Raw genomic sequence first — 486,295 nt, 5'->3', positions numbered from 1 at the left:
AATCACACACCATGACACACCCAGTACAGGAGCAGGGACCAGTGCCTTCCCCACAGACTTACTGCTCATCTTGTCCTCCCTTTGGAGGCTGCAGCATTGTCCCCTGGACCTTGCCACTGCGCTGGGCTTTGCCACCATACTGGGCTCTGCCACTTCCACAGCTGGCAGCTAACAGGCCTGACCCCAACAAGGCACAGCAGGCACCAGCCTGAGGGTTGGCATGACATGGGGAGACTAAGCCACCAGCCCAACTCTGACACAGCAGGGGACATTGCTCTGAACTCACCATCCACCACCTGGAACCTCCCCAGGGAGCTCCAGGCTCTGTCTGCAGCCTGGGGACACTTGAGGACCTCAGTCTGTGATGGTGTCCCCTGCTTTGCCTTCACATGGAGCTGTGGATAACATAAGGCCTGGACCCTGCTGCTCAGGGTCTGGCTGCCTGCAAGGGCCACACAGGCACCTTGGGGCTCACTCAACAAGGATCATTTGGGCCCATGAAACTCTGGAGGTTGGGTGAGGCCCACCTGGAGGTACCACCTGAGCTGGGAGGTTGGGGGGGGGGAGAGGGGGGTGGGATGGAGACATGACCTGGAGCTACAGAGAGACTCTCAGGTTATGTTCTGCTGTAGTGGGGTTGAGTGATGCTATAGCAAGATCTGGGCCTCAAGTTGCCCCAGGGAAGGTTTATTTTGCACATTAGAAGATTTAGTTCTCAACCACTGGAACAGGAGGTGGCTGAACACCTCCCTGGAGGTGCTTCAAAGCCACAGAGATGTGGTGCTAAGGGACATGGTTTAGCACAAGTGCTGGCACAGCTTGAGTTCAACCACTCTCTGATCTTATAAATGGTTTTGGTTGGAAAAGATCTTTGAGTCTCTGATTCACTGCTGCCAGAGCATCCCTCAGGAGCTCTCCAGGGCCCAGCTCTGCTCTTGAGACTGACCTCACATCCAAGGGGAGGGAAGGGGACCCACAGCCATCCCCTCACACAGGCTCAAAGTGGTTTCACATGAAAAGAGGCAAAGCAACAGCACAAAACCAGAGACCACCCGAGCAGGGCAGCTGAGGTTTCACCACAGCAAGGTTGGACATGCACCTATGGATGCTTTAATGGCCTGAAGCTGGGAACTGAAGAAACCTCTCCAGTGCCAGGGCTGGAAGAAAGAATGGCAACACCCTGCCAGACTATCCCATTCCTGCCTCTACCCGTGGTGCCTCACCTCCTGCAGCGCCAGTTAAATGCCAGGGGGAGGGTGGGGCGATCCTTCCACCAGCGCCTGGCATACCACACTGGAAAAGGTGAGGCACACCCGGCCCAGAGGCACCCCCTGCCTGTATTTACAAGCTCCAAGGGCCATCCTTGGCGCCTTCACACTCCTCTTCTTGGCCTGGGAACAGAGTGGGAGGACAAAAGGCTGCAGCAAGCCCTGGTCAGGTTAATTCCCTCCTTGGCGTGCAGATCAACATGTGCTTGATCTTCCTCTCATGGACCAGCCTGCTCCTGGAAGGTGCCAGGGAAGCAGCCAGGCTGGCTGGGTGGCACTGCACAGAATCACACAACGGTAGGGGCTGGAAGGGACCCCTGGAGATCATCGAGTTCAATCCCTCTGCCAAGGCAGGGTCACCTGGAGAAAGTCACACAGGAACATGTCCAGGCAGGTTTTGGAAGTGTCCAGAGAGACTCCACCACCTCTGGACAGCCTGCTCCAGGGCTCCATCACCCTTAAATTAAAGAAGTTCCTCCTCGTGTTGAGATGGAACTTCTCATGTCCAAGTTTGGGCCTGTCCCTGGGCACCACTGAACAGAGCCTGGTGCCATGCTCCTGACACCCACCCCTGAAGTATTGGTCAGCATTGACGAGATCCCTCCTCTGGCTGCTTTTCTCCACACTAAGCAGCCCAAACTCTCTCAGCCTTTCCTCATCACAGAGAGGTTCCAGTCCCTTCATCACCTCTGCAGCCCTCACATCCATTCCAGAGGTACCACCAGCCTCACTCCATGACGTCTCACAGCAGATGATAACATCACAGGACCGCAGCTGACAGCCCCGGGGCAAAGAAGGTGACGTTCTTGTCCTGGATCTTATACTGGTAGATCTGGACACAGTCCTGCTCTCCTCTCAGCTCCAAGGACACTCTCTTGATGATTTTAATCTGCAAAGAGAAAAGAGCAGGGCTCTCAAACGCTGACATGGGTTTCCCAGGCAGTGATGGAGTCCCCATCCCTGGACAGGTTTCAGAGCTGCAGTGATGTGGTGCTGGAAGGGCCATGGTTTAGTGGTGACCTGGCAGTGCTGGGTTAACGGTCGGACCTGACTATCTTAGAAGGTCTCTTCCAACCAAAACAATTCCATGACTCACAGCCACAAGAGCCTGGGTGCTCCAGCAGACCCAAGGCTGCTCATTAACCCTCACTGCAAGCCAAGCTGCTCCTGGGCCATCTCCAGCAGAGCAGATAGACCAGGTCTGACCCAGCCATGGGCCTGTGACCTTAAGGTGTGACAGCAACAGGTGCCACTTCTCTGTGTTCTCCCAGCCCTTACCTGCCCGTGAACATCCTTGCAGAAGCCGGTGGCCAGCCCCTCTGCCCACAGGATGAGGTCACTGTGATGACTCAGGGAGTTCCCCACCAGCTTGTTTTCCTCATCTTCAGAATCCTGCTCGCTGTGAACCAGTACCACAATGTTTCCCTGGAACAAGAGCAGCAGAGGCAGACGTGAGCTCCTGGCTGACCCCCAATCAGCTCAGGGGAAGGGAGGGGACAGAATCACAGAGGATTTTTTTAGGTTGAAAAGCCCTCTAAGATCAAGTCCATTCTTCAACTCAACACCACCATGGCCAAAGTGCCATGTTCACATATTTCTTGAACACCTCTGGGGATGGCGACTCTGCCACCTCCCTGGGCAGCCTGTTCCAGTGCCTGACCACTCTTGCAGGAAGGAAATTGTTCCTCATGTCCAACCTAAACCTCCTCAGGCACAATTTCATGTCATTGCCTCTTTTCTATTGCCTGATACTAGAGAGAAGAGACCAACCCTATAGCCTCAACCTGGGACACCAGCTTCACCCTCACTACAATCTCCTTTCAGGGAGTCAGAGAGAGGCAGAAGGTCTCCCCTCAGTCTCCTTTTCTCCAGGCTCAACAACTCCAGTTCCCTCAGCTGCTCCTCATCAGGCCCTTCAAGCAGCTTTGTTGCCCTTCTCTGGCCCTGCTCCAGCCCTTCAATGTCCTTCTTGGAGTGAGTGGTCCTAAACTGAACACACTTAAAAAGGAGCTTGTACAAATGTTAACCTTCTGAGATATCCTTCAGCAGAGAAGCTGGCCCTGAGCTGAAGTCCACTGAGCAGGCCCACAGCAGACATGTTGACAAAAGGCTGGATCAGTGTGTTGTACCTACACACAGTGTAGGTATCTATAGGTAACAGCCTGAAGCACACCAGGCCTTTGTTAGGAGGCAGTTGCCTGGTTAAACCAGTCTGGCAGGCCACCCAACCTGGAATGAATCCAGAACAGCTACCTCAAGATGTGGCCAAAGGGCTGCAGCCGGAGCTGGGATGCTCTGACCTCCACAGCTCCCTCAGGAAGCCAGAAGCTCCCCAACTCAACATCAAACTACATCCCAGATCTACTAAATACTCATTAAGAGGCTCTGCCTCTGCCCCTCCAAGTCACCAAAGACTTAAAATACCAAGAGATTCCCACTTAGCTAAAATGTGGCTCCAAGCTTAGCAGCTTGTTAGGCAGAGCCTTGGCCTCTCACCTCAGAGGACACTGAGCAGACAGAGCAGGTCCAAAGAAGGACAACAAAGCTGGTGAAGGAGCTGGAGAATAGGGCTGGTGAGGAGCAGCTCAAGGACATGAGTTTGTTCAGCCTGGAGAGAAGGTGGCTGAGGAGAGACCTTCTGGCTCTCTCCAACTCCCTCAAAGAAGGTTGGAGCCAGGTGGGGGTTGGTCCCTTCTGCCTAGTACCAGGTGACAGAACAAGAGGAAATGGCCTGAAATTGTGCCAGGGGAGGTAGAGGTTGGACATGAGGAACAATTTCTTTCTCTCAAGAGTGGCCAGGGATTGGAACAGGCTGCCCAGAGAGGTGGTGGAGTCACTGTCCTTGGAGGTGTTCAAGAAACCTGTGGACATGGTTCGATGGCCGTGGTGGGGTTGGGTTGAAGGTCAGATTCAATGACCTTAGTGGTCTCTTCCAGCCAAAACGATTCTATAAGCCAAGAGCTCCCCAGCTCAACACCAAAACACATCCCAGGATCTACTAAATCCTCATCCCAAGAGTCTCTGCCTCTGCCCTTGGAGGTCACCAAGAACTTAACTACCCATGAGATCCCCACTCAATTAACAGGTGGCTTTCAAGCTTTACAGCACCTCAGGCAGCAACAGAAGTGTGACAGCACAGTTCTTCAGCTGGCTTGGAGGGAAATATTCCCAGCCAGCAGAACACCTCCTGTCAGCACTGACAGCACAAGCATCACAGGAGGAGCTGGGGAACAAAACCTCACACCTTTGCCTTCATTTCTCACTCAGGCAGGGAAGTGGCCAGAGCAGGGGACACTGCAGTGAGAAAACCAAAGGCAGGAGGTGACTGCAGCCAGTTTTGGCTGTGATGCTCTCAGAGCTCAGCACACCACCAGGGAGATCTTTGTAGATGTGTTGCATGGTCACACACACACCTAGAAACCACATCCCCTCTGAGTGGACCTTCACCTCTGTCCCCTGTGAGATTATTCAGCCCCTTCCCTTCTTCAGAACCTGCTTTCTTCCCTGCCTCACACACACATGGGGGAAGAGATCTCTGCAGAGCCAGGAGCTCCAGGAAACAGCATTTTATACTTCAGAGCTCTGCTGACATGTCAAGGACAGAGACAGACACTCTTGGCCTAGCTCAGGACCCTACAAAGGCTCTCAAGGGACACAGAAAAAACTCTGAGAGTGGCTCTAGGGCAGCAATTTGAATTTCTTGCATAGTCAAAGACTTCCAAAACCTCATCACAGAATGGTTTGGGTTTGAAGAGACCTTTAAGATCATCAGGTTCAACCATGAACCCAGCACTGCCAGGGCACCACTAAACCATGGCCCTCAGCACCACATCTCCACAGCCTGGACACCCCTCCAGGGATAGAGACTGCACCACCACCCTGGGCAGTCTGGACAGGCCTTGACAAGGCTCAAGGGGAAGAAATTGTTCCTCATGTCCAACCTGAACCTCCCTTGGGGCAACCTGAGGCCATTTCCTTTCATCCTGTCACTTGTTCTTTGAGAGAATAGACCAGCACCACTTGGCTTCAGCCACTTTTCAGGGAGCTGCAGAGAGCCAGAAGGTCTCCCCTCAGCTTCCTTTGCTCCAGGCTCAACAATCCCAACTCCCTCAGCTGCTCTTCACCAGCCCTGTTCAGCAGTCCCTTCACCAGCTCCATTGCCCTTCTCTGCCCCTGCTCCAGCCCCTCAATGTCCTTCTTGGAGTGAGTGGCCCAAAACTGAGTCCTGGATTCAAGGTTTGGCCTCACCAGGGCCCAGTCCAGGTGGCAAAGAGGTGCAGATGGCAAGGGAGAGGGCAGCCAGGCTCTGCTGCAGCGGCTGCTTGGTGCCCGTGGCAGGCTGTGGGAGCAGTACCTTCAGCTGGGAGCACACTGTGACTCTGCAGTAGTGGATGAAGTCCAGCACTGCCACCGGTGTGGCACCCAGGCTGAGCAGGACGCTGAGGTCATCCACCAGCAGCACAGGGCCCTGCCAGGTGTCACTGCCAGCAGGAGTCAGCGATGTCCGCACGAAGTCAAACAAGGCTTTGAGGTCTGAGCTGCTCCCGCTGCAAGAGAAGGAGGAGGTCTCAAGTGCCTCGGCCCACATGCACGTTGTGTACCCCCCTCCTCACCCCCTGACATCAGCCTGCACCCTCCTGCTGCCCCCACTGCTGTGAGACTCACCAAGGGCTGCAGGCACTGCTCCTTTGTGTGCAATGAAACCCCTCCTGCCCTGCTCTGAGGACCATGGAATGTGTTGGGTTGGAAAGGGCTTTTAAAGGTCATTCAGTCCCCACAGCCTGGCCTCACAGCAGCTTCCAGCCCTCCCAGCGTTGCTGTGGCCTCCTCTGGCCCTGCTCCAACAGTTGTCTGTGCTGAGGACTCCACAGCTGGCCCCAGCACTGCAGGTGGAGTCTCAGAGTGGAGCACAGGGTCAGAATCCCCTCCCTGCCTCTGCTGCCAGGATCAGCCCAGCTCTAGTCCTGCTGAGCCCCAACCACTCAAGCTTACCTTAGGAACTGCAAAGGGCTGGGGTCTCCTGACCGCTCCTTCTCCTCTCCAAACCAGAGGTCAAGGCAGGACTTGAGACCTTCCAGGAAGACAAGCTGTCCCTGTTCCTTGGCAGCTGTCAGACTGACTCCCTTGAGAGAGGAAAACATGATGATGAGCAAACAGCTCTGTAGGGCTGGGGCAAACAGAACTGAGCAGGTCAACAGTTGATTTGTATCAGATCTCATTTACATGTGCCAATGAAGTCAATGCTGCAGTGAACTCTCCACAGGGGATCACAGAATGGTTTATGGTTGGAAGAGACCTTTAAGATCCTCAAATCCAACCATGAGCTCAGCACTGCCAGGCCACCACTAAACCACAGCCCTCAAAGCCACAGGGCTTTGAAACCCCTCCAGGGATGGGAACCTCATCCCATCAGCCTCACCCATTGATCCAGCCTGGCCAGATCCCTCTGTAGATCCCTCCCAGCCCTCCAGCAGATCACAGGAAACTGAAACATCCGGGTTGGAAAAGCCCTTCAGGATCACCAAGCCTACTCTACAAGGTTCACCCTGAACCATATCTCCAAACACCACATCCAAATGACTTTACAACACCTCCGGCCACAAGAATCACTGAGGTTGGGAAAGACCTTTAAGATCATTGATTCAAACCATTAACCCAGCACTGTCAAGTCCCACTAAACCATGTCCTAAACCACCCCAGACTTGGTGTCACCTGAAAGAGGTGGTTGAGTTGCACACACTGATGGACACATCCCCACTCCTGCGTTCTGTCAAGTGACCAAAACGCCCCAAGGGCACTGCTCCGGAGGCTCAAACACCCTGGAGATGCTCCTGGGAAGACAGCAGTGATGCTCTGTCGCCTTCTTCTGGACAAGGTCCAGCAACTCAGGAAGGACACTGAGGGGTTGGAGCAAGTCCCCAGAAGGGCAAAGCAGCTGGTTGAAGGGTCTGGAGAAGAGGTCTAGTGAGGAGCAGCTGAGGGACCTGGGATTGTTGAGCCTGGAGCAAAGAAGGCTGAGGGGAGACCTTCTGGCTCTCTGCAGCTCCCTGAAACGTTGAAGCCAGGTGACAGTTGATTTCTTCTCCCTGGTATCAGGTGATAGAATGAGAGGAAATGGACTGAACTTGTGCCAGGGAAGGGTTAGGTTGGACTTAAGGAACAATTTCTTTGCTGCAAGAGTGATCAGGCATTGGAACAGAAGTCACCACTCCTGGAGGTGTCCAACAAACGTGTGGACATGGCACCTTGGGACACAGTTTGATGGCCATGGTGGTGTTGGGTTGATGGTTGAACTTGATGATCTTAGAGAGCTTTTCCCACCAAAATGATTCTGTGATTCTATGCTGCAAACATGCAGCTTCTATGCAACTTCTCCAGAGGCAGGCAGGATGGCTACAGGGAGAACCAACCTCAAGTTCTCATTTGGATCTTGACTCAAAATTCCCTTTTCCCTTCCCCCTCCCCCCTCCTTTTTCGTTTTTCCTCTCCAGGCTGCCCCAAGAACCCTGCTGTGAGCAATTTCTTCACCCTCCCTTCCTGGGTGGCAAACTCCTTTTGTTTTCCTTATCTCCACATCATCTATCATCTCTGTGGCAATGACTCTCCAGCACAACCCACGCACCTGAGCCAGGCACGACGTGGGCTGGGCAATCCCGAGCTTGTGCAACGACCGGGAGAGAGTATGGGAAGGAGGCTCAGCCCTGGCTCCCTTTCGAAGGAGGAAGGGCCATGACAAGCTGCCTGAGGCTGCAACTCAAACTGCAGTTGAGATGTACAGCTCTCAGCTCCACTTTGTGACTAGGCCAACCACAAGAGCCATGCCAGGCACGGCTTGGGCAGAGGCTGACCTCCAGAGCCACTGGACAGGCACATGCAGCCCCAACAGAGAGCATCCTGACAGAGCTGCAAACCTGCAGTGGACCCCGACTGCTGATGAAGCTCATTAACTCTTTCCTCACCCTCCTCTTTTCCAAGCAGCAAGAGCTATTTTTGCCAACCATTCTACAGCTCCTCACCTTTCTGCTAACCCCATCAAGCCACCCTCCAGGAGAGAATTTAGTAGCTCTTGCTGCCAAGACGATCCAAAGCTCTCTCTGATGCCTTCCAGCCTGTGCCAGACTGTGCATTTCCCAGCGGGCAAGTGTGAATCTGCTCAGCTCTGCAGCGTGGGTGGCTGCCCACACTTCACAAGGGCCCTCAGCCACCTCAGAAGGGAACCCAGGAGCACCGACGCCAAGGCTGGCGGCACCTCGGCAGCCTGGAAACAGAGCTGATGGAGCGAGGCAGCAGGGAAGAGGCCAAGATGGTGAGAGAAGATGGCTTAGAGTTTGGGAGGAGGTAGCTGGATGCAGCATTCCCTGACTGGCAGAACTCGGTGAGCCAGGGGCAGGGAATCAGAAACAAGCATCCTGAGAAAGCAGAATCACAGAAACATTCAGGCTGGAAAAGCTCCTCAGGATCACCAAGTCCAAGCCATATCCCTGCTCTGCAAGGTGCACCCTAAGCCAGAGCCCCAAGCACTGCATCCAAACAACCTTCAAACACACCCAGGGTTGGTGACTCCACCACCTCCCTGGGCAGCACATTCCAATGCCTGACCACTCTACCTGTGAAAAAAATCAAACACTTCCTCCTTGCCAGGAGGCTGGAGCCAGCCTCTTGTCAGTGATGCCCAGCGCCAGGGCAAGGGGCAGTGGGTGGAAGCTGAGGCACAGGAGGTTCCATGTGAACCTGAGGAAGACTTTTTTCACTGTGAGGGTGACAAAGCACTGGAACAGGCTGCCCAGGGAGGTCATGGAGTCTCCCTCTCTGGAGATACTCAAGAACTATCTGGATGCCATCCTGTGTGACCTGCTCTAAGGGATCCTGCTTTGGCAGGGGGACTGGACCTGATGAGCTTTCGAATTCCCTTCCAGCCCCTGACATTCTGTGACTCTAATGTCCAGCCTAACCCTACCCAGTCACAGCTTGAGGCCATTCTCCTTTGTTCTATCACTAATTACTGTGAAAAGAGACCAGCACCAACTTCTCCACAACATCCTTGCAGGGAGTTGTAGAGAGCAGCTCCCATGTTGCCTGAGAAAAGACATCCCCCTTTGAGGTTTTGAGCCCTTTGAAGAGGGTTCCATTTAATGTCTTTCCCAATGATCTGGACAAGCCCTTGTCAGACCCTTTGAGGCACCCTCAGACAGTTTGCAGATGACACCAGGATGATCTAAAAACTTGATCTGAGGAGCATAAGCCAGCATCAAGCCCTCCTGACCATGAAGAACAATGATCTCCTGGAGTACATGAAGCAGGTCAAGGGAATGTGAATCTGCTGGAGGGTCAGGAGGCTCTAGAGGGACCTGGCCAGGCTGGATCAATGGGTGAGGCCAAGAAGTTTGCCCCATGGGTAAGGCAGAACTTTGCTGTGGCAGGTGGAGGTCTCTAAGACTCCTCTTCATCTGCTGTTGACTAACCTCCCCCACCCCAGGTCCTTTTCCACCAGGCAGTTTTCATCCACTCTGCCCCTAGCTTGGAATGTTCATGGGGTTGGTGTGACCCAAGGGCAGGGTCCAGCCTTGCAACTAGAACCAGTGCTTGCTGATAGCCATTCCTCAGGGAAGGCAAAAATCTTTCCACAGGGAGGTGAAGCTGAGCTCAAACATCAGACAAAGACACAGGATGAGATGCAGTGAGCTGTGGCCAGGCAACTGGCCAAGGTCTGTCCTCTAGCACAGCTGCCTGCAGGGGAAGGCAGAAGTGACCAGGTGATGTTCTCTGGTCAGTGACCTTAGCACTGTGGCAGGGAAGAGAGGAGCAAGCAAGAGAGAGGCCAAATGGGGATAAAGATGTTGGACTGGATGACCTCCAGAGGTCCCTTCCAACCCTCATGCTGGGATTCTGTGGTGACACAGCTCAGGGTACTGCCTGCAGCCAGGAATCTGCTGCAGCTGTGGATCTGACATCTCAGTTGGTTTCCAGTAGAGATCTCCAGCAGCAAATTATTAGGCAAGTCCAAGAGGGAAACTACGCTGCCAGACCCTCCCCCCTTTCTCTGAGCTCCATTTAGGCCAAGAAGGGTTAAAGCAAAGACAAGATCTTAGAGAAGCAGATATAAATAACTGGTGTGAGGACCTCCAGCTCCTCAGAGCTTAGGCAGAATTCACAACCAGGCACATGGGCACCTGTGAAGTTAGAATCCAAAGCTGACTCACGGGGACAAGAAGAGCTCACGGCTGCTGGCACATGTCACCGCTTCCCTGAACTCCCCTGGGCAAACCACACTGTTCTCATCACCTCCCCGCAGCTCAGGCACCTCTTTGATGAAGCAGCAGACAGAAAATCACTTCCATTTGCAAGGCACGTGTGCTCCAGCTAATCACCACAGCCTCTCCCCTTCTCAGGCTGTCCCACGGGGGAGATGCCAGCAGCACCTATTCAAAGCAGGAGCTGCCTGCTGGGGAATTTCACCACCTGGAGAAATGTGCCAACAGACACAGCTCTGCTCTTAGTGCAGGCAAGGGTCCTGTATTTGATCTTTCCCCACTGGATTTTCTCCTCTCTGCCACACACAGACCAGGTCTGTTTGGTGCTGCACAGCCTGGCGTGCTCAGCAGGGCACAATCAAATCTGTAGGGGAATCGCCCAGTGAGGACTTGCTTGGGAGGTGAATGCTTCCATCTGTTCAGTCACAGAATCCCCAAAACCCAGTATGGGAGCACTGGAAAGGACTTCTGGTGATCAGCCCCCCTGCTAAAGCAGGGCACCAACAACAGCTTGCCCAGCATCACAATGCCCAGGGCAAGTTTGGAATCTCTCCACACAAGGAGACTCCACAACCTCTCTGGGCAGCCTGGGACAGGGCTCCAGCAGCCTTGAAAAGAAGTTTCTCCTCCTCTTCAAGTGAAACCTCCCAGGTTCCACTTTGTGCCCACTGCCCCTTGTCCTGTCCCTGGGCTCCACTGACAAGTCTGGCCCCAGCGTTTTGCTCCCCATGGTCCCCTTAGCTCTTGCTGAGCACTGAGAAGATCCTCTCTGGGGCTGCTCTTCTCCAGGCTCAACAGTCTCAGGTCTCTCAACCTTTCCTTCTCACAGTGATGATGCTCCAGGCCCCTCAGCACTTTCAGTCTCTGCTGGAGGCTCTCCAGTAGTTCCTTGTCTCTTGAACTGGGGAGCCCAGAACTGGACCCAGTCCTCCAGATGTGGCCTCAGTAGAGTAGAGAGGGAGAAGAATCTCCCTTGATCTGCTACCCATACTCTTCTTCATGCCAGGCCACTTTAACCAAGGTCTGAGCTCTCAGACTATTGGTCTCCTTCTAAAAGGAGGAAACTGAGCAGTAAAATAAAACTCTTCAGGAAGCACCAAAACTCAGCCCAGATTTACAGTGGAGAAAACACCACTAATGCACCCAGCCTCCCTGGAGGTGTTCAAGGCCAGGCTGGATGAGGCCTTGAGCAGCCTGGGCTAGTGGAAGGTGTCCCTGCCCATGGCAAAGGGTTGGAACTGGATGATCTTTAAGGCCCTTTTTAACCCAAACTATTTGGTGATTCTGTGAAGCCTCTGTCAGCAGCAGTGTGAGGACTTCCAGTGAAGTCAGGAGGGAGGACACGTTCCTGTTCCCTGTCCTCATTTCCTTTCCACCCAACACACACCACTCAGAGCTGTAATGATTAACATATGCCAAGAGACTTACCAGCTTCTGGGCCACAATGCTGTAGTGACTGAAGGACTGGAGCAGGGCCACAAAGCAAACCTTACAGCCAGCTGGGCAAGGAGACAAAAAAAATCAGGTTAGCCTTGCCATGCTGCAAGCTGCCACTGGCAAAGCACAGAAATCACAGCAGCCAGGCCTCCAGGTCTGGTTGGAAAGGCCTTCAAGTGGACAGGTTGTGGTAGCCTCCTGTTTCTTCACGACTGAGCTTTCAGTTTTCACCTTCCTATGGGAATTCCACCAGGGGAAATGGGAGTGTGTTTAAAATGACAGGACAGCAGGAAAAAGATGGCAGAAAAAAAACCCCAGGAAGACTTTTCTGTCTTATGCCAACCTGCCCTGGGATCTCCTGGCACTGTTTGCTGGTGTTACTGCAAGAAGGCCAACAGCCAACCATGATATGAACTACCAAAGCCACCAGAGTGCCAGAAGTTCCCTTTTTGGCAGTCACAGAGCAAGTGAACAACAAAGGGAATGAGAATTCTGACCAAGTGCCTCAGTAAGATGGGATTTGGGACATCTGGCATGTGACAGCCTGGTATGATGGGTAGGGTATGAACATCACTGTCCAGTCCAGGGACTGGTTCCCTGGACTGGACAGTGATGAGGCAACACCTTGAATCCTGGGGTCAGTTTTGAGTTGCTCATTCCAGGAAGGACATTGAGGACCTGGAGTGGGTCTAGAGAAGGGCAACAAAACTGACTGGAGAAAGGTCTGGAAAACAGGGCTGGTGAGGAGCAGCTGAGGGAGTTGGGATTGTTGAGCCTGGAGCAAAGGAGGCTGAGGGGAGACCTTCTGGCTCTCTGCAGCTCCCTGAAAAGTGGCTGAAGCCAAGTGGTGCTGGTCTATTCTCTCAAAGAACAAGTGACAGGATGAAAGGAAATGGCCTCAGGTTGCCCCAGGGGAGGTTCAGGTTGGACATGAGGAACAATTTCTCTCCCTTGAGCCTTGTCAGGGCCTGTCCCAGGCTGCCCAGGGCAGTGGTGCAGTCTCCATCCCTGGAGGGGTGTCCAGGCTGTGGAGATGCGGTGCTGAGGGCCATGGTTTAGTGGTGCCCTGGCAGTGCTGGGTTCATAGTTGAACCTGATGATCTTAAAGGTCTCTTCAAACCCAAACCATTCTGTGATTCCCTCCTATAACAGTGTTCACCTCTTCTGCCAAAGAACAGGACAGAGTTTTCCAGTGGAACCAGACAGTGGCTCCAGTTGAGCCTTCTCTGACTCTTCAGGAAGGGCCAAAGGCTTTGAGCACCAAGCAGGTACCTGGACAACAGCTACAGAGATCCGCTCGCACTGCTAATAACCTGTTCTGCAACTGCTCAGAGGTTACTCACAGGTTAAACTGTTAGCAGAACAGCAAGCAGGCAACTTGCCAGGCTTTAGCTCTTTACTCACTACTCAGTTGTGCCTTCACTGACATAACAAACACCAAGCTGGTGGTGGAAGTGCAGGTCCACACCTTGCTGTCAGACACCCAAGTGATTTACAGCGTTTCTGACAAAAGGTGCACAGACTCTGCAGGGTGTAGCCAGAGAGACAGCAGGTCCCAGGAACAAGTCAGGACTGGGATCCATAAGTCATAGAAGCACAGAATGGTTTGGGCTGGAAGATCATCCAGTTCCAACCCCCCTGCCAAGGGCAAGGACACCTCACTAGAACCAGGTTGCTCAAGGCCTCATCCACCCTAGCCTTGAACATCACCAGGGATGGGGCATCTATGACATTTTTGGGGCAACCTGTTCCAGTGTCTCACCACCCTCAGGGATAAATCCTGATCCCAAAGCTTTGTGCTAATCCACGGGTGCCTCCTCATGCTTTGCAAAAGCAACCTCTGCTCACACAGAAACACTCTGACCCTTCACACACAAACCCTTCACGCTGAAGGAACCTCCAAGGAGCAAAGCTTTGCCTTGGAGGGTCCTGCTGCTGCCTTACCTCTGAGGTAAAAAGAGAGGAAATGGTGCACCAGGAAGCTGCCATCTGTTCTGGTGTCTCGCAGCAGTATAAATTTCCCCTGCAAAGATACAGAAAAATAAGTGACCAGAGGAAAATGAGGGCACAAAATGCTCCCAGATCTATCTTGGTAGGCAAGATGTCTGCTCAGGCTGGGGGAAATGCTGCAGGAATTAGAGAAGGGGACAAGCAGTGCTCCAGTCACACATCTGATCACTACCTGCTTCCTGCAGACACAGCCCATGGGAAACCATCAGATGTCCAGTTGACTGCTTTTGGAGAAATGTGCCCACCAGCCTGAGACTCCCTGACCCTGTGCCCACCAACAGCCACCTCCTTCCAGAGGTCATCCAGTCCAATCCTCCTGCTACAGCTGGGGCACCCACAGCAGCTCGTCCAGATGGCTTTGGAATCCCTCCAGAGGAGACTCCACAAGCTCTCTGGGCAGCCTGGGACAGGGCTCCAACATCCTCACACCACTAGAGTTGCTCCTCATTTCCAATCTAAACCTATCCTGGGGCAACCTGAAGCAATTTCCTCTTGTCCTGTCAATTTGTTCCTTGAGAGAAGAGACCAATCCCCACCTGGCTCCAACCTCCTTTCAGGAAGTCGCAGAGTGCCAGAAGGTCTCCCCTCAGCCTCCTTTGCTCCAGGCTCAGCAGCCCCAGCTGCTTCTCACGAGCCCTGCTCTCCAGACCTTTCACCAGCTTTGTTGCCCTTCTCTGGATCTCTTCCAGCCCCTCAATAATAGGGAAAAAACTCACACTTAAGATAATATATCATCATAGAATCAACCAGGTTGGAAGAGACCTCCAAGCTCATCCAGTCCAACCTAGCATCCAGCCCTATCCAGTCAACCAGACCATGGCACTAAGTGCCTCAGCCAGGCTTTGCTTGAACACCTTTAGGGATGGTGACTCCACCACCTCCCTGGGCAGCCCATTCCAATGCCAATCACTCTCTCTCTGAAGAACTTCCTCCTAACATCCAGCCTATACTTTCCCCAGCACAACTTGAGACTGTGTCCCTAAGCCTGCTTTTATTCTCAAGCTCACAGCCAGCAGGACAGCCAGGAAGCACCGTGCAACACACACACATCTGTCCTTAACTTCTCTGAAGTGGGTGTCAGCTGCAGCACAGGAGGCTCCAGCTCCACACAAGGAGGAATTTCTTGGCTGGAAGGGTCGCAGAGCCCTGGCACAGGCTGCCCAGAGAGGCTGTGGCGTCTCCGTCTCTGGAGCCTTTCAAGGCCTGTGTGGATGTGTTCCTGTGTGAGCTGAGCTGGACTCTGGCAGGGGGTAGGCCTGGATGACCTCCCCGGGTCCCTGCCCACCCCTGACCTCCTGTGTGCCACCCTGTGACCCCCTTACGCGGGGCGAGGGTGTTCAGCGAGAGCGGCTCCGTTAGCACACAACCCGCGGGGATGCACTGAATGAATTCAGCGGCCCTAAGAAACTTCCAGAAGGCACGGCAGGAGCGCTGGGTACGGAGCTCTGCTCCCGGCCGCGCCGTTATTCACCACACTGCAGCAACCACGCCCAGACACGCCAGGGGATGAGGGCTGCGAGCACCACCCCAGCCCCTCCACAGGAACAGGCACCGGAGCCAGGGGCCGGGCAGAAGCCCTGGGTCACACCGGCGGGGCCGGCGGGGCGCTGGGTAAGGGAGCACCGACTGCCACTCCCGACTCTGCCCTTATTCACGGCACCGCAGCAACCACGCCCAGACACACCGGGGGCCGAGGACCGCGGGGACACCCGCGCCAGTCGGCAGCAGCGGATAAAGAAGCCGCGGGGCGGGCAGGACGGCGGGGAGCCAGGCCCCGGCGCCGGGCAGCGATGCGGAGGCCGCCGCCATGCCCCCTCCCGCCGCCGCCGCCGCCGCCGCCCGCCCGGGCCGCGCCCCGCCCGGCGTGCACCGCGCAGCTCCCGGCGCCCAGCGCAGCGCGGCCTCGCCTACCGGCGGGCCCTGCCCGGCCTCCCGCCGCCCCGGCCCCGCTCCCTCCGCCCCCTCCTCTCACCGCCTCTGGTCGCTGCGGGGAAGCGTCCAGTAACTGGTTCAGCTCGGCGAACATGGCGGGGGGAGGGCGCCCCACGGCTCCGGGCTGCCGGGGGCAATATGGCGGCGGCGCGGCCCCGCCCCTCCCGTGCGCTCAGCGGAGCGGCAGGGCGCCGCCTGCTGGAGGGGCGCGGAGCTGCGGGGCTGGCGCGGCGCGGAAGAGACCTTCCGAACCATCGAGCCCCGCACTGCCGAGTCACCGCTAACCTATGGCCCTCAGCGCCACGGCGCCGCGGCTCTGCAGTCCCTCCAGGCATGGTGACCCCGCCGCTGCCCTGGGTGACCGCACTGCTGCCCTGGGTGACCGCACCGCTGCCCTGGGTGACCCCCGCCGCTGCCCTGGGTGACCGCACCGCTGCCCTGGGTGACCGCACCGCTGCCCTGGGTGACCCCCGCCGCTGCCCTGGGTGACCGCACCGCTGCCATGGGTGACACCCGCCGCTGCCCTGGGTGACCGCACCGCTGCCCTGGGTGACACCCGCCGCTGCCCTGGGTGACCGCACCGCTGCCATGGGTGACCCCCGCCACTGCCCTGGGTGACCGCACCGCTGCCCTGGGTGACCGCACCGCTGCCATGGGTGACACCCGCCGCTGCCCTGGGTGACCGCACCGCTGCCCTGGGTGACCGCACCGCTGCCCTGGGTGACCGCACTGCTGCCATGGGTGACACCCGCCGCTGCCCTGGGTGACCGCACCGCTGCCCTGGGTGACCGCACTGCTGCCATGGGTGACACCCGCCGCTGCCCTGGGTGACCGCACCGCTGCCCTGCGCAGCCTGTTCCAGTGGTTGAGAGCACTGTCAGTGAAGAAGTTTGTTTGCGATGTCCAACGTGCACCCCCCCTGGGGACACCTGAGGACCTGTTCTCTTGTCCTGTCAGTTGTTCCTTGGGAGAAGAGGCGAGTTTGGCTTCAACCTCCTCTCAGGGAGCTGCAGAGAGCCACAAGGTCTCCCTGCCCCTCCTCTTCTTCAGGCTCAAGAGCCCCAGGTCCCTCAGCTGCGCCTCACCAGCAGTTCTCCAGCCCCTTCACCAGCTGTGTTGCCCTTCTCTGGACGCGATGGCATTCAAGATGATCTGTTCCATAACCACCTGCAGACTGAGGTCACCTAAACCTGTCCTTTCCTGCACCCCTCAAGGGTGTGCCTGAGCCTTGAGGGCTGCCTGGGTCTATCACGCCCCAGCCAGTGCCCTGAGACAGGTTCTGGACCTCTCTGGGGACATTTCTTCCATCCTCTAGGGCAACCTGTGGTGCTGTTACTTAGCCCAGCTAGCCACACTTCCCCTCAGACATCCCAGTGTGTGATCAGCGCGGGTGGTCACCCTCACCCCAGGTTCCAGCCAGCTTCATCTGGACAGCCTCCATGCCCTGCTGGTGCTTTGAGTTCATCCTGTTGCAGGGTTTAGCCTTTTCTTGTGGCTCAGCTCCATGAGGATCCTGCAAGTCAATTTCTCCAGCCGGGGTCCTCCTCTCCAGATCATTAATGAAGGTGCTGACTGGGACTGGATCCCAGTACCAGCCACCAGCTGGACCTGGCCACCATCCTGATCTGTGTTCTAGAGGTGCCTCTCTATACCATGGGTTTGTAGGGCAGATAGAACATGGCTTGAGACAGTAGGGTACCTGAGAGGGGTCTGTTGGTCTGTTAATATCTCCTCTCCTGCCACTAGCACACTTGGGTGCTGCTGAGCATTAATTTGGCAGCAGCAGCCGAGTAGGAACAGCAAATTTCCAGCCTGCATCTGCAAAAATCCCCCTTAATCAGTGTGAGCTTTGCCCTTGTGCCTAAATTTACATTTTGGGGAATTCACCTCTTGCTGCCCTAGCTAGGCTTTTCTAACCTTTGGCTTTCCTCAGGTAGACAGGAATTGCCCAGCTGAGGGCAGGTGTGCTGGTGCCCTGCGTGCACCAAGGGACCTGGAGAGAAGATGCACCAACCTCGTACTGCCTCGTCTGCTGTGAGCGTTAGGGGGCATCAAACGATGCTAATAAATGGCAAGCACCAAGCAGGAGAGAGGCGGCGTCCCCGTGGCTTAGCTCTTCAGGACCGCAGATTATCACTATTCAAGGTTCAAGAGGGTGAATCGATGGCAGAACAGGACAAGTCCGTGGAAGAGAAATGTCCCCAGGGCCACCGCTGGCTCGAAAAGTCCCTGAGCTGCAGACTGCTGGGAGCAGGGCTGTGGGAACACGAGAAGTGCTTGCCTTGGCGTGGCTCTTCCCTCACCTTGTGGCTGGGATGGCTGTGGTAGAAAAGCTGTGTGGATGTTTGGCTGAGCCGTGGCAGCTCTTCCCCTCTGTGCTTCCCACGTTTGACTGTGTATTACCTGTAACATTTAGCATCCCATTTTCCATCCCTTCTCCAGAAGGATAAACCCAACTCCCAGCCCAGGCCCTGAGATATCCCCTCTGAAAACCTCTCTTGGTTGCAGAAATTGATGGTTTGTGTCAGCCCTTTGCTTCCTGCCCTTCCACCAGTTGTTTGGCTGTGAAAGGACTTCCTCTCTTAGCCTTTGATGGCTTCGTTTCTGTAAAAGCTTGAGCTGAAAGCTGCTTTAAAGGTCCAAATCTCTTTGCTTTTGTTTGCCTCCCCTTTCACAGAGCTGGGAACCTGGGTCTGGTCTCAGGGAGTCCAGTAGCCGGCTAAGTCCCTGCTCTGTGTTGGTGCAGCCAGAGCTTTAATTCCTTCTCTGCCCTTTGAAAGAGTCTGGCTCCTGGCCTCCTGGTCCACAGGATTCGTCTGCAGAGCCCTCCTCTGCAGCACAGATGACAGCAACGAGAGTTCACAGAGGGAAAAGAGCCTGGAGATGTTCCTACCTGGAAGCTGTCTGTTGAGCTGCGTTTGTATGCTGGCGAATATGCCATTTTCAGACCACCTTTTGTCTGCACTGTCACATTGCTCTCTCTCTAGCACTTTTCCCCCCCCTCCCAGCTCCATCAGGAGCTGCAGAGCCCTGTAAATGAAACGTAAAATCCTCTCTTCCCCACCCCACCCCCCTTACCCCTTTCTTTGCAGTGGGAAGGGGACCAAAACCGCATGCAAAGTACAGCTGCGTCTCTCAAAACACCTCTTGTCCTCCTTAATATATTCTTTCTCACATCTCCTGACTCGCTACCGCGCGAAGGCAGCGAGAATCTTGCTGTTAAAAAACTGCTGCCCCTGTCCCTCCCATCTGCTCCCTGCTTCCTCTGCAGCCTTGACAATGCAGCAAACCTCCGCGGGGCTGCGCGGAGGAACCGCAGAGCATCCACAGGGAATGACACTGCTTAAGGTGAAGCTCCTCTGCTCTGCCAGGCCAGTGAGTGAAAATAAAACAACTCCTGAATAAAAAACAAAGCCCCGAGTGAACAAAGCCAAACAGGCTCCTGGGGTCTGAGGTCGTTCCCAAGCGTGTGCTCTTGTGGCCAGAATGGGCAATGCCGTTCTGGGGTGGATTAGAAGGGCTGTGGTTAGTAGGTCGAGAGAGGTTCTCCTCCCCTCTGCTCTGCCCTGGTGAGGCTGCATCTGGAGTCCTGTGTCCAGTTCTGGGCCTCCCAGTTCAAGAGGGAACTGCTTGAGAGAGTCCAGTGCAGAGCAATGAAGATGCTGTAGGGAATGGAACCTCTCTGTTAGGAGGAGAGCCTGAGGGAGCTGGGGCTGTGCTGCGTGGAGAGGAGGAGACTGAGAGGTGACCTCATCAGTGGTTATCAATATGTAAAGGTGAGTGCCAGGAGGCTGGAGCCAGGCTCTGCTGGGTGATGCCCAGTGCCAGCACAAAGGGCAATGGATGGAAGCTGAGGCATAGGAAGTGCCATGGAAACATGAGGATTTTTTTTTTCCCTGTGAAAGTGACAGAACCCTGGAACAGGCTGCCCATGGGGGATGTGGAGTCACTCTCTGGAGATATTCAAGACCTGCCTGGATGTGTTCCTGTGTGATCTGCTCTAGGTGATCCTGCTGTGGCAAGGGGGTTGGACTGGATGAGCTTCTGAGGTTCCTTCCAGCCCCTGACCTTCTGTGACTCTGTGGCAGAGGAGGGTAACTATAAGCACTGGGCTGCTTGGTGTGAGCATAGGGAGAAGACACTTCTTACACAGTTTGGGTTGGAAAAGATCTCTAAGATCACCAAATCCATCTGGCAGCCCAACACCACCATGGCCACCAAACCATGTCCCCAGGTGCCACGTCCACATGTTTCTTGAGACCGTCAGGCATGATGACTCCACCATCTCCCTGGGCTGCCTTTCCCAATGCCTGACCACTCTTTCAGTGAAGAAAGCTTTCCTTATATCCAGCCTATACATCCCCTGGCACCATTTCCCAGAAGCACACAATGGTAGGGGTTGGAAGGGACTCTTGGAGATCATTGACTCCAACGCCCCTGCAAAGGCAGGGTCTCTTAGAGAAGGTCACACAGGAACACGTCCAGGCAGGTTTGGAATATCTCCAGAGATGGACATTCCACCTCTCTGGGCAGCCTGCTCCAGTGCTCCATCACCCTTAAAGTAAAGGAGTTCCTCCTCGTGTTGAGATGGAGCTTCTCACGTCCAAGTCTGTGCCTGTTCTCCCTTATCCTGTCCCTGGGCACCACTGAACAAAGCCTGGTGCCATGCTCCTGACACCCACCCTTCAAGTATTGATCAGCACTGATGAGATCCCCCTCAGGCTGCTCTCCTCTGCACTAAGCATCCCCAATTCTCTCAGCCTTTCCTCATCACAGATAGGTCCCAGTCCCCTCAGCATCTTTGCAGCCCTTTGCTGCACCCCCTCCAGCAACACCCTGTCCTTCCTGAATTTCAGGCTATTTCCTTTTCTCCTGTAGCCTGGATCTAGGGAGAAGAGACCTACCCCCACCTCTCCCCAACCTCCTTCTTGATGTAAGTGTGTGGAAAATGACTCTTGGGGAGAAGACACTTTGGTTTGCCTCCTTTGATTATCTGTTTGTGGTAGGTGAGACACCAGTGTTGCTTCCTGCTGGAATCTCCCCCTCCCTTTGGATTTTCCCTCAGTCAGATTTTCCCCTTCCTTTTTGTCTTTGGGGAGACACTGGAACAGGCTGTCCAGGGAGGCTGTGGATGCCCCCTCTCTGTAACTGTTCAAGGCCAGGCTGGATGAGACCTTGAGCAACCAGGTCTAGTGGAAGGCCTCCCTGCCCATGGCAGGAGGGTTGGAACTAGATGATCTTTAATGCCAATCCAACCCAACCCACTTTCTGAATCGATGGTTTGAATGGACAGAATCACAGAATCCCAGGTTGGAAAGGACCCCAAGGGTCACCTGGTCCAACCTGCGATGCACAAATCAAATTCCCCCACAGCAAAAGAAGGAGACCCAAGCGGGAGGGGTCCCTCGACTGCTGTTGCTGGGAGGATGCTAAAGGCTTTCAGTAGTGCTGGGAGTGATGAACGATCATTAGCGCTGGGAGGCCAGAGGAGGTTAATCAGGGAGCAGATGTTGGGCTGAGTCAATGGCTGGCTAAGAAAAGGAAGGGGCAAGTTGGTCCCTTTCGCTCAGCTTGTGGCCGCGAGAAATTCCTCCGGCTCAATGCTGGCGGCGAGCAGCTGGAGGGGATAATGGATGAGCTGAGCCAGGTGCTGAATTTCTCTGTCGAAACGCAAAAGCCAGACCTTGAAAAGCGTTTCTGAGCCGCTCGGTCCCTCCCTGCGGCAGCCGCGGGCTGGAGGGTGGCTGCTGCCTTTGTCGCTGCGGCTCGGGCGCCTCACCCTGCTGTAACCTCAGCCCTCTGCTGTTCACAGCAGCCTTTTCTCCAGGAAAACTCCAGGAATTCGGGGGTGTTTTGGCTGTGCCAGCAAGGCAGACAGATACATTACCTCCTCCTTCCTTTTTTCCCCCTGTTTCCCTTCCAGCTTATCTGCAAATACGAGCAGAAAGCAGCAGAGCTGATCCTGGTTAGCTTCTGGTTTCAGACATCACTGCCCCTGGCTGCGTTTGGATCCACAGAATCATACAGTCACGGAACGGTAGGGCTTGGAAGGGACCTCTGGAGATCGTCGAGTCCCCTTCCCCTGCCGCGGCAGAGTCACCTAGAGAAAGGTCACACAGGAACATATGCAGGTGGGTTTGGAATGTCTCCAGAGATGAAAACTCCCCCACCCCTCCGGGCAGCCTGCTCCAGGGCTCCACTGCCCTTAAATTAAAGAAGTTCCTCTGGTATTTAAACGATTAGCTCCACTCTCCCTGCTTTTGGCAGCTGCAAACTAGCCACGGCACTGGCCAGCACAAGACCTCACCCATCTGTGGGGACTGGCTTGGAAACAGGGAGGATGGAATGGCCAAGTAGCACCTGGGGAGCTCAGGGTGTTGGCTTCACCTTGCTGTCTCCTTTAGCTCAGCAGCGCTCGGGAAAATCGCTGCTGCCGAAATAGAATCCTGCAGGCGTTTACAAAGCCTCTGCTTTATGAGTCCCTCAGGCTGTGGATCACAGAATCAGAGAACACTTTGGGTTGGGCTTTGGGGACAAAGCTCCAGGGAGGAGAATGAGGAAAATAAATACGAATTTAGATGCCTGAGGACACAGTAAAGCAGCTGGGACACCTGAGCTGCCTTTAAAAGACTCCTACAAATGCAAACCAGCCTCAGTGTGTACAGCTCCTTGCTTTACCTCCTCCTGAGGCTAGCTGCATGAAGCCTGGAAGCCAGATGCACACTTCAAGGTGGGGTTAGCCTCACTTACTTGTTGTCCTGGGAGATTTTGTGGGGGACTGATAGGACTAGGACAGAAGAAACACCAAAGTGAATCGAGAAAATCCATGGACAGGGCAATGGCTTTTACTCTGCCCCCCTTCAAATCATACTTACTGCCTCCTGCTGTACAAATACACATAGCAGAGAGTCCTCCACTTGCTTTGGTTGGGAAGGACCTCTAAGATCATCCAGCCCAACCGTTCTCTAACTCAGCCATGTCTGGTGCTAAACCATGGCCCTCAGCACCACATCTCTGCCTCTTTGTAACACCTCCAAGGGTGGGAATTCAGCCACCTCCCTGGGCAGCCTGGGCCAGTGCTTGAGAAGCCTTTCAGTTGAGAAGTTTCTTCCTAATGTCCAACCCAAACCTCCCCTGGGGCAACTTGAGGCCATTTCCTCTGGTCCTGTCACTTGTTCCTTGGGAGAAGAGACCAACCCGCACCTGGCCCAAACTTCCTTTCAGGGAGCCAGAAGGTCTCCCCTCAGCCTCCTTTTCTCCAGGTGCAACAACTCCAGGTTGCTTAGCTGCTCCTCACCAGACCCTTCTCCAGCCTCACTGCCCTTCTTTGGACCTGCTGCAACCCCTCAATGGCTCTGCTGGAGCGAGGGGCCCAAAACTGATGCCAGGATTGGAGGTGTGGTCTCACCAGTGCCCAGTCCAGATGGATGATCCCTGCCCTGCTCCTGCTGGCTACACCCAAATCAAGATGCTGGTGGACTTCTTGGCCACCTGGGCGCACACTGGCTCATCTCCAGCCGCTGTCACCAACCCCTGCAGGTCCTTTTCTACCAGGCAGTTTCCAACCCCTCTGCCCCCAGCCTGGAGCCTGCATGGGGTTGGTGTGCCCCAAGGGCAGGACCCAGCAGCACTCCATACCCCCTGTGTCTGTTAGAAATGGGGCAGAAAATGCTTAAGGGCTGCCATTCCCTCGGCCCCCTGTGAAGAGAAGACAAAGCTCATAAACCTGCTTTGCAGTGAGAAGGAGGCTGGCAGAGGGCTGGAAGAGCAAACCTGACATTTCTGAGGAGAAAACAGCAGCAGCATCAGGAGATGGCTGAGCATTGGGCTGGAGGCACCTGGAGAGGTCGTGTGGATAGAGCAGCACCTGCCGCCGGGCAAGAGCAGCTCGGCTTAAGCCTTCCTGACACATGTTTGTCCAACCTGTTCTCAGGAACCTTCAGCAGGGATGACTCTGCACACTCTCTCCTTGACATTTCTTGCTGGTGTCTCATTGGCCCCACTTCAGACACTGATGTGGCACCCGAGGATCCTTTGCTACCTTAACCCAGGGCTTGGCTGCTGATTGCTGGTGGCTGTGGAGAATCTCTCGGAGCTTTCATAAACAAACCAACCAACCAAACAAAAAAGGAGGTGTGATTTGATTTCAGGTCACCTTTCAAATTCACATTACCATTGCAAAGCACAGTACCTGCTGGCTCTCCATCAGGGCTTTCCAGCCCTTTTCCAGCAGAGACTGAAAAATCCCTGGGAGACTCCCTGAACCATCCCTGAATCCAGCAGCGAAGTTGTCTCAGTGAGCAGCTGCTGAGATCCTGAGGATGGCTGCCAGCAAAGCAGGATCAGAGCAGGCAGGGAAGATGCATCCATCCTTCTCCTCTCCCAGATGCAGGTGTTTGGCTCTGCCAGATCCTCTGCCCTTCCCAACCACCAACATCTGCTCCTCCTCCTCCACACTTCTGACCCTTCCTCATCTTGCCCCATTCTGATTTTCTTCCTGCGCTTTGATTTCTTCATTTTCATCCTCCCAGCACTTGCTCATGGAGCTCTCCCACAGCTCATTTTTTAAACCATCCATCCCTGGAGTGGTTTACAAAGAACCATAGAATCAGCCAGGCTGGAAGAGACCTCCAAGCTCATCCAGTCCAACCTAGCACCCAGCCCTGCCCAATCAACCAGACCATGGCACTAAGTGCCCCAGCCAGGCTTGGCTTCAACACCTCCAGGCACAGAGACTCCACCACCTCCCTGGGCAGCCCATTCCAATGCCAATCACTCTCTCTCTGAAGAACTTCCTCCTAACATCCAGCCTAGACCTCCCCTGCCACAGCTTGAGGCTGTGTCCCCTTCTTCTGGCATTGCTTGCCTGGCAGAAGAGCCCAACCCCAGCTGGCTACAGCCTCCCTTCAGGTAGTTGTAGACAACAATGAGCTCTGCCCTGAGCCTCCTCTGCTGCAGGCTAAACAGAGGGTGCTGAGGGGCACTGTTCAGTGGTGACCTGGCAGTGCTGGGTTGATGCTTGGACTCCATGATCTTCTAGGTCTTCTCAAGCCTAGAAAATTCCATAGTTCCTGCCCTCACCTGCTTCTGCCCATCTCACACACAACATAACCTCAGCAGCCTGACACCGACACAGACCTCACTTCAGAGATCCCCTTCTTCACCCCACGCCTCTGTCTCTGGCCTGTCACCATGCAGAAGCTGGAGCTCTAAAGCTGCAGAGGAATTTCCTCACCTTCTCCCAGATCCTTCCCAAAATCTCCTCTTTTCATCACCCATGGAACACCCCAGTGAGTTTGGCTGATCGTGTGCTAAACCCTGCTGTCTGCCATGCCAGCCAGTATTGTCTCACTGCTTCTTTGTGTCCTTCAACCCAACAGATTGTCTCCATCTGCTGTCTCGTGCCTTGCTGCTGAGTTCTGAGCTCTCTGAAGCAAGAGCTGGATGATTTTCATGCTGCTTTTTGTAGCACCTAGCAAATGGAGACCTTCATTCGAACCCGAGATGCTTCTGCAGAGGGATCCAGTTAACAAATACAACTTCTATCCATAGCTCTGGGCAGTATTCCTGGCTCATGTGCCCCAGGGGAGGTCTGGGTTGGACATGGAGTGAAAGATGTAGTAAGTCAGCTGTACTCTGTCCTAATGAGGCCACAGCTGGAGTTCTGGGTCTGGTCCTGGGCTCCCCAGGTCAAGAGAGACAGGGAATTACTGGAGAGAGTCCATTAGAGGCTGGGAAGCTGCTGAGGGGCCTGGAGCAGCTCTGTGAGGAGGAAAGGCTGAGAGCCCTGGGGCTGTTGAACCTGGAGAAGAGCAGCCCCAGAGGGGATCTGATCAATGCTCAGCAAGAGCTGAAGGAACCATGGGGAACAAGAGGCTGGGGCCAGACTCTTGTCAGTGGTGCCCAGGGACAGGGCAAGGGGCAATGGGCACAAACTGGAACCCAGGAGGTTCCACTTGAACAAGAGGAGAAAGTTCTTTGTTGTGAGGGTGCTGGAGCCCTGTGCCAGGCTGCCCAGAGAGGTTGTGGAGTCTGTTTGTGTGGAGAGATTCCAACCCCCTCTGGGCACTGTGCTGCTGGGCAAGCTGCTGTGGGTGCCCTGCTGCAGCAGAGGGGTTGGACTGGATGAAGTCCATAAGCCTATTCCAGGGCCCACCGTGCTGGGCTGCTGGGATTGTGTGTCTGGCAGCTAGAGAAGCCAGACTGGCTCACCCCCCAGGCCCACTTCTGTCCCCATGAAGAAGTGGTCTGCTGGAAAACACAGAGTCATCGAAAGGCGAGAGGGACCCAGGGGATCTGCAGCAGTCCCACGGCTTGGCTGGATGGGAGAGTCAGCAGATCTTGTCACTTTGAGATGCATCTAATCTCCTCTGGATGACCTCTACAAGCAGCTGCCTGCCCTCCCCAGGCAGCCTGTCCCTGTGGTTCTCCTCACACATAGGAAACATTTCCCAGTGTCTCGCTGAACTGAGCTGTCTCTTCCAGCAACAGAAGTTCATCACTGAAGGTCACCTTTTTTGAGGGTCTTCTAACCTGCCACAGACCCTGGTTGCTTCCAGCCATTATGAAGAAGCCCTTTGAGACTCTTCTCAAGACTGTCTTAGAGTCATCTGTTCTCTGCCCAGCTCACCCTGCATAGAATCACAGAATGGTAGGGGTTGGAAGGGACCTCTGCAGGTCAGGTCCAACCCCCCCTGCAAGGCAGGTTCACCTAGAGAAGGTCACAGAGGAACATGACCTGGTAGGGATTGGAAGGGACCTCTGGAGATCAGGTTCAACCCTCCAGCAAGGCAGGTTCTCCTAGAGAAGGTCACAGAGGAACATGACCTGGTAGGGATTGGAGGGGACCTCTGGAGATCAGGTCCAACCCTCCAGCAAGGCAGGTTCTCCTAGAGAAGGTCACAGAGGAACATGACCTGGTAGGGATTGGAAGGGACCTCTGGAGATCAGGTCCAACCCCCCAGCAAGGCAGGTTCTCCTAGAGAAGGTCACAGAGGAACATGGCCTGGTAGGGATTTGGAATATCTCCCAGAGATGGGCACTCCACCATCTCTTTGGGCAGCCTCCAGGCTTCCACCACCCTTAAATTGAAGAAGTTCCTCCTCCTGTTTGGATGGAACTGCTCAAGCTCAGGTTTGTGCCCGAGGAGGCTGTTTTCTCTGCCTCTCATCTTTCTTCTTGCTTCCCCTTGGCCCTTCTCCTGTGGGCTGCATCTCTCCTGAAGTGACATACCTCAAACTGCACCTGGGCTTGTAAAACCTTACCCAGCCCTTGTGCTACCTGAGATGGCTTTCAGTTGGTTTCTAAGGCTGAAGTTCAGCCAATGCCCATCCCACCGGTGCAGGCTGTTGAGTGTTCTCCACTGCACCTAAGGCTGGCACAAGATCTCAGTGGCTGTGCTGGGCAGCTGCTTGAAGTTTGGAACATTAGTAAAGACATCTTCAAAGACTGGCTTTAAGCCCCCCCACCAGAGAAACCCTCCAGTTCTCAGCCTCCTCTGTCAGCAGCCTTCTTTCTCCTCTGGGTCTGGCCCAACACTCCCGTGCTTATTCTCCTGCTGATGGAGCCTTTTCTTCCTCTTGACAGTGGTCGCTGTTTCCATCTCAGTTTGTGCCTTGGCCTGTCTGGTGTTTCCTCACATCCTTCTGCCCCCCTCTCAGAACCATCCTTAGCAATCTGACCTAGTTCTCACTTGCTGTACACTTTTTGTCTGGAGCCTGAGGTCAGAGAAGAGCTGGTGGATGCAGCCAAGCTGGTTCGTACTCCATTTCCTACTGGGATGGCTTCTTGTGTGTGTTGCTTGTGTCATTTCTTTGAAGAGCTGCCAGTTTCCTTCAGTCCTTTCACCTTTAAACATGCCTCCCATGAGATCTTGCTTGCCAGTTCTCTGAGTGCCTCAGAGCCCCTTCTGTTTCCTTGCTGTGACCAGCAGATCAAAAGAGGTTCTTCTCCTACCCTGCTCTGTCCTGATGAGGCCACATCTGGAACCCTGCGTCCTGTTCTGGGCTCTCCTCAGTTCAAGAGAGACAGGGAACTGCTGGAGAGAGTCTGATGGAGGCTGGGAAGCTGCTGAGGGGCCTGGAGCAGCTCTGTGAGGAGGAAAGGCTGAGAGCCCTGGGGCTGTTGAGCCTGGAGAAGAGCAGACCCAGAGGGGATCTGATCAATGCTCAGCAAGAGCTGTGGGAGCAAGAGGCTGGGGGCAGACTCTTGACAGTGGTGCCCAGTGCCAGGACAAGGGGCAGAGGGCAAAAACTGGAACCCAGGAGGCTCCACCTGAGCAGAAGGAGAAGCTTCTTTGTTGTGAGGGTGCTGGGGCCCTGTCCCAGGCTGCCCAGAGAGGCTGTGGAGTCTGCTTGTGTGGAGAGATTCCAACCCCTGCATGGCACTGTGCTGCTGGGCAAGCTGCTGTGGGTGCCCTGCTTTAGCACAGCAAAGAAGTTTCTCCTCATCTTCATATGGAACCTTCTGGGCTCCAGTTTGTGCCCATTGCCCCTTGTCCTAACGTCAAACGGATGCCTCTGCCAGTTCAGTGGGTGCCAGCACCCCAGGATGATGTGTGAGTCCAAGACAGTTCTGGAGAGGACACAGAGCTCCCACCCCACCAGCTCCAGGTAACCAACAGATCCCAGTCTCTGCTCCTAGAGACAGCACCCAGCAGCTCGGTGCCCTGGCTCCCAGATCCTCCTGCAGGGAGGGTGTTGGGCACAGCCCGGGGCGCTCGCAGCCTGCCAGGCACTAGGGAGCCCTTCTGCCCCCTTCCTCCCTCGTGGCCAGCTCTCGGCAGTGAATCCCCTGTGGGCTGCTTTGTTTCAGGCAGAGGGAAGAAAGGTTCCTTGTCTCGGGGTCGCAGCTCTAATCCCCTTCTGTGTCTGCCAGAGAAAAGAGGCCGGCGGAGCGAGGAGGGCAGAGCTGCCGCCGGTGCCAGCTCCCTTCCCTCCGTGCCCGCGTCCCGTGCCAGCCCCTGCCCGGCCACAAAAGGCCACGTCCCCTCCCGGCAAGCCAACCAAGCATTGAAATTTAATAGCTGGCCACAGCCTCAGCGCTCCGAACCCGCCAGACCTTTGATGCAAGCCCAGGTCTTGCTTTGCTGGCAGGGAGGCCAGTGCCAGCACGGGACCCACGCAGTTGGCTCTGGTGACCAGCAGGGCACAGGGCAGACGCTCCTCACTGTCCCCGCTGCTCTCCCGGTGTCAGACGGGGAGGCGATGGGGAGCTCAGCCCCTTGGGTCGCTCCAGCTGTCCCCTCTAGCCCGTGTGTGCAAACCACGCTCCTCCCTCCATCGGTGCTCAAGCAAAGCCACACCAAGAGGAGAGCTGTGGGCTGGGGACTTGCCACCGTCTAGGGGGGAAACCGAGGCACGCCGAGGGACACTGACCCCAGCCCAGGTGGGGCTGCTGGGCTCATAGCCAGCTGCAGTGAGATGGGGAGCAGAGGTTGTGTCTTCAGGCAGCAAACAGGAGCGCACCAGGTAGGTGAGTAGGGTCCAGAGCAGGGGGCGCGGCAAGGAGGGGGATTCTGGGGGTCAGAGCCCTGCCCCAGAGTGAAGGCACAGGGGGGCAAACACCCCCAGCTCTCTTAACGTCTCTGCTATGGCCAGGAGCATCCTTAGAGCTCCTTAACTCTGTGTGACCCAGTTTTGCCCTGAATCCCACTAAGTCCTTGGAGTCCTGTGTGGGTGAGCAGCTAGAGCCGGGAGAGTCGGCTCAAGGGGGGCACCTGTGTGCCCCCAGCGCCTTGGGTCACCCCTCTCTGCTTCTAAAGAAGGGGTTAACAGCAAGGAGTGACCACCCAGCTTATGGAGAGGCAGTGACCACCCAGCTTATGGAGAGGCTGTTCCTCCACTGCCCACTTCACCTTAACGGTGTGCTGAGTGTCTCTGGAAGCAGCAAAAGTAGATGGTGAGGGACAAACAACACCAGTTGCCACCTTGCCCATCTGGGAGGCTCTCAAGCCAGGAAAGATGCATGGTGGATGAGCTGTGCGAGGATGGAGAGGCTGTGCTGGGCCAGCTTCATCTCCAAGGTGTCACCATCCATGATGGAGTGACTGCCGTGCCAACCTCACCTCCCAGCAGAAGGAGGAGGGCAGCAGGGGTGGCTGCTTCTCCAAATCACCCACAGGGTGAAGGCTGCCCCATCTCCAGGCTGCCCAGCAGAATGGGGGTGAGGTTTCTGTCTGGGCAGACCAGCACTATGCTGGATGCTTCTTCCTTCCAAAGGAGGTTTTCTTCTCTCCCCAGGCTGCACCCTCAGGAGCCATCTGGAAGGGTCCCAGTCAGGACCAGTTTCTAGAGCCCACCATGGAGCCACATGTTCACAGGCTGGAATTCCTCCTTGGCCACCCCAGCCTGCATCCCTCTTCTCCCAGCCCCGCCAACTCCTGCCAAGGGCAGCAGAAGATGTGAGGTGCCCTCATCTATCCTCATAGTCCCCCTTCTCTCTTCCCAGCAGCCCTGCCAGCATTTCAACCCTGTCTCATCCCCAGTCTTTTCCAACATGCCTTTCCCTGTGCATCCCATAACCTTTCCTTCTCCCTTGGCCCCTCGGAAGCCAGCACAGATCCTGCCTCTCCCTCCCATCACAGCAATGCTCATCCCACTCCTGCTCCCACCCAGTCCCACAGGAAGCTGATGCCCATCCTCTGCCTGTGCCAGGACCACCTGCCTTTCCATGAGGATAGGTGGCACGGTGGCCATGGCCACCACCATCTCCTCTGTGCTCAGCAGGGCTCCTGCTGCCCCAGCTCACCTTTTATTGCTGTGCCCATGCTGCCAAACAGCTTCATCCCTCATTTTCCCTGTCATACATCTTCCTGCTGGAAGGGAAATAGAAAACCAAAGCCCTGATGCTCTGCTTTTCCTGACCTCTAGATGATCTGCCAGGTCCCATCACCAGCCCCGAGGTTTTAATCTCTCCAAGAGAGCAGAGAATTCCTTATTTAGCAGCTCATGTGAAGCACTGGGAATGTCTGAAGCTCGCTGGGCTGCAGCTGCAGCTCCATCTGCCTTGGGAGATCTCCAGCTGCAGCCTCACCATGGCACATACAACATGGGAGGTGATGGATATGGCTTCATCTCCTCTCTCCTGAGGAGCCCTGAGCTCTGGCTCGTGGATGAATCCATCTCCAGGAGAAAGCAGCTCCTGTGGGAAGAGAGCTGGAGCTGTGGCCAGAGGAGAGAGAGGTGGTAGTGTTGGGGTTCCCCAGGGTGAGACCCCCATCTGCAAACTCAGTCCTAGGGCAGGGTGTGATGGCAGCTGGGGAGCTGCTTCTCATCTACACCAGCAGAAATCAGGCCAGTGGGAACAAAGCTGCCAAGGGGTTTGCTGGGTGGAAACGAGGGGCTGGTGGGGTGACAAACTTGGAGGGTTCCTGCTTCAGGGCCCCAAATCCCACCAATGCCCTGTGCAGCTCCATGGAGAGGAGGCTGCTTGGGCAGCAGGTGGCAAGGAGCATACTGCTGGTGACACCTACACCCCAGTGCACCCACCCCGTGATGGGGATGGGGCTGGGGACAACCAGGAGGTGGTTGGGAGCATACTGCTGGTGACACCTACACCCCAGTGCACCCACCCCGTGATGGGGACGGGGCTGGGGACAACCAGGAGGTGGTTGGGAGCATACTGCTGGTGACACCTACACCCCAGTGCACCCACCCCGTGATGGGGATGGGGCTGGGGACAACCAGGAGGTGGCTGGGAGCATGCTGCTGGTGACACCTACACCCCAGTGCACCCACCCCGTGATGGGGACGGGGCTGGGGACAACCACTGTGCACAAGACACCTCCCCAAACATCCCAGGGTGTCCCATTGGCAGCCGAGCAGCTGGGACGGGCAGTGCCCTGCAGGGTCCCCTGCTCCGGTGGGAGGGCAGTGCAGGGAAGGGGGAGGGGGGTGACACGGGTGACACTCAGGGGAGCAAGGACCGACCCTGCTGTGTCTGTCAGGAGTTGGCAAGACATCGGCAAGAGGCTTAACTTTAAAAAACAAACAAAAAAAGATTGTTTATTTCAAGACCTTCCTTGTTATTATTATTATCATCATCATTATCACCACCACCACCACCATCATCATCATCATCGTCATTATTAATTATTTTGTTGCCTTTTGCTGTCGTTTTCAGCTGTATTCCAAAAAAAAAAAGGGGAGGGGGAGGAGGAGGGGGCGAAAGTACAAAAGAAGTCAGTTGGGGGAAGGGCAGAGGTTTAGCGCTGAACTAACCCAAGCGAGAGACACGGACGGAGCACGAACCCCAGACACCCCCCTACGACACGACGCGGATGAGGAAGACCCCACCCAGAGCCTTCAGCCCTGGGGAGGATTCTCCACCGATTTTGTTTTCGTTTGTTTTGTTTTCTTTTCCTCTGTACAAAACACACCAAAAGCATGCCAGGGAGCGGGGCGGGGGGGGGGCGGGGGTCGGGGAACAAAACCCGAGGCGCTGGGTGGGGAGGAGAGAGGAGATGTGGGGCGGCGCAGCAGGGGCTGGGCAGGGGCTTGGCTCCGGGGCCGGCCGCCGCCGCCGCCGCCTTCTCCCAGCGCCCTGCTCACGTCAGGTTGTTCTGCAGGCAGTTGAGGTCGCCGGCGTCCTGCTCCCCTTTGCCACCGCTGCCGTCGTGCTTGGGCGACGTCGAGTTGTGGATGTTAAAGGGCTCCTCGTCCTTCAGGCAGGATTTCAGAGAGTCCTGCAGCTTGTGGGGAGCGCTGGGGTCGTCCTGCTAGGAGAGATGGGGGAGAGGGTCAGGAGGTGACTGCGACATAGAGACGTAGGATGGGTTGGGTTGGAAGGGACCTTCAAGATCATCCAGTTCCAACTGCCTGCTGGCATGGGCAGGGACACCTCCAGCTGAACCAGGTTGCTCAAAGTCCCATCCTGCCTGATCTTGAACACTTTCCAGGGTTGGAGCCTCTACAACTTCTCTGGACAACCCATTCCAGTGTCTCACCACCTTCAGAGTAAAGAACTTCTTCCTATTGTCCAATCTAAGCCAACCCTGCTCTAGTATCAACCCATTCCCCCTTGTCCTGTCACCACAAGACCTTCTAAACAGTCCCTTCCCAGCTCTCCTGTAGCTCCCTGCAGGTACTGGAAGGCTGCTCTAAGGTCTCCCCAGAGCCTTCGCTTCTCCAGGCTGAGGAGTGTCAGGAGATGACTGTTCCATGGCTGGCACCAGTGTCCCTGCAGGCAGCCCAGCATCCTGACCCCCAGGGCAGAGCTGTCCAGAGGCAAACAGAACTGTTTTGGTTGGAAGAGACTTTTATGATCATGGAGTCCAACATTGAACTCAGCACTGGCAGGGCACCACTAACCCATGGCCCTCAGCACCTCATCTCCACAGCTCTGAAATCCTTCCAGGGATGGGGACTCCACCACTGCCCTGGAGTCAACAACCTTGACAGCCCTCAAGGGCAAGGAATTGCTCCTCATGTCCAACCTAAACCTTCCCTGGGGTAACTTGAGGCTGTTTCTTCTTGTCCTGTCACTTGTTCCTTGGGAGAAGAGACCAACTCCCACCTGGCTTTGGACTGCTTTCAGGGAGTTGCCAAGAGCCTCCTTTTCTCCAGGCCAAACAACCCCAGGTCCTCAGTTGCTCCTCACTAGATCCTTCTCCAGACCCTTCACCAGCTTTGTTGCCCTTCTCTTGATCTGCTCCACCCGCTCAATGTCCTTCTTGGAGTGAGTGGCCCCAAAGTGATCCCAGGATTCAAGGTGTGGCCTTGCCAGTTTCCAGTCCCAGGGGAAAATCCTTGCCTGCTCCTGCTGGCCACACCATTGCTGACCCAAACCAGGATTCCGGTGGTCTCCTTGGCCACCTGGTCACACACTGGCTCATCTCCAGCCACTGTCACCAACCCTGCCCAGGTCCTTTTCCACCAGGCAGTTTCCACCCACTCTGCCCTCATTGTGGAGCACACAAATGTCCCATCCCCTGTCCACACACATCTCAGCACAGGGGGATCATGGAGCTCCCAGTACTGGGTGGCCTGGCAGGAGAGAAGGTCCAGCCAGCGTGTGGTGACTTGCTGCTCTTCCCCACCACAGACTGCCCACCTTATGATGCCTCCAGCACCCAAAGCCACTCACCAACAGCACCCAGGTGGCCACGGCAGCCATCACACCCTCCACCCCTCCAGCAGCCCACCCTGTCCCACCACCCTCCAGCTCCTCTGCCCGTTTGCAGCCTGGCTCAGCTCATCATCCCCAGGACAATCAGCGAGGGGCTGGGCAGGAGGCCCAAGGGTTGGGTTTATTGCGGTTCGTTAGCGTACAGCTGCCCCTGCCGTGCCGCTGGCCGAGCTCGGGATGCCTCTTCCCAACATCCCCCAAGGGCTGCTGGGACCATCTCTCCCCAGGGGCTGGGCTGTGCCCCGAGTTTGTCCTGCACCCGTGGGGACAGCAGCCCTGGAGCTCCGGCTGCGCTGGGTAACGCCTGTGCCCGGATGGTACTGGCATCGCTGGAGGTGCAGGATGAGTCCTGGTGCGGGAGGTTGTGAGGGCAGGATGGGCTGTGGTGCTGAGGAACACGCTGGCGTCGTATTGGTGCCACCCACACGGTGAGTGGCAGATGGATGGAGACACCCGAGAGCTGGTTGATACGAGGCTGGGACACCTCCATCTTCTGAGCAGTGACTTGCTGAGCGGTGCCCGGCTGGTCCAGGGTCACATCATCGGCTCCACGGCAAGTCCCATCAGATGGGCACCTCTGCAGGGGCACCCACCCTCCTCACTTAGCAGAGAGGGGCTGCACCACGTGTCCCCAGAAGCACCTTTCCTGGGGTGTGGACCCCGCTGTCCCCTCCTCATCCTCCTTACACTGCACCCCAGGTGCCGTGCGCCACTGCAGGACCGAGCCCTCCGCGTGCCGGAGGGGACAAGAACAGCTCAGACCCCGGGGAGATGTTGAGGAGCAGCACCAAGTTCATCCCAAGGTTCCTCCTCTCCGCAGTAGGGAGCAAGCTGGCTCCAGGAGCCTCCTGCCAGGGTGGCCAGGCTGGGACAGAGGCTACGGCTGCTAAACGTGGTCAGAAGATGGGGACAGCCGGCGGCGGGGAGGGCAGGGGCTAGAGGGACCTACGCTGCTCCTCCTCCGGTGCCCGCTCTGCAAAGCCCTTCTCTTCTCTCTGTTTAGGTTTGAAAGAGGAGGGTGGGAAGGCAGCCCAGGGTGGGACGCGGGTGGCCACATCCTGACCACGCCAGCAGCATCCTGGCATCTTTCACCCTCCTCATTTGGTGATCCAACCCCAGTGGTGCCCCAGAGATGCTTCTCCTGTCCTGCCCCAGCAATGCCACAACCAGAGAGCATCATCTGCCAGAGACACCTCACACTGGCTGTCCCCTCCCTGAATGTGCCAGCATGGCCACCTCTGCCACCCACATGCAGAGCCACAGCCAGCAGGCAGCTCCCTGGGGAGGCTCACAGAGGGACGGTGAGGTGGCACTGACCACTCTTCCTTGGCTCTCGTTTGGGTAGTCGGGGCAGGATGAGGCACAGCAGGACCCAACAGAGAGGGTCAGCAGAGTGGTGGTCATGGTGGGGTGGGGGTGCAGTGGTGGTCATGATAGAAAGGGAACAGGATGATGGTCATGGTGGGGACAGAGTAGTGGTCATGATGGAGTGGGGACAGAGTGGTGGGGACAGAGTGGTGGTCATGGTGGGGACAGAGTAGTGGTCATGGTGGAATGGGGACTGAGTGGTGGTCATGGTGGGGACAGAGTAGTGGTCATGGTGGAATGGGGACTGAGTGGTGGTCATGGTGGGGACAGAGTAGTGGTCATGGTGGAATGGGGACTGAGTGGTGGTGGTGGGATGAGGACTGAGTGGTGGTGGTGGGATGAGGACAGAAAGTGGGGGGAGGATCCAGTGGTGATGCCAACCCCCAGGACCATGGTGAGGGGGACAGGTGGGACATTATATGCCAGAGGGACAAGAGTAGGACAGCGAGAGGGGTGAGTGGACAGTGGCAAGAAGCCTCCTTACATTTGGGTGTGAGCCCTCGGCGATGGTGGAGAGGGAGAAGTTGTCGTTGTGCAGCTCGGACGGGGTGCGGTATCTGCAGGGGAGCAGGAGAGCATGGCAATGAGACCAGGGATGCCACCGAGCACCCCTGGCACCCCAGGCTTTGTTCTGGGGTGAACCTGCTGTTGAGAGGGCAAACGTCCCCAGGGTGGAAGTTTGGGAGCTAAACACCCCCAGGGATGGAGATCTATGGCTAAATGTCCTCAGGAATGGAGGTTTGGAGGATAAATGTCCCCGAGGCTGGATATTTAGGGTTAAATGTCCCCAGAAAAGGAGGTTTGGGTCTAAATGTCCCCAAGAATGGAGGCTTTGGGCTAAATGTCCTCAGGGATAGAGGTCTGGAGGCTAAATGTCCCCAGGGCTGAAGATTTAGGGTTAAATGTCTCCAGAGATGGAGGTTTGGGGGCTAAGTGTCCACATGGATGGAGGACTGGGGGCTAAATGTTCTCAGAGATGGAGATTTAAGGCTTAATGTCCCCAGGGGTGGAGGTTTGGGTCTAAATGTCCCCAGGAATGGAGGCTTGGGGTTAATGTCCCAGATTTTGGGGCTTGGGGTGGTAAATTCCCCCAGATCTGGGGTTTGGGGGTTAAATCTCCCTAATCTGGGGGGATTCAGGGGACAAAGCTCAGAAGATTCAAGTCTGGAGGTGTGTGAATATTCCCAAATCTGAGGGCTTGAGACTGAATGTCCTCAAGGATGGAGATTTGAGGACTAAATGTCCCCAAGGATGAAGGTTTGGGGCTAAATGTCCTCAGATGTGGTGTTCTGGGGATGAATGCTCTGGGGTTGTAGACCTAAATGCCCCCAGCTTTGGTAACTGGGGAATAAATGCCCCTGGATCTGGTCTCCTGGGGCAAATGCCCCCAGCTTTGGTATTTTGGGGGAGTTAAATGCTCCCAGAATTGGGGAGCTGGGGTAAATTCCCCCAACTTTGGTATCTGGGGGGCGGAGACAAAAGCCCCCAGCCCCGGAGGGCTGGGGCAGGAGCAGTGAGGGCAGCCCAGGGCAAGCAGGAGCTGCAGGCTCCCAGGACCTGAGAGGGAGCCCCGTGGGCTGGCACCAGTTTGGCCGCTAATTACACTTGGCACTTCCAGACACTAATTAACAGCTCATTAAGGACTCAGACTGGGAGGACTTTCTCCTCCTCAGCTCCAGAGAGATGGGCAGCAGTAGCTGGGGCAGGCAGGGGGTGACCCCAAGCTTGTTACCCACTCCAAGCCCTGTCCCCAGGGGCACAGTGGGGACCATCACCAGCGGCTCTGGGCAGTGTGAGGAGTCCAGCTGGTGGCCCCAGCTCCCAGGGCCGCAGATTAACTGGTGCCAGTCAGTAGCAGCTTAAAAGGATTAAGTGTGGAGCAGCAGCCACAAGCCACGTCCCCACCTCCAGGAGCTTCCCCACCACCACCGTGTCCCTATCCGCACTAAGGGGGGTCCTGATGACACCGTGCAGCGATGGGAGCACATCCAGCCCAGGGTGCTGAGACCATCCAAAACACTGCAGCTACTGAGGTGCCACCTCGGAGGGGATGGGGACAGTGGGAGGGATTGGGGGAGGGTTTGAGGGTTGCCAACCCTGTCCTGGTAGCACTTATCCCCATCAGCACTGGAGGGTCCTGAGGGCACCATGCAGAGAGACGGAACCACACGAGCCCAGGGCGCTGAGACCATCCAAACCGCTGCAGTTACTGAGGTGCCACCTCAGGAGGGATGGGGACAGCTTGAGCGCCGCCAGCTCTTTCCTGGCAGCACTTTTCCCCATCAGCACTGAGGGCCTCCCGTGCAGAGATGGGAGCGCATCCAGCCCAGGCGCTGAGGCCGTGCAAACCGAGGTGCCACCTCGGAGCGGCTGGGGACACGTCGGAGGGGTCGGGGGCGGGTTTGAGGGTTGCCGACCCCGCCCTGGTGGCACTCACTTGGTCTTGCGCAGTTTGCTGTTCTCCGTCTTGAGCAGGTAGAGCTTCTTGGCGAAGAAGACGGTGAGCATGAAGAGCAGCAGCACCACCAGCGCGGCCGAGCCCACGGCCACGCACATCACCTGGAAGTCGGTGACGATGGCTTCGCAGCGCGTCCCCTTGTGCCACGTGTAGTCCTGCGTGTTGCACCTGCAGAGGGGGACACTGTTAGGCACCTTCCCCACCCCCTCCCCCCCAAAACGTGTCCCACTCCCCCACACAGTGTCCCCGGGGGATGCCTACATCTGTAAACTGGGGAGATGAATCACAGCACGGGGGGGTTTGGAAGGGAGCTCTGGAAATCACCCAGTCCCTGCAGGGGCACCTAGGGCAGGAATGCATCCAGATGGGTCTTGAAAGCAGCCAGAGGAGGCTTCACAACCTCCCTGGGCAGGCTGGGGCGGGAGTCCAGCACCCTCACGCCGGAGAAGTTTGTCCTGCAGTTCACATGGAGCCTCCTGGCTTCTGCTTTGTGCCCACTGCTCCTTGCCCTATCACTGGGCACCACTGCCAAGAGGTCAGCGCTGCCTTCTTCACACACTAGTACCTCCTTGAGGTGATGGGAGATGAGGCTGGGCACACAGGCAAGAGCCACCCTGAGAGGGGTGACACTCTCAAGCACTGGGGCCCGGTGGGATGGGTGGCAGTAGAGATGGGATCCCTTTTAGATGATGCTCCACCTCCACACCTCTCCTCTCACAGCCCTGCTTGGCCCTAGTGGGGTGTCCACTGGGGACATGGCTGGGGACAGCCCTGTCGTGCCACCCACGCCCGTCCCCCCGCGCAGGCGGGCTCGGTGCCAGCCGTGCGCGGCGTGCCGAGCCGTTGGGCACAGCCGGCAGCGGCCCTCCCCGGGCACAATCTGCCGGGGCCGATTAGCGCTGAGGCTCCGCGGCTCCGGCTGCCTGCCCCTGACCTAATTCCTGCCCAGCCGCCGCTTAGGGGGCAGGGAAAACCCCTCCAGCTCCCAGCGGGGTGGGGATGAGGGGTAAAAGGGCCCTGGGTGAGCCGCAGGGGATGGAGGGGCTGGGAGTGGGGTGTATGAGTGCTGGAGAGAGTGGGAATGGGGAATAGGGGATGGAGAGACTGGGATTGGGGTGTATGAAGAGTGGAGGGGATGGGAATGGGGTATGTGGAAGATGGAGAAGGTAGGAATGGGGAAAAGGGCCCGGAGAGGCTGGGACTGGGGTGTATGAGAGAGAGAGATTGGGACTGGGGTGCGCAAGAGAGAGAGACTGGGAATGGGGCACAGAAAGGATGTAGGATGTGGAATGAGATGTATGGGGAATGGAGAGGCTGGAACAGGGTGCATGAAGGAGGATGGAGAGCCTGGGAATGGGGTGCATGGAGACAGAAAGCCCAGGGGTGGGGTGCGGTGCATGGAGATGGAGAGCCCAGGGGTGGGATACACGAACGTGAAGAGCCTGGGGGTGGACTGAGGCAACTGCAGCTGCAGAGTCCAGGGATGGGGGTGGAGGATGGTGAGCCCAGGAATGGGGGTGTATGAAGGGTGGTGAGCCCAGGAACGGGGTACACGGAGTCAGAGAGCACGAGGAGGGGGTGCAGAGGGATGATGAGCCCCCACAGGCAGCCCTCGGCTCCCCAGGACACCCGGTGTCCCCGACCCTTACCGGCAGAAGGCCCCGTGGCTCTCCACCAGGTAGCACTGGCCGCCGTTGTGGCAGTAGCTGGGGACCAGGTCGCAGAGGGAGCGGCAGGAGCTGTTGTGCCTCACGTAGCCGCTCGGGCACTCGCTGCCGTTCTCCGCCTGGCCCCGCTCCCCGGGCCGTGCCCGCGCCGTGGGGCTGACCCCCGTCACCTCCGACGGCTGCAGCGGGGCCATGTCGCGGCGGCCGGTGGGTCGGGGATCCCGTGGTGCCGGTTGGACACCGGGCACGGCCGAGGAGGGCGGCCGGTAACCATTCTCATCCTCCAGCCCATCTTCCTCCTCCAGCTCTTCCTCCTCTTCCTCCTCCAGCTCGTCGTCCTCGTCTCCGTCGGCGTAGAAGGAGGTAGTGGGGTAGAAATCGGCCTCGTCGAAGGGCGTGAAGTCATCGTAGAGCTCATGGAGGGCCCACGGCGTGGCCGCCTCCTCCGGCTCCCGCCGCCGCGCCGAGCCGGCCGGCCCCCGGCTGCCCCCGGGGAAGCCCCCCAGTCCCTCTGCCCCCTCGAACAGGTCGTAGTAGTCGACGTCGATGATGTCGGACGCCGTCCGGTCAAGCGGCCGCTGGGCCGGGCCCGGGGTGACGGCGATGGGCTCCTCCAGCCAGGTCAGATCCGTCCGCCCGCGAGCCCCCTGCGCTGGGGCCGGGCTGGATGTGGCCCCCCAAAGCTCCGGGGGGCGCCCCGAGTCCCCCGCGGCACCTGGCACAAGGCTGGGCTCGCCCAGCACGGGGGTCCGCGGGGCGGCCGAGCCCCCGGCCGTCAGCAGCAGGTCGGATTCGGCCGAGTCGGTGGCGAGCTGCGAGCTGGGGGCGCTCGGTGGGGCGGCTGTGAGCCCCTCGAAACCCCCCGGGCTGGGCAGAGAGGGTCGTGTAGGTCTTTCCCCACTGCCCGGCTCCTCGGGGCTGCCCAGTGCCACTGCCACCGTGCCCCCATCGCCGGGCCAGGTGACGGCAGCTTGGCCATCCTCCATCTTTGGGGGCAGAGCGCTGGCATCGCCCTCCCCGGCGCACCCCGCGCACCCCTCCGCCATCGCTGGGTCCGTGGTGGCGGCCGTGTCCCCCCCAGGGGGGTCTAGTTGGGGTCTTGCTGGGGGTTCGCCGCTCGTTGTGACCCCCCCAGTGCTGGTGCCGTTGCTGGGTCCCCCCAGGGGATCTCTGCTCGATGGGTCCCATCTTGGGGGGCTGCTCCCCAGGGAACCCTCCCAGGCTCTGCCCTCAGCCTTGCTGGCGTTCTGGGGGAGCCATTTGGATGCTGGAGGGGAACAAGGAGAGAAAGAGGTGTCAGAGGTGGCCCCCACACCCTGGGAACGCTTTGTTGGACTTGCAGGGGGGGCAGAGATGTTTGATGGATCTCCACCCGCTCAACCTTGCACCTATCATGACAAGCCTCGGGCTGCGGGGGGGGGCCGCCTGCACCCCGAGTCTTTTACAGCCCCTCCTGGGGACTAAAGGGACGAACCCTGCAGCACTTTCAGCTCCGGAGTCCCCCCACATCTACGACAATCTCGGGTATCACCCCGCCAGATTTGTGACCCCCACAGTGTGACATAGTCCCCCCAGCCAAGCTGCCCCTGGCCCGAATCCTCTAGTTGCCCTTACAGTGGGATCCAGTGCCCACTAAAAGGGCATCCAGTACCCACTAAGAGGACTTCCAGCCTCCTGCAAAGGGATCCAGTCCAGCCACCCCCAACACAGCCAGCTCCCTTTGCAAGGTGATGTAGACTCCATAAGGGGATCCAGTCCCCTCTGCAAGGGGATCCTTCCCCCTGCAGCAGGATCCGCGCTGCCCCCGAACACATCCAGTCCTCCCTACAAAGGGACCCAGCCCCCTGCCACAGGACCCACCCCCACCCAAACACGTCCGCTCCCGCTTGCAAGGGGACCCAGACCTCCTGTTTCCTGCAAGCGCACCCCCTGCACACAACTGGATCCACCTCCCTCGCGAGGGGATCCACCCCCTTGTAGCGAGATCCAGCCCCCTGCAGGGGAACCCAGCCCCTTTTAGGTGGGCACCCAGCCCTGCTGGCTCCTGCGAGTACCCCCATGGCCACAAGAGGATCCGGCCCCTTAGGCATGGATCCTCCCCACGCACACCCAGCGCCCTGCAATGGAACCCAGCCTTTTTAGAAGGGGATCCAGCCCTCTGCTGCCTGCAAGTGCACCCAATAGTCACAAGAGGATCCAGCCCCTGCAAGGGAATCCAGCCCCACTCTGCTTCCTGCAGCTGCACCCAGTACACAGAGGGATCCGTTCTCCTGCAACAAGATCCACTCCCCTCTGCAAGGGAATCCAGCCCCGGAAAGGGGATCCAGCCTGCTTCAGGCTCCTGCAGATGCACCCCATACACATCATGGGAGCCAGCCCCGCCCCCGAAGGGACCCAGACCCCGGCAGGAGATCCAGTCCCTAGTGAGGGGATCCAGCCCTGCAGATATACCCCACATGTAAACGGAATCCAGCTCCCTGCAACAGGATCCAGGATCCCTCCCAGCATGGGAAACCAGCCCCGGCAAGGGATGATCCAGTCCCCCACAAGGGATCCAGCCTCCGGCAGGGGATCCAGCCCCCTTACAAGGAGATTCAGCCCCTGGCAAGGGGATCCAGCCCTCCTCTGGCTCCTGCAGATGCACCCACTCCACACAGGGAGATCCAGACTCCCCCAAAGGGATCCGTCCCTCAGCAAAGAGATCCAGCCCACCCTGCAAGAGGCTCCAGTCCTCTGCAATGGGATCCAGCCCCTCTAAAAAGGAACCCAGCACCCGGCAAGGAGACCCAGCCCCTCTAAAAAGGAATCCAGCACCCGGCAAGGAGATCCAGCCCCCTTCCAAGGGGACTCAGCCCCTCTAAAAGGGAACCCATACCCCGGCAAGGGGAACAATCCCGCCCTGAAAGAGGCTGCAGCTCCCTGCAATGGGATCCCCTCGCCGCAATGATCCAGCCCCCCCAAGGATCCAGCCCCTCACAGGGGGATCGCCCCCGGATCCTGCAGAGGAATGCAGCCCCTATCGAGGACCACCGAGCTGCCCCCGAACCCGGGATCCATGCTTCCCTCCCCCGGGATCCATCCCCCCCTCCGCCCTGCTACAGGTGCTCGCCCCCCGCGCCGCTGCCGGGGTCGGTTTTCCCGGCCCCCCCGACCCCCCCGGCGCGGCCCCGCTGCAGGATGCGGCCCCATCTCGTGTTCCCCCCCCGCCACCGCCGGTCCGTACCGAGGGCTCCGAGCGGCAGCAGCAGGACGATGGCGAGGGCGGCGCGGGGCCGGGCAGCCGCGGGGGCCATGGCGGCATCGGTCCGGGGCCGCCACCGCCACCGCCACCGGGACCGGCAGCGCCTCCGCCCGCGCCCCGCAACCGCCGCCGCCGCTGCTCCGGCTCCGCACCGGGGGGGGGGGGGGGGGCGGGCCGGGCCGGGCCGGGCTGGGGGCGGGCGGCAGCTACCGGCCCCGCCCGCGGGGCTGGGGACAGCTACGGCACTACCGGGACCCCCCCGGTAGCGTCGGGAACCCTTCGGCAGCATCGGAACCCACTCGCTCCCCCAAGCAGCGCCGGGGATCCCCCCCCGCCGCTAGCAAAGGGAACCCCAAGGCAGCATCGGCACCACCCCCGGCCCCGGTAACACCGCAGGACGCCCCAGGCAACACCGAGGTCGCCCAGACATTATCTGACCCCACCCCGGTAGCACCGGGAACCCTAGGCAGTACGGGGACCCATCCCTAGCACCTAGAACCCCCTAGTCAGCACAGTGGGTCCCCCCCAGTAGGACCGGGACTCCCAGGCAACACTGGGAACCCCCCTTCCCCCACCACCCTCACCCCCAGGCGGCACCGGGACCACTGCGGTACCCCCGGACCACACCAGGACACCCTCTCTCCCGCCCGCCTCCTCATCCTCACGAACCCCTTCCTCCCCCAGGTATCGCCGAGCCCTTCCCAGGTCGCAGCAGCACCCTCCCGGTCCCCTCAACACCCTCGGGGGACCCAGCCCAGCACCACCCCCAGCACCCTTTGCTGAACGCCCCCCACCCCCTAAATTCCTTCTGCAATCTTTCTCCATCACTCTCGCTGAGCCCCACCTCAAACTGCTCCGGCATGGAGGGACACCCCCCCCCCCCGCCCCGCCTTGCGCTGGGACACCCCCGCCCCAGCATCCCCCCTGGCACCAGTAGCCCTCAGTGCCCCCACCGAAACTGCTCCTGCCCATCCCGGAACCAGCATCAGGACCACCCTCACCGTCAGCATCCTCTAGCATTGCAGGGGGACACATCTTCCCCTCCAGCACCCCTGAGCCCCCCCACTCCATGCACAGCCCTGTGGGGGTAGTCTGGGAGTCTATCCCCCCAAGGACACAAGTCTTGCGGTGACACCGCGAGGCTGTGTCACAGGGTGGAGGCGGCTGTGGCCTCTGGGAGCCCCCCCCCCAGACGAAGGTGTTGGTGTTGGAGGGGATCCTCAGGCTGGACCTCTCACGGCCACTGAGCTGCTTCCCAGTTCCACACTGGGACAAAACCATCCCCGCGCTGGGCAAGAGTGTGCGGGCAGGCGGCAGGGGCTGGGGACACGGCGCTGCCACGGCAGCTGGAGATGGAGCATGGGAAGAGCCGGGAGAAGCCACACGGACGTGACTGGCCTGGCAATGGGGCTGGGGGCGAGCCAGAGGGGCTGCGGGCAGGCAGCGGGCAGGCAGCGGGCAGGCAGCGGGCAGGCAGGGACATCACTCCCCCGGCTCCTCCCCGGCCTCCGGCTCTGCTCTCAGCAGGGGTGGCACCCAAATCCTGCAGGTGTCGCCGAGCCAGGGGGCACCCAGCACACTGTCACCTCCAGTCCCCGCCTCTGCAGGGGATGCTGTGGCTTTGGGGGGCGGCAACCACGTGTGGGGGAGACACCTCGGGTTCTACGGGGGGCAGAGTCAGCTTGGACCCGCCCTTTGCCAACCCTTGTCCCCTGCCGTGCTCCCGCAGGGCCACCTTTGTCTCCCGGGGGCTTCCCAAGGTCACCCCCATGTCCTGCAGCCACGGCATAGGAATGCTTGGGAACGCTAGCCATGGCTGCTCCTGCATCCCACATCCAGAATCCTACATCCCAAGTCCTGAATCCCACATCCTGCACTCTGCATCCCACAACTCAAATCTCACTTTCCACATCTCACAATCCACATCCCAGATCATGCATTCTCCATCCCACATTCCACAGCAGACCCCCACATCCCCTATCTCCTACCCCACTTTCCACACCCCAGATCCCCTACAATCCACATCCTAAATCGCACATCCAACCCCCCCACTCCATCCCAGATCCCCATCCTCTATCCCATGCCAAGGCAGGCTGCTCAGGGACCCCAGGAAGTAGCAGAGGCTCCTGGAGGACGCCCACAGCTCAGTGCTGACACCCCCCCAGCCGTGCACCCCTCACCCAGGCTATGCTGGTGGCACTGGGTGAAGTGGGCCGGGGGGGGCTGCTGGGGCTGGGGGTCTCCCCCTCCCCGCAGCCGCGCTGGGAACAAGCCCCTCTCTGTGCCTGCTCTCAGGGGGGCTGCCCCTGCTCAGCATTCCCCAGGCGTCCCGGGCACGGTTTCCAAGGGGACAGGCAAGAGGCCACCGGGGTGGCTGGGGGGACACGGCTGTGAGGGCAGGGAGGGCCTGGGAAGAGCCACGGGGATCCCACCGCGATCCCACCAGGGTCTCGCTGGGATCCCACAGGCTGCCTGGAGCTGGGGGTGGGGCCCTGGGAGGCCCTCCCCGGGGTCCCTGCCAGTGCAGCAAGAGGCTGAGGGAAGATGGGGATGGATCTGGGAAGAGACCCTGGGGATGGATCTTAGAGATGGATCCTTGGCGTGGATCCTGGGATTGATCTTGGAGCTAGATCCGGGGCTGGATCCCGGGTGTGGATCTTCGGGATGTATTTTGGGGCTGGATCTTGGGAACGAATCCTGGGATGAATGGTAGGGATGAATCTTAGGATGGTGCTGGGGATAGCAGGTAGGGCAGGGAGATGGAGTCTGGGCAGGACAGGCCCATCCTGCACACTCAAAGCCCTCCCCAGCGCCTCTGGGGAACACCTGGACCAAGTCCTCCGCAGTGCCTGGAGCAGGTTGCCCAGAACCACATCTGCTCTGCTCCACCAGTCCTTGGAGCAGCTTCTGATGGTGACCTGGGGCAGCAGCTCCTCCTCTCCAGAGGGTTGTGTGGGCCTGGCCCGTGTCACCTCGCAGCCCTGGGGCCCCTCATCTGCGAGCAGCCCCCACCTCCTGGCTCTGCCCACACTGGTGTTGCTTACCGGTGCCCCCTCAGGGTACTGCCACCCTGAAAGCTCCAGCTTGTGACACCTGCTCAGCACCGTGGGGAGGGGAGACCTCTCCCTGGGTCCCACGGGATCCATGAGGAACCTTGGCAGGAGGCTGCCACCCTCCATCCCACACCTCCCAGCAGACCACCTTCCCAGGGGAAGAGCCCCATCCTCCTCAAGGACCTTCACCTCACTGCTGCACCCATCTCCACCCCAGTGGCCAGCCCAGAAGCCCACCTGGGTGGGCGAGAGAAGTGAAGCTCACCACCCTGGCTGTGACTGCTGCTGCCCAGAGCTCACCACCCTGGCTGGGAGTGCTGCTGCAAGGAGCTCTCCACCCTGGCTGGGAGTGCTGCTGCCAGGAGCTCACCACCCTGGCTGGGAGTGCTGCTGCCCAGAGCTCACCACCCTGGCTGGGAGTGCTGCTGCCAGGAGCTCACCACCTTGGCTGGGAGTGCTGCTGCCAGGAGCTCACCACCCTGGCTGGGAGTGCTGCTGCCCGGAGCTCACCACCCTGGCTGGGAGTGCTGCTGCCAGGAGCTCACCACCCTGGCTGGGAGTGCTGCTGCCAGGAGCTCACCCCCCTGGCTGGAAGACGCCACAGGGCAGCCAGCTCGGGGGTGGACTTTGTAGCCTCCCCTGTCCCAGATCAAGCACTGGACTCCAGCTCTGCCCTGAAACTGGGGACACCTGAGAATAACGTGGGAGCAGAGAAGGTGGCAGAGCCCAGCTCAGGGGTGGAACCATCACCCGAGTGTCTCACCACTACAAATCCAGCTCAGCTCTGTCTTGGTCTGTGTTTGACTGCCCTGCAGAGGGTTGGATGAAGGTGGCAGGACAGCCAGCCAGAGGGACAGACAGATGGTGATGATTCCTCATCCTGGCAGCAGACCTGCAGCAGCAGCTCCCTCCTCTTGAGCAGAACCAGCTGCTGGTGCCTGGGGATTGACTCCAAATACTCCAGAAGCCTGCAAGATGCAGCCACAGGGACAACAGGTTTGGGGCCCTCCTGGAGGAAATCTGCCTGCCTGTCTGTTTGTCCTGGGAGCAGGTCACAGGCAGATCTCCCCCCACATCCCTTCTCTGCCCACTTCAACACTGGGAGCTCAGCTCAGCTTCCTCATGGATTTTGCCCTACCCTGAAGTGCCCAAAACCCACCAGGAAAGGCCTTGCTCCAGCGTGGACCAGACCAGGGGTTGCCCACGGCACAGGGAGCACCCAGCTCAGCTCCACATCCCAGTTCATGCCAGCTGGCAGCTCCTGCAAAGCTCCAGCAGCCATGGGGCAGCCCCACAGTGGCATCTTCCCACCCCTCCCTGTCCCTCAGAGCAGCTGGGGACTGATCTGCTCTGGCAGCCAGCTGGGAGAGGTGACAGCTCTGATGAGGATCAGGGACCCCACAGGGACAGCCAGATGGATGAAGCCTGGCTCAGACTGGGCTCCTGGCCCTTCTCATGGGATTGGGAATTGTCTCATGCCAGTGCTCCTCCAACGATGTCCCTGCCAGGCTGCACCCAGCCCCCTGGGACAAAATCCTTCTGATTCAGCACCCTGAGGTTTCCCACTGCAGCCTCCAGAACACCTCTTGGAGCTGCCAGGGCTGCTGGAAAGGGTCCCTGAGCTGTGACCTCCATCAGCAATTGGAGGTTCCAGTGAGAGGGGACATTCCCAGGCAGGAGCTGGTGCAGACAAAGAGGGACACTGTTCCTGGAGAGCTGGGCAAGGGACCAGCTGTTGGCAGGTCACCCAGATCCACACTGCCACCCCTTGTCCTGTCCCACCGGATTTTGGGGAGGGATTAGTCTGTGGGATGGGCACTGGGAGCTGCTGGCATCCATCAGGGCTGTGCCAGCTGCATGTCCAGGAGCTCTTCCAGCCTTGACATCCTCTGAAGTTCCTCGTGAGAAAAGCTCAGGGAGGGAGACGATGGTGCTGGGAGGACCTCCCACACTTACACACTGGGACACCCCAGCACTCTCAGGTGTCCCTAGGGGCCTTTCTTGGATCACAGGATCAGCAGTTTGGAAAAGACCTCAAGATTTGAGTCCCACCATAACCTAACATCCCTCACCCCTCAGCTCCCTCAGCACCTCATCCAAACACCTCCGGGGACGGTGACTCCACCACCTCTCTGGGCAGCCTCCTTCCAGCATCCAACTCTCTCGAAGGGCTGGAAGTCAGGCAGGAAACCACGACCAGTGCAGCTTTTGAGGAGCCACATGGTGGAGCTGGAATCTCCAGCCAGGACGCAGGGAGCTGCAGCTATTCTTAGGCCTGGAGAGCAGGGCGGGCAGTGGGTGGGAGCAGCTGGTCCCCTCCCTGCTCCACGGCCCCACTGCTGCTCCTGCCACGAAAAGAAACCTGCAGGCCACATCTCTGGCAGCATCAGGATGCCCGTGCAGATGAAGAGGCAAAGTCCTCCAGCAATGGGGCTGAGCAGATTGTTTTGGACACAGCAGATGGGCTCAGCACCAAGCAGGAACTTTCTGCTGGCCTCAATGGCATCCTGATCTCAAATGACCCCAGCTGCAGTCATGGAGTGGACATGGAGCCAGTTCAGAAGAGCCTCGTCCTGAACTTGCCCTCAAGCTTTTCTGGTCTTCACATCACAAAGCTGGGAAGAGGCAACCTGCTCCCTCCAGCCCCAGGCTGCTCCACAGCCCAGCAGCCTGAGCCACCCTGGCCCTTCAGTGCCCACCACTGGGGCCAGCTGAACATCCTCACATCACAAGTGTGGTACCAGACTGCACCTAGACCTCCACTGAACTTCTCTCCTAATTACTGTCCAGACAGCCCAGCCTCAGCCATCCCAGAGCAGAATCTCGGTTGGCAAAGACCTTTAGAGTCCATCAGGTCCAGCCACTGACCCAGCACTGCCAGGACACCACCAAACCATGGCCCTCAGCACCACAGCTCCATGGCTTAAAACTCCTCCAGGGATGGAGACTTCACCACTGCCCTGGGCAGCCTGGGCTGGACCTTGACAATCCTCAAGGATAAGAAATTGTTCCTCATGTCCAACCTAAACCTCCCCTGGGGCAACTTTTGGACCTTTCCTCTGGTCCTGCCTTGGCAGAAGAGCCCAACCCTCACCTGGCCCCAGCTTCCTTTCAGGGAGCTACAAAGAGCCACAAGGTCAGGGAGCCTCATCCTCCTTTTCTCCAGGCCCCACAAGCCCAGGGCCCTCAGGCACTTCACAAGTTCTCCAGACCCCTCTCCTTGTCCTTCTCTGGACCTACTCCAGCCCTTCAATGTCCTCCTTGGAATGAGTGACTCAAAACTGACTCCAGGATTTGAGTGTGGCCTCAGCAGTGCCCAGTCCCTGCCCCGCTCGGGCTGGCTGCACACAGCCTGGCTCTTGGTGAAGGAGCAGGAGCATTTAGAAGATAATGGAGATGGAATTCCTGCATCCCCCTTAATCCAAAAGGCAAATGATCCTGGCAGCTCCTGGAGCCCTGCAGGAGATGATGAAAGATCTGCCCAGGCTTCAGAATGAACCAATTAACAGCAAAACTGGTGCTGGACTAGAGGAGTGGTGGGACCCTGCTGGGTCAGTGCTGGGCTGGCATCTCCCACCTTACACACTGACAGAGTGCATCAGGTTGGGAAAGATCTTCAAAGGGCATCCTGTCTAAGCCCACTGCAGGCAGCAGGGACACTTCCAACTAGATCAGGCTGCCCAGGGCCACATCCAGTCTGATCCTGAGTGCCTCCGGGGATGGGACCTCAACCACAGCCCTGGGCAGCCTGTACCAGTGTTTCACTGAGCAGCACTTCCTCCTGATGCCCACCATGGATCCAACCTGCTCCACTTTCAGACCACTGCCCCTCGTCCTGTCACCACAGGCCCTTCTGAACAGCCCCTCCCCAGCGCTCCTGTAGCCTCCTTCCAGCACTGAAATGCAGCTCCAAGGTCTCCCTGCTGCGCAGTCTGAGCAGCTCCACCTCTCCCCACCCGACCCTGCCCTCTGATCACCTTTGTGGCCTCCTCTAGACCTGCTCCAGCAGCTCCATACCTGTCTTGTACTGGGGGTCCCAGAGCTCAGACTTTGTCTTTCCTTCAATCACGACAAAGCCCCCAGAGGAGCCTCACCTCTTACTACCAACTTCAGGGGGAATCCCACATCGGGCAGAGAGGGGGGGAAAGGAGACTCCAGACCAATGGGCAAGCAGGTTTTGGTACCAAACCCGAGTTATTGTTTGTTTTTCTTGCTTTTATTTCACAAAATCGAGGGCCTGCCTTGCAGGAGAGCAAAGCAGCCTCCCTACATGGGATCAGGTGAAACAAAAAAAGGGTCAGAAACACAACAGGAGAGAATTGAGGGGGAGGGGGACCCAGCAGGACCATGGCTAGGACAGTAAAAAAAACAACAAACCATTATCATCACCATCAAGTCTCCACTCGGAGCCTGGAGAAGTCGGTATCAAGCTAAAAACAACCTGAGGTTATTCTAAACCAAAGCAGAACATCCCATGCTCACCCCAAAACCCCTAGAGGCAAAAAGAAAGTCACCTTGGTGGGGGGTGGATGAAGTTTCTGAAGCGGGAGGTGGAAGGCAGGCAGGTCCTGACCGTGCTCTGCCAGGCACTGTGGGTTGGAGAGCTCGGTGGTGGGAAGCAGCCTCCCTGCGCGCTGCCAGGAACGGGGCTGAGCTGACACAGCCTTGTGGGCGGCTCCAGGCTCAGGCAGCCTCAGGAGCTGGGGAAGTTCCAGCTGGTCACATCGAGGAGAGAATCACCTGAGTGCTCTTCAAAGCAAATCCTTTTCTTCTTCCTTTTCTCTTCCAGTGGTGTTAAAGCGGTTCTGTGGGCTTCAGATTGGTTGGGAGAGGTCTTTCCTGGTCAAGCCTCAGCCCAGCACCTTGCACTTGGTTGCTGAAAGCCACCCTGTGAGTAAGGCTTTGAGTAAGACTGCTCTCTGCAGCCCTTTGGCAAGGACATCCACCAAACCCATCTTTCCATCGGGAAGAGGCAGAGAGCCCAAAGCACAGGCAGCAAACGACTTTTTGTGGCCACTAAAGAGGAGCCAACCAGCAGTTCTGACCACCTGGAAGTCTCCAGCAGCAGACTCACACTGCTGGGGCTCACTCAGACTCCCAGACCTCCCCTGCTGAAGCTGCTCCCTCACCTTCCACCCTCCCAAAGGCTGCTGGAGCTCAGTGGGTGTACAGGGGCGGGCAAGAGTCGTCCCACGGTCGCAGGCTCTGCTCAGCTCAGCTGTCCACAGGAGGTAGTTGTGGTGTCACATCCCAGCCCTCCCAACCCAACCCCATCCCCTAGCCCTTCCTCACTATCTGCTACTCTCTTTGTGTGTTTTGTCTCATTTTTCCAAAGTAAAAAGGATATGCTCCAAAAAGAGGGACTACAAACCATGGGTTTATTCCTCAGTTGGCTACTGCACCAAAAACTACTCAGAGGGAGAAGGTCCAACTACCACCTTCCAAGGCAGAAGAAAGGTAAGAAAAAAACCTGGAGCAAGAAAACTCCTACCATTGAGTGGTTTCATTCCAATTGCTTCACTCCTGGCTTGATTCCCACTGGATCAGGATTTGTTTGGTGGGTTGTTTTTTTTTCTCCTTAATAAGTTAGGGAGGCAGCCTCAGGCTGGCTGCTTGTCCTTAGTCATCTGTGGTGATCTTCTGGGCTGCAGCAGGCCCTGGTTTTCCTTCTCTGCTCAAACACTGGTTTGGAATCTCATCTTGATGCTTTGCCCTTTCCAGAGAACCCAAGATGTAAAATCAGGGGTGGGGGGGGGGCAACCACGTGCTGCACCCTAAAGCTCAGATGATGCCTCCACCGTCAAAACTTTGGGGTTTTAATCCTCCCCAGCAGACCCCAAAGCTCAAAACACCAAGATGGAAGAAACCAGAGTCTGAAAGGCAAGCAGACCAAAGCATAGAGGACTTGCCACCAGCAACATGGAGGCACTACTGGCATGTTGGATCTCAAGCTTTCCCAAGGGAATGCCAAGTGCTGCCAAGGTTAGGAGCGGTGGGGAGAGGACACTGTAGGTGTGCTCTGTGTAGATGCACATCCACAGCTGGGGCAGGACAAGGGGAGGTGAAGACCACCTCCCAGGGGAACAGAAGAGAACTGAGGAATTCATTTTTGGTCACCACTATGTTGCTGTAGAAGTTCCTTCTTCTTCCTTGACTGCTTAAGGAGCGGCTGAAGCTGGTGGAGCTCCAGCTGGAGGTGGGGTCACCCCTTCTGCTGGTGGAGGCGGCTGTGCAGGAGGGGGATCTGCGAGAGAAGAGCAGAGGCACAGTGAGAAGGACCCCAGGAGGGGCTGGATGAGGGAAAGGAACCAAACCCCAGACTCAGATGTTGCATGACACAGACTCACTTGGCTGGAAAAGCCTTTACAGGTCACTGAGTCCAACTGTGATCTGTGTCTGCCAAGACTGGAGCTAAACCATGTCCCTCAGCACCACATCTCTGCAGCTCTGAAACCTCTCCAGCGATGGAGATTCAACCACCAACCTGGGCAGCCTGTTCCAGTGCTTAAGAACCCTTTCAGTCAAGAAGTTTCTTCTAATCTCCAACCTAAACCTCCCCTGGGGCAACCTGAGGCCATTTCCTCTTGTCCTTTCACTTGTTCCTTGGGAGAAGAGACCAACCCCAGCTGGCTCCAACCTCCTTTCAGGGAGCTGGAGAGAGCCAGGTGGTCTCTCCTCAGCCTCCTCTTAGAATCACAGAATGACAGAATCAGCCAGGTTGGAAGAGACCTCCAAGCTCATCCAGTCCAACCTAGCACCCAGCCCTGCCCAAGCAACCAGACCATGGCACTAAGTGCCTCATCCAGGCTTGGATTCAACACCTCCAGGGACAGCAACTCCACCACCTCCCTGGGTAGCCCATTCCAATGCCAATCACTCTCTCTGACAACAACTTCCTAACAACATCCAGCCTAGACCTCACCTGCCACAACTTCAGACTGTGTCCCCTTGTTCTGCTGCTGCCTACCTGGCAGAAGACCCCACCTGGCTCCAGCCTCCCTTCAGGTAGCTGCAGGCAGCAATGAGCTCTGCCCTGAGCCTCCTCTTCTGCAGGCTGCACACCCCCAGCTCCCTCAGCCTCTCCTCACAGGGCTCTGCTCCAGGCCCCTCACAACTTTGTCGCCCTCCTGTGGACACCTTCCAGTACTGCAACATTTCTCTTGAATTGAGGAGCCCAGAACTGGACACAGCACTCAAGGTGTGGCCTGAGCAGTGCTGAGTCCAGGGGCAGAATAAGCTCCCTTGTCCTGCTGGACACACTGCTCCTGAGCCAGCCCAGGACGCCACTGGCTCTCCTGGCCACACTCCAGCCTGTTCTTGACCCATATCAGAGTAATATATCTTCTCCAGGCTGAGTTCCCCCAGATGTCCTTCATTGTGGTCTCCTAGCTATGCTGCAGAAGCCTTTCAGGCAAACCCACGAGGACAGCACTGTGTGAGGAGCACACAGCAAGGACTGTCCCCAGACATGGCCACGGTTGTGGCTCCTCTGTCCCTCAAGCTCCAGGGGCAGGTGTTACTGTGCTTTTCCATCACCATGCACTGGGAGAAGATGGAAAGCCCTGCCATTTTCCTCAGAAGGATGCCAGCTGTGCAGCTCAGAAGCTGGCAAAGGTCACATCAAGCACCTTTCAGAGCTGGGATGAGCATTTGTCATCTCCTGCCTCTCAGAGTAGGTGAAACAAAGGACTTCAGCAGATATAGGTTAGAGGAGAGGAATCCAGAGCTGCAGGGAGGAGGAGGAGAGAAAGGGAGGCTACAAAGGGCCAGGGAGGAGATGCTAATGGAACATGACTGACTTGTTCAGTAGGGGAGAAAAAAACCACACCAGAAATGAAGAGAAGGGAAGAGAGGAAGCAGGAATAGAACCTGACAGAAGAAATTCCCAGAGGTAGAGGATCAGGAAAAAAAATGGAAGGGAAACCAAGGGAAGCTGCAACAGCAGCAGGAACAAGTGTCTGGGCTAAACCAGCAGGATGGGGCAGTGGTCTGAAACCAGAGCAGGGCAGGTTTAGGTTGGATATTAGGAAGAAGTTCCTTGCTGTGAGGCTGGTGAGACACTGGAAAGTTTGCCTAAAGAAGTTAGGGAGCCTCCAACTGTGGAAGTGTTTAAGACCAGGCTGGATGAGGCTTTCAGAGATTTGTAGAATGGGTTGGGTTGGAAGGGACCTCCAACATCATCTAGTTCCAAACCTCTGCCGCGGGCAGGGACATCTCCAGCTAGCCCAGGCTGTTCAAGGCCCCAGACAACCTGGCCTGGAACACCTCCAGGGAGGGGACATCCACAACCTCCCAGGGTAACCTGTGCCAGTGTCTCACCACCCTCACTGCAAAGATGATCTTTTAGGTCCCTTCCAACTGAAACCATTCTACAGTTTCAAAGTGGCGACAGGAATGAGTTGGTTACTCCTCAGCATCTCCCTTCAGGTGGAGCTCAGATGGGATGGATTTCCCAACAAGTGATCACAGCTCCTGCCTGGCAGTCACAGTAAGTCACACTCAGAGGGTTTCAGGTGGTTGTGCTCAGGCAGAGCAGAAGCTTGTGCTAGGCTGCAGACCAATTACTGAGGGATTCATCACAGAATGGTTTGGGTTGGAAAAGACCTAGAAGCTCATGGAGTCCAACCATCAACCAGCACTGCCAGGGCACCACTAAACCATGGCCCTCAGCATCACAGCTCCACAGCTTGGAAATGCCTCCAGGGATGGGGACTCGGCCTTGTTGAACCTCATCCCATTGATCCAGCCTGGCCAGATCCCTCTGTAGATCACTCCCAACCCTCCAGTAGGCCAATATTGTCATCCAATCATTTAGGTTGGAAGAGACTTTTGGGATCATGGAATCCAACCATGAACTCAGCACTGCCAGGGCATCACTAACGCATGGCCCTCAGCACCACAGCTCCACAGTTCTGAAACTCCCCCAGGGATGGGGACTGCACCACTGTCCTGAGCAGCCTGGGACAGGCCTTTTGGAGAAGGAATGACAGAACATCCTGCACCAACCACACCAGGACTGTTTTGGCCCTCTGGGTTTGATCACATTCTCACCTTCACCCAGGTAACACCCACAGAGCAGCCACTGACTGCAGCTGCTTTTTTCCTGTGGCTGGCATAAATAATACTGGGACATGGCCTGGTGGTCACAGAGGTGCTGGGTGGTGAGACACTGGAACAGGTTGCCCAGGGAAGTTCTGCATGTCCTCTCCCTGGAGGTGTTCAAGGCCAGGTGGAAATGAGGCTTTGAGCAACCTGGGCTAGTGGAAGGTGTCCCTGCCCAATGCAGGGGGGTTGGAACTGGATGACTTTAGGATCCCTTCCCATCCAAACCCTTGCATGACTCTTTGAGGTCTTTTCCTGCCTCAGTGGCTCCATGACTCTATTTTCAGAGCTGTGGGTATTTAGACCTCACTAGGAATGTTCCCCAAATCCCTTCTGCTTCTTCTTAATGAGGACTTCCCTCTTTTCTACCTTCACAGAACTTTGTCTCCTGCAAGCTGTTGTTGATCTCAATCCCATCCTGACCTCCACTACTGAAGGATTTGGCTACAATTTAATTCCTGGACCTCTCCTGCGTGTTCCCTTTCTTCCAGGCTAAGCCAAGAGAGGTTTCTGATGAGGACCACCGAGCCTGGGTGTCATTATGAATAAAAGAAAGGATGTTATAAATAAAACAAAGGACAATGGAGAATGTTTGGATGCCTGGAGGGGAGACGAGCACTTAAAGCTTCAAGCACACCTCTAGCACAGCATTTGGCTGCCAACAGATCCTGCAGCAGATAAAAGGGATTTGACTACAATGACTTCCCCAGCGAGAAGGCAAGAGACAGAAAAGCCACACCAACTGGCAGCCCTCTCCCTGGAGGTGTTCCAGGACAGGGTGGATGTGGTCTTGAGCAACCTGGGCTAGTGGGAGGTGTCCCTTGTCCATGGCAGGGGGTTGGGACTGGGTGATCTTTGAGGTCCCTTCCAAGCCAACCTGTTCTGTGCTGTCTCTGTGACACTGAGAAGGTTGTCTGGTGGGGATCCACTTACACATGCCATTTGGAGCTGCCAGAGGAACACGAGGTCCAATCAGATTCCCTGACATCGGTGACATGCCAGGCGGAGGGGGACCACCGCCAGCAGGATGGATGGTGGCTGACACACCTGGCATCATCCTGCCTGGCATGGGCTGTCCAGGTATCATCGAACCAGGGCCTGGCATCTGACCTGCAAGAGCAGCAAAGAGACACAATCATGAGACTCATGTGGGGGTGTGGAGGTGACCAGAAGTGAAAAGCAGGGTCTGGCTGTTCTCCAAGCAGTGACAAGAGTCTTGTGCATGAGAGCCAACTCCACCCCTGCTCCAAACACCAGAGGAAATGGCTTTTCACCCCCACAAAGTCACACAACCACAGGATTAACCAGCCTGGAAAGACCTCTGAGATCATCGAGTCCAACCTACTCCAACACCTTCTAATTAACTCAGCCACGGCACTCAGTGCCTCATGCAGCCACCTTTTAAACACCCCCAGGGATGGGGACTCCACCACCTCCCCGGGCAGCTCATTCCAATGCCAATCACTCTTGCTGTGAAGAACTTCTTAACAGCCAGCCTGAACCTGCTCTGGCACAGCCTGAGGCTGTGCTCTCTTGTTCTGTTGCTGGTTGCCTGGCAGAAGAGACCAACTCCACCTGACTGCAACCTCCCTTCAGGTAGCTGTAGAGAGCAATAAGGTCTGTCCTGAGCCTCCTCTTCTTCAGGCTGAGCAACCCCAGCTCCTTCAGCTGCTCCTCACAGGGCTGTGCTGTAGCCCCCTCACCAGCCTTGCTGCCTTTCTCTGCACATGTTCAAGCCAAGTCAACGTGGTCCTCCAGGAGCCACAGGGCATGCAATGCCAAAGTCAAGACATCAAAGTAGAGCACTTGATGAGAACAGGCAGCCTTTGGCATCAGAAAATGGCCTGGGAGCTTTGGAGTTGGCCTTGGAGCCCCATTAGGGGTTCACCTAATGAAGAACTGAGATCACACAACTGGACTGTCCAGACATTTCTACCATTTAAAGCCCTCTTCTGGGGTGAGGAAGGGTTCCTCTAAGTATTCCTCACACATCAGAAGCCTTCAAGTTTCAGCTACAGCAAGGAACTACTGGAATCACCCTGATGCAGGCACCTACAGCTTGCTGACTGATGCTTTAAATCCTCACTTGAAGAGATTATTTTGCATAATCCAATTACATTTAACTTTGCACACTCGAAGGTCCAGAGCTTTAGCCAAGACAGCAGCCATTAGGCAGGGAGTGTGAAGGCTGCCGTCAGAACTACCTGTGCCTCACCTTGTGTCCCTTCTCAATGCTCAGAAGAGCTAAAGGGACCACAGTGGGCAAGAGGCTGGGGCCAGGCTTCTCTCAGTGGTGCCCAGGGACAGCACAAGGACCAACGGGCACAAAGTGGAACCCAGAAGGTTCCACCTGAACAGGAGAAACTTCGTGGTTTTGAAGGTGCTGATGCCCTGTCCCAGGCTGCCCAGAGAGGTTGTGGAGTCTGCTTGCCTGGAGAGATTCCAACCCCCTCTTGGCTACTGTGATCCTGGGCAAGCCACTGTGGGTGCCCTGCTTTAGCAGGGGGATTGGGCTGGATGATGTGCAGAGGTCCCTTCCAACCCCCACCACGCTGGGGTTCAGGGATTCTAAGAAACCAGCTTAGGGTACTCACAGAAGAACAACTCCATCAAGTACCAGAATCTGCAACTGCTGAAGCTGAGCAACACCCAACCAAACTGGGATTAAAGAAGGGGAAAGTGCTGCCACCAGCACAGCAAGGACAAGTCCTCTTTCCAGAGACTGTCCTTTTAGTCACTTCACAAGAGACACCACTTCAAGACAGCAGTGCCAGCATCAAGTCATAGAATCATGAAGGTTAGAAAGCCTTCTAAGATCAATAAATCCAACCATCAACCCAACGCCACCACAGCCATCAAACCATGTTCCACAGTGCCATGTCCACACTTTTCTTGAGCTCCTCCAGGGATAGTGACTCCACCACCTCCCTGGGCAGCCTGTTCCTGTGCCTGACCACTCATGCAGCAAAGAAATCATTCCTCAAATCCAACTTAAACCTCCTCTGGTGCGATTTCAGGCCATTTCCTCTCGTTCTATCACTTTGATACTAGGGAGAAGAATGTGAAGTGTGACCTACATAAGGGGGAGAGCTGAAAACCAGCAGCCTCAGGAAGAGATGAAGCCTAAAGGTTTCACTAGAAGGAGATTTAGCAGAGTGAAAAACCAAACCCTTCCCCTGCAAGAGGCTGCAGCCCTCTCCTAACGCGTGCTCTGAAGCGTTCTCCTGCCAACTGCAGCTTCACGTTCCACTGAGCCTGACGAGCAGCAGCTCCTGAAGGATCTCCAAGGTATTCATCTCTATTAAATAAGCCTCCACCTCTATTAAATCAGCTCCCTGAGAGGCACTGGGGTAGTTAACAGGGTTAGTGGGTTTGTTTGGCTATAGAAGCATGGAAATGGTAGGGGTTGGAAGGGACCTCTGGAGATCACCCAGTCCAACCCCCCCTGCTAAAGCTGAGGCACTCACAGCAGCTTGTTGAGGGGAGTTTGGAATCTCTCCACACATGAAGGCTGCTCCACAGCCTCTGTGGGCAGCCTGGGACAGGGCACCAGCACCCTCACAACAAAGAAATTCCTCCTCCTGTTCAGGTGGAACCTCCTGGGTTCCAGTTTGTGCCCACTGCCTTTGTGTGGTCACTGGCACCATTGACAAGAGCCTGGCCCCAGCCTCTTGCCCCCTGCCCTTTAGCTCATTTTGAGCATTAAGATCCCTTCTCAGAAGGTAATGGAAGGTAATGTGGGGAGAAGCATGAACCCTCCTTACAAGCCTCTCCCAGGTCATTGGTCAAAGAGAATTCTGCTCTGGGCTGGGAACCTCTCTCTATTGGCAGAGAACCACAGCAGGCTCTGATGTTCCTCTCATCTCCACAGGGGATGTGCCTGTGGATCTCACTCTCCTACTACTGAGTGGTTTCCCAGGCCTGGTACCTGAATGAGTGGAGAACGGCTCCAGAGAAAGCCTTCAGCCTCACTGCAGAGCAGCTCTGCAGCACTGCAAGATGTGCCAGCAAGGGTCTGCACAGCACTTGGCAACCTCTGCTTCTAACCAACCTCCCAGCCAGGTCCTTTGCTTGGGCAGAGCCTTTCTTTGGCCATATCATCTCCACGGGCACTTCTCCTTGGACACTTCCCTTCCTTGGGCACATCCCCTCCTTGGGCAGATCCCCTCCTTGGGCACGTCCCCTCTCCAGCTGCTGCAGCAGACAATCCCACAGCCAAGGCCTGTGAATAATTCAGCACCAGAAGTGGCTGAGCAGCAGCACCTCCCACGGGAGAGGCCCAATTTCCACTCCACTGGCAGCCTGCATTTGTGTCACTCTCCCCTCCGGCACGCTTCAGCCGGAGCTGCTGATGGAGTTGGACACCTCCCAGCCCAGCTTCACGGGGCCCTGGCACCCACACCACCTCCTGGCTGAGGGCTCACCAGCAGTTTTCTACAACAAAGACATTTAGTTGAGAAGCTGCTCATGTAGCAAGCCAGCCAGGACAAGTGTTCTGCAGGGTGGCACCAGGAACCTTCAAATATTCATGCCCCTTCAATAATAGATCTTCTTAAGGAGTCAGGAGCTGCTCAGACTCACTGGAGAAGCTCTGCAGATGTTTAGGTGACAGTAGAGTGCAAGCCATTAAAGTGTCAGGCAGCACAGCAGAGACAGGGGCTTGCTAGAGTGGGGCCAGAAGAGGCCACAGCAATGCTGGGAGGGCTGGAAGCTGAGAGAGTCGGGCTTGTTCAGCCTGGAGAAGAGAAGGCTCCAGGCAGACCTTCTGGTGGCCTTTCAGTGCTTCAAGGGGACAATCAGAAAGCTGGGGACACTTGAGCAGGGCCTGTTGTGACAGGACAAGGGGTGATGGTTTGGACTGAGAGAGATCCAGACTGGAGAGAAGAAGAGAGTTGTAATGCTGAGGGTGGTGAGACCCTGGCCCAGGCTCCTCAGTTTGACAGGGAACTACTGGAGAGAGTCCATTGGAGGCTGGGAAGCTGCTGAGGGGCCTGGAGCAGCTCTGTGAGGAGAGCCCTGGGGCTGTTGAGCCTGGAGAAGAGCAGATCTAGAGGGGTCTGCTCAATGCTCAGAAAGAGCTAAAGGAGCCATGGAGGGCAAGAGGCTGGGGCCAGACTCTTGTCAGGGGTCCCCAGGGACAGGACAAGGGGCAGTGAGTACAAACACAGCCACACTGGAGATGTTTAGCAGCAGTGTCAGGTGGCTGACATCTCAGCTGAAGAACATTACTGTGGACAAAGCTTAACTGTTCAAACAAGATTGGGCTTAACTGCTTCTGCCTCTGACTCCAGAGAAGCCCTAAGCAGGAATTTGTTTTTTCCCTTCTGTTTCTAAGTGCCTTTTCAGGTCCTTTCATCACTCTGTTCCCTTCCATCTCTCCAGCTCCTGTCAATCACTTTGAAGCCATCAGACTTAGCGTTCTCTTCACGGTCTGCTGACCCAACAGTTACACTTTCAGCCACTATGAAGGTCAGAAACCCGTTTGAAAACACCAGTGAGAACCAAGGTAAACTCTGGAGTTAAACCCAGGCAGCTGAAGAGGAAATTGTGCCTGAGTATTTCCATCTCCAGCTTCCCCTCAGGGCTCTTTTGGAAGGTTGCCCACTGGTGCTCCTCACTCCCTGCCAAGTGGCTGTGGGATTTTTCTCTAACACGAACTGAATAGGGCACTTCTTCCTGCAGAACTGCTAGACAGAGCAGCAGGCAGCAGCTTCTCCAGGTCTCCAGTGACACCTTTCTCCCTGAATGAAGAATGACTCCGTGCTGCACAGCACCAAGCCTCCCTCAGAGTGGCCACAGGACAGTGAGAAGGTACTGGAGAGAAGCTGAGAATGTAGGTGAGGAAACTGCTCCAAAAGGAAGCAGGAATCTGCATGTCCATAGAAGGATGTGCTCCTGTGTGGCCCCCTCTAGGTGAACCTGCCTTGGCAGTGGGGTTGGACTTGATCTTCAAAGGTCTTTTCCAACCCCTACCATTCTGTGATGAGCATTAGGGGATGATGTTTAGTCTGGAGAGGAGAAGGCATTTTACCAATGTCTATAAATAGCTGAGGAGTGGGTGTCAAGGTGAAGGTGCCAGGATCTTTCTGGTGGTGCCAGAGGCAGCACAAGGAACGACAGGTAGAAGATGGAACTCAGAAGGTGAAAACTGCTTTGGTGTGAAGGTGCTGGCCCAGGGTGCTCAGAGAGGTTGTGGAGAGATTCCAAACCCCTCCTGGGCATTGTGCTGCTAGGCAAGCTGCTGTGGGTGCTCTGCTTTACACAGGGGCTGGACTGGCTGACCTCCAGAGGTCCCTTCCAATCCCTACTGCTCTGTAAGTCTGTGATTCTCCTTCCAGCCCTTACCTGGCTGCGGTGGGTGAGGTGGTGGCATCTGGTGGTGCATCATCGGGTAGGGCGGGGGCTGCTGGTGAGGCAGTAAGCCTGGGTGTGCTGGTGCCCCGAGGGGGTTCATCCCAGGCCCACTGGAGTGCTGGTGGGACTGCTGTGGGTTCTGGCTGTGCTGCTGCTCCATTTGCTGGCGAGCCCTTAACTCGGCGTACTTCAGCTGCTCCATGTGGAAGTTCTGACGCTCCGTCAGCAGCTGCTGCCTCTGCTGCTCCAGCTGGCAAAAACAAGGGCAGGGTAAAAAGTGACACTTCTGCACAACAAAGGCCTCTCCTGTTGCTACCCAAGTGGCTGACCTGCAGCAGGTTTGGACCTTTCTCTACCTGGAAGAGAGGAAATCACCTCTGTCTGTCCTAAAGAATCTCCCAGCTGCAGAGTGAGGGCTGGGCAGAGCTTTCAGCCTTACATCTTGGATCAGCAACGGTGTGGCCAGCAGGAGCAAGGCAGGGATTGTCCCCACCCCAAGTGGGCACTGCTGAGGCCACATCTCCAACGTTCAGGTCAGATTTGGGTCACTCATTCCAAGAAGGACAATGAGGGGCTGGAGTGCAGCAGCTGAGGGACCTGGGGCTGTTGAGCCTGGAGAAAAGGAGGCTGAGGGGAGACCTTCTGGCTCCCTGCAGCTCCCTGAAAGGAGGCTGGAGCCAGGTGGGACCTGGTCTCTTCTGCCAAGGAACAAGTGACAGGACAAGAGGAAACAGTCTCAAGTTGCCCCAAGTGAGGTTTAGGTTGGACATGAGGAACAATTTCTGCCCCTTGAAGGTTGTCAAGGTCTGGCCCAGGCTTTCCAAGGCAGTGGTAAAGTCCCCATCCCCGGAGGGGTTTCAAAGCCATGGAGCTATGGTGCTGAGGGCCATGGTTTAGAGTTGACCTGGCAGTGCTGAGTTAAGGGTTGGACTCTCATGACCTTAAAGGTCTCTTCCAACCCTTTGATAAACAATTCTGTGATTCCATGATTCTGTTTATAGATTGCCCATGTCCTGGCCAAGGAAGCCTCCATCATCTGACCGCTCTAAGATCTCACAACCTGCCCCTACACTTACTGCCAACTGGACACATGGCTTTGTGTGACTGGCTTACAAACACTGAAGGAGCATTTTCAGATGAACCTCCACAAAAGCAGGTTGCCAAGGAGATATCCCCCTGGCAGAAGTTCTCCTCAACTCCCCTAGCCCCACCAATACTTTGTGTTAGCACTTTCCAGTGCTGACAAAGCAGGGATGAAAACTACAGAGGAGGCATTCAGCCACCCAACCAGATGGGGCTGGAGCCTCATGAATAAAACATGCTCCTCGTTGGGGGCTGGTTTGCTGCCTGGAGGGACTACAATGGGATTAGTCATGGTGCCCTGACTCCTTTCTCCTTGACCAATCTGACACCTTAGCGGGAAGGACGTGGTGGAAGCAAGAGGCAGGGACACCAAGGGGGTAATGGTGCATGTGTGGAAACAGATTCCACTGGTGGCAGCCAGCTCACAGGAGAATTACTGCAAATGACCCCAAACAAAAGCTTAGGCAAGAAACATGGCTCCACCCAACTCCTTCTAGGCCTTTTGTGCTCCTGCTTTTGCTCTCTTTAAGGTGCCCTGTCCTGCTGTGCTTTAGGAGCATCTCCAAACAGCATCCAGTGCCTGAAAATTCACCTCATGCTCAGAAGCCAGTGAAAGCTTCCCTTCAGAGAGACAGGGAATTGTTTTGGTTGGGAAAGACTCCTGGGATCAGGAAGTTCAACCACAAACCCAGCACTGCCAGGTCATCACTAAACCACAGCCATCAGCAACACATCTCCACAGCTTTGAAGCCCCTCCAGGGATGGAAACTCCACCACTGGCCTGGGCAGCCCTCAAGGGAAAGAAATTGTTCCTCGTGTCCATCCTAAACACAAAGCCAAGTTACAGTAGGAGGTGCTCTAAAACTGCTGCAGAGCCCAAGCCACCTGGTTCTGGACCAGGCTCTTCCTGCAGTCATGTCAGAAGAAGCTTTATGGACACAATCTACAGCCCTACCCAGCTCAGCATGTGGTGGAGACTCCATCTCTGGAGACATTCAAGGCTGGACTTGAGGCTCTGAGCAACCTGCTCTTGTTAAAGATGTCCCTGCTCACTGCAGGGGGGTTGGACAAGATAACCTTCAAAGGTCCCTTCCAACCTGATGCAGTCTGACTCTATGAGGAGAAACTTCTCTGGTGTGAGGGTGCTGGAGCCCTGTCCCAGGCTGCCCAGAGAGGTTGTGGAGTCTCCTTGCGTGGAGAGATTCCAACCCCTCCTCACCATTGTGCTGCTGGGCAAGCTGCTGTGGGTGCCCCTGCTTTAGCAGGGGGTTGGACTGGATGAACTCCAGAGGTCCCTTTCAACCCCTACCATGCTGAGCTTGTGGTGACACATTTTCCAATGCAGAGTCCACCAGTGATTTGCAATTTGCATCTTCTCTTTAGCTCCCCAAGCTCAGCTACACCTGCAGAGGTGTCAGGTCAGATGGGGATCAGGCACCTCAAAGATCAGCACGTATGAGATGACCACAACCTGGTCCAGGACATCAGCCTAGACACAGAGTCATGAATCCTCCACTCCTGACTATCTCCAGATCCAGATTTGCAACAGTGTGACCCTGCATTGCTGTTAAATGATTCCCACTTAGGAGAGCCTGGTCCAAACACTCCATGGAAACTCAGACAATGTCCTGAAGCTTCATCTTCAGCTAGGACTCCCCCCTGAGCGGAGAGAGAGTGAAGAAAGGGCTCATGTCCTGTTAGAAATTCTGGGTTAAGAATGTGGGCCACACACAGAGGCTGCCCAGGGAGGTGATGGAGTCACCATCCAGAGAGGTGCAGATGTGGTACTAGAGATGGTCTAGTGGTCATGGAGATGTTGGGTAGAAGGTTGCACTTGATGATAGGTAGTAGGGTCCCTCTCTCTGGAGACATTTAAAACTCATCTGGATGCTGTGCAATCTGCTCTAGGTGACCCTGCTTTAGCAATAGTGTTGGACTAGATGATCACAGAATCAACCAGATTGGCTCATGGGCAACTCCCTGTCCCTCAGTATTCCCAGGTCATTAGCCTTGGAGCAGGTCTCCAGCAGGTCATCCCTCACCTGTGGTGGTGCAGAAGGCTGTTCCCCCCAAGAGAAATAACCTTTAAATACATAGAATCAACCAGGTTGGAAGAGACCTCCAAGCTCATCCAGTCCAACCTAGCACCCAGCCCTATCCAATCAACTGGACCATGGCACTAAATGCCTCATCCAGGCTTGGCTTCAACACCTCCAGGGACAGCAACTCCACCACCTCCCTGGGCAGCCCATTCCAATGCCTATCACTCTCTCATGATCTCCAGAGGTCCCTTCCAAACCCTATCACTCTATGATCTTAGAGGCCTTTTCTAACCTTGATTCTGGAAGGTGGCTCCTACCAAGAGGATCCCTCACTACACACGCAGGGCTGACAGCATTGGGATGACTTTAAACACTGAAATGGATGTGTTCTGCCTAACATCTACCCACCCTCCAGGTCCAGACCGCTCTCACCACTTCCACTCACCTTACCTTGACAAAGCCAGAGGAGCAATAAAGGACAAATGCCCTCAGGAACCTTCAGTGCTTTAATTATTCCACTAAATATCCACCATGACAAGGGGCAAAGACAGAATTTAACTACCAGAAAGCCAAGGGGGAAAGAGAAAAAATAATCATCTGTGTGCACATTTTTAAGAAGGAAAATGTCAGATGTCTTAAAAGGGATAGCAAAAAAAAAACCAAAAAACCCAACCCTAATAGAATAAATGCCCCAAAGGGAAGAAAAATCTCTCCAGAGAACCTTTTTAGGTCTATTCCTTGAGCTGCCAATCAGTGTCGGAGGCAAACAGCAGCCTGAAAATGGTGGAGGATGCTGAGCCATGGAGAAATTCTTGCTGACACTCTGCCACCACACAAGCCCATGGCTTGTCAAGCTCCATCAGTGTGATGAAGGCCAAAGTGAGGATGGAAATGCCATTAAATGCACAGGGAAGGGCAAACGTGGGAACGCCAAGAATGATGGTAAGGAGGAACAAACGTGGGAACACAAAGAATGATGATGAGGAGGAACTGCTGATTGACAAACATGGGCAAGTTCCCCAACAGAGAGAGAGAATAATGATTGCTTTCTGGAGGAATAAAGGTTTGGGTCATCTTCAGAGTAGCTGAAGAGAAACCTCTTCTCTGAAGGTTTCCCATCTCCCAACTGATGTGAAATCTGGTCACAGACAGGCAGAGACAGAATCTCTTCCACAGAAGAGCAATGAAGCTGGTGAAGGGTCTGAAGGGCAGGGCTGGTGAGGAACAGCTGAGGGAGCTGGGAGTGTTGAACCTGGAGAAAATGAGGCTGAAGGGAGACCTTCTGGCTCTCTGCAACTCCCTGAAAGGAGGTTGCAGCCAGGTGGAGTTGGTCTCTTATCCCAAGGAACAAGTGACAGGACAAGAGGAAACAGCCTCAAGTTGCTCTACGGGAGGTTAGGTTGGACATGAGGAAAAAATTCTTTCCCTTAAGGCTTACCAAGGCCTTGGAGTGGATTTCCCATACCTGGAGGAGTTCTAAAGCCATGGAGATGTGGTGCTGAGGGACATGGTCTAGTGGTGCCCTGGCAGTGCTGGCTAAAGGGTTGGACTTCATTATCTTAAAGGTCTCTTCCAACCCAAACAGCCCTCTGATTGTAAACCCCTGAGCTTAGATCCACATCTCCAGTCTAGACTGGGTCAGTGAGAAGCAGCAGACAGAGCTGGTTTGCCTTCTCTTAGGCCTGTCAGATTTCCACCATTTCACTCTCTTCCCAGGGCAAAGCCAGAAACCATTCACAGGAGAAGACTTAAGTGAAAGCTCAGAATCAACCCCACCAATTCCACACTGGTGCTTTGATGACAGGAACAAGGATTAGGAAGCCAATCTTGGATACCACCAATCTACTGCTTATGGTGAAGAGAAGATGCTGGAGAAAGGAGAAGTTCCAAATGCTACTCTAGGAGGTCATTATGAATTGCAGCTGAAGGAGAAGACCTGCATAAAGCTGAGGAGCAGCTGCAGATGCTGGTTCTGTCTGCAGCGACAGATTTGGCCAAGCATTGGAACAGGCTGCCCAGGGAGGTGGTGGAGTCCCCAACCCTTGAGGCGTTTGAGAAATGTGTGGCCATGGCACCTGGGGACATGGTTTAGTGGCCACAGTGGGGCTGATGGTTGGACTGGATGATCTTAGAGGTCTTTTCCAACCCAATGAATCCTCTGACTCCACCCAGAGCCCCACTCACCGCCTCCTTCTCTCTGTCCATAATGGTTTCCAGCTCCTCAAAATGGCGAAGTTTTATCTCCAGCTTCTTCATCTGTGTTTCCACCAAAAGGGCAACCAGGGACTTGATCTTCCTTTCTTCCACTGCTGCTAGGTGCTGAGGATAAAACACAGGGCTCTGGTTCACAAACATGTCACAGAATTAGGTGCTTTAAAGGGGAAAAATTAACTCAACTCCAGCTCCATCCTGGCCCACCTCTAGAGACAAATCATTGTGTTGGCTTCTCAGTGGGAAGCTCAGAAGCTCTTGGGCTATGGAATCAGAGTTTCATTAAATAATCAAGTGTTAAAATTTAATACAAGAGGTGCTGTGGGTACTCACTGCACACCCAGCTGTGTCTCAAAGCCTTCTGAGGGCTGTGCAGAAGAGGAGACCTTCAGTGGAAATGACAATGAAGGAGCAAGGGAATGCTGGAGCAAGTCAACGTTGGGTCACCCTAGCCTGAAAGCCTTCAAAGAAGATCAGCAAGGGCAAGTGGAAGGTCCTGCCTCTGGGGAGCAACAACCCCCTGCAACAGCACAGCTGAAGGGTGACCTGTTGGCATGCAGCTCCATGGAGAAAGATCTGGGAGTACTGAGGGACAAATTACTCAGAAGTCAGCACTGTGCCCTCATGGCCAAAAAGGCCAATGGTCTCCTGAGGGTCATGAAGAAGAGTGTGGGCAGCAGGTTGAGGAAGGTTCTCCTCCCCATCTGCTCTGTCCTACTGAAGCCACAGCTGGAGAACTGGGTCCAGTTTTGGGCTCTCCTCAGGTCAAGAGATACAGGGGACTACTGGAGAGAGTCCAGTGGAGGCTGGGAAGCTGCTGAGGGGCCTGCGGCATGTCTGTGAGGAGGAAAGGCTGAGAGCCCTGGGGCTGTTGAGCCTGGAGAAGAGCAGACCCAGAAGAGATCTGACCAGTGTTCAGCAAGAGCTAAAGGGACCACGGTGGTGAAAAGGCTGGGGCCAGACTCTTGTCAGTGATGCCCAGTGCCAGGTCAAGAGGCAATGGGCACAAACTGGAACCCAGAAAGTTCTGTCTGATCAAGTGGAGAAAATTCCTTGTTGTGAGGGTGCTGGAGCCCTGCCCCAGGCTGCTCAGAGAGGTTATGAAGTCTCCTGTGGAGAGAATCCAAACCCCTCATGGCATTGTGATCTTGGGCAAGCTTCTGTGGGTGCCCCTGCTTTAGTAGAGGCTTGGACTGGATGACCTCCAGAGGTCCCTTCCACTACCACCATGCTGGGATTGAGGGATTCTGTGACACAGAGCAAGACACTGAATCCAAGAGCCATGAAGAAACTCAAATTCCAAACTGAATGAAAAAAAACCCAACCCAAACCAAGCCAAGAGAACACAGATCCTGAAAAAGAGTCAGGAGGGTTTTGGTGATGTGGTTCCTGCAAGAAGAAACTGAAAGACAACCTGCAATTAGCAATGACAGGGTGAAAGCAAAGCTCATAAGACAGGGAGCTGATTGAAACCACAGCTCATTAGCAGCCAGACAAACAGAAGTTTAATGGCAGAAAGACAAGAAGGTGCTTTCAGCAGACACAAAGTGCCTCTTAACACAACAACCATTATGCTGTCTGTTAAAAAGGGTGTAAAAAAATTTGCTGTGGCTTTGGTGTCCAAGCACAGAACTGTGTGAAGTCCACAGAGCTACTGGTGGCACAGCAAAAACAGAAAGGCCATCTAAAGGTTTTGTCACCCAGACCTGCTGAGCAAAGTTTCCCCCCCCAAAAAAAAACCCACTGATAACCACCTTTTTGGGGCTGGATTTTTAGGGGGTTTCATTGACTTCCTAACATCTGCCCAGATTTCAACTGGACATGATTTCACTGAGGAGGCAGAGCAGAAGAAAGAGCAGAAGGCACTTCAGACTCCTTCAGGGTATTGAGGTTAGAACATGAAACCCCACGGATCTGGAACAAAGGACCACTTTAAGGAGAGTTCTCATGTGAACTGGAAAGCAAGCCAAGGGATAACTGGGATGAAACAAACCTTTGCTTTGGTGGCAGCTGAGGCAAGGGCAGCAGCTGCAGCTGTAGCTACGTTTCCTTCCGAGATTTCATGTTCCACTTTCTTCTTCCCAGCCTCGTTCTCTTTGTCTTTGCTGGTATCAACGTTCTCCTTGTTCTCTTCTGCCTCCTTTTCTTCTGAAAGAGATTTCCCCCCACCTCTGTTAGGAGCCTTCTCCCCAGGAAGGAGGTGCTGATGGCAGCCAACTAAATGACTCAATTACAGAGTGGATTGGGAGGGACCTTAAAGATCATCCAGTTCCAACCCCCCTGCCACAGGCAGAGACACCTTCCTCTAGACCAGGTTGTTCAAGACCTCATCCAACCTGGCCCTGAACACCTCCATAAAGGAGGCATCCATGACCCCTCTGGGCAACCTGTTCCAGTGTCTCTCAACTCTCACTGTAAAGAGTTTCTCCCCAATTTCTGGTCTCAATCTCACCTCTTCCAGTTGCAATCTATTCCTCCTCATCCTATGACCACAAGCTCTTGTAAAAAGTCTCTCCCCAGCTTTCTTGTAGTCCCCTCTATGAGGCCTCCCTGGAGCCTTCTCTTCTCTAGGCTGAACAGACTCAGCTCCCTCAGTCTGCCTTTGTAGGAGAGATGCTCCAGCCCTCTGCCCATCCTCATGGCCTCCTCTGGACCTTCTCCAACACTTCCATGTTCTTTTTGTGTGGAGGGACCACAGCTAAATGCAGTGCTGCAGGTGGGGTCTCACCACAGCAGAGCAGAGGGGGGGACTCCATCCACATGCTCTCAGACTCCCATGACACAGCACTGCTCCTCCCTCCAGATGCTGCCAGGAGGACAACTCCAGTCTAAGAGGAGCTGACCCAGCTAAGAGGAGTGACTTTAAATGCTTTTAGCTTCCACCTTGTCAGTTCTTCCCTTACACCCATCAGAGTAACTGCAGCTGCATTTCCACACCAACTCCATCATCACATCAAATCCACAGGCTTCTGGTTCCCACCTGGTGCTAAAATCCTGGATGGAAGATCCAGGAAAAGGTAACTGGGTATAAGGATCAGAATAAACCTCCCCCTAGCCTATGCACGTGGGGGACAAGGAGAGTATGTTGAATTGAATCAAAATCATGTCTTAAGCGGCAATTGAAAACCCCACCCAGGACTCCTTAGGACTGCCAAAAGAAAGCCTCTGCATCACTTCACAGGGACGCTGAGCTAACTCATTAACCTTTCCCCTCAGAAGTGAGCACCAAAACTGATCAAATGCTGTGCAAACAGAGGCAGAAGAAAAGGACTCCTCTGCCCTACCCTCTTCCCTTGCTGCTGCAATCTCTTCCCCCAGTCGCTACGCCGAGCTAAAAATCGAGTTGGAGAAACAATTTAGCGCTTGAACTCCGCAGCCAAATCAAAGTGGAATATTCACTGCTGAAGCATGAAGCAGCCTGATGTGTAAGAGGAAATATTCCTGCCACAGTTGGGTTCAGTGCCTGTTCCAACCACTTCAGAGGGAGGCTATTAAAGCTAACGCAGCTTGAGGAACAGCTGGCAGCCATTACCTGGCTTGGGGTCTGCAGGAGCTTCGCTGTCTGGTTCCTTCTCTGAATTTTTCTCATTTTCTCCTTCTTGTGCTTTATCTCCTTCCTCAATTTCACTCTCCACTTTGTTTTCAACCTAAATGGGATGAAAGATTGGTTGAAGCATGAGAGCTGTAGAAGACACTTTGCTGTTAACTCGGTTTCTAGCTTTCAAATCGCCTACAGCAACTTGGTCTAGTGGGAGGTGTCCCTGCCCATGGTAAGGGAGGTTGCAACCAGACGACCTTGAAGGTCCTTTCCAACCCATTCTGTGATTCCATGAAATTGATTGACTGCCACAAAGGAAGAGATGAAATGTTAAAGGCTGCCTGCAGCTTATGTCCACTGTGCCAACCGTAACTGAAACCTGGGCCAGTAAGGCACTGCCATGCTGGACAGAGTCTGCCAGGCAGCAACCCAGAGCCAGTCTGGCTTCAGCTGGGGGTGCAGCAAACCCTGAGCTAAGATGATAGGTAAGAGAATGGTTATCTTCTGTGCTGCCCACGTTGAATCCAGCAGAATCAAAGAACACTTTGGGTAGAAGGGACTTTTAAAGCTCATCCAGTCCAACCTGCTGACTGCAGGGACATTTGCAGCTAGACCAGGTTGCTCAGAGCACCCTGACCTGGGATGGTGCATCTCCCTCCCACCCACCTCTCTGGCCAACCTTGGACAGGGTCTCACCACCCTCATGGTACAAACATTTCTGCCTTCTCTCCAGTCTGAATCTCTCTCTCAGTTCAAACCATGATAGCAGGCTTTGCTCAAAAGTCTGGGCCCTGCTTTCTTATCATCCCCCTAAAGCACTGAGAGGCCACCAGAGGGTGTCCCTGGAGCCTTCTCTTCTTCAGGTTGAACATGCCCAACTCCTTCAGCCTAGACTCACAGCAGTGCCCTTCCAGTCCTCCCAGCATTGCTGTGGTTTCTTCTAGACCATCTCCATCAGGTCAAATTCCTTCTGAGCTGAAGAGCAATTCAGGTTCCTGAGGGTCAGAAGCACCTTTTCAGAACCAGTGAGCCAGGCTTACCTTCTCAGGCTGCTGCCCATCTGTCTCAGTTTCCATCTTTTCTTCTTCAGCTCCATCTGAGAAAACAAACCACTGAAATATTTAGAATTGGCAGAAATGGACCCAGAAGGTCACAGAATCACAGAAACATTCAGGTTGGAAAAGCCCCTCAGGATGACCAAGTCCAACCCATATCCCTGCTCTGCAAAGTTCACCCTAAACCATAGCCCCAAGCACTGCATTCAAACAATCTTCAAACACAGCCAGGGTTGGTGACCCCACCACCTCCCTGGGCAACTCATTCACAGAATCAACCAGGTTGGAAGAGACCTCCAAGCTCATCCAGTCCAACCTAGCACCCAGCCCTGTCCAATCAACCAGACCATGACACTGAGTCATAGAATCATAGAATCAACCAGGTTGAAAGAGACTTCCAAGCTTATCCAGCCCAACCTAGCACCCAGCCCTGTCCAATCAACTAGACCATGGCACTAAGTGCCTTATCCAGTCTCTTCTTGAACACTTCCAGAGACATTTTCATTGCTTGACCACTCTACCTGTGAATTTCTTTCTCCTAATATCCAGTCTAACCCTACCCAGTGGCAGCTTGAGGCCATTCCCTATTGTTCTATCACTATTTACCTGTAAGAAGAGACCAGCACCAACCTCTCCTTAAGACCTCCTTAAAGGTCCACTTACTACCCCCAACATTTATTATCTCTTGTCCATTTGTGGTGGAGACACCACCCCTGGAGGTGTTAACAAAGCCAACAGGTGTGGCACTCTGGGACATGGTTTAACAGCCAGGGTGGTGTTGGGTAGGAGCTTGGACTTGATGATCCTAAAGATCTTTTCTAACCTTACTGATTCTACCAACAGTGGTTTAAGGAGAAGATGAAACTCCTGGAAGACCAAAAGCTCATTACACTGATTTGAGTTTCAGAAAAGCAACCTGACTTGCAAATTGAAATGCAACTGGTTTTTCTTTCCAGCCCAACGAGCAGAACAAAAGATGAACTCATCTCTGCCCTGCTGGATGAGTTCCAGCTCAACCCATCTAGAGAGAAACCATCAAATCTCTCCATCTGAGCTACTCAGTGGATTCACATTAACATTAAAAATGATTTTTTTGGTTGTTTTTTTTTTTCCCCTCTACCCATCCTGCCATGATACAACCAACTGGATTCTGGAGATGGTCATCAGCTCCATGATTAACCTCAATTAAGGTGCTGCCAGACTTGTAAATCCTCCTTAGCACATGATCCCCTGAGCTGCTCTCCATGAAAGGTCTACCCAGAGGCATTCTTCTTAATCCTGGGTTGCATCAAGAGGAGTGTGGCCAGCAGGTCAAGAGAGGGGATTCTGCCTCTCTGCTGGGGTGAGACCCCACCTGAAATACTGTGTCCAGCTCTCATGTTCCCATCGTTAAGAATGGCACAGAGCTGCTGAAGTGAGTCCAGAGGAGGGTCACAAAGATGGTCAGAGGGCTGGAGCACCTCTGCAGGAACCCTGTTGCTGCCTTCCAAAACCTGAAGGGAACCTACAGGAAGGCCAGAGATGAACTCTTCATGAGGGTGTCTAGTGACAGGACAAGGGGGAATGGCTTAAGCTGAAGGACAATAGGGTTAGACTGGGTCATAGCAAGGAGTTCTGCAGTGTGAGGGCAGTGAGACACTGCCCAGAGTGGTGGTGGATCTTCCCTCCCTGGAGGTGTTCAAGGCTGGGTTGGATGAGGCTTTAAGCAACCTTGGGATAACAGAAGGTGTCCATGCCCATGGCAGGGCGGCTGGAACTGGATGATCTTCAAGGTCCCTTCCAACTCAAACCATTCTGTGAATCTTTGAGTCTGAACTGAGTAATGAAGAAGTCAAAGCCATTGGCCTAGAAGTAGTCCTACAGCAGGTATTCCTAGACAGTGTTCTCACTCAGACCATGCATCAAAGGACATCCTCACACCCAACAGTGACAGGACAAGAGGAAATGGCCTCACGTTGTGCCAGAGCAGGTTCAGGTTGGATATGAGGAACAACTTCTTGCTAGAAGAGGTTCTCAGGCACTGAAACAGGCTGTCCAGGGAGCTGGTGGAGTTACCAACCTTGGGGTATTTAAAAGCCACATGGATGTGGTGCTGAGAGATGTGGTTCAGTGGCAGGATTGTAAGCCCTAAGTGAGCAGTTGGGACTTGATGATCTCAAAGGTCTCTTCCAACCTTAGCAGTTTTATGACTCTATGACCACTGTTCATCCTCTTGCTTCTTCCTCAGCTGCAACCATGCCAGTCCTTGTGAGATGATCCAAGTCAAATCCTAACACTTGCTTTGCCTTCTGACTGAAGAAAGCTGCACTGCAGCTCCTCAAGAGCCCAACTGCCCCAGCTGGGTGCTAAACAAGGTTTGAATCATGTCTGAACACAAGAGTTGATTGTTGGTTAGATAGAAAGCCAGAAAAGCCCAGGAGTTACCAGCCAAAGGCCCCAAGTTTCCTCTGCATCCCAAACCCAGCCACCAAACAACTGAGAAAGCTGAGGCTGAACAACCTCCCCTCCTGGAGATGCTGTCAGGGAGCTGCTCAGCTCCCAGCAATTTGGGAGGCATCTTTTCCATGCTGCTCTGGAACACCAGAGCTGAGCTGCTGATGCTGAAGAAGGTTAACAGCTTTGGGAGAACTCTTCAGGCACTGTTTTAAGATGTGCAGCAGAGCTCTCCAAAAAGACACCAGCTGGATCTTCTGGGCAATTTCCTGGCCTTCTCCAGGAGGTGGAGCTTCAGCCTCAAACCATGCCCTGAATCTTCAGAGGAGTGCCACAAGACAGTCTCTGCCAAGACTGGCTCCAAGCCAACGTTCCCACACAGGAGCCACGAAGAGAAGCCTGCCAAGCACATCCACAGGAGAAGACCTCTCCAGAGGCAGCTCAGCTACACCACTGCAGCCCCTGGTTCCCAACTGATCATCTCAAATCTCCATCTAGTGTCTGACCAAAGAAGTCTTCCCCACTCCTCAGAGATGAAACACAAGAAGCCATTTGGGAAACAGTCATCAGAAGCTAAAAGAAGACATTTGGATGCTTGGCAGGTTCTCCCACTGCCGTGGATGTGTGGGTCCAAGCAGCACCTACTGCCTCTTGACCTTCACATTTAGAACCCAAACCACTTCCAGGCACCCTCTAAAACCTGGCCTTGATCCCAAGCAGGGGGCAGCCTTAGCTTCAGCCTACCAGCCCATGACTACGTGCTTCCTGCTGCTGCTCACACTGCTTGGCTTTTTGGCTGAGCTCTTCAGGCTTGTAACCTCTTATTTACTGTCTGGTTGGCATTCAAACTGTGATTAGAGACAGCTGAGGAGCTCTGCCAAAACACAGCTAGGAGTCCCTGAGTTGCAGATTGCTTTTGGAGTGGCAGCTGACCAGTTATCATCCCATCCAACTTCAGCAGCTATTGTAGATTGGAGAAGAGCTTCAGTGGGAGGTCAAAATGAAGAAGGAATAGGAAATAGTAATCATTATGAAACCCATAATTGGTACCATGTGCTGGAGCAGCAGCTCCTAAGAGGAGTGCTTTGGAAACACAGAATCATAGGATGCACTGGGTTAAAGGGACCTTTAAAGGTCATCTAATCCAAACCACCCTGCAGTCAGCAGGGACATCCCCAACAAGAGCATGGTGCTCAGAGCTTCATCAAGCCTGACCTTGAATGTCTCCAGGGATGCTAATCCTTGTTCTATCCATCAATTTACTCATAGAATCAAGCAGGTTGGAAGACCTCCAAGTTCATCCAGTCCAACCTAGCTCCCAGCCCTGCCCAATCAACCAGACCATGGCACTAAGTGCCTCAGCCAGGAGGCATTGCTTGAACACCTCCAGGGATGGCAACTCCACCACTTCCCAGGGCAGCCCATTCCAATGCCAATCACTCTCTCTGACAACAACTTCCTCCTAACATCCAGCCTAGACCTCCCCTGCCACAACTTGAGACTGCGTCCCCTTGTTCTATTGCTGCTTGCCTGGGAGAAGAGACCAACCCCCACCTGGCTAAAACCTCCCTTCAGGTAGCTGCAGACAGCAATGAGGTCCCTCCTGAGCCTCCTCTTCTGCAGGCTGCACACCCCCAGCTCCCCCAGCCTCTCCTCACAGGGCTGTGCTCCAGGCCCCTCACCAGCTTTGTCGCCCTCCTGTGGACACCTTCCAGCACCTCAACATCTCTCTTGAATTCAGGAGCCCAGAACTGGACACAGCACTCAAGGTGTGGCCTGAGCAGTGCTGAGCACAGGGGCAGAAGAACCTCCCTTGGCCTGCTGCCCACATTGCTCCTGAGCCAGCCCAGGATGCCATTGGCTCTCTTGGCCACCTGGGCACACTGCTGCCTCATCTTCAGCCTATCATCTTCCAGTACCTCCAGGTCCCTTTCTTCCTGGCTGCTCTCCAGCCACTCATTTACAAAGCATGTGAGATGTTCCTACTAATGGTAGAATGTATTTGGGATAATAGGATAACAAGAAGCACACTGATGGAGAACACCACGGGGGTGTCTGAACACTGTACTGACTCCTTCCTGGGGTTCTGCACATGGCTATGGGAAAGCCAAGAAATCCCAATTTATCTGCAGCACCCAGCTGACTTGCAACAATGGGGAGAGGGAAGAGTCAGCACAGTCCCATGTTCCATGTCCCAGGTCTTAGTTTCTGTTCTGGGCAATAATGATGCCCAAATCTGGCCACATCTGGTGTACTGTGTCCAGTTTGGGCTCTTGCCAGTTCAAAAGAAACAGGGAATGACAGGAGAGAATCCAGTGGAGGCTGGGAAGCTGCTGAGGGACCTGGAGCAGCTCTGGGAGGAGGAAAGGCTGAGAGCCCTGGGGCTGCTGAGTCTGAGGAGGAGCAGACCCAGAGGGGATCTGATCAATGCTCAGCAAGAGCTGAAGGACCTATGGGGAACAAGAGGCTGGGGCCAGACTCTTGTCAGTGGTGCCCAGGGACAGGACAAGAGGCAATAGGCACAAACTTGAACCCAGGAGGTTCCACCTGAACAGGAGGAGAAGCTTCTTTGTTGTGAGGGTGCTGCAGCCCTGTGCCCGGCTGCCCAGAGAGGTTGTGGAGTCTCCTTGTGTGGAGAGATTCCAACCCCCCCTGGGCATTGTGCTGCTGGGCAAGCTGCTATGGGTGCCCTGATTTAGCAGGGGGGTTGGACTGGATCATCTCCAGAGGTCCCTTCCAACCCCCCAGCACGGTGGAATGCTGTTCAGCAAGAACAAAAGCTCCAGCCCCATTTAAGGAGCATTAAAGAAGGAGCTTATGTTGTCCACCACAAGCTGCCACACCAACACAAAACTGCTGGTGTAAAGCCCTGATCCACTTCTAAGCTTCTGAAGACATTAGCTGGTGTAGGGGGGGCTCATTTTCACTAATCCTCACTGGATGGTAATTTCCATGTGCACCAGTAAAGGAGGAGAGGTGTACAGAGTGCTCTGCTTGGGCAGCACCCACTCTATGAAGAAGTTCCCACAGAAGTCCCTTCCATCTTTAACCAACCCCCACTAAAACGCCTGATGGAAAGGGAAGATGAGAAACCTGCTGATCTGCAGTGTCTGCCACCACAGCTCAAGTTATGGAAACTGGGGAGGTACCTCCTCAGAAGTTTTCTCTCAAGAGTCAGGTTTTGGTGACCTAATAATGTCAAGAGGAATCTCTCAGTGAGGTTTTGTCAGGCAGCTATTGCCAAGCCTTGGAGGAGAGCTCCAAGCTGGGCTTTAAATTGTTCTCCCTCCCCCCCAGCAACTAAAAGAGAAAAGCTTCACAAAGACTGCTTTGTCTTCTCCTTCAGGGAAACAGAGTGGAGGCAAAGCTCAAGTGTGCTTGAGTTGGTTGAGTGGAAGATCATGAGCTCAAAGTACAGCACTGGAAGACACAAATCTTTGTTCTGGTGCAGCCTGAATCCAACTTCAAGATTCCAAGTACTGGGGCACAGCAAAATGGAAAGGGAAAAGAAAAGTCTCTTATTTTATAGAAACAACCCAAAACTGAACCCAGGGGAGAAAAGGAGAGGTTCTGAAGTTCTGCTTCATGCAAAACTTCAAGATAGAGTGGAACAGGCCAAGGAAGCTCTAACCTGTGGCCAATCTGTAGTCAAAACAGGGAGGCTTCTCAAGGCTTTCACTCCTTAGGAAGAGAAGAGCCTGGAGCTCAGGGTTCTCCAACCTAGAATCAGGTACCCAAGTCTCAGCATTCCACATCATCTTGACCACCAGGCTGCCACCTCATCTGCTGAAGGCTCCTGATCCAAAGCAGCTCCCACACAACCCTGCAGCTTCATATTTATGTTCTGAGGGAGCAGGTTCTTGTCACCCAGTCATCCACCATCTGCTCAGGAACACAACCTTCACCAGGTGCCAACACTCCTTGCTCACCTTTGGGAGGAAGCTGTGAGGCAATAATCACCTGAGCTGCCCCTAAAATACCATCAAATAAAGTCCTGTAAGGCACCAACTTTCCTTTTCTACCCTAAAAGTCCATTTCTGGTGTCTTCCAGCTAAGACTGAACTCCCTTCCCAGCCTGAACTCAGCTTGCTTGCTAATTCCAGACCATTTCAAGGCTTCCCACCTTAAGGTGGAGCTTTTTGAAGCAGCAGCTGAAGACAGGAGTGTGGGAGGAGGTTGTGTAGGTTTACCATGTGGTACACATCAAGGATGATCACAGCTTCTAAGTGGTGGCTTTTAGCTCTCTGCAAGAATTGGGCCAAGGCTTATGAAACATTTCTTTGTCATTTTACAGAGCTACACAAATGTTTGGATTGGAAAAGACTTTAAAGATTATCCAGTTCCAACCCTTCCTCCATGGGCAAGGACACCTTCCACTAGAGCAAGCTGCTTAAAGCCCTGTCCAAACTTGAACACCTCCTGGGATGGGACATCCATAACCTCTGAACAAGTTTGTAGACCACTCTGCTGCTGAGGAGCTTCCTAGACAAAGAGGACACCCTAGAAAGGCAAACCCAGAGAATCCCTGAATCCCAGCATGGTTTGGGCTGGAAGGGATCTCTGGAGATCATCCAGTCCAACCCCACTGCTAAAGCAGGAGCACCCACAGCAGCTTGCTCAAGATCCAGATGAGTTTGGAACAGGTTGTCCAGATGGGTTTGGAATCTCTCCAGAGCAAGAGACTCCTTCCCACTCACCCTTTAGAGAATCTTTTCTGCAAGACAAAAGCACACTGAGCACCTACCTCTCCAGCAGGAAGGCTGGGGAAGGAGAGCCTGTAGCAACAGGATGAGGGGCAATGGTCTGAAACTGGAGCAGGGCAGATTCAGGTTGGACATTAGGAGGATGCTCTGCACAACAAAAGTGGTGAAACACTGGCCCAGGCTGCCCAGGGATGTGGTTGAGGTCTCATCCCTGGAGACACTCAGGGTCAGACTGGATGTGGCCCTGGGCAGCCTGATCTAGTAGGAAGTGTCTCTGCTGACTGCAGTGGGCTTGGACAGGATGCCCTTTGAGGGTCCCCCTCCCAACGCAGTACAATCTGTGAACCTTGGCCTCTCCTCCCACATCAGAACCCACCTGATAGACACCTTCCAACACAAAACGTTCCTCTCTGTTACAGAAGGACAGATTCAGCTACAAGGAGAGTCAGAAGGTAGCTGTGTGTGCCAGAAAGATGACTGCAAACAGCCTGATTTGACTGAGGGTTTCTGGTCCTGGCTGCAAACAGAAATGTTGTCCTCAAATTAGGATGACAACTCGAGGCAGGTTGTAGTCAATGGCTTTTGAGCACTGCTTGCTCCTATTAGCTACCAAGCCTTGATCTGTGGTGACAGCATAAGGGCTCTGCAGCTCCCAATGCCATCAGCCACCCTATGCTTGTGGCCATGGAGAGGACCAGGCTGAAAGATTCCTTGTACCAGGAAAAAGAAAACTGAACATCTTGATGGTTGTGTTTATAGAATCACAGAATGCTTTGGGCTTGAAGGAAGATCATCCATCTCCAACCTCCCTGCCACAGGCTGGAACACCTTTGGCTACACCAGGTTGCTTAAAGCCCCAGACAACTTCTCTGCAACTCCCTAAAAGGAAGCTGGAGCCAGGTGGAGGTTGGTCTCTTCCTCCAAGGAACAAGGGACTGGAAAAGAGGGAACAGCCTCGAGTTGCCCAGGGGAGGTTTAAGTTGGACATGAGGAACCATTTCTTCCCCTTGAGGGTTGCCAAGGCCTGTCCCAGGCTGCCCAGGACAGTGGTGGAGTCCTCATGCCTAGAGGGGTTTGCAAGCCATGGAGATGTGGTGCTGAGGGAAATGGTTTTGCAGTGGCTTTGGCAGTGCTGGGTGGGTGGTTGGACTGGGTGCTGCTGAAGCTCTGTCACACTCTGCAACCTACAGTGGGGCACAGCTGTGGAAAGCCAGACAGTGCCTCCCACCCTCACCACAGCAACCAAACCTCCTTCAATCTGTGGAAGCCTTACTAGTACCCAAGGAGCCACCATCAGCTTTTGGAGAAGCTAACAATGAAGACTTGGAAGAGGAGATTCTTGGACTTCGATATTTGGTCTTATGAGAGGTGTCCCTGCCCATGGCAGGGGTTGGAATTAGATGATCCTCAAGGTCCCTTCCCAATCTAACTGTTCTAGGATCCCTTCCAGCCACACTTTGCTTTGTGCACTCCACATCTTCCCAACTTCTCCAACATCAAGACTCTTTAAAAATCAGTGTTGAGCAGTGCCAGGATTTCAAATGAACTTTAATTACACCGTGTGACCCTAAGGAGGTATTTTGAGGTCCTCCACAGTGATGTTCAGATAGAAAAATCCCAAGGTCCAGCCAAGCAGAAGCACAGCTCCAGTTCAGCAGCTGCCCACCCCTGTGCTGCACTTGGGCATCCCAAACACACCTCTGCCAGCGCAGGCGATGGATTCCCCAGTGCCCTCCAGTGCAAAGCTGTTTTGGAGTTGGAAGGCACTGCAGATTGTGGAGTGACCCAGTTCACTCTTGCTGAGCAGCTCCCCCAGGGAGAACCATCTGCTCTTGTCCTAATTTATTCCATTACTCACAGCCCAATACAAATGGCATTAACTCTAAGAGGACAGTGCTGCTTCCAGACCTCAGCACGCAGCTCATTCACAAAGAACGGTGGCACAGGCCACCTGCTGCCCAGCTCCACAGATGCCATGGCAGGCACTGCCAAACCTCCACCTGCAATCTGAGTGCAAGTTCTCCTAGAGAAATGGTCAAGCTATAGAGTGCTGATGGCAGAACTCCATGGCTGTGCTGCAGGGTTAAGAATTAAGACTCAAAAGAAGTGAAAGTGTTGCTGAAGTCCTTCAGAGGTACCTACTACAGTGATGGCTGGACCTGGAGAAAGGGAAAAGGGAAACAGTCCCAGGTGGAACAGAACCTAGATATGCTTTCAGAAAATCCCAGCATGGTAGGGCTGGAAGTGGCCTCTGGAGATCCCTAAGGCAGAGGCACCCACAGCAGCTTGCCCAGCAGCACAATAGCCAGGGAGAGCTGGAATCTCTCCACACAAGGAGACTCCACAACCTCTCTGGACAGCCTGAGACAGGGCTCCAGCAGCCTCACAACAAAGAAGCTTCTCCTCCTGTTCAGGTGGAACCTCCTGGGTTCCAGTTTGTGCCCTCTGCCCCTTGTGCTGTCACTTGGCACCATTGACAAGAGTCTGGTCCCAGCCTCTTGCTTCCCATGGGCTGTCCAGGGAGGTGGTGGAGTCACTGTCCCTGAAGGTGTTCAAGAGAAGACTGAATGAGGCACTTGGTGACATGATCTGGTTGACTGGACAGGGCTGGGTGCTAGGTTGGACTGGATGATCTCAGAGGTCTCTTCCAACCTGGCTGATTCTAAGATTAGATCCCCCCTGGGTCTGCTCTTCTCCAGACTCAACAGCCCCAGGGCTCTCAGCCTTTCCTCCTCACAGAGCTGCTCCAGGCCCCTCAGCAGCTTCCCAGCCTCCACTGGATTCTCTCCAGTAGTTCCCTGTCTCTCTTGACCTGAGGAGTCTACAACTGGACCAAATGCTCCAGCAGGGCAGAGCAGGGGAGCAGAAGAACCTCCCTCAACGTCCTGGCCACACTCTTCTTCATGCCCTTCAGGAGATCCTTTGCCTTCTTGGCCATGAGGGCACAGTGCTGGCTCATGTGCAGCTTCCTGTCCCTCAGCACTCCCAGGTCCTTCTCCTTAGGGCTGCTTTCTAGCCCCTCACCTGTCCTGGTGCAGGAGGCAACTCCTCTCCAGGAGGCAGGACTTTCCACTTGCCCTTGCTTCACAGTACATCAGAAAGAACCCCCAAAGGTGATGGAGCCTCCAACTCCATCTCTGGAAACACTCATAATCTTCCTAGATGTGTGCTCCTGTGTGACCTTCTTTAGGTGAACCTGCCTTGGCAGGACAGTTGGACTCAATGGTCTCCAGAGGTCCCATCCAACCCCTAGCATTCTATGATTCCAAGTCCTGCCCCTCCAACAGAGCTTGCTGCCAGCTGTGCAGAGCCCTGCAGAGCAGGGAGGAGCAGACATTCCAGATGGTTCCATTCCCCTTTTCAGCTCTCACTCCACATCTTCCCGCTGCTCCTGGCTGCCTCATGTCAAGCCTGTCCCTGCTGTGCAGAACTGAAAGCTGTGACAGGACTGCTAACTTCTCCTTCACGAGGAGAGGTCCTCTCAGGTCTAATTCAGAGCATAGTTGCACCAAGTCCCATGGATAGCAGCTGTGTATTTTCACCTGTGTGACCAGCAGCTGGTGACTGAGCCCCCCCACCTCAAGAACACACAGGTCCCTCCTGATCCCATCAGACAATCTGGCACCTTGCTCATGCCTCTAAATGAGGTGACAGCAGGTCAGCTATGAGATGCAAAGCCCAAATCAAAGCTTCCAGTGACTGGAGCTGACATCCTGTTCCCTTCTACCCTGCCTCCAGGTATCCAGCCACTGAATTCACTGCAGTGATCTGTGATGAGCTGAACAAAGCAGAAGCCAGCAATGCTGCAGGGAAAAGCACAGCTCTGCTGCCAGGAGGGCAGATCTGCACCAAGCTGAAGAGAGCAAAGACCCTGGGAAGGTCCCTAGAACGCTCTGTGAGTCTCCTCATTTTCCTGCTGAAGGAGTTAAGGGAGTTAAATACAAAGGGGTGACCCAAAGTGGTCTCATTTTAGAGGGAGTGGCCACAAAATGTGCTTCTTTGGAAGGTCCACAGTACTGAATCATAGCATCGTTCAGGTTGGAAGAGACCTCTAAGATCATCAAGTCCAACAGGTTCCTGTGCTCTGAGGGACAACTTACCCATTTTCTCTGGCTCATCTGGACCAGTTCCAGCAATGCAGCTGCTCTCCAGTCCATAGGTTGGATCCACCTTTCCAGAGGCTCTTGCTGCTTCTTGGACTTTCTTGACGTGAGCCTCAACAAGCTCCAGTGGTACTTCCTCTCTGACTCGAGAGAACTCCTCTGTTAACAAGACAGAAATGTTCATATTGGGAGGGGTTTAGGGCAAACTAAAAGTTCTGATTTTCTCTGCTTGAGGTTCAGGTCAATCTCCTGAGGAACTGAAGTCTGCACTATCTCAGGTCCTTCTTTTCACATCAGGTGGTGAATTTTCCTTTCTCAAGTGCAGTAGAAAGGAGACTCCTCCTAATTATAAAAAATTGTGATTTAGATGGAGGAAAAACACAGGGAAGGATTCCATCAGGTTTCTTAGAAGACCAACCTGGTTTAGTGGGAGGTGTCCCTGCCCATGGTAAGGGTGTTGAAATTAGGTGAACTTTAAGGTCCCTTTCAATCCAAACCATTCTCTGATTCTAAGACAGTTGAACCACAGCAGGGAATTTCACACAAAACAGGGAAAGGGCAAGTTGAGCACTGGGCATTCACCCCTGGCTAAGGAAACCAGGCTGGGAGCAGGGGGCTGGAAAGTGCCTGGGGGAAAAGGAGCTGGGGGTTGGTGACAGCAGCTGTGATAAGCCAGGGTGTGCCAACAAGGCCACCAGCATCGTGGCTTGGATGGGCAATGGTGTGGTCAGGAGAAGCAGGGCAGGGATTGTCCCCCAGACTGGGCACTGCAAGGCCACACCTCAAATTCTGGCAGCAGTTTTGGGTTCCTCACTCCAAGAAGGACATTGAAGAGCTAAAGCAGGTCTAGGGAATGGCAAAGCTGTGAAGGGTCTGGAGAAAAGGTCTGGTGAGGAGCAGGTGAAGGGCCTGGGGTTGTTGAGTCTGGAGTAAAGGAGGCTGAGGGGAGACCTTCTGGCTCCCTGCAACGAGGTTGGAGCCAGGCTGGTCTCTTCTCCCAAGGAACAAGCAGCAGGATTGAGAGGAAATGGCCTCAAGACAGCCCAGGGAAGGTTTAGGTTAGACATAAGGAACAATTTCTTGCCCTTGAGGGTTGCCAAGGCCTGGCTCAGGCAGCCCAGGGCAGTGGTAAAGTCCCCATCCCTGAAGGAGTTTCCAAGCTGTAGAGATGTGGTGCTGAGAGCAATGGTTTGGTGGTGCCCTGGCAGTGCTGGCTTGATGGTTGGACCCAACGAGCTTAAAGGTCTCTTTCAGCCTAAATGAACCTAATGGCAGTGCTCACAGTGACACGACCAACCAGGTGGAGCCTGCAAACACTGTCACTGGTCACAGGAGGAGAACACAAGCCAGCTTCAGCCCTTCAACAGCCACTCTGACTTGCCTGCAACCTGGCAGCTTCACTGCCAGACAGAGATCACCAAGACACACACCTAGGGCTGCTTTAGCAGCAGCTGATGCCACCCTGGGGTCCACCACCGATGCCAGGAAAGCCACAGTGCTCATGACAGGGTTGCCAGACTGGCTGAAGGGTACAGGCTGGTAGGCCAGGGGGCCCAGGGAGGCGTCTGAGTTCTCCAGGTAAGGGTCTTCGATGGGCAGCCTCAGGAAGTGGAGGATGCACTCATCCTGGGTACGGCTCCCCACGTGCTCCGAAACTTTGTTCCAGTCATCTTTGTACATCTCCAGAGCCTGCAAGAGACAAAGGTCATTGTCTACATGACCTTCTGGGGGTCTTCCAGTGTTTAAAGAGGCTGAGCAGAAAACAGGGTTTTGAAAGCTGAATGGAAGGAATCAAGGACAGGATGCACTGCACAGCCTACTCTGTACCCCAGCAACCCACAGGTCCTAACTGTACTCTCCTGACCTCTGCCCGATCTTGTCTAAGGGATCTGTACCCTCCCTGAAGGCATATCAGGTCAGGTTGGATAAGGCACTGAACAATCTGGTCTAGTGCAAGGTGTCCCTGCCAATAGCAGGGGGTTGGAACTAGATGATCTTGAAGGTCTCTTCCAACTCAAACTATTTAATGAATCACCTACTCCAAATGTGGAGCTGTTGGAGCAGGGCCAGAGGAGCCACAGCAAGGCTGGGAGGTCTGCAAGAGCTCTGGTGGGAGGCCAGACTGAAAGAGTTTGGCTTGTTCAGCCTGGACAAGACTGCAGGGAGACATTACAGCAGTCTGCCAGGATTTGAAGGAGGCTCGAGAGTTGGAGAAGGACTTCTGACAAAGGCATGGAGAGACAGGACAAGGGGTGATGGCTTCAAATTATAAGAAGCTGGATTGAGATTAGACACGAGGAAGAAATTCATCCCCATGAGAGTGGTGATGCACTGGAAAAGAGAAGTTGTGGAGACTCCAAGCCTGGAAGTGTCCAAAGCCAGGTTAGATGGGGCCCTGAGCAACCTGGTCTCATCAGAGGTGTCCCAGGCAGGGGGCTTGGCACCAGATGGTCTTTAAGGTTCCTTCCAAGCTAAACCCTTCTGTGATTCATAAGAACAAGAAACCACTCAGTTCAGCAGGTCACACCCACAAGGAAACACCTACTCAACATTCAGCCTTCACTCTCCCTGCTTGTGGCTGATCCATTCTGAATTCCAGCAGCTCAGGAGATCAGCTCTGATCTCCACGGCACTGCAAGCTTTGCTCCTTCTCCTTCTCTGCTTGTTATTTTTCCTGCTAGACAGAGGAGCTCTCCCAGTAGTTGTCCTTGCTATAAATAGCTGGCAAATGCACTTAAGCAGGCAAGAATTGAGCTAGGCAGCAGCAGTAAGGATGATTCTGGGGGGGGGAGGGAAATGGTCTTTCCTTCCCCCAATTTATTCAGTCAACAGGCAGAAGGACAATAATTATTTTAGATAAGATTCATTCTTTGGAATTTCACTGCAGAGAATGTTTGCCCAAAGCTACCCTGAGGATTTAATTGGACAGAGCTGGCTCATTAGAGCTCAGTTACTTATGCCTGAACTGAGCTCCTCTGCACTGATTTATTCAGAGGTTAAATCCACCAAGAATGAAGAACAAACCCATTATTAATTTAAACTCACATTAAAGCAAACTCCACTCTCCAGGCTTAGGGGAGTGGGGAGATGATTTGGTTGCTCAGGATGAAGAAGAATCTGTCATCTGCATCGTTTCATTAGCTTACTACTTGTTTGGTGTGACCAGAAGTGGCTGAGGGATCTGGGGCTGTTGAAAAAGAGGCTGAAGGGAAACGTTCTGGCTCTCTGGAAAACCATCTGGGTGAGGCTGGTCAACAGCAACTGGAGATAAGCATATGGATGTGTCTGTGGTGTGACTTTACCTCCTGGTGTCCCTTGGGAAGGGGATATGGGGCTTATGAATGTGTCCATGGTGTGATTTTACCCCTTGGTGTCCTCTGAGAAGGGGCCACGGAGCACACGGATGTGTCTGTGCCATTTTACCCCCCAGTGTCCCACTGGAAGGGGACATGGAGCTCGTGGAAGCACCAGGTGCTGTGGCAGCCGGTTGGCCGCTCCCTGCCATGGAGGAGGCAGGGAACGAATTTGAAGGGCTGCAGGAGAGCTGGGAGGGACTGGGGTGGACTGGAAGAGGGAGGGAGGGCAGAGCCAGGATCCTTTCACCCTCCCCAACACTGTCTGGGAAAGGGCTTCTCACCCCAAGAAGGTTGCCCAGGGAGGTGGTGGAGTCACCTGGAGGTATTAAAGAACCATCTGGACATGGCACTCTGGGACATGGTTTGGTGGCCATAGTAGTGTTGGGTTGAAGCTTGGACTTTAGAGGTCTTTGCCAACCAAAGCACTTCTATGAGTCTACAAAAACACAGCATGAAAGGTACCTTCAAGATGGTTTTACCCTACAAGCAACCTGCAAATGATTGGCTAAACAGTAAGCATCAACCTACTACTGAGACAACAACCATCTGCTTTGGCTGGTTCATAGGATGGCCTAGGCTGGAAGCAACTTTAGAGACCTACCCCAACCTCCCTGCCATGGACAGGGACACCTTTCAACTATCCTTAGTGAACACAGTTCCATATCTGTGCAGGCTTGAAGCATGCTGCTGCTGAGGCGCTTTGGCCAGCTCAGAAAAGCAGCCATACAGAGGAGCTTCATTTAGCACTGTTAATGGAAAGAAGTCTCTGCATTGCAAGAGCTACTGCTGAGCTCATGCAAACATCCTTAAATCATTGCTGGTTTGCAGATACAAGTCAGTTGGAGCTGAACCTTAGGGTACATCAAGCTCCTGAAGCCCACAAATTTTGGTGCCATCTCTTTTTCAGTACTTTCTAGTAGCTGTGATGGACAAATAAAGAGAGATGGCTTGGAGGGAGAGCTGCAACCTGGAACCAATTCAAATCCACAAGCACAGAGACACAAAGGCAGCCTTGTGCCCACAGATACTCAACCATCCTCCTCCTCCAGCTCATCACTTGGGTCTCAAGAGCTTGCCTCCCACTACAAACTCCAATTTGCTATCCCAGTTTGTTCCAGCCTGTAGCTACCATCTAATTCCACTCCCAAACCAGTCTAAAGCTACATGTAGACTTTTAAAGCATGGACTATCCTGCCCAGTTTGGTTTCCAAGCCACCACGTTCCAGGAACTTACTTCTAACAGCAGCAGTGTCTCTTGTTCTGTCCATTCTCTTCCAGCACTTGCACCTTTACTCTAGAAAAGAGAGAAGCACAGTGAGATGCAGGTGTCTTTGCACAGAGCTTTGGAAAAGGACATTAAGAAGCAGCAGTGGGATTCTGAGCTCCAGGGTGAGCAGGTGGACTTGATCATCTGAAAGATCTTGTCCAACCTCAACAGTTCCTGATCCTAAGTTGTTATTTAATCCTTTCAAACAGGGAACTTTCACAACCTGCCCACTCCAGCTAACCAACCAAGCCCTGCTTCTCTCCTACACTGTTTTGTGCACTTGCTTTGTTTATGGCACACTCCTGCAGTTTCTGGGAAAGCTGAAGGTTCCAGATCCCACTTTCCCAACACATCGAGGAAAACCTTCAACTCCTTTGATCCCAAACGAAAGCAAAGTGGCCTGGTATCATTTTCTCCCAGCAATCTTTGCTTGCAGATACAGCAAATAACATCAAGCCAAGAACACAAAGTTCTACAGCTGACACCGAAGACACAAGAGGAGCTCCAACCCCCTCAGCAGCTGTTCTACAGCTGTTGCTCCTCGAGGAGAAAAGGTACAACCTGGGATTCTCTCAGCTTCAAGGGCACCTTTCTCCACAGAACAGACCTTATGGCAATCTAACTTGAGTTGCCACCAAACCTCTGTTTCCAAGGCAGAGTGGTAACCAGGATGGCCAAATAAAGAGAGATGACATGGAGAGAGAGCTGCAATCTGTAACCACAAGGTGTAAGTGGGTCCAGAAATAAGTTCATCTATCCAAAAATTCATCAGGCACTCAGTAAAATCCTCCCAAGTGAGGTGAGCTACCTGAAAATAGTGATTACAGCAAGTGAGCTGCATGCTCAGCCATCACTTGTTCCAAGGCTTGCTGCTCCCCAGCCTACACCTAAGAGTTAACTCCTGGGATTTGCCACAAGTGGCAAAATCTTCTCCTTTCCAGGACTTGGCACACCCTAAACCATTGCATCTCAAAACCAAAAGCAGCTTGTGCCCTGCTTGTGACCTCATCTCCACTGGATGTCTCTGTGCAGGACCAGAGGAGAAGGAGGAGTGTGTTTAGAAGTAGATCCATCCTGTCTCAAGATGTATGACTCAAAAGTGAGTCACCCAGCAGCTGATTAGCTCCCTCTGGTCTCACCAGCCAAAAAAGCAGTCGCTACACAGAATGAGAAGGGAAATCAACTCCTGCAAAACAAATCTGCTCAAGTTCTTGTCTTGTAAATAGAGCCAGTAAAAGATTTATCAGCTGGAGGAGTTTCTCTCTGCCTAAACTGGGTGGGGAAGTCCCTCCATGAGAGGTGGAGTCACTGGTCACCTGGTGTTGCTGGGAGACCTCCGAGCATGCTCAGGTGCACAGACAAGTATCAGGCAGCAGGAGAAATACATCAGGTGATGGAACTGCCAACATCACTGCAGTGATGTCTCAAAACTATCACCAGGTGACTTCTGGTAAGAGCCAAGGGTGATAAGGCAAGAGGCAAAACTAGAGCAGGGTAGGTTCAGGTTGGACATTAGGAAGATGCTCTTTACTCTGAGGGTGGTGAGACACTGGAACAGGTTGCCCAGGGAAGTTGTGGATGCTTCATCCCTGGAGAAGTTTAAGCCCAGGCTGGGTGAGGCTTTGACCAAGCTGCTCTAGTGGGAAGTGTCCCTGCCCATAGCAGGTAGCTGGAACTAGACGACCTTAAAGGTCTCTTCCAATCCAAACCATTCAACAGTCCTATGAAACTTGAACTCTCCAGTACAACCCATTGCAGTGGCAGTGCTACAGCATCCCCTGCACTGCTTTTGGGACACCTTAGGTCTTGGAAGGCACCTTCAAGATCATCTTGTTCCAACACCCCTGCCATCGGCAGGGACACTTCCAACTAGAACAGGTTGCTCAAGGCCTCATACAACCTGGCCTTGAACACCTCCAGGGAGGAAGCAGCCACAACCTCCCTGGGCAACCTGTGCCAGTGTCTCACCACCCTCACTGTAAAAAAAATTCCTCCCAATCTCCAGTCTCAATCTCCCCTCAAGCTTCACCAGCATGCATCTCAGTGCCCTACAGAGACAGAAGGAATCTACACCAAGGATGTAAGAGTACCACAAATCATCTCAATGTCACCTCATGGAGAAAAAGCTTTCATAGAAGGTAGAGGGGAACAAAACTGAATCCCATCAGACTTACCTTTGCTAAAGTCTTCTTGGAGTAAATGTCTGTGCGAAGTCCAAAGTTCTGCAGATCTGTTGGCTTCTCTTTGTTCTTCTCAGGAAAACTCAACATCTGCTGAGCAGCTGGAACCTGTCAAGAGACATCACAAGAGAAAGGTCAGAGAAGCAGGAACTGAAAGCTGGTTAAAGATTTCAGACCAATGTTAAAAGAGAACATAGACTTAAGGAAGAAGTTGAAAGTAAGTCTACAGAGGTGACTTAATGTCATCTGCCAGCTGGGAGATCTGATTTAGATATTGCAAGTACCTGAAACTCTCAGCCTAGAGAGACAATAAAAATCATAATGATAGAATTGCTTTGGTTGGAAGAGACCTTTAAGATCGTCAGGTCCAACTACTAACCTAACACTGCCAGGGTGCCACTAAACCATGGCACTCAGCACCACAGCTGCATGGCTTTGAAACCCCCTCAGGGAGGGGGAGCCCTGGGTATACAGGGCCTTGACAACCCTCAAGGGAAGAAATTGTTTCTCATGTCCAACCTAAACCTCCCCTGGGGCAAACTGAGGCCATTTCCTATTCTCTTGTTACTTGTTTCTCTGGAGAAGAGACCAACTCCCACCTGGGTCCAGCCTCCTTTCAGGGAGATGCAGAGGTCTCCCCTCAGCCTCCTTTTCCCTAGGCTGAACACCCCCAGTTTGCTCAATTGCTCCTCACCACCTCTGTTCTCCAGACCCTTTGCCAGCTTTGGTGCCCTTCACTGGACCCACTCCAGCCCCTCAATGTCCTTCTTGGAGTGAGTTTCCCAAAACTGACCCCAGGATTCAAGGTAAGGCCTCAGGAAAGGAACACTTCACCAACATGTGAAGTGACTTTGGCCACAGCAAAGGCCAGCCCAGGTTGCTGTGACTCATGGAGCTCACCTGAGGAGTGCGGATATGGAGAGGCATGAGTCCTGAGGGGGTGTCAGCCAGCACGTTGAAGTGAGGAGTTGGGGGAGGACCCATGGCCATGGGACGACTTTCTGGATCCACCTGGTAGTTAATGAGCCCCCACTGCTCCAGAAAAGCATGAACCCTAGGAACCAACACAACAAGTCAGAGCCTGGAGTACTGAAGCCTTGCTCATGCTTGACACTGCAGAAAGGAGACAGCAAAGGAAGCAGTTTGGCTCTCCAGAATCTTCTACAGTCCTTCACTCAGCATGAACAGCAAAAAAGTCACACAGTAACTCTGTGTGGACTCAACATCATCACAGCCCAGAATTGGTTTGGTTATAGGCAATAGAAGATCAATTAATTGAGGACAGAGGCAAAGCAAAACTAGGGCTGCATGGATGGTATCTGCAGACTGTGTATGGATTGATTAGGAGGCTGCACAACCCTGCACTTGCTTCCCTCTTCTCTCTGTAGCTGTTCTTCACTGAATCAACATTTAGCAAGTCCTAAAGCTCTCAGGCTCTACTGCACCTTGAAGCTTGAGGCTGCTGAAACAGAGGCAAAATGGGAGTGCCTGAAGAAAGCTCCATGAGCTTCAAGAGCAGAACCTGAGTAACCACAAAGCTGAGATCCAGACTCTGTAGAATCACAGAATTGTTTTGGTTGGAAAAGACCTTCAAGATCATCCAGTCCAAACATCAACCCAACAGCATCATGGCCATCATGCCATGTGCACTCATTTCTTGGACACCTGCAGGGATGACTACTCCACCAGCTCCCTAGGTGGCCTGTTCCAAGACCTGAGCAGCAGGCATGGCTCAGAAGCATACCAAACAGGACTAAGAGAAGAGTATAAAGCAGCCTGGTTAGCAGAAAAGCAGGGAAACTGCAAACCAGCAGCACCGTGGTCACTGTCCACATCCCTGCTGTCCTGCTGGAGCAGCCCCATTGCTAGCACAGCTCCTGTTGGGTCAGGTGAAGGCAGAAGATCAGAGTATTTACCTCATGACAGCACAGACATCTCCAGTCAGATTCCTCCTGCAGGCAGTGCTGGTCAGGTACTCCTGAGGGTTCAGGCGGTAGGTGTCAATCATGAAGTTGCGGTACGCCAGGTATCTGGAACCAACCCAGAGGCAGCTTGTGGTCAGGAGTGTCTAACAGCCATGGGGGTGGTCTGGGATTAGCTGGGGTGGGGGATGGGACTGTTGAGAAGGGCTTGTAGAGATAGGACAAGAATCACACATTGTCAGGGGCTGGAAAGGACCTCCAAAACTCATCCAGTCCAACCCCCCTGCCAGAGCGGGATCACCTAGAGCAGGAACACATCCAGACAGGTCTTGAGTATCTCCAGAGTGGAAGATTCCACAACCTACCCTGGGCAGCCTGTGCCAGTGCTCTGTCACCCTCACAGGGAAAAAATTCTTCCTCATGTTTCCATGGAAATTCCTCTGCCTCAACTTCCATCCCTTGCCCCTTGTGCTGTCATTGGGCATCACCCAGCAGAGACTGGATTCATGCTCTTGGCTCTCACCCTTTACATACTGATGAACATTGATGAGGTCACCTCTCAATCTCCTCTTACCCAAGCTAAAGAGCTCCAGCTCCCTCAGGCTTTCATCCTAAGACAGATGTTCCATTCCCTTAATCATCTTTGAGGCTCTATGCTGGACTCTCTCAAGAGATAAGGGGCAATGGTTTGAAACTAGAGGGCACATTTAGGTTGGACATCAGGAGGAGGCTCTGCACAATGGTGGTGGTGAGATACTGGAACAGGTTGAGGGCCCATCCCTGAAGACATCCAAGACCAGAATGGATGTGGCCAGGGCCTAACCCTAACCAGAGCAGTTGGAGGCATCCCTGCTTACTGCAGGAGAGTTGGACAAGATGGCCTTTGAAGGTCCCTTCCAAGCCAATGTGGTGTGTGAATGTGGGAAGATTGGGTCTTAGGAAGTTCCTCCTCCATAGAGGAACATTCAGCAACACTTCTGAATGCTTCTGCAGATAATTGGGTTACCACCTCCTCAAGAACGTGAAAGGTTAACACCTTCCAAAGCAGTCTTGGCTGCAGGAATTAGTTCAATATTTACTAGTTAAGGTCACTTCTGAGGTGGAGAGAGAAGCCTAAGACAGAAGCATCCCTGAAGTTCCTCTATTTGACAATGACATGACACATCAGCTAAAACTTGTCACCAGGGAGAAGGAAAAGTCAAGCAGGATTTAGTTAACTCCCCCTCTTTTAAGGCAGAACCCACCCCCCAGGCACTTCTGTCACAAGAATGAACCTGTGAGAGCTGCTGGAAGATGGTTATTTTTGTTTGGCCTGAAAAGTCAGCTGCAGGCAAGGCATCTGCAGTCAGGAGGATGCTCTCCTACTTCATTTCAAAACAAAACACAAAGCCAAGACCAAAGGCTGCTGCTGCAAAACCTAAATGGCAACAAAAATGCATCTCCAGGCCACAATCAGGACTGGGAGGAGCCCACAACATGCCTCACTCGTGGGCAATAACCAGCAGCAGCTCAGGGATGAGTGTCAGGAGGGCTGAGGCTGTGATGCCAGCTGCAAAGGGAAGCATGGGATGTCAGGGGCTGAGCTCATAGAGTCCAATCAGTATCTTGAGAATATAGAAGTAAAAGTTTCCTGCAGAATCCCTTCTGTTTGCAACTCCAGCATTCAGCATGGTGAGGTTGGAAGTAACATCTGGAGATCCTCCAGTCCAAACCCCCTGCTTAAAGCAGGTCAACCAGGTGGCTTCAAACAGACTCCACAACTTATCTGGGCAGCCTGGGACAGGGTCCCTGCAGCCTCACACCAAAGAAGTTTCTTATCATGTCTAACATAAATTTCTCCTGGGGCATCCTGAGGCCATTTCCTCATTTCCTTCCTGTCACTTCTTCCTTGGGAGAAGAGACCAAGTCCCACCTGGCTCCAACCTCCTTTCAGGGACTCGCAGAGAGCCAGAAGGTCTTCCCTCAGCCTCCTTTTCTCCAGGCTAAACAACCCCAGGTCCCTCAGCTGCTCCTCACCAGCCCTGTTCTCCAGACCCTTCACCAGATTTGCTGCCTGCCCCTGGCCCTGTTCCCAGCCCTCAATGTCCTTCTTTGAGTGAGGGGCCCCAAAACTGACCCCAGAATGTGAGGTGTGGTCTCACCAGTGCCCAAATCAGGGGGAGACTTCATTCTTTTTCCTTGAACTGTCAGGTTTTAGGCCTGTAACTTTCAAAACAAACAGGCAGAACGTTCCAGAGCCTGCTGCTGACCACCTTCCTTTAATCACTCCCCTTCCAAGATGGCTCTGAGTAACTCAATTCCCTGTTTAAACAGCAAACTCTGAGGAGGGGAATTGTACTTCTTCTCACAGACAATTCTGGCAGCAGAATCTCAGGACAAGCAGTGGATGCCAAATCAGCAGCTTGGCTCAGTGCACTGCTAAGTCAGCTCACAAATTAATCATTTGATGTGGGGAAAAACCTGCAAGAGCTCCAGACAATCATCAGGGTTTGGGTTTCATTATTATTCTCATTTTTAAACAGCTTCAGGCAAGCTGTTGGAGCTGTTTGAACAACTCTCTGTGTAGCATTTGGAATGGAGAACTCTCTGACTCTGCAGCAGACACCAGAGCTGGAGATGAGGAGGGTACAAAGTGGAGTTAAATTCAACTGAGAGAACTCCACCCAGATTTAACAGCATGGCCACAGCTAAAATGGCAGTGGAGGGACTGGAACAGCTGCAGAAGAAAAGTTCCTTTTCTTCAAAAGGCAAGGGGCACAAGTTTGAACCTAAGGAGCTGCATCTAAACATGAGAAGGAATTTCTTTACTTTGAGGTTGGGCACATTTTTAGACAAGCCACTGTGAGATCCTGCCCTGATGAGTTCACACTTGGGGTCCTGAGCCCAACTCAGGGCTCCCTCAGCTCAAGAAGGATTTGCTGGAGAGGGTACAGCAAGGGGCTGCAAAATCCTCTCTGTGATGAGGAAAGGCTAAGACAATTTGGGCTGTGAGGGGGGATCTCATCAGTGCTGATCAACACTTCAAGGGTGGGTGTCAGGAGGATTGCACCAGGCTTTGCTCAGTGGTGCCCCAGGAACAGGTCAAGGTGGAACAGGGACAAACTTGGACATGAGACGTTCCATTTAAACATGAGGAGGAATTTCTTTAAGGGTGACAGAGCCCTGAAACAGGCTGCCTAGAGAGGTGTTGGAGTCTCCATCTCTAGAGATATTCAAGGCCCACTTAGATGTGTTCCTGTGTGGCCTTCCCTGGGTGATCCTGCTCTGGCATGGGGTTGGATTTGATGCTTTGAAGTGGTCCCTTCCCACCCTTGCCATTTTGTGATTGTGTGTGTGTGCAAATAGGAGGATTATGAAGTTTCTTCAGGATCAGAGAATTTTTCAGGTACCTTTGGAAGGTGGTCATGTCTTACACCATGCTGAAGAATTTGTTCTGCTATTACCTGGGAGAAATTAGTTTTCTTTTTCCTGGATAATTACTTTTAGCTAGTACTGGGATATGTAACTGTTCAGCTCTGCTACACTACAGTACAGACATGATCAAGTGACAAGTAGTGGATCCACAGGAGCTCTGTTCCCCTTTCATGCCCCTACAGACAATCTGCTCATCACATCAATCACAGAACAACTTCAGCTACCAGAGACCTTCAAGGTCATCAAGCTCAATTTTCAACCCAGCACCACCGTGGCCACACAACCATGCCCCAAAGTGCCATGCCCACATGTTTCTTCAACACCTCTAGGCACAGTGACTCCATCACCTCCCTGGGCAACCTATAGCTGAAGTGACTACAGGAGTCATGTCACTGGATGCTCCCTCACTGTGCAGCACTCTGCATCTACATTTAGCTTTTACTTACTTTATAGAATCATAGAATCAGTCAGGGCTGGAAGGAACCACAAGGGGCAGCCAGTTCCAACCTCCCTGCCATGGGCAGGGACACCCTATCCTAGATCAGGCTGCCCACAGCCTCAGCCAGCCTGGCCTTAAACACCTCCAGGCATGGGGCCTCAGCAACCTCCCTGGGCAACCCATTCCAGCCTCTCACCACTCTCATGCTGAACAGTTTCTTCCTCATGTCCAGCCTGAACCTCCCCACCTCCAGCTTTGCTCCATTCCCCCTACTCCTGTCACTCCCTGATATCCTGAGAAGTCCCTCCCCAGCTTTTTTGTAGCCCCCTTCAGATACTGCATAACACTCACATTTCTGGAGTCTTGGACTTGTTTTTCCCATTGAAGAATTCAGGCAGAGCACGACGCTCGATCACGTGAATGCTGCAACACAACCAGACAGCTCAGAAGCAAGGGCTAGAGAACATCAGAGCACCCCACACACCTTCTGAGGACTGGGTGGAGGGAGAACATCTGCAGCAAGGGTTATTTACTTGGAATTAGGGTTTAGAACCCCCAGTACTGCAGCACAACCCTTTGGAATTTGCTCAAAGAAGCAAACTGAGATGGTAGAGTGGAGAGAGGAAGAGCCAGGCCTGGGGAGGGGAGGGCAGGAAGAGCCAGGCCTGGAGAGGGGAGGGCAGGAACAGCCAGGCCTGGAGAGGGGAGGGCAGGAACAGCCAGGCCTGGGGAGGGGAGATCTAAATATCTGAAGTTCTCTTCCTCATTCCCAAGCCCCCAAAGCCTAAAAACTGCCAGAAGTCAGCTCAGGAAGACTTTTAATCAGGAAACCTAAAGAAAATGTAATTTCTTGCAGCTCTCAGCTTGATTTATGAAAACCCTAGCAAAACTCAAAGCTTCCTTCCAGTTTTCCCAGCACTTCCTTACCAGTTGTAGTCAAACCAGGATGCATAGCTGGGAATGATGATGTGGTTGGTTTGTTCTGTGACGTTATCTTCGCCTGGATCGATCGACCGACTTTGATCACCTTTGTTAGGATCTTCATCTTCCTGGATCAGGGAAGGAACACACCAAAGTTAGGTTCAAACCATGGAATTTCCTGTCTTGTGTAGAATAAACTATTCCTGTCAGTCTGGGCTTTGACAACCCTCAAGGGGAAGAAAACGATCCTCATGTCCGACCTAAACCTCCCCTGGGTCAACTTGAGGCCATTTCCTCTTGTCCTGTCACTTCTTCCTTGGGAGAAGAGACCAACCCTCACCTGGCTGCAGCCTCCTTTCAGAGACTCACAGAGAGCCAGAAGGTCTCCCCTCAGCCTCCTTTTCTCCAGGCTCATCAACCCCAGCTCCCTCAGCTGCTCCTCACCAGCCCTGTTCTCCAGACCCTTCACCAGCTTTGTTGCTCTTCCTTGGACTCACTCCAGACCCTTAATATCCTCCTTGGAGCCAGGGGCTCAAAACTCAACCCAGTAGTGACATGAACTTGATAGGGTTGGGTTAATGGTTGGACTTAATCTTAAAAGTCTTTTCCAGTCTAAATGATTCTATGACAGGACCAAGTGTGATGGTTTGAACTAAAAGACTGGAGAGAAGGAAGAAATTTTTGATGCTGAGGGTGGTGAGACCTTGGCTCAGTCACCCAAAGAGGTGACAGATGCCCCATCCCTGGAACCATCCCAGGTTAGGTTGTCTGGGGCTCTGAGCAACCTGCTCTAGCTGCAGATGTCCCTGCTGATGGCCCTTACAGGTCCCTTCCAATCCAAACAGTTCTGTGATCTGTTTCCACCCAACTTAGCAAGAATTGGCTGCTGTTACCTTCCCTCCAGTCGCCACTGTCTCCTCATCCTGTTCATCTGGAAGGCAAAACCAAGGAGAATTACACTGACAATTAGTGTCTGATTGCTCAGGAGCCTCCCTAGCAATGCAACTGCTGAATTAGAATGAATACTTCATTTGTCTGGAGAGGGAAAGGAAGAGGAAAGCAAAGTGGACCACACATCATTAAGGCAACCTCACCCCTAGGCAGGCACCCAGCTACCCCAGAGCAGGGAACAGGCAGGATAATTAAAGAGTTTTTCCACACTTAGGAATCCATATCTAATTACTGCCTTTCCCAGTGCCCTAGATGTAGCCTTGCTGAATGGGATATGGGACACCAGTTGATATCATTTGGGTCAAAAGCTTAGCAAAGCTCAGAGAAGCTGAGATTCACCTCAGTTTCCAGGAAGAGGAGGCAAAATTCAGCCAGGAAAGGGCCTTTATGTGACATAAAGGGTTGGACTTGATGATCTATGAGGTCTCTTCCAACCTTGATGATACTGTGATAATTGCCAACAACTGCCAACGAGGGAACAGCCTTGCAAGAAATGAGTCAAAAGTCTCAACTCAAATCATTCTGAAGCAGAATGAATTTACTGCAAAGAGTAGAATGAGAGATTCCTTTTCAAATGGAGAGAGATAAGTATTTCTTCTAGTGGCCTGCAAGCAAGGTTCTAGCATAAAACTTAGGGGAAGGGGTGCTGGAGGGTGTTGAGCGTTTGTTTTACCAAGGTCTGCCACTGTTCCTCCCTTGACAGGTGTATTCTCACTGTCCTTCTTTGGGTTCACTGCAAGAGGAAGCAAGATTGAAACTGGTGAGTAACCCTCAGCCAAGATACAAAGCTCCAAGTGCAGCATGCTACATCCACTGTCTTCTCCAACAGGTTTGTTGGTCATGTCTTTGCAGCTCCAGAGCTCATCTGTGCAGATGAGAGGCCCAACAAATCATTTGGTTTGTCTCTTAAGTTCAGATCTGACTGCAAACCAGCTTCAAGGTCAGGTTGGGTGAGGACCTAAGCAGCTTGGTCTAGTGGAAGCTGTCCCTGGCCCATAGTAAGTGGGTTGGAACTGGTTGATCTTTAGGATCCCTTCCAATTCAAACCATTCTGTGAACCTAGCCAAGCAGTCAGTGCACCCAGTGCTCTGCTTTTCCCACCTGTGCAACGTGGGGCAACCCTTACATCCAGGTTTAAACCAAGTGGAGTGAGAACCAAAAGGATTTGGTGTTAAGGATTTCTTTTTCTGACTTTCTTCACACCTTCTGCAAAGGACTGAGGACTGAACCTCCCTCCCTCAGCACACTGCTGGAATTTCCACTCATTTCATCAGCTTCTCTTGCCACAACAATGATATTCCTCTGGAAAATTCAACCCTCCAGAACATGAACTCTGGAAAATGTGTGGGATCAGGCCTAAGATAGGGGAAACTCAGTATTTCACTGGATTTATTGAGGTACATTTATCCTCCAAAGCCAAAAAGTGGTGAATCTGTTGCTTTTCTCAGCTGTGAGGTTCAAATCCCTGACTAGATAAACCTCAGTGGGCACAGATCACCAGGCCCCACAGCCACAAAGTATTTCAAGGACTTGATAAACTCTTTGTGTATTTGTTTTAACATCCAAAGAGCCCAGGGCAGGCAGATGTTACCATTTTTGGGAAGTACCACTTCTTCTATATTAGGTACTGGGGTGGGATCCTCCATGTCCTTTGTGAGATCTTCTTGCTCATCTTCTTCTTTTTGGCCTCTCCTTTTCCCATATAAAGCTGCTTGCCTAAAACAGAGCAGAGAGAAATTCTGTGCCAGCTGCAATTGTCAGGTGGTCTCATCTTGATGATATCCTGTCAGATGTTCTCATCTTGATGCTATTCCTCAGATATCAGGATTAAGGGATTGGGTTTAAACACTTAGGAATGCTGGTGGGAGTGGTGCTGGTGGAGCTGATGAAAAATATCCTCTGGGTATTAATAAAGCAAAAGGAGTCTCCAAGTGCATGAAGAAGAGTGTGCCCAGCAGGTTGAGGGAGGTTCTCCTCCCCCTCTACTCTCTCCAGCTGAGGCCACATCTGGAGGATTGAGTTCCCAGTTCAAGAATGACAGGTAACTGCTGGAGAGAGCCCAGTGGAAGCTGCAAAGATCACAGCAATTGTGATTCTGCTGTAGAATCATGGAATTGGTTTGGCTGGAAGAGGTCTTTAAGCTCATGGAGTCCAACTATTAGCCCAGCACTGTCAGGGCACCACCAAACCATGGCTCTCAGCACCACATATCCACAGCCTGGAAACTCCTTCAAGGATGAGAATTCCACCAATACTTTGGGCAGCCTGGGCCAGGCCTTGACAACCCTCAAGGGAAAGAAATTGCTCCTCACGTCCAACCTAAACCTCCCCTGGGGCAACTTGAGGTTATTTTCTCTTGTCCTGTCACTTCTTCCTTGGGAGAAGAGACCAACTCCTACCTGGCTGCAGCCTCCTTTCAGGGAGTTGCAGAGAGCCAGAAGGTCTCCCCTCAGCCTCCTTTTCTCCAGGCTCATCAACCCCAGCTCCCTCAGCTGCTCCTCACCAGCCCTGTTCTCCAGACCCTTTACTAGCTTTGTTGCCCCTCTTTAGACCCACTCCAGCCCCTCAATGTCCTTCTTGGAGTGAGGGGACCAAAACTGATCCAAGGATCCAAACTGTATCCTTGCCAGCACCCAGTCCATGAGGACAACCCCTGCCTTGGTCCTGCTGGCCACACCACTGCTGACACAACTCTAAATACAGCCCTGCTGTCCTCTCTCATTTCTGCCCTCCAAGAGGAGGCAAGTGGAAGGTGACAGATCACCCCACAGGCTTTTCTTTACCCAGTTTCACCTCCAGTCCCAGGACTCTGACACTCACCCTTTCTTCCCACTCTTTTTTCTTGACTCCACAGGAGTTGGGGGTGGAGAAGGAGAATGCTTCCTCTTCCTTGTGCTTGCTGCAGCTTTCCTGTCTCTCCTCTCTGGGCTCCGTACAGGCTGCTAGAGAAGTGCAGAGATTAGCTCACCCCAAGCCCTAGCGACTGAGCCACCGCAGGCTGCTCTGCCCTGACACATCCTGCAGCAGAGCAGCTAAAAGCAGTAACACCACAACAGGCCCCATGTTCAGCTCCAGAATGCTTCCATTTCTCCTGAACTCCTACATTTTCTACAGCCACCCCCCAAATTCTCCTCTGGAAAAGTACAAAGCAAGATTGCAATGCTCGTGTGTGACTTGTTCCATAGTCTCTGTCCATCAGGAGAGACTTTCCAGCCCTGAAGGTTGCACAAAGGTGTTTTCAACTTCCTGCATTGGGAAGGACATGAAAGATTAGTTTCAGCAAGGAGAGAGAATTCAGAAACCAAATAGGAACTGATGGCTAATTTATGGGAAAGCAGAGTGAGGAGTTCTTGCTCTGCCCAACCTCAGGAAGGGCAGAAGGGGGTTGAAAGAATAAAAGCTAAGAAAGAACCAAACCCAAAGTGCACACTGAAACTTTTGGATGAAGGATGGCTGTCAGAAGTTAAACTGTGCTACCACACACATCTCAAAGCTGCTCAACCAGCTTCACTTTGGCCATTTTTGAGTCCACCAAATGTGAGTTGTGTAGAGATAAAGCATGAAGTGGCCAAGAGGTCCCCACTGAGCACAGAGCCACCTACCTCTTCATTTTTCATGGAGATCCTCTGTCGAAAGCTCACTGATTTCCTGTTCTCATCTACCTCATAATCCTCTTCATTCATCCACTCATTGAATACATCTGTGTCCAAAATCCACTTGGCATGAACCTAAAGAACACAACCACTTGCTGACCAAAAAGATAACTCTGTGGGAGAACTCACAGGACGAAGGAAAGATTTGGAGTTTTGTAATCAGGCTCCAAACATCTCCTAATGGTTTGAACAGATGACAGCTCCACACAGCAAAATAAGAGATGAACATGTCCCTGAGCCTACTGACTGTCACATCTGTTCTGCAGCCATTTGGAAGCCTCCTGAAGTTCTCACAGCTCTCTAACAGTGGACTTTGGAAGGTGAAAACTACCATCAGAAATTCCTTCCCTGGGGCTCAGCACTGGAGCTAGCTCTGTTTGACAGCTTCATCAATGGTCTGGGTGAGGGAACTGAGTGCACCCTCAGTTAGTTTGCAGGTGACACTGAATTGGGTGGGAGTGCTGATCTGCTGGAGGGTAAGGCTTTGCAGGCATCTTGCCAGGCTGGAGCAATGGGCTCAGGTCAGTGCTATGAGGGATTAACAAAGGGTCCTGCACCCTTGGTTCACAACAACTCATGAAGGCTTCAGCTGGAAAATGTCTGGTGGAAAAAGACCTGGGAGGGTTGGAGAGAGCAGCTGGAGATGAGCCAGGGTGTGCCCAGGTGGCCAAAAAGGCCACCAGCATCCTGGCCTGGAGCAGGAATGACATGGCCAGCAAGAGCAGGGAAGTGATTGTGGCCCTGTAGTTGGTACTGGTGAGGCCGTAGCTTGCATCCTGGTCTTAGTTGTGGGTCCCTCACTCCAAGAAGAACATTGAAGGGCTGAAGCAGGGTCAGAGAAGAGCAACAAAGCTGGGGAAGGGTCTGGAACACAGGTCCAATGAGGGACCTGGGGTTGTCTAACCTGGAGAAGACGCTTAGAGACCTCACCGCTCTCCACAACTCCTTGAAAGGAGGCTGCAGTGAGGTGTGGGTTGGTTTCTTCTCCCTACTGTCAGGTGACAGAACAAGAGTAAATGGCCTGAAACTGTGCCAGGGGAGGGTTAGGTTGGACATGAGGAAAAGCAGTGCTGCAGGCATGGTCAGAGATTGGAGCAGGCTGCCCAGGGAGGTGGTGGAGTCACCATCCCTGGAGGTGTTCAAGAAACCTGTGGACACAGCACTCAGGGGCACGGTTTGACAGCAGTGGTGGTGCTGGGTCGAAGGTTGAACTCCATGATCCCAGAGGGCTTTTCCAAGCAGAACAATTCTATGAGTCTGTAAGAATCTTCTAAATACACAGGTCACCTCAGGAGATGGGCCACAGAAGGCCACAAGAATTCAAAGCAGTTGGCTGCACCTTGGAGAGATTTCTCTGTCTTGGCTTAAAATAGCCATCTCCAAATCGTGTTGTAGTTTAGAGAGCTGACAAGAGATCCTGGAGCTTTAGGACCATCCAGACTACGATTTATATCACCTGTTGGATCTTACTACTACTAGTCAGCTTTCTACACAAAAAAACATGGGTTCCAGTTATTTACAGGTAACTACTTGGAATGAAGAGGGCTTGGAAAGCCATCTCGCTATCTTCTGACCTCAACTGCTCCAAATCTGCCATTCAGACCAAGAGCACAGCCAGTGAGAAGCATCTCAGGTTAGGTGTAAAAGAGGAAGCCAAATAAAGGACAAACAAGAAGGGTTTAGTCTCTGATTGTAACTGCTCCCTGTTGTCCACTTGCAGAGAGCTACAAGGCAAAAGCATTTCTGTAGGATGAAAACTGAATTGTGGAGAGAAGCTAAATGAGGCTTCTGCTGCTGGCTTAAGCACTCACATGGTCAGCAGACTGAGCAGCACTGACTTGCTGCATCATTACACCACCAATTAAAGGCAGGATTGCTATTAAATTGAACCTTTCCATACAGAAAAGGGAGAGATGATCCTCAGGGATTTGTTCTCCTGCAAAAGCTTCTTCGTTTCCTTATTATCTAAGCCACTGGTTTTGAGCATTTCTAGGTTCTAGGAAAAGATGAACTCACAGCACACAAAATAGGCTTGAAGACCTGTACCAGGTGTGGTAATCTCAAGGTCTCAACCTGCCAGCTCTTTCCTCTAGTGGTATTTTTCTAAAGACACCAGGAAGATGGCTGGTTTTAAACCCATTAAACACTGCACAATGCCATTATTTCTTCCTAGGAGCTCTCAGGTTTCATCCCAGAGATGGCTGCACCTCAGTTGAAGCCACAATAAACCCAGTCATTTTGGCACTAGCAGGAATGCATAACCCTGATCGTTTCCTCTTACAAAACAAAGCTCTTATTCCCCCCAGCATTCCTCCCTAGACCACAGAAACATCTTAGATGTTTCCAGGATGGCTCTCAAAATCTCCCTCTGCTTTCCCACGCCCATGGAAATGCAGTACATTAAAATGTCTCTCCAGCAGCTCCTGAGCAGGAGGTAAGACTTTAAGAAGCTCTTTGACACAGACTTACCTTCCATGGCTTTTCAGGAATGGGAGGATCCTCAATTTCAGCATCTATTTCATTGGCATGAACCCAAGTGTCATAGCTAATGAGAAGGAGTCAAAGAGAACACAAAATTGGTCCCTTGGCAGGGGGGGAGCTGTTCAGCCACAAATTGGTCCCCTGGGGGCCTGTTCAGCCACAAAGATTTCCAGCAGCAGCAATGTTTATTCAGCCACTTTGACATGTCCAAATGACAGTGAACAGCAAAGTGTTCTCCACACCATGAAAGGTTCAAGTAACAATCACTGCTTTCTGCTACAGGAACAGGAGACACCAAAAAGGGAGGGATCCAAGGCATCTAATGCTCATTTTTAGCTGCCTGAACTTAAAAGCCCTCTCAGTGAAGCCAGCTTCAGCTTGAAACAGCAAATCTGCTCTCTAGATTCAGGATAGAAATGGAGGGGTTTTAGTAATTTGTTCAAATCCTGCCATTAAATATCTTTTTGGTTTGGTCAAAGCCTCATTCTTGTCACTTCTCATCAAACAGAGCAGGAGCACAGCAGTGTCAGCAGAAGTTGTGTGGACACAACAGATTCTGCCCCCTTACTCTGCTCTGATCAGATCCCATCTAGAATATCATATCCAATTCTGGTGTCCCCATCATGAGAGGGACATAGAACTACTGGAGAGGGTCCAGAGGAGGCCACAAGGCTGACTCAAGGGCTGCAGCACCTCTGCTATGAGGCTGGGCTGAGGGAGCTGGGGCTGTTCAGTCTGGAGGAGACTGTGGGGGGACCTCATAGCTGCCTTCCAGGACCTGAAGGGATCCTACAGGAAAGCTGGAGAGGGACTTTTCCTGAGGGTGTCCAGCAGCAGGAGAAGGGGGAATGATTTGAAGCTGAGGGAGAATAGGGCTAGGCTGGATCTTAAGAGTAAGTTCTTTGGTACAAAGGTTGTGACACTCTGGAACAGGATGCCCAGAGTGGTTGTGGATGCTCCCTGGAGGTGTTTAGGGCCAGGTTGGATGAGGCCTTGGGCAACCCTGCCCATGCAGGGAGGTTGGAGCAGATGATCCCTAAAGTCCCTCCCAAGATTCCACAACTAATTTAACTAAGTTGTTTCTGTTCTCATGGGTTTAAAGCAAGAGAAACTTAATCCCTAGAAGAAAGTAGTTTGCATCATCTCCATCAATCCCTACTCCCATAGAATCCATTCATTATCTACATTCCCTTTTCCAGGTGCTATGCCCTCAAAAGCCTGTTTATAAACACTAAGAAATCACATTCAAGAGCCAAAATATTTTGGAATCAAGCCCAGTTGCTAAGAAGGTGTCTGGGGTTAAGTCTCAGGTGGGAAGTGTGTAAAACATTCCTCCTGTGTTCATACTGCTATTCATAAACATGCTGCACACACTCCAGAGTCAACACAAACTTGACCACTCATAGAAACATAAACCATTTGAGTCTCTTTTGAGGCAGAGTGACTGGAAAGTTGCCCAGCAGTGAAGGACCTGGGGCTGTTACTTGACAGCAGCTGGAGATGAGCCAGCAATGTGCTCAGGTGGCCAAGAAGATCACAAGCATCCCAAGATCAGCAAGAGTAGGAAGTGCCCTGTACTGGGCACTGGTGAGGTTACACCCCTAGAACTGGGTTTTGGGCCACTTACTCCAAGAAGGACATTGAGGGCCAGGATCAGGCCTAGGGAAAGGCAACAAAGCTGCTGAAGGATCTGGAGGACAGATCTGGTGAGGAGCAGCTGAGGGACATGGGGTTGTTGAGCCTGGAGAAAAGGAGGCTGAGGGGAGCCTTTGTTGCTCTCTGCAACTCCCTGAAAGGAAGCTGGAGCCAGGTAGGAGTTGGTCTCTTCTCCCAAGGAAAAAGTGACAGGACAAGAAGAAATGGCCTTGAGTTGCTCCATGGGAGGTCTAGGTTGGACATGGGGAAAATTTGTCTGCTTCAAGAGTGGGCAGGCACTGGAACAGGCTGCCCAGGGAGGTGGTGAAATCTCCACCTCTGGAGATTCCAAGCCCACCTGGCTGCATTCCTGGGTGACCCTGCTTTGGCAAGGGGGTGGGACTGGATGATCTCCAGACATCCCTTTCAACCTCAAGCATTCTGTGATTCTGAGACAGGTCTGAGCCTGCAATGTTCTGCAGAACAAGCTGCAGCCCCTACAGCTGAGCCACTCCCCAGACAGGTTCCTTGCTGGGAACCACAGAGCACTGCTCCAGAAGAGGCAAGACTCAGTAAGCCAAAGGATCAGCTTATCATTGAATCACTGAGTGGTCTAGCCTGGCAGGGACCTCCAAAGGTCATCTACTCCAACCACCCCTGAAGTCAGCAGGGACATCCTCAACTAGACCAGGTTGCTCAGATCTTGTTTGAGGACTTGGATTTTCCTTATTTTAGGCTTTAATCAAGACTTTCCTTCAACAAACTTCAGTCAGATCTGGGGCCTGCCTTCTTCCCTCCCTCTCCACCTCTTTACCTGTCTGGAAAAAAGCCCCAGTGTACCAGCACCTGCTTGTCTTTCTTCATCACAGGTCTCAACCATTCATCTGCAAAAGGAAGAGAGATCTGGCATCAGGTTCAGACTGTAAAGCACTTTGAGCACTGTTTTGTCTCTGCAAAGTCAGGTACATTTCTCACAACCAGTCCTGTTAGAAGCCTGCTGCAGTGAATGACATCAGCCTGGCCTGTCACACTATTGCACCTTCCTGCTCCCCCTCTGCCAGGCCTGAGCTGTGGGTGACACAGGGCAGTCATTGTAAGGCTAGGAATTGTGACATTTCTCTTTCTGGCCACACTCACAGAACTGCCAGGGTTGGAAGGGACCTCAAAGATTACCCAGTTTCAACCCCTCTGCCACTCACACCCTAACAGTCCAGAGCAAGAGCTCCAAAGAGTCCTGTTTGGAGTTGGACTGGACGACCTCCAGGGGTCCCTTCCAATCTCTACCATTCTATGCTCTGTTTCCCAGCAGAAGCAAGAAGCATTTCTGGCTGACTCATGGAATCACTATCAGTTCATCTCCTCCTGTTTCATCTCCCAGACTCCTTGGAGAGTTGGCCCTGGGATTCAGAGTGAGACAGAGGAATTCCTCCAAGAAGAAATGATATGGAAAGAGAGACACGTTCCAGTCTGTCACTTGTTTTTCATCCCTATATAAACAAAAAGCCTTAATTTCTCCCCAAAAGCTTTCCTGCCAAGTGAGTTTCCTCTCTTCCTCTATCCTTGGCAGGCACCCAAAGCTCCTCAACAACTTCTACTGCTTTATTTCAAAAGACTCTCTTCCCACTACCAAATTCTGCTCTCAGCAGGTAGTTAAATGGAGAGTTTTGAAGGAAGGACATCAGGGCAGAGAGTGGTGAGACAGATTTTAACCAAACACTTCCAAAAGTCTAAAAGAATCTGGATTTCAACTTCCCTCTCTCACAGCAGTTCTCATCAGGACTTCAGGTTAATGAAGCACCTCATAAGCACCACCAGTAGCTGGTTGACTTGGCAGTGAGGCCCAAGGTCAGCCTGAGTCAAGCTTTAAAGGTGGTTTTCTTTTCTGCTGCACCTCACAGAATCATGGAATGGCTGAGGTGGAAGGAACTTTAAAGCTCATCCAGTCCAACTCCCTTACACTCAGCAAGAACATCTGCAGCTACAGCAAGTTGCTCAGAGTCCCAAAGCTGACCTGGAATGGTGTCAGGGAAGCGGCAGCCCCAGCCTCTCCAGGCAACTTGGGACAAGGTCTCACCACCCTTGTGGTACAAACATTTCTCCCTTCTCTCCAGTCTGAATCTCCCTCTCTCAGATCAAACCATCACCCCTTGTCCTGTCACAGCAGGCCCTGCTCAAAAGTCTGGCCCCAGTTTTCTCACTGTCCCCTTGAAGCACTGCAAGGCCACCAGAAGGTCTCCCTGGAGCCCTCTCTTCTCCAGGCTGAACAAGCACAACTCTCTCAGCTTCCAGCCCTCCCAGCATTGCTGTGGCCTCTTCTGGCCCTGCTCCAACAGGTCCCTGTCTGTGATGAGGACTCCCAAGCTGGCCTCAGCACTGCAGATAGGGTCTCAGTAGAGCCAAGGGGTAGAATTCCCTGACCTGAAGTGGTTCCAAACCCCTGACACCATGCAATAACCTACCCCCTGCAGCCCAAATATTGAGGCTACAGTGCAGAGCAACATTAGAGGAGAATCCCTGAGGATGTGAACCTGTATGAAGTGACACTGCTTGAACTCAGGGCTGGTTTCTCATCTTGGTACAACCAGGGGTTAAGCGAGCTCTGTGCAGCACATCTGCATGTTCACTGACTACAAGACAGATGTGAGCTAGGATGTTCAACCCTTTTCTGATAGCTTGAAGTGGTTAAAACAAACAGAAACGTGTGGCTAGGGAGGATATTAGCAGAAGTACAGACAGAGCCAAGCCCTAGAGGACTAACTCCATGACGGCCCCGGCACAGCAGTGAACACTTCCATCTAGTGGCCATCAGGAGCCAGAACTGACCATGAAAAGCTCATTACAGACTCAACAGGGACCCACCAGACAAATGTCTTTAAGATAATAAAATAATCAGCTTGCTTTATTTGGTTAGTTGGCACAGAATGCAGCTGGTAAACTGATTTTGTGGAACCTATGGTTTGAAATAAGAGCAGAGCAGATTTAGATTGGCTGTTAAGAACCAGCTCTGCTCCAGGAGGGTGGTGGAATGCTGGAACAGGTTGCCTGGGAGGTAGTTGAGGTCCCGTCCCTGGAAATACTCCAGATCAGGCTTGACAAGGCTCTGAGCAACCTGATCTAGTGGAGGACATCCCTGCAGGGGGGGTTGGACTGGAAGACATTTAGAGGCCTCTTCTGATCCAAACCATTCTATGATAACAAAGCCAACAATCTCTGCCAAGTTCTACTTGTTCTTGTGTCCTCCTTACCACACCACAGTTGTCACCTGGAGCAATAAGAATATGGCAAAAAGCTTTTTGGTTTTCATTTACTTCAGCACCTGCCTACTTTGTCTACATCTAGGTAATACCTAATCACATTTCACCCAACATTCTGACCTGTACCTTACACACAAGGGAGACACAACAGAAGCAACACGAGAAAAAGAATGGAAATTTTAGTTTCAAGCTCTCTGTCCTTCCTTTGACATTTAAATCTAATCTAAACGTCTTTAAGTTCTTCTCTTAGCTTTGCTTCTCTTCAGCCTGCCAAGGTATCTGGGCCAAACACACTACCTGCTTTCAGCCATGAATAGTAACTCCATCTACTTTACAGTGAGGGTGGTGAGACACTGCAACAGGCTGCCCAGAGAAGTTGCGGATGCCTCCTGCCTGAACACGTTCAAGGCCAGGTTGGATGAGGCCTTGAGCAACCTGGTCTAGTGCAAGGTGTCCCTGACCCATGGCAGGGAGACTGGAATTAGGTGACCTTTAGGGTTCCTTCCAACCCAAAGCATTCTATGAATTCCTAACAGAAGCACTCCAGAGCTGTCAGTGCTACACATCCTCACCTGAAAATGTTGCATCGGCTGTAAATGTGAATGTCAGACCCAGAAGTCAGGAGCAGGAAACAAGGACTTTGTCTGGAGGTGTTACTCCTAGAAACACTTCTCCAGTGGCTCTCAGGAGCAGGCTGGGAATGTTATGTGTGCAAAAGCTTCCCTAAGTGCTAGCAGGATTTAGTTACAAATCTCTTTCCATATAAAAAGGAAAGCAATTTACCATCATCCATTGAGGTAGGACTTGGATAAACATGGTGGGTGGCCTTTGACTTCTCTTCAGTAACTGTTCCCTGTGGGAAAAGGTGGAAGAAAAGAAGTAACTGCATGAGAAACCTTCAAACTAACCTAAACTTCTCAGCTGCTTCTTTCTACCCACACTCCACACAGCCTTGGAATGCTCAAGATCAATTTCAGTGCAACTACAAACAGCAGCTCCAAGAGGGGCCACAAAAAACAATCATTTTAAGATTGTTGCCAAACTACTTTGCCATCTCTTGCTCATTTCATAAATTCACAGAATGGTTTGGGTTGGAAGGGATCTTAAAGATCATCCAGCTCCAACTGCCCGGCCATAGGCAGGAACACCTTCCATTAGGCTGCTTAAGGCCTCACCCAACCTGGCCCTGAACACCTCACCAGGGAGGGAGCATCCACACTTTACCTGGCCAACCTGTTCCAATGTCTCAGTACCCTCACTGTAAGCAATTTCTTCCTAATATCCAGTCTAAATCTGCCAGCCAAGAAAGCTTAGGCAGGACATTGTATAGAAGTTTGCAGTGATAGAACAAGGAGGAATGGATTGGAGCTGGCAGAGGGGAGATTGAGACTGGAGGTTAGGAAGAAGTTATTTCCAGTGAGGGTGATGAGACACTTGAACAGGTTGCCCAAAGAGGTTGTAGATGTTCCCTTCATGGAGGTATTCAAGGTCAGGCTGGATGAGGCCTTGAGCAACCTGCTCTAGTGGAAGGTGTCCCTGGACATGGCAGGGGGGGTTGGAACTGGATGCTCTTTAAGGTCCCTCCCAAGCAAAACCACTACCTAAACCTATCAAGCACAAGTGACACAACATCTGGTTTAGGAAGTGCTACTTAGCAGTTACCTGGTGTCGTTTGACAATGTCCTTCAATTTGTTAGCCAGCTTCAGTTCTATATCTGGAATGAGGTAGATGGTAGGTCTGCTCAGACAGTTGTTCTAGTGAAGAGAAGAAGGAGGTAAATAAGAAATCAGCAGGCAGCCTGTGACAACAGCTCCTATCAAGACCACCAATGCCTGAGAAAGCTCAAAGAAACAGCTGCCAGCCTGTGGCAGAGCACACTGCGTCTAGCTCCAGCAAGCCCCTCCACAGCAGAGCCCTCTGCACACCTCCCTGCCAAGCTTTAGCCCTTCTGGACTCTGCTGATCTGCTGGCAGCTCTGCCAGACAATTATCGAAGATAATGGGACCCAACGGAGCTGTTCTCACCTCTCTCCCTTCACAGCACCAGCTTGCATTTCAAAGAACTTGTGACAGGCCCTGGAAGAGGGAACTTAAGTCCCCTCTTTGTCAGCTTCCAAATCTCAGTCTGCCCTGTTGCATTAACACAGAGATTGAGCCATTTCTACAAGAGCTGAAGAAATAGCCATTTTCAGGTTTCAAATCCATTCTCTAGTTTTAACTCCTTTTCCTGCTTTAAACCTGGCTTTTTAATCCATTCCCTGCTTTAAGTTTGGCTTTGTAATCCATTCACTGCTCTAAACCCAGTTTTTGAATCAATTCCCTGCTTTAAACCCAGCTTTTTAATTCCATTCCCTGCTTTAAACCTGCTTTTAAAACCCATTCCCTGCTTTAAACCTGCCTTTAAAACCAATTTCCTGCTTTAAACCTGGCTTTTAAATCCATTCCCTGCTTTAAACCTTTTTAATCCATCCCCTACTTTAAACCCAGCTTTTAAATCCATTCCCAGTTTTTAATTCCACTTCCTGATTTTAAACCCATCTTTAAGCTCCATTTCCTTTTCCAAATCCATTTCCTGTTTTAAATCCTTGTCCTTTTGGATTTTCACCTGAACTCTCATGCCTCGAAGCCACCAGCCAAGGTGGTTGGTGTTTGTTTTCTGCCAGACCATTCTCTCTTCTTGCTGCCCTTTCTCTCCCATTTGCATTAACATGCATCTGAAAGCCACCTCTTGCCTGTGCCACAACCCAAGCCTGGTTTTACAGTCTGAGGTTATTAATCATCATAGCAGTTAAAATTTAACTCCAAATTAGACTCCTCATAGCTGTTATCTGCTCTCTTCTGGCAAGAATGTGTTTGGTAACTCAAGAGAGAGAGGTAAAAATCGACCCCAGCCTCACAAAAGCCAAACTTCTATCAAGCTGAGGGTGGAGGAAAAGGTTTCTGCTCCTCTGCCCTGCTCAGACCCCACCTGCAGTGCTGGGGCCAGCTCTGGAGTCCTCAGCACTGCACAGACAGAAACCTGTTGGAGTGGGGCTGGAGGAAGCCACAGCAACGCTGGGAGGGCTGGAAGGGCTCTGCTGTGAGGCCAGGTTGGGAGGTTTGGGCTTGTTCAGTCTGGAGAAGAGAAGGCTGCAAGGAGACCTTACAGGAGCCTTCCAGTACTTGAAAGTAGCTCCAGGAGAGGCACTGTGCACAAAGGCATGGAGTGACAGGACAAGGGCTGATGGCTTCAACTTGAAGAAACTTAATTTAGATTAGACATGAGGAAGAAATTCTTCCCCATGAAGGTGGTGAGGCACTAGAAGAGGTTGCCCAGAGAACTTCTGGAGGCTTCAAGCCTGGAGGCTTTCAAGGCCAGGCTGGATGAGGTCTTGAGCAACTTGGTTTAGTGGGAGGTGTCAATGCCTTCGTCAGGGTGGTTGGAACTAGAGGATCTTTAAGGTTTCTTCCCATCCAAACCGTTCTGATTTGGTGATTCAAGACAGCCAATCACTGAATAGGTACCTACAGAACGAGCTCATCAGTCCCAAAGGTGCTTCTCTGGCAGCAAGATGGAGACCCTTGGGATGCCTTATCCCCAGGTTCCTCCCATCCTGTGCATATCCACAGACTATCAACGAAAGCAGCCTGAAATTTTTCCAGTGGCAATATGGAATTATGACTTAAATGGGTGGGAAAGGGAGGGAAAGAGCCTAATGATCCTCCAGAAATCCAGGCTGGAGCTCTGCAGTGGGTGACAAGCCAGGCACAACAGGATCCCATGGAGACACAGGAGGTCCTTGCCTGCACTAGTGTTTTCTCAATGTTCATGAACATCTCCACGTTTCGATCCATTCGGGATGGATTCTGCAGGTCAAACCTCCTCCTGTTAAGGAAAATTGATCAGAAATTAACTAAATTGATCCAAAACATTCAACTCAGCAGTTCAGACTCTTTCAACCTTCCACATAACAACCAGGGGATCATGGGAGCTACATCACAGGACTTAGAGTACAACCACAAATATCGTTGCCCCACTTGGCAGCCTCCACAAACAAGGAAAAAAAGCAACCCCCAAGGAACCAAAGCCAACAAAAAGCAGCTGCTCTGTGAGATGTTTAGGGGAAAAAAAGGTGATGTTGTCCAATCCCACACCCTCCCTGCAACAGGGATGTGCACTCCACTGACCTCACAAGGGATAATTAAACAGAAGCATCATCAAATGCTCAGGACGAATCTCAACACCTAGATGAGAACACCTCATGAACAAGCTCTCATCTTTCTCCTCTAGTTGTGTCCATCCTCCAATCCCAGACTAGCCCAGCAAAAGCCCATCCTGGGAGCTGCCTAAGCTGCTTATCTGGTTGAGAACAAGGCAGCCCATGTAGCAATCAGGTAGCTAAGAAGCCCTGTAAGCACTTTAGCAACAACTTTGCTGCTACATTGGCAAAGGCATCAAAATTCCAGGCAATCAAAAGGAAATAATGCAGCAGTGTCTGTCCCAAATGGGAAGGGATAACACAAGACCTGAGTCTTTCTACAGGGAAGAAGCACAAAAGCATCTGCAAGGAGGACACTGAAGGGCCAGAGTAGGTCCAGAGAAGAGCAACAAACTTGCTGAAGGGCCTTGAGAACAGATCTGGTGAGGAGCAGCTGAGAGACCTGGGATTGTTTAGTCTGGAGGAGAGGAAGCTGAGGGGAGACATTCTGGCACCACCTCCCTGGAAGGAGGTTGGAGAGGGGTGTGAATTGGTCTCTTCTCCCTAGTATCAGGTGATAGAATGAGAGGAAATGGCCTGAAATTGTGCCAGGGGAGGGGCAGGTTGGACACGAGGAACATTTTTTTGCGGCAAGCGTGGTCAGACCTTGGAAGAGGCTGCCCAGGGAGGTGGTGGAGTCACCATCCCTGGAGGTGTTCAAGCAGTACTGGGACACGGTTTAGTGGCCACGGTGGTGCTGGGTTGAAGGCTGAACTTGATCTCAGAGGGCTTTCCAACCAAAACAGTTCTCTGATTCTGTAAGAAGCCACCCAAAGGCATTTTGCTGTATTCCTGCACCATACACACAAGTCACAGATCCATCTGCTCAGATGGAGAGTTTGACTGATGACCCCCAAGGCCCTGAGAGGTAGGACAACAGGAGTAAAGTCTCCCTCAAAGCTCAGCACACATCAGCATCCACACTGGCACGAGGGCTCATCACTGCCAACTTAAACCTGGGGCTCGACCCTTATCAATTCAGCCTCTTCCAAAGCAGGGTGATGTGGTCAGCTGTTGGGTTGCTGACTCCCAGCTGTCAGATCATTGCCTGGTGCACTTCTGTGCCTCTCAAGATGCAGAAAAAGCTGCTAGAATCTGAAAAAGCTTTGAACTGGAGCTTAGAAGCAGCAGAAGAGTTGTCAGGGTGTGAAGTCAAAAGGACTCTCCACATTTCAGAGTGCCAGAGCCATGCAGATAATTCCCATGCAGTGCCTGACAGGATTTGATTTACCACCCCAGTTTAACATGCAATCATTTATCCCTTCTGCCTGTGCCCAATGCAAGCTCCTTTTAAACACAAACCTGCTTCCAGTACCAAACCAAACCAATTTTGAGTTTATAAGCACACAACAAAGCCAAACCAAAGCCAGGTTGATGTTTATTTTGTTGAGTCACAAAACTTGTTACCACCCAGGGATGGCATCACACCAACATCACACTGCCAAAACCAGACACTTCAGCTGAGACCGGGGTGGGTTTCTCTTCACTTGAGGCTCTCTAGAACCTTCTGAAGTTGCTCAGGCAAGGTGGTGGTGTCACCTAAATATGCTGCAGGGCTGGCAAGCACTAGAAATAATTACTATGGATGAATGATGGCTTCTCTCCTGAAGCAATATTGCATGGACATGGCAGTTAAAGATAATATCCTGCCATATTCATTAGAATCATGTCTCCATTTGAAAGGCCATGGCACTTAAAAACATAACATCCTGCCATTGCTAAGAGCCATCTTCCCATTTTAAAAGACATTTCTGAGCTTTTAAAAGAGTGTTGTGCATGCTGAAATGTTCCCATGGACTTTTGGAAGCAAGATCAGTCGTTGGGTTTGGCAGCTGACTGCACAGTGTGGTTTAAGAGAACATTTCACAGCTCTAAGGGGATTTTAAGAGCCAAGGTCAAGCCACAGCTGCAGTGTTCAGCTTCAGAGCCTGTATTCAAACCCATACTTCAAGTGAAGGAAGGTAAATGCCAAATACACTCAAACCTAAACACATAATAATGGCCTTCAAAACCTTTAAACAGACACTTTAAGGCACTGTTTAAGTTGAACCAAGATGATTTGGTTCACTGTGAGGGTGTTGGAGCCCTGGAACAGGTTGCCCAGAGATGTTGAGGAGACTCCTACTTTGGAGACATTCAAAACCCACCTGGGTGTTCCTGCATGACCTGCTCTTGGGAATCCTGCTCTGGCAGTGGGGTTGGACTGGATGACCTTTTGAGATCCTTCCCAATCCTTAACATTCTGTGATTGCCTCAAAACATCTGCATCAGGTGTTAATTTCATGTTAGAAATGCCTCCAAATGACTCCATCTGCTTGCCCTAAATCTACATCAGGTGTTCATGTTAGAAATCACAGAATGATCTGAGTTGGAAGGGATCTCCAAAGATCTAGTCCAGTCCCCTCTGCAGTCAGCAGGGACATCCTCAACCAGATCAGGTTGCCTAGAGCCCTGTTGAGCCTTACTTTGACTATCTCCAAGGATGGGCCCCAACCACCTCCCTGGGCAACCTGTACAGTGTTCCACCACCCTCGTGGTAAGGAGATGCCCTCAAATGATTATATCTGCTTGCCTAAAACCTCCATCAGGTGTTCATGTTTGAAATGCCCTCAAATGATTATATCTGCTTGCCTAAAACCTCCATCAGGTGTTCATGTTTGAAATGCCCTCAAATGATTATATCTGCTTGCCTAAAACCTCCATCAGGTGTTCATGTTTGAAATGACCTCAAATGATTATATCTGCTTGCCTAGAACCTCCATCAGGTGTTCAAGTTTGAAATGCCCTCAAATGATGACATCTGCCTAAAATCTCTATCAGGTGTTCATGTCAGAAATGCCCTCAAATGATTAAACTTGCTTGCCTAAAAGTTCCTTCAGGTGTTTATGTTTGAAATGCCCTCACATGATTATATTTGCTTGCCTAAAACCTCCATCAGGTGTTCACAGTAAAAATATCCTTAAATGACTACATCTACTTGCTTAAAACCTTCATCAGGTGCTCACTTCATGTTAAATACACCCCCAAATTCCTGCCTGCTTCTCAAACCACAATAAATGAAGGGGGGAAAAAAAAGACTTTGTTGTTTTCGTGGCCCATTGAGAACAAATAGGAGCACTAATTCTTCCTAGCCTGGGTTTCACTGTGCCCCTGTGAGGCTTTGCAGGGATAGCCAAGGTATGTCCAGCTGCACTGGGTAAGTGCATTGTTCAGACATACCTATTCTGAGGAGGAAAGGTACTTCTCCTATAAGACAGATCATTCACAAACAGGTTAAGCACACCACTAAACAAAACAAGCATATTTTCAGGCAAAACACCAGGTATTATTTAGTTGAGTCAGTGAAGGACACATTCCAAGCTCTAAGTCTGATCCTTGAGAGCTAAGAAAAATCCAAGGATTACTTCCCCTCTGCATCCCACATGCACAAACGCAAGGCGCTACCCACACTAGTTGTGAGGGATCAGCAAGTGAGGGAGGGAGAGAAGAGGTAACCAAGCACCTGAGCTTTGCTGGCAAGTTGCACTGGCTGAAAAAAATAGATTTGGGTTGGAACAAATTTGGCAAGTTTCAAGATTCATGAAACAGGAGTCATTTAACTGCTTTATCTTCAGCCAACAGGACACCCCTGTCATGCATGCCACGGACAACATCAGGAACACAGAGGTCTTGAGCAACCTGAGCTAGTGGGAGGTGTCCCTGCCCATGGCAGGGGGTTGGAACTGGATGGTCTTTAAGGTTCCTTCCAACTCAAACCATTCTATGCATCTGTGAAGACCTACCACATCCTAGGTGTGGACAATACTGGAGTAGGGAAGGTCTCACAGCAGCTTTCTGGATGAGGTTTTGAGCAGCATGGTCTAGTGTGAGGTGTTCCTGGCCCACAACAGCAGGCTGGAACTTGATGACCCTTAAGGTCCCTTCTGACTCAAGCCATTCCAGGATTATATGGTACTCACACCAGCTATATGCTTATCAGGTGACATCAGAAAAACAGCTGCTAAAACCAACCTACCAACTTCCTTTTGGCCTTTTAGTTCACTTTTGTGGGTAAAAACCAGCCAATTGCAGGATTGCTCCAGAGAACATCAGAGCAGAAGCTATTTGAATTCACCTGTAAGAACAATTTCTGCTTACTTTTACCTATTCACTCTTCAGCCTCAGTATTTTTTCCCCAGTGTTCTCAAATAATGCATCCAGTCCTCAACATAGGAAGGACATGAACCTGCTGGAGTGGGTCCAGAGGAGGGCACAAAAGTGATCAGGGGGCTGAAGGACCTCTCCTACGAGGGCAGACAGCCAAGAGTTGGGGTTGTTCAGTCTGGAGAAGACTCCAGAGAGACCTTCTGGTGGCCTTCCAGTACCTGAAGGGGCTGCAAGAAGGCTGCAGAGGGACTATTTCCAAAGGCCTGCAGTGATAGGATGAGGGGCAATGGTTTGAAATTAGAGCACAGCAGGTTTAGATTGGATGTTAGGAACAAGCTCTGCACCATTAGAGTGGTGGAACACTGCAATAAGTTGCCCAGGCAGGTAGTTGAGGTCCCATCCCTGGAGATACTCAAAATGAGGCTCAACAAAGCTCTGAGCAACCTGATCTAGTTGAGAATGTCCCTGCTCAGTACAGGGAGCTTGGACTGGATGACATTTAGAGGCTCCTTCTGATTCAAACTATTTCTGATTCTAGAGTCCATGGAAAAGAAAATCCCCGCCTTGGGAAGAGGACTGTAACTTAGAAACACAAAAGATCAAAACACCTCAGAGATGGCACATCAGTAGTTTAATAGCAGTGTTAGTTGCTGCGTGGGCAGTGTCTTAACTACATCAGCTCCCCATTTGTGGAGGTTGATAAGCACTGCAAGACTGAGCATTAATTAGTATCTAACTTAATTAGACTTAAATCCTATAATCAGTCCTGGGGTGTGGTCAGTAGGTCGAGAGAGGTTCTCCTCTCCTACTCTGCCCTCGTAAGGCCACATATGGAATACTGTGTCCAGTTCTGGGCCTCTCAGATCAAGAAGGACCTCAGGGAACTGCCTGAGCGAGTCCAGTGCAGAGCCACAAAGATGTTGAAGGCAGTGGAACAGCTCCCTGCTGAGGGAAAGCTGAGGGAGCTGGGGCTCTTCAGTTTGGAGCAGAGGAGCCTGAGAGGTGACCTCACTGAGGGGCAAGTGTCAAGAGGACAGCGCCAGGCTCTGCTCAGTGATGTCCAAAGACAGGACAAGGGGCAATGAGTGCAAGCTGGTGCAAAGAAGGTTCCATGTGAACATAAGAAGCCATTTTTTGTCCACTGTGAGGATGACAAAGCTCTGAAGCAGGCTGCCCAGAGAGGTTCTGGAGTCTCTTTCTCTGGCCACTTACAAAACCCAGCTGGACATGTTTCTGTGTGACCTGCCCTGAGTGATCCTGCTCTGGCAGGGCAATTGGACTAGCTGATCTTTTGAGGTCCCTTTCAATCCCTGTATTTCTGTGCTTCTGTGTGATAGAGCACAGAGACTGACATCTTCTAGACAGGGAACAGATGCTCAGATACCAATTTGCTCAAGTAAATGGTACAAAAAACATCAAGCTTGTAATTAACTCCCAAACCTACCCTTTAAACTTGGGACAACTTGGTGGTAAATTTAGAAGTGTGGGGGTGTCTTTACCAAGCTACCAGCAGCAAAACAGGAACAAAATTTCCTCTTCCCATCTCCAACTCCCTTGCCTACCCAAATCTTCAAAAAGCATTCAACTTGAAGCATTCTGCAGAAGCATTTTATGTGTTGAATGCCATGCAAAAGGTAGATCCATCACAAACACAAACTTACCAGCCCTGTTCATTCTTGTATTTGTAAGCAGCACCAAGAATGTGACACAATGTACCTCCAGCTTTGAAATCCATGAAGCACTTTGCCTAGAAGCCAAAAGAAGAGTGAAAACAGTGACACTGACTTTCAGGTGCTCAATTCAAATCAATCCATTGAATCAATCCACTGGCTGAGTTTTAGACATCTAATTTCTCAAATGCATGGTTTACTTCTCAGCTGAATCACTTTAGGAGTTTCATGATCTCCTTTAAGATTGTAAGACTAAACTTACTTAGGTTCAAAGAGAGTTCTCCACATGAGCTGGCAATGGTCCCTAGCTGCCCACAAGGCTGACTGTGTCCTGGACTGCATCAAAAGCAGAATGAAAGAGGTGATTCTGCCCCTGGTGAGACCCCATCTGGAGTAGTGTGTCCAGTTCTGGTGCCCTCAGTGTAAGAAGGACATGGAACTGCTGGAGTGAGTCCAGATGAGGGCCATGAAGATGTTCAGAGGGCTGGAGCACTCTCTGTAAGGAGAGTGAGGGCCATGAAGATGTTCAGAGGGCTGGAGCACTCTCTGTAAGGAGAGTGAGGGCCATGAAGATGTTCAGAGGGCTGGAGCATGCTCTGTGAGGGGAGTGAGGGCCATGAAGACGTTCAGAGGGCTGGAGCACTCTCTGTAAGGAGAGTGAGGGCCATGAAGACGTTCAGAGGGCTGGAGCACTCTCTGTAAGGGGAGTGAGGGCCTTGAAGATGCTCAGAGGGCTGGAGCACTCTCCTGTAAGGGGAGAGGCTGAGGGAGTTGGGGCTGTTCAGCCTGGAGAAGACTTCAGGAAACCTTATAGCAGCCTTCCAGTACCTGAAGGGGCTAGAAGAAAGCTGGGGAAAGACTTCTGAAAGGGGCTTGTAGTGACAGGATGAAGGGGAATGGATTGAAGCTGGAAGAGGGGAGGTTTAGAATGGAGATTAGGAAGAAATTCTTTCCATTGAGGGTGGTGAGACACTGACATAGATTGCCCAAGAAGCCTGTGGATGCCCCCTCCACAGAGGTGTTCAAGGCCAGGTTGGATGAGGCCTTGAGCAACCTGGGCTAGTGGGAGGTGCCCCTGCCCATGGCAGGAGGGTTGGAACTTGATGATCTTTAAAGTCTGTTTCAACCCAGACCATTCTCTGAATTTAGGACACTGAATGATTTTCTTGCCTTAAGACTTGGCTCTCACCAGACAAGTGTTGGGTTTCCAAACATGCAAACAAACACACACAAGCTGTCCTGGAAAGCAAAGTCTCAACACGAAGCCAGGAGACTCGTGGCAAAGAGTATTTTCAGAGCACCAACGTACAAATCTCTTCTCTCTAACTGTCCTACCTTCATGTGCTCACCCACAACTGACCTGTGCTTTTTGCTGCCATGCCAGACATGCCCCACTGCAGCAAAACTCACCTCTGCATTTTGGGAAACTGATGATCCTGCTCAATACATTCATGAGGATCAATGGCACCTAAGTGATTCTTTAATCACTTAAGAGATGTTAGCCTGGAGAAGAGCAGGACTGAGAGGAGATCTTCTCAATGTTTACAAGTATCTGAAGGGTGGGTGTCAAGAAGGGGCCAGGCTGTTTTCAGTGCCCTGTGACAGGACAAGGGGCAATGGATACAGACTGGAATAAAGCAGGTTTTAGCTCAACACAAAAAAAAACTTCTTGGCTGTGAGGGTGAAGAAGCCCTGAAGCAGGCTGCCCAGAGAGGTTGTGGAGTCCCCATCTCTGGAGACTTTAAAGGCCCTTCTGGATGTGTTCCTGTGTGATCTGCCCTAGGTCATCCTGCTTTGGTTAAGAGAATAGGACTCAACAACTTTGAGAGGTCCCTTCCAATCTCTACTGTTCTATGATTCTATGATCCACTCACCACACCTCTCTTCCCAAGACAGAGTTCTGTAAACCTGAAGCATCCTGCAAATCTCTGAAGAGCTCTGATAGAGTAACACAGAGCTCTTTCACAGCCTGAATCAGTATCTTGAATGCTATGCCTGAAAAAAAGGAAAGCTAACCTCATCTTAAGGCTAAACACTGCATTTTCTCATCCAAACAATAAGAAAGAAGAGGTACTAATCATAGAATCAACCACTTGGAAGAGACCTCCAAGCTCATCCAGTCCAATCTGCCACCCAGCCCTGTCCTATCAACTAGACCATGGCACTAAGTGCTCCATCCACTCTTTATTTGAACCCTGAGTTGTCTCCTGTCAGAAGTCACTGAGAGCACAGAGATCCAACTGCTTGGCATATCTGCTCAGATTACACCTTCAAAAGAGCAAGAACAAACACAGGAACAACAGGCTTACAGCACCCTTGAGATCTTTATGACCCATTTTTGAGATAAGATAAATTGATTTAAGGCTTGAGAGTTACTCAAGTGCTTTATTAACTTGTTGATTACAGGTCCAGCTTTAAAGTCTCCCCTGCCACATTCAACTAAAGCAGCCCAACGTTCATCTCTGCCTCTAAAGCTTTTGGTTACCACTGAGGTGCCAAAGTAATTGGAATGGAAGAGGTGGTGAGTTACACCTGAATGGCATCTCCTGGGACTTCCGTGTGCTGTCCTAAGCACCAAAAGATTCACTAGGAAGTTGGAAAATCCCTTTTCTGAAGGGAATCTGCACAAATGCACACTGCTCAGAAAAGAAGATGAGGAACAGGAACTGGGCTGCACCCAAAGAGTGGCTGTTAATGAGTCCACATCCAACTGGAGGCCAGTGACAAGTGGAGTTCCTCAGGGATCAGTCCTGGGACCAGTCTTGCTCAGCATCGTTGTGGGTGCCATGGACAGAGGCATTAAGTGCAGCCTCAGCAAGTTTGCTGATGACACCAAGCTGTGTGGTGCAGCAGACAGGCTAGAGGGTAGGGACCAATCCAGAGGGACCTGCACAGGCAGGCATGAGCCAACCTCATGAGGTTCAACAAGACCAAGTGCAGTGTCCTGCATCTGGGTCAGGGCAATGCCAAGCACAAATCCTGGCTGGGCTCCTCACTCCGAGAATGACACTGAGGGGCTGAAGCAGAGCCAGAGAAGGGCAATGAAGCTACTGAAGGGTCTGGAGAGCAGGGCTGGTGAGGAGCAGCTGAGGAACCTGGGGTTGCTGAGCCTGGAGAAAAGGAGGCTGAGGAGAGACCTTCTGGCTCTCTGCAACTCCCTCCAAGGAGGCTGCAGCCAGGTGGAGGTTGGTCTCCTCTACCAATGAGCAAGGGACAGGATAAGAGGAAACAGCCTCAGGTTGCCCCAGGGGAGGTTTAGGATGGACATGAGGAACAATTTGTTCCTCTTAAGGGTTGTCAAGGCCTGGTTCAGGCTGCCCAACAGAATGGTGCAGTCTCCCTCCCTGGAGGGGTTTCCAAGCCATGGAGATGTGGTGCTGAGTGCCATGATTTAGTGATGCCCTGGCAGTGCTGGGTTAATGGCTGGACTCCATGATCTCAAAGGTCTTTTTCTAACCAAAATGATGCTCTGACTCTGCCTCTGACAGAACCCTAGACTTCTCGACCTCAGACTCCCAGTGAACAAAGACCCTTCTGCTGATGGAGAGTGTCTGACAGAGGCTACTGGAATATCTGTCTGATGAGGAGTAGCTGAGAGACCTGAGGCTGTTTAGTCTGCAGAAAAGCAGCCTAAGAGGGCATCCTATCAATGTTTATAAATATCTGGAGGGTGGGTGCCAAGAAGGGGCCAGGCTCTTTTCACTGGTGTCCTGTGATAGGACAAGGAGCAGTGGGCACAAACTGGAACCCAGGAGGTTGCATCTGAAGAGGAGGAGAAATTTCTCTGGTGTGAGGGTGCTGAAGCCCTGTCCCAGGCTGTCCAGAGAGGTTGTGGAGTTTCCTTGCCTGGTGAGATTCCAAACCCCCCTAGGCATTTGATCCTGGGCAAGCTGCTGTGGGTGCCCTTGCTTTAGCAGGGAGGTTGGACTGGATGATCTCCAGAGGTCCCTTCAACCCCCAGCATTCTAAGATTCTCCTCATAGCTTGGACACAGGTCAGCAGCACAGATACTGGAAGGAGGAAGAAAACTCAGCTTAGGATTAACCCCAACACTCACAGGAAGCTTAGTGAAGGCAGGATTGGTGACGTGTTTTCCAAAGGCATCTTCCTGGAATTGCAGCAGCTGCACCACCAGCCCAGCCAGTGTTTTGTTGGTAGGAGCATCTGCTTGGACATACTGGAAGAGAACAAAAAACAAAACACCACACATAGTTACTTGGGGTAGAGGATAACGAATCCCCAAGATTGTTTTACTGATTCCTCAGCTGGAGAGAACAGTTGGAGATGTAAGGGGCACTGTGTGGGGTGGGATGTGTACAGGAGGAGCACCAAGCACAAATACTTGCCAAGCTTTGCTCTTAAAATACAGCAGGTACCTGGTGATCCTCAGCTCATCACAGCCCACAGTGCTGGACAGACAAGCAATTAGCAACTTCAATCTGATTTGTAGTTCCCAATGAAGGAAAAACCTCATTCTGACCCAGACACACACACAAAGCAACTTCATGGCACCTCCTGGAATTAACCACTACATACTCAGACAAAGAGCAGCCACTTGGGACTACAGAGAGTCACAGGCAATAAAACTCACCCAAACAGCTCCACCTGCAATACTCTGGGACAATCCCAAGCATTTCCCAAGGTTCCATTTCTAATGAAGTCCATTATGGAAGAGGGGAAATCACAACATGAAAGATAAAAAGACTCCTGGAGCTTTTTAACTTTCATAAGGCTGAGAGAGTTGGAGCTGCTTAGCCTGGAGAGGAGCAGACTGAGGAGGGATCTCATGAATGCAGATCAATACTCCAAGGATGAATGTCAGGAGCATGGCACCAGGCTTTGTTCAGTGGTGCCCAGTGACAGGACAAGGGGAAACAGGCACAAACTCAAACATGAGAAGTTCCATCTAAATGTGAAGAGGAACTTCATTAAGGGTGACAGAGCCCTGAAGCAGGCTGCCCAGAGAGGTGGCAGAGTCTCCATTCCAAACGTGCCTGGACGTCCTCCTGTGAGATTCTGCAGCAAGTCAGGGTTTTGAAATGGTGAACTGCAAGAGGACAAAAGTGATGTCCTGTTCTAGATGTAGCTTTGGTGCTAGAGGATTTTGCTTATGAACTGAAATACCAAAGCTCCACTGACACAAAGACTCTCTTAAAATCTCCAGGTTAATTATACACACAAAGACATTCTCACATCATAGAATCACAGAATGGTTTGGGTTGGGAGTAACCTCCAAATTTCATCTAGCCCAACCCCCTGCTGCAGTCAGCAGGAGCACATTCAACTAGACCAGGCTGCCCAGAGCTCTGTTGAGCTTCATCTTGAATATCTCCAGGGACAGGCCCCAACCACCTCCCTGGGCAGTCTGTTATGCCTAGCGAGAAGAAGTGCTACAGCCTGGGGACAGAGTGGCTGAGAGCAGGCAGGCAGAAAGGGACCTGGGGGTGGATGGTAGAGAGTAGCTGAAGATGAGGCAGCAGTGTGCCGAGGTGGCCAGGAGAGCCAATGGCATCCTGGCCTGGATCAGGAAGAGTGTGTCCAGCAGGACAAGGGAGGTTCTCCTGCCCCTGGACTCAGCACTGCTCAGGCCACCCCTTGAGTGCTGTGTCCAGTTCTGGGCTCCTCAATTCAAGAGAGATGTTGCAGTACTGGAAGGTGTCCACAGGAGGGCGACAAAGCTGTGAGGGGCCTGGAGCACAGCCCTGTGAGGAGAGGCTGAGGGAGCTGGGGGTGTGCAGCCTGCAGCAGAGGAGGCTCAGGGCAGAGCTCATTGCTGTCTGCAGCTACCTGAAGGGAGGCTGTAGCCAGGTGGGGTTGGGCTCTGCTGCCAGGCAACCACCAACAGAACAAGGGGACACAGTCTCAAGTTGTGGCAGGTGAGGTCTAGGCTGGATGTTGTTAGGAAGTTGTTGCCAGAGAGAGTGATTGGCATTGGAATGGGCTGCCCAGGGAGGTGGTGGAGTCACTGTCCCTGGTGGTGTTGAAGCAAAGCCTGGCTGAGGCACTTAGTACCATGGCCTGGTTGACTGGATAGGGCTGGGTGCCAGATTGGACTGGATGAGCTTGGAGCTCTCTTCCAACCTGGCTGACTCTATGTACCAGAGAATCATAGACCCATTATGGCTGAAGTCTTCTGGCATACCTCAAATCATGGAGGAGTAAGACAATAACCACAAGCACAAAAAAACACAGAATGCTTTGGGTTGGAGGGGACCTTAAAGACAACAAGTTCCAACCCCCCTGCCACGGACAGGGACACCTCTCACTAGAACAGGTTGCTCAAGACCTCATCCAACCTGGCCTTGAATACCTCCATGGAGGAAGGATCCACAACCTCCCTGAGCAACCTGTTCCAGTGTCTCACCACCCTCACTGCAAAGACTTTCTTCCCAATTTCCCATGTAAATCTCCTCTCTTGCAGCTCAAAGCCACTGCCTCTTGTCCTGTCACTATGAGCCCTTGTAAAATGTCCCTCCCCAGCTTTTTGTAGCCCACTTCAGGTTCTGGAAGGCTGCTCCAACACTGCAATAGCTGTGCCAGAAAGCATCTGTCACAGGAGTGAGGGACAGACACCTGGGCTTGACGTGGCTACTAATCCTAGATAACCAGATTACAGCTCTGTGTGGCAGCCCTGCTGCACAAAATCCTTCCCCCAATCCAAAGAACACTTCAGCTTAGACCCCTAAACAACAGGTAGCAGAAAACAAACACCAAAACACTTTGATTTAGGAAGAGGATTTAATCAAAAGCAAGACTCCCAGATGAAATCAGTCACTTGGTAAAGTTAGCACCGTGATGAAAAGTCAGAGGCAGCTACAAATCCTCTACATTCAGCTCCTGGCTGGTGAGGAACAAGCAGGTGGTCTCCAAACAGACATCTCTGGCTGGAACAACAACCATTTCCTAACAGCCTATCCCACCTTGCTGAGACTTGTTAATAGGCAGAGGAGGACATGGAACTGTTACAGGAGGCCACAATGGTGACTGGGGGTGCTGTGAGGACAGGCTGAGTGAGTTAGGTTTGTTTGGCCTGGAGAAGACTTTGGGAAGCCCTTAGAACAGCCTGCCAGGATATGAAGGAGACTACAGAAGAGCTGGGGAGGGACTTCTTATAAGAGCTTGTAGTTAATAGGATGAGGGATGATAGCTTCAAACTAGAAGAAGCTGGATCAAGATGAGACACAAGGAAGAAATTCTCCCCCATGAGGTTGGTGAGGAACTGGAATAGGTTGCTCAGAGAAGCTGTGGAAGCTCCAAGCCTGGAAGTGTTCAAATCCAGGCTGGATGGGGCTTTGAGAAACCTGGTCTAGTAGGAAGCATCCCTGCTCATGGCAGGGAGGGTGGAACCAGATCATCTTTAAGAACCCTTTCAACCCAATCCATTCTGTGATTCTACAACAGAGGACATGCAGAGTGCTGGCACAGACATGCTCCACCAGCATCAGTCCAAGGCTTCTCAACAGCACCAAACACCATCAGTGTGGAAGGAAAATCTCGTCCTGTACTTGATACTAACAGAAGCAGGTCCCAGATAATCAACCACCCAAACTTCCAAGTGCTGACACCTCCTCATACTCACCACGGTTAAGTGTCTACCACAGCCCACACTGCCTTCACCTCTAAGCCACAATCCAGCTCGTCTAGAGAGCTATACTCTGCAACAGCAAGTGGCAAGAACACTTGATGCTTTTAATAAGGTGACTTCAGCTCCTCTGCAAAACAGCAGGTGCCAGATGGAAGTTGTCTCAAAAGTTTGTTGCTGGGGGTATTCAGTTATGAAAATGAAAAAGAATGGTTTGGGTTGGAAGGGACAGAATCACAGCATTGTCAGGGCTGGAAGGCACCTCAAAGATCATGCAGTTCCAACCCCCCTGCCATGGGCAGGGACACCTCACACTGGAGCAGGTTAATCAGAGCCACATCTAGCCTGGCCTTAAAAACCTCCAGGGATGAGGCCTCCCACCACCTCCCTGGGCAACTTCTTCCAGTGTCTCACCTTCCTCGTGGTGAACAACCTCTTCCTAACATCCAATCCAAATCTACTCACTTCTAGTTTTGCTCCATTCCTCCTGGTCCCATCACCACCCAACATTCTAAAAATCCCCTCACCATCTTTCTTGTAGCCCCTATCAGATACTAAAAAGGCCTTAAAAATCATCCAGTTCCAAGTCCCCTGCCAGGGGCAGGGACATCTTCCACTCAAGCTCAAGCCCTCATCCAACCTGGCCTCAAACACCTCCAGGGAGGGAGCATCACTGGGCAGCATTTTCCAGTCTCTCACCACCCTCACTGTAAAGAATCTCCTCCTTATCTCCAGTCTCAAACTCCCCTCCCCAAAAGTCCAGCACAAGCAGAGAAAGAAAAATCAAGCTAAAAATAGGTTTTTAATGTTCTAATTTCCTTATCACTCTCACTAGCTCAAGCTGCTCCCTCAAGCCATGACCTCCAACCCACGGCATCAATGCAACTGCGAGTGGCTGCGCTGGAAGGAGCGATGTGGCAGGACCGGTAAAACACCCCCTGAACGCCGCCTGGGTTTTCACCCAGGCCAGCTCAGACACACAAACAATCCCAGACCAGTTCAGGTATCCATTTCACAGCTCTGCCACACAAAGAAACCAGCAGCAACACTCAGGGAGCAGCTGAAAATAATGCAGCCAGGGATTCCCGATACCTGATCTAGCCAAGCACCGAGGGATGGGCTGTACACCTCAGGAGAATACAGAGGAGGACCATGGAATCCCAGACTGGTTTAGGTTGGAAGGGACCTTTAAAGCTTATCCAGACCAAACCCCTGCAGTCAGCAGGGACATCTGCAACTACAGCAGGCTGCTCAGAGCCCCAAACAACCTGACCTGGAATGGTGCCAGGGATGGGCATCTCCCACCTCTCTGGGCAACACGGGTCAGAGTCTCACCACCATCCCTTTCTTATTTCCAGTTTGAATCTCCCTCTTTCAGTTCAAAACATCAGCCCATGTCCTGTCACAGCAGGCCCTGCTCAAAAGTCTGGCCCCAGCTTTCTGTCTCTCTGCAGCACTGAAAGGCCACCAGAAGGTCTCCCTGGAGCCTTTTCCAGGCTCAACAAACTCAGCTCTCTCAGCACTGCTGTGGCCCACTCTGGCCCTGCTCCAACAGGTCCCTGCTGTGCTGAGGACTCCAGAGCTGGCCCCAGCACTTCAGGTGAGGTCTCAGCAGAGCAGCCAGAGGGGCAGAATCCCCTCCCCGCCCCTGCTGCTGGGGATCAGCGCAGGGCACGGCTGGGGCTGGACTGGCAGTGCTCGGTGCTGGCTCATCTCCAGCTTCTCACCCCCCAGCACCTCCAAGTCCTTCTCTAAAAGGCTTCTCTGTGCCCATTCCCCACGCAGACTGGATCTGTGCTTGGGACTGCCACAATCCATGTGCAGAACCCTGACCTTGTTGATCCTTTGGAGGTTTCTCAGGGAGAGGCTGAGGCACCTTGAGGCTGCCCAGCACCTCCCCTAGACACCGCTTTGCCCCGCTAATGCTCTTCCAGGATTGCTACAAAGCTGTCTAGACTGTCTGGGAAGTTCACCTCAGGTCGTTTATCGAGGCTTAAGTATTGAAAGCAAGCTTTAAAAGGCAGCACGGAGGCACCAGAGCCGAAACTGACGAAACGGGGCCGGGCAGAGCGGGTGAAAAGAGGAAGGGGACAGGGGCAGCGACACCAGCACAAAGTGAGCTTGCCCCGATCCCGAGCGGCACACAGCGAGCTGAGAGAGGCCCGGGGGGTGGAACCGAGCAGCACAAACGGTTTCAGTCCCGCTTTTCAAACTCGCCGACACCTCCCGGGTGAGGTTCCAGCGAACCCCACACAAAAAATCCTGGCAGGCTGCGCCGGGACTTGCCCGCACAGGAAAGTTCCCGCCGCTGCTCGCCTGCCTGCAGACACGGATCCCTCCACAGGCCCTCCCGGTTCACCCCCCACCACCACCGGCACGGCGCCGGGACGGGGCCGCGGGGGGAGGGCCCGAGCGCGGCAGCGAGGCCGCGGCTGACAAAGGCCGGCGGTGCTCCGAGCCTCCGGCAGCACCCCGACTCTCCGCTCCCTGCGGGAAGCCACCGTGAAAGGCTCTTTAAACCGCTGCAAGCCCCGCGTCCCACCACCACCTCCGGTCCCACCGCGCCCCGCCGTGCCGTGCCGCACCTTCTTGTAGTGCTTCCCCAGCCAGACGCGGACCGAGTCGAGCTGGGACACCGTCTCTGGGCTCTCCCAAAACTTCCCCGTCGGGCCGCCGTCCTTCCGCCTCGCTACCGACAACGCAGCCAAAGCGGGGCCGCCGCTCACGGCCACGGCCGCCGCCGCAGCCCCGGCTCCGGCCCCGCCGCCCGCCGCCACTGCCGCTGCCATTGTTACCCTCGCCGAGCGCCGCCACCGCGGCCCTGCGCCTCCCCCCCGCCTCACGCCGCGCATGCGTCAGGCGCCGGACGCTCCGCCCCTCCGGGCATGCTCGAAAACGCCTTCTCCCTGCCGCGGGAGTCTCCGCTCCCCCTCGCTCCCCGGTACAACCCCAACCCCTTCGCCTCCCCGCCCCGGCGGAGCGGGGTCTGCGCTCCCCTCCGCGCCTCAGCGCCTGCGCCCCGCCGCCCCTCCCCCACGCGGCCTCGCCGCCATCTCGTGGCGCATGCGCGGCGGCGGTGCCGGGGAGAGCCGCCAGGGGGCGCCTGACCTCCGCGCATGCGCCCGGGGCCCTCCGCCGCCCTGCGCCTTGCCCGCGCGCTCCCGCCGGGACGGGTCCCGCCCACCGCCGGAGCCTGCGCACTGCCCGGCGCTGCCTCACGCCTCAGGCGGCGGGCGGCTGCGCACCGGGCGGGGAAACGCGGCACCGCTGGCCTTGGAGAGCTCCCGGTGTGCCGTGGGCTCCGAAATGCGCCGTCAGTGGTCGCGGCAGAGCTTTCCGGTGTGCCGTGGGCTCCGAAATGCGCCGTCAGTGGCCGTGCCAGAGCTCCCGGTGTGCCGTGGGCTCCGAAACACACCGTCAGTGGTCGCGGCAGAGCTTTCCGGTGTGCCGTGGGCTCCGAAACGCACCGTCAGTGGTCGCGACAGAGCTTTCCTGCGTGCCGTGGGCTCCGAAACACACCGTCAGTGGTTGCGGCAGAGCTTTCCGGTGTGCCGTGGGCTCCGAAACACGCCGTCAGTGGTCGTGGAGCTGCTGATGTGCCCTGGGCTCCGAAGCACGGGGTGGCCTTGGTACTTCACTAGCTGAGGCGTGCTCCAGCCCCGCATCACCGGCACACGGCACTTGCCGCCAGCTCGTGTGCTCCAGCACCCAAACCACTGCTGCAGCTCCTGATGTGCTCTGCTTTCCCGTCGAAGAGGCCATCTGCGAGCCCCGAGCCCGTGGCTCAGCAGGCTCTGCCACCCTTCCTCTCCTGAGGAGGTCACTGAGCCCAGCAGATTGAGTTGGACCCCGAGTCCTGGGCACTGGTTTCACCAGTAGAGGTGCGATGAGAACTTGGGGGTCAGGATCCAGCTGAGTTGGGAGAGTGCTCTCCCAGGGCCTTGCCTGTGACATCATCGAGGATGGGGGAGTCACAAAGAGGTGTCCCCAAGGTGCCTGTCCCTGGCAGTCTGGCTCAGGACAGTGGTGAGTGCAGCAAGCAGGGCAAGGCTGGGCTAGGGCCTGGGTAGAAGTTTCAGCCCTCGGGGGGGGGGGTTTCAAAAGCTGGGTCAAAGGTGCAGCCACTGCCGGAAAACCCTTGAGCAGGTGCCACCTTTAGACCTGGGCACAGAGGTGTCTGGGGTGGGGCTGCTGGGATGTGCCCCCATTCCCAGTGCCACCACCTACCTTCCCCTTGCTGCCCTCAAGCAACTCCTACCTTTTCCTGAGCCTCTGCAGCTCCAGCTGCCATCTCACTCCCACCCAGCCCTGCCCAGCCCCTTCTCTCGCTCCTTCTCCAGGCCATGGCTCAGGGCATCACCCACATCTTGATTGTGCTGAGCGTCCTCCAGCTGATGCTGAATGGGGTCAACCAAAATGATGAGGCCATGCAAGAGCTCCTACAGCAACATGAGGAGCAGCAAAGACAGGAGGTGGCCTGGTTCTTGAAGAAGTTGGAAGAAGGGAGCTTCCACCCCAGCACACACTGGTGCCTCTTGGTCTCCTTTGAAGCCCTGCTCATATTTGTGGAGGGGATGCTCCTGTGGTGCAAACAAGATGCAGAAGACAAGCCCCTGTGACATCATGTAAAGCCCAGTTGGGATAAGGTGGACATCTTCACTGCCTTTGCCAAGCCCTTCTGCCACCAGAGCTGGGCACATGAAAGCTGTGGAGGTGTAGTGCTGAGGGATGTGGTTTAGTGGTGGATTTGGCTGTGTTAGGCTCCACAATCTTAAAGCTCTTTCCTAATGCAGTTCCATGATTCTCAGGTTCTAGGCACTGCTGGAGAGCTGCCAGAGAGATGCTTTTGCACCTTTGTGGAGCACCTACAAAAGACCCTCCTGCCCTTCCTCCTCCACCCCATGACGGCCCAACAGCAGCTTCCACCCCTGCAGAGCTGGGACACTCCTGCCAGGTGGCACAGGAGGGCCTCACCCAACGTAGTCAATAAATTACCTTTTTCTGGGCAACACCTTGGTAGGGAATGTTCCTCCTTAGCTCCATCTCCCCTCTGGAGCAGAGAGATGACGCTCTGGCTCCAACGTCCTTTGAAGTGGTCATGCTTCTGCTCAGGCACATGGCAGCTCCCAACCTTCTTTCTCTTCTAGTATTCTCCACCTCCCCTCCTGCCTCCTTTTTCATGACTTGAGCCACCTCAGAACCAGCCTCTCAGATTCCAGATGAAATCAGCTGGCCCATCTCTAGCTCTCACCATCTGTCGGCCCAGCACCTGGCTAAGATCAAGCCACCACCAGTGGTTCCTCATTAGGTAAAGAGCCCTGAAGGCACAAACCAAAGCAGCCCTGGTGGTCACCAGCACAGCACCAGCAGGTGAGAATTTCTGGACTGCAGAGATGTGCTGGAATCCCATAAGATGTCTCTTTGTCCCCAAAATGAGGATTCCCCCTTCTCTAACTATGCTTCACATAGTCCCAGGTCACTCCAGGGATCATCATTATCCTTCGGACTAAATGATCTCCAGAGGTCCTGTCCATTCTACGAGACCATGATTATCACCTTCTCATCTCTGTTTCCACTTCCACAGACCAGCCCCTCTGCATTGTGAATTTGAAGTTATGCACAAGTTCCACTGACTCATCTTGGCCTCATCTCCTGGGTGCCAGCCATGGACATGATGGTATCACTGCACAATTCCCACTGGAAGGAGGAACTAAAGGAAACCTCAATCTAGGATGCTTTGGGGAGTTAAGGCTGGGAAGGCCTTTAGAGAGGCAGAGGACTTTCAAACAGATTTGAGACCACTCTGAATTCAAGGATAACAGAGAGCCCACTGCAGCAAACTGTGGACCAAACCACCCACTTGAGCTGGTTTCAACATTCAGGACTGGCTCCAATACTTCCAGCATCTTTTGGGTTTCCACAAGTCAAAAGTGTCTTTTTTTCACACAAGTAATGAACACACTCTGATTTAAAGCACTCACAAGACATTTTATTTCATGAGGTGATACATCAGCCCAAAGCCTCTGCAGGCTACAGCCCCTGGGATAAGATTCAACAAAGCTAAGAGCCAGGTCCTCCCCTTGGGTCACACCAACCCAATCAAGCTGAGTACAGGGGGGGCTGAACTGTCCAGCAAAAGGACCTGGGGGAACTGGTGACAGTGGCTCAATGAACCAGGGTGTGCCCAGATGGCCAAGGAGGCCACCAAGATCCTGGCTTGGATCAGTAATGGTGTGGCCACAAGGACCATGGCAGGGATTGTGCTCCAATGCCCAGCCTGGTGGGGCCACACCTCAAATCCTGAGGTCAGTTTTAGGCCTCTCACTCCAAGGACATTGAGGGACTGGAGAAGGTCCAGAGAAGGGCAACAAAGCTGCTGAAAGGCCTGGAGAACAGGGCTGGTAAAGAACAGCTAAGGGACTTGAGACTGCTGAGGCGAGACCTTGTGCTCTCTGCAACGCCCCAAAACGAGGCTGGAGCCAGGTGGGGGCAGGTCAGAAAAGGCCTCAAGTTGCCCCAGGGAAGGTTCAGGTTGGACATGAGGAACAATTTCTGCCCCTTAAGGCTGGTCAAGGCCAGTCTCAGGCTGCCCAAAGCAGTGGTGGAGTCCCCATCCCTGGACAGGTTTCAAAGTTATGGAGATGTGGTGCTGAGGGCCATGGCTTAGTGTTGACCTGGCAGTACTGAGTTAGCGGTTGGACTTTATATCAACCACTTCTTCCAACTCCTATGACTTTATAACAAGATGGAACAGCATTTGGTAGAGCTAATTAGACCAAATCAGATTAACTGTGATCATTCCTATCAAACTCACCTTCCTGATGGCCTCTCCAGACCTTCTGAGGTGGAACCTGCAAGCAGAAAACAAAGTGGTGTCAGCAGCACCCATTTTTTTCTACAGGGCCCTGCCTAAGGTTTTGGACTCCTCCATCTCCAGGCTCAGGATGTCCAGGATTCCTATAACCACTCCCTGGGGTGAGCGGGGAGAGGCCTCAAACCATCCCAATGCTGCTCTGGCAAGCACTATAGGAATGATGGGGCCACCTCAGACCCCCCCATGCTGGAATGCTTGCATTGTTACCCCCACCAAGGGGGTAAGGGGTGACAAAGGACTTGGACTCCACATCACCACCTGGATCTGTCCTGTAGTGTCACTCTTGGACACATCTGCACGATGCTGCTCTCGGGTGGCATTTGGGTACTGTGAGGTGCTTGTGCAGCCACTAACAAGGCTTAGCAGAGTTAATTACACCAGATTGCCAATTATGGTACCGAACTCACCTTCCTGATAGCTTCCTACATACATCTGGATCCTTCAAGGAGGAACCTGTAAGTAAAATGGAAATAACCGAATCAGTGGCACCAAACTGGCACCACCACGCTCCCCTGGAGGCTGAGGGGATGCCCTAATCTCCCACTCAGGCTCAGTGTCCGAGATTTCTATAACCCCTTCCCGGTTTGAGCGGGGAGAGGCCTCAAACCATCCCGGGGTTGCTCTAGCAAGCATAGCAGGAATGGAGGGGGGCCACTCCAGACCCCCTCACGCTGGCAGGCTTGCAGAAGAAGGCTGAGGGAACTGGGCATGGCCGAGTCCCCGAGAAACCTCAGCCCCCGTAGCCCGGAGACTGCTGCTGTCCCCAGGGTCAAACAGTCCCCTACCCCCAGCTCGCTGACGATCCTCGGGATCTTGCAGCTGACCCAGCTCGGTGAACCTCACTACTTTCCCCGACTCTCAACCCTCCCGGCTCAGCACTTAATCTTCCCGGGGATCCTGAGGGCTCCCACCCGATGAGTCTCACTCCCCTGGAGACCCTTAGTTCTTCTGGGGACCCTCAGTCCTTTTAGCTCGGTGCTCCTTGCTCGCTCCACGGATCCTTACCCGCCCCAGCGCAGCTTCTGCCCCAGCACTCCTACCTCTCTCGGCCCAGTTTCCCCCATTCTAGTCCGGTGAAGGCCCCAGCAGCCACACGCGGCCCACATGGCGACTATCCCACCCAGCGTGCATGGCGCCCCAAGCAACAGCGGCGTACCCTTATAGGAGTGAAACACCTTACCTCCCGCTGCCCCGGGCAGCCCTCACTCCTCTCCCGATTCCCGAGAGCGATCCTGGCAGAGGATGGCAGTGGATGGCGAGAGACAAGAAGAGCGGACGCCAGCTCACGCCGCTACCACCAGCGCGCCTTAACCGGGGCCGGCGGCGTCTGACGTCAGCACGGCACACAGGCTGCAGCACAGCGCCGCCTATCGGCGGGCAGGAGGGCCCAGCGGCAGTGCGCATGCGCAGGGAGGCGAACGCGCTCGGCCACGCTAAGGGGCGGGATCAGCCCCGGCGTGCTGCGCGGGGAGTGGGTGTGGTTTAATCGATGGGCGTGGCCCCGGCGCCCTCCAGGCCAATCGGGGCGGGGCTAGCCCGGGTGGGCGGAGCGCTCCTGCGGCGCCTGCGCGGGGCCTCGGGGTGACGTCACTGCGGCGGGCGGCGCGCGCGGCGCGGTGCGTGCCGGGAAGCCGCCGCCCAAGATGGCGGCAGGATTGAAAAGTTGTTGGTGGCGCTGAGCAGGCTCTGGGCCGGTCGGGAACGGGGTTAGCGCCCCCGGGCGGGTCATGCTTGCTTCTGCCGGGCACTGAGGCCCCGTCGTTGGGCCTCGCCGCTCACCGGAGGCCGAGCGAGCACGGCCGCTGCGGGGATGCCCCGGGGGGGGCCGGGGCCGCCGCCGCTGGAGACATGGAGGAGGAGGGCAAGAAAGGCAAAAAGGTAAGAGCTGAACTTTGCCAGACTCTTTCCAGAGCTCCTTGCTGCTCTAGGGCGGTCCTGCTGTGCCCTCAAGAGAGGGGCCCTTTCTCAGCCCCAGGCGTGGGAGGGTTCCCCCGTCCCGGGGGCTGTGGCTGCTGGGCTCTTTGTGGCCTGGGGACCATGATCCTGGAGCCCCCCCAGGGAGGGCTGGATCCCCCTGGGACTTTTCGGACCTTATCCCCTCTTTGGGATGGCTTCAGGCTTGACTGAGCCCAACGTCTCCCTGTCAGTGTGGTTGCTCTGTGGTCTGGGACCTGCCTTCTCCCTCTGAAAAGCCTTTTCTCTGGAGGAGCGTAGAGCTTGTGGGGAGCGGTGCAGTGGCCTTTATGCTTCGGCCGTGGTCTGGATCTGTTCATGCTGCTCTGCCAGTGTCCTCACGCTCCTCGGGGGCTGATTTTTTCTTCTTGCCTCTCTGCTCAAGCTCTGAGATAAGCAGCTGAACGCGTTCTGTACCCGCAGTGGGTTGTCTTCTCTGCTGGCTGTGATGTCAAACTGGCAATGTTCTGTACACCCGCGTCAAATCGCTATATTTGTGTGTGTTTTGATTCAGCTGCCATCAGGACTCTGTGCCTCAGAGGCCAGCCAGCTCCATCTGCGTTGCCTGTGAACAAGCTGCTCCAATTTTCTCTCATTTAAACCTATTTTTATGCCGTATGGGGGAGGTGAAGCTTGAGCTGGAGGCTGAGACGCTCAGCAGCGCTCCCTGAGCAGCAAGGATTGGCTCTTCTTTCACGAAAGAAAGCCTCCCCTCACTCTGGGGACGTAATTGAGGTGAAAAGAGCTGCTTTTGGTTGGTTTGGGGATGCCTGCAGTAATGGCCAGCTCAGAAGGTGGCAGCAGAGTCTCCTCCTGAAACTCTGGTTTTAAACCCGTGGAATTGTGAATGATTTTGTTCTGGAGTTACCAGACAGACTTCTCACAGCTGGAAAGTAAAGCCACCAGTGTGCCTTGTCATGTCTTGTGACTTGTGTGTGTGGTGTGACAGGATCCAGGGAAGAGAAACTATTTACCTGCATGAGTTATTTTCCTGCTTTATGGAAGAAACAGCTCCAGAAGCTCCCTTCTGGGGCTTTAGATTGTTGTAGACTCGCTTTAGATGTAAACAGGTGCTTGATTTTTGCAGTGGGCAGCAAAAAAACAGGTGGTAAAATGGTGCTCAACTGAAATACATAGCCAAGGTGTGATGTGTTGGGGAGAATGTGGGTGGGATTGCCTAGGGAAATGGAGGTTCCCTGTGTACTTCTGTGGCTGGAGAGAGCTGTCTTACATCCCAGCAGGATCTGGGACCTTGGTGCTGCTGTCCAGGTTAGAGACCTGGAGCACAGCCCTATGAGGAGAGGCTGAGGGAGCTGGGGATGTGCAGCCTGCAGAAGAGGAGGCTCAGGGCAGAGCTCATTGCTGTCTGCAACTACCTGCAGGGAGGCTGTAGCCAGATGGGGTTGGGCTCTTCTGCCAGGCAAGCAGCGCCAGAAGAAGGGGACACAGTCTCAAGTTGTGCCAGGGGAGGTCTAGGCTGGATGTTAGGAGGAAGTTGTCAGAGAGTGATTGGCATTGGAATGGGCTGCCCAGGGAGGTGGTGGAGTTGCTGTGCCTCGAGGTGTTGTAGCAAAGTCTGGCTGAGGCACTTAGTGCCATGGTCTGGTTGATTGGGCAGGGCTGGGCGCTAGGTTGGACTGGCTGAGCTTGGAGGTCTCTTGCAACCTGCTTGATTCTATGATTGTGGAAAGAGGCAGGCAGATCCCACAGCTGTGGGACCTTGGGCTGGCTAAGGTGAGCAGGACCTCTGCAGATGGCCTCATCCAGCATTCTGCTGGGAGCAGGCCTTGTTCTGTTGAGTTTTGAGTATCTCCAAGGACAAAAAACTCTACAGTGTACCTGGACAATCTGCTCTGTGTTCATCCCTGTGCTAAAGAAAGTTGTTGGAGGTCTCTTCCTGAGCTCAAATGGGGTTTGTTCCAGTTTGTGCCTGTTCCCTCCTTTCCTCTTACTGGGAAGAGTTTGGATTCTTCTTTCTGTCCTCACTGATGTGATTTCCTCTCAACCTCCTCTTTTCCAGGCTGGATGATTCCACATCTTCTCGTGCAATAAATTCTCTGATCCCCAAATTGTCCTTCCCTGTGCCTGCTCCCACATCTTGTAGTCTCTGTGTGGTGTCCCCAGTCCTTGCCCCTCCAGTCCCCTGTCGTGTTGTAGGTGATCCTGTGGGAGAAGGAGCTTGCTGAGACTCACAATAGCAGGACTGTAGCTGTGGAACTTGGTGTCACACAGGGCTGATTTCTCTTGGGCCATGCTGTTGACTTAAGGAGCTGTCTTGGTGTGAGTTTTCCATCGTGGTGGTGTTAATTTACCTTTGGAGCTAGTGTTTGTGGCTCCTTGGAGCTGGGATGGTTACCAGGCCTGGTGACTTTGGCCATGGAGATGGGTGTATTCTCAACTGCAGGGGAAGAACTCTTCAACCTGGCCTTGAACACTTCCAGGGAGGTTGTGGAGCACAGAATCGCCCAATGTGATCAAAGATCACACCGTGTGCTTCTGTGCTCCACAACCTCCCTGGGCAACCTGTGCCAGTGTCTCACCACCCTCACTGCAAACAACCCTCCCCTAACATCTAATTTCAAGCTCCTCTCTGCCAGTTTAAACCCATTCCTCCTCATCCTGTCATTACAAGACCTTGTCAACAGTCCCTCCTCAGCCTTCCTGTAGCCCACTTCAGATACTGGAAGGCCACTCTAAGGTCTCCTCCAAGCTTTCTCTTCTCCAGGGTACAGAGCCCAAACTCTCTCAGCCTGTCCTCAGAGCAGAGCTGCTGCAGCCCTCTGAGCATCTTTGTGGCCTCCTCTGCACTGGCTCCAACACTTCCATGTCCTTCTTGTGCTGGGAGCTCCAGGACTGCAAGTGGGGTGTGAGGAGAGCAGAGCCAAGGGGCAGAATCCCCTCCCTTGCCCTGCTGCCCACACTGCTCTTGCTGCAGCCCAGTACAGGGTTGTGTCTGTGCTGCACTCACACTGCAGGCTCCTGTTGAGCTTTTCCTCACCCCAGACTCCCAGGTCCTGTTCCTCAGGGCTGTTCTCAGCCATTCCCCACCCAGCCTGTATCCATGCTTGGGGTTGTGCTGACTCAGGTGCAGGACCTTACACCTGGCCTTGTTGAATTCATGAGGCTAGCCTGGGCACACCTCTCCAACCTGTCCAGGTCCCTCTGGAAAGCAGATTCCTGGCCCTCAGTCAGCACCATTATGGGCTGAAGCTGAGAAACTGCATTTTAGTGGCAGCTTTAGTCACCATCAGGGAATAAAATCCCAGCCTTACTCTGGGGCTAACTGCAGCTTTAGCCAAAGCCTGTCAGTCAGGCTGTGGGAACCTGCCTGCAGCTGGTAATAAGTCTGGTCTCATGTCTGAGCCCCTCAGGTCAGCGTGGATGTTCTTGGAGCATTCCTTCCTGGAAAGAAAAGGGCTGGAAGGAGGCTAGAGGTGATTATTTTCCTGTAGAGAGGATTTTTCCTTCTGGTCTCTGTCCTGGAGGTTCTTGGAACACCTCAGATCTTGTCAGATCAAGTGCGAAGTGCCTGCATGGTTTTCCTAGAGCAATTCCCTGTGGGTAGCATCAGGTGTTGGAATAATTCCTGACTTTTCCAGCTTAGATACGCTCCAGGTCTCTGACAGCAGCTTGCTTTGCCTCTTCCAGCAGCAGATCTTGATCTGTGGAGCTGAATTCCTTGTGGCTTTCAATGCTGCTTGCTATTGAGGATAGTGACCACTACAGCCATTCCTTCTTGTGCAGATCATCTGCACAACTGAGCCAAAACTCAGCTTGAAGCTCCACGATTGCTTTGCTCTATGCTGGAGGAATCAGGCAGCAGGATTGTGCCCATGCTGGTCTTTCTGGGAGGGGGTGTAAAGCTAGGGAGTTTCTGGGGCAAAGCAAGGCTGAAACAAAGCTGGTTCTCCTTGAAGCTGGCTGCAAGATGAGCCCCCAGCCTTAATGTAAAAGCTGTTGTGGGGCTGAGCTTAAAGTCAGAGTTTCTTCCACAGGGTGAGTCAATTGAGCTTCCTTCATGGGCACAAATTCGAAGGTGTTCTTGATGGAGTTGCAGCTTGGCAGGATTTGGAAGGGACCTCTGGAGATAAAGTTCAACCCCTGCGCCAGGGCAGGAGCACTTAGAGAAGGTCACACAGGAACATATCCAGGCAGGTTTGGAATGTCTCCAGAGATGGAGACTACATAACCTCTCTGGGCAGTCTGTTCCAGGACTCCATCACCCTTAAAGTTAAGTTCCTCTTCACGTTTAGATGGAACTCCTCATGTCCAAGTTTGTCCCTGTTCCCTACTGGGCACTACTGAACAAAGCCTGGTGCCATGCTCCTGACACCCTCCCTTGAATTATTGATCAGCATTGAGATTCCTCCCTCACAGCCCAAATTCTCTCAGGCTTTCCTCATCACAGAGAGGTTCCAGCCCCCTCAGCATCTTTGCAGCCCTTTGCTGTGCCCTCTCCAGCAAGTCCCTGTTGAACTTAGCAGTCCAGATGAAGCCTCACCAGGGCACAGTAGAGAGGGAGAAGAACATCTCTCAACCTGCTGGCCACACTTTTCTTGATTCACCATGAGTCCCTTGCCCATGTTACTGCTTGAGAGTCCATTGTTCTAGGAATGTTCTGCCATGACTTCCCCTATCCATGCCCTGAGGCAAAGGCACTGTTGTTGGTGCCAGGTCACATTCATGTTGTGCCAAAGAGTATTTAGCCCCTTTCTGACCTCTCTGTGTCTGAGCTGTAACTGGAAAACTGTGTACAAAGTTGTGGATCCCTCCATCCCTGGAGGTGTTCAAGGCCAGGCTGGATGAGGCTAGTGGGAGCTGTCTCTGCCTATGGCAGGGGGATTGGAACTGGATGATCTTTGATGTCCTTCCAAGCCAAACTATTGTGTGATTCTGTAAGTAACTGAGGAGTCTGCAGACCCAGGTGAGCCAGCAGCATGTGGCCAAGGAGGCCACCAGCATCCTGGCCTGCATCAGCAAGAGTGTGTGGTTACCAGGGCAGGAATTGTCCTTGTGGACTGGGCACTTCTGAGGCCACACCTTGAATCCTGGTGGGCTCAGTTTTGGACCCCTTACTCCAAGAAGGACATTGATGGGCTGGAGCAGGGCCAGAGGACAGTGAAGCTGGTGAAGAGGGCTGGTGAAAATCAGCTGAAGGACTTAAGGTTGTTGAGCCTGGAGAAGGGGAGGCTGAGGGGAGACCTTGTGACTCTCCTCAACTCCCTTGAAAGGAGATTGGAGCCAGGTGGGGCTGGTCTCTTCTCCCGAAGAACAAGGGACAGGACAAGAGGAAATTGTCTCAAGTTGCCCCAAGGGAGGTTGGACATGAGGTAAAAATCTTCACTGGAAGCTCTGAACCAGTTCCACTTCCCCCCACAACTCCAGCTCCTGCCCTGTCCTTGGCACTGGCCCAAGGGCTCATCTTCTGCCTGCCTGGCTTCCTGCAGTGTTGTGGTGGCAGTTGGACAGCCCTTTCCTCTGGCAGGAGGCCACTAGATAAGGGCCTGCTGCTGTCAGGTCTGCCCTGAGATGTGGGGAGCTGGCCCTAGAACCAGTGAGAACCACCAACAGGCACTGGGAACTGTATCCTTATACATTCCCAGTTTGCTTTCCTCCTTGGGCTGGGGATGTGCTGAGCTGGTGGCATGTCTGTAGGTGACCTCTGAGGTTCACAGGCTGCTCTGCTGCTCAGCCAAGCCAAAGGAGCCTTGGTCCAAGTGACACAGCTGCTCTGAGCTTTGTTCACCCCTATCTTAAGCACCTTCTTGCCCTGTCCCTGTGCAAAGGGGGGGATTTGAGCTTGGCATTGGGGTGGTGATTCCCAGGAATGAGGTGTCCTCTTGCATGGAAGCTGACAAGGGTCTGCTGGGTCCATGGGGTAGGGAGTGAGCATCTGCCTTGCTTTAGAGACCACCCAGGCTCTGTTTCTGCCCAGCTCCTTGGCTGCAGACAAACCTGAGATGTTCTGTCCTTGTCCTCACTCTCCCCTGGCATCATTGGTGTTTTCACTACACTTTGCCACCTCACTGGTGGTCCTTTTCCTGGTGACCAGTGCAGGTTCCTGGGCTCCTGATGTCCACCCTGCCACAGTGACAGACTTTCTGATCCTGCTTCAGCAGAGCCTCTGAATTCTTCCCTTTTCCTGTCCATCCTTGTGCCCTCCTGGCACCAGGACATGAATAACTCCATGGCTGGGGTCCAGCTCCCTGAGCTGGGAGGCACTGGAGGACACATCTCTGCTTCAAAGTCATAGCAGCAAGACTATTTCTGATGGGAAGCCCCTTCCAGCTGGCCATATCCTTGGAGAGCCATGGCCTGGGGATGAGAGGGACCAATTATTTGGTTGAAACTTCCCAACTATGGAAGCTAATGGTCCCACTTTGGGTTTCCAGCCTCTGATGTCAACTGAACCACTGAGACCAGCATGGGAAAAGCCAGATCTTGCAGCAGGACTTCATGAAACCCAAATTTCCCCTGGGCTTACATCCTGGGTTGCAGGAGCTTTGCTGTTGGGGGTTTTGCTGGGAGAAGAGGATCTCTCCCTTGAGCTGGGTGAATGTTTGCTTTGCTGTTGGGTCAGAGAATGACAGATGATGCTCAGGCTCCTTGGAACAGCTCCTACAAGGTGTTGGCTGAAGTAATGACACCAGCTCTTGGAAGTGTCCCTCACCCTCCCTAAAACTTTGTGATGGGGCCCTGACCCCCATCTCTGGGCAGCCTAGGTCAGGCTCTCAGCACCCTCAGGTTAAGAAACATCCTCCTTCTCTCCAGTTTGAGTCTCCCTTTTTCAGCTCAAACCATCACAACAGGCCCTGCTCAAAAGTCTGTATCCAGCTTTCTGACTTGAAGCACTGAAAGGCTACCAGTAGGCCTCCTTGGAGTCTTCTTTTTCTCCAGGCTGAACCTTGCAAGCTGAAGGCTTCCAACCCTCCCAGCATTAGGTTTTGGATGGCTTTATTCCACTTGTCAGAAGAAGCTTCATGATCCTCACTCCAAGCCTGAGGAGGTTCCCAGGCTTTTGCCTCTCTCTGTGCTGTGATGTGCCTGAGTCCAGAGCAGTACCTGGAGCAGAAGCTTCTGCTTGAGGAGGTCAATCTCAGCGAGCAGCTTGGCACCAGTAGCTGTTGGGGAAGAGGTGCTGACAGGCTGACACCATCACAGGGTGTGCTGTGGGCATGGGCTGAACAGCTTGGCACAGCCCCTCGGTGGCTCTGGCAGAGCTTTTGGACTGCTCAGTGAGGCCAGGAATGGGACTGAAACCAGGAGACTTGAGTGAAGGAGAAGGAACTGCAGACAATGTGGCTGCAAAGCTGGTGGGAGCTGAAAGGATGGGAGGCAGAGCCTGCACTTGGCTTCACAAACAGCTTCCATCTCCAGGCTGAAGTGAGCATGGGGCTGCCCTTTCCTCCTGTCTGGAAAAGGAGATTCAGTGCTGGTGGAACTAGCCCAGATCCCAGAATGCCAGCATAGTGGGGTTGAAAGGGACCTCTGGAGATCATCCAGTCCAACCCCCCTGCTAAAGCAGGGCACCCACAGCAGCTTGCCCAGCGGTACAATGCCGGGGGGGAGGGTTGGAATCTCTCCACACAAGGAGACTCCACAACCTCTGAGCAACCTGGGACGAAATTCCAGCACCCTCACACCAGAGAAGCTTCTTTTGTTGAGATGGAACCTTCTGGGTTCCAGTTTGTGCCCATTGCCCTGGGCACCACTGACAAGAGTCTGGCCCCCATAGGTCCTTCAGCTCTTGCTGAGCATTGATCAAATCCCCTCTGGGTCTGCTCTTCTCCAGGCTCCACAGCCCCAGGGCTCTCAGCCTTTCCTCCTCACAGAGCTGCTCCAGGCCCCTCAGCAGCTTCCCAGCCTCCACTGAACTCTCTCCAGTAGTTTCTTGTCTCTCTTGAACTGGGAAGCTCAGACTGGCCCCTGTTGTGCAGGGGGCCAGACCCCACTGCCCACCTCTAGCAGCAGAAGAGCACTTTTCTAGTTGGTTTGTAGAGCTTTGTGTGTTTGCTTTGGTGATGAAAAGTCTGCTTGAGAACTTTTACCTCATCTAGCAGGGTTTGGTTGAATAAACAAAAGAAAGGTGCTTCAGGAGACAGAGAAGCTCATGAACAGGCTGGTGACCAGATCTGCAGACACACACTAGTCAGACAAGACCAAGCAGAAGAGTTTCAAGGGCTTCATGGCAAACATCCCTTTGAAGTCTCCCTTCTGGCACCAAATCTGGTAAGACAGGATGAGGCAGAGCAGAATTTTAAACAGACATTTCCAGAAGTCTCTAATCTCTCTTCTCAAGATTTGATGGTCTTAGAGGTCTCTTTTTCCAACCAAAACAATCCTGTGATCTTCCTCAAGCTGTTGAGCTGAGTCAGGGTGAGCCTCCATCCAACTTCTTCCTCCAGCTGCATCAGCTGCCGACTGCACCGCTGGGGCTGAAAGCTGTGGGTGGAGGAATCTCTCTGGGAGGAGCACCAAAGGCTCTGCTAAAAATAACCAGGGGAAAATTCCTTTCCTCTTGCCTTGAAGGAAAATCCTGTTGGGAAATGCTGGAGCAGCTAGAAGTGTCCTCCAGAGCATGAGAGTGTGGAGAGAGCCCTGGTTTGGGAGCAGGGTTGATGCAGCTGTGGACTTTGTAGGCTTTCTTTGGGGACTTTTGTAAGCCTGATTTAGGCATCGGGGTGGGGGTGTAGGAAATTGTGTTCCTGCATCACTGAGATGTCTTTGAAGTGCCTGGAGAACAGGGCTGCTGAGGAACAGCTGAGGGACCTGGGGTTGTTGAGCCTGGAGAAAAAGAGGCTGAGAGGAGACCTTCTGGCTCTCTGCAACTCTCTGAGAGGAGACTGGAGCTGGGGGGGTTGGTCTCTCTACTATCAGATGATGGAATGAGAGGAAGTGGCCTGAAATTATGCCAAGGGAGGGTTAGGTTGGATATTAGGAAAAACTTCTTTCCTGCAAGAGTGGTCAGGGATTGGAACAGGCTGCCAGGGGAGATGGTGGAGTCACAGTCCCTGGAGGTGTTGAAGAGACCTTGGGACATGGTTTCATAGCCATGGTGGTCCTGGGTTGAATGATCTTGATGCTTTTAAGGATCTCTTCCAGCCAAAACAATCCTGTGACTCTGATGTGGTTCAAAGAAGCAGCTTTGACGTCAGAGACAGCATTTGGGGCTGCAGTAGGAATCTCTTCTGACTTCACTCTGATCCCATCAGTGACAGCTCCATGTCAGGCTGCTGGGAGCAGGGCAGGAATGAGAAGTCTTGGGGCTAAGGGGGGAAACCCAGGGATAAGGCTTCCTGATGGTCCTGTCTCTTATTCAGCACAGTAGTGATGAAGTCAGGTCTTGTGGGGCCACCTTGTGTGTGCAGCTTCATGTCCCCTCACCATGCACAAAGGTCTGAATGGCCACAGGAACATCCTGACCTCGTGTGTGCAGCTTTTTTGTGTCCTCTCACCGTGCACAAAGGTCTGAATGGCCTCAGGAACATCCTGACCTCGTGTGTGCAGCTTTTTTGTGTCCTCTCACCATGCACAAAGGTCTGAATGGCCTCAGGAACATCCTGACCTCGTGTGTGCAGCTTTTTTGTGTCCTCTCACCATGCACAAAGCTCTGAATGGCCACAGGAACATCCTGACCTCGTGTGTGCAGCTTCTTCATGTCCCCTCACTGTGCACAAAGGTCTGAATGGCCACAGGAACATCCTGACCTCGTGTGTGCAACTTGTTGATCCCCTTCCCCATGGACTCACAGTCCACACAACCACAGGAGCATCCTGATGCCAAGCAGAGGTTTATTTCTGAAGAGCCAAATCTCTAAGCATGCCCAACACGGAGGGGTTTGTGCTTAGTTTAACCTTTTTATCCTCGCAGTCCCCTCCCCTTACCACTCCTCCTTCCACACATCGCTGTCATCCTTTCTTTGCTCTTCCTCATCCCACCAAGCTGTCCCACAGCCCTCATAGGGGTTTAATTAAGCAGCCAAATAATTATTTCACCTTTTACTCTTCTCTGTACTTCTTTTGAACAGGTACTTCATAGAATCACAGACTGGTAGGGGCTGGAAGGGATCTCCAGAGGTCATCTAGTCCAACCCCTCTGCCAAAGCAGAATCACCTAGAGCAGCTCACACAGAAACACTTCCAGATGGGCCTTGGATGTCTCCAGAGGAGGACACTCCACAACCTCTCTGGGCATCCTGCTCCAGGGCTTTGGCATTCTCACAGCAAAGAAGTTTCTCCTTGAGTGGAGGTGGAGCCTCCTGGGATCAGTTTGTGCCTGTTGCCCCTTGTGCCATCACAGGACACCACAGAGAAGAGTCTGGCCCCTTCTTGGCAGGATTTTCTCCATGGACCTTTCACATCATCGCTGCTTAGCTTTCTGATCTACTCAGTTATGTGGTCCTGGAGCACTGCAGGCTGCTTGCCCACTCTGGCAGAGCCTTTGCCCTCACATCCCTTTGGGAATTGGCCTGGATTCAGGATACAGGCTGGGTCCTGCAGCTGGCCAGCAGCAGTGCTGGGTGGCCCTTTAGAGCTTGGAGCTCCCTTAATCTCCAGGCAGATGTTATAGAGGAGAATTAGCCTTCCCAATTGGCCTTGGAGATAATCCAGGGGGATTTAGAACCTGCTTCCATCAGAGGGATTTTTTCCTTCTCTTTTGTCTTCTCCTCAAAGGGTTCAACATATTTAAAGGCACTGGCCCAAACCTCTGTGATCTTGGGGTGAAAGCAGCCCACCTTCCATCACTGGTGGCCAACAAGTGCAGCGAAGGAGAAAAGGACCTGGGGGTTCTGGTGGATGGGAGGTTGACCATGAGCCAACACTGTGCTCTTGTGGCCAAGTAGGGCAATGCCGTTCTGGGGAAGTGTGAATAGGTCGAGAGGAGTTCTCCTCCTCTATTCTGCCCCGGTGAGGCTGCAGCTGGAGTACTGTGTCCAGTTCTGGGCCTCCCAGTTCAAGAAGGAACTCGGGGAGCTACTTGAGAGAGTCCAGTGCAGAGCCACAGAGGTGATGCAGGGAGGGGAGCATCTCTCATGAGGGGAGGCTGAGGGAGCTGGGGCTGTGCTGCTCAGAGAAGAGGAGACTGAGAGGTGACCTCATCAGTGTTTAGCAATATATAAAGGTGAGTGCCAGGAGGCTGGAGCCAGGCTCTGCTGGGTGATGTTCAATGACATCACAAGGGGCAATGGGTGGAAGCTGAGACATAGGAAGTTCCATAGAAACATGAGGAGGAATTTCTTCCCTGTGAGGGTGACAGAGCACTGGCACAGGCTGCCCAGGGGGGCTGTGGAGTCTTCCTCTCTGGAGCTATTCCAGACCTGCCTGCCTGTGTTCCTGTGTGGCCTGCTCTAGTTCTGCAGGGAGGTTGGACTGGATGATCTTTTGAGGTCCCTTCCTTTTGTGATTAGAGCCCAGCTTCATCCTCCCATGATGTGGCATAGCACAGAAGCTGGTTGAGGAGATATTAATATGAGGCCTGCCCTCCTGCATGGACTCCTACATTCCAGAGATGAGTTTCTGAAGCATGTGGAGAAGGTCCTGGTCCACTTCATGGTCTGGCTTTGAGTTCCTCAGGGTTTTATTCCTGGCTCTGCCACCACCTCCTGGGACACAATTGTTTGGTGAAGGAAGAAGAGCTGCCAGATGTCCATTGTCCCTCTTGCCACCTGAAGGTGGGAGCTGTGTTTTTGGGGTGCCAAATAAAGTGGAGTTGGATGTCTGTGTGTGCCAGGGCTGAGAGCTTTATCCCCAGGCTCTGCCTGGTCTCCTGGGTGAGAGAATGGTTTGGGTGGGAAGGGACTTTGAGGATCATCTAGTGCCAGGCCCTAGGCAGGGACACCTTTCACCAGCTCAGGGTGCTCAAGGCTGGAAGGTTTGTCCTGGATCCATGTCAGCTCGGCCAAGGGGACCTCTTCCAGCTGGACCACTCAATCCTAGGACGGACTGTCCATGACCAGGAGTGGTCTGGATCCTGCTGGCAGCCAGGCCCTGACACTCAGCAGAGCCACATGTCCTGGTCCTGAATGGTTTTTGTGATGGGAACTGTTCCACCCCAGTTCCTCACCAACATTCCTCCTTCAGACCCCTGTGAGCATCCAGTGGGAGAGCTGGATCTGCCCGAAACAGCCACCCAAGGCCCAGCTGATGTTCACAGAGCCTCTTCCCCTGCCCCATCATCTCCAATTCCTCATGAAGTAGATGAAAATACTTTTCCTTGTGGATGTTGGAGCTTTAACAGTGACTACCCAACCTGTTCCACCACAGGAGAACTGGAGAGACCCAGCAAAACACCTCAGGGCAGGGGGCATACTGCCCCAGATTTCAAGTTTGGGGGGTTTAAGAAGAAATGGGACCCATCTCTCAGTGGACCACCTCCTCAGGCAGCATTCCAGAGGGGTTCACTCACATCCCAAGAAGAACCTGCTTGGTCCAAGTGCCAAGAAGCTGCAGCCTGGTGGATCTTTGGGTGCTTCTTTTCTAAGTTCTCAAGGGGTGGGTTCTGGTGGGGACATCACCACCATAATTTGATTCTCATCAGTGACACCAGCGACTTGCTTGGTGAATCCTCTGAGCCCAATACTTGGGTTCCTGCTTGAATCCAGCTGGAACACCCTGGGATCTCCCAGAGTGCCTCCTGGGAAGCCCTGGCTCAGGCAGAGAGATCTTAATCTCATCTCCAAGTCTTCTTTTCTAAGGTGAAACTTAAAGGCTTCAGCTGGTCCTCAAAAAAAAAAAAAAGCTCTTCAGGCCTTGCTTTCAGTAGAGGTTGGAGAGCAAAGCAGCTTGCCAGGGTGGTGGTTGGATTCCCCATTCCTGGAAGTGTTTAAAAGCCTCAGCAATGTATCATAGAATGGTTTAGGTTGGAAGGGACATCAAGGATCATCCAGTTCCACCCCAACCCCGCCATAAGCAGGGACACCTCCCACTAGAACAGGTCACTCAAGTACTCATCCAACTTGGCCTTGAACACCTCCAGGGAGCAGCCACAACTTCCCTGGGCAACCTGTGCCAGTGTCTCACTACTCTCACTCTAAAGAACCCTTTCCTAACATCCCATTTGAATCTCCCCTCTGCCAGTTTAAACCCATTCCTCTTCATCCTGTCTTTGCAAGACCTTGTCAGTAGTCTCTCCCCAGCCTTCCTGTAGGTCCCCTTCAGATGCTGGAAGGCCACTATAAGGTCTCCTCAAAGCCTTCTCTTCTCCAGGCTGAAGAATCATAGAATGGTTTAGGTTGGAAGTGACCTCAAGAATCATCCAGTTCCAACCCCCTGCCATAGGCAGGGACACCTCCCACTAGAACAGGTCACTTAAGGCTTCATCCAACCTGGCCTTGAGCACCCTCAGGGAGGGAGCAGCCACAGCCTCCCTTGGAGAGGTGCTGAGGGACAAGGTTTAGCAGCAGCCATGGCTGAGAATGGTTGCACTTGATGATCTTAGAGGACTTTTCCAACCCAAATGATTTGAAGAGTCTCCTGAGCTCTGAAACCTGGAGGAGAAACCAGGGTCTGGGGGGAGGTTGGGTTCCAAGGGTTTAGAGTTGGGGGAAATACCAGGGTTTGAGGTGTTCTGATGACTTAGGGATGGAAGAGATACCAGGGCCTGGGTGGTTCTGATGGCCTAGGGATGGAGTAGCTACCAGGGTTGGGAGGAGTTCCAAGGGTTTAGGGGTGGAGGAGATACCAGGGCTTGAGGGGTTCTGAGTGCTTAGGGATGGAGAGGATACCAGGGCCTGGGGGGTTCTGAGGGCTTAGGGGTGGAGGAGATAGCAGGGCTTGAGGGGTTCCAAGAGCTTAGGGATGGAGGAGATACCAGGGCCTGGGGGGTTCTGAGGGCTTAGGGTTGGAGGAGATACCAGGGCTGGGGGGGCGGAGGGTTGAAAGGTCTTAGGGATGGAGTTGATACCAGGGTTTGGGGGGGTTGAAAGGACTTAGGGATGGAGTTGATACCAGGGCTTGGGGGGGTTGAAAGGACTTAGGGATGGAGTTGATACCAGGGTTTGGGGGGGTTGAAAGGTCTTAGGGATGGAGGAGAAACCAGGCTTTGAGACTTTCAAGGGTTTAGGGATGGAAGAGCTGGGACAGCATGGCTGGGAGCCAGGAATGGCATCAAAGCTTTGCAATCTGGACTCCTGCTCCTCACCTCATCTGGTGCCCAGCCCCATTGCTGCCAGCTCTTGGTGCTCCTCACCCAGCAGCTTCGTGCTGCTGCTGCTGCTGCTGTGTGGAGCAGGAGGAAGTTGTGGTTCTGGCACTTCCTGGCCCTGAGCCGGTGAGCTCACAGCATCTGCGGCACAGCCACCAGCTTTGGAAGCCCCCAAAACAAAGCTCTTCAGCTTCTCTGTCCCCCTCAGAAGGTGCTCCTGGTGAGCCAGCAGAGGCTCTGCAGCAGCAGCAGGGTTTGGATCTGCTCCCCATAAGTGGGCAGTGCGATGGAGAACGAGGTAGGTGCTGGTTCTGTGTGGGCTGGGAAATGCAGAAGCTGCTGCTCCGTGCTGCGTCAACACTGGCTGATGGCTTCACCTTGGACTTAGGGTCCCCCCAGATCCTCCTTTGCCTCTCCTATGACATGAGCTGGTGGCCTCATGGCAGAGGACCTGCTTTGCTGAATTGGGCTGGATCCAGCATAGAGGTGAACCAAGGAGCGGCTGTACCCTGAGAGGTGCAAGGGGAAGTGGCTGAGCAACCGTTTGATGGTGGAGCAGCTCCTCATAGCTCTGCTTTCTTTCCCTTTTGTGTCCTCTGGACTCTCTATTTTTATGTCCCTAGTCCAAGGGCTGTTTTTTTATTGGCCAGGCTATCCCCAGGGTCCTGGTTCATGCTGGGAGCTGGTCAGAAATGGTTCAACCAGCAGCTTTTCCACCCCTTCTTCCCAAATTCTTCCTGTCTGGCTTTGATCTGTCATGCTCCTCTCAACCTTCCACAGCAAGCAATAAACAGAGGGGTTGGAGCTGCCTGCTGGGAGCAGGTCCCACATGGGAGGGGCACTGCTGAGAGATGATGGCCCTGCCCCCCCAAATACAGTGTCCTCCAGCAGGGCTCAAGCCATTTAGGTGAGGATTCTGCAGCACTTCTTGAGGGTAGGTTCCAAGGCAAGATCCTGTGGTGGGCAACAGCAGGAGATGAGCTGAACTGCAAAGAAATAGGTTGGAAGAGACCTTTAAGACCATCACATTTAGCCTTTGCTGCAAGCGGAGGCTGAACTTGATGGTCTTAAAGATCTCTTTGAGGTTGCCAATGCTCCACACTTTCCTGAGCAGGAGAACATGGTTTCTATTGAACTAATCCACCCTTTGAGGCATCTCTTCTGCCTTGGACAGACTTTTTTGTTGCTTGTGCCAATGAGGAAAGCTGAGCTGTGGGCGTCTTGAGGAATGAGACATGGCAACTGGGGCACAAGAGTCACCAAGCTCTACCTTTTCCCACCAGACTGACTTTTAACACTACTGTGGGTCCTGGACTTGGATCTCCTCACTTCAGAGTATCCATTTGAGCTGATAAACTTGGAAGTGGAGACGGTGACACCATCAGGAAGGCTGGTGTGGTGCTTGGGGAGGATCTCCCGGGGTGTGTCTCTGCTGTGGTGCAGAGCTCGCAGCCTGTGCATGCCGTGCTGAGGCTGAAGGGCGGTGGTGATGCTCCCTCTATAGCTGGGAGCCCTCTGTGCACGCTGGCATGGCTGCACTCTGGTGTTTCTTCAGCACCTCTGCTGCAAAGCCAGGCTGAGAGAGTTGGACTCGTTCAGCCTGGAGAAGGAAAGGCTCCAGGGAGACCTTCTGGTGGCCTTTCAGTGCTTCAAGGAGCTGATCAGAAAGCTGGAGACAGACTTTTGAGCAGGGCCTGTTGTGGCAGGACAAGGAGTGATGGTTCGAACTGAGAGAGATTCAGATTGGAGAGAAGGGAGAGATTTTTGTGCCATGAAGGTGTTGAGATCCTGGCACAGGCTGCCCAGGGAGGTGGGAGATGCCCCATCCTTGTAACCATCCCAGCCTGCTCTAGTTGCAGACATCCCTGCTGACTGCAGGGGCTTGAACTGAATGACCTTGAAACTTCCCTTCCAACCCAAACCATTCCATGTTTCTATGACTCAGCAGTTCAGAAACATCCAAGACTTATTTTCTCTGTCTCCTGGCTCATGTTTGTGGGTCTCCTCAGAGACACCAGACACACCTTTTCCTTTCTCAATCCTTCATCAAGTTTCTTGCTGCAAGCAAACTCGACCAAGGTGAGGAGAGAGCCTGGTGGCTTTGTGTGGCCACAGCTGTGTTTGTTCTTCACTGGAAGGTTGTGCATCATGAGTGTGGGAGAGGAACATCCCAGTGCAGTAGCAGGTGCTTATCAGCACTTGTGTTCTTGTGCTGTGTTGTGAGAGAGAGGTTTCCAGTGGAGGAGCTCACACATGGGTTCATAGCTCCACACCCAGCCTGTCCCTGCTGCCTTTGGAGCTGCTTCAACCAGACTGTGAGCAGAGATGCGCCGGAGGAGCACTGGGTGGGGGCATGCCTGCTGCTCCCCGCTTCCATTCTGGGGCAGAAATTCCTCCCTCTCCCTCTTAACCCTGATGTTTTCCTCTCTCTCCTCAGCCTGGAATAGTGTCTCCTTTCAAACGAGTCTTCCTGAAGGGGGAGAAAGGGAGGGATAAGAAAGCCCAGGAGAAGGTGACGGAGCGGCGGCCGCTGCACACCGTGGTGGTGTCCCTGCCCGACCGTGTCGAGCCTGACGTGCTGCTCAATGACTACATCGAGAAGGAAGTCAAGGTAACATCTCCCCAGGGCTGTGGCAGGGCTGGCAATGGGACTAGGATAGCTTAAAGGGACAGAATCGTGGAGTTGTTTGGGTTGAAAGAGACCTTTAAGATGATTGGAGTCCAACCATGAACCCAGCACTGCCAGGCCACTGCTAAACTGTGACCCTCAGCACCACATCTCTGCAGCACTGAAAACCCCTCCAAGGATGGGGACACTACCTGGACAGCCTGGGGCAGGTCTTGACAGCACTCAAGGGCAAGAAATTGTTCCTCATGTCCAACCTAAACCTTCCCTGGAGCAAATTGTCTGGTCTTATCACTTGTTCCATGGGAGAAGAGCCCCTACCTGGCTCCAGCCTCCTTTCAAGGAGCTGCAGAGAGCCAGAAGGTCTCCCCTCAGCCTTCTTTTCTCCAGACTAAACACCTCCAGGTCCCTCAGCTGCTGCTCACCAGACCTGTTCTCCAGACCCTTCAGCTACTTCCATATGTAAGTGCATTTATGGTTGGACTCATCCTTAAAGCTCTTCTCCAACCCAAACAACTCACGGATTCTCTGATTTAGCAGCTTCTAAAGCAGGCTTGGTCCACCAGCCTTTTGCTCAGCATTTATGCAGTTGTTGGCATGTTTGAGGATGTGCTGAGCACATAGGTGGTGGTGTTGGTCACCATTTGGTTCTTCTCTTCCAGTATTTAGGTCAACTCACCTCCATCCCAGGGTACCTGAACCCCTCCAGCCGTACCGAGATCCTGCATTTGATTGATAATGCAAAGGTGAGCCCTCATGCCTCTCAGTGACCTGCTCTGCAGAGTGTCTACAGCTAAAAAAAGCCCTGTGGAGGCATAGGAAGTTTCATGTAAACATGAGGAGGATTTTTTTCCCTGTGAGGGTGACAGAAGACTGGAACAGGCTGCTCAGGAAGGTTGTGGTGTCTCCCTCTCTGGAGATATTCAAGACCTGCTTGGATGTGTTCTTGTGTGATTTGGTCTAGGTGATCCTGCTCTGGCAGGGGGGTTGGACTGGATGATCTTCCAAGATCCCTCTCAGCCCCTGACATTCTTTGAGTCTGTGATTCCTCAGGGCTGGTTCCTACTCTAACAGATGTCCTCCAGCCTGCTGGTACAAACATGGATGGGAACCCCCTGACCAGACCATTACCAGCTCAGCAGCTCAAAAATGAATCTCTTTGGTGGGTTAGGAACTTGCAGTTTACCAGACCAGCTCAGAGGGCTTGGAAGTAAGCTGAAGCTATATTTACAGCAAAGCAACATTTACAGTCAGATACACAGAATTTATTTACAAACTAGAAATAGTACAGAAATCCAAACTCCCTCCTGCACAAAGGAAACTGCCCAGAAAGGACTCAAAGCTACCTTCTCTCTCTTTCTCCCTCTACTTTCCCAGACAGACAAACCAACCAACCAGCAAAGCTTAGGGTGTTTATCTCTCTGTTTTTAGAGAGCACACCAGCTCCCGGGGCAGCTGACCCAAGAACACGATGCTGTCATCAGCCTCTCTGCTTACAACATCAAGCTGGTGTGGAGGGATGGAGAAGATCTCATCCTCAGGGTCCCCATCCATGACATTGCGTCCGTCTCCTACATCCGAGATGATTCCTCTCACTTGGTTGTGCTGAAAACAGGTAGGATGGGGCCAGCTGGAGCCATGTGGATTGGGGTTGTCCCTGTGGATTGGAGCTGTCCTTGGGGTTTGGGGTTGTCCTTGGGGTTTGGGGTTGTCTTTCTGGTGTTGGCGTTGTCCTTGGGGCCTGGGGTTGTCCTTCTGGTTTTGGGGTTGTCCTTGGGGTTTGGGGCTGTCCTTCTGGTTTTGGGGTTGTTTTTGAGCCCTGCAGCAGCCAGGGTTGCTCTTATGGAGGACAGCAGAGAACAGGTCAGAACAATCAGTGGCTTTCACAAAAGCAGAGGGTTTGGGATGGAAGGCACCCTTAGAGCTGAGCTAGTCCAGCTGGTCTAGGTGAGAGCAGGGACATTTGCAACTAGAGGTTCTCAAGCCTGCTGAATCACAGACTCATGGAATGGTTTGGGTGGGAAGGGACCTTTCAAGCCAATCCAGTCCAACCCTCTACATTCAGCAGGGACGTCTGCAGCTAAAGCAGGTTGCTCCAAGCCTCAAACAACCTGACTTGCAATGGTTCCAGGGGTGGGGACTTCTCCCACCTCTTTGGGCAACCTGGATCAAGGTCTCACCACCCTCAGCATCAAAAATTTCTTCTTTATTTCTTGCCTCCTGCCTTGAGCTGTTTTCCTCCATCCTTCTCTAGTGGAGGAGGGGCTGGTGGTGCCTCTTGTGTCCTGAGGGTGCTGTGCCCAACAGAAGAGCAATGATGCTGGGAGGGTGAAGGATGTTTGGCCACCTTGTGTCTGGAGATGAGAGGAGATGGTTTGAAACTGAAAGAGGGGAGGCTTAGATGAGATAAAAGGAAGAGTTTCTTCACTGTGAAGGTGTTGAGACCCTGGCCCAGGTTGCCCAGCGATGCTGTGGATTCCCCATCCCAGGAACCACTCCACATCTGGTTGTCTGGGGCTTTAAGCAACCTGCTAGTTGCAGATGTCCCTGCTGACTGCAGGGGGTTGGGCTGGGTGAGTTTGAAAAGTCCCTTCCCACCCAGAGCATTCCATAATTCTGTATTGCCCACTCTGTTCCAGTTCATGAGATCCTCTCCAGAGGTCACCAAAGAGAGCAGGCAGAGACAGCTCCTCCAGCCTGGTCTCCATGTGTGTTGACCCAAGCTTTGTGCAGGTCATTGGGAAGATTTCCTGCTGCTCCTGGCTGTCTAAACACCCACACTGAATAACCAGGGTGATACTGTCACATAGGACACACTTCACTTCTTGTCTTCCTTTGGGAGTCTTCATATCTGTCCCCAGCAGTTCTACATGTGTCCCACCTGCTTGCTTTTGGGCTGGAGGAGCATTTGGGGAGCTCTGAGCTGCTTAGGAGATGTAATGAGAAAGACTTAGGAGATTAAAAAGCCTGTGACAGCAAGGGCCTGGCATTGGGATGAAGGAGCTAAGTGCCTTAGAGCTGTCATCTGCTGAGGGATTCTCTAAGCCCTGCAGACAAAAGTGGCTCTGAATCCCAGGCTTTTCATCCAAGAGTTCTGGCTCCATGCAGCACTTGGAGCTCCCAGGAGCTCCTCCTCCTCACCGTGGGGTCCTCTGCTCTCCTGCTTTAGGGGCTTTGCTTGCCCTGCAAGGGATAGCTCAGTATGTGAGGGTGTCCTGCTCTCCTCTCCCTTCCTCCACTTTTGACAGAACCCCAGCATGGTTTGGATTGGAAGGGACCTCTGGAGATCATCCAGCCCAAACCCCCTGCTAAAGCAGGGCACCCACAGCAGCTTGCCCAGCAGCACAATGCCATGGGGGGTTTGGAATCTCTCCACACAAAGAGACTTCACAACCTCTCTGGGCAGCCTGGCACAGGGCTCCAGCACCCTCACAAAGAAGAACTTTATCCTCCTGTTCAGGTGGAACCTCCTGGGTTCCAGTTTGTGCCCATTGCCCCTTGTGCTGTCCCTGGGCACCACTGACAAGAATCTGGCCCCATCCTCTTATCCCCCATGGTCCCTTCAGCTCTTGCTGAGCATTGATCAGATCCCCTCTGGGTCTGCTCTTCTTCAGGCTCAACAGCCCCAGGGCTCTCAGCCTTTCCTCCTCGCAGAGCTGCTCCAGGCCCCTCAGCAGCTTCCCAGCCTCTGCTCTACTCTCTCCAGTAGTTCCCTGTCTCTCTTGAACTGGGGAGAGCCCAAAACTGGCCCCAGTCCTCCAGCTGTGGCCTCCATAGGGTAGAGTAGATGGGGAGGAGAACCTCCCTCGACCTGCTACCCACTGTCTTCTTCATGCCCCGCAGGACACTATTGACCGTCTTGGCAAGAGGGACGTGTTGCTGACTCAGTCACAACTTGTTGTCCCCTAGCAGGACCCCCCTCAGATATACTGATGCAGGAGTTCATTCCTCCCCAGGACTTCCCTTTCCAACAGGAGTTGTCTCTTCCTCAGCTCAGGATCCTGGGATCTCCCCCAGCCAGAGCCTCTGTGCCGAGAGCTCCAAAGCGCTGACATCAGGCTCGCTGTCCGAGAGCGGGGTGGTTCCTGTTGAAGCTTGCTGCTTGGTGGTCCTGGCCACAGAGAACAAAGTAAGACCCAAACCACTCCACATTCCACCTCTGGCCCATCTCAGAGTCACCCTCTGATTGTGCCACCACTGGCACTGAGCTTACTGGGAGGTTTTATGGCTCATGGTGGGCACAACCTCCTGTGTCGATGATGGAGAGATGTAAGGTTCCAGGGTGGCCTCATCCTGCTCTCACTCTGTCCCCTCTGTGAAGTGACCGAATGGTCACCTGGCTTCGTTTTGTGACACACAAGTCCAGTTTTAAGGCTACAGGGTATGGGCTGAGCTTTGCTGATGAAAGAGGAAGAGAAAACCTGGTCCCTGCCCTAACCCCAGGACCTGATTTGGGCACAAAAGTGTCTGAGAAGTTGTTTTTGCCTTGGTGGTAGTGGTGCTGCTGCTGCTCAGAGCCTCTCCAGGAGAGGAAATGCATGAGGCCAGCTGATCTGGCCCAAAGCAGGGTTTTGCTGTCTGGGGCACTATCCTGCTGCTGGCCTGGAGATTTGTGTCCTCTGGTGGCTGGAGCCAGAGATGTTTCTGTTGGTCTGTGTGCTTCTACTTTTGTAGCAGGAACCCTTTACCTCCAGGGAGGAGTTTTCTGGTCTAAAGCTCTCTGAGGTGCCTGCACCTCCTTGAGGAGTGGGATCCACAGCCACAAGCCCAGGGAGCTGAGCTGAGGAGTCGCCTGAGTGCTTGTTCAGGGCTGGGAGTTGATGGTGGAGCATCAGAGCTCCTGTTGCCTGAGTCTGGCTGGTTGAAGGGGTCTGAGATGCTTCCCCAGCAGTGGCAGAAGGTGGGAGGTACATCTCCAGCACCAAGAAGAACCCTGCAGGACACTGCTAAAGAGGTTTGAGGTTTGTCACTTCCAGCCTTGGAGACCCTGTGGGCCAGGCAGCGTCAAGGATCTTGGATGAGGAGGTTCTCCCACTGAAGAGATCTAAAGAGAGAGGCCTCTACTGTGTCTCCTACTTTGCTCAACCCTTCTCTGCTGCCTCCTCAGGTGACTGCTGAGGAGCTGTGCTCTCTTCTCAGCCAAGTCTTCCAGATAGTTTACACCGAGTCCACCATAGACTTCTTGGACAGAGCGATCTTCGATGGGGCCTCCACGCCGACGCGGCACATGTCCCTGCACAGCGGTAAGCACAGCCTCTCCCTGCCTCCCCTCCTGCTGCAGCCAGCTGAGGCTTCCTCCTCCTCCTCTCCACCCCACATCCACCACCATCCAGGTCAGGGTCAGCCTGCTAGGACACATCCTGGAAGGTGCTGAAGAAAATCCTCCCTCTGGTTGCTTGTGAGTTGGGGGAGCATGAGGGCTTGCTTCTGCCAGCAGGTGCTTCCCTAGCTGGGCTGTGGGACAGCAACCACAAGGAGTGGAAGCAGAGGCATAGGAAGTTCCATAGAAACATGAGGAGGAATTTCTTCCCTGTGAGGGTGACAGAACCCTGGAACAGGCTGCGCAGGGGAGTTGTGGAGTCTCCCTCTCTGGAGATATTCAAGACCTGCCTGGCTGTGTTCCTGTGTGATCTGGTCTAGGAGATCCTGCTCTGGCAGGGAGGTTGGACTGGATGAGCTTTCAAGGTCCCTTCCAGCCCCTGACATTCTGTGATTCTGTGATCCCTGGAACCATTATGGGACTCAGTTTCCCTGGACCATTATGTTCTGCTCATTGTAGGGTGGTTGGACTAGATGACCTTGAGAGGTTCTTCTGACCCAAACTACTCCATGATTCCCTGATCTCAAATGTTCTCCTCCCAGGCTAGATGAGCTATAAAGGTCCCTTCCAACCATAACCATTCCTTGATTCCCTGATATCAAATGTTCTTGCAGATGACTCCTCTACAAAAGTGGATGTGAAGGAACCTTATGAAGCTGAAGCCAGCACTTTGTAAGTTGTTGGTGGTGGTTGGTGGTGGTGGTGCTGGACCTTGTTAGTGCTGCCTGGCTGCTGCCTTTGAGCAGGACCTGCTGTGGTCTGCATTTTGCAGAGCTGCTGCTTGCTCAGCCTGAAGCATCAGCTGCTGTTTTTGCTGCCTCCATAGCTGGATTGTTCTACCACTGTGGCTTTCCAGAGGCGGTCACGTAGGCAATGTCCACTCCCCTGCGGCAGCAGAGCAGGAATGTGGCCCTCTGCCTCCGTGCAAGCCAGCTGGAGTTGGGAGAAAGGTTTTCCCCCAAAACTCTTTCTTCTTGGAAAGTGTTTGTGGGCTGAAGACCTGCCCCAGAACCAGCTGGTTACACCTGGCTGCTGAAAATGCCCCATTTGGCACCAGAAGAAGGGAGTTTGGGAACTCCTCATGCTGTCCCAAAAGGAGAACACAGCTGGAGGGGTCAGTGCCCACACACACAAGGTTTAGGTTGGACATGAGGAGCAATTTCTTTATAGAAAGGGTTGTGAAGGCCTGGCCCAGGCTGCCCAGGGCAGTGCTGGAGTCCACATCCCTGGAGGGATTTCAGAGCTGTGGAGATGCGGTGCTGGGGGCCATGGCTTGGTGATGCTGGGTTCATGGTTGGACTCATGATCTTAAATATCTCTTCCACCCAAAACCATTCTGTGATGTTCAGCAGGCCACCAACCCCTTGTACGTCAGATCCCCATGCAGTGGGAGCCTTCAGCTGCCCTCAGAGGAGCTGAAAGCACATCTCCACGTGCTGCTCCCCTCCCTCAGTCTCTCCTGCGACACAGAAGGTGCCCAAGGAGCATTGGAGGACTCATCATCTCTTTGCCTTTCAGCTCCTTTCCAGAAACCATGGATGCAGGTGACAACTCCCCCTCTTCCTTCTCCACCCAGCAGTCTCCACACATCAAGACAGTCAGCGAGAGTGAGCTGAGCACCACAGCCACTGAGCTGCTCCAGGACTACATGATGACGGTAGGCTTGCAGGAGAAGGGGGTGGGGGGGTGAGTTCTCTCCCCATGAGGGTGTTCAAGTGCTCTTGGGCTTTGACGTGCTGAACACAAGCCTGTGCTGGTGGAAGAACATCCCATCCTCCTCCTTCTCATCCAAGTAGTGCTTGGAGACCTGAGTGCAGGCTCAGATCTGTCCCCTGCAGGAGCATCCCCATCCCCTTGTCCTCTGCCACGCTGTCGAGACGCCCGGTGGTGTCCATGTCACAGCAGGTCACCAGCTCCATCACTTTGTGAGCTTGCAGCTCAGTCTGTCCCCTCCTTTTCCATTGGGATGAGCTGCAACCCTTAAGCACAAGTCCAGGGCAGGGCCTGCCCAGCTTGGCCTCTGCAGCCTCGGCCATGTGTGTGGTGTCTCCCGCAGCTGCGGACGAAGCTCTCGTCCCAGGAGATCCAGCAGTTCGCTATGCTCCTGCACGAGTACCGCAACGGGGCCTCCATCCACGAGTTCTGCATCAACCTCAAGCAGCTCTACGGGGACAGCAGGAAGTTCCTGCTCTTAGGTGAGTGTCCCCTGCCACACAGCCCTCGTGGCTCACCCACTCAGGTGGCTGGAACCAGCCTCAGTCTGCTCCTGAGCCCTCGGGATGTGTCCGGGAGTGATGGGAAGGGAGGGGGTAAAGGTGGCACAAAGTTTCTTTGAGGAGCAACATCTCCATCTTCTCAATGCTCAGCAGTATCTAAAGAGCAGAGGTCAAGAGGATGGGGCCAGGCTCTTGTCAGTGGTGCCCAGTGATAAGACAAGGGGCAGTGGGAACAAACCAGAACCCAGGAGGTTCCATGTGAACAGGAGGAGAAAATCCTCTGGTGTGAGGGTGCTGGAGCCCTGTCCCAGGCTGCCCAGAGAGGTTGTGGAGTTTCCTTGTGTGGAGAGGTTCCAAAGCCACTTGGCCATAGTGATCCTGGGCAAGCTGCTGTGGGTGCTCCTGCTTTAGCACAGACCTCATTTCCAGAGGTCACTTCCAAGCTCCACCGTGTTGGAATTCTGGGATCTTAATCCATCTCTCCTTGGACGTAACCATTTCCTGAAGGCAGCTGGGTCCACTTATCCACCACTCCCATCTCAGAGGCTTGAGTCACACCTTGAGATGCTCACCTCTCCTTCCTGACTGCAGGGGCAGCCTGGGGCCCTCTTCCAGACCACACCCCAGGCTTTTTGGTCCCTGCTGGTAGCAAGAGGAGAGGAGTCTGGTCCTTGGGCAGCTGTGTGGTGCCTGCTGCTTCTGGTCTTGGGTGTGCCATTCATCTGGCTGTGGTCCTGGAGAGAAGGTCTGTACCCTGCCAGAAGAACAGGACCTTTCAGTCTTCCTTAAAAGGAAATGGAGAACTCCAGGGGCTCTTCAAGTCCCTCCTGCTGTGTGCCAGGAGGACAAGTATCTGTCAACTGCTTGGCCCCAAAGAGCAGCTGCAGGTCTCTTTTCCCAGCCTGGGTGGGCACACCAATGCCAAGCTGTCCTGAAGGGGATGACGTGAGATAGGGGAGGAGCATGAAACCTCCTGCCCAAGCTCAGAGCTCTCCAGTGAAGGTTTTGCTTTCATGTTTTTGAGTGCCCAGGGTTTGATTTCAAGCAGTTTGGGTGGTGGCTGCAGCCCCAAAGCTGGGGTTGACTAGGAGAAGTGCAAAAAGTACTGAAGTTTTGGGCACACCATGGCTGGAGTAGGTAGAAGCTGCTTCAAGACTGCAGGTGGAGTAGTGTTGGGCTCAAGGAGGACACTGAAGTAGCCAAACTGTCCCCCAGTGTCCCTCTGTGCTTCCCAGCAGCTGACAGACACTCATCCAGAGGTGCTGGCCTGTGGTGAGGTGGACAGAGGAAGCCAGGGTGGATGTTCCTGCAGCCACCTTGCCTGTGCTGGGGGTGTTCAGCTCTCTACAACTACCTGGAGGGAGGCTGTAGCCAGGTGGGGTTGATCTCTTCTCTCAGGCACCCAGTGACAGAACAAGAGGACACAGTCTCAGACTGCACCAGGGCAAGAAGTTGTTCCTGGCAGAAGGAGTGATTGGCATGGACTGCCTGAGGAGATGGTGGAGTTACCATCCCTGGAGGTGTTTAGAAGAAGAGTGGATGAGGCACTTGGTGCCATGGTTCAGTTGGTGTTGGGTGATAGGTTGGACTCAGTGATCTCAAGGGCAGGTTAATTCTGTGGTTCTTGGGCTGATGGCAGCAGAGGACTAAGCTCCAGAAAGCCAAGCAACGTGCTGGAGGAACTAGAAAATGATCCTTCTGAGCCAGGACCAGTGCAGGCCAGCAGGACTTTGCCCCTGGGGGGGCAGCAGCTGCTGCTGCTCTCAGGGCAGTAGCCCTCCCCCAGGCCCTGCACCTCTTGGCATGACAGCGCAGCTAGCCGTGGTGGAAGGTTGGGAAGCCCGAGGGAAGGCACATGGGGACCCCTCCCCGCTGCTCACGCTCCCCTCCCCCCTGCAGGCCTGCGGCCCTTCATCCCCGAGAAGGACAGCCAGCACTTCGAGAACTTCCTGGAGACCATCGGGGTGAAGGACGGCCGCGGCATCATCACCGACAGCTTCGGCAGGTACCGCAGGACGCTCAGCACCGCCTCCACCTCCACCACCAACGGCAACGGCGCCGCGGGCAGCTCGGACGACCAGTCGGTGCCCTCAGAGGAGGACGAGTGGGACAGGATGATCTCCCACATCAGCAACGACATCGAGGCCCTGGGGTGCAGCATGGACCGAGACTCCTCCTGAGAGGAGCTCCACAGCCGCCTGGAGATGCCCAAAAGCAGGGGGCTGGTGGAGCTGGAGCAGGACCTGGCCCTTCCTCCGTCCTCCTTAACAGCTCCAGGTCACCTCACCCCTGCTGCTCTGGATGACTCAGAGGCAGGAGCCTGACCTCCAGCCAGCCCTGCTTGGCTTTTGTTGGCTACAAGCCCAGGAGATAGGGTGGCTCCAACTCTCTGCCTGGTTTACAGTTTTGCACATGGTGTCCCTTCTGTAACTGATCTCCTCCTTCTCCTCCTCTTCCTCCCCATTTTTGAATGAAGTTTACCACAATGTGAATTATTTAAACCCATTCTTGATGTTCTTGAGAAACATTTTGGCTCCAGACCCACAGGAGAAGCTGCTGGTGCTATGGTGGTGGCCACATTGTGAGCTTAGGCTGCTGCAAACCTTGTCCCCCTCTTTGAATCTGCAGGACTCCACAAGTCCTCCCTACCACCCATCTTGGAGCTGATGGTGGTGGCTTCTGGAGGTCCCCAAGAGCCATGCTGCCCACCAGTGCCATGAGAACCTAGCCAGGACCTGCTGTGGGAGTTTCTAGTGAGTGGCATGGATGTGTTGTAGATATTTTACTTCTAAAGACTTATTTTTCTAACCCAAGCCTCTGCCAGAGGAACACTCCCAAAGGTGAGGTCCTCTTTGTGGAGGACACCCACAAGGGGACCCCAGTTCTCCTAGAGAGCCACATGTAGGAGGAAGGATGGAGCTGGAGGGATTGAACCCCAAAAGAAGGGATGAGCCAGCCCCAAGCAGCACCTCAGGGTCCTTCATGCTGTAATGGAAACATCCCAAGCTGGAGGTATCCAGTGTGGGTGCTGCTGAGGAGGCCAGACACTGGCTCAGCACCCTGGGGACATCCTGCTCTCTCCTGCACATTCCTCTGCTCATTGTCCCCAAAGCCTCCTCAGTGCCTTTAACCCTTCACCCCCCCCAGCAGCTCACAGCTTCACCATGACCCTTACTGGTGTCTCACTAGCACTGGCCTCTTGGCTGTTCCACTCCAGCAGCCTTCACCCCTCCATCCCCAGCCATTCCTCACTTGCCCAGGACCACATATTCCAGCCCTTGGTACGACCCTGCATGGAGCCACCATCCCACCTGGGGTGGTCCCAGGCACCTCAAATCCTCCTTCACCTTGATTTGAGGGGTGAAGTCACACCAGAGGTGGGTGAGCAGCTCCCTGAGGACTCACCTGAGAGTGGAGACAACCCTTCCAACTTTGAGGATGATAAACTCCAAAGCAGGAGATGGGGAGGTCTGAGTGGGTCTGCAAACCCATGGAGGAGAGGGTTTGGCCAGGACATCGCTATCCTGGAGAACATCACCTGGAAGAAAGCTGAGATAGAGAACCTCAAGGTTTGCTTCTGCCATGAGTTTTTCCACCATCTGCCAAGGGAAGATGGAGGTTTCAGCTCTATTCCTTCTGTCTCCAGGAACTGGGGACCAAGATTATTCTTCCCCTTAAGCCTCAGAGGCCCCAATGTGGTGTGGAGTTGGGACTGCTTGGGAGCTGGGGGTGGTTTTTAGTGCCTTTTGATGATTTGGAGATGAAGAACCAAAATTGCACCTGGCTGTTGGAGCTGAAGACTTCAGGAAGACACAGCTGTCCCTGTTTTGGGATGATTGTACATGGAGAGCTGGAAACCTGGAGCCAGGACAGCACCTGGTGGGATTGAGTTTCTGTTGCTTCAGCCAGAAACAGAACTTCGCTCTGGAAAGAAGCTGATGGAGTAGCAAAGATGGCAGCAGCTGAGGAGGTTCCATTCCACCTCCATATTCTCAGCACCAGGGGACATGGGGCAGGGTGGCCTTGGTGGCCCTGGGGAGGTTCTGGCTGTTGGCGCGTTCTGTACCGAGTCTTTGTTACAGGGAAATATAATCCTGCAGCCCACCCTGCCTGGTCTCCTTCTCCAGCCCTTGCTCACCTCTCCTGAGCCTTCCCCAAAGCCCCTCTCAGTTCACCACCTCTAAAGTCAGCCGTGGTGGAGGCAAAGCCTTCATGATATCCACTGGATTTGGGAGCAGCCAGCAGCGTGTTATCCCCAGCAGCACCAAGCTGAGGTCATCTGCGGCTCTGTGTCCCACTGTGGTGGCATCTCCACCACAGCCCCAACTACTGGCAGCCTCCAGGGGCAGAACCCCACTGAGACAGTCAGAGATGGGGTTTGGGTAGAAAAGCCCCTGAGGAGCATCATGTCCAGCCGTCCTCTAACTGCCAAGGCAGGAGCTAAACCATGGCCCTCAGCACCACATCTCATAGAAACAGTCAGGGTTGGAAGGGACCACAAGGATCATCTAGCTCCAACCCCCCTGCCATGGGCAGGGACATCCTAACCTAGATCAGGCTGCCCACAGCCTCATCCAGCCTGGCCTTAAACACCTCCAGGGATGGAGATTCAGCTACCTGCCTCGGCAGCCTGGGCCAGTACTTGAGAACCCTTTCAGGGTGGAAGTCTCTTCCCATGTCCAACCTAAACCTCCCCTGGGGCAACTTGTAATTTCCTCCTGTCTTGTCACTTGTTCCTTGGGAAAAGAGACTAACCCTAGTGGCTCCAACCTGCTTTCAGGGAGTTGCAGAGAGACAGAAGGTCTCCCCTCAGCTTCCTTCTCTCCAGCTGTCCAGGCTCAACAGCCCCAGGTCCTTCAGCAGCTCCCCACCAGCCCTGTTCTCCAGACCCTTCAGCAGCTTTGTTACCCTCCTCTGGCCCTGCTCCAGCCCCTCAGTGTCCTTGGAGAGAGGGGCCCAAACATGAGCCCAGGATTTGAGGTGTGGTCTCCTGCTGGCCACACCATTGCTGATCCAAGCCAGGATGCTGGTGGCCTTCTTGGCCACCTGGGCACACCCTGGCTCATCTCCAGCTGCTGTCACACCCCCCACATCTCCCTCCCCATCCTTTTCCACCAGGCAGTTTCCAGCCACTGCCCCCAGCCTGGAGCCTTCATGGGGTTGATATGACCCAAAGGCAGGACCAGCCCCTTGGGCTGGTTGAATCTCATCCCATTGGCATCACCCATTGCTCTAGCCTGTTCAGATCCTTCTGTAGACCCCTCCTGACCCTCCAACAGACCCCCACTGCCACTCAACTTGGTGTCATCTGCAAGCTGAGGGAGACCTCAGCCCTGGGGAGCAGCACTAGTGCCCAGCCACCAACTGCAGTCCTTTCACTCCCCACCACTCTTCAGGCCCAGCCACTTAAGCAGTTCTTCACCCAGTGCAGCCTCCACCCACCCCTCCCAGCCACATGGGGCTGGTGGCAGCCATGGAGCAAGTCCAGCCCCCCCCCCGGAATGAGCATCGTGGGCCGGGAGGTGCCATCCAAGTGATACATGAGGCCATTTATTGAGCGCTACAGATGCGGAGGAGGAACCTGGAGGGGTCAGGAGAGGAGGCTGAGGTGAGGGCAGGAACTGTGCATCTATACAGGGGGGGGACCGGGACACCCCCGGCTGCTACATGGTCAGCTCCTGCGGGAGAAGAGCAGAAGGTCAGAGACCATCCCACGGGGTGGGGGGTAGGGGGCGAGGGCTGCCCTGCCAGTCCGTGCTGGGGGGCAGCCCGGGCCGGGGGCCCCTGGCTCACCATGATGGCGTTGACGATGTCGTTGTTGTTGTGCCTCAGCGCCCGCACGGCCTTGGGGCGGGAGACGTTGGCCTGGGCCATCACCAGCTCGATGTCCCGCACCTCCAGCCCCGTCTCGTCCACCTGCCGCGGGGCACAGGACGCCCTCGGTCAGCCCCGCTCCTCCCCACGCCGTGCTGGCCCCACGCACACGGCGCCAGGGGCTTGCACTCACCTCCTCCTCTTCCTCACTCTCCTCCTTGATGGTGAGGGTGGGGGCAGCCTCCGTGATCAAGGGGGAGTGCTCCATGGGCACCTTGAACTTCTCTGCCGCAGCCTTGTGCACTTGCTGGGACAGGTCCTCGATCTGCAGGGGACGTCAGGGCTCACCCACCTGTCCCCACGGGAGACCCCCTCCGAGCCGACAGCTCCACAGGAGACCCCCCCCCGGAGCCGCCCCCGGGGCCGACAGCTCCACAGGAGACCCTCCCCAGAGCCGCCCCTGGGGCCTACAGCCTCACAGGAGACCCTGCCAGAGCCGCCCCCGGGGCCGATGGCCTCACAGGAGACCCTGCCAGAGCCGCCCCCGGGGCCGACAGCTCCACAGGAGACCCTCCCCAGAGCCGCCCCCGGGGCCGACAGCTCCACAGGAGACCCTCCCCAGAGCCGCCCCAGGGGCCGACAGCTCCACAGGAGACCCTCCCCAGAGCCGCCCCAGGGGCCGACAGCCCCACAGGAGACCCTCCCGGAGCCGCCCCCGGGGCCGACAGCCCCTCAGGAGACCCTCCCCAGGGGCCGACAGCTCCACAGGAGACCCTCCCAGAGCCGCCCCCGGGGCCGACAGCTCCACAGGAGACCCTCCCCAGGGGCCGACAGCTCCACAGGAGACCCTCCCCAGGGGCCGCCCCCGGGGCCGACAGCTCCACAGGAGACCCTCCCCAGGGGCCGACAGCTCCACAGGAGACCCTCCCCAGGGGCCGCCCCCGGGGCCGACAGCTCCACAGGAGACCCTCCCCAGGGGCCGCCCCCGGGGCCTACAGCTCCACAGGAGACCCTCCCCAGAGCCGCCCCCGGGGCCGACAGCTCCACAGGAGACCCCCCCCCGGAGCCGCCCCAGGGTCCCCCTGCCCCACCTTGGCTTCCCCGAAGACGATGTAGATGTCGGAGGCAGGGCTCTTGAAGACGTCGGGCTTGGTGATGACGAAGAGGATGTTCTTGGACTTGCGGATGGTGATGCGAGTGACGCCGTGGATCTGCCGCAGCCCCAGCTTGGACATGGCCTGGGGACACATCCCCCTCACCTCCTGTGCCACGGCCCCCCCAGCGGGCCAGCCCTGCGCCTCCCAGCCCCGCCCGGGGACCCTCGGCTCCACCCTGAGCCTTCCGTCTCCATCGGGACCCACCACAACACCCCCTGGGGACCCCCAAGCCCACCTGAAGGTCTCCAGGCTTGTGAGAGACCTGCCAACCTCACGGTGGGGACCTCAGCTCCGTGGGAGACTTCCCAACCCGGCCCGGGGACTCTCAGGCTCACGGAGGGTCTCCCAGCCCCCCCGCAGACCCTCCAACCCCTTGAGGAACCTCCCAGCCCCCCCCAGAGGTCCTCTGGCCCCTCGAGGGACCTTCCCAATCCCCACCTGAGGATTCCCAGCTCCGCAGAAGACCTTTCAAGCCCCGTGCTGGCCCTTAGCCCCATGGCAGACCTCCCAGCCCCCTTGAGACAGGACCCCAGCCCCCACCTCTGCCCACGCTGGTCCCCCCCTACCTTCCTGGCCTTCTTCTCGCTGCGGCTCTGCTTGGCCTTGCTGACAGTCTCCTCCCCGGTGCCCAGCGAGTGGGTGAGCTGCGCCTGCCAGAGACCCACGGGTGAGAGCAGCTCCAACCGCACCCCCCAGTGGGGAGCTGTTCCCCAAAACTCCCCCTGGAAGTCTCTCCAGAAGCCTCCTCACCTGGCTCTGGGCTGCAGGCGGCTCCGAGCCTTCAGGTTCCTCCAGCTCCGGGATGGACTCATCGTTGCTCTCCGACTCGTTGCAGGACCCTGTGGCCAAGCAGAGAGGTGGGATGGAGCCAGCACCCTTCTGACCACCCACCCCCCAAAAAAAAAAATCCAAGGCCGACCCCCCCTCACCCCTCCCCGGGACCCCCCTCTCTCTCTCCTCACCTTTGTGGTTGGGCTGGCAGCGGTGTGTGGCTGGGGGCTGCTTGTCCTGGTGCAGATGCTGGATCTGGGGGCAGGGGTCTGCAGCATCCCCCTCGCTGGAGGAGCTGGATTCGGACTGCAGGGACCCGCGGGGGGGTGCCCGGCCCCCGGCGCTGCCCGGTGCCGCCTGCCGCCCGCGGGCATCCTTCTCCTGCCGTGGAGAGGGCTGGGGGGCTGCGGGGAGCGAAGGGGCTGAGCTGGTGGTGCCCTCCAAAAGTCCACCTTCCCACCTGCTCCTCCCCATCGCCCCCACAGGGGACCCCCAGCAGCCCACCACGGGTGGTGAACACCCAGGTCCCACAGAGCCCCTCCCACGGGGGTAGTGGTCAAAGAGAAGGGGAGTTGGTGGTGACCCCAGAATCCACTTTCCATGGGGTTGAACCCATCCTGCTCATCCCCATCACCCACTTTAGGGCCTCCAGCAGCCCACCAGGGCTGGTGGGGAGTTTCTGAGGGGTTGCCTCCTACCTTCGAGGTGCTTCCTGGAGGCTGGCAGGACAGGTGGCCGCACCTCGCCGGCGGGGAGCCCTGAGGTGTCCTGAGGAGCACGGCCTGGGGCCGGGCACGGTGATGGGGACGATGGTGACGATGGCGCAGCAGCAAGAGGAGGCACTTGGCTGAGTTTCAGGGGCACGGAGCAGGGGGGCAACGAGGGGCTGGGGGGCTCAGGGTGGGTTTGGGGAGCTGCATCTTCCACCACCTCCCCAGCACCCAGAGCAGGTGGAGGGCTGGATGAAGCCCCCTCCACCACCTCCTTCTCCTCGAGGGGTGCAGGAGGCAGGACTTTGGCTTGGGTGTCCCCAGAGGGCTGAGTTGAGGGCTCCTCCCGCACCCCCCTCTCGCTTTGGGAGCTTTGTGGGGGCTCTGCCGGCACCTGCAGGGGCTTGGGGGCTTTGGGGAGGTGACGGGGGGCAGGGAGGTCCCCAAAAGAGCCCCTCAGCATGGCTGTGACCTCCCGGTGATCCTCCTGCTGCCCCCCGCCCCCCAAAAAGGCACCGGGTGGTTGGAGCAGTTCCAGGGGGGCTGGGGGCACCCCCACGTACACCTCCCGCTCTGAGGCTGTGAAGATGGACTGGGGGGACTGGGGAGTGGTGGGGGGCGAGGCAGGCAGGCAGCAATGGGGAGCGGTAGTGGCAGCATTGCCCTCATCCTCCTCCTCAGCAACAGATGAGGGCCTGGGGGGCGAGGCAGACAGGTGGCAATGGAGAGTGGTGGTGGTGGCAGCATTGCCCTCATCTTCCTCCTCCTCAGCAGCAGATGAGGACCTGGGGGGCGAGGCAGACAGGGGGTGATGGGGAGCGGTGGTGGTGGCAGCATTGCCCTCATCTTCCTCCTTCTCCTCAGCAGCAGATAGGGGCCTGGGGGGTGAGGCAGACAGGTGGCGATGAGGAGCGGTGGTAGCATCGCCCTCATCTTCCTCCTCCTCAGCAGCAGATGAGGACCTGGGGGGTGAGGCAGACAGGTGGCGATGGGGAGCGGTGGTAGCATCGCCCTCATCTTCCTCCTCCTCAGCAGCAGATGGGGGCCTGGGGGGCGCCGTGGGGCTGTCCTTGGGGGCGGTGAAGAAGCTGGAGTAAGTACGGGAATGAGAGGTCTCCAGCAGCTCCGGAGAGGACTCCTCAGAGGTGGTGGTGGCATCCCACTCCTCGATGCCTCCTGGGGGCTGTGCCAGGGTCTCCTGCACCATGGTGGGACAGGCAGGTGCTGGTGGCTCTAGGGTTTCAGTGGCCAAAGTCATCCCAGTCACCACCTCCTCCACAGACACTTCCTGGGACAAGGGGGATGGTGCCATGGTGCCATCTGGCGGGTTGGATGTCACCAGTGGTGCCAGGCTGGGCTTGGTGGCTGCAGTGTCTGGTTCATCTGGTGGGCAGGGTGCCACCAAGGGCACCAGGCTGGCGGTCACGATGTCTGGTCCATCTGGTGGGCTGGATGCCACCAGTGGAACTGGGTTGGTGGCCACAGTGTCTGGTGGGCTTGGCATCAGCAGTGGCATCAGGTCAGGGTCGGTAGCCACAGTGTCTGGTGGGCTGGGTGACACTGGTGGCATCGTGTTAGTGCCAGTGGCCACAGTGTCTGGTGGGCTGGGTGACACTGGTGGCATCAGGTCAGGGCTGGTGGCCACTGTGTCTGGTGAGCTGGGAGTCATCAATGGTATCAGGTCAGAGTTGGTGGCCACAGTGTCTGGTGAGCTGGGTAGCACTGATGGCATCAGGTCAGGGCTGGTGGCCACGGTGTCTGGTGAGCTGGGTAGCACTGATGGCATCAGGTCAGGGCTGGTGGCCACAGTGTCTGGTGAGCTGGGTAGCACTGATGGCATCAGGTCAGGGCTGGTGGCCACGGTGTCTGGTGAGCTGGGTACCACTGATGGCATCAGGTCAGGGCTGGTGGCCACAGTGTCTGGTGAGCTGGGTACCACTGATGGCATCAGGTCTGGGCCGGTAGCCACAGTGTCTGGTGAGCTGGGTGCTACTGATGGCATCAGGTCAGGGCTGGTAGCCACAGTGTCAAACTTGTCCAATGGGCTGGGTGGCTCCAATGCATCCAAGCTGGTAGCTGGGCTGTCTGGTGGGCTGGGTGTCTCTGATGGCATCAGGTTGGTGGCCACAGTGTCCAGCGAGTCGAGTGTCATCAGTGGTGCTAGGTTCATGGCTGTGGCATCCACCTCATCCAGCAAACTAGGTGTCACTGATGGCATCAGATTGGTGGCCACAATGTTCATCTCCTCTGGCAAGATAGGCATCACTGGTGGCATCAGGTTGGTGGCCACAGTGTCTGGAGAGCTGGGTGTCACCAGGTTGGTGGCCATGGTGTCTGGAGAGCTGGGTGTCCCCAGGTTGGGATTGGTGGCCACAGGGTCTGGCTCATCTGGCAGGCTGGGTGTCAGCAATGGCACCATGTTTGGGGCTGCGGTGTCCACCTCATCCAGCAGGCTTGGTGTCACTGGTGGTACCAGGTTGATGGCCACAGTGTCTGTCTCATTTGGCAGGCTGGGTGTCACCTGTGGCAGTTGGCCAGTGGCTGCAGTGTCCAGCTCATCTGGTGGATTGGGCAACACAGCTGGCACCAGGGAGGTGGCCACAGTGCCCTGCTCATCATGGCCGTCAGAGGCTGCCTGTTTGCTGTTCTCCACTCTCACTGTGCCAGGCTCGAGGTCACCATCATCACTGCCAGGGCCACCCTGGTGCTCCCCATTGGCTGGTGCCACATTATCCCCTTGGAGCCCATCAGTCTGTGGGTCCCTGGCCTCCCCGGAGCAGAGGCTGGGGGGCTGCAGGACACTGCTGCTCACCACCAGCTCCACGCTGGGACCTTCTCCTGCTGCTGCAGCCCTGGAATCATCCTTCAGTACCAGCTCCTCCTCAGCTCCTGGCATCTCCGCTGGCTCCTGCGGGACATCAGCCTCCAGCGTTGAGACCTCCTCCAGCTCCGAGGAGGAAGAGGTGGAGGTGAGGAAGGTTTCCCCATCCGGCTCCACACCAGCTGCTCCAGAAGGCGCTGGAGGCGTCTCGCTGCCCTCCTGCTCCAGCTGCTCAGCACCGAGGTCCCCCGCGGTGGTCCCCTGGCCGTGCTGGTGCCGCGGGGACCCTTCCTGGGGGCCGGAGCCAGCTGGGGCCACTCCGGCATGAAGGTGGAGCTCGATGCCACCACCCGCAGCGGTGTGGGCGCTGGGGAGCCCGGCGGTGGCCCCGGCCTCGGTGCCCGCGGCGTGGCGCTCGGTGCCGTAGAGCCGCTCGTCCTCCTCGCCGTCGTAGGCGGCAGAGTCGGAGGAGGCGGAGGTGTCATCGTGGAAGGCGAAGGATTCGTCCACCCCCTCTGTGATGGAGGTCTCCGAAAGCGAGCGGAGGAAGGAAGCTGAGGTGCTGCCACCTTCTTCTTCTTCTTCCTCCTCCTCCTCATCATCCTCCTCTTCACCAGAGAGGGGCAGAGCGGCCGTGCCGGGGGGCAGCGGGGTGATCTCCACGGCCTCCGCCTGGAAGAGGAGGCTGCCACAGAACGGGAGCAGCGCCGCCGGGATCAGACCTGCACCGGGCAGCTCCTCCACTCCCGATACCTCCCACTCCTCCTCTTCCTCTGGCGTCTGTGCATCATCATCATCATCATCCTCCTCATCCTCCAGCGGGGTGAAGGGTCCATCCTCCTCCTCGAGAGACGGCGAGGTGAAGATAGGAGGCTCCTCCAAGCCGCCAGGTAACGCCATCATGGTTTCGACTTCCACCAAACCTTCGGCTTCGGCCACCAGGTTGGGGGAGCAGGACGGGGAGGTGCTGGCAGTGCCCGAGGACCCCCAGCTGCCCCCTTCGGCCGTCATATAGGAGCCCGAGGGGGAGGTCGGAGGCGAGCCGAGCCCTTCGCTCTCCCCATCTGTCTGATCCTCACCTTGGGGAGCTACCAGACCCCTGCAGCCTCCCCCTAACCGAACCGGGGTGGAGGGGGCTGTGAAGAAAAGGTCGGGGTCCAAGCTGGAAGCTGAGGGTTTCCCCGCGGTGGGGGTCTCAGCTGCTGAGTGGCTTGTGGGGTCTTTGGTGGGAGCAGGGAAGGGACAAGGCACAGCGGGACCCCCCCGGGGTTCAGGGTGGGGGGCAGGGGACTGAGTCTCCTCTCCCATCACGATGCGGGTGTCCAGGGGGTCTGTTTTCTGAGGAGGAGGAGGAGGGGGAGGTGGTGGTCTGCAGGTTTCAGTTGGGGGGGCAGCAGTAGGGGGGCTGGGGTCACAGCTGGCCCCCTCGGGTTGTGGCCGAGCTTCCTCCTTGGCTGGCATCGGTGGGGGGGCTGTGGAAAGAAGGGAGACCACCGCCCCTAATTAGTGCATTGGAGACCCCCTCAAGGGTCACCTTGTGGTGGAGGGGGGGAACCAGGTTGATGGCACCCCTATAGTGTCACTTAACCTTGCGGTGACCCCCACCCAAAGCACCCAGAGGATGCTTTGCACCCTTTGGGTGGGGGTCATCGCAAGGTTAAGTGACCTTGGGCGGAGGGGGGTGGGGGGGCACCACAGATCACCCCCTCCCCAGTGGCACAAAGATGCAGCTGAATTAAGTGGAGGACACACACACACAAATCCAGGTGTCCCCAAGCCAAGGGGAGCCCTCCATGGTGGAGGGACAACACGAACAAAGCGCCCCCCCCCCCCCCCCCCCCACCGCGGGGATGTCTCTGATATGGGGAGTATGGAGCGGGGAAGGGGAAGAGGAAGTCAAAAGACTTCCAACTCCCACCCCGAGGGGTCTGGGGGGTTCAAAGATGCAGCTGAATAAAGGGGAGCACACAGACACAACACAAACCCAAGTGTCCCCGAGAAAAGGGGACCCCTTTATGGGAGGGGGACACATGAAACCCTCTCCCTCCCCAAAAAAAACAGGACCTCAAGCTCCCCCCACACCATCACCCCTTTAAGGGCACTGTGCCCACCGAGGCTGGGAGTCCTCAGACCCCCATTTATCTACTGAAAAAGGGAGCTCAGCCCCTTCCCCGCTTCAGCAGTACCCCAAAACCTCACCTGCCTTTATGTGTGTGCCCCCCACCAATTACCTGGGCCCCCCAGGGACCGGTCCATGGGGTAGAAGCAACTGGAACCAACCAAGACCCAGTTCCAGCATCAAACTCAGCAGAGCTCCATTGGCCCCCCCCCGGAGGGGTTTTATAGGGGATGGGGGTGGGCAGGGCCGCAGGGGTTGCTGGGAAAGGGGGGGAGGGGCCTCACCTGGCTGTTTGCAGGTGTGGGTATAAAGACGGGGGGGGGGGGGGGGCAGGGGGGGTTGGATTCTGACCCCTCCCTCTGAAAGGGTCTGGGATGGTTTATTGCTGCTACCTGGGGCTCTTCAAAGGAGTCATTTGGAGGGCCCCCCCCAGGTGCCATGTTGGGGATGTTTGGGGGGGGGGGGAGGTATGGTATGGTTCTGCCCCACATGGGGGTCTTGGGAGAGTGTTTGGATCCCCTTAACTCTGCCCTTCCTCCCTGCTGGGACTCCCGAAGACAGCCGGGGGTGTTTTGAGGGTCCTGCAGCTCCCCGCGGCTCTACAAAGCCCCTGTTCCCCCTCCCTTCGCCGTCCTAGGGTGGGGGGGAACAAGGCGTGACACCCCCCCCACCGCATTGCAGAAACCAGACCCGCAGCCCCTCTTTCGGAGTGACCTATCGCACCCCCAGACCCAGCTGTGGGGGAACACTGAGGCACGTTGTGGGTGGGTGACACCGGGGACAGCCCCACGGACACAGCCTGGCTGTCCCCAGCCCCTCCCTCACCCCTTCTCCCGGGGAGGTGGTGGTGACATCAGCACAGGGTGACCTTGGGGTCCGTGCCTCAGTTTCCCCACTCGGGGGGGTGGTGTCTGAGGACGGGAATGGGGGGAACTCAGCGACCCAATGGCGCCGACCCCTCCCCCCCGCGCCTGCTGGGACTGGGGGGGGGCTGACACAAGACACGGGACACAGCCCGAGGCTGGGGGCGGGGGGGGGTGTGTGGGGGTTCCTCGGCAGGGGGAAGGGTCGAGCGTCCCCAGAGTCACCTGCCTCGCCCTGGGGCCGAGCCAATGTCCTCCATCCCACTCCCGAATCCCTGCATCCCACATCTCTCCGTCCCTCCGACCTCCATCCTCCATCCCTTCATCCCAGATCCACCCCACATTTCTCCGTCCCCTGTCCTCCCTTTGCCCTCCATCCTCACCTCTCCATCTCCCATCCTCCATCCCAGATCCTTCCATCCCCCACCCCTTATCCTTCTGTCCCACATTTCTCCACCCCACATCTCTGTATCCCTCCACCCCACTTTTCTCTACCCTGCATCCCTGTATCCCTCCATCCCAAATCTCTGTCCTCCATCCTTTATCCCCTTTTCTCCCTCCCATATCCCTGCACCCCACATTTCTCCATCCCCCATCCCTCCATTCTCTATCCTCTTCTCCATCTCTTATCTGTCCCACATTTCTCCATCCTTCTGCTCCATATCCCTGCATCCCACATTTCTACACCCTCCCTCTCCTACCCCTCTATTCTCCATCTCTTATCCCCCCATTCCACATTTTCCACCTCAAATCCCACATTTCCCCATCCCCCATCCCATATCCCTGCATCCCCTAAGCAAATCCTACATTTTCCCATCCCCCTCGCTCCGGTCCCCCACATTTCTCCACCCTGTGTCGCTCCATCCTATGTCGCTCCATCCCATATCCCACAATTTTCCATCCCCCATCCCTAGCCCCACATTTCTCCATCACCCCACCCCGTATCCCTGCATCCCTCCCCTCTCGCCCCAAATCTCACCTTTTCGCACCCTTCCTGCCCCGCATCCCTGCATCTCCCCCTCCCCACATCCCACACTCCCCCCTTGCCCCCCTCTCCGCCTCACCTGCCTCCTTTCCCTCCGGCATTCCCGGCTGCTGCTCCGCGCCGCCCCCCCCGTGGCTCCGCAGCGCGGATTCCCCGGACATGGCCGCGGCTTGGGGCGGGGGGTCCGGGGCGGGGGGGGGTCCCCGCTGCCAGCCCCCGGCCCCTGCGCCTCGGGCTGGGCGCGGGCGGCTGCGCCGGGAGCCGCGGAGCAGAGGCTGGGCTGGGCGAGGGCGGGGGCAGCGCCGCTGATGTCAGCGCGGGGGTGGGGGGGTGGGGGGGGTGTAGTTTTTTGTTGCTTTTTGGCTGCTTTTGTTGGGTTCTTCCCTGGTTATTAGTATCCCTCCCCCCCCCTCCATCCCATCAATTCTGCCTCAGTTTTATTCCCGAGGCTTTTGCTTCCCGCGGCCCTTTCCCTGCTTCTTTTGTCCTGGTTCTTTCATTCTCCTCCGCATTTTGGTCCTCTTCCTTTTCCCGATTTCCCTTCCCCCCCTCCCCGTTTCTCTTTTCTGATCATTTTTCTTTCTGATTATTTCATTCCTCTCCTTTCTTTTTTCCCCCTTATTCCCTTTTCCTGATTCTCTTTTTCCTGGTGTTTTGTTGGTTTTTGGTGGTGGTTTCCCTCCCTTCCACACCCCCCCCCCCCCCATTATTTTATTCCTCTTCCCCCCCTGCCTTGATTATTTTTCCATTGATTATTGTCCCTGTTTCTATTTTCCTTATTATTTTGTCTCCTTATGTATTTTTTCCCCTCCTGATTCTTTCCCCCCTGATTTTCTCCTGTTTATTTTATCCTGATCAATTTTTTTCTTGGATTCTTTTCCTGATTCCTTTTCTGGAGCCTTTTCCTCCTGATTCTTTTTGTGGATTCTTTGTCTCTGTATTCTTTTTTCCCCCTATTATTTTTCCCTATTTCCCCCACCCCACTATTTCCACCCCCGTTATTCCCCCCTCCCCTATTATTTCCCCTCCTATTTTTCCCTCCCCCTTTTTCCTCCCCTTTCCCCCCTCCTCCCCCCCTTTTCCTCCTCCCCCTTTCCCCCCTCCTTTCATCCTTTTCCTCTCTATTTTTAATCATTGCTTTGTTCCTCTTCATTCTCCTGCCTTTCCCCTCCTTCCTTACTTTGTTCCTGCCTTTTCCTCACCTTCATCACTTTGTTCCTGTTCCTTTTCCTTCCTTTCCCCCTCCATCACTTTGTTCCTCTTCATTTTCCTGCCCTTTCCTCCATCACTTTGTTCCTGTTCCTTTTCCTTCCTTTCCCCCTCCATTACTTTGTTCCTCTTCATTTTCCTGCCTTTTCCTCACCTTCATCACTTTGTTCCTGTTCCTTTTCCTTCCTTTCCCCCTCCATCACTTTGTTCCTCTTCATTTTCCTGCCCTTTCCTCCATTACTTTGTTCCTGTTCCTTTTCCTTCCTTTCCCCCTCCATCACTTTGTTCCTCTTCATTTTCCTGCCCTTTCCTCCATCACTTTGTTCCTGTTCCTTTTCCTTCCTTTCCCCCTCCATTACTTTGTTCCTCTTCATTTTCCTGCCTTTTCCTCACCTTCATCACTTTGTTCCTGTTCCTTTTCCTTCCTTTCCCCCTCCATCACTTTGTTCCTCTTCATTTTCCTGCCCTTTCCTCCATTACTTTGTTCCTGTTCCTTTTCCTGCCTTTCCCCCTCCATTACTTTGTTCCTCTTCATTTTCCTGCCCTTTCCCCCCTTAATTACTTTGTTCCTGTTCCTTTTCCTCCTTCCCCCCCCAATACTTTGTTCCTGTTCCTTTTCCTGCCTTTTCCCCCCTTCATTACTCTGTTCCTGTTCCTTTTCCTGCTTCCTTCCCCTTCAATTATTTCGCCTTTTTTTTTCCTGATTATTTTTATTCCTCTCTTCTTTTCCTGACTTTTTCTGATCGTTTCATTTATTTTCCTGACTATTTTATTCCTCTTCCCCCCCCCCCCCCCCCCCCCCCCGATTTTATTCCTCTTTATTTTCGTGATTAGTTTTGCTTTGCCTTTATTCCTCTTCCCGATGATTGTCTCTGGTTATTTCCCCTCCATTTTGTTTCCCCCTAATTAGTTTCTTCCTGACTGTTCTTCCTGATTTTCTCTCCTCTTTCCCCACTTTCTTCCCCCCCCCAGCCCCTTCCAGCCTTTTGCCTCTCAGGGAGGTCTGTGCCAGGTGCTGGGAGGGCAAGCAGGGAGGCTGCATCCCATCGCTGCTGCTTCCATCAGCTCCCGGGGGGGGCAGTCCCCTTTCACCCTCAGTGTCCCCACTCCAGCTTCAGAGGAAGGATTTGAGCCCACCCCCCCGCAAAGGGGTTGAGCATCCAGGGGGGTCCTGGCTGTGGCTGCTGGGTGTGGGAGGTGTGAAGCCACACTAAAAGTGGTGGCTGATGTTTGGGGGGGTGGGGTGTCCCCAAATGGTGTCACCCTCACCCTGAGTGTCCCCGGGGCCCAGGTACCGCTGGGTGCTTGCATGGTCGCCATGGGAACAGCCTTGGTCTCCTTGGTGATGTGCAGCAAGAGGAGGAGGAGGAGAGGAAGGTTCCTTGGCAACGCGGAGGGGGGAGTGGGTTGGTACCATCCTGAGGAGAGGGATGGGCATGGAGGGACAGACGGACGGACGAATGGCTGCCTGGCTCCTTGGATGCTCAGGATGGGACTGGGCACCCCCAGGCCACCCCCATGTTCAGACTGCCCAGGGAACTTTCCCTGTGTCACTGAGGGCTGCTGGGAGGGGAAACTGAGGCACAGCCTGAGAGTGTGGAGAGTGCCTGGGACTGGTGCCTGCCACTGGGCACGGAGCAAGGCTGGCACCTGGCACTAGGCAGTAAGGCTGTCACCCTGGGCCACTCAGTGAGACTGGCACTAGATACAGTGGGGTGCCAGCTGCCACCCTGGGCACCCAGTGAGCCTGGTCTTGTGTACAGGGGGGTGGCAGCTGTCACTCTGTGTACTCAGAGAGGCTGGCACTTGGCACAGCAAGGTGCTGGCTGTCACCCCAGGCATGGAACAAAGCTGGCACTGGACGCATTGGGGTGCTGGCTGGCAGCCTGGGCACTGAACAAAGCTGGCACTAGGCAGAGGGGTGCTGGCTGCCACCCCGGGCACAGTAGGGTGCTGGCTGTCACCCTGGGCACCCAGCAAGGCTGGCAGCAAGGCTGGTGACGCCAGTGCCAGGAGCAGCCTGAGCTGTGACTCAGCAGCTCAGCACTGCCACGGCCTCCTCCCGGCACTGGGCTCAAGGGGTTGCACCCCACAGGGGTTCTCCTTTGGGGGAGGGGGTGCTCGCCAGGGCTGTGCCCCTGCACCCCGGGGGGGGGGGTGGCAGGGAGGTGCCAGGGCCCAGCAGTGGCCAGATGGCTGCTAATCTGTCCCCAAAGCCCTGGCTGGCAGCCGGCTGCGCTGCGTCACCGCGCCCAGGCTGCTCCTCAGCCGCCTTGTCCCTGCTGGCACGTGGCTGGCAGGACACGGGGGTCACTGAGTGGGCACCACAGCCTGCAAGGTGAGAGGAGGGTGGCATTTGAGGGTACTTGTGGCTCGTGGGCAGCAGCTGAGCCCTCCCAGCCAGAGCCCCATGTCCCAGGACCCACTTTGAGGGTTCGCAGGGCTCTCCTGTGCTTGTTTTGGGGTGTTCCTGAAGCTCTCCCATGCCCACTTTGAGGGTTCTAGAGCTCTCCTGTGCCTGTTTCCAGGGGCCCTGGGGTTCTCCCATGCCCACTCCAGTAGTCCCAGAGCAGGCCCATGCCCACTTTGAGGGTCTCAGGGCTCTCCTGTGCCTGTTCTGGGTGTCTTGAGGCTCTCCCGTGCCCACTCTCAGGGTCTCAGGGCTCTCCTGTGCCCACTCTGGGGGTCCTGGGACTCTGGCATGCTATTTTGAGGCTCTTGGGGTTCTCTCCCACGCCCATTCTGGAGGTCCCAGGACTCTCCTGCACCCACTTTGAAGGCCCCGGGCAATCCTGTGCCCACCCCAGGGCTCCAGCTGGAAGCAGCACAGCACAAGAGCTGGCACTGCCCCTCCTCACACCCGGGGCCAAGGCCCTGCCAACAAAGAGGGAAGGGAGCCACCACGAGGTGGCTTTTAACCCCACACCGGGTGAAGGAAGCTCTGCTGAACATCAGCTCTGGCGGAGCCATCTCCCACCCCGGGGTAAAGCCGAGGCCTGTGCCAAGGGACGCCGGTGCCAAGGTGGCCACCAAGCCATGGCTGTACAGTGGTGGGTTTATTGGCAGAAGGTTCTGAGAGGGCTGTGCTGGACTTGCCCAGCAGGGGGGTTAGCTCGCCAGCTCCTTGGCCACCGCCTTGCTCAGCTTGTCTTTGAGGTAGGCTGTGCGCTGCCGCTCCAGCTTCAGCTCCAGGAACTCATAGTGAGGAACCTGCAAGGAGGAAGAGGGCACCACCAGAGCTCCCGAGGTGCCACCAGAGCCCCTGAGGTGGCATTGGGCTCTTGAGATCCATCAGAGCCCCCTGAGATGCCACCAGAACCCCCCAAGGAGTGGCTGTGGCCCTTTTGGCCTCTCCATCTCCTTGCCCCCTCCTCACCCTCTCCTCTCTCATCCCCTCCTTTCCCTCTCCTGCAATCTCCTCTTCCTCTCCTGCACCCTCCTCTCCTGCCCTTTCCTCTCTCTTCTCACCCTCTCCTGCCCCCCTCCTCTCCCTCTCATGCCCTCCTCTGCCCTCCTCTCCCAACTCCTCCTCACACCCTCCTCTCCCTCTCCCTCCCCCTCTCCCCATCATCTGCTGCCCCTCAGCCTCAAATGGCAGCAGAGCACTGGGGGAGGCTATGGTGGAAGCTGAGGGGGGAGGCCAAGGCCATGGGGTGACAATGGCACTGCTCTGGGGTGACATGTGTCCTGAGGACCTCAAGCAGGACAGCCTGAGGCAGAAGGATGGCTCCTTGCCCACAAAGCCACCAAGCCTCCTCCTGCAGAGCTCTCTGCCTGCCAGCAGGGATAAAATTAGCTGCAGGGAGCTAAATAATGCATGACCTGGCTGGAGCTCCTTAAGACCTTCTCCACCATCCTCCTCCCTCACCAAGCCCTCCCTGTCACCTTGAGGCTGCCTGACAGGTGGTCTGGAGAGGATCAGGGGTGGCTAATCCTGGCTGATGACCTGCTGGAGCCACCCCACACACAGCCAGGAGGGCTCAGGGCTGGGGGGAGGCTCTGCCCTAGCAGGAGGAGCTGGGAATACCCCTACGCTGGTGGCTGCTCCTTGCTGTCAGCAATGACCTGGATCACCATCTTGGTGTTCATGGTTGTGGATCATGACCATGTCCATGTTCTTCAGAGTGTGCCTCCTTGGAGGGGGCTATGGCCTTGGATCATGATCATGATCTTCTCCATGTTCTTCACAGTGTTTCCTCTTGGAGAGGATCATGGTTTGGATCATGATCACCTCTTGTGTTCTCCTTTGGAGGGGGCTATGGCCTTGGATAATGACCATGATCTTCTCCATGTTCTTCAGAGTGTTCCACCTTGGTGGAGTGAGACAGCTCGTGCTGGAAAGTGGGGTCACCTACTTCAGCTGGGAGGAGGAACACCACAGCCCCACTGGGACACCCACAGAAGGACTCCACAGGTGAGGAAAGCCAGAAACATGGTGGCATCACTAGGAGCCTGATGCCATTAGGAGCCCCCCCCTAAATGTTTCATGGCATGATAAGAAGGGGGGCACCCACTCAAATCTGGGGAGGGACAACCCCATGGTTCTACAGGGACATCCATCCCAAGACTCTGAAGGTGTGGTGGGAGCTCAGCATCATTGGGAGCCTGGTGTCACTGGGAGCCCCCCCAGATGCTCTAGGGGATGCTGAGAGGGGCTAAAGCCCAGACGGCATGAAGACCCCCCCCCAGGTACTCACATCCACCAGCAGGAAGCCGGCGGCCTGCAGGTGGCGCCGTGCCATGGCGTAGCGACCCAGCAGCTCCTTGCTCCTGTTGCTGAAGTTGGGGAACTCCCACCGCAGGAAGGCGACCCTGGGGAGGAGATGTGAGGCTGAGCATGGGCAGCACAGCTGGAGCTGGCAGCAAGGACTGGATCCCAAAAGGGAGGCACAGAACTGTTTGAGTTGGAAGAGAACCAACCATGAACCCAGCACTGCCAGGGCACCACTAAACCATGGCCCTCGGCACCACAGCTCCACAGCCTGGAAACCCCTCCAGGGATGGGGACTGCACCACTGCCCTGGGCAGTCTGGGACAGGCCTGGACAACCCTCAAGGGCCAGAAATTGTTCCTCTGGTCCAACCTAAATCTGCCCTGGGACAACTGGAGGCCATTTCCTCAAGTCTTGTCTCTTGTTGCTTGGGAGAAGAGACCAACCCCTACTTGGGTCCAGCCTCCTCTCAGGGAGCTGCAGAGAGCCAGGTCTCCCCTCAGCCTCCTTTACTCCAGGCTTAACACCCCCAGCTCCCTCAGCTGCTCCTCACCAGCCCTGTTCTCCAGACCCTTCCCTGACTTTGTTGCCCTTCCCTGGCCCTGCTCCAGCCCCTCAATGTCCTTCATGGAGTGAGTGGCCCAAGACTGGAAGTGTGACCTTGTCAGTGACCAGTCCATAGGCACAATCCCTGCCCTGCTCCTGCTGGCCACACCACTGCTGATCCAGGCCAGGATGCTGGTGGCCTTCTCGGCGACCTGGGCACACCCTGGCTCATGTCCAGCTGCCGTCAACAACAATCCCAGGTCCTTTTCCAACAGGCAGCTTCCAGCCACTCTGCCCCAGCCTGGAGCTTTCATGGGGTTGATGTGAGCCAAGGGCAGGACCCTTGGGCTGGTTGAACCTCATCCCATTGGCCCCATCCATGCCAGGCTTTTTCCAGGCAGGGAGGAGGCAGCTCAGTTCCCAGCCCCTTCAGACAGCAGGGCTCTGCGGCAGGCAGAGCTGGCAGAGGTTCTCTGGCAACAAAACCATTACCATCATCAGCACTCCTGCTGTGCCACCAGTTTGGTTCCTTGGCTGGCAAGATGTTCCCCTCATGGTGGGGCTGGCACAGCCTGACCCCGAGCTTTGAGCCCAGACCCACCTCCTGGCACCTGGTGGCAGCGGCTTTTTGCCCTCTGAGTGGAGCAGATGTGGAGCAGCAAAGTTCTTCACAGGCAGAGGTTTGTTCTCACTGTTCACCACCATCTCAGCATCTGCAGGGAGAAGAGGGAACACAAAGCCTCCTGAGATCCACCTGGATGCTGCTCCCACCATCACCCAAGCCTGGGAAGTTCCACCCCCCGCTTCCCAAAAAGCCCATCCTGAGGAGCTCTGCAGGTGTGCCTGGGGTACAGCACCCACCAAAGGGGAAATCTGCTTCCCAAGATGGGTCTGTGGTGTGGTTTTACCTCGTGGTGTCCCTTGGGAAGGGGCCACGGAGCACACGGATGTGTCTGTGTCATTTTACCCCCCAGTGTCCCACTGGAAGGGGACATGGAGCTCGTGGAAGCACCAGGTGCTGTGGCAGCCGGTTGGCCGCTCCCTACCATGGAGGAGGCAGGGAACGAATTTGAAGGGCTGCAGGAGAGCTGGGAGGGACTGGGGTGGACTGGAATAGAAAAGGAAGACAGAGCCAGAAGCCTTTCACCCTCCCCAGCACTGCCTGGCTGTAGGGAAAGGGCTTCTCACCCAAAAAAGATTGCCCGAGCAGGTGGTGGAGCCACCTGGAGGTGTTCAAGAACTGACATGGCACTCTGGGACATGGTTTGGTGGCGGTGGTGGTGCTGGGTTGAAGCTTGGACTTGATGACATTAGAGATATTTTCCAACCCAGTTAAGTCTGTGATTCTATGAAAGCCAGATCCTAGGCTTTCTGCCCACCTTACTGTGAGAGGAGATGGGAACAACCCAGAGCAGCCACGATGAGGAGGCTGAGGGGTGCGAGGCTGAAGAATCAGGCAGAAGGACAAAGCCTGGGAGCCATACCAAAGCCCTCCAAGCTCACTTTCCTCCACCCCACGCAGAGTCTGGTCCATAGATCCGTAAAACAGTCCGGGCTGGAAGGGACCTTGAAGCTCATCCAGTTCCAACCCTCCTGCCACGAGCAGGGCCACCTTCCACCAGCCCAGCTCGCTCGAGGCCTCATCCAACCTGGCCCTGAGCACATCCACAGCCTCCCGGGACAGCCTGTGCCAGCAGCTCCCCAGGCTCCCTGCGGGGGCGCTGGCGGGCACTCACCGATGTGCCAGCCGTAGATGGTGCGGCTGTTGAAGCGGCCCTGGTCCGGGCTGCCCAGCACCCCTGCCAGCGCCTCCCGCAGGCTGCTCTGCAGCAGGCTGCTCCTCTCCTCGCCCTCCTCGGCGGCACTCAGCATCTCCGCTGGCAGGAACGGCCCCTGGTACTCAGGGCTCTCCAGCCTGGCAGTGGCATTGATGTGGATGAGCTTCAGCAGTAGGGTGTGGGCCTTGGGGGACTCATCTCCTGGTGGGAGGAGAGAAGCAGAGATGGAAACAAAGCCCCATGCCACACAGCAGGGTCTGCATCATCAGCTGGGGGCCTGTGCAGCCATCTCTGACTGGGGTTCTTCACTCTGACTTGCCCACCGTGGGGAGATAAAGATCACCAAGAAGCAGACCTCAGGGTTTATGACCTGGTCCTGCTGCCAGGCACTCAGAGAATCCCAGCATGGGGAGGTTGGAAGGGACCTCTGGAGTCATCCAGTCCAACCCCCCTGCTAAAGCAGGGCACCCACAGCAGCTTGCCCAGCAGCACAATGCCAGGGGGAGTTGGAATCTCTCCACACAAGGAGACTCCACAACCTCTCTGGGCAGCCTGGCACAGGGCTCCAGCACCCTCACAACAAACAACTTTCTCCTCCTGTTCATGTGGAGCCTCCTGAGTTCCAGTTTGTGCCCATTTCCCTTTGTCCTGTCCCTGGACACCACTGACAAGAGTCTGACCCCAGCCTCTTGCTCCCACAGGTCCTTCAGCTCTTACTGAGCATTGATCAGATACCCTCTGGGTCTGCTCTTCTCCAGGCTCAACATCCCCAGGGCTCTCAGCCTTTCCTCCTCACAGAGCTGCTCCAGGCCCCTCAGCAGCTTCCCAGCCTCTAATGGACTCTCTCCAGTACTTCTCTGCCTCTCTTGAACTCGGGAGCCCAGAAATGGATTCAGTTCTTCAGGTGTGGCCTCAGTAGGGCAGGGTGGGATGGGAGGACAACCTCCCTCGACCTGCTGGCCACACTGTTCTCCATGCCCCGAGGACATCCTTTGCCTTCTGGGCCATGAGGGCAATTTGTTGTCCACCAGGACTCCCAGGTCCTTCTTGCAGGAAGCCACCATGAGGTGGCCGTGCTAAACTGGGCTCTAGTTCAGTGGGGACAGCTGGAGCCCAATGTCTGTGGTGTCATTTTGTCCCTTAGGTCCCACAGGAAGGGGACATGGGGCTTGTGGAGCACAGAAGGTGATGTGGCAGCCATCTGGCCAGTCCTCACCATGGAGAAGGCAAGGACTGAATTTGACAGGGCTGCACCTCCCTGCAGCCTCTGCTTTGTTAGGAAAGGTCAAAGCCTCCTGACTCTTCTCAAGGTCTTGGGCAGTGCCAGAGCAGAGCAGCAAGATCTGGAGAGCTTGAGGAAACAGAGGCAGGAGAAGAGAGCATAGGGAAGGAGCAGCAGCAGCATGGAGGAGGATGAATTGAGTGGATCCCCCTGCTCTGTGCCTACCACCCCTGGCCCAGCTGTGATGTTCTCACTCCCCACCCCTCTCAGAGCCTCTCACCTCGGATCTGAGCAAGGAACTCAGGGGCCAGCACTCGCCGTAGGTAGGGAGCCTTGGCCTGCTGCAGCACACAGAGTGACCACACCAGGTCAGTCAGAAGGTGAGGTTCCAGGTTATCCAGCTCATCCTTGAGCTCCTCATGGACCTGCAGAGAAGGGAATCAAACAGCTCAGCTGAGTGCTGCTGCTGCCTCCATGCTGCGGTTAACACACAGACTGAGATGCTGAGGTGCACCCGACCTTCTCCTGTTAAACCTGGAGAACTTCTTTGCAGCACCTCAAAAATGAGGAGTTTTGCATTTGCTGCTGTTTGACAGAGGCTGGAGAGGAGCCAGGCTGTGCCCAGGTGGCCAAGAGTCCTGCAGGCCACCTGCATCCTGGCCTGGATCAGCAATGGTGTGACCAGCAGGGGCAGGGAAGGGACATTGCCCCTGGAATGGGGGCACTGGTGAGGCTCCTGGAGTCAGTTTTGGGCCCCTCGCCCCAAGAAGGACATTGAGAGGCTGCAGAGGGTCCAGAGAAGGGCAGTGAAGCTGCTGAAGGGTCTGGAGAGCAGGGCTGGTGAGCAGCAGCTGAGGGAGCTGGGGCTGTTGAGCCTGGAGAAAAGGAGGCTGAGGGGAGAGCTTCTGGCTCTCTGCAGCTCCCTGTAAGGAGACTGGAGCCAGGGTTGGGGTTGGTCTCTTCTCCCAAGGAACAAGCAGCTTCCACTCCTCCCAGCAGCTCCTAAGAACTAGGGAACAGCCTGAGAACTCCCAGAGCCAGGGCTTGGCAACCACCACCACCTCTGGCCTCGTTAGGAAGAGTTAATTACAACAGTCAGAGGTCAGGAGGGCACCTCAACACCCACACCCTGCTAGCAAAGCCAGCCTGGGGGGCACCAGGCATGGACTAACTGGTTCAGCTGGTAGCTGGGCAGTGCAGGGTGGGTTCTTCAGCCTGGCCTCAGCTCTGGGCTCCCCCTTTTCCCATTCCTCACACCATCTGAAGCCATCCAACAGCCAGAAGAACATCTGCAGCCTTCCCACCAACTAGGGCAGAGGCTGATGAAGAGGAGGAAAGGAGGAAGGTTACCATGCTGAAGAAGTCCTCGCTGGTGCTGGGCTGGAAGTTGAGTCGAGCAAAAGACAGGATGAGGCCACAGAGGTGGCTGACTGACAGCTGCTTGGTGTTGTCCAGGGTGTACTGGAAGAGGCAGGAAGAGAAAAGCAGAGCTTTAGGCTTGGCCCATGTGCAGAGCCAGGAGAAGATGCAACACATCAGCCCCGTGGTAAGATGGGAAACCAAGAGGGAAAGAGCTCTTAGTGCTCCCCTGGGATTTGATCTTGGCACAAGGGGAAGCAGTGAGCAGAAACAGAACTCTAGAATATTCCAGTTGGCTAAAGTGAGGTGGATCTGGGAAGAGAAGCAGCAGGAGGAGCTGAGTCTGGACCCAGCTCAGCACAGCTCCCAGTGCTGACCTCAGAAGATGAGCAGCAAATCCTGGCAGAGTCCATCGCAACCAGCGGCTGGTTGGGGACAGAGCGATGCCACCCCAGAGAGCACCTCCGGACGGGTGGCAGGGGGCAGCAGAGATGGGTCACAGTCATACTGCTGCCAGGTAGACCTTGCCTGTCCCCTCCAAGTCCCCTCACCTGTGCAACAGCCTCAAAGAGGGGCAGGCTGAGCCACTTGAGGAAGGCAAAGGACCTGACGCAGCGTGTCACCTCCACGGGCGTCATGGTGGCCACCTGGGGGTGCAGGTCGGTGGCAATCTTCTGGAAGACCTGGGGCTGGTGGAAATTCAGCTTTCCTTAAAGGAGGAAAGAGAAAAGGGGCAGCCACTTACAAGGAGCTGGTACAGGAGCCATGCTTGGGTGGTGGTGGTGGTGGCACCAAAGGAGAAGAGGAGGCTCCAGAGGGGTTTTGCCTGTCTCCGAGTTGGCTTGACCTCATCCCTTCTGGTCAGGCACACACCAGCTGCCAATCTTGCTGCCAGATCATGGCTCAGACCTCCACTCAGTGCTGGTGGCAGAATTTAACCCTAGTGTCTCGGGATCTGCAGATCCTGGCAAGGCCAGGAGAGTCCTGAACTGACAGAGGCCACCAGCAACTTCACACCAGCTGAGGAACTGGCAGCACCAAGTCCTGCAGAAGCTCAGGCCAGTGTGGACCACCCAGGAGAGGACAATCTCACAGAATCACAGAATGTTAGGGGCTGGAAAGGACCTCAAAAGATCATCCAGTCCAACCCCCATGAGAAGAGCTCAGGCTGGGTCTGAGAACTGCTGCAGTAGCAGCAGCAAAGGCTCAAACCATGCTGATGTGACAATGTGACAGCTACAAGCATCAAAGAGGAACATCAGCAGAGGGTGACAGAGTGCTGGCCACCACCACGGTGGCTACAGCCTTGCTCCCAAACCAACTCCAGCAGTTGCAGTTGTCCACTTAGTAGGTTCTAAAGCTGGAGAACTGTTGGGTTGTCTCTGCACACAAGCCAGGTCCATATACAGCAACCTGCTGCCTCTCCTGAGCTGGAGCACCTACAGCTTTGCCTTGGAGAAAGGAGTCCAGCAATGGATTTGGAGGCTGTGATGTGCAGGGTCCAACTCTCTCCAGGAAGCCTGCTCCAGGTTCATCAACTTCACAAATAAGTTGGTAATATCAACAAGAGAACCAAAAGCTCCTTCCAAGACCATGTCTGCTGGAGCTATTTCTTTATTTGGAGAGCACAGCTAACCCACCAAGACCATCCTGGCCCCAGTGCTTGCCAGAAGAGCTTTTTTCCACCATCAGAAGACAGGCCATCAGGAAGAGCTCCTCCTTGGCTCTCCTGGCTTCCTTTATCCCTGTTTGTCTGGGCTTTATCCCTATTCCTCTGGGCTTCCCACCCGGCCACCAGCAGTGAGACAAGGGCAAGACCATACAACAGGACATGGAAGGTGGAGCCAGGGAACCAAGACCCTCAGGATCATAAAGCAAATGGATCAGCAGTGCTACCCTAGAGATAGTGCACTGGCCCAGGCTGCCCAGGGCAGTGGTGAAGTCCCCAGCCCTGGAGGGCTTTCAAAGCCATGGAGATGTGGTGCTGAGGGCCATGGATTAGAGGTGGCCTGGCAGTGCTGGGTTTGTGGTTGGACTTGATGAGCTTGAAGCTGTCTTCCAACCCTAACCATTCTGTGATTCCATGATTCTAAGTCTCTTCCTTTAGGTTCTGTGGAAGAACAGTGGTCTCCCTGGGCTCACTCCAGCTGTGCTCAGAGCTGGAAGCTACACAGATGTGCTGGTTGTACACCAAGTCCATCTCTACATATCCTTCCTTGCCCTTCTCCTCCAGCTTAGCCGTGGTGACAACACCATCAATCCCACCCTCAGCATGCAAAGTCAGCTGGCTTTTACCACCCAGCAGCTCCTGACACAATCAAGCCACTTACCATAGGCAAAAATCAGATCCAGCAGGATGCTGAGGCCAAGCTCTGAGTGCTTCTGGGTGAGGTGGTAGGACAGAGCCCGGAGCAGAGGCACGCAGCGCCGCTTCTGATAGGCGAGAGCCAGCATCACCTTCCTGATGTCTTCAGGCTCAAACTGCTCAGCAAGCTCCAAAGCCTGCCAGGAGACATTTGGAAGCAGGATGTCAAGGGAGAGCAGGGAGGGAAGGGACCTATCATCTGCTGGATCAGCACCTTCCTGCTGGATCAGCACCCAGCTGCTGGGTCAGCAGCTCCCTCTGCACTCCCGTTTCTGTCTCGTTGGCAGGATGCTGACCCCACACTGTTGGTTTGGGCTCTGGAGAGCCAAGAGCCCTGTCAAACACAGTGACAACGTCCTGCCTTGTCACACTGCTGTCTGTAGCATTTATTTGTCCCCAGGGTCCCAGGAGAGGGGACAATGAGGCTCAGAAGCTACAGATCTTGCTGTGGCAGCTGTTTGGCCAGTCCCCAGCATGGGCTGGTTGAGGACTGAATTTGACGCAGCTGCAGTGGTGGCTCTGACCCAAAGGATGAGTCCTTGCTCCTGCGAGGTACACAGACAGGAGGGGACAGAGGTGTCCCTTTGAGGTTGATGGTTGCTAGAGGACAGTAAGGACACTCCTCAGCCCAGCTGAGGGGCTGGCAGATGTAACCTCCTCCATTGTCCCCCCGGGCTGACCCCCTGCGGTCAGTTTTGGGCCCCTCACTCCAAGGACATTGAGGGGCTGGAGCAGGGGCAGAGAAGGGTAATGAAGGTGGTGAAGAGTCTGGAGAACAGGGCTGGGGAGAAGCAGCTGAAGGACCTGGGGTTGCTGAGCCTGGAGAAAAGGAGGCTGAGGGGAGACCCTGTGGCTCTCTGCAACTCCCTGAAAGGAGGATGGAGCCTGATAGGGGTGGGTCTCTTCTCGCAGACAACAAGAGACAGAAGAGGAAATGGCCTCAACTTGCCCCAGGTTTAAGCTGAATCTGAGGAACAATTTCTTCCCTTTGAGGGTTGTCAAGGCCTGTCCCAGGCTGCCCAAGGCAGTGGTGGTGTCCCCATGACTGGAGGGGTTTCAAAGCTGTGTAGATGATGTGCTGAGGGCCATGGTTTGGTGGTGCCCTGGCAAAGCTGAGTTCATGCTTGGCCTCCATGACTTTAAAGCTCTCCTCCAACCCAACTATTCTTCAGTTTGAGTCTATGACCTACAGAACTCCTCAGATGCAAACCTCTCCTAGAAGCACGGGAAGCTGCTTGAACAGCAGCCCACCAAAACACTCTGGAATGGAACTAATGTGTGGGATTAGGGCTCAGAGCTCTCCCTTCCACCTCCATTCCCCTCAGGCAGGCCACCTCCAGCAGGTAACAGCAGCAGATGGGAAGAGCCCAAGTCCATACCTTGTCCTCCAGACGGTCCATCAGAGCAGGGGATATGTGGCCAACCTTGCTCATCAGTGACACCACACTTCGGGTGCCCTCAAACTCTGTCCAACGTAGCTCCAGCTTCTTGATGACTTCACTGAGCAATCTGCTCTCCTTGCCCTGCCTGAGTGCCAAGAACTCAGCCAGGGAGGCGAGCTGGCGGAAGGAGAGGCGCCGCAGCCGCCACAGCACCTCCTGCTCCACTGACTGCACCTCCCTCCTGTTGCTGTCCACCCCCAGGGAGTAGAGGCTCTTCAGGAGGTTCACCAAGCTGTTATTCCACACATGAGAGACCTGGGAGCAGAAGGAAATAAGGGAAAGCATTAGGGAGAGGCAGCAAAAGTAGCTGGGATGAGGTTCAACAAGCATCCTGCTCGCACCAAACCCATGATGGTTCCAGGCTGGAGGCAGAGTGGCTGGAAACTGCTCTGGGAAAAAGAGCCTGGGGATGTTGGTGACAGAGGCTGAAGATGAGCCAGTGAGTGCCCAGGTAGCCAGGAAGGGTACCAGCACCCTTGGATCTGTGGTCACAGTGACACTGGATCACAGAGATCAGCAGGAGCAGCGGCACTTTGACTCCAAATCCAGCGGTACTGGAATGCCTCGGCTCAATGGAACCAATCAGGAGCCTTCAGGACAAACCCCAGCTCTCTACTGTCTTTAGACAGGATTTGAGGAGCAGAGATTATGGATGAGGACAAGCAGAAGTGTCTGCAGAACACTTGTACCCTGCTGTGACAGGACAAGGGGTGATGATCTCAACTCAAAAAGGGAGGCTGAGACCAGAGAGAAGGGAGAAAATGTTTGTGCCATGAGGGTGGTGAGACCCTGGCCCAGGCTGCCCAGAGAGGTGGGAGATGCCCCATCCCTGGAACCTTTGCAGGTTGTTTGGGACTCTGAGCAACCTGCTCTAGCTGCAGGTGTCCCTGCTAACTGCAGGGGGATGAGCTTTAAAGGTTCCTTCCCAAACCATTCTGTGATCCTCCAACTCCACAACTCAAGGGGACAGGACCAAGGCAGAGCTTAATGAGGAGAACCTCTCCACTGCATCTTGGCTATGCTTCAAAGCACAGCAATTGCAGATAGAAATCATTAAGTTTGCTGCTTTGAGTTGATTACTTCACCAACTGATCCCTCCCAAACTACAAACCCTAAACCAGCATCAAGCCCAAGCCCAGGAGCTGCTTTTCCACCTCACATCTTTATCCCAAAACTCTTCTGCAGGCAGAAGAGGACTCACCTGGGAATCCACGATGCTGATGAGCTGCTGGAAACGTTCATCTTGCAGAATGCTCCCTGTCTCCAGTTTTTTTTCCACAGTCAATCTGGAAAGTTGAGTAATGATTTGGGAAGCTTGGTTGCTATTGAGAACGTGTTGCTCAGCCAGCTGGAGCAGGTCCTGAGGGGTTGTGGCTGTCTCTATCAGTTCCCCAATCACTTTGTGCTCTGCACTTCTGCTCTCCTCCACCTGCTCCTTGACTGAGAACCCATCAGCCCAGCTCAGAAGGCTTGACGTATGAAAGGAACTGAAAGGCAGAGCTCTTGTTGTCACCATCCTCCCAACTGGTACCAGCAGTGGGGCTGGGACTGAGGGTGGAGAGATGAAGGCCCCCAGGTGCCTCCAGCAGGAGCAGCGTCGCACCAAACGGGCTGCCATGGTGGGAGGTGTGATGGAGGGGAAGGCAGGCTCGGGGCTGGAGGTCAACGCTGCATTGCAGGAAGCTAAGAAAGGAAAAGAAACCCTTTAGGAGCAGGAATGTTAAGAGATAAAAAGGAGGCATCCAGCTTCTGGTGGTGGCTGTGAGGAAAGGGCTGTTTTGCTCAGCAGTAGTGGCGGTGAAGAACATCTTGCTGGTGCCTGCCCAGCAAGGCAGGGCTGTGGAAGAGGCTCTGTGCTTCCCTGCTGGGCTAATTTGCTTTCAGAGCCCCTCAGGGGCTGCTGAACTCCAGAACAGCTTTCCAAGCCACCACCACGCAGTCACTCCAGAGTGATGGGCAGCAGAGACTGCAGCACTCCCAGCGCCTCACCAGCCTTAACTGAGCCTTGCCCAGACCTCCAGGGACATTGCCTTTTCGCCTGCTGTTCCCAGTTTGCCCACACCATGTTCCCTGGCCCAGCTCATCAGAGCCTCCGGGCCTGTCCTTGCACCGCGGGGCTATTCCCCTCAGACCCTCCAGCGGCTCAACTCATCCTTTCCCGAGCCATTTCCCCTCAGATCCCTGGATCTACCGTCCCGTTCCACACTTCCAAACCTATTTCCCTCGGGCCCGGCCGATTCCATTTACAGCATCCACAGACCGAGCTCCTCTCCTTCGGGCTCTTCTTCCCAGAGCCCCACGGAGATCAGCACCAGGCTTCCCCCAGCCATTCCCCTCAGAGCAGCTCCGGGTGCGTTCCACTCCCTTCAGACACCCCCACGCTCGGCCTGTGCCACGCGGGTTGATCTCAGACACCCCTGGGCCCGCTTCTCCCGCCACGGCCCGACTCTCCCCACCCGCCAGCCCGGCTCTGCCCACCCCCAGCTCATCCTCTCCGCTCCCTCCAGGTCTGACCTACACCTCCCAGGCCGAACCCTTCCCTTCCCCTCCCGCCTCCGCCAGGCCTGACCTCGCCCTCCCCAGCCACAGGCCGGGCCGAGAAGCTGGCCCCGGCACAGCTTCATGGCGTCATCTCACCGCGACGCCTCCTAGTGGCACTGCGGCGGCTCTCGCTGGTGCGTCATCACAGTGCGACGAGCGCCCATTGGCTGGGGCGGGGAGCGGGCGCGAGGCGGCCGCGGGGATGGCTGCCGCGCGCGGGGGGCCAGGCGCCGCGAGGGGCCGCAGGGGGCGGGGCTAGGGGCCGCAGGGGGCGGGGCTGGGGCCGCAGGGGGGCGGGGCTGGGGCCGCAGGGGGCGGGGCTCGGGGCCGCAGGGGCGGGGTTAGGGGCCGCGGGAGGCATTGCCTGGGGCCGCAGGAGGGGCTCGGGGCCGCGGGAGGCATCGCCCGGGGCCGCAGCGGGGGCTCGGCGCCGCGGGAGGCATCACCCGGGGCCGCAGCGGGGGCTCGGCGCCGCGGGAGGCATCGCCCGGGGCCGCAGCGGGGGCTCGGCGCCGCGGGAGGCATCGCCCGGGGCCGCAGCGGGGGCTCGGCGCCGCGGGAGGCATCGCCCGGGGCCGCAGCGGGGGCTCGGCGCCGCGGGAGGCATTGCCGGGGCCGCAGCGGGGGCTCGGCGCCGCGGGAGGCATCGCCCGGGGCCGCAGCGGGGGCTCGGCGCCGCGGGAGGCATCGCCCGGGGCCGCAGCGGGGGCTCGGCGCCGCGGGAGGCATCGCCCGGGGCCGCAGCGGGGGCTCGGCGCCGCGGGAGGCATCGCCCGGGGCCGCAGCGGGGGCTCGGCGCCGCGGGAGGCATCGCCCGGGGCCGCAGCGGGGGCTCGGCGCCGCGGGAGGCATCGCCCGGGGCCGCAGCGGGGGCTCGGCGCCGCGGGAGGCGCTGCCCGTGGCCGCAGCGGGGGCTCGGCGCCGCGAGAGGCATTGCCTGGGGCCGCAGGAGTGGGCTCGGCGCCGCGAGAGGCATTGCCTGGGGCCGCAGCGGGGGCTCGGCGCCTCGAAGGGCATTTCCTGGGGCCGCGGGAGGCATTACCCGGGGCCGCAGCGGGGGCTTGGGGCCGCAGTGGGGGCTCGGTGCCTCGAAGGGCTTGACCTGGGGCCGCGGGAGGCATTACCTGGGGCCGCAGCGGGGGCTCGGCGCTGCGAAGGGCATTACCTGGGGCCGCAGTGGGGGCTCGGTGCCTCGAAGGGCATGACCTGGGGCCGCGGGAGGCATTACCTGGGGCCGCAGCGGGGGCTCGGTGCCTCGAAGGGCATTGCCTGGGGCCGCGGGAGGCATTACCCGGGGCCGCAGCGGGGGCTCGGCGCCGCGAAGGGCATTGCCTGGGGCCGCGGGAGGCATTACCCGGGGCCCCTATGGCGTTACGTGGGGCTGCGGCTCGGCCCCTGTCCCACCTGCCCTGCCGGGCCGCTGTGGCGTGGGGCAGCAGGACCTGTCCGTAGTGCCCGAGGGCAGCCGTGGCGCTGACTGCGTGGGGGGAGCGTTGGTTTGATGGAGGCTTCCCGGAGGGATCTGGGCAGAGTGGAGCGATGGGTGGGGCCGACGGGATGAGGTTCAACCGGGCCAAGGGTCCTGCCCTTGGGTCACAACGGCCGCAGGAACGCTGCAGGCTGGAGGCAGAGTGGCTGGAAACTGCCACGGGGAGAAGCAGCTGCGGGAGTTGGTGATGAGCCAGGGTGTGCCCAGGTGGCCAGGGAAGTCACCAGCATCCTGGCCTGGATCAGCAGAGGTGTGGCCAGCAGGAGCAGGGCAGGGGTTGTGCCCACGGACAGCTTGCACTGTGAAGACTGCGCCTCACATCCTGGGGTCAGGGGCACTGAGGGGCTGGAGCAGGGGCAGAGAAGGGTAACGAAGCTGGTGAAGGGTCTGGAGAGGAGGGCTGGGGAGAAGCAGCTGAAGGACCTGGGGTTGCTGAGCCTGGAGAAAAGGAGGCTGAGGGGAGACCCTGTGGCTCTCTGCAACTCCCTGAAAGGAGGATGGAGCCTGATAGGGGTTGGTCTCTTCTCCCAAGCAACAAGTGACAGAAGAGGAAATGGCCTCAACTTGCCCCAGGGAAGGTTTAGGTTTGACCTGAGGAACAATTTCCTCCCCTTGAGGGTTGTCAAGGCCTGTCCCAGGCTGCCCAAGGCAGTGGTGGTGTCCCCATGACTGGAGGGGTTTCAGAGCTGTGGAGATGATGTGCTGAGGGCCATGGTTTGGTGGTGCCCTGGCAGTGCTGAATTCATGGCTGGACCTGGTTTTAAAGGTCTCTTCCAACCTAAGCCATTCTGTGATCTCGCCCCTGGTCCCAGCACTGCCCTGTCAAGGTTGTTAGCAGTGATCTCACCCAGGTTCTGCCTTGCTCAGCCTCTTTGTTTTCCTTCCTGCTCTCCCAGTATCCAGACTGGCCCGTGAGAACAAACAAAGGCAAACAAAGAGGTGGCCTGGCAGGAATGCTGAGGAGCAGCTCAGTGCTGTGGTGTGCAAACATCCTCTGATGTGCACCAGTTTATGAGCTTTGTGTTTCCCACAGCTCAGGGCTCTGCTGTTTGCTCTCGGGGGTTTTATTTCCCCTCTGCCCTCAGCTGGTGAGGACATGGCCTGAGAAGAGGATGACTGTGGAGTTACCCCAGGTGAAACTCACCAGATCATAGAATCAAGCAGGTTGGAAGAGACCTCCAAGCTCATCCAGCCCAACCTAGCACCCAGCCCTAACCAGTGAACCAGACCATGGCACTAAGTGCCCCATCCAGGCTTGGCTTCAACACCCCCAGGGATGGTGACTCCACCACCTCCCTGGGCAGCCCATTCCAATGCCAATCACTCTCTCTGCCAACAACTTCCTCCTAACATCCAGCCTAGACCTCCCCTGGCACAACTTGAGACTGTGTCCCCTTGTTCTGTTGCTGCTTGCCTGGCAGCAGAGCCCAACCCCACCTGGCTACAGCCTCCCTTCAGGTAGCTGCAGACAGCAATGAGCTCTGCCCTGAGCCTCCTCTGCTGCAGGCTGCACACCCCCAGCTCCCTCAGCCTCTCCTCACAGGGCTGTGCTCCAGGCCCCTCACAGCTTTGTCGCCCTCCTGTGGACACGTTCCAGTACTGCAACATCTCTCTTGAATTGAGGAGCCCAGAACTGGACACAGCACTCAAGGTGTGGCCTGAGCAGTGCTGAGCCCAGGGGCAGAAGAACCTCCCTTGTCCTGCTGGCCACACTGCTCCTGAGCCAGCCCAGGATGCCATTGGCTCTGCTGCCCACCTGGGCACTGCTGCCTCATCTTCAGCTACTCTCTACCAGCACTCCAAGGTCCCTTTTTTCCTAGCTGCTCTCAGCCACTCTGCCCCCAGCCTGTAGCACTGCTTGGGGTTGTTGAGGCCAAAGTGCAGAACCCTGCACTTGGCCTTGTTCAATCTCATCCCCTTGGCCTCTGCTCACCCATCCAGCCTGTCTAGGTCCCTCTGCAGGGCTCTCCTACCCTCCAGCAGATGTCAGGTTGTCCCTTTGTCCCCAGAATGGCCTTGCAGGGTTTAATGGATGTGTGCAAAGGGTGAAGACTCCTTGGGGTGGGGGGTACACAAAGTTGTGATTAATAATAATTACTAATAAATAATCTCTTGATGCTGGCTTTGGCCATTGCTGAGTCCTGACTGAGAAATGGAGGAGAAGAGGGAGCCAAAGCTCCTTGGAGGGCTTGCTGCACCCTCCCGTGGGTGGCCTCAGGCCTTGGGTGCTCTCTTCCTATGAGCTATGGTTGCTGCTGGCCTGGATGGTTCCTTCTGGGAGCTGGACTCTGTCCTTCAGCTCAGTCAGAAGCTCCCTGCTAGTCCATGCAGACCTTCAGCTGCCTCATACCTGTCAGGATGAGGTGGTTAATAAGCAGCAGCCAGTTGCATGGCTTGCAGAAGATGATGCTAGTCAATGCTGCCCTCAACCTTCTCATCTCCACCAGGCTGTCCATGCCTGTGAGCAGGAGGTCCAGTGGAACACCTCTCATCATTGGCTCCTCAATGTCCTGGCTCAGGAAACCCTCATCCAGGCCACTTCTGCAGTGGTGGTTCCAGTTCTGGTTCCCACCAGTCAAGAAGGATGTGGACAGAGTGGAGAGGTTCCCAAAGAGGGTCAGGATGATGGTCAGAGGGATGGAGAACATGCTCTGGGAGGAGAAACTGAAAGGCTTGAGTCTCTTCTCCCTGGAAAGGAGAAGGTTTTAGAGGGACCTCATGCAGTGCTCAAAGGGTGGAGACTGTCTAGGAGAGGAGAAGGGCCAGTGGGTGCTGGGAGAGGCTTCATCTCAGCTTGGGTTGTGCACTCAGACCAGCTGTCACCTGCAGGAGCCTCGCTGGGGACATGGTGCCAGCCCCATTGCTGGGGGCAGTGAACCTGCCTGGGGGTGCAAGATAATCCCACCTGCCTGGGGTCTCTTCTCCACTGAAGGTTGCACCTGGATCTTTCCAGGGCCAGGCTGGGCTGTCCTGCAGGCCTGTGATTGACATCACCCATCCCTGGGGACTTCCCAGGTGCCACCCACCAGCTCTGACCTGGGCACACTTGTCCCTGCTTGATTTACAAGCTGCTGAGAGCGCATCCTTGATGGCCTCCACCAGCCAGGAGCTCTGAACCTGCCTGCGTGGCTTTGGGCTTCCCCTGGCCGTCTGTGGGGGTGCAAATCGGGGTTGAACAGAGGGTCACCTGCTGGCCAAAGGTAAACCTCCACCTCCTGGAGGTTCCTGCTTGCCCTGGAGAGGCTGATGGCTCCCACTGCTGGTGTTTGGCCAACCCCACCTTGTTTGCCTGAGGGACAGATGTCTTCACATCTCCACCCACCATAAAACACTTGCAGGGGGCTGGAAAGCCCCGGCCCTGGGGCAGGGAGACTTCTTCAGCCAGCCCTGTGGCACCATGAAGGTGACAAGCCCAACGTGGTGCCCCACTCCATCCCCATCCAGCCCTCCTTGGTGGTCACCTTGGGGTGCGCCTTGCCCTGGCGTGGCGCTACGTGAGACCATCACCTTCCTTGGTCCCACTCTGCCTTGGTATCACCCATGCCCAGGGCTGGGACACCCACTCTAGTGACCTGAGGACCAAAGGAGGGATGGACTTGGCTCCTGGCCAGATTTGGCCCGCCAGGAATTTCCTGGTGGCCCCGGGGAACGCCCATGGTGGCAGTGGCCATAAAAGGATCTCCCTGGTGGGTTGGGTGGCAGGAGGCAGGATGAGGCTGTGCCAAGGGCTGCCGCTGCTGCTGCTGCTGCTGCTGCTGCTGGGGCTGGTTGGAGCCACCACGCTGGGGCCAGATGCATCCCCCAGCGTGTCCCCAGCGCCTGGATCCATCCGCCCTGGGCTCTGGACTGTCCCCTACAAGGACATCGTCCTGGCGGCCGTGGAGCTGCTCAACACCAAGGCCATCTGGCCCCACGCCCTGCGGCTGCGGGACGCTGCTGCTCCCCACAGGGTGAGAGCTTCTGGGCATGGGGATGGCCCTCCTGGGGCTGGGGGCATCCAGTGCACCTGTCTCTGGGCTGGATGGGACCCCTCTCGGGCGTTGCATTTGGCCCTTTTGGGACTGGACCCATCCACTTTGCAGCCTGGGTCCAACCTTCTACAGGGATGGAGCCCACCCAGCTTGGGGCTGTGACCCATCTCCAGGCTGGACCTGCCCCCTCTTTGGGCTGGATCAGGCCCTTTTGGAGCTGAATCCACCCATGTTTAGGGCTGTGACCCATCCCTGGGCTGGATGTGACCCCTCTTGGGGGTTGCATTTGGCCCTTTTGGGGCTGAATTCAGCCTGTTCAAGGGATAGGTTCAACCTTCCATAGGGATGAAGCCCACCCAGCTAGGAGCTGAGTGTGACCCATCTCCTGCTTGGATCTTGGCCCTTCTTTGAGCTGGATCAGGCCCTTTTGGAGATGAATCTGTTCCTGTTTGGGGCTATGACTCATCTCCAAGCTGGATCTGGCCCATTCTGGGGCTGGGCCAAACTTTCCATAGGGATGGAGCCCACCCAGCTTGGTGCTGAGTGTGGCCTATCTCCAGGCTGGACCTGGCCCCTCTTTGGGCTGGTTCTGGCCTATCTGGGGCTGGATTCATCCAGTTTGGGGCTGTGACCCATCTCTGGGTTGGATGTGACACCTCTTGGGGGTTGCATTTGGACTATTTGGGGTTGGACCTATCCCCTTTGGAGACTGGGTCCAGCCTTCCATAGGGATGGAGCCCACCCAGCTTGGGGCTGTGACCCATCTCCAGGCTGGACCTGCCCCCTCTTTGGGCTGGATCAGGCCCTTTTGGAGCTGAATCCACCCATGTTTAGGGCTGTGACCCATCCCTGGGCTGGATGTGACCCCTCTTGGGGGTTGCATTTGGCCCTTTTGGGGCTGAATTCAGCCTGTTCAAGGGATAGGTTCAACCTTCCATAGGGATGAAGCCCACCCAGCTAGGAGCTGAGTGTGACCCATCTCCTGCTTGGATCTTGGCCCTTCTTTGAGCTGGATCAGGCCCTTTTGGAGATGAATCCGTTCCTGTTTGGGGCTATGACTCATCTCCAAGCTGGATCTGGCCCATTCTGGGGCTGGGCCAAACTTTCCATAGGGATGGAGCCCACCTAGCTTGGTGCTGAGTGTGGCCTATCTCCAGGCTGGACCTGGCCCCTCTTTGGGCTGGTTCTGGCCTATCTGGGGCTGGATTCATCCAGTTTGGGGCTGTGACCCATCTCTGGGTTGGATGTGACACCTCTTGGGGGTTGCATTTGGACTATTTGGGGTTGGACCTATCCCCTTTGGAGACTGGGTCCAGCCTTCCATAGGGATGGAGCCCACACAGCTTAGAGCTGAGCATGACCCATCTCCAGGCTGGACCTAGCTCCTCTCTGGGCAGGATCAGGCTGGTTTTGGGGCTGGATCCATCCCATTTCTGGGCTGGGGCAGTGGTGCTGTGGGTCCTTGAGGTGTCCTTCTCCCTTCTGGCAGCCTCTGGACCTGCAGCAGCCACAGGAGCTGACCTTCACCGTGGAGGAGACCACCTGCCATGCCCTGGGGACAGGCACCACCGCCTGCAAGAGCCTCTGGCTTGGGGTGAGGCTTCCTTGTGTCCAGCTGGGGAGCAGCTGATGGGGAAACTGAGGCATGGGAGAGCTTCGAGCTCCTCTTGACCTGCTCCTCTTCCTCGTGTCCCCTTCTCCTTCCCCACAGCCACTGACACACTGCCAGGGCTGGGTCTTCCTGGAGCAGCAGCAGCCCATGGTCGAGCTCTCCTGCAAGAAGGGAGCTGCTTTGGTAAGGAGGTGGCCAAAAAGGCACCATGTCCCCAACGTGTCACCCAAGGGCCTCCCCCAGACCTCCCCACCCATCTCCCTGGGTTTGATGTCTCTCCTTCTCCTCCCAGCAGCCCCGAATCAAGACCTCCAAGCTCAAGAACTTCTTCAGCAAGCTGAAGGAGCGTGTCAGGAGCTTCTTCCAGTGCAGGAATATCTGGATCCGTGACAAGCTCAACCTCAGAGTCCCCAGGCCCTGAGTGGTGACACCACTGTGACCCTCCCCAGCTCTGTGCCCCCCCACCCGGGTGTTCTGCTTCTAATAAATGCCCCTGCAATGCTGTTGCTGTCACCTCAGTCCTTGCAAGTCCCTGTCTCACCTCATACCCTCTGCACCCCTCTGGGGTCTCTGGAGGGTTCTGGCCCCCTAAATCCTCACCTGAGAAGCTAAAAGGGCTGGGGACAACCCACGGGGTGGAGATGTGTCCCCAAAAGAGGCAGGAGATGCCACCAGCCACAGATGGGACATGCTTGAAGTCCTCCTGTCCCATGTCCCCCCATGTTAACTGTCACCCTGTGAGCTGGGGAGAGGAAGCTGAGCCCCAGGGGTGGGTTCCCCAACCTCTCTGGTGGGAGCAAAAAGGGGGCACAGGCAGGTGGCCTTGGGGACAAGGATGCTGAGCTCCTGGGTGCTGGTAGTGCTGGCAGGGGATGGTGGTGGTGCCCTCCTGGCCTACACCCAGACACTGACCTGGGCAGTGAAGTCCTTCAACTTGCACCCCCAGTGATGATACCATAGGGACCTTGACTCAGTGGAGACCATGACACCTTGGGGACCATGAAACCATGGGGACCAGGACACAGTGGCAACCATAGCATCATGGAGAACATGCTATCTTGGGGACCATGAAACCATGGGGACCAGGACACCTTGGGGACCATGACACCTTGGGGACCATGACATCTTGGGGACTATGCAACCACAGGGACCACGCCACCATGGGGACCATCGCTCTGTGGTGATGATGAAGGGTGGGAAAAGAACAGTTCCTATTTCTGGGGGGGCTGAGGGCATAGGAGGTGCTCTGTGCCCTGTCCCCAGTGCTGCCCCCATGTCCCACCGCGGCCAAGCCCTTGTCCCTCAGCTTCCCCCCCCCCCCCCCCATCATCGCAATGGGCAGCGAGGAGCCTGCTTCACAGCTGCTGCGGCCACCACCGGCCCCTTTATTGTCTCAGCCAAAGCCCACCGAGCCCCTGGCGTGGATGTCGAACTTGATCCTGGGTCGGAAGCGCCGAATCCTGCTGAAGAAGCGTCCGAAGCGGCCCCGCTGCACCAGCACCGGCTGCCGGGGGGACAGCGGCGGCCACGGCGTCAGCAGCTGCGCCTCCGACGGACGCGACCCACGCCCACCACCCTGTGCCCGGGGCTGGTGGGACCCCACCTCCCACACTCCGGGGATCCTGCATCCGAGATCCCACCCAGGATTCCAAACCCGGGACCCCACACCCAGGATCCTGCATCCGAGATCCCACCCAGGATGCCACACTCTAGAGCCCACACTCAGGATCCTGCATCTGAGATCCCATCCAGGATTCCAAACCTGGGACCCCACACTCTGGATGCCACACTCTAGAGCCCACACCCAGGATCCTGCATCTGAGATCCCACCCAGGATTCCAAACCCGGGACCCCACACCCAGGATGCCACACTCTAGTGCCCACACCCAGGATCCTGCATCTGAGATCCCACCCAGGATTCCAAACCTGGGACCCCACACCCAGGATGCCACACTCTAGTGCCCACACCCAGGATCCTGTATCTGAGATCCCACCCAGGATTCCAAGCCTGGGACCCCACACCCAGGATGCCACACTCTAGAGCCCACACCCAGGATCCTGCATCTGAGATCCCACCCAGGATTCCAAGCCCGGGACCCCAGACCCAGGATCCTGCATCTTCCAACCTGGTTGATTCTATGATTCTGTGATTCTATGATCTGAGATCCCACCCAGGATTCCAAACTCAGGACCCCACACCCAGGATCTCACACTCAGGATCCCACACTCAAGGTCTCCCTGAGATCCCACCCAGCACTCCAAACCCAGGACCCTGCACCCAGGATCCCACACTCAAGATCCCCCACTGAGGATCGTGCACCCTGGATCCCACTCAAGACTCCAAACCCAAGACCACACCCAGGTCCCTGCCCTCAGGACCTCATCCAGGATCCCACACCCAGGATATTACTCCCAGGATCCCATGCCCAGGACTCTTGTGTGTCCCCCCAAACCCAGGATTCTGCTCCCAGGGTCCTGCACCTGGGACCCCATTCAGGACCCCACACTCAAGATCCTGCACCCTGGATACCACACACCAGGATTCCAAAGCCAGGACCCCACACCCAGGATCCTACACTCAGGGACCCATGCCCAGGGCTCCTGTGGGACCCCAAACCCAGGATCAAAATCCCTCATCCAACTCCCTGCGCCCAGGACCTCATCCAGGACCCTCCACCCAGGACCCCACCCCTGGGATCCTGTGCCTGGGACCCTTGTGCCGCCCCCACCTCTGGGATCTTGCACCCTGGCCCCACACTCAGCATCTCCCACCCAGGATTCACACTTGAGGTCTCACACCTGGAACCCCAGCACCCGTTTAGGACCCAGCACCTCACCCCCAGGTACCCATGAGTGCCCTGGGACTGCACACCCCACCCTCCACCACCCATGGGCTGGAGCCATTGTCGTGGGATGGGGAGAGGGTGGGATGGGGAGAGGGTGGGGTGGGGAGCAGGTGAGATGGGGAGAGGTTGGGGTGGGGAGAGGTTGGGATGGGGAGACGTTGGGGTGGGGAGAGGGTGGGATGGGGACACAGTGAGATGGGGACATCAGAGTGTCCTACTGGGCACAGCAGACTTTTGGGGATAGGAGAAAGGACACCACCTTCCACCCCCTCACCCATGGGTGCCCTCAGTGGGTACCAAGCACGGGTGGTGCCCCTTCGGACCGCCCCCCTAACTCACGTCGGAGCTGGCGTCGGTGCAGTGCATGTCGATCTCGGGGGAGCCGTCAGCGAAGCGCAGCGCTCCCGAGCACTCCTTGATGACCTGGGCAGGGGACGCAGCACCCAGCGTCACCTCCGGGCAGCGCCACCCTGAAGCGAGGTCAGCCGGGGGCCCCGCGGGGGTGCCGCTCCGGGGGTGCCCCTCTGCTCACCCCGTTCTCCTTGAAGGCGCAGTCGTCGGGGTTGCCGCGGGCGCTGGGGCCGCACTCGGTCTCCATCATGCTGAAGTTGAGCCCTCGGAGGCTGCTCAGCTCCACGCCCTGCAAGGACACCAGCGTCTGGGGGGGTCAGCAGCGGCTGACAAGGGTGGGGGGGGGTTGACACTGGTGGGGTGGCACTCACCGGGGCGGGCTCGGGGTCGGCGCTGAGCAGCCTGAAGATGTTCTGCACCTCGGGCTCCTGGTTGTAAGCCTCCACGGCCTGAGCCAGCACCTGGGTGTAGGCCAGGGGGGCAGGGGCAGGGAGGGCACAAGCCCCCCCCAGCACCACCAGCACCAGCAGCCAGGAGCTCGGCATCCTCGTGCCCAAGGCCGCCTCCCCCTGTCCCCTTTTATCCCCGGCCAGGGAGGTTGGGGAACCCACCCCAGGGCTCAGCTTCCTTCCTGCCCCCCCCCAGGAAATGCCTGGCCCCAGCCCACAGGGTGACAGTTAACTGGGGGGGACACACACGACATGGGACAGGAGGATCCTGAGCCACTGCTGGGACACATTCCCCATGGAGCTGGTGGCATCTCTGGTCCCCTTTGGGGACACCACAGCTCTGTTCCACAGGGTCTCCTTAACCTTCAGAGCTCCTTGAGGAGGGATTGATGGGACCACAAACCCTTGGAGACCCCAGCAAGGTGCAGGGGGAGGGAATGAGGTGACACAGGCACCTGCAGGGACGGAGGTGACACCAAGGGCATGTTGCCCATGTTGGTTAGGTGCCCTCTGGGCTTGCACAACCCCATCCTTGCCCCATCCTTGTTGCCCAACATCCCCCAGCTGTGCCACACCACACACACACTCTCACACGACCCCCAGCTGTCTTTATTGTATCTCCTTTGGGGACAAGGGACCAAGGGGTGCCCTTGGCAGTGACATGCCAGTAGAGTGGCGAGGACGTGGTGGTGGTGGCCTTGAGGAGGAGGAGGAGGATGATGATGATGGGTGACCTGGGCTGCTGGAGGAATGATGTTGGGCACTGCCACTGGGCTGCTGGGAGGGAGAAATTAGAGTGGGCTTCACCCTGCAGCCAAAGAACGTCCCCAAGAGGTGGGACACATCCCTGCTGCTGTCCCCAACCCCAAGGATGGGGGCACCTGCAGGCCTCACCAGCTCCTGGCTGCACTCCACCATCGACAGTGGCACGTCAGGGAGGAAGGCAAAGACGGAGACCTGGGCCCGGCACTGCTGCACCTGGGGCATGGAGCGACCCTGAGAGTGACCTGGGGACATCTTTGTGTGCCCCAGATCCAGGTTGTGGGAGGGACTCGGTGCCAGGCTTACCCTGCCCGGCCGGGGCTGGCAGCTGGCAGCGCGGCGCTCGGGGAGGCGCCGGGGGCAGGCAGGGCGGCGCGCGGTGAAGTTGAGGCTGAAGTGGGTCCCCCAGTCGAAGGTCTGCCGAGGTGGGAAAGGGATGGAGCCATGGGAGAAGGATGGAGTCATTTGGAACAGGATGGAGCCAGCAGGGAGGAGGATAGAGCCAGTGGGAAAAGGATGGAGCCGTTGGGAAAAGGATGGAGCTGTGGCAGAAGGATGGAGCCAGCAGGAAGGAGGATAGAGCCGTTGGGAAAAGGATGGAGCTGTGGCAGAAGGATAGAGCCATTTGGAACAGGATGGAGCCAGCAGGAAGGAGGATAGAGCCGTTGGGGAAAGGATGGAGCTGTGGCAGAAGGATAGAGCCATTTAGAACAGGATAGAGCCAGCAGGAAGGAGGATAGAGCCAGTAGGAAAAGGATGGAGCCGTTGGGGAAAGGATGGAGCTGTGGCAGAAGGATGGAGCCATTTGGAACAGGACGGAGCCAGCAGGAAGGAGGATAGAGCCAGTAGGAAAAGGATGGAGCCGTTGGGGAAAGGATGGAGCTGTGGCAGAAGGATGGAGCCATTTAGAACAGGATGGAGCCAGCAGGGAGGAGGATAGAGCCAGTGGGAAAAGGATGGAGCCGTTGGGGAAAGGATGGAGCTGTGGCAGAAGGATGGAGCCATTTGGAACAGGACGGAGCCAGCAGGAAGGAGGATAGAGCCAGTAGGAAAAGGATGGAGCCGTTGGGGAAAGGATGGAGCTGTGGCAGAAGGATGGAGCCATTTAGAACAGGATGGAGCCAGCAGGGAGGAGGATAGAGCCAGTGGGAAAAGGATGGAGCCGTTGGGGAAAGGATGGAGCTGTGGCAGAAGGATGGAGCCATTTGGAACAGGATGGAGCCAGCAGGGAGGAGGACAGAGACAGTAGGAAAAGGATGGAGCCGTTGGGAGCAGGGAAGAGGAGGGAAGCAGTGGGCAAAGTGTGGAGCAGTTGGGAAAAGGATGGAGCCAGCAAGGAAAGGATGGAGCCATCGGTGGCTCCCCGAAGCCGTCAGGGAAAGGTCCCCAGCCAGCTGGGTGCCAGACTTGGGGACACCCACCCCGTCCCCACCCCTCTCTTACCGTCCTGGTGACTCCCAGCACCTTGAGCAGCTTCAGCTCCTGCCCGTGGGTCTCCAGCACGGAGCGGGCCAGGTCGCGGGGGGCTGGCAGCCCCGGGGGCACCGCGGCGCCCGCCGCCAGCAGCACGGCTCCCAGCAGCAGCGCCATGGGCACCGGGCACAGCGGCGGCAGGCGGCTCTCGGCTGGCAATCAGCTCTGCGATCAGCTCAGGGGCCCCCGGCTGGGCTGGATTCCCCTCCAGGACAAACACGGGCCCCTCAGCCGTAGGGACGGGATCATGTTCCTGTGTTTGGCTTGGCAGGTGCCCACCCAACCCTGGCAGGGACGCGGAGATGCCGGAGCTGATCCCCCCTCTGCGGCCCCTTCCCTCCCTTCGCCTGCTCCTGATTTCATGGCAGGATGGCAGGATGGTGCCCCTGGGACGCAGCCTGCTGATTTCACGGCAGGATGGCAGGATGGTGCCCCTGGGACGCAGCCTGTCCCTGATTTCACGGCAGGATGGCAGGATGGTGTCCCTGGGACGCAGCCTGTCCCTGATTTCACGGCAGGATGGCAGGATGGTGTCCCTGGGACGCAGCCTGCCCCTGATTTCACGGCAGGATGGCAGGATGGTGCCCCTGGGACGCAGCCTGTCCCTGATTTCACGGCAGGATGGTGCCCCTGGGACACAGCCTGCCCCTGATTTCACGGCAGGATGGCAGGATGGTGCCCCTGGGACGCAGCCTGTCCCTGATTTCACGGCAGGATGGCAGGATGGTGCCCCTGGGACGCAGCCTGCTCCTGATTTCATGGCAGGATGGCAGGATGGTGCCCCTGGGACGCAGCCTGCCCCTGATTTCACGGCAGGATGGCAGGATGGTGCCCCTGGGACGCAGCCTGCTCCTGGTTTCACGGCAGGATGGCAGGATGGTGCCCCTGGGACGCAGCCTGTCCCTGATTTCGCGGCAGGATGGCAGGATGGTGCCCCTGGGACGCAGCCTGCCCCTGATTTCGCGGCAGGATGGCAGGATGGTGTCCCTGGGACGCAGCCTGCTCCTGATTTCACGGCAGGATGGTGCCCCTGGGACGCACCCAGCCAAGCTGGACAGCCTGCTGCAGCAGCGTCAGCACTCTTGGGGCTCCTAGGGACACAAAACCGGGAGCTCGCTCTCCTCTCCCTCATTTCCCCCCCACTTTTGGGATGTTTTAGGCACCTACAGACGCAAAACCCAGGAGCCTATTTCCCTCTCCCTCCCCCCTCATTTTTACCCCCAGGCTCGGGATGTTTGAGGTTCCTATAAAGAGAAAACCCAGGAGCTCCCTCTCCTCTTCCTCATCTTTCCCCAGTTTTGGGATGCTTTAGACTCCTACAGCCACAACCCCCAGGAGCCTGCTCCCCTCTCCCTCATTTTTACTCCTAGGTTTGGGATGTATGAAGCTCCTATGGACTCAGAACCCAGGAGCTCCCACTCCTCTTCCTCATTTTTCCCCAGGTTTGGGATGTTTGAGGCTCCTATGGACTCAGAACCCAGGAGCTCTCTCTCCTCTTCCTCATTTGTTCCCAGGTTTCTGGGATGTTTCAAATCCCTCTTGCTCTGCTCAGACTCACCCAAACATTCCACCTGCAGATGGGGATAACCTGGAACCCCTCCCTGGCTCCTCCCCAGACACAGCAGCAGCTGCCAGGGGGTGAAAAGTGCCCAGAGAAGTGCCCTGCTTTGGGGTGAGAAGGGGTCAGGGGCAGAGGGTGGCACAGAAGCAGTGCAGTGTGGGTTGTGGACACAGAAACATGCTGGAATGATGAGGATCTTTAATGAGTTCTGCAGGATTTGGGTTGTTTTCCTGGAATTCCAGGATGTGGGATGGCAGCCACTGGATCCTGCTCTCCCAGCTTCCATCCCCTGGCTGATTTAGGGCTTGGCTTCCCCCAAATTCCTCTTTTTTCTGTCCTCTTAGAGACACTTTGGGGCTGAGGCTGGAGGTGCTGCAGGGCCAGGAGCTGCCTTTTCTCTTTGGTCCATCCACAGTGAGGAAAAAAGCAAAGGACTCCCCAAGGGAATGAAACACCAAAGGGATGTCCAAGTCCACTGGGACCACCGTGGTGCTGAGCAGCAGTAGCAGCAGCTCAGGAGCCTGCAGGTCACTCCCAGTCCCAGCTTTGGCAGGTCTTTGAGCCACTGAAAGATCTCATCCAAGCACATCTGAGCCAAATATTCACCTGCTGCTGGCCACAAAGCCCCAGCTGGGAGGCAGAAGGGACATGAGATGGGACAACTGAGACCAGCATTGTGCTTCTCAAAGCTTCCCCTGCACAAGGTGACCACGGGGGACAGCAAGATGCTGAGGGGTGGGAGAGAAAAAGCAGGGCTGAGGCCATGGGAGCTTCACAGCTCCCTCCAGCAGCACTTTGAGCCGGGAGAAATCAGGGGGAAGAGATAGAAAAATGCACCGTGATCCCTTCCCTCAGAGGCTGGTCCTTCTGCAGAGCCTTCATGGTGGCTCCAGCAGGCTTATTTCTGTCATTCATGGCCTTAAGTGACTTCATCCTGGTTCCACTGGTGGCAGGTGGGGTGGTTGAGTCCTTTTTCAAGTCTTAGCAGCATGGAAACCCCCAAATGAAGGCCCCCTCCAGTGAAGCCAGCAGCTGATGGACAGTGGAGATGGAGGGAAGCAGACAGCTACTGCCACGTCACGTTAAGAGCTCATCACATACCTCAGCTACACAGAGTACCCCAACATTTAGACAGCCACATGTACACCCAAAAGGAAGGCCACAGCTAGCAACAAGCAGAGGATAGGGCTGGGGTGAACTTCCCAGCACCTCACAAGAGAAGGAGGAGAAGGCTCTGAGCACCCCAAAATACTGGGATCAGGCAGGACGAGGGGTGAGGTCCTCGTCCCTTCGGTGCTGCTGGTGGGATTAGTGTCAAGTGCATGTCCCTGGGCTTTGCTGAAGGCAGGACAAAGGTGTGGAGGAGAATCCCAGAGGGATGTGGTGGCTCACATTCATGCAGGAGAAGAGCTGATGCAGGCAAAGATGGCCCAAGTACCACAAACCCACCAGCTGTGTGGATCCCACCAGCGCCACACTTGTGCCAGCTCCACCGACACCCCCCCAGCTGCCCCCCAACCCCTGGCAGAGCTGCTCACCCTGTGTCTCCCACACAGGATTTCACTGCCTGTGCTGCCTGAGATGGCCCTGTCCCCAGCAGGGACAGCAGTTCCTCAGGCTGGGACAGCAGGTGACCAACTCAACCAGGGTTTTCCTTGCCCAAGCTGGAAGCTGCTGGCCACGCTCTGCTCCAGCTGCCTCGTACTGATGTGTTTTCAGAGTCGATGTGTTGAACTTCAGGGATACCTTTCCACCTAGGCCATCCTGAGGTCCTCAGCCTGGTCCTTAGTGTTGTTGAGTGTCCTCAGCTTCTCCTCCAGAGCTTGCTGAAGATGCTCTGAGGGTTTAACTGGCCACTTCTCCTCTTCCTAGTTTCTCCATCCTGTGGCTCTTGCGGAGAAGTATTCCCCACCGAGCCGAAGGAAGCTTCTGCTTCAAGAAGCCCAAACGAGGTCTTGTGCAAGAAGCACCTTAAAGAGCAGAGCTTGGTCCAGGAACTGACCCTGGGGGGGTGTTTGTCCTCTGTCACTAAGCCAGGTGAGACCAGTTGGTGCCCAGCAGCAGAGTCACTGCAAAAGCCAAAGAAGGAAGCCTTGGGGTGTCAGAGCCACTTTGCTGCTGCTGCTGGAAGGCACAGACCCATTTGCAAAGCCACCAAGGTGGCCGTTGGGATGTCACAATGCGAGGGCCAAGCTGTGGCACACAATGAAGCCTCCTAGAAGGGCACTTCCCAAGGGTGCAGCTGCAATCAGACCGCAGCGTGTTTGGAGAACCTCAACGGCGAGAGGAAGGATTTGCTCACCCACAGCTGCCAGCAAAGGTGGTGGTGGAGGAGGAGGAGGAAGATGGGTAGGTGGAACCAGCATGGAGACACAGCTCAGGATCTTTCAGGAGCCTCAACCCCCTCTCCCCAAGAAACGCGAAGGGTGGGAGGTTGCTAAGTCAGGTGTTGCTGGGGTGGGTGTGCCTGCGCCACCCCGGCGGCTGCAAAGGGCACCCGCGCAGCAGCAGCCAGCTCAGCACGGAGCTCTCCTCCGATCGTCACCGAGAAGATGGGAGTGGATGCGTGTGTGTGTGCGTGTGTGTGCGCGTCCCCGCCCGCCGCTCCTTCTCCTCCTCAGATGGTCAGCAGGGGAACGCAGCCCACCCCCACGCCTCCCTCGTGGCACACCATGGGGGCCATGAACGTCCACCGGTTCGTCTCGGGGTCGTACATCTCCACCGAGCTGAGGTTGGACTGTCCGTCGTAGCCGCCCACCGCGTAGAGGCGGCCGCAGTTGGCCACCAGCGAGACGCGGCTGCGCCGGGTGTTCATGGGCACGATGAGGTACCACTGGTCTGCCACGGAGCTGTACACCTCGGCCGCGCTGAGGAAGCCGGAGCCGTCGTAACCCCCGCAGACGAACATCTTGCTGCCCAAGGAGGCGGCGCCGTGGCGGCAGCGCTTGTTGAGCATGCTGGAGACCGGGTGCCAGGTGGCCGTGTGGTGGTTGTAGTACTCCACCTGCAAGCAGAGGCAGAGAGAGGCGTCAGGGCGCCCGGGTTTGGTGTGGTTCGTGGTGTTGTCTGGAGTGGAAGAGAGCTTTTAGGATCACGGAGTCCAAGTGGGAGCCCAGAGCTGCCAGGGCACCGCTAAACCGTGGCACTCAGCACCGCAGCTCCATGGCACTGAAAGCCCTTCAGGGATGGGGACTCCAGCACTGCCCTGGGCAGCCTGAACCAGGCCTTGACAATCCTCAAGGGCAAGAAATTGTTCCTTGATTCCAACCTAAACCTCTCCTGGGGAAACTTGAGGCTGTTTCCTCTCATCCTGTCACTTGTTCCTTGGGAGAAGAGACCAACCCCCACCCGGCTCCAGCCTCCTTTCAGGCAGTTCCAGAGAGCCAGAAAGTCTCCATTCAGCCTCAGCACTTCCAGTCTGGTTCTCGGCTCAGCTCCTCCTGAGCAAGAAATGTCCTGGAAATGATAGCATTTGGGGCTGCAAAACATTATGGCACTTCAGGTGCACAGGGAAGGGGCACAGAGCCCTCATAGTATCCCAGCATGGTGGGATGGGAAGAGACCTCTGGAGATCATCCAGTCCATCTGCCTCCTACATCAGGGCACCCACAGCAGCTTGCTCAGTGTCACAATGCCCAGGGAGGGTTGGAATCCCTCCACACAAGGAGACTCCACAACCTCTCTGGGCAGCCTGGGACAGGGCTCCAGCACCCTCACAACAAAGGAGTTTCTCCTCCTGTTCAGGTGGAACCTCCTGAGTCCCAGTTAGTGCCCATTGCCCCTTGTGCTGTCCCTGGGCACCACTGACAAGAGTGGCCCCGGCCTCTTGCTCCCGCACCCTTTGGCCACTGATGAGCACTGAGAAGATCCCAAGCTGCCCCTTGGGCTCCCTGCAGCAGCTGAGTTCCTGCCCCCAGCCCCAGCAGACTCACACTGCTGAAGATCTGCAGGCCATCGTGACCTCCCGACACGTAGATGCGGCCCTCGAAGACGGTGACGCCAGCAGCGCTGCGGTTGGAGCTCATGGGGGTCACCACTGTCCACCTTGCCAGGAGAGAGCAGAGGTTAGCACAGGCCCTGCTAACTGCTGTTGGGTTTGTGTTCCCCCAGGCCAGGTCTCTTCAACCTCTTTAGCTAGGGTCTGGATGAGGGGATCAAGGCTCCCTCAGTCAGTCTGCAGATGACACCAAGTTGGGTGGCATCAGATTGGTGTTAATCTGCCGGAGCATCAGGAAGCTCTACAGAAGGATGTGGCCAGGCTGGATGTGTGAGGCCAGTGGTGGGTGCTGTTATTTGGGTCACAACATCTCCATGAAAAGTGCAAGGAGGACACTGAGGGGTTGGGGAACCACAGAAGGGCAACAAATCTGGTGCAAGTCTGGAGAAGAGGTCTGGTGAGGAGCAGGTGAAGGACCTGGGGTTGTTGCACCTGGAGAAGAAGCTGAGGGGAGACTTTCTGGCTCTCTGCAACTCCCTGAAAGGAAGTTGGAGCTGGGTGAAGGTTGTCTTTTCTCCCAAGGAACAAGTGACAGGATGAGAGGAAATGGCCTCAAGTTGCCCCAAGGGAGGTTCAGGTTGAACATAAGGAACAATTTCTTCCCCTTGAGGATACTGAGGCCTGTCCCAGGCTGCCCAGGGCAGTGGTGCAGTCCCCATCCCTGCAGGAGCTTCAGAGCCGTGAAGCTGTGGTGCTGAGGGCCATAGTTTAGTGGTGACTTGGCAGTGGTGGGTCAAGGGTTGGACTCCAAGATCTTAAAGATCTCTTCCAAGCAAAACCATTCTGTGATTCTCCAATTTTAACTCAATTGGACTTGCTAGGCCTGGGTTCCACCACCTCCTTTCACCACACTTTATGTAAGCCATGAGCTTGCTCTCCTGCATCCTCACTCGAGGAACGCTGCTCCTCTGCTTTTCTACATCATCCCTGTGACATCCTGGACCTCCAGCAGTGCCACAGCACCAGCAGCTGGATGAGCTGCACGAGGAGCTCTTACTTGTTTGTTTCTGGAGAATAGGACTCCACAGAGTTGAGGGAAGAGGTTCCATCATATCCACCGCAGACATAGATCTGACCATCCAGCACCACCGTTCCCATGGCACTGCAGGAAAGAGCAGAACCCTGTCAGATGGCTCTAGCTGCTGCCATCACCTCCTTCACCCCACCAAACCTCCTCCTCTCCCTCTTGGTTCGCTCTCCAGATTGCTCAAGAGCTCAGCCCTGGAGCTCACAGGTCAAGCAAGACGCTGGTGGCAGGAGCAGATTTCCCACTCCTGATCCAAGGAACTCACTCCCAACACAGGGAGAAATTCTGCCCCAGTTCCAAGGGTCAAAACCTGTCTCTGTGTTACGACCCAAATGCTGAGTCCATGTAATTCCATGAAGGACCTCCCCACTGCTCCTGCTGAGGGACATCACTGCACGGCTCAGGAGAAGCTGTCAGACTTAAAGCTCATTAAACCAAGGTGTCTGACCTCACGACTCCACCTTCTACATCAATTCTTTGGCTCAAATGAGACCTCAGACATGAAACTGGAACCCCACCTTGAAGATGTGGCCAGCAAAGCTCCTCATAAAAGCTTTGCAACACAGTCCTCAGGGGTAGAACTTCAGGGCTACAGCAAGGAGCAGAGCAGTTTGTACAACAACCAACGCTGTCTTCCACACAAGAGCACCCTACGAGGTGGAATGACCCAACTGTGGATGAGCAACAGCCTCTCCCGGTGGGAATAGCTCCAGGAACCTCAGTGCTATGGAAGAACTGGAATGTGGTGCTACAGGATTGCATGTTCTCAGCTGCTTGTGGCCTGCTCTTGCCAGGCAATCATCATCTTGCACCACAAAACCCCATGCTAGACAAAGTGTTATAGCAGAGAAGTGCTGCGAAGCTTGAGGAGAAACAAACCATGGGACAACTGGGAGTGACCACACATGAGCACAAAGGAAACCACAGCAGAATCCCTGGGTGCCAGGAAGGTGTTTACATATGGAAGTGGCTACCACGTTGTGGTGGGGAAGACAGGATGACCATACCACTGCATAGGTGGGGTCTTCAACCAGCACAGCATAAGCTCCCAGTGTCAACCACAATGAGGCCTCTGGGCTGGCCAGGAACTGTGTGACTCTGCTCATCATCTTCTGCCCTTTGGTCATACCAACCTCATGAAGGCTTCAGGCTACAGGCAGAGGGGATGGAAACTGCCATGGGGAAAAGGAGCTGAGGAGCTTGGTGACAGTGGGTAGAGATGAGCTGGTGTGTGCCCAGGTGGTCAAGAAGGCCACCAGCATCCTGGCCTGGATCAGCAATGGTGTGGTCAGAAGGAGCAGGGCAGGGATTGCTCCCCTGAAATGGGCACTAGTGAGGCCACATCTCAAATCCTGGGGTCAGTTTTGGGGCCCCCTCTCCAAGAAGGGCATTGAGGGGCTGGAGCAGGTCCAGAGAAGGGCAACAAAGCTGCTGAAGGGTCTGGAGAGCAGGGCTGGTGAGGAGCAGCTGAGGGACCTGGGGCTGTTGAGAAAAGGAGGCTGATGAGACCTTCTGGCTCTCTGCATCTCCCTGAAAGGAGGTTGGAGCCAGGTGGGGGTTGGGCTCATCTCCCCAGGTACAAGTGACAGGACAAGAGGAAATGGCCTCAACCTGCCCCATGGGAGGTTTAGGTTGGACATGAGGAGAAACACCTTCACTGAAAGGATTGCAGGATTGCAACCAGTGGAACAGGTTGCCCAGGGAGGTGGCTGAGTCCCCATGGCTGGAGGTGTTTAAAAGCCAGAGTATTGTGGTGCTGGGGAGCAAGGGTTAGCTCAGCAGAGTTAGGGCACGATGCTCTTAAAGGTCTTTTCCAGCCAAAACAATTCTGGCATTCTTTGAGTTTGCTTTTGTTCCTCGATGCCACCATAACCTGAGAGCTCAGCATGAGTGACCCAGAGGTGGCCAAGCACATCCCACAGAATCACAGAATTAACCAGGTTGGAAAAGATCTTCGACGTCATCAAGTCCAACCTATCACCCAACACCTCATTCACTAACCCACGCCACTAAGTGCCCCATCCAGTCTCCTAAACACCTCCAAGGCAGGGTGACTCCACCACCTCCTTGGGCAGCCCATTCCAATGCCAATCACTCTCTCTGTGGAAGAACTTCTTCCACACTGCTCCAACTCCTCTTTTTTCTCTCCTTCCCCACACAGGAATATCTCACCCAGCACCTCTCCCCCCCACCCCATCTCCATCTCCAGAGGCCCCCTTCCCAGCCAGCCACCTGTAGGGTCCCAAAGCCACACCAACCTTCTCTTGCTGTTCATACTCTCCACTTTGGACCAGGAATCTGCCTCTGGGTTGTAAACCTCCACAGTGCTGAGCCTCAGCTGGCCGTCGTAGCCGCCGATGGCGTAGAGCAGGCCGTTGAGCACCGCCACCCCCACCCGGCTGCGGGCGGTGGCCATGGGCTGGCACTTCTCCCACCGGTTGGCAATGGGGTCAAACACCTCCACCACGTTCAGAGAGTCACCTGCATAGAAATTTGCTACTCAAATTAAAAGAGGGAGACATGATGAAGCATCCCTCGGAGCAACCTTGCCTCACGTTGCCCAGGGAGGTCGTGCGTGTGTGCGTGTGTATGTCCCTACCGCTCCCTGGATGAGGTCTTGAGTAACTTGGGCTAGTGGAAGGTGTCCCTGTCCATAGACAGATGATCTTTAAGGTCTCTTCTAACTGAAACCATTCTATGTTTCTAAGTAGAGGTGCACCAGGGTTCAGTGGTGGCTTCTCTGACCCTCAGAGATGGGCTCGACCACAAGGGTTTTGCCTGCTCTTCTCTGGGAAAACAGCCAGGATCTCACATGTTCTGCTCTGGCCTCTCTGATCCAGGCTCTCAGATATCCCACTCCAACCTTCCTGCTTACTCATCCTCATTACACAGGCTGAGAGATTTGGGTTTGTTCAGCCTGAAGAAGAGAGGGCTCCAGGGAGACATTTTGGGTGCTTCAAGGGGCTTGGGTAAAGGCTTTTTGGGCAGGGCCTGATGTGACAGGACAAGAGGTGATGCTTTGAACTGAAAGAAGGAGATTCAGACTGGAGAGAAGGAAGAGATTTTTGTAGGTTGAGGGTAGTGAGACTCTGGCCCAAGGTTGCCCCATTCCTGGAAGCATTCCAGGCCACATTGTTTGGGGCTCTGAGCCACCTGCTCTAGCTGCAGGTGTCCCTGCTGACTGCAGGGGGTTGGACTGGACGAGCTCTAAAGCTCCCTTCCAACTCAAAGCATTCTGATCCTAATGATGTCCTGGGCTGCAGAAGTGAGACCTCTCCTGACCTCAAAGGGGCAGCAGAGACCTGCAGTGTCACATCTCTCGGTGTCCCTGCTCCTCTACAGGGTAAATCATAGACTGGTTTGGGTTGGAAGGGACCTTAAAGGTCATCCAGTTCTAACCCCCCTGCCATGGGCCAGCAGATAGCTTCATGGACACTTTCCAGCTGCCTTTTATGCTCTGGCTAGGCTTGTGCAAGCACAGTGTCTCCACATGTGGTCCAAATAACATCACTTGGATACCTACAAGTTCTGGTTAGTGCTACAGGCAAGGACACAATCCTCAAAGTCCTGATTCTTTATAACATGCAGGAAAACTGTCCTAAAGAAACTGATCTAGGCAAGAGATTTGTCTGGTGTGGCCAGCAGGAGCAGGGCAGGGATTGTGCCCCTGGGCTGGGCACTGGTGAGGCCACACCTTGAATCCTGGGGGCAGTTTTGGGCTCCTCATTCCAAGAAGGACATGGAGGGGCTGAAACAGGTCCAGGGAAGGGCAGCAAAGCTGGGGAAGGGTCTGGGGAGGAGCAGTTGAGGGACCTGAGGGTGCTGAGTCTGGATTAAAAAAGGCTGAGGGGAGATCTTCTGTCTCTTTCCAACTCCCTGAAAGGAAGCTGAAGCCAGGTGAATTTGGTCTCTTCTCCCAAGGAACAAGGGACAGGGTGAGAAGGAACAGCCCTGGGGGAGGTTTAGATTGGACATGAGAAGAAACTTCTTCCCTGAAAGGGTTCTGAAAGACTAGAACAGGCTGCCCAGGGAGGTGGTTTAATCCCTATCCCTGGAGATGTTTCAAAGAGGCAGAAGTGTGCTGAGGAAGGTGGGTCAGGAGCAGCCTTGTTTGAGTCAGATCATGGTTGGACTCCATGCTCTTAAAGGTCCCTTCCAACCCCCACGATTCTACCCTCTGCTGCCAGTGGCAGGCTCCACGTGCTGCACAGAGGAGCAGAAACCACTCAATGCTTCCCGTGAGGGAAGATCACGATCCCATCACCCTACCCATCACAAACCAGGCTGCTCCTTCCACTGTGGGGGGCAGACAGGCAAGGTACCTGCTGAGTTGAGACCTCCAACGGCGTAGATGAGTCCCGCGATGGACGTGCAGCACCGAGGGCGCGTCTTGAAGGCAGGGAGGTGCGGCCGGCGCTCCGGCATCAGGTGGTAGTCCTTGGCCTCATCAACCAGGTCCCTGAGTTGAAAGCCACAGAGCTCAACAGCCTGCTTGACACCAGGAAATCTGTCTTAGGGCAGATGTAGAGTTGGGCATCTGACTTTTCCCCCAGCATGGCAAACACACGGAGAAGTGTCTCAAGTTGTGCCAGGGTAGGTATAGGCTGGATGTTAGGAAGAAGTTCTTCACAGAGAGAGTGATTTCCCATTGGAATGGGCTGCCCAGGGAGGTGGTGGAGGCACCGTCCCTGGGGGTGTTCAAGAGGAGACTGGATGAGGCACTCAGTGCCATGGTCTAGTTGACTGGATAGGGCTGGGTGATAGGTTGGACTGGATGATCTTGGAGGTCTCTTCCAACCTGGTTGATTCTATGATTCTATGATTCTAAGGCAACGTGGCTCTGCTGCCAGGTTATGATTGGGGAGGGTGGTTTGGGTTTGGATATCTGAGGTGCCCAGAGAGAGAATTTCAGTCCTCAAGACCACTAAAGGCCACGTTCCTCCTGCCTCCAACCCACTGAGGGCCACCATACAGACAAGTGGGCTGCCCGGGGATGTGGTGGAGTCGCCGTCCCTGGGGCACTTCAAGGCAAGGTTGGACGTGGCACTTGGTGCCATGGTCTGGCCTTGAGCTCTGTGGTAAAGGGTTGGACTTGATGATCTGTGAGGTCTCTTCCAACCCTGATGATACTGTGATACTGTGAGTGGCTCTCCAGAGCTCACCTACACTTGTGGCAGCAGCGGACCAGGTCGTCTTGCTGCACACGGTCGGTGAGGAACTGAGGCCTGCAAAGGGGCAGGCGGATCCTGGAGAGCAGCTCCGGCAGGAAGGACTCCCTCTGGTCCCGGTCGTATCGGATCCAGGCCAAGGCAGCCTCAAAGACCTATGGAAAAGAGGGAAATTGGACTTCCAGCTTGTTTCCCCCGCACCCCCCTTGCAAATTCTGACTGCTGGTAGCAGTCTGATGGAAGAGAAACAGAATCACAGAGTCACAGAATCGTCAGGGCTGGAAGGGACCTCAGGGATCATCCAGTGCCAACTCCCTCTGCATGGGGAGGGACTCCTCACACTACAGCAGGTTGCCCAGAGCCACATCCAGCCTGGCCTTAAAAACCTCCAGGGATGAGGCTTCCACCACGTCCCTGGGCAACCTGTTCCAGAGTCTCAGCACCCTCATGGTGAAGAACTTCTTCCTAACACCTAATCTAAATCTCCCCTCCTCCAGCTTGGATTCATTCCCCCCAGTCCTATCACTACATCTTGACCATGATGGTGAGACACTGGAACAGGCTGCCCAGGGAGGCTGTGGATGTTCCCTCCCTGGAGGTGCTCAAGACCAGGTTGGACGAGGAAGGTCACCTGTAGAGCAGGTGGAAGGTGTTCATGGCAGGGCAGTTGAAATTAGATGATCTTGAAGGTCCCTTTCAACCCAACTCATTCTATGAATGATCTTCCCTGATCTCAGATGAGTTGGTTTCAGGACAGAATGATGATGCTCTACATGGCACCAGAGGGCTCTCCTGTCCCATGATGGTCGACAGTTTGACATTGCTTCTTCTGCCTCTATCTTAGTCTGCAAGGAAACGATACCCATTTACTGTCCAACCTCCTTTCAGGAGCTGCAGAGAGCCAGAAGGTCTCCCCTCAGCCTCCTTTTCTCCAGGCTCAACAACCCCAGGTCCTTCAGCTGCTCCTCACCAGACCTCTTCTCCAGACCCTTCAGCAACTTTGCTGCCCTTCTTTATAACCACACAGCAGATGCCTGGAGCTGAGCTGGCCCCCCTGAGGTCCCCTCTAGTCACTGGAAAGGCAGATGTCTTCAAAGCACCATTCACCAGCTTGGTTTGGATGACTCCAGATTGCAGCTGACAGGTTTAACAGGAGCCATTCTGCTGGCTCACAGGACCCTCGCAGTCAGAGCCTGAGCTGGGCAGTGCTACACTCACACTCTTGCACTTACATGCAGATTACATCCCTGGCACCATTGCAGGTCAGGTTGTCTGGGGCTCTGAGCAACCTGCTCTAGTTGCAGATGTCCCTGCTGACCGCATAGGAGCTGGGCAAGATGAGCTTTAGAGGTCCCTGCTGATCCAAAAACCATTTCATGACTCTGAGAAGTGAAGCTCAGGTAGTCATCATAGCTCTCTCTAGCACTTCTTAGTGTTCCCTCACCTTCCAGGACATCCTCCCAACTTCATTCAGAGCAGGAAGAAAGCCTCACTCCACTGAAGAAAGCAGAAACCCTTCAAAAGGGAAAATCCCAACTACCCCTGCTGAGACCTACAGCAGGCACCCACCTGCTCTTCAGACTTCACGTTGAGCTCATCCCTAGAGACAAGCTCCAGGACATCCTCAAAAGGCAGTGCCAGGAACTCTTCAGACATGGACACCTCCACGAAGTGCTGGTGGATGAAGCTGTTGGCAGCGTCGTAGAGCACGGCACACATCATGGTCTCGGCGAACTGCCGCACGCCCAGGCAGTTCTTGGGGTGCAGCCTGCCAGGGGAGCAAGAGGAGAGCAAAAGTGACACCACTTAGGGAAGGGTGGAGCAGGTTCAGTGACAGGCCACAAGCCTCAGAGGATAGGTGGTGTGGTGAAAGCCACAGCTGTGTTGTCTTCAAGGTTGGCAGGTTTCAGCTCAGGTACAGGATCATAGAATTGTCAGGGCTGGAAGGGACCTCAAGGATCACCCAGTGCCAAGCCCCCCTGCACGGGCAGGGACACCTCACACTAGAGCAGGTTGCTCAGAGCCACATCCAGCCTGACCTTAAAGACCTCCAGGGATGGAGCTTCCACCACCTCCCTGGGCAACCTGTTCCAGTGTCTCAGCACCCTCATGGTGAAGAACTTCTTCCTAACATCCAATCTGAATCTACCCACTTCTAGTTTTGCTCCATTCCCCCCACTCCTACCACTACTTGACAACCTAAAAAGTCCCTCCCCAGCTTTCTCTGAGCAACCTGATCTAGTGTGAGGTGTCTGTGCCCATGGCAGGGGGGTTGGAACTGGATGTTCCTTGCAGTCCCTTCCATCCCTGCCAATTCTATGATTGGATGGCCAGAAGCTACCACTTTGTTGTTGCTCATCAGAAATGAGAAGCCTTAGGACACTCAGCTGCTTCTTGGAGATTGAGGAGAACTGCGGCAGCTAAATCTGAGAAATTAAATCATTTGCCTTAATCCAGGGTAAAAATAAAAGCCCAGCACCCAAAGGTGACAGAGAGTGAGAAATCAACACAACTCATCTTCCAGCTTGGTGCCAGAGCCAGACCTTCAGGTCAGAGAAATTAACCTCTCTAAGTGGGCATAATTCGATTTTAAACAGGCTGCAGGAGGTCAGGATGCACGTGGGGCTGATCTGAGGCATCTCAGGCATGGCATAAACCTGTTTGTATCCTCCCAGCTCCACGGGTTTAGGAGCTCTCTTCTCTGGAACCAGCTCTGCTGACCTGGGAGGGATGGTTAAGCTCACGCCACGGAACACCCTGAGCAGCTGCAGCAGAGTCCAGCAGGGGAAGGGAGGGGGAATGGGACACGTAAGTCTCCCTGGCACAAGCCATCAGGCATGTGGTAGCTTTCCAAAGAGCTTTTGCATGCTGCTGGAACAACCCTGAAGCCAAACTCCAGCAAGGAAATTGGAAAACAAAAATCTGGGATCAGTTTCAGGCTCTGCCACAGTTTCCTGTTCAGCTCCTTGGCCAAGTCTCTTTTTAACTGCGATGGGTTAATGTTGAAAAAGGGAGGTGTTCACCCAGACTTGCTTTAGATATTAATCCCCATGGCTGGCTGAGGACTTAAGTCATGCCCCAGCTGGAGCATCTCACACGTCAGAGGAGTTATTTTACAGTTGATGAGGATGGGGAGTCTTGGGAGAAAAATATCTCATCCTTATCACCAGGATTTGGGGTGCTGGAGAGTGAAAAGCTGGACAAGGAGTGCTCAGAACCCAACTCCTGTCCTGGGCTGAGCTCCAGTAGTGTGGGCAGCAGAGGCAGGGAGGGGATTCTGCCCCTCTGCTGTGCTTTGCTGAGACACCCCCCTCCCCTGAGCTAGTTCCAGCACAGCAAGGACAGAGACCTGTTTGAACAGGGCCAGAGGAGGCCACATCAATGCTGGGAGGGCTGGAAGCTGAGAGAGCTGGACTTGTTCAGCCTGGAGAAGAGAAGGCTCCAGGGAGACCTTCTGGTGCCTTCTCAGGGCTTGAAGAAAGCTGGGGACAGGTTTTTGAGCAGGGTCTGCTGTGACAGGACAAGAGTGATGGCTTGAACTGAAAGAGGGAGATTCAGACTGGAGAGAAGAAATTCTTCACCATGAGGGTTTTGAGACCCTGTCCCAGGTAGCCAAGAGAGATAGGAGATGCCCCAGTCACCCCTGGCACTATTCCAGGTCAGGTTGTTTGGGGCTCTGAGCACAGATGTCCCTACTGACTGCAGGGGGGTTGGACTGGATGAACTTTAGAGGTCCCTTCCAGCCCAGACTCTCCCATGACTCTCTGGCCACACCGGCAGGAGACATCCTGCTCCCTCCCAAGCCAGACAGAGAGGACTGAAGCCTCACAGCTCTGAGCAGCAGCGAGCACAGCCAACAGCCATCCCCATACCTCTCTCTGAGGAATGTGCAGCAAGCATCTTTGATGTTCTGCAGCTGGAGGAAACTGGCCCCCATCAGCAGGGACTGGACGTTCTGCTGGTCTATGGCCAGGTGTCCGTTGTAGGCAAAGTTGATCAGGGCCTCCAGCGCACTGAAAGAGGGGAGAAAAGGTAGAAGATCCTCTGGATTGAAGCCAGCCCCGAGCTGGTTTGAGGCAAATTGGAATATTTTAATGAGCAATTAGATTGTAGGCTGTGAAAAGGAAACACTGGTGAGGTCTGCTTCACTCCTAGGTTTGCTGAGATGTACAATAACAAGAACACAACGCATAGGTAAGACAGAGCGGGACAGTGGCAGTGTGTTGTATGTCTGTCTGCCCTGGGCTGCTTCTGTGTAACTAATCCTTTTGCCTTCTAACCCCCCTTGCTGATCCTCCAAACTCACCTTGCACCTAAGGCAAACTCTGGGATAAGGTAGAGGGGTGGAAAGAAGGTGGAAGGGTGGTTGGGAGCCCCTCCTGGGGACTCTGACTTCTGGGAGGGCTGTTGTGCTCCTGTATTGCTTTTAACTTGTATGTTTAGGAGGAAGTTCTTCCCAGAGAGAGTGATTGGCATTGGAATGGGCTGCCCAGGGAGGTGGTGGAGTCACTGTCCCTGGAGGTGTTCAAGAAAAGCCTGGATGAGGCACTTAGTGCCATGGTCTAGATGGCTGGATAGGGCTGGGTGCTAGGTTGGACTGGCTGAGCTTGGAGGTCTCTTCCAACCTGGTTGATTCTATGATTTCTGTATATAGCTGCATACATTTATGATATACTATAGCTATCTGCTTGTACATTGTGCTAAGATAGAAATATAAAGCTTCATTCCTTAACTTCCAGCTGGCTGAGTCTAGTCTGGGTGGTTTTAGAAGAGTAGGGGGACAGGTAACTCTCAAACCATCACACAGCCCCCAACAGAAAACCCTTTTCTAGCTCCATTGACACAGACAGGAGGCTTTCATAGAATGGTTTAGATTGGAAGGGACCTTAAAGATCACCTAGTTTCAACCCCCCTGCCATGGGCAGGGACATCTCCCATTAGCCCAGATTGCTCAAGGCCTCAACCAACCTGGCCCTGAACACCTTCAAGGAGGAAGCATCCATGACCTCCCTGGGCAACCTGTTCCAGTCTCTCACCACCCTCACTGTAAAGAATTTCACAGTATCACAGTATCATTTCTTCCTAATATCCAGCCTAAATCTGCCCTCCTCAAGCTTCTACCCATTCTCAAACATTTTATCAGGACAAGCCCTTGTGAAAAGTCCCCTCTTGTCTTTCTTCAGGTACTGGAAGGCTGCTCTAAGGTTTTCCAAGAGCCTTTTCTTCTCCAGCCTTAACAGACCCAACTCTTGCAGCCTGTCCCCATAGGGGAGGCAGTCCAGCTGAACGGTAGGACATCAGCACCTCTCATTACTGCCCCTAGCTTCTATGCCAAAGCATTTTGGAGTGCATCTGCCAAAAAGCAGCCTTTATTCCTTGAGGTTTCCAGCAAAAAGCATACAGTTTGGGAACAACAGGCAGAGGACCCACAACTGCTACTCAAGGCAGCAGCAAGAGGGCCACGCTCAGCAGGACGTGTGCCATTAGCCAACAGGAGGTAGTTGCATTCCATGCTCCCCTACACTCAGGCATCAGCTTAACCCTTGGCCAGAAGACAGCAAGGCCCTGCAGAACACTCCTGGCCCCTCTGTCTGGCTGTTACCTGGGATCCATCCCCTGCATGACAATCTCATCCTGCTTGCACTCCATCATGTCGTTGGTGAACATGGCATGGAAGTAGGGGATGGAAGCTGCCAGCACGATCCGGTGAGCGCTGAATTTATGGTCTCCTACCTAAAGGAAGAGACAGAGAAAAGAGAGAGGAGGGAAGATCATCACCAAAACGAAAGAGGGAGAAGAGAGGAGGGAAAATCAGCACCATCCACCACCCATCCAGAGGATTCACTCCAGCAGCAACCAAGGGCTGAAAGATGGACAATTGCCATTTGCTAACAGAGCAGCCGCTTGCCTCAAATGCTAACTTTGGAACCCACTTTCCAGCCCCATAAACCACCACAAGTGGTCAACCAGGCTAAGACCAAACAGCATCACAGCCCAAGAGCAGGACATCTCCAGTCTGAGAACCTCCAGGTCCACAGAACCGTGTGTCTGCAGAAATCAACTCATTTTGCACCTCCGCGTGGAGATTCCACACCCAGAGCTGCATCCTCCAGCTGCTCCAGGCAGAAAATGCTCCCCTGTGACCCTGCTTCATCTAACACTCTGCCCCTAACAGCTGACAAATGTGGAATGGTTTTGGTTGGAAGAGACCTTTAAGATCATGGAGTCCAGTGCTGACCCAGCACTAAACCACATCCCTCAGCACCACAGCTCCATGGCTCTGAAACACCTCCAGGGAGAGGGACTCCATCACTGCTCTGGGCAGCCTGGGACAGGCCTTCACAACCCTTTCTAAGAAGAAATTGCTCCTCATGTCCAACCTAGACCTCCCCTGGGGCAACATGACCTCTGATCCTGTCACTTCTTCCTTGGGAGAAGAGACCAACCCCCCTTGGCTCCAGCCTCCTTTCAGGGAGTTTCAAAGAGCCAGAAGGTCTCCCCTTCACTCTCGTTTTCTCCAGGCTCAACAAGCTGCTCCTCACCAGCCCTATTCTCCAGACCCTTCTCCAGTTTTGTTGCCTGTCTCTGGACCCACTCCAGCCCCTCAATGTCCTTCTTGGAGAAAGAGGCCCCAAAACTGACCCCAGGATTTGAGGTGTGGCCTCACTAGTGCCCAGGCCAGGGGGACAATCCCTGCCCTGCTTCTCCTGGCCAAACTAGTGTTGATCCAAGCCAGTATTAGCAATAATCAGCCTGAGCTGGTAACTGGCTTACAGGTTAAACCACAAGTGCTGTTCTTGGGCACCCATCACCCACCTTCAGCTTACCCTCACAACCTTCTCTATAACCTAGAAGCTCACCCAGGCTCATCCTCTTTAGCTCTCTGCAGGTTCACTTTCACCACCTCTGCCAGTCTCACTTCCATTTGCCTACCCTAAGGAACCTTCCTGATGCATACAGAGTGAGGCTTGAGAGGCTTCTTGGATCTCCACTTCCATTTCTCCCTCCTGCAGATGCTAGACAATATTTTACCTCTTCTGAACTACACAGCTCTTGGCTCTGGTTCTTTCTGTTGCTCCAGAGCTCTTTTCCCCCTCTAGTTCCCAGTCTAACCGAACTCACACCAGTTTATGCCCACTGGACTGGTGCAGAACTGCCCTTTTTCTCTCTTTAAGCAAGATTCTCCCTTCTGAGATTTGTTTTGCTGGCATGGCATGTCCTCTGTTTGCCTGATCATCCAAAAAGCCCTTCCCTCCTCCCTTCCCTCCCATTCTCCACCCCTCTTCCCTCCTGCTCTCCATTCTCCTTCCCTCCTGTTCTCCATCCCTCTTCCCTCCCTGTTCTCCATCCCTCTTCCCTCCCTGTTCTCCATCCCCCTTCCTTTCCTGTCTCCTTGCCCCTTTCCTCCCATTCTCCATCCCCCTTTCCTCCCGTTCTCCATCCCTCTTCCCTCCCGTTCTCCTTCCCCCTTCCCTCTCCCTCCCTCCTTCCCCTTCCCTCTCCCCCAGAGTTCTCACACGCAGTCAGCACAACTTACTGAGAGTCTAGAATGCAAAATTCCTGACACATGGGAAACCAGAGAAGGAACTGGGCACTACACAAGAGGCACAAGGCAGTGGATTTTTTTCCCCTTAGGAAACAAAAGCACATTCAGCTGCTGCAGAAGCTGTTACAAGGTTGTTTCAAAGCCAGCTTGAGCAACCAGCTGCTGGCTCTGCGTGCCTGCCTGCATGATGAGCAGGACCCAGAACAATTGGAAGGGACCTCTGGAGATCAGCCAGTCCCAGCCCCCTGCTGAAGCAGGGCACCCACAGCAGCTTGCCCAGCATCACAATGCCCAGGGAGGGCTGGAATCTCACCACACAAGCAGACTCCACAACCTCTCTGGAGAGCCTGAGACAGGGCTGCAGCAGCCTCACAACAAAGAGATTTCTCCTCCTGTTCAGGTGGAACCTCCTGGGTTCCACTTTGTGCCCACTGCCCCTTGTGCTGTCCCTGGGCACCGCCGACAAGAGTCTGGCTCCATCCCCTTTGTGTTTTGAGCCTGAAGACCAGGACCATCTCCAGGCACAAATGAAAGCATCACAAATTCAATCATCTCCACATCACTAAGCCAGAAGGAGCTATTTATAGCAGAAGCAAAAAGAGAAACACCCCAGGGAGGAGGCAGCAGCTCACTGGGAAGAGCCTTTGCACCTTTTTGCTTTCTGCTGTTTACCACAAACGAGGACAGCAGCACTGCATGCAAAGCCTCCTTCCCAACCACAAGCTCTCACCAAACTCCATTCCAGCATGTTCTCTAAGTGGGTAATTAAAGCTCTGCCTCAGAACTGCCACCTCCACAGAATGGTACCAAGTCCCAGGCTACAATGGAGCATTCCCCAGAGGAAACTGGTGTAGGTGTAATGAAGGCATCCATTGTTTTCACCACAGCAGCTCGCTGCAGAGCTGAGGAGATCTCAAAACATGAAACACGTCTTCCTCTCTTGGCATTCATGTCACAGAGAGGCCACAGGAGGTATTCACCTCATGTCCGAGCTGTGGGAGCAAAGTTCTGCTGGGCAGAACATGAAGGAGCAGTGAAGTTTAAATCAGGAGAATCATGGAATGGTTTGGGTGGGAAGAGACTGTTAAAGCTCATCCAGTCCAACCCCCTGCATTCAGCAGGGACATCTGCAGCTAGAGCAGGTTGCTCAGAGCCCCAAACAACCTGACCTGCAATGGTGCCAGGAGCTGGGCAATCTCCCACCTCTCTGGGCAGTCTGGGACAGGGTCTCACCACACTCAGCATCAAAAGCTTCTTCCCTTCTTGCCTCCTGCACTGAGCTGTTTTCCTCCATCCTTCTCTAGTGGAGGTGGAGGAGGGGCGGGTAGTGCCCTTTGTGTCCTGAGGGTGCTGTGCCCAACAGAAGAGCAAAGAAGCTGGGAGAGTAAAGGATGTTTGGCCACCTTGTGTCTGGAGATGAGAGGAGATGGTTTGAAACTGAAAGAGGGGAGGCTTAGATGAGATAAAAGGAAGAGTTTCTTCACTGTGAAGGTGTTGAGACCCTGGCCCAGGTTGTCCAGAGAGGTGGGAGATGCCCCATGCTGGGATCCATTCCAGGTCAGGCTGTCTGGGCATGGAGCAACCTGCTCTAGTTGCAGATGCTGGAAGGTGTCCACAGGAGGGCGACAAAGCTGTGAGGAGCCTGGAGCACAGCCCTGTGAGGAGAGGCTGAGGGAGCTGGGGGTGTGCAGCCTGCAGCAGAGGAGGCTCAGGGCAGAGCTCATTGCTGTCTGCAACTACCTGAAGGGAGGCTGTAGCCAGGTGGGGTTGGGCTCTGCTGCCAGGCAAGCAGCAACAGAAGAAGGGGACACAGTCTCAAGTTGTGCTGGGAGAGGTCTAGGCTGGATGTTAGGAGGAAGTTGTTGGCAGAGAGAGTGATTGGCATTGGAATGGGCTGCCCAGGGAGGTGGTGGAGTCTCTGTCCCTGGAGGTATTGAAGCCAAGCCTGGCTGAGGCACTTAGTGCCATGGTCTGGTTGATTGGGCAGGGCTGGGTGCTAGGTTGGACTGGCTGAGCTTGGAGGTCTCTTCCAACCTGCTTGATTCTATGATATATGATTCTATGATATATGTCCCTGGAATGGCTCCTGGAATGGGACATCTCCCACCTCTCTGGGCAACCCGGGACATGGTCTCACCACCCAAGAGAGAAGGAAGGAATTTTTTACACTGACTGCAGGGAGTTTGGACTAGATGACCTTGAAAGGTCCCAGTCTGATTGTATAAGCTCTGACCTGCAGCTATTTAAGAGCCAGGAATAGAAAAGGACTTTCCAAATCCATCTGCAGAGGAGCTCTGGCTCTCTGTGAACCCTTCTGAGCTGCTGCAAGGACACGCAGCTCGCTCACTGCCCTGTGAAACTGGGTTTGCAGTCCTGAGAAGCAGTCACAGATTTCATACAACTAGAGAATTTTTTGGGGTTGGAAAAGCCCTCCAAGATCACCAGGTCCAACTGTCTACCCAGCAGCACCACTGCCATCAAGCCATGTCCCAGAGTGCCATCTCCACACGTTCCTGAACACCTCCAGCGATGGGGACTCCATCACCTCCCTGGGCAGCCTCTTCCAGTGCCTGAACACTCCTGCAGCTTTCCTCATGTCCAACCTGTCCCTTCTCTGCAACAATTTCAGGCCATTTCCTCTTGTTTTATAACCTGATACTAGGGAGAAGAGACCAACTCCCACCTGGCTCCAACCTCCTTTCAATGAGCTGCAGAGAGCCACAAGGTCTCCCCTCAGCCTCCTTTGCTCCAAGCTCAACAACCCCAGGGACCTAAGCTGCTCCTCACCAGACCTGTTCTCTAGACCCTTCAGCAGCTCTCTTGCCCTTCTCTGGACCTGCTCCAGCTCCTCAATGTCCTTCTTGGAATGAGGAGTCCAAAACTGACCCCAAGATTCAAGCTGCGGCCTCACCAGTGTCCAGTCCAGGGGACAATCCCTGCCTTGTTCTTGCTGGCCACACTAGAACCAATCCAGGCCAGGATGCTGGTGGCCTTGTTGGTCACCTGAGCACACTGCTGGCTGATACTCATCCAGTGACCTCCCTGAGCTGAGTGTGAGGAACTGCAGCTCTGAGGGAACCACTCAGATCAGCACTTGAGGCTTTTCATCCCACCCCCAGCAGCTGCCACAGGCTGCTGAAGCAGCAGCAGCAGCACCTCCTGCAGCCAAGTGAATCCATGAGGAAGGGGCAGAACTTCTGCCCCTGCTACTCGCTGAACCAAGGCCAGGGCAGGCTTCACCAGGGGAGTAATTCAAACAAACAAAGCAGAGCAGTGCTGCTTCCTAAACAATTTTGGCCTGTTTGTCCAGCAAACATTTCTGCGTGGGCTGAGAGAATCATTTACAGCCATTGACCTCGCTGAAGAGGCTGCTAAGAACCTGAAGTGTGCTGCAACAATGCTGATTGCTCCCTCAAGTGCTGGTGACATCAAGGAGAAACCAATTTCTGACCCCAGAGTGGTGTCTGGCAGCTTTTTTTTTTTCTCTTTATAGATGCAACTTAAAAGTATTAAGGTTGGGGGGAAAAAAAAGGGTAAAAAATTCACTGGAGTGGTGCAAAACCACCAAGGTTTGCTTCAGGTGTGGATTTAAAATGCTACTCATTGCTTTGCCCAGCTTCCTTTTGGACAAGGAACGTTCAAATGCCATCTGTGATGGACAACTCACTTGGCAGGCTCCTTCTGCACCATGCTGGGGTTACAGCTTCACCAACACGTGTGAGAAGTGTTCCCAGCAGGGCCACAGCAGAGCTGACCTTCAGTGCTTCCCCTACCTTCATTTTGGGCAAGGAACTCCATCTGTGATGGACAACTCACTTGGCAGGCTCCTTCTGCACCATGCTGCAGTTATAGCTCCCTGGCTGCTCTTCTCCAGGCTCAACAGCCTCAGGGCTCTCAGCCTTTCCTCCTCACAGAGCTGCTCCAGGCCCCTCAGCAGCTTCCCAGCCTCCACTGGACTCTCCCCAGTAGTTCACTGCCTCTCTTCAACCGGAGTGCCCAAAACTGGACTCAGTTCTCCAGCTGTAGCCTGATTAGGGCAGAGTAGAGTGGGAAGAGAACCTCCCTCAACCTGCTAGCCACACTCTTCTTCATGCACCCCAGAAGCTGTCCAGCATCATCAGGACACTACTGTTGGTCTGGAAAGCTCCTACATCTCTCAAAGAATTTAAGAGAGCTCTTTCTGCCACAAGACAAAGTGAGACAAGTCAAACTGGGGTCAAGCCAGAGGCATGGAAACCTATTCTGAAGAGCTCTGCAGAACAAAGAGCAGGAGTTTATCTGAGGTAAGGCTGAGCTCAAGCCTTTGCTATTGTCTCCCTCCAACAAGCCCAGCCTCAGCAAGGGCACCCACAGCCAGCTCACTGCCATGGTTGCAGAAGTGTGGAGCTTGCAGGACCCAAGAACCTTCTCCTGCAACACGAAGCCACCTCAAGAACACACAGCTTAAATCTAACAAAAATGGCACTTTCCACCTCAAACCACTTTTGTCACAGATTGCATCAGGTTGGAAGGGACCCTCAAAGGTCATCCTGTCCAACCCTCCCCCTGCAGTGGGCAGAGACATCTGCAGTGGGCAGAGACATCTCCACCTAGCTCAGGCTGCCCAGGGTTATGGACCAGATGACCTCTGAAGGTCCCTTCTATGACTCTATGGCTCAGACCATCAGAGAGCCCAGGTCCTAGCAGGTTAACAACGTCTGTCAGGGACCAGCACAGGGCTGCGCTGTTCACAGCAGAGCACTCCTCCAGCCTGCAGAATTCCAGTCCCTCTTCCCGGGATGCTTCAGCTGATCCACAGGGATGCAGCCGCCCAAACCGGACAGCCTCGCAGCTTCCACCCCAGGCACAGCCCTCGCCAGCTCCTTCCGCGGGAGGGAAGCGAGAAGTCGCAGCAGGAGCAGGCTGGGAGCCACCTCCAGGTTTAATTAAAGCTCCAAGTTAATTCGGGCGTGACTCAAGCAAGCCCAGGAGCTGCAGGGCGCACCCACGCCGCGGCACAGCTCCTCCCGGCCCCAAGGACTCCGGCACAACCCGCCCGGCGCTGGCCACAAACTGCTCTCCGAGCCCTTTTCCAGCCTATCCCCCACACAGCCACCAAGACAGAGCCCAGGATTTCACACAGATCGAATTCTTTGCCAGAGGGAAAGGTTCCCTAGCGATAAGGACTCCGCTCCCAGGGGCTGGAGCAGAGCTCGGTCCATAAAGCCTGCGCCGACCCCACCCAGAGTGAGGTCTCCTCCCGGAGCAGCAAAACACGGCGAGGCGCTTGGGGAGCCCCAGTCCCCTCCCAGCATAAGGCTGCTTTCTGGGCTGTGTGTGTGTGTGAATCATTCTACCCGGCTGCTGGAAAAACCACGACGGCTCCATCTCCCACCCTGTGCCCACAGCGAAGGACAGCGCCAGGGACAGGCTGCCACCAGCGCCTGCCCCGGGCTGGAGGTGCTCAGCACCACCATAACCCCCGAGAGACCCTCACAGAGCCCCCCACAGCCAGGGCTGAGGAGGCCAAACGCCCCCACCGAAGGGGCTGGGAGAGGTCTCAGCGCTGCCAGAAGCCGCGGGAAGGGCACAGCCCGCAGCTCCCACCCGAACCCCCACCTAAGGGGCCCCTGGCTCCCACCACCCATCAAAGGTACCCGAGGGGACCGCAGCTGCCTCCTGCTCCCCGGAAAGGACCTGGGCGTCACTCACTTGCCCTTCAGAGACCGGGGTGAGGGGGTCCCTTAGAGGCCAGAGGGTTCCCTCAGCTCCTGCTCAGAGACCTGTGGGGGTCCCTCAGCTTCTCCTCGGGTACCAGAGGAATCCCTCCGCTTCCCCCCAAAGACCGAGGGGTCCCCCAGCTTTCCCCCAAGGACCCGGGATCCCTGAGCTCCACCTTGGAGGCTGGGGGGGGTGGGAGTCCTTCAATTCTGGCTCCGGCACTGGGGGAGCGCCCCAGCTTCCTTTCGGGGAGCAGAGCAGAGCAGGGCTGCCCCAGCCCTCCTGGGTCACGCCGGGCCATACCTTGAGGGTCACATCGCAGAGCTTGCCTTGCCGCCGGATCTCGCCCATCACGCCGTAACCGCGGCTGGGCAAATCGCCCACCGAGAAATGCACCAAATCCTCGGGATCCAGCTCGGGATCAGCGGCCGCGGCTGCAGCAGCCGCCGCCTCCAGCATCTTCCCAACCGCTCCCGCCTCGCTTCGCCTCCCCCGCGCCTTGTTCCCAGCCGGCCGCCGTAGCGCGGTCTCCTCCCCCGTCCCACTTCCGCCTCCTCCGTTTCCGGCTCGTCCCGGAAGCGGCTGTTGCCGTGGCAGCGGCGTCCGCAGCCGCCGGTGCCGCCGTTTCCCTCCGCTCCCCTCCGCTCCCCTCCGCTCCGCCTGAGGAGGAGGCGCAGGTAGGTGAGGCACGGGGACTGCCCTCGGGAGTCGCCTCCTCCTCCGAGCCTTGTCGCCACCCGCTGCCCCGGGCGGGGATGTCCCCACAGGCTGCGGCACCCCCCACAGCTTTGGTCCCCTGAGGGTTTTGTGTCTCCTCTCCAGGTTTTGTCTCCTCCCAGGTCTGGTTTCCTTCGTCAGAGTCTTGTCGCCCTCCTCAAGGCCTTTCCCGCCTCCTTCAGGCCTGTGCCACTTCCTCAAGGCCTCGCCCCTCTCCTCCAGACTTTGTGCTTCTCCTCAAGGTCTCATCTCCTTCCTCCAGGCCTCATCTCCCTCCTCAAACCCTCATCTCCCTTCTCTAGGCCTGGTCCCCACCCTGCAGACCTCATCCCCCTCCTCAAACCCTCATCTTCCTTCTCTAGGCCTTGTCCCCATCCTCCAGGCCTCATCCCCCTCCTCAGACCCTCATCTTCCTTCTCTAGGCCTTGTCCCCACCCTCTAGGCCTCATCCCCCTCCTCAAACCCTCATCTTCCTTCTCTAGGCCTGGTCCCCACCCTGCAGACCTCATCCCCCTCCTCAAACCCTCATCTCCCTTCTCTAGGCCTTGTCCCCACCCTCTAGGCCTCATCCCCCTCCTCAAACCCTCATCTCCCTTCTCTAGGCCTTGTCCCCATCCTCCAGGCCTCATCCCCCTCCTCAAACCCTCATCTCCCTTCTCTAGGCCTTGTGTCCCCATCCTCCAGGCCTCAATCCCTATTCTCATCCTTCCACTTCAGTCCTTGTCCCCTCCTCAAGGTCTTGTCCCTTCTCTCCAGACCTTGTCCTGTTCCTCACAGTGTCATCCCCAGACGAAGGCTTTGTCCCCCTCTCCTTCAGACCATGTCCTCTTCCCTCTCTCCTTTCAAAAGAAAATCTCACTCATAATCCCATGATTATGCTGCTTTGCAAGGCCCAGGAGGCTGAGAATCATAACCTGGCCAACACTCACATGCCTGATGCATCAGAGAAAATCACAGCCAGGCCCTTCTCTTTCTCCATGCTGTTGTCCAAGCAAGACCACACTGCAAAGAACTTTCATCCAGTGTCTGCCCCAAAGTTCTCCCCAGTGAAGGACAAAACCTGCAGCTGAACATTTGCCAAGGCTTTATTGTAAAACCTGGCTGCTGAGTGACTTGTTGTTTCCTGACAAACCTCATTCCACTGCATTTTGGGGCTGATTTCTGCCTTTCTTCCCCCCCCTCTCTAGTCAGAATGGATGCAGGAGAGAAGAGAATCCGCACCTTTGTGCGAGTCAAGCCAACAGCTGAGTTTGCTCAAGAGGTCATCAAGTTTGGGCCAGATAACAAGGTAGAGGGGAAAAGAGATGGCAAGTGTGGAAGGTTGGAAGTGGATGAATGTTTTCCCCACAGAAAAGGGGAATTCTCCTGTTCCTTAAGGCCACACATCACCTTCTGGTGCAGGCTGATCCATGTGTTGCTCTGTGCTGTTCTCTGCGCTGACACAGACTCTGAATGAGACTTTCTGTGGTTCAGACAGCAGAGAAAATCCTCAAAGGGACTGGGTGATCCCTGAGGAATTCCAAGGGGAATACACCCTAGGAGGTGTGACACCTAAGTGGTGTTCCCCAGGGCTCAGCACTGGGGCCAATTTTATCTCTTTATCCATGATATGGACAAGGGGATTGAGGCTCTCTCAGTCAATTTGCAGATGACACCAACTTGGGTGAGAGTGCTGATGTGCTGGAGGGTTGGAGTGGTCTGCAGAGGGATCTGGCCTAGGCTAGGCCAGTGGAATGAAGTTCAGCCAGGCCAAGGGCCAGGTCCTGCCCTTGGGTCACACCAACCCCATGAAGGCTCCAGGCTGGGAGCAGAGTGGCTAGAAACTGGCTGGTGGGGAAAAAAACCTGGGGCAGGAGTTGATGAAAGCAGCTGGAGATGAGCCAGTGAATGTCCTGGCTTGGAGCAGCAATGGTGTGGCTGGCAGGAGTAGGGCAGGGATTGTTCCCCTGGACTGGGCACTGGTGAGGCCACAGCTTTGGGCCCTCACTCCAAGAAGGACGTTGAGGGGCTGGAGCAGGTCCAGGGAAGGGCAACAAAGCTGCTGAAGGGTTTGGAGAACAGAGCTGGTGAGGAGCAGCTGAGGGACTTGGGGCTGTTGAGTCTGGAGCAAAGGAGGGTGAGAGGAGACCTTCTAGCTCTCTGCAGCTCATTGAAAGGAGGCTGGAGCCAGGTGGGGGTTGGGCTCTTCTCCCAAGGAACAAGTGATAGGACAAAAGGAAATGGCCTTAAGTTGCCCGAGGGAGGTTTGGGTTGGACACAAGGAACAATTTCTTCTTGAGGGTTGCCAAGGCCTGTCGCAGGCTGCCCAGGGCAGTGGTGGAGTCTCCATCCCTGGAGGGGTTTCCAAGCTGTGTAGATGTGGTGAGGGCCATGGTTTGGTGGTGGCCTGGCAGTGCTGGCTTCCTGGTTGAACTCCATGTTCTTAAAGGTCTCTTCCAACCTATTCCATGATTCTAAAAGGTCTCCCTATGGAACACTCTATTCCATGGTCTAGTTGACTTGGGGGTATAGGTTGGACTGGATGATCTTGGAGGTCTCTTCCAAGCTGGTTGATTCTATGATTCTATTCCCCTTTATGCAAGTTCCTCCCTTCACTCTCTGTTGCTTAATTAATAACTCCCCATGGACACAAAATCTGCCCCACCACTGAGAGCTAAACTTGAGCCACATTCCCCTCTCTGAAGTTATCTACTACCAGAAAGAAACATCAGGGCCAGTAAATTCCAGGTCTCCCCTGGAATTTTCACTCCCCCTCCCCAGGTCTTTAGTGGGTATTTATATTTCAGCTGGAACTCTTGATGGCTACTGAAGTTTTCTGCTTCTCTTTTTGGCTTCCAGACCATCGATATTTACATCAAAAGAGATGCCAAGAAGGGGCCTGTGAATAACAAGCAGACTGACTGGTCCTTCCGCCTGGATGGTGTCCTCCACAACACCTCCCAGGAGCTGACCTACGAGGCTGTGGCTAAGAGCCTGGTGTCTGAAGCTTTACTGGGTTACAATGGTAATCTGTTGCTGGGTTATTTTGAGAAGTGAGAACCCTGGAAGGGGTTCAAGGCCAGGTTGGATGAGGTCTTGAGCAACTTGGGCTAATGGGAAGCGTCCTTGCCCGTGGCTAGAGGGTTGGGAACTGGATGAGCTTCAAGGTCCCTTCCAGCACAAGCCATTCTGTGATTCTATGAACTTGATCTCCTGATGTCCCCTCTGAGAACTGCAAAGGTTCCCTTCTTTGACTTTCACCTTTTGCTTTTGGAATCTTTTCCAGGCACCATCATGTGCTATGGGCAAACTGGGGCTGGCAAAACCTACACCATGACAGGAGCAGCGGCTGAGTACCAGCACCGAGGGATCATCCCCCGAGCTCTGCAGCAGGTCCTGGGGTCAGGGTCGTGGCTAGGGGGTGAGAAGCTGGAGATGAGACAGCACCAAGCACTGTCAGCCCAGCCCTAGCAGTGTCCTGGCTGATCTCCAGCAGCCTGGGCAACTGCAGCAGGGAGGGGATTCTGCCTCTCTGCTGGACTCTGCTGAGACCTCACCTGCAGTGCTGGGACCAGCTCTGGAGTCCTTGGCACAGCAGGGACAGGGACCTGTTGGAGCAGGGCCAGAGTGGGCCACAGCAATTTTGGGAGGACTAGAAGGGCTCTTTTGTGAGTTCAGGCTGAGAGTTGAGCTTGTTCAGCCTGGAGAAGAGAAGGCTTTGGGGAGACCTTCTGGTGGCCTTTCAGTGCTTCAAGGGGACAACCAAAAAGCTGGGGCCAAACTTTTCAGCAGGGCCTGCTGTGACAGGACAAAGGGTGATGGTTTGAACTGAAAGAGGGAAATTTAGACTGGAGAGAAGGAAGAGGTGTTTGTGCCATGAGGGTGGTGAGAGCCTGTCTCAGGTTGCTCAGATTGATGGGAGATGTCACATCCTTGGAACCATTCCAGGCCAGGTTGTCTGGGACTCTGAGCAACCTGCTCTAGCTGCAAATGTCTCTATTGCCTGCAAGGGAGTTGAACTGGATGAGCTTTAATGGTCCCTCCCCACCCAAACTATTCCATGATTCTGTGAATGGCCAAGAGTCTGGAAGAAACAGCAAGAACAGCTCTTGTGGTAGCTCTTGCTGCTACTCACTGAAGTGTTTGAACACAGTGATAGGTTTTATGTTTATCTCCATCACCCTCTTACTTTTTTCTTCCTTCAATTTGTCTGAGTGATTTAAAGAAATAAAGAAGCCTCTAAAAAATATCCCATAATTTCAGACTGCTTTGGGTTGGAAGTGACCTCTGGAGATCATCCAGTCCAGGCCCCCTGCTAAAGCAGGGGCACCCACAGCAGGATCAGAGTTTCCAGGTGGGTTTGAAATCTCTTCACACAAAGAGACTTCACAACCTCTCTGGGCAGGCTGGGACAGGGCTCCAGCACCCTCACACTAAAGAGGTTTCTGCTCATGGTCAGATGGAACCTCCTGGGTTCCAGTTTGTGCCCATTTGAAGATCTTGTTCCTGTTTCATTCTCCTGACTTGCATAAGTAACTTGCTGTTCCCAAATGTCAGCAAGCCTCCAAAAGTGCTGCTTTCAACACTTAACCTTTTGTGAAACCACTTTAAAGCTGATTTAACCCTGTGGGGCACCTGGAGAATCAGCCACAGACACAAAAATGCACTTAGAGCTGCTCACAAAGGCAGAAAGTTCTTCTCTGCAAAGCCAGAAATAGGTTAAAGGATCCTGTTCTTGAGCTCAGGGCACCACTGACAAACTCTTTGTCTTTGTGTAGATCTTCAAGGCCACTGCCCATTCCCTTGATACCTGTGTCACTGTCAGAATATCCTACCTGGAAATCTACAATGAGACCTTGGTTGACCTCCTGTCCACCGTGGGCAGTGGTGGCAACAGCGACGTGCCGATGGCTGTGGTGGATTGTCCCCAGGGGGTTTATGTCAAGGGTTTGTCCATACATTCAGTTAGCCACGAGGAAGATGCTCTCAATCTTCTCTTTGAGGCAAGCAAGGACAATTTTGTACTTCATCTGAATGTATTTACAGGCTTGGCTGTAAAGCAGGAGGTGGGAGGCCTGGATGTTGAGGTTCAGGATAGGTCCAGAAACTGGTGAAAGGTTTAGAGCACAAGGACCAGGGCAGGGATCATTCCCCTGGTGGAATCCTGGGCTCAGTTTTGGGGCCACTTACTCCAAAAGGACATTGAGGGGCTGGAGTGGGCCCAGAGAAGGGCAGAAAAGCTGGAGAAGGGTCTGGAGAACAGGGCTGGTGAGAAGCAGCTGAGGGACTAGGGCTTGCTGAGCCTAGAGAAAAGCAAGCTGAGGGGAGACCTTGTGGCTCTCTGCAACTTCCTGAAAGGAGGCTGGAGCCAGGTGGGAGTTGGTTTCTTCAAAGCAACAAGTGTCAGGACAAGAGGAAATGACCTGAAGTTGCCCCAGGGCAAGTTTAAGGATGGACATTAGTAGAAACTTCTTCCCTGAAAGAGTTCTCAACCACTGGAACAGGCTCCCCAGAGAGGTGGTTGAATCCCCATCCCTGGAGGTGTTTAAAAGCCACAGAGATGTGGTGCTGAGAGGCATGGTTTAGCTCCAGCCTTGGTTGAGTGAGATCATGGTTGGACTTGGTGATCATAAAGATCTTTTCCAACCAAAATGTTTCTGATTTCCATGAAACACAAACCAGCTCCTGCTCTGCCTCCTGCTTTCACCCAGTGATCCCAGCCAGGCTCTGCAGTGGGAAGTTGGAGCTGCTAATACTGAACTCTGAGACTCTTCAACTTCCCTTCATCCTACAACAGATGAGGTTTCTTTCTCATCCCCTGTGACTTCACTTGCAGGGTGAGACCAACAGGGTGATGGCAGAGCACACTCTGAACAGGAACTCCTCCAGATCTCATTGCATCTTCACTATTTACCTCGAGGTGAGAGCTCCAGCACTTTCTCCTGGGCCTCAAAGGGCTGAGGATCTTTCCATGTCTGCTTTTCATTTTATTTCACTTGTGTCTAATCAACAGTTTCTGTTCTTCTCTCCCTCAGTCTCGTTTCAGGCTGTTCTCAGACATCAAATGCATCCACTCCAAAATCAACCTGATCGATCTGGCAGGCTCGGAGAGGCTGAGCAAGACAGGAGTAAGTACCAGAAGCATCAATAATCAACACGGGGAGAGGTGAAGAGATGGGGGTTCCCCAGCCCAAAACTCAGCCTGTGAGAAGCAGCAGAAGCTGTGACTAACTGTAAACCACATGAGCAGAGCAGGGTAGGGCAGAGCAGAGCATGCTTCAGCCATGTGCAGCTGCTCTGTGTGGTTTCTAAGCCCACATCTGTGTCACTCCTATCCTCTGCCTGCCTTCCAACCTGGGCCAGGCTCACTTGGTTCATTTGAGTCTAGAATTTCTCCAAGAACCCCTTGACTTTCACCTTCATTCCACGAAGGATACTGTAAATCCTCCATTTCTGGTCACAGCAGGCAAACTGTTGAAGCTTTTAGGGTTAAAACAGCTGAAAACTCCTCAGGTCCTGTGTGACATCAGGGTCAATTGTATTGACCTTGGGACAAATCATAGGATCATTTGGTTCCTCTGCCCTTCTGCTCTGCACTGGTGAGGCCTCACCTGGAATATTGTGTTTTGGGTTCCCCAGTTCAGGAGGGACAGGGATCTACTCAAAAGAGTCCAGCAGAGAGCTGCAAAAGGATGAAGGGGCTAGAGCTCTGCCCTGTGAGGAGAGGCTGAGGGACTTGGGGCTTTTTATTCTGGTGAAGAGAAGGCTTAGAGGAGATCTAATCAATGTTTATAAATATCTGAGAGCTGGGGGTCAAGAGGGAGGGCACAAACTCTGCTCTGTTGCACCCTGTGATAGGACAAGGGGTATAAACTACAGCACAGGAAATTCCACTTTAACATGAGGAGGAACTTCTTCACTGTAAGGGTCCCAGAGCACTGGCACAGGCTCCCCAGAGAGGTTGTGGAGTCTCCTTCTCTGGAGACTTTCAAACCTTGTCTGGATGCATTCCTGTATGACCTGAACTTGATTCTATGGTCCTGCTCTGTCAGGAGAGTTGGACTTGATCTATGGAGGTCCCTTCCAAACCCTAACATCCTGTGATCATTTAGGTTGGAAAAGACCTTCAAGATCATGGAGTCCAACCATAAACCCTACTCTACCAAGCCCAATCCATGATTTAGCCTTTGGGAAGCAGACCCAGAGGTCTGAGTAATCCAGAAACTTGTTTTCAACCTGAAGCAAGCTCTAGATCATGAATGCATTGTGTCTGAATGAACTCCCTCTTGGGTCAAGCAGAGTTGTGTCCTCTGTAATGTGCCCTCCTCCCTCCAGTGGCACTTCCAGAAATGGGCCTGGTGGAAGCTTTGTCGTTTTCTTTTTAATCCAGTCTGAAGGTCAGGTTCTGAAAGAAGCCAGCTACATCAACAAGTCTCTGTCGTTCCTGGAGCAGATTGTCATTGCCCTGGCTGATCCCAGGAGGGAGCACATCCCCTTCCGCCAGAGCAAGCTGACCCACGTGCTGAAGGACTCGCTGGGTAAGAGCCCGGTGGGGAACCAGCTCCAGGCAGACCCTAGAAAACAGTTGCAGTCAGTGTGTCAGCTCCTAAGGCACATAGGAACACGTGGAACTCGTCATGCTTCAGAGGCTGGCTGCTTTTCATGGAATCATGCAATTGTTTTGGTTGGAAAAGACCTCTGAGATCACAGAATCACAGAATCAACCAGCTTGGAAGAGACCTCCAAGCTCAGCCAGTCCAACCCATCCCCCAGCCCTATTCAGTCAACTAGACCATGGCACCAAGTGCCTTATCCAGGCTTTGCTTCAACACCTCCAGGGACAGAGACTCCACCACCTCCCTGGGCAGCCCATTCCAATGCCAATCACTCTCTCTGACAACAACTTCCTCCTAACATCCAGCCTAGACCTCCCTTGGCACAACTTGAGACTGTATCTCCTTGTTCTGTTGCTGCTTGCCTGGGAGAAGAGACCAACCCCACCTGGCTACAACCTCCCTTCAGGGAGTTGTAGACAGCAGTGAGGCCACCTCTGATCCAGTCCAATCATTTTCCTCAGGGAATAAACCAGCAGGAGACACCATACAAAGCTGACGCTGAGCCTGCCAGCAGAGGTTCACAGAGCCTTAGAATCATAGACTCAGAGAATCACAGAATGGTTTGGGTTGGAAAAGGTCTTTAAGATGATGGAGTCCAACCATGAACCCAGCACTTCCAGGGCACCACTAAACCATGGCCCTCAGCACCACAGCTCCACAGCTTTGAAAGCCCTCCAGGGATGGGGACTGCACCACTCTCTTATGAGGAGAGCCTGAGGGAGCTGGGGCTGTGCTGCTGGGAGAAGAGGAGACTGAGAGGTGACCTCGTCAATGTTTGTCAGTGTGTAGAGGTGAGCACCAGGAGGCTGGAGCCAGGCTCTGCTGGGTGATGCCCAGTGCCAGCACAAGGGGCAATGGTGGAAGCTGAGGCATAGGAAGTTCCATGGAAACATGAGGAGGAATTTCTTCCCTGTGAGGGTGAACAAACACTGGAACAGGTTGCCATGGGGGGTTGTGGAGTATCCCTCTCTGGAGACCTGCCTGGATGTGTTCCTGTGTGATCTGCTCTAGGTCATCCTGTTCTGCAGGAGGGTTGGACTGGCTGAGCTTTGGAGGTCCCTTCCAGTCCCTGACATTCTGTGATTCTTTATTGTAGCACACACCAGAAGCCATGTCAGGAAAGGAAACAGCAACAACAAAGCCAACTCCAAATGACATTCTTTGTTTCATTCCTTTGCATTTCTCCCCAGGAGGAAACTCCAATACTGTGCTGGTGACAAATATCTGTGGGGAAGCTGCACATGTGGAGGAGACTGTAAGTTGAGCTGATTACTGCAGAATTCAAGTCTTGTTCTTCCTGCTGCTGGAATTGGCCACAGCTCAAGTTTAAATATGAGTCTTTGGAGGGTTGTGGCAGGATTCCCAGAGAAACATCCTGCTTAATTCATCACTAACACTGGATAAGAGTTGAGTCCTATCTCAGAAGCTTGGAGAACAGATTGCTCTCACCAGTCTGCTTTGTGCTTGGGTCCAGTGATCTTAAAGGTCTTTGATAATGTGGTTCTGTGATGCAAACAAATGAGCGGCCTGGGGAAGATGAGACCCTGAAGCACAACACAAGCAGCTACAAGCAGAGTCAGAGAACCATGGACTGCTTTGGGTGAGAAGGGACATTTAAAGCTCATCCAGTCCAACCCCCTGCAGTCAGCAGGGACATCTGCAGCTAGAGCAGGTTGCTCAGAGCCTCAAACTGTTAGACTTGGGGAATCTCCTACCTCTCTGGGCACCCTGGGACAGGATCTCACCACCCTCATGGTACAGAACCCTCTCCCTTCTCTCCAGTATCAATCTCCCACTTTCAGCTCAAGCCATCACCCCTTGGCCTGTCACAACAGGCCCTGCTCAAAATCCTGTCCCCAGCTTTCTGACTGCCCCTTTTAAATCTGATTTACACTGGGTAACATAAATGATCATTCTTGGATCAACTCTAAGAAGGTGTTTGCTTGAGAGGTTGATGGAATTGCACCAACTCCCATCAGGGCTGAGCTGGCTCTGTGCTGGCTCAGGAACCAGGAATAGCCTCCTGACAGGTTATTTTTTAAGCTGTGAAGCAGTGAGTTTGGTGAAAATCTTACTGTGTGACCTGGATTAACTCAGCCAGAGAAGGACTTGCTTTGCTTTTTGCTCTTTGCCAACAAAGTATTTAGTTACCAAAACAAAAGTGAACCTGTCATAGCCCCATGGAATGGTTTTGGTTGGAAGAGACCTTTAAGATCATAGAGTCCAACCTTTAACCCAGCACTGCCAGGTCACCACTAAACCATGGCCCTCAGCACCACATCTCCAAGGCTTTGAACTCCCTCCAGAGGTGGAGATTCCACCACTGCTCTGGGCAGCTTGGGACAGGCCTTGGCAACCTTTTTCATGAAGAAATTGTTCATGTCCAACTCATATCTCCTCTGGGACAACCAGAGGCCATTTCCTCTTCTCCAGTCACTTGTTCCTTGGGAGAAGAGCCCAACCTCCCCCCTGCTCCAACCTCCTTTCAGGGAGTTGCAGAGAGCCACAAGGTCTCCCCTTAATCCTCCTTTGCTCCAGGCTCAACAGCCCCAGGTCCTTCAGCTGCTCCTCACCAGCCCTGTTCTCCAGACCCTTCCCCAGCTTTTTTGCCCTTCTCTGGACCTGTTCCTGCCCCTCAATGTCCTTTTTGAAGTGAGAGGCCCAAAACTGAGCCCAGGATTCAAGCTGTGGCCTCACCAGTGCCCAGTCCAGGCGAACAATCCCTGCCCTGCTCCTGCTGGTCACACCATTGCTGCTCCAAGCCAGGACATTCACTGGCTCATCTCCAGCTGCTGTCACCAACTCCTGCCCCAGGTCCTTTTCCACTAGGCAGAAGGCACCTCCTTGTCTTCTGATAGTATCTAGAAACAGCTGCTGTACTTTGCATCAAGAAGAGGGTTTTCAGGACCTTGCTCTGAAGATCCCTCAACTGAAGGTCCAAACCTGCCTGGCCATTGTGGGTAAGCTGCTGTGGGTGCCCCTGCTTCAGCAGGGGATTTGGACTGGCTGATCTCCAGAGGTCCTTCCAACCCCACCACGCTGAGATTCTGTGTGATATGGAGTGTTGAGGCTGTGTTATTCTTTGATGAGAAATAGGAGTGTTTTGGGGATGGCAGCTGTGGCACGCAAAGAGCTATCCACAGGCAGAACAGAGAGGACAAAGACATGCTCTGGAGCTGCCTCATCACACAGAAAACACCAGTGAGAGCTGGAATGAGAAACCCTGTGCTGCTCCCTGCAGTTAAACAGCTGTCGTGTTTCTCTGCTCTGGGATCTGCTCGATTAGATTCTGGGCATAACAACCTCACCACTGCCCCCTTCAGTCACTCAACTCCCTGTTTTTCAGTTGTCTTCTCTTCGTTTTGCAACCAGAATGAAATGGATCACAACAGAGCCAGTCATCAATGAGACATATGACCAAGAGGTATGTGGAGAAGGGAGGGGAAGAGGCAAGTTTTCCACTGGCTCATTATTATTTAGGATAATGACTTTAAAATGCAGAGGGAAATTCCTTGGTTTAATGATTCCCCCAAGGTGACAGTCATTGGATTTGGAGATCTGACTAAATGGAGTCAGAGTTGACCTTTTCAATGCTATTTCATTAGTCACCTTAGCAATGCTGGAGGGTGCAGGCACCCTGCTGGGCACATCTGCCCTGGCATATGGTAATTCTCTCAGCTGCATGAACAGGAATCTTGAATTGCCCTGATAAGAGACATTACCTTGTGGGCTGTTCCACCATGGGTGGCTTTGGAATCTCTCCACACAAGGAGACTCCACAACCACTCTGGGCAGCCTGGGACAGGGCTCCAGCACCCTCACAACAAATAATTTTTCTCCTCCTGATCAGAGGGAACCTCCTGGGTTCCAGTTGTGTGCCCTTTGCCCTTTGTCCTGTCACTGGGCACTAGTGACAAGAGTCTGGCCTCATCCTCTTGCTCCCCAGCCTTTGGATATCAGTAAGCCCCAGGAACCTCAGCCTCTCAAGGAGCAGCTTTCAGCCACTTTCAAAGCAGCTCAGTGAATCCCAGGGAGATTTGTGTGCCCATCCCTTTCTGGAGGCACTTTGTAAACAGTGAATCCTTGAGGATATTTGGTGTTGTAGAGAAATTCAAACACACCCCAGGAGACTCCCTCCTCTCTGAAAACTCTGGAAGGCTCAGAGTGGAGTCCTCCAGACTTTGCTTTCCAGACACTAGCTCATAATCCAGAACTTGATGGCTCCTGCAGTACCAGAGCAGGAAAGCATCAAATTAACAACCAGGTGGCCCTTCTTTGGAGGCTTATTCTGCAGGCTGCACACCCAGGACACACCAGAAGCTGTCCTGCTGGAGCTGATCAAAGGCCAAATGCTCTCCAGACCCAATGATTGCACTGGTTCAGAGCCCATGGGAGCTGGTACCCAGCCAGGATGTCCTCCAGCAGCCACTGCAGTGCTGCTCCCCAGCAATTCTGCAACATTTTATCCTTAACTCTCCCTTCTGTTTTCCTGCTAGGGAACAGTGAGGGCTCTGGAGAAGGAGATCACCCTACTGAAGCAGGAGCTGGCCATACAGGGCTGCTTGGTAAGGGACAGGCTGTGGTGTCCTAGACAGGACCTAGTTAAGGCTGTGACATGACCTTTGGTTTGCAGTGGGATCAGTGAGATCAGCTCCAGTGTGTTTGTGCTGGAGAATCCCAGGTTGGAAGGGACTTCTGCAGGGGCACCCACAGCAACTTGCACAGCATCACAATGCCCAGGGGCATTTGGAATCTCTCTAGAGGAGACTCCACAACCTCTCTGGGCAGCCTGGGACATGGCTCCAGCACCCTCACAACAAAGAACTTTCTCCTGTTCAGGTGCAACCCTCTTAGGTTCCACTTTGTGTCCACTGCCCCTTATCCTGTCCCTGGGCATCACTGACAAGAGTTTGGCCACAGTCTCTCGCCCCCCACCCTTTAGTCATTGATGTGCATTGATCAGATCCCCTCTGGGTCTACTCTTCTCCAGGCTCAACAGCCCCAGGGCCCTCATCCTTTTCTCCTCACAGAGCTGCTCCAGGCACCTCAGCAGCTTCCCAGCCTCTAATGGACTCTCTCCAGCATTTCCCTGTCTCTCTTGAACTGTCTCTCTCCAGCATTTCCCTGTCTCTCTTGAACTGAGGAGCTCACAATTCCTCCTTCTGCTTCTAGAAGCAAAGCTCTGAACATGCCATCCCTGTGTCATAACTCCAATCCCCAGCCACTGCAGATGTTTTTATCAGGCTTTTGAAGCCCTCCTCTTGTTCAGTTGAGACCTGAAGGGGAATTCCTTGCTTCCAGCCACCCCCAAATCCTATTTCCTGCAGACTGGGATGATAAATTCCAGTCAGGAATGGAACACAAGGCTCCCCCGCAGAGCAGGGTCAGGTGTTTGGCAGTCCAGAACTCACTAAGCTTTTTGTTTAGCACTGGCATTCAGCTGTTCACTTGGTTTTTTTTTTCTTCCTTGCCAGGCAAACCGTTTTTTGGTGAGTTATGACCCTCTGACTGACAGCCAGATAGCAGAGATCAAGTCTCAAGTCCATCAATACCTCGAAGGAGCCATTGATGAAATTGATGTAAGTTGCTTTCTAGTGGAGAAGGACTTAAAAACTGATTCCACCTCTTTTTACACCAAGACAGAAGCAGCCAAACTGCCTCTTGAAGAGCCTGTCTTTACCCCCCAAAAGCTCTACAGCATTGTGCTTTAATTACAGGATCCCAGGCTCACAGGATGTTAGGGGTTGGAAGGGCCAGCTCTGGAGCCCTCAGCACTGCAGGGGCAGGGAGCTGTTGGAGCAGGGCCAGAGGATGCCACAGCAATGCTGGGAGGGCTGGAAGCTGAGAGAGTTGAGCTTGTTCAGCCTGGAGAAGGAAGGCTCCAAGGAGACCTTCTGGTGGCCTTTCAGTGTTTCAAGGGGACAATCAGAAAGCTGGGGACAGATTCTGAGCAGGGCCTGCTGTGTGACAGGACATGAGGTGATGGTTTGAACTGAGGGAAATTCAGATTGGAGAGAAGCAAGAGATTTGTTGTGCTGAGGGTGTTGAGACCCTGTCCCAGGTTGCCCAGAAAGGTGAGAGATGCCTCATCCCTGGAGCCATTCCAGGTCAGGTTGTTTGGGGCTCTGAGCAACCTGCTCTAGTTGCAGATGTCCCTGCTGAATGTAGAGGGGTTGAACTTGATAAGCTTTAATGGTCCCTTCCAACCCAAGCCTCCTGATGATTCTGTGAGAAGCAGATAAAGTCAGTACAAGGTCAGTCTGCAAGGTCAGCAGATCTTTGAAGCAGTACAGCTGACCACACATGGAAATGTCTGTCTGTGTCTTTACTGTGCACATCCCTTCCTCAGGTCCTGAACATCAGGCAAGTCCAGGAGGTGTTTAAGCAGTTCAAACTGATTCTAAGGTAAGAGATCCTCATTCCATGTCAATCCAAACCATCCTATGGGTCTATTTTCAAAGGTGAAGCATCTCACAGTAAGGTTTAGAAAGTCCACAAAGCATTTTCACACTCACCATGACATCATTAGGAAGAACAAGGAATAACCTGGTGCTGAAAACACAATTCTGGACCAATTCTGCTGTCCTTTGCACAGGAAGGTTATTGCCTCTAACCTTCCAGTGCTCCTAAATCATGTTCAAGCGGTCTTGATGTTAAACTTCACTCCTATCACTAAGCATAAACTGTCCAGAATCCCTGGTCATGGAGTTTATCTCCACAGTAGAAGGAAAACCAAACCCTGTAGGATGAGATAGGAAGTGGCATCACCACAGCAGCTTCTGAAAGACATCAGATTTATGTGGCTTTTAGAGATGGTAGCAGAGGGAAGGTCATAAAACAGTTTGGAGGAGCAAGATCAAAGGTCTCTGTGGCTATTTCCAGTGAGATAGTCTCTGATGTGTGATGTGGGATAGGAGAAAGCATGAAACTGGCCACTTGGAAATATCTTCAGGGGATGATGCAAGTTAGGGTTTGGGCCAAAAAGGTGAATGAGAGGCTGGAAATAATGCCCAAAATGATGACTAGCAGCTTCCAGGTCAGGAGATAGAAGAGAACAAACAAGAATCAGGGTGTTAGGGCAACCCTGCTCCCTGCCCCACCAATCCCTGTAGCAGAGGTCTGGCTCGGCAGTGACACAAAGACATCACTGCTGAAAACTCTCCCTGCCCTGAAGACACTTGTGTGGACACAAACATCTGTGCTATGTCATCAGACTGGGCCATCAGGCACCAAAACAGGTTGCACAGTAACATCACTCAGTTTGCAAATCACCAGGTTAAAGCCTTGGGCACAAACCCCCACAACACAGATTCATAGATCCATAGAATCATAGAATCAACCAGGTTGGAAGAGACCTCCAAGATCATCCAGTCCAACCTAGCACCCAGCCCTATCCAGTCAACCAGACCATGGCACTAAGTGCCTCATCCAGGCTTTTCTTGAAGACCCCCAGGGACGGTGCCTCCACCACCTCCCTGGGCAGCCCATTCCAATGGGAAATCACTCTCTCTGTGAAGAACTTCTTCCTAATATCCAGCCTATACCTACCCTGGCACAACTTGAGACTGTGTCCCCTTGTTCTATTGCTGGTTACCTGGGAGAAGAGAATGGTTTGGATTGGAAGGGATCTTGAAGATCATCCAGTTCCAACCCCCTTGCCGAGGGCAGGGACACCTCCCACTAGGTCAGGTTGCTCAAGGCCTCATCCAACCTGGCCTTGGACAACTTGAGGGAGGGGCCATCCACAACATCTCTGGGCAACCTGTGCCAGTGCCTTACCACCCTCTCTGTAAAGCAAGATTCTTGTCTCTAAAGTGGAGTGACATGAATTTGGTGGGTGGACTGCTCAGTGGGTAAGGAATTGGTTAGCTGATGGCATCTGAAGGGCGGTGGTCAACAGCTCGATGTCTAGATGGAGGTGGGTGACAAGTGGTGCTCCTCAAGGCTTTGTGTTGGGACCAGTGCTGTTCAATATCTTCATCAATGATACTGGCAGCAAGATTGAGGCACCCTCCACGAGTCTGCAGCCAACACCAAGGTGTGGTGTGGTTGATAACCCTGAGGGGCTTCCAGAGGGACCTGGACAGGCTGGAGGGGCAGGTCGAGGGAGAATCTCCTGAGGTTCAGTAAGGCCAAGTGCATGGCTGTAAGGTGGTGGAGCTGAACAGAGGTCACATTTGATCTGGACCATTCAGAGGTTGAAAATAACCTTCAGAAAGCTTCCATGTCTAAGAGGCCACAGGGAGAGGAGAGTGGATGAAGGCTGCAGTGGCTGTGGGGCCGAATAGAAGGAGCAAGGTGGAGAGTCTGGGAATAGATGGCAGGCAGAAGATGTTTTTCTTTGGAAGGCTGATTTGGGCAGCTGTCACAGGCCTGAAGGTGGAAGTGGTGTTGGAGCATGAGGGTGAGTTAGGGCTGCTTTCTCCCCTAGGCAGCAGCAGGATGAAGTAGAGGCCAGATTTCAAAGCAAGTACTTCCTGGTAGACAAAAATGATTTGGCTGCTGTGGCTGCTCTTCAGGAGGTAAGCACTGCTGCTTGGGCCTGGCCCAGAATCCATCTTGGAGTCATGAATCCATCTTAGAAAAATGAATCCATCTTGGAAAGATGAATCTATCCTGGAATCATGAATACATCTTAGAAAGATGAATCCACCTTAGAGATATGAATCCATCTTGGAAAGATGAATCTATCCTGGAATCATGAATACATCTTAGAAAGATTAATCCACCTTAGAGACAAGAACCCATCTTGGAAAGATTAATCCATCTTGGAATCATGAATCCATCTTGGATAGATGAATCCATGTTGGAATTGTGAATCCATGTTGGAAAGATGAATTCATCTTAGAAAGATTAATCCACCTTAGAGACAAGAACCCATCTTGGAAAGATTAATCCATCTTGGAATCATGAATCCATCTTGGATAGATGAATCCATGTTGGAATTGTGAATCCATGTTGGAAAGATGAATTCATCTTAGAAAGATTAATCCACCTTAGAGACATGAACCCATCTTGGAAAGATTGATCCATCTTGGAATCATGACTCTATCTTGAAAAGATGACTCTATCCTGGAATCAGGAATTCATCTTGGAAAGATTAATCCATCTTAGAAAGATTAATCCACCTTAGAGAGGTGAATCCATCTTAGAAAGATTAATCTATCCTGGAAGCATGATTTCACCTTAGGGACATGAATCCATCTTGGAAAGATGAATCTATCTTGGAAATGAGAAAGACTTTGAATTCTCTCCTCTTTCCCCCATGGAAAGCAAAGTCAGTGTGTGCCATGGAAACCTTAAACCCAGCTGTGGACTCTAACTGGGAATCTCTGACCAATTTATTTTCATCTGTGAAGTATTTTCTCCCCCAAGTGGTTTCCAGATCAGATGGGACAGGAAGGTGACCAAGCTGCTGTGTAGCTTTGTAGTAGGGAGCTACAGATCAAATGTTGCCTGATCCATCTTTTATTTCTTCCTGTTTGCAGGCAGGTGTGGTTGATGAGGATGGCTGTTTGGTGAAGGAAGAGCATGGACAGGCTTTTGGGAGTGCAGGTGCCCTCTGTGCATCCAGACATCACGAGAAGAAGAAATCCAGGAGGCCCAAAGAGCCCAAGTGAGTTGAGCAGCCAGGCAGCTCCCCCTTTTCTCTGATTCTTTTGCTACTTCTTTCTGGTCAGACCCCACCTGCAATGCTGGGGCCAGCTCTGGAGTTCTCACAGCAGAGACAGGGACCTGTTAGAGCAGGGCTAGAGGAGGCCACAGCAATGCTGGGAGGGTTGGAAGGGCTCTGCTGTGAGGCCAGGCTGGGAGAGTTGGGTTTGTTCAGCCTGCAGAAGAGAAGGCTTGAGGGAGACCTTCTGGTGGCCTTCAATGTTTCAAGGGGGCAAGCAGAAAGCTGGGAACAGACTTTTGAGCAGGGCCTGCTGTGACAGGACAAGGGGTGACGGTTTGAAATGAAAGAGAGAAATTCAGACTGGAGAGAAGGAAGAGATCTTTGTACAGCGAGGGTTGCCCAGAGAGGTGGGAGATGCCTCATCCCTGGCACCATTGCAGGTCAGGTTGTTTTTGGCTCTGAGCAACCTGTTCTAGCTGCAGATGTCCCTGCTGACTGCAGGGGGTGGACTGGATGAGGTTGAATGGTCCCTTCCCACCCAAACCATTCCATGATTCTCTGATTTGGATGAGGTAGAAGGAAAAAAAAGTTTACAGTGAGGAACAGAAGTGAGGTCTCTGTGCTGGCAGCTTCTAAACCTACTTTGTGGTCAAAACCACCTGCTTGCTTCTTCCCTGATATTTCCCTGAAGTCCTCCCCCTTGGAGGGCAACCACCAAGGCTTTAGGATCACACAGGGGACTCCTTTGACAAGCATTTTTCTGGACTCCTTTGAAGTCTCACTACCTCCTGCAGATGAGGCTGGAGCTTGTGGGGATCAGCTGAAGGAGAACAGGATTTAGATGTAGGCTAAGTCCTAGGAGATTCATTTCCTCTGAAGGAGGATTATCCTGTCTGCAGGTGTGCCTTAATTCAGTCAAGGTGGGACAGCTAGCCCTGAGATCCTTCTCAAGACAGCTAGTCCAGCCTGGACTGTGCTCTGTGGTTTTGGAACACAAGGAATCATAGAATGGGTTAAAGAGACCTTAAAGATCATCCAGTTCCATCTCCCCTGCTGTGGGCAGGGACACCTTCCACTAGATCAGGTTGCTCAAGGCCTCATCCAGCCTGGCCTTCAATACCTGCAGGGAAGTTCCTCTAATCTAGGAAGTAATCTACTCCTTGTAGTAGATATTTCACTGCCAGATCAGATTGTTAGCTTTTAAACCAGCAGATCTGCAGGAGGATTTGATTCCAATTTCCCATTAGGAAGACATTAATTACTCTGCTTCATCTTTTCTCATCCCTGTCAGGAAGCAAGGAATCAAGAGCTCCCCTTCTGGCAAAGATCTGGATGGTTCTTCACCATCAAAAAGTCAGGTGGGAATTTCCACCAAGGATATGGATGGGAAAGAGGGAGCAAAGAACCAGGATGAAGCAGATATTGGTGCAGAGCCCTCCAAGGCAGCTCCTATGGAGGAACTCCAGAGGCCCAGGTAAGCTTTCCTTCTAAGGCACTTTGTCCCATTTGCCAGAAGGAAGACCTTCTGTTCACCTCAACTGCCTGCTCCAGAATAGAATCATGGAATCATTTTGGTTGGTAGAGACCATGAAGCCATTTGTTAACCCAGCACTGCCAGAGGAAACTGCCTCAGGTTGCCCCAGGGGAGGTTTAGGTTGGACATGAGTGACCTTCAAGATTAATTTCTCCAATTGAGGTATCTTGAGAGCCAGATCCTGAAAAATCCTCCTGAAGCAAAACACAGCAGCTGTCTGCTCAGTAGCATCAGTAACTGGCTCAGGAGCAGTGTGGCCAGGAGGACAGGGGAGGTGATTCTGCCTCTGGACTCAGCACTGCTCAGGCCACAGCTTGAGTGCTGTGTCCAGTTCTGGGCTCCTCAATTCAAGAGATGTTGCAGTACTGGAAGGTGTCCACAGGAGGGCGACAAAGCTGTGAGGGGCCTGGAGCACAGCCCTGTGAGGAGAGGCTGAGGGAGCTGGGGGTGTGCAGCCTGCAGAACAGGAGGCTCAGGGCAGAGCTCATTGCTGTCTGCAACTCCCTGAAGGGAGGCTGTAGCCAGGTGGGGTTGGGCTCTGCTGCCAGGCAAGCAGCAACGGAAGGAGGGGACACAGTCTCAAGCTGTGCCAGGGCAGGTCTAGGCTGGCTGTTAGGAGGAAGTTGTTGTCAGAGAGAGTGATTGGCATTGGAATGGGCTGCCCAGGGAGGTGGTGGAGTCGCTCTGCCTGGAAGTGTTGGAGCAAAGCCTGGCTGAGGCACTTAGTGCCATGGTCTGGTTGATTGGGCAGGGCTGGGTGCTAGGTTGGGCTGGATGAGCTTGGAGATCCTGGTTGATTCTATGATTGTATGATCACAAGTTTCTAGATACTGTCAGAACACAAGCAGCTGCTTTGAAGATAGCTGCCTAACCTGAAAGGGGATTGGAGCCAGGTGGGGGTTGGGCTCTTCTCCCAAGAAGCAAGTGATGGGACAAGAGGAAAAAGTTGCTCCAAGGGAGGTTTAGGTTGGACATGAAGAACAATTTCTTCATGGAAAGGGTTGTGAAGGCCTGTCCCAGGCTGCCCAGAGCAGTGGTGGAGTCCCCATGCCTGGAGCAGCTTCACAGCCAGGGAGATGTGGTGCTGAGTGCCATGGTTTAGTGGTGACCTGCTTCACCCTCCCCATGTCCGTGTTTGGATTCCACTGCAGCTCCCCTCCAGCCAGGCCAGTGGCATTTGAGCTGTTTAAGAGAGAAGATGGGAGTGAGATCAGCCAGATCTTCAAGGAGAACAAAAGCATCCTCCTGGCCAGGAAGAAGAGGAGCAAAGCTGTGGTGCAGAGGATCAACTCCATCAAGCAGGAGATGGAGGGAATCCAAAAGGCTCTGGAGGCACAGCAGCAGCAGCGCTGGCAGGAGGGTAAGGTGCTGTGTGAGGCCTGAGCACTGAGAACCTGACAGAAGAGGGGAGCTGCTGGTTTCAAGGCAGTTGTGGTGGTGAAGCCACCACAGTACCTTGCTGCTGGCCACCTGAGTCCTCCACACTCCAGCCTCATTGACTTCTGCTGCTCAAGCTTCACGCTAGTGAGATGAGCTGCAGTCAGGGTGACTGCTGAGCCTGGCAAATGCAGGTCACAGTGCAGGAACCTCTGAATCTCAGCATGGTGGGGGTGGGAAAGGACCTCTGGAAGGGGTTGAACTATTGGAAAACAGCTCTGTGGAGAAAGACAAGTTGCCCATGAGCCAGCAATGTGTCTTCCTGGTCGAGATAGCAAATGGTCTCCTGGGGTGCATGAAGAAGACTGTGGGCAGCAGGTCAAACAAGGTTCTACCCCACTTCTATTCTGTCCTATTCAGGCCACATCTGGTCTGCTGGGTCCAGTTTTGGTCTTCCCAGTTCAAGACAGAGAGGGAAATGCTAGAGAGAGTCCAGTGAAGGTTGGGAAGCTGCTGAGGGGCCTGGAGCCTGTGAGGAGGAAAGGCTGAGAGCCCTGGGGCTCATGAACCTAGAGAAGAGCAGAACCAGTGGTAATCTTCTCAATGCTTGTTAGTGGCTAAAGGGTGGAGGGCAAGAGAATGGGGCCAGGCTCTTGTCAGTGGTGCCCAGGGACAGCACAAAGGGCAGTGGGCACAAACTGGAACCCAGGAGGTTCCCTCTGATCAGGAGGAGAAAAATTCTTTGTTGTGAGGGTGCTGCAGCCCTGTCCAGGCTGCTCAGAGAGGTTGTGGAGTCTCTGTGGGTGCCCTGCTTTAGCAGAAGGGTTGGACTGGATGATCTCCAGAGGTCCCTTGAGCCTCTGCCATTCTCTGACTCTGTGGCTCTTTTGACCCTTTGCTCTTGATTGGTGACATCTCCCCACTGGTACTGGAAACCACACAAACCAAGTAATTTGAGGGAAACCACTTGAAGAAGAAGTGATGGTTGTCACCGAGCAGCAGCACTGGGCTGAGATGCCCCCAAAGGGCTGCCCAGTCCTTTGCCTCACAGCCCTTTACCATGGCTATGCAGAGAGGTTTTGGGCAGGAACCAGAGAAGCCCTCCAGTGGGATGTCTCTTGGGTGTCCTTCTGCACCGCCTGGTCCCTCCTCTTCATCCAGACAGACATCTCAGCAGGGTTAGGAGCTCAGCAGTGACTGCTGCCCCACACCACTCCAACGTGTTTGTAGGGAGCGTGGCTGTGACAGTGTCAGCTGTGTGGTTAACCTCAGCGTAGCTGAGTAGCTGCTGTGTGGTTCCAGGTCTAATGACTGTTCCTTCTCCACCCTCGTAAGAAACCTTCATTTCCTTTTCCTACCCTCCAGGAGAGTATGTTGATGAGGAAGGACAGATCATAATTGATGAGGAGGAGTTTTTACTCATCATGAAGTTGAAAGATCTGAAGGAAGAGTACAAGTCAGGTTACACTGAGCTGAAGGACCTGAAGGCAGAGATCCAGTACTGCCAGCACCTGGTGGACCAGTGCCGGAACAAACTCATCTCAGGTCAGCTTCTAAGTGGCATGCAGTAGGCTGAGGTGCTGGAGAGCTGCTCAGCACTGAAGAACTTCACAGATATGTGGCAGATATTGAGGTGCTGGAGTGTGGCCAGAGAAGGGCAAAGAAATTGATGAAGGAATTACAAGAAGGATGTGGAGATGCTGGAGTGTGGCCAGAGAAGGGCCACTGGGATGCTCAGAGGGCTGCAGTAGCTCTGCTGTGAGCACAGACTGAAAGAGTTGGGGCTGTGCAGTCTGGAGAAGAGGAGGCTCCCAGGTGACCTTCTTGTGGCCTTTCAGTATCTGAAGGGGGCTACAAAAAAGCTGGGGAGGGACTTTTGAGGCTGTCAGGGAGTGGCAGGACCTGGGGGGAATGGAGCAAAGCTGGAGGTGAGAAGATTCAGAGTGGAGGTGAGGAGGAAGTTGTTGATCATGAGAGTGGTGAGAGGCTGGAATGGGTTGCCCAGGGAGGTGGTTGAGGCCCCATCTCTGAAGGTGTTTAAGACTAGGCTGGATGGAGCTGTGGCCAGCCTGCTCTAGGGTAGGGTGTCCATGCCCATGGCAGGGGATTGGAACTGGATGATCCTTGTGGTCCTTTCCAACCTGACTGCTTCTATGATTCTATGATTCTAAGGGTCTGAGTAATAGGTCTTGTGAGGAGCAGCTGAAGGACCTGGAGTTGTTCAGCCTGGGCAAGATGAGAGGCAATCCTCTCAATGCTCAGCAAGAGCTAAAGTGACCATGGGGTACAAGAGGCTGGGGCCAGACTCCTGTCAATGGTGCCCAGTAGCAGGACAAGGGGCAGTGGGCACAAAGTGGAACCCAGGAGGTTCCATCTAAACAGGAGGGGAAGCTTCTTTGTTGTAAGGGTGCTGGAGCTCTGTCCCAGGCTGCCCAGACAGGTTGTGGAGGCTCCTCTAGAGAGATTCCAAACCTCCCTGGCATTGTGATGCTGGGCAAGCTGCTGTGGGTGTCTTTGCCTTAGCTGGGGGCCTCGACTGGATGATCTCCTGAGGTCTTTTTCAATCCCACCATGCTGGGATTCTGGGATGTCTCATGCCAGACTGATGAGGTCATCCCAGAGCTGTAACCACGGTCAGAAGTCAGTGGTGCTGTGTTAGGCGCAGCAGGAGCAGAGCTCTGTGTTTACCCTTGGTTGTCCCTCACGACTCCCTCCACAATGCAGCTCCATCCCTGGGGTCCCTCTGGGGCTGTCGCCCCTCTCGCTCGCTGAGCGGACGTGCCTCGCACACCTGCTGTGTGCTCTCGCTGGCTATTATGGGATTGAAAGCGGCTGTTCTGCTTCAGATTTGGAACTGAAACCTGACCCCCAAAGCTGCTGCCCACTCAAACGTGGATAGCTCCAGGCTCGGATGTCTGGCGGATGCAGGAGCAGTGCCACCTCGTGGCCAGCCACCTGTCACAAACCCGGGACGCTGTCCCCAGGGCCATCCTACCACATCCCAGCCACCTCCCAGGCACAGGCAGGAGCCTGCCCCAGCACAGCTGACAGCTCCCTGCCTTTGGCTGATTTCCTTAAATCTGAAGCTCCGGAGCATGGAGAGGTGGAACTGCCTGAACCTCATGAGGATCAGTAAGGCTAAGGCCAGGGTCCTGCTTATGGGTTGGGGCAATCCCTGCTATCAATCCAGACTGGGGAGGGAGGGCTGAAAGGGCTCTGCTGTGAGGCCAGGCTAGGAGAGTTGGGCTTGTTCAGCCTGGAGAAGGCTACAGGAAGACCTGGTGGCCTTTCAGTGCTTCAAGGGGCTAACCAGAAAGCTGGGAACAGACTTTTGAGCAGGGCCTGCTGTGACAGGTCAAGGGGTGATGGTTTGAACTGAAAGAGGAACATTCAGAGTGGAAAGAAGGAAGAGATTCTTTACTGTGAGGGTGTTGAGACCCTGTCCCAGGGAGATGCCCCATGCCTGGCACCATTCCAGGTCAGGTTGTTTGTAGCTCTGAGCAACCTGCTCTGGCTGCAGATGTCCCTGCTGACTCCAAGGGGGTTGGACCAGATGAGCTGTAAAGGTCCTTTCCAACCCAAACTATTCCATGATTCTATGACTTCTGAGGTCCTTTTTCAGAGTTGAAGAGCACTGAGGTCCCATCTGAGGGTTTAGGAGCACCAAGGTCCCATCTGATCCACAGGCTGGTAGCCAGAAAAAAAATCCCTGGATTTCTTGGATTATTACAACCTTGTTTATTGTCCCCTGCTTTGCTCTGCAGAGTTTGATATCTGGTACAGTGAGTCCTTCCTGATCCCTAAGGATGTGCAGGAAGCTCTAAAGCCTGGTGGCCACATCAGACCTGGAATGATTCCCATCAACAGAGTCATGTGCCTGGTGAGTTGTCTTGGGCAGCTCTGCTTCTTGTCCTCCTGCACGTGGCATGGTGATGAGGGCACCACAAAGACCATGGAAGAGGAGGAGGAGATGACAGCACCATTTTTCTGGGGCAAAGAGGAAATCCATCACTTTTAGCACCCTAAGTTCCTCAGGTACTGCCCTCAGAGAAGCTCCCTGACTGGTTTCCAGTCCTGGATCTGCTGTCATCACACACCAGTTATGTCCCCACAGCTGAATGAGACAGGCCTTTGAGCAATGGCTGTGTACCTCTCTTGGGGTTACAGGCAGAGAAGTTCAGGTGGAAGACAAAGAGCATCCCTGGTGATGATGCTCAGTGCTTGATGCTTCCTTTTACTGGGCAGAGGCAGTGTCACAGGCCCATACTGGTCTGGGAGGCAATCACCTCATTCTTCTCTGGAGGTCTGTTTCCTACTTAGACCAATTTTCCTGCCCCAGATTGCCTCCTCATTTCATGTTCCAACCTATCATTTGCCCAGGGTGTGGTGCACCTTAGGGCTCTTGCCTCTTGTCCCACCAGAACTTCACTGTCACCTTCTCCAGGCTACTTAGGAAGCTCCCCCAAAAGGCAACTAAGAATCTCTTAGAGCTGCCCTCAAATGACAGAATCACAGAATAACAGGGGCTGGAAGGGACCTCTGAAGATCGTTGAGTCCAACTCCCCTGCTAAGGCAGGGTCATGTAGAGGAGGCCACACAGGAACCCATCCCTGCAGGTCTGGAAGGACTCCAGAGTTGGCACAAAACCATTCTACACAAGCTGGTATCTCAAGTTTCCCCAGGGGAGCTTTAGGTTAGACATTAGAAGAACCTTCTTCCCTGAAAGAGTTCCTAAGCACTAACCCAGGCTGCCCAGGGAGATGGTTGAATCCCCATCCCTGGAGGTGTTTCAAAGAGGCAGAGATGTGGTGCTGAGGGACGTGGTTTAGCTCCAGGCTTCTGGAGTTAGAGAATGGTTGGACTGGATCATCTTAAAGGTCTGTCCAACTAAACCAATTCTATGATTCTAAGGCCTCCACATCTCCAGATGTGCATTGCTCACATGAAGTGAGCTCTGTCTTTCTCCTGACAGGAGGAAGATGAGCAGGACAGATTTGAGAGGCTGCAGGAGACAATGCTGCCAGCCTGGCCAGCTTCAGTCTCCTTCTATAAGGCAAAGATGAAGGCAGATCAGAAGCTAATCTTGGCTGGATCCAGTTCCTCTTAGCTCTGCTGATGCACCTTGGGAGAGAGCTTCTGCACCACGCTGCTGGGTGAGCTGTAGGACACTTCCATTCTGTCATTTTGAAGGACACTTCTTTGGTTCTGTAGAACAACTGAGCTCTTTGAGATGTTCTTTGATGGAAAAGCTCCATCCTGTGCTGGTCTTCTACTGAAAAACAAGCTCAGGGCTTCTCAGTTCTAGTTTCCTCCTGGCAAGGGTTCACCCCAAGATTCCATCAAGGCACTCAGCTTAGCAGGACTTCAGAAAGATCAAAAGTTTATGAGTGACAGGGTTGGCCATTAAGGGAAACATCTCCAAATCAGGCTTCCAGTGCTCAGGAGGAGAATCTCCCACAGCTTCTTGGGCCCTCCTTTGAGTCTGATAGCATCCTGGGGAACTGGGGTTGTTGAGACTGGAGAAAAGGAGACCTTGTGGCTCTCTGCAGCTCTCTGAAAGGGTTGGAGTTGGTCTCTTCTCCCAAAGAATAAGGGACAGGATGAAAGGAAATTACTTCAAGTTGCACCAGGGGAAGTTTAGGTTCTCTTTGAGGGTTGCCAATGCCTGTCCCAGGCTGCCCAGGGCAGTGGTGGATTCCCCATCCCTGGAAGGGTTTCAAAGCTGTGGAACTGTGGAGACTTGGCAGTGCTGGGCTCATGGTTTGACTTCATGATCTTAAAGATCTCTTCCAGCCTTCCTGATTCTATGCTTCATCAATCCATCAGCAGTGATGGGGCTGCCCTGGGGGATGTCTTGGTTTAAGGAGACAGCACCACTGGGAAAGGTGTGGGTTTTTTTTTTCAGGAAGAAGCCTTTTCCAGGTGGGAAATCTGCCCTGAAACCAAACTGAAGTTCACACTCCTCTTTGTTTCCATGTTGCCAGCACATCTACACCTGAACCACGCTGGGCCTCGAGCAGATGCGGAGGAGACCTGCGCTCATCACAGCTGCTGGGAAGAGCAAAGCCCTCTCGTTCCTGCACGCTGTGTGGAAGACTGTGGCTCAGCATGGAACCCAGCGCTCAGAAAGTGCCTCCTGGTCATGTCCACCATAGGTTCATCAAAAATAAACAGTAGGAGAAACAAAACCACCCAACATTTGTGTAGCTGGAGTGACAGACCAACGTCTGTGCGTAGCGGCTGTGCGGACCCACAGCGAGCCAAGGAGTGCGAAGAGCAACGCCTCTTCTGGTGAGCATCTCTGGAAAAGGTCTTGTGGGCAGCCTGAGATGTTTCTGCCTCCTTCCCTCCCACCTGAAGGCTCCTGGGCGTGTTCCTCATGGAGCATCAAGTCATGTCTTTGTGGTGTGACACTTTGGATGGAGTGACTGCACCAGCAGAGAAGGGAGGAGTGATGGATGCTGCCTGTCTGGACTTATCTGAAGCCTTTGACATAGGCCCACAACAACCTTCTCTCTAAATTGGAGGGATTGGATAGGGCTGGGTGATAGCTTGGACTGGATGATCTTGGAGATCTCTTCCAACCTGTTTGATTCTATGATTCTGTGACTGTTTGGTGGCTGGATGGTCACATCCCAAGGGTAGTGGTCAGTGGCTTGATGTCCAGATGGAGATGGGTGACAAGTGGTGTTCCTCAGTGAGCCATACTGGGGCCAGTGGTATTTGCTATCTTCATCAAGGATACAGACAGTGGGATTGAGCAGAGCTGCAGATGACACTAAGCTGAGTGGTGCATTGACATGCCTGAGGGATGGGATCCATCCAGATGGATCTGGAGAAGCTGGAGAACTAACACAGAATGATAGGGGCTGGAAAGGACATCAAGTCCAACTTCCCTGCCAAGGCAGTCACCTAGATAAGTGTCCACCTAGGTGCTCCTCAGTGCCACTCACCCCATCCCTGCAAGTCCTTGAGCCAGTGCTGCCCACACCATGGTCCCAAATCTCGACTGAAAAAAACAGAAAGGGAAGAAAGGTCAATTTTGGATGTGGCAGAGGTGTTTTGAGGCTCCCACCCAAGCACCATGAAAAGAACTAGGTGTCCTGGGGTGCTCCAGCACCACTTCAGCTGAGGAGATCTCCTGGGGTTTGGGAAGCTCAAGGTGAAATAAAATAACTCCTGAAGGACAGGAGCAGGTTTCAGAGCTCTTGTGGCATTTCTCTCTGAAATGTCACCTGTGACAGGTGCTGCCCTGGGGTGGTGATCCCAGGGTTGTCCTGCGTGTGATCCTGGAGGAGATCCCGAGGTTGCCCTAGGTTGCCAGTGACCTGGGAGTGACCCCAGGTGCCAGGAATCTCTAAGGTGTTGGTGTCCTGTGGTGTCAGCATCCAGAGGCAGGGGTGATCGTGGGAGTGATCCGGCAGTGCTGGGGATTCTGAGGGTGATGCTGGGGGTGATGGTGATCCTGGGGGTGATCTGGGAGTGCTGGTGATCGCAGGGCTGCTGGTGTTTTGGGACCAGGTATTCCGGGGGTAATGTCGGGGGTGATTCCAGAGTGATCCCGCTGAGTTCCCGGTAGTCCCATGATTGATGCCAGTGTCCGTGGTGGTGCGGCTTATCCCGGGGTGATCCCGGTGAGATCTCAGCAGTCGCATAAAAGATCTGAGTGTCCCAGAGCGGACTCGGTGACTTGCTGGACTTCACGGTGCGGTCCCACTGACCCTGGGAGCGATCCCGGGGGAGGCGAACCCGGTGAGCGTGGTCCCAGGGGTCCCGCGGCTGATGCCGGCGTGGCTGGCGGTGAGCTCCCGGCCCGTCCCTAGCGCTGCCGCTGCCCGGCCCGGGGGGAGCGGATCGGAGCGGGCTGCGGGAAGCGGCGGCGGCGGCGGGCGGCGCGGCGGCACGGCGGGGAGGAGGAGCCGGGCGGCCGGGGCGGACTCGTCGGCGGGCGGCGGGCAGGGGCAGGGGCAGGGCAGGGCAGGGCACGGCGCGGATGGCGGGGCCCCGCCGGCGGCCGCTGCAGCAGCGCGGGGCCCGCCGGAGGATGTGAGGCGGCGGCGGCGGAGCGGAGCCCCGCGCCGGGCCCGGAGGGGCGGAGAGGGCCTCCCCCGCCCGCCCGGCCCTGCCCGCCCGCCCGGAGGGGCCGCGCCTGCCCCCGACAGCGTCCGCCTGACCATGGGGGACTTCTACGACCCGGAGCACCCAACCCCGGAGTAAGCGCGGGCCGCAGCGGCGGCCGCTCCGCCGCTCTCCCTGCCGCGGCCTAGGGCCCGCCGGGCCGCGCTGCGCCGGGCCGGGCAGCCCCGGGGGAGCCGGCGGGGCCGGGCCGGAGGGACGCGGGACACCCTTCCTTCTCCCCTTCCCTCCCTCCCTCCGTCCTTCCCTCCGTCCTTCCCCGGGCCGCGGCGGGCGTGCGGAGTAGGCCGCATATCCCCGGCCTTGCGTAAACGCAGCGGCCGGGCGCTGGCGGGAGGAGGCCGAGCGGCGCGGCGGGGTTTGGGGGTGGGGGAGGGTAGTGGAACGGAACGGATCGGAACGGAGCGGCGGGGGCTGCCGGCGGCCCGGACCCAGGTCGCAGCGGGTCTGCCCCTGCCTTGCTTTGCCTTCCCTGCCCCTGGGCGACGGACGGGGCTGCGCAGGGGGGAGGCCGGGCGGGGAGCGCGGACGTGTCCCGGCCTCCCCGGGGGGCCATGTTTCCGCACCTTTACTATTATCTTGTTTCCCCTAGTGCGTGGAGAAGTTACCAAGTCCTGTCTTTATTTTACCCTTTGAAATCTCCCACTAACAGTCCCGGGCCAGATCCTGCACTGACCCCATTTTCTGACAGGAGGAAGGAGCCAGGGAGAAGCCGAGAGAGCAGCCTAATGGCCGGGGAACTTCGGTTCTCTCCGCTGGGGATGTTCACTGACACCTCCTAGCCGACATCACCCCAGCGCTGGTGGCTTTATTGCTTCTTCTGAGCAAGCCATTCAGTTCTCGCTGGCAGCAGTGGGGGTTTTTTTCCCCCCTCCCCCACGTGTCTTTTTCTTGTTGGTTCTGAACGCTATGGTTTACACTTTTAGACTTCGTGAAGGATTTGGGTGCTTCCTAAACTTTATGTATGCAGCGTCCCCGAACGTGTGGCCAGTGCTGAGGTGGACACCCGGCATGGAACACCTCTGTGGAGTGGTTGGATTGGAGGCAAAGCTAAAAATGGAGTGTTTTGAGCAAGGACAGCAGAGCAAACCTTTCTGAGCGGGCGCTACGAGTTCTGTCCAGACCCACCTGCAGCAGCTGAGGCATCTGTTTCAGCTGCAACTGATGCCAAACTTTCTAAAACTAGTGAGAGACCAAGGATTTTGTTCTCAATCCAGATTGTGTTTTGCTTAGAGGTGGCTCCTGCCTCCTTCTCCTGGGACAGGAGAACCAGGAGCAGACCCTACGCCTGATTTCTGTGAGCTGGGGAGCAGCAGTCCTATCCCAAGTGACTTTCTGGGTTCGAACCATGCCAACATCCACCCACAAAGCCTTCTCATAGTTTAACTGTTTTATCTTTTGAGTTTTAGAGTGTGAAGGATCTTGGTGGCTTATCTGGATCCTGGTGGCTCACACTGAGATGGATTGTTGGAAGTGTGCAGATTACCTCACGTTACTGCTTGTGGTCCCAAACAATCTTGAGTGTCACCAGCTTGGGGTCTTGAATGGAGACAGAGTGATTTTAGCAACTTTATTGGCCCAATGTTGGGGCTTGCTTGAGGTGTTTTGTCAGGGTTGGGACTCTGGAAGCTGTCAGGAGGTGTTGAGACGTTTCCCAGAGCCTTGTTTTCCGTCTGAGTTGCATTTGTTGCTTGGTGAACAGTGTGTTTACAGTATCACAGTATCACAGTATCATCAGTGTTGGAAGAGACCTCACAGATCATCAAGTCCAACCCTTTACCACAGAGCTCAAGGCCAGACCATGGCACCAAGTGCCACGTCCAACCTTGCCTTGAACAGCTCCAGGGACGGCGACTCCACCACCTCCCCGGGCAGCCCATTCCAGTGTCCAATGACTCTCTCAGTGAAGAACTTTCTCCTCACCTCCAGCCTAAATCTCCCCTGGTGCAGCCTGAGGCTGTGTCCTCTTGTTCTGGTGCTGGCCACCTGAGAGAAGAGAGCAACCTCCTCCTGGCCACAACCACCCCTCAGGTAGTTGTAGACAGCAATAAGGTCACCCCTGAGCCTCCTCTTCTCCAGGCTAACCAATCCCAGCTCCCTCAGCCTCTCCTCGTAGGGCTGTGCTCAAGGCCTCTCCCCAGCCTCGTCGCCCTTCTCTGGACACGCTCAAGCATCGCAATGTCCTTTCTAAACTGGGGGGCCCAGTTCAGGAGGTGCTCAGCTCAGCTTGAGGAGAAGATAATTCGCAGTAGCTCAGCGATGAGTTCCTTCAGAGGTGGTGAGATCTTGAGATTCGTCGTCTCCTTCCCTCCTCTATGGTGTGGAGATGTTAGAAATGCGCCGTCGTGGGAAGCAGTTGGGTTGTTTGTTTGGTGCAGGAGATGGTGATTTCCCCTCATCCTGTGCCTCCTGTGAGGTTGTGATGAAGAGGTTGGTGCATGGTTTGGGTTTTGGAGGCAGTGATGGTGTAGCTCATGGCATTGGAGTTGTGCTGCAGCAAGATGTGTGGGTGTGGGGAGCGTTGGTGAGAGCCTGGTGGCACAAGGGGAGCTGGTGAATCGTCAGGCTCAGCCTTGCCCATCGTGTCACATGGTTTGGGTTGGAAGAGAGCTAGAAAGATCTCCCTGTCCACTCCATCTTCCACCAGTGAGGTTGTTCAGAGCACCCCATCCAACCTCACCCTTGACACTGCCAAGGATGAGGCATCGTTGTTGCTGAGATGGAGCCCCAGCACCAGCTGTAGGAGGTGGGGAGCTGAACTACAGATGACTTGAGTATGTTCTGATGGCCTTCACCAGAGTCCTCCTACTAGCAAAGAAGCTCCAGCCAGTGTTTGCCTAGTTGGTGGCTCTCTGCATCCTACTCAGCAGCCAGAGTTCATGTTCCTGAGAACTTCAACATCCACCTAAACCAGCTCATGTTGCCTTTTTGGGTGCTCAGACTGGGGCCAGTCTGAGGCTCTGAACTCAGAGCCACCGCCAAGCTCCATGTAAAGTATGCAGCTTCTCCATGGAGCTGCCCAGCACCAACCTGGACCTACTTCATGGATGTTTGTATCTGCGAGCAGAAGAAACTTTATCTCCTCATGCTGTTAGAGCTGAAGTGGTGCAGCTGATACAGTCCAGCTTGGGATGAGAAGCAGTTCCTTGGAGGACACCAAAATCATCCCTGGCTGCTGCTTTCTGACGGTGAAGAATCCCTCAAGCAAGGGACTCCTTGGTGGAATCATTACATGGAGTGAAATGGATCACATTGAGAGCTCCAAGAAGTTCTTCAGCTGCTGTCTCTGTGTTATGATGGAAAGCAAAGATGCTTGCACACCCTGCAGTGAAGTACATTTCTTTGCTGCTGCTTCTGCTGCAGGCAGACCTCCCCAACTCGAATCTAGCTTCATTTGGAGCAGAGTTGGACTTCCTACCATCCCATATTGCCACAGATTGGTGATGCTTGGTGAACGTGGGTGGTTTGGTAGGGCTGGGGTTTAGGATCAGGACATGTGAACACCCTGTTGGTTTTATTGATGTGACTTGATCTGGATTCAGATGGTCTGAAACTTGATGCTTTTGATTGTGGCTGTTCCTGCGGGCTTTTGTGGGCATTGTAGATGTGGAGACTCCTGAGGCACTCAATGTTGCTGTCACTTCAGGTCTGGATTATTTTTGGCATCCTGGAGGCATCTGGATTCTGTTTTCTGCTTTTCTCTAGGGCAGGCAGTGGGTGAGGGTGGTAGCAGCATGCTCCTGGCACACGTGCTGTGGTTAAATCCCCAAATCCAGCTCCTTGTGTGTGCTCTAATCCATAGGGAAGAGGCTAATGATGCTTCCCTTCAGGTGCTTCTACCTTGATTACAGAGACTAATGATGGACCCACGGGGTGTGAAATTGAGAGTGGTGAGGGAGAAACTTGGCTCTAAGTGAAACACTGAGGACTCTTCAGCGTTGTGCTGAAACCTAAGTGTGTCTCCAAATGTGTCACTGCAAGGACACTGAGGGGCTGGAGCGGTCCAGAGAAGGACAACAAAGCTGTTGAAGGGTTTGGAGAGCAGGGCTGGTGAGGAGCAGCTGAGGGAGCTGGGGCTGTTGAGCCTGGAGAAAAGGAGGCTGAGGGGAGACCTGTCTGTCTCCAGCTCCCTGAAAGGAGGCTGTAGCCAGGTTGGAGTTGGTCTCTTCTCCCAAGGAACAGGTGACAGGAGAAGAGGAAACAGCCTCAAGGCTGTTGCCCAAGGGGAGATGCCCAATTTGGAGATGAAGAACAATTTCTTCCCTTCAAGGGTTGTGAGGGCCTGGGCCAGGCTGCCCAGGGCAGTGCTGGAGTTCCCATCCCAGGAGGGGTTTCAGAGCCACAGAGATGTGGTGCTGAGGGCCATGGTTTGGTGGTGCCCTGGCAGTGCTGGGTTCATGATTGGACTCCAGGATCTTCAAGGTCTCTTCCAAGCAAAACGATTCTCTTCAGAAATCCTATGAGGAGTCAAACTGCTAAAAGAAAATTCTCTTTATTTATACATCCAAACATGTCTCAGCTTTGGGAGGAGACCTTCACCTGCTCAGCTGGCCACCCACAGCAGGTTGCCCAGGATCACAGTGTCCAGGCAGGCTTGGAATTTCTCCAGAGAAGAAGACCCAGCTTAGGATCCTTTCACTGTTGTGTTTTAAGTGTGTTTTTCTGGGAGCTGGCCGTGTCTGAGTGCTCTGGGAATACTTCTCTCCTTATTTTTCACCACCTTAGGTGGTTACTCCTCTGGTGGAGAAGTTGCAGAGGGAATGACACCTGTGAGCAGGACAAGGAAAGTCCCAGCCTTGGGATGCTACCCTGGGAAGGCATTCTGGAGCTGTTGGGTTCCTCGGAAAGGATGGAATTTAGCAGCTGTAGGCTACCCAGAGAGGAAGTTTTGGGTTCCAACTGGTTCCGTGGAGCTTTAGTCACCTGAAAATGTGAAGATAATTACAGACCTCGGTAGTGCATCTGCAGGAGCAGCTCCCTCTCCTGAATGCTGCATCTGGGTGACTGCTTGGAGAAAGGATGGAGAAATCCCTAGCTTTTGTGAGGAGGTGGATTTTGGATGATTCTTCTGTCCTAATTATGCAGGGAATAACTGCAGAGAGTCCAGTGGAGGCTGCAAAGCTGCTGAGAGGCCTGGAGCATCTCTGTGAGGAGGAAAGGCTGAGAGCCATGGGGCTGTTGAGCCTGGAGAAGACCAGACCCAGAGGGAGTCTGATCAGTGCTCCAAAAGAGTTAAAGGGACCATGGGGGGCAAGAGGCTGGGGCCAGGCTCTTGTCCATGGTGCCCAGGGACAGGACAAGAGGCAGTGGGCACAAGCTGGAACCCAGAAGGTTCCACCTGAACAGGAGGAGAATGTTGTTTGTTGTGAGAATGCTGGAGCCCTGTCCCAGGCTGCCCAGAGAGGTTGTAGAGTCTCCTTGTGTGGAGACATTGCAAACCTCTCTGGGCACTGTGCTGCTGGGCAAGCTGCTGTGGGTGCCCTGCTTTAGCAGGGGGATTGGACTGGATGATCTCCAGAGGTCACTTCCAACCCCATCATGCTGGGATTGTTTGTCATTTCTCCTCTTCAGTTGTCTCTTTTCCTTGCAGTGGCTCAAAGGGGGGTGGAGGTGGCTGGGTGACAGCCTTCCTGCCACCTCCTGTGGGACAGAGCTGGTGACATCATTCTAAATATAAGCTGCCTGTGGATATATTTAGCCAGGGAGGGAGGGCTTCTATACCTCTGTTTTTAATAGACACAGAAACATAAAGAAACATTCCTGTTTGCTCTGCGTGTTTGGCCCTCATCCCAATTAACAGTCTGGATTCATTTGATTAGTTGAGTGATTAATTAGATTTATTAATGGACTGAGCTGGTTTCTGTGGCTTTGGCAGGATATTTGCTGGGAAAGGTAATTTTGTTTTTTAGGCTTTGATTATTTCTGTTGATTTTTTCCCCCCCTCTCTCTTTGTGGTGGTAAATTTCCATAAACCTCCTCCATCCCTGGAGCTGCATCTCTCCAGCTAGGTGGGATCCATCCTAGAGGCTGCCAGCCCCTGTGAGGCCTGGTGCTGATACAAAGCAAGACCTGAAATTCAAGAAAAGGATGGGCTAGGAGTCCCAAATTTGACCCAGAAGCTTGATGCAGGAGGAAGTGGTGTCAGGATTTGTCTGGGGAAGGAGCTGGAGCCTGAGCAATGCTTGAACCTGAAGCATCGTTTTCAGTACCAGATGTGGCTTTTCCCACCACCTTCTGGCCTCTCTGATTCCCTGAAAGGAGGTTGGAGACAGGTGGAGGTTGGGGTCTTCTCCCAAGGAATGAGTGGCAGGACAAGAAGAAATGGTCTCAAGTTGCCCCAAGGGAGGTTCAGGTTGGACATGTGGAATAATTTCTTCTCCTTGAGCTTTATCAAGACCTGTCCCAGGCTGCCCAGGGCAGTGGTGGAGTCCCCATCCCTGGAGGGGTTTCAAAGCCGTGGAACTGTGGTGCTGAGAGCCGTGGTTTAGTGGTGGCCTGGCAGTACTGGGTCCATGGTTGGACTCCATCGTCTTAAAGGTCTCTTCAACTCTTCATGCTTCTCTCCAGTGGATTATGGAGGTGTTTGGTGTCGTGTCTGTGAATGCTGAAGTAACTTTGGTGTGAGAGCTCGAGGGGAGTCTCTTTACCTCTGGGTGAAGCTCTTAGAACATGTCTCTGGGGAACTCAGCTTGGAGGCAGGATTGCTCCTGGGCTGAGAAGCGAATGCTGGGGACCGCTTTGGTGAGACATCTGTATATCAGGGTATCGTGGGTCCCAGCACGGGCAGTACAGATGTTTCTGCCTCACCCCATGCCATCAGGTGTGCTTAACCTTCTCCAGAAGCAGATGGAGTTCCGTAAGCCCAGCCTGAGGTCCCAAAGAGGGAGAAACGTCGATTTGCAGGGTGCTTTAGGAGACAAAAGTGCCGGGATGGGGCGTTTGACCTGCGAGGTGGTACCTTGATAAGGTCAGGGTGGGAATTTGCTTGCCCACGCATGGAGACGATGATTCCTTCCTGCTGGGGCACCGGGAGGGTGGAGGTCTGGTCCTCATCCCTCAGGGGAGGGAAGGAGGCGTGGAAACCTCCCTGTCTTTAGCCACTCCAGAAGATGAGATGTAGCCTGGAGCTACCTGGGAGCTGATGAGCGGCCTTGGGAGTGAGTCCTCCCCCAGCTTGGGCCAGCCCTCGCAGAGGGTGGGGTTTTATCCCTCCTCAGTACCCAGAGCCCATGCTCTGGTCAGATGGAAGCTCCGAGCCTGGCCGACCTCGGCTGCTGTCTTCTCTGCCAGGAGTGAGGGACTGCGCTGCTCAGCCCTGGGGATGAGCGTAAGTGACCTGAGAGATTTCTCCTGCTTGTGGCTCGGTGTTAAGGGTCGAGGCTGCGTTCAGGTTGCTTCTGTGGCTGCGGAAGGATGCTTTAGAGAGGGAGTGGTGTAAGCTGGGGTAGGGACCGAGTTCGAACATCACAATGGCTTGCTTGGTGTCCACCGGCGTTGAACACGGGGCGGTTCGGTTCAGCACACATTGAGCTATTTCTGCGAGGCCTGCTGGTGGGATTGAAGCAAAAGACAGACTGGGGAAATGGTTATCCTGCCAATTCCACTGATTCCTTTTCCCCTGTGAGGCCAGAAGCGCTGGGATGCGGCCATGGAACCAAACCTGACCGTCCCTGCTGCTAGAGAGAGACTTTCACAGAGGTTGGCGTTTGGGTTGTCGCCTTTTCCTTCCTCAGCTTGCTCTAAGTCTTGAGGAGAGCAGATCTGGTGGTGAGGAACAGCTAAGGCATCTCTGGTTGCTCAGTCTGGAGAAAGGGAGGCTGAGGGGGGAGACCTTCCTGCTTGCTGCAACTCTCTGTGAGGGGCTTGGAGCCAGGTGGGGGTTGGTCTCTTCTCCCTAGTAACAAGTGATGGGATGAGAGGAAATGGCCTCAAATTGCTCCAGGGGAGGTTTAGGTCGGATTTTAGAAGAAGCTTCTTCACTGAAGTGGTTCTCAAGCAGTGCCCAGAGAGGTGATTGAATCCCCATCCCTAGAGAGGTTTCAGAGCCATAGAGGTGTGGTGCCTGCGAGCCATGGCTTAGCAGTGAGGGTAGCAAGGATGCTGGCCCTAAATCCAAGCTTAGTCTTGAAACCGGTTTTGTGTGGTAAGAGAAGTGTTTTGTTGTGTGGCTGTACCACGATGAGGTTTCTGTTCAAGCCACCATCAAGGTCTTGCCGTTTGTAGGTGCTTTAAAACGTCCATGACCTGAAGAACCTGGAAATAAATAGATGTGAGAGGAAGGAGGCAGATTAAAAGCGGGATGGAAATGGACATAACCAACGTGGTGACTTTGTCAGGCTCTTGTAGAGCTCCCAACTGACCCTGAGCTTTAAGCCTGATCTCGGTAGCTGGAGGAAGGCTTTGGTTTCAGCCTCCTGAAGTTCAGGGAGGTGGTGGAGATGGTTAGCGAGGTGGTGACCTTGTTTTGTTGGCTGCTTCTGCCCTGCTTTGTAAACCTGTTGCGGTGTTTGGGTGGTTAATGGTGGTTTATTGGAGGTTTAGTGGTGATTTTAGGGTGTTAGTGGTGGCTTGTGATGGTTTGGTGGATTTTGGGGGGCTTTTAGTGGTAGATTTTGGGAGGGGTTTAGTGATGAACTTTTGGAGGGGGTTTAGTGGTGGACTTTAGGGGTGTTGGTGGTGGCTTGTGGTGGTTTGGTGGATTTTGGGGGGCTTTTAGTGGTGGATTTTTGGAGGGGGTTTAGTGGTTGATTTTTGGGGAGTTTAATGGTGGATTTTTGGGGAGAGTTTTAGTGGTTGATTTTTGGGGAGTTTAATGGTGGATTTTTTTTTTGTTTTAATAGTGTTTTTTTGGGTGGGGTAATGGCAGTTTTGAGGAGTGTTAATGTATTCTGGAGAGGGAGGTTAATGTGTTTTTTTGGGGGGGTTAATGGTGAGTTTTGGGTCTTTAATGCTTTTTTTATGGGGAGGGGGGGTTAAAGTGAGTTTTTCGGGGCGGTTTTAGTGGTGGGTTTTGGGTTTTTAGTGCTGTTTGGGAAGGTTTTAGTGGTGGTTTTGGGGTGGATCCCATCTCATCCTTCCCCAGGGAAAACAGTCCTAGCTGGAGGGACACTGAGGGATGCCTCATGGTTTTGGGAGTTAATTGCCTCAGGGAGGGAAAATGGGGGTTGAAGAGCACTTGGTAGGTGTGAAACGTTTCCTTTTGTTCCTGATCACCCCAAAGGCAGAGATAACCTGGAAAATGACCCCATCTAAGTTTTGTTGGTCGGGAGGATGCTGCTGCTGAAATCCTTCCCTGCTCTGGGAGGAGGAGGGAGAAAAGAAGTCTGTGTGTCCCCCTCCATCCTCATCCTTCCCCTCCCAGCTGCCATGGGAACAGCATTGCTCATGTTGATCAGTGTCACAATATCAAACTTGGTTCCTTCTTTAGATTTTCCCTGGCACTGAGCAGAAGAGGGGAGAGCAGGAGCTGTGTGCGTGGTGTGGAGTCTGGGAATTCCCTGAGCAGTTTTGGGCAAGGAGCAGGGGCTTGGGGTGCATTTAGTGGAACAGAAGACTCCTGGAAACTGTTTTCTTCTTAAACCAGGCCTTCTTTTCCTGAAGCAGAAGCTCTCAGCTTCTCTAAATCACTGCTATCATTAACGCAGAGATAACAAAAGAATTAGTAAATGATGTCCTGGCTACAAAACCCCTCAACTTGTGCATTTTCGAGCGCCTCTTTTCCTCTGGCTCACTCTGATTTGTGAGAGGAGCAGCAGCAAAAGCAAATTGCTTTCAGAAGTAGTCATTTCCCCCCCACACACACCTTTATTTCTTCTCTTTCTCTGCAGAGTTTGGTCATTCTCAGGTGGACTTCCCCCAGGAAAGGTCTGCAGATGGCTCTACCAGACTCAGGGTTTAATTCAGAGCTGGGGTTGAAGTCTTTTCTCCAGTCTTGCCAGCTGGCAAACCCCAACCCCTTTAGCTTGTGCCATTATGTTTTTCCTCCCTTTTATGTCCCCCAGCTGCAGAGAAAGGAGTGTAAATGCTCACAGTGAGAATTTATAACACTGCAAGGTCTCCATATTCTGTTGTAATGCCTCTTGAATCTGTTTTCTTCCAACCTGATGAGAAACAGGACTCCAGGCTAGCCTGAAGTGGAAGCTACAGCAGTTGAGCTTCTTCTTCCAGCCTTGAAACTTATGAATATTAAGATTTATAGGCTACATTTCAGGGGGAGATGTTAGGAGGAGAGCATTTACAGGTAACTTCATACACTAAGAACCCATAATCTAAGGAAAAATCCCTTTTGGACATACTCAGAGCTGTCCAGGATGTCATTCCTAATTCCCTATTTTCCTAAATAAACCAAGAAATCCTTATTTTCAGTATATCCAGCTCCTTGTTTTCCTGGCAGCTTCAGTCCCCCTTGCTCTTCCCTGGCAGCTTCAGTCCTCCTTGCTCTTCCCTGGCAGCTTCAATCCTCCTTGCTCTTCCCTGGCAGGTTCAGTCCTCTCTGCTCTTCCCTGGCAGGTTCAGTCCTCTCTGCTCTTCCCTGGCAGGTTCAGTCCTCTCTGCTCTTCCCTGGCAGGTTCAGTCCTCTCTGCTCTTCCCTGGCAGGTTCAGTCCTTTGCTTTTGTTTTCACATTTCAGCACAGGAGAAATCTTTTCTCACCTCCTGCTCCTAAGCTGGTGCAACTGTTACACAAACCAGCAAATGCTGGTGTAGGGCAAGCAGGGAATGGCAGAGCTGGACCTAGGGGGTGTGCTGTGGGAACAGGTAGACATTTCCAGCTCCCTTGACCTCATTTTTGGAGAGCTTGGCTTGGCTTCAAGTTTCTGTTTAAATAAGATTGATAGTGATGTGTTTCCTCCCCCGCCCCCCACTCTTGATTGTGCTTTAGCCTTTCCTCTCTCCATGGATTCATTTTCTGGGGAGGGAAGGAGCAGGATTGTCCATTAACTTCCCTGCATTTTTTTCCTCCTGATTGTACAAGATCCAATTCTGCTGCAGTATTTTTGGGAGCACATTTGGATATTTAAAGCACAATGCTCTGTGGAAAAAGATTCTGCAGCAGTTTAGCACCAGGTTGGAGTTTGGTCTTTTGTCCTTGGTTTTTATCTCCACGTTAGGACCTGAAGGTTGTGTTACCAAATCCTTGCCTTTGGAGAGTGGCAGGAGCTGAACAAACAGCAGAGAGTGGACATCATCATCTGTAAATACTAGGAGGACTGGAAGCCCTCTGCTGTGAGGCCAGGCTGAGAGAGTTGGGTTTGTTCAGCCTGGAGAGGAGAAGGTTCCACAGAGACCTTCTGGTGGCCTTTCAGTGCTTCAAGGGGCCGTTTAGAGAGCTGGGGATAGGCTTTTGAGCAAGGCCTGTTTTGACAGGACAAGGGGTGATGACTTGAACTGAAAGAGGGAGATGAAGAATGGAGAGAAGGAAGAATTATTCAGTGAGAGAATGGTGAGACTGTGGCCCGGGTAGCCCAGAGAGGTGAGAGATGCTCCATCGCTGAAACCACTCAGGGTCAGGTTATTTGGGGCTCTGAACGACCTGCTCTAGCTGCAAATGTCCCTGCTGACTGCAGGGGTTTGGACTGGATGGGCCTGAAAGGTCCCTTCCCACCCAGGATTCTCTGATCTGTGGTGGCAGATCCCAGAGGAGCAGCCCCCCATCACCAGCCAGGCAGTGGTGAAACCTGCCCAGGTGCTACCTTTTGGGCTTTAGGATCTTACTGAAACTTCACATTTCCACCCGAGCTGTTAATTTGTTGTGTTTCTTTCTGCTTTGCTTATCCTTGGCGTTGTGGATGAAGGTTAGGTGTTGGTGAAGCAGCTGTAGATCCCATCTGCATCCCCAAGCTGGGAAGACATTTCTGGCTAACCTGGCCTGAGCTAAGCAGACTGGAGGTTGGGATTTCCTTTAACTCACTGCTGAGCTTTTGCATTTTGATTGCTTTCCTCCGAAAGAAAGGCAGGTCAGGCTTTCAGATGGAGCTATGCTAATGCCTACACAATACCCCATCAAGATGGGCTGCATGCCTGCTCCCGATGGGCCTTTGTAGGCTGGTGGGGCTGTTAGTCCTGCTGATGTTCAGATAAGAAGAGCTTCAGGCTTCCAGATTTTCCTCTCTTAAGAAGAAATGAAATAAAGGAATGAAAAGAGGACATTGGGGAGGTGAAGCTCATCAAGTTTTGTCTTCATGCAGACCAGGGTTTGTCAGTTAGCCTGAGGGCTGTTGAGGTTTTGGTGGCTGATTTAGCATAAGCAAAGCCCACCTCTGGTTCAGGGTTGGGTGGGGATTACTCCTTCAAAAGGAGGGAAGGCACCAGAAGGCTCATTCACATCAGGCTGTTTAAGCAGCTAGGAAAAGCTGGAGCTGCTCAAGCTCCGAATGCAAATACGACCGGAGGGTTTTATCCACACAGCTGTGACACACCTGAGATGTTTCCACATGCAGGAAAGCTGAGAACCTGTCACCAGGAAGGTTTGGGGTGGCAATGTGTGGCCACAGCCTTAGCAAAGCCTTTCCTGCAGCTACAAACTCCTCTGTGCTGTGTGGGGATTTGGTTTCCTTGCTGCTGGGTGCAGTCCTGCGTCCTCTTGCAGCCTGCTCTAGGAGGAGGTGTCCCTGACAGGGGATTTGGAGCTGGATGGTTTTTGAAGTCCCAATCCATTTTAGGAGTGATTTGGGAACACGTTTTGTTATCACCCAACCAATCCTTGTCATCAGTTAATCAGATCTTTGGGAATCTCGGCGTGGTGGGAGTTGGAAGGGACCTCTGGAAATCATCCAGTCCAACCCCCCTGGTAAATTAGGGGCACCCACAGCAGCTTGCCCAGCAGCACAGTGCCAGGGTGGGTTGAAATCTGTCTACACAAGCAGACTCCACAACCTCTCTGGGCAGCCTGGGACAGGGCTGCAGCACCCTCACAATAAAGAAGTTTCTCCTCCTGTTCAGGTGGAACCTCCTGGGTTCCAGTTTGTGTCCACTGCCCCTTGTCCTGTCCCTGGGCACCGCTGACAAGAGTCTGGCCCCAGCCTCTTGCTCCCCACAGGTCCTTTATCTCTTGCTGAGCACTGAGAAGATTCCCTCTGGGTCTGCTCTTCTCCAGGCTCAACAGCCCCAAGGCTCTCAGTCTTTCCTCCTCACAGAGATGCTCCAGCCCCCTCAGCAGCTTTGTAGCCTCTATTGAAATCTCTCCAGTAGTTCCCTGTCTCTCTTGATCTGGGGAGCCCAGAACTGGATTCAGTAGACCAGATGTAGCTTGAACAGGACAGAGTAGAAGTGGAGTAGAACCTTGCTTGACCAGGTGTGGCTGAATGGCCGCACAGCCTGAGGGGTGTCAGCCACCCCTGCCAGCTTTAGATCACCAGGATGGTTTTATTTTAGGAGCAGCCTGAGCTCTTTGCCTTGAAATATGAAATTTTGGGCTGCTGTAGCAGCAGAAGATGCTGCAAATTCCCTGCTTGGGGTTTTTATGCCTCACTTGTTTGTAGGCAGAATCATGGAATCATAGAATCAACCAGGCTTGAAGAGACCTCCAAGCTTATCCAGTCTCATTTATCACCCAGACCTATCCAGTCAACTAGACCATGGCACTAAGTGCCTCAGCCAGCCTTGGCTTCAACACTTCCAGGGACGGCGACTCCACCACCTCCCTGGGCAGCCCATTCCAGTGCCAATCACTCTCTCTGCCAACAACTTCCTCCTAAAGTCCAGCCTAGACCTGCCCTGGCACAACTTGAGACTGTGTCCTCTTCTTCTGTTGCTGGTTGCCTGACAGAAGAGCCCAACCCCACCTGGCTCCAGCCTCCCTTCAGGTAGTTGCAGACAGCAATGAGCTCTGCCCTGAGCCTCCTCTGCTGCAGGCTGCACACCCCCAGCTCCCTCAGCCTCTCCTCTCAGGGCTGTGCTCCAGGCCCCTCATAGCTTTGTCGCCCTCCTGTGGACACCTTCCAGTACTGCAACATCTCTCTTGAATTGAGGAGCCCAGAACTGGACACAGCACTCAAGGTGTGGCCTGAGCAGTGCTGAGCCCAGGGGCAGAATAACCTCCCTTGTCCTGCTGGCCACACTGCTCCTGAGCCAGCCCAGGATGCCATTGGCTCTGCTGGCCACCTGGGCACTGCTGCCTCCTCTTCAGCTACTCTCTACCAGCACCCCCAGGGCCCTCTCTGCCTGGCTGCTCTCAGCCACTCTGTCCCCAGCCTGTAGTGCTGCTTGGGGTTGTTGTGGCCAAAGTGCAGAACCCTGCACTTGGCTTTGTTCGATCTCATCCTGTTGGCCTCTGCCCACCCATCCAGCCTGGCCAGGTCCCTCTGCAGGGCTCTCCTACCCTCCACCAGATCCACACCTGCTCCTAGCTTGCATTTTCAGCTTCACTTTCAGTTTTAGTCTGCCTTTTATCAACCCCTTTCTCTTGGCACTCACAGAAATGAGCCCCACACTGCTCACTTGCAGTGCCAATTAAAATCACTCTTCAATACCTGCAGCTGGAGGGAAACAAATTAAGATCACTCCAAACCTCTGGAATCCTGCTGGAAAAGCGGTGTGATGTATGTTGGGATGAATCCCAGTTCATCTACACTCTGGTCTGCTGGTGCCAGCTCCTTGCTGAGCCTCGGGACGTGGGGAGTTCATCTACACTCTGGTCTGCTGGTGCCAGCTCCTTGCTGAGCCTCGGGACATGGGGATTTTATGTAACTCCAGACGTGGCGTGGGTGGAATTTGGCAGGGGGGTTTGGAGGGAGCAGCAACACGCTCACTAATCTGGGAAATCTATTTTTATTGTTTGGATCTGGGGCGAAGAGGGAGGCTGGGAATGGAGGTGGGATCCAGAACCTTAGGCTGCTCCCTTCTGGATTGAGGTTAAGCTGTCGTGGCATGGTGGGACATTAGCAGGCATGTCACATCTGCTTCATGCTGACGTGTTTTCTCTTAAAGTACCACTTTAATCAGAGTGGTGGGGTTGGAAGAGACCTGGAGATCATCCAGTCCAATGCCCCTGCTGAAGCAGGACACCCACAGTAGCTTGCCCAGCATCACAATGGCTGGGGGGGATTTGAATCTCCATACAAGGAGACTGCCCAGGGACAGCAGAAGGGGCAGTGGGCACGAACTGGAACCCAGGAAGAGAAACTTCTTTGTTGTGAGGGTGCTGGAGCCATGTCCCAGGCTGCCCAGAGAAGTGGAGTCTCCTTGTGTGGAGAGACTCCAAACCCCCCTATGTCACTGTGATGCTGGGCAAGCTGCTGTGGGTGCCCCTGCTTTAGCAGGGCAGTTGGACTGGATGATCTCCAGAGGTCCCTTCCAACCCCACCATGCTGGGATCCTGTGATAAAGGTTAGAGCATGGAAGGATGGTTTGGGGCATTGAGTGAAGGACACAACAGCATGGATAGATGAGCTGGTGCCACCTCAGTGAAGGTGTATTTGTCACCTCTGAACTTCTTTCATCTGTAGTTTTCCTTTCAGGGCTGAGAAACTTGCTGAGATTCCCTCAGGTGATGAGGGAGGAGTCATCAGTAGTTACATCCTTGTTCCTTACTTTTCACAGGAGAAACTTGATTGTGGTATTGGAGTGAAGAGCTTGAGGAAGCAGAGAAGTTGGGCTTTACTGTTGGCTCAGAATTGGGTGGTTGGGTGGGGATCAAGGTTATGCTCCAAATGAGTGAACAGCTAGCAAAGTGCTGATTATACAAGTCTTAAGTGTGATGGCTAATAGCTAGAGCTGAAGATCCATAGCTGTGAGGCCTTCATAAGTATCTTCTGAGAGAGATCAGATACTTCTCACTGCTCCTAGGCTGCTCAGGAAAATACTGGAGTGGAAAGAAAGGCAACTTCAAGTCTTTCCAGCTCAGTTTGGAGACTTTATTTATCTACATATCCCTTCAGGGTCTGTTGAAATAAGGTTCTGGTTGCTTTGCAGCCCCTCAGAAGACACCACCAACCCATTGCTTGCTCAGGAAAGGTTTGCTTTGGCCAAATCCATGCTGAAATTTCAGTGTTGGAAGTTCTTGAGCTTCAAAACTCTGCCACACTCCCCTGCAGAGGTACTTGGCCTGACTGCTTGAGCGTTGGGTGCTGTTAGCAGGGACAAGTGTGGCAGTGGGATTGTTTGTGGGGCTGGCATTGCCCTCGCTGTGTGCCTGTGTCTATCCTCTTGGTGTTCCAGAGTTCTGATGTTGTGGGCTTTGGTTCTTCCTGATATTTACACCTTTTTCTTCTCTTTTCTTTTGCATGTGTTCTCGGCTGGGCTGCAATAGAGAAGAAGAAAATGAGGTGAGTAAAACTGGTTCCTTCCTTCACAAAGCTCCTCAGATAGGTCTTAGCCCCACCTGAGTGGTCTGACCTGTAGATTTCTGGAGTTGACAGCAAATGAGGGTCCAATGAAAGCAAACTGGTGTGTTCTTGGGGTGCCTCTATCTCAGTGGTTAAGTCCTGGAGAGCAGGGAAGCACATCCAGTACCGCTCCTGCCATCTGCACATGGAAATGGGATAGCAGAGCATGATGGTGGCCTTGAATCATTCAGTTTAGGTGGATACTGCTTTCTGCACCATCAGAAGGATTCTCTGAGACATTTTTGACACTGAGGGTGGTGAGACCCTTGCCCAGGTTGCTCAGAGAGCTGAAAGATGCCACATTCCAGAACTATTCCAGATCAGGTTGGTTTGGGCTCTGAGTGAATCTACTTTAGCTGCAGATGTGTCTGCTGACTGCAGGACCTTTAAAGGTCCCTTCCAACCCAAACCATTTCACGATTCTATGATTAATCTGTAAAAAATACTTAATTTTGCTGTGTGTGACTCAAATTTAAGTGGGGGGGAGGAGAAAACTTGTAGAAACAGGAATGGCTGATAAAAGTCTCCCATAGGAACAGCTGCTGGTGATCAGTTTTGGTGATGTAGAGTCATAGAATCACAGAATCCTCTTAGTTGGAGGAGATTTTTGAGATCCTCAAGTCCATCTTTAAACCACGAGGCTCCTGCCAGCCACCTGGATTGTGTTGGGATAGGTTACCCAAAGAGGTGGTGTGGCCATCATTCCTGGAGGCATTAAAAATGGCACTTTGGGACATGGTTTAATTATCCATGGTGGTATTAAGTCAATGGTTGAACTTGATGGTCTTAGAGAGATTTCCAATCAAACCAATTCTATGATACTGGTAGGACCCACAACTGTGTAGGGCTGTATCTGCTCTGACAGGACTGGTGAGCATCCTGTGTGTCCTCCTTGTGTTCCCAACAAGTTGAGAGCTGCAGGAGCAGCAGTAATCATAAATCTCCATGCACAGAGTGAGCTCCTGTCACCTTTTTCTGACTGCAGAACACCCACAGCTACGTTTTGGGGGATGTTCCCTTTCTCTAAACCACCAAAAGATAGAAAACTCCTCTGCTGGAAAGCTTTCCTCAGTAATTGCTACCTATTACATTTCAAAAGCTGCCTGTGGAGGATGTTTGAAGCTTAAGTCATGATTTGTTAAACTTGTTGTTATTTAAGGCAAAAACTAAATCCCTGAAAGGGTTCTGAAATCTAACATCTGCTGAATAGGTGATGAAAAGGGGAGGAATGGAAGCTTGGCAGCTCCTTGTTTTTTGCCTTCAGGTGCTGTGTTGGATGTTTCCAAACCTGATTGTTCCGTGTGTGAGCTCAGATTTCACATCCTGGGGTTGGAAAGATTTTGATCCAAACATCAACACAGTTTCCATAACTGAAGGTAAAATCCTTTCCCCACAGCTGTGGCAAGGAAGCCTACTCTTAGATTTGCTGTCTTTGAGGAAAGATCTTATTTTCAACAGATGGCTGATAGGAAAGGTGAAGCCAAGCCCTGATGAGGCTTTGGATTCAGGCTTGTGGTGATTATTAGACTTGAGGGCATGGCTGAAGATAGGAACCTGCTCTCTTATTTATAGATCATAGAATGGCTTCAGTTGGAAGAGACCCTTAAAGATCATCAGTTCCACCCCCTATGCCATGGGCAAGGACACCTCGCACTAGAACAGGTTGCTCAAAGCCTCATCCAGCCTGAGCTTAAACACTTCCAGGGATGAGGTGTCTGTAACTTCTCCAGGCAACCCATTCCAGTGTCTCACCACCCTCAAAGTAAAGAACTTCTTAATGTCCAACCTAAACCTACCCTGAACTAGTTTCAAACCACTGCACTGCCCCTTGTTCTGTCACCATAGGCCCTTAAAAGAAGTCCCTCCCCAGCTCTCCTGTAGCCCACTTCAGGTACTGGAAGGCCACCAGATGTTCTCCCTGGAGCCTTTTCTTCTCCAGGCTGAACAACTCAGCCTCACAGGAGAGAGATGCTTCAGCCCTCTAATCATCTTCATGGCCTCTGGACCCTCTCCAGCAGTTTGATATCTTTCTTGTACTGGGGACTCCAGAGCTGGACACAGTAACTGTTTGGAGTAGAAATGTGTGAGTTCTGGTCATGTAGGGAGAATAATTGACCCAGAAACCTCCCAAAATGAGGTTTTCTTGTTCTTCAGGAAGCTGAGCCAAACATCCTATGGGAGAGTGGTCTCTGCAGGGTTCAGACATGAAGAAACTCCTGCCAAAGAGAATGGACACTTGATTTTGTCCTTTGTTTTTCCATGAACTAGTTCATAGACACTTAGCTGTGAGTCTTGGAATGACTCCTGGTGTGGGGATTCTTTGGGAAACAGGGATGGTATTTTCAGCCTGGCTTTCTGGATATGGTTGTGAGACAGTCGTGGAGAGAGGAATGTGGCTGAAGGTGCTGGAGCCCTGTCCCAGGCTGCCCAGGGAGGTTATGGAGTCGTCTTGTGTGGAGAGATTCCAGAGTCACCTGGCCTTTGTGTTGCTGGGCAAGCTGCTGTGGGTGCCCCTGCTTTAGCAGAGGGGTTGGACTGGATGATCTTCAGAGGTCCCTTCCACCCTCCACCATGCTGGGATTCTGTGTTTCAGAGCTGGGCAAGCCTGTGGCCATGTACTTTGAAGCAAGGTCACTGGTTGAGTGCACTTATAATGTTTGAAAGCCTCCATGAAATGGCACCCATAGAACATCCATCTAGAAATGTTCTTGTTGGGTTTGGAGCCTTTTTTGCCCCAAGCATCTACTGCTTTAGGCCAAATGTGTGCATGGTGCTGGGTTGAGTAGCCATGTGGAGGCTGTGACCTGACTTGCACAATTAAAATACAGCCTCATCAAAAAGGAGGCTATTTTTGGAGCTGTGATGGCCAAGGCTGCAAACTAAGGGGGGGTCCATTGCATTCCACCAACATCTTCTTTAATGATTTACTTCAGCCTGAGCCACTCTGTATTGTTCTCCAAGTTAAAGGATAACAAAGCATGTCACAGTTCATAGCAGGGCATAGCTGCTGCTGCTGCTGCACCAGGGGATGTGTTCATGCAGCAGTTATGGGAGTAAAACCCAGCTCTGGGGGGTTTTGATGCTGCTCCAACTACCTCTGTTGGAGCTTTTCACTCCAAGTGTAATGACACCAATGCAAGGTGGATTCGTAGGGTTCAAGGCCATTGACCAGAACGTCCTTCTCATGCAGTCACAGAATGGTTTGGGTTGGAGGAGACCTTTAAGCTCATGGAATCTGACTGTTAACCCAGCATTGCCAGGTCACTACTAAACCATACACTACAGCTGTATGGCTTGGGAATCCCTTCAGGAATCAGGACAACACCACTGCCCTGGGCAGCCTGGGGCAGGCCTTGACAGTAGTTTCAAACAAGAATTTCTTCCTCATGTCCAACCTAAACCTACCTTGAAGCACGCTGAGGCTGTTTCCTCTTGTCTTGTCTCTTGTTCCTTGAGAGAAGAGACCAACCCCCACCTGTCTCCAGCTTCCTGAAAGGAAGGTGGAAGGAGCCACAAGATATCCCCTCTGCCTTCTCGTCTCCAGGCTCAACAATTCCAGGTCCCTCAGACATCGTGGGCTGGTTTGAGTTGGAAGGGACCTTGGAGATCATTCAAACCCCCTGCCATGGGCAGGAACAACTTCCACTAGCCCAGGTTGCTCAAGGCCTCATCCAACCTGGCCTTGAACACCTCCAATTGAGGGAGCAGCCACAACCTCCCCAGGCAACAATTCCTCTAATTGCATCTTCTTTTTCTTTGGCAGGGCAAGCCCGAGACCGTGCCCAAAGCTGGCTTCGTCAAAGGCCCTGTCTTCAAAGGCGTTGCTTCCAGTCGCTTTTTGCCCAAAGGCACCAAAACCAAGGTTAACCTTGAGGAGCAGGGAAGACAAAAGGTCTCTTTCAGCTTTAGCTTAACCAAGAAAACCTTACCGAACCGATTCCTGACCGCTCTCGGCAACGAGAAGCAAAATGAAACCCCCAGCTCGCCGGCAGCACCCCTTCAGACTGACTTTAACCCCAAAAATAAGATGGACCTGCTGGGGGATGCCATGGGTGCAGCTGAGGAGTCTTCACCTCCAAAACCCAAGGTAGAATTAGGAAAGATCCATTTCAAAAAGCATTTGTTGAACGTCACGGCGAAACCGCCGCCAGCTGCGACGCTGCTGCCAGCGCCCATGGCGCCCGTGACGGAGCCAGCAGCGTTGGCCACAGACTCTCCCTCAACGCCACCTCTGCCACCGCCTCCCCCTCCACCCATGGCGTCACCGGCAGCGCTGACGCCAGTTCCTGTCGCCGCAAGCTTGCCACAGCTGCCGGTAACGCTGACGTCAACGTTGTTGCTGTCGCCACCAGCGGAAGCTGAAGTCCCTGCTTTGAAGGAGCCGTGCCATGTGGTGGTGTCTGAGGAGGCTTCGGAGCTGGACGTCAAGCAGGACACTGTTTCGCACTGTTCAGAGGAACATGTGACCCAGCCTGTGCCTGAGCAGACGGAAATCACTCCGCAGAAGGAAGATTCCCATATTGGGAAAGAGGATGAGGTTTCTGACGGCTCCAAGGGTGTTCCACCCTGCTCCCAGAGGCAGGACTCCAAGAGGAAGTTCTCCCAGTCCGATGGCACGCTGGTGGGCTCCGAGTCTGATGAAGACTCGGTGAGGACCTCTTCCAGCCAGCGCTCGCATGAGCTGAAGATACCCAGTATGGAAAAAGAGAGAGATCCCAGACGAGGCTCCGCGTCCCGCAGAAGTGACGAGGGGGGGAAGTCCTCCTCGCGCTCCAGGTCGGACAGGGATGAGAAGTACTCGAGCTACTCCAAGTCTGACAGGGATTCGCACTACTCATCCTCCCGCTCCCGCTCGGACAGGGAGAGGAGACGCAGCCGCTCCCATTCCCGCTCCCGCTCCGATTGGAGCTCCCGGACCAGCTCTTCCTACTCGCGATCGGAGCGCTCGCATTACTATGAGTCCGACCGCCACTACCACCGGAGCTCCCCATATAGGGACAGGGATAGGGATAGGGACAGGGACAGAGACAGGGACAGGGACAGAGACAGAGACAGGGACAGGGATAGGGACAGGGACAGAGACAGGGACAGAGACAGGGACAGGGACAGAGAGAGAGACAGAGACAGGGACAGAGAGAGAGACAGAGACAGGGACAGAGAGAGAGACAGAGACAGGGACAGGGATAGAGACAGAGACAGGGACAGAGACAGGTCCAGGTACTCCCATTCCTATGCTGACAGCAGGGCCCAGGAGAGCTCAGACTCGGAGGATGAGTACAGGAGGACACATTCCAGATCCAGTGACTCGAGGCGTACGTCGTCCCACTCCTCCTCGTCCTACAGAGACTCCAGGCATTCTTACTCCAAGTCAGACAGGGACAGCAAAGTGGAGTCATCTCACAGCGACATGGAGAGGAGGGGAAGGTCTTCTTCAAAAGCAGATAGAGATTCCAAAAGGACTTCCGAAAGTGAAGTAACCAAAAGGTGCTCTCCCCTTGCCGAGCCAGGCTATCGAAAGGGGACCTCCCATCCTAAGCCCGACAGTAATGTGAATTCCTCCCGCTACAGATCCACCCCTTCCAAGACCCCCACACCAAAGCCTGATAAATTTAAGAGTTCTTTCTGTTGTACAGAATCGATCGAGGAGATCAAGCAGCAGTCTAATTCTCTAGATTTAGAGACCTCCTGTCTAAAAAGCACCGAGATCAGGGCAGCCAGCACCAAGAAGTCGCTTTCCCCCTTGACCCACTCAGATGATTTGCCCACGTCTCACAAGGTAGATGAGTCCCAGGCAGGTTTTGCTAGCTCAGAACCTGAGGAACCTACAGCAAGCCAAGGCCAGGATAGTGACAAGGAGCAAGAAGCTTTCCTGAAGGTAGAACACGAGCAGTTGAGAATGTCTTTTCCCATGGAGTCAGCTTTAAATGGCTCTCTGGAGGATAGTGCTGATGGTTTGGCATCTTCCAGTGCCTCCAAACCTGAAGATGTCACTGATAGCCTGTGTGGGTCCGAAGTGTCGCCTGTCATCACGACAGATCCATTGTATCCGTTGCCATCCAATGGGTTTGAGAGCACCTTTGTGTCTCAAGAGCAAGAGCTGGATGATTCCCAGGTCCAGTCCAGTGAGTGCTTTGGTCAAGCAGAGCCTCCTGTCCCACAGCCGCAAGAGGAAGCCACCCCTTTGCCCATCGTGAATGTAGATGATGCTGAAACCATAGAGCAGCAGCTGGCTGATGAGGTGACTCCCTGTGACAGAACCAAAGAACCAGATTTGTGCTACCTTGTGGACGATGCCACCCCTGCTTTGGGTCACTCAGAAGTTGAAATTGAGGCGGAACCAGCAGATTGCAGGGTGACATCTGAAGCGTTTCTGGACGTGCAGGTCGAGCCACAAACTGTCACATGCAACTATGAGGGCGTGGAGGATCACCACTCAAATTCTGCCTGTGATGATGAGTGTGATCATCCTGGCCATGAAGTGAGCCTGCCAGTGGAGAGCTCAAGCCAGGATCTGTCTCAAGATGACTCTTCCCTGAGCCTCCAGTCAGAGTGTCCCGCAACGCAGGAGCGTGTCTCTTCCAAGTGGGATGTGCCACCACCGGATGGAGGCCAGGAGCTGGTGCAGCATTCAGAAGCCAAAGAGGTGCTCGAGGTGGATGCTCAACACGTAGGCCTTGGTTCAGCAGAAGTCAAACCATCGTTCAAAGATGAACATTCCTACTATTCAGAAGTGCCGCTGGAGCTCCGCAGCAGAGAGGTCGTGGAGGAAAGTGCAGCTCCCACTGAGGGAGTCGGGCCAGGTGATGTGGGAATTCCATGTCCTGATGTGTTGGCCGAGAAGGATGAAGGAGGTGAGCCCTTGGTGGCTTCAGCTTTTCCAGATGCCTTGCTTCCTTCTTGCAACGTCGTCGTCACTGCAGAAGAAACGGAGGTGCTGACTCAAGCCCCAACGTGCGACAGCAGCGGCAACGCGGCGGAATTTGTCCCCCCTAGCCGTGACGATTACTCTGACACTGGGGAGAGCAACAGTGATGGGGGCAGTGATGACAGCGACACGGAGGACTCGGATTCTGACGATGGTACACCCCGGAAACGGCTGCAATCCGTTGTGGTGGTCCCAAAGAACTCGACCATTGTGCTGGAGGAGAGCAGCCCTGGCTCCTCGCGGGGCAGCCAGGGCAACAGGCGCTTCTCTGACCACTGGGATGATGAACGACCCGAGCCCAGCAGACCCTACTATGAGGAGAGGGCAGAGAACCTGGCTAGTAAAAATGGGCCACAAGCAGAGAGCAGATGTTCTCCTAGAGGGATGGAGAAGAGCCCAGCAACTTCTACCGAGCTTAGCAGGAAAGAGACAGAGGAGCTGCGGCCAGATCCATGCCAGCCTCAGAGCGATGGTGTTGACAGCACGAGCCAGGCAGACCTGACGGCTGACTCCCATGACAAACCCACCCCGGATGAGAGGATCCCACTGAAGGAGCTGCTGGCTGCTGGCAGACCAGCTGAGCAGCCCTTTTGTCTACCAGAGAGTTTGGAAAGCACTGAGAAATCCTGGCACCAGATGAGCTCTTCCAAGCCAGACAGCAGGCAAGGGAATGGTGCCCTTAACCAGTCTGGCCATGGAGACTTCTCCAGGCTGGATGGGTTTCAAGCGGCAGAGGAAGCGAGTGCTGTGAGCTGGGACTTGAACCAGACGGAGAAGCCCAGCAGCACCTACCAGCAGCCAGACAGCAGCTTTGGGGTCTACTCAGGCTACGTTTACCAGCCAGGTTCTGAAAACTGTGGTGCTTCCCAGGGCTACTGGCAAGGCAATGGCTACTGGGACACGAGAGCAGGGAGCAGGCCTTCTGCTGTCAGCTACGAACGAGTGCAAGGACAGGTACCGGATTCTCTAACAGAAGATCATGAGGAGTATGAGGTGGATGACCAGTGGGATGATGAGTGCAAGCCTCATTTTCCCAGCCCCTCCACTAAGTGCCAGGTGCCTGAGCAGAAAGAGGAGGGCTCGGTGCAGGCACACGAGATCAGCAGCAACTCCACCAAGGAGCCAGTGCCTGGTGGGGAGAAAAAGGAAGAGGTGAAGGTTTTGGACAAAAATGATGTGAAGGAACGAGGTCCACCAAAAAAAAGGCGTCCTGAGCTGGAGAGTGACTCCGAGAGTGATGTGGACTCGAGGGAGAAGAAGAAGGTTTTGAAAGTAGAGGGGGAACAAGTGGAGTTGCCACCACAGGACTCCTCCATGGTTGGTCACTTGTGCATCATGGATGACTTCAGGGACCCCCAGCGCTGGAAGGAGTTTGCCAAGCAAGGGAAGATGCCCTGTTACTTTGACCTGATTGAGGAGAACGTCTACCTGACGGAAAGGTACTGCACTTTGTACCCTGCTTTCCTTCCTTGGAGGCGTTTGGGATTTTCATACAGTCACAGAATGGTGTGGCTTGGAAGGGACCTTAAAGGTCATCCAGTTCCAACCCTCCCTGTTGTGGGCAGGGGCACCTCCTACCAGACCAAGTTGCTCAAGGCCTTGTCCAGTCTGGCCGTGAGTGAACACCTCCAGGGAGGCTGCATCCATGACCTATCTGGGCAACCTGTTGGAGTGTTTCCCCACCCTTACTGTAAAGAATTCCTCATCTCCAGTCTAAATTTCCCCTCTTCCAGCTCCAATCCATTCCCCCTCATCCTATCACTACAAACTCTTGTGAACAGTCCCTTCCCAGCTTTTTTGTAGCACTTTCAGGTACTGAAAGGCTGCTCTAAGGTGTCCCAGGAACCATCTCTTGTCAGTGGACCCAGCTTTCAGCCTAACTTGCATTTGGTTCTGTGAGAGCTTATATTGGAGGGAAGGGATGTCACATTCCCTACCTCTTGCAGAGCTGCCAAAGAGGAGGTAATGCTGGGCAAGTCTTCAACCCCTCCCTGGGTCTCATCTCTTGACACGAAAACCCTCATTTGGCCCAGACAGGCCCTGGTGATCAGAGCTGAACAATGGGAATATATGGATAGAGGATGACCAAAAGTGTAGTGAGGAGCAGCTGAGAGACCTGGGGTTGTTGAGCCTGGGGAAAAGGAGGCTAATGGAAGACCTTGAGGCTCTCTGCAGCTCCCTGAAAGGAGGCTGGAGCCAGGTGAGAGTTGGACTCTTCTCCCAAGGAACAAGTGACAGGACAATAGGCAGGAAATGGCCTCAAGTTGCCCCAGGGGTTGGACACGAGGAACAATTTCTTCTTCTTGAAGGTGGTCAGGGCCGGCCCAGGCTGCCCAGGGCAGTGATGGAGTCCCCATTCCTGGAGGGATTTCAGAGCTGTGTAGATGTTGTGCTGAGGGTCATGGTTTGGTGATTCCCTGGCAATGCTGGGTTCCTGGTGGGACTCCATGATCTCCTAGGTTTTCTCTATCCTAAACAATCCCATGATTTTTACCTTCTCATTCTTGCAGAGTCCCCTTGGCCAGGTGTAGGTTTGAGTACAACAAATCAAAGGAATTTCAGTTCTTCCTCTGTAGGTGCATGCATGGACCTGCACTGAAAGCCAAATTGGAATGTGGACTTTGAGGAGAAGGGAGCACAGTTAAATATCCTGGGATGTCTGTGGGAAGTCATCCTTTGTGGTCAGAAAGTCGTCACCTCCTGCTCAAACCAAAGCCAGTGTCCTTGCTTACCCCTCTGCCCTGTAGTTGTCCAAAGGTGGTCCAGTTCCAAGAGCACACATGAATCTCTTCCACTGTCACCAGGAGTGGGGGGTCCTTTCTCCAGGCAGCTGCTGCCTGACCTGTGTTGCTGTGTTTTCCCCAGGAAGAAGAACAAATCCCACCGGGACATTAAGCGAATGCTGTGCGAGTGTCCTCCTCTCTCCAAAGAAGAGCGAGCTCAGGGGGAGGTTGCTTGTGGAGAAGACTGTCTCAATCGCCTGCTCATGATAGAGTGGTAGGTAGCATTTCAGCACCTCCACACAGCTGGCTGCTCTTGTCCTTCAGATGGCTTGGCAGCCCCTAAGATAATCCAGACCGCCCGGGGTGGTGGTAAGGAGTGATTTGATCTTCACTGGCTGCTGGGGGGAGAACTTCAGAGCAGCCTTCTGGAGGACAGCAGAGCTGTGCAGCCCCCTGTTAAAACCTTCAGATGTGTTTTACTGGAGAAGGAAGAGAAGGGAGGTGGATGAGGAGGAGAAGGAGAGGCTGCTCAACCTGGGGTCTTCTGCTCCTCAGCTTTAACTTTGGTCTGTCATAAGTATGGTAGAGACAGCAATGCAGTTGCAGCTCTGTTTGCAATCCTCGTTACCTCTTGTGTCTCCTTTTGCTTCTCTTCTCTCCCCAAAGCCTCACCATACTGTGGCTGTTGTCTCACTTTTCCTCCTGGAAGAGACTGGGAGATGAAGGAGCTGCTGCTCCACGTGAGCAAGAGGCAGGGGACAGGGCTCTTGATGGGTGTGATTCATCCCTTACCACGAGGGTTGTCACCAGCTGGGGTGGGAGCAGAGGAATTCCCTCCAGTTCTCTGCCCTTTGGCTTTGATTTCATAGCCTGATAGATGTAGAGAAGTGAAGATCTTGGAGAGAGGAGCCATGAAAAGGAGAGCAGAAGAAACCAGTTGATCCCAGTTTGATTGTGTGACATTGAACTGCAGCAGCATTCCCCAATAAATCCTCTGCATTTGCATCTTGGCATCAGCTGCTGATGCTTTTTATAGCAGAGCACGTTGGAAGGTTCAGCTCTGAATCGAGGACGGCTCCTTGGGCCCTCTTCCTCGTCACAGCCCTTTCTTTTATCCTGCTGGGAATTGATTTCTCCACCGTTTCCCTTCCCTCAGTTCTTCCAGGTGCCCAAATGGTGACTACTGCTCCAACAGGCGCTTCCAGAAGAAGCAGCACGCGGACGTCGAGGTGATCCTGACAGAGAAGAAAGGCTGGGGGCTGAGAGCTGCCAAGGACCTGCCATCGTAAGCCTTTGCTCTCCAAGTGGCCTCCCCATGCTCTTTGGCTCCCTCCCAAAGAGAGAAACAGTTGCCTCTGTTGTCTTACCTGCCACTGGTGGGAGCAGATCTGGGTTCTTCCAGTTTTCTGTGCTGGCCTGGGCCTCTGGCAGGTGTCTCTCTTGGTTATCAGGATGCCTGTTGTCCACTGAGGGCATTTTGGATCTTCTGCTTTGGTTTTTCTCTTTGGATTCTCCTCCTTGTTCCCTTCTCCTCCTCCTGCTTCTCTTGTGTCTAACTTGGAGAAGAGCAGCCTGAGAGGGGATTTTCTTGGTGCTCAGCCAAAAAAGGGAGCACGGCAGGGCAAGAGAATGGGGCCAGACTCAGAGTGGTGCCTAGTGCCAGGACAAGGGGCAGTGGGCACAACCTCTGTAGGGGGAACCAGGAGGAGAAACTTCTTCGTTGTGAGGGTGCTGGAGCCCTGTCCCAGGCTGCCCAGAGAGGTTGTGGAGTCTCCATGGTTGGAGAGATTCTGAAACCCTCTGGGTGTTGTGGTGCTGGACGAGCTGCTGGGGATGCTCTGCTTTAGCAGGGGGATTGGACTGGATGATGTTCAGAGGTCCCTTCCAACCCCTGCTGTGCTGAATTTTGGGATTCTGTGATGAAGGAAGCTGTGTGATGGTGCAGGCTGGAGGCTTTAAAGCCTGCCTGTGCTGCAGGGCACAACCCATGAGGTGTGCGTCCGAGTGTGGGGGAAAGTCATTGTCCTCTTCCATCTCTGGTTTACCTCACCTTTCCTGGGATTAAAAGGGACAATTTATTGATCCCTCAGTTCATCACCACCCCAACAAGACACTTTCTATTCCAACTGAGGGAAGCCACCAGCACCTTCTCATGTCCTCTCCACCCTGCCCACAAGGCTTTATTTCACACACTAAACCCTGCTCCAAGGGCAGCTTTATCCTCTTGTCTGGGCTTTTTGCTGTGTTGTATCGACTCAGAACTGAATAGATTAGTCAGAATTGCCTGGGATGAAGACTTCATAATCACAGCTACACCCCCAGGATGCCCAGGCTTTGGGTGGTCTTCAGAGATCACATCTTTGCATTGGTCATTTTCTGTTCTTTGGTGCTTCTTGCTTACAGCTTCTCAGAATCACAAAATGGTTTGGGTTGGAAGAAACCTCCTAAGGTCATCTAGTCCAACTCCCCTGCAGAGAGCAGGGACATTAGAACGATGAGGGGTTTTATTTCTCTCTTGCAGCAACACTTTTGTCTTGGAGTACTGTGGAGAAGTTCTAGACCACAAAGAGTTCAAAGCTCGTGTGAAGGAATATGCCCGCAACAAGAACATCCACTATTATTTCATGGCCCTGAAGAATGATGAGGTGAGTTTGGGATTGGAGGAGGTTGGCTGAGCTTAGCCCTGCATATACACACAGTGTTGACTCTCTGAACTCACTAAGCAATGCCCTGAGTTTACCAGAAATAGTTTCCTGAAGAATCACAAAACTTTAGAGGTTAGAAGGGACCTCCAGAGATCATCCAATCCAACTTCCCTGCCAAGGCAGCATCACCCAGGGTAGTTCACAAAGGAATGCATCCAGCTGGGTTTGGAAAGTCTCCAGAGACAGAGACTCCACAACCTCTCTGGGCAGCCTGCTCCAGGGCTCTGTCACCCTCACTGTAAAGAAGTCTCTCCTTATGTTGAGCTGAAACCTTCCATGTTGCAGTTTGTAGCTGCTGCTCCTTGGCTGATTGCTGCTGACCACCCAGAAGAGATTGACCCCAGGCACTTGGCACCACCCCTCAGACATCTGTACACACTGCTCAGATCTCCTCTCAGCCTTCTCTTGCCCAGGCTAAGCAGCCCCAGGGCTCTCAGTCTCTTTCCACAGGGGAGATGCTCAAACCCCCCAGTAATCCTCGTGGCTCTCTGCTGGACTCTCTCCTGAACTGGGGAGCCCAAAAGTGGACACAGTATCGCAGGTGTGGACTCACCAGGGCAGAGTAGAGGGGGAGAAGAACCTGCCTAGCCCTGCTGGCCACACTTCCTGATGCACTCCAGGATGCCTTTGGCCCTCTTGGCCACAAGGGCACATTGCTGCCCTGTGCAGAACTTGCTGCCCACCAGCACTCCAAGATCTTTCTCCATGGAACTGCTTTCCAGCAGGGCACCCCCAACCTGTACTGGTGCCTGTAAGAAAGGAAACTTTGGCTGGTTTGGTTTTGCAGAGCTCTGGGAGCTTAACTCCATCCCAGTGTCCTCAGAGAGGAGAAGTTGTCCTCCCAAGGAAAAGGATTCTACACAAAGCTTTGTGGAAGAGAAATCCCATCCTTATCTCAGCATGAGGAGATGCTGCAAGCCCAACCCAACCTTCTTGAACACCCAACTAAACCAGTCCAGATGACAGGCCAATAAACCACATTTCCTTTCTTCCCTTAAATTGGGACACTTGTGGAGCCCCTCTGCATGCTGAATAACTACCCTCAAAATATTTATAGAGCAGAAGTTCTTAATTATTCATCTTTGCTTCAGCTCTTTGGGGTGGTGGAGCTGTGCCACAGCACAGTGATGGACCCTGCCTTGATGAGAACAAAGTAGAAGCAGGAATTTCATGTCACACTGTGCTTGTCTCTGCTGGCAGGACTTTGTAGGGCTGAGTAGCTCTACAGTAAACCAGCTAAAAAGGAAAGGGGTGATGACTTGGGTTGTGTTTGGAGATCTGCTGCTTCAAGTCCAGGGGAGGGACACAAAAATGATCAAGAGGAGCACCTCTCTTACCAGGACAGGCTGAAGGAACTGGGGTTGTTCAGCAAGGAGAAGAGAAGACTCTGGAGAGACCTTAGAGCAGCCTTCCAGTACCTGAAGGGGGCTACAAGAAGGCTGCAGAGGGACTGGTTCCAAAGGCCTGCAGTGATAGGACAAGGAGCAATGGTTTGAATTAGAGAAGAGATTGGATGTTAGGAGCAAGTTCTGCACCATGAGGGTGACAGAACACTAGAAGAGGTTGCCCAGGGAGGTAGTTGAGGCCTCATCCCTGGAGATACTCAGGGTCAGGCTTGACAAGGCTCTGAGCAATCTGATCTAGTGGAGAATGTCTCTGCTCAGTGCAGGGGGCTTGGACTGGATGGTCTTTAAGGTCTCTTCCAACCCAAACCATTCTATGAAGTTTTTGACCTGGTGCAGGGGGGTTGAGGTCTTTCCACCTTGTCTGATAGCTGAGGAGGAAGAAGGTGATGACTTGGGCTGTGTCCCAGCACATGGCTCTTGGAGCTCTATTGCTTCATGTCTCTGACCTGCAGAGGCAGTGAGGTCTTTCTGCTGTGTCTGCTGATTCTTTTCTGATAGCTGAGCAGGAAGGGGATGGTGACCTGGGTTGTGTCCCAGCACATGGCTCTTGGAGCTCTGCTGCTGCATGTCTCTGACCTGCTGCAGAAGGATTGAGGTCTTTTCACTGTGCCTGGTGCTTCTTTTCTTTACAGATCATTGATGCCACCCAGAAAGGAAACTGCTCAAGGTTTATGAACCACAGCTGTGAACCCAACTGTGAGACACAAAAGGTAAACTGGTGCCTCCTCACTCCCACTGCCTTGTCACCTAACAGGCTCAGAGTCCAGAGCCTTTCTCCTTTCTGTCTTGGCTTTGGGTTTTCTTGCTTGTTTTGATAACTCAGTGAGGTGGAAACAGGCCCCTTTGAAATGGGCAAGTTCTGCCAAGACAACACAAATTCATCAGTGGTGCTGTTTGGAGAGTTAGTCCTGGGAATTCAGAGCCAAACCAGAGCCAGGCCTGGCTCTTTGTGCTAATCATTGTCCCTTGCTTGTTTCTTTGCTTTAGTGGACTGTCAATGGGCAGCTCAGAGTTGGATTTTTCACCACCAAACTCGTCCCGTCGGGCTCGGAGCTGACCTTTGATTACCAGTTCCAGAGATATGGGTAGGTTATGGCTCAGGCTGCTGGAAGGGGAGGCTTGGGAATGTGGGTGCAGAGAAAACCCTGCTCTGAAACGAGTGAAACAAAGCAATGTGTGCACATGGCACCTGGGGATGTGGTTTAGTTGGTGGTTGGACTTGATGGGTTGGACCCAAACAATTCTGTGATTCTAACAGAGTCATAATCAGTGAGCTGGAATTTGACTCTAAAAGCTGCCTGCATAAAGTTCCCTCCATGTCTAATGCAGGAGACTGGCAGAGGAATCTCCCCTTGGTTTCATGTCCCTTTCCCACTGTTGCTTTATTGCCTCTTTGTTCCATCTCTCCCCAGTGGAAACTTCCCAGATCATTATCTTGACTCTCTTTCTTTCCTCTGTCTAATTATTAATTACCCAAGCTCCAGACGCTGCAGTACCCTCCAATAATGCTCCTCCTTCCCCACCCACCCCCAGTTTATGACTTTGCAGGTACTTGCAGAGCTGTAAAAACCCTTCTGTGAGCACTTTCCCACTTCCTGGCCTGCTCCAGGACTGCAGGTGTGCAGGATCCAGCCTGGGATTTGTCTCCCTGCTCTAAATACAAGCCTAATAATTCTTCCTTTACTGCTTGGCCAGGTGGATGCCGAAGTATTTTCACTCTCTTTAATGTGATGGCCACAGAATAGCATCTGACAAGCTTGAAGCAGCTTGTAATTATCAGATGATTGATTGCAGATCCATTTTCTAATTCCTAGTTTTTCATAGGAAAACAGTTGGTTTTAAGATCATTTGAAGCTGGAAAAGACCTCTAAGATCAAGTCCAGCCTTTTACCCAACCCATCTCTTCTTTGTCCTTCTGGATCTGCCTTATGCAATACTTTCTGTGTGCAGGAGAACCAGAAATGAATTCACAGTTGTGTTATGCAATGATTTGTGACCAAGGGAAGTTCTTCCTCATGTCCAACCTAAACTTTCCCTGGGGCAACTTGAGGCCATTTCCTCTTGTGCTGTCAGTTGTTCCTTGGGAGAGGAGACCAACCCCCACCTGCTTCCAACCTCCTTTCAGGGAGTTGGAGAGAGCCTCCTGTTTTCTAGACCTTTCACCAGGTTTGTTGCCCTTCTCTGGACCAACTCCACCCCCTCAATGCCCTTCCTGGAATGAGTGGCCCAAAACTGGCCCCAGAATTCAAGGTGTGCCCAGTACAGGGGGAACAATCCCTGCCCTAGTCCTGCTGTCCACACTTTGGCTGATCCAAGCCATGGTGCTGTTGGCCCATGGGCACAGGCTGGCTCATCTCCAGCCACTGTCACCAACCCCTGCCCCACGTCCTTCTCCACTGGGCAGTTTCCAGCCACTCTGCCCCTAGCCTGCCTTAACCAGAGCAGGTTGCTCAGAGCCCCAAACATCCTGACCTGGAATGGTTCCAGGGGATGGGGAATCTCCCACCTCTCTGAGCAACCTGAGCCAGGGTCTCACCACCCTCACAGTGAAGAGTTTTTTTCCTTCTCCCTGGCTCATCCAGTTCAACCCCTTGCAGTCATCAGGGACATCTGCAGCTAGAGCAAGTTGCTCAGAGCCCCAAACAACCTGACCTGCAACGATTCCAGGGATGGAACATCTCCTACCTCTCTGGGAAACCTGAGACAGGGTCTCGCCACCCTTATAGTACAAAACTTTCTTCCTTCTCTCCAGTCCAAATCTCCCTCCTTCAGTTCAAACCATCACCCCTTGTCCTATCAAAACAGGCTCAAAAGTCTGGCCCCAGATTTCTGATTGGCCCTTTCAAATCCTGAAGGACCACCAGAAGGTCTCCCAAGAGGTTTTAATTTCTGGGTCTTGACTGCCCTGCCCAGGGAGGTGGTGGAGTCACCATGCCTGGAGGTGTTCAAGCAAAGCCTGGATGAGGCTCTTAGGGGCTGGTTGATTGGATAAGGCTGGATGCTAGGTTGGATTTGGATGAGCTTGGAGGTCTCTTCAAACCTGGTTGATTCTTTGCTATTCTAAAGAGCCTGGAAGTGAAGCAGACTTTGCTTTCCAGCTGAGGCCTCAAGGGAACTACCTAAGAAGTGCCAACATGTTTGAGTTTTGCACGGCCTTACCGTGCAGGGAACCTCCTGTCCCTTTCTTCTGAGGCTGGACTGCAGAGCAGGGCAGAACAACTGTCTGTGAATGGAAGTGATCTGTTGTGAAACTGTTGTTTTTGCTTCTTCTCACCACAGCAAAGAGGCTCAGAAATGTTTCTGTGGCTCAGCCAACTGCCGGGGTTACCTGGGAGGAGAGAACAGGGTCAGCATCCGAGCGGCCGGAGGCAAGATGAAGAAGGAGCGCTCCCGCAAGAAGGATTCGGTGAGCTCACTTCTGCTTTACAAGCTTGCTTCAGAGGCCTGCTTTTAATTCCTTTCTAACAGCAGCAGCAACCAAGGACTGACTCTGAGCTTGATCCTCTCAACCTGAGCCTTTGGGTCACCTCCTTAGTCGTCTTTTTGTGGTTGCTGGCTTGTGATGCCCTCAAGGTTCAGGAGTTTCCGTTTGTATCATTTGGTTTCTCAAGGCCCCTCAGTGTTTGTGTTCTTGGGTTCAATCTGTGATTCCTGTTTTCTGGAAAGGTTATTAATAATCCACCCTCTGGATTATTTAGCTCAAAGTCCCACCAGAGAAGGACTTGTGTATCTCTAGTCATCAGGCAACTAAAACTCTGCATGGTTTTACAAACTTGTGTTCTGCTCCATGGTCTGTAAACGTGGGTGGAAGAAGGACAATGCCAATTCCACCATTCAGGACATCACCTGAAATCTGATGGCTGAGGTGAGGGGGGCAGATGTTTGTCTATGAAACTGGAAGCTCAGAATTGCAAGGTGCATCCAGGAGAGACTTGTACCAACACGTGTGGTATTTGTGCTGACTTCACAGAATCACAGAATGTCAGGGGCTGGAAGGGACCTCCAAAGCTCATCCAGTCCAACCCCCCTGCCAGAGCAGGATCACCTAGAGCAGATCACACAGAAACTCATCCAGGCAGGTCTTGAATATCTCCAAAGAGGGAGCCTCCAACCCTGCCCCTAGGCAGCCTGTTCCAGGGTTCTGTCACCCTCATGGTGAAAAAGTTTTCCTCCTGCTTCCATGGAACTTCCTGTGCCTCAACTTCCACCCATTGCCCCTTGTCCTGTCAATGGGCATCATGGAGAAGAGCCTGACACAAATGAGGTCACCTCTCAGTCTCCTCTTCCTCAAACTAAAGAGTCCCAGCTCCCTCAGGCTCTTCTTGTTCAGTTGCAGTTGTGTTTGCAGATGGATTTGGATGAACATTTGACTTTAGGTGCTTTTTATAGCATTCCATGTGTGCCATCTTCCTCCAGTGGTTCTCTGCTCCCCACACTGTACTGCAGGGATGACTTCACATGGTAGATGTAGGAAACTGTGAGAGGAAGCCTGAGCAAAGAAGCCAAACCGGAGTTTTTCCTGGGTGCAGACTAGAAGGTCTTGGCTTCCTATGGGATGGAATTGTGCTGTCCTTGAAGATAGAAACCTCTATCCCAATGGATCAGATGTGTTCCTTGCTTTTTTTGGGAGGAACTACATCTCCAAATGGCACTTTGAAGAGTGGAGAATCCAAAAAATGATTTTAAGTCATTTATAAGGTGTCTTGGTGGCCACTGAGGAGTGGGTTGAGCTCTGAACCGAGGAGTGGGTTGAGCTCTGAACCTTGGGTTTGGTGAGGAGAGGAATGTCCCTCTGGTTGTAAAGGTGAAAAATGCCCTCAAGGGGTGTAAGGAGGTAAATCTGTCTGCATGTAAAGATCATCTTGTAGTGCACATGTGGATTCCACCATCCAAAGATAAACTGGGAGTGTTTTGGAATGCACATCTGGGATTGCCTCTAAAATACATCTAAAATAAGGTTCTCCTTAGGGAAAAGAGGTGTTGAAGTCAGGAGAGCCCTGCTTGTTGAGGGCTGTGCCAGCCAGGAGCACAACTGGCTGCCCTTCATTCCCAGTCTAAACAGAACTGGTGGGACCTGTGGTCTGGTATAGGATTTGAGGTCTAAAATCCCCCAGAATAAGGCAGATAAAAGAAACACTTGAGTCAAGTTCATGGTCAGATGGCTCTGCAGAGGCTTTTCCTGGCCCTCAAAGACAAGGGGATGGATTGTCTGTGCTGTGACATGAGCCTGGCACGAGCTGAGAGGTGTTTGTCTTTGGCTCTGGTAGGTGGATGGGGAGCTGGAAGCTCTGCTGGAGAATGGAGAAGGTCTCTCAGATAAGAACCAAGTTCTCAGCTTATCCCGGCTGATGGTTCGCATCGAAACGCTGGAGCAGAAGCTCACCTGCCTCAAACTCATACAGGTGAGGAGGACCCTGTGAAGGGCTGGGATCCACATCCTAGAGAAGCAGTGTCCTCAGAGCTTTTGTTAGAGGAGGAGGAAGGTGGCAGGATGGTCTCACACTTGTCCCAGCATCCTGAGTGTGAGACGAGTGGTGCTGGTGGACCATTTGTCATCTCCAGCCTTTTAGCTTTGGTGGGAGCCAGCCTGGGTGGTGAAGCAAAATGTCTGTTCCTAGAAGTGAGTGAACTCCTTGGACATGAGAGCTTATCAAAGAATCACGCAATGGTTTGGATGGGAAGAGACCTTTCAAGGTCATTAAACCCCCTGCAGTCAGCAGGGACATAGAATCAGTCAGGGTTGGAAGGGACCACAAGGATCATCTAGTTCCAACCCCCCTGCCCTAGATCAGGCTGGCCACAGCCTCATCAAGCCTGGCCTTAAACACCTCCAGGGATGGGGCCCCAACTGACATCAGCTAGAGCAGGTTGCTCAGAGCCCCACATAACCTGACCTGGAATGATTCCCACCTCTCTGGGCAAACTACCCTCACAGTGAAGAATCTCTTCTCTCCAGTCTGAACCTCCCAGTTTGAGTTCAAGCCATCACCCCTTGAAGACAGCGAGCAGTTTGCCCCAGTTAAAACTGTCTTCTCTCCAAGTTGTCGCAGTTTCCACCCTGGATGAGTTGCAGCCAGGTTTCTGTGCAGCCCATAACCATTAAGTTTTACCTCCCCAGTATGAGCTGCCCACCAGCTACTGCTTCTAACAGTCCTGCCACTGCTCCTGGCTGTTTGGTTTACTTAAAGGCAGGTAGACTTCTGCTGGTCCCTAGTTGTGGCTTCTGCAGTGGGTTTGGTGGCTACCAGAAGCCCAGTTAAGCTCTCAGCCATATTCCTGTGGGCATAAAAGGGTTTTTTTTTTTGGGTCTATGACCATTCCCACTTTGCCTGATCCAGAACACGCACTCCCAGTCCTGCCTCAAGTCCTTCCTGGAATGTCATGGCTTGTCTCTCCTCTGGATTTGGATGACAGAGCTGGGAGATGGGCGAGGAAGCACCGCGAACAACCTCAAGTTGCAGCTGGAGGTGAGTGATGCCCTCAGGTCTGATGCTTTCCTCATGCCTCAGAACCATGAGGATTTTCTTTTTCTTCTTGCAATATAGAATCATAGATTTGTTTTTTCTTTTGGATTGGAAGAGACCTTTGAGGTCATGGAGTCCAACCATTGACCAGCACTAAACCAAGAGGTTGGGCAAGGCAGAACCTGGGTGAGATCACTGCTGAGAACCTTGACAGGGCAGTGCTGGGCCTAGGGAGGAGATCACAGAATGGCTTAGGCTGGAAGAGACCTTTAAGACCAGGTCCAACCATGAATTCAGCACTGCCAGGGCACCACCGAACCATGGCCCTCAGCACATCATCTACATAGCTCTGAAACTCTTCCAGGGATGGGGATTCCACCACTGCCCTGAGCAGCCTGGGACAGGCCTTGATAAGCCTCAAGGGGAAGAAATTGTTCCTTGTGTCTGATGTAAACCTCCCTTGGAAACAAGCTGCAGGTGTCCTCAGAACTGCAGCCTGGAACTTGTGCTTTGAGGGAAATCCTTAATTCATGGAAAGAATCTGCTCTTGTGGCTTTCCTCAGCTTTCTGAGTGAAGGACATGAGCCAAACTGCAATAAAGATCCTAGCTGTTTGTTTAGGGATTTTGAGGTGCTGCAGCCTGTGATGTGGAGCTGGAATATTTCTCTTTGCACGCAAAAAGACATCTGGAATTTCCTTCTTTCAGTACTGCTGTGGGTGGTGGTGAGAGGGACAGCAGATCTGCTTGCTTGGCAACATGTCCTATGGGAAGGCCACCTAGTCCTCATCTGCCTTACACAAAATTTTAGCTGTAAATACCTGGAAAACTTGAGTACTGTTGGGTCAGGGATCTCTGGTGTTCACTTAGAGCTTGCTGACCTGTAGAGTTTGAGTAGACCTACCCAAACTGCATCTGCCTTGTATTCTGCAGAGCCTGTCCTTAGGATCAAAGACTGGTTTGGGTTGGAAGAGACCTTAAAGATAACCAGTTCCAACCTGTCTGCCATGGGCAGGGACAATTCCCACTAGCCCAGGTTGCTCAAGGCCTCATCCAGCCTGGCCTTGAACACCTTCAGGGAAGGGGCATCCACAGCCTCTCTGGGCAACCTGTCCCAGTGTCTCACCACCCTCACTGGAAAGAATTTCTTCCTAATCTCCAGTGCAAATCTGTCTTCCTTAAGCTCCAATCCATTCCCCCTTGTCCTCTCACTGCAAGCCCTTGTAAAAAGTCCCTCCTCAGCTTTCTTGTAGCCACTTCAGGTGCTGGAAGGCTGCTCTAAGGTCTCCCTGGAGCCTTCTCTTAGTGTTGTCACTGATGGGCCATGAATGTTGTGTACAAGACCTGGATTCATCGGGTGTCTGAGTTTGTTTCCTGCTGATGTCTTGTGGCTTTTCAGTACTTTTAGCCAAGGCAGAAGTGCTTGACAGCTGCTGGGTCAATGTTCCTCTCACCATGGTCCATCACCAATGTGATGCTCATGAGGCCACAGAGACATCTTTCATGACCATGTCTATTGCAGTAACTGCTCTTTGGAGGGAGCTGAGCTGTTGCTCTGGGAGACTGCAGGATTGTCTTCTTTGGGGTAGGTAGGATCCATCCCACTTGATAGATGCTGAAACCATTGCTCCAAGAGAGTCTCAACTCCCTGAAAGGAGGCTGGAGCCAGGTGGGGATTGGTTTCTTCTGCCAAGAAACTAGTGGTAGGGCAAGATGAAACAGCCTGAAGTTGTGCCAGGGAAGGTTGAGTGTGAGGAACAATTTTTGGCCCTTGAGCATTGTCAGGGTCTTGCCCAGGCTGCCCAATACAGTGATAGAGTCCCCATCCCTGAAGGGCTTTCAAAGCCATGGAAATGTGGTGCTGAGGTTTAGTGGTGGCCTGGCAGTGCTGGGTTAAGGACTGGACTCAAAGGTTTCTTCCATCCAAAGTAATTCTCTGGCTTCTGATCTCTTGATGTTTCTGATCAGGTTTAGCTCTGTGTAACCCATCTTACCCTACTGATTGTCCTAGCGATGGCTCTGACCAACTCGAGGCATCTTTTTGCACTCTTTGCAATCACTTTGAATTGCTACATTAATTTCATTGCTAAATCCTTGTGCTCACTGTTTTCCACCCCCTTACTTCAGCAGAAGTTCAACACTGCAGTCCAGCCTTGAGGGAGGACACTGCTGTCTCCAACCCGTGACCTGTTAACCACCACATTGATATTTCAGACTCACCTCTTGCTGAGAGCAGGAAATTCTCCCAGGTTGGGGAGGACTTTAAGTTCTGGTGGCTCTAACAATGTGGGTTTTGTCTTTGCTGTTAGATAATGAAGACTTTGGAGCTCCTGCCCATACCTACCAAGAACATGCTGGAGGAGAGCAAAGTTCTCCCCATTATTCAGCGCTGGGCTCAGACCAAGACTGCTGTCCCCCAGCTCAGTGAAGGTGATGGCTACTCAAGTGAGAACACCTCACGGGCTCACACACCCCTCAACACCCCAGATCTTTCCACCAAGCAGAGTGCAGAAGGTGACACAGACACCCCCAAGAAGCTGGTCTTCAGGAGACTGAAGATTATAAGTGAAAACAGCATGGACAGCGCCATTTCAGATACAACCAGTGAGCTGGAAGGGAAGGAGGGCAAGGAGGACCTGGACCAGTTGGAGGGAGCCCCAGTGGAAGTGCCAGAGGAGCAGCAGCAACCTCAGGAGATCAAAGCTGCCATCGAGGCACCGGTGGAGAGCAGCAAAGCCCAAGGTGCAGAGCTGGAGGCTGAGCCTGAAGCTGAGGTCAAGGAGAGCAACGGCACGAAGCTGGAGGAGCCCATTGCGATGGAGACACCGTCTCAGGATGAAGAGGAAGGGGTCTCTGATGTTGAGAGTGAGAGAAGCCAAGAGCAAACAGACAAAATTGTGGATGTCAGCGACCTGGCCACTAGGCTGCTGGACAGCTGGAAGGAGCTCAAGGTAAGAGACACCTTCCTGCAGCTACGTTCCCTCTGCTCTTGCAGATGTGTGGAGTTGGTCACGGTTCAGTGCAAATGGGGCTCAGTTGTCCTCTTGGTAGATGTTTGGTGGCTCACAATAGCCTTTCCTACAGAAAAGGGTTTTCTTCAGGTGCTTTCTAGATGTTGCCTTCTATTGCAAACTGCCCTCTGTGTGTGACAAGAGCAAGGTGTAGGACAAGTGGAAACTACCTGAAGTTGCCCCAGGGGAGGTTTAAGTTGGACGTGAGGAGCAATTTCTGCCCCTAGAGGGTTGTCAAGGCCTGTCCCAGGCTGCCCAAGGCAGTGGTGGAGTCCCCATCCCTGGAGGGGTTTCAGAGCCATGGAGATGTGGTGCTGTGGTTTGGTGGTGACCTGGCAGCACTGAGTTGTTACTTGTTGGACTCCATGATCTCAAAGGTCTCTTCCAACCCAAACTTTCCACAATTCTGTGCCTCTCAGTAGGTTTCCAGATACTGGTGGCTTCCACACTGAGAACACCAGACAATTCAGCTTGGGCACCACAGAGACACCTTAGTCACACAGTTGTTTTTTCAGGCTGTCCATGGGGAGGACAATTCAAAGGGACTGAGGTTCCTTTCTCATCCCACCAGACAAAGACAGAGGCACCATGAGCTTTTTTTCAGTTGGAGCAGGCCACTGTCTGTCAGGGTTGAAACAAACTGGTGCACCATCTGCTCCTTAACTCAGTTACCACAAACATCAGCAGTGTTCTCTGTCCTCTTAACATCTGCTTTTCATCTCCAGTGTGTAGAGCCTGCAGAAAGTGGTCTGTTGGCCTTGTTGTCTTCTCTTGGCAGTAGCTCTAGTGCTGGGTAATCTCTGGCTGGTTTACATCAGGCACATGCTCAGACCTGAGCTTTTGAAGGCTGATGAGGGTGCAGCTCTTCATGGTTTCAGTCTCATCAAGGTCTTTCTGGAACAGAGAACATTTAAGACAAGGGCTTGGTGGCTGCAGGTTGCCTTCTCCAGCATTAAGCCCATTGGACAATTTGGCTGCTCAGGTTTCAGCCAGCAGTGGGGTTTTCTTTGATAGACATGGGAGGATGTTGCAGTAACTCATCACTCAACAGCTGAGGCATTTCCTGGGATTTCATCTGCTGGAGAAGGTTCTGGAGGTTCTTCTGCCCCTCTCTTAGTCAAGACTTATGGGATGTAGTCCTTAAACAAGTTTTGCTGGTTTATAACAACTCAGAAAGAGTTGATTTGCCCCTTGAGTTTGGCAGTGAGGCTGAAATAAGGAGTGCTAGGAGGAGACCACAGCAGCCTCTGCTTGCTCATTGACCTTTGCTTCCCCATGAACCTCTGCTTGTACCACCAGTGATCCCAGCTACAGATGTTTATAAACCAGATCTAGAGCTTTACATATGGCTCCATCTCTTAGAGGGCATGAAGAGGAGTGTGGGCAGTAGGTCAAGTAAGGTTCTTATCCCCCTCTGCTCTGCCCTACTGAGGTCACATCAGGAGAACTGGATCCATTTCTGGGCTCCCCAGCTCAAGAGAGACAGGGAACTACTGGAGAGAGTTCAGTGGAGGCTGGGAAGCTGCTGAGGGGCCTGGAGCATCTCTGTGAGGAGGAAAGGCTGAGAGCCCTGGGGCTGTTGAGCCTGGAGAAGAGCAGACCCAGAGGGGATCTCCTCAATGCCCAGCAAGAGCTAAAGAGATCATGTGGGGCAAGAAACTGGGGCCAGGCTCTTATCAGTGGTGTCCAGTGACAGCACAAGGGACAGTGGGCACAAAGTGGAACCCAGGAGGTTCCACCTGAACAGGAGGAGAAATCTCTTTGTTGTGAGGCTGCTGGAGCCCTGTCCCAGGCTGCCCAGAGAGGTTGCAGAGTCTGCTTGTGTGGAGAGATTCCAAACCCCCCCCTAGCATTGTGCTGCTGGGCAAGCTGCTGTGGGTGCCCTGCTTTAGCAGAGGGGGTTGATCTGGAGGGTCTCCAGTGGTCCCTTCCAACCCTACCACGCTGGGATTCTGTAACTTAAGATCTTACCTTAATCCCTGAAGTTCTCAGCAGGATCATGTTCTCCTGAGCATTGAGCACAGTCCTTGTGCCATCAATCTTGGTGGGAGAGGAGGGGAGATCTTCATGTAGCAACAACTAAATCATGTCAGCGTAGAGCACTTAGGTTGTGATTTGGGCTTTCTTTGCCCTCTTTACCAAGAAGATTTGGTAATTCACCAGATTTTAACTGACAGACTCCTAGTGTTTGTGTGAGGCTCATGATTTTCTTCACTGAAGACACTGTCAGGTTGGAGTTAGAGTTACCAAAGTCCTTATCCACCCATTGCTGGTAGCTGGGTGACGTTAAGTCAAGTCTTAGCCCTGCATTGCTTTGGAGACCTACTTTGGGCTCCCCAGGCTCAGTTTTCTGTCTGCACCCAGCCATGATCACTGCCAGAACCACATGCTGAGGTGTTTCACAGAACCTGTGTTGGAAACCACCAGTGAGAAATGTAAAGGTTGATACACCAAACGACTCCTCCAAAAGATTGGCTCAGCACCAAACTTGATCCAACAGTGTGGTTGTATCACCAGGGCTTGTGTTTGCTCTTGAGCTTGTAGAAGCTCAACTGTGGCTATCTGGAGACCTTTGCTGAAGCCTGTTTGGACAAGATGACCTTTGGAGATCCTTTCCAACCCAAACCATTCTGTGATTCCTCACAGTTGGTCTTGATGTGGATTTACATTTACTCTGTGTGCTAAGTAATTAACCTCAGGTCATTGTAAGGCCACTCTGGGTGCAGTGTGTGTGTCTGGCTCTAGGGATGAGGCTCTGTCTCCAAGTCCTAGCTCTGGAGTAATCCCACCCAAAAAGCAGAACCATGCCATGGCTGCTCTTCTCCTGTTGGGAGACCTGGGGGGGATTCATTGTGACCTGGACTTGATCGTGGCACTAAGAGTTAACTGCTTCTGTCCTACTCTCACCTGTTAAGATGCCACCATAGCCCAACCTGAAGGTTGACCAATGTCCAAAAGAAAGACTAAGGTGGCAGGGAAACGTTTTAGTTGGACAGGGGATGGAGGATCACCTTGGAAGCTCCCAGTGGCAGGAGAGCCAAGTGCCTTTTCCACCACTTCCAAGCCTTCCAGAAGCTGGTTTTGTTGGGAGTGGTGGAACACCTGCCATAACCAGCGTTGGACTGGGTGGGTGGGAGGGTCTGGGAGCTGCTAACTTAAGCTATGTCCTCTCCACTCTTGCTGATGACCCCCTTGTAATTTCAACCATTTCCATCTAGCTTCTCAGGGCAGCAAGGAGCTGGCCATGGGTCTTGCCTTTCTCAACTCCATTTTCACCTCCGTGCTGAAGAAGGGAGAGGACATAGCGTGGCGAAGAGCCGGGAAGATGGTTGGGAAGCTGGCTGAGGATGAGGATGATGATGATGATGATGCATGAGCAGTGTAATAGGTGAAAAGAGGACAGAGGTGGTTAACTCGGTGCCGCCGCCGTTCTTTTGGTGCGTCCAATGGGCGTCGCTCCGGGGCAGATCCCAACTCCTGGCATGAAAGGAATTCAGTGAGCTATTATTTTTCTCTACCTCTATACACAGGACTTGTAAAGTCCTCAGTTTCCAGAGCTCCTACATTCCAACACCTCAGCCCACGAGGAGCGTGGTGCCACAGCCACATCCCCAGCACCAGACACACTGACACACTCCCCCGTGGAGGGAGTTTTCAGCCTGGGCTCCTGCCCGCCCGTGCCGCTCTCCTCGGAGCTGGTGCACGTCTTCTCCCACGCTGAAAACTCAGCTCTGGAGTGGCACAGCCTTGCTGGACACCCAGCAAAGGGGCAGGTGGGGGTTCAGCATGGTTCTTTCAGTTGTCTTAGCCTGCTGCAGCCAGAGGACTGCGTTCAGGTAAGGCTCTGTGGAGTGATGCATCCGGCCAAACGTGTGATGGAGGTGGCGTGCAGCATGGTGGCTAACAGACCTGGGGCTTAGCCCTCTTGATATCACAGAATGGTAGAGGTTGGAAGGGACCTTCAGAGATCAGCCAGTCCAACACCCCTGCCAAAGCAGGTTCCCCTAGGGCAGTTCACACAGGAATGCATCCAGGTGGGTTTAGAAAGTCTCCAGAGAAGGAGACTCCACAACCTCTCTGGGCAGCCTGCTCCAGGGCTCTGGCACCCTCGCTGTAAAGAAGTTTCCCCTCATGTTGAGGTGCAACCTTATGTGTTCCACTTTGTAGCTGCTGCTTCTTGGCTTATTGCTGTTGACCACCCAGAAGAGTTTGGCCCCAGGCACTTGACACCCACCCCTCAGATGTTTGAATGAGAGGAAGAAGCAGGGTCAGCAGCACCAAGCATTTCTCAATGTCCTTTTGGTGGCATAGGTTTCAGTAGCTAAGGCTGAAGAGCATGTTGGGCTTCAAGCACAGCCTGTGCTTTAATAGCACTGATGGTTGAGAGTGGTCAGGCCATGAGGTTTCCTCACCATTTATAGCAAAGCAGAGCCTTGAGGGCCTGCAGCTCCACCATCCCAGCTGTAGGCTTGTTGTGGGGACCAGGTACACACCTGAGGTCTGTCTCACAGTGAACCTGTGTGAAGAAAGCCAACTGTGTCCTGGGCTGCATCAACAGAAGTGTGGCCAGCAGGTCGAGGGAGGTGATTCTGTCTGCTCCACTCTGGTGAGACTCCACCTGGAGTACTGAACCCCTATTACAAGAAAGATTGGAAGGTGTCCAGGGAAGGACTGTGAGGATGATCAGAGGGCTGGAGCTGCTCTGCTATGGAGACAGACTGAGAGAGCTGAGGCTGTTCAGTCTAACAAAGAAAAGGCTCCCAGGAGACCTTCTTGTGGCCTTCCAGGATCTGAAGGGGACTACAAGAAAGCTGGGGAGGGACTTTTTAGAGTGTTGGCTAGTGATAGGATTGAGGGAGAATAGAGCAAAGCTAGAAGTGGGTGGATTGAGACTGGATGTTAGGAAGAAGTTCTTCACCATGAGGGTGCTGAGACACTGGAACTGTGCCCAGGGAGGTGATAGAAGCCTCATCCCTGGAAGTTTTGAAGGCCAGGCTGGATGTGGCTCTGGGCAACCTGATCAAGTGTGAGGTGTTCCTGCCTGTGCAGGGGGGTTGGAACTGGATGATCTTTGAGGTCCCTTCCAGCCCTGACAATTCAGTGATTGAATTCTGTGATAAGACAGGCAGCATGGCACATCCCACTGTGCTGGCATGGTTCTGGAGCTGCTCTGCTGCAGGTGGGACTGAGCTGCTGGCATCTTCCTCCACCCCTGGGTGGGCAGAGCATGCCTTCACCTTCTTGGGTAGGAGTTGTAGCTGTGAGGATCTCCAGACATTAGAGAAGACCTTCTTTTGAGCAAAACCTTTTGGAAGAGCCAAGTGGCTTCAGTTTAAAAGGTTTTAGGTGGCCACTTCTAGCCTCACAAGTTGAAGGTTGAGAAGTTAACCCAGCTTTGGCCAAAGTGGCCTTTTCTCTTCTACAATGAAAAGTTCTGGAAGCTTCATTATCAGTCTGAAGAGGGATAGCAGAGCTTGGGTGACCTCAGGCAAACTCACCTTTTGTATTCTCCTGAGGCAGCCTTTCCAAATCACATCTGATAGATCTTGCTAGGACAGTGTGGTGAAGCTGCTCTTGCTTGTCCTGTTCCCACCCAAGTCATCCAGGAGCGACTGGCTGTGCCTCTGGCACCCACACCGTGGGCTTTAATTAGGAGCCTTTTAGTTTGTTGGAGCAAGAACAGCTTGTGAAGACAATAGGCACTGGTGAGTGTCCAAGCTGTTGTTTGTGGAGGGCTTTCTTGGCCTTCAAGCAGGGCCATTGTGGCATTAGTCCTTTCTCTTGCTCTTCACCACTGTCCCTTGGCATCGTGCTGGAGCTTCGTGCTCGTGCAGGGGAGGGAGGAAAGCCAGGGAACAGAGATCCAGTCCTGGCTGGTGGAGCACTGGTGGGGGTTGGAGTCACTGCTCTGATGTTGTCTCAGCAAATGGACAGCAGAAGTTCACAGAACTCCAGAGCAGAGCTAGAGGAGGCAACACAGTCTGCAGGTCATCTTAGCTTTGAGCTTGTAAGCCTTGGCAGGTGTGGTGAGCTCCAGTGGGCTGCAGATGGCCTTCCAGCTCTACATGGAAGCAGAGTCCTTTTGGTTGGAGAAGACCTTTAAGACCATCAGGTTCACCTCTCTGGCTCCAGGAAGAGTATGCCTGACCCCTGGGTAGAGGTTGGCACAGGCTGGTGTAAAAGAGCTATCACCCCTTTGGCAGCTGGAGCTGTGTTGGCAATGGTGCTTTCCTGCACCTGTCCTTGGTGTTTCTCTCCACCCACTGATCTTCTCCAGCTTAGTCCCATGGAATCAGGAGGGAGAGATTTCTGGAGAGGGTTTTGTGAGGCACCATCTTCCTTTCCTGCTGCTGCAGCCTTTAAACCTTGATCTTCAGCCCTCCTGCCTCTCCCAAACCAAGGATGTGTTTATGCCTGCAGCTGGACAACTCAAATTCTTTTCCTTTTCTTCTCTCTTTCACAGCCTTGTGCCACTTTCCTTTGTTTAATTCTCTGACCAGTTCATTCACATTGGTTCTGGAGCACCTTCCATTTGGATTCTGTTAGTGGTGGTGGCACCCATCCAGCAGCTGAGCACGCTCAAAGCCAGCAGCTTCCACTCCCAAAGCTAAAAGAGGCTTTTCTTTGGAGTTCCCCCTGACTGGCATCTGCTTTGACCACCATCTGCTTTTCATGGAGCAGTTTTGACACATTCCTCCCTTTGTTGTTGGTTCAAAGGCTCTGCTGCCTCCTCATCTTCACCAGAGGGTCTGCAGCCCATTGAGTACATCCGTAGCTGCTCTCCAGCAAGATGTAGCTTGCTCCCTGGTGTTGAGAAGCCCAAAATGATCTGGGATTTTGAGCAGCCTGGACCTTTGTAAGGGCAATTCACTTTGATGGGATGGTCACAGCTGTGGCTTCCAGATGAGGAGACCCTCTCCTGCCTATGGAGGCAGATGCTTTCTTGCCCCTTGCACACACAACCATCTTTGACCTCAAAGCTTAAGACTTGATGATCTCTCTTGGGTTGAAATCACTTTTTAGCTTCAGCAGTTGAGCTGCCAATGCTGTGGTGAACCTAAAGCAACAGATGGCAAGAGCAGGCAGTGCCACATTAACCAGGTCCACTTACTCCCTGTCCCTTTCTATCCCCATTGATCCTGTTTTTCCAAGTAGTTTCCCATTGCACATCCTGCTGTTTAATGGGATAAACCATTTCAGGAGCTGGGCTGGCTTAGCTCTTCCCTCCACTTACTTGCTGTCTTGTCACCTCATGGTTTGGTGGTTCTCCCATCACACTTCATGCTGATGGGAGCTCTGCTGGGGCCAGCCCTGGGGTGGCTTTTTGAAGTTGTTCCTCTGCAGTGTATCTCAGAATAGAGATTTTTGGAGGGGGGTGGTGTGGGAGAGAGAAAATAGATGGAGAAAACCTGGGGGTTTGGGTTCTGCAGAAGCTGCCATCGTGGTCTGGTGCTTCCCACAAGAGGAGGCAAGAGACAAAATAATTTGTGCTGCTGGGTGGCAAGCCAAGAGCATTTTATGGGCTTCATTATCTTAAGTGGGCTCCCTCTGCATCCCACCCCACTCTAAACAGTGTGAGCAGCTGCCTTGTTTCACAGAATCTCAGCATGGTAAGGCTTGGAAGGGACCTCTGGAGATCATCCAGTCCAAAGCAGGGCACCCACAGCAGCTTGCCCAGCATCACAGTGGCCAGGGCTGTTTGGAATCTCTCCACACAAGGAGACTCCACAACCTCTTGGAGCAGCCTGGGACAGGGCTCCAGCACCCTCATACCGAAGATGCTTCTCCTCCTGTTCAGGTGGAACCTCCTGGGTTCCAATTTATGCCCATTGTCCCTTGTGCTGTCCCTGGACACTGCTGACAAGAGTCTAGCCCCAGCCTCTTGCCCTCGTGGTCCCTTTAGCTCTTGCTGAGCACTAATCACCCTCTGGGGTCTGCTCTTCTCCAGCAGACCTATCTGCAGGCATCTGCACATGGTTTTTGTGCTGTGTTCAGGCTCCATGAAAAAGCTAACTGAGTATTGAAGAAAATAAAACCCTTGGCCAAAATCCCTCCTACCACCACCACCCCTTTTTTTTTGGTGCTTTTTTAACCTTCAGCAGTACTTTTGAAGTGGTTTTGTCTTATGACCAGCCCACAAGAGGCTTTCTTCCATTTTCCTCTGCTGAAAGGAATTAATTTTCTTAGCCCAGGGGGTGCATGGAGTTTTGTTTTGTGGGGTATTTTTTTTTCTTTCCCTGACACAGTAAAATTGGGACTTTCAAACCTGGTTTTCCATTCAACTGCAGGGCTGGAGGTGGGCACATTGCTAAGGAGTGAGGCAATCTGGTGCAAAGTGGAGACAGCAGGCAAGGAATTTCCAAACACCCTGAGCACCTCAGCATTTTATTTAGCAACTGAACACTAGAGAAGGTTGAGAGTCAAAAGTTGAACCCTCAGAGAATGGTTCTAGGGATGGAGCATCTCCCACATCTCTGGGCAACCTGGGACAGGGTCTCACCACCCTCATGGTGCAAAAATCTCTTTCTTCTCTCCAATCTGATCCTCCCTCTCAGTTTAAACCATCACTCCTTGTCCTGTCACAACAGGCCCTGCTCAGAAGTCTGATCTCAGCTTTCTCATTGTCCCCTTGAAGCACTGAAAGGCCACCAGAGGGTGTCTCTGGAACCTTCTCTTCTCCAGACTGAATAAGCCCAACTCTCTCAGCTTGGCCTCACAGCAGAGCCCTCCCAGCCCTCCCAGCATTGCTGTGGCCTCCTCTGGCTCTGCTTCAACAGGTCCCTGCCTGTGCTGTGCTGAGGACTCCAGAGCTGGGTAAAATGCAGGGCATGGAGCTGGCAGCTGTAGGATAAGGGGTGGTGAGTGTTGGTAGCTGATCTCTGCAGCCCTCACTACTTGCTTGGGAGTTCACTGAGACCTGGGAGATGGTCTGCTGCTCATTTCCCTCAGAGTTCTCTGCTGTTCAGTGTTAGACTGTTCATGAGGAGCAATTTCTTCCCTTTGAGGGGTGCCAAGGACTGTCCCAGGCTGCCCAGGGCAGCGGTGGAGTCCCCATCCCTGGAGGGGTTTTCAGGCTGAGATGTGGTGCTGAAGGCCATGGTTTGATGGTGACCTGACAGTGCTGGCTTCATAGTTTGCCTTGGTGATCTTCCAAGGCAGATTAGATGGAACTTGGAGGAACTTCCTCTAGTTGCAGACATTGCTGCTGACTGCAAGGGGATTGCACTAAGAGCTTTAAAGGTCCCTTCAAAGATCCCTTCCCACCTGAACCATTCCATGTTTCTGTGATGTCTGATTCCCACTCACAGAACGCTACAAGCTGGATAGATGACTCCAGCTCCTCAGAGGGCTATCTAAAAATGCCTTGAGGACCAGATGGGTACAACAAGAGGTTTTTAGGGGCAGATGGCAGACAGACACATCACCTCAGTGGTTTTCAGAGAGTGTTTAGTCAACCCTGTTTGGCAGGGTGGAGTGACCTGCCTTTGGTATCAGCAGCCACCTAAACTCAAACATCAAATGCTGAGCAGAGGCAGCTCAGTAACTTCCCTAACCCCAGAACCTTTCCTTCAAGAGACACATTTCTACTGCTTGGTTTGAAGTTCTGATAGAAAGGTTGAATTGTTGTCATCCTGTTGTGATTCTTGAAGCTCTGTAGATGTGGGAGTTGTCCTTCTGAGCAAAGTTTGACCTTTGCCTGTGCCTTGCTTTGCAGGAGGTGTACCGCATCCCCAAGAAGAGCCAAGCAGAAAAGGAGAACAGTGGTAGGTAGTTGTATTTTCCCAGTTCATTTTCCTCACTTTGGGGTGTCAGGAGATGTTCTGCTTCCATACCTCAGCATTCCTGCTCCTGGGGTGCAGAGAGCACAATCCAAGCAGTGGATGATGGAAAATGAGGTCGATATGGAGCCACCCATAACTTGTTTGCATGTGCAGAAACAGCTGAAACTGCAAGAGGGAGGGAGCTTGAAAGAGGCTGAATGATCCGAGTTGTCTCTTTTTGATCCATTTTCCCCACCAGCCACCAGTGGGAGGGAGGCAGCTGGCCACAGGGATCAGACTCCTACTCCAAAGAACCCCATCCTGAGCCGGGAGCGGGATCCTGAGAGGCAGAGCCAGAGCAAAGAGAAGAAGAGACGAAGAGATTCTTTGTCCCCCCCGGCCTCAGCCTACGAGCGAGGAACCAAGAGGCCAGAGGACAGGCAAGTTGTCGTGGTGGCAGGGCTGAGGAGCTGACCACTGGGTTGGGAGTGTTGGATCTGCTGTTGTCTTGGCTGAGAATGCTGGGAAAAATGGTCCTGATGAGCTTTGAAAGCACCCAGGGATGGAGAAGGAAGCCTCATGTGCACGGTGAGCTGCGTTCCCTAGCCAGAGCTGGGTGGCTCCATGCTTTTAGGTGGCCTTTTCTCTTGGATATCCCACACCTGCACCTGCAGATCCCTTGCAACCTTCAGGCCCCCTGCACCTGCACCTTCAGACACACTTTGGGAATTAGATCATAGGCTCACAGCATGGTTTGATTTAGAATCATCCAGTTCCGACCTCCCTGCTATGAGCAGGCATCTCCCACTAGCGCAGGTTGCTCAAGGCCTCATCCGTCTGTCCTTGAGCACCTCCAGGGAGGGAGCATCCACAACCTTCCTGGGCAACCTATCCCAGAATCTCACCACCCTCACTGGAAAGAAGGGTGACAAAGGAAGCTGTATGCTGGTGTCACACAGAAATCAGGGATCTAGCCCTCCTAAGCGTCCTGGCTTCTGTCAGCAATGCTGTGGGGCAGCAGGAGCAGGGCAGGGATCATCCACCTTGAAACTGGGCACTGGTGGGGCCACACTTCAAATCCTGGGTTCAGTTTTGGGCCCTGCACTGCAAGAAGGACTTTGAGGGGCTGGAGCAGGTCCAGAGAAGGGGAATGGAACTGGTAATGGGTCTGGAGGACAGGGCTGGTGAAGAGCGGCTGAGGGGAGACCTTGTGGCTCTCTCCAGCTCTCTGAAAGGAGGTCAGACCAGGTTGGGGTTGGTCTCTTCTCCCAAGGAACATGTGATTAGACAGTCCTATGGATCCAGACCATCACTTTCCTAGATTCAGATCCTGCAGCAGCTCCCAGAGTCATTTCTCAACATCCCATGAATACATCCAAACCCTCCCAAGGCTGGAAAAGCAATAGAGGTCATAGTGGTGGCCAGGCTGGTCCATGCAGCATATGAGTCTCTGGCTGCTCCCTACCAGATGCCCATTTTTCTCCCTCAAATGTTGCTTCTTAATTAAGAGAAGGAAAATATTTCATGTCTTGTCTTATAGGGAGCCTTCAGGTCATGTTGAAGGCCCAAGAACACTAAGGAATGTCCTCTAAGGAGGTTCTGTTGTCCTTCTTAAGTAGAATCTGAAGCCACTTAATAATGAGGGAACAATGAATGGGGAGGCAGCCAGAGGAGGCATCTTTCATCCTGGTGTGGAGCTGTGCTGGGAGAGTCTAAAGCATGGGGATAAAGAATAGGATGTAAATCTATACAACTGGGATGGGAATCTGTACTGGTGTGGGGCAAGTCTATACCAGTGAGATTTACCACTTGGAGGGTGGAAACGTCACCAAGTGGACCTGGGTAATGGTGGTTAAGAGAGACATGAGGAAGGATGGAAAAAATAAGGGTTAGTTTGGTGTCATTTAAAACAGAAAAGGCTCTTTGGTGGGTGAGGAGGTGCCTGCTCTGGCTCTTCCCTCCTGTGGCCTTGTCCTTGTTGGTGAGAATGTCCACCAGGGGAAAGAGCAGGGTGCTGGCAGCCTTCTCCTCTCACCCTTCTCCCTCCACTTTTCTTTAGGATGAGGGGCAGCAGACACAATCTGGAATCCAGGAGGTTCCATCCAGAACAGGAGGAGAAACTTTGGTGTGAGGCCTGCCCCAGGCTGCCCAGAGAGGTTGTGGAGTCTCTTTTTCTGGGGAGGTTCCAAACTCCACTGGGCATTGTGATGTTGGGCAAGCTGCTGTGGGTGTCCCTGCGTTAGCAGGGGAAGTTGGACTGGCTGATCTCCAGAGGTCCCTTCTGTGTCCTTTCTGTCCCCTCCATTCTGTGATTCTCTGGGCTGCTCTCTCCACTCTGGTTGTCCTTCATTGTTAGAGGAGGAATTTCATAAGACAGTGAAATAGGTGGAGAGAGGAGCAGAACAAAGAGAAAGTCCTCACTGCCTTGGTCTATTCACACCAAGCCTTCCACGTTCCCCTGCCCATTCTTCCACGCTGGCTGCCTCTGCTGTAAACTCTGCAGGCAGCACCAGGAAACACTTTAATTACTGCAATTAAGCTCCTCATCTCAATGAGGTTCTCATTAACAGATCCTTGCAGCTCCTCTGAGAACGAGAGGGGACATCTGAAGTGGATCTGGTGGTAGCAATGTGCTTTTGATACGTAAATGGAACCCACCAACGTGAAGTCAACAGCTAGAGGGATATCCAGGATGCTTTGCAGAACTCCTTCCTTTAGGACTGGGAAGCATTTTCCTTTTTAATCTCAGTTTTACCACACTCATAACTTCTCAAAATATCCACCTTTGATCTCTCAACATTCTGTGGTTGGGCTCTGAGCAACCTCCTTAGGCTTTTGGTGTTGGTTTGTTTTTTGGTTTGGTTTGTTTTATTCCCTTTAACTCCTTGGAAAAATCCCTCCAGCTGCTCCATGTCTTGGGATGAAAATGAGTCCAAAAAAAAAAAAGGAATTAAAACCACCCAGCCATACTTCAGTGTTTTTTAAGCTGGATCTCTGGTCTGGTGAGGAGTTTGAACTCCAACCAGGAAGGAGCTGTTTGTAATTCTCTATCTTCTTTGTCATGACTGCAAAGCCAGCAGCAGCGTTGGCAATCTTGGGGAGGTCCTTGGGCAAAGGAAATGAGAGGTTCTCCTCATTGCTGAGCTGTCCTGGTCTTGGAGGTGAAGAGAGAATCAGAGAGTTCTTTGAGTTAGAAAAGCCCTCTAAGATCATCAAGTCCAACCACCAACCCAGCATCACCATGGCCATCAAACTGTGTCCCAGACCACCATGTCCATGCATTTCTTGAACACCTCCAGGGATGGTGGCTCCACCACCTCCCTGGGTTAGCCTGTTTCAGTGCCTTGACCACTCTTGCAGCAAAGAAATTGTTCCTTATGTGCATCCTAATCCTCCCCTGGCACACTTCAAGGGCATTTCCTCTCGTTCTGTCAGCTGGCATTAGACAGAAGAGACCAACCCCCACCTCAGTCCAGTTTCCTTGTCATAGAGAGCAGTGAGACTTTCCCTGTACCTCCTTTTCTCCAGAGTACACACCCCCAGGTCCCTCGGCTGTTCCTCACCAGACTGTTCTCCAGAACCTTCATCCTTTTCTTTGCCCTTCTCTGGATCTGTTCCAGGAGCTCAGTGTCTTTCTCAGCCTTCTGTATAAAGACCTCTTCCAGACTCCTCCTGTGTTGGTTCTGCTTTGGGAGACCATGACAGAAGGTCTCCAGCATGGGCACCCAGATTCTTCATGGGGCACTCTGCCAGTTCTCCTCAGGTTCCCTGTTGGCCCTGCTGTGTCTTCCCTCTCTGGGTGTCTCAGTGATCCCTCACAGGTTCTTCAGACTTTTTGCTGCTTTTTTGCATCTCCATTAGCCTCAGCACTGAACTGAAGTTGAAAAATCCACTGGGACTTAGCTCACCACAGAGGATTAGGCATTGGAAGGGATCTCTGGAGATCATCCAGTCCAACTCCCCTTGCTAAAGCAGGGGCACCAGAGAAGGAGACTCCACAACCTCTCTGGGCAGCCTGGGACAGGACTCCAGCACACTCACAACAAAGAAGTTTCTCTTCAAATGGAACCTCCTGAGTTCCACTTTGTGCCCTTTTCCCCTTGTGCTGTCCCTGGGCACCACTGACAAGAGTCTGGCCCCAGCCTCTTGCCTCTCATGGTTGTTTGGCTCTTGCTGAGTATTGAGAAGCTCTGCTCTGGATCTGCTCTTCTCCAGGCTCAACAGCCCCACGTTTGTCAGCCTTACTGAGATGCTCCAGGCCACTGAGCATCTTCAGAACCTCCACTGGACTCTATCCAGTAGCTGCTTGGCTGCTCACCCAGCTCCTTGCCTGTGGCTGAGCAGGACCAGTGGTGTTTCTCTGAGTTGCCGTGGTCAGGCATGGTCAACAAATGTTCTTAAGAATCGAGGCTGCTGTTGGGGGCACCTGTGTCTCTCTAGCTCTGCTCCCAACAGTGCTGGCCCTTTTGCTGTCAGAACTCTGGCTGTACAGGTTTGGGAGGTCTCACAAAGCTTTCTCTTGCAGGTATGACACACCAGCATCTTCAAAGAAGAAGGTCCGGCTCAAAGACCGCAACAAGCTGTCCACCGAGGAGCGCAGGAAGCTGTTCGAACAGGAGGTGGCCCAACGAGAGGCCCAAAAACAACAGCAGCAGCTTCAAAACCTGGGGATGACTTCTCCCCTCCCCTACGACTCCATGGGCTATGGCACCTCCCACCACAGCTTCATCGGCTACCCCCCCGGCTACCCCATGCAGGCCTACGTAGACCCCAGCAACCCCAACGCCGGCAAGGTGCTTCTCCCCACCCCCTCCATGGATTCCATGTGCTCACCAGCGGCCTACGAGCACCCTCAGACTTTGGTTGGGCACACTGTGGAGTCAACCTTGACAACCCCCCAGCCAGTACCAGTAGTCCAACATGTAGCAACGACGATGGAGGTGACGACTCCGCAGTACGTAGCGCAGAGCGACACCGCCGTGGTGCATCAGGAGGCCAACGTCGCCGTCCTGCCCGTGGCCACGCCGGGCACGGTGCAGAGTCAGAGCTACGGGGTCTGGGATTCCAGCCAGCAGCCTGTGGCTGTCCAGCAGCAGTACTCACCAGCCCAGTCCCAACCAGCTATCTACTACCAAGGGCAGACCTGTCAGACGGTTTATGGGGTGACGTCGCCCTACTCGCAGACCACCCCACCCATCGTACAGGTAACTGCCAGGCAGGGCACGGCGCTGGCGTCAGACACCCACGGATCAAAGACTTCCAACCTGCTGCTCGTGACTTGCTCACTCTTCACTGGTGCTCTGACCAAGTTAGGAGCAGGTGTTAGTCTGTTGGAGGGTAGGAGAGCCCTGCAGAGGGACCTTGCCAGGCTGGATGGGTGGGCAGAGGCCAATGGGATGAGATCGAACAAGGCCAAGTGCAGGGTTCTATGCTTTGGCCACGACAACCTCAAGGTGTCCCCCAACCCCTACAGGCTGGGGCCAGAGTGGCTGAGAGCAGCCAGGCAGAGAGGGCCCTGGGGGTGCTGGCAGAGAGGAGCTGAAGATGAGGCAGCAGTGTGCCCAGGTGGGCAGGAGAGCAAATGGCATCCTGGGCTGGCTCAGGAGCAGTGTGGGCAGCAGGACAAGGGAGGTGATTCTGCCCCTGGGCTCAGCACTGCTCAGGCCACAGCTTGAGTGCTGTGTCCAGTTCTGGGCTCTTCAAGAGAGATGTTGCAGTGCTGGAAGGTGTCCACAGGAGGGCGACAAAGCTGTGAGGGGCCTGGAGCACAGCCCTGTGAGGAGAGGCTGAGGGAGCTGGGGGTGTGCAGCCTGCAGAAGAGGAGGCTCAGGGCAGAGCTCATTGCTGTCTGCAACTCCCTGAAGGGAGGCTGTGGCCAGGTGGGGTTGTGCTCTTCTGCCAGGCAACCAGCACCAGAAGAAGGGGACACAGTCTCAAGCTGTGCCAGGACAGGTCTGGGCTGGATGTTGTTAGGAAGTTGTTGTCAGAGAGAGTGATTGGCATTGGAATGGGCTGCCCAGGGAGGTGGTGGAGTCACTGTGCCTGGAGGTGTTGAAGCCAAGCCTGACTGGGGCACTTAGTGCCATGGTCTGGTTGCTTGGGCAGGGCTGGGTGCTAGGTTGGACTGGATGATCTTGGAGGTCTCTTCCAACCTGGCTGATTCTGCAATTCTATGATTCTTAATACTAGAGCATCCTTCTTTGCCCTTCTCAGGTGGCTTCTGATCCAGCAGTCTGAGATCATCAGGTTTCCACGTGCAGCCACCACACATTGTGGTTGTTGGAGATGTTTTTAATGGGTTCATAGGATCACAGCATGGTTTGGCTTGGAAGGGACCTTTCAGACCATCCAATTCCAACCCTCTTTCTTGCCATGGGCAGGGACACTTCCCACTAGACCAGGTTGCTTAAGGCTACATCCCACTTGGCCTTGAGCACCTCCAGGGCAAGAGGCATCCACACCCTCCCTGGGCAACCTGTCTCACTACCCTCACTGGAAAGAATTCATCAGTGTTCTGTTGGAATTTTTGGTGGTTGATTCTGGTCAATAGATCTGTTTGTGCAAGAGCTTCCACTGTCACTGACCAAGTCAGACATGGAGGTGTGAGCTTGCCCTCCACTGACTTTGGAAGCTAGCAGACTTAAATCAACTGAAAAACCCAAGAGATCAACCTTCTGCAGCTGTTCTGCTCTCTGGCCCTGAGACTGAGCACAAAGAGAAACCTTTGGTGTGAGGCTGCCCAAGATAGATTGTGGAGTCTCCTTGTCTGGAGAGGTTCCAAAGCCACCTGGACATTGTCATCTTAGGCATGCTGCTGTGGGTGCCCATGCCTTAGCCAAGGAAGTTGGACTGGATGATCTCCAGAGGTCCCTTTCAACCCCTGTGATTGTTGGAGCTCCTAATGACCATGCTGAAGTGCTACCTCCTGTTCTCCATTGACAAGAGCATTGGTGTTGAGCACCTTCCAACATGTAGTCCTTCCTAAAAGCAGGACATAGGCAATTGTACAACCCCTGGAATGCCAAAGAGGACCATTTTGGGTGATTTTTGTGCTTCTCCCTCTCCTGTTTCAGAGTTATGCCCAACCAGGTCTCCAGTACATCCAGGGCCAGCAGATCTACACAGCTCATCCACAGGGAGTCATAGTGCAGCCACCAACAGCAGTAACCACCATTGTTGCAGCTGGCCAACCTCAGCCCATCCAGCAGGTATGGTCTGAATGGGTCTGAAGGGATGGGGAGCATTTTGTCTGCATCTGCTTGGGGGTTTTGTCATTCTTTGTGGCTTCTGAGTTCTGGGGAGGTCATGCTGGTACCAGGTGCAGGAGTTTCCCACCTGGCAGCATGCTGGTACCCTTTGAGATGCTGCTCTCCAGCCTGCATGTGGACATGAGGGACATGAGGCACATGTTGAGAAGCTTTTGACTCCAAATATTGTCATGATAGGACAAGAAGTGGCTCCAGGTTGCACTAGGGGAAGTTTAGGTTGGACATGAGGGACAATTTCTTCCCCTAAGGTTATCAAGGCCTGGCCCATCTGCTCAAGGCAGTGGTTGGGTCTCCATCCCAGGAGGGGTTTCACAGCCATGGAGGTGTGATGCTGAGGGCCCAAGTTCAATGGTGACCTGGCAGTGCTATGTCAGTGGTTGGACTCCATGATCATAAAGGTGTTTTCCAGCCTGGCTGATTCTGTGGCTCTCTGTACTCAAGGTTTGCAGAAGGCTGTGAATGGGTGGGCACATGGGAGCTCCATGACCTGCTTTGGCCACTGAAGCCCTTCCACCATGGAGGATTCAAGCACGTGGGTGGCAAAGTGGCTGCATTATAAGCTCAGGGTGGTTTTGAGGGGGTGCTTGGGGCCTCTCATGAAGAAATAAAGAAAGTTACTGTCCTCATCACTTCTTGGACCAACACTAATGTCCCTTTTTAGGTATTACCTTCAACAAAGTCTTTGTTATGGGGTAAGGAGCTGCTCTGATCACCCAAATAACCAATCACATCTTTCTCTGCACCCTCTTTGTGCTATTTTCAGCCAGAGCTTGTGGTCACCAATAACCTCCTGGACTTGCCTCCACCATCACCTCCAAAACCCAAAACGATTGTCCTCCCACCCAACTGGAAAACAGCCAGAGACCCAGAGGGGAAAATCTACTACTACCATGTGGTAACCAGGTGAGAGTGGTCAGGAGGTGAATGTGACAGTGAGGGTGGTGACTGCTTCAGGGTTGGAGTTTGTTGGCTCAAGTGAAGGAGCTGGGTGGAAGAGAAGTGGACGTTCAGCTCTCCTGTCTCACTGGGTGCTGCTGGTTGGGATAGAGGCTGAGATTGCTGAAAACCTTTCCTTCACTCTCATAAATGTGGCTTGGGGCTTGAGCCAAAAGCCATGGAGATGTGGTGCTGAGGGCCATGGTTTAGTGGTGACCTGGCAGTGCTGGGGTAAGGCTTGGACTCCATGAGCTGAAAGGTCTCTTCCATCCCAAACTATTCTGTGATTCTATGTTTGGTGGAGACCACAGGTCCTGGCTGAAGGGACAATTGATAACCAAGTACTGATTGCTTTTAAGAGGGTGATGGTGGTCTCTTTGTCTGTCTTCTTTCAGGCAAACCCAGTGGGACCCTCCAACCTGGGACAGCCCAGGCGATGACGCCAGCCTTGAACACGAAGCTGAAATGGACCTGGGGACCCCAACGTACGATGAAAACCCCATGAAGGTAGGTGTGGGGCTCAGCAAGGGAACCTCAACCATATCACCTCTTGGACAGGCCATGGGGATAATTCAGCAAGCACTGGGGCTGTTGCTGAGGTTGGTGTGGACTTGGGGGGATGATGGCAGAACAGAAATGGCCCAAGATAAGCCAGAGTGACCATACTCACTGTGTGACACGTTCTGCTGCTTGCGAGTGCTGCAGTGTCCATCACTCAAAGGTAGTGCCTGCAAGCACAGAGCTGCTCTCCAAATGGGCTCGATTGCCAGTGAGGTCCCTTTTTGGCCCCATCTACTGCAGTGCTCACTGAGAGGGAGCTTGGTTGAGCTTCCTTGGAGGACACAGATGACATCAGTTTAACTTTCCAGCTCTACCAGCTCTTGCAAGACAGGGAGGCCTTCTGGCGGCTCTCTTCAGCTGCCTTAAAGGTGGTTGGAGCCAGGTGAGGGTTGGTCTCTTCTCCCGAGGGACAGGACAAGAAGAAATGGCCCCAAGTTGCCCCAGGGGAGGTTTAGGTTGGACACAAGGAACAATCTCTTCCATTTGAGGGTTGTCAAGGCCTGTGCCAGGCTGCCTAGGGGAAGTGGTGGAGTCCCCATCCCTGCACTTCATCTTTCCATCGGGCAATTGTTTGTGTCCAGCTTAAACCTCCCCTGGAGCAGCTTGGGGCCATTTCCTCTTCTCTTATAACAATAGGTCTAAAACCACCCCCAAACATGTCTGATGCCCACATCCGGACTGGAGAGCAGCATCTCACAGGGTCCCAGCACGCTGCTGCATGGGAATCTCCTCCACAACACCCAGGAACATCCCACTTTGCTGCCATCACCTTTCCCGTGGGATTTGCAGGGTTAACCCAACCCCTGTAGCACCTGCTTCAGCCCAGGGTTCCTGGCAAGTTCAAGTCAACCATGTTACTCACTCGTGAGATAGTTTTGGCCCTGGATTGGCATCACACCTGCCCTGCTGGCATCTCCTGGTCATCTGGGAGCTTCTGCAGGCAAAGGAGCAACCAGTCACAGCAGTGGGAGGATTTGCCCTGGGGCTTGCTGGGTTGGGCAGTGCTCAGTGACCTCGGTGTTGGCCAAAACTTCACTTCATTGTGCTCAGTAAAGCACCATAAATATCTCAGGCAGCTTTGTGATTGCTCCAGATGAGTCAGGCTGGAAGAACAACAAATATTCCTCATTTCCCTCTTTTCTGCCTTCATGGGAAGGGTTTGTCCTGAGTTGAACCTGGTTTATCTTCACTTGCTTCTGGGTTTGGGCTGCTGTTGAAGTGAAAGCCTGGTTATCAAGCAGAGCTTCAGGCTTTGAGATGAGGTCTTATTAAGGTGGGGTAGCCATAAACAGAGTCCTCATGGAGGGGATTTGTTGCTGTAGCTCCTGATGGTCTCCTGGAGTGCATGAAGAAGTATGCGGCCAGCAGGTCAAGGGAGGTTCTCCTTCCTCTCTGCTCTGAGAACTGATGACACGAGGCTGGTAAAAATAAGGGGTACTAGGAGGAGACCACAGCAAGCTCAGAGCCCATGATGGCTCTGCTTGCCTATGGACCTCTGCTTGTGCCACCAGTGGCCACAGCTGCAAATGTTAGTGTTTATAAACCAGATCTAGAGCTCCATCTCTTAGGGCACGAAGAGGAGTGCAGGCAGCAGGTCAGGGAGGTTCTCCTCCCCTTCTGCTCTGCCCTACTGAGGCCACATCTGGAGAAATGGATCCAGTTCTGGGCTCCCCAGCCCAAGAGAGACAGGGAACTACTGGAGAGAGTTCAGTGGAGGCTGGGAAGCTGCTGAAGGGCCTGGAGCATCTCTGTGAGGAGGAAAGGCTGAGAGCCCTGGGGCTGTTGAGCCTGGAGAAGAGCAGACCCAGAGGGGATCTCCTCAATGCCCAGCAAGAGCTAAAGAGATCATGTGGGGCAAGAGACTGGGGCCAGGCTCTTATCAGTGGTGTCCAGTGACAGCACAAGGGGCAGTGGGCACAAAGTGGAACCCAGGAGGTTCCACCTGAACAGGAGGATAAAGTTCTTTGTTGTGAGGGTGCTGCAGCCCTGTGCCAGGCTGCCCAGAGAGGTTGTGGAGTCTGCTTGTGTGGAGAGATTCTGACCCCCCGGGCATTGTGCTGCTGGGCAAGCTGCTGTGGGTGCCCTGCTTTAGCAGGAGGGGTTGGACTGGATGATCTCCAGAGATCTTTTCCAGCCTCACCGTGCTGGGATCCTGTCTCAGTGGTGCCTGCAGCTGCAGACACCTCCCAGATGGACACCAGCCCTGCAGCTTTGGCTGACCTCACAACCAGCTGATTTCACTCCAGAGCTTTCTATCTTCCTCCTCTGGGTCAGGATCACCTGAAGGTTGGGGTTTTTTTTTCCACTCGTGGCAATAACACAGAATTCCCTCCATGGTCTTAGCTCCCACCCCACTGCCTCCACCCTCAAATTCCAAGCACATTCCTTGGATTTTTTTACCCTCCTCCCCACCCTGCACCTTTTCCGAGAGGGATTAAAGCGGCCAGCATCTCAGCTCTGGCTATCCAGCAGCTGCTGCTGCTATTCCTGGTGTCCTGTGGCCCTGGGCCACCACTTGTTGGGGTAAAATGTCTCTTTTCTTCCCTCCTCCACTCTTCTGAGCATCATCTGCTCCCTTCTTGATACCCTTAAAGCTCCAGTGTCACCATGGCTGGTGGCAGCAGTGGCTGAGCTCGCCCAGGGCTCACAGGTGTTGTGTTAGCTTTGATGGAAAGGCACAGGAGGTGAAGCTGTGCTCCTAGTGTCCTTTTACATCCCAGCTGGAATCAGAGACTGCTTTGGGTTGGGACCTTACAGATCATCTAGTTCCACCCCCACTGTATGGGCAGAGACACCTTCCACTAGACCAGATTGCTCAAGGCCCCATCCAGCCTGGCCTTGAATAGGCACAGGGAGGAGACATCCACAGCGTCCCTGGGCAACCTGTTCCCAGACTCTGTCCTGCTTTTTCCCTTGGAAAAGGGGCTTCATGAGAGGGTGGCCCACTCAGGGAGGGTGGCTGTGATGTTGGGCTGGATGCTGAAGGATTTTCATCCTTTTACTATGGGAAAGCCTTGAATTTATGGTGGGAAAAGCCTGGATTTATGATATCTCTACCCATCAGCACCTCCCAGAGAGCGTGGAAAGGTCAGTGGCAGCAGCAAAACAGATCCCAGCAGCTTTACCCCGGGCAGAGGCTCCTCAGTATTTCCCAGCACATTTGGCTGCTTGCTTCCCTCCCACCAGCAGCTCCATCCCAGGCTGGCTGTCCACCTTCACCAGCTGCTCCATCCCCCTCCTCTCCTGCAGGCTGTCTGCATAAAGCAGGGAGGCTGGGAAATGGGAATGACCCCAAAACTCTCCTGGTTTTGGTGTCTTTTCCTGTGTTGATGGGCGGCACAGCTGCGGAGAGTGGGAATGCTTGGGAAGGGCTCAGAGGGAAGCACTGTGGTCACCTCAAGGAACCTGAAGTTCTTCCAGGAGAAGGATTTAGTGCTAAAATAAAGATGGATTTTAACATAAGGAGAAATCAGCAGCTCTGCACAAGCAGCAGCTTAGAAACCTCATTTCTGGTTCTCTCCCCATCTTCATAGAATCCCCACAGCCCCCAAATCCCAGCATGGTGGGGGCTGGAAGGGACCTCTGGAGATCATCTAGTCCAATCCCCTTGCTAAAGCTTTGGAGTCTTTCCAGAGGAGACTCCCAAAACCTCTCTAGGCAGCCTGGGCTTGGCAATGCTGACAAGGTTTTGGTGAAGGAGGAGTCATCATTGGTGGGAGAAAAGCTTGATGAAGGAGAAGGGATTGGCGATGGAGAAGAGGTCAGTGATAGAGAAAGACTTGGTGATGGAAAAGGGCTTGGTGAAGAGGGGTCAGCGATGGAGAAGCTGTCAGGGATGGAGAAGGGGTCTGTGGTGGAGAAGAGCATGGTGAGGGAGAGGTTGCTGATGGAGGAGAGGTCGTGATGGAGAAGGGCTTGGTGACAGAAGGTGGCAGGACTTGGTGACTCCTCCTGGCTGGGAGCCAGCCGGCAGCCATCTGCTCCCCATCAGCAGCCTTTTGATGTCTGCAGCCAGCGGTGGGCAGGGAGCGGCGAAGCTTTGATCTGCGGCCAGCAGCAGCTCCCTCGGGGCAGCCCTGGGCAATAAAACCTCCTCATCCTCAAGGAAACTGCTAGAAATTCCCATCAGATCCACTTTATCCTCCCCCAACTGTCTGTAGCTGAAGAGAAGCTCCCCTAGGACCAGTTCCCACCCTTTTCCAGCTTTTTTTTCCCCAAAAGAAAGAGGAGCAAGGAGCAGTCCCTCTGTCTCCCTAGGGGCTGTGATCCCAGCATGGAAGCATGGCTGGAGTGTGCTGGGAATGGGCTGGGGACTGCTGGGATTGGGCTGGAGAGTGTGCTGAGATCAGACTGGGATCAGGCTGGGAAGTGCCTAATGTAGGGTGGGGAACATGCCAGTATTGGGCTGGGAAGCTCACTGGGACTGGGCTGGGAAGAGTGCCTGGATCAGGATGGGAAGCATGCCTGCACTAGGCTGGAGATCATGCTGGCATTGGGCTGGGAAGCTCAACCCAGGACTGGACTGGGAAGTTCACTGGGACTGGGCTGGGAAGCTCACCACAACTGCCAGGATAGAACTCGGGAGCATACCAGCACTGAACTGGAGAGCTTCCTGGGATCAGAGTGGGAAGTGTGGTGGTGCTGTGCTGGAAGTTCACTAGGAGTGAGCTGGAAAGCTCACCAGGGCTGAGCTGAGAAGTGTTCCTTGGATTGAGCTGGAGTTGGCTGGGAAGCTAACTGGGAGCAGGCTAGGAAGCTTGCCCCAGGACTTGACTGGGAAGCTCACTGGCATAGGCCTGGGAAGCTTCTTGCTGGGAAGCAGCAAGCAGACTGTGGACTTTAAATGGAACTGGGCTGGGGAGCAAGTTGGGAAGCTCACTTGAGAGCAGGCTGGAAGCTCACTGGGTTGGGAATCTCTCTAGGACTGGGCTGGGAAGCTCACTTGAGAGCAGGCTGGAATCTTACTGGGACTGGACTGGGAATCTCACTGGGTTGGGAAGCTCACTTGAGAGCAGGCTGGAAGCTCACTGGAACTGGGCTGGGAAGCTCACTTGAGAGCAGGCTGGAAGCTCACTGGAACTGGGCTGGGAAGGCGACCAGGACTAAACTGGAAGCTCCCCAGGACCCAGTTGGGAAGCTCCCTGGGAACAAGCTGCAAAGCAGTGCCGTGTGGCAGGACTGCTGCCCTCGAGGTGGGGCCAGGATCAGGGATGGAGCCAGGGATATCCTTGCAGCATCCAACCCCATTGCTCCTTGTTTCTTCCCAGTCTTCCAAGAAGCCCAAGACGGCGGAAGCGGACACGTCGAGCGAGCTGGCCAAGAAGAGCAAGGAGGTGTTCAGGAAAGAGGTGATAGCTGCGGGGGGGCTGTCCCTGTCCTGGGGTGGGATGTGGGGCTGGGAAGGCGTGGGGGTGGGGTGGGTGCAGGGCCAGGCTGAGCGGATGTGCCCTGTCCCCCCCAGATGTCGCAGTTCATCGTGCAGTGCCTGAACCCCTACCGCAAGCCTGACTGCAAGGCTGGGCGCATCACCACCACCGAGGACTTCAAGCACCTGGCACGCAAGGTGGGCACCACGGAGGGATGGGAAGCACAACTGGGAGCAGGGAATGCCGCCTGGGATGGAGTGGTAGCCACTGATGTGGGATGGGAGCTGCTGTAGAGGGAATATTTGCCCGTATTTGGGGAGTATTAACCACTCTTGAGGGTATTGTTTGGGAATAGCAGGCACTGTTTAGGGAATAGCAGGCACTGTTTGGGAATAGCAGCCATTGTTTAGGGAATAGCAGCCAGTGTTTGGGAATAGCAGCCATTGTTTGGGAATAGCAGCCATTGTTTAGGGAATAGCAGCCAGTGTTTGGGAATAGCAGCCATTGTTTGGGAATAGCAGCCATTGTTTAGGGAATAGCAGCCATTGTTTGGGAATAGCAGCCATTGTTTGGGAATAACAGGCACTGTTTGTGAATAGCAGGCACTGTTTGGGAATAGCAGCCATTGTTTAGGGAATAGCAGCCAGTGTTTGGGAATAGCAGCCATTGTTTGGGAATAGCAGCCATTGTTTAGGGAATAGCAGCCATTGTTTAGGGAATAGCAGCCATTGTTTGGGAATAGCAGGCATTGTTTGGGAACAGCAGCCATTGTTTAGGGAATAGCAGCCATTGTTTGGGAATAGCAGCCATTGTTTAGGGAACAGCAGGCACTGTTTGGGAATAGCAGCCACTGTTTAGGGAACAGCAGGCACTGTTTGGGAATAGCAGCCACTGTTTAGGGAACAGCAGCCATTGTTTGGGAATAGCAGCCACTGTTTAGGGAACAGCAGGCATTGTTTGGGAATAGCAGCCATTGTTTAGGGAACAGCAGCCATTGTTTGGGAATAGCAGCCACTGTTTAGGGAACAGCAGGCACTGTTTGGGAATAGCAGCCACTGTTTAGGGAACAGCAGCCATTGTTTAGGGAATAGCAGCCACTGTTTAGGGAACAGCAGGCATTGTTTGGGAATAGCAGCCATTGTTTGGGAATAGCAGCCACTGTTTAGGGAACAGCAGCCATTGTTTAGGGAATAGCAGCCACTGTTTAGGGAACAGCAGGCATTGTTTGGGAATAGCAGCCACTGTTTAGGGAACAGCAGCCATTGTTTAGGGAATAGCAGCCACTGTTTAGGGAACAGCAGCCATTGTTTAGGGAATAGCAGCCATTGTTTAGGGAATAGCAGCCACTGTTTAGGGAACAGCAGCCATTGTTTAGGGAATAGCAGCCACTGTTTAGGGAACAGCAGCCATTGTTTAGGGAATAGCAGCCATTGTTTAGGGAATAGCAGCCATTGTTTAGGGAATAGCAGGCACTGTTTGGGAATAGCAGCCATTGTTTAGGGAACAGCAGCCATTGTTTAGGGAATAGCAGCCATTGTTTAGGGAATAGCAGGCACTGTTTGGGAATAGCAGCCACTGTTTAGGGAACAGCAGCCATTGTTTAGGGAATAGCAGGCACTGTTTGGGAATAGCAGCCACTGTTTAGGGAACAGCAGCCATTGTTTAGGGAACAGCAGCCATTGTTTAGGGAATAGCAGCCATTGTTTAGGGAATAGCAGGCACTGTTTAGGGAACGGCAGGCACTGTCTGGGGACTATCCAGGGACCAGAGGCAGATACTTTTGAGAGCAGCAGCGCAGCACCCTGAGGGCCCCTGCAGGGGCTGGATGTAGGGCATGGTGGGGCATGCTGTGGCTGAGGCCGTGGCTGAGGCCGTGCCTGCCGCCCCGCAGCTGACCCACGGCGTGATGAACAAGGAGCTCAAGTACTGCAAGACCCCCGAGGACCTGGAGTGCAACGAGAACGTCAAGCACAAGACCAAGGAGTACATCAAGAAGTACATGCAGAAGTTCGGGGCCATCTACAAGCCCAAAGAGGACACGGAGCTGGAGTGAGCTCCGCCGCCCCCAGCGCCGCCCCGCCCCGGCCCCGCCCTCTGCTGCGCCCCCGCCCGGGCAGCGCCTCCGGGGCTGTGTGAGTCCAGGAGGAGAAATAAACTCGGTCCTGACGGCCTGGAGGAGCTTTCTGCTGCTGGCCTCCGCCTGGGGCAGAGCCGGCCTTGGCTAGGCCCGGCCTGTGCTGGGCTTGGCCTCTGCTCCATCAACCTTGCTACGCCCGGGCCTGGACAGGCCTAGCTGGAGTAAGTCAGGCTTTGCTGGGCCTGGGCTTAGACAGGCCTAGCTGGAGTAAGTCAGACTTTGCTAGGCCTGGGCTTAGACAGGCCTAGCTGGAGTAAGTCAGACTTTGCTAGGCCTGGGCTTGGATGGGCCTAGTTGGAGTAAGTCAGACTTTGCTGGGCCCGAGCTTGGCCAGGCCTAATTGGAGTAAGTCAAACTTTGCTAGGTCTGGGCTTGTCTAGGCCAGTTTGAGTAAGTCAGACTTTGTTAGGCCTGGGCTTGGTTAGGCTAACCTTGCTGCCCCCCAAGCTTTGCTAGGCGCAGGCTTTGCCGGGCCTAGATTTGGCTAGGCCTGGGCTTTGCTAGGCCAAACTTTACAAGCCTGAGGCTTGGCTAGGCCTGGGTATTGCTAGGTTTGGGCTTTGTTAGGCCCATGCTTGGCTAGGCCTGGGCTTTGCTAAGCCAAACTTTACGAGCCCGAGGCTTGGCTAGGCCTGGGTATTGCTAGGTCTGAGCTTTGCTAGGCCCATGCTTGGCTAGGCCTGAGCTTTGCTAGGTCTGAGCTTTGTTAGGCCCATGCTTGGCTAGGCCTGGGCTTTGCTAAGCCAAACTTTACAAGCCCGAGGCTTGGCTAGGCCTGGGTATTGCTAGGTCTGAGCTTTGCTAGGCCCATGCTTGGCTAGGCCTGGGCTTTGCTAAGCCAAACTTTACGAGTCCGAGGCTTGGCTAGGCCTGGGTATTGCTAGGTCTGAGCTTTGCTAGGCCCATGCTTGGCTAGGCCTGGGCTTTGCTAGGTCTGAGCGTTGCTAGGCCCATGCTTGGCTAGGCCTGGGCTTTGCTAGGCCCAACTTTGCTAAGCCCAGGCTTTGCTAGGCCTGGACCATCGCTAGGCTCAGGCTTCTGCAGGCTGGGCTGCGCTAGGCTTGGCTTTCTAGGTCTGAGCTTCTCTAGGCCTGGGCTCGCTAGGCCGAGCTTTGCTAAGCCAGGCTTCCCCCCCTGCCTCCCTCCCTCCCTCCCCAGCAGCTCCCCCCGGCCGAGCCCTATATGATATTTTCTCTCCATCTCTGTGAATATTTTGGCTCCTTCGCCCCTGGGTCTCTGTCCCCTCCCTCCCAGCCCAGGCCGTGCCCATCCCACGGGAACACTTTGGCAGGATCAATGATTCCGGGAGTTGGTTATTATTAATTATTATTATTATTATTCATTTGGGGTTTTTTTTGGGGGGGGAGGGGGAGGGAAGGGGAGGAGCTACACTTCAGGTTCTTTTCTCCTTAGGGTTGGGTTTTTTCCTCTCTATTTCTGCTTTGGTTTTTTTCCCCCTCATTTTTGGGGCTTTTTGCCTTCATTTTGGATTTTTTTTAGCTTTCCTAATTCTCTTTCTCTTTCCTTCCTTCCTTTCCTTCCTTTCCTTCCTTCCTTCCTTCCCTTCCTTCCTTCCTTTCCTTCCTTTCCTTCCTTTCCTTCCTTTCCTTCCTTTCCTTCCTTTCCTACTTTCCTTCTTTCCTTCTTGAATTCTTTACTTCTTTCCTTCTTTCCTTCCTTCTCCCTTCCTTCCTTCCTCCCTCTTTCTTTCCTTCTTTCCTTCTTTCCTTCCTCCCTTCTTTCCTTCCTCCCTTCTTTCCTTCCTCCCTTCTTTCCTTCTCCTCCCTTCTTTCCTTCTCCTCCCTTCTTTCCTTCTCCTCCCTTCTTTCCTTCTCCTCCCTTCTTTCCTTCCTCCTTTCTTTCCTTCCTCCCTCTCTCTCTTCCTCCTCTTTTTTTCCCCCCCTTATTTTTTCCCCCTTTTTTTTTTAATCTTTCTGATTTTTTTCTTTTCCTCCTTTCTGATTTTTCTCATTTTTTTTCCTCCTTTCCCCCCCCCCTGCCTCATTTCTAATTTTTTCCTCTTCTTTGGTTTTTTTTTTGGTATGTTTTGTTTGGAGTTTTTTTCCCCTCTCATTTTCCCTCCTCCCTCATTTTTGTTTGTTTTTTTTTCCTCCTTAGTTGATTTTTTTTCTTATTTTTGGAGGTTTTTTTCCTCCTTAGTTGATTTTTTTTTCTTATTTTTGTTTTTTTTTTTCCCTCCTTAGTTGATTTTTTCCTCCTTATTTTTCTTTGGTTGTTTTTTTTTCTCCTTGTTTGTTTTTTTCTCTCTTTATTTTTGTTTGGGTTTTTTCCTCCTTTTTGTTTCTTTGGTTGTTTTTCTCCTTATTTTTCTTCTCTTTTTTTCCTCCTTATTTTTGTTTGTGTTTTTTTCCTAATTTTGGTTGGGTTTTTTCCTCATTTTTGTTGTTGTTTTTTCCCCCTCTTTATTTTTGTTTGGGTTTTTTCCTCTTTATTTTTGTTTGTTTGGTTTTTAACTCCTTTTTGTTTTGTTTTGTTTTGTTTTTCCTCCTTGTTTGGTTTTTTCCTCTTTATTTTTGTTTGGTTTTTTCCCTCCTTATTTTTGCTTGTTTGGTATTTTTTCTCCTCATTTTCTCCTCCTTATTTTTGCTTGGTTTTTAACTCCTTCTTTTTGTTTGGTTTTTTTTCCTCATTTTTTTTTTCCTCCTTACTTTTGCTTGTTTTTTTTCCTCCCTCATTTTTGTTTTTTCCTCCTCATTTGTTTTTCTCCTCCTCATTTTTGCTTGTTTTTTTTTTTCCCTCTTCATTTTCATTTGTTTCTTTTTCCTCCTTATTTGTTTTTTTCCTCCTTATTTTCGTTTGTTTTTTTTTTCCTCCTTATTTTAGTTTGGTTTTTTCCCTCCTTATTTTAGTTTGTTTTTTTCCCTCCTTATTTTAGTTTGTTTTTTTTTTCCTCCTTATTTTAGTTTGTTTTTTTTTTCCTCATTTTTTTGGGGTTTTTTTTCCCCTCTTTTTTTGGGTTTTTTTTTCCCCCTCCTTGTTTGTTTGCTTTTTTATCTCCTGCTGTTTTGTGTTCTGGGGGCAGTGGGGGCTGGGTGGGGGTGGGTTTGGTTCTGTTCCATCCGTTCTCCTGTAAATACCACGGAGCAGGGCTGTGTCCCCCTCTCTATACCCTTCCCCCCCACACTCTTGGGGTGGGGGTGTGTGTGTGTGTGTTGGGGGGGTGAGGTTTGTGACCACCCTGACACCATCTGTTGATAAGATTTGATTTTACTGCTTCAATCATTTTACTTTATCCAATTTTTACGGAACTTTTTATGTAAAAAAGTTTAAAAAAAAAGAGGAAAAAAAAAAACACAAACAAAAAAAAATCCAACAAAAAAAATAAAATTAAAACATAATAAAGAGAAAAATGACCAAAAAAAAACCAATCAATAACCAGCCCCCGAAAAAACCTTTTGACATGGACCTGGTGCTGCCCTGGCTCTTGGTGGTCCCTTCCCAAGCATCTCCAGGAGTCGTTTTGGGTGACCCAGCTCATGGCCCTGGTGCCCTCTGGGGTTAAAATGGCTCTTTTCTGGCTTGGTGCCCCCTGCTTGAGGGTTGGATGAGGGGGAGGGGATGTCCCCAACCTCCCTGCTGTGCTTATGGGGATGGGAGTGCCAGAAGAACCTTTTGGAGGACCCAGGTGGACTTGGTGCTGCCCTGGCTCTTGGTGGTCCCTTCCCAAGCATCTCCAGGAGTCGTTTTGGGTGACCCAGCTCATGGACCTTGTGCCCTCTGGGGTTAAAATGGATATACTCCAGGTGAGGCTGGGCAGGGTTCTGGGCAACCTGATCTAGCTGAGGATGTCCCTGTTGGCCACAGTGGGGTTTGGACTGGGTGACCTTTGCAGGTCCCTTCCAACCCAGCCTGTTCTGTGATTCTCTCTCCCTCATAGGTATCCCCACCCTGAGCATCCTCATGATGCCCAGACCTCCGTGGGAGGATTTTGGGGTGACCCAGTTCGTGGCCCCTGTGCATCTGGGGTTAAAATGGAGCCACCTTCTTGGGGGCCTCTGAGGGTGCCACCACCTCCCTGCTCTCCTTGTGGATGTGGGGGTGGGACACTCCTGAGGACTAAAGTCCAAGGGTGACAAGTGGACACAGAGGGGGACGTGGGTGCTTGAGGATGCATGTTTTGGTGCCACAGACATGGGGACACATCCCAGAGATGTAGGGACACTCCTGGGGACACCCAAGGACACACCTCCTGGTGCCACAACGCCTACAGGGACACGAACACAAATCCTGGTGACACACAAGTGACAGTTTAATGCAATCCGCCCAGGGACCAACCATCTCCCTGAAGCTCTGCCACTGTCCCCATGCAGGGGCCACCAAAATCACCAGTTCCACCCCCCCCCCAGCACCCCTACAAAAGTACAAAACCCACTTACAAAAATCCCTTATTTGGCAGGACAACGCCGGGAACTCCCTGCTGGGGACACTGGCACACTGTGGGCGTGGTGTCCTCTGGGCCTGGGGACACTGGGCACCTCAGGTCACACAGTGTACATATACCACATCCACTGGCATGGGGACCTTGGGCACCCCAGGTCACGCTGTGCACACAGTGTCCCCTGGGCATGGAGACCTTGGGCACCCCAGGTCACACTGTGCACATGGTGTCCCCTGGGCATGGGGACCTTGGATACCCCAGGTCACGCTGTGCACACAGTGTCCCCTGGGCATGGAGACCTTGGGCACCCCAGGTCACACTGTGCACATGGTGTCCCCTGGGCATGGGGACCTTGGATACCCCAGGTCACACTGTGCACATAGTGTCCTCTGGGCATGGAGACCTTGGGTACCCCAGGTCACACTGCACACAGTGTGTCCTGGGCATGGAGACCTTGGGCACCCCAGGTCACACTGTGCACATGGTGGCCCCTGGGCATGGGGACCTTGAGTCACTCCGTAGATGCTAGCAACTCCCGGTCATGGGCCTTGGGCACCCCAGGTGGCACCATGGACATGGTGTCCTCTAGTCCTGGAGACCCCAAGTCACCCCAGTCCTGGCCCTTGGGGGACCCCAGGTCCCAGTCTCTGGAGATGGTGTCCCCTGGCCATTGAGCCCCCCCCAGGTCCGTGCCTCGGTGACCTGCGGTCACACCACAGAGGTGGCATCCCCAGGTGCCACCAAGCGCTGGGCCACGTCCTGCCGGCCGATGGCAGCCAGGGCCTGGCAGAGGCTGTCCACGGTGGCCCCCTCGGTGGCCGCCCAGGCGCTGAGCAGGGTGCGGGCGGGGGCGCGGCCGCGGCCGAAGGTGCCGATGGCGTCGGGGCTGAAGCCCAGGCTGGTGGCCAGCGAGCGCCAGTCCCCACCCGTGCCCCCAGCCTCCAGCAGCTGCTCCAGCTCCTCCTGACGCTGTGGGGACAGCCCTCGGAGAGGGTGGCCCTCGGGACGGGGCGCTGCAGGGCGGGGGGAGGGTGGAGGTCAGTGGTGGCACCCAAAATCGCCACCCAGCACCCGCTGGCATTTCTGTGCTGGAGCTGGCAGCCAGCTCCACCTGTGCTATTGGTGCTCCTCGACCCCGCTTTGGGTGCTCCTGGACTCCCTTTTGGGTGCTACCGAGGCTATGGCTGCTCCCCAACCCCATCCAGGTCCTCCCTGACCCTAGCCAGGTCCTTTCTAAACCCCTTTGGCTGCTATCTGGGACATGACTGCTCCCCAACCCCATCTAGATCCTCCCTAACCCCATCCAGGTCCTTCCTGATCCCCTTTTGGGTGCTACTTGTGACATGGCTGCTCCCCAACCCCATCTAGATCCTCCCTAGCCCCATCCAAGTCCTGCCTGATCCCCTTTTGGCTGCTATCTGGGACATGGCTGCTCCCCAACCCCATCTAGATACTCCCTAACCCCATCCTGGTCCTCCCTGAACCCCTTTTGGGTGCTATTTGTGGCATGGCTGCTCCCCAACCCCATCTAGGTCCTCGCTGACCCTATCCAGGTCCTTCCTAAACCCCTTCTGGGTTCTGTTCGTGGCATGGGTTCTCCAGCTCCATCCAGATCTTCTCTGACCCCATGCAGATCCTTTCTAAACCCCTTTGGCTGCTATCTGGGACATGGCTGCTCCCCAACCCCATCTAGATCCTCCCTAACCCCATCCAGGTCCTTCCTGATCCCCTTTTGGCTGCTATCTGGGACATGGCTGCTCCCCAGCCCAATCCAGGTGCTTCCTGCTCCCCTTTGGCTGCTCACTGAGGCATTCAGCCATGTTTGGGTGCTTCCCATGGCGTGGATGCTCCTCAGTCCCATTCAGGTGCTCCTCAACCCTGTTTGGGTGCTTCCTGACCACCTTTAGGTGTGGCCCAACCCTGTTTGGGTGCTCCCTGGGGTGTAGGAGCCCCTCAAGCCCATCTCTGTGCCTTATAGGCCACGGTGGCACCTCCAACCCATCTGAGTGCTCCCTAAAGCACCCGAACCCCATCCAGATGCTCCTCAAGGTACAGCTGCTCCCCGAGGACAGAGGCGGTGACCACATCCTGATGGCACCACGGCACAACGCCCCCTCCCCAGACCCAGATCCCACCCCACGATGGGTGCTCGCCTCCCCAAACCCCACCCCGAGGTGCTGGGTGCTCACCCTTGCCGGGCTGGTGGGGCTCCTGCAGGCTGTGGGTGTCCAGGAAGACTCCGCTGTCACTGTGCAGCTTCTCCCCTTCTGCCGACGTCCCCATGTCCCCCGCCCGGGCTTTGGCCAGCTGCTGCTTCTGCCTGCACGTGTGCCAGCTGCCCACGCACACCAGGGGCTGGTCACCCAGGAGGTCACATCACACCTCCCCGTGCCCACCCTCTGCCCTCCCAGCACCTACCACTTGAAGGCCACGTAGGCAAGGAGCCCCACCACCACGGCGGCCAGCAGGGAGCAGTACACCGGGATGATGTCCTTGCCGGTGGCCTCGGGGGGTGGCACGAACTGAGGGGTGACAGACGAGGGGTCCCCTGTCACCTGCTGCTCGTCCATGTGCGCCAGGTCCTTCCCTAGGCGGCGATACCGAAAGGTTAAGGGAGGCTCAGTCTCTCCCACCACCAGCTCTGTCTCAGTTGCCTCTTGAAGGCACCCATGGGTGGTCTTCTTAGTGAAGCAACCAGCACCCATGGGTGGTCTTCTTGCAGAAGAACCAGCACCCATGAGTGGGCCTATTGGAGGGCAATCAGTACTCATGGGTGACCCCCTTGCAGAAGAACCAGCACCCATGGGTGGGCCTACTGAGGAGAATCAGTACTCATGGGTGCTGCTTTGCAGAAGAACCAACACCCATGGGTGGGCCTATTGGAGGGCAATCAGTACTCATGGGTGCTGCCTTGCAGAAGAATCAGCACCCATGGGTGGGCCTATTGAGGGCAATCAGTGCTCATGGGTGACCCCCTTGCAGAAGAACCAGCACCCATGGGTGGGCCTATTGGAGGGCAATCAGTACTCATGGGTGACCCCCTTGCAGAAGAACCAGCACCCATGGGTGGGCCTACTGAGGGGAATCAGTACTCATGGGTGCTGCCTTGCAGAAGAATCAGCACCCATGGGTGGGTCTATTGAGGGCAATCAGTACTCATGGGTGCTGCCTTGCAGAAGAATCAGCACCCATGGGTGGGCCTATTGAAGGGCAATCAGTACTCATGGGTGACCCCCTTGCAGAAGAATCAGCACCCATGGGTGGTCCAATCAGAGGGCAATCAGTACTCATCAGTGACCCCCTTGCAGAAGAACCAGCACCCATGGCTGGGCCTATTGGAGGGCAATCAGTACTCATGGGTGCTGCCTTGCAGAAGAACCAGCACCCATGGGTGGTCCTAATGGAGGGCAATCAGTACCCATGAGAGGTCTCATTGAAGAAGAATCAGCACTCATGGGTGACCCCCTTGCAGAAGAACCAGCACCCATGGGTGGTCCTATTGAGGGGAATCAGTACTCATGGGTGATTCCCTTGCAGAAGAACCAGCACCCATGGGTGGTCCTATTGGAGGGCAATCAGTACTCATGGGTGATTCCTTTGCAGAAGAACCAGCACCCATGGGTGCACCATGGTGCTGGAGCACCCCAAAGACATTGAGGGCTGCACATCACCCCCATTTCCTGCATGCACCTCGAGGGGACACTGAGGCAGGAAGAGGGAAGAGAGTGGGGAGTGAAAAATCCTGAAGGAAGAACAAAGGGGAAGAAATGGAGATGGAAAAGGAAACAAAAATATTGGGGAGGGGAGGGAAGGGGCAGGGAGGAAATGAACCTAAAGGAGAAATAAAAGAGATTGAGGTAGGGGGGAGATGGAGAGAGGGGAAGAAACGGGAATAAAATGAGGTGAAACGGAATGAAAAGGGAATAGAATGGAACTAAAGGAAATAAAGGGAAATCTAAAGGGAAACAAAGGGGAAAAGAGGGAAAAGGGGAGGAAAAGAAGAGGAAAAGGGAAAAAGGGAAGGAGGGGAAAAAAGGAGAAATAAAGGGAAACGAAGAGAAAAAGCGAGGAAAAGGAGTGGAAAGGGGGGAAAAGGGAGAGAAAGAAGGAAAAAAGAGGGAAGGGTGGAAAAGGATGAGAAAAAGCTGAGAAAATGAAGCGAAATAAAGGGGAAAGTAGGGAAAAGGGGAGGAAAAAAGCAAGGAAGAAGGGGAGGGAAAAGGGGGGAGAAAGGAAGGAAAACAGGAGGGGGGAAAGAGAAAAGGAGGGAGTGGGGGAAAGGGTAAGAAAAGGGAGAAGTGAGAAAAGGGGAGCGAAATAAAGAGAAGTAAAGGGAACTACAGAAAAGTAAAGGGACACGAAGTGCCCAAGTGCAACAAAATAAAAACCGAATGGAAGGAACTAACCTAAATCCAGAAAAAAGGAAAGAAAATAAACCCAACCCAAAAGAAAATAAACCAAAAGAAAGCAAAAGCAGCCGAAATAAAACAAAATAACCCAAACCGACCCCGAATAATCCAAACCAGCCCCAAATAACCCAAACCCACTCCAGAACGACCACACCGACCCCCTCCCTCCCCGCAATGGAGTGACCGGAGGTTCCCCGGGGCCCTGCGTGGCCCAGTGGGTCCCGGAGGGCAGCAGGGAGCTCGTTCCCGTCCCGGTCCCGTTCCAATTCCCGGTCCCATTCCCGGTTCCCCCCGCACCGGGCCGAGAAGCAGCAGAAGCAGCACCACCAGGCACAGCCAAGCCTCTCTCAGCCGCTTCGGTCCCGCCCGGCTCCTCTCGGTCCGGTTCGGTTCGACTCGCTGGGCTCGGCTGGCTCCTCTCCGGTTCCGTTCTACTCGGCTGGGCTCGGCTCGCTCTGCTCCGCTTCGGTTCGACTCGACTCGGTTGGGCTCGGCTCGCTCCGCTTCGGTTCAACTCGACTCGGCTGGGCTCGGCTCGCTCCGCTGCGGTTCGGTTCGACTGGCCTCGGCTCGGCTCGCTCCGCTTCGGTTCGGTTCGACTGGCCTCGGTTGAGCTCGGCTCGGCTCGGCTCGCTCCGCTTCGGTTCGGTTCGACTGGCCTCGGTTGAGCTCGGCTCGGCTCGGCTCGCTCCGCTGCGGTTCGGTTCGACTGGCCTCGGTTGAGCTCGGCTCGGCTCGGCTCGCTCCGCTTCGGTTCGGTTCGACTGGCCTCGGTTGAGCTCGGCTCGGCTCGGCTCGCTCCGCTTCGGTTCGGTTCGACTGGCCTCGGTTGAGCTCGGCTCGGCTCGGCTCGCTCCGCTGCGGTTCGGTTCGACTGGCCTCGGTTGAGCTCGGCTCGGCTCGGCTCGCTCCGCTTCGGTTCGGTTCGACTGGCCTCGGTTGAGCTCGGCTCGGCTCGGCTCGCTCCGCTGCGGTTCGGTTCCAAGCGGCTGGGCTCGGCGCGGCCCCGAAGCGCTTAGGGCGTGGCTCGCCTCGGGCTGGGCAGGGCGGGGCGCTTCCCCATTGGCTGAGAGCGGAGAGGCGGGGTGGGGCTTAGCGCGGAGCTCCGCCCCTCGGCTCCTCTGCTGCGGTGCGCCGCGGTTCGAGTCCCGCAGCCGAGCGGCTCGGCTGGAACCGCACTGGTGCAAACCGGGACCCGCGGAAGGATGACCCACCCTTGCCGTCCTCACGCTCTGCGTTCCCTCCCGGCCCCACGGGAGGAAGTATCTGGGAGTGGGAGAAGCAGCTTTATTGAGGCTTGTATGGGGAGGGTGCAGCACCCTGGGGTGGGCGCAGGTAGTCACGTAGTGGGTGCAGGTGTTCATGGGGTGGGTGCAGGGCTTCGGTGTGGCTGCAGGACCTCAGTATTGGCACAGAGTCTCATCATGGGTGCAAGGTGTCAGCATGCACTGGAGGATCTCCATGCGGGTGCAGGATCTCAGCACGGATGCAAGGTCTTGATATGGGCACAGGATGCCAGTGTGGGTGTAGGTTCTTGGACTGGTGCAGCACCCAAGCAGCTTCTCCCTACCAGCCACGGACTGGGTGCCAGAGTTCCACCACCTTCCCCTTGGCATGGACGTAGTAGACAGGGTGCATGGCAGCAGTGGCACAGGCCTATGGTGGGTAAGGATGCTCAGCCAGGTGTGGTGGGGTGTGGTAGGGGTTGGTGGGGTGTGATGGATACTCACATGGTAGGGGATGAGAGCCAAAATGCTGCCCACTGGGAAGCTCTCAAAGTCCAAAGGTCCATCTATGGCTTCCACCTGCCCGTGCTCCTGTGTCATCCCCACCAGCCTGCAGAGACTTGCCATGAGGTCCTCCCCTGTGGGTGTCCACCTGACCCTCGTCCCACCCGTGGCCCACCACAATGCTCACCTGAGCTCAGGATGTCCCTCGATGGCAGCGCAGCCAAAAGGCCCTTGGTCACGGCCGTGGAGGCTGAGGCCAGTCCACCCACAGTCCACCAGCAGCTGGTTGCGGTGGGGGTAATGCCCGACGACCCTGGTGAGGACACGGATGGCCACATCCTCCAGCTGACAGGAACCCAGCTGGGTCTGCTGGAGGTCTGGGAGAAGAAAGTGCCCAGCTCAGGTCAGGCTGTGTCCCACCTCAGAGGGGCTCATGCCAGAGTAGGGAGCTCAATCTACTCACCGTAGAAGAGGTAGTTGCCTGGGTGGACCTCGGTCAGCAGGGACATCTCTGGCACCGGGTGGCTGCAGGACGGAGTGGAGCCAATGCTGGCCTCGGGACACGAGACCCCTGCTGCACGCAGCCTGTCGGGACATGAGCACCCACTGAGTGAGTGGTCAGGGCACGGCAAAGGGGGAACATCCCCTCCAGGCAGCATGGGAAGCAGGCATCGTCACTCCTGGGCACCATGGGAGTGGGGAACAGAGCTGGGTTCATCCCTTTTGGGTGCCACAGGAGCAGAAGTGAGTTCATCACCCCTGGGAACTATGAGGAGCAGAAGCAGGTTCATCATCCTCGAGTACCATGGGAGTGGGATTGGAGGTGGTGTTGTCTCAGGGAGTCCCAGATGTGCAATGGAGCCCCCCAGAAGTGCTCCCCCAACATCTCCTGGATAGTTCTGGGAGCCCCCAGATGCATGAGGAATTCCTCTACATGTGCTGGAGACTCATCAAGTAGTACCAGATGTGCACAGGAGGCCTCAAATGTGCTACAGACCCATCCAGATGTGCCTGGGACCCCTCCAAACCTGTCGTAGCACCCCCCAGATGTGCTTTGGATCCACCTCTCAGGTACTAGGACATCCCTAGATGTGCTGGAGATGTCCCAAAAGATGTATCTGGAATCCACACCCACTGTATGACAGAGCTTCCCCGAGATGTTCCAGGGCACCCCCAGGTATGCTTGGGACCCTCCAGATGTGCCTGTTGCCCAGCTGTGTTAAAACATCCCCAGACACTCCAGGAACCCTCTACCTGTGTCCAACTCCCCCTAGACGTGCTTGAGCACACCTCCAAATACACCAAAGCACCCTCAGATCCATCTGACACCCCTCGTGGATGTTCTCATCCCCCCTCTAGATGTCCCAGAGCATGCCCAGATGTGCCAGTGACAGATGTGCCCAAAGCTGTGACAGAGGTGCCCAAGGTCTTGCCAGATGTTTTTCTAGGGGTGGAGTTTTCCTCGAGTGCCTCAGTTTCCCCACCACGACCAGCTGGGATGGGACTGCAGCCTCCCAGGACACGTCCCCAGGGGAGGATGTGCCCAGGGGTGGGGGAGGATGGAGGTCTCTGAGGACCTCACTGACCATCCCCACTCCTCCTTATCTCACTCCAGCAGGACTCATCCGGCAGCAGCTCTCTCCAGGATGCCAAACCCCGAGGTGGCAACGCTGGTGGCAGTGGGAGGGGGGAAGGGCAAAGACACAGAGTCACAACCTAGCACCAAAACCACATCAAAGGCGACCTGGAGCCATCAACATCCTCCTCCAGCTCCCCGGGGCGGGGTGGGGGGTGGAGGGGAGGGGGAAGTGTCCCTTTGTAGGTCCCGTTTTATGGGGGGGTCATTTCCATTTACAGCCAACGTTTTACGGCTGGTGACACCTCCCGGTGACCGCCTTGGACCTTCCCTCCTCCTCTCCAAAGCATCTCCTGAGCTCTGCCCGGCCCTGCTCTTTTGGGACACTCACTCGGTGACAAAGTCAACCACGGCCATGGTGGTGGCCCGGGCAGTGTCTTGGACAGCTGCGACATCGCGGCAGCCGTAGGTGTTGCCGCAGTGAGCGTAGATCCCCACTAGTGTCACCTCCTCCGGCGCCTCCTCGGCGATGGCTCGGGCGAGGGACAGGGCGCTGGGGTCCGTGGGTCTGACGCCAGCTGTAGGTGGGCAGAAGGATGCGAGCACGGCTCAGTGCGGGGGTGGGGGTGAGGACTTGGATGCTCCATGGTGGGGAATGGAAGTTTGGGGTTGAGGGAGATGGGGAGCATCAACCCCCATGGAGCATCCTGAGAGTGGTTGGGTGAAAATGGGGTTTGGGGAGGTGCTGGGTGTGTCCTGCCGTGGGTGTGTGTATGTGGGGGGGGGGCTTCAGGCCACCTCTGCCACATGGAGCATCCTTGAAGAATGGCTTTAAGGGTGTCTTAAATGGCCCATCTTAGTTGAGCTGGTGGGGCTGGGGGCCGTGGACCATCCTTCCCCAGTGGACCATCGTTGAAGAATGACTTTTTGGGGAGGGTCTTAAATGCTCCATCCCAGTTGAGCTGGTGGTTTTGGGGGCTTGGGAAACACACGGGACATCCCTTCTCATGGACCACCCTCGAAGAATGACTTTTGGGGAGGGTTCATCTTGGTTGAGAAGGTGTCTGTGGGGGCTGGAGGTCAGTGGAGTGTGGACCAGCCTTCCTCAGAGGACTATCCCTGAAGAAGTACTCTTCAGGTAGAGTCTTAGCTGCTCCATCCTGGCTGAGATGGTGAATCGTGGAGGGGGAGACATGGAACATCCTACCCCACTGAGCACCTCGGAGAGGACACTTGATGCTCCATCACAGGTGGTGGTGGTGGGATTTAGAGGGGGGGAGGTGTGTGTGTGTGTGAGGGGTCACCTACCCCTTCCATTGCCACAGTCCAGCTTGAGCCAGACGTGCCACCGCTTGCCGTCGGGCAGCGGGTGCTGGCGGAGAAGAGCCAAAGCCTCGGCGCTGTCCAGGAGGACCTGGAAGTTCTGGAGACGCTGAGCCAAGGCGACGCAGTCCTGCATCCTCCCCGCCGGCAGTGGGTAGGCGTAAAGGATGTCCTCGAAGCCCCCCGCCGCGAAGAACCACGCCTCGGCCAGCGTGGACACCACGATGCCACCGCGCCCGCCGCCCGTCGCCAGCTCCGCGCCCTCCCTGCCAGGCAGGCTGTGCTGGGGGCGCTGCGGCAGGCTGGGGGCATGCTGGGGAGGAGCAGCGGGAGGGGCTGCGAGGGCTGCGGAGCCTACTGGGGGTACTGGGAAGATGCAGGGGAGGATGCTGGAGGGACACTGGGAGGATGCTGGAGGGACACTGGGGGGATACTGGGGATGAGGATCCCCAGGGACTGAGGGGCTGGAAGGACTGGGGAGCATACTGGGAGGATGCTGGGGGGTTACTGGGGGGATGCTGGGAAGGTGGGTGCCAGAGGGATGCCAGGGGAATTGCTGGGAGGATGCTGGGAAGATGTTGGGTGGGAGGAAGGTGAGGAGCTGGAAGGGCTGGGAAGCATGCTGGGGGGGATACTGGGAGGATGCTGGGGAGGATGCCGGAGGGATACCAAAAGGATGCTGGAGAGATAGTGGGAGGATGGTATGGAGTAAGATGGGGAGCACACTGGGAGGATACTGGAATGGGGCTAGGGGGATACTGAGGATGAGGATGGGGAAGATTGTGGGAAGGACGTTGGGAGATACTGGGAGGACACTTGGGGGATGCTGGGGAAAAGACAGATGAGAGGCTGGCAGGACTGTGGAGCATACCGGGAGGGTACAGGGGGATACTGGGAGGGGCACTCACAGCGTCTTGTGTGTCTTGACGTGGGGGCGCAGGCGCAGCCCCAGGGCCCGGCACTGCTTCCGCATCCGCTCCGCGTTGCGCCGAACCTTCGCCTGGTCCAGCGCCAGCGCCGGGGTGGGCAACTGCTCCAGTGGGGCTCCCAGCCACTTACTGGGGTTACTGGGAGCGGGCAGGGAGGGCAAGTGGAGGGGGGATTGGTCTGTACCCAAACCCGCACCCACCCCACGCCAGCGCACGCAGGGGGTGCTGCTGTGGGTGGGCACAAGCCTGGGGGTTCCCTTGGACACTGGCACTGGGACACCTGGGCCTGGGAAGCTGGGGGGGGGGTCGTATGAAGCTGGGAAGTATGGGAGAGGGATACAAGGGTCTGGCACATCTGGGTCACCGGGTACAGGGACACTGGGAACATGGACACGTGGGATTGGAGCATCTGGGATAGAGGCACTTGGACATCTGGGTTACCTGGGATAAAGGTAGCCCCCTGGGACAGGGACACCTGGTCTAGGTCATCTGGAATTGGACATCTGGGAGAGGGACATCTGAGACAAGGACACCTGAGATCCCATGGAATGGATGTCTGGGACTGGGAATCTGGGTCACCTCAGACAGGGACACTGGGAAGAGGGAAAAGTGGAATTGGGAAAGCTGGGACTGGAGCATGTGAGTGACCTGGGGTAGAGACCTGGGAAACAGGGACAACCGGGAATGGGGCCCTGGGAACGCAGGCACTTGGGACATACAGCAATGGGAAGCCTGGGACTGGGACGTGTGGAGGACCCGGGAGAAGGATAATGGGAACATGGACACCGAGGACTGGGATCCGTGGCACTGGGACAGGCGAGTCTGTGCCACCCGGCCCTGGGGCACCCAAACTCTCCAGCTGGGTCTCCTCACTAACCCCTCCAGCACCTGGCACGCCCACCCCAAGGCTGTCTGGGATGAAGTCCCCAGTGCCACCCTGAGCCCCCGCTGCCCCCGTGTCCCACCTGTCCGTCTGTCCTGCCATCCCCGCGTCCGGCCCCGCGGCTGCTCCCAGCTCGGCTGCGCTGGCTCCGGTGGCCTCGCTAGTGCCAGCTCCACGTGACGCCGTGGGCACTCACTGCCAGCCGCGGCTGGGGACAGAGGTCGCTGCCGCCTGAGGGGCCCTCCCGGGGGTGGCAGGGCCAGCGGAGGACATGGGCGCTGCGGCTGGGGACGGCACGGGGGCAGCAGCCAGCTCCTTGGGGACCGTGGCCTCACGCTCGTGGAGGGGGGGGACAAGGAGGGTGACAAGCTCAGCGTGCATCACGCGTGTGCGAGGGGTCTGAGCCGCTCAGCCCTGGTGGCACTGCTGGGACCAAACCCGTCTGTGACACCGGTGCGGCGCTGCAGAGATCCAAGCCAAGTCGGCGGCTGGGAGCGGGGAGGTAGAGAATCGCAGAGCTGAGCCAGCTGGAAAAGACCTTTGAGGTCCTCAAGTCCTACCTATCGGCACCACCTCAGCACCGAGGGCCACATCCAGGCTGTCCTTAAAGACCTCCAGGGCCAGGGACTCTGCCACCTCCCCAAGCAGCCCATTCCAATGCCAATCACTTCCCTGTGAAGAGCTTCGCCCTAATATCCACCCTAAGCCCAACTCATGACACTAGTGCATGGAAAGGCTGAGACCTGAGCCAACTCGTGACACGAGTGCAGAACTGCTGAGACCCAACCCAGCTCATGACATGAGCGCATGGAACTGCTAAGACATCAATGTGTGGAGCTGCTGAGACCTGACCCAACTCGTGACATCAATGTGTGGAGCTGCTGAGACCTGACCCAACTCATGACATCAATGTGTGGAGCTGCTGAGACCTGACCCAACTCGTGACATCAATGTGTGGAGCTGCTGAGACCTGACCCAACTCATGACATCAATGTGTGGAGCTGCTGAGACCTGACCCAACTCGTGACATCAATGTGTGGAGCTGCTGAGACCTGACCCAACTCATGACATCAATGCGTGGAGGTGCTGAGACCTGACCCAACTCATGACATCAATGTGTGGAGATGCTGAGGCTCAATATAACTTGTGACACCGGAGTGCAGAGCTGCTGAGCCCCAGCCCAACTCATGACAGCAATGCGTGGAGGTGCTGAGACCTGACCCAACTCGTGACATCAATGTGTGGAGCTGTTAAGACCCGATATAACTTATGACACCAGAGTGCAGAGATGCTGAGCCCTGACTCAACTTGTGACACCAGAGTGTGGAGCTGCTGAGCCCTGACCCAACTCATGACAGCAGTGTGTGGAGTTGTTGAGACCTGACCTAACTTGTGACAGCAATGTGTGGCGAAGCTGAGACCTGAGCCAACTCGTGACATGAGTTCAGAACTGCTGAGGCCCAACCCGATTCATGATCTGAGCATGTGGAACTGCTGAGGCCTCATCAAACTCATAACACAAGTGTATGGAGCTGCTGAGACTGGACCCAATTTGTGACATCAATGTGTGGAGATGCTGCGACCCAATATATCTTGTGACATCAGAGTGGAGAGCTGCTGAGCTTCAACCCAACTCATGACAGCAGTATGTGGAGCTGCTGAGAGCTAACCCAACTCGTGACGGCAGTGTGTGGAGGTGCTGAGACCTGACCCAACTCCTGACAACAGTGTGTTGAGCTGCTGAGCCTCAACCCAACTCATGACAGCAGTATGTGGAGCTGCTGAGACCAGACTCAACTCGTGACAGCAGTGTGTGGAGCTGCTGAGACCTGACCCAACTCGTGACAGCAGTGTGTGGAGCTGCTGAGCCCAGACCCAACTCGTGACAGCAGTGTGTGGAGCTGCTAAGACCTGACCCAGCTCATGACAGCAGTGTGTGGAGCTGCTGAGAGCTGACCCAGCTCATGACAGCCGTATGTGGAGCTGCTGAGAGCTGATTCAACACCAGACACCAGTGTGTGGCACTGCTGAGGCCTGCCTGAAGTCGTGACAACAGTGTGTGGAACTGCTGAGACCTGACCCAACTCATGACATGAGTGGAACTGCTGAGACCAAAGCCAGCTCAGGACATGACTGGGAAACTGCTAAGGCACAACCGAACTCATGACACAAGTTTGGCTCTGCTGAGCCCAGACCCAACTCGTGACATCAATGTGTGGAGCTGCTGAGCCCAGAGCCAACTCGTGACAGCAGTGTGTGGAGCTGCTGAGCCCAGAGCCAACTCGTGACAGCAGTGTGTGGAGCTGCTGAGCCCAGACCCAACTCGTGACAGCAGTGTGTGGAGCTGCTGAGACCTGACTCAACTCGTGACAGCAGTGTGTTGAGCTGCTGAGACCTGACTCAACTCGTGACAGCAGTGTGTTGAGCTGCTGAGACCTGACTCAACTCGTGACAGCAGTGTGTTGAGCTGCTGAGACCTGACTCAACTCGTGACAGCAGTGTGTGGAGCTGCTGAGACCTGACTCAACTCGCGACAGCAGTGTGTGGAGCTGCTGAGACCTGACCCAACTCGTGACATCAATGTGTGGAGCTGCTGAGACCTGACCCAACTCGTGAGGGCAGTGTGGAGCTGCTGAGCCCGGACCCAACTCGTGAGGGCAGTGTGGAGCTGCTGAGCCCGGACCCAACTCGTGAGGGCAGTGTGGAGCTGCTGAGACCTGACCCAACTCGTGACAGCAGTGTGTGGAGCTGCTGAGACCTGACCCAACTCGTGACAGCAGTGTGTGGAGGTGCTGAGACCTGACCCAACTCGTGACAGCAGTGTGTGGAGCTGCTGAGACCTGACCCAATTCGTGAGGGCAGTGTGGAGCTGCTGAGCCCGGACCCAACTCGTGAGGGCAGTGTGGAGCTGCCGATCGCTGACGCCAGTGGTGCGGGCGGTGCGGAGCTGCCGCGCCCCGTGGGCGGTGCCGCTGGCCGCTCAGAGCCCCACTCGTGCCCATGTCCCAGACATTTATTATCATTAATTATTATCAATATTTTTTTTCTTGTAAAAGGCCTAAAAAGAGGTAAAAAATAACCCGGGAGGGGGCGGGGCCACCCCCAGCAGCTCCTGGCCAGCAGGGTGGGATGGGGTGGGACAGGTCCGTGTCACCCCCCTGCGCCGCAAGGAGTCCCCCTACTCCTCACCCCTGTCCCTCACTCCCCAGGGAAGGGACCCCCTAAAATGGGGGTGGGGCTGGATAAGGCCACGGGCGACGGACTCGCTGAAGGTCCCTGGGTGGTTGGTGGACCCCGGGTGGGTGTCCCTCGGGTGGGTGTCCCTCGGGTGGGTGGCTCTAGCCCCTGCCCTCCGCAGCGTTGTACTCTGTCTCACCAGCTGAGACCTGGGAGATTCGACGCGTGGAACGCCACAGCCGCCGGTGGAACTGGCCTGGCCGCACCTGGGGGAGGGAGAGGAGAACCCTCCCGATGGTCCTATCTGCCAGCTCCTTCCTCATCCTCATCCCCTTCTCCACCTTTGTCCTCATCCCTTTCTTCCATCCCCTTCCGGGTCTTCATTTCTTTGCCCATCATCATCATCTTCTCCAATGCCTTCCAGATCCTCACCCCCTTCTCCATCTCCGTCCTCACCCCCTTCTCCATCTCCATCCCCTTTCTTATCTCTATCCCCTTCCAAATCCCCATCCCCCTGTCCATCTCCATCCCCTCCTAAAATCTGCTTCTCCATCCCTATCCTCATCAATTTCTCCATTTCCATTCCTTTGCAAATCCCTATCCTCATCCCCTTCCTCATCCCCCTTCCCCTTGCTCCCAAATGTCCATCTGCTTCTCCATCCACCTTCCCCATCCCCTTCTTCATATCCACCACCCCCACAAGTCCAGCTGTTTATCTCCATTCCTCATCCTCTTCTCCACCTCCATTGCTTCCATCCGTTTCTCTATCCCCATTCCTCGTTCCCATTCCCTTCCAAATCTTCATCCTCATCCTCTTCCAAACATCCACCATCCCCAGCACCTTTCCCATCACACATCCCCTTCCAGACACCATCCTTTGCTCCACCTCCACCTGTTCCCTTTTCTGTTCTCATCTTCCACCTTCTCTTCCCTATCATCTACACCTCCAACCCCTTCTCTATCTCCACATCCACCCTTATCTTCACTGCCACCTCCATCTCCATCTTCTCTATCTCCACCTCCACACCCTCCCTTTCCTCTATCTCCCCATCCCACCCCATCTCTGCCTCCCTTCACCCTGGAGAGCCAAGAGGAGGACAAGCAGAGGTCCTCAGTCCATCAGCACCCAGTGGACACCAAGACATGACCACCCCTAGCCCCCCTCCCCACCTGAGGTAAAGGCCCACACTCACCTCAGCAGGCTGCCCAGCCCCCACCACGATGAGCTTGCCATCCTCCAAGCCCACCAAGATGTGACTCTTCTCCTTGGTGACGGACACACTGTGGATGGGCACCCTCATGGGTACAGGGGGCACAGCTGCCTTGAGGCTGTCAGAAGATGAGTGGTGGAGTGAGACCTCTGGAACCCTCCAAAGGGGCGGTCGTTGGGGGCGGGGGGGGGTGACAGAGGGGCGGGTGGCAGCCCTCACCTCTGGAGGTCACGGATCTCCAGCCCGCACTGCACGGTCCCCAGCACCACGAAGTCCTCGGTGAGGCACATGGCTGTCACCTCCTCGTCCAGGGGCACGGAGGAGAGGTGCTTCCCGTTGACCGAGTAGAGGTGCAACCCAAACCTGTCCTGAAAGACAGAGCATGGAAGGGGGAGCCAGGAGCTGAGGGTGAGGAGGAGGAGCACACGGGGACACCTGGCCATACCTTCAGGCAGGCTCGTTGGCCCATGCTGGTTTGGGCGACCACCTGCCCCTCTGGCCCCACGGCCAGGTGGGAGAGGGCAGCCGGGGGTGAGCTCTCTCCGGGCGGCCGCAGGGAGCGGATGAAGAGCCCCCGGCGGATGGTGTGGATGATGATGGTGCCGTCCTACGGGGCGAAGGGGTCACAGGGTGATGATGGTGGCCGTTGTCCATCTTGCTGCCCACCCCCACCCCCTCAGCTCACCTTGGAGCCTGACACAGCCATGTCCAGCTCGGTGCTGATAGCCACGCAGGTCACCTCGGCGTCGTGGCCGTACAGGACCTGGGCAGGTTTGGGAGCCAAGCCGCTGGAAAACCCACCCTGACCGTTGGAGACACGAGGACCTCAGTGACTTGGTGGCAGTGGCCACCAGGAGCTCCTCCTGCCTGGAGCATGGCGTGAGGGTCAACCTCCTACCTGCTGTAGGACCTGCCACACCATGCAGGTGGTGTCCCGGGACCCAGAAATGAGGTAGATGCCGCAGAGGTCAAGCGCCAGGCAGGTGACAACATCTGGGACATCCAGAGAGCCATCATGAGGTGCTGGCTCAGCACCTTGGCCCCTCGGCATGGCACCAGTGCCACCCGGAGGTGTGGTTTGGAGATGCTACTGGCTCTAAGCCCACCCCAGCTCTGAGACGGGCCCTGGACTGTCTCCAGAAGATGGCAGATACAGGGAGATGTCCCTGGCAAGCTCGTGTGTCCTCTGCCAACCCCCACGGCCCTGCAAACCTGTCAGGGCACCACGGGAGGCTCATCGTTGGAGAAGGACATACCTATGTGCCGGGTGATGTGCCCAACCACCTTCCCTTTGGCCAGCGAGGTGACACGGAGGCTGTTGTCCCAGTGCCCTCCACTGAAGAGCAGCTTCCCGTCGGGGGACACGGCCAGCGTGCGGGAGCAGAGGTCCGCGCCGGGGGCAAAAGGGCCCTGCAGGAAGCGCTGGGTCCTGGTGGGGAGGGACATGGGACGGTGGCAGAGCCACGGGTGGGCTCGGTGGCCCCTCTGGGGGTCACCCCTAAGGACGGTGCTGCCCAACTCACTTTGTGTTGGAGACAGTAGGGTCTTTGGTGAAGCTGAAGTAGTTGGAGATGTTCTTGTCGTAGGGTAACCAGTTGTGGGTTCCCAGCAAGCCGTTGGCACTCACGGTGACCTGGGTAGATGGGGGTGACCCAGCTCCCACCACTGCAGCCAACCTCAGGTTTGGTCCTGCACCTCCTAGGTCACCAGAATCCACCTGTGCCTCAAGTTTCCCCACACTCACCAGGACATCTGGGGATCCCTGAGTGATGAAGGAGTGTGCCTGGTTCTTGGGGACCACGGCTTGCACCAAGGCCACCCCATCACTGATGCCCTGTGGGGAGACAACAGCCAATGGGCATCATCCTGATCACCACCAACCTTCCCAGTCCTGGTCACGGGGGACCTCCTGAGGTTGTCCTTACCTCCACAAAGAAGGACTTGAGCTGGTCCAGGTTCTCGAAGACGTTGGGTGAGCGGGTGTCGAGGCGGGCCAGCCTCCGGGCTGCGCTTTCTGCCGACAGCCGGGCAGGGTGGGGCTCCTGGAGGGGGTGATGGAACCCTTGAGAAGGGTGGGGGCCCTCCAAAAGGGGCGGTTTTTGGAGGGGGTGGAGGCATGAGCTACCTTGAGCAGCTGGCAAGGTGTCTGCCCAAAGTTGCTGATGATGCCCTCCAGAGCCTTCCTTTGCGTCTCGTCGGCGATGGCATCCAGGTCCACGGCTCCTGGGGATGGGGATGGTCACGGAGGGGGCCACCTGGTAGGTGTCCCCCCCCACCTCCCTTCCTCATGGCTCACCCTCATAGGTGCAGTAGTAGAAGACATTGAGGGCCTCCACGGCGGCTGGGCCTCGTTGCTTGTAGCCAAAGATGAGGTCAATCCACTCGTGGAGGTGGGCTGAGACATACTCCGACTCCTGGCCAAGGATGGCACATCAGGGGGGGCTGGGATGTCCACCACCCCCCGGCAATGACCCTGCCAGGGGCGGGAGCGCGGCTGGGCCGAACTGCGGCATCTCACCAGGGCTTTGCGGTGCTGGCAGATGAAGTCCTCTCGAGAGCTGGCCCACCGGGGCAGCACCACGTCGCCCACCTTCTCGTTGGACAGCTGCAGGCAGCCCAGGTCAAAGCCTGCAGGCACAGCAGGCAAAGGCTGAACGGAGGACACCAACCTCCACCACGCTCCCATGGGGGACACACAATCATAGAATGGCTTGGGGGGGAAGGGACCTTAAAGACTCATCTAGTGCCCAGCCATGGAGAGGGACTTCTTCTGCTCGATGGTGCCCCTAGATGTGTGCCTCTCACCGTTCTGGTTCTCCAGGAACTCAGGGAAGTAGAAGAACTCGGGGATGAGCTCCTTGACGTCCACCGGGTTCTCCATGCGGGCTTGCCACGCTGCTGGCACCGAGTGGAACTGCCGGTCCGAGCAGTCAAACCTGGTGGGGCAGGACACCTGGGTTGGAGCTTCTTAGTGCCCCCCTGATGTCCCTTTGCCTGAGGTCCCCCCGCTGGGTGCCCACCTGCCGCTCTGCAGCTGGATGTGGAGGGTGGTGAAGGGCTCGGTGCGGATCAGGTAGTGCATGACGCCTGCCGCGTTGGAGTAGTGTGTGCCGTAGTGGAACTTGTCCACCGTGCCCGTGGGGTCTTCAAAGCTCTCGTACCTTGCAGATCAGGGAATCACAGCATGGGTTGGGTTGCAAGGCACCTCAAAGATCATCTAAATCCAAGCCCCCCCAGCACCGGGCAGGGACATCTCCCACTACAGCAGGCTGCTCAAGGCCTCATCCAACTTGGACTTGAACACCTCTGGGGAGGGAGCATCCACGACCCTTCTGGGCAACCTGGTCCAGTGTCTCCCCACCCTCAATGGAAAGAATTTCTTTCTGTGATGAGGTGAAGGAGGTCCACCAGGAGCCAACCAAACGTTCCTCACTTCCCTCCTCCCTCGTTTTAGACCTACTCACTTCTCCTTCACGTCCCGGGCATGCCGCTCGTTGGCCACCCCGATGGGCTTGGACAGGTCCCGAAACACAGCTGGGTTGGTGAGGTCAAGGGTCTCTGAGACGTAATCCCGCAGGATCCAGGGGAACTGGGTGGGAGTGGGAGGTGGGTGAGGTTGGAGGCGGGCACAGGCTCATTGGAGGGGTGGGTGTGGGGTGGACACGAAGCTCACCACGGGGTACTGGGAGAGGTCGTTGTAGGTGCGCCCTGCGATCGTGTTCAGCTGCATGAGGTACTCGAAGTTGGAGATCTCCCGCAGGACCCATTTCTGGAGCAAAGGGAGAAGGGCTGAGGAGGGCAGAAGATGGGGCAGACACTTCCACCCCATGGCTGTGCCTGTCCCATGGCCATCCCTGGTCCCAGACCATCCTTGGTACCACAGCCACCCCTCGTGTCATGGTCACCTCCACCCCATGATCATCTCTGGTCTCATAGCAATCCCTGGTCCCACAGCTGTCTCCATTCTGTGGTCATCCCTGGTCCCTTGGCCACCTCCATCCCACAGCCATCCCTGGTCTTAAAGTCATCCTCACTTCAGGGACATCCCTGGTCCCAAGGATGCTCTCACACCATCCTTGCTTTTGTGACCACCTCAGTTCCATGGCTGTCACCACCCCATGGTCATCCCCATCCCACAACCATCTCTGGTCCCATGACCATCCTTAGCCATCTCCATCTCATGGTCATCCTTGGTCCCACAGTCTTCTCCAATCCATGGCCATCCCTGATCCCATGACCTCTCCCATTCCACACTTGCATTTTGCCCTCTGCCTTTGGGGAAGGGGAGCTATGGGGTGGAGGTGGGCAAGGTGGCACTGGTACCTGTGTGAGCCCTGAGGCTTTCAGCAGCTCCTGGGGCGACCTGCTGCCGAAGTAGATCTGGTTGGGAGGACGCAGGCCAAGGATGCAGGAGTAGACCTTGTTCCTCACCTGGGGGGGGTGACACAAGGAGGAGGATGTGGTTGGAGGAGATGGAGCCAGGAGGGGTTTGCTGGGGTTGGGAGCGTGCCACCACCTTTCTTTTGAAGTTGAGGAAGTAGTTGGCCTGGTCGATGAAGAAGAGCTCGAGCGCGGAGCGCCGCAGGTTGTAGCGCCGCAGGTGGACCTCACGCAGGTGGGACAAGGGACGCTTGAAGTCGTAGCCGATCCCTGCTGAGATGTGGGGGGCACAGAGCCCCGTGGCCATCACCATCCACCCAGACCTCCGTTCCCAAGGTGGGGATCACCCTGGAGATGGGAGGAGGCCACCCCCCAAAGCCACCAGCGCCTGGCATGATGGGCTTCTGGGGTAGGGGGGATGGGTGAGGGTGTCACCTGCCCCAGCTGGCTGCAGGGACCCCCCGAGGAGCACAGGCTGTTACCTCCCTCTGTCTCCTCCTTCTCGCTGCTGCCATCATAGAAGTAGATGTGCTGGGTTGTCACCTCCAGCCGGCCAGGGACAACGGCCACTGTGGTGATGAGCTCACAGTCCTCTGACACCACCAGCTTCTCCCGCTGGTTCTGCTCCTTGGGCTCAGCCCTGGGTGACACAGGTTGGTGTGGAGACCTTGATGACACTCTCAGCCTGGGTGGGCCAGTGCTGTGACAGGGGATGGGGACACTCACTGGTTGTCCAGGACAGGGAGGTCCTCCTCAGCTAGTTGGTCATCTTCCAGCTCGCTCACCTTGGCCTCCTTGGCCATGGCGAGTGGGAGGGACTCGGCAGGGTTGTGGAGGTGGTCAGCCCCTGAAACGAGGAGAGGGTCAGCAGGCACCTGTGGCCCATCACAGCTGGAGGACGAGTCCTGTGAAGCACCCCCACCCCACCACTCAACCCCAACGGGGTCCAGGACAGCTCCCAGCTCAATCCCACCACGTGCGTCCAAATCGTGGCACACCCTTGCCCATGGCATGGGGACACTCTTGGGAGCCCCACTCCCATCGCCCTCACCACCTGTGGGCCATGAGGGGGAGCCCCTGGTTGCCCCACTCCCATCGCCCTCACCCATGTTGTCCTGTGGGCCATGAGGAGGAATCCCTGGTTGCCCCACGCCCATCGCCCTCACCCACATTGTCCTGTGGGGCCATGAGGAAGAACCCCTGATTGCCCCACTCCCATCACCCTCACCCAGGTTGTCCTGTGGGCCATGAGGGGGAGCCCCTGGTTGCCCCACTCCCATCACCCTCACCCAGGTTGTCCCGCAGGGCACTGGCCTCCAAGTGTTGGTCAAAATTCAGGTTGGGCACCAGCTTCAACCTCATCCGGGAGTAGGTCTCAGCACTTGACAACTTCCACCGAACCTCTGGTGGGTTCCTGGGGGGCATGCAGGGTTGAGGCACCCTGAGGACCACCCCAGTCATGCCACCCTTCCCCGAGGACCGAGGTGGGAGCTCACCGGTCAGCCCAGGCGGAGCGAGGTGAGGTGAGGAGGCGGCAGAGGGACCTCCACTGCTTGAGCACGGTGCTGTGGTGGTTGTTGGCCTGCTTGAGCACGTTGGCATGCCGGGCATTCTCTGCCCTGCAGCGCTTCGCCGCCGGCTCCAGCACCAGCTCCTGCCAGGGGAGCAGGAGAGTCAAGTGGCAGCAGGGCTAGGGCCTGCTGGGGACAGCCCTGAGGTGAGGAGCATTCCATGGAGTGACATCCTCAGGGTAAGGTGAACAGCCCCAGGCTGATGTGTTTGGGGTGAGCAGCACATGCCCAGGCTGATGTGTTTGGGGTGCGCAGTACATGCCCAGGCTGATGTGTTTGGGGTGCGCAGCACATCCCCAGGACGATGGCCCTGGGTGAGCAGCACATGCCCAGGATGATGTGTTTGGGGTGAGCAGCACACCCCAGGACGATGGCCCTGGGTGAGCAGCACATGCCCAGGCTGATGTGTTTGGGGAGAGCAGCACACCCCAGGAATGACAAACACATCCTTGAGATGATGTTCCTGGGCTGAGGAACACATCCCCAGAACAATGACCCCAAGAGGAGAAGCACTTCCTGAGGGCAATGTCTGCAGGGTAAGGACTATACCCCTGGGGTGCAGAACAGGTGCCCATGACGAGGAGCACACCTCCAGGGTGACGTGGCAGGGGTGAGGAGCAGGCAGTACCTGGAACATCCTGCGGCTGGTTGCCTTCTCCTGCTCCCGCCGCTGGGAGCTGCTCATCATGGCATCGTAACAGGCGTTCCAGAAGTTGGACATGTGGTCGTGACTCTTGCCAAAGGTGTCCATCTCAAACTGGGCCATGGTGGGCTGCACCTACCGAGAGAGCCACCATGAGAAGGGAGCTGGAACCCACCAACCATCACCCAGGCTAGGAGCCTACGAGGTGTCCCCGCCGCGTCAAGGCCACCGCGGCACCCACGTGCTTCTCGATGAAGCTCCTCCACTCCGGGGTGGTGCAGAAGAGCTGGAAGTCCTCGTAGAAGGTGGGGCTGCCATTAGTGGGTGGCAGCGAGGGCAGGAAGAGCTGCAGCTGCAAGGTCTCATAGCACTGGTCCATGAGTGTACGGATGATGGGCACCAGCCAGGAGAAGGTCTCGGACTTGGCATCCAGCGAGCGCCTCAGAGAGGTCTCCAGCTTGCCCAGGAGGTAGCAAGCTTCATCCTTCCTGGGGACCGAGGAGGTCTGCAGCAGGCTGTGCAGCTTGACGTACGCCAGTGAGTGCAGCTGCAGGAGGACATGAGACAGATGTCAGATGGGGGCACCTGGAGTCTCACCTCAAGCCCCAGGAGAGCAGGGTGACTCACCTGAGGGTCCTGCAGCATGACGTAGCCCACAAGGATGCGTAGCCCGGTCTGGGCCATCTCCTTGAGGTCGGAGGTGCCATTGGCCAGGTGGTACCAGACGCCCAGCTTGTCCAGCAGACTGCTCACCCCCTCGTAGATCTGGGAGGGGCACAGCGAGACCTCTTCTCAGTCACACCTCACCACCCCAGTCCTCCAGCAAAGCCACCAGGTCTGCCCCCATCATCCAACCACCCTCAGCTTTGCTCCATATGGGTTTGGGTTACGGGTTAGGGGGCTAGGGGTAGACCTCCAACTCATGACCCTAATGAGAGGCTTGTTAGGGCTGGAGATGAGTGTGATGGTTTGGGGCTTGGGGTTTATGGTGAGGTGGAGGGTTTGGGGTGAGGTCAAGGGTGTAGGGCTTAGGCTTTGGGTTAGAGTTTAGGAGGTACAGTTCAGGAAGTTCTCCCAGGGCCCAGGCACCTTCTCACTCCACAGTGCCTGGTTGTTGTGTCCCTCAGAGAACAAGAAGTCCTGCAGCAATCGCAGCAGCTTGAGGGCATTGTGGGTGAGACCAGGCAGGGTGGATGGTCCTGACTCCTTCAGGTCCGTCAATGCTGACTCCAGCATCATCTCCAGTAAGCTGTGGGAGAGTAGGTGGCACCATAAAGTGGTCCTACCACCCTTGGGGTGGACCAGCCTGGACCCGGGTAGGACTTACCTACGCTTGATCTCATCGGGGGGCCGCACCAGCTCGCAGGCTGTCCCCAGCTTGGTGAGGACAGAGAAGACCTGCCCACGCTCCCTCCACGCCACATCGTCCCAGCCCTCCACCCCACGCCAGGTCACTGAGAAGATGATGTTGGTCAAGAGGTTGCACAGCTCCTCCTCAGGCGTTTGCTGTCAATGGAGAGGAAGGGTGAGAAGTCTGGTGTCCAGCATGGTCCGGGATGGTGGACACAACGGTTTGGGGCTCACCTGGGGGTTGCTGGTGTTGGAGACATTGTCGCTGGGCAGCGTGTCCTGGTAGCTGCTCTCATCCAGGACGTTGGAGAGGCTGGAGCTCTTGCGTGCTCGCATCCCAGGGAAGGGCTTGAAGCTCTCCAGGGGTGAGGGGGTGCCAGGGCCGCTGGCAGGGGTCTGTGTGCCGCTCTCAGCTGTGGCGATGGAGCTGGTGCTGGCCAGGTCAAGCCCCAGGTCAAAGGGCGAGGTGGAGAAGGGTGAGAGTGGGTGGTAGACACCATCGAAGGGAGGTCCATCGCCAGGGTTGGATGATGAGCGGCTGGCCCGGTCAGAGGAGTCAAAAGACTTGAAGTTGTAGGAGTGGAAGGACTTGATGCGGCCACTTGGGGAGATGGAGTGGTCGGAGAAGCCCTCAGAGAGCTCCTGGTCCGAGGCCTCATAGCCCAGTGGCAAGAAGACGTCCAGCTCCTGCAGCTCAGCCGGTGGTGGGCTGGGTCCCTCCTTGCCGGAGGGCTCTGAGCAGCGCAGGAGCCCCAGGCAGGCGCCGGTGCCCAGGTGGCTCAGGCTGTGCTGGCGGCACTCGTAGGACTCCTTGACGTAGAGCTTGGTGAGCGTGTCCTGCCAGCCAGCCAGCCTCGCCAGCTGCCTCACCAGGTCCTGCTGCGCGTAGATCAAGTGGAAGAGCTGCAGGACGAAGCCAAAGAGGAACATCTGATGCTGCTGCCACAGCTCCTGGGAGCCTCTTGGTGAGGTTGACCCTTCCAGGTAGCAGCATGTTTGCTCCTGAGCACTCCAGGTCATCCACAACCATCATGGCGGGTAGGAGCCGCACCACCTCCACGCTGGCAGGTTCACACCTTGGTAGCCAAGCGCAGGAGGTGCTACCACCACCCCCATGGCCCCCACATTTGGGCACGGTTGGATGGCCAAGGAGCTTTCCCCGTCCTGGCAACATGGTGACAGCACCTCGAGCCCACGGCCCTGCTCACCTTGCGGCAGATATCGAGTCGCACAGTCAGCTCGGCACGGTGGGACAGGTAGACCACAGCCACCAGGTCCTTGTAGTTGGGAGGGTCTGTGGACAAGGAAAGACAATATGGCGGTGGGACACCTCCTGCTGCCCCCAGAAGCCACCAGAAGACCCCCAGCCCCAAGGCCAGCAGAACCTCATGAGAAGCCACCCGTGATGAACCCATGGAATACGTCTGGGATGCGTGGCCCAGGCCACCAGGTGGTACCTGCCCCCAGGACCTGCTCCGAGAGGCAGCGGAAGAGCAGCATGGAGCCGGGGATGTCACCGAGGCAGGCGATGAGCCCCTGGTACCCGATGTCCTTCAGCTTCAGGCGGTTCTTGCTGCGCTCGGGGACCTTCTCGTACTTCAGCATCTTGTAGAGGATCTGGTGAGGCAGGGGGAGATGGTCACCCTGCTGTGGCAAAGCCACCAGCTGCTGGGGACGGCAAGAGGCTGGCACTGGGGACTCGTCTTACCTTGAAGACCCTCTCCCGCACTTCATCGGAGAACTTCTTCTGCACCAGCAGCGAGAAGAGGACCTCCACGTGGCCTGGCTCAAAGAGGAAGGTGAAGAGCTGCTCCTGGGCTGGTGAGCCCTTCAGCAGGCTGTGGATCACCTCCAGCGCCCCACAGACCTGCAGGACATGGGACTGGTTGTCCACTGCCCTCCACATGCCCCACTAGGACCTCAGTCACTTCTCCCCATCTGCTGCCGCCAAGCGCCGGACCAGCCCACGACATGAGATGTTTGGGGTCCAGGGGGCTTGGTGTCCTACCTGCTGCTCATCCTGTGCCCCAGCCACGTAGCTCAGCAAGCTCTGCATCTCCTCCCCAGAAAAGCTCCTGCAGAAGAAATCCTTCACCAAGCTGAAGAGGGACGTCTGTACTGTCCTGATGTCATCAGTGGCCGTGGTCTTCTCCCTGGAGGTTCTGATGGACAGACACACATGGAGATTCCCTCTGGGGACAGGCACAGCCATCCTGTCTTGTCACCCATCCCCTGCATGATCCCAAACCCCACCACAAAGCCTGAGAAGCTCCATGGCAGCCTGCTGTGGACTTCCCTCCTGGCCAACACTGGGAAATGTCCACCCTGCAGGTTCAGGTCTCTGCAGGGTGCCAGCACCACCATGAGGGCTGTGAGGAAGCTCATCAGGTCAGACAAGAAAAGGTCATCAGCTAGCTGCAGAAGTCATCATGCTCTTAGCTGCTGCTGGAGAGATGCTGGAGGTGGACTTTGGGGCTGACCAATCACAGCTCTGGGTGGAGGCTTGGGGAAGAGGCATGGCCATGAAAAGTGGAAGGTCCTGCACCCACCACCATGCTCCCACACAGAACCACCACAGAGCCTTGGAGGTTGGAAGGGACCTCCAGAGATCATCCAATCCAACTTCCCTGCCAAGGCAGCATCACCCAGGGTAGTTCACACAGGAATGCATCCAGCTGGGTTTGGAAAGTCTCCAGAGACAGAGACTCCACAACCTCTCTGGGCAGCCTGCTCCAGGGCTCTGTCACCCTCACTGTAAAGAAGTCTCTCCTTATGTTGAGCTGAAACCTTCCATGTTGCAGTTTGTAGCTGCTGCTCCTTGGCTGATTGCTGCTGACCACCCAGAAGAGATTGACCCCAGGCACTTGGCACCCACCCCTCAGACATCTGTACACACTGCTCAGATCTCCTCTCAGCCTTCTCTTGCCCAGGCTAAGCAGCCCCAGGGCTCTCAGTCTCTCTCCACAGGGGAGATGCTCAAACCCCCCAGTAATCCTCGTGGCTCTCTGCTGGACTCTCTCCTCTCTCTCCTGAACTGGGGAGCCCAAAAGTGGACACAGTATCGCAGGTGTGGACTCACCAGGGCAGAGTAGAGGGGGAGAAGAACCTGCCTAGCCCTGCTGGCCACACTTTTCCTGACGGCCCCCAGGATGCCATTGGCCCTCTTGGCCACAAGGGCACGTTGTGACGACTACCCCGTGAGGTGCTTGCGAGGAGGACACGGCCCCAAGAGAAGGCTGTCTAGCCCAAGCTGCAGACGGGAGGGGTGAAGCCCACCACCATGTCAGCGCCGGGAGGTCCTGGCTACAAGTGGTGGCTCACCCATAGTGCGTCCTGATGGAGTCCAGGACGTACTGCACCCCATACTTCTTCCGGATGCGCTGCTTGTGGTCCTTGACGACGTTGGCCAGGTACTGGATGTGACCTGCAGGGAGAAGGAGTGAGCAGCCGCCGAGGTTGGCTGGCACACGGAGGACGCCCCCAGGCACTGCCAATCCCCACCTAAGCGGACGGCGAAGTCGCTGTTGCTCCAGATGCGGAAGTCAAAGAGGAGATGCTGGTAGAGGAGGTGCAGCAGGAGCCCGCTGCCCTCTGAGGCCACCTGCTCCATCAGGATCTGCGAGGCCATCAGCGTGCTCATGTCCAGTAGCGGGCTGGAGACCTGCCGTGGGCGAGAGGACGAGCTCACAGCCTCGGTGTCCCCGCTGGGGAGCAGCCCCGAGGAGCACGGGATGGAGCCTGCGGTAGCCCTCCGCACCTTCTGCAGCAGCGCCCCGACGACGGCAGGTCCGTGGCACTGCACCAGGCTCTCCTGGTTCACAGGGTGGTTCTGGATGAAGTTCTTCAGCAGCAGCAGGAAGGCAGCCACGCTGTTCCTCTCCAGCCTGCTCTCTGCAAGGCACAGCCCACGGGTTTCTATCAGCTCCCTGTCCACCCAAACACCTCCCCACAGAGCTGCCTGCCAAGGACATCCTGGAGATCCTCTTGAAGGACATCCTGGAGATCCTCATCCTCCTGTCAACTCCTCTCCACCAACTTATCAGCCTGCTCCCTGGCATCCCCCAGATTTATGTCAGCAGAAACCTCTGGTGCTCTGAGCTTGGAAAGGAGCTGGGGACCAGGGGAAAGCCTCTTTTGTCCATGGAGGAGGAGACTCCATGCAAAGGCAAGCTGGAGGTCAGCAGCCTGGAGACAACCAGAGCTGGTTAAAGATGACTGATTGGGTCAGAAGATCAGACAAGCACAGAATGGTTTTGGTTGGAAGAGACCTTTAAGATGATGGAGTCCAACCATGAGCCCAGCACTGCCAGGCTGCCACTAAGCCATGGCCCTCAGCACCACATCTCCAAGGTGCTGAAGCCCCACCAGGGATGGGGACTATGCCACTGCTCTGGGCAGCCTGGGACAGGCCTGAACAAACCTCAAGGGGAAGAAATTGTTCCTCTGGTCCAACCTAAAACTCCCCTGGGACAACTTGAGGCCATTTCCTCTTGTCCTGTCACTTCTTTGCTGGGAGAAGAAACCAACTCCCAGCTGTCTCCAAACTCCTTTCATAGAGCTGCAGAGTCAGAAGGTCTTCCCCAAGCCTCCTTTTCTCCAGGTTCAACAAGCCCATCTGCTCCTCACCAGACCTCTTCTCTAGACCCTTCAGCAGCTTTCTTGCCATTCCCTGGCCCTGCTCCAGCCCCTCGATGTCCTTCTTGGAGTGAGTGGCCCAAAACTCACCCCAGGATTCAAGGTGAAGCCTCACCAGTGCCCACAGTGTCCAGGGGGAAAATCCCTGCCCTGCTGCTGGCCACACCACTGCTGATCCAACACAGGATGCTGGTGGCCTTCTTGGTCACCTGGGCACACCCTGGCTCATCTCCAGCTGCTGTCACCAACCCTCCCAGGTCCTCTCTCACACGGCAGTTTCCAGCCACTCTGCCCCCAGCCTGGAGTGCTCCTGGGGTTGATGTGACCCAAGGGTAGGGTCCATGCCTTGGTCTCATCCCATTGACCTCACCCATTGCTCCAGCCTGTCCAGATCCCTCTGTAGAGCCTCCCAACCCTCCAGCAGATCAAGACTCCCACCCAGCTTGGTGTCATCTGCAAACTGACAGAGGGTACAGCCAGAAGGTGTCAAAGTTTCTCCGTTACTCTTGGGGCAGGACCTTTTCTGCTCGTGGTCAGCACCAATCTGCTCCTGGCAGCACCCACATGGCAGTGAAGTTACCTTCAGGCACTCAAGCAGGACAACTGCTTCTCCATGTCCCCTGAGGCCCTCACCTGAGGACTTGCCCAGTGGGATAAGCATGCCCTGGGCATTTCTGGAGGACGTCAGCTCTGGCCCCACCAGGTTGTTGGTCTCCTGCTCATCCTCAGGCTCCTCCTTCTTGGACACCACTTGCTCAAGCAAGGGCAGCAGCACTCCCATTCCTCCCACACAGTTGACCACGTCCTGCCAGAAGGAAGTGAGAAGCTTTGGTGGGTGCTGAGTGGTGATGGCAGTGCAGAGCAGGAGGTTGTCCACACATCTAGGTCCATCTTGCTTGTGGGCTCAGCCCAAGCTGGGGAGAACCAGCCCCCATGTCTAGCAAAGATCAACACAAACTGAAACCAGGGCCCCGTGAAGCACCTGTCCCCCTCAACCACCCTCGGTTCTGACCCAGGGTGCTGAGGACCTATGGGGCAAACAGGGCAGCAGGGAATCCACAGGTCACACAGGTCCTTGGTGGACCCAGTACCATGTTGCAGAGTCCCTGCAGGGGGCAGAAAACCACCATGGCCACCCAGCACCCTGTGGAGGTCCTGCCCTGATCTTGTACCTCAGAAAAGACCCAGCTGCCTCCCTGCCATGGGGTGGACCGGCCAGGATGGGACACCCCACACTCAGTTGACTACCTTGTGCCCCATCAGCCTACCTTGATGTCCCAGTTGACCACCTTGTGCCCGGTCAGCCTCCCATCCAAGCCGTGGCTGGGAGAGAGGTCCAGACAGATGTTGTTCCTGCAGGCCTAGAAGAGAGCACCATGGAAGGATCCTCACACTCCTGGAGATGCCACTTATGGCAGAAGCTCTACCAGAGCCATGCCTGTCCCCAGTGGGGTGGCATTCCTCACCTGTGGGGTGGCATTTCTCACCTGTGGGGTGTAGTACAGCAAGAGCTTGCTGCTGAGCTCCACCAAGTCACCCTCCACTGTAAACGGTGATGTGACGTTTGGTCCTGAAGGAAGAGGGTTGGGGTGAGCTGGGACACGGTGGGAGAGACCCCAGCTGCCACCAGCACACCCTGTGGACATCTCACCTGCACAGAAGAGGGCTTTGACCTGGGCTTGCTGCAGAGCTTCGCAGAAGATGGCCACAGAGCCAAGGTGACCCTCCAGGGAGGTGGGGCTGCCCCACTCCATATCCTGGCTTCCGGCTGCCGTGGTGGCCACCACCCCCTCCATGGGGGGCTGAGTAGGGGTCCAAGAGTGGGGGCCCAGGGCAGCTGGGACAGACTGGGAACGGCCAAGGGTTGGGTGTGAAGGGAAGACCACCTCCGGCCCGTGGGACACCGGTGGGTGGCTGGTGGTGGCGGCAGCGGCGGTGGTGGTGGTCCGGTGGCCTGCAGAGCCGATGCAGCAGGAGGTGAAGGACTGGGAGGGAGAAGAAGACGCGGTCAGCCCCCAGGCTCGTAGGCAGGGGCGCAGGCGGGTGGGTGGGATGTCCCTCACCTCGTGGAGGGAGGGGAAGCGCAGCTGCGCCGTCTTGCGCAGGTGGCCGTCGCTGTAGATGCTGACCACGTTCTGGCCAAAGGGCCGGCGCCCGGCCACGTGGACGATGTCAACGCAGTGCTGGTGGGGACAGGGAAGAGGGGTCAGCTGCCTCGGTGTCCTTGTCGCCCCCTCTCGGCGGGGGCGGGGAGGATGCTCACCCAAGCCGAGTCGTTGAAGGCAAACTCCGGCAAGGCCACCGTCATGTAGTCCTTCTTGGTGCAGACTGCCACCACCAGCACGCCGCCGGCGGTGAAGAACGCCTCGAAGCCTGTCCCACCGGACGTGAAGAAGCTGGCGGAGAAGAAGCACGGCGGGGATGATGGTGCTGCTGCTCCTCATCCTCACCTCAACCCCTCCCAGCCCCTCCATTGAGCATCACCTGTACAGCTGCCTCCTCTTCGGCCTCACCGGCGGCTCAGGTTCCTCCTCGCTCAGGCACACCCAGGCGTGGAAGGCGAAGGCACCGCCAGGCCACTTCTGGATGGTGGGCACCATGATCCCCGCCATTCCCGGCGTCAGGTCAAAGCACTGCAGCGCCCGGGGAGGGCCCTCCAGCCGCGCCATGCCCGACAGAGCCCGGATGACAGGCGCCACGTAGGGATGAGGTCCCTGTCCCCGCTCCTGCCGCAGCAGCCGCAGGAGCTGCCGCAGCTCTCCGGGGCGGATGGAGAGGCTGCCCAGCGCCTGCAGCAGCTCCAGCAGGTTTTCAGAGCAGGCAGCTGGCAGCGCTGGCTCAGTGGCCAAGGCGCCCAGCAGACAACCCACCATGCCTGCCTTGACGCAGGTGAGGCGGCTGGGCAGGGAGGCTTCGCAGAGCCGCCGCAGCCAGCCCGAGAGGCAGACCTGCAGCTCTCGGCACGCCAGCGCTGGCAACCAGGCCAGCAGGATCAGCAGAGGTTGCTCGTTGCGGATGGGGCGCACTGGGAAGGAGCTGTGGTCACCCTCTACTGCCTGTTGGAAGACAAGAGATGGTTGGCGTGGCCCTGACTCGGTGGAGAAGGATGGATCCTCCCCTTGGCCACCCCGAGTTGGCAGCAGAGGCCTCCACGTGCCCAAAGTCTTGGGCACTTATGAGTGCCTGGAGGGGTCCTGGAGCCCCTTGTGCAGCAGTAGTCTTGGAGGCTTTATGCAACAAGTGTTTTGGAGACCCCTGTGCATCAAGGGTCTCTGATGTGTCCTTGAGCATCAAGCATTTTGGAGACCCCTGTGCATTAAGGGTCTCTGATGTGTCCTTGAGCATCAAGCATTTTGGAGACCCCTGTGCATTAAGGGTCTCTGATGAGTCCTTGAGCATCAAGCATTTTAGAGACCCCTGTGCATTAAGGGTCTCTGATGAGTCCTTGAGCATCAAGCATTTTGGAGACCCCTGTGCATCAAGGGTCTCTGATGTATCCTTGAGTTTCAAGCACTCTGGAGACCCCTGTGCATCAAGGGTCTCTGATGAGTCCTTGAGCATCAAGCATTCTGGAGACCCCTGTGCATCAAGGGTCTCTGATGTGTCCTTGGGCATCAAGCATCTTGGTGACCTCCACACACCAAAGTCTGGGTCCGTGTAGTATATCACCAAGTACATCAGACAGCCCTGTCCATCAAAAGTCTTGGAGACCCCCATGCATCAAGCATGTTAGAGACCCTGCCATGACCAGCAGAACCAGAGCTGGCAGTACCAACACCAGGAAGGGTCCAAAACCCCCTCACAGCTGAGCAGGACTCCAAGTCAAAGATGGTCACAAGAGCATTGGGAGGAAATTACCTGGGTGGAGAAGACTGGGAGGCAAGGAATGGGGCTGCTGAGGGTCAAGATCTACCATGAACCACCAGTGCAGAGGGCTGTGCTCAGTGTGGAGAAGTGGACATGCTCACCATGTTGAGAAGCTCTTGGAGCAGACGTTGGGTGGGCTGACCTTGGCTCCTCAGGACCTCATAGAGGTGGGAATAGCCGATGCGTTCCTTGAACACCTCCTGCAAGGACCCAGGCAGGTGGCACTCCGTGCTGAGCCCCACCACCTGCTGCTGTCACCCTGGCCCACCTTGCAGGGTGACAATGCCCAATGCCCTGCTTTCGAGGTCTCCTCCACCTCTGGTCCTCTGCCTACCTTTGCTGAAGGTGAGTTTCTCATGATGGCAGTGAGCACCCCGAGGGCGTGGACCGCGATGGTGTCGGAGCTGCCATCAGAGCCCTGTGGGGACATGAGGGTGGTGGGTCTGCTGAGCCATGGGGTTGAGGGGACACAGCCCACCACACCTGAAGGGTTGCTTTCAGGGTGGCCCCACATCATGATACCTGCTGGAGACCATCCCTGTCTGGTGGCTGTGTGGGTACCCCATCTTCAGCTTCCTCCACCTCCCGTGAGCCACCAAGGTAGAGCTGTGGGACACAAGGGACACCCAGCGTGGCGTAGGGGGAAGGGAGAGAGGAGGTTATAGAAGGTCTCCACCCCATGGATGCTACCATGTCTGAGCAGGAAGGGTGTTAGAGACAAGAAGGGTGAGGATGGAGACAAAGGTGCCCATGCCTGGTGTCACCAAGGTGGAGACACCAAGAGGGCCACCCTGGTACCTTGCTGTTCTGCAGCAGCCGGATGATGTGCTCGAAGCAGTTGTTGCTGAGGAACACAGCCTGAAGGACTGGCCGGTCCTCACAGCTCAGCATGGCAGGGATGGCATCTACCAGAAGGAGGAGAGGGCTTAGCAGATCAAGGGAGGTTCTCCTTCCCCTTTGCTCTGCCCTGCTGAGACTTCATCTTGAGTACTGCCTTCAGTTTGGGGCTCCCCAGTTTAGGAGGGACAGGGATCTGCTGGAGAGGGTCCAGTGGAGGGCTATGAGGATGATGAGGGGACTGGAGCACTGCCTGGTGAGGAGAGGTTGGGGGACCTGGGGCTGCTTAGACTGGAGAAGACTGAGAGGGGATTTAATCAGTGTTTATCAATATCTGAGGGCTGAGGGTCAGGATGGGGGGGACAGGCTCTGCTCACTGCTCTCTGGGATAGGACAAGGAACAATGGGTGTAAGTTGCAGCACAGGAGGTTCCAACTCAACACAAGGAGGAACTTCTTGCCTGGAAGGGTCCCAGAGCTCTGGCACAGGCTGCCCAGAGAGGTTGTGGAGTCTCCTTCTCTGGAGCCTTTCAAGGCCTGTCTGGATGTGTTCCTGTGTGACCCGAGCTAGATTGTGTGGTCCTGTTCTGGCAGGGGGGTGGACTGGATGATCTCTTTGGGTCCTTTCCAACCCCTGACATCCTGTGAGCCTGTGATCCCCCTTCCCCACCCCCCAGCCACCTACCCAGCATGAGGACACGCAGAGCGATGAGGCCAGCGGCTGCCTCCGGCGCCAAGGAAGCGATGGGCAGGTTGGAATTGAGGACCCTGAAGTAACCATCCAGGAGGAGACGCAAGGGCACGGGGCCGGCGCCGGGGCTGCTGCCGTGCAGGATGTGGACCACAGCCACCACCACACGCAGTGCCAGCTCCAGCAGCCCAGGGACGGGTCGGGTCTCTCCACCTCCCCGCTGGAGGACACTCAGCAGAAGCTCTACCGCTGCCGGCGTGATGGCTCGCAGGGCGTTGGGCTGTTGGGAGCAGACAGGCTTTGGGTTCTCCATCTGGTACAGGCTCCTCGATTTCATGCAGTCATGGAATGGTTTGGGTGGGAAGGGACCTTGGAGGCCAATGGGATGAGATTGAACAAGGCCAAGTGCAGGGTTCTGCACTTTGGCCACAACAACCCCAAGCAGCGCTACAGGCTGGGGACTGAGTGGCTGGAGAGCAGCCAGGAGGAAAGGGACCTGGGGGTACTGATAGACAGTAAGCTGAAGATGAGGCAGTAACGTGCCCAGGTGGCCAAGAGAGCCAATGGCATCCTGGCCTGCATCAGGAACAGTGTGGCCAGTAGGACAAGGGAGGTTATTCTTCCCCTGTACTCAACACTGGTCAGGCCACACCTTGAGTACTGTGTCCAGTTCTGGGCCCCTTAATTCAAGAAAGATGTTGAGGTGCTGGAAGGTGTCCAGAGAAGGGCAACAAAGCTGGTGAGGGGACTGGAACACAAATCCTATGAGGAGAGGCTGATGGAGCTGGGGGTGTTTAGCCTGGAGAAGAGGAGGCTCAGGGGTGATCTTATTGCTGTCTACAACTACCTGAAGGGACATTGTAGCCAGGTGGGGGGTGGCCTCTTCTCCCAGGTAACTAGCAATAGAACAAGGGGACACAGTCTCAAGTTGTGCCAGGGTAGGTCTAGGCTGGATGTTAGGAGGAAGTTCTTCACAGAGAGAGTGATTGGCATTGGAATGGGCTGCCCAGGGAGGTGGTGGAGGCACCGTCCCTGAAGGTCTTCAAGCAAAGCCTGGATGAGGCACTTAGTGCCATGGTCTAGTTGATTGGATAGGGCTGGGTGCCAGGTTGGACTGGATGATCTTGGAGGTCTCTTCCAACCTGGTTGATTCTATGATTCTATGAAAGTCATCCAGTGCAAGCCCCCCCTGCAGTCAGCAGGGACGTCTGCAACTAGAGCAGGTTGCTCAGAGCCCCAGATAACCTGACTGGAGAAGGTCAAGAAAGCTGGTGAGGGGTCTAGAGTGCAAGACTTGTGAGGAGCAGCTGAGGGCCCCGGGCTTGCTGAGCCTGGAGAAAAGGAGGCTGAAGGGAGACCTTGAGTCTATCTTCAACTCCCTGAAAAGGAGACTGGAGCCAGGTGGGGGTTGGTCTCTTCTCTCAAGAAACAAGTGATAGGACAAGAGGAAATGGCCTCAAGTTGCACCAGTTGGACACTAAAAGCAACTTCTTCTCTGACAGGGTTCTCAAAGACTGGCCCAGGCTGCCCAGGGAGGTGGCTGAAGCCCCATCCCTGCAGGTGTTTAAAAGCCACAGGGATGTGGTGCTGAGGGACATGGTTTAGCTTCAGGACTGAATGGACAGAATGATCTTAAAGATCTTTTCCAAACTAAATCATTCCATGATTCTAATGTCTCTTCTCCAGGCTGAACAAGCTCAACTCTCTCAGCTTCCAGCCTCCTCTGGCCCTGCTCCAACAGGTCCCTGTCCCTGCTGTGCTGAGGACTCCAGAGGTGGCCCCAGCACTGCAGGTGAGGTCTCAGCAGAGCACAGCAGAGGGGCAGAATCCCCTCCCTGCCCCTGCTGCCCACACTGCTGGGGATGAGTGCAGGACACAGCTAGGGCAGGGCTGGCAGCACTCAGTGCTGGCTCACCTCCAGCTTTTTGGAGTGGAATTTGGGGTTGGGATTTGACATGATGGCTATGGTGGTCTTAGGTTGACAGTTGGGCTGCCTAGGGAGGTGGTGGAGTCACCGTCCCTGGAGGTGCTGAAGCAAAGCCTGGCTGAGGCACTTAGTGCCATGGTCTGGTTGCTTGGGCAGGGCTGGGTGCTAGGTTGGACTGGCTGAGCTTGGAGGTCTCTTCCAGCCTGGTTGATTCTATTCTATTCTATTCTATTCTATTCTATTCTATTCTATTCTATTCTATTCTATTCTATTCTATTCTATTCTATTCTATTCTATTCTATTCTATTCTATTCTATTCTATCTTTTCCAACCCAAACAATTCTATGATCCCATGGGTGGATGTTGGAACATGGAGCAGTTGGAATCAACCAGACTTTGGGGTTCCATCTCTTGGATGATGATCCCAAGTCATCCCCCACTGTCTACCTTAGATCCAGAGAGGATGGCTCCAAAAAGATGGATGAGACGGAGCTGGAGCATTCCAGGGAGCTGCCCTCCAGCTTGGAAGGACTCTGAGAGGATGAGGAGGGGAAGATTGATTTCAAGGAGCAAGCAGGGGAAAAAAAACCCAAACAACAACAAAAAAAAAAACCCCTTTCCTACCCAAACTCATCCCAGAATCCAGCCCTCGTGGGTGCTGGACCTTGTTGATGACAGAGAGGATGAAGATGCTCAAAGATTTGAGCTCTGGGAGGTTTTGCTGCTCCTTAAATGTGGGTTTTGGAGCTAAAATAAGGGTGTGTTGGGGGTTTGCAGGTGGTTGGGAGGTTTAGGGGATTTTTGGTCAACGTTTTTGCCACAGAATAGGGGTTTTGGGGGCTTTCCCAGAGAAAAATCCCCTCTGGGTTGAGATGTGCAGGGTCCTCGGATTGGGCAGGGCTTGATTCCTGCCTGAGGATCCTGTACCTGTCACCATGGATCTCATCCTGACCCTCTACACTCCCACAGATCCCAACCTGACCCTCTCCAACCACATGAATCTCATCCAGAACCTCTCCATGCCCATATGGATCCCATCCTGACCCTCTGCACCCCCATGAATCTCCTCCTCACCCTCTCCATGCCCCCACAGATCCCACTCTGTCCCTCTCCACCACCATGGATCCCACCCTGACCCTCTACACCCCCATGAATCTCCTCCTCACCCTCTCCATGCCCCCACAGATCCCACCCTGTCCCTCTCCACCACCATGGATCCCAGATTCCTTTACCTTGGAAGAAGGTGCTGAACTCAGGGGGCAGAGGGGCTGGGGCAAACTTGTATTTGCTTTTCTCCTTGGAGCTGATGACTTCTCTGGAAGGAGCCAGGGTGAGGTTAGGGGGACTCTGGGGGCTGGGGGTGTTCCAGGGTTGGGGGAGTCACCCAGATTTTGGGGTGCAAGGTCTGGGGGGGGTTCCACACTCACCCACTCAGCTGCCGTCTCCACGTCTGGTAGGGGTCAAAGAGGCACTCGCAGAGGTGCAGGGCATGGAGCATCCCACTCTCCAGCTGCATCCCACCTCCTTCCAACTCATGGGTGCTCCTCAGCTGGTGGAAAAGGTGGGATGAAGACCCTCCCCAAGACAAATATCCTCCTGCAGTTGAGCTCCCACCTCCAGAAAAATCAGCTGGGGTTGTTCCCTCACCTTGGTGGCGCAGACCCGCAGGAACTTCAGCACCTCCGGGATGAAGCCAGGGGTTTTGTCTGCTTGGATGTTCTCTGGGTTTCTGGGAGGTGAATGAAGAACATATTGGGTGGGGGCTGTCGTGGCATGCCACGGGGTCACAGCATCATCATCATCCTTAAGTTCATTGAGTCCAACCAAGTTCTAACTCTGCCAAGGCTGGAGCTAAACCATGTCCCTCAGCACCACATCTCCGTGGCTTTTAAACACCTGCAGGGTGTTCAGCCACCTCCCTGGGCAGCCTGGGCCAGACTTCTGAGAACCCTTTCAGGGAAGAAGTTGCTTTTAGTGTCCAACTAAACCTTCCCTGGGGCAACTTGAGGCCATTTCCTCTTGCCCTGTCACTCGTTGCTTTCTAGAAGCAATCCCCAGCTGGCTCCAGCCTCCTTTCAGGGAGCTGCAGAGAGCCACAAGGTCTCCTCTCAGCCTCCTTTTTCTCCAAGTGTCTCAGCTGCTCCTCACAAGTCCTGTGCTCTAGACCCTTCAGCAGCTTTGCTGCCCTTCCTTCTCTGGACCTGCTCCAGCCCCTCAATGTCTTTCTTGGAGTGAGTGGACCAAAACTGAGCCCAGGATTCTCACTGCCTCATCTCCACCTGCTGTCACTAACTCCCACCAAGTCCTTTCCCATGGGGCAGTTCCAGCCACTCTGCCCCCAGCCTGGAGCCTTCCTGGGGTTGATGTGACCCTAGGGCAGGATGCAGCCCTTGGGCTGGTTGAATCTCATCCCACTGACCTCACCCATTGCTCTAGCTTCAGATCCTCTGTAGACCTCCCCTGACCCTCCAGCAGATCAACACTGCCACCCAACCTGGTGTCATCTGCAAGCTGACTGAGGGAGCCTCAGTCCCTGGTGTCATCTGCAAGCTGACTGAGGGAGCCTCAGTCCCTGGTGTCATCTGCAAGCTGACTGAGGGAGCCTCAGTCCCCTCGTCCAGATCATGGATAAAGAGAGTGGAGAGACCTGAGCCCCGTGGAGCAGCACTAGTGCCCAGCCACCAACTGCAGTCAGCTCCATTCCTCACCATTCTGGGTAGTGCCCTCAGTGCCCCCCACCCCAGCACCTGGGGCTGATCCTGTAGTACCAAGAGGACCTAAACCAGGCACCTCCACAGGTGAGAGGGGCCAGAGGGTGACTGTGACCTCCAAGAACTGCTGGCTGTGTGTGTGACCCACCTGCAGATGATGATGAAGAACTTGAGGAGGAGGAGGGCCTGGCCCAGGCTGGTCCCAGCACCTTCCTCCCTTGGGACTTGTGCCACACACTGCCCCAGCCGTTGGCTCAGCACCTGCAGAACCTCCCGCGGCAGCACTGGGATCTCCGACACTGACTCCTCTGGCCTGCGAAGGGGACGGGAAGGGATGTCCCCAACCCTCACCTCATCCCCCCACCCTGCCCCCACCCAACCCCTCCTGAAGCTTGTGACTGGATGGCTTCAAGCAAGCAGGAGCAGGCGAGGCAGGGTGGCGTCACCCGTGTGTCACCCATGGGTGCTCCTCACCTGCGGGGCTCCAGCGAAGGCAGGGCGATGATCTTCTCGAAGTTCATCACAAAGGCTTCCAGCCACTGCTGCAGGTACGAGAGGTCCTTCTGCAAGGGTGAGGGGGGGAGGTTGCAACAGCTGGCCAAGCAGATCCCACAGTGGCCACCACCCCAGGGGTATCGGCCAATCAGCAGTCAGAGCAGCCAAGACCTCCTGCCCTTCTTCGGGAGCTGGTGGTCAGTTGGTCAGAGCACACCCCTGGGAGCACGCCAGCCAATGGGCAATCAGGGCAGCACAACCTGTGGAGCTGCTGGCCAATCAGAACCCAGAGCGGCAGAACCTGTGGAGCTGCTGGCCAATCAGAACCCAGAGCACCACAACCTGTGGACTCGCTGGCCAATCAGCACGCGGAGCAGCACAATCTATGGAGCCACTGACCAGTCAAAACCTAGAGCAAAAGAACTTGTGGAACCACTGACCAATCAGCACCCAGAACAGCACTAAGCTATGGAACAACTGCCCAATCAGCACGCAGAGCAGCACAACCTATGAAGCCAATGACCAATCAAAACCTAGAGCCAAACAACGTGTGGAACCACTGACCAATCAGCACCCAGAGCCACACAACCTGTAGAGCTGCTGACCAGTCAACACCTAAGGCACCTGTTCCTAGAGACTCCCACTAGCCAATCAGCAAGCAGAGCACCTGCTCCTGCAGCCAATCAGCAGGCGGAGCACCAGCTCCTGCAGCCAATCAACAGGCAGAGCAGGTGCTTTGGTTGCACCAGGTCTGATTTACTCCCAGCAGCCACCCTGAGGCCCTTCACCCTGACCCATCACACCCTGGGATCCCCAACCCTTGGGGTGACTCATGGCCCTCAGCACCCAAGGTGGCCCTTTGGGGTCCCCCAAGTCTCTCATCACCCCAGTAAAGCACCTTGGGGACACTCATGTCCCCAGGCACCCCACTGTAGCACCCTGGCATCACTCATGTCCCCAAGCTCCCCAGTGAAGCACCATGGGGTCCCCCATGTCTCTGATCACCCCAGTGAAGCACCCTGGGGTCACTTATGTCCCCAGGCACCCCAGTGTAGCACCTTGAGGTCACTCAAGTCCCTGCACACACAACTGAAGACTCTTGGGGTCACTCATGTCCTCAGGTACACCAACACAGCACGCTGGGGACACCATGGCTCTGAGCACCCCAATGTAGCATCTTGGAGTCACCCATATCCCTCTGCACCCCATGCAGAAGCTGAGGGGGACCTTTGGCATTGTGCACCCCAGTGTAGCACCGTGGGGTCACACAGGTCCCTCTACACCCCAGAGTAGGACCATGGGGTCACACAGCTCCCTCTGCACCCCAAGGTAGGACTGTGGGGTCCCCACATCTCCCACCATCCCAATGCAGCATCCTAGTGTGTCCCTGGCCCAAGCAGGGACTGTCCCCATTGGAGGTCTCCCAAAGGGAGGGACCTCACAACCCTCCAGTGTCACCCAGTGTCCCCACCCAGTGTCCCTCTAAGCCACCACCTCCCCATGTCACCCATTTCCCCCCCACTGCTGCTCAACCACAAGCACCAGCATCCGGTGGGGCATGATGGGGGGGGGGTGGTGATCATGTTCCCCAGGGTCCCCATGTCTCCTGCACCCAAACCCTGCTGTGTCCCCCCCATACCCTCCACGTCCCCTCTAGATTCCTATATCCCCCAACCCCAATCCTCATGCCCCCCTCAGACCCTTTGTGCCCCCCCCCCTCCCAGATTCCAACTGGAGCAGTGCAGTTCCCCCATGTCCTCCCCATCCCCCCTAGACCTTCATGTCCCCCTCAGCCCCACCGTGTCCCCTGCACCCAGACCCTACCTGCCCACCCAGACCTCCCATGCCCGCCCCATCAGACTCCTCCCGTCCTCGTCCAGACCCCCATGTTCCCCCCACCCAGAACTCCTCATCCCTTCTACCCAGACCCCCTATGCACACAACGCCCCCCCCATATCCACCTCCCCCAGACCTCCACATCTCCTCACGTCCCCCACACCCAGACCCTCCATCCCTACCCGTCCCCCACCCACATCCTCCCCAGTCCCATCACGTCCCCTGCACTCCATGTCCTCCCTGCAGACCCTCCATGCCCTCTTGCGTGTCACCCTCCCCCCCTCCCCCCATCCAAACCTCCACATCTCCTCCGCCCTCTGTGTCCTCCCCGACCCCCTAACCACCTCCCCCTCATCCCCACGTCCCCCTCACCCAGACCCCCGCGTCCCCCCGCACCTGCCCGCTGGGGTGACCGCAGCCATCCATGCCACCAAGCCACGCTGGTGCAGCCAGCACAGGACGGACGGCGGCGGGGGTTGTTGTTATTTTTGCGGGTGCCGTGTCCCCCCCAGCCCCCCCTCCCTCCCCCCTTCCCTTTTCTCGCCTCCTCTTCGCTCTTGTGCAAAGCAGCCAAGGCAAACCTCAAGCCCAGGGCAGCAGCGAGCGCCAGGAAGCGCCAAGTCACCCAGCGCCCCAACGGCGCTTCCTCCTCCCACCGCCCCCGACGCCCTTCCTCGGGCTGCTGCTCGCCCCCCCACCCCTGTGTGCCCACCCCCCCCAGCCCCACAGTGCCCCAGAAGTCCCGGTGAAGATGACAAGATGCCAGCACCAGAACGTCTTACCCGCCTAGAAGCTCCACCAAACGCCCCCGACGGCGCCAAACCTGTCGCTCCCCCCGACCCCAACCCCTCCTCCACTATGGGGGCAGCCAAAGCTAGGGTGCATCTCACCCAACAGCGCCCCAGCCCCACGCTGGCACCCACCCGGAGCCGGTGTCCCATCCTGGCCTGGCGTCTCCGGTCGGCGGCCACCCCCGCCGGTGCCCGTCCCAGCCGGTTGCAGGCTGGCAGAGCCTGTTGGGTGGCTTCTGGGCTCGGCCGGCGCAGCGACGCCTGGGAGCCTTGTGCCTGCACCTCCATCCCTTCCAACTAACCCCCCCCCCCCCAACGACTGATGGTGACAAAGGCCACCCGCTTGTCACCTCCCTGTCATGGAGAGACGTGTGGTGACAATGAGGGATGCCAATCAAGGTCCGTGCCACCTCCTGCCACCCTGCCAGCCCCCCTAGATGGTGTGGGGTACCGTGGCTGGCAGCATCCCCACCAGGGCATCATCAGTCACTCCATGGGACGCCTCCGGGAGGGATCCCAACCAAGGTCCGTGCCACCTCCTGCCATCCTGCCAACCCCACTACACGGTGTGAGACACCATGGATGGCATCAGCCCCACTATGGCACGGTCACCCCATGGGGACACGGCTGTGCCTTGTCAGGTGGTGATGTGAGCTCTGTTCTCTTTCAGAGCCACAAGAAATAACACATCTGAGGTCACCATGTGGAGAGGGGGACAACAATGAGGAACACTGCCATGCAGGTGACACTCAGTCGGGTGGCATCACCCACTGCCTGGTAGCAGAAGACCGATGTGGGCACAGAGACTCGTCCTGGTTGGGCACTTGAGGATGTCACCGTGGTGAAGGCTGGAGGGGTTCCATGGCATGAACCAGCTGGGGAGGTGATATCAAGGCCCTGCCACGGCCACGGTGCCTCTCAGAGGTGGCATGGCCACCGTCCCAGGGTGCAGACCCTGCTGCAGTGGCACATGTCTGCGTATGACTGCCACACATGCCCTGATGGCACAGCATTTGTCCCTTTGTGACTCTGAGCACCCGAGTGGGGTGGCACCATGCACACCTGATGGCAAGACGTGTCCACCACACGGCCACACACACCTGATGGCAAGACACATGTCCCACTACAGCTACAGACCCCTCCACGGTGTGGCACATGTCCTCACACAACCAGGGACCCCTACTCGGTGTGGCACATGTCCCACTACAGCCACAGACCCCTCCACGGTGTGGCACATGTCTCACTACAGCCACAGACCCCTCCACGGTGTGGCACATGTCCCACTACAACCAGGGACCCCTCCACGGTGTGGCACATGTCCCACTACAGCCACAGACCCCTCCACGGTGTGGCACATGTTCCACTACCACTAGGGACACCTGGATGGTGTGCCACCTGTCCCTGCACCACCATGAACACCTGGATGGTGTGGCACCTGTACCATCATGGACACCTGGATGGTGTGCCAGCTGTCCCTGTGCCACCACAGACACCTTGGTGGCATGGCAGCTGTACCATCATGGACACTTTGATGGTGTGCCAGATGTCCCTGTATCACCACAGACACTTTGATGGTGTGCCACCTGTCCCTGCACCACCATGGCCACCTCGATGGTGTGCCACCTGTCCTTGTATCACCACAGACACCTTGGTGGTGTGCCACCTGTACCATCATAGACACTTTGATGGTGTGCCACCTGCCCCTGTATCACCACAGACACCTTGGTGGTGTGGCACCTGTACCATCATGGACACCTGGATGGTGTGCCAGCTGTCCCTGTGCCACCACAGACACCTTGGTGGTGTGCCACCTGTACCACCATGGACACCTTGATGGTGTGCCAGCTGTCCCTGTATCACCACAGACACTTTGATGGTGTGCCACCTGTCCCTGCACCACCATGGCCACCTCGATGGTGTGCCACCTGTCCTTGTATCACCACAGACACCTTGGTGGTGTGCCACCTGTACCATCATAGACACTTTGATGGTGTGCCACCTGCCCCTGTATCACCACAGACACCTTGGTGGTGTGCCACCTGCACCACCATGGACACCTTGATGGTGTGCCAGCTGTCCCTGTATCACCACACACACCTGGATGGTATGGCACCTGTACCATCATGGCCACCTCGATGGTGTGCCATCTGTCCCTGTATCACCACAGACACCTTGGTGGTGTGGCACCTGTGCCATCATGGACACCTTGACGGTGTGCCACCTGTCCTTGCACCACCATGGCCACCTCGATGGTGTGCCACCTGTCCCTGTATCACCACAGACACCTTGGTGGTGTGGCACCTGTGCCATCATGGACACCTCGATGGTGTGCCACCTGTCCCCATACAACCACAGACATCCCTGGCACCTGTCTGCTGTACCACCACAGCCACGCAATGCCCCAGCACCTGTCCCCTGCACAATGGACCTGATGTCACTTGAGGGTGGCAGCTCCTGTCACCGAGGTGACCCCAAAAAATGTTTCAGCCTCTTCTCCCAGCACCCACCAAAGAGGGACACTTGGGGGTGTGTGGCTTCATTTGGGGTGCAGAAGGTGGCTCCTGCGGGACATCGTGAGGCAAATTAGGTGACAGCCACACAAAGATGTCCCCAAGCCAAGCTGGGACCAGATGTCCCCGTCCCTTCTGGTGCCCTCAGTCAGAGTGGGGGTTTCCCCTCTCCTCCAGCGTCTGTGCCCCACCCCCCCGCATGGGAACAGGGACGATTAAGGAGGTAATGAAGCAGGAGGGATGATTTGGAAGGGGCACAGGGACATAGAAGGGGTCCTGGGGACCTTCCCCGCTCCCTGAGGGCACCAAAATACAACACGGGGGCACACACGCAAGCCCAGGGTAGGGCTCGGAGGGGTCTCTCCTGCTTCCAGAGGCAGGACATTCCCTTTGTGTCCCTCCCCACCCTGTCCTCGGTGTCACCGCGGCGGCATTTGCTGCCCGGGGGGGGGATACAGGGACTTGGGGAGGGGACACAGGGACACAGGCGGGGACACACGCGTGGGGAGGGTGGCAAAGGGACTCCGAGGCGGGGGACACGCAGGGAACTGGGAGGGGAAAAAGGGACATGGTGGGGCGCCTAGGACGACAGGGACACGGGGAGGTAGGGGGGTCACAACAGGGGGCGCATTTGGGAGGCGAAATGGGACCAAGGTGGGCATAAGGACACGGTCTGGGGGGACACAGGGGCACGAAGTAGGGCAGGGGGAGGAAAGAGACGACGAGGACATGGGGAGGGCACGACCCACCCCTTCCCCAAACCCTGCCGGCTGGGTGCGCAGAGGGGTGCGGACCCCCCGGGAAAGGGGTGGGGGAGGTCTAGGGGGATGCGGTTACCCCAAGAGGGGGTCGCGGTGACCCCCCTATCAGAGGAGGTGCGCAGGGGACCCCTTAGGCTATAACGCGGAGGGGAGCGTAGCCTCCAGGGTGCGGCTGTAAAATGGGGAGGGGGGGTGCAGTGTCCCCCAAAATGGAGATCGGGGCGGGGGGAGGGGGGCGCAAAAAAAAAGTGCAGGGGGGTGCAAGCGAGAGGGGAGGTGGTGGAGGTGCATGCTGAGTCCCCTCCGCACCCTGCCGAAGCGGGAGGTGCGAGCAGGGAGGGGGGTCGGGGTTCAAAAGGGGTCCCGTGTCCGTCCACCTCCACCCCAGGGGTACATTAAGCCTGCGGGGGGGCGCGGGGGGGTGTCGGGGGGTCCGCCTGCGCTGCCGCCCTCACCTTAGCGAAGTAAAGCATCCAAAGCTCGTACAGCCGCTCCCGGGAAGCCATGCCGGGCCGGCACGGCTCGGTACGGCACGGTACGGCGGCCAGCTCCGCCTCCCCCCCCCCCCCGCCCCGTCCGCCAAACCACCGCCCCCCCGGCAGCGAACCCTCCCCCAGGTACGGGGAAGGGAGGGGAGGGAGGGGAGGGGCTGACACCGCCCTCGCCTCCCCCGTCCGCCTCCTTCATCTACCTGCTGGCTGCGGTTGGGGGTATCCCTTTCCTACCTCTCTTTTTACCTTCCCCCACCCCCCACCGGCCCTAGGGCTGCGGCAGGGGAAAGGTAAAAGGAAGGACAGGGGAAGAAAAACCTCTCTGTGTGTGTGTGTCCCCCCAAATTTCCCCTCCTCAATCAAACCAGCCGAGCCTTGCGCGCACTGCAGTGAGCCTGCCCGCACACGGAAACAGCATCTGGGCTTATTTCCTCCCTTTTTCACACTGTTTCAGACACCACCGAAGATTTCTATGCCTCCCCGTCGCCACCTTTTTTCGCTGCCCCAAACCCCCCCCCCAAGCTCCCGGCTTCCCATCGATTGCGCCGCGGCGCGGATCGATTGTGGCCTATCGACTAGCTCGGTGCTCGATGCGCCGCGCCGGGACGCGCATGCGCGTTGGGCGCTGTACGGAAGGCGGACGGGGGGGGGGCAGCATGGCGGCGCCCGGTGGCGGCTTGGGGGCGGAGGAGGCGGCGGAGGCCCCGGCGCTGGGGAGGCTGGAAGAGGAGGCGAGGAGGCGGCGGGAGAGGCTGAAGGCGCTGCGGCAGCGCACGCTTCAGGTCGGTGTGGCCGGAGCGTCGGGTGGGGGGGGGTGTGTTGCGGAGTGCGCGGCAGGCGGGGTTGATGTCTGGGGTGGGCCTGCGGTTGGGGGGAGAGGGTTTGAGGTGGGGCTGAGGGTGGGGGGGGGGGGGGGGCGAGGGGGGCTGAGGATGCTGAGGGGGTCCCAGAGTGTCTGAGGATGCTGAGGGGGTCACAAAGTGTCTAAAGTGGGGCTGAGGATGCTGAGGGGGTCACAAAGTGTCTAAAGTGGGGCTGAGGATGCTGAGGGGGTCCGAGGGTGTCTGAGGATGATGAGGGAGTGCGAGGGTGTCTGAGGATGCTGAGGGGGTTACAAAGTGTCTGAAGTGGGGCTTTAGATGAGGGGGTCCCAGAGTGGCTGAGGATGCTGAGGGGGTCCCAGAGTGTCTGAAGATGCTGAGGGGGTCCGAGGGTGTCTGAGGATGCTGAGGGGGTCACAAAGTGTTTAAAGTGGGGCTGAGGATGCTGAGGGGGTTCGAGGGTGTCTGAAGATGCTGAGGGAGTCACAGAGTGTCTAAAGTGGGGCTGAGGATGCTGAGGGGGTCCCAGAGTGCCTGAGGTGTGGCTGAGAATGCTGAGGGGGTCCAAGGGTGTCTGAGGTGGGGCTGAGGATGCTGAGTGAGTCACAGAGTGTCTGAGATGGGGCTGAGGATGCTGAGTGAGTCACAGAGTGTCTAAAGTGGGGCTGAGGATGCTGAGTGAGTCACAGAGTGTCTAAAGTGGGGCTGAGGATGCTGAGGGGGTCCCAGAGTGCCTGAGGTGGGGCTGAGGATGCTGAGGGGGTCCAAGGGTGTCTGAGATGGGGCTGAGGATGCTGAGAGTGTCACAGAGTTTCAGAGTGTCTGAGGATGCTGAGTGAGTCACAAAGGGTCTGAGGTGGGGCCCAGGATGCTGGGAAGGTTTCAGAGAGTCTGAGATGTCCCTGAGGATGTTGAAGAGGTGACAAAAGGTCTGAGGTAAGAGAAGGGCTCTGAGGTGAGCCTGAGGATGTTGATGGGGTCATAGTGGGCCTGAGGATGCGGAGATCAAAGGGTCTGGATGTGAGTCTGTGGTTTTGGGAAGGGGGAGAGGGTCTGGGGTAGACCTGGGGATGTTGAGAGGGTTAGAAGGTCTGGCGTGGTTCTGCTTGGTGGTGTTTTGAGTTCTCACCTCAGAAAATCCAGGTGCCTTGCCTGCCTGTCCTTGTCCCTCCACACAGCAGAGGCTTTTGTGTTAGAGGTGAAAGGAGGATGGAGGAAAGCTGTGAAACTTGGCAGCTAAGATTTGGACAGGCCCTAATGAGGAAGGCAGCCACGCTCCAGCATGTCTCAGCACATCCTGGCAGGGCTTCATTCTCCAGCTTTGGGCCAGTGAGGTGGTGCTAACTCTGCTCCCCTTCTGCCACCTCACCCTGAATTTGTTCATCCAGGTTAGCACGGTCCAGTAACGTGGGAAAATGTCCTCTGCTGAGGAACCTCCTCCTGGGGCTGTCACTTTGGTGGGCAGGCTGAGTGTCCTCTGCTGAGTCTCTTGCCTTGAGGTGCTTGTTAGCAGAGAGCTGAGCTTTCTGAGAGGGGAGACCCTGAAGGTGGGATGCAGCCCTGTGCCCAGCCTTAGTCAGAAGCAAAGCTGCTGGAAAGAACAGTGCCTTCCAGAGGAGAAATTCTTTCTCACAGTCACAGACTGTCAGGGGCTGGAAGGGACCTCAGGTGCCAGACTCTGCACTTGCTCTTGTTGAATTTCATTACATTTCTCCAGCCTAAGTCTCACTTTCTGTACTAAGTTCCTTGCTGTGCTGCCTGGAGAATGCAGATGGAACGAGGTGGAATGGTTTGGAGGCTGCAGCACATGGGACAAAAGACTCATGGAGTGGTTTGGGTTGGAAGGCTCTGTCAGAGCTCACCCAGTCCAACCCCCTGCAGTCAGCAGGGACATCTGCAGCTAGAGCAGGTTGCTCAGAGCCCCAGACTGCCTGACCTGTGATGGTGCCAGGGATGGGACAGCTCCCACCTCTCTGGGCAACCTGGGCTGGGGTCTCCCTACCCTCAGCATAAACAGTTTGTCCCTTCTCTCCAGTTTGAATCCCCTCTTTCAGTTCAGACCATCACCTCCTGTTCTGTCACAGCAGCTCTGTCCCCAGCTTTCTGATTGTCCGCTCAAAGCCACCAGAAGTCCTCCCTGGAGCCTTTTCTTTTGCAGGCTGAACAAGCCCAACTCTCTCAGCCTGACCTCACAGCAGAGCCCTTCCAGCCCTCCCAGCATTGCTGTGACCTCAGGCTCTGCTCTGCTAACAGGTCCCTGTCTGTGCCGTGCTGAGGACACCAGAGCTGGCCCCAGCGCTGCAGCCGAGGCTTTGTGTTGCCCTGTAGGAGTGTTTCTGTGAGTCCTGCAAAGCCAAAGATCATCTCTCCATATTTCATACCTTCAAAAAACATCAAACCAAAGAAAACAAATCCCTAAGGCCCTCCAGGATCCCCTTATCTGGAAGTCAATGAAGACCTAAGCTAGAAGCTGGTGAGAGCAGCCTCAAAAGCCAATTTCCTGCTGTGCTGGAGGGGAGAGGAAGTGCTGGAGTCCCTTAACGGGGCCGTGCACAGTTTTCTGCCAGAGGCTGATGTTTGGAACAAGCCTTGCTGAAGCTGGTGCCTTACATAAGCAAAGCTTAGCTCATCATGCTCTTGCTGCCACGTTCCATCAACAGGAAAACCCCACCAAGCTGTGGCAGGGAGCCCTGCGGAAGGTCAGGCGGTGACGCTGCTCTTTGCAGCTTGCAGGGTTTTGTTTGCTTGTTGTTTTGAAAGCAGCAAATGGTTCCAGCTCCTGAGGTCCTGCAGTGGGGGGAAAGTAGGAAGAGCTCTTTTCCTAAACTCCTTGAGCTGTGGAGCTTCTCCTGAAGGAAGGTGTCTGTGGGGTTAAAGGGCTGAAGGATGGGGTTAAGCCCTATGAGGAGAGGCTGAGGGAGCTGGGAGTGTGCAGCCTGGGGTGACCTTATTGCTGTCTGCAGCTACCTGAAGGGAGGCTGTAGCCAGGTGGGGTTGGGCTCTTCTGCCAGGCAAGCAGCAACAGAAGAAGGAGACAGTGTGAAGTTGTGGCAGGGGAGATCTAGGCTGGATGTTAGGAGGAAGTTGTTGGCAGAGAGAGTGATTGGCATTGGAATGGGCTGCCCAGGGAGGTGGTGGAGTCACTTTTGCTGGAGGTGTTGAAGCCAAGGCTGGCTGAGGCACTTAGTGCCATGGTCTGGTTGCTTGGGCAGGGCTGGGTGCTAGGTTGGACTGGCTGAGCTTGGAGGTCCCTTCCAGCCTGCTTGATTCTATGATGAACTTCCCTGGGTGAGTGTGGAGCTGGTCTGTAGAACTCGCTTTGCCCAAGGCTTGTGATGCTGATGCTGGTGCTGAGGCTTTCTGTTCAGCAGCATGGTGTGGCAAAAGCTCAGCTTATCTCCTCAGCTGTGTTCTTTTTCGTGCCCTAATGGCTGAAAATCAGATTAAAATGTTCTGTTTGAGTTACTCAGGAAGCCTCTTTTTTTTGTTGTTTTTATTACTTTTTGTCTCCTTTCTTTAGCTGAAGGAAAATTTTGCTCAGTTGAAACTTTAGCTTGGTACAGTGACAGGATCCCAGCCTGGTGGGGGTTGGAAGTGACCTCTGGAGAGTTGGAAGGTGCCTCTGGAGATCATCCAGCCCAACCCACCTGCTAAAGCAGGGCACCCACAGCAGCTTGCCCAGCAGCACAATGCCATGGGGGGGGTTGGAATCTCTGCACACAAGGAGACTCCACAACCTCTCTGGGCAGCCTGGCACAGGGCTCCAGCAGCCTCACAACAAAGAACTTTCTCCTCCTGTTCAGGTGGAACCTCTTGGGCTCCAGTTTGTGCCCACTGCCCCTTGTGCTGTCCCTGGGCACCACTGACAATAGTCTGGCTCCATCCTGTTGCCATTTAGCTCTTGCTGAGCACTGAGCAGCTCACCTCTGGTTCTGCTCTTCTCCAGGCTCAACAGCCCCAGGGCTCTCAGCCTTTCCTCCTCACAGAGCTGCTTCAGGCCCCTCAGCAGCTTCCCAACCTCCATTGGACTCTCTCCAGCAGTTCCCTGTCTATCTGGAACCGGGGAGCCCAGAACTGGACACAGTCCTTCAGCTGTGGCCTCAGTGGGGCAGAGCAGAGAGGGGAGAGAGCCTCTCTCAGTCTGCTGCTCACACTCTTCTTCATGCCCCCAGGCGACCAGTGGCCCTCTTGCCCATAAGAGCACATTTCTGACTCATGATGAACTTTCATCCACCAGCATTGCCAGGTCCTTCCCATTGGAGCTGCTTCCCAGCAGGTCACCCTCTAACCCGTGCTGGTGCAGGGGATATTCCTACCCAGATGCAGTAGCCCTCCACTTGCCCTTGTTGAACCTGATGAAGTTCCTCTTCACCCAGCTCTCCGTTTTTAGTCCTCAGTGCCTTTAGTTTAGCTTTTCCTACCACCTAAAAGTTCACTTTGAGTCTCAGTGGGCAGAAGGTGGTCTCCTGGACCTGGTTAGCACTAGCCTGGAGGTGACTCTGCATTAGCACACACCGAGGGTGCCGCAGGTGCCTGCTGGTGCGAGCTGGAGCAGTCAGATATGCAAAGCATCAGGTCATTATGGGATGGAGACCTCACAGGCTGTGTGTTTATAACAATTTGTGATTTTATGGACTGAAAAAGGAATGTGGCAGTGTGGTGCTTCCCATGGAAAGCTGAGAGCTCTTGCACCACCTCCACTCAGGAAATCGTCGTGGTGAAGCTTTTGGGGAGCTTCTTAACGCAGTGTTCAGGCCCAGGGGAAGTGTTTGGAGCAGAAAATGAGACCCTGATCTAGATAGGAAGCTGTGAGGTTGATCTGTTGATCTCCAGTGGAGGTTCTGAGGGAAGACACTGTCCCCTACCTGCCTGAAAAGCTGAGTTTTTGTTGCAGCTCTTCTCCTTAACACACAAGAAACCAAATTTCCACCTCCCCAGCTTTCTGCTGAGCCAGTTGATGATTAACTACAGCTACTTGTATTTGTGGAATGCTTGTCTGCAGCTTGCCCTTGAAACAGGTTCTCTGATGCCTTCACATCTGCCCTGTTTGGAGCTGATGGACTTTTTGCTCAGGCAGGCTGTGCACCAAAGCTTATTTAACTTTGAGCCCCGTTAAAATCACCACCTAAGGTTGGTTCCTCAGCTGGTGTGTGTGGGAGCACCTCATAAATCTGAGCTTGTGGCTTAAAAATGATCGAATCACAGAATGGTTTGGCTTGGAAGGGCACCCTAAAGATCATAAAAGATTCAGTGGCTGGAAAGCTGCCTGGCAGAAAAGGACCTGAGGGGTTGGTTGACAGCAGCTGGAGGTGAGCCAGTGTATGCCCAGGTGGCTGAGAAGGCTACCAGCATCCTGGCTTGGGTTAGCAATGGTGTGGTCAGCAGGACCAGGGCAGGGATTGTCCACCTGGGCTGGGCACTGGTGAGGCCATGTCTTGAATCCTGGAGTCAGTTTTGGGCCCCTGACTCCAAGAAGGACATTGAAGGGCTGGAGCAGGTCCAGAGAAGGGCAACAAAGCTGGGAAGGGTCTGGAGAACAGGGCTGGTGAGGAGTGGCTGAGGGATGTGGGGGTTGCTGAGCCTGGAAGAAAGGAGGGGAGACCTTCTGGCTCTCTTCTACCAAGGACCAAGTGATAGATTAAACCACCTAAAGTTGGCCTAGGGAGGTTTAGGTTGGAGAGTGGAACAATTTCTGCTCCTAGAGGGTTGTCAAGGCCTGGCCCAGGCTGCCCAGGGCAGTGGTGCAATCCCCATCCCTGGAGGGGTTTCAAAGCTGTGGAGCTGTGGTGCTGAGGGCCATAGTTTAGAGGTGCCCTGCAGTGCTGGGTCAGTGGTTGGACCTGATTATCTTCAAGGTCTTTTCCAAGCCAAATGACTCTATGAGGAGTGCTTGGCTTGGAAGGGACCTTAAAGATCATCTATTTCTAACCCCTCTGCTGTGAGCCACCTTCTACTAGATCAGGCTGCCCAAAGCCTCATCCAGCCTGACCTTGGACACTTCCAGAGATGATACAAAAATACTGAGGTGTCTCCAAAACTAAACATATTTGGGGGTCCCATACTTGGAAAAACTAAACTGTGCTGGCACTAAAGGGTTGGAGGGGAGCAGCCATGGGCCCTTGAATTGATTTTGGTCACCTAGTGTGGGCTGTGTGATGCTTTTGGCTTGAGGAGGAGCTGAACTGGAGTTAAAAGTGTGTGTGTGTGTATATTTAGTAAAGGATGTGGAAGATCTTTCCTCTCTCTGAGCAGCACCAGAGAAGCAGTGAAATGAAGAAGTGGGGACCTTATCTTTCTTGCAAGGACCTGAGTGCTTTTCCCACAGGGATTTATTTTTAGCTGCAGCAGAGGAACTGTTGCGTTGGATGCTGCTCGGAACCTGGGTCTGCTCCTTTGATGCAGCTGCTGAAGTAATCTTGTGTGGCTGCTCTTGAGATGAGAGGAGATAGCTGGTGGCTGCTGGTGGTGTGACAGGGCTGCAGCACCGTCACAGGGTGGTAGGGGTTGGAAGGGACCTCAGGAGGTCATCGAGTCCAAACCCCCTGCTAAAGCAGGGGCACTTAGAGAAGGTCACACAGGAACACATCCGTGTGGGTTTGGAATGTCTCCAGAGAAGGAGACTCCATCACCTCTCTGGGCAGCCTGCTCCAGTGCTCCATTACTCTTAAATTAAAGAAGTTCCTTCTCATCTTTAGATGGAACTTCTCATGTCCAAGTCTGTGCCTGTTCCTCCTTATCCTGTCCCTGGGCACCGCTGAACACAGCCTGGTGCCATGCTCCTGACACCCACCCTTCAAGTATTGATCAGCACTGATGAGATCCCCCTCAGGCTGCTCTCCTCCACACTAAGCATCCTCAATTCTCTCAGCCTTTCCTCATCACAGAGAGGTCCCAGTCCCCTCAGCATCTTTGCAGCCATTGGAATGGGCTGCCCAGGGAGGTGGTGGAGTCACCATCCCTGGAGGTGTTGAAGCAAAGCCTGGATGAGGCACTTAGTGCCATGGTCTGGTTGATTGGCCAGGGCTGGGTGCTAGGGTGGACTGGATGAGCTTGGAGGTCTATTCTATGATTTTTTGCTGTGCCCTCTCCAGCAACTCCCTGTCCTTGAACTGGGGAGTCCAGAACTGGACAGAGATTTCCCAGTGTGGCCTCAGCAGGGTTGCTGCTGGGTTAACCTGGTTGTGAATCGTAGAATGGTTTCAGTTGGAAGAGACCCTTGAAGATCATCTGGTTCCAGCCCCCCTGCCTTGGGCAGGGACACCTCCCACTAGAACAGGTTGCTCAAAGCCTCCTCCAGCCTGGGCTTGAACACTTCCAGGGATGAAACATCCACAACTTCTCCAGGCAACCCATTCCAGTGTCTCACCACCCTCAGAGTAAAGAACTTCTTCCTAATGTCCAACCTAAACCTACCCTGGCCTGGTTTCAAACCACTGCCCCTTGTGCTGTCACCACAGACCCTTATAAAAAGACCCTTTCCAGCTCTCCTGTAGTTCCTGGAAGGCCATTCTTAATGTCTCCCCAGAGCCTTCTCTTCTCCAGGCTGGACAGCCCCAGCTCCCTCATCCTGTCCCCATAGTGGAAGTGCTCCAGCCCTCTGATCATTGTTGTGGCCTCCTCTGGACCCTCTCCAACAGATCTATGTCCTACCTGTGCTGGGGGCTCCAGACCTGGATGCTCTGCTCCAGGTGAGGTCTCACAAGAGTAGAGCGATAGAATCACTGCTCTTGACCTGCTGAAGCTTGGGAGTCATGGAATCACTTCTGAGCAGGGCCTGTTGTGACAGTCCAAGGGGTGATGGTTTGAACTGAAAGAGGGAGATTCAGACTGGAAAGAAGTGGAAACAAAATCACAGTGAAGGTGGGGAGAGCCTGTCCCAGGTGGCCCAGAAAGGTGGGAGCTGCCCCATCCCTGGCACCACTGCAGGTCAGGCTGTTTGGGGCTCTGAGCAACCTGCTCTAGCTGCAGGTGTCCCTGCTGACTGCAGGAGGGTTGGACTGGATGAGCTTTAAAGTCCCTTCCAACCCAAACCATTTCATGATGCTATTCTCTTCCAAGCTAGGTGGGCTTGGGACTAAATGACCTTTAAAGTCCCTTCCAACCCAACCCATTTCATGGTTCTATTCTCTTCCATGCTAGGTGGGCTTGGGACTAAATGACCTTTAAAGCCCCTTCCAACCCAAACCATTTCATGGTTCTATTCTCTTCCAAGCTAGGTGGGCTTGGGACTAAATGACCTTTAAAGCCCCTTCCAACCCAAACCATTTCATGGTTCTATTCTCTTCCAAGCTAGGTGGGCTTGGGACTAAATGACCTTTAAAGCCCCTTCCAACCCAAACCATTTCATGGTTCTATTCTCTTCCAAGCTAGGTGGGCTTGGGACTAAATGACCTTTAAAGCCCCTTCAAGCTCAAACCATTTCATGATGCTATTCTCTTCCATGCTAGGTGGGCTTGGGACTAAATGACCTTTACAGTCCCTTCCAACCCAAGCCATTCTGTGATCCCCAGCAGGCACATTGCCACCTTGTCAGACCTGCAGTGGAGCAGCCCAAGAGCAGCTGGCACTTGGAGGCTTAGCCTTTTGCCAAGGCTGTGCTGGATGTCCTCCTCTTGTCTCAGCATGGAAGCTGTGTGGTGTAGCAGACCCTGCTGGTCATGTCTCATGTCAAAGGAGGGTTAACTTCTCGAGGACAAACCAGGAGAAAGTTCAGGAGATCTAATTTAATCTTTTATTTTTCCCTGGTGCTCATTAATCCTGAATGACTTTTTGCATCTCCATGGCAATGGGCAGAAGGTTTTTACACCATTTTTTCCCCTCTTTTCATCCTCTACCCATTAGGAAAAAAAAAAAAAGAAATAAAAGATTAATTGCTCCTTTTCAACCCAAACTGGAAGCTGTTAAAACCTTGGCTCCTTTCATCTCCTGCCTGATAGTCCCAGCAGGGCCATCTGGATTTGCTTGGAGCTTTTCACTGGGCTCCGTGGAGATAATAACTGCCCCCCCCTCCCCCCCCCCCCCCAAGCCTCTTTTCATCCCTGGCTGATAGCAGGCTCCTGCTGAGTGAGCAGGAGCTCCAAGGGGTGACACAGAGCCAGAAAGATGAGTGGTGGTGGTGGCAGGAGATAGGGAAGGTGTCCGAGCTCTGCCTGATGGGGAGCTCTGGTTGCTTTATGTTGCCTGTTGTGGGTATCATAGAGTCATAGAATCAACCAGGCAGGAAGAGAGCTCCAAGCTCAGCCAGCCCAACCTAGCTCCCAGCCCTGCCCAAGCAGCCAGACCATGGCACTAAGTGCCTCAGCCAGCCTTGGCTTCAACACCTCCAGGACAGTGATTCCACCACCTCCCTGGGCAGCCCATTCCAGTGCCAATCACTCTCTCTGACAACAACTTCCTCCTAACATCCAGCCTAGACCTGCCCTGGCACAACTTGAGACTCTGTCTCCTTGTTCTGTTGCTGGGTGCTTGGCAGAAGAGCCCAACCCCACCTGGCTACAGCCTCCCTGCAGGGAGTTGCAGACAGGCAGAAGGTCTCCCCTCAGCCTCCTTTCCTCCAGGCTCAACAATCCCAGCTCCCTCAGCTGCTCCTCACCAGCCCTGTTCACCAGTCCCTTCACCAACTCCATTGCCCTTCTCTGGACCTCCTCCAGCCCCTCAATGTCCTTCATAGAGTGAGTGGCCTAAAGCTGACCCCAGGATTTGAGGTGTGCCCCCCCAGTGCCAGTCCAGGAGGCTGATCCCCCCCCTGTTGCTGCTGCTGCTGCTCTTACAGCACCAGCGTGGTCCTGAGCTCTTGGGCTTTCTAAGTGGTCAAACTCAGCAAAGTGTTTGCTGAGCCTCAGGGGAGGTACCCAGGAGCCAATTATAAGCTTTTCCTCCCCTTTTTAAGTGTTTGTTTCCCTTTTTAGCTCCTATTTTTGAAGCTTTTCCTTTAGTTAGGGTTCACTTCTATTTCCTTTGACAGCTCAAAACATCTTCCAGGGCTCAACATTTGTTTTGCCAGTGCCCTTCATTCCATAAACTCAGCAAATGCAAATGAGATCTTCTCGAGGGAAGCACCAACAATTCAAGGGTAAAGTGTTTTCACTGGGAGGAAAGTCATTGGAAACACATATGCCACCAGGGAGAAGCAGCCTAGCTCTGAACCTTCAAACATGCTCCTGGAGCTGCAGATTGGGATGGGGGGAGAGGAGATCCAAAGCTGATCTAAGCAGCAGATGCATTCCTGGGTGGATTTAGGAAGGATACTGCTTATAAGCAGAAAGCAAATGACCTTTAGGAGCCTGGTGGGAGGCAGGGAAAGGCAGCAAAGCACCTTGAAGGTGTCCTTCAGGCTGTTAGGGAGGATGTTTGGGGCTGTGAGTAACCTGAGCTGGTCGAGATGTCCCTGGTCACTACTACAGGGTTGGACTAGGTGACCTTTAAAGGTGCCTTAAACCCCAAACCATTCTCTGGTGTGAAGTTTTGTCTACACCACAGCTGCCTGAAAGGAGCTTGGAGTGAGGTGAGGATTGGTCTCTCCCTCCCTCCCTAGTAACAGGTGACAGGACAAGGGGAAATGACCTCAGGTGGCTCCAGGGGAGATTTAGGTTGGACCTCAGAAGAATCTTCTTTCCTGAAAGGGTTCTCAGACCCTGGAAAAGGCTTCTCAGGGAGGTGGTTGAATCCCTGTCACTGCATGTGCTTAAAAGCTGCAGAGATGTGGTGCTGAGGGCTATGGTCTATGCAGCAGCCTCGGGTAGAGTTGGATCATGGCAGGACTGGATGATCTTAAAGGTCTTTTCCAACTAAAATGATTCCCTGATTTCCATAAGCACTCTCTGGAGCCTTCTCCAGGCTGAACATGCCCAACTCCCTCAGCTTGACCTCACAGCAGAGGGCTTTCAGCCCTCCTAGCCTTGCTGTCACTGGAGGGTATTGGCCAAAATCTAAAGCCAAGCCAAAATGAGCAAACTTATTCTTTCCATAGCCAAATCTCACTCATTTCTTGAAGCTGACCTGGATTTGGGGATTCTGTCTAGGCATAAAAACCAGGAAGGAGTAATAAGGACAACAAATCTCTGCTTTGAAACCCTCTGGAGCTGGCACTGCCAAGCATGAAGCAGTTTAATCATCATGCTTTGTCTGTAGTGTTTGAGTTTCCAAGGCAGTGGAGCAGATGGCTGTGCTCTTGGCTTGGTGGAAACCCTTGCTGCAGGCACCTATTTTGGGCTTCCCCAGCATGTAAGGGCAGCTTTCTATCTGTCCAGGAATCCCTGCATTCAGATTCCACCTTCTCCTTGCCTGCAGCCTGCCCTTGGTCTCCTCACTGCTGAGGTGGGTGGTGCAGTGCTTTCTGCCTGTCCTTTTGGGGTGAATTTAGATGGGAAAAGGATTTATTTGCTGTGTGGAAGTTGTGCTGAGCAGAGCAGAGCAGACCTCGCTGGGCAGGCACCTGGAGGCACAGGTTTGGGGTTTTTAACCTTTCACAGCAGTAGCACTCAGGGCTGGGGTTTGATTGTTGTAGCTCAATAACAGGAGCCACCAGCAGATAGTTTCTCAGGCCAACAGCTGGATATTCTCCTTGAAAACCAGGTTCTGTGGTGGGGCAGCTTGGGTGGATGCTGCTCATCTTCCAAAGGTAGCCAGCAGCACAGCCAAGGTGGAGGTCATGGTGTGGGAGGTGCTGTGATGATGTCTGGGGATCACCTAAGCTGGGGAGGTGCCTCTCTCCACACCAAGCCTTCAAGATCCCCTAACCTAATGAGCAGCAGAGCTTTGTAGCAGTTTCTCTTGGCCAGAAAACCTCAAAGAGGGACACAGAGCTGAGCAGGGGGCTGGAGCACCTCTCCTACAATGCCAGGTTGGTGGAGCTGAGGCTGCTCAGCCTGGAGAAGAGAAGGCTCTGGGTAGGCCTTAGAGCAGCTTCCAGGACCCTAAAGGGGCTACAGGAGAGCCAGGGAGGGACTTTTTCTGATAGGACAAGGGGCAGTGGTTTGAAACTAGGCCAGGGTAGGTTTAGGTTGGACATTAGGAAGAAGTTCTTTACTCTGAGGGTGGTGAGGCACTGGAATGGGTTGCCTGGAGAAGTCGTGGATGCTCCATCCCTGCAAGTGTTTAAGCCCAGGCTGGAGGAGGCTTTGAGCAACCTGTTCTAGTGGGAGGTGTCCCTGCCCACGGCAGAGGGGGTTAGAACTGGATGATCTTTTAAGGTCCCTTCCACCCTAAGCCATTCTATGATCATAGAATTGTTTCAGCTGGAAGAGGCCTCTCAGATCATCGACTCCAACCATCGACCCAACGCCACTGCCACCTCTAAACCATGGCCCAGAGTGCCATGTCCACATCTCCATGCACGGGGACTCTGCCACCTCCCTGGGCAGCCTGTCCCAATGCCTGAGAGCCTCTGAAATGAGGCACAGGAGCAGGAGTTGTCCCTCTTGGAGGCTTTGTGCCAGGAGGAGACTCCCACCTGCCCCATTGCCGCTCAGCCCTGCGCCGCCGCCAGAGCTTTCTGCTGTGTCCTGCAGCACGTCTGGGAGAGAGGAGAAAAATCCCTTTGGCTCCATCCCAAGCTTTTGTTTAAGGCTGCTTGTGCTTTGCAACCGGAGCAGTTCCCAGCTCCTCCACGCCTGCCTGGGCTGGCAGGAGAGGCGGGTGTGGGAGGAAGGCCACGGCTGCTTGCTTCCTTTGCAGCCCGGCTGCGGTGCTGCTGCTGCTGAGGAGCACTCCATGGAGTCACAGAGTGGTTTGGGTTGGAACAGGACCTGGGGAGATTATCTAGTTCCCAGCCCTCTGCTGTGGGCAGGGACACCTTCTGCTGGAACAGCTTGCCTGGACCTTCAAACCTCCAGGGAGAGGGCATCCAACCGCCTCCCTGGGCAACCTGTTGCAGTGTCTTTACAGCCTCCCTGTGCAACATATTCCAATGTCTCCACAGCCCCCCTGGGCAACCTGTTGCAGTGTCTCCATAGCCTCCCTGGGCAACCTGTTCCAGTGTCTTTACATCCTCCCTGGGCAACCTGTTCAAGCGTTTCCACAACCCCCCTATGGCAACCTGTTGCAATGTCTCCATAGCCTCCCTGGCCAATCTATTCCAATAGTTCCACAGCCCCCCTGGGCAACCTGTTGCAGTGTCTCCACAACCCACCCTGGGCAACCTGTTGCAGTGTCTCTACAGCCTCCCTGGGCAACCTGTTGCAGTGTCTCTACAGCCTCCCTGGGCAACCTGTTCCAGTGTCTCCACAGCTTCCCTGCGCAACATATTCCAATGTCTCCACAGCCTCCCTGGGCAACCTGTTCCAGTGTCTCCACAACCCCCCATGGCAACCTGTTCCAATGTCTCCATAGCCTCCCTGGCCAATCTATTCCAATGGTTCCACAGCCCCCCTGGGCAACCTGTTGCAGTGTCTCCACAGCCCCCCTGGGCAACCTGTTCCAATGTCTCCATAGCCTCCCTGTGCAACGTACTCCAGTGTCTCCATAGCCTCCCTGGGCAACCTGTTCCAATGTCTCCATAGCCTCCCTGGGCAACCTGTTGCAGTCTCACTGTAAAGAATTTCTCCCTAATCTCCAGTTTCAATCTGCCCTCCTTGAGCTTCAATCTGATCCCTCCTATCCTATTAATCCATTGCCTCTTGTCCTACCACTCCTGTTCCTGCCTGCTTTGCTGTGTGTCCTGGGGACTCAGCCAAGCCTGCAAACGTTGGTGGACTCAGCAGCAGCCAAAGCATCCCTCTCTAGCATGTGGTCCTGCAGCTCTGCTCGCTGCTGCCCTGACTTTTGTGTTGGTTTGGTGGCTTTATTTGTGTGTCTGCTTGGTTTTAAGTGCCTGTGGAGTGCAGCAGCAGCCCTGGTGTTTTCCCAAAAGCAAAGGAGCAAGTGGCTGAGAAAACAGTTGCTGTGGAAACTGAGCTCAGTAAAATGATTGCAGCGAGGAGAAAACACACACAAAGGCTTCATTGCTCCTCAGGCTTTATTAGCAAAGCAATAAACCAGCAGTGGTGGCTTGGCTGGGCTGGAGATGGAAGCCTGCAGGCAAAGTGGTGGTGAGTCCACTGCCAGCACACAAATACAGGAGCCCTGGGAGGGGTTAGACGAAAGGAAGTGGCCTCAAGTTTAGGTTTAGGTTGGATGTTAGAAGAAGTTTCTTCACTGGAAGGGTTCTTGTGTGCTGGGACAGGCTGTCCAGGGAGGTGGTTTGAATCTCCATCCCTGGAGGGGTGTCCTAGAAGCATAGAATTAGTCAGGATTGGAAGGGACCACAAGGATTAGCCAGTTCTAGACCCCCTGCTATGGCCAGGGACACCCTACCCTAGAGCAGCCTGGCCTGAAACACCTCCAGCCATGGGGCCTCAACCACCTCCCTGGGCAACCCATTCCAGCCTCTCACCACTCTCATAGTGAAGAACTTGACATGGTTTCAGAAGGGGCATTGAGGAGCTGGAGTGTGTCCAGAGAAGGGCAGTGCATCTGGTGAAGGGTCTGGAGAACAGGGCTGGTGAGAAGCAGCTGAAGGACCTGGGGTTGCTGAGCTTGGAGAAAAGGAGACTGAGGGGAGACCTTCTGGCTCTGTGCAGCTGCCTGAGGTTGGAGCTAGATGGGAGTTGGTCTCTTCTCTTCAGGAACAAGTGACAGGACAAGAGGAAATGTCCTCAAGTTGTCCCAGAGGAGGTTTAGGTTGGACATGAGGAACAATTTCTTCCCCTTGAGGGTTGTCAAGTCCTGTCCCAGGCTGCCCAGGGCAGTGGTGCAGTCTCCATCTCTGGAGGGGTTTTGGAGCTATGGAGCTGTGGTGCTGCAGAACATGTTTTAGTGGTGCCCTGGCAGTGCTGGGTTACCAGCTGGACATCATGGTCTTGAAGGTCAAGAGAAGGGGTGAGGAGAAGGACAGCTGGCTTTTGTGCCTCTCTGAAAGCTGCACCAGCTCTACCTGAAGATGTAAGTTTGGACTAGATGACCTTTAAGAGCCCTTCCAACCCAACCCATTCTAGGATTCTGTGGCTGTCAGCTGGAGTTTTATTAGCCTGTCTGAGTGGATCCTACTGTGGCCACCTCCTGCCTGTGCTGGCAGGTGTTTGACCCTGCTGTGAACTGGTTCAGGAAACCAACTGGGGTTTATTTTTCTCTCTTCTTCCTTGTCTTGGCTTGGTTTGGTTGGGCTTTTGTGGGAGGCTGAGTCCTTGAAGTGGCTTCCCCTGGGGCGAGGTGAGGGCTGATGATCAGAAGGTGTGGCTGGGATGGAGGTGGGGATGGACAGAAGTGTGATATGGGGGGAGGACTGTGGCTTGGCCAACTTAGGTGGGGCAGGGGACGTGCTGTGGGGTGGCAGTGACAGCAAGGCCATGCTGAATCATAACATTGGTTTGGTTGGAGAGCACCCCTAGGATGTCCAACCATCGACCCAACTCCACCATGGCCATCAAACCATGTCCCAGAGTGCCACATCCACAGGTTTCTTGAACGCCTCCAGGGATGGTGACTCCACCTGGGCAGGCTGCTCCAATGCCTGACCACTCTTGAAGGAAATAAACTGTTCCTCATGTCCAACCTGAACCTCCCCTGGTGCAACTTGAGGCCATTTCCTCTCATTCTGTTACCTAATGCTAGAGAGAAGAGCCCAACCTCCACTCCAACTTCCTTTCAGGGAGCTGCAGAGAGCAGTGAGGTCTCCCCTCAGCCTCCTTTTCTCCAGGTTGAACAATCTCAGGTCCCTCAGCTGCTCCTCACCAGACCTGTTTCCCAGACCCTTCACCAGCTGCTTTGCCCTTTGCTGAAAGGAGGCTTCTGCCCAAGGCTGGGCTGGGGCTGGCAGTCTGGGAATTGTGGTGAGATGTGATTATTTTGAAGCCCCTGGCAGGCAGCACCTAGGTATAAAACAGGGAGTGTGATGGCAGGAGGGCTGGGCCCAGAGAGTGGTGGTGAATGATGCCACATCCAGCTGGCAGCTGTCACCAGTGCTGTGCCCCAGGGATCAGTGCTGGGCCCAGTCCTGTTCAGTATCTTTAGTGATGATCTGGAGCAGGGCATTGAGTCCAGCATCAGTGTGTCTGCAGATGACAGCAAGCTAGGAGCAGGTGTGGAGCTGCTGGAGGGTAGGAGAGCCCTGCAGAGGGACCTGGCCAGGCTGGATGGGTGAGCAGAGGCCAACAGGATGAGATTGAACAAGGCCAAGTGCAGGATTCAGCACTTTGGCCACAACAACCCCAAGCAGCACTACAGGCTGGGGACAGAGTGGCTGAGAGCAGCCAGGCAGAGAGGGACCTGGGGGTGCTGGGAGAGAGGAGCTGAAGCTGAGGCAGCAGTGCCCAGGTGGGCAGCAGAGCCAATGGCATCCTGGGCTGGCTCAGGAGCAGTGTGGCCAGCAGGACAAAGGAGGTTATTCTGCCTCTGTACTTATCACTGCTCAGGCCACACCTTGAGTGCTGTGTCCAGTTCTGGGCTCCTCAATTCAAGAGAGATGTTGAGGTGCTGGAAGGTGTCCAGAGAAGGGCAATGAAGCTGGTGAGGGGCCTGGGGCACAGCCCTGTGAGGAGAGGCTGAGGGAGCTGGGGGTGTGCAGCCTGCAGCAGAGGAGGCTCAGGGCAGAGCTCATTGCTGTCTGCAGCTACCTGCAGGGAGGCTGTAGCCAGGTGGGGTTGGGCTCTTCTGTCAGGCAACCAGCAACAGAACAAGGGGACACAGTCTCAGGTTGTGCCAAGGGAGGTCTAGGGTGGGTGTCAGGAGGAAGTTGTTGGCAGAGAGAGTGATGGGCATTGGAATGGGCTGCCCAGGGAGGTGGTGGAGTCGCTGTGCCTGGAGGTGTTGAAGCCAAGGCTGGCTGAGGCACTTAGTGCTATGGTCTGGTTGCTTGGGCAGGGCTGGGTGCTAGGTTAGACTGGCTGAGCTTGGAGCTCTCTTCCAGCCTGGTTGATTCTATGCTTCTATGAGATCATGGTGAGCAGAAACACAGGGCTGGCACAGAGGTGAGAGGCTGTGGTGACAGGTTGTTCAGCAAGCTCTTGCTGCAGTGTTGCTGTAGGTGTTGAGGTTGCACCAGGGGAGATTTATCTTGGAGATTAGCAACAATTTCTTTCCTGCAGAGTGGTCATGGATCAGAGCAGGCTGCCCAAGGAGCTGGTGGAGTCACCACCCCTGCAGGAGTTCAACAAACTCCTGTGAGGACATGGCACCTGGGGACATGGTTTAGTGGCCATGCTGGGTTGGAGGTTGGACTGAATCATCTTAGAGGGCTTTTCCATCCCAAACAACTCTGTGATTCTGTGCTGGGCTGCCCCAGATTTGCTTTTACTTCAGTGCACCCCCTGCATTACTGCACCACAGCTCTGCACTCCCAGCTCTCAAGGCACAAAACCAACCTCACCATCAGTTTCAGGTGGAAAAAGAACAGTGTGGAGGCTGAGGACCTTCTAGGAGTTGGGGATCTGCAGGGCTGGGACTTGGGGAAGCTGAGGGAATCCCTTCCATCCCAGACCAGCAGCAGTTAGTGCTGCTAAAGCTTTTCAGCCTCTTAGCTCTTCTCCAAAAGCTGTCGGCGAGAGCGGGACAGAAGTGACCTGGTTGGCAGGAGGCACCCAGCGTGCTCTGGTTGGGATGACTCAGCAGAGTCACAGAGCAGATGGAGGGGAAGAGATTTTGTTCCACACCGTTTGAGCCTTCATCAGGCTCTGCTTGGCCTTGGGAATCCCTGACTGCTCATCTCCTCCTGCAGCCTCATGCCTTGTGGCAGACAGAGGAGGAGCCTTCCCTCTTCCCCTTCCCTCTTCCTTCTTCCTCATTCTTTTTCCCCCCTTCCCCTTCTGTCTTCCCTGTTCTCCTTTCCCTCTTTCCCTCTTTCTCCCTTTCCCCCTTTCCCTCTTTCCCCTTTCCCTCTTTCCCCCTTTCCCCTTCCCTCTTCCCTCTTCCCCATTCTCCTTTCCCCCTTTCCCCCTTCTCTCTTCCCTTCTCCCTGTTCTCCTTTCCCCTTTCTCTCTTCCCTTCTCCCTGTTCTCCTTTCCCCCTTCCCTCTTCCCTCTTCCCTTCTCCCCGTTCTCTTTTCCTCCTTTCTCCCTTTCCCCTTTTCCCCCTTTCCCCCTTTCCCCCTTTCCCCCTTTCCCTTCTGTCTTCCCCATTCTCCTTTCCCACTTCCCCCTTTCCCCCTTTCTCCCCTCCCCTTCTGTCTTCCCCATTCTCCTTTCCCCCTTTCCCCCTTTCCTCTTCCCTCTTCCCCTTCTCCCCATTCTCCTTTCCCCCTTTCCCCCTTCCCCTTCTGTCTTCCCCATTCTCCTTTCCCACTTTCCCCCTTTTCTCCCTTTTCCCCTTCCCCTTCTGTCTTCCCCATTCTCCTTTCCCACCTTCCTATTTTCCCCCTTTCCCCCTTCCCCTTCTGTTTTCCCCATTCTCTTTTCCCTCTTTCCCCCTTTCCCCCTTCCCCTTCTGTCTTCCCCATTCTCCTTTTCCCCTTTTCCCCTTCCCCCTTCCCTCCCATCTCATTTCTGGTGGGTTTGGAGACAAGGCCACTAAAGCTGCCCTTGGCCTTCTCCTGAGGGAACATGCAGAGCTTGTTCTTTTGCTTTAGGTTGGACCAGAGGAACAGTTTCTTCCCCTTGAGGGCTGTCCAGGCCTGTCCCAGGCTGCCCAGGGCAGTGGTGCAGTCCCCATCCCTGGAGGGGTTTTGGAGCTGTGGTGCTGAGGAGCATTGTTTAGTGGTTTAAGGTTAGACTCCATGAGCTTTGAGGTTGTTCCTGACCTAAATGATTCTATGATCAACCACAGCCAGCCCAGCAGAGGCTTGCGGTGTGTGTAGGGAGGAAGGGTCAAAGGAGGCTTTTGTGTGCATCCAGATTTCTGTGAGGAGCTATTTTGTTCTTCAGTGAAGCATTTTGTTCTCAGCCACTTTGGTCCCCTGTGGCCATGACCTTGGGTGAATCACAGAAAGGAGAAATGAGGCTTCTTAACAGCTGACTGCTTCGGAGCTGGGCTATGGGGACCTGGCTGCACCACCTCTGCAATTAGCATTTGTCAAGCCTGGGTGTTCCCTTAGCCTCCTGGCAGCCAGCTCAGGTGGTTTTCAACCATGCCAACCTCACAGGTGAGGAAATCAAAGGCTTGTTGTTGAAATCATGTGTGCCATAAAAAGCCTGGCTTGAATGGTTGGGTGTTGCTGGGTCATCCTTTCCCTGCTGGTCACAGAGGGATTTTCTCTTCAGGTTTGGTTCCCTCATAGCCTCCAAGGGATGAAGAAAAAGGAGAATCAGATCTTCTTATCAGTGAGCTGGATGAGGGGATTGAGGTGGCACCTTCAGTCAGTTTGCAGGTGACACCAAGTTGAGAGGGGTGTCTTGATCTTCTGAAGGGTCTACAGAGAGATCTGGCCAGGCTGGGGGAAGTCAGTGGGATCAGGTTCAACAAAGCCAAGGGCTGGGTCTTGCACTTGGGTCACAACAACCCCAAGAGCACTTCAGGGTAGGGACAGAGGGGCTGGAAACTGCTGGATGAGGCACTTAGTGCCTTGGTCTAGTTGACTGGATAGGGCTGGGTGCTAGGTTGGACTGGACGAGCTTGGAGCTCTCTTCCAACCTGGTTGATTCTATGATTCTATGACCTGGGGGGGTTGGTGACAGCAGCTGGAGATGAGTCAAGGTGTGCCCAGGTGGCCAAGAAGGCCACCAGCATCTCGGCTTGGGTTAGCAATGGTGTGGCTAGCAGGAGCAGGGCAGGGATTATCCCCCTGGACTGGGCACTAGGGAGGCCACACCTTGAATCCTGGGGTCAGTTTTGGACCCCTGACTCAAAGAAGGACATTGAGGGGCTGAAAAGGGTCAGACAAGGGCAGGGGAGCTGCTGAAAAGTCTGAGAAGAGGTCTGATGAAGAGCATCTGAGGGACCTGGGGTTGTTGAGCCTGGAATAATGGAGGCTGAAAGGAGACCTCTTGGCTCTCTGTAACTCCCTGAAAGCAGGTTGGAGCCAGGTGGGGGTTGGGCTCTTCTCCCAAGGAACAAGTGACAGGATGAGGGGAAATGGCCTCAAGTTGCCTCAGAGAAGGTTTAGGTTAGACATTAGGAGAAAACTCCTCCCTGAAAGGGTTCTCAAAGATTAGAAGAGGCTGCCCAAGGAAGTGGTTGAATCCCCACCTCTGGGGGTGTTGAAAAGAGGCAGAGATGTGGTGCTGAGGGACAGGGTTTTAGCACCAGCCTTGCTAGAGAGATGCTTGAGCTTGATGATCTTAAAGGTCTCTTCCTCCCAAAGCATTTCTCTGGTCCTCCACTGGCCAAGATTGGAAAGTCCTGGTGGTGTCCATCAGCACACCAATCCCCTCAGCATCCTTCTCCTGGGGAAGACAACCTTGAACTCCACAAAAGCAAGGGGAAAAAACTCCCTGCTGGGGTATCTGGGAAGCTGCATTGCTGCATGGTTGGCTGGCTTTTCAACTGCTTTCTTTTTGTTCCATTCATGAAGAGACCTCCAGAAAATAGGTTAATCATCAGCTGCAGACCTGCAGAGGGTGGTTTGTCCTGTGCCCGAGCAGCGCCGCTTCATTAGCGCTCCTGCGTGGAGCTCGCGGAGCTGAGATCTCTTCTGCTGAAGCTTTTGGTTCTTTAACTTCTTTAAAGTCTTTCTATAGCTATGGGATTGGGAAGGTTCATGTCTGGAGCTTCTTGGCTTCAGCCAAGCTTTAACCTTCCCGTGAGGTCTGGGTGTGCAAAGGCAAACCTGGTTTGAGTCTTTCTCAGCTCTTTTTTTTCCCCCTCCTGACTCTTTTCAGCGTTGTTTGTTTGTTTCTTTCCCTTGGAGAAATGAAACCAGCCATGTGTAGCCTTTGGTTTTGTTTCTGCTTTCATCCCAGAGCGGCACAAGTGACACATTAACTCCCTGAAATGCCTCCAAAATCCAGCCAAGCCAGCCTGGCCTTCTTCCCACCCATCCCAGAGGGTCACTGGAGATTAACTGGAGCATTGTCCCTGTCTACGGTGCTGGCTGCTTCAGCTTGAATATCACCAACAGGTGGCTTGGGTTCTCCTGTGCTGAATCTCAGCAATGTAGGGTTGGGAGGGACCTCTGGGCATCATCCAGTCCAACCCTCCTGCTAAAGCAGGGGCACTCACAGCAGCTTGCACAGGATCACAATGCCATGAGGTTGGGTTGGAGTCTCTCCAGAGAAAGAGGCTCCACAACCTCTCTGGAACAGGGCTCCAGCACCCTCACACCAGAGAATTTTCTCCTCCTTCCTGGGTTCCAGTTTGTGCCCATTGCCCCTTGTGCTGCCACTGGGTGCTGCTGGCAAGAATCTGCTCCCTTCCTCTTGCCCCCCACCCTTTAGTTCTTGCTGAGCATTGAGCAGATCACCTCTCAGGCTGCTTTTCCCAGACTAAGCAGCCCCAGGGCTCTCAGCCTTTCCTCCTCAGCAGCTTCCTGGCTTCCCCTGGACTCGCTCCAGTAGTTCTCTGTTGTTCTTGAACTGGGGAGAGCCCAGGACTGGACCCAGGACTCCAGATGTGCCTTGACTAGGGTAGAGTAGAGGGGGAGGAGAACCTCTCTTGACCTGCTGGCCACACTATTCTTCATGCCTCCCAGGAGACCAGTGGCCTTCTTGTCCATGAGGGCACATTGCTGGCTCATGGGCAACTTGCCCACTGCCAGGTCCTTCTTGGAGCTGCTCCTCAGCAGGTCACCTCCTCACCTGTCCTGGTGCAGGTGGTTACTTCTCCCCAGGGGCAAGACCCTGCTCTGATTGAACTTCAGGAGGTTCCCCTCCAGCCAGCTCTCCTGGGCAGGTCTCTGAACGGCAGCACAGCCTGAGGGGTGTCAGCCACTCCTCCCAGCTCTGTACCATCAGCAAACTGCCTGAGGTTCCATTCCAGCCCTTCACTCAATCAAGATGTTGAACAAGACTTTACCCCTGGGGAAGGCCATGAGCTACAGACCTCCAGCTAGAGCCTGCAGTGCTGATCACAACCCTCTGAGCTCTGTTCTCACCCATCTCCAGTTGACTTTGTTTTTCCTGGCCAGTAGAAGCAAATTCAGTGACTCAGTGAAGATGTGGTGGAGGTTCAAGCAGGAACAGTTGTTCTGCCACAAACAGAATCAGTTACTTGTCTTGGTAGAGCTTCAGCTTGTTCCTGAGTGTGATGTCTTGTAAATCAACAGCTTCTAGCAGAGCACAGCCCAACTCTTGCAAGCACATTAACCTGTCAGATCGAAAGGAAGAAGTTCTGTCTGTGGTGGAACAAGCTGTAAAGGTCCTTTTCAGGCTGCTGCCAGCACTGCCCTAGCAGCAGGTCTGGATGTGTCTTCTCAGATGTGTTTGGGGTTCAAATGTAGCCTGCTTAACCCACCAGAGCTCCCATGGCTGGCTGTAGGAGTGGGTGAGCAGAAGGGTGCTTTGCTGCCCATCCTCAAACAGAACAGGGCTGGAGGATCTGGGCTTGTTGAGCCTGGAGAAAAGGAGGTTGAGGGGAGACCTTCTGGCTCTTTGCAGCAAGGAGGCTGGAGCCAAGTGGGGGTTGGGCTCTTCTCTCCAGGAACAAATGACAGAACAAGAAGAAGTGGCCTCTGGTTGCTCCAGGGGAGGTTTAGGATGGACATTAGAAGAAAGGATTCTCTAGCACTGGCCCAGGCTGCCCAGGGAGGTTCACAGGCTCACAGGATGTTAGGGGTTGGAAGGGACCCAAGGAGATCATCCAGTCCAAGCCCCCTGCCAGAGCAGGACCATAGAGTCTAGCTCAGGTCACAGGAACACATCCAGACAGGCCTTGAAAGGCTCCAGAGAAGGAGACTCCACAACCTCTCTGGACAGCCTGTGCCAGGGCTCTGGGACCCTTACAGTCAAGAAGTTCCTCCTTGTGTTGAGCTGGAACCTCCTGTGCTACAACTTGAATCCTCATCCCTGGAGGGACTTAACAGCTGCAGAGATGTGGGGCTGAGGGACATGGTTTAGCTCCAGCCTTGGCAGAGGATCTGAAAGGTACCAGTGGGAGATGCTGGACAAGAGAAAACTGCCCCAGGTTCAGGTAGGACATGAGGAACAATATCTGCCCCTTGAGGATTGTCAAGGCCTAGCCCAGGCTGCTCAGAGCCCCCATCCCTGGAGGGGTCTCAAAGCTGTGGAGATGTCAAGGGCCATGGTTTAGAGGTGCCCTGGCAGTGCTGGGTCAGCGGGTGGACCTGATGATCTTCAAGGTCTTTTCCAACCCAAATGATTCCATGAGGAGTTCTTGGGTTGAAAGGGACCTTACAGATCATCCAGTGGTGCAGTCCCCATCCCTGAGGGGTTTCAAAGCTGTGCAGCTGTGGTGCTGAGTGCCATGGTTTAGTGGAGCTCTGGCAGTGCTGAGTTCGTAGTTGGACTCCATCACCTTAAAGCTCTTCTCCAACCAAACCCATTCTGTTTTCTGCTTCTGCTGCACTGAGGTGGAGAAGCCTGTTCACAGCTCCTCCACTCTGGGCTGCCTGGTTTGGGCCATGAAAGGTTTGGTTCTTCCTGCCCAGCAGAACCTCTTTCTTCCCTCCTCAACCCTTCCACATCAAATTGAAACTGTTCTGTTCTCACATTGGCATTTTCTTCCACCAAACCTCGATGGTTGTGATCTCAGAGGGGGATTTCTGTCTTCACTCATTTCACTGGTGACAACAACTTGCTGCCCAGAGCTTTTCTCTGGTCTTTGCCAGGGGAGGTTCTGAACTGGTGGTGAAAGGTGAATTGAAACCAGCAAACCACAGCTCCTGAGGAGTCACTTGGGGGTTATTTGAAGGGAATGAATTGTGGTGTTTTGTTTAGTGTATAAACAGCCCAAAACCAGTAGCAAAAATCCCTTCTGATGGGTTTGTGAGGTGACTTCTTGGAGACAGGGATGTAACCCAAGGTGTTGATTCCTGAGAGGCAGTTTTGTTCCCTGTGTTTGTTCCTGTCACGCTGTTTGGGCTCCAATTGAACCATTTCCATAGTAACCAGCCAGGATTGAACTGGGATTAGGACTTCAATCAGGAATAAGCAGCAGGGACACTGAAGCTCCAGCTTTTAAAAATGATGTGGGTTTTATCTAATTACCTACAGAGGTTGCTGTGAGCAAATGGAGCCCTAAACCACCTCCTGAAAGCCATCTCTGGATCTGGGGTACTGGATGACGTTGGCACAGTCTGAACTTTTTGATGATGGGATTTATTTTCTTCTCATTTTGCTGAGGAGTGAAGCTCCATTAGTTTTAAAAGCTGTTTGGCTGTTTGTGGAGACCTTTTGGTGATGATTAGTGGCTGAGGCTTTTTGCATTCGGGCATGAATGGTCTCCAAAAGAGCAGCGAGGTGGCAGCAGGGCTGCACAGCGGTGTCCTGGCAGGCTTCAGGGACAGAGATTCAGAGAATGGTTTGGGTTGGAAGGGATCCTAAAGGTCATCCAGCTCCAACTCCCCTGCCATGGGCAGGGATGCCTTCCACTGACTGGGTTGCTCAAGGTCCCATCCAACCTGGCTTTGAACACCTCTAGGGAGGGAGCATCCACAGCCTCCCTGGGCAACCTGTGCCAGTGTCTCAGCACCCTCACTGCAAAGAATCCTTTCCTGACATCTAGTTTGAACCTAGATCTAAATGCCTCTGCCAGTTTAAACCCATTACTCCTTGTCTGTCATGGCAAGACCTTTTCTATAGTCCCTCCCCAGCCTTCCTGTAGCCCCCTTCAGATACTGCAAGGCCACTCTAAGGTCTCCTCCAAGCCTTCCCTTCTCCAGGCTGCACAGCCCCAACTCTCTCAGCCTGTCCTCAGAGCAGAGCTGCTGCAGCCCTCTGAGCATCTTGGTGGCCTCCTCTGGACTGGCTCCAACACTTCCATGTCCTGCTTGTGCTGGGGGCTGCAGAACTGCCCCCAGGACTGCAGGTGGGGTCTGGGGAGAGCAGATCCAAGGGGCAGAATCCCCTCCCTTGCCCTGCTGCCCACACTGCTCTTGCAACCCAGCACAGGGTTGCTGTCTGGGCTGCACTCACACTGCAGGCTCCCGTTGAGCTTTTCACCACCCCAGATGAGGAGAGGCTGTTGCATGGGCTGCTTTTCTTGCCTCACCTGGGGCTGACTGTGAGCTGGGAATGGGAGCAGCCACAGCTCAGCTGGCAAGAGAATAGTTGGAGAGATCAAACTCGCTTTGTTTCAGCAGTGACCTGGTTTTAACTCCTCCAGAAGAGACAGTTCTTTGTGCCAGAGAAGCACTTGACTGGTAACATGACCATCTTCTGAAGCCTTCAAAGAAAGATAAGGAGATCTTTGGTATTCTGCTCAGTCCCCAAGGCAAAAATTCACTCCTGGTTGCTGGGAAGAGGAGAAGCTGTCCTCTCATTTTGTTGACTTTTTGGGGTTGCCAGGGGATGGTTGGCCGTGGTTGGGTGGCATTTAATATGGGGACAAGGGAGCTTGGAGGAGGGGAAGGTTAAAACAGCTTGGCTGATGCTGAGGAGGAAAGGAAATGTGAGCTGGAAGACTTAGGAGGATATTAAAGCAATTTGGTTACTGAAATGTTGGGTCCAGGCCAGCCCTGATTAGAGGGAGAAGTTCTTCAGGCAGAGATCAGAGATGGAGGAGAGAAGAAAACTTCTAAGGAAAGAAATTGTTCATGCTGAGGGTGGTGAGATGCTGGCCCAGGTTGGTCAGAGAGGTGGGAGATGCCCCATCCACTGGAGTGAAAAAACCCAACCTGTCAGCAGCGTGGGAGGTGGACACAGATGTGGGATGTGTGCCCTTCAGTGTCACCAGAGCCAGGCTGAAATGGCTACAAACAACTTGTGGTGGTGTTTGTCTACCATGGGGACAGCCTTTTGAGCAAGGCCTGTTGTGACAGGACAAGAGGGGATGGTTTTGAACCAAAAAAGAGAGAGTCAGACTGGAGAGAAGCAAGAGATTTGTTATGCTGAGGGTGGTGAGACCCTGTCCCAGGCTGCCCAGACAGGTGGGAGCTGCCCCATCCCTGACACCATCCCAGGTCAGGCTGTTTGGGTCTCTGAGCAGCCTGCTCTAGTTGCAGATGTCCCTGCTGACTGCAGGTTTGGACTCAATGACCTTCAAAGGTCCTTTCTAACCAAACCATGCCATGATTCTGTGATAAATCTGAGCTTCAGATGCTGAAGTCTCCTTTGGGAAGGAGTGAAGTGACACATTCCTGTCACATGCCACTGCCGAGCTTGTTTCCAGACCAGCGGTGATGAGAGGATGTTAAAGGTGGAGCAAACCCACTTCAAGTCAGCAGGTGTAGGTAATTTGCACCTAGGGATCCTGAAGTAATCAGCTGAAGAGATTGTTCACCTGCTATGTTTTGATTTCAACCTTTCCTGAAAGCTGGATACGTTCCAAAGGGCTGGAAAAGTGCTGATAACCTCTCACTGTTTAAAGGTGGAGGCAGCAGGGGTACCTTGGGTGAAGCCTGCTGGTTAAAGCCACAGCTCTGATGGGTTCAAAGCTGTCAAGGAGGACTCTTCAGCTGCAGAAGTGTTGTTTTCTGGGGGTCTGTGCACTCAGGGTTTCCATTTGTCACTTGGAAATTGGTGTGGGTAGTCTGCTGGTTTGATGAGAGCTCCCTCCAAGACTGGGGGGCGTGAAGAAGAGTGTGGCCAGCAGATCTCTACTCTGCCCTGCTGAGGCCACAGCTGGAGGTCTGGGTTCAGTTCTGGGCTCCTTAGTTCAGGAGAGACAGGGAACTGCTGGAGAGAGTCCAGGGGAGGCTGGGAAGCTGCTGAGGGGCCTGGAGCAGCTCTGTGAGGAGGAAAGGCTGAGAGCCCTGGGGATGTTGAACCTAGGGAAGAGCAGACCCAGAGGGGATCTTCCCAGTGCTCAGCAAGAGTTGAAAGGACCACAGGAGGCAAGAGGCTGGGGCCAGACTCTTGTCAGTGGTGCCCAGGGACAGCACAAGGGTCACAAATTGGAACTCAGGAGGTTCCACCTGAACAGGAGGAGAAGCTTCTTTGTTGTGAGGGTGCTGGAGCCTTGTGCCAGGCTGCCCAGAGAGGTTGTGGAGTCTCCTTGTGTGGAGAGATTCCAACCCCCCCATGGCACTGTGCTGCTGGGCAAGCTGCTGTGGGTGCCCTGCTGCAGCAGGGGGGTTGGACTGGCTGATCTCCAGAGCTCCCTTCCAACCTCATCATGCTGGGATCCTGGGATTCTGCAAAGGCTGCTGAGGTTTGCTGAAGAAAGCTGTGGTTCCTCCACCTGCTGCCTTCAGCACAAGGTTGTGTCCTTCCTCTTCTCTTGGAAAACTCCTGCTTTTAATGCTCAGCTGGGCAGGCTGCTGGCCTATCTTGGCAAGACCTTGCTTTTGCCATGAAAACTTGGGCCAGATGATCCTTGAATTCCCTTCCAAGCTGGGATTCTGTGCTCTTCTTGGATGTGGATTGCTGCAGTGCAGGGAAAATTAGCTGAGACTTCCCAGGCCAGAGGCACTTCCCAGGTCAGGTGAGGTGATTTTAAGCATCCTTTTTGGCCTTCAATCTTTGAAGGTGATCAAAGCAAGCTGCTTCCCTTGCTATTCCAAGTGGAAGGCACAAAAAAGGAGCTGAGCAGGCTCCTACCAGCAGGAAAAAGGTGTGGATAATGGGCTGAAGCCCAGGGGAAAGTTTCATGCTCCTCAGGATGTTGTATTCCCTGGAGCAAATGCTCTTGCAGGTAGCCAGGACATGTGATGGGTAGGACAGTTGGCTGTACTGCAGGTGAAATAAGACTGATGTGTTGGAATTTCACCTGCAGAGCTGAGGAGGGGAGATGATGGAAGTGCCTTCCTCACCCACATTATCCAGGCTTGCCTCCTGCTTTTGTGATGGAACCTTCCTGAAGTCCAGGGAGGGGTAGAACATGAAATGTGGTGGTTTCCCCAAAGTGCTGGAGGAGCCTGGTCTTTTGCAGTGGGCACTCAGTAAAATCCTCTTCTTCAGCAGGTAAATAAAGCTTCTGCATGGCAGGGCTGGGGGTGGTGACAGGAGATGGGCTCAGATGACCCAAAGGAGGACTGTGTGTCCAGCCTGCAGGGAAGAGAAAGATTTGCATCACTGCAGAGAGCTCAGGTCTGTGGTGAGAAGATGCAACGGGGCTTGACATGAGTATTTTCTGCAAATGCCTCCTTAGGATTCCTGAACCTGCTCCTAACTCTCCTGGAGCAAATCCTGCCAGGAATGAGGGGAATGCACAGTCTGTGCACATGCTCTGAAAGGGTGAAGAGATGGGCAGAGGCCAATGGGATGAGACTGAACAAGGCCAAGTGCAGGGTTCTGCACTTTGGCCACAACAACCCCAAGCAGCACTACAGGCTGGGGGCAGAGTGGCTGAGAGCAGCCAGGCAGAGAGGGAGCTGGGGGTGCTAGGAGAGAAGAGCTGAAGATGAGGCAGCAGTGCCCAGGTGGGCAGCAGAGCCAATGGCATCCTGGCCTGGCTCAGGAGCAGTGTGGCCAGCAGGACAAAGGAGGTTCTTCTGCCCCTGGGCTCAGCACTGCTCAGGCCACACCTTGAGTGCTGTGTCCAGTTCTGGGCTCCTCCATTGCAGAGAGATGTTGAGGTGCTGGAAGGTGTCCAGAGAAGGGCAGCAAGGCTGGGGAGGGGCCTGGAGCACAGCCCTGTGAGGAGAGGCTGAGGGAGCTGGGGGTGTGCAGCCTGCAGCAGAGGAGGCTCAGGGCAGAGCTCATTGCTGTCTGCAACTGCCTGCAGGGAGGCTGTAGCCAGGTGGGGTTGGGCTCTGCTGCCAGGCAAGCAGCAACAGAAGAAGGGGACACAGTCTCAAGTTGTGCCAAGGGAGGTCTAGGCTGGATGTGAGGAGGAAGTTGTTGTCAGAGAGAGTGATTGGCATTGGAATGGGCTGCCCAGGGAGGTGGTGGAGTGGCTGTGCCTGGAGGTGTTGAAGCCAAGCCTGGCTGAGGCACTTAGTGCCATGGTCTGGTTGCTTGGGCAGGGCTGGGTGCTAGGTTGGGCTGGATGAGCTTGGAGGTCTCTTCCAACCTGTTTGATTCTATGATTCTGTGACTGAGGAATGAGAGAGGCCTTGGAGTGCAGCAAGTTGCTTCTCCCAAGCTTCAGCTGTTCCTGCCCTTCCCCAGCTGAGCTCCTGGTCTTGCTTAACCAAGAAATGTCCCTGCAGCAGTCACAAGGGTCTGTGGACTTAAAAGTGAAACTAGAATTGAAACCAAGGAATTAAACCAGCACTAAGTCGTGGTTTTAGGACTGATTGTGATGAGTTTTGCTTTCCAAAAGGACAGGGCATTGGCTCTTGCCCTTTGATCAGTTGCTGAAGCTGGACAAGTCCAGCTGGTGATGAGCCTCAACCCCAGCTGAGCTGTTTCCTGGCTCCTCTCCCTGTTTGCACCTCATCTAATTTTTAACCCAGGTCACAGGATTGAGTTTTAAAGTTTGTCCAGTCCAAGATGCATGTAATAAGTGAGCTGCTCACCAGGGAGCAGTGAGGGTGCTGAGACACTGGCACAGGTTGCCCAGGGAGGTTGTGGATGCCCTCTCTCTGGAGGTGTTCAAGGCCAGGTTGGATGGGGTCTTGAGCAGCCTGGACTAGTGGAAGATGTCCTTGCCCATGGGAGGGGGTTGGAACTAGATGGTCTTTGAGGCTTCCAAACTAAACCATTCTGTGAATCTGTGAAAAGCTTCTGGTCCTTGTGAAGGTTAGGAACCAGTTTTGGTATCCTGAAGATGGCTGTTGGATGGCTGAGATCTGAGCTCCCCTGCCAAGCTTCTCACAGAGCAAGTGACTAACCCATAGTAATCATAGAATGGTTTAGGTTGGAAGGACCTCAAAGCTCATCCAGTTCCCACCCCCTGCCATAGGCAGGGTCACTTCCCACTAGGACAGGTCACTCAAGGCCTCATCCAACCTGGCCTTGAATCTCTGATCTGAAAGCCACACTGCCTGTATTCAGCTTCTAACCTTTTCTTCAGAGCTCCTTTGACAATCTCCAAATCCCAGCACTGTGGGAGTGAGGGCACTGGTGGAGTCCCCACCCCTGGAGGGGTTTCAAAGCTGTGATGTAGTGCTGAGGGCTATGGGTTAGTGGTGACCTGGCAGTGCTGGGTTCATGGTTGGACTTGAGGATCTTAAAGCTCTCTTCCAACCAAAACTGTTCTGTGATTCTCTGATTCTAGTTGACTTCAGGTCCCTACTACAGTGACATGGTGAAGAGGTCTCCTGCCTGTTCCTCTCCATGCCCCCATCCCCTCTGTGTCACCATGGCACATGAGGTGTTGGTTCAAACACAGGACAAGGTTTCTGAGCTCCCTCACTGATGGCAGCTTGCAGCTTGCTGTTTCCTCTGTGTATTGCTGTGGTTACCAGTAATAAGGTGGGGGTTACTGGTGCTGAGTGGTGTGGTTACCTCAGAGGGGACAATAAAGTTTTCCTCCTCCTCTCTGTCATTTCCTTCTGGTGGGATCAGTGTGAGCAGGACACCAAAGGGCAAAGAAGGAAACCAGGTTTGCTTTCAAGGTGGCATCATTGAAAAGCCATCTCAAAGTCCTGGGTGCTGTTTGCCCTATGCCCTCCAGCAGGGTTTGGGGATGATTTATTTTCTTCCTGGTATTTCCAGAGAGGCCAACTCCTGACAGATCCAATTTCTTCTTCTTTCAGAATCAGGACAGTGGGGAACATGAGAACAAGAAGTTCAGAGAAGATGATGAAGAGGAGACCGTCAAACACAAGTAAGCATTTCTTTATTCTCACTCTCATCTGTTGTTCTGGAGCTGCTCTGATGGTTGCTAATTAGGATCTCACCTTAATACATGCAGCTTGTTTATTTTGGGGGTTTGGTGTGAACTTGTTCTGGTGTAAATGATCTGAGCTGGAGGAATGAGGAGGGAGAGCCTGGGGCTGACCTGCAGTGGTTCTGGGGGTAGAAGATGGAAGGTGATCAATTTAGGCTCTCATTAATTCCTTTTTCCTTATTCCCAGGGGAAGTTTAGGTTGGATATGAGGAACAATTTCTGTCCCAGGCTGCCCAGGGCAGTGGTGGAATCCCCATCCCTGGAGGGGTTTCAAAGCCCTGGAGCTGTGGTGCTGAGGGCCATGGTTTAGTGGTGCCCTGGCAGTGCTGGGCCCATGGTTGCACTCTGTGAGCTTAGAGCTTTTTCCTAATCACAACCATTCTGTGATCCACCTTGGAGCAGGGAGAACAGGACTGGAGATGGCTGAGTCTGCCTGGCTGTTAACCAGCAAGGCCATTTAGGAGCTGGCAGGATTTAGGCTGCATTCTGAAGCTCTGTCCCCATGTTGATGCAGTGCAGAACTCTTCTCCCCTCCAGATGTGGTGCTGAGGACCATGGTTTAGCAGTGTGCTAGTTTGAAGCTAGCTGGAATGTTTTGGTGAGAACAACTGGATTGCAGGCTGTGAGAAGAAAACAGTGCTGATGTCTACTTCACTTCTAGGCTTGCTGAGATGTATGAGAACAAGAACATAAATACAGATAACAGAGTTGCTCTCTGGGCTTTGTGGGCTGCACTTCTCTCTCTACCCTAACCTGCCCTCAGGGTTGGTCTCTTCTCCCAGGCAACCAGCAACAGAACAAGGGGACACAGTCTCAAGTTGTGCTGGGGGAGGTCTAGGCTGGATGTTATGAGGAAGTTGTTGGCAGAGAGAGTGATTGGCATTGGAATGGGCTGCCCAGGGAGGTGGTGGAGTCACTTTTGCTGGAGGTGTTGAAGCCAAGCCTGGCTGAGGCACTTAGTGCCATGGTCTGGTTGCTTGGGCAGGGCTGGGTGCTAGGTTGGACTGGCTGAGCTTGGAGGTCTCTTCCAAACGGACTGATTCTATGATAATCCATCTGCTTCCTAACTCCCCTGGCCAACCCTCCAAACTTACCTTGAATATAAGGCAACATCTTGGGTAAGGTAGAGGGGTGGGAGGAAGGTGGAAGGGTGGTTGAGAGCCTCTTCTGGGGACTCAGGTTTCTGTGAGGGCTGTTGTGTTCCTGCATCACCTTTTACCTTGTCTATTTCTGTCTAGAAGTGTAGATGTTGCAAATCTCTGCTTGTCTCTATTGTGCCAAGCTGTAAATACAAAGCTTCATTCAGTTCCCAGAACAGCTGAGTCTAGTCTGGGTGATTTCCAAAGTGTGGGGCGGTGAGGAACACCCAAACCATCCCAAGCAGTGACCTGGCAGCGCTGGGTTGAGGGTTAGACTCTGCAATCCATGCCAAGCAGTGACCTGGCAGTGCTGGGTTAAGGGTTAGACTCTGCAATCCATGCCAAGCAGTGACCTGGCAGTGCTGGGTTAAGGGTTAGACTCCGCAATCCATGCCAAGCAGTGACCTGGCAGTGCTGGGTTAAGGGTTAGACTACTCCCAAGCAGTGACCTGGCAGTGCTGGGTTAAGGGTTAGACTACTCCCAAGCAGTGACCTGGCAGCGCTGGGTTAGACTCCACGATCCCAAAGGTCTCTTGCAGCCAGAAGCACTGCACGGGTGTGTGGCTGCCCTGCTGCAGCTGTGTCCCAGTGCAGGTGGCTGTGCCCCTCTCCAGGAGCAGAGCCCTGCAGGGGACTCGTGGCTGTTTAACCACAGCCACCGCTGCCGGCTCTTGGCGCCGGAAAATGTGAGCAGAAGCCTCCCCGAGGCACAGTGGTGCTGCTGGCAGGAGCAGCTGACGGTGCACTTGGTTTCCTGCTGGTAAAAACACCACCAGGTCTCCTCTGGAGACAACAGGGAGGGTGAAGTTTGGTTTGAAGATGTGAGACGTGACCTTTTCTCCTCACTTTCCCAGCTAGAAGCCTCCTTTGTGGGAGGAGATGTTGCATCTGAGCTGCTGCTGCTGCTGCTGCAGGTGAGCCACATGAGCTCTGCAGGAGGAAGCAGAACAAAACCTGCTCTGTTTCCTGGGAATAACTCCTGGCAGAGTATTCCTGCCTCTGCTTAGCACAGGGGCATGGAGTTGGTTTGGTTGGAGAAGATCTCAGAGATGACTGAGTCCAAAATGAACTCCTCTGGCCCTTTAGTGCCAGCACAGTTTTATGGGACCCCCAAATGTGTTTAGTTTTGGAGACACCTCAGTATTTTTGTATCATCTCTGGAAGTGTCCAAGGTCAGGCTGGATGAGGCTTTGGGCAGCCTGATCTAGTAGAAGGTGGCTCACAGCAGAGGGGTTAGAAATAGATGATCTTTAAGGTCCCTTCCAAGCCAAGAACTCCTCATAGAGTCATTTGGCTTGGAAAAGACCTTGAAGATCATCAGGTCCAACCACTGACCCAGCACTGCAGGGCACCTCTAAACTATGGCCCTCAGCACCACAGCTCCAGGGCTTTGAAACCCCTCCAGGGATGGGGACTGCACCACTGGATGATCTTTAAGGTCCCTTTCAACCCAAGAACTCCTCATAGAGTCATTTAGGTTGGAAAAGACCTTGAAGATCATCAGGTCCAACCACTGACCCAGCACTGCCAGGGCACCTCTAAACCATGGGCCTCAGCTCCACAGCTCCACAGCTTTGAAACCCCTCCAGGGATGGGGACTCTGGGCAGCCTGGGCCAGGTCTTGACAATCCTCAAGGGGCAGAAATTGTTCCTCTTGTCCAAGCTGAATCTCCCCTGGGGTAACTTGAGGCTGTTTCCTCTTGTCCTGTCACTTCTTCCTTGGGAGAAGAGACCAACTCCCCCCTGGGTCCAATCTCCTTTCAGGGAGTTGCAATGAGCCAGAAAGTCTCCAGGCTCACCAGCCCCAGGTCCTTCAGGTGCTCCTCACCAGCCCTGTTCTCCAGACCCTTCCCCAGCTCTGTTGCCCTTCCCTGGACCAGCTCGAGCCCCTCAGTGTCCTTCTTGGAGTGAGGGTCTCAAAACTGAGCCCAGAACTGGAGGTGTGGCTGCCCCAGTGGCATGAGCCCTGCCCTGGCCCTGCTGGCTGTTGCTGGTGAGTCAACACCAGCATGGGCCTGTGCTCTTGATCTTTGTCAGCTCAGGAAGGTGTCTTGTCCTACCCCTTCTTCCCTGGGAGAAGAGTCTGACCCCCACCTCACTCCAACCTCCTTTCAGGCAGTTCCTGAGAACATCCCACCTGTGTTTGGGTCTTAAAGTGCTTCTGGAGGACCATCCCCAAGGCTGGATTTTGTTTGTAGGTGCTGTGGTTGGGTTGTGTGCTGGAAAAGGAGGTCTGGGCTGAAGCTGCAACAGGAGCTGGAGGTGCTGGGAACTGAATAATGAATAAGCAGCTCTTGCTTTCCAGCCCTGCCACTCGATACACCCCGAGGGGACACAGCACCTGGGGGCTTGCTGGCAAGCAGCATCAGGCCTGGGCTGCCTTCATCGTGCCATGAAGGAGGCTACAAGAAGGCTGGGGAGGGGCTCTTGACAATGGCTTGTAGTGATGGGAATGGGGAGTGGATGGAAGCTGGAAGAGGGGAGGTTTAGACTGGAGATTGGGAAGAAATTCATTACAGAGAGGGTGGTGAGAGCCTGGCCAAGGTTGGCTCAGAGAGGTGGGAGATGCCCATCCCTGGCACCACTCCAGGGCAGGTTGTTTGGGGCCCTAGGGAAGCTGCTCTGGTTGCAGATGTCCCTGCTGACTGCAGGGGGTTGGAGTAGAATCACAGAGTTGCCTGGTTGGAAAAGAGCCTCAGAGCATCGAGTCCAGCCAGAGGCTGACATCTCCCCGCACACAAGTGCGAGGCCATGTCCCTCAGCACCTCACCCACCTCTGGGCATGGTGACTCCAGCACCTCCCTGGGCAGCTTTGCTTCAGCGTGCAGTGACCCTTTTGGTGAAGAAATTGTTCCTCATGTCCAACCTAAACCTCCCCTGGGGCAACTTGAAGCCATTTCTTGCCCTGTCATGTGTTCCTTGGGAGAAAAGAGCAACCCCCACCTGGCTCCAGCCCAGAAGGTCTCCTCTCAGCCTTCTCTCCCCCAGGCTGAACAACCCCAAGCTGCTCCTTCCAGAACTTATCTTCCAGACCCCTCACCAGCCTCATTACCCTTCTGTGAAGCTTTGAAGGTCCCTTCCAGCCCATTCCATGACTCTATGGCTGCTGCCATCTGTCATCCCTCACCCCCCACAAGCCTCTGCTGCTCCCTTGAGCCGCAAACCGCCGAGAGCACCCAGTGGTGAGGGCAGGTCTGGTGCTTCAGCAAGGAACCCTGTGGCCTCTCTGTGTGGTTTAGACCACCCCAAAAACCTGGCAGCACCCATACCTTTTCACTCCAAGCTGGTTCCTCCTCCATCCCTCCACCAGCCTGCCCCTGGGACCATCCTTTCTGTGCTCCTCAGGAAGGATCAAGCCACCAGGTGCTGTTTTTTGAGTGGTTCCTCTGCCTGTGACACCTTTTGGGGCAGCTTCCTGTCTCTTTTTTTTCTGACCCTCCCCACACCCTCTCTCCTCTTTTGGTTCATTTCCCCCTCCCCTCCCTCTCTTGACTGTTTTATCTCTCACTCTCCAAGCTCCCACCACAGGACCAAGCGCTGACAAAGCCTTCTGTGAGCACCCCGAGGCTCTCAACAGCCATTTCAGCTCTCTAAGGAGTTTCTGTCGCCTCTTGGCAAGAACTCTTCTGATTATTGTGAGGTTTATTTTTGCTTGAACCAGTTCTGCTTAACCCCCCCCCCCCCCCCAGGACCAGGAAATGCTGCGATGCTATCCAGCTGTGCAAGGAACTGGGTGTGGGTGGACTTTGGTCCTTCCGCCTCATCCCCCATGGGGAAAAAGAGAACAGTTTGGTTTTGGGGCTTGGGGAGATCTGCAAGGCGAGGCCTGAAGGAATTAGAACATAGGAAGTTCCTTCTAAACATGAGGAGGAGCTTCTTTGCTTTGAGGGTGGTGGAGCAGGCTGCCCAGAGAGGTGGAGGAGTCTCCGTCTCTGGAGTCGTTCCAAAGGTGGAGGAGTCTCCTTCTCTGGGATCATTCCAAACCTGCCTGGACATTGTGATCCTGGGCAAGCCCCATGTGGGTGAGGCTGGAGAAGAGAGGATCCAGAAGGGAGCTTCTCAATGCTCAGCAAGAGCTAAAGGAACCCCAGGGAGCAAGAGGATGGGGCCAGATTCATGTCAGCGGTGCCCAGAGATAGGACGAGGGGCAGTGGGCAGAGTGGGACCCAGGAGGTTCCACCTCAACAGGAGGAGGAGAAACTTTGTTGGCTTGGGGATGATCTGCAAGGTGAGGCCTGAAGGAATTAGAACATAGGAACTTCCTTCTAAACATGAGGAGGAGCTTCTTTGCTTTGAGAGTGCTGGAGCCCTGGCCCAGGCTGCCCAGAGAGGTGGAGGAGTCTCCATCTCTGGGATCATTCCAAACCTGCCTGGACATTGTGATCCTGGGCAAGCCCCATGTGGGTGAGGCTGGAGAAGGGAGGATCCAGAAGGGAGCTTCTCAATGCTCAGCAAGAGCTAAAGGGACCCCAGGGAGCAAGAGGATGGGGCCAGATTCATGTCAGCGGTGCCCAGAGATAGGACGAGGGGCAGTGGGCACAGAGTGGGACCCAGGAGGTTCCACCTCAACAGGAGGAGGAGAAACTTTGTTGGCTTGGGGATGATCTGCAAGGTGAGGCCTGAAGGAATTAGAACATAGGAACTTCCTTCTAAACATGAGGAGGAGCTTCTTTGCTTTGAGAGTGCTGGAGCCCTGGCCCAGGCTGCCCAGAGAGGTGGAGGAGTCTCCATCTCTGGGATCATTCCAAACCTGCCTGGACATTGTGATCCTGGGCAAGCCCCATGTGGGTGAGGCTGGAGAAGGGAGGATCCAGAAGGGAGCTTCTCAATGCTCAGCAAGAGCTAAAGGGACCCCAGGGAGCAAGAGGATGGGGCCAGATTCATGTCAGCGGTGCCCAGAGATAGGACGAGGGGCAGTGGGCACAGAGTGGGACCCAGGAGGTTCCACCTCAACAGGAGGAGGAGAAACTTTGTTGGCTTGGGGATGATCTGCAAGGTGAGGCCTGAAGGAATTAGAACATAGAAGTTCCTTCTAAACATGAGGAGGAGCTTCTTTGCTTTGAGAGTGCTGGAGCCCTGGCCCAGGCTGCCCAGAGAGTTTGTGGAGTCTCCTTGTGTGGAGACATTCCAACCCCCCCTGAGCATAGTGATGCTGGGCAAGCTGCTGCAGGGGGGGTTGGGCTGGCTGATCTTAAGAGATCCCTTCCAACCCCACCATGCTGGGATCCTGTCATAAACCATCTCTGCTGGGGAGCCAGCACAGCAGAGGACCTGAACTGTAGCCCCCATACCCTCAAGCCAAGTGTTCTGTGACCTCAAGGCAGCTACTTGGGACCAAGAGCTTCACAGACCATGTAAAGCAGGCAGCTTGGAGGTTCAGCTGCAGTTCTCTGAGGGAAGCTCATCAGGGACGTGTGAATAAGCCTCCAAGGTGGGGCTTGGGGATGGGAGGGGAAGAGGAAGAAACCTCTTCAACTCTTCAACCCAACTAGAAATGTAGCTGCAGCCAGCTGCTGCTGTTTCCACACTTAGTCATGCCTTCAAATTACAGCTGGGTGCTGTTGCTGCTTGCAGAGGTGAACTTCTGGGAGGAGCTGGGGGAGGCAGGGCTTGGGAAGCAGCATCTCTGCCCTCCCTGTGGGAGGAATGTCAGAGGGCAGCTCCAAACCAGCTCTTTTGGTTTCTTTAACCTGTGTCTGCAACGAATCTGCTCGGTCTGGGCTGTAGCTTGGCAGGGCAGCCAGGGCAGTAGTAAGGGTAAGTGCTATGTGGATGTGGTTCTTGATGTCCTGGAGCGTGGAAAACCTAAGGGGGTGGAAAAGAAACCCCCAAAACTAAGCCCAAAGCAACAGAGAAATGATAACCACATGGTAGAGAGGACCTTTCTGTGCAGGCTGAGGTGAGTGCACTTAGGGTGTTTGATCCATGTCACTGTGGACAGCTTCAACCTGCTCCCACTGGTGGCTTGTTCTGATGGGCACTGGGTGATGTGTCCACCACCAGGGACTGAGTGTGTGTCCTGTCCACTGAGGAGGTGCTTGCTCCATGCCAGGAGGAGGTGGGCAGGGCTGGAGCTTCACACATTGGGTATGGGTTGGCCTCTTCTGCCCAGGAACAAGAGGAAATGGCCTCAAGTTGCCCCAGGGGAGGTTTAGGTTGGACATGAGGAACAATTTCTTAACCCTTGAGGGTTGTCAGGGCCTGGCCCAGGCTGCCCAGGGTGGAGTTCCCATCCCTGGAGGGGTTTGCTGGAGCTGTGGTGCTGAGGCCATGGTTTAGTGGTGTGCTGGCAGTGCTGGGTCAGTGGTTGGATTCCATGAGCTTAGAGGTTTTTCCTAGTCACAACTGTTCTGTGACCCACCTTGGAACAGGGAGAACAGGACTTTAGAAGGCTGAATTCACCTGGCTGGTACCCAGGGGCTTACTGGGTGAGGAGAATGAGGAGCTGGCAGGATCTAGGCTCCTTGCTGAAGATGTTTGCCCCCATGTTGATGCAGTGCAGAGCCCCTCACTCCTTCAGACCTTTGAGGATGCTGTGGACCATCCCTCTGCTGAGATCTGTGCTCTTTCTCACTCTGGAGGAGCTATTTAGGAGGTGGTCTGCCTCCTAAATCTGGACCTAGGGAAGGTCTCATGGACCTTCAGCTCATCTGGAGCCTGTTGATGTGTTTAATGGCTGCCTGCTGGCCTTGGCTTTGCCTTGGACGGGCTGGGATCCCCCCAGCATCAGGGTGCAAGGATGAGCAGCTAAAGGTGAAAACTTTGGTCATAGAATCAACCAGGTTGGAAGAGACCTCCAAGTTCATCCAGTCCAACCTAGCACCCAGCCCTGGCCAAGCAACCAGACCATGGCACTAAGTGCCTCAGCCAGGCTTGGCTTCAACACCTCCAGGCACAGCCACTCCACCACCTCCCTGGGCAGCCCATTCCAATGCCAATCACTCTCTCTGACAACAACTTCCTCCTAACATCCAGCCTAGACCTCCCCTGACACAACTTGAGACTCTGTCCCCTTCTTCTGGTGCTCTTTGCCTGGCAGAAGAGCCCAACCCCACCTGGCTACAGCCTCCCTTCAGGTAGCTGCAGCCAGCAATGAGCTCTGCCCTGAGCCTCCTCTTCTGCAGGCTGCACACCCCCAGCTCCCTCAGCCTCTCCTCTCAGGGCTGTGCTCCAGGCCCCTCACCAGCTTCATCCTCCACCCTCCCCAGCCCTTGGCTGCATCTTCTCAGTGCTCCACACCTTTTCAGTGGTCACTGCTGGGAAGGTGTCCTTGTTGTAACCAAACCACACATTTGACATCTGAGAGTGCTTGTGGAAGTTCAGAGCTGCAGCAGAGTCATGCCTGGCACTGTTTTGAGGTCATCTAGGGAGATGCAAGGGTGCTGTGGCTGTGCAGATCACAGAATGGCAGCATGGTGGGATTTGGATGGGGACCTCTGGAGATAACTCAGTCTAACCCCCCTGCTAAAAGCAGGGCACCCACAGCAGCTTGCCCAGCAGCACAATGCCCAGAGGCAGTTGGAATCTCTCCATTGGAGACTCCACAGCCTCTCTGGGCAGTGCTTTGCCATGAAGATGCTACCAAAATTCCTTCAGGTGCTCTTCCTCTTTTGAGCCTCAAGGCTGGCAGATCAGTTCCAACCCACCAGCAGCTGAAGAAGCTGGAGGAGCATGGAGAAAGCAGGTGGAGGAGCATGGCCTGGTGCTGCAGGTAGGGTCAGGCTCTGTGCAGCAGCCTGGCTTGCCAGCCTGACTCCTGCAGTGCAGGTGGGCTGTGGGTTTTGCTCTGGTTGTATCTGCAGAGGTGGAAGGTGCTGGTGTCTGCCTGGCAGCCCTCAGCTGCCTGCTGAAGCAGCGTGGGAAGCCAGACAGCCTCACGGCAGCTGCCTTTGCAGAGCTGCTCTTGCAGCTCTCCCCCCTGCAGCGCCCTGGGGGTACATCTCTCCTCGTCCAGGCTCACCTGAGAAGCTCTCACCAGTCCTGAGAAAGCAGCTGCTGCCTCAGCAAGTTCTGGGGGCTGCTGCTGGTTGGTTTTTTTGGCATTCCTCGAGTGCCTTTTGGCAGCCAGGCTGGGATCTGCTCCAGCATGCTCAGCTCTTTGAGCAGCAGCAGCAGCCCTCTCCCAGGGAGGAGAGGCTGATCCTCAGAGGGTAGGTGCTGGTAGGTCTCTGCCTGGGTTTGCTGCTTGCTCCTTTGCTGCCTTGAAAGAGGAATCCAGGAGTGAAGGTAGCAGCTTCTGTCCTCTTGGTCAGACAGCAGCTCTGGAGCAAACACTGGGAATGCACCTTCCTAAGCCTTCCAAAGGGCTTCAGGAGCACCTTCTAATTTTCACCTGTCCAAGGAAAGGGCTAAGGGCTGAGGAGAGCTGACTAGGATGCCTCAGCAAGGTTTTCTTAGTGCTTCTGGAGGTGAAGGAGGCTCAGCAGACCTCAGTAGGACAGATACTAACATCTGCAGACCCTGCTCACTCTGCCTAGGATCAGAGGTGGGTGTTCTCCATGGCTCTTCACCTCTTGGTCTTCTTCAAACCCTTCATGTTGCTCATCTCTGCTGCTCCTCAGCAATGTCTCTGGGTGCCTGGTGGAGCTGTTTCTATCCTGCTGTAAGAGAGGGTGGGAGGAGAACCTGGATTCAGGTGGTGTGGCTTTGGGATGTCAGAGTCATTTCTTGGTCTCCAAGAGCAGGTGGAGATTGTCTTGGTGTGTATCTCAAGATCATGGAATGATTTAGGTTGGAGTGGACCTTTAAAGCTCAGCCAATCCAGCCCCCTGCAGTCAGCAGGGACATCTGCAGCTAGAGCAGGTTGCTCAGAGCCCCAGCCAACCTGACCTGCAATGGTGCCAGGGATGGGGCAGCTCCCACCTCTCTGGGCAACCTGGGACAGGGTCTCACTACCCTCAGCATAACAAATCTCTTCCTTCTCTCCAGTCTGACTCTCCCTCTTTCAGTTCAAACCATCACCTTTTGTCCTGTCACAGCAGGCCCTGCTGAAAACTCTGTCCCCAGCTTTCAGATTGCCCCCTTGATGCACTGCAAGGCCACCAGGTCTCCCTGGAGCCTTCTCTTCTCCAGGTTGATTAAGCCTAACTCTCTCAGCCTGGCCTTACAGCAGCTTCCAGCCCTGCCAGCACTGCTGTGGACTCCTCTGTCCTCGCTCCAACAGGTCCCTGTCCCTGCTGTGCTGAGGACTCCTGAGCTGGCCCCAGCACTGCAGGTGGGGTTGTGGTTTCAGCAGAACAAAGCACCTGGACAAAAGCTGGGTTTGAACTGGGGTGCAGGGTTCAAACCAGGGCTGTAGGGGTGGGATCAAGCTCAAAATGTTCTCAGCATCTCCTCTGAAGGTGATGCATGTGCCCAAACCGGAAGATCTTCTGCTCCTTGAGCACCTCATGCAGTGTTTCCCAGCCCAAACAAGCCAGGACTGGTAAGGATGGTGATGATTGTGTCCCTCCAGCCAGCAGTGCGTGTAGCTCTGTGCTGGGACCTCCCAGGACCACAGGAAGATTTGAGTAGCTGCAGCAATTACTGAGGGCAGGGGTGGACACAGCCTCCCAGTGCCTCCTGAAAGCTCCTCAGGGGTGGCAGATTCCTTGTTAGGGTCAGGAATGCCCCAGATCTGCTTTGCACTCAGGCCTGGAGCTCTGCAGTGGGGAAGCAGGAGCTGTGTCTCAGCCTTTGTGGGGAGCAGGAGGGTTGGGAATGGCATGCAGGGCATGTGCAGAATGCAGAGAGCCTTCTGGACACAAACCAGGACACTGCAAGCTGGCTGAGAGGTTGGGTTTGGCTTTCCTCCTTCAGCCCCAAGGGCTTTAAGGAGCAAACACTGGGAATGCACCTTCCTAAGTGCTTCAAGAGCACCTTCCTACTCTTACCTGTCCAAGGAAAGGGCTAAGGGCTGAGGAGAGCTGACTAGGACATCTCAGCAGGGTTTTCTTAGTGCTTCTGGAGGTGAAAGAGGCTCAGCACACCTCAGTAGGACGGGCACTAACACCTGCAGACCCTGCTCACTCTGCCTAGGATCAGAGGTGGGTGTTCTCCATGGCTCTTCACCTCTTGGTCTCATTCATACCCTTCATGCTGCTCTGCTCAAATGTCTCTGCTGCTCCTCAGCACTGGCTTTAGGTACGTGGTGGAGATACACAAACCCAGAGGCTTCCTCTGCTGCAGCACAAGAACAAAGCAGTTTCAAACACCCAGTCCCCAGCTGACTCCTTCTGAAGTGCCATGGTAGAGCCTTTCCATCTGTTGGAAGTCCTGGATGTTCTCGACCCTCTCTCAGGCATTTCAGGCTGAGGCAGCTGGGGGTGTGCAGCCTGCAGAAGAGGAGGCTCAGGGCAGAGCTCATTGCTGTCTGCAACTACCTGAAGGGAGGCTGTAGCCAGGTGGGGTTGGGCTCTTCTGCCAGGCAAGCAGCAACAGAAGGAAGCTGTGTCAGGGGAGGTCTAGGCTGGATGTCAGGAGGAAGTTGTTGTCAGAGAGAGTGATTGGCATTGGAATGGGCTGCCCAGGGAGGTGATGGAGTCACTGTCCTTGGAGGTGTTGAAGCCAAGGCTGGCTGAGGCACTTAGTGCCATGGTCTGGTTGATTGGCCAGGGCTGGGTGCTAGGTTGGGTTGGCTGAGCTTGGAGGTCTCTTCCAACCTGGTTGATTCTATGATTCTTCCCCAGAGCCCTGCAGAAAGGCCATCTGCTCCAGCTGCAGGTGTCCCTGCTGACTGCAGGGGAGTTGGTCTAGCTGACCTTGACAGGTCCCTTCCAACCCAAACCATGCTTTGATTCCGGTGGGGGGGAAGCAAATCCACATGCTCCTGGTGAGTGTGGCAGAGCTGGAGCTGGGTCACGGTGCAGTCCCTGAGGAGGTGGCCACTGGGCACCCTGGGGGCAGGTGCAGGAGCTGCTCTCACTCCCAGTTAATTAAGCAGCTGCCAGGTTTGTTGTGCCCTGCTGCTTGCTTGGCTCTAATGAGCAGCTGAAGGCACCACTGCCAGATGCAGGGCATCTTCCGGGTGCTGCAGCCTCACAGCTCATCTCCTCTTCATCCTCATGCATCAGCTGCTTCCCCTTCAGCCAGACCCATGCTGCCACTTGTCCTATCTTCTCCAGAGCCTGCCAGCTGGTGCCTTGTGGTTTTCTTTTGTTGGATAAGCCCCCAGTGAGCTCCAGCAGTGCTGGGCTCCAAGGCTTTTGTTTGTGAGCTGAGCAGAGGCTTTACGGGTGGGAAGAGCAGCCAGGAGCAGGTTTAAACTCCAGTTCCTCTCTCTTGTGTGTTTCCCAAGTGGTGCTAGACCCCTGCAGCAAGGTCAGGAAGGGCTGGAAACCCTTCCTGAGGTAGGAATCAGGCCTCTGAAGTGCATGCCCCTTGAAATGGGAGCTTCTGCTGTACTCAGAAGACCTCTTGGCTGGTTTGACTTTGGCCAAGCAGCTGCAGCTGCCACGGCATGTGCAAAGTGTTGGTTTTGAAGTGGTGCTTGTCAAGGTTGTCCAGAATCCCAGTGCCCAGGCTCCCAGTGTCCAGGCTCCCAGTGTCTAGGTGTGTTTGGAGTATCTCTAGCTATCCCCATCACCTCCACCCTGCCCAGCTGCTGGCTGACCCTGCCATTGCTGACTTGGGCGGGTTGCTGCCTGCAGCTGCTGCCCCTCGCCCATGGTCTAGGTGACATGCAGGGGTCTCACTGCTCTCTTTTCTTCTCTTTCCTCTCCAGGGAGATCAAACTGAGAAACTACGACCCTGAAGATGAGGAGCTGAAGAAGAGGAAGGTGCCTCAGGCCAAGCCAGCCTCAGGTGGGTGCAAGTGGAATGTGGGAGGAGCGATGAGGGAGCACCAAAGCAGAAGTGCTGCCAGGGGTGGTGCTGGTGCCACGATGGTGAGGACACTGTTGCTGTGCTCTCTTCTGGAGGCTTTATAGGCCTGGAGATCATGGAATGGTTTGACCTTTAAAGTTCATCCAGTCCAAGCCTCCCAGCAGGGACATCTGGAGCAGATTGCTTAGAGCCCCAAACAGCCTGAGCTGGAATGGTGCCAGGGATGGGCATCTCCACCTCTCTGGGCACCCTGGGCCAGGGCCTCACCACCCTCAGCACGAAAAAAAACCTTCTCTCCAATCTGAATCTCCCTGTCTCAGATCAAACCATCACCCCTTGTCCTGTCACAGCAGGCCCTGCTCAAAAGTCTGTCCCCAGCTCTCTGATTGTCCCCTTGAAGTACTGCAAGGGCACCAGAAGGTTTTCCTGGAGCCTTCCCTTCTCCAGGCCCACACAGCATTTGAGGTTGTGAGGACAGGAAAACAGCTCCCTGCACAGGGCAGAGGTTTATAGCTTTGCTGTCCACAAACCAGCTGGCTTGGGTACCTCTGTCTTCCTTCTTGCTCCAACCCCAGGAGGAGAAGCCACCTGGAGAGATTTTGGCTGGTGTGAGGTGTTGAGGTGGTAGGAGATGACTGCAGCCCCGGAGGGTACTGCCGCGGCCGTGCTGGCATCTCCAGAGCTCTCTTGCTGCTGCTGTCAGGCGTGATGCTCGTGGCCCCCATTGCTTCATCATCCTCTCTTCCCCCTGGGGACTGCACACCCTGTGTTGCACAAGGCCTGGGTGTGTGTCCTGAGCGTGGGGAGCCCAGCCCCAAACCCACGGGGTGCTAACTCAGAGGAGCTGAGCTCCTGCTGCAGCATTCTCAAGGAGGTCCAGCCCTGGGGTTTTTTTTTGTGTTTGACTTACCTTTAAACAAATATTAGTCATGAGTCCGAGGTGCTCAGGGTGGTGCTTTCCTCCCACTGAACCTCCTGAGTTCACCTCCTCACACCTCACCTGCTGAGAGGGAGGTGAAGGGTAAGAAGCTGCCTTGATCTTGAAATCATAGAGTCACAGAATCGTTTAGCGCCACTGAGTCCAACCACTCCTTAACTCTGCCAAGGCTGGGGCTGGACCATGGCCCTCAGCACCACATCTCTGCAGCTTTGAGACACCTCCAGGGGTGGGGGTTCAGCCACCTCCCTGGGCAGCCTGGGCCAGTGTTTGAGAAGCCTTTCAGGGAAAAACTTTCTTCTGCTGTCCAACCTAAACCCCACCTCAGAGCAACTTGAGGCCATTTCCTCTGGTCCTGTCACTTGTTCCTTGGGAGAAGAGACCAACCCCACCTGGCCCCAGACTCCTTTCAGGGAGTTGGAGTGAGCCAGAAAGTCTCTCCTCAGCCTTCTTCTCTCCAGGTGTCCAGGCTCAACAGCCCCAGGGCCCTCAGCTACTCCTCACCAGCTCTATTCTCCAGACCCTTCCCCAGCTTTGTTGCCTTTCTCTTGGCCCTGCTGCAGCCCCTCAGTGTCCTTGGAGCAAGGAGCCCAAACCTGACCCTAGGGTTCAAGGAGTGGCCTCACCAGTGCCCAGTCCAAGGCACTGTTCCTGCTGGCCACACCATTGCTGATCCAAGCCAGGATATTGGCCACCTGGGCACACCCTGGCTCATCTCCAGCCACAGTCACCCAACCCCCAAGGTGCTTTTCCATGATGCAGTTTCCAGCCACTCTGACCTCTGCCTGGGCCCTCTGTGGGCTTTGTGTGACTTGGAGGCAGGGCCCATCCCCTGGGCTGGTTGAACCTCATCCCATTGGCCTCACCCATTGCTCCAGCCTCTACAGATGCCTCTGTAGATCCCTCCTGATCCTCCAGCAAATCAACACTGCCACCCAGCTTGGTGTCATCTGCAAGCTGACTGAGGGAGCCTTGATCTCCTTGTCCAGATCGTGGATAAAGAGACCTGGTCCCAGTGCTGAGCCCTGGGGAGCACCACTGGTGCCCACCCACCAACTGGAGTCATCTCCATTCCTCACCACCTATTCAGGACTCTTCACCATGAGAGTGGTGAGAGGCTGGAATGGGTTGCCCAGGGAGGGGATTGAGGCCCTGTCCCTGGAGGTGTTTAAGGCCAGGCTGGCTGAGGCTGTGGGCAGCCTGATCTAGGGTAGGGTGTCCCTGGGCATGGCAGGGGTGTTGGAACTGACTTCTCCTCGTGGTCCCTTCCAACCCTGCCTGATTCTATGATTCTATATTGAGGACTCAAATATTGAGTCCTCCTGGAATGGATCCCTTCAAAAATGTCCTGGATCCAAAGGAGCCTTTGGGAGCAGGGCAGGGATCTGGGAGGTGGGGATGCTGACACCACGCTTCCTTCATCCTTTGATGAAGGTTCAGAACTTCTCTAGGCTCCTCCCTCATGCTTGATTTGGGGTCAGGAAAAGCATCTTTGGGTGTCTCCAGTAAAATGGGCACTGGGTCAGCACTTCTTTGGAGCTGCAGTGCAGAGCAGCTGCTATTTGGAGAGACCAACCTCCAACCCCTGGGGCTGGAGACAGAGGAGGATGGAGAAGCTGGACTTCAGTGAGGCTGCAACTTGCTGAAGCAAAGATCTTGCTGGTGCCTTCACTGTCTCCTCTCACAACCAAGTCGAGGAACCACACCATCACCCACCAGTCTCTGCAGACCTTTACATAAGGTCTGGGCTGCAGTTTGATGCCTGCAAGGTGTCTCAAGTGGTGTGACCTTCTAAAATGAGACGTGGTGAGTCAGACTCTGGTTCAGACAGCTGCAGAGCAGCAGGTTCTTGTGAGAAGAGGACTTGAACCCAGCAGACATCCTGCTGCCCTTGCTGTTTCTGGTGCTTAGTGGTTGTTGGGGTTGCATCAGGTGGTTTTTAGGAGGCTCCAGAAGGGTTTGGGTGGTGGGTGGGAGGTGATGTTCTGTGCTCTTAAGGTGAAAATGTTCAAATGGGCTCCTAGAAAAGCTTTAGTGAAGGGAGCCTGCAGCTCTGGTGGCTTTCCCTGTGCCTTGTGCCTTTGCTGTCCTGCTGATGCTGGTCCTGTTCCCCCACCTAGTGGAAGAGAAGGTGAAGGAGCAGCTGGAGGCTGCCAAGCCAGAGCCCATCATCGATGAGGTGGTAAGTACACTTGGGGCTGCCCTCTGCTTGGCTGAGGCTTGAACCTCACCTGCAGCTCTCACTGGCTGTCTCCTCTTCCTCCCTAGGACCTGGCAAACCTGGCGCCCAGGAAGCCTGACTGGTGAGTGCCTGCAGAGCCCTGCTCCTGGGGAAGGGCTCTTGGCATCAGTGGTGGGTTACCATCACCTTCAGCTTGTCCAGGGGGGGTTAAATGGCTAGAAATGGGAAACCAGCCCTCCTGCTGGGGACAGCTGAGTGACACCACTGAGCTCTGCCGGGTCACTGTCACAAGGGATACCTTGGGTATGGGGTTGGTGTGCCCATGAGTTGCCCTGGTTGCAGACACATTCTGGTGCTCATAGGAGAGAAAAGGCTTCTCTGCCACTGGCCCCTGTGTTGCCATCTGCCTGGGGTGAGGGTTGGCTGTGACACTGTCACTCTTCTCCCCAGGGATCTGAAGCGAGATGTGGCCAAGAAGCTGGAGAAGCTGGAGAAGAGGACACAAAGAGCCATTGCTGAGCTGATACGTGGGTTATGGTGCTGCAGGGATGGTGGATGAGGGCACCAGGAGGTCCAGAGGGGTCACACAGTCCTTACTGGGGCCAGGGAGGGACTGGTGGGGCTTGATCCCCTTCCCAAAAGGGTCTGTGAAGCTGTTGGTCCCAAGTAGCTTACTCGAGGCCACATGAAGACTTGGTTTGAGGGCATGGGGGCTGCAGCTCAGATCCTCTGCTGCATTGGTTCCCCAGCAGAGATGGTTTATGACAGGATCCCAGCATGGTGAGGTTGGAAAAGGATCTCTGGAGATCATCCAGTCCAACCCCCCTGCTGCAGCAGGGCACCCACAGCAGCTTGCCCAGCAGCACAATGCCCAGGGGGGGTTGGAATCTCTCCACACAAGCAGGCTCCACAGCCTCTCTGGGCAGCCTGGGACAGGGCTCCAGCACCCTCACAACAAAGAAGCTTCTCCTTCTGTTCAGGTGGAGCCTCCTGGGTTCCAGTTTGTGCTCATTGCCCCTTGTGCTGATCCTGGGCACCACTGACAAGAGTCTGGCCCCAGCCTCTTGTCTCCAGTGGTCCCTTTATCTCTTGCTAAGCATTGAGAAGCTCCCCTCTGGTCCTGCCCTTCTCCAGGCTCACCAGCCCCAGGGCTCTCAGCCTTTCCTCCTCACAGAGCTGCTCCAGGCCCCTCAGCAGCTTTTTAGGCCCCACTGGACCCTCTCCAGTAGTTCCCTGCCTCTCTTGAACTGGGGAGTCTGGAGCTGGCCTCAGTCCTCTAGCTGTGGCCTCAGCAGGGCAGAAGGAGAACCTCCTTCAAGCTGCTGGTCTCACTCTTCTTCGTGCCCCCCTGGAGACCATTTGCCCTCTTGGCCTGGAGGGCTCATTTTTGGCTGATGGCCTCCTTGCTGTCCATCAGCATCCCCCAGCCCCTGTGGAGGTGGTTGCAACAGGTTCCCCCTCAGCTGTCCCAGTGCCAGGGGTGACCCCTCCCCAGCTGCAGGGCCGGGTTGGTGTCACTGACCTCTGCTGTTTGTCCCTCGCAGGAGAGCGGCTGAAGGGGCAGGAGGAGGAGCTGGCATCTGCCGTGGGGTCAGCCAAGCAGGAGGGCAGCGACTCAGACTGAGGAGGTCCATCCAGCAGCCTGGGGGGTGGCTTCTCCACAGCTGCCTCTGCCTGCCAATCCCAGTGCTCTTGGGCAGAGGCAGCTCCCTGGGGTACACTTTGTTGGGAGCCCACTGATGTCACCGTGCCTGAAGGAGAGGGACAGGTCCAAGGAGTCCTCCTGTCCTCTGTGGGACTGTGGCTGGCTTTGGAGGAACACTTCATAGAGAGCTTCTAGGACCCTGAGGGGCAGATGGGAGCAGAACAGACATCCACCTTAGCTTGAACCTGGGACACCAGGACCTGGAGCAGAGAAGAAGTGGGCAGAAGGGTCAGACAAGGTAAATTCAGGCCAACTCTCCTCTTGCATGTTGGGTGAATAAGGTGATGTCCACACAGCCCAACAGCAGCCCTAAGGGAGGCACCAGCACTTCCCAGGGGCCTGCTCCAGGTGTTGCTTTCTGCAGAAGAGCTGCTGTGGCTGCCAGGTGGGCACAAGGAGCTGTCTTGCTCTGCAGAGCTGCCTCTGAGTGCTGAGGAGCATCCATGGTCAGCCCCAGCTCGTGCAGAACGGCTCTGCTGGAAGGGGCTGTGTGGCCTGGCACATGTTGGCTGCTCTGAGTCCAGCTGAGGCCAAGGTGGGCTTTGTTCTGCTCCCTGAAGTTTCCTGAGCATCCATGCCCTGCAGCGTGGACCTCTCCTCTGGGCTTTGTAATTGACAAAGGTTGTTGTCAATAAAGCTTTTTGTAACCAAACCAGCCCCGGGGGGGCAAGAGGAGGTGACTTGTTCTGCACAGAATCCAGCTGCTGGAGGTTGGACCTCTGGAGATAATCCAGTCCAACCCCCCTGCTGCAGCAGGGCACCCACAGCAGCTTGCCCAGCAGCACAGTGCCCAGGGGGCTGGAATCTCTCCAAGCAAGGAGACTCCACAACCTCTCTGGGCAGCCTGGGACAGGGCTCCATCAGCCTCACAACAAAGAAGCTTCTCCTCCTGTTTAGTTGGAGCCTCCTGGGTTCCAGTTTGTGCCCATTGCCCCTTGTGCTGTCCCTGGGCACCACTGACAAGAGTCTGGCCCCAGCCTCTTGTGCCTAGTGGTCTCTTTAGCTCTTGTTGAGCACTGCGAAGCTCTCCTCTGGTCCTGCTCTTCTCCAGGCTCAACAGCCCCAGGGCTCTCAGCCTTTCCTCCTCACAGAGCTGCTCCAGGCCCCTCAGCAGCTTCCCAGCCTCCAATGGACTCTCTCCAGTAGTTCCTGCACAGGAATGGGTGGATGCAGCTCACCCACACTGGCCAGACCGTTCGAGGGCAGGTGGATGAAGCTTCGAGCGACTTGGTCTGGTTGAAGATGTCCCTGCCCGCGGCTTAGGTGACCTTTAAGGTCTGTTCCGCCCCAAACCCTTCTGTGAGTCCTTGGTTCATCTCTCTGAAGCGCCCTGTAGGTGTCAGCACATCTCCGTGCACAGAAGCCAGCAGCCGGCCCTTGCACAGGGCTGAGCTCCAGCTGGGATGCTGTGGAGCTGCTCCATCCTTCTGGCTCCGTGGTGGCCACACTGCCCTGCCCTTCCCGGTGGGATCTGGACTGATGCCCTCTGCTTTGCAGCACCTCTTGGTCTCTTCTCCCCAGGAACAAGCAACAAGACACAAGGAAACAGCCTCCAGTTACCCCAGGAGAGGGTTAAGCTGGACATGAGGAGCAATTTCTTGCCCAGAAGGGCAGTGGTGAAGGGAAGTGGTGGCTTGTGAGGGTCTGCAGGTGCTGAGTCAGAGAATCCAGCTGGGAAAAGCTGGAGCTGCTCAAGCTCCCAATGCAAATAGGACCGGAGGGTTTTATCCACACAGCTGTGACACACCTGAGATGTTTCCACATGCAGGAAAGCTGAGAACCTGTCACCAGGAAGGTTTGGGGTGGCAATGTGTGGCCACAGCCTTAGAAAAGCCTTTCCTGCAGCTACAAACTCCTCTGTGCTGTGTGGGGATTTGGTTTCCTTGCTGCTGGGTGCAGTCCTGCGTCCTCTTGCAGCCTGGTCTAGGAGGAGGTGTCCCTGACAGGGGATTTAGAGCTGGATGGTTTTTGAAGTCCCAATCCATTTTAGCAGTGATTTGGGGACACATTTTGTTATCACCCAACCAATCCTTGTCATCAGTTAATCAGATCTTTGGGAATCTCGGCGTGGTGGGAGTTGGAAGTGACCTCTGGAGATCATCCAGTCCAACCCCCCTGGTAAATTAGGGGCACCCACAGCAGCTTGCCCAGCAGCACAGTGCCCAGGGAGGGTTGGAATCTTTCCAGGCAAGCAGACTCCACAACCTCTCTGAGCAGCCTGGCACAGGGCTGCAGCACCCTCACAATAAAGGAGGTGTTGAAGCCAAGCCTGGCTGAGGCACTTAGTGCCATGGTCTGGTTGATTGGCCAGGGCTGGGTGCTAGGTTGGGCTGGATGAGCTTGGAGGTCTCTTCCAACCTGCTTGATTCTACGATTCAAAGAAGTTTCTCCTGCTGCTGTGGTCCTGAGGTGGGATTGCAGAAGGACCTGAAGGGGCATTGTAGCCAGGTCGGGGGTGGCCTCTTCTCCCAGGTAACCAGCAATAGAGCAAGGGGACACAGTCTGAAGTTGTGGCAGGGGAGGTCTAGGCTGGATGTTAGGAAGAAGTTCTTCCCAGAGAGAGTGATTGGCATTGGAATGGGCTGCCCAGGGAGGTGGTGGAGTCATTGTCTCTGGAGGTGTTGAAGCCAAGCCTGGCTGAGGCACTTAGTGCCATGGTCTGGTTGGTTGGGCAGGGCTGGGTGCTAGGTTGGACTGGCTGAGCTTGGAGGTCTCTTCCACCCTGGTTGATTCTATGATTCTATGATTTGGCTGTGTGCAGAACAACTGGGCCACGACAGCAGCTCTGCAGAGCCTTTGCTTTCCTTTCTTTGCCAGAAGCAACAATGGCCTGAGCTCTCCAGTGAGTGCAGCTCAAGGGACGGGCAGCAGCAGCTCTCCACTTGGGAAATGTCTGGCCAGGGACATCACAAAAGGATCTCTCAGCAGCTGTCAAGAACTGCCCATCTGCTTTCATGTTCCCCCAGCAGCTGGACACTTTTAAAGCCTGACCTTGTCCATGGGTGTGGACCACTACAGGAGGAAAGAAAAAACCCAAGTGGCCTGAAGGGCTGAGGACTCCTCTGCATCATCCCAGCAGGTAGGAGCATGGCTTCTGCTGACTGGAGAATGCCACAGCAAGGCAATTGCCGTGGCACACCAGGGTCACTCCTGCTCCGGGTCACGGAGGCACCAGAGGCTGCTCCACCATCTGGCCCACCCTGCTGCCTTTGATTCTGCCCCAGCCTGTGCTCTGCCCCATTGCTCAGAAGATGAAGAGGAGGTTGTCAAGACGACTGTCTGCTGAGGCACTCTCCCGAGGCTGGGGTGCAAGGGGCACAGGAGGGAAGCCAATAAAAGATGCAGGAGGTGACATTTCCGAGGAGGGGACAAAGCACCAGCGTCACGTTTGAAAAGGCCACTGCACTCCTAGAGCCAGAGCATCATAAAATCAGCCTGCCTGGCAGAGACCTTCAAGAGCAGGGAGCCCCACCACCATCCCAGCACTGCCAAGCCCACCAGCAAGCCGTGTCCCTCAGCACCTTGTCTGCACAAGCCTTGGAACCCCTTCGGGGATGGGGAATCCACCAGGGCACTGGGCAGCCTGCAGCCAGGTGGGGCTTGCTCTGGTTCCCTGGAGCAGGTGGGGGTTGGTGTGGATCCCTGGAGCCAGGTGGGGATTGCTCTGGTTCCCTGGGGCCAGGTGGGGATTGCTCTGGTTCCCTGGAGCCAGGTGGGGATTGCTCTGGTTCCTTGGGGCCAGGTGGGGGTTGCTCTGGTTCCCTGGAGCCAGGTGGGGGTTGGTGTGATTCCCTGGAGCCAGGTGGGGATTGCTCTGGTTCCTTGGGGCCAGGTGGGGGTTGCTCTGGTTCCCTGGAGCCAGGTGGGGGTTGGTGTGATTCCCTGGAGCCAGGTGGGGATTGCTCTGGTTCCCTGGAGCCAGGTGGGGGTTGCTCTGGTTCCCTGGAGCCAGGTGGGGGTTGCTCTGGTTCCCTGGAGCCAGGTGGGGATTGCTCTGGTTCCCTGGAGCCAGGTGGGGGTTGCTCTGGTTCCCTGGAGCCAGGTGGGGATTGCTCTGGTTCCCTGGAGCCAGGTGGGGGTTGCTATGGTTCCCTGGAGCCAGGTGGGGGTTGCTCTGGTTCCCTGGGGCCAGGTGGGGGTTGGTCTCTTCTCCCAGGGAATGAGTGACAGAGCAAGAGTTGCCCCGGGGGAGCTTTAGGTTGGGCATGGGGAAGAATTTCTGGGCCAGAGCCTCACCACCCTCAGTTGAATCAATGTCTCCCTTCTCTCTAGTCTGAGTCTCTCTCACTTTAAACCAGCACTCCTTGTCCTGGTAAAAGAAAGGTTCAACCTCCCCTATAAGTGCCCTTGAAGCACTGAAGGCTACTGGAAGGTATCCCTGGAGCCCCAACTCTCTCAGCCTGCCCTGACCTCCTCCTGCCCCACACCAACAGCTCCCTGTCCCTGCTGCACTGAGCACTCCAGAGCTGCCCCCAGCACTGCAGAGCACAGCAGTGGGGGCAGAATGCCCTCCTTGGTGCCCTTCTCCAGCAGAAGTTTGGCATCTTCCTACAGAATCATAGAATCACAGAATCAAGCAGGTTGGAAGAGACCTCCAAGCTCATCCAGCCCAACCTGGCACCCAGCCCTAGCCAGTCAACCAGACCATGGCACTAAGTGCCTCTAACCAGTTGCAGTTGGCTCTACCAGGCTGTTCCTGAGCAGCCTTCCTCAACTCTGGGAGTTGGAGTTGGTCTCTTCTGCCAGGCAACCAGCAACAGAACGAGGAGGCACAGTCTCAAGTTGTGCCAGGCTGGATGTTAGGAGGAAGTTCTTCCCAGAGAAAGTGATTTCCCATTGGAATGTGCTACCCAGGTTGGTGATGGAGTCATCATCCCTGGAGATGTTCAAGAAGAGACTGGCTGGGGCACTTAGTGCCATGGTCTGGTTGACTGGCTAGGGCTGGGTGCTAGGTTGGATTGGCTGAACTTGGAGGTCTCCCAACCTGCTTGATTCTATGATCTCGTTGCTGAAGGAGTCTCCCTTCCAAGGGCTCCCTTAAGACACTACAAAAAAAAATGACTTCAAGCTTCATGTGAATTTCTCCCTCCCTCCCCATTATGATGTTTGAAAGAAAAATGCCCCCAGAGCCCTCACAAAACTCCTGCTGGATTTATTACGTGCTTGAGAGGCAGCAGAGAGCGTCCAGCTAAAGGACTTTGCAGCAGCAGGGCAACCTACCACAGCTCCTCACGGGCTCCAGCCCTGCCAGCTGAAGCTCTGCTCCAGACAGCAAACAGCTCGCAGGCGTTGGGAGCTTGGGAGTGTGACTAACAATAGCAAAGCCAAGCTGCTGCTAATGGCTCTGCCTGCTGCCACATGCCAAGGGCTGCAGGAGAGGGGAGCTTGGAGCAGATCGCTGAATCAGAGAATCAGGCAGGGTTGGAAGGGACCACAAGGAGCAGACAGTTCCAACCCCCCTGCCATGCCCAGGGACACCCTACCCTAGAGCAGGCTGCACACAGCCTCAGCCAGCCTGGCCTGAAACACCTCCAGCCATGGGGCCTCAACCACCTCCCTGGGCAACCCATTCCAGCCTCTCCCCACTCTCATGCTCAACAACTTCCTCCTAACATCCAGCCTGAATCTCCTCACCTCCACTCTGACCCTCCTCACCTCCAGCTTTGCTCCATTCCCTCCAGTCCTGTCACTCCCTGGTAGCCTAAAAAGTCCCTTCCCAGCTTTTTTGGAGGCCCCCTTCAGATGTTGGAAGGCCACGAGAAGGTCACCTGGGAGCCTCCTCTTCTCCAGCCTGCACAGCCCCAACTCTTTCAGTCTGTGCTCTTAGCATCCTAGAATCCCAGAATCCCAGCATGGTGAGGCTGGAAGGAACCTCTGGAGATCATAGACTCATAGAATCACCTAGGTTGGAAGAGACCTCCAAGCTCAGCCAGTCCAACCTAGCACCCAGCCCTGGCCAATCAACCAGACCATGGCACTAAGTGCCTCAGCCAGGCTTGGCTTCAACACCTCCAGGGACAGTGACTCCACCACCTCCCTGGGCAGCCCATTCCAATGCCAATCACTCTCTCTGCCAACAACTTCCTCCTAACAGCAGGGCACCCACAGCAGCTTGCCCAGCATCATAATGCCCAGAGAGGGTTGGAATCACAAGGAGAGTCCACAAGCTCTCCAGGCAGCCTGGAAGAGGGCTCCAGCACCTTCACAACAAAGAAGTTTCACAAGGAGCTGTCTTGCTCTGCAGAGCTGCCTCTGAGTGCTGAGGAGCATCCATGGTCAGCCCCAGCTCGTGCAGAACGGCTCTGCTGGAAGGGGCTGTGTGGCCTGGCACATGTTGGCTGCTCTGAGTCCAGCTGAGGCCAAGGTGGGCTTTGTTCTGCTCCCTGAAGTTTCCTGAGCATCCATGCCCTGCAGCGTGGACCTCTCCTCTGGGCTTTGTAATTGACAAAGGTTGTTGTCAATAAAGCTTTTTGTAACCAAACCAGCCCCGGGGGGGCAAGAGGAGGTCACTTGTTCTGCACAGAATCCAGCTGCTGGAGGTTGGACCTCTGGAGATCTTCCAGTCCACCCCCCCTGCTGCAGCAGGGCACCCACAGCAGTTTGCCCAGCAGCACAGTGCCCAGGGGGGCTGGAATCTCTCCACACAAGGAGACTCCACAACCTCTCTGGGCAGCCTGGGACAGGGCTTCAGCAGCCTCACAACAAAGAAACTTCTCCTCCTGTTCAGGTGGAGCCTCCTGGGTTCCAGTTTGTGCCCATTGCCCCTTGTGCTGTCCCTGGGCACCATTGACAAGAGTCTGTCCCCAGCCTCTTGTGCCTAGTGGTCCCTTTAGCTCTTGTTGAGCATTGAGAAGCTTCTCTCTGGTCCTGCTCTTCTCCAGGCTCAACAGCCCCAGGGCTTTCAGCCTTTCCTCCTCAGGCTCCTCAGCAGCTCTATAGCCTCCCCTGCACTCTCTCCAGTAGTTCTCTGTCTTTTTTGATCTGTGGAGCCCAAACCTGGCCCCAGTCCTCCAGCTGTGGGCTTAATAAGGCAAAGTTGAGAGAGGAGAGCATCTTCCTCAACCTGCTGGCCACACTCAGCCCACCAGGCGACCACTGCCCTTCTTGCCCAGGGGGGCGCATTGCAGGCTCACTGTGGTACCACCAGGAGAGGTCTGGGCTGTTTTCTTTCCCCTGGGAGCATCCCATTTGCAGCTGCCTGGCTGCAGGCTGCTGACCTATTGTTCACTGCAATACTGGCAGCAGAGCAGGCCTTGGTGTCCATCTGGGTTCAATGGAGAACGATGCCACTTTGTAAAGCTGAGGGTGGTTCACGTCGAGGCAGCACTTGGCAGCAGCGCCCAGGGCTGGGTGCTTTGTGAAGATGCTCGCCAGAGGCATTGGTGCTACTGGGACTTTGTCCTTCACAAAGCTGAGGAGCAGCTAATGGACAGAATTGCTGAGGGACTTGTCAGTCTCTTGTCGTGAGGCAGAGCTCTGGAGAGCCAGCAAACATCTGGAGATGGAAAGAGAGGGATCCTCTCGTGCTTGTCAGCAGCTCGGTTGGAGAGAAGAGAAGAGCTTCTCTGTTGGTCTCCTTTTGGAGCTGTGGTGGACTCCTTGGCAAATAAAAAGGGAGGCCTGTCTGGGTGTGTTCCTCTGTGATGTGTGTCATATAGGTTTGCCCTGCTCTGGCAGAGGGGTTGGATTTGATGATCTCCTTGGGTCCCTTCCAACCCCTAACATCCTGTGAGCCTGTGATGGAAGAGGATGGAAGGCTCAGGGAGGACTGGAGCTGTACTGAAGAATCATAGAGTCAACCAGGCTGGAAGAGACCCCCAAGCTCATCCAGTCCAACCTAGCACCCAGGCCTGGCCAGTCAACCAGACCATGACACTAAGTGCCCTATCCAGGCTTTGCTTGAACACCCCCAGGGATGGTGACTCCACCACCTCCCTGAGCAGCCCATTCCAATGCCAATCACTCTCTCTGCCAACAACTTCCTCCTAACATCCAGCCTAGACCTGCCCTGCCACAACTTCACACTCTGTCCCCTTCTTCTGTCGCTGATTGTCTGGGAGAAGAGCCCAACCCTAACCTGAGATAGCTGAGGTTGCATCTACTCCCAGCTGGTATAACTGGGACAGATACCTGGGCACCAAGCTCCAGAATCTATAAGGCTCCTCTGGGTGCCATGGAGATCACAGAATCACAGAACTCCTTAGATGGGAAAAGACCTTCCAGATCATCAAGTCCAATCATGAGTTTCACACTGACAAGCCCTTGACTAAACCAAATCCTTCAGCACAACATCTCAGCACTGTGAATCGCTATCATACTTGAAGGAGGTTCCCCACATGTACCCCATGAAGATGCTTTCCTTTACTCTTGTCCAAGTCTCACAGTCTCAAGCTGTGCCAGGGGAGGTCTAGGCTGGATGTTAGGAGTTGTTGGCAGAGAGAGTGATTGGCATTGGAATGGGCTGCCCAGGGAGGTGGTGGAGTTGCTTTTGCTGGAGGTGTTGAAGCCAAGCCTGGCTGAGGCACTTAGTGCCATGGTCTGGTTGACTGGCTAGGGCTGGGTGCTAGGTTGGCCTGGCTGAGCTTGGAGGTCTCTTCCAACCTGGTTGATTGATTGTATAAGCCAGGAGGAGTTTGGTGGTTGAAGTACCTTCAAGTTTGGCAGCAGGCAGTGTTTGAACACTCATGTATCTGAGTGACCACATGGGGGTGGTTTATTGCCTCTAGTGAGGGCAGGAATCTGGTTTCATGCTCTGGGACTCATAAAAGCAGGAGGAACACAAATCTTCTCCCAGATGTTTTAATTGCTCTTGGCTTTTTGGAGGTGGAGGCTGTGTGATTTTGGGTCTGGACTGCTGCTTGCAGCAGGTGTCCTGGACAGTTGCTGTGTTTTCCAGGCCAAGGGAACTGAGATTGTTGAGCCTGGAGAAAAGGAGGCTGAAAGGAGACCTTTTGGCTCTGTCCATCTCCCTGAAGCTTAGATCACATCCTGCGATTCTGTGCTCCACAACCTCCCTGGAGGTGTTCAAGGCCAGGTTGGATGAGGTCTTGGGCAACCTGTTCTAGTGGGAGGTGCCCCTGCTTATGTTGGGGGGCTGGAACTGGCTGAGCTTTGAGGTCCCTTCCAACCTAACCCATTCTGTGATTCTCTTCTCCAGGCTGAACAGCCCCAACTCTCTCAGCCTGTCTCCATAGGAGAGGTGCTCCAGATCAGACCATTTCCCTTCCCCAGACACCTCCTCCAGTGAGCCAGAGAAGCCATTCTCTCCCAGGGGGTCCCATTTCCCAACACACCTCCCTACAGCAGAGAAAAAGTCACTCCAGCTCCACAGGAGGCAACACAAAGAGCTTGGTGACTCGTCCCTCTCCATGCTCCCCCCCCAAAACCAGCGCCCCAGACACAGCCCAGGAGTCTTGGCTTTTAAATGCCTGTGTCAAGATGCTCCTTTTGCTGTGAAAACTTCTTCAAAGGAGCTCTAGAAGAGCAGTAGCCCAAATCCCAAGTGCTGTGTGCAGGCATGAGCCTCTGCTGACAGCCAAGGAGAGCCAGCTCCATTCATGCCCCCAAGGCTAACCCATGCCAAGTGCCTCCTCTTGCCACGGAAGGCTTTTCATTCCTGACTCTTGGCCAAACAAAATCCCATTAGGGCCTAAAAAAGATGAATTTCAGGCCCATCTCTCCAGTTGTTTACAATTATCCTCCACCCTCACCCCAGCAGCAGGACCAGCCCTTCCTGCTGTCTCCCATTTCTCCCTTCTAAGCTCATTTCCCTCCTCCCCACAGGCACTTTGTCTGCGCTGCGAGAGGAGAAGATTCCAGACCCAGCACCTCTGCAAGGGACAGAGGCTTCAGGACAAAGGGCAGTGGGAACTGGAACCCAGGAGGTTCCACCTGAGCAGGAGGAGAAACTTCTTTGTTGTGAGGGTGCTGGAGCCAGGCTGCCCAGAGAGGTTGTGGAATCTCCTCTGGAGAGATTCCAACCCCCCGATGCCATTGTGCTGCTGAGTAAGCTGCTGTGGGTGCTCCTGCTTTAGATGATGATCTCCAGAGGCCACTTCCAACCCTCACCATGCTGGGATTGGTTCAGCTTAGAGAGGCATTTATGGAGCCCATAATGGGCTGGCTGCAGAAGCCTGTGGGCTGGTGGGTTTTGGTGGGACAGCAGTGCTTTAGGCTGAGTGGTCAGCCCATTCTTCCTTCTGAGCTTTGATACCCACACTTTACTCTCTCACCTCTTTGTTGTCCCATTCCAGAATACATCCTGGTGTGGGTGACCCCCAGGACAATCCAATTCTGCTGCATGCAGCAAACTCAGATGTCCCCCACACTGGTCCTTCAGTCCTCTTGCTGGTCCCTGGGGGATTTAGCACTCACCACATGGACAGAGGGTGGCTGAGCTGCGTTGTGCTGTCTCCACGAAAGGTCTTGATGTGGTGGGAGATGCTTATGTAGCTGACTGTGGTCCAGCAGTGTGGCTTCTCCTTCATCAGACTGAGGTCAAGCCATGGACTTCAAACAAGCCACAGAGCAGATACAGCTGCTGCCAACCCAGGCTGTAGGAGGAGGCATGACCCAGTGGCAGGATGTTCTGGTGGTCAGGATGTTAAGGTGGAGGCTTCCTTTGGATTCAGCACTCCACCACTAACCTTCTGATGTGACAGATCCTTGGAGGTAAGTGGATGCCAACCTCCCACTGAAGCCCACAAGAACTTGGGTCCCAGAATGCCTGAGCTCCTGTTGCCAACTCATCCCCTCCAAGGAGCTCAGCCAACGCCTCGGCTAGGGAGAGACCCCTGGAGGTGAAAGCACTGAGCCCTGCGAGGGAATAAGGTATGCAAAGCTGGGGGAGATACAACCTCAGAGCTCAGGAGCTACTCAGAAAGGAGTTTCTCCTGCTCCCTCCTCTTGGGTCTGGGTGAATGCTGGCTGTGACTGCTGGAGCTGCTGCTTCTGATCCGTTCCTCTGGCAGCTTGGCACATCTCTGATTAGACCATGGGGCTGATCCTCAGCTTTCCCCATGCTGCCAGCTTGCACTGTGGTTTCAGTAAGGCAAGGAAGCAGCAGGTCACAGAATCACAGAACCTTAAAGGTTAGAAGAGACCTCCAAAGATCATTGAGTCCAACCTCTCTGCCAAGGCAGGATCCCCTAGGGTAGTTTGCACAAGAATACACCCAGGCAGGTTTTGGAAGTCTTCAGAGTAGGAGACTCTCCTGCCTCTCTGGGCAGCCTGTTCCAGGGCTCTCACTGGAACCCTGGCTGTAAAGAAGCTTCTCCTGGTGTTGAGTTGAAACCTTCTCTGTCCCAGCTTGTAGCTGTTGCTTGAGTTGAAACCTTCTCTGTCCCAGCTTGTAGCTGTTGCTTGAGTTGAAACCTTCTCTGTCCCAGCTTGTAGCTGTTGCTCCATGTCTTACTGCTGCTAACCACCAAAATAGATTGACCCCATCCACTTGACACCCACCCCTCAGATATTTGTACACATTGATGAGATCTCCTCTCAGTCTTCTCTTCTCCAGACTAAACTGCCCCAGGGCTCTCAGTCTGTCTTTGTAGGGGAGATGCTCAAGTCCTCCAGTCATCCCTGTGGCTCTCTGCTGGACTCTTCCTAGCAAGTTTCTGTCTCTCCTGAACTGGGAGCCCAAAACTGGACACAGTATTCTTAGGGCAGAGTAGAGGGAGAGAAGAACCTCCCTAGAGGTCCCAAGAAACAACAGGGAAAAGCTAAACCTATATGGGGGTCTTAGTATATGTTTGTATTTCCCTAATAGCCTTGCCCTTCTCTTTGAGCAGATGTGTTACCAGTGCTGCAGTGCTGCAGGCACTTGGAGCCTGGAAGCACAAGCTGCACCCTGGAAAGGATGGCTGAGGAGCTAAAGGAGGTGCTGGCTTCCAGTTGGACCCAAAAAGGACACACTGAGCCTGTGTGACAGCAAGACATGGACCAGAACTCTCATCCAACCTGGCTGATTCTCTATGCTTGCAGGTTGCCCTGGCTGTGGACACATCTGGTCCTTACATCCTGCTGTGCCACCAAAGCTGTCCTGGAGATTCCTGGCTGCAGGAGGGAACCTTTGCTGGCAGCTGAAGGAAGGGAAGTTTGGCCAACCATCTGTAGAGGGCTGTCTCCACACACCAACGGAGCAACCAGCCACAGATCAGCCGCTCTGGGTCTGTTCCCAGCAATCCCGGGGGGAGGAAGGATAACCGAGGCTGGGATTGGGATCAGCAGCTGGAGCTTTATGATCATGGGGGTAATAAAAACTGGAGGCATTAATATGCAAGTGAAACATTAGCACCGAATGCTGGGGCTGGCTTTAAAAGCAGCCAAGACAGACGTGCTGAGGCTCTGCTGATGGGGAGGAGATGCTTGGTTGGTACTCCTGGCTTGTGCTGCTCCAGGGAGGAGGTGATTGGAGTACCTGGAGCTGGTCCTAGGGGAAAAACCCTCTCATGGCTATGGGAAAGTCAAATTGATGAGAGGAATGGGTGGTGAGACCCTGGCACAGGTTGCCCAGGGAGGTTGTGGAGCACAGAATCACCCAATGAGATCGAAGATCACAAGAGCCTTGGTTGGGCCAGCACAGCAGCTAGCATGAAGCAAAGCAAGCACCTCTGAGTGCCTGCACCTTCCCATCTCACCCATGGAAGTGGCCTTCCAGTATATGAAGGGGACCCACAGGAAGGCTGGGGTGGGACTATTGATAAGGTCTTGCTGGGCTGCAGCAAGAGCAGTGTGGGCAGCAGGGCAAGGGAGGGGATTCTGCCCCTTGGATCTGCTCTCCTCAGACCCCACCTGCAGTCCTGGGGGCAGTTCTGGAGCCCCCAGCACAAGAAGGACATAGAAGTGTTGGAGTCAGTCCAGAGGAGGCCACCAAGATGCTCAGAGGGCTGCAGCAGCTCTGCTCTAAGGACAGGCTGAGAGAGTTGGGGCTCTGTACCCTGGAGAAGAGAAGGCTTTGAGGAGACCTTGGTGTGGCCTTGCAGTGTCTGAAGGGGGCTACAGGAAGGCTGGGGAGGGACTACTGACAAGGTCTTGTAATGACAGGACAAGGAGGAATGGGTTTAAACTGGCAGAGAGGAGCTTGAAACTTGATGTTAGGAAGAAGTTGTTTGCAGTGAGGGTGGTGAGACACTGGCACAGGTTGCCCAGGGAGGTTGTGGAGCACAGAAGCACCCAATGTGATCAAAGATCACATTGGGTGCTTCTGTGCTCCACAACCTCCCTAGAGGTGTTCAAAGCCAGGCTGGATGAGTCCCTGAGTGACCTTTTCCAGAGGGAGGTGTCCCTGCCTTTGCTGGGGGGAATGAGCCTTGGTTGGGCCAGCACAGCAGCTAGCACGAAGCAAAGCAAGCACCTCTGAGTGGTGAGACACAAGATTTAGCAGTGAGCTTGTTCTGCACCAGAGCAATCTAAGCAAGAAGCTTTCTGCAGCCCAGCCCTTGGTGGTAGAAACATTGAAGCCTTTTGGTTGGAAAAGATCTCTCAGATCATCATTTCCAACCTCAACCTCAGGCCACCAGGCAGGCTTGAAGCAAACCTCAGGTCGAGGGAGGTGATCCTCCCCCTCTACTCTGCTCTGCTGAGACCCCACCTGGAGTACTACATCCAGTTCTGGAGTCCCTCTTACAGGAGGGCTATGGATGTGCTGGAAGGTGTCCAGAGAAGGGCCACGAAGAGGAGCAGAGGGCTGGAGCTGCTCTGATATATGAGGAGAGACTGAGGGAGTTGGGGCTGGGCAGTCTGGAGTGGAGAAGGCTCTGAGGTGACCTTATTGTGACCTGTCAGTATCTTAAGGGAGCTGCCATCAGTGGTATCACTCCCATTAAGACCTGGCTCCCTCCCTCCTGTTTGGCTGATCAGTGTCTCATGTGTTTTCAGGATCAACTGGAAGAGTTGGGGCTGTGCAGGCTGGAGCAGAGGAGGCTCCCAGGTGACCTTCTTGTGGCCTTCCAGAATCTGAAGGGGGCTACAAAAAAGCTGGGGAGGGACTTTTCAGGCTGCCAGGTAGTGATAGGACTGGGAAGGATGGAACAAAGCTGGAAATGGGGAGAGTCAGAGTGGATGTTAGGAAGAAGTTGTTGAGCATGAGAGTGGTGAGAGGCTGGACTGGGTTGCCCAGGGAGGTGGTTGAGGTCTCATCCCTGGAGGTGTTTCAGGCCAGGCTGGGTGAGGCTGTGTGCAGCCTGCTCTAGGGTAGGGTGTCCCTGGCCATGGCAGGGGGGTTGGAACTGTCTGCTCCTTGTGGTCCCTTCCAACCCTGCCTGATTCTATGATTCTATGGTGCAAACTTGACACCGAGGGACTCATTGTCCTGTTTTGATCCCCACTCACAAGACAAAGAACAGTCCTGGGGTCTGTCTGTAATCCACAGGGAGCTACATCCTGTAGGAATTTCATACCACCACTGAGCTGGGTCATCTGAAACTGTCTATTGACTGGGTGCTGCTGACACATCTGGCTCCACCTGCTTCTTCACTTTGCACCAGCCACTGGAAGTGACAAGAAGAATGCAGCCACCTGGATGCATTCCTGTGCAGGCTGCCTCAGGACATCCTGCTCTGGCAGGGTGGGGGGTTTGGACTCCATGATCTCTGGAGGTGCCTTCCAACCCCTAAAGATTGTGATTCAATGATAAGAAGCAAGACCCCAGCCTGCTCCAGTCGTGCTGCCTGGATTTATTGCCATGGGAGAGCAAACCCAGCCATGAAATCCTATCTGCCACAGAAGGAATGAGCAGTTTCTTGTTCATGACCTCTCTGGCCAGATGCCAGCTCCATCACAAGGGGGTCTATTGTAGCTGACTGAAACATGATTCAGTCTCCAGATCCCACCTTGCTTGTTCTCACCTTCTCTTCTTATTACACTTCTTTCCTCTCAGGTCTCAAAATGAAGACCTGGATTGTGGTCCTGCTCTGGCAGCAGGGTTGGGGGTGTGTGTGTGTTGGATTTGGTGATCTCCAGAGTTCCCTTCCATGCCCTACAGCTCTGTGATCCAACAGGCTCTATTTCCATCTCCTTGTTGCTGCAGAATCCAACACAAAGTGGAGTTTGTCCACTTCTTTCCCAAGGAGATGATGCACAGCTGATGTCAGTGGCTTGGCCACTCTGGTGTCACCCACAGCTTTGATTTACACTGATGTGAAATCACAAGCTGGAGTTGGAAGGCTCTCAGCCTGGCCTCACAGCACAGCCCTTCCAGCCCTCCCAGCATTGCTGTAGCCTCCTCTGGCCCTGCTCCAACAGGTCCCTGTCCCTGCTGTGCTGAGGACTCCAGAGCTGGCCCCAGCACTGCAGGTGAGGTCTCAGCAGAGCACAGCAGAGAAGCACAATCCCCTCCCTGCCCCTGCTGCCCAGGACACAGCCAGGGCTGGGCTGGCAGCACTTGGTGCTGGTTCTTCTCCAGCTTCACACCCCCCCAGAACCAAACCCTTCTCCACAGGGCTGTTTTCCAGCCCTTCATCCCCAGCCTCGACTGATACCAAAGGCAACCCCAACCCATGTGCAGGACCTTGCACTTGGCCTTGTTGAACCTCAAGATGTTCTCACAGACCCTTATCCTGTTCCAGTCCCTCTGGAGGGATCCCATCCCTCAGAAGTGGCACCAGCTTGGACCTCAAGATGTACTCACAGACCCCTATCCTGTTCCAGTCCCTCTGGAGGGATCACATCCCTCAGAAGTGGCACCAGCTTGGACCTCAAGATGTTCTCTCTCACAGACCCTTATCCTGTTCCAGTCCCTCTGGAGGGATCCCATCCCTCAGAAGTGGCACCAGCTTGGACCTCAAGATGTTCTCACAGGCCCTTATCCTGTTCCAGTCCCTCTGGATGCATCCCATCCCTCAGAAGTGGCACCAGCTTGGACCTCAAGATGTTCTCACAGGCCCTTATCCTGTTCCAGTCCCTCTGGATGCATCCCATCCCTCAGAAGTGGCACCAGCTTGGACCTCAAGATGTTCTCACAGGCCCTTATCCTGTTCCAGTCCCTCTGGATGCATCCCATCCCTCAGAAGTGGCACCAGCTTGGACCTCAAGATGTTCTCACAGGCCCTTATCCTGTTCCAGTCCCTCTGGATGCATCCCATCCCTCAGAAGTGGCACCAGCTTGGACCTCAAGATGTTCTCACAGGCCCTTATCCTGTTCCAGTCCCTCTGGATGCATCCCACCCCTCAGATGTGGCACCAGCTTGGACCTCAAGATGTTCTCACAGGCCCCTATCTCCATCTTCTTCCAGTCCCTCTGGATACATCCCATCCCTCAGATGTGGCATCAGCTTGGTGTACAGGCCTGTTTGCATGCACACACAGAGGCTGATGCATGACCTGAGGTGTTCAAGCATCCCAAAAGCAGAGGACCTGCTCCAGGTCTCCTTTAGACTGCTGTAAATCAGGGATAATTCCTCTGAAATTGGCAGAGAGAGAAAAACCTCAATCCAGGCTACTCACCTGCATTCCTGTTGAGGGTTTCTCCAGAGCCATCCTCCTTCAATGCTCTCTTGTCCACTTCCCATTCCAATTTATCCCCCAAATCCTCATTTCCTTTAGCTGCTTCCCCTTTGGGCAGCCCCTTGCTCCCAGGGGCATGCTGTACCACCAGCCCTAAGGGCAAGGGCTGGGGGATTAACCCACTCTGGGTACAAAGAACCCACACACAGGCTCCAGGAGAAACTAGGATAGAGATAGAGGATGAAAAGCATTCCCCAGCTCCCTTTGACACCAGGAGGGTCTTCTCTGTTGAAGAGACTTCTCCCTGTGGCTTCTAGCACACATATAATTTGTGAGGAACGAGGCCCCAGGGCCTGGGCTGCAGACTAAGAGCTGTTTGGATTGCAACAGGCTTTGATTCACAGCAGCCAGGAGTTATTTGTTTTCCTTCAGCTTCTCTCCTCCCCTTCATTCCACGTTGGGATTGAGAAGCTCTGTTTGCCAGGCTCAGGGCTTCCTGCATCTCTGATAGCCTCAGATTGTAGAGGCACAGAAGGACAGAAGGGTTGGAAGGGTTCTCTGAAGATCATCCAGCCCAGTCCTCTCCACTGCCAGAGCAGGATCACCTAGGGCAGGGCACACAGGAACAGGTCCAGATGGAGATGGAGGCTCCACCACTGCAGTGGTGCTCCACTGCAGCACTCCAGCCTGCTCCAGTGCTCTGCCACCTTCAAAGTGCAGAAGTTCTTTCTGCTCTAGGGTAGGTGGCCCTGGCCATGGCAGGGGGGTTGGAACTGGCTGATCCTTGTGGTCCCTTCCAACCCTGACTGATTCTATGATTCATGTTTAGATGGAGCTTCCCATGTGTGAGTTCTTGCCCATCACCTCTTGTCCTGGCACTGGAGACCTCCAAATGGAGCCTGGCCCCCACCTTCCTCACACCCACCCTGCATGAGCAGTGAGGTCTTGGTGGAGCAGAGCACTGAATGTTAGGACTGCAAATCATAGAATGGGTTAGGTTGGAAGGGACCTCAAGGATGATCCAGTCCAACCTAGCACCCAGCCCTGCCCAATCAACCAGACCATGGCACTAAGTGCCTCAGCCAGGCTTGGCTTCAACACCTCCAGGCACAGCAACTCCACCACCTCCCTGGGCAGCCCATTCCAATGCCAATCACTCTCTCTGCCAACAACTTCCTCCTAACATCCAGCCTAGACCTTCCCTGACACAACCTGAGACTGTGTCTCCTTCTGTTGCAGAAGAGCCCAGCCCCACCTGGCTACAGCCTCCCTGCAGGTAGATGTAGACAGCAATGAGCTCTGCCCTGAGCCTCCTCTTCTGCAGGCTGCACACCCCCAGCTCCCTCAGCCTCTCCTCACAGGGCTGTGCTCCAGGCCCCTCCCCAGCTTCATCCTCCACCCTCCCCAGCCCTTGGCTAGGAGTTCTCTGCATCTTCTCAGCACTCCACTCCTTTTCAGTGGTCACTGCTGGGAAGGTGTCCTTGTTGTAACCAAACCACAGCATTTGTCATCTGAGAGTGGTTGTGGAAGTTCAGAGCCTCCCTTCAGGCAGCTGTAGACAGCAATGAGATGGCCATGGTGGTGCTGGGTTAATGGTGATGGTTTGTCTTGATGACCTTTGAGGTTCTTTTCCAACCAAACTGATTTGGAATGGGCTGCCCAGGGAGGTGGTGGAGTCGCCGTCCCTGGAGCTGTTCAAGGCAGGGTTGGACGTGGCACTTGGTGCCATGGTCTGGCCTTGAGCTCTGTGGTAAAGGGTTGGACTTGATGATCTGTGAGGTCTCTTCCAACCTTGATGATACTGTGATACTGTGATACTGTGATACTGTGATTCCATGGTTCCATAGAACGAAGGGCAGAGGAGCATAAACTCAGAGCAGGGCTCTCTGCGTGGGGTTGGACTCACCCTGCATGCCCACCTCACAAATATCCCTGTCCATCCTGGCTTGGAAAGCTGTGATAGATCCAGCTCCAGTGTGCCAGGCTGGTATGAGGCACAAAAGTTTGCCAAGGAAGGTGGGATCTGTGGGGAGCAGGCAGTGGAAAAGAAGCTTGAGGTCACCTTACTCCAGAGGAAGAAGAATCTCATTGAAGACTAAAAGGCCACCAAGAGGAGGGGAGAGGAGAGGAGGATGTTTGAAGGGAGAAAGGGTTAAAAAAAAAGGGCCCAGATGGAAGGGAAAAATAATCCAAAGGCCCAAACAGCCATGGTTTGGTTGAGAAACTTGACATAAAAGCAGCCTTTTTTTTTGGGGTGGGAGGGGGGACACAGCCAGAAAGACAAAGCTCTGCCTCTTCTGGAATTCAAGGGATACAAACATCCCTCTTTGGGAACTGTTTACACCTGGACACCAGGGAGTGGACTGAAGAGCCAAGAAAGACTGAGGCAACCTTGCAAAAATGCCAGGTTGGGGACTGCTGTGGGTTTTGTTTTGGAGGGTTTGTTTATTGAAATCCAAGGGTTCTTCTTCTTTCCTCCTCCTCCTCCTCCTCCTCCTCCTCCTCCTCCTCCTCCTCCTCCTCCTCCTCCTCCTCCTCCTCCTCCTCCTCCTCCTCCTCCTCCTCCTCCTCCTCCTCCTCCTCCTCCTCCTCCTCCTCCTCCTCTTCCTCCTCCTCCTCCTCCTCTTCCTCCTCTTCTTCCTCCTCCTCCTCTTCCCCCTCCTCCCCTTTTCTTCCAATGAAGCAAGCAGTGTTTGAAGAGCTCAAGCTGGGTGGACTCAAGGTACATTTTTAGGTCAGTGGTAGCAGCATTTATCATTTTTAAGACAAATTTGATGACCCAGGTGGGAATTTGTGTCTTCAGGGAAAGCTGCCCAGTTGTCATATTAATCATGGCTTTTAGTGTTTTCATTAGGGTTTGGGGTGTTTTTTTTTTGGGGGGGTGGTGTTTAGTGTGAGATTTGGGTTTGATTTGCATTTTCTTCCCCCCCTCCCCTCCACCCCACCCCTCTTTTAATTTAGCTCTTCACTTGTCCCAGAGCTTTGGCTTGCTAACCTGTGCTGAGTTGTTTTTCCATCAGTCCCTTTTCCAGCCTCTGGGCTTTGTGAGGGCTGCTGCTTGCTGAAGAGCTGTCACTGCTTCCATGCATGAGGAACCTCTGCTCAAGGGCTTCTGTTTTTATTGCAAGAAGAAGAAATAAAGCAAATATCACAGAGTAAAAAATGAACATTTGCAGGTTTAACTGCAGAGCATCTCATGTTGATGTTCTGCCAAGGGTTTTCTGGCTCACTCTTGCCAGCATCTTCCAATGGGATGTTAGGTTCTGGCCCACTCTTGCCAGCATTTTCTGATGAGATGTTAGGTTCTGGCCCACTCTTGCCAGCATCCTCTAATGGGATGTTAGGTTCTGGCCCACTCTTGCTATCATCTTCTAATGGGATGTTAGGTTCTGGCCCACTCTTGCCAGCATCTTCTGATGGGATGTTAGGTTCTGGCCCACTCTTGCCAGCATCTTCCAATGGGATGTTAGGTTCTGGCCCACTCTTGCCAGCATTTTCTGATGAGATGTTAGGTTCTGGCCAACTCTTGCCAGCATCTTCTAATGGGATGTTAGGTTCTGGCCAACTCTTGCCAGCATCTTCTGATGGGATGTTAGGTTCTGGCCAACTCTTGCCAGCATTTTCTGATGGGATGTTAGGTTCTGGCCAACTCTTGCCAGCATTTTCTGATGAGATGTTAGGTTCTGGCCAACTCTTGCCAGCATCTTCCAATGGGATGTTAGGTTCTGGCCAACTCTTGCCAGCATCTTCTGATGGGATGTTAGGTTCTGGCCAACTCTTGCCAGCATTTTCTGATGGGATGTTAGGTTCTGGCCCACTCTTGCTATCATCTTCTATTGGGATGTTAGGTTCTGGCTCACTCTTGCCAGCATCTTCTAATGGGATGTTAGGTTCTGGCCAACTCTTGCCAGCATTTTCTAATGGGATGTTAGGTTCTGGCCCACTCTTGCCAGCATCTTCCAATGGGATGTTAGGTTCTGGCCCACTCTTGCCAGCATCTTCTAATGGGATGTTAGGTTCTGGCCCACTCTTGCCAACATCTTCTAATGGGATGTTAGGTTCTGGCCCACTCTTGCCAGCATCTTCTAATGGGATGTTAGGTTCTGGCCCACTCTTGCCAACATCTTCTAATGGGATGTTAGGTTCTGGCCCACTCTTGCCATCATCTTCTTGTCACCTCTGCAGCTCCAGAGTGGGGCTCCTTCCTTGCATGGGACCAAGGTGTTTGGGGGACAGCAGGCAGAGCTCACAGAACCACAGAACTGCAGCATTAACCAGGTTGGAAGTGACTTCTAAGGTCGAGTCCAACCTATCAACTAACACCTTCCAATTAATTAACCCATGGCACTAAGTGCCTCATGCAGCCTCCTTTCAAACACCTCCAGGGGTGGTGCTCCACAACCTCCCTGGGCAACCTGTGCCAGTGCCTCACAGTTCATCCTGGAACAAGAACATCTTGAGTCAAGATGACCTCTGAGGGTCCCTTTCAACCCAACTCAATTCGTGAGTGCTGTTGGCTTGTGGATGCTCCAAGCTCCCACTCACTCCTTTCCCTTTTCCTTGCACAGCAGTTGCAGCTCTTCATGACCATCTTTGCATGCTAATCTTGTTCTTCTCTTCTTGGAAGAGGTCCCAGTGGGGGAAGCTTGAGCCCTGTGGGCCCATGGCAGGGACTTTGCTCTGCAATTAGCTATCGGCGCTGCTAATCTGCTCGGAGTGGAGCTGGCTGTGCCCAGAACGTGCTTGTGGCTTTCCTCATCTCTTGCCTCTTTGCTGTGGTTTCAGCCCTTTCTGAATCCCCACAGTGTTCAGGAAGGGCTGGAGCTGCTCTCACTGTTTTCTCTCCTCCTTTTCCCCCTCCCCTCACCTACCATTCTGCAGCCTAAGCTGTTTGTTTGGAAGCTGTGTGCCTCAGGTGTTATTTTGTGTTGGATGTGGAGGGAAGGTTCAGTGTTAAACATGAAGCTGATTTCTCCTCTTTCTCCTCTTTTCCTTTATCTCTTCCTGCAGGTAAGTGGTTTCCACACTTTTTTTGCCCTTATTGGTGCCCCAACAGCCTTCAGCTGCTTGTGATTGGCAGATGAGCATGGACTCATGGAATGGTTTGGGATGGTGAGTAGCTTTTAAGCTCATCCAAGGCTTATCCAAGAGGAACTTCTTTCTTGTAAGTATCTGAGGGCTGGGGGTCAGGAGGGGGGAACAGGCTCTGCTCACTGCTCCCTGGCATAGGACAAGGAGCAATGGATGTAAGCTACAGCACAGGAGGTTTCAGCTCAACACAAGGAGGAACTTCTTGACTGGAAGGGTCCCAGAGCACTGGCACAGGCTGCCCAGAGAGGTTGTGGAGTCTCCTTCTCTAGAGACTTTCAAGGCCTATCTGGATGTGTTCCTCTGTGATCTGTGCTAGACTGTGTTGTCCTGCTGTGGCAGGGGGGTTGGACTGGATGATGTCTTTGGGTCCTTTCCAACCCCTGACATCCTGTGAGCCTGTGAACAAAGGTAAAACTGGCAGAAGGAAGAAAATGAACCTTGACACCCAGCAGTGGAGGCAAGACCTAGAAATGCTCACCATGAGCAGCTTTAGCCATGAAGAGGTAGCAGCTGGTCTAAGAATCATGGAATGGGTTGGGTTGGAAAAGACCTTTAGAGGTCATCAAAGTCCAACCCCCTGCAGTCAGCAGGGACATCTGCAGCTAGAGCAGGTTGCTCAGAGCCCCACACAATCTGCCCTGGGATGGTGCCAGGGATGGGGCAGCTCCCACCTCTCTGGGCAACCTGGGACAGGGTCTCAGCACTCTCAGGCTATAGAATTTCTTCCTTCTGTCTAAGCTCATTATCTAACACTCTCCTCATCTTGAGGACAGGACTGGAGATACCTCTCCAGATTCACCTCCTTGGTGGCAATACATTGCCCGTGGATGTGATGGAGTCACTGTCTCTGCAGGTGTTCACAAGCATGTGGGCATGACACTTTGGGGCACGGTTTGACAGCCTTGGTGGTGTGTGGTTGGAGGCTGGACTTGATGATCTTAGAGGTCTCTTCCACCCAAGCCAATTCTGTGCTTCTATAACCTCCTCCCCTGCCCTGCTTTTGCAGAGCATGGTAACATTTCCAATTTTCCAGTACTTCTTTTCATTCTAACTTGAGGTTTCTCACTCCAAGCAGCACAAAGCACCACGAGCAGAGTCCTTCTTTGACATTCCTTGATGACTTTGGCTCTAAACTCTGTCAGGAGCCCTGGGGAATTTCTTAGGACCATTTGCCTAATGAAGTGTCAACTCTTCTTGGTGGCAACAGCTTACAGCACATGCTTGTAAAGCAGACCAAGCCCAGGCTCAAGAGCTGAGACGTGGCCCTGGATGCTGTTTCACCAGCAGCATGCTCTGCTGCACAGCTTTGACCCTTGCCAAGCTGTGGTCTCCTAGACATGCCCCATTAATTGCCTGCAGATGTAGAAGGACAGTGTGTGTGCACCAAGAACAGCTTCTTCTATGCAATGGAGATGAAAGAGAGCACTTTGGGTGGGGGAAAACAGATTTTGGTTGTGTTGATGTCCCCCCAGATCACAGCACTTGCCATCAGGATCACAGCTACCTACATTGCTCAACTGCCATGGCAGAATCTGGTGTGGTTGTGGCTCAGGTCAAGCTATGTTGACTTGGTTTGGAGGTCCCTCTCTCGACTTGGTTTGAAGGTTCTTCTCTTGACAATATCTTTAGTGCTGATCTGGACCAGGGGATTGAGTCCAGCATCAGTAAGTCTGCAGATGACAGCAAGCTAGGAGCAGGTGTGGAGCTGTTGGAAGGTAGGAGAGCCCTGCAGAGGGACCTGGCCAGGCTGAGGCCAATGGGATGAGATTGAACAAGGCCAAGTGCAGGGTTCTGCACTTTGGCCACAACAACCCCAAGCAACACTACAGGCTGGGGCCAGAGTGGCTGAGAGCAGCCAGGCAGAAAAGGATCTGGGGGGACTGGTAGAGAGTAGCTGAAGATGAGGCAGCAGTGCCCAGGTGGGCAGCAGAGCCAATGGCATCCTGGGCTGGCTCAGGAGCAGTGTGGCCAGCAGCACAAGGGAGGTTCTTGTGCCCCTGTACTCAGCACTGCTCAGGCCACACCTTGAGTGCTGTGTCCAGTTCTGGGCTCCTCAGTTCAAGAGAGATGTTGCAGTACTGAAGGTGTCCACAGGAGGGCGACAAAGCTGTGAGGGTCCTGGAGCACAGCCCTGTGAGGAGAGGCTGAGGGAGCTGGGGGTGTGCAGCCTGCAGAAGAGGAGGCTCAGGGCAGAGCTCATTGCTGTCTGCAGCTCCCTGAAGGGAGGCTGTAGCCAGGTGGGGCTGGGCTCTTCTGCCAGGCAAGAAGACCTTGAGCTGCCAGAGCTCAGCAGCCAGCTGCCCTCGCAGTGCTCTCCTAGCCCCTGTGTGACCTGTCTGCTCTGCTCCCTAAGGGCTGCTCTGACCTCGGCTTGGCTGGTGGGTGTGTAGTGGGTGGGATGAATGCAGGGCCAGGAGAGGTGAGGATGTCATGGCAGGACAGAAAGGCAGCAGCAGAGCTCTCTGTGCAGCCTCTCCCAGCATTAGCAGACTGCTCTGTGTGCAGACAGAGGTCAGCCAACGTTAGACTCTGCTTCTCTCCTCCTCTACACTCCTCTCCCTCACCACACACCTCTGGGAGAGGACTTTGCTGCTGCCTTCTTAGAAAGTCAGAACTGGGCTTGATCTATGCTTCAATGTCTGTTAGAAGCTGATTTTTTTCCCTTCAGGATTCTCATTCAAGGGAGGTCCCAACATGCTAGAAGATAGTTTCAAAAGGCATCAGTCTGCACTTAGGGCATCCAAAAGACTTGGAACCCAAACACTTAGCTGTGGTTTCTTTACAGTCACAGGCAGGCCAAAACCTTTCCTCCTCACAGTATCACAAATATCCAGGCTGGGAAAATCCCCTCAGGATCACCAAAGTCCAACCTGTATAACCCTGCTGTACAAGATGCACCTTAAACCATAGCCCTAAGCACCACATCCAAACCACTCTTAGCACCTTTGGAGCCTCTGATGGATTCCCTCCAGTACTTCCCTGCCCCTTTTGAAGTGGAGAGCCCAGAGCTGTACTCAGTAGATCCAATGTGACCTTAGTGGGACAGAGTAGAGATGGAAGACAACTTCCCTCAACCTGCTGGCCACATATAAGGAGACCATTTGCCTTAAAATCATAGAATCAAGAAGGTTGGAAGAGACCTCCAAGCTCAGCCAGTCCAACCTAGCACCCAGCCCTGGCCAACCAACCAGACCATGGCACTAAGTGCCTCAGCCAGGATTGGCTTCAACACCTCCAGGCACAGAGACTCCACCACCTCCCTGGGCAGCCCATTCCAATGCCAATCACTCTCTCTGCCAACAACTTCCTCCTAACATCCAGCCTAGACCTGCCCTGCCACCACTTGAGGTTGTGTCCCCTTGTGATCCTTCTTCACCACGAGGGCACACTGCTGGCTCGTGGGCAACCTGTTCTCCAGCAGCAGCTCCCAGGTCCTTCTCCATGGATCTGCCTTCCCACAAGACCAACCTGTGCCTGTGCCCAGCCCTAAGGGAAGCAGAAACCCTCCCCAGTATGGCATTTAGCCCAAGTTTTATGTAACCAATCCATTCCCTTCTGAGCTCCAGTGACAGATCTGTTGAGGCCTGTGGAAGTGTTCATCAAGCCCAGCTGGTTTGCCTTCCCCTGTTTGGAGCTGTGCTAGGTTTTGGGACAGATTTAATCAAGGAGGGATGGAAATTTAAAGAGCAGAGCCCAGAGTGGTGCCAGTGGAAGGCTTTGTGAGAAGAATTGGCTTCTTGTGAAGGGGTTTGTCATGGTTTTGCCTTTCTGTTCTCCGTTCCCTTTATCCTTTCCAATAATCCAAGCAAAAGCCTCTCTGTTACCTGCTCAGATGAAAGTACAGCCAGCTGAGGCTCATTCTTTTGGCTAGCAGCAGCTCAACCTGATGCCTCCTCTCTGACATCCCCACCTCCACTGTGGATATCTGATATCCCCACCCACAGCATCAGAGGCTGCAGTGGCATTCAAGTGGAACAGAGCTGCAGGGTGGCAGGGGTTGGAAGGGACCTCTGGGGATTGTCTATTCCAAATCTGTTCTAAAGCAGGGCACCCACAGCAGCTTGCCCAGCAGCACAATGCTCAGGAGTGGTTGGAATCTCTCCACACAAGGAGACTCCACAACCTCTCTGGGCAGCCTGGGACAGAGCTGAGCACCCTCACACCAAAGAAGTTTCTTTTTCTGTTCAGATGGAACCTCCTGGGTTCCAGTTTGTGCCCAGTGCCCCTTGTCTCGCTTCTGGGCACCACTGACAAGAGGCTGGTCCTGCTGAGAAGATCCCCTCTGGCTCTTGAAGGTCTTTTCCAATCTATGAGATTCTGTCATCTGCTCTTCTACAGGCTACATAACCCCAGACCTCTCAGCCCTTCCTCCTGACAGAGATCTGTCCTACAATCACAGAATTAACCAGCTGGGAAAAGACCTCCAGGATCATCAAGTCCAACCTATCACCTAACCCTCCTGGTTAACTAAGCCATGGCACTAAGTGCCTCACCCAGCCTCCTCTTACACACTGCTCCAGGCCCTCCACACCTTTGTCCCTTATTCTGGGTTCTCTCCTGCAGTTACCCCTCTCTCTAATCCAAGCCAAACCTTGAGTGGTCCAGGTCCAGTTTCTGCAGTCCCCCATTCACCTGGCCCACGATGGCTCATGGAGGTCTCTTCCAACCTGGTTGATTCTATGTGGCCCAGGGAAGAGAGGAGATGCTCCATCCCAGGAATCATTGGTCAGGGCAGGTTGTTTGGGGCCCTGAGCAACCTGCTCTAGCTGCAGATGTCCCTGCTGACTGCAGGGGGTTGGACTGGATGATGTCTAAAGGTCTCTCCCCACCCAAATCAGTCTGTGATTCTGTGGATGTGCTGGGACCTGAGTTTTCCCTGGGTGACCCAGAGGAACCCCACAGGAGCAGAACCATCACTGTTAGAATCATAGAATCATAGAATCAAGCAGGTTGGAAGAGACCTCCAAGATCATCCAGTGCAACCTAGCACCCAGCCCTGCCCAATCAACCAGACCATGGCACTAAGTGCCTCATCCAGGCTTGGCTTCAACACCTCCAGGCACAGCAACTCCACCACCTCCCTGGGCAGCCCATTCCAATGCCAATCACTCTCTCTGACAACAACTTCCTCCTAACATCCAGCCTAGACCTCCCCTGACACGACTTGAGGCTGTGCCCCCTTGTTCTGTTGCTGCTTGCCTGGCAGCAGAGCCCAACCCCACCTGGCTACAGCCTCCCTCCAGGGAGTTGCAGACAGCAATGAGCTCTGCCCTGAGCCTCCTCTTCTGCAGGCTGCACACCCCCAGCTCCCTCAGCCTCTCCTCACAGGGCTGTGCTCCAGGCCCCTCACCAGCTTTGTCGCCCTCCTGTGGACGCCTTCCAGTACTGCAACATCTCTCTTGAATTGAGGAGCCCAGAACTGGACACAGCACTCAAGGTGTGGCCTGAGCAGTGCTGAGTCCAGGAACAGAATAACCTCCCTTGTCCTGCTGGACACACTGTTCCTGAGCCATCCCAGGATGCCATTGGCTCTGCTGCCCACCTGGGCACTGCTGCCTCATCTTCAGCTCCTCTCTACCAGCACCCCCAGGTCCCTCTCTGCCTGGCTGCTCTCAGCCACTCTGTCCTCAGCCTGTAGCACTGCTTGGGGTTGTTGTGGCCAAAGTGCAGAACCCTGTACTTGGCCTTGTTCAATCTCATCCCATTGGCCTCTGCCCACCCATCCAGCCTGGCCAGGTCCCTCTGCAGGGCTCTCCTACCTTCCAACAGACCAACACCTGCTCCTAACTTGGTGTCATGAGTGGGCTGATAATTTTGAGGCTCCATACATGCTTATCATACCTTAGCTAAGTTAAATGACTGCCATCCTGGTCTCCTTGTCCCCAAAACTCTGAACCACATCACCTGGTGAGGCTGCTTTGTCTCAGTGCCATGAATATAGAATCACAGCATTGTTTTGGCTGGAAAAGCCCTCAGAGATCCTCAAGACTACAACTACCTGAAGGGACATTGTGGAGAGGCTGCTGCTGGGCTCTTCTCACAGGGAATTGGAGGCAGAACAAGGGGGAATGGCCTCAAGCTGAGGCTGGAGGGATTCAGATTGGATAGTAGGCAAAAGTTTTGCACAGAGAGAGTGGTCAGGGACTGGAATGAGCTGCTCAGGGAAGTGGTGGAGTCACCAACCCTGGCTATGTTTAAGAGTCATTTGGATGTGGTGCTTAGGGCTATGGTTTAAGGTGAACCTTGTGGAGCAGGGTTCTAGGTTGGACTTGGTGCTCCTGAGGGGCTTTGCCAGCCTGGCTGTTGCTGTGTGATCCTGTGCTTCTCTGAAATCTAACCATCCACCTAGCACCTCCATGGCCATCAAACCAGGGCCCAAAGTGCCACATCCCCATGTTTCTTGAGCACCTCCAGGGACAGAGACTCCACCACCCCCCTGGGCAGCACTGCTGCTCCCTGGTGAGCCCTGCAGTTGCCCTCCCGGAGTCACAGAGGGATTCAGCAGGAGGTGATCCCTGCCGGAGCTTCACACAACTCTTTTCAGGAGGCTTGTTCCTCTCTGGGCTAATCAATTCCACAAGTGCAATAAAAGGGACAAGGCCTGCATAGAGGCAGCTGAAGGCAAGCCAAGACTTGCAAGCTGAAAGGCAGCTCCCAACTCCAGTTTCTCCTCCAGGAAAAGCTCGGTTGGGGCTCTCGGGGGAAATGCTGATTGCTCACATTTCACCTCCCTTCTCTCCCTGACCCCCATCCTTTCCTTCCTGTTCCAACTCCCTCTCCTTTCTTTTCCCATCATCAAGATATTTTGTTTTCCAGAGGGATTTGCTTTGCTTCCTGAGAAGCTGAGTTCACAACCAGCTTTCTGCACCCAACTCCACACTCCGTGGAGTGAATTAAGGTCCAGCCTGCAAAGGCTGGCAGGATTTCCTCTCAGCCTGCATAGGAGTTTTGCTGCTGCAGTAGCTGAGAAAGCTGATAGCCCAAAGGGTGTGTGTGTGGGGAGCACTCACCCCCTCTAAAACAGATGTTGAAGTCATCCTCTGCTAATTTTAAGTAGTTCAAACCTCTGCATTTAAGCTTGGGCGCCTGCTCAGTCGGACTCCAAACCTTTCCAGCTCCTTTAGAAGTAGCCTAGAGAGGGAAAGGCTGTTTTAGGAGCTCAGTCTTTGGCTGGAGGCCTCCACAGGTAGAAATATCCCAGCAGATGGATGGCTTTACCATTTGCTGCCAGCTCCCAAACCTACCTGTGTAGGAGCCTGCAGCTCTGGGTCAAACATTTGCCACGTCAAAATCAAGGCTAGTCATAAGATCATAGAATCTCCAGGTTGGGAAAGACTACTTAACAAGTAAACACAGATCTAAGCACCTCCTTTTGGTTTGGGATGTGTTTTTAGTGTATAAAATGGAAGGGATGGTGTCTGTCCACCAGCTTGGTGGAGGTGGTCTCCACCCGTGGCTTTACAAGGGCATGTAGGGGTAGGATGAGAGGTGATGGCTTCAAATGGAAGGAAAAGAGGTGTGAGGAAGAATGAGGGGAAATTAGGTGTGAGGAAGAAAGCCTTCACTGTGAGAGTGGTGCAACACTGGCCCAGGTTGCCCAGAGAGGTGGTAACTGCCTCATCCCTGAAACCATTCCAAGTTGGGTTGGAATCGCAGAATCAGAGAATCAGGCAGGGTTGGAAGGGACCACAAGGAGCAAACAGTTCCAACCCCCCTGACATGGCCAGGGACACCTCACACTAGCTCAAGCTGGCCACAGCCTCATCCAGCCTGGCCTTAAACACCTCCAGCCATGGGCAACCCATTCCAGCCTCTCACCACTCTCATGCTCAACAACTTTGTCCTCACCTCCACTCTGATTCTCCCCACCTCCAGCTTTGCTCCATTCCCCCCAGTCCTGACACTCCCTGACAGCCTCAAAAGTCCCTCCCCAGCTTTTTTGTAGCCCCCTTCAGATGCTGGAAGGCCACAAGAAGGTCACCTGGGAGCCTCCTCTTCTGCAGCCTGCACAGCCCCAACTCTTTCAGTCTGCTCACAGCAGAGCTGCTGCAGCCCTCTGAGCATCCTTGTGGATGGAGACTTGAGCAACCTGCTGTAGTTGCAGATGTCTCTGCTCACTGCAGGAGGGTTGGACTGGATGAGCTTCAAAGGTCCCTTTCAATGCACGATTCTATGCCTTCAGCTTTGCTCCATGCAGGAACTCATTTCCCTCCCCTTACTCCAGGCTGAGGAAGAAGCCCTGGGAGGTTGCACTCTGTCACTCAAAGAGGAGAGAGAAGAAACTGTCCACAGAAGATGATCAGGGAAGAAGAGAGACTGAGAGCAGAGGAGAGAGAGGGAAGGAAAAGCAAAACCAGAGAACAGGAATGTGCTTATCCACAGAAGCAACAGGGTCTCCCTGTGGCTGCATTACCCTCTCTGCAACAGGATGAGCTACTGTAGCTCCAGGAAGGAAGGAGAGGTGGTCTCCTTGACATGCCAGATTCAAACTCCTACTGCTCTGGCTGTCATAGATAATTAATTGGAAGGGAAGGAAACCATTTCACAGCTCATCAGAATGCCCCAAGGGCATCTCCAGCAGCAGGAGTGGTGGGATTTCCACTATCAGCTACCATCAGAGGGGGACAGCTTGATGGCAACCTTCCAAACACTTTCCTTGGCCACAGCAGGCTGTGTTTGCTGGGTTCTACACTCAGCCCAGCTCCTCTGCTATGGATTTAATGCACTGGAAAGGATGCTGTGGGATGTCTTTACTTAGGATGCTTTTGCCATCACAGCAGAGGCTCACTCTGCCCTTTGGATGAGCATGTCATCACCTCCTCTCCAGGATCCTGCTTGATAAATCTTCCTAAGAGGTGCTGACTCAGCACCTCTGACTAAAGCCCTCTGGCACGAGGAGTCATGGTGGCTGGGTCCAGCTCTGTGTCTCTGAGGGAAAGATCTGTTTGCTTTCTGCACCTCGGCATCCAGCTTTGCTCCATTCCCCCCAGGCCTGGCACACCCTGGCAGCCTAAAGAGTCCCTCCCCAGCTTTTTTGGAGCCCCCTTCAGATGCTGGAAGGCCACAAGAAGGTCACCTCACAGCCTCCTCTGCTCCAGCCTGCACAGCTCCAACTCTTTCAGTCTGTGCTCACAGCAGAGCTGCTGCAGCCCTCTGAGCATCCTCCTGGCCCTGCTCTGGACACACTCCAGCATCTCCACAGCCTCCTTGTCCCAGGGACTCCAGAACTGGATGCAGTACTCCAGGTGGGGTCTCAGCAGGGTGCAGCAGAGGGGAAGAATCCCCTCCCTGGCCCTGCTAGCCACACTTCTGCTGCTGCAGCCCAGGCTCTGCTTGGCTTTCTGGGCTGCAAGTGCACACTGCTGGCTCCTGTTGAGCTTCTCATCCACCAGCACCCCCAAGTCCCTCTCCTCAGGGCTGCTCTCCAGCCACTCACTGCCCAGCCTAGATTGGTGCTTGGCATTGCCTCGACCCACCTGCAGGACCTTGCACTTGGTCATGTTGAACCTCCTGAGCTTGGCTTGTGCCCCCCTCTCCAGCCTGTCCAGGTCCCTCTGGACAGCATCCCTGCCCTCCAGCCTCTCTGCTGGAACCACACAGCTTGGTGTCATCAGCAAACTCGCTGAGGCTCCACTCAGTGCCTCTGTCCATGGCACCCACAAAGGTGTTGAATCTCCATTAGGTTTAACTGCCCTGTTACTAGAATTGCCTGTAGAGAATGAGGTCAGTGCTTGGAACAGGAGAAGCTGCTTCTCAGAGGGTCCCAAGCCCAGAAGAAATGTGTTCCTGTTAGGAATGAGTGCAAATGTTCAGTGGTTTCCCCATCCAGACCAGTCCTGAAAGATTTTTGGCTTCTGTGCAGACAAATGCAGCTACCTCAAGTCAAGCTCTGCTCAGTGCATTTACTCTTTGCTCCACTGCTTGCTTTCCAGCCAAACATTGTTTTTTGAGCAGCTGTTCTGTGTTACAGATGTTGCCTGGCCAGGTTTTCATCCACCTGCAGAGCCTGGGCTGCTGTCTGACAATTCAGGTATCTCTGAGGCAATCTTTCTGACTCTCACCTGGGCTGGATTTGCTTTGGTGTGGATAGAAATGGTTGCAGCGCTCTGTCTCTCCAGGTTCTGACATCCTTCCTTCAGAACCACAGGGAAGGATCCAAGATCCCAGCGTGGTGAGGACTGGAAGGGACCTCTGGAGGTCATCCAAGCCAAATGCCCTGCTAGAGTAGGGTGTTGTGGTTTAAGGAGAGCTGACAGAAACATAGAATCAGGCAGGGTTGGAAGGAACCACAAGGAGCAGACAGTTCCAACCCCCCTGCCATGCCCAGGGACACCCTACCCTAGAGCAGGCTGCACACAGCCTCAGCCAGCCTGGCCTTAAACACCTCCAGCCATGGGGCCTCAACCACCTCCCTGGGCAACCCATTCCAGCCTCTCACCACTCTCATGCTCAACAACTTCCTCCTCACCTCCACTCTGACTCTCCCCACCTCCAGCTTTGCTCCATTCCCCCCAGTCCTGTCTCTCCCTGTTATCACAGAACCATAGAATCAACCAGCTTGGAAGAAACCTCCAAGCTCATCCAGTCCAACCTAGCCCTGGCCAATCAACCAGACCATGGCACTAAGTGCCTCAGCCAGGCTTGGCTTCAACACCTCCAGGGACGGTGACTCCACCACCTCCCTGGGCAGCCCATTCCAATGCCAATCACTCTCTCTGCCAAGAGCCTCCTCCTAACATCCAGCCTAGACCTCCCCTGCCACAACTTCAGACTGTGTCCCATGAAGCTCTCAAATGAAGTGGACAAAAACCCCAGAATTACATTTTGGAGAGAGAGATACAGCACAGAAATCACAAAGGAAATACAACATCCGTGGTGACCCCCTTGGATTCTCCCCCAACCCACAACTAAGTGCCCCAGTGCCCCAATCTTCCCTGCCCCCCATGCCTCTGCCATCCATAGGCTTAAACAAGAGCCTCTGGAGGCCCCCAAAAGTGACCTCCCCCTTACATGTTTGTCCTAATAAAAGCAGCTCCTGCCTAATGCAGGGCTGGAGGAGCAGGAAAGGAGAGGAGCTGGTCTCAGCATGAGCTCAGAAAGAGATAGCAGGATTATGGGATTGGATAACAGTCTTCTAGTCCCTAGAGGATTCTTAACCCTACAGTTCCCAACCTGGGACACAGGGGCACCCACAGCAGCTTGCCCAGCAGCACAGTGCCCAGAGGGCTTTGGAATCTCTCCACACAAGCAGACTCCACAGCCTCTCTGGGCAGCCTGGCACAGGGCTCCAGCACCCTCACAACAAACAACTTTCTCCTCCTGTTCAGCTGGAACCTCCTGGGTTCCAGTTTGTGCCCACTGCCCCTTGTGCTGTCCTTGGGTATCACTGACCAGAGTTTGGCCCTAGCCTCTTGCCCACCATGGTCCTTTTAGCTCTTTGCTGATCATTGATCAGATCCTCTCTGGGTCTGCTCTTCTCCAGGCTCAACAGCCCCAGGGCTCTCAGCCTTTCCTCCTCACAGAGATGCTCCAGGCCCCTCAGCAGCTTCCCAGCCTCCCCTGGACTCTCCCCAGCAGTTCCCTGTCTCTCTTGAACTGGGGAGCCCAGAACTGGGCTTGATCTATGCTTCAATGTCTGTTAGAAGCTGATTTTTTTCCCTTCAGGATTCTCATTCAAGGGAGGTCCCAACATGCTAGAAGATAGTTTCAAAAGGCATCAGTCTGCACTTAGGGCATCCAAAAGACTTGGAACCCAAACACTTAGCTGTGGTTTCTTTACAGTCACAGGCAGGCCAGAACCTGAACTGCTTGCTGAGCTGTAGTGGGCAGCCACTTGAAGCTCACTGAAGTGTAAACCTTCATTCTGCTTTACTGCAAGAGCAAGGTTGGTGGGAGGAGATGGATGATGCCACTCAAAATGGGGCAGATGATGAATACCTGTCATGAAGTGGCAATAAAAAAGCACTTTGTGGCTGAGAGTCCTGTTCTCAGACATGATATTATGACTAATAGATGAAGTGGCAGAGGTTTTGATGTGCTGTCTGACAGTTTATTGAAGGGCAGAGGCATTAAATTACCCAAGTGGTCTCTCTTGGCTTGGTTGGATGTACAGAGCTGTCTGAGCTCAAGGATCATTTATGTTCAGAGCCTGGGATTGGTGTCATCTTTGAAGAGCTCTGAGAAGGTGAAGCCATCAAGGGACTGAAGGATCCTCCAAGCTGTGACTAAGGTCCTGATGATTGTACCACGTCTGTGGGCACCTTGGATCTTGCAGCTGCCTTCAGGCTGCTCATTTTGATGCATCAAAGCAAACACAACAGGGAATGAAGAGCTGAGCTCAGTCATAGGATAAGAGGAAATTGTTAAGGCCAGGCTGCATGTGGCTTTGAGCAACCTGATCTAATGTGAGGTGTCCCTGCCTGTGGCAGGGGGGTTGGAACTGGATGAGTTTTGACCTCTGGTTCTGTGAAATGGCCTCGAGTTGCACCAGGTGGGGTTTAGTTGGCACATTAGAAGACAGTTCTTCACTGAAAGGGTTCTCAAAGACTGCCCAGGGAGGTGGTTGACTCCTCATCCCTGGAGGTGTTTTCCAACAGGCAGAGATGTAGTGCTCAGGGGCATGGCTTAGGAGCAGTCCTGGCAGAGTTAGGTCATGGTTGGACTCAGTGATCTTAAAGGGCTTTTCCAACCAAAATGATTCAATGGTGCAATGCTTAGGGAATTGTAGTTGACTAGGGAAGGATTTGGTGGAGGTTCTCTGCTCTACTTAATGCTGGACACTTTGAAGGAACTCTGAGTCTTCTCCAGCCCTCCAGCAGAGGATGAGGACTTCAGCAACCTGGGCTAGTGGAAGGTGTCCCTGCACATGGCAGGGGATTGGGACTAGATGACCTTTAAGGTCCCTTCAAACCCAAACCATTCTATGGTTCCATGAATGCTGGTGCTGTTCCTCTTGCAAATGTCTGATGAGACCTGGGGCATGGTTTTAACTGGACTTTGGGCACTGAGTATGGGCCAGACAGATCAAGAGAGGGCCAGACAGATCAAGAGAGAGGTCCAGTTTGGTCCCTTTTACCAGTGTGAGCAGGCACATAACAGTTAAGATACAAAGATACCAAGTGGGATGCGATGCTCCTCGTGTGGAGGGTTCCCAGGGTCAGTTCCCAGGTTCCTCTAAGAGCTCAGTTTTGGGAAACTCTGCACACCAGGTACCTTCAAATCCATCACTATTTCAGATGAGGGACACCAGAATGGAAGGCAACAGAGGTCAAAAGCCTGGTGTGACAGCACACTGCGAGTGGTCTGGCTCGTGCTGAGCTCTGCTGTGGCTGCAACTTGCCTGTTGCCTGTGTAGAAGTCAGGTGGCAGGACACAGCATGGGAACTGGAGGCCATTCCAGCACCTGGGATCTGTTAACTTTACCATAGAAGCAGAGGATGGAAGGGACCTCTGGAGATCATTGAGCCCAACCTCCCTGCCAGAGCAGGGTCACCTAGGGCAGCCCACAGAGGAACGTGCCCAGGTGGTCCATTGGCAAGTCATAGAACCATGGCAGTCCCTGCAACAGCTGCTTCATCTCTGCAGAGTGATCCTAGAGGATGGTTTCACAGTATCATCATCATCATCATCATCAGGGTTGGAAGAGACCTCACAGATCATCAAGTCCAACCCTTTAGCACAGAGCTCAAGGCCAGACCATGGCACCAAGTGCCACGTCCAGTCCTGCCTTGAAGAGCTCCAGGGACGGCGACTCCACCACCTCCCCGGGCAGCCCATTCCAGTGTCCAACTGGGTTTGGGTTGGAAGGGACCTCAAAGCTCAGCTGGTTTGTCACTCAGTGAGATGAGATGATGATTGAGCTAGCTATGGAAATCCCACCTCATGTGCAGACCTTATGGAACATCCCTGAGGTGTAAGACAGCCCAGGAACAGATGATGAAGGGGAGGGCAAAGGGCTGAGATCCAAGGTGTGCTTCACAGCTCTTCATTCCCTTCAACTTCCTCATCCCACTGCCCATCAGAAGTGTGTCTGCTCTCCCTGGGATGCTCTGTGTGGTGTTGGTCCTCTCCCTCCTCCACGCAGGAGCAGGAGCAGGAGCTCCACCACCATCCATCTTCTTCTGAACCTAATCAGTTCCACTGCTGCAATAAATCCCATCCAGCCAGCACATAAATTCAGCTGGCATCTGCATTCACCACACAGCCTTCAACAGCTTCCTGCGGGGGGCTCTGCCTTCCCAAAGCTTGGCAGCTTCTCCTCCTAATCACTGACTGTGTCCTCTGCAGGAGGGACCACCCAGAAGGTCTCCTGCTATTGTTCCACACAGGCTCAGAGAGCTGGTGTGTGAGAAGATGGTTCTGCAGGTAGATGCCACCAGGAATGATTTGTGGCTGGATTCTACACTTCGAGGGCAAGTGGAGGGTCCTGCCCCTGGGGAGGAATAACCTCCTGCAGCAGTACAGCTGAGGGCTGACCTGCTGGAAGGCAGCTTCAAGGAGAAGGACCAGGGAGTGCTGAGGGGCAGCAATGTGCCCTCATGGCCAAGAAGGTCTCCTGGGAGGCTTGGAGAAGAGTGTGGCCAGCAGGATGAAGGAGGTTCTCCTGCCCCTCTTCTCTACCCTACTGGGGTCACATCATGGTCATTATGTCCAGTTCAAGAGAGACAGGGAACTACTGGAGAGAGTCCAGGGGAGGCTGGGAAGCTGCTGAGGGGCCTGGAGCATCTCTGTGAGGAGGAAAGGCTGAGAGCCCTGGGGCTGTTGAGCCTGGAGAAGAGCAGACCCAGAGGGGATCTGATCACTGCTCATCAAGAGCTGAAGGAACCATGGGGGGCATGGACCATGGGGACAGCACAAGGGGCAGTGGGCACAAAGTGGAACCCAGGAGGTTCCAGCTGAACAGGAGGAGAAAGTTGTTAGTTGTGAGGCTGCTGGAGCCCTGTGCCAGGTTGCCCAGAAAGGTTGTGGAATCTGCTTGTGTGGAGAGATTCCAACTCCCTCCAGGGCATTGTGCTGCTGGGCAAGCTGCTGTGGGTGCCCTGCTTCAGCAGAGGGGTTGGGCTGGGTGATCTCCAGAGATTCCTTCCAGCCCTGAAATGTTGGGATTCTGGGATACTATGGTAGTCACCAGGACAGGAGGGGCCTTAGGAGAGACCTCAGGAGAGTGCTTACTTTCTCTTTCTGGAGAAGAGTAGGAGAAAGGCAGGTCAGGAGATGCTGGGAGAGGTGATTGGATGGAGGACAGCATTCACAACACAGAGCACAGGGAGCATGGAATAATTCATGCTGGAGAGAATGTCTCTAGTCCAACTTCTTGCTCTATGCAAGATCAGCTCTGAGGTCACACCAGGCCATTCAGGGCTTTTTTTCCAGCTAGGTCTTGAAAATCTTCACAGATGGAGACTGCACAAACCCTTTGGGCAACCTTTCCCAACATCTCCCTGTCCTCACAGTCTTAGAATCATAGAATCTAGAGCACTGAAAGGGAAAAGACTTCCCTGAGGGGGTCACTGAGACTCATAACTGAGTATTCTGGGGAGAAAACTACTCACCATACCCTAAGGAAGAGTAGATCTCCAGAGGCTCAATTGGACTTGCTGTGCTGCAGATGTCCCCCTGGTTGTGCCACCTGATACTTCATTGACACAAATATGTCTTCATTAGCCCTCACAGAAGGAAATTCCCAGACTTCATAGAATCATAGAATCAAGCAGGTTGGAAGAGACCTCCAAGATCAGCCAGGCCAACCTAGCACCCAGCCCTGCCCAAGCAACCAGACCATGGCACTAAGTGCCTCAGCCAGCCTTGGCTTCAACACCTCCAGCAAAAGCAACTCCACCACCTCCCTGGGCAGCCCATTCCAATGCCAATCACTCTCTCTGCCAACAACTTTCTCCTAACATCCAGCCTAGACCTGCCCTGGCACAACTTGAGGGCTGTGTCCCCTTCTTCTGTTGCTGCTTGCCTGGCAGAAGAGCCCAATCCCACCTGGCTACAGCCTCCCTGCAGGGAGTTGCAGACAGCAATGAGCTCTGCCCTGAGCCTCCTCTGCTGCAGGCTAAAACCATCTCCTGTTCAAAACCACCTCAGGCCTTATCATCTCCAGTGGCTGATAAACCCTGGGATGGCAGCACCCTGGGACACTCCAGAGTGACAAATGCAAACTGCCACCATCAAAAAGCAGTCGGGAGAGCAGCGGTGCCAGATCTGCAGCTTGCAGAGCTCTGATTTACCAGCTGAGAGCCTTCCACCAGGCTTCCATGCTGCCATCTCCCACAGGCATCAAAGAGGGGCCAGCAGGGGGGCAAACACGACTCCCACTTGGCTCTGTTGCTGATGACAGTGCTTCAAGGTCCTGCCTTTGACTTGGAGGACAACATCTGCCTCTTTATTCCTTCTTTCTTTTTCCCCCCCCCTCTCCACAACTGTGACAGCTTAATTGGAGCTGCATGCAAACTGTTTTCCTTTCCCAGTAAATAACCTCCCATCTAATAATGCCCTTCCCTGGTGCCATGCCAAAGCTCAGAGGGGCTGATTTATTGGGGGGTGTGCATCATCTGAGCAGTGGTGGGAAGGAGTAGAAGCATTTCAGGGCTTAGGCAGAGTGGTGAGAAAGCAGCCAAAGGTCTGATTGAGTGGATGGAGCCTGCTCAGAAGCGATTGAAGCTGAGGCTGTGGTGGCAGAGGGTTCTGAGTGCAAAGCTTTGCAAGTCAGAAGTCATCAAGAGTTGTGGAATGGTGGGATTGTTCTGCATGGGAGAGAGCTTGGAGAGGAAAGAATCACAGAACTGTTTAGGCTGAGAAAAACCTTGAAGATCACAGAGGCCAACCATGAAGCAGCAAAGCCTTTGACACCATCTGCCACAAGGAGCTCCTGGGGCTGGTTGGCTCAGCCCTCACAGCCCAAGCTGCTGTACCCACCCCTAATGGGCCACCTTTGGCTCCCTAAAGGCAGGTGTGGGGTGAAATGCACATTGAGTGGCAGGGCTGAGGCAGCAGCTGAGCTACTCCTGGGAAGTCCTACTTGGCCCAGGTGGGACCCACCCTAGGGTGCTGAGAGAGCTGGCAGCTGAGCTGGCCAAGCCACTCACCATCATTTATCAACAGTCCTGGCTCACTGCAGAGGTGCCCAGAGCCTGGGAGCTGCCAGTGTGGTGCCCATCCACAAGAAGGGCTGGAGGGAGGAACTGGGAAGTTGCAGAGCTGTCAGCCTGAGCTCAGGGCCAGGCCAGGCCATGGAACAGGTTGTTTTGAGTGCCAGCACAAAGCACCTAGAGGGTGGCCAAGGGATCAGGCCCAGCCAGCATGGCTTTAGGCAGGGCAGGTCCTGCCTGAGCAACCTGAGCTGCTTTTAGAGTCAGGTTGCCTGCCTGGTGAGTGTGGGGCAGGCTGTGGATGGAGTCTGCCTGGACTGCAGCAAAGCCTTTGGCACTCTCTGCCACACAGAAAGAGTGTGGCCAGCAGGACAAGGGAGCTTATTCTGCCCCTGTGCTCAGCACTGCTCAGGCCACCCCTTGAGTGCTGTGTCCAGTTCTGGGCTCCTCCATTGCAGAGAGATGCTGAGGTGCTGGAAGGTGTCCAGAGAAGGGCAATGAAGCTGGTGAGGGGCCTGGAGCAGAGCCCTGTGAGGAGAGGCTGAGGGAGCTGGGGGTGTGCAGCCTGCAGAAGAGGAGGCTGAAGGTGTGGCCTGAGCAGTGCTGAGCACAGGGGCAGAAGAACCTCCCTTGTCCTGCTGCCCACACTGCTCCTGAGCCAGCCCAGGATGCCATTGGCTCTGCTGCCCACCTGGGCACTGCTGCCTCATCTTCAGCTACTCTCTACCAGTCCCCCCAGGTCCCTCTCTGCCTGGCTGCTCTCAGCCACTCTGTCCCCAGCCTGTAGTGTTGCTTGGGGTTGTTGTGGCCAAAGTGCAGAACCCTGCACTTGGCCTTGTTCAGTCTCATCCCATTGGCCTCTGCCCACCCATCCAGCCCGTCCAGGTCCCTCTGCAGGGCTCTCCTACCTTCCAACCCATCAAGACTATTAAGAACCTCCTTGGCCCACATCCTTCACACATTCCCACAGCTCTGTTTTGGCCCCTTCCCTGGTTGGCTGATTCCCAGCAGTGCCTCTGCAGATGTGGAGCTCCTCCTGCCTACCCATTCCCACCAGCCCTCAGCAGAAAGGTTGTCAGGGTGCAAGGCAAAGCATCAATGCTCCTGTGGGAGGTGATCAGCACTTTTTGGAGGGTGCTGGAAAGGGAGAGACTTCCTTTTCCAGCCAGCAGACGTGCAGATCTCTTGCTAGCCCTGCAAAGGAGAACACTGGAGTGGCTGGGGCTCCAGTGAGCACGCTGGACTTGCTTTGCCATGGCCAGCAGCAAGATGAGGTGTGAAATCGGTTTCTGCAGGTGATTTAGTGCTTGGCAGAGGCTGGAGGTGGTAATTTGTACCACTTGTGCTAATTTTGTCAGCCTTTCTCCCCCTGCCTGGTTGGCTAGTGGCAGGTTTTTGAGTTTTTTTTGGGGGGGTGTGTTGGTTTTGTTTGGTTTTGGTTTGGGTTTGGTCTTTTCAGGAGAAGAGGGCTGTGGTTCCATATTCTCGCTCAAGAGCAGGGCTGTGATTTATTCTGGGCAGGGGTTGGAGTTGGGGGGAAGCACAGAGGAGGAGGAGGAGGAGGAGGAGGAGGAGGAGGAGGAGGAAGTCAGAGTTGGACTAGGGTTTCACATGGGGTTAAAATAAATAAACTGGCTGGAACAGGAGCAGTGCCAAGGAAATCTGTGACACTTCACACCAAATTTAGTCAGGTGGAAAGGAAAAAGAGCTCAGTTCAGCAAACCTTTGGCACCTCCTTCCTTCTCCATCAGGTTTTCCTCCCTTTTGCTTAGTGAGAAGAGGCACAGGTACCACAGAATCACACAGCAACAGCCAGGTTGGCAAAGCCACTCAGGGTCACCAAGTTCAGCCTAGAACCCTACTCTACAAGATTCACCTTAAACCATAGCCTTGAGCACCACATCCAAACCATCCTTAAACACAGCCAGTGTTGGTGGCTCCACCACCTCCCTGGGCAGCTCATTCCAGTCCCTGACCACTCTCTCTGTGCAAAACTTTTTCCTACTATCCAATCCATCCTATGATTTTATCCTTCATTCCAACACCACTAACAAAAATCTAGCAGGAACAAGCTCCAGGGCTCAGGAGTGATCATCTCCCCAAGTTTATAGAATCATAGAACCACCACTCCAAGCTCAGCCAGGCCAATCTAGCACCCAGCCCTGCCCAATCAACCAGACCATGGCACTAAGTGCCTCAGCCAGGCTTGGCTTCAACACCTCCAGGCACAGTGACTCCACCACCTCCCTGGGCAGCTCATTCCAATGCCAATCACTCTCTCTGACAACAACTTCCTCCTCACATCCAGCCTAGACCTGCCCTGGCACAACTTGAGACTGTGTCCCCATGTTCTGTTGCTGCTTGCCTGGCAGCAGAGCCCAACCCCACCTGGCCACAGCCTCTCTTCAGGTGGTTGCAGACAGCAATGAGCTCTGCTCTGAGCCTCCTCTGCTGCAGGCTGCACACCCCCAGCTCCCTCAGCCTCTCCTCACAGGGCTGTGCTCCAGGCCCCTCAACAGCTTTGTCACCCTTCTCTGGACACCTTCCAGCACCTCAACATCTCTCTGCAATGGAGGAGCCCAGAACTGGACACAGCACTCAAGGTGTGGCCTGCCCAGTGCTGAGCCCAGGGGCAGAAGAACCTCCCTTGTCCTGCTGGACACACTGCTCCTGAGCCAGTCCAGGATGCCATTGGCTCTGCTGCCCACCTGGGCACACTGCTGGCTCAGCTTCAGCTCCTCTCTACCAGCATCCCCAGCTCATTTTCTTCCTGTCTATGTTTAATGTATCTCAGAATAATCAAGAGGAGGTCATTTTATCTGCTGCACCCTCTGAGGTTTGACAGGAAAAGGATTGGATGAAGACACTTTTGCTGTTCCAAAAGCTGCCCCAAGGGGATGAGTTTTGATCCACTGGACCTGATCAAAACTTGGTTTTTATCTCTTTAGCAATGATCTGGATAAGCAGTGGTGGAGTCCCCATCCCTGGAGGGGTGTCAAAGCTTTGGAGATGTGTTGCTGAGGGCCACAGTTTGGAGGTGCCCTGGCAGTGCTGGGTTAGCAGTTGGGCTTGACATCAGAAAGGTCTTCTTCAACCACAACCACTCCATCATTCTGCTGTAGACCAAGAGAGGACATTGAGCTTGTGGCCTGTACCTGGAGCAATGGTTTGGCTGTAGAGTGAGCAGAGGACAGGTCTGAGAGCCTCACACACACAAAGTGGCTGCAAAGTGCTTGCAGAAATGAGGTGGAGCTCAGCGTCCCAAGCTCCTCAGCTTTGCAGCAGAGCACAGATTGTGCTCAGCTGAATTGGGGCCCAGTGCCTAAAACCACAAGACCTCCATGGGGGGGTTGTGTGTGTCTGTGTGAGTGTGTTTAAGCTCTTTAGCTCTTCCTGCTTCTGCTGCCTCTTAATTCTTCACAGCTGAACTTGCAGCTCCTAGGAACATCTCCCCAGCCCCATGGCCCATCCCTGGTGGATTCGAAGACAATGCTGCTCTTGAGGAGCAGGAGGGCTGATTATGGGATTACCAACTGACCTTCCCTCATGTGCCTTCGTGGCCTTGTGTGCCTCCAAGGACAGGGTTTGTACTTTCTGTCCCTTCTTAGAGAAAAAACAAACCCCAACCAACCAAAAGCAACCTCCACTTGAGTGTAGTTTGTTTGTTAAGGGAGCAGAGTAGGTTTGGCCAAGAGAAAATCATGAAGCAAGAAAGCTGCTGGAGCTGTAAACAGGGGAGGAGCAGATGTTCCTTCCCTTCTGCAGGGAACACCAGGCAGAGAAGAGAGAGAAAGAGAAGGGAAAGAGAGCCAGAGCTGCCCAGGAGGGAGGGATGAAGTGTGATGTGATCCAATTTGGAAGGAGCTGAAAAGACTTTGCCTTCTTAAATTAGAATGCAGCTTGATGGGCCTTGAGGGTGCCTCTTTTATTTTGGGTTTGGCTTTTTGTATGGGGCCTTTGGAAGCTCTGAAAGCAAGATAGAGACCTGGCAGATCCACTCTGGCAGCAGAAGGAAAGGCAAGAAGGAAGTTTCCCAAGAATGAAGATTCCTGGGGCTGGTTGGCTCAGCCCTCACAGCCCAAGCTGCTGTACCCACCCCTAATGGGCCACCTTTGGCTCCCTAAAGGCAGGTGTGGGGTGAGTGGCAGGGCTGAGGCAGCAGCTGAGCTACTCCTGGGAAGTCCTATTTGGCCCAGGTGGGATCCACCCCAGGGTGCTGAGAGAGCTGGCAGCTGAGCTGGCCAAGCCACTCACCATCATTGATCAACAGTCCTGGCTCACTGCAGAGGTGCCCAGAGCCTGGGAGCTGCCAGTGTGGTGCCCATGCACAAGAAGGGCTGGAGGGAGGAACTGGGAAGTTGCAGAGCTGTCAGCCTGAGCTCAGGGCCAGGCCAGGCCATGGAACAGGTTGTTTTGAGTGCCAGCACAAAGCACCTAGAGGGTGGCCAAGGGATCAGGCCCAGCCAGCATGGCTTTAGGCAGGGCAGGTCCTGCCTGAGCAACCTGAGCTGCTTTTAGAGTCAGGTTGCCTGCCTGGTGAGTGTGGGGCAGGCTGTGGAGGGAGTCTGCCTGGGCTGCAGCAAAAGCCTTTGCCAACCTCTGTCACAACAAGCTCCTGGCACAGCTGGCACCTCATGGCTGGGACAGATTCCCTCTGACATTGGTCAAGAACTGGCTGCAGGGCTGGGCCCAGAGAGTGCTGGTGAATGGTGCCACATGCAGCTGGCAGCTGGCACCAGTGGTGTGCCCCAGGGATCAGTGCTGGGCACAGTCCTGTTCAATATCTTTAGTGATGATCTGGAGCAGGGAATTGAGTCCAGCATCAGTGAGTTTGCAGATGACAGCAAGCTAGGAGCAGGTGTGGAGCTGCTGGAGGGTAGGAGAGCCCTGCAGAGAGACCTGGCCAGGCTGAGGCCAATGGGATGAGATTGAACAAGGCCAAGTGCAGGGTTCTGCACTTTGGCCACAACAACCCCAAGCAGTGCTACAGACTGGAGACCTCATTGCTGTCTACAGCTACCTGAAGGGACACTGTGGTGCAGTTTGTTATGATGCTGGGCTCTTCTCACAGGGAATTGGAGACAGAACAAGGGGGAATGACCTCAAGCTGAGGCTGAGGAGATTTAGAGTGGATAGTGGGAAAAAGTTTTGCACAGAGAGAGTGGTCAGGGACTGGAATGAGCTGCCCAGAGAGTGGTGGAGTCACCAACATTGGCTGTGTTTAAGGGTGGTTTGGATGTGGTGCTTAGGGCTATGGTTTAAGGTGGATCTTGTAGAGTAGGGTTTGGACTTGGTGCTCCTGAGAGGCTTTGCCAACCTGGCTGTTGCTGTGTGATTCTGTGAGTCCTTCTGCTGGGCCATAGCTCAGGCTTGGTGAGATGACAGCACCTCAGAGTTTTGTGTGCTGATGGTGGGTGATGAAAGACTGAGGTGAACCTAATTCTGTCATTCTAGGGGACTGGAGCATCTCTCTGATGAGGAAAGACAGAGAATTGGAACTCTTTAATCTGGGGAGAAGCAGCCTGAGGGGGGAAACTCATTGATGCTGATCAGGATTTCAAGGGAGGTGGATGGCACCAGGCTTTGTACTGTGGTGCCCAGGGACAGGACAAGGGACAGGACAAGAGAACCATCCAGAACATGAGAAATTCCATCTAAACATGAGGAGGACCTTATTTAATTTAAGGGTGCTGGAGCCCTGGAGGAGAGGTCCCAGACAGGTGATGGAACATCTACTTCTGGAGACATTCCAAACCCACATGGACATGTTTCTGTGCCACCTTCTCTAGCAGGACCTGTCTTGACAGAAGGGCTGGGCTGGATGATCTCCAGAGGTCCCTTCCAACCCCAACCATTCTGTGATGCTATGATTGTGTGGTCCTCATGGCTTTGAGGGCATCCAGGTAGTCTAGTAGATGCTGGACTGCATCCATCTGTCAAAGTGTACTTGCAGAAGACAGAGAATCATAGAATCATAGAATCATAGAATCAGCCAGGTTGGAAGAGACCTCCAAGATCATCCAGCCCAACCTAGCACCCAGCCCTAACCAATCAACTAGACCATGGCACTAAGTGCCTCAGCCAGGCTTTTCTTGAGCACCTCCAGGCACAGTGCCTCCACCACCTCCCTGGGCAGCCCATTCCAATGCCAATCACTCTCTCTGTGAAGAACTTCCTCCTAACACCCAGCCTAGACCTACCCTGGCACAACTTGAGACTGTGTCCCCTTGTTCTATTGCTGGTTACCTGGCAGAAGAGGCCACCCCCCACCTGGCTACAATGTCCCTTCAGGTAGTTGTAGACAGTAATAAGATCACCCCTGAGCCTCCTCTTCTCCAGGCTAGACAGGCCCAGCTCCCTCAGCCTCTCCTCATAGGATTTGTGCTCCAGGCCCCTCACCAGCTTTGTTGCCCTTCTCTGGACATGCTTCAGCACCTCAACATCTTTCTTGAATTGAGGAGCCCAGAACTGAACACAGTACTCAAGGGGTGGCCTGAGCAGTGCTGAGTCCAGAGGCAGAAGAACCTCCCTTGTCCTACTGGCCACATTGCTCCTGATGCAGGCCAGGATGCCATTGGCTCTCTTGGCCACCTGGGCACACTGCTGCCTCATCTTCAGCTTACTGTCTCCCAGCACCCCCAGGTCCCTTTCCTCCTGGCTGCTCTCAGCCACTCTGTCCCCAGCCTATAGTGCTGCTTGGGGTTGTTGTGTCCAAAGTGCAGAACCCTGCACTTGGCCTTGTTCAATCTCATCCCATTGGCCTCTGCCCACCCATCCAGCCTGGCCAGGTCCCTCTGGTGTTATAGGCTCCTGTGTCTTGTGCTCACTGCCTTCTGTGGTGGAGGAAGATGCTTTGGAGGAGGGAATGATGCACAGAGTTGACAATAGAAAATATGAGAGAGAGGAGAGGTCAAAACTGAGGAGGACATCAGCTTTGAGCAACAGAAGCCAGTACAGAGTGGGGATGAAACCACTGTGGGTTTTCATCTGAAGGGTGGTCGGAAGGAAGAGTTACTGAAGCTCAAGGACAGTGTGGAGAGAAAGGCAAATGAAGACAAACTGAGCACAGATCAATGTGGAGGGGAAATGAGAAGCTCTCTGGAAGGATGGAAATAGATGTTTTGGAACAGGTTCAGTGAGAAGCAACCAAGGACAGGCTGTGGCCACCTACCAAGGACACATCATAGCTGTTTGACACATGGACCTTGGTTGGTTTTTGTTGTTGACAAGAGGGACTGGACCCTGTGGGCTGATTGCTCTTTCCTTAGTGATGCAGAATAATGTGCAGGAGATGGAGAAGTGCCTTTGTGACAGGCATAAACACAATAAACTGCTCCAGGACAGGCTGGGAGGTGACTGTTGGAGAGCAGCCCCAAGGAGAGGGACCTGGGAGGGATGGTGGAGAACATCCATGGCACAGCAATGTGCCCTGGTGGTCAAGAAGGACCCGGGGTGTGTTAAGCAGAGTGTGTCCAGCAGATCAAGGGAGGTTCTGCTCTCCTTCTACTCTGCCCTGCTGAGACCTCACCTTGAATTTTGGGCTCCCCAGTTGAAGAGGGACAGGGATCTGCTGGAGAGGGTCCAGCAGAGGGCTATGAGGATGATGAGGGGACTGGAGCACTGCCTGCTGAGGAGAGGCTGATGGACCTGGGGCTGCTTAGTCTGGAGAAGAGAAGACTGAGAGGGGATTTAATCAATATTTATAGACATCTGAGGGCTGGGGGTCAGGATGGGGGGGACAGGCTCTGCTCACTGCTCCCTGGGATAGGACAAGGAGCAATGGGTGTAAGCTGCAGCAAAAGAGGTTCTGCCTCAACACAAGGGGGAACTTCTTTCCTGTAAGGGTCCCAGAGCACTGGCACTCTCTCACCCTGGAATGCCTGAAGGAAAGGACACACACTGCTTTTCACTTCACAGTAGCTGAGCTGAGGTTGCCTGAGGCTGGGTTCACATGGCTGAGGGCCATGGCTTGGTGGTGAGCTGGCACTGCTGGGATCCTTGGATCCTAGAATCACAGAAGCACTTTGGTTGGAAGAGCCCTTTAAGATCATCAAGTCCAACTCTACCAGGGCTGGTGCTAAACCATGTCCCTCAGCACCACGACTCTGAGCCCTTCAAACACCTCCAGGGATGGGGATGCAGGCACCTTCCTGATGAGTCTGTTCCAGTCTTTGACAATCTTTTCAGTGGAAAAGTTTCTTCTAATCACAGAATCAGAGAATTGTTTTGGTGGGAAGAAACCATTCAGGTCATCAAGTCCAGCCTTTAACCCAGCACTGCCAATGCCTCAGCACAAGTCATAGAATCATAGAATCAACCAAGTTGGAAGAGAGCTCCAAGCTCATCCAGTCCAACCTAGCACTCAGCCCTGCCCAAGCAACCAGACCATGGCACTAAGTGCCTCAGCCAGGCTTGGCTTCAACACCTCCAGGGACAGTGACTCCACCACCTCCCTAGGCAGCCCATTCCAATGCCAATCACTCTCTCTGCCAACAACTTCCTCCTAACATCCAGCCTATACTTCCCCCCAGGGATATGGATTCCACCCTGCACTGCCTATTTGAAGGCCTAGACAACATTTCTGGGGAAGAAATTGCTCCTAAACCACTTCTGGTGCAACTTCAGGCAGTTTCCTCCCCTCTTAAAGGCTTCTTCCCACTAAACTGTTTGTATGATTGCATAAAATTGGCATTCCTCTGGCTTCAGCTTTTCCTTCCACAGAAGCACTCAGCCTGGGGCTGGGTTTTGTTGCTGTAATTACTCAGTGAGTACATTAGTGCCCTGCTTTTCATTTTCACTCATTCTCCTTTGTCCCTCTTTTCCAGTGAAAAGGAGACATTCATTTCTGGCTGCTGGTCTCACCACCCAAGGCTTCTTTTCACTTTGGGGGGGGCTTTTTTGCTGGGGTTGGTGGGGGGGGATGATGTATTCAGGCAGCTCTTGCTGCTGCTGCTCCAGACTTTGGCAATGTGTGAGGAAGGGAGAGCAGAGTGTCAGGAGAGAAGCACACCAATGGTTGAGGGGCATTCTGCTTGAGTCCAGACCAAGTGTCTGAGTCCACTTAGACTTCTGATGAAAGAAGAGAACATGCCCATGTGGCTTCATGCAATTCATCACCATGGAAGGGGCTTGGGAAAGGATGATTTATTAGGAGAGGAAAGTCATATGGTTTGGGAAGAGTCAAGAGTCCTTCTTTATCTTATCTGTGTAGTGGTGGTGGGGAAAATGAGAGGCTGGTGGCTGCAGAGGAGTCATGGAATTAGTTTTGTTGGAAGCTCATCAAGCCTAACCATTAACCCAGCACTGCCAGGTCATCATTAAGCCACATCCCTCAGCATCAGGACAGCTACATGTCATAGAATCACAGAATTAGCCAGGTTGGAAAAGACCTCAAGGATCATCAAGTCCAACCTATGACCCAACCCTTCTAACTAACTAAACCATGGCACTAAGATCCTCATCCAGGCTCCTCTTCTTAAACACCTCCTACTGGAGATTCATCAGTCCTGGACAAATCCACACTGATAGCTCCTGGTCTCTCAGCTTTGATTGCTTGCTTGGTGATGGCATAGAATCATAGAGTCATAGAATCAGTCAGGGTTGGAAGGGACCACAAAGATCATCTAGCTCCAACCCCCTTGCCATGGCCAGGGACATCCTACCCTAGAGCAGGCTGGCCAGAGCCTCATCCAGCCTGGCCTTAAACACTTCCAGGGATGGGGCCTCAATCACATCCAGACATCTTCCAGACCTGAGACAGGTTGAGTTGAGCTGAGATGAGACAGGTTGAGTTGAACTAAGATGAAACAGGGGAACTCTTTCACATCTAGATGAAGGCCAAGGCATCTTCCAGAGGTCATTTCCTGCCTGGGAAGAGAATAAACTAAACTTGGACTGGATTTGATTCACCTGTTCAAACTAATCTGGTGTGTCCTGATGGAAACAAGAGTAGTTGGTGCTCATCAAGTTGATTGGCAGGTTTGATGTATGGGAGGAGAAAGAGGCCCTGGGGGAACATCATCACTGAACATATTTGCTGCAAAGTAAGTGATCCTTTCCATAGGTTTTCCCATGGATTTAGATTTTTAACTGCTTCCAGGTTTTTGGAAGTCTCCCCTATGGAACAAGCTTGATATAAACATGGCAAAGAGAGAGAAATGCACTCATTAGCCAAAGCACAGACAGAAGGAGCTGCTTGGGAAGATATCTGGGTATAAAAAGCAGAGAAGAGTGCACGAAGAAGAACGTGGCCAGAAGACTGAAGGAGGTTGTCCCCATCTACCCTGCCCTGGTCAGGTCACTTCTGGAGTGTTTGGTCCAGTTCAAGAGACAGGGAGCTACTGGAGGGAGTCCATTGGAGGCTGGGAAGCTGCTGAGGGGCCTGGAGCAGCTCTGTGAGGAGGAAAGGTTGAGAGCCCTGGGGCTGTTGAGCCTGGAGAGGAGCAGACCCAGAGGGGATCTTCTCAATGCTCAGCAAGAGCTAAGGGACCTGTGGAGTGCAAGAGGCTGGGGCCAGACTCTTGTCAGAGGTACCCAGTGACAGCACAAGGGGCAGTGGGCACAAACTGGAACCCAGGAGGTTCCACTTGAAGAGGAGGAGAAACTTCTTTGTGAGGCTGCCAGAGCCCTAAACCAGGCTGTCCAGAGAGGTTGTGGAGTCTCCTTGTGTGGAGAGATTGCAACCCACCCAGGGCATTGTGCTGCTGGGCAAGCTGCTGTGGGTGCCCTGCTTTAGCAGGAGGGTTGGATTGGATGATCTCCAGAGGTCCCTTCCAACCTCTGTTGTGTGATGCTGTGACAACCAAAACCATTTCACTTGGCTGTAGAGAGCAGTCTCTTGACATCTGCTTCCATCTGGCTGCTGTCTTAGGGCCTTTGCAGTGCTCTTGAGGCTGAAGATGTATGTAGACATATAGAAGGTACCAGGGAAGAGGAAGTTCATTGAGGACATGAAGGATTTCTGAGGATCTAAGCTCTTAGAGCCTTTGCAGTGCTCTTCAGGCTGCAGATGCATGTAAATATATACAAGGTATCAGGGAAGAGGAAGTTCATTGAGGACATGAATGATTTCAGAGGGTCTAAACTCATCAGAGATGCTTTTAAAAGGAAGATGCTCTTGTAATTGGGTTCCATCCACAGGATAATGCAATCAAACAATAACCAAGGTTGGTTGTTTATCACCTTGTTGCAGAAGAATTGTCTGGGCAAGGAATAAAGGAAGAAAGAGTTTTATGCCTCTATAAAAAGAACCTCCAAATAGCCTCATATGGATTTTTTTTAGGCTTTAAAGCAAGATGGGGTAATGAGATCTTGCAGCCTGACCTCATGGAAGCTGTTGTCCTTCCAGATTCAGAGTGGTCTCTGCTGCTGCCTGTGTTACATTGGGGTGGATGACCATAAATCTTCTGGAAGGCTACAGAGCCTCATTAAAATCTGTGAGTCAGTTCTTGCAGCTGAAGTTCCCAGAATTGCACTGACTGGGAGCCATGGAGAGCTGGACACCAAACCTGAAGTAATCAGAACAATGAGAGTAAAAATTGCTCCCCAGGTTTTTTATAGTGTCCTCTGAGGTCATTAAAAATGAACCTCTGTGAGCAGCCTGGCTTTTAGCTGAGGGCACTCTCTCCATCCATGGTCAGGCTGTGCTGCCATTTAGCAAGACCTGGACAGGCTGGAGTGTTGGGTGGAGAGGAACCTCAGGTTGGGTGGGACTCTTAGCAACCTCCTCTAGTTAAAGTTACCTCTAACCATGGCAGGAGTTTGGAACTAGATGATCTTTAAAGGCCCTTTCCATCTCAGGCAGGAGTTTGGACTAAATGATCTTTAAAGGTCCCTTCCAACCCAGGCAGGAGTTTGGACTAAATGATCTTTAAAGGTCCCTTCCAACCCAGTCCATTTTATGAGTCCTGATGGGAGGTTGTAGCCAGGTGGGGTTGGTGTCTTCTGCCAGGCACCCAGGGACAGAACAAGGGGACACAGTCTGAAGCTGTGCCAGAACAGGTTTAGGTTGGATGCTAGGAAGAAGTTCCTGGCAGAAAGATACCTAACCATGGCAGAAGTTTGGACTAAATGATCTTTAAAGGTCCCTTCCAACCCAGTCCATTCTATGAGTCCTGAAGGGAGGCTGTAGCCAGGTGGGGTTGGTGTCTTCTGCCAGGCACCCAGGGACAGAACAAGGGGACACAGTCTGAAGCTGTGCCAGGACAGGTTTAGGTTGGATGCTAGGAAGAAGTTCCTGGCAGAAAGATACCTAACCATGGCAGAAGTTTGGACTAAATGATCTTTAAAGGTCCCTTCCAACCCAGTCCACTCTATGAGTCCTGATGGGAGGCTGTAGCCAGGTGGGGTTGGTGTCTTCTGCCAGGCACCCAGGGACAGAACAAGAGGACACAGTCACAAGCTGTGCCAGGACAGGTTTAGGCTGGATGTTAGGAAGAAGATGTTGGCAGAGAGAGTGATTGGCATTGGAATGGGCTGCCCAGGGAGGCAGTGGTGTCTCCATCCCTGGAGGTGTTTAAAAGGAGGCTGAATGAGGCACTTAGTGCCATGGCTTAGTTAATTAGAAGGGTTAAGTGATAGGTTGGACTCGATGAGCTCAGAGGTCTTTCCCAACCTGGTTAATTCTGTGATTCTGTGATTTTAGTGTGTCAGGATTTTAGGTTCCTATGGAGGTGATTCAGATCCTACAAACTTGCATCTGGATGTCTCAACTTCATTTTTCCTTGACACTCTTCCACGAGAAGCAACCCAAGTGTTTATCACAGCCCACATGGCTGCCTGGCTGTGTTGGCAGAACACAGCTTCTTAAGCACATTCAGATCTTGCAAGCAGGTTTCCTCAGAAGTACTTTTTCTTCCAGTGATATGAAAGTGCTGAAAACTCTGGGCTGAGGCAGTTCCCCAGCGGCCACTTTCCCACCCAGCAGCATCATATGCTCCAAAGCTGAGTTGTTCTGCTGCACTAGAGAAGTATTTCCTCATCTTGGTGTTAATTCTCTTTACAGAGGCTATAAAATAGAAACAGTTGAGAAGAGACCAACTCTCCTCTGGCTCCAGCCTCCTTTCAGGGAGTTGCAGAGAGCCAAAGGTCTCCCCTTAGCCTCCTTTTCTCCAGGCTCAACAACTCCAGCTCCCTCAGCTGCTCCTCACAAGACCTCTGCTCTAGACCCTTCACTGGTTTTGTTGCTCTTCTCTGGATCTGCTCCAGCCCCTCAATGTCTTTTTTGGAGTGAGGAGTCCAAAACTGACCCCAGGATTCAAGATGTGGCCTCACCAATGCCCAGTCCAGGGAAACAATCCCTGCCCTGCTCCTGCTGGCCACATTCTTGCTGATCCAAGCCAGGTCATGGTCCTGCAGTGCTGCCCACATGAGCTCATGTTCTGTTTGCAAGACATAGAATCATAGAATCAGCCAGGTTGGAAGAGACCTCCAAGCTCATCCAGCCCAACCTAGCACCCAGCCCTGCCCAAGCAACCAGACCATGGCACTAAGTGCCTCAGCCAGCCTTGGCTTCAACACCTCCAGCAAAAGTGACTCCACCACCTCCCTGGGCAGCCCATTCCAATGCCAATCACTCTCTCTGACAACAACTTCCTCCTAACATCCAGCCTAGACCTGCCCTGGCACAACTTCACACTGTGTCCCCATGTTCTGTTGCTGCTTGCCTGGCAGCAGAGCCCAACCCCACCTGGCTACAGCCTCCCTTCAGGGAGTTGCAGACAGCAATGAGCTCTGCCCTGAGCCTCCTCTTCTGCAGGCTGCACACCCCCAGCTCCCCCAGCCCCTCACCATCTTCGTTGCCCTTCTCTGGACACCTTCCAGCACCTCAACATCTGTCTTGAATGGAGGAGCCCAGAACTGGACACAGCACTCAAGGTGCCAAATAGCATTTTGTTAACCTTGTCTGATGAATGTATCTTCTTCCTCAGTTTGCAACTCAGCCACTGAAGCAAGCTGCCCAAGATGTTGGACCAGCTGACTTCCAGAGGCTCTTTCCAACTGAAGTTGTTCTCCAAGAATGCAGCCAATCTCCAAAAGGCTTCTTCTAGGCTTTCCACCATGCACCTTCCTGTTGTGTCCTCTTGGTTGTCTGGGTCTCCTCGGAGAGAACTGTGCTTTCCAGTTGGAGATGGAGTGGTGGGGACTGCTGAGATGTCAACCTCTCTGTCTTGGGAAGTAACCCCAGTTCCTTTAGCTGCTTCTCACAAGACATACTCCAGCCCCTGCACCAGCTTTGTTTGCCTCCTTTGGATGTGCTCCTCAAGAAGGTGCTCCTCAACATCCTTCTCACAGTGAGGAACCCAAAGATGAACATTTGCAGCACAGAATGAACTTTCAGCCTGAATACAAGGAAGGTCTCAGATGGACCTGAAGATTTGATGAAATCACCTTTACCCCAGAGCCATCAGGAGATCAGGGGAGGTGCTGGTGGGAGAATGAATTGTTCCTTCAGAGCACGGCAGGGCTGAGTCAAGTCCAAGGGAATGCAAAACCTCCGACCACTGCTGCAATTAGCTAGGGGGGACTGAGGGGAAGAGCTGTTTTCCTCATGCCTCCTGCAGAATTCCAGCTGCCTGACTTCTGATTTCCTTTGCAGAAACTTAAGACCCCATTCCCATAACATCTCCCCCCTCCCTAGATACTTTTGTCTGGGGAGATGATTCAGAGCTCAGCAGAGGCTGAGTGTTTTCCCTCGCCGTGCGGGTCAGGACTCGGTGGCATCACGCCTGCTGATAGGAGCTGACCAGAAGAATGTGCACAGCAATAAACAGGAATCAGTGTCTTGGACTGGCTGGATCCCTCTGGATTAGTCTTGTGCCTTCTTTTCCTTCAGCTGTTTCTCACCAGACACTCCCCCCCCCAACCAAGTTTCATTCCCCTTCAAATGCTGCTGCTGCTGCTGGGTCGTAGAACCATAGGATGGTAGGGGTTGGAAGGGAGCTCTGGAGATCATCAAGTCCAAACCCCCCTGCTAGCTCTTGTGAGCTTATTGCATGTTCCCCCCCCAAGTTGGCATTATCCTCTCAGGGCTCTGCTCCTCAAGTCCTGTGGTTACCAGAGAAGTCAGCTCTCTTTCAAACCCCAAATTAAATTTCCAGTCCTCATGGCTGTGTTGGGGCAGAGGGGGGAGGAAAAAAAACCTAAACCCAGCTGAAGTCTAACCTGAAGTCAAATGGAACCTGATCTTTTTCTTCCAAAAGCAAAACAGGAGCTCATGTTTTATAGAATGGTTGGAAAAGGCCTTTGAGATCATCAAGCCCAACTGTCAACCCAACACCACCATGGCCACTAAACCACATCCCCAAGTGCCATGGCCACACATTTCCTGAATGCCTCTAGGGATGGTGACTCCACCACCTCCCTGGGCACCCTGTTCCAATGCCTGACTCTTGCAGTGAAGAAATTCATGTTCAACCTAAACCTCCTCTGCTACAATTTGAGGCCACTTCTTCCTCCTCTGCTACAATTTGAGGCCATTTCTTCCTGTCCTATCAATTCATACTAGGGAGAAGAGAGCAACAATCTGCTCCCTACAACTTCTTTTCAGGGTGTTGTAGAGAGTCAGAAGGTCTCTCCTCAGCTTCCTCTTCTCCAGTCACCTTAAGTAACTAGAAACAGCTGCATGCTTCATTTGGGACAGCAAGGATTTGGGTTGGAGACAGAGATCAAGGAAAGGCAGTCAGTAGGTATCTGCATGTGGTATTGGAAGGAGAAGGGGAAAAATCATTTAGGGATGCAATAGCAACTGGAGTTTTATTAGTACCAAGAGTAAGGTGGTGTTTATTTCTCCAAACACTTCCCCAGAGCTGCAGAGATGTGGTGCTGAGGGCTAGCACCATCCTGAGTAGAGTTAGAGAGTGGTTGGGCCAGATGATCTCAAAGGGCTTTGCCAACCAATATAATTCTGCCTCTCCTAGTGCTGAATCTGCAGGACCTTGGGCATCAAGCTGAAGGGTCAGGTTGAAATGAAAAGGTGATGGGATTTCACGGGATCCCAGCATGGTCAGGTTGGAAGGGACCTCTGGAGATCAGCCTGCCCACAGCAGCTTGCCCTGCAGCACAATGCCATGGGAGGGGGTTGGAATCTCTCCACACAAGGAGATTCCACAACCTCTCTGGGCAGCCTGGGACAGGACTCCAGCACCCTCACACCAGAGAACTTTCTCTTTTAGTGTTCAGATGGAACCTGTTGAGGTCCAGTTTGTGCCCTTTTCCCCTTGTCCTGTCACTGGGCACCACCGACCGGAGTCTAGCCCAAGCCTCTTTAAATTCACTCTTTAGCTCTTGCTGAGCATTGAGAAGATTCCACTGTTAAGGTCCCACTAACATCATTGATAATGTCACTAACTGTGCCATGCACAACCTCTCTGGGCAGCCTGGGACAGGGCTCCAGCACCCTAACACCAGAGAAGCTTCTCCTACTGTTCAGATTGCACCTCCTGGCTTCCACTTTGTGCCCACTGCCCCATCCCTGAGCACCACTGACAAGAGTCTGGCCCCAGCCTCTTTCCTGCCACAGTCCCTTTAGCTCTTGCTGAGCACTGGGAATATGCCCTCTGGGTCTGCTCTTCTCCAGGCTCAACATCCCCAGGGCTCTCAGCCTCTCCTCCTCACAGAGCTGCTCCAGACCCCTCAGCATGGCTTCTCTTCACCCTCTTTCACCACCATTGCACTTCCCAAGGAGGACCTTGCTTCATGCCACAGATCTTTTCCACTTTAAATCTTCCCCTTCTTTTTCTAGATGCTACAGCAAGGATCTACCAAGTGAGGTTGTGATCTGTCTGTGTAAATCAACATCCCTCCCTGGAGCAGAGCAACACGATGCTGATGTAGTTGCGTGCAGGGTCTGGCCAAGCTGCTCTGTGTGATTTAAACAAGATGTTCCTCAGGCTCAGCCATAAGTGAATAAATGATACTTGGCATTTTGGAGGAGCTCATGTTCCTTGAAAACATTTCTTGTTCCAGAGCTTTCACCCATGTCCTTTACTCAGCTCTTCTGCATGCTGCCTCCTGCTCCCTTCATCTTACCTCCCTACCAGAAAGCTTTCAGAAGTCTCATGTTCAAAGATTCTATTTCACACCTGAGCAAAATCTTTCTTGGTCCCCCTCTCAGGCTCCTTCAGGACTCTGTGTGCAGTTATTCTCTTCTAACTGAGCTCTCACTGTGCCAACTCTTAAGTGGGAAGCGAGCCAGGGGGAAGAGTTAGGTTTCCATCCCATCAGTGGTATCACTCCCATTAAGACCTGGCTCCCTCCTTCCTGTTTGGCTGATCAGTGTCTCATGTGTTTTTAGGATCAACTGGAAGAGTTGGGGCTGTGCAGTCTGGAGAAGAGGAGGCTCCCAAGAGGAGGCTCCCAGGTGACCTTCTTGTGGCCTTCCAGGATCTGAAGGGGGTTACAAAAAAGCTGGGGAGGGACTTTTGAGGCCGTCAGGGAGTGCCAGGACTGGGGAGAAAGGAGCAAAGCTGGAGGTGAGGAGAGTCAGAGTGGAAGTGAGGAGGAAGTTGTTGAGCAGGAGAGTGGTGAGAGGCTGGACTGGGTTGCCCAGGGAGGTGGTTGAGGCCCCATGGCTGGAGGTGTTTAAGGCCAGGCTGGCTGAGGCTGTGTGCAGCCTGCTCTAGGGTAGGGTGGTCCTGGGCATGGCAGGGGGTTGGAACTGTCTGCTCCTTGTGGTCCCTTCCAACCCTGCCTGATTGTTTGTTTCTCTGATTCTCTGATTCCTGCCCTGTGACACCAGTACCTAATTACTGTTCCCTGCTGCCCACTCAGCTCTAGCCTAGAAGTTCATGATATGGGAGGGAGGTCAGATGATTGGCTTTGCCTTAGCTTGTCTGGAGCTGTCAAGGGGAAAAAGTATTTGCTACAGTTATGTTTAATGATTTCCCAGCTACAAGCCTAGCTCCTGGACTCTCCTTCAGTGAAGAATCTCATGAGCCAGATGAGCTTTTCAGCTCATCACCCTCAAAAGAGCCAGTTCAGCCCAGTGGAGATTTCATTGCTTTGCATCCAAATAACGCCATGGTTACCCCAAAATGGTTCACGAGGGCTGCTCTGTCCAGCTTCTGGTGAGCTGGGATGTCCTCAGGGATTGCTTTTTCCTTCACAATGGGGGAGGCTTGGACTGAAAGCAAAATCAAGCTTGAAATGCAGGTTGGAAGAGCCCTTCTGTTTCATTCCTTCTCAAACTGGTAGGAGCCTTTAAAGGTCAGAGTTGCAGATTCCTGTTTTACAAGGGTGAGTTCACCACTTTGCTATCTCCCAAGCAGGCCACAAAACACATTCAACAAACACTACATGAGCTATTCTGATGCTGAAACTGGTAGATAGACTCCAGATAGACTCTTGGAGTAGGTCTAGTGAGCTCCCATCCTAGAATGGTGTGGGCTGGAAGGGACCTCCAAAGGTCGCCTAGTCCAACCTCCAGTGCAGCCAGCAAGGGCTGCATAGGTGGCCACAATATACCACCTGGTGAAGCCTTCCTCTCTCACAGTATCACAGTATCATCAGGGTTGGAAGAGACCTCACAGATCATCAAGTCCAACCCTTTACCACAGAGCTCAAGGCCAGACCATGGCACCAAGTGCCACGTCCAATCCTGCCTTGAACAGCTCCAGGGACGGCGACTCCACCACCTCCCCGGGCAGCCCATTCCAGTGCCCAATGACTCTCTCAGGGAAGAACTTTCTCCTCACCTCCAGCCTAAATTTCCCCTGGCACAGCCTGAGGCTGTGTCCTCTTGTTCTGGTTCTGGCCACCTGAGAGAAGAGAGCAACCTCCTCCTGGCCACAACCTCCCCTCAGGTAGTTGTAGACAGGAATAATGTCACCCCTGAGCCTCCTCTTCTCCAGGCTAACCAATCCCAGCTCCCTCAGCCTCTCCTCGTAGGGCTGTGCTCAAGGCCTCTCCCCAGCCTCGTCGCCCTTCTCTGGACACGCTCAAGCATCTCAATGTCCCTCCTAAACTGGGGGGCCCAGAACTGAACACAGCACTCAAGGTGTGGTCTAACCAGTGCAGAGTACAGGGGCAGAATGACCTCCCTGCTCCTGCTGGCCACACCATTCCTGATGCAGGCCAGGATGCCACTGGCTCTCTTGGCCACCTGGGCACACTGCTGGCTCATGTTCAGGCGGGTATCAATCAGCACCCCCAGATCCCTCTCTGTCTGGCTGCTCTCAGCCACTCTGACCCCAGCCTGTATCTCTGCATGGGGTTGTTGTGGCCAAAGTGCAGCACCCTGCACTTGGAGCTATTGAACCCCATCCCCTTGGCCTCTGCCCATCTGTCCAGGTGGTCAAGGTCCCGCTGCAGAGCCCTTCTGCCCTCCAACCCAGTCACATCTGCCCCCAGCTTGGTGTCATCTGCAAACTTGCTGATGACTGACTCTCACCACACACAGGCTAGAAAGGTGCTTTGAGTTCCACCTGCTGCTTCAGAGAGCATTGCTGCATCCTCCTCCTCCAGGGAATTTACACCGTGCCGCATATAAGAACCAGCTGTTAGAGCTTGGGCAGATAGCAGCCCTTCTCCTCTCCAAAGAGGCATCTCTTCCAAACACTCCCAGTTTGGACTGGATTCCTTCTTTCTTGCTCAGAGTTTGGCTGCTCCCACGTGCTCTGTTTTCCAGGGGCAGCTGAAGGTACTTGAGCAGAGCTAACATTACTGGGTGATCTCCGTGGCAGCTCGGAGAGATGGAAAATTCCTTGCAAAGGTTTTGTTCTTCGAGAGAGGACTGGAGGAGATTTGGAACTGCTGCCCAGCCAGCAGCAAGCTGAGACCTCTGTTTCCCAGGGGGGGGAAATATGTGTGGGTTTGTGTCAACCTGCATCTGGCTTCTTCATCTGTCTTTGACTCAGTGTCACTACCTCCCCTCCCAGATTCGCCTAGGTTGTGTCTAAGGGCATTTAGACCCTGGATGGGCCAGTGCCAAGTGGCATCCCTCAGGGGTCAGTGCTGGGCCCAGTGCTGTTTAACATCTTTGTCAGTGATATGGACTGAGGAGTTGAGTGTACCCCCAGCACCAAGTTGTGTGGCAGTCATCTTGTTAGAGGGCAGGGACCCATCCAGAGGGACCATACAGGCTGCAGAGGTGTGCCCAGGCCAACCTCATGACATTCAACAAGGCCAAGTGTAAGGTCCTGCACCTGGGTGGGTGCAATCCCAAGCACAACTCCAGGCTGGGTGGGGAATGGCTGAGAGCAGCCCTGAGGAACAGGCCCTGGGGGTCTGGGATGATGAAAAGCTCAACATGAGCCTGCAGTGTGAGTGAAGCCCAGACAGCAACCCTGTGCTGGGCTGCAGCAAGAGCAGTGTGGGCAGCAGGGCAAGGGAGGGGATTCTGCCCCTTGGATCTGCTCTCCTCAGAACCCTCCTGCAGTCCTGGGGGCAGTTCTGCAGCCCCCAACCACAAGAAGGACATGGAAGTGTTGGAGCCAGTCCAGAGGAGGCCACCAAGATGCTGAGAGGGCTGCAGCAGCTCTGCTCTGAGGACAGGCTGAGAGAGTTGGGGCTGTGCAGCCTGGAGAAGGGAAGGCTTTGAGGAGACCTTGGAGTGGCCTTGCAGTATCTGAAGGGGGCTACAGAAAGGCTGGGGAGGGACTATTGACAAGGTCTTGCCATGACAGGATGAGGAGGAATGGGTTTAAAGTGGCAGAGAGGAGCTTGAAACTTGATGTTAGGGAAGGGTTGTTTGCAGTGAGGGTGGTGAGACACTGGCACAGGTTGCCCAGGGAGTTTGTGGAGCACAGAAGCACCCAATGTGATCTTTGATCTGTGCTCCACAACCTGCCTGGAGGTGTTCAAAGCCAGGTTGGATGAGTCCTTGAGCTACCTGTTCTAGTTGGAGATGTCCTACCTATGACAGGGAGTTGGAAATGGGTGATCCTTGAGGTCCCTTCCAACCTAAACCATTCTCTGGTTCTCTGGTTTAGGACATGGTTTGTGGTCATGGCAGTGTTAGGAAAGGGTTCTTTAGGGTGAGGGTCATGAGGGTTGCTCAAGGCCTCCTTCCTCCTGAACCCAGAGGAATACTTAACCCATGTCTTTGAGCCCTATAGGCAGCAAAAGACACAGAGCAAAGCATTTAACTTGAAACAGAGAAGGGTTTTGGTTCTTTTTAATTCCCTTTTACATACACCTGTGGTTTGCCATTTTCAGCTGGTTGCTTTGGTCCATACAGAAAGCAGAAGTGGAGGAATGTAAACCAGAAGCCTGCCTGAAGGCAACGTCCCTGTAGAGCACACACCAAAGAAATCACAGTTTCATCCTTCAGTGTTTCAGTTCTCTCCCTCTTCTGAAGTGAAACGAGGTCTTAGAAACCACTTCAGTGAAAGCTCACTGAAGTTGGAGAGGGAAGAACCCATCCCAGCTCCTCTCCTTCCTGCTCAGACCAGACAAAAAGGAGCCAATGTCTGCTAAACAGACTCCTTAGGTAGACTCTACAGATCACTGTGAGTAGCAGAGTCCTTTTTCTACTGGCCAGGCCCCATCACTCCTGGTGACCACCATAGCTGGGTCACCCTGAAGCAGCTGAGATGGAGCAATGAGTTTTAGCAGCAGGTCTGTCCCTTCATGCATGCCCCAAGCCCATGCAGGTGGCAAGAGATCAGCATCACTGGATGAGGCTTTGAGCAACCTGGGCAGGTGGAAGGTGTCCTTGCCCTCAGCAAGGGGGTTGGAACTAGCTGATCATTATGGTCTTCTCCAAACCATTCTGTGCTTCTCTAACAGTGTCTCTGAACACAGGGATGGGCCAGAGGGATGGCTTTGGGTGATGGTGTTTGCCTGTGCCTATCCTTCTGCCACCAACTGGTTTAACTGGATAATGTTTGGGCTTGATCTTAAAGGTCTTTTCCAACCAAAACAGTTCTGTGATTCTCTGAATTCCCTCTCCCACCAACTCAACCTCATACAATGTGTCCTGTAAAACATTTCACCTCTAGCAACAAATGGCTTCTTGGTCAGCCTTCCCTGCAGGCAGAAAGGTCAAAGCTTGGGCTGGCAGGAAGCGCCCAGCTCTAGATTTAGAAGGGTTGGTGCCTGTTGGGATACTCTGCTTTCAGCAGATGCTGCTTCCCTGATGAAGTCATTGTTTTGTCTTCTCCTTTAGGTACCTGAGGGCTGCCTGTTTGGTGAACAGCCTTCACTGAAGCTTGTTTCAAATGGGTATTGGATCTTTCTTTCTGAGGAATGAGGTCCAGGCATTTTGGAGACTCAATGCATGCCAATCTCATCTACCTCAAACATTTTAATCCCCCTCATTTTCCTAGCCAAGTCTTTACCCCATCCTAAACCCCACAAGTAGAAGCTGATACCAAGAGCTGACACTAATATTGTCACTTGTGAAGCATTGCAGAAGAGAAAATTGCCACTCAGACCACCTTCCTCCTCTTGATGGCTGCTTTTGGGTCATGGGCTATCTAAAGCTAAAGGACAGCATGAAGTATTAGTGGCCAAAAGGACACCCTGAAAGGTGAGTGGCCAAAGGACACCCTGAATATGGGTGGCCAAAGGGACACTCTGAAATGTGAGTGGCCAAAGTGCAACCTGGATATGGGTGGCTAAAAGGACATCCTGGATATGGGTGGCTAAAAGGACACCCTGAAATGTGAGTGGCCAAAAGGACACCCTGAAATGTGAGTGGCCAAAGGACAACCTGAAATGTGAATGGCCAAAAGGACACCCTGAAATGTGAGTGGCCAAAAGGATAACCTGGATATGGATGGGTAAAAGGACACCCTGAAATGTGGGTGGCCAAAGGACACCCTGAATATGGGTGGCCAAAAGGACATCCTGAAAGGTGAGTGGCCAAAGGACACCCTGAATATGGGTGGCCAAAGGGACACTCTGAAATGTGAGTGGCCAAAAGACACCCTGAAATGTGAATGGCCAAAAGGACACTCTAAAATGTGAGTGGCCAAAGTGCAACCTGGATATGGGTGGCTAAAAGGACATCCTGGATATGAGTGGCTAAAAGGACATCCTGAATATGGGTGGCCAAAAGGACACTCTGAAATGTGAGTGGCCAAAGGACATCCTGAAATGTGAATGGCCAAAAGGACACTCTGAAATGTGAGTGGCCAAAGGACAACCTGGATATGGGTGGCTAAAAGGACACCCTGAAATGTGAGTGGCCAAGGGACACCCTGAAATATGAGTGGCCAAAATGACACCCTGAAATATGGGTGGCTAAAAGGACATCCTGGATATGGGTGGCTAAAAGGACAACCTGAAAGGTGAATGGCCAAAAGGACAGCCTGAAATAGGGATGCCAAGTAAAGTTTTGGGACCAGAGGAGAAGATCACTGGGAAATGGCTGAGTCCTTTTTCTAATCTTCAAATCCCATCTCTTATGGTGGCCACCCCAGCTGGGTCACCCTGAAGTTGCTGAGGTGAAGCAGTGAGGTCTAGCAGCAGGTCTGTCTCTTCGTGCATGCCCCAAGCTCATGCAGAAGGCAAGAGAATGGCATATCTGGATGGGGCTTTGAGCAACCTGCTCTGGCTGATGATGTCCCTGTCCATGGCATGAGGATTGGATCTTCAAAGGTCCCTTCCAGTCCAAACCATTTATCTGAATCATTAACATTGAATCATAGAATCATAGAATCAACCAGGTTGGAAGAAGCCTCCAAGATCATCCAGTCCAACTTCTCCTCCTATCCTGTCCTTTTCCTCCACGATTTATGGCTGAAACCCACCCCATGGAAATCATCATTTTGGTGTCAGTTTGCCTGGGGGTGGGGGGTGGGGTTCAGATTTCACCCCCAACCCTGCCTTTTTGTGCATCACATCACCTGCCCAGAATCACTAACCCTCAACCTGAGGAAGGCCATCAAATAGCACCAAACTTTCCTACTAAATGTGCCAGGGAAAGCACTGCTATGGTCAGAGGGAGAAGAAGTTCCTCTGCAAGACCACTGAGAAATGAATTCCAGGTTCTTGTGTGGAGGCTGTTCTAATTTATCCCTTTTTCAAGTGAAAAATAAAACCCAAAAGGAAGGGAAAAAGTGTCAGAGAGGATGATGATGAAGAGGAAATTTGTTCTGGCTGCATTGCACTCCCCACAGCTGCCCTCCCAAGACATCTCATGTTTAGGAGAGAGGTTAATTGTGCACCAAAGTCCTACCTCTGTCAGATCTCTGCTGGATAGGGAGCTCTGCTTGAGAAGAGGCCAGATTTAGAGGACACCCTAATTATTTATGATCATCTGGGTCAGCTCTTCCATCAATTTTCCTTTGTTCCTTGCTCCTGCCAGGCTCTGAGCTGATTTTCAGCCTTGTCCTGCTTCAACAGACTCTTGCAAATCCATCTTGAGTTAGGACAAAGCTTGTTGCACTCTGCTCTTGCAAATATTGCCTTTGGCTCCCTGGCCCATCACTGCTGGATGCCATCACCACAGAATGCCAGCCAGGGGGGCAGATGGCCCCAAGGGAGTGCTGCAATTGCTACATGCCACAGATGAGAAGTTAGTTCAAGAGACAGCTCTGCAAGTGTGCCCCAAAGCAGCACTGAGCAGTCATGAAATCAGTCATGGAATGCTTGGGTGGGAAGGGACCTTCAAGGTCATCCAGTCCAAACCCCTGCAGTAAGCAGGGGCAGCTACAACTAGAGCAGGTTGCTCAGAGCCCCAACCAACCTGACCTGCAGTGGTGCCAGGGATGTGGCAGCTCCCACCTCTCTGGACAGCCTGGGACAGGTTCTCAACGATGTCAGTGTCAAAAATCTCTCCCTTCTCTCCAGTCTGAACGTCCCTCTTTAGTTCAAACCATCACCCCTTGACCTGTCACAACAGGCCCTGCTCAAAAGTCTGGCCCCAGCTTTCCTGAAGCACTGAAAGCCCTCCAGAACCTTCTCTTCTCCAGGCTGAACAAGTCCAACTCTCTCAGCCTGACCTCACAGAGATTCATTCCAGCTTCAGCATCATTGCTGTGGCCTCCCCTGGCCCCACAGCCTAGAGAAGGATGTACAGAGCAGACGAGCAGATCAGAATATTGAACTTAGGAATACCTGGAGGCAAGGGGGAGACCTTGGGTGAGCTTTGCATGCCACTCTGAACGGCTCAGGAGCTTCTGGGAGCACACCACGAGCAAATTCAGTCGGAGGGTGAAGCACTGTGCTAAGGTTTGTGAACCTGCCCTAGGTTCAGTGGAAAGGAACCTCAGAGGAACCTTATTTAGTGTTTCCTGTAACATTCCCCCTGGCAAAACATGGATATTATCTTGTACTTAGGGCTAGCTTAAACCTGGCAGACAACAAAGCAAGCTTGAAAGATCTGACTTGATGTGCAGGTAGGAGAGGAAAGATGGACTAAGAGGAGCCCCTATCAGTTGAGTGTGGCTCAGTGAGCTCAGCTTGTGAAGAAGAAGTTGATTTGGGCAGGAAGAGGTCAAATGGGATTGTTTGATGTGAGAGCTGATGTCTTGGATGTCTTCTGATCCCAGACAGCAAGTCTGGCCTCTGATTCTCAGCAACTTATTTCTGTAGCTAGAGTTGGAAGATTGATTTTAATTTCATTAGGAAATTCATCCATAAGTCCTGGGCTGTGGTGGAGGTTTGGATCTGGTTTGCCTTGGCACTGGACCCAGTTAACTCGATTAACTCCAGTGGAGTAGCTCCTTCCTTCTGCCAAGGGATACAAAATCAACATCAGGTCTGGTTTTTTAACTGTTCTACCCTAGAGA

General features: G+C 54.4%; 14 protein-coding genes, 2 long non-coding RNA genes and 6 other non-coding genes across 37 annotated transcripts; 5 read left to right on the top strand and 17 right to left on the bottom strand.

Moving 5' to 3' along the window:
* Positions 1-1,087: 1,087 nt before the first annotated feature.
* ELP6 (elongator acetyltransferase complex subunit 6) lies at positions 1,088-16,059 on the bottom strand. 5 transcript variants are annotated; one of them, XM_064162444.1, is made up of 8 exons: positions 15,939-16,059; positions 13,901-13,979; positions 11,948-12,018; positions 7,253-7,354; positions 6,261-6,391; positions 5,623-5,815; positions 2,547-2,693; positions 1,088-2,157 (listed from the first exon to the last, which is right to left on the bottom strand). In XM_064162444.1, the coding sequence occupies exons 1-8, from the start codon at positions 15,990-15,992 to the stop codon at positions 2,029-2,031; spliced, it is 906 nt and encodes a 301-aa protein (XP_064018514.1). In that variant the 5' UTR covers positions 15,993-16,059; the 3' UTR covers positions 1,088-2,028. The 5 variants fall into 5 exon arrangements, with proteins under 5 accessions (XP_064018514.1, XP_064018516.1, XP_064018517.1 ...); XM_064162446.1 differs by lacking the exon at positions 15,939-16,059 and adding an exon at positions 14,139-14,359; XM_064162447.1 differs by lacking the exon at positions 7,253-7,354.
* A 15,816-nt stretch (positions 16,060-31,875) lies between these two features.
* Positions 31,876-42,890, bottom strand: CSPG5 (chondroitin sulfate proteoglycan 5). 3 transcript variants are annotated; one of them, XM_064162439.1, is made up of 5 exons: positions 42,741-42,890; positions 39,500-40,784; positions 37,830-38,018; positions 35,877-35,949; positions 31,876-32,615 (listed from the first exon to the last, which is right to left on the bottom strand). In XM_064162439.1, exons 1-5 carry the CDS (start codon positions 42,808-42,810, stop codon positions 32,445-32,447), a joined length of 1,788 nt encoding a protein of 595 aa, XP_064018509.1. In that variant the 5' UTR covers positions 42,811-42,890; the 3' UTR covers positions 31,876-32,444. The 3 variants fall into 3 exon arrangements, with proteins under 3 accessions (XP_064018509.1, XP_064018510.1, XP_064018511.1); XM_064162440.1 differs by having other exon boundaries at positions 31,876-32,612; positions 42,741-42,889; XM_064162441.1 differs by lacking the exon at positions 31,876-32,615 and adding an exon at positions 34,114-35,019.
* A 7,115-nt stretch (positions 42,891-50,005) lies between these two features.
* Positions 50,006-128,432, bottom strand: SMARCC1 (SWI/SNF related, matrix associated, actin dependent regulator of chromatin subfamily c member 1). 2 transcript variants are annotated; one of them, XM_064162442.1, is made up of 28 exons: positions 128,130-128,432; positions 122,020-122,139; positions 117,954-118,039; positions 111,692-111,773; positions 109,571-109,663; positions 108,692-108,761; positions 105,469-105,538; positions 103,008-103,083; positions 100,488-100,613; positions 99,706-99,827; positions 98,477-98,601; positions 97,559-97,618; positions 96,828-96,865; positions 95,941-96,062; positions 95,365-95,436; positions 91,155-91,268; positions 90,139-90,292; positions 89,233-89,346; positions 87,026-87,085; positions 83,866-84,124; positions 82,433-82,594; positions 71,182-71,237; positions 70,136-70,250; positions 68,597-68,751; positions 66,577-66,711; positions 61,259-61,517; positions 55,847-56,023; positions 50,006-52,055 (listed from the first exon to the last, which is right to left on the bottom strand). In XM_064162442.1, the coding sequence occupies exons 1-28, from the start codon at positions 128,394-128,396 to the stop codon at positions 51,970-51,972; spliced, it is 3,375 nt and encodes a 1,124-aa protein (XP_064018512.1). In that variant the 5' UTR covers positions 128,397-128,432; the 3' UTR covers positions 50,006-51,969. The 2 variants fall into 2 exon arrangements, with proteins under 2 accessions (XP_064018512.1, XP_064018513.1); XM_064162443.1 differs by having other exon boundaries at positions 99,706-99,824.
* Positions 85,839-85,973, bottom strand: LOC135185855 (small nucleolar RNA SNORA5). The gene has a single exon (XR_010306662.1). It is a non-coding gene; the product is annotated as a small nucleolar RNA SNORA5 (small nucleolar RNA).
* A 3,079-nt stretch (positions 128,433-131,511) lies between the features above and the next one.
* LOC135185600 (uncharacterized) lies at positions 131,512-133,729 on the bottom strand. Its single transcript, XR_010306536.1, has 3 exons — positions 133,599-133,729; positions 132,826-132,871; positions 131,512-132,395 (listed from the first exon to the last, which is right to left on the bottom strand). It is a non-coding gene; the product is annotated as an uncharacterized LOC135185600 (long non-coding RNA).
* LOC135185852 (small nucleolar RNA SNORA9) lies at positions 132,487-132,619 on the bottom strand. Its single transcript, XR_010306659.1, has one exon. It is a non-coding gene; the product is annotated as a small nucleolar RNA SNORA9 (small nucleolar RNA).
* Positions 132,970-133,104, bottom strand: LOC135185851 (small nucleolar RNA SNORA9). The gene has a single exon (XR_010306658.1). It is a non-coding gene; the product is annotated as a small nucleolar RNA SNORA9 (small nucleolar RNA).
* Positions 133,730-134,026: 297 nt separating the features above from the next.
* On the top strand, positions 134,027-162,779 carry CCM2 (CCM2 scaffold protein). Its single transcript, XM_064162438.1, has 10 exons — positions 134,027-134,296; positions 150,951-151,124; positions 151,802-151,885; positions 152,571-152,754; positions 155,132-155,268; positions 156,247-156,382; positions 157,074-157,131; positions 157,978-158,116; positions 158,516-158,654; positions 160,575-162,779. The coding sequence occupies exons 1-10, from the start codon at positions 134,267-134,269 to the stop codon at positions 160,853-160,855; spliced, it is 1,362 nt and encodes a 453-aa protein (XP_064018508.1). The 5' UTR covers positions 134,027-134,266; the 3' UTR covers positions 160,856-162,779.
* A 1,419-nt stretch (positions 162,780-164,198) lies between these two features.
* NACAD (NAC alpha domain containing) lies at positions 164,199-174,163 on the bottom strand. 3 transcript variants are annotated; one of them, XM_064162434.1, is made up of 9 exons: positions 173,995-174,163; positions 167,116-171,420; positions 166,609-166,821; positions 166,397-166,485; positions 166,213-166,296; positions 165,581-165,727; positions 164,683-164,814; positions 164,469-164,591; positions 164,199-164,353 (listed from the first exon to the last, which is right to left on the bottom strand). In XM_064162434.1, the coding sequence occupies exons 1-9, from the start codon at positions 174,074-174,076 to the stop codon at positions 164,339-164,341; spliced, it is 5,190 nt and encodes a 1,729-aa protein (XP_064018504.1). In that variant the 5' UTR covers positions 174,077-174,163; the 3' UTR covers positions 164,199-164,338. The 3 variants fall into 3 exon arrangements, with proteins under 3 accessions (XP_064018504.1, XP_064018505.1, XP_064018507.1); XM_064162435.1 differs by lacking the exon at positions 173,995-174,163 and adding an exon at positions 172,180-172,276; XM_064162437.1 differs by lacking the exon at positions 166,609-166,821.
* A 3,998-nt stretch (positions 174,164-178,161) lies between these two features.
* Positions 178,162-191,218, bottom strand: TBRG4 (transforming growth factor beta regulator 4). The gene is made up of 11 exons (XM_064162433.1): positions 191,117-191,218; positions 189,749-190,230; positions 188,485-188,802; positions 187,071-187,242; positions 185,292-185,449; positions 184,732-184,842; positions 183,662-183,806; positions 182,118-182,360; positions 180,983-181,094; positions 179,822-179,936; positions 178,162-178,334 (listed from the first exon to the last, which is right to left on the bottom strand). Exons 1-11 carry the CDS (start codon positions 191,169-191,171, stop codon positions 178,233-178,235), a joined length of 2,013 nt encoding a protein of 670 aa, XP_064018503.1. The 5' UTR covers positions 191,172-191,218; the 3' UTR covers positions 178,162-178,232.
* On the bottom strand, positions 181,329-181,463 carry LOC135185856 (small nucleolar RNA SNORA5). Its single transcript, XR_010306663.1, has one exon. It is a non-coding gene; the product is annotated as a small nucleolar RNA SNORA5 (small nucleolar RNA).
* LOC135185854 (small nucleolar RNA SNORA5) lies at positions 183,274-183,412 on the bottom strand. The gene has a single exon (XR_010306661.1). It is a non-coding gene; the product is annotated as a small nucleolar RNA SNORA5 (small nucleolar RNA).
* Positions 187,477-187,615, bottom strand: LOC135185853 (small nucleolar RNA SNORA5). Its single transcript, XR_010306660.1, has one exon. It is a non-coding gene; the product is annotated as a small nucleolar RNA SNORA5 (small nucleolar RNA).
* Positions 191,219-198,042: 6,824 nt separating the features above from the next.
* On the top strand, positions 198,043-198,599 carry LOC135185524 (uncharacterized). Its single transcript, XR_010306523.1, has 3 exons — positions 198,043-198,142; positions 198,260-198,343; positions 198,456-198,599. It is a non-coding gene; the product is annotated as an uncharacterized LOC135185524 (long non-coding RNA).
* Positions 198,600-199,523: 924 nt separating this feature from the next.
* CAMP (cathelicidin antimicrobial peptide) lies at positions 199,524-204,477 on the bottom strand. Of its 5 annotated transcripts, XM_064162432.1 has the most exons (5): positions 202,875-203,186; positions 201,729-202,784; positions 201,539-201,646; positions 201,346-201,429; positions 199,524-199,664 (listed from the first exon to the last, which is right to left on the bottom strand). In XM_064162432.1, exons 2-5 carry the CDS (start codon positions 201,900-201,902, stop codon positions 199,554-199,556), a joined length of 477 nt encoding a protein of 158 aa, XP_064018502.1. In that variant the 5' UTR covers positions 201,903-202,784; positions 202,875-203,186; the 3' UTR covers positions 199,524-199,553. The 5 variants fall into 5 exon arrangements, with proteins under 5 accessions (XP_064018502.1, XP_064018501.1, XP_064018500.1 ...); XM_064162431.1 differs by lacking the exons at positions 199,524-199,664; positions 201,346-201,429; positions 201,539-201,646 and adding an exon at positions 204,012-204,477 and having other exon boundaries at positions 202,395-202,580; positions 202,701-202,985; XM_064162430.1 differs by lacking the exons at positions 199,524-199,664; positions 201,346-201,429; positions 201,539-201,646 and adding an exon at positions 204,012-204,476 and having other exon boundaries at positions 202,395-202,583; positions 202,701-202,985.
* Positions 204,478-205,783: 1,306 nt separating this feature from the next.
* On the bottom strand, positions 205,784-229,571 carry KLHL18 (kelch like family member 18). Of its 2 annotated transcripts, none has more exons than XM_064162426.1 (10): positions 229,344-229,571; positions 221,397-221,527; positions 219,667-219,807; positions 217,364-217,562; positions 215,789-215,949; positions 214,949-215,085; positions 212,885-213,122; positions 210,597-210,701; positions 209,535-209,646; positions 205,784-208,606 (listed from the first exon to the last, which is right to left on the bottom strand). In XM_064162426.1, the coding sequence occupies exons 1-10, from the start codon at positions 229,497-229,499 to the stop codon at positions 208,220-208,222; spliced, it is 1,767 nt and encodes a 588-aa protein (XP_064018496.1). In that variant the 5' UTR covers positions 229,500-229,571; the 3' UTR covers positions 205,784-208,219. The 2 variants fall into 2 exon arrangements, with proteins under 2 accessions (XP_064018496.1, XP_064018497.1); XM_064162427.1 differs by having other exon boundaries at positions 212,885-213,107.
* A 115-nt stretch (positions 229,572-229,686) lies between these two features.
* Positions 229,687-255,986, top strand: KIF9 (kinesin family member 9). Its single transcript, XM_064162425.1, has 21 exons — positions 229,687-229,717; positions 230,945-231,045; positions 232,596-232,761; positions 233,023-233,129; positions 234,515-234,739; positions 235,573-235,656; positions 235,772-235,864; positions 237,127-237,274; positions 238,543-238,607; positions 240,699-240,776; positions 241,849-241,917; positions 242,827-242,931; positions 243,702-243,757; positions 245,784-245,874; positions 246,841-246,968; positions 248,260-248,442; positions 249,654-249,862; positions 251,245-251,424; positions 253,644-253,759; positions 254,852-255,032; positions 255,864-255,986. Exons 2-20 carry the CDS (start codon positions 230,950-230,952, stop codon positions 254,984-254,986), a joined length of 2,334 nt encoding a protein of 777 aa, XP_064018495.1. The 5' UTR covers positions 229,687-229,717; positions 230,945-230,949; the 3' UTR covers positions 254,987-255,032; positions 255,864-255,986.
* A 1,984-nt stretch (positions 255,987-257,970) lies between these two features.
* On the top strand, positions 257,971-323,637 carry SETD2 (SET domain containing 2, histone lysine methyltransferase). Of its 2 annotated transcripts, XM_064162422.1 has the most exons (21): positions 257,971-258,092; positions 274,263-274,278; positions 278,102-282,702; positions 284,129-284,260; positions 285,143-285,271; positions 286,508-286,631; positions 288,730-288,807; positions 289,085-289,182; positions 291,377-291,503; positions 293,365-293,499; positions 294,436-294,564; positions 296,869-297,510; positions 307,286-307,334; positions 307,591-307,771; positions 311,857-312,535; positions 314,405-314,539; positions 315,363-315,502; positions 315,931-316,042; positions 321,364-321,444; positions 321,558-321,659; positions 323,354-323,637. In XM_064162422.1, exons 1-21 carry the CDS (start codon positions 258,055-258,057, stop codon positions 323,513-323,515), a joined length of 7,890 nt encoding a protein of 2,629 aa, XP_064018492.1. In that variant the 5' UTR covers positions 257,971-258,054; the 3' UTR covers positions 323,516-323,637. The 2 variants fall into 2 exon arrangements, with proteins under 2 accessions (XP_064018492.1, XP_064018494.1); XM_064162424.1 differs by lacking the exons at positions 307,286-307,334; positions 307,591-307,771; positions 311,857-312,535; ... (4 more) ...; positions 321,558-321,659; positions 323,354-323,637 and adding an exon at positions 300,789-301,051.
* A 3,954-nt stretch (positions 323,638-327,591) lies between these two features.
* LOC135185518 (uncharacterized) lies at positions 327,592-333,771 on the bottom strand. The gene is made up of 6 exons (XM_064162274.1): positions 333,727-333,771; positions 333,622-333,673; positions 332,705-333,421; positions 330,417-330,585; positions 330,188-330,333; positions 327,592-329,011 (listed from the first exon to the last, which is right to left on the bottom strand). The coding sequence occupies exons 1-6, from the start codon at positions 333,769-333,771 to the stop codon at positions 328,707-328,709; spliced, it is 1,434 nt and encodes a 477-aa protein (XP_064018344.1). The 3' UTR covers positions 327,592-328,706.
* On the bottom strand, positions 333,675-339,013 carry LOC135185809 (D-serine dehydratase-like). Its single transcript, XM_064162939.1, has 8 exons — positions 338,931-339,013; positions 337,945-338,103; positions 337,022-337,302; positions 336,105-336,291; positions 334,601-334,722; positions 334,325-334,514; positions 334,138-334,243; positions 333,675-334,063 (listed from the first exon to the last, which is right to left on the bottom strand). Exons 1-8 carry the CDS (start codon positions 338,948-338,950, stop codon positions 333,974-333,976), a joined length of 1,155 nt encoding a protein of 384 aa, XP_064019009.1. The 5' UTR covers positions 338,951-339,013; the 3' UTR covers positions 333,675-333,973.
* Positions 339,014-341,845: 2,832 nt separating this feature from the next.
* NBEAL2 (neurobeachin like 2) lies at positions 341,846-372,764 on the bottom strand. Its single transcript, XM_064162421.1, is given in 53 exon segments — positions 341,846-342,291; positions 343,219-343,354; positions 343,456-343,604; positions 343,682-343,843; positions 343,922-344,038; positions 344,135-344,229; positions 344,493-344,665; positions 344,760-345,070; positions 345,162-345,278; positions 345,362-345,459; positions 345,533-345,650; positions 345,755-345,864; positions 346,042-346,172; positions 346,257-346,397; positions 346,701-346,825; positions 346,910-347,005; positions 347,560-347,712; positions 347,714-347,886; positions 348,099-348,256; positions 348,343-348,463; positions 348,906-349,030; positions 349,113-349,270; positions 349,816-349,965; positions 350,072-350,377; positions 350,458-350,595; positions 350,920-351,079; positions 351,158-351,336; positions 351,415-352,083; positions 352,389-352,474; positions 352,638-352,797; positions 352,889-353,047; positions 353,189-353,342; positions 354,502-354,604; positions 354,682-354,841; positions 354,938-355,071; positions 356,449-356,620; positions 357,084-357,176; positions 357,303-357,385; positions 357,467-357,800; positions 357,879-357,998; positions 358,079-358,211; positions 358,300-358,871; positions 359,784-359,882; positions 360,017-360,100; positions 360,481-360,587; positions 361,204-361,489; positions 363,584-363,669; positions 364,369-364,451; positions 364,564-364,685; positions 364,784-364,865; positions 365,996-366,160; positions 366,322-366,410; positions 372,696-372,764. Coding segments are annotated over 53 exon segments (8,391 nt in total). The 5' UTR covers positions 372,747-372,764; the 3' UTR covers positions 341,846-342,186.
* Positions 372,765-373,379: 615 nt separating this feature from the next.
* On the top strand, positions 373,380-422,644 carry CCDC12 (coiled-coil domain containing 12). Its single transcript, XM_064162938.1, has 7 exons — positions 373,380-373,513; positions 404,094-404,164; positions 417,068-417,147; positions 420,226-420,287; positions 420,374-420,408; positions 420,738-420,814; positions 421,832-422,644. The coding sequence occupies exons 1-7, from the start codon at positions 373,388-373,390 to the stop codon at positions 421,909-421,911; spliced, it is 531 nt and encodes a 176-aa protein (XP_064019008.1). The 5' UTR covers positions 373,380-373,387; the 3' UTR covers positions 421,912-422,644.
* The last annotated feature ends 63,651 nt before the right edge of the window (positions 422,645-486,295 follow it).

The sequence above is a fragment of the Pogoniulus pusillus genome, chromosome 23 (assembly GCF_015220805.1).
Source record: "Pogoniulus pusillus isolate bPogPus1 chromosome 23, bPogPus1.pri, whole genome shotgun sequence".
Lineage (NCBI taxonomy): Eukaryota > Metazoa > Chordata > Aves > Piciformes > Lybiidae > Pogoniulus > Pogoniulus pusillus.
The sequence above is the reverse complement of the archived record's forward strand: the minus strand, read 5'-3'. Positions and strand labels throughout refer to the sequence as shown.

Coding starts and splice junctions, on each gene's coding strand:
- CCDC12 (XM_064162938.1), top strand. CDS start 373,388: ATGGCGGCGCCCGGTGGCGGCTTGGGGGCGGAGGAGGCGGCGGAGGCC. Junction 417,148..420,225: donor TCAGGCCAAGCCAGCCTCAG/GTGGGTGCAAGT, acceptor TCCCCCACCTAG/TGGAAGAGAAGGTGAAGGAG. Junction 420,815..421,831: donor AGCCATTGCTGAGCTGATAC/GTGGGTTATGGT, acceptor TGTCCCTCGCAG/GAGAGCGGCTGAAGGGGCAG.
- SETD2 (XM_064162422.1), top strand. CDS start 258,055: ATGGGGGACTTCTACGACCCGGAGCACCCAACCCCGGA. Junction 288,808..289,084: donor CCAACTGTGAGACACAAAAG/GTAAACTGGTGC, acceptor TCTTTGCTTTAG/TGGACTGTCAATGGGCAGCT. Junction 321,660..323,353: donor TCAAGCACCTGGCACGCAAG/GTGGGCACCACG, acceptor GCCGCCCCGCAG/CTGACCCACGGCGTGATGAA.
- KIF9 (XM_064162425.1), top strand. CDS start 230,950: ATGGATGCAGGAGAGAAGAGAATCCGCACCTTTGTGCGAGTCAAGCCA. Junction 231,046..232,595: donor AGTTTGGGCCAGATAACAAG/GTAGAGGGGAAA, acceptor TTTGGCTTCCAG/ACCATCGATATTTACATCAA. Junction 240,777..241,848: donor ATGAGACATATGACCAAGAG/GTATGTGGAGAA, acceptor TTTTCCTGCTAG/GGAACAGTGAGGGCTCTGGA.
- NACAD (XM_064162434.1), bottom strand. CDS start 174,076: ATGTCCGGGGAATCCGCGCTGCGGAGCCACGGGGGGGGCGGCGCGGAG. Junction 165,728..166,212: donor GCGAGAAGAAGGCCAGGAAG/GTAGGGGGGGAC, acceptor ATGTGTCCCCAG/GCCATGTCCAAGCTGGGGCT. Junction 164,592..164,682: donor AGAGTGAGGAAGAGGAGGAG/GTGAGTGCAAGC, acceptor GCCCCGCGGCAG/GTGGACGAGACGGGGCTGGA.
- KLHL18 (XM_064162426.1), bottom strand. CDS start 229,499: ATGCTGGAGGCGGCGGCTGCTGCAGCCGCGGCCGCTGATCCCGAGCTG. Junction 221,528..229,343: donor TCTGCGATGTGACCCTCAAG/GTATGGCCCGGC, acceptor CTCTTCCTTTAG/GTAGGAGACCATAAATTCAG. Junction 219,808..221,396: donor ATGCAGGGGATGGATCCCAG/GTAACAGCCAGA, acceptor CCCCTCTTTCAG/TGCGCTGGAGGCCCTGATCA.
- ELP6 (XM_064162444.1), bottom strand. CDS start 15,992: ATGTTCGCCGAGCTGAACCAGTTACTGGACGCTTCCCCGCAGCGACCA. Junction 12,019..13,900: donor CCTCTCTTTTTACCTCAGAG/GTAAGGCAGCAG, acceptor CTCCTTGCCCAG/CTGGCTGTAAGGTTTGCTTT. Junction 2,694..5,622: donor CAGTGTGCTCCCAGCTGAAG/GTACTGCTCCCA, acceptor CTCTTGTTCCAG/GGAAACATTGTGGTACTGGT.
- TBRG4 (XM_064162433.1), bottom strand. CDS start 191,171: ATGAAGCTGTGCCGGGGCCAGCTTCTCGGCCCGGCCTGTGGCTGGGGA. Junction 185,450..187,070: donor GGATCTGATTTTTGCCTATG/GTAAGTGGCTTG, acceptor TCCTCCTTTAAG/GAAAGCTGAATTTCCACCAG. Junction 184,843..185,291: donor TCTTTGAGGCTGTTGCACAG/GTGAGGGGACTT, acceptor TGCCTCTTCCAG/TACACCCTGGACAACACCAA.
- CSPG5 (XM_064162439.1), bottom strand. CDS start 42,810: ATGGCCCCCGCGGCTGCCCGGCCCCGCGCCGCCCTCGCCATCGTCCTG. Junction 35,950..37,829: donor AGCAAACTGCGCAAGACCAA/GTGAGTGCCACC, acceptor GCTCCCCTGCAG/ATACCGCACCCCGTCCGAGC. Junction 32,616..35,876: donor CCGAGGGCTCACACCCAAAT/GTAAGGAGGCTT, acceptor CATCTCTCCTAG/CAGGACGACCCCAGCGCTCC.
- CAMP (XM_064162428.1), bottom strand. CDS start 204,158: ATGGCGCTGCTGCTGGGAGCCGTGCTGCTGGCGGCGGGCGCCGCGGTG. Junction 202,986..204,011: donor TGCTGGGAGTCACCAGGACG/GTAAGAGAGGGG, acceptor CCACCTCGGCAG/ACCTTCGACTGGGGGACCCA.
- LOC135185518 (XM_064162274.1), bottom strand. CDS start 333,771: ATGAACACCTGCACCCACTACGTGACTACCTGCGCCCACCCCAGG. Junction 333,674..333,726: donor CTACCTGCGCCCACCCCAGG/GTGCTGCACCCT, acceptor TCCCACTCCCAG/ATACTTCCTCCCGTGGGGCC. Junction 333,422..333,621: donor AGAGCGTGAGGACGGCAAGG/GTGGGTCATCCT, acceptor CCACGCCCTAAG/CGCTTCGGGGCCGCGCCGAG.
- CCM2 (XM_064162438.1), top strand. CDS start 134,267: ATGGAGGAGGAGGGCAAGAAAGGCAAAAAG. Junction 152,755..155,131: donor CTTGGTTGTGCTGAAAACAG/GTAGGATGGGGC, acceptor TCTCTTCCTCAG/CTCAGGATCCTGGGATCTCC. Junction 157,132..157,977: donor GAAGCTGAAGCCAGCACTTT/GTAAGTTGTTGG, acceptor TTTGCCTTTCAG/CTCCTTTCCAGAAACCATGG.
- SMARCC1 (XM_064162442.1), bottom strand. CDS start 128,396: ATGCGCGGCGTGAGGCGGGGGGGAGGCGCAGGGCCGCGGTGGCGGCGC. Junction 96,866..97,558: donor AGGAACAGTGGCAGACCTTG/GTAAAACAAACG, acceptor TTTGCCTTCCAG/ATGAACAGGATGAGGAGACA. Junction 70,251..71,181: donor ATGGGCAGCAGCCTGAGAAG/GTAAGCCTGGCT, acceptor CATCCCATTTAG/GTTGAAAACAAAGTGGAGAG.
- LOC135185809 (XM_064162939.1), bottom strand. CDS start 338,950: ATGGCAGGACAGACGGACAG. Junction 337,303..337,944: donor GTCAAGACACACAAGACGCT/GTGAGTGCCCCT, acceptor CCTGCCTGGCAG/GGAGGGCGCGGAGCTGGCGA. Junction 334,244..334,324: donor GAGGGACATCCTGAGCTCAG/GTGAGCATTGTG, acceptor AAGTCTCTGCAG/GCTGGTGGGGATGACACAGG.